This window comes from Choloepus didactylus, chromosome 13, assembly GCF_015220235.1.
Source record: "Choloepus didactylus isolate mChoDid1 chromosome 13, mChoDid1.pri, whole genome shotgun sequence".
Taxonomy (NCBI): Eukaryota; Metazoa; Chordata; class Mammalia; order Pilosa; family Megalonychidae; genus Choloepus; species Choloepus didactylus.
The window spans coordinates 94,283,036-94,854,073 of NC_051319.1; the positions used below are offsets into that span (position 1 = coordinate 94,283,036).

General features: G+C 47.8%; 10 protein-coding genes and 1 pseudogene across 27 annotated transcripts; 6 read left to right on the forward strand and 5 right to left on the reverse strand.

The window, feature by feature from the left end:
* The first annotated feature begins 5,299 nt into the window (after positions 1 to 5,299).
* Positions 5,300 to 106,501, forward strand: PPARGC1B (PPARG coactivator 1 beta). Its single transcript, XM_037801661.1, has 12 exons — positions 5,300 to 5,423; positions 79,144 to 79,317; positions 86,471 to 86,686; positions 90,569 to 90,685; positions 92,411 to 93,566; positions 94,484 to 94,520; positions 95,017 to 95,081; positions 96,247 to 97,048; positions 99,795 to 99,870; positions 101,967 to 102,088; positions 104,026 to 104,180; positions 105,125 to 106,501. Exons 1-12 carry the CDS (start codon positions 5,346 to 5,348, stop codon positions 105,223 to 105,225), a joined length of 3,099 nt encoding a protein of 1,032 aa, XP_037657589.1. The 5' UTR covers positions 5,300 to 5,345; the 3' UTR covers positions 105,226 to 106,501.
* An 8,340-nt stretch (positions 106,502 to 114,841) lies between these two features.
* PDE6A (phosphodiesterase 6A) lies at positions 114,842 to 211,181 on the reverse strand. 4 transcript variants are annotated; one of them, XM_037801835.1, is made up of 24 exons: positions 210,976 to 211,029; positions 210,146 to 210,222; positions 209,795 to 209,932; positions 182,500 to 182,652; positions 181,810 to 181,899; positions 181,040 to 181,180; positions 180,625 to 180,699; positions 173,339 to 173,403; positions 162,424 to 162,490; positions 158,204 to 158,251; positions 155,609 to 155,758; positions 155,002 to 155,145; positions 152,477 to 152,542; positions 152,138 to 152,284; positions 151,070 to 151,177; positions 147,499 to 147,608; positions 145,437 to 145,524; positions 145,151 to 145,251; positions 144,660 to 144,767; positions 126,070 to 126,133; positions 125,719 to 125,793; positions 124,094 to 124,177; positions 120,402 to 120,549; positions 114,842 to 118,012 (listed from the first exon to the last, which is right to left on the reverse strand). In XM_037801835.1, the coding sequence occupies exons 4-24, from the start codon at positions 182,578 to 182,580 to the stop codon at positions 117,933 to 117,935; spliced, it is 2,040 nt and encodes a 679-aa protein (XP_037657763.1). In that variant the 5' UTR covers positions 182,581 to 182,652; positions 209,795 to 209,932; positions 210,146 to 210,222; positions 210,976 to 211,029; the 3' UTR covers positions 114,842 to 117,932. The 4 variants fall into 4 exon arrangements, with proteins under 4 accessions (XP_037657763.1, XP_037657765.1, XP_037657764.1 ...); XM_037801836.1 differs by lacking the exon at positions 209,795 to 209,932 and having other exon boundaries at positions 117,933 to 118,012; positions 210,976 to 211,181; XM_037801834.1 differs by lacking the exon at positions 209,795 to 209,932 and having other exon boundaries at positions 117,933 to 118,012; positions 210,092 to 210,222; positions 210,976 to 211,040.
* On the forward strand, positions 165,226 to 166,645 carry LOC119508248 (annotated as a pseudogene).
* SLC26A2 (solute carrier family 26 member 2) lies at positions 211,099 to 263,943 on the forward strand. 6 transcript variants are annotated; one of them, XR_005211439.1, is made up of 6 exons: positions 211,099 to 211,408; positions 233,825 to 233,998; positions 235,662 to 236,388; positions 237,835 to 237,939; positions 250,437 to 253,005; positions 263,787 to 263,943. XR_005211439.1 is itself a non-coding variant. In XM_037801833.1 (5 exons), the coding sequence occupies exons 3-5, from the start codon at positions 235,687 to 235,689 to the stop codon at positions 250,542 to 250,544; spliced, it is 915 nt and encodes a 304-aa protein (XP_037657761.1). In that variant the 5' UTR covers positions 211,099 to 211,408; positions 233,825 to 233,998; positions 235,662 to 235,686; the 3' UTR covers positions 250,545 to 253,555. The 6 variants fall into 6 exon arrangements, 5 of the variants coding, with proteins under 5 accessions (XP_037657761.1, XP_037657756.1, XP_037657760.1 ...); XM_037801833.1 differs by lacking the exon at positions 263,787 to 263,943 and having other exon boundaries at positions 250,437 to 253,555; XM_037801828.1 differs by lacking the exons at positions 250,437 to 253,005; positions 263,787 to 263,943 and having other exon boundaries at positions 237,835 to 242,482.
* A 6-nt stretch (positions 263,944 to 263,949) lies between these two features.
* On the forward strand, positions 263,950 to 335,592 carry HMGXB3 (HMG-box containing 3). Of its 7 annotated transcripts, none has more exons than XM_037801823.1 (21): positions 263,950 to 264,750; positions 266,448 to 266,586; positions 267,785 to 267,959; positions 282,740 to 283,237; positions 284,370 to 284,468; positions 289,313 to 289,444; positions 309,617 to 309,763; positions 309,860 to 310,032; positions 313,522 to 313,697; positions 313,830 to 313,927; positions 315,828 to 315,926; positions 317,316 to 317,465; positions 318,728 to 319,080; positions 319,616 to 319,743; positions 324,146 to 324,277; positions 325,117 to 325,301; positions 329,208 to 329,427; positions 329,707 to 329,840; positions 330,653 to 330,769; positions 333,031 to 333,240; positions 334,183 to 335,592. In XM_037801823.1, the coding sequence occupies exons 1-21, from the start codon at positions 264,183 to 264,185 to the stop codon at positions 334,648 to 334,650; spliced, it is 4,401 nt and encodes a 1,466-aa protein (XP_037657751.1). In that variant the 5' UTR covers positions 263,950 to 264,182; the 3' UTR covers positions 334,651 to 335,592. The 7 variants fall into 7 exon arrangements, with proteins under 7 accessions (XP_037657751.1, XP_037657754.1, XP_037657748.1 ...); XM_037801826.1 differs by having other exon boundaries at positions 318,779 to 319,080; XM_037801820.1 differs by having other exon boundaries at positions 309,617 to 310,032.
* Positions 335,593 to 335,728: 136 nt separating this feature from the next.
* CSF1R (colony stimulating factor 1 receptor) lies at positions 335,729 to 365,485 on the reverse strand. Its single transcript, XM_037801827.1, has 21 exons — positions 365,324 to 365,485; positions 361,123 to 361,380; positions 360,401 to 360,685; positions 358,424 to 358,560; positions 357,597 to 357,756; positions 353,559 to 353,745; positions 351,026 to 351,141; positions 350,802 to 350,922; positions 350,484 to 350,671; positions 349,210 to 349,325; positions 343,975 to 344,101; positions 343,756 to 343,860; positions 343,155 to 343,265; positions 341,932 to 342,094; positions 339,771 to 339,862; positions 339,566 to 339,663; positions 338,435 to 338,557; positions 338,241 to 338,352; positions 337,594 to 337,693; positions 336,767 to 336,875; positions 335,729 to 336,683 (listed from the first exon to the last, which is right to left on the reverse strand). The coding sequence occupies exons 1-21, from the start codon at positions 365,364 to 365,366 to the stop codon at positions 336,555 to 336,557; spliced, it is 2,880 nt and encodes a 959-aa protein (XP_037657755.1). The 5' UTR covers positions 365,367 to 365,485; the 3' UTR covers positions 335,729 to 336,554.
* A 25,357-nt stretch (positions 365,486 to 390,842) lies between these two features.
* Positions 390,843 to 429,148, reverse strand: PDGFRB (platelet derived growth factor receptor beta). 2 transcript variants are annotated; one of them, XM_037801167.1, is made up of 23 exons: positions 428,603 to 429,148; positions 413,203 to 413,248; positions 411,768 to 412,088; positions 410,981 to 411,247; positions 410,176 to 410,303; positions 409,890 to 410,058; positions 409,099 to 409,291; positions 408,391 to 408,506; positions 407,007 to 407,130; positions 406,177 to 406,388; positions 403,301 to 403,395; positions 402,316 to 402,448; positions 401,685 to 401,789; positions 401,201 to 401,311; positions 399,998 to 400,157; positions 399,013 to 399,173; positions 398,346 to 398,464; positions 397,991 to 398,113; positions 396,973 to 397,084; positions 396,428 to 396,527; positions 395,681 to 395,786; positions 394,629 to 394,861; positions 390,843 to 393,464 (listed from the first exon to the last, which is right to left on the reverse strand). In XM_037801167.1, exons 2-23 carry the CDS (start codon positions 413,240 to 413,242, stop codon positions 393,281 to 393,283), a joined length of 3,312 nt encoding a protein of 1,103 aa, XP_037657095.1. In that variant the 5' UTR covers positions 413,243 to 413,248; positions 428,603 to 429,148; the 3' UTR covers positions 390,843 to 393,280. The 2 variants fall into 2 exon arrangements, with proteins under 2 accessions (XP_037657095.1, XP_037657096.1); XM_037801168.1 differs by lacking the exons at positions 411,768 to 412,088; positions 413,203 to 413,248; positions 428,603 to 429,148 and having other exon boundaries at positions 410,947 to 411,094.
* Positions 429,149 to 439,047: 9,899 nt separating this feature from the next.
* CDX1 (caudal type homeobox 1) lies at positions 439,048 to 456,084 on the forward strand. The gene is made up of 3 exons (XM_037801916.1): positions 439,048 to 439,492; positions 454,528 to 454,673; positions 455,266 to 456,084. The coding sequence occupies exons 1-3, from the start codon at positions 439,048 to 439,050 to the stop codon at positions 455,476 to 455,478; spliced, it is 804 nt and encodes a 267-aa protein (XP_037657844.1). The 3' UTR covers positions 455,479 to 456,084.
* A 5,690-nt stretch (positions 456,085 to 461,774) lies between these two features.
* SLC6A7 (solute carrier family 6 member 7) lies at positions 461,775 to 481,307 on the forward strand. The gene is made up of 14 exons (XM_037801436.1): positions 461,775 to 462,014; positions 467,603 to 467,786; positions 469,319 to 469,450; positions 469,631 to 469,865; positions 471,588 to 471,726; positions 473,205 to 473,339; positions 474,149 to 474,252; positions 474,359 to 474,483; positions 475,127 to 475,239; positions 475,350 to 475,481; positions 476,027 to 476,126; positions 476,312 to 476,412; positions 477,017 to 477,184; positions 480,258 to 481,307. Exons 1-14 carry the CDS (start codon positions 461,982 to 461,984, stop codon positions 480,465 to 480,467), a joined length of 1,911 nt encoding a protein of 636 aa, XP_037657364.1. The 5' UTR covers positions 461,775 to 461,981; the 3' UTR covers positions 480,468 to 481,307.
* A 9,082-nt stretch (positions 481,308 to 490,389) lies between these two features.
* CAMK2A (calcium/calmodulin dependent protein kinase II alpha) lies at positions 490,390 to 555,506 on the reverse strand. Of its 3 annotated transcripts, XM_037801108.1 has the most exons (19): positions 555,267 to 555,506; positions 539,074 to 539,168; positions 532,329 to 532,388; positions 524,824 to 524,878; positions 524,005 to 524,070; positions 523,820 to 523,892; positions 520,788 to 520,890; positions 519,417 to 519,500; positions 519,184 to 519,278; positions 517,392 to 517,514; positions 517,006 to 517,089; positions 515,529 to 515,571; positions 512,177 to 512,217; positions 507,500 to 507,532; positions 506,499 to 506,547; positions 500,287 to 500,362; positions 497,520 to 497,614; positions 493,778 to 494,006; positions 490,390 to 493,494 (listed from the first exon to the last, which is right to left on the reverse strand). In XM_037801108.1, the coding sequence occupies exons 1-19, from the start codon at positions 555,326 to 555,328 to the stop codon at positions 493,491 to 493,493; spliced, it is 1,470 nt and encodes a 489-aa protein (XP_037657036.1). In that variant the 5' UTR covers positions 555,329 to 555,506; the 3' UTR covers positions 490,390 to 493,490. The 3 variants fall into 3 exon arrangements, with proteins under 3 accessions (XP_037657036.1, XP_037657037.1, XP_037657038.1); XM_037801109.1 differs by lacking the exon at positions 507,500 to 507,532 and having other exon boundaries at positions 555,267 to 555,503; XM_037801110.1 differs by lacking the exons at positions 490,390 to 493,494; positions 507,500 to 507,532 and having other exon boundaries at positions 493,774 to 494,006.
* A 6,563-nt stretch (positions 555,507 to 562,069) lies between these two features.
* ARSI (arylsulfatase family member I) lies at positions 562,070 to 568,308 on the reverse strand. The gene is made up of 2 exons (XM_037801639.1): positions 567,681 to 568,308; positions 562,070 to 564,212 (listed from the first exon to the last, which is right to left on the reverse strand). Exons 1-2 carry the CDS (start codon positions 567,995 to 567,997, stop codon positions 562,805 to 562,807), a joined length of 1,725 nt encoding a protein of 574 aa, XP_037657567.1. The 5' UTR covers positions 567,998 to 568,308; the 3' UTR covers positions 562,070 to 562,804.
* Positions 568,309 to 571,038: the final 2,730 nt, after the last annotated feature.

Sequence of the window (571,038 nt, forward strand, 5' to 3'; positions counted from 1 at the left end):
TGCTTGGAGGATAGGCTCACATCTGACTCATCTCTGTACCCTTTTGGAGTGGATATCTGGTGTCTCTACCTTCCTAGCACCACTTATCTCTCACTCCAGTAAAGGCACTTGATTCCCTTTGGGGAGACACCCCTCCCTATGTTATGTCCAGGCTAGGAATTCTTTTTTTTTTTTTTAATATTTTTTGTTTGTCAGAGAAGTTGCATGTTTAGAGAAAAATCATGCATAAAATAAAGAGTCCCCACATAGCACCTTATTATTAACACCTTGCATTAGTGTGATACATTTGTTGCAATTCATGAAAGAACACTTTTATAATTGTACTATTACTATAGTCCATCATTTACAACAGGGTTCAATGTTTGTGTTGTACAGTACTATGTTTGTTTTTAAGTTTTTCTTCTAGTAACATATATACAAACTAAAATTTCCCCTTCTAACCATATCAAAATATATAATTTAGTGCTATTAAATGTGTTCACAGTGTTGCACTACCATCACCACCATCAATTACCAAAACTTTACAATCAACCCAAAAAGAAACTCTGTACAATGTAAGCATTAACTCCCCATTCCCTACACCCACCCTGGCCCCTGGTAATCTATGTTCTAGATTCTAACTCTATGTATTTGCTTATTCTAATTATTTTGTATAAGTGAAGTCATAAAACTATTTATCTTTTTGTGTCTGGCTTATTTAATCCAACATGATGCTTTCAAGATTCATTCATGTTGTCACATGTATCTGAACTTCATTCCTTTTTATGGCTGAATAATATTCCATTGTTTCTATATACCACATACTATATATCTGTTCATTGGTTGATGGACCCTTGGGTAGCTTCTATATAATTTTCATGTGCTTTCTTTGTGGTTACCATGGGGTTAAAATTTAACATTTGTGGTGTTTTGGAGGTCTATGTGCCCCAGAAAAATATATTCTTAAACCTAATCCATTCCTGTGGGTGTAAACCTATAGTAAATAGGACATTTAGATGAGATTACTTCAGTAAAGGTTTGGCCCACCTCAATTAAGATGAATCTTAATCATATTACTGGAGTCTCCTATAAGCAGAATGAAATTCAGACAGAGAAAGAGAAAGCCATGGGAAGTAAGAAGCTAAAATTCAATGGAGAGAAATGAGAGGACAGGAGAGACCTCCATGTGCATTGCCATGTGACAAAGGAGCCCAGGACCAAGGATCACCAGCAGCCAGCCCAGAGAACACCACAGTCTTCAGGGAGAAAGCATCTCTTTGATGACATCTTGACTTGGACATTTTCCTGGCTTCAAAACCATGAGTCATTAAATCCCCATTGTTTAAGCCTCCCTTTGCATGGTATTTGCTTGAAAAGCAAAGGAAACTTAAACAACCTCCTAAATATACAACAGTAACACTTGATTTGATACCAACTTATCTTCAGTAGTATACATCTACACTGTTCCTCTACCCCTCTGACCCCTCATACTTTTTTTTTACTTGTTATAAATTATATCTTTGTACACTGTATGTCCCAAACCATTGATTTATCATTGCTTTTTACACATTTGCATTTTAGCGCCTTTAAGAAGTAAGAAGTAGAGTTACATAACACACAATACAATACAATAATATTGGCATTCATAATTACCCACATGATTACCTTACCAGAGGACTTTCTTTCTGTCTGTCTAGTGTACTTCTCTTTCAGTCTGAAAAACTCCCTTTAGCATTGCTTGTGGGGCAGGTCTAGTGGTAATGAACTCTCTCAGCTTTGGTTTATTTGGAAATGTCTTAATCTCTCCCTCATTTTTCAAAAAAAGTCTTGCTGGATATAAAATTCTTGGTTGGCCATGGTTTTCTCTCAGCACTTTAAATATTTCATACCACTGCCTTCTTTCTTCCATGGTTTCTGATGAGAAGTTGGTATTTAATTTTATTGGGATTCCCTTCTATCTAACTTGTTGCTTTACTCTTGCAGCTTTCAGAATGCTCTCCTTGTCCATGGCATTGGGTAGTTTATTTCTGTGTGTTTGGGCATGGCTCTATTTGAATTTAACCTGTTTGGGGGCCATTGGGCTTCTTGAATGTGCATATTCATGTTTTTCATTAAATTTGGGAAGTTTTCTGCCATTATTTCTTTGAATTTTCCTTCTGTCCCCTTCTCTCTTTCTTTTCCTCATGGGATTATAATAATGTGCATATTGGTATGCTTGATAGTGTCCTATAGGTCTCTTAGGCTCTGTTCATTCTTTTTTATTCTTCTAAAATTTTTTTCTATTTTTATTTTTTAAAGCAGTTATATTAAGATATATTCACACACCATACAATCCATCCAAAGTGTACACTCAATGACTCACAGTATAATCACAGAGCTGTGCATTCATCACCACAATCAATTTAAGAACATTTTCCATCTACCCGTTTCTCTTTTCTTCTCCTTCTAGGATTCCCATAATGTGTATATTGGTATGCTTGATGGTGTCCCACAGGTCTCTTAAGCTCTGTTCATTCTTTCTTATCCTTTTTTCTTTCTGCTTTTCAGCCTGAATCATTTCATTGTCTTGAATTCAAGAGCACTGATTCTTCTGTCACCTCCAATCTGCTGTTGAAACCATCTCCATAGTTTTTCATTTCAGTTACTGTGTTCTTCAATTCCCTTATTTCTCTGGAGAGATTCCTGAATTGTTCATTCATTGTTTTCCTCATATTGTTTAGTTCTTTCTTTGTGTTTACTTTTATCTCCTTGAGCATATTTAGGACCATTATTTTTAAGTCTCTGGTAAGTCCAAAGTCTGGTCCTCTTCATTGATGGCTTCTGGATTTTTAACCTGTTCTTTGTCTTACAATCTTTTGTTGCATACTGTACATTTTAATATTTTAAAACATTAACTGGGATTTAGTTTCTGAGCTGTCTTTTCTTAAGTTTGTATCCAGCTAGTGAATTGACAGAGATTTTCTTGAATGCCAGGAATTAATCAAAACAAACAAATAAAGGTAGAATGAAACTTTCATGGTCTTTTCAAACTGTCTCTACTTTGGCTGGTAGTTTCCTTCAGAAATTATCCCTCCTATCAAGATCAGCCTGAGGCCAATGGGAAGTGCAGGGTCCTCTCTGTCTAATCTGAGCCCAAGTGATGCTGGAGCCAGCGAACCTGATTCTTTTCCTGGGCTTATGCTTGCTAGAGGCCTTAGGAATTCCCCATTTATAGTCTACAGGAGTTCAAGTGAATGCCCCTCTCCTCCCTTTGCAATTGACTACTCCCCCTCCTGGGTGCTCTCTTGAGTGACTTGATGTAGGTAGTCCTTTGCCCCAGGTCATTTTAACTTAATTGTTTCTCACACTGTCCCAGCTGTCTGCAAGTGGCATCTCTATCTGGGAGGGTGAGCCTGATACACATTCCCTAGCTCAGTCTCTCAGAGTTCCACATAATAGATTGTCACTGACATATATGCACCCCAGTATGCACACAGGGACCACTCTGCTCCCTCTGGAACAGGGACAGGGAACCACGTTAGGAGCATAAGCTGGCTCCACCCTGCTTTCTAGAGGGGGTGGGAAAAGGGCCAGCAAGGGCACTAGGCACTGCTTCCATGGTTCTTGAAGCTGTGTTGTTCTTAATTCAGCACTTGCCTGGTTAATGCAACCAATTAACTGTTTTTGGTAGTTTTGAGGTATGTTATTATTTTAAAGATTCCTCTGCTGCCTTTGCCTGAGGAAGGTTGGAACAATGGCTGCCCTCAGAGTCACATCCCAGAGATCTGAAGTAGCTGACCAAAGTTACAGCTATGGGATCAGACCACACACCCAAGGCATTTGGTGGACTAGGTCATTACGCCTCATCCTGGTACCAACAAGCTGTGCCAGGATCTGTAGCTCCAGTTCCCACTGCTGCCTGCCAGGAGGCTGGGATGGGGGATGCGGGCTGCTGCAACGAGGGTGAAACTCACCGATACATATAGCAATTTACTAGCATCCTCTTCTTGCTCCTTGTCAAATGGGGCACAGTGTTTCCCTAGACTCTGGGGTTTCAAAGTAGTTGATTCAGACAGTTCCTGCCCGCTCAATTGTTGTTTTGGTGGAGGAACTGATTCCTGGAGCTTCTTACTACGTCATCTTCCCACAATCCTCTTGCTGTTCAATAAACAGACACAAACCTTCCTGCCTTCCAGCTCTATCCAGGTAGTGCTCTCATCTCCTCCCTGTCAAACTGCCAGGCATGTTGAGAGCTCAAAGCTGTATTCAAGAGAACTGAGTTCTTGTGGCTCAGGCACTCACTTGGCATGTCCCCTTGACTCTGTATTGTTTCCTTACCCGTACAGTGTAGTGAATGGCGGTGGCAGTGGTGGGGAAGGGAATCCTCTTAATTTTTCAGTTAATAGGTTATTGTTAAGTGCCTACTATGCACCAGGCAATGGAACCATAGCAAGTGCAAAAGCAGACTCATGCCCTGCTTTCATGGGTCTTACAATCTAGTATGGAGAAAGAGCATGAATCAAATCATGGAAACAAATGTATAATTGCCAACTGTGACCAGTGTTTTAAAGGAAAGGTCTGAGTGCTAAGGGAGTCAGTGAACAAGCTGAGGAAGTGAGATGGTTCAGGGACAAACTGGGAGAAAGCCTGTGGACCTGAAGAGCACTGCAGGGGAAGGGCCATTTCAAGGTATTGTGGGCAGTGGAAAAAGAAGTATGGATTTTTTTTGAGGGGGTGGGGCGACATGAGGCGGGGAGATGGGGGGGTGGGCGGAGATACGATCAGGTTTAACAGCATATGGATCTACACATTCTTCAAGTTACAGATAAAAATGCCACCAAGGATCCTTCCCTGATTTCTCCCGCCTTGACTTACAGTTATCTCTCCCTCCCTCCCTGGCCTTACAGCCTGGATAGTGAAACTCAAGCCTTCAGGGCAATCAGCCCTGGGCTTTCTCCTCCGCCTCCCCGGGCCTCAGTTTCCCCAGTTGTGTAGAAGCAGGTCGTCTCCAAGGGCCCGCCCAGCGCTAACACAACGTGATTTGCTCTAGTAGGAGCGGGGGGCTGCCCGCATTGTTGCGCAGGCATCGGGCTGCTAGCTGGGACATCGCCACCGGGCTGCTGGAGCTTTCCTCTGGGCTGGGGGCTGCGGACGCAGGTCGCGGCGGCTGACGCTGTGCAAGAGAGTGGCGGCGCGACCCCCGGCTCCAGCGGGCGCCACGCGGCCCCGCCCCCGCAGCCCGCGGCCCTGCGGCAGCCGGGGGCCTGAGCTCCGCCCTCCGCCTCCCGCCGGCCTCGCTTTCTCCTCCCTCTTCCCTCGCTCGCTCGTGCCCTCCCCCCGGCCGGCTCGGCTGTGACTCCGCCGCACGCTGCAGCCGCGGCTGGAAGATGGCGGGGAACGACTGCGGCGCGCTGCTGGACGAAGAGCTCTCCTCCTTCTTCCTCAACTATCTAGCCGACACTCAGGTACGGCCGGCCGGGACCGGGGAGACCGAGAAGGGTGTACTGAGCTGCGGGGGACTGCCGCCGCAGCTGCGGAGGCCGGGAGGCAGCGGTGGGCGCTCTGGGGGGATCGGGGGTTCCAGGCTGCAGAGCCCCCTTCCACTCCCCCCGCGATGCTCTCCGTTCGTAGGACAGGGAGATAGGGGTACCCCGCGCGTGCCTGAGCTCTGGGGTCGCTACGGCCGCTGAGGAGGGTCTAGATTTGGTCGCTTGGAGTCTGCCCCCCGCGGGGAAAGCTGAGGGGGTACCGCTTTTCTTTGGGGGAGTGGAGCTGTGCCAAGATGTGGGGCACCCTCCGACCGGCGCTGGGCGCTGGAGGCGCGCCCTCAACGCCGGGCACTTGCTGCCGTACTTTCACGTGGACTTGTGGCCCCGGCGCCAGCGCCTCCGCCGCTCCCCGGAGCCCGCCTGTCCTCCAGCCTCCGGTCCCCCCAGTGCTGCTCCTGGTCCCCTACGGCTCCCTCGCGGCGCCCACTGCGCGGAGTTTTCTGCCAGTTGCCGGCTACGGGTATGGGGGTCTGCGGGGCACGTGGACATGCGGGCGAGTATAGCGCCTTCCTGGTTTCGCTACCCGGTGGAGCCCCCCAGGGGAAAAGTACGGCAGGATGGGGGCGGGAGGACTGTCTGGGGGCCCCTGGGTTCCCCTGCGGCGCGCCGCCCCGGTGCGCGCTCGGCGCTGCAGGGGGAAGGGAAGGCGAGGCGGCATCCCGGGGTCTGGCTGCGCCTGGGAGCCCCACTGGCGACACGCGCATGACAGGAGAGGGTGCTCTTGTGTGCCGGAGGGGTGGGGGCCGGGGAAGCTGGTGGCTTGGAGACAGAAGGGTGCTGGGACAAGTAGTCGCCGAAATGCCTGCACAAGGCGTGCGCGCCCCCTGCACCTTCCGCATTTCCCCCCACCCCTTCCCCATTTCCCCCCACCCCTTCCCCATTTCCCCCCACCCCATGCCTGTTGCAAGCGTCAAGTTTAGCCCCAGAGTTAGGGCTTTTTCTCCCGGTGCCCTGCTGCGGGTCGCTGGGAGCCTGGGGATGTGGCCAGGCGGCGGAGGAGACCCCGGATGCAGGCGCACTCCTAGCTGGGAGAGGGGCCGCCGGGCGGAACCGGGCGCGGCTCGCCGAGGCTGGTTTGGTACCTGGAGTGGAAGGGCCCGTACCGGCCCGTTTTGCATAACACGGGAAGGGAGGAGGAAGGCCGAGGGGTGGGGGTGGGGGGGGAGGTGGGAGGGGAGAGAGGGAAACTTTGCTTCTTGTTATAGTCTGCCTGTCTTTGGGCGGCAGCAGCTGTCATGGGACCGGGTGGGCGGGGAGAGGCTTGCAAGCTGACTCCTTGTGGTGAGACACGACTCGGAGGGGACGCAGCAGCCGAGATGTTTAGCTCCGCAGGACTCCGGGTGGCGACTTCGGGCAGGCGGCTGGGACGGCGCGACACGGCGAAGTGTCACCGAGAGGAAGCCCGCCACGCGCCAGGGAAGGCCAGCCCTCGCCCGCTGCGGACGCCGCTGCGTCGGGGAGCCCCGGGTCCGCGTGGTCGGTGGCGGGTGCGCTCGGGTGGGTTCTGGGCAAGGGCCGAAAGGGCTAGTAGAGTGTGACTGCGCTTCGCGAGGCCGGGGGGAGTGTGTGATAAGCGGGCCTTGCGCGCGGATGTGTGTGTGTGTGTGTGTGTGTGCACACGCAGCGCGCGCCGGGCGCGTACCTTTACCTCTGACGAAACTGCGGTGGAGCTCCCGCCGCCGTCACCGGGCGCCGTCACACGCCCCGCGCGGGTGCCTGCGCGGAAGGCCGGTCTCAGCCCCAGCCTCTCGGAGCTGACAGCCTGGGGCTAGACAGACTGGGTGCGGGCAGGGCAGAGTTGCTCCTGGGAAAGGACCGTCCCCAGCTCTCGCACTTGTCTGGGGGCATTTCCAAACCTCTTGGCTAAGAGGCGAATGAGGGAGGCCTGATATATCCGGGAGACTTGTTCAGGGACCCTTAGCAAGACTTGTCTACGCTGGACCTTACCCTGGGTTTTAACTCCATCTTCTGTGTTCTTTGCCTCAGCAATAATTATTTGCCCTTAGCTGCCCAGCGGCCTATACAGCAGGGACGTTTCACCTAAAGAAACTAGAAAATTAGGTAATCGGGTGTCAGCAGAAGCAATGCAGTGAAAGTTAATCTGGGAAGTTTGCTTTTTTTATTTAACCACGTGACAGCCGGAGGCTCTTCTGAAGATCTTTCCCGGCCCAACTTGGGAAATGTAATTGATAGGGCGTGCGTAGCAGCCGCCCCTACAAGGCTCGTAGATCCCAGCCGGAAGACCTGGGTGGGCCATCACGTGCCTCCTCATTTTACATTTGGGGAAAGAGGCTGCCAGGAGTGAGCGGCTTGTACAGGACCATGCAGCCAGCGGGTGACAGAGCCACCCAGGGCTCCTGACTCCAGGTCCTGTGTGTTACCTTGAAATAGCACTGGACTTGGAGTCAGAAGGCCTGAGTGGAGTCGCAGTCCCCACTCTCTGGCTGGGTGACCCCGGGGCAAGCCATTTTAACTCCCTGAGCTTCATTTCCTTCATCTGTCAAATGGGTCTGGTGGTACCGGCAGGAGAATCCAATGGCAGAGTGGTGGGGTGAGCATTGTTTGCATGTGAGATGTCTGGCTGTGTGCAAGCTCCTCTCCTCTTGCAGTCTCTCCCTGTCCATCTCCAGTCTTTCTTGCTAGCCCCTTTGAGTGGGGTGGGGGAAAGTGGTTTTGTCCAAAAGGCTTTTGTTGCCTTTTGTTGGCTAATCTGGGATTAGAAGGAGTCTTTCGTTTAGGAGACTTAACATTTATTCATTCAGGCCAAAGTACAGAAATTCACTGGAACGATTGTGAAAGTTTCTTGGAAAGGTTTGGAGCATGTGTCCCAAAGGACTTTGGGTTTGCTTCACCGTTGCTTAGGCTGTGGCATCTTGCCTGGAGTGCCCTCACCCACCCATCCTGCATGGCCTTCTCCTCCAGTAGGCCCTCCCAGCCCAGCTTGTCCTGCTTTCTCTTTCCCCTGGTTTTCTTAGTCTGTGTTATAACTAAGTACTGTGTGTGTGAGTCCTGTGTCCCAGTGAGATTCTAGCACTTGAGTTGTGCCTTTTATCTCTTTGTGCCCACATGGCACCTGTCACCATACTGAGCCTTGCTCCTTCACTCAGCTCTTGGCTAGGCACATGGATTGCAGATGAGGGTTCAGCTGGGCTGTACGTGGCAGAAGGTCCCAGATTGGCAGGGGAGACAGCTGGGCAGTGCGCAGTGTGGGGAGAGAGGAATGTAGAGGCCGCAGCTGTGGGCAAAGCCTTAGACTCTGAAGGCAATGCAGTAAGCCCACACTAAATATGGGTTATTTGAAGTCATTTGGAGTTTCAATCATAGATGCCCAAAATGTCAGAGTCAGCAGGAACTTTGTTTAAATCATCTGTCCAACTTCTTATTTAAAAGTGTTTAATTATAGAAATGTTAGAAAATACTGGTAAGCGTAAAGAAGAAAATTTAAAATATGTAGTATTATCCCAAGGTAACCACTGTTAATTTTCACATGTATTTCTAAGCTTTTTCTTTCCATTGATTCATATAGATTACATCTTCTTTCTTACAAAAATGGAATCCTGTGTATACTAATTTGTAACTTGGAATCACTGTTTTGTAATTTGCTTTTTTCTACTCCAAACAATATGCTGCAAACATCTTTCCATGTCAATAAATATTGTCTTTTAATATCTTAATGGTTACATAGTATTTCATAGAGGATTGAACTAAAATGTATTTATTCAGTCCCTATTGTTAGTCATTTAAGTTGTTTCGTTTTTTTTTCCTATTGTAAGCAATGCTGAAATGAATATCTTTGTGCATATATTTCCTGCATTTAAATTCCTAGAAGTGAAATTGCTCCATCAAAGGAACTGTACAAGCATCTGGTGAACACATTTCTGGATTGCCTTCTGGAAAGATTGTGCTAATTTACACACTCACCAGCATTGTGTGGGAATGCCTGATTCCTTATACACAGATAACTCTTGGTATTTTCACTGTTTTAAATTTTTACCAGTCTGTTCATCAATAAATCTTGTCACCCTACTGTTTTAATGTGTATTTCTTTGATTATTAGTGATGCTGAACTTTTCCTCCATGTGATTATGGGCCATATGTTGTTCTCTTCTGTGAAATGCCATGTTTGTGAACTTGGCCCATTTTGTGATTGGTGTTTCGTCCCCTCATTTTTCTAAAGCTGGATCTAAGTACCCGGAAGGGGCTTCTGCCACACGGAGAATTGGAAAAATGGCTTGAAGTCCCAGTGTTCAGTTGCTGAGTCTGTAATATCCTCCACAGTCCTCGCTGCCAGGGCCAACTTGTTTTCCAAGTCACAACCATCTGTAGAAGCAAGCTGAATTGCAGCCTTGGCTAGGTGCATTTGCCCACTCCTAACCTGTGTTGAGACCAGGGAGAGTAGCATTGTCCGAGCCTGAACGGGCAGACTTACTGGTTTTGTTCACTGGAGCCCTGGGCTTCACTTTCACTGGGGCTCCCTGGCTGGTGCTAATGGATGCCTGTGAAACTCAGGAAAGGCGATTGCCCAGCAACTGGGCCCCGAGGGGCTTGTATTCCCTTCACCTGGAGGCCGGCTCTCCCCAGCTGGTGCAGGCCAGCCAGAAGCTCCACCATTGCCAGGATGTGAGTCACCGTTTTCATTCTCTCTTTGAAATAATAGAAGGAACACTGATTTGAGTCAGAAGCAGCCTTGCAAATGGGGACTTGGAGCTGGGGAGTGAAGTCATGACAGGAGAATTCCAGAGTTAGCAGCTATCATCTTCATTACCACCATCATCATCAGTGGCATTTATTGAGCATCTTCTGGGTGGATGCACAAGGCTAAGCCTTTTGTTTGCTTTATTATGTTTCATTCTCACAAAAATTTTACAAGGTGTCGACGCTATTATTATCCCCACTTTAGGTTGAGGATTTTACACTTTCAGGGAAGTCGCTGCCTTGCTGAAGACCTCCTCTTTGCGTAAGTTGTAGAACTAGGATTAGTGGGTGAGATTCCAAGACTGCTTGCCTCCAAGCTCTGTCAAGACAGGGATCACTCTTTGTTTTTGTTCATCATTGTGTCTCCACCACCTTGAGTGAATGAAGGCACATTGTATAGCCAGAACAAGACAGAACTCATAAGTCCCTTCACTTCTCTAGTCCTCAGTTTCTCCATCTATAAAATGGGGATAACAGGCCCTAACTCTCAGGGTTGGGAACTAAACAATATAATATACATAAAATGAGCATTAACTTGCTGCTCATAAAACATGAAATTCTTCTCTGTTTGAAGTGCTTTAGAAGGGCAGGTGCAAATATAGAGTTAGTGTTGGTACACACCACCTTTTTATGTTAAAAAAGGTGGGGGGGGGAGACTAATTCTTGTCATGTGTGTTGGAAGGGATCACAAATTAAGTGATCCGGAAGGGAATGAGCAGCCTCAGTTCCTGTCTCTCTTACTCCAGGGTCCTCGCGTGCCTCCCGTCCATCCCATGGATACTCAGTTGGATTGGACAGTCGGTGGACCTGACCTTTCTGTTCCTCTCCCCTCTTCTAATCCAGATCCTTGTTTGTTCATAACTGGATTTCTGCAGTTACTACCAAATGGATCTTGTCACACTAGGCTCTGCTCCCTCCAATTTGACCTCGGCCCTGATGGTAGATAGTCTTCCTAAAGTGCATGTCTATTGTCACCCCCTTGCTCACACATTTCCCATGGCTCCCCAGTACTTTTAATGTCCAAACTCTAACCTGTTGTTCAAGGCCCTTCCAGTACCTGAAGTTGGAGAGTTAAGCCTCTGCCTTTATCCTGAGTTGTCTGCTTTACCCTTGGCATCCTGACCTTCCCCAGCATATGCTATGAGTTTTCTACCTGGAAATTTGGGCTCATGCTGTTTGTCTCCTCTGTCTCTGTTCCCACCGTTTCTATGACTCATCCTCCAAGACCCACCTCCCATGCCACCGTTTTGGTGATGCCTTCACTCTTGCCTCCAGGCACGGCTGCTCCTTCTCCCGTGTGGCAGGGCAGGGGCTGGCAGAACACTTCCCGTGGAACCAGCCTGCCTGGGTTTGAATCCTGGCTCTGCGATGTGCCTTTTTGAGCTTCCATTTCCTCATGTGTGAAGTGGTCATAATGATAAATAGTGCTTCCCTTATAAGATTGTGGTGAGGCAACAATGAAAATCAAATGATAAAATGAATTTAAATTTCCTAACACAAGGCCTGACATATAGTGAGCACCAAATAATAGGTATGTGTCTGCTAATATAGATCACATTAAGTCTTAAGACTTAGAAAATCACTCCAGAATGTTAAGCTCCGTGAGGGCAAAGGTTTTGTCTCTTTCATTCACCATTTTTTTCCGCAGTGAGGAGATGAGTGCCTGTAGCATAGTAGGCAGCAGTAAATCCTCACTGAGTGAATGACTCTGCGAATCGCTGAGTCTGAATCTTCAGGGCAGATACCGCTTTCCATTTTGTATCTTCAGGCCATGTGTTCCTGAGAAGAAATGGACTAACAAAGGCTGTGGAATGAACTGGGATGTCCTCTCCCCATTGCTACCCCCACGATTTTAATGTATTCATAGCCTCCGTGAAACCCAAGCCTCAGCTCATACCTGTCCTTGGTGGAAAGCCTTTTATGCAAATGTTCTGCCTCTACCACTGATGTGGTGTATGCCCCTTACTGCCCTGTGGAATGAATCTGTGTACTTTTATCCCTACAACTAGATTGAAAGCTCTGGGAGGGCAAGAAATAATGATTTTTATCCCTGACAAGCACTGTGGTTGCCCATGAAGTAGACAAATTTTATATGTTTAGGTGTCAGGTTGTTGGAGAAGAGCTTTGTGTTTTAAGCATTTTACTATGGGAAATGCCAAACACAAAAGGAGACTGCAAGTAGTAAGAATAGTATAGTGAATGTGAATCCCCAGGTCCTCGTCACTCAGTGTTGACCATCATCAGCTCATGCCATTCTTGCTTCACTCACCTGCTCGCCACATCATTTCACCGGTGAATATTTCAGTGTTTATCTGTGAGGAGACTTTTGAGACTACCTCATGGATTTCCCTGAGCAACTCTGCAAGGCTGTTTCTGTTCTCCTATTTTGTGGGTGATGAAACTGAGGCACAGAGCGGTTAGGAAAGTTGCTCAAGTTCTCGCGGCTGGTGAGTGGCTGACCTGGGATTCGAACTTTGGCCTGTGAGCAGCTCCCTCTCCTGCCAGGTTTGGGAGGGCCCTTGAAGAGCATCGAATCCAAACCCACCTATTCCAGAAGAGAGGACATTGAGGTGCAGAAAGAGATGCCACCTGGCTGGAGATCAGGAAAAGAGCAACCAGCTCTTTTCCAGCGTCAAGACTTAGAAAGTGAGGGTTCTTGGCCCTGGGGGTGGGGGGCAGGGTGGGTAGATGTCTGAGGGAGAGACACTGTTGCCCAGGGCCACTGGACTTTGCAATGGCTGTGAGACCTTGGGGTATCCCCCCACTGCTCCCGGGACAGGCTACATTTCCTTCTGGCTCTCACTATTCTAAACATCAAAAGCCCCACCTGTCATGACCCTTTGCAGTGGATTGTGGGTTCTCTCATTAGATGCTCGTGGCTACCCAGTGAGGGAGACAAGGTTGTGGGGCTCAGCAGCCAGGGTTCACAGAGCTCAGAGAAGAGGGGCCAGGCCCGAGGTCATGCATCTGGGCTGGGTACAGGGTTGACAGGTGGCAGCTGGACTCGGGTTCCCCACCTTGCTCTCTCTGTGGGATACAGAGACTGAGTTGCCACCCAGGCCTGTAGTATGAGGCCAGAGAGGTTTTCACAAATGGGAGGGCAAAGTCATTGATTAATTCTCCCCAAAGACCTGTAGTTACTGCTTCGTCTTTTAGGTAAGAAAACGAACATTTGCCTTAGTTGTTTGTTCGGTGGCTAAGAAGGCTCTGAGTCCTTAGCTTTGGGCTCTGCATGGGACAGGCCCTGTGCCTTGGCCTGGGGCTTCTTTGTTCCTCAGTTTTGTCATCTAGGAAATGGGATTGGTTGTAGCACGTACTCTAAAGGGTGCTAGTGAGTTTCTAGGTGAGACAGTGCCTGTGAAGTATTTAGTTATGTATCTTGCGCTTTAGAACTCTCCGTCAGTAGTAGTCACAGTTAATATCACAGACAGACAGACATAATGCAGACCCTGATACTTGTCTTCCCACTGAGCTCTAAAGAAGAGCCCTAAGGTTCCCTTTTCAGAGAATTTTGTTTTCCCTCCCTCCTCCCCTACACTTCTGGGAACTAAAGAGGAATCCCATCCAGCCTTACTTATATCACATACTTTGGGTTAGGAAACCAAACCCAGTTTCATGCCACTTGAAGACAGAAGGATAAGGAATATCAGATAGTGGTTAAGAGCTCTGGGCTTTGGAGTTTGCTGTCTAGGGTTTAAGTCAGGGCTTTACCATTTGCTAGCCTGTGATCTTGAGTTAGTATCTTAATCTCTCTGACCTCAGTTGCCTCATATGCATAATTAGCAATGATAACAGTATGTTATTCTTGGGATACCTGTGAGGATAAATAATGCTTGCAGCATTGCCTGACACATAGTAAGCACTCAATACATGAGAGCCACTATGATGATGGCAGTGACAATGATGTAAAATATGCAAATGTGAACTTGAGCTTTCAGGGAGTTGGGAGAGCCTTAGAGATCATCTTGTTCAATGCCCTCATCTCAAAGTAAGGAATCAGACTGTGGATCAGACTGGGCCTTCAGGTCACCCAGCAGGAGCAGGACATGACCCCCGACCCCTGCTTGGCGTGGCTGGCTCTGCATAGCAGGGACTCAACCATCTGGGACCCACTGTCTGGGAACTCAGCCGGGCGATTCCAGGTTGGCTGAGATTGATGCTCCCCGGCAGCTGTGCAGCCGTATTTTTTCCTTCTGAGTGCCTGGCAGAGCACAGTCATTTAGCAGAGGAAGAGCAAGGAGTCGTTAGAAACCAGGCCCTGAGCAGTTGCAGCAGCCGGCCCACGAGTGGCTCCCTGATGTTGCCATGGCAAACCGCCTTGGTAACGTGGCTGCTCATGCCTTCATCTCTGGTCTCGGGCTCCTTGCAGGGAAGTGTGGTACCCAGGACACTGGGAATGGCCCTAGTCCTGGCTCCTGGGCACCAAGGGCAACCTGGCTTCCATGCAGCTAATGATCACAGGCCTCGGTAGCTCCTACAAACATCTGCAGGCCTACCCTGCATAAGTCACAGTAGATTCCTGGGTATGGCATTCAAGGCCTCAGATACCCATGCATCCATGTATTCATCACCATGCCATGCTATACCCACTGCTGCAAGAGCAGAACAACATAATATTCTTAAGGTGGCCCCTGGTATGAGTTGCTTCCAGGCTGGCCTCATCTCCAGCCATATTCTTCAACAACAGCTATGATGATGATTAGAACAGCTAACATCTGCTAACCCTTTTAAGTACTTAACTTTGCCAGGCCCTGTGTTAAGTTCCTCACATGTGCAATCACATTTAATCTCAGGAACCCCATGAAGTAGTTCCCATTATAATCTCCACTTTATAGTTGAACAGAGGCTGGCCCCTGAGTGTGTGTCCTGAACTGTGGTGCCGGTGTTGCTCTGCGGTTCTTTCCCTGTAAGGTCCCTGCCTGGAGCCCAGGGTTCCTTCTCCACTTCCCCCTTCCCCTCCATCTCCAACTGCATCCTTCAAGGCCTGGCTCACCAGCTTCTGCCCTTGATTCCTCCCCCAGAACTGGTCCCTTCCTGCTCTGTGATCCCACAGCCTGCTGCAGATGCTTTGGGTGCCCTGCCCTCACTCTCTACTCTGTCACCCTGGTGAGTTTTTATCTGCCCTCCAGTCACTCCCCTAACCAAATGGATGAGAAACTGACTAAAGAGGAGAGCTTTGAATTCCTGGTGAGGAGTTTGGACTTTTTCCTGTAGGCAGTGAAGAGTCAGCAAAGGTTGTGATTAGTAGTAGTAGTACAGCAGTCATACAGAGCAGCCAACATTGTTGACCTTGTTGGTATGTGCCAAACACTAAGCCAAGACCTTAGGTGCATTATCTTGTTAATCTTCAACTACCCTATGAGGTTGGCACTGTGATCAGCGAGAAAACTGAGGCTTAGAGAAGTTCAGTAATTTGCCCCAAATAACGCAGCTAGGAAGTGGCAGGACCGGGATTTGGACCAGGGCCTGTATGGCTTCAAAGCACGTGGTCTTATCTGCTACATTGTGGCTAAGCTGGCTGATGATATATAGAAGACTGGCATAGGAATGACTGGCAGCAAGGAAGAGGCATGTGCGGTGTGGTCTGGCGGGTGGTAAAGGCCCACCCTTGGCCTCGGCTGTAGGAGTCAGGGGTGGTGAGTGGGACATGGGAGAGAACGTACAGAGAGAGCAAGGCCCCAGAGCGGTGTCTTCTAGGCTGAGATAGGGATGCAGAAGAGGGTTTGATTTGGGGTAGGATGTATATGGGGAGGATGTCCACTACATCTATGCCAGATTCTGTCCCCCTTCCAGGCCCTTCCCAGATCCTTGTTAACTGCAGAACTCTGGTCCTGGCTTGTAGTAACCTTTGTTTTTGTGTTTACTAAACTTTACTGTTCTTTACCCAATCAGATCTGGAGCTCCCTGAGGAAAGGGACCTCTTCAATCTGTTCACTTTCGAATCCCCGGTGCCTTAACAGTTCCTGGTACACTGAAGGTTCCCAATAAATATTTGTTGGAGGACTGGATGAATGAAAACATGCTGTTTGATTTTTCGGGAAAGTCACCTACCCTTTACCTGGCCCCAGAGGCCATTCTTCGTGACTGGAGCTGTGCTTGGATGTGTAGGTGAGGGGGTGTGGGCATATTGTACTAGTGCCCACAAGGAGACCGTGCCCTTGTCTCCAAGATTAGCCTCATACACAAAGGGATCAAAGGCAAACACTTTGTGGAGCCTCCAGATTCCCCTATCAGAACATACTCACCTCCAGTGGACAGGTCTTTGTGGAATATTAAATCCCTGTTAGGGGGACGGTTCTGGCCCAGATCAGAGCCTCACGGGGTCTCGGCGCCTGCACGGTGGTATCTGGTGGAAGGTCCCCACATCTTCCAGAGGAATTGAAACCAACATGAATTAAAACCTGCATCTCAACTGGACCTTATGCCCACTGCCTAACTGCTTACTCCAGAGGGAGCGGGAAGGTTTGCTTCCACTCACGGGGAAGAAGGAGGGATCCAGGGAAGGGAAGGAGCAAGGGAGGACTCTGGTACCAGTGTTTCCAGCCCAGGAGGACTAACTCCACATCACATCCATCTGTCCTTCCTTGGAATTCCCTCAGGACTTGGTCTGTTCCATGGAGGACTGCCGTTCGCGTCTTACTTAGAGCCGATTTGCTCTTAGTTTACACACAGTCCTTACAAAGTTTGCAGTCATGTCCAGGCCTCATGACACTAGAAGCAACAAATCGGTTCTGTCAATGTGTGTCTGTGTAGGTGTGGGGTGGAGCCAGGGGTCCTACCGGAGGCAGGCATCACGGGCAGCAGCACTGAGGCAGCTCGGGGCAATTTAGTGAAGGTCAAGGAGGTCCTACACACCCCTGTTGTTCCTGAACACATGACTGTATGAAAGCATAGTGCTGAGTGGTCATAAAAACAGTGCATCATCCCAGAGGAAAGGTGTAGGCTGCTCAGAATTCTGTTTGAGGAAGCATGGAAGTGAGAAGAATATTTTGATACTATTACCATCTAAATAGGAAGGCTATCAAAAGGAGAAAAAAGTTCTGGGGTTCAGAGTGCTCTATAAACTTTGCTTGTTGTGGGCCCACATCATTCCTCAGTGATGCCAGAGAACCAAGGAGTTAGTGTAGCCATGGAAGTCATTCTCTGAAAGTTAATGCAGCCCTGAATGTGATGTGAGGTCTTGTCTTCTGTATTTCCAAGGTTGCTTGGAGTAGTAGAGGGAGTACGTGGTTAGGCAAACCAAGAAACAGGGTAGCTTGGACTTTAGAGGCAAACTGTTTGGTTCAAATCTTAGTTTTATGACTTACTAGCCATGTAAGCAAAGGACTGACATGATTGTCCTGTGTGCTGATTAGCCAGCCTGCAAGTGGGAAGAAGAATAGGACCCACCTTTCAGGGTTCAAGCCAGTCTGTGCATCTCAACCATGAGTGCACGTGGGAACCAACTCTGTGGTGAAAAAAATAATAATTGCACCTTGGAGGCCCTCCCAGACCTATTGAATGAGAATCTTTGAGGTAGGCCTTTAAGCTTCTATACTTTTAAAAAGCTCCCTCTGATGTGCCCCTGCTTTGGTCCTAACAAATCAGGTATGTTTGTGGAGTGTCTGACATTGAGTAACACTTTCGGTTCCTTCTTCTCTGTCTTGCCTGCCTAGGCAGGGAGCACAGGTACTGCTTAGTAAATGTGTGAATGACCAGGGAGCAGAGAGAAAGCCCCTTTAGAATGCCTGTGTAGAGCAGGGCCGCTTCCTTCTCTAGAACTTTCATTAGATTCTCACCTCAACCTTGCGTTGCCGGCAAGAGGACAATAGTATTCCCATTTTACAGATGGGGAAATGAGGTCCAGAGGGTGATTTGAGGACCCTGCAGCTAATCAGATTTCAAATAGTTGTCTTCATCCCTGTGTCTGCCCCAAAACACCCATGTATAGGTTAACTCATAGAGGCAGGGGGTGGGGGCATCACACTATTTCAAGAGGTGGGTGGGTTTGAAGAGGGAGGAGAGGGCTTTAGGGAACACGAGCCACCTGGAGACCCTCAGACCAATGATTGTTTGATTTATCAGGACCGTGAACAGAGGTCACGGTCCCAGGCCATACAGTGGCTTAAGGGTAGCAGTGGGATTAGAACCCACGTCTGATGCTGCACTCGCTGCTGCTCCTACAGGATGGCCAGGCCGCGGCTCAAGTGATGATAGTAGTCGTCTTGAGCTGGTCCAGGGAGGCCTTTGCCTTGCTGTTCCCTCTGCTGGGAATGCTTTTCCCAGGCACTGCCCTGGCTTGCTGCTCCCTCATCTCCTTCAGGTCTGCTCAGACGTCACCTCCGCAGAGGCCCTCTCTGACGCCCTCCTGCTCTGCCCACTTTCTGTCTCACACCTGCTCTGTTTTTTCTTTAAGCCATGTATCACTCCTGGATATTTTCTTGCTTATTAACTTGTACCTTGCTTATGGTGTGTCACCCCTCTGGGGATGAAGGGTCCACAAGGACTGGGTGTTTCCTTTCTGGTTCCCACTCTATCCCTAGGACTAGCCTAGGGCACATGGTTGGCATTCACTGGATATTTCTTAAATGAATGAGTTGGCTGAACCTTTAATCTATGCTGGCCACTGTGCTGAGCTCATTTAATCCTATCACCCCAGGAGAAAATACTGCTAGCCCCATTCTGTGGATGAGAGACCTGAGGCTTGGGGTGGGAGGGGGGCAGGGCCCAGCAGGCAGGTGTGACAGGGCCCTGCCCCAACAATTCATGACCCAATTCCCCAGTGACCTCACACCCCTTTCTCCCTAGGGTGGGTAACAGCTCTTCCCTCTGCTGTGAGCAGGGGGGTGGCATCTGGTACCTGCTCAGCAGCGCCCTGGGCTTCCAGCCTTCGCCAGCACTTGCTCTTTGTCCTAGTAGCTGAGGGAGTGGCTGCCTGGCTTGTACTTTCTGGACCAGTCCCCAGCAGGAATGTGGTAATCTCCCTCTGAGCCTGCAGGGTAGGGGTGGTCCTTGGCCAGGCACTGTAGGAAGCAAACCCAGAGGACAATGGTGGTGGTGTCTTGGGTGGAGGCTTTGCCAGAGGTCCCTCTTAGAGCCAGAGTGGGCCCTGAATGTGGATCAAGTGTTGGGGACAGCAGGGTGGGCTTGAGGATGAGTAAGGAGACAAGAATGAGAAGGAGGAGGTGAGTGTAGAAGCTACCACAGCAGAAGAAAGGCCTTTGCTTAGAAGGTGGCCCAAGAGTAAATTTTCAGTTACCCTGTTGCAGTGCATCCTGCAGAGGTGCTCAGTCACCTGATTACAGGTGACGAGCACAGCCCAGAGCCTGCAATTTGAGGGTCAGTGGGAGGTGGACCCTTGCAGCCATTAAGTAAGCCCAGAGCTCTGGGCCAGGGTCCGAGTGCAGGGTCTGTCATGTAACAGCTCAGTGATGTAGGGCATAGTGCTTCCCCTGCCTCAATTTCCTCACCTGTGAAATGGGGTAGTAATATGTGTCTCAATGGATGGTTGAAACGTTAGAAGATTCAATGTCTGAAGAACATAGTGCAGTGTCTGGGTGTTGTTAGTGATGATAATGACAATCATTAGTGACTGCATGGTTTGGTGACAGGTTGGTGGAGTACAGAACAATGTTACAGAACCTTGGGTTACCATTTGATACCTTCTTCTTTTTCCATCCATGCAGCAGTCACTCCATCTGTGCAGAAAGCTGGGGTTGCAGATTTGAACAACCCTGCTCTGTGCCTTGGGAGGGCAGTCAGTGTAGAGGGAGTGCCCAGGCACCTTGTGTGGCAGAGAGAGTATTGAGGCTGAGCAGGAGCTGGCTAACAAGATGGGGAAGGGCTTCCTGGGCCGAGAGTCCAGCCCATCGTAAAGCCAGCAGATCCTGTGGCTGGTGCATGAGCAGCGAATGACTGCATGGGAGACCTGAGCTCCTTGCAGGTGAGTGGGGGATTTGAGCTGGCTGAAGGACTCACCATGAGGCTCAAGAACAGACAGGATGAACTAAGTGTCTGGAAGAATCACAAGTAGGATCACCAAGATTTCCAGCCCAAGACACTAGCAGTAGGAGGCTGCTCTGGGGAGTGGGGAGGTCTTGGGCAGGCTTAAGAAGGAGAGTGACTAAGTTTTCCCAGGACTTGGGGGCAGGATTGAATGAGCAGCATCACCCACTGCCTCCATTGTTCCTGTGGCCTGCGTAGCTCATGGCCAAGCCCTAGGAATGGAGTAAGAGGCATTAAGGATTTGTGTGGGGTTTGTCACAAGGTGTGGGGCACAGCTTCTCATCTTGTCTGCAGTCCCTTGTCCAATAAAGTGGGACTCAGTGGGGCCAGAGAACACCCTCTGTGGGACCAGGCCCCGGGTTGGCACCACTGTTGGGTTGTGGGCAGGGATGGCTCTGAAATTTCTCCCTTCTCAGGGTAATCACAGGCTGCCCTAGCCACCGTGGCTTCCTGGCCAGTCTTCCTCCAGGTGAGGAAGGAAACCGTGACTTGGTGCTGCCCTCCTACCAGAGGGCTTGGGGGATACAGTAAGCGCCCATTAAATAGCTGATGTGATGAAGTATTGCACCAAGGCAAGTTGCACCAAGGCAAGGGATTGAACTCTTGTCCCTTAACCTCATCCTGGCCAACTATGTTCTACTAACTGGAACACCCCTAAGAATTCTCCTTCCGACCCCCGCCCCGCCAGCACCCAACCTGACTTCAGTGAGGTGGTTTGCCAGGGATTAAGACTGAAGATCCAGAGGCAGACTCCAATGTGAGTCCAGGCCCCATCACTTAGCCTGGCTCAGGGCACGGCACTTATCACTTAACCTCTGTTTCTTCATCTGTAAAATGGGGCTAATTAATAAAAGCACCTACTTCAAAAAGTTGGTAGGAGGAATAAATGAGTTGCTGTGTATGTAAGCATTTAAGACAGAAATCAGTACAGGGTAAGCCCTTAATAAATTCAAATGCTATGATAATTATTCTCATAATAATAAGTACTCCTATTACCACTACTATTATCCTCTTTAATATATTGTGTTATTCACATAGCATTTTCACATCCAAAATTCACATCCCCATGACGATTTTCATTTCCATTTTATAGATTATGAACCTGAGGCCCAAGAATGTTGAAGTGTCTTGCCCAACAAGGTCACTGTTGCAGGAACTCGACAGGAATACAGGACTTCGGGGACCCCAATCTGTGTCCTTTCCTTCCCACCACACTGGCTTCTTTCAAGCGTCTCCCCTGAAGTCCCTCCTGAAACCCAAACAGACCCCTACGCCTGACGGAGAAGGGATGGCTTTTGAAAGGGGGCCTCAGCCATTGACATCTGTGCCTTATCTAGACCAAGCTCCCAGGGTAATCTTGAATTCTCCTTGAAACAGTGATCCCCAGTATTTGTGGAGTTGGGACATCCATAGTTGCAACTGGGGAACACCCCCAGAAAAACATAGCTTCCTTTAACATAGAATTGTTGTGAGAATTTTGCAAAAGTTGAGTCATGGCTTAACTTTTGCCATGTGACCTGGAGACTAGAGTGTGATGGGGAGAACGTTGCCTCTGGGAGTCGAGAGCGAGTCCTGGGTTCAGGTCCTGCCTGTCCATCTTGGCTGTGTGACTTTGGATAGGTTTCACCCCCTCTCTGGGCCTGAGCTTCCTCTCCTCTTCCACCTCTGCCATCCTGTGGCTTGCGATCTTCCTATAGTGGAGCTGTTTTAGGGTGTTACAAGTCACAAGTGGGCACTGTTTTGCTTTTGCAAATTCTGCTCGTGGCAGGACAAGGTTAGCTACTGGAGACAGGGGGGCTAGGAAACAGTCACGCCTCAGGTGGGGGCAGTGATTTTCCTACATCCTGTGGGCAGAATCATTCGGTTGCAGGTTCTTAATTCCAGGTTGTGTTCCCTTTCCTGGGTGACAAATGCTGACTTCTCTTTGAACTGCAGGTTGGAAGAGATTTGTCATGGGATCATGTGTCTTAAAAGAGTGGGTTTGGAAGGAGGAGAAGGCAGAGGAGGAACTCCAGGCAAGAGAATCCCCGATTCCCAACCTCCCCGTGAATCACAGAACATTTGGATAAGTCACTCATGGGGGTGGAAAGATGGGTGAAAATCAGGAACTTGGGGCCAGATTTCTTTTAAAGGAATAAGTTACTAAAAATCCCCTACTGATAGATATATCTAAAATGATTTCTTCCTTTGTTGCACGATTCCATATTATCCATCTAGAATCTTTTATTTTTTAATCTGTAAAACTGTCTTTCTGCTCTCCCTCTCTCCCTTTTAGTTAAAACAGTATTTCAATAGGAGAGGGATGGTATCAGCAAATTCTCTGATACCCCCAGGGGTTTGCAGAATTGGCTGTGGATGCTGTTTAAGGCTTAAGATGGTGAAACTTGGGCCCTGGTCCCTGGTGCCTTTCATGCAGAGCTGCTACTGGCTCAGCCACGAGGTCTGTAATTATTTAAAGAAAGCTCACATCAAGTGGAAAAAGAGCTAGCACACTTAGGGTACCATGTGGTCAATAGGCAATTTAACACCAGGGCCACCAACTCCCTCTGTCCCTCAGCAGCTGCTGGATTTTGCAGCCAGGTGGATTAGGTGACTGTGAGGCTGACGGGCAGGTCCGTGTGCTCGTCTGTGCAAGTGGCCAGGACCCCTTCAGCCTGGAAGATGGGACCTGCCTACATCCAGGGGAAGCTCTGCTCCAAGCCTTAAGGAGCAAGTACATGTTGAGTAAAAAGGAAGCTAAAAATTATGAAATTAAAACTTAACATTTGAATATTTTTATATGTTTTGTAAATTTTATAAATTTATATATAAAAAAGTTTTATAACCAATATTTGTTTAGTTGCTGTAATTCACCATTAATCCCAGAGTGTTTTAGAAAAATGATTGATTGTCTTAAGTCCTTTTTTTCATTTTATGTTTTCATTGTTCTGGTCAACAAATGTAATATTAAAATATTAATATATAAAAATTGTCAAGTTTTAGGGACCGAACTGTCAGAAAGTGAGCACCCCACCCACCCACCCATAATCTCTTTCCCCCAAGAAACAACCACTCAGTGGTTTGGTATGTTTAAATGCCTTCAACTGAATATGTGATTATTTGTTTTATTTTATTTTTATATAAATTATATTTTTTTCTTGTTACAAAAGTAACAGGTGTTAATTTATTGAAATTTGAGCAAATACAAGTAGACGAAAGAAAGTAAAAATCTCCCAAATCCCAGCACCTAGAAATAACCAGTCCAAAGCACAAATTTAAACAAAAAAAGTAACAATGCAGGTACTTCCTCCAGCTAAGCTTCCCCAGCTTGGACACACTTTTTCCTTTCCCAACCTTCAGCTATGGGCTGATTTTTGTTCAGGAACTGGAGAGGGAGAGAACCTAGACTGCAGTCGTGGCTTAACTTTTGCCCACCACGTGACCTCTTTTAGCTTCCATTCCTACTTTATAAAATGGGAACAATTCCTGCACTGCTGTATGGTGGATGTGAAAACTGATCGCAAGTCGTGGAGTCATATACAGATGTAAGGTGGTGCTATGACTTCTCCAGGCTGTGCCCACTAAAGCCACTGTCCTTAACGCCTGTCCTAACTCAGGCAGTACTGGTTTTAGACAATGGGCGACCACTACCAAATATTTCACATGGCTGACAGCCAGAATACCCCACATTTGAGTTGTATTCCACACACTGTGTACTGCATATGTCTTTATATACATTTGTTAGTGTGTTCAGAGCAAGATAGACACCCTTAGTGGTAGACAAGTTATTTAAACCCAGGTTTTCTGGTTTAGAATCTGTTAGTTGGGCTGTTGGAAGTGTTCACTGACACACCTTGTGATTCTGGCTGCAGTTGGAGCAGACCCAAGGGGAAGAGAACCATGGGGTCACGCCGAGCAGGTCCTGGGAAGATCCAGCTGCCTGACAAGCTAATTTTCATACTGGTTTCAACAGGCCGCATGGCCCAATAGGAAGGAGACTCTGGCCTTGCTTTTGTATTTATTCTGAAAATGTAATACATGGCACTGGTATAAAAAAACTAAAAGTTACGAATGTAAGCCATCCCTCCTTGTGTTCCCCAGCCCAGAGCAGCCCTGTTACCAGTTTCTAATGTGTCCTTCCAGAAATAAACTGCGCAGACACCAGCATATATATGGCTAACTTCTTGCCTCTGTGTTTTGCACCAGTTGTAGCAAGCTAAGAGCATTTTTTTGTGCAGCTTGCTTTTTACCACTTACTAATAGACCTTAAAGATCATTTAATACCAATATGTAAAAGATCTACTTTTTTTTTTTTTTTTGGCTTGAGTGTAGTTTATTCAACCAGTCCTCTTGGACATTTAGGTTATTTCTAATTTTGTGCTGCTGGTAGTCTGCATTGAATACTTTCGTATGAGTGTCAGTTTGCACACATGGGAGTATATGTGTAGGGTAAATACCTCAGGAGGTAATTGCTGAGTTAAAAGGTGTGTTTATTTTAAATTTTGATGAATGTTGCCAGGTTTCCCTTCATGAAATGATAATCCATTTACATGCCCACAGAAATGAATGAGAAACGCTCATTTTTTCACACCCTCATCAACATAGCATGTTATTAAACTTCTTGATCTTTGTCAGTCTGGTGTCTCTTTATAGTCTTAATTTGCAGTCTTTCTCATGGTTAAGTCACCTGTATTTCCTTTCCTATGAACTGCCTATAGGAGGGGTTGATTCTTTTTAATTTGTAGGGATGTGCTTTCCCCCACATTCCCTCATGTGATCCAAGAACCTTTTTGGGCTCTACCTTCCCTTCTGGCAGCTCATATTGGAGGAGAAAGCCCAGGGAACTGGGGGGCAGGGGCTCAGATCCCAGTTCTGCCTCCTTCCCTCTGCGTGAGCTTGACTAAGTCACTTAAACTCTGAGTCACTGTTTCCCACTCTGTAAAGTAAGGATGATAGGTCAATGGCAGGGTTGTTGGATGGAGGAGCTAGTCACTGTCAAAGTGTCTCATAAACCATAGACAGCTGCAAAAAATCACGTCTTAATATTTACTTGTTTTCAAATGCGCAGGAGGTTTAAGATTCGTCAGACTTTAGAGCTGGGTCATCTGGTGAACAGACGGGGCAAGTGAGGCCAGAGGAGAACGGACCTGCCCAGGGTCCCGTGTGAGAGGCCGGGCCTGATGGGGCACGTGGTCTTGATTTTGTCTTGTGTGCGTAGGTGCCTGGGGGAGTGTCCTGATCTTTGCAGATTACCCCAACTTCCCTGGTTGCCTTTCCCTTTTGTGGGAATGCTGTGTGGCCGAGCCCCAAGAGCCCACCCTTGGTGTTGACAAATGTCCTGGTTGAAATCCCAGTTCTGCCCCCTGCTAGCTTCTCCGTAGAGCCCAGAGGGCTTGTTGTGGGGATTGGCCGAGGCTGCGGGGCAGAGCCCTACCCATCTGGCACATGCGTGACAGGTGCTTGGAAGATGGAGTCATCCTTACAGTTCGGCTCTGGAGGAGGTGCGGTGGCACGGCAGCCGAGGAGCCAGGCTCTGGCATCTGACAGCGTGGACTCAGAGCCTTGCCCTGCCCTCCCTCCTGGTGCTGTGACCTTGGGCAGATGCCTTCACCTCTGAGGTGACAATAGCAGTCCCTCCTGTACAGGTGTATACAGAGTGGAGGCACTTAATAAATAAGTTAGTTTAAAAATACCAAAGTGCTAATTATGTGCCAATACTGGTCCAGATGTGGAAGATTTAGCAGAAGAGAAGCAGGGTCCCTGGCCTCGTGGAGCGTCCTTCTCATTTTCTGGTTGCTCTTGTGAATAGTGACAGCAGCATGGCAGCCTTGTGGCCTGGCCAGCAACAGGTCGTGACACAGGCTCTGCTGGGCCCCTGCCTAGAAGGTCTAGGACACATATCCTGAGGGGATTTGGGGACTTTCCTGCCCTTGTAGACGCTATAGCTCTCTGCCTGTGAGCTGCTCTTTTTGGGTAACCTCAGGGAACCTGACTCAGCTGCCTCCTTCCTCCCCTAGAAGGGGTGGGGGCTTTAACTGGTGGGCCTGTGATCCGGGGGCTTCAGCTCTTTCTCAGCCATGTGGTCTAGTGACTTGCTAGTCGTCACGGCCTCGGCAGGCTCAGGCTTCCTGGCTCCCAGGCCTGCCTCTCCCTGGGTCAGTAATCGTTCTGCCTAGAGAAGTTACCCTTTCATCCAACCCATGTTGGATGCCCAATTCCTTTGTGCCTACCGCTGTGCTTGGATATAGCGAGAACTAGACCCAGTTCTGCCCTCAGGGAGCTGATACTGGGAGGCAGAAAATAAGCAAGATGACTTCAGCTGGTGATTAGCCCTGTGAAAAGAGTAAAACAAAGGCATGTGATGGGGGTAGATGGGCTACACTAGAAAGAATGGGCTGGTCCAGAAGCATCTCACATGGTATTTGTCCCAGGGCTTGAGAAGTCACAAAGGAAGGAGTCTTTGGGGGAAAAACTGTCCCAGGCAGTTGAAACAGTGAGAGCAAAGGTTTCCAGCCACCAGGCTCATCCTTCTTCACAGCATGCACTACCTACTTGTGAAAGTGGGATCCAGGGGAAGCTGTGTAAAGATACCTTGTGTGCTTGAACTTTTTTTTCCCCAGAGTAGGTGATGTGCTAGTTATAATTCAGAGCAGCCCCTGCCTGGGGGGATTGCCCAGTCATCCCAGGTGAGGCCAGCAGATACACGCATTTGAGGCCATTGCTTGAGCTATGATATGTATTTGACGTGAATAAAAGCCACAAGGCCTACGTAAGTGGCTCGCCGTCTAATGGTGACAGTGTCCGCACTGCCGTGGACGCAAAGTCAATTTCCACTCTTGGATCTGCGATTTAACGCCTGGCTGCTCAGAGAGCTGCAGAGAGTGGAGGTCAGGAGGCTAATTGGGTTGCTTAATAAGAGGGAGGTTCTTCGAATTGGAATAGTCCTGGCCGGGGGCAGAGTCATGAGGCAGAGGAACCAGCAGGGCCAGCCCGAGGGACTAGGCTGGGAGGAGGAAGGGTGACAAGGCTGGAGGGAGCCTGAGCGGGAGTGACCCAGCCCGGGGTGGAGAACTTGAGTTCCCGTGGACCCCGTTTTCCTGGGAGGGAGTCCTTGATACTGCAACGTTCTAGAAAAAGACCAGGTGGGCAGCTTGGAGCCGCTTCTGGCCTGGATTAAACCCTCTGAGCAGCAGCCTGGGAGATGCAGATTTTTTTCCCTCCCCTCTCCCTCAGACATGACCCTCGCCCCCCCACTTCAGCCCCCTCCCGCCTCCTTACAATGCCTTTGGCCAGCCCCAGCTGGTGAGGGGCACAGTTGACAGTGTAGTGGCCATGTGAGGGCACAGCTCACCGTGGTAAGGCTAAAGGTCACATGACCAACTCACATCCTACTGTCCCATGGACTTGGGCTGGGTAACCCTGCCCTCGGGACAAGTCCTGAGCTCACCTTGTTCTAGATTACAATTCACTCATTTGTCCATTCATTCGCTCATGTGTTCATTCACTTACTCTTATCATGTATCCTTTCATTTGTTTGTTTATTCATCAGTGAACCATAGTCAGACTGTGTTGGGTGCTAGGGGCACAGCCTTCAAGAAGACAGACACACCCCTGCAATCTTAGGGCTTAAAGTCTCCTGGGAAAAGGAAGAAGCAGACCTGTGATTTGCACACGTACTCTAATTATGATTATATTTATCACTGAAGTAGCACATGACAGTCACTGTTGTGAGGTGCAGCTCAAAGGAGAAGTCCGGAGCCACAGGGAAACTCCTGAATGGTCATTTGCTGGGGCAGGGGCCATCTTTTGGGAGCAAGGGGTCCTTTCTGGGCAGTTAGAGCTGCCTCGCAGGATCTCACAGCCATGGGGATCCAGAGATGACCACATGCCAGTCCTGCCCTGGTTCCAGAACCTTCCATGCTGCTGGCATCTTGCATCCCTTTTGTGGGATCGTGCCCTGCTTTATTTCTTAATATAAAGCAAAAACTTTTTTTTAAAAACCTTATTACAATAGAATTACATCTTCATTGAAGAAAATGAAGGAAATGTAGATACACCTTCAGAAAGGAAATACACACCCTCCTCCCCCCACAGGATTTAACTCTCTGGAAGTGACCGCCATTTACATTTCTTTTCCATTTTTCCCCCCAGGTACACTTTTCCTTTTTAACAAAATCAGATCATATTGGCATTGTGGCTTTTTATTGGCTATGTCTTTAATTTTTTGGTTGTTTAATCAGAGAAGTTGTAGGTTTACAGAAAAATCATGCATAAAATACAGAGTTTCCTATATATCATCCTATTATTAACACCTTGCATAAATGTGGTACTTTTTTACAGTTCATGAAAGAAAATTTTTATAATTGTAGTATTAACTATAATCCATCATTTATCATAGGGTTCACTGTTTGTGTCGTACCAACCTATGTTTTTGTTTTTTTAAATTTTTATTGTACTAACATATATAGAATCTGAAATTTCCCTTTAGGTCTTAAATGTTTTAACTCAGCGTTTAGATGACAGCACTGTAATATCCTCATGGATGTACCTTGAGATTCTGTGTTTTTCTCTCTCCCTGAGAGCAAGTTATATTTTACCCAGGATCTCGGGCAAATAATTTGATCCCAGGATGGCTCTTTATTGATGAGTACAGTGGGGAAATTAGAGCACCTTCCTCTTGGGGTGCATGGGAGGGGTGAACAGCAGATAGGCCCCGTTCATGGGGTGCACTCCACGTTGGCAGCTGTGGTCATAGCTCTTAATAGGGGGTGCAGCGCTGTATCTGGGCCTTTGGGCCCTTCACCACTGACAACCCAGGGAGGCAGAAGGGGAGGGATGAGTTGTGACCATCCCCAATTTGCTGGCAGGAACTGGACCCTCTGTGGGCTTAAATCACCTGCTTTAAGTGGCTGTTGAACTGAGTTGAATTCGTATGTTGAATTGAGCAGCATACAAAAGAAAGTTGGGTGGAGCCCCAGGCTGTTTCAGTGTAAGGATGGGGCCCCTCCCCTCTCTTCACAAATCAGGGGAAGTGCATTTGGTTGTGAATGACCCCCACGTGTCACCAGGCATGCTTCCAGCGGCAGCTGTGTGGCAGCTGCATCGAGTGGGCAGCTCCTGGAGAGTTGGTATGGGGCCTGGGCTGCCAAGAGCCCCCAAAGTTTTGGGCCACCCACACCTGCCCTGGATTTTGAGCCTCTGAGAGGTTGAGCTACTTGCCCAAGTCAGGCAGCTTATTAGGGACAGAGCTGGGATCTGAACCCAAGGCTTTCCTATCCCATCTTCCATGTCCGATTCATTCACCCAGTGGGACTGAGCTCCTGTTAAAGGAGTGGTGGTGGGGCTGCTAGACACACACATGGAATGCAAGAGATGCTGCAAGGGCTAAGGTTGTGATGGGGACATCCACTGATTCATTCCTTCCCCATACCCTGTGCTGGGCACTGTGGACACAGCCATGAGCAAGTAGACTGACCCACAGTGAAGAACTGTTGAAGGGTCGAGAATGATGAGCCCTGTGAGGGAAAAGCACTGGGTTGGCAGCGTAGGGCTCCGGGCAGCACTTTCTGGGGAATTGCTGGTGGGTGGGAATTGAGGTTGAGTTATGCCAGCAGCACTGCCTCTAAAGCCAGGTAGCTAAGGGCATGCTTTTGCTGAGACCAACTTGGATTCTGAGTCTTAGGCAGTTGCTTGGCTTTTCTGAGCCTCAGTTTTCTCTCTGGTTAAAAGGGAAGCTGTTACCTACCTTACAGGGTTGGTATCAGAATTAAATGAGAATAAACAGACATAATATTTCTAGAGCAGCCTATAGCAGCCTTATCAACACCAGCTTTTTCTTTGCCATCTTCCTTCATGGCAGCAGTGACAGGGGTGCAAACTCTGGAACACACTTGGGGATTGACATTGCCTTGGACATTGTGGAGTGAAGTGTGTAAGTGGAGCTGAAATGCTATGCAAGTAAGACACACTTAGCCCTACTACCGATCCCATGTACCTGCCATAAAAATTTAAAAAGTGCTGTGGCCGGCTATGCATGGCTGCTCCTTGATAGGGAAAGGAGTGGAATTGTTTCTAGAATTTGCCTTGAGCTGTAGCAGGATCCCATTTGACCCATTGCCACAGTGCCTGACCATTCTCATGGAGCATTCAAGGAGATCCTGCCCAGCCTTGAAGCCAAGGTAAAAGAGCAGACTCCTATGCCCTGATCTGGGGGACACTGAGGAGCAGGAAAGTATATGGAACCAGGGGCATATTTTCTGCTGCTCTTAATTATAAAAACACAGAGTGTCTGGGTGAACTTGTTCAATGATTGATGTTGGCTTGGGGTTTGGTTCCTTCTCACGCTCCACAACACTGTTTGGGTTTTGTGGGCCCTGGAGACAGACTGCTTGAGGTGCTACGCTGCCTCTGCCACTTACTAACTTGCAGACAGCGGTCCTCATTGCCCTCAGTGTCCTCAGCTGTGACAAGGGGAGCACTTGTGGAAACCCATGGACGTGTGGGTGTCAGCACCAACCTCATCATGACATTGAGAGTAAAATGAGATAATATGAGTGTAAAGAACTCGGCACAGTGCCTGTTGCACTAGCACTCAAATTAGAGCTCTCATGACTAGGATTTCTGCCTCCGTTTGCTACTCCTTCCTCTGCTCCCCATCCTGTTCTCTGGCCAGACCCTTGTTCTGCCTTGGTTCTTGCTAGGACCATGTCAGGTGAAGGGCGCAAGGTGGGAGGGCTGCGACCAGCAGAGAGGCAGATGGGGTGACGGCTCAGGAGTTACACAGGTATCTCCCCACCTGCGGGCCTCTGCCCCGCCCCCCCCCTCCCCCGCCGGCTCAGGCCTGATCCACCCTCCCAGGTATCTCTTTAGAGGGCCTTCCCAACTTCCCAGACCATAGCCTTCTCTTTTGTCCTCAGGGAGAATTCCAGGAATGGAAGGGATTTTCGAGGTATCTCATCCACCCTCTTCCCAAGGCCGGGCTTGGCCTTGCACCTGCTGCTTGGACACATGGAAGGGCAGGGCTCCTGCCTCTGGTGGCTGCCTGCCTGGGACGGTGTTGGTGATTTGGGTGTTGAGCCAAATTTGTGGCTTCCCCCCTCTGGTCCTCTCTCTGGATGCTAGGTCCCCTCGAGCCCCCTTCAGAGAGGCAAGCTGCCCTCATCTGCTCCCTCCCTCTCCCCTTCTGTTCCTGCAGCCTCTCTCCTGGCTCTGGCCTTTGACCCTGGTCCTGCAGTTCCCTTTCTGGATTCCACGGACCCCTGAGGACCCTCAGGCAGCCATCGTAGAGTCAAAGCCTTGGAGTGACTCCTGATCCTTTTCTTTTTCCTCTATTGAAGTCACAGCTTGCTTTGGCTCTTCAGTTGAGTAAAAGACATTGAAAGCTTGGTGCAGTTTTCTTTCTTTCTTATCGTCAGGGAATGTTGGTCATGAGGCGTGGTTAGGGAAGGGGAGGCGGCGTTTTAAGGCACGTCCCCTCTCGAGGCCCCCTGGGTGCTGGGTCCTGTGTGGCCGAGCGGAATGTGTAGGTCCCGAGGACTCAGAGCGTGAGAGCCGGAAGGGCCCTCCAGACCATCTGCTCCTGGGGCTTTTGCCCTTTTTTGGTCATGGCCCCATCAGGGACTCTGGATAGTATGGACTATCTTTACAGAAGAATGTCAAAACAGTGTGCATGTGATTTCATAGGCTCTCTGAAAACCATGCATGGGCCCCAAATAAGAAACTTCTTTTTGAGTCCTTCTACCTTCTTTGTACAGGCAGAGATATTTAGCTACAAAGAAGCACCCCATGCCTCAATTATTGCCCAAATGGCAGAGGGAGACTTGGGGATGGGAATAAAGACTGGGGGCCAAAAGGGGGAATCAGGATCAGAGTAAGTAGTGGGTTGGGGGTGGCAAGGGGAGCTCTAGCTAGAGGCAGGGCTGGGCGATGTGTGGGTGGGAGTAAAGTTAGGGGGTGGGCAAGAAGCAGGACCCAGAGGGACCTAGACCCGGAGAGTCATGCCTGCAGCCCCACAGAGGCTGGCTCCAGACAGGGAGGCTGGGGTGGGGAGCATAGGAGTTCACTAAAGACAAACCCAAGAATTCATGGTAGAATTGAGATGGGCTCCAGCATGGGGATGGGCATGATCCTTGGCTGGTGCAGGTGCTAGACCCAGAGAGACCGGGTGTTGGGTTGGGAAGCCCTCATGGATGCTGCTGTTTCAGAATTTTACAGAGGAGGAAACAGACCCAGCAAGGGCAGGTGGCTGAGACAAGGTCAAATGCGTGTGAGTGAGTTCATTCAGAGTCTCAGAGCGTGGCATGGGTGGTAGCCTTGGTGGGTGTTGGTGGTGAATCATTATTTTATTTTAATAGTTAAGGGTTTATTTAAATGCATATTTGAGAAAATATAACTAGTATACTTAACTTGTTCCTCAGGTTAAGTCTAAAGGGGGAAAAATAGTAGCAGGTTCCAAAGACATGGTAAAAATCAGGAAGTTAGCAGCGAAACTTGGCACTGTAGGCCTGTCCTTGTTAGCAACAAATTTGGCCTTGACTGGTCCTAGTGTTCCCCTTAGGGTAGAAGGAAAGGCACAAACACCATGACCCCACTTCCCTCCTGGGTGGTGGGCTTCCTCCCAGGAATAGTACAGAGAAGGAGGGGCCCAGGGGGCTGAAGTTACTTAAGTCTTCTCCCCAGGCCCCGGAGCTCTGGCTTCCTCCACCTGATGGAGCAGATTGAGCTCTGACCTGAAATTCAAAGGTGTGGGACTGGGGTCAAGTCTAGATGGCTTCTGGACGTGTGACTGAGCAAATGGAAAGGGCATCTTTGCTGTCGTGCAGATCTGTGGGACACGGGGGCTCTCAGGGCTGCCTGGGACCTGTCAAGTGATGGGAGCTGGTAGGTCTTAGCTGTCGCAGGGGTGGCCATGGGGCTGCCAAGCATGAAACAAAGAGCTGCCCTGACCTAGGGGGTCTGCTGCAGGGCTTGGCTCTCAGGTCTCCCGGACCATCCCTTACCACCCGACGTAGCCACGTCACCATTTATTTCCTTCACTGCACGGACCCCCAGTTTCTTCAGTTTTTTTGCTTACCGCTTGTTGTCTCTCTCCTCGCACCAGAAGATCAACCTCACAGGGCACTGGGGAAGGGGGAAATGAGAAAATGCAGGTGGAACATGCTGAAGAAGGGGATTCTAGTTATTGATGGCCAAAATGCAAGAAAGGGAATGTCCCTCCAGGACCATCGTAGAAGGAAACCAAGTTACTTCTCCGGACAAGAGGTTGGGAATTATTAACTGGTCCCCCGGGATAATTCAGAATTTTTTAAGACAGGATGAGTTTGGACTGAAGGGAAGGAGCAGTCCTCTACTCATGAGACGGGGACCATCTGCTCTAGACTAGAGCAAGCAGGCATAGGGCGCCCCTCACCCTGGCTTGTGTCTCTTCCCCTTTGGGAAGCACTGGGGCAGTTAGTGTCTGGGACCAGGGCCAGAGGGGCTGGCTGCCAGTGGCACTTGGGAAGGGAGCCATGCGAAGCTGGGGACATACTCTCAGGGTGACATGGGAGAAGTGCTCCTTCTTACCTGAGACCCTCATTTCCTTGACAGATAACAGCCTGTGTGGTGTCGGGCTCCTTACTCCATCCCTCCAAGCCTCCATTTCCTTTTTTCCAAAAATGGGGATAATAATGCTAGCTTCTGTGGGATTGCTTTTAGAATTAATTAAGATAATATATTTAAAGCACTTGACAGTCCCTGGCACATAGTAATTGTTCAGTTTATTTAAGGCACTGTTTAAATAGATTTTAAAAAATTTTTATTTTATGAATGCATGTAGAACATTCAAGATTGCTAATCTATGGTGGCAGGAGCAGAGCTATTAGCTCTGAATCCTCCGGCAAAGCTTGGACTTGATGCTTGACCTTGCCATCAAGGCTTCTGCCACCTTGTGGCAGCTTACTCAAATTGCAGGGCCAGGTTTGTGTTTTTCTTTTTCATTAATTAATCAATTGTTAATTTATTATTTTGCTTGAATGAGGATGGTCTGAAAGAAGGGGACTAATCAAAAAAAAAATCTAAATTTATATGGTTACATGGTAGCTAGGAAGAACAGACCAAATTATCTTTACAGGGATATTAACCACAGCATTCCAGAGCTGACAAAGCCTTAAGGATCATCTAATCTATGCATTTAAAGGTATTATTTATAAAGCTCTTTCTCTAGGCCAGGCAATTTGACTGACACTTGGCAAACATCCCTTCTAGTGCAATCAAAATGTCAAGGTTCTTATTATTAGCCCTATATTCCAAAAAGGGAAATTAAAGCCCAGAGTAACTGAGTGACTTGCCTGGCGACACACAGCTCATATATGGCAGAGCTGGAACTTGAACCCAAGCAGTATGATTCCAGAAACGTTGATCTTCAACTCCTTACTGCCTCTAAACCATGGCTGTGCCAAAAATCTGCCCTGTTCCTGGATCCCAGAGGGTTTAGTGATCTACGCTCTTGGTTTCTGCTGCTAGCCAGTTTAAAGAAGCAGCACATTGCACTAGGAGCCTGGGATTGCATCCTGCAGCCCTGCCCCTGTGGTTTACAGAGCATAGTGGTAGCCATCATGATTTCATTTGCTCCCACTGAAGACAAATGTAGAGTGATGAAATCACCCACACCCCCTGTCACCCCAATTGGCTGCTGGCCTCTTTGGGGAAGGAGGATGTACTCTGAGTAGCTCTGAGACCAGCAGGTTTCTTGCCTGCACTTTGAGAATCCAGGTCTGGAAGTAGCCCAGGGTGGGCAGTGGCAGCCGTGTATGGAGGAAGCAGACCCAGAGTGTTCCTTTCCAAGTCCCTTTGTCTGGTGGTAGAGCCTGGTGTGGCTGTTGTGGAGATGAGGTCGAGGCCCCTGCATTGAGCTGCAGGGAGAGCCGTCCTAGCAACTCCCTGGCCCCTGGGAGGGATGTCCAGCCTGCGCCAGGGGGAAGCCTGCCCTGAACCAAAAAACAACAGACCTCTTTCTGTGAAGTCGACATCTCAGGCCATTTCCCACGCTGGCTTTGTGGGGAGGGGACAGTGTAGGTTGGGGTGTGAAGTCCATGGAGGTGGGCTCTGGGACCTGGGGGCCGTCTGGGTAGGGAGGTACCGGAACCCACAGATACATTCCTGGGCCTCCAACCTTTTTCCCTGAACCAGGGGATGTGGTCTGTGAGGCCTTCCGGAAAGATTCCTTGATTGTTTAGAGATGATGGTTTATCCAGGGCTCCCAGGGGAAGAGTCTTCTTCCTGCTTTCTCCTCTGAGTTCATGGACACGCCAGGAAGCTTTGGGGCCGTGTGGAGAGAGAGCATTAAGATGCACGCACAAGCACGGGGTCTCAGAATTGTTGAAAGGTAGAGTCAGATTTCAGAAATACAGAAGGAACCTAGTGCCTCATTCCCAATGTAGCAAGTTTGTAGAACCCTCTCAAATCGTGAATTCATGGATATCCTTTGGTCCAGCTTCTCTTCCCAAATAAGAAAGCCCCCTTAGCATCACTGGAAATTGCTGGCTCACCTCAGCTTGTGTACCTCCCGGGTTGGGGAGTGCATTCCCACTGGGGTACACCACTCCCTTTGACATCTGAGAGTTTAGGCGCTTCCATTATTGAGCTGAACTCTGCTCCCCTGAAACTTTCTACCATTTGTTTACATTCTTCTAGATAACATCTTAAACGTTTTCTGTAGAAATGAAAATCATGATAAAAGGTAATCAAATTTGCTAAATGATTAACTCCTAGAGACCTTGGGAGTTGGCGTCTTAGTGGGGGAGGAGCTTATGAGGGTGGGGGAGTGAGCCTTGCCTCTCCTTTGGCCTCTCCCGACAGCTGAGGGACCTCGGCCACTCCCTCCTTGTCTTCTCTGGGCTTTGGTTTCTTCACTTATCCACTGCATGAGGGTTGAAGGAATTGGAGAGCTAGAGGAGGGTGTATGGGGCAGGCCCACTCCTAATGTTTGCTCAGCCTTGGACAAGACTCAAGGTTGGGGGCCCCAGCCTGCATGTGGGGGACCTTGTGCACATGACTGAGGACACCCCCACACATCTCCAAGCTCCATCCACTGCTCCCCCTGCAGATGGCCACCATTTGGCCATTCTTTGGGCTGCACAGCCCTCTCCTGGATGAGGGGCTGTGGAGAAGGGGCCAGCACAGGGCCATTTAGACAGTGCATTTGGGGTCCATAAGGCGGGCTGCAGCTTCCAGGTTGGCAGGTCCCCTTGCCTCTGTGGACTCCCTGCTCAATGGGGAGGGTAACCCTGGTGGAGGGCCAGAGCGACACTCCCCAAAGTGCAAGGCCCAGGTCTGGGCCCTGATTTCTCAGGTCGCAAGGGCTGTGGGGTGCAGAGGGTGTCCCCATAGGGCACGGGGAGGTGCTCTAGGCAGGAGTGTGGGCAAAGTCATGGAGGCGCAAACTAGCTGGGTGTGGTCTTGAATCCATGTGGACAGATTTGGTGGCGTGGTAAAGGATCAAGACAAAGGCATAGTGTGCTGAGAATAATGCTATGATGTTGCACTTTGTGTTACATAGATTATAGCAGGAGAAGGACTTCTCTGGCCTCTGCCAACTTTGCATAGAAAGATGCAGCAAGCTGTATTCCTTTTTCCTTGTTCTTTCTGTTTGCCGTCTGGCAGCACTGAGTAGAAAGCACTGTGCTTCCTCTCCTTTCCATTCAGTGGTTTGCTGGTAAGTGCATAACAACTGTCTCTGGGGTGGGGGTAAGGGGGCCTGCTCTGTAGAATTCGCCAGTTTCCGTGGTGTAAATATTCCCACTGTGTCCACTTTCACTTTCACCGTCACTCTGTGATGTCACTGTATGATGTCTCCAAGCTGGCTCCAGCATGACCTCTGCTTCCTATTCCCACTCTTCATCTTCAAGCAGCCCTGTGAGTTAGGTAGTCAGTTTCCTAGGGCTGCCCAAAGAAATTACTACAAACTTGGTGGCTTCCAACAGCAGAAGCATTTTCTCTCGCAGTTTTGGAGGACCCAAGTCTGAAATGCAGATGTTGGCAGGGCCACACTCCCCCGAAGGCTCTAAGGGAGATCCCTTCCTTGCCTCTTCCAGCTTCTGGCAGCCCCAGATGCTCCTTGGCTTGTGGCCACATCACTCCAGTCCCGTGGCCTTCTTCCCTGTGTCTCCGTGTATCCTTTTTGGTCGCTTATAAGGACACTCCCCTAGTCCAATATGATCCTGATCCTACCTTATTACATCTGCAAAGACCCTATTTCCAAACAAGGCCACGTCCTGAGGTTCCAGGTGGACATGAATTTGGGGGGGGGGGGCACTACGGCTCACGACAGGTGCCATCACCCCAGATTACAGACAGGAAACAGACTCGGACAAGGGAAGTTTCCCAACCCAGGCCTATGGAGTGCCAGTCCTGAGCCCCCTCAAACCCAGGGCCAGTGCCAGCATCCTGCCTGCTTTCTTGTTGGAGGGACGCCGAGGAGAGTCTGCTCAGCTGGGACCCACCAGGGTTGGCAAGACGGAGATCATTGTCCCCATTCTGCAGACAGAGAGTGAGGTCACACCCAAGGTCTCCTTCCCCGTGAGTGCTGCTGCCGCTGCCAGACCCCAGGGCTTCTCTTCCCCAGCCAAGGCTGGGTGTCACCTCAAAGGCCTGGAGGGGCAAGGGTTCCTTTCTCTCCTCCAAGGGCTGGTGTTGGACTCTACTGTGGGGTCCTCAGGGGGATGGATTCAGTGTCAGAGCCCCGGGGGCTTTTTTTTTTTGCCTTGAACTTTTAATTTTGAAAAAATTTCAAACTTATAGGACAGTTGCAGAAATAATACAAAACCCATACAGAGAACTCCAACATACCCCACCCCCAATACCCAGATCTACCAATTTTAACATTTTGTCACATATGCTGTATCATTCTGTCTGTCCATCTGTCATCTACCCATCTATCTGTAAACCTACCAGTTTTCTCAGTATTTGAGAGTAGATTGCATACCTCATGCTGCTTGAATACAAAATACTTCCATGTGCATTTCCAAAGAACAAAGATATTCACTTATGTAACTGCCTTAAGTACAGTTATCAGGTTTAGGAATTTTAATATTGATATAAAGCTTCTGGTCTATAGTCTAGTTTTTTCACATGTCCAATAATATCCTTTTGGGCTTTTTTCCTCCATTATTAGATCCAGTCCAGGATCAGGTACTGCATTTGTCATTTTCTCTTTAGTTGCTCTTTTTTTTTTTTTTTCCTAAATTGTGGAAACATATATACATTATAAAATTTTTCCTCTCAAACACTCCAGGCATACAATTCAGTGGGATTAATCACATTTATAATGTTATGCTACCCTCACCAGCATTCATTACCAGAACTTTCCCAACACCCCAAAAAGAAACTCTATACCCCTAATACTTTAACTTCTCATTTTCCCTCCCTGGTAGCCTGTTCTCTATTTTCTGTTTCTATGCATTTGCATAATCTATATTTTACATGTAAGTGGAATCATACAACATCTCTTTGCTTCTGATTTATTTCACTCAACATGATGTCTTCAAGGTTCATCCATGTTGTCTCAAGAATCAGAACTTAATTCCTTTTTAAAGCTGAGTAGTATTCCATTGAATGTCTATACCATGTTTTGTTTATCCATTTATTGGTTGATGGACACTTGGGTTGCTTCCATCTTGTGGCAGTTGTGAATAATGCCACTATGAACATCAGTTGGCAAATAGCTATTCCAGTCCCTGCTTTCAGTTCTTTTGAGTATATACCTAGACATGAGATTGCTGAGTCTTATGATAATTCTATACTTAGCTTTCTGAGAAACTGCCAAACTATATTCCAAAGCAGCTGCACCATTTTACATTCCTATCAGCCATGAATGAGTGTTCCTATTTCTCCATATCCTCTCCAACACTTATAATTTTCTGCTTTTTTAATAGTAACCATTCTGGTAGGTGTGAAATGGTATCTTGTGGTTTTGTTTTGCATTTCCCCGAGGACTGAGGAGGTTGAGTATCTTTTCATGTGCATTTTGGCCATTTGTGTGTCTTCTTTGGAGAGATGTCTGTTTAAGTCTTCTGCCCATTTTTAAATTGGGCTGTTTGTCTTTTTGTTGTTGAGTTGTAGCCCTGGAGCTTTTTAAAGCTACAGCCCTTTTGGACTCCTGGAGCTTCCTGTAAGAATCTGAGCCAGGGTTACTGATGGGAGCATGGGTGTGGAGAATGTGTTGGTGGAAACAGGCTGAGAACATTTGGCAGGGGGTGGGGTAGGCTGGGAGGGTGGAGTGGAGAAGGCAGGTCCCAAAGGGACCCCAGAGTCTTGGAATAGGAAACCAGACTGTTGTACTGCCTGTGACCCGCTGTGGCCATGGTGTGTGGTCCGCATGGACTGGTACACAGAGAGTGGTCAGGAACCTGTGGGGTCAAGAACCTTACTGAGCAGTTCATAGCCTCTCACAGAACTAGGGTGGAGAGACCTCCGAGGGCCTGCTCTGATCTGCCCTGGGTTGGGGTTGTCCCATGACCTTTGGATAAGCAGGCACCAGGGCAACTCTAGATGTTCACTGTGATTCTGCTTGTTGGGTCAGAGTTTGTTTCAGTAGCACTGGTGGTGACAGCCTTTGCTTGGAACTTGTTGGTTTGGCGATGGTGATGTGCTGCTGTGAAGGGGTTTGCTGGGGGCTGTTGCTGTGATGTGTCGTTGGTGACTCTCGATGTGATGGTGTTTGTGTGGTGCTGGCTGTGTGGATGTGGTGTTTGTGCTTGTAATCCTGCATTGGAGCTTGGAATTGTGGATTGGCTATGGGTGGTTGCATGGTACTGTTGTGGTGTTTCTTGTGTTTTCTGCGACTTCTAAAACCAGGTGAGGGTGGTATTATGGTGGGTTTTGCTGCAACAGTGCCGGTGACATTGAGAAGATGTTGTAACTGTTTTAGATGACGGTCAACATGAACGTATTTGGTTTAAGGTCATGACACTGGCTGGGGTGGTGCTGACGGTATTTGGGGAGTGGGTCATTGTTGCAATGATGTTTTTTTTCACTGGATGTGGTACTTGGCATTCACGAGACATTGTCCTGCCAGCGAGTCAGCTCTGACCAAGCTTGGTGTTTGCTTAACAGTGCTGCTGGGCTGGGGTGTTCAGTTTGTACCTTCGGGGTGTCTGGGTAACTACATAGGTGGTGATGGTGGTTGTAGGGCAGAGATTGCTCTAGTGGTGGTTTGTGCAGCTGGATGAAACCTCCATGTCGTTTATTAATCAAAAGAATCTCCAGAGGAGACACAACCAAGCCTCCCACTGCCTGGCAGAGGCAGTCACGGTGGTGTTGGTGTCTCTTGGCTGCCATGTTTTCTGGGGCTGGTACATGAATGAACCTGGCACACTGGCCTTTCTCCGCCTTTGCCATCCACAGGAGGGAACACACAGCTGGCTCCTTCTTTGGCCGGTGGGCAGGGGTGGGGTGAGGCAGCCTCTACTCTCAGTGGTTGTGTCTCAGCCTAGTTCCTGCCCAGCTCATTCTCCACCAGCCTGGCCCTCTCCTGACTCCCTCCCCTCTAAGGGCAACCTCATTTCTGCCTTGTGAGTATCCACTCTGTTGTAATGACTACTGAACTCCTACTCACCCTTCAAAGCCTTGCCTCTTTGGATACACTCCATTATTGACTAAGCATTTATTGAAGACCCACCATTTGCCAGCACTGAGGATGCAGCAGTGAACAAGACAGACAGTGTCCCTGTCTTCATGGAAGGGATGGGTTGGGAGGAAGACAGAGAGTAATCAGCTATCCAAATTAATGTGTAATTACACATTGAGCAAGTGCTATGAAAGTAACAAATGTGGTGGTGGGACAGAGAACAGCCAGGGAGATGGACTGAGATGGGCGGTCAGGGTGATAGTTAGCAGGAAAGTGAAGGATGAGGTGGAAGTAGCTGTGGAGGAGAGAATGGGACAGGTCCTTTGGGCGAGGGAGCCGAGTTCTGAAGTACAGGGGCCCTGCCCTGCCTGGCTTGCTGGTGGCTCTCAGTAAAGACTGGCCAACTGCGAGCAGAGCTCAGCGTGCTCAGCCTCCTGCCAGGTCTCCTGTTGGTGTCTCCATGGGACATGGGAGTCAGGAAGGTGTGCGGCCGGCCTCCAGCCTGGGCTCTACCTGCTTGCCACTTTTGCATACAGTTAGGAAAGCAAAGAGGTGCTTGTCCTGGGTTCCTCTATTAGCTCTGACCCTCATTCCCTTAGGGTAGAGGCCAAGATGACATGGGCAACCGAGTCCCAGCGGGAAGCCCGGATGTTAGAACCTTGCAGCAGCCAAATAGAGAAGTTCAAAGCCTGGGCACAGGGGCCTGGGTTCAGTTAGTGTCACTGATGACTAACTGTGTGCTTGGGCAAGTCATTTAACCTCCAAGGGCCCTGATTTCCTCACCTGCAGAATGGAGCTATACATACCCCTGAGGGACTGTGAAATGTAGGTGAGATGAAACAACTAAAGCCTCAGCAGTGGGCCTGGCACTTTGTAAGGGCTCCATTAATATGTGCTGTTACTCTTTTCCTTCTGGGTTCTTGTCTCATGATCACTTGCTTGACCATGGTTGTCACATCCGGGCATTAAATGGCGGTTGGATGATCTTTAAGACTCCCAGCTTTGACATTCACCCCCTCATTCATTCACTGAGCCTGCAGTCGGTACCCCTTCTGTGCCAGAGCCTATTTGGGGTGCCAGGTACCCAGTGTCAGGGACCATGTGTGATTTGGCTGCCAGGCAGGGCCTGGGCCTCGTGCCCTCTCCCTCCTGCTCCTGCCCCTACACTGATCGCAGATACTCCTGTTTGTAGCTGGCCCTGATGATCTTCTCAGAAAATGCTGAGATTCTCCTAGACCTGTTTATTGGAGTCACGGAGACAAGGCTGCCAGTTTGGGAGCTAAGAGGGCATTGTGCCCAGTGTCTGGGCTTTATCCCTGGTTCTCAGAGCCCTTTGGGGATCTGGTTCACAAGGTAGATTCCCAGGCCCAGCCCAGGTACTGGCTCAGGTCTGGGACTGGGATTGGGGTCTGTGTGTTCACGGGCCCCATGGATGGGTGACTGATGTTGCTGGTCCACAGTCTGGTGTTCGGAGGCTATGAATCCTCCTTGAACAGATAGGAATCTGAGGCCCAGGCTATGGCGGAGACTTGGCCGGGACCCCAGAGTGGGTGAGTAGTGGAGCAGATACCTCAGTCCAAGACTCTGGACTTCAAGCCCAGGGCTCCTCTCACCACCCAGCATGGCCTGGTGGTTACCGTCTCATCCGGGAGCGGGGATGATGACCCAGCCGAGCCCCATGTCCCACGCTCAGAGCATAGGGAGAGCTGTAGCTGGTGCTGGCAGCTGCAGGGCGGGTGCGGCCAGGTGAAACTGGTTGCACAACTCTACCTGGAATCACCTCCCCTTTCCCCGTTTGGTGTGGAGTGTTCACCGGCCGCCGAGGGGTGTGTGAGGGGGTGTGTAGGGGCAGGGCAGGGCAGCCCTTTGCCCCAGAGGCCTCTAAGCTCCTGATGGGCCCATGTGGTTGAACTCGCACCCCTCTTCAGGGTTTACAGCTGAAGCCATAACTACAGCCCTGTGGGCCGCAGTGGCAGCTGAGAAGGCACTTCTCTGGGTCCAGAGGGACAGGGGTGCAGGCCCATAGGAAGAGATGGAGTCCCAAGTTCTAGTCCCTGTTATCGTCACTGACTATTTGTGTAACCTTGGACCGTTTCCCTGGCCCTGCAGGCCTTCCATTTTATGCTCTCCAAAGAGGCACAGATCTTTCTTGCCGTTCGCACTGCCCAGATTGCTTGGAGGATCCAGTAGGGTGAGGCACATGGAGGCTGCCTGGAAGCGAGGAAGGCCACGAGGTGGTACATGAGCCGAGACTCCCCTTTTAGTGGCATGGCAGACCAAACTAGTCAATCATCACACTCTTAGCTCTGAACCCGGGCAGACCTCAGAAACCTTTGCAAAACAGTGTTTTGGGCAGACCTCCTCATCAATCAGAGCTGGTACTTGAGACAAACATGCTTTCTAAGAGATCTAGAAAGAGATGCTGAGTATGCAGGGGGGCACACCTTGTGTGGAGGGCTTCTGCTACTGATTCCCAGTTCTCTCCCTTCCGTCCCTCCACCACCAGAGCTGTCCTGGGACGGGAGCCAGGAAGTGCTCAGTTCTGGAGCTCTGTGGCTGTGTGATCTGCTCTGTGTTTGGACCTCCCTCTCCCCACATACCTGCCTTCATAGGCTGCATTGAACGGAGTTGTGGCATTAGGTGCATTGGCCGCTCTATAAGGAAGGAACATCAAGTGAGATAGAGATCAGTTAGTATTGTCCTCCTATCTTCCCCTTCCTGGCCTCTTAAACCTTCTTCCAACACAACCCAGCTGCCCGCGACCAGCACTGCCCCTACTGGTTAGCACTGAGAGAGCACTGTCTGCTCAACCTCTTCTCCATGATCACCTCCTTTTTCCTCCAGCTTCCTCATACAGGTATGTTTCTTTTCGACTCCTTCTTCAAGCTTTTCTAACTCTAATGGGTAACCCAGAAAAGACAGCAGAGTGTAGGTGATGAGCACCAGACTGAGTGTCGGAAGAGCTGGGCTATGGCCTTCTTTCATTGCCATCTTACTTGGTGACCATGATTTCCCTATCTGCGCTACGTGCAGTTTGACCATATGCAGCGTTTCCCTGTAGGGGTACAGTTGACTTCTTAAGCGGGACAGGTCTTCAATGTGCGGGACTGCCCCACGCATTGAGCCTCCCGGGTCCCCAAGTCCAATCATTGGGCCAACCTGGAGCACCCCTGTGTTCCTGGTAGTCATCCCACCCCTGGTTGGCCGCCGTAGACCAGAGGCTCTTGAGATCACGAGTGTGAGGCAGATGTTGGATGGGGGGCAGTTGGGTGGGGCGTCGGTGCCAGCTGCTGCTAGGAGGCAGTGAAGATGTCCAGGGGCCCTGGGAACGACCCATCCAGAGGCCACCACTGTAGACTCACGGAGGGACTGTGGCCCCAGCAGTTAGCCCTGGATTCAAAGCCCTGCTCTGCCCTTGGCTAGCTCTGTGGCTTCAGACAAATTTGGACAGGACTGTGTTTGGTTTTCAGTTGAGCCTAGTAACCTTTTCTCTTTGGCAGCCACAGGGTGAGGGTGCTCTGGGCTCCCTGTACTCTGAATGCACATATAGGGACTCTCAGTGTCCTGCCTGCTTCCTGCCCCCATGTCCTAATGCCAGCCTCCGCCCTGCTCTCCCGGGGTGATAACAGTCATTTCTCAGTGTGACTCACAGAGGGAGATTCCTATTCCCATTTTAGAGTTTCAGGGCCTGCGAATCAGGAAGGTGAAGGGACTTGTCTTAAGTAGCAAGGCGAGGACTAGAACTCCAAATTAATTTCTGTTGCTGTTGTCAGTACTGCTGTGGCACTTTAATGGTTTGTTTCATCGACTCTTAATCGAGCACTTAGAACATGCCAGGGCTTTCGAGTCATCCCTTCAACTATCCCAAACATGCACGCACACAATCACACACACACAGAGCCCACTTTACAGGCGTGGCAACTTCTCCTCAGAGAAGTCCAGGAATGCATGCTAAGATTGTTCTGATTGGCACAGCCAGAAAATCCAGTCAGTTATCTCTACCTCCAGAGCCTGCCTCCATCTGCTAATACTTCCCTCCCACCTCCTTCCAGAAGCCCACCACCTCTGGGCCATTCCCAGCCCCTGCCTAGTCGTAAAGCCCGGACAGCATCCGGGAGCAGGAGGGGGCTTGTTGGCTCTGAGCCCAGGAGTGCGTTGGGAAATTCCGCTGCCCGCCCATCCTGGAAGGGAAGAATTAAGTGGCTGCCTCGTCTGTCCCTCTTGGATACAGATCACGGAGGACTCTTCACTCCTTTTACAGCCTGGGCCTCCTTGGGAAACGGCCGGGAGGCCTGCCCCCTCCCGCTGCATCCTAACTTCTTGCCTTCTTTGGTCCTCTCTCCTCGTGCAGGCCGCACCGCCCCATCCTCCTCCCAGAACCTCTAGCTTCCTGAGAGGGGAGTGCTTGGAAGTGGAGGCTTTTAAACTCCCTTCTTAAAATAGTGTGGGCTGCTCATGTGTGTGGAGAAGCTTCAGCTGAGCCTCAGTGGTTCCTTTGTGTTTGTAGAGGATGGCGTGACATGGCACACCTTGAACCAGGAGTGGGGAAGGCTTTAGATAGTCTGCCTCTTACCCCCAGCCTGCTACTTGGCAGGAGGGGAAGGGGTCTGAGAGGCTCCCTAACTGGCCTAGATCTCCAGTGGCCAGAGAGACCTGAGAGGCAGCGAGGAGAGGGTCAGAGCAGAAGGGCTCTGGGCTGTCCGGGTCGAGGGGGCTTTCCAGGCTGCCTCACCAAGCCTGCCTGCCATCTAGCACTTGTATCCACCTGCCTTCCCACCAAGCAGCCCGTGTTTGCACTCCCCAGTCCCAACGCCCTCCGCACAAGGCTGCCTGTTACCATCTTTGGGCAGCTCCGACTAACACAAGGGCTTCCTGAGGATAAATGAGCTGAAATCTCAGCTCCCACTCATGGTCCTGCCTCAGCTTCCTGCAACCTCAACAGAGTGAGGCTCATCTCTCCTGCAAGTCACAGCTCTTCAGATGCTCGGAGACGGTGCTCATGCCCCCTTCCTCCCAAGTTCCCCCACCAGCACCCCAGGCCAGACCTCTGGCACTCGTGGCCTCAGTTTCCTTGTTTGAAAAAAGGGAAGTGTGAGTGCACGATCTCAGACCCGTCCTCCCAGTTTCCAGGATCCCATGGAAAGAGATTATTCATATGGTTCTAGTACTGCTCGGGGAGATGACCTGTGCCTTATCTGTGTTTGACGGGGACTGTACTCACAGACCCGTTTTTTAGGTGTAGTTACCCTAGAAAGCTGCTTCTCCCAACAAGGTTTAGTTTTTCAGTTTACAGATAGGAAGGGCCCAAGTCAGCCTCTCCTCCTAGGGGTCTTCCCTGGATTTCCACGGGCCTCCGGATCAAGTCCAGACTCCTCCCTGAAGGCCCGTCAGGATCTGACCCCAGTCAGCCTACAGGAGACGGTCCTGTGTTTTGAATCCTGTCTCTGCCACGTACTGACTGCATGGTCTCGGACTGGTCATGAAGTGTCTCTTAATTCGAGTGTCCCCGTCTTTAAGGGGAGGCATCATGTCTGGCATCCAGTAAGTGCTTGTAGCTAGGAAATTACAGGCACTCCTGTATCTGGGGGCAGGGCTACCTCTTCTGCCCTCAAGGCCCAGTTCTGGGGCCTCTCCCCTAAAGTGGGCACTCTGCCCACTTCTTTCTGTGGGCCATGCAACATCTGTGCATTTAGGAGGTTTTTATTGAGCACCTACTGCATACCTGGCACTTGACAATACAGCAATGGAAAGACTGAGGCCGCTGCACCCGTGGAGCTCACTAGAGGCACAGAAATGAGGAAACAAATCAACAGACAAGCTCTGGGGTGCCAAGGGAAGGAATAATTGGGGTGAGGTGGGGGGGGCATGTCATTAGAGAAGTCTTGTTCAAAGAGTGACTTTTGAGATCTCCTGCAAGAGGGAGCATTGCCTGGAGGGTTTGGGAATCCCAAGAGGAGGTTGGTGTGGCAGGAGCATAAGGAGTGCAGGGGAGAAGTTCCAGACAGGGTCCCAGAAGTGGCACTGCTGCCCCTGCACTGCCATGACCTCATGTTTTGGCCCTGGGGGGGTTTTCATCTCTGGCCCCACACTGAGCAGGACTTATGGTGGGAGCTCAGTGATGTGTGCTAGAGGGATAGAAGGCACCCAGGGCAGCCTGCTCCCAGCCTCTCCACGTGCACTCGGATTGGATCAGATCTCTCCTGTTTCACGTTGGAATTTCCTAACACCCTCTGGCTGGCAGCAAGTGATTGACTGTTTTCCTATCCTCAGAAGCTAGAAGGAGATCTGGGTGAAAGGGCCTTCCATCCAGGGCATGAGTAGGAGGGACAGGAACGTGGTGAAAAAAGCCTATTCCCGTGGCGCTTGGGGGTCAGACAGGGGACCAGAACCACGTGAGGCTGGAGCCGCATGATCACGCATTCCTGGGTGACAGAGACCCCAAGTTCAGGCTCGTAGTCATGGATGAGCTGGGTGTGGAGAGCAGGGGGAAGCCAAGTGTGGCCTGAGGCTTGGTCCCAGGCCCGAAGGGTTCACATTCTCATCTTGTCCTGTCAACAGTGCTCAGTGTGTGACCCAGGTTGGCTTGCTTGACCTTGAATTGGGTACAGGATCCCAAGTCAGACATTACCTAGTGTTGGGCAGGCAGAGTCACAGACTGGGATGAGGATACTTGGGTTCTGGTCCCAGCTCTCCACTGCCTCTCCATTGAACCTGAGACAGGGCCCTCTGCCCAGGCCTCTGACTCCCCGTCTGTATAGTGAAGGGGTTTGAACTAGGGGGCCCTTCTTTCTCTGACAGCCTGTTATTCTAGTTTTGCAGATTCTTGGCAGAGAAGGAGTGGGGTGGGATGTGTGAGTGTAATATGAAGCATGCTGAATCTCAAAAAAGTATTGGTAGTTTTGAATAGTACGCTACATTGAGGTCTAAGACCTAGAACAAGAGAAGAAATGATTCTGCCACCAAAGTAGATGAGCAGAAATGCTCTCATAGAGAGCTGAACAGAAAGCAAGCTGACTCTAAACCAGATGTTCTTCCAGATGGGCAAGGGCTATAGAAGTATGCAACCCAGAGGAAACAAGGTTCAGGGGAGGGTGTGAGAGCTGCCTGCAAATATTTGACAAGGGCGAGTGGGGACACTGGTGAATGGAGGCTGTGAGGAGAGGTTCCAGTTCGGCCTGAACTGCCACCAGGTGGAATGAGCTGGCCTGCCTTGAGGGTGGGGAGTTGGCTCTCACGGCAGGTGTGAGAGGGTGGTGGGGTTCTTTGTCCTTGGAGGCGCGATGGACTGGATGAGTCCTGCCAGTTCCGAATGGCTGTCCTTCTGTGACCTGGGATCAGGCCCAGGTCTGCCACTTTCTGCAGCATGACCTTGGGAAAGTCACTTCACCACTGTGTGCCTCAGTTTCCTCATGTAAAAAGGAGAGAGAACACCTGCCTTCCTCTCAGGCTTCTCGTCTAGATTAGTTGAGGTGACTGTAGGCCATGGAATCCTTTGTGTGGTGCCACTACAGAAGTGAGCCAAGGATAATTGCTTTCCCTCTCTGCGTGCTTGCCACCATGCTGACATCTGGGGGGCGGGGGAAGGAGGAATCCCTATTCTCACAGTTCAAGCTGACTGATCTGTGTATCTGAGTTTCTGCCTTAAGGAATTTAGTCCTGGAGGGCAGCAGAGTGAAGGGTAAATAGTGAAGGAGGGGTAGCAAGACCCAGCCTGGGTGCAGACATCACTGGCCAAGGCAGACATCACTAATCAATTACCACACTCCTTCTGGCTGATCCTGGTTGTGACTTCATAGCCCTTACCCACACAATGACAGCGACTACTAACAGATAGGGCTTGGCCTATGAGATAGACCCTATTTGCTGGCCCTAAAGAAATGAAAATAATTACTAAAGCCAGTCACGGCAACTTGGACAGTAAATGCATTAAGGGGAGTGCGTGTGTTTTGAGGGATGGAGGTGGGGTATTGGGACAGCTGTGGGCTAATTTAAGTTAAACTGCAATGGCTTCTTGCTGGAGGTGTTAATGGGCTAAGCCCAAGAAGGGGGAGGGGAGATTAAGAGAGGAGGAGAGAAGGAAGAAGGGCACTTCAGGTCACTGGCATAGCATAAGCTAAAACGCAGGTGGGGGCAACTGGAGGTGGATGGAAGTGGGTGGAGGGAGACCTAATGAGCCACCTGGGGCTCAACTGAGCACTGGCCTGGGAGTCTACTCTCTGCTCTGCCACCTTGGGTAAGGCCCACTCCCTTTCTGTAAGGTCAGGGATGATGGTTGGTTGAATACCCTTGAAGCTATAAAGAAGCTCTAGGGAAAAAAATTTCTGCAAAGACGAGTACTCCCAATACACACTCATGCTTGTGCCCTCTCTCTCTCTCTCTCTCTCTCTCTCTCTCTCTCTCTCTCACACACACACACACACACACACACACACACACACACACACACACACACACACACACACACACACACACACACACACACACACACCCTCTTCCCTTTCCCCAAGCAGTGGGTTCCTAATGAATGCCTTGTTGGTGGCAGCATATTAAAGTGAGATCCAAGGGACTCAGAAGTCTGAGGGCTGGAAACAGTAGCCACACCTGTTATCAGGAGAAGAAGCAAGGCCGTGGGCTGAGGAGGGCCTGGGCTTGACAGATCCCTGGATTTCTAGAGGATGGAGTATTTTCCCTGAGGTCAGCAGAAGGTTTGGGTCCAGAGCAGCTGAGTTGGGTATCTGGGCCTGTGCACCATTTCAAGGCATCCTTTCATTCTTGGCCAAGAGGGAGGGGAGGCTGGGAATGGGCAGGGGGGCTGACAGGTTCTCATCTATTTATAGCTAGGATTTGGGATCATGTGGCCCTGGGTGCCGGGATGGCCCGATGCCTGGCCTTACTAGCCAGTCACAACGCGGCTGGCCCCAGGGTCCCGCACGTTAGCAGGTGCCCTAATGTGAACCCATAGGGTTGGCCTGGGCCGTGGCCAGATGCTCAACATTCCCTCCTGACTCCCAGCGCGCCTCTGGGGGACAGCCAAGTACCCGTGGGGACAGAGGTAGGGGGGCAGAAGGAAGGAAGGGAAGAAAGGGCTTGTGTGAAGGCAGCCAGTAGACTGTCCTGGCTGATGGCTCCGAGCTTGCAGGGTGGACAGAAGGTCCTGGTGCATAGGGACGAGGTCCCTGGAGTGAGCACTGGAACTCCTGGGTCCCACTATGGATGTCGTGCTGGAGTAAGAGAGTGACTCAGGCCTGCCTCACCCTCGGGATACATCTGGCCCTCTCCTGCCACACTTAACACCCCAGAAGCCAATTAGTTAATTTCTACTGAGATGTGCAGCTGCCAGTGGGATTAGAGAACTTGTCCTGACTGATCAGCCCATTTGCCTTTTGCCCTGTTGGAAACTCAGTTAAAGCTGTGCAGAGAGTAGAGTCTCAGGGTAAAGGATGTCAAGTGCCCTTAACGGTTGCCTGGGGCCTGAGAGACAGAAACCCGGCCTGGAGATGTGACCTTGGGGGACTCATTTAACCTCTTTGGGCCTGAGGGTCCCCATGTGACATGGAATAACAGCCTCACAAGGATGTTCTGAGGACCAGAGAGTAGTGTCTGCGTGAATCTTCTCTGTTGCATTATATAAACAGGAGCATGGTAATAGTCATATTCATAATTCGCCCCTCCCCCCCGCCAGCTCCCACTGCCCCCCAGCACACACATTTAGATGCCCAGCTAAGGCTGTCTAACTCTTCTGTGTGAGGCTGACGGCACTGCTTACCAGCTCTCAGGTACCTCAAACTCAGTGGGCCCCAAACAGAACATTGGCCCCCCAACCTTTTTCCTCCTCTCTTTTCCACCCAGGTTGCTGTAGCCCCATGCCAGGGAGGCTGCCTTGATTTCTCCTTCTTCCTTTCTCCCCACGGCCCAGCATTACCAGTGTCAGTCCTATCCCAGAATATAGCCCACAAATAGGTCCAATCCAGCTGCTTCTCTTGGTTTTACTTCTTTTCACCCAGAGGCCACTATCTCACTGTGGCCTATGGGGACAGCCACCCGGTTCGGCTTCCTTAGTAGGAACTTTTTGTCCCCATCTCGACATGGCAGCCAGAGTACACTCTGTCACGTCACTGTCCTGCAGAAACCCCTCAGTGGAGCCCCATGGTCTTAGGACAAAGGCCAAGCTCACACGGGCCTGCAGGCCACATCAGGCTGTGGCCCTGCATACTTCACCCTCATCCCCACCGAGTCCCCTGACCCTATATTCTGGCTTCCTGAGCTTCAAGCAGTTCTTTTGCCCCTTTTGTTCTAATCACCTGGATGCTGGTCTGGGGTTTACCTCATCTGGCTAAATTGTGGGAACCCTGTCTTTCTGTCACTGCCATATCCCCAGTTCCAGGTAAGTGCCTGGCACAGATTAGCACTGAAATATCAGCTTTGGGAAAGGAAAGTGTTTAAATACTTTCTTGGGGCAACCTTGACCCTTAAATCCAAGGGGTTCTCCATACCAGTGTTCAGGGTTAATAAAGTCCAAAGAGAATCTCACCCACATTGGGAACCCTGGGTCCCAGACAGGCCACATTCTGTGTGTCCAATCCATCTCTGGGTCTCAGTTTCCCTATCTGTGCAACAAGGGGTTGGGTCAAATACCCCTCATCTAAGAGCTCTTCTAAAAGGTAGGGCAGAAGAGAGGCTCAGAGGCTAAGAGCATGAACTTTGCAGCCAGGTTTGAATCTTGCTTTTGTCACTTGTTGGCAGGATGATATGGGGCCTCTCTGAACCTCAGTTTCTTCATCTGTGAATTGGAGATAATCATTTCTACCTCTCGGGGTCCTGTGAGAATCAAACAAGACAGCACAGTGCCTGACACTTAGTAAGCACTCAGTAAATGGTAGCCAGTCCCCTCGCCCCTCCCTTTTTTTTTTCAGTTTACAATTTGATGGTGAACTTGGCAGTTCAAATGTCTCGTAAATCTTTATCATTAAGAAAGATTAGTTTTCCCCCTCATCACGTGGTGCCAGGTATCTGTAGAGAACCTGCTGTGCACTAGGTGGACATCACCTTTCTTTTCCCCTCTACTCTTTGCCTCTCTTAAAATCCTTCTTCATGTACAAGGGCAAAGACTCTCCTGTGTGGTTCAGGTGTGTCTGTGGAGCTTGCCTTGGGCTGTGGATTAGTATTGTGACTGCCAGAGGCAGGTGCCCGCCCCCCCCCACCCTAGGTTGATACTAAATGAGACCAGAGGGTAGAATTGTTCATAGACCCTCTCCCTGCATCTCTGAGGTTAGCTGCCCAAAGGACTGGGCCACGCTTGACTCAGAAGGAAGGCAAGCCGAGAGCCCAAGCCTGGCACCCATCCTTTTTTTTTTTCCTTTTTAAAAATTTTATTTTGGTAACACATAACATAAAATTTGTGATTCTAACCACTTAGAAGTGTACAATTCACTGGTATGTCATTTACATTGTGGTGTTACCATCACCACCATCCATATCCAAAACTCTATCAAACAGAAACTCAGAACCCACTGAGCAATAACTCCCCATTCCCTGACACCCCCTCCTACCCACTCCCCAGCCCCCGGTAACTTTCTATCTCTGTGAATTTGCATATTCTAGGTATTTCATATGTAAAATAATACACTATTTGGCCTTTTGTGTTTGAATTATTTCATTCAACATGTCTTCAAGGTTCATCCATGTTGTAGCATGTAGCTGAGTGCCATTCCTTTTTACAGCTGGATAATATTCTGTTGTGTGTAGATTTCACATTTTGTTTAGCCATTCATCTGTTATGGATGCTTGGGTTGTTTCCACCTTTTGACTGTTTGAATAATGCTGCTATGAACATTGGCGCACGACTGCCCTGACGCCCATTCTTGATGGGCAGGTGCCAGGGGGGCAGGAGCCAAGAGCCAGAGGCCAGCATCTCTGAAATAGTCTTCCCAGACACCTTTGGCGCAGGAGTGGTCTGTGTCTTACCCCCGCTGTGTACATGCTGCAGACTTTGTTTCCAGAAACTGGGAGTTGAGAAGGTAAAACAAAATGGAGAAGAATTTAGAAGGTTGGAGTGGAGGCCATTAAACAAAAGTAAATGTTGGTAAAGTGAATAAATAAATAAATGAATGAATAGAGTTATTGTCCTGCCAATAGGAGCAGAATCCTCTCCTAGGTCTTAAAACCAGTACATTAACTCATTTGGCTCAGGCCTTATCAATTTTAATGGGTGTCCTGAGTCACTAGTAGAAAAAAAGACACCAGAAGAAAGCCACAGAGTTAAGTTCAGTGATTCTCAAACTTTTTTTCTGCCAACATACTTGTTAGAGGACAATGATACACAGGCGCTCCCCTGGGCATGCCCAGATTACCTTGCCCCTGCTGGATTTCTTTCTCACCCACACCAGAATGTGAGTATTTAATCATCAGGACTGTTTTGTTATAACAGAGAGCTGACTCAAAGGAACCCCCAAGAAAGGAATTGGTTGGGTTTCATAGCTAAACATTCAGGATTCAGGTTCAGTTGGATCCAGGAGCTCCATCTCTAACTCCCCTCTTCTCTGTGAGACTCCATTCTCACACAGACTTCCCCAGTCAATGGGAAACATGCCCACCACATCCCTCTTAGATTAGCTCAGCAACCACAACAAAAGGAGACATCCTCTCCAGTCGTCCCACCTAAAGTCCTGGGGCTAACGCACATTGTCTGGAGTGGGGCTGTCTGGTCACACTGACTGGGAAACGTGCGCCCCAATCACCCAGGACAGCAGGGGCCCACCCCTGGAGCAAGGGCGGATATGTGGGCTCAGCCTCACTCACCCTTGAGACCTGGAATGGAGAGGTATTGTTCTCCAGAGAGATGATGGAGGGATAAACACCCCATGTGCCCACTGGACTATGCCAATTTACTTTAAAAACCAAACGGTTCTCCAGCTCAGGATCTTTAAATGTGATTAGTAACAAATTACCCATAACACCTTGCACTGGTGTCCATAGCCACAGAGATGACACCTGCCAATGGCGAATGCTAGGAACATCTATCTGCCTCCTCAGCAGCTGGTGTGATTTGGTCGTCATGAAGACATGGCACGCTTCCTTCTGGGGATGTTCTAGGCAAGGCATCTGTGTTGAGCTGTTCCATGGATGGAGGGAATAATGGAAGCTTCTGGGACCACATTCCGCAGCCCCAAACTAGCAGAATCCAGAATGAGCTGGTCTGCAGCCTGTGCTTCCTATGGGCCTTGGAAATTTAAAAAAATGATAATAAAGGGGGCACAGTAGGGAGAGATTCTGATTCTAAGGTGAGGCGTCTGAGAGTGTACAAGTGCCTTTGTTTTGGGACCTGATGAAATAAGCAGAGAAGTGAATGCTGGTGGCTCCCCTATGTTTTGCTTTCCTGTCAATCACCAGGCACTTTCCCTTCTGTTGGAGTGGGTCTCAGTGATGCCAGCTGTGAAATGGGGCCTGGCAATTCACGGGGAGTGTGTGAAATACACAGATTACCGGGCCCCAACCCAGACTTACAGAACCAGACCAGCAATCTGGACATTGGACAGTAACGATTGCTTCACCACTTGGGCAGCCTGCTTAAAATGCAGATTTTTGGGTCTCCTCCAGAGATGGATTCAGGAACTCAGGGGTGGGGCTCAGGAATCTGCATTTTTACAAGCTGCACCCCTCACCCCAGGAGACTGGGTGGTCAGAGAACCAAACCTTAGAAACAGAGTCTCTTCTTAAGAATATTCTTTGATTCCACCAAATTTCTCCTTGGCTTTCCTTTCTGAGTCACCCCTCCCTCAGGTCTTGGGGCAACTCAAAAGCCCCTGTTAGATGCCTAGAGCTCCTGCTTAAGGGTTTCTGGAGATGATCCTCTGGCTCTTCCTGAGCACCCATCCTTGGGGCCTCTCTGGATTGGGTGCTGGTTGCTCTGACCTATGTATAAAGTGTCCTCTGGTCTCATTGCTTGGAGAGGTTACTCTTTTATAGCCAAATTAAATTTGGGCAGAATGGGTGGTCATTAGAGAATATTAAAACTGGGAGTTCTTCACTGTAGAACCCCACAATCTTCCACAAGGCCCAGTGGGTGAAGGAAACAAAAAGTAGGACTGCTGTGACTGCACTGGTGTCTGGCAGGACCTTCCCTGCCCCCCAGTACCTTCGTTTTACAGATTAAGTTAATGAAGGACCATATCCCAGTGCCTTGTTTAAATATAAAAGGACACGTCTATAAAAGTTCCACTCATTCCACAAACAGGAGATGAATGAGCACCTGCCACCCCCTGGGGACCCGAGGACACATGATCTCCCGGCCTTGGGTTCTGAGCCTGGCGGGGAAGCCACCGGGAAGTAATGGCAGAGCCATGTGGGGGCGTAAACAGGGCAGGGGGTGTCTGTCCCTCGGGCAAGATCCGAACGGGCAGGACCTTGACGAAAGTGCCTGGAGAGCAAAAGTCACCTGAGCAGGGCAGGTGAGGAGAGGGCTGGCGTGTACCCAGTGCCCGGATCGGCATGTACCCAGTGCCCAGGTGGGACCGGTCGTTCAGGGTGTTGGGAGTGCAGGGTGGGAGGGGCAGGACAGGAGCCTGTAAAAGGGAATTAGCAAACAGACCTTGAATTGATAGTCCTGGAGTCCTTCTGGAGCCCAGGGAGACTCCTCATCCTTCAGGACAGGTGGTTTAGGGGCAGGGGGAAGCAGTCGGTCAGCACGGATTCCCAGAAGTCTTCCTTCTCTGGGCCTCTGAGATGAGGGGTCAGAGAAAGGCCAAGACCTTCTCCCAGAATGAATTCATTCTAGTTTTGGGTTGGGGTGGGGCAGTGTTGGGGAAGAGAGGACTGAAGCAGGGCTGGGGCCAGGATTTTTCATTTCATGTAAGCAAAGTGATTTTATGCAGACATTGGCACCAGGAAGCTGGGCCTCTCATCCTCATCCTTTATAACCTTTCTGAGCCTCAGTTTTCCCATCTGCAAACTGGGATGATATTAATTTCTATTTAATGTCAATTTAATCTCTATTTAAGGATTGTTATGAGTCTTAAAGAATATGCTTATAAAGGATAAGAGCTAGAATAGAGTACAGTCTTGACAGGTAGTCATATTAATTAGTTACATCAGTCTGCCTTCTTGGGTGTTTTAGTCCCCCTTAGAGTTTACGCTGCCAGCCTCTGTATAAACTCTGCAAAGGGAAAATCACCACTTTCTCTAGAACATTCTTCCTTGTATGGAAAACACTTGACTTCTACCTACTGTGTCTTGCATCTGCCCTTGGGTCCCCACAAAACAAGGCTGTGCCTCTTCTGCAACAGTGACTGCAGCCTAGGGGCCAGACTTCCTCAGCAACTTCATCCTTTCGGGGTTGTGGGGTGTGGAGTCCAGGTCACGGGGGCAGGGGTGACCCCCATTTCTGAGAACCTGCCCCCCACCTCGCCGTAGGGTTGCTAGCCCGGTGGATTCCCCTCAAACATCCTGTGGGGGCAGCTGCTGTTGCCTGCTCTTTCCTCTTTCCTTCCTGAGAACTGGGCAAGGCTGAGAGGCAGCTATTCTTGTGCAGAAGAGTAGTTTCTGCCTGCCAGGAGGAGCCCCCTGACTCATAGGAGATGTTTTCCTGCCAGAAGGGAGAAGTGGTTTTATCAGCAAGACCCGGGGGAGAAACAGAAGGAAGTTGGTTCGTCAGACCATCCTCTGTCTCCCCCAAATCCCAGTGGGCTGTTAGTAATAACTGTGTAAGTAGACCCTCGCTTAAAAGAATGTTCTTTAACTGCTTCACTTGGTATTCGTGCAGCAAATGGCTGTGGGGAGGGCAGATCACGCCCTGGCTTCCTCCTGCCTCCAGATATGTCTCACTCAGCGGTGTCAGCCTCCGGGAACCTAGCACAGGACCTGCTGGTAGCCCAAATCAACATGCAAAGATCTTGCACAGTTGCTCCCCTTGAACACAGCAGCTCACAGCAGGTGACACGAGGGGCAGACACGAGGGGCAGACACTCTGGCCATCTGGACAGAGAGAACACCCCAGTGTCCTGGGGGCAGCACTCAGACAAAGGACCATCTTTTGGGGTATGTCGTATCAGACGATGAGTTCAGGGTCTGCAAACTACAGCCCCCCATGGGCAAAATCCCATCAATCTTCCTGCTTTTGTACATAAAATTTTATTGAAACACAGCCATGCCCCTTTGTTTATGCATTGTTGTCTTACAGTGACAGAGTTGAGAGATTGTGCCAGAGACCTTATTGGTTGAAAGCCTGAAATATTTACTGTTAGGCCCTTGGCAGAAAAAGTTTGTCAGCCCCTGATAATCGAGCCATCAGGGAAGGGTTAAACTTCATCCTGTGTTGGAGAATACCAGAAGGTGTGAAATCTCTTTAGGAAAGACTCCCAAACAGACTGACTAGATAATGTTGTCACCCCATGTTTTGACACTTTAGTAAATGGTAAAGGTTTCAGATCATCTGGTTTTCGTAGAATTATCAAATGTTAAGTAAGGCCAAAACGGACCTTTTAGACAATATCTACTCTGATTCTCGCATATCATGTGTGGGGAAACTGAGGCCCAGGGAGGCAAGTGGACTTGCTTGGGAGCATATGGTGGCAGACCTCTGGCACAAACCCAGGCCAGAGCACTTTGTTCCGATCTGCTGTTTTATTGTACACATATGCACACACACACACACACACACACAATTCTCTAAGCAGTAAAATGGTAAAGAGGTGTGGACATATGTTTGCCTATAAAGGACAATTGCTTATTTTGTCTTTTCTGTGCCTATTGCCTTTGCATTAGGAGAAGGGTGGGCAAGGACTCCTGCTCTGCCCTATAAAAGGAGGCTGTTGTCCCAGCCAGCCCATCCCATGGCAACAGGGCTAAAATGGTAACAGGGAGTTCTGTTTAAGGCAAGCTCTCGCACGACAGCTGCCTCCCAGCCCTGCTGCTGATAGAGCATTGTCTGCCGAGCACCTGCCCTTCCCGCTGTAACCAGATTGGAATGCCGGGCTCCAGTCTCTCCGTCAGCCATGTGGTCCTGGAGTGGGTCCTTCGTGGGTGTCGGGGCCCCGTCAGTGTGTGCTCCCTGTCCAGGTCCTGGGGAGCTCCCAGGAGGCAGCCTGATGCAGCCAGTGGCCAGAGGTTCGGCCAGATCCTTCTCAAGAATCTTTTCCACTCCAGGCCTCAGTTTCCCCCAGTGTAAAATAGAAGAGTGGGACTCAGTTCTGTCCAAGGTTCCCTTTCACTCTGCTGTTCTGTAATTCTGGCACCTGTGCCTCCCTTGGAGCGGCTCTGAAACAAAAAGGTTTCTGTTCCTATTGGAGCATAGAGGTTAAATGTCACAGAAGAGGGAGTCGGATTTCCGGGTTCCAATCCCAGCTCAGCTGCTTACTAGCTGGGTGTCCCGAAGGGAAGTGAGTGAACCTCTCTGGGCCTCAAGTGTCCTCATCTGTAAAACGGAGATATAAAGGGAATATTGCTCGTGAGGTACCTGCCCCTACTGTTGTGCTGAGAGCCCTGGGTGGAGGGTTGGACTAAATGGTCGTTGGGGTCCTTTCCTCGCTGGGGCTTGGTGGCTCTAACTCCCAGGCCTCCTGCCTCGCAAGCAGGTTGCCCCTCTGCCCAGTGTTCACTGGGGAATTTCCTAAGCTGAGGACACTCTGCAGCTCTGTAAACCTGATCTGGAGATGAGAGGCCCGGAGAAGGCGGTTGAGGAGCAGGGAGGTGTGGGAAGTTTCCAGGGTGCTGCAGACGGGTCTGAATGCAGGAGGGATCGGCGTCCTAGTTGTGGGTGCCCCGTCCTTGCCAGCTGACTCCCCTGGGCAGAGCAGTACTGGAGGGGAGCAGCCTCTGAGTGGGCCTGGGGTATTGTCATCTCAGCTCCTACCTCTTCAGCTTTTTCTTTGAAAATGCATGATTTGGGGGGAAAAGGATTGCAAGAAGGGATGATTTATTTTTGGTTGTTATTTTTTCAAGCAGTACGGTGTGATTAAAGAAGGCAGGTTTGGGATCAAGCAGCCCTCAAGCAGCTGGGGAACCTCACTGGGCCTCCTCAGTTTCCTCCTTTGTAAAATAGGAATAATAGTAATTGTGAGGATTCAGTGACAATGCATATCAAGAGCTCAGCCCATTTCCTACTTAGTAAACTCTGAAGAGTGTCTTCTATGTGCCAAGATATAATGGGAAGCAAGACAAACGAAATTCCCAGCATTCAGGAGCTTCCATTATAGTGGGGGTGAACAACTGAACATGTGAACTGAATGAACAAGATCATTTCAGACAGTGATGTGGGCCATAAAGAAAATAAAACACGGCCATGTGATAGAGGGTGATGGAGTGGGGACAGGTGGCCGGTTTAGAGTGAAGCAGTCAGGGAAGGACTCTCAGAAGAGGTGACATTTGATCTGTCAAGAGCCAGCCATGTAAAAAGTGGCTTGTTCAAAGGCCCTGGGGTAGTAACTAGCTGGTAAGCTCAAGATAAAGATGACCGAGAAGCCTGGGGCATGGTGAATGAGGCAGAAAGTGGAGGAGAGGATGCTGGCAAGGTAGGAAAGGACCTTATATAATCCACAGGTGTTTGGGTTTCATTCTAAGTGCAATAGAAAATCTTTGAGGACAAGATCTGATTTACTTTTTTTAAACATGACTTTGGCTGCTCTGGGAAAGACCAGCTTGGTGGGGAGGGGGCAAGTGTGGGAGAGGGAGACTAGTTAGGAGGCTGTATTAAGAGTCCGGGTAAGAGGTGATGATAACACAGGCTGTTACGACAGCAGAGATGGTGTGAAGAGGTTGGACCTGGGATATGTTTTGGAGAAAGAGTGGACAGGACTGACTGATGGATTGGATGTGAGGAAAGAGGGGAATCCTAAGTTTTGCTGTTGAGCAGCTGGGTGAAAGGTTTTGCCATTTACTGTCATGGGGGTTGACCAAGAGAGAATCTTGTTTGGGTGGAAATAGAATCCCATTTGTACATAAGGTTGAGATGCCACTAAACCACCCAAGTGGAGATGTCAGGGAGGCAGGATTTGAAAGGGCTCCTTTGCAGGAATAGCTGAGGACACGGCAAATGTGTGGAAGGACACAGCTTGTTTTGAACTGAGACAGCTTGTGTGCTTGCCTAACTGGGGCTTAACCCTCTTCCAACCCTGAGCTTCTGGATTAGTGTCAAGGGCCTCCCCAACAGCCTCACATGACCCACATGCCTCTCTCCCTCCCTGAGCCCTCATGGGCTCAGAGCTGTTCAAACCGCTCCCAGGCAGGACCCTTAATGCATACCGGTGTAACCTTGAACCCTGCCAGGAGCAGAGCCTGGCATAGCTTGAACGAGCCAGCCCTAAATGACATTTACAGAGTCTGCCAAGTCCTGTGTAAAATGCTTTCTAATTGGCTTCCTTAACCTTGGGTCCAAAGACCCAAGGGAACTATGGATCAAAGTTAGGGGGTCTGTGAACTGGGATGGAAAAAAAAATGACATCTTCATTTTCACTAACCTCTAACTGAAATTTAGCATTTCCTTTAATTATGAACATAGGTGGCAAAACATAGCAGTACCTGTGACTTTGTCACCAGTGGAATCACAAATATGCAGAAGTATTTAGGCTCATCGCTACTTTGACATTACGATAATTTTAGACTTGCCACTAGATCTCAGTCCACTGAAACACAAATTTGCTCTTTTTAATATTTTGATAAATGTATTTTGATATTATTGGTTTCCTTTGTAATGCTATGCATTTTACCTTATGCATTTTAAAACATGTTTTTTTTTATTTTATGCATTCAAAAACATCCTGAGAAGAGGTCTCATAGGCTTCACAGATGGCCAGAGGGACCCATGGCTCAAGAAAGGCTCAAAACCCCTGCTTTCAAGCATGATCTCATCATTCCCATTTTATGGATAAGATACTAAAGCTCAGAGAAGTTGACTCTCATCACAGCCAGGGTCACAAAGCTGGTTGAGTGACTGAGCCCAAATTAATGCCAGTCTTTCTGATTCCAAAGTCAATCTTCTTAACAACCCTGCCATTGCCTACAAAGTAGCCCCAACAGCTAAACCTACAACCAGTTTAAACAGAATCCATACCACCAAAAACATTCATATTTTACCTGAAAAACTGAATGCACTTTTTGCATTCTAGTTCCTATCATACTTTTGTTTTATATAATAGAAAAATATTTTCCTTGCCAGCTACATGACCTAACTTTCTGTTATGCCAAATCTTGGGGATAAAGTGGAGGTCTAAGAGGCATCACCATGCTTCTACGTCTTTGAACATTTCCTGGCCCACCGCAGCATGCCCCAGTGGGTATGTGATCAGAGAATAGAGAAGCATGGTCTCAGCTCAGCTGATTGGCGGTGGCACAATGAGCAAATGACAGAACTGAGGCCCAGGGCCTTTGGGTGGCTCATCCCTGGTCGCACAGCTCCAATGGGTTCTAGCTCAGGTTCTGGCCCTGCTGCAGCCCTGGGACTGGAGTGGGGTGTGTCGGTGGGGAGGGGATGGGGAATGGGCAGGAGCTCGGACGGCCTTGGGAGACCAGCAGATCCCAGTCCAAACCCAGCTATCACTAACTTAGCTGCATGATCTCAAGCACATCACTTACCATCCCAGGAATCAGTTTCCTCCCCTGTAAAATGTGTCTGCGTGCCTTTATTTGGCTGTTGGATGGTGTAAATAATATCTGTAAAATGCTTGGCACAAGACAAGGGCTCAGCAAAGAGAAGGGATTATTGTGGCCAAATATTACCAAGCTTTTGGAGGTCCTCAGGCAGGGGCTGGGTGCTGAGGAGGGCAGGGACCCCCTTGCTGCCGGTGAGGTGGGATGCAGTGATTGCTAAGTTCCCACCGTGGCAAGAGCCAAGTCTGACCTGGCGGCCCAGTCTCAGCCACAATATCTGTCCAGAGCTTCCTGGGTGAGCAGGCAGGGATGGGGAATGGGGGACAGACTCCCTGCCTCTCATCCCTGTCTCTCTACCCCTGCCTTAGGCCCCAGCGCAAGGAGCAGTGGCTGTATTTCGTGCGCCTCTATATTTAATAAGCAGGACCATGTCAAGGTTTAGTGACCTCAGGGTCCAAATGGACTGTCTGCTGGCATGAGTGGTACTTGAGTCATCTTCCAGGGATGAGCACTGGGCAGGCTTCCAGGAGCTGAATTTGCCTTCTGATTCTGTTTTCCTTTTCTCTTCCCCTCCCCCAAGCCCCATTTTTCAGTTTCCATCTTCTTTGGCTTCAAGAGGCCATGGGCCAAGATAGAAAGTAAAACAGTCCATCATTCACCGGGGCTCTTTGAGCCCCTACCTGAGCAGAGGCTGAGGCTCAGTGTGGGAGGGAGACCCCAGGAGTCCTGAGATACTGACCCAGTCCCTGGGGCTCCTGCTTCATTGGGGCCTCCCAAGTGTATATGCACCTTGGTGACACGGCTCAGTGGCCTAAGTGCCCAGAGAGATGCAGGCAAAGCCTGGTAGAGATGAGAGGAGAGACAAGCTGAGGCAATCAGGGCAGACTGCATGGGGGAGGTAGCAAATGAATTGGACCTTGAAGGATGGGTTGAAGCATGTATATGGTAAAAAAAATAAAATCCTTCAAAGAATAAAATGTTATAAAATAGTATATATTCTCTGACCCCCTTCTACCCCCTACCAAATCCTATTCCTATTGTCTTAATATTTTCTTATGTGTCTTTTCAGAAATATTCTGCAGAGGTACAAACGATCCATCCTTCCATCCATCCATCATTTAAAAAAAAAAAATAAAAACAGGATCATACAATGTTAGCTTCCCCTTTTCACTTAACACCCATCTTGGCAAGCTTCCCATGGTGGTGCATGTGGAGGGGTTTGGCTTTTGACTGGTGATGCAGGTGGCTGGAATGGTGTCTGCAAAAACCACAGCATATAAGGGGAACTTTGGCTGGAGAATGAGCAGAAGTGGTACTGCCTAGTGGCTAGGAGCCTGGCCTTTGGATTTAGAAGATCTGGGGTCAAATCCTAGTTTCAGCACCTCCTAGCTGTTTGACCTTGGGCAAGTTTCCTCACCTCTTTGAGTTTTAATTTCTTCATCTCTAAAATGGAGCTAATAATATCCCCCTTTGAGAGAGCTGGGGACTCTCAGTGGATGCATTTTCCACTCTTGGAGGCACCCGGTAAGCAAGAACAGCCACCCGTGTTTCTTCTGCTGCTGCTGTTGTGAGACAGGCTGGCCAGAGGGTAGTGAGCCCTAGCAGGGAGGCCAGGGGCCTGTCAGGTGTTTGAGGAGCAATGTTTGGAGAGAGGGGGTCCAGCCAATCGATCTGAAGCTCAAAATAGCTTGGAAGTGCAAGAACAACAATAAATAAATGGGTTCCAGATGCTTTTAAACCTTGGCATTTCCTGATCTCGGCTCAGCTGGTCCAGACAGCTCCATCAGCATTTGCTGCTGAGGCCGGCAGCGCACACCTCCCCTGGCCATGGCCCAAAGCTGCTTTCAAGAAAATCAGATCTAGAAACATTTGGATCCCTGGCACCAGGCCTGAGGGTCACCGGCATAGGCTGAGGATTGGGCAGCTTCAGGGTGTGTGGAAAGCTAAAGCCTATGGGATGACGTGAGAGGAAAGATGGACCATGTGGAATGAGGGGTAAAGTGGTTACCAAGAAATGGGGTCATTCATTCACTCCCCAAGTGTTTATTAAGCAGTTACTATGTGCCAGGCACTGGGGATATAGTGGCAAGCATTAATAAAATGCCAATGCAAATGAGTGTTTAATTATCAACTATGATAAGCACTAGGAGGCTCAGTACCTCCAGAAGGCTTTGAGGAGGAAGCACAATAGTGTCCTCATATGGACTGCAAGACTCAAGGAAAGCTTCCCCAAGGAAGAAAAGAGTGAAAGGTGAATAGGAGATAAATAGGCCAAATCCTATGAGTGGAAATGATATTCCAGGCAGAGGGAACAGCACATGCAAAAGTTCTGTGCACATGGGGGCCAGGGAAAGAAGGCCAGCAGGGCTGAGAGTTGGGCTGGGGAGTGGGCTAATATTGTAAAATGAGACTGGAGAGGTGGGTGGGAACCAGACCATATGGGGCTTTACAGGCCAAGGGAAGGGCCTTGGTCTTTATCTGGGAGTAATGGCAGAATGGAGGGTGGGGGGTGAGGGGCCAACAGGGTTAGATTTACATCTTGGGATGACTGTGCCTGCTCTGGATCCAGCAGACTGGAGGGGACCAAGTAGAGGCAGGAGATCTTGGCTGCCATTAAGATGTCAGTTGGTGGTAGCGTGGTCTGGGTCTGTTTCAGAGCTTTAAGGGTTGTCTCAGGGAGAGGGTGGTTAGGAAGCTGCAGTTAGGCCCAGAGGCCCATAAAGGCTGCAGCTGTTCCAGCAGTTGCTTCAGGACTCTGTAATATCACAATAATGGTCATTGTTTTTTGTTGTTGTTGTTTTTTAGAGTACATTTTTTGTGTGTGGTAACATATATATAATACAAAATTTCCCATCTTAACTCTTCTTAAGTTCAAAGTCCTACTCAGTAGATCCTTTTAAGAACCGTAAAGGGGTGGGCAGAACTACTATCCCCATTTTATTGAGTCCCAGAGAAGTTAAGTACTTGGCTAAGGTCACACAGCTCCTCTGGGTTGACAGTCCCCTTGATCAGTGTCCTCCAGGTGACACTTGGCCCGAGGCCCCGGCTTCTGCCTGCTTGCTCTGGTAACCTTTGGCATCGTGTGTGCCCTGGCCACAAGGAACCTGTTCAGAGCCGAGCTGGAAAGGCATTGTCACACACGGCCTGAGGTGACACATCTGTGTGGCCCTCGCTCCTCCATCCCTCCAGGCCTGCTGGCTACTGGCAGTGCATGATTCACCCTAGTTTAGGACAGGAGCTGAAATGGCCGTTTCTCTGGGTTTCGCATCTCGCCTGCCTCCTGGGGATTCAGATGGTCTCCACTGCTTGTGTTTGTTTTGCTTCTTGACTTCTCTCCTCTCCTCCATTCCCTCTGCTTGCACCCTGTCACCATCTGTTGCTGCCCCGCAGGGGTCTTTTCCTCACCTCCAGATGTGCAGGCGGGACTTGGAATGGAGCAGAGGTCTTCATCCTTCTGGCCTTTGGGGAAGGAAAGAAAACAGCAATTTGGATGGCTGTTATCTGCCAGCCCTGGGCTGGGCTGTTGGCATGACTGATCTTACGCCACCCTCACAGCAGACCTTTTCAGGGTTCACATCTCTACTCCACCAATGGGTAAACTGTGGCTTGGAGGATTTTAGTGTTGAATCCAGGCCATATGCTAGGATCCAACTCCCAATTTTAAAATTCTTGCTTCCCAAACTTTAATGAGTATATGAATCACCTGGGAATTTTGTTAAACTATAGGCTGTGATTCAGGAGGTCTGGGATTCAGGCTGAGGGTCTGCCTTTCTAACGACCTCCAGGTGAGGCCTGGAGGGACCAACCATTGCATAATGAGGAGCTAGCAGATCTCCCATCGTGCCAGCACAGACACATGCCACCATGACCATCCCTCAGTGCTCACCACCACCACCTCCACTGCTTCTCCTCTCATGAGGAATGGCTTTCCCTCCATGCCTCCATGACGTGATGTCGTATGTGGGCCCTGCATGTCCTAGGGCCTCCGTGGACTGACCATGGACTCCAGGATGGCCAGTGCTGGAATATGAGGAGTCTGAGGCTCAGAGAAATAGGCCCCACTCCAGGCATGTAGAGAACAGAAGTTGTGACTCCTGATCCAGTGCTCTCTGTTATTGTTTGACTCTTGAAAGTTCAACCAGGAGCCAGAGGTCTTGTGTAGTAATCCTGGTCTGCTCTTTAACTTGCTGTGTGACTTTTGGCAAGTCAGTTCCCCTCTCTGAACCTCAGCTTCCCCATCTAAAAAATATGAAGATCACAATGGAATAAAAATGTCTTGTTTATAGGATAAAGGATTTTTATGAGCTCCCAGACCCCAAACCCAATAGGGTAGGGGAAACTACTCCTTGAGGGTAGGGGGTTCAGATGGCGCGCCCTCATGTGTGTGTCACCTTACTGATGGGAACAGCAGGACTTTTCTCCCCCAAAGATCTCACTGCTACTGAGGGCTCTGCTTCCTGCCTGTCACCCATCGGGCTTGGTGGTCACTAGACATCATCTGGTGGGTTCCTTTTCACGGTCCAGGTGCCTGTACACTGCCTTGAGTGGACAGCACAGCGTCTATAGCAGTACCACCTCACCCCACCCCTCCCGGGATACATCCCTATTGTTTGAAAAGAAGGGATTGGAAAGGCGTGATTTGTTGGACACCAATTCACTTTACCTGCCCATGTTCAGGAAACCCACTTCAGCATAAGGCAGGTTGTGGCTGGAAGGTGGGCCAGTGCCTTGGGGATGAGGGCCCCGAGGCGGGGGGCTCTGATGGGGAGGCCTCCTGGCCTCCCTCCTCCGGCCCTCACTGACCACGTGACCAGGGACGGCCTGCTGCAGCCAGAGGGAGTGGATTTCCCACTGGCTTCATCTGGGCGCCTGTGGCTCTGGATTTCTCATCATCTGGCCCACTGGAAAATGAAAGGCAGGAGTTTCCAGAAGGGAATAAAGGATGTGGAAGGCCCCTGCTGCCCCTAGGAAAGGGGGCGAGTGGGGAAAACGGGCGGCACAGTGGCTCCCTTTGGGCATTGCAATGAAGCAAAAGTGCTAAAACCAACCTAGGACACAGGGGTTCTGCCCATCCCCTTCCATTAAACAAAAGTTTAGTGAGCACCTCCTCTGTGCCAGGCACTTCCAGGTCCTGGGATTCAACAGAGGACAAGCCCCTGCCCTTGTGCAGCTTTCATTCTGGAGGGACGCACTGGATGAATGGTGGTGCTGAGATCCACAGTCAGGGGGCGGGTGGGGTGTCTCCCAGAGACCGAGGGCTGGGGAGGTGGCCCCGGTGGAGAGCCCAAACCAGCAGGGCTTGGTTCCAGGAGAAAAAGGAGGACCAGTGTCGGCAGCGCAGGGAGGAGGCAGGACCCCAGCCACACCGGGCCAGGCCTCGAGGGCCAGGTGAGGAGAGTGGATTTTTGTCTAAGGGCGCAGTGAGACGCCAGGGAGGGGTTTTAAGCAAGAGAGTGAGGACTCACGCTGTCTCAGCTCTGCCTCCAGCTTGTGGAGACAGAGGACAAGCCCGTGGCCCACGCAGCGCCTTGGCTTTTAAAATGCTTGGCGGGTGTGGAGTATAGCAATGTGTTAATGGGGCTTCTGGAGCCCACAGAGACTTTTTTTCCCCCGAGTGTTGAGAACTTTTTTTATTTCAAAGTCTAATAGATCAAGTTGCACAGAGTAAGGGAAGGGAGTTTCCCACAGACCATCAACAGCTGTGGCCAACTGAGTAAGGCAGGAAAGATCAGGGGTTTAGGTCTGAGTTAAAATTCTAGCTCAGCAGTCAGGTCACCTCCCTGAGCCTTAGCTTCTTTATCTATATAATGGGATAATATCCACTCTGAGACCATGTACTTGGGGAGTGGCTTCTTAGTCTGGGGTTCGGGTCTGTGGTCATTTGGGTAGAGTAAAATTAACCTTGTAAAGCCCTTAAATTGCCCACAAACTAGTGTGTATGAATAATGGATGTGTGTGTGTGTGTGTGTATGATGTATGCAAAATATAATGCCTCAGTATTTCTCATATGTAAGAAAGAAATTGGGCTTTTTATTGTTTGTTTTTTGCCAAGCACCTAATGCTGAATTCACTTAGGTTAAATAGGAATATGGTGGATGGGTCGTCACTGTATGGGCTTTGGTTAATAAGAATGGAAAGCCTAATTAACTCTCACGTAATCCCTCCCGCTTCAAAGCCCAGGGCCAAGGCTGGGGCTGTGTGTGTGTGTGGGGGGGGGGGGCAGAGATAGTGAAGGGGGTTCCCCAGGGAGCCCAGCGTGGGAACCACAGGACCAGATGGGCTGCCAGGCCCCTCCCGGCTCCCACACTGTGCAGCAGCAGGGGCAGCTGTGGCTTGAGTGTTGCTGAGTCATCTCTCCCTCGGTCGAGTCGGGTGCTGGCTGAAAAGCCCAGGCTGGTGTGTTGGTGCCAGGTCCCCATTCTGAATGCTTGAGGAGCTGTCCACCAGGGCCCCAGCTTGCTGGAAAGGGGATTCCTCAGCTGCCCACCCGACGTTCCCCTCCCTGCTAAGGACCCCCAGGAGCCTGCCACTTTAGGGGTCCCGTCCTAGGTGGGAGTGCCACCCACAGACTCCCTGGCACGGCAGCAAGGCAGCAGCCAACCCCTGGCAGCCTTGGGCTTAAAGATGTGAGCTGGCACCTTGCTGGCCTGTGGAGCATGACCTTTCCTCAAATGCCACGAAGGGGCTGCGTGACCTTCACTGTCCTGCCAGGACCCTCTTTCTGCCCGCAGGGTTATTTATAACAGCGTAGCAGGCAAAAGGGCCTCTCAGCCGAGCCCTGGCCCAGCCCCCACGGTGTCTCCTGCCAGCCAGAGCAAGAGACAGAAGCAGAAGCTGAGAACATGGACCCTGCAAGACCGCAGAGAATGCTGCCAGCCACCTGACACACGAGGACGGCTGGAACATGCCAGTCCCTCCTCCCCCAACCTGGGCCTATTCAGATTTTGAGGAAACCCCACAAAATGAGACAGGGAAGGAAAGCAGTTGCAAGTTCACACTGGCTGCAGCTCGACTAGATTGTCAGTGGTGGTTGTCCTTTCACCTGTGTGGAGCGAGCACACTTCCCAGGGCTGGCTGTGCCTTCCTTTCCATTCAGGAAAGGGATCCGATGCGAGGGGGTGCCCTGATTGGAGGGAGAGCCACAAATCTCTCTTTTTTTTAAGCAAAAGCTGTTCACTTAGCGAAGGTCACTCCTTTCATTATAAATAGGACAAGTGTTTTGCAGCTTACCTCAAAACTGAATGCCACCCACCACTATCTCGGGCCACTCACTGCTTTTGAGAAAAATGTAATAACAGTTCCTCACATGTGGACAGTGCTTTACAGTTTCTGCAAACACTTTCCTGTTGAAAATATCCCACTGGGTAGGGCTGGGGCCATTCTACAGCAGTGGGGGGTGTGGGGTAGTATTGGCCCCATTGTAGGGATGTGGAAACTGAGGTTCCGTAAAGTGACGTGGTAAAATATGATTTCTCTTGATAACTGAGTGTTTTTTATTAAATTCAATTTTATTGAGATATATTCTGTACCATACAGTCATCCATGGTGTACAATCAGCTGTTCACAGTACCATCATATAGTTATGCCTTCATCACCCCAGTTTATTTTTGATCCCTTTCCTTACACCAGAAAGAATCAGAATAAGAAATAAAAGTAAAAAAAGAACACCCAAATCATCCCCCCCATCCTACCCTATTTTTTCATTCAGTCTTTGTCCCCGTTCTTCTACTTATCCATCCATACACTGGATAAAAGGGAGTGCAGTCCACAGGGTTTTCACAATCACACTGTCACCCTTTGTAAGCTACAGTGTTATACAATTGTCTTCAAGAGTCAAGGTTCCTGGATTGGAGTTTGATAATTTCAGGTATTTACTTCTAGCTGTTTCAATACATTAAAACCTAAAAAGTGGATAACTGAGTTTTTTGGCCCCCAAGGTGAGTGCCGCCCTTGCCTCACCCCAATCCCAGCCCTGATTCTACCTCCCAGTTTCCGTGTGCTCTCCTGGGACAGGTGACTCCATGTCCCCCTCCCCTGGTCCCCAGGCCTGGAGGTCCTCGAAGCTGAGGCCTTTCAGCCACTCCTGTGAGTGTTGAGAGAGCAGCTGAGGGTGGCATTTGATCCCTGCAGTCTATTTTTGTGCCTGCCCTTCAGCGACTGATAAAATGTTGCTCTTGTTGGAGCTGATGTGATGAAATGGTGAATGTTGATGTCAGGTGGTTTTTGTGATCATATATCTTCATTCCTGGCCTCGCAGAGGAGCCTGGGACCAGGAAAGAAAATGAGCTCTCGGTGGTTTTGTCCCCACAGAGTTTGATAAAACTAGAAATCATTATCTGGGAACCAAGGCTGCCAGTCAATTTGGCATTGTCTTGTGGGCCGTATGGGAAAAATTCACATGTTGAGTTCTTTTGGTTTTGTGCACCGCTCTTTACAATTTGCAAGGCACTTCCCCATTTATTATCTCATTTTATTTATTGAACCCATCTTTCTTAAGCAGCTACTATGTCCTGGCACTTGTGATGCATCAGGGAAAAAGACAGACCCAGCCCCCTGCTCATATGGCCCTCCTCCTTGGGGAAGGCACCAGTGAACAAGTAAAGCTAAAAATGGGGAAACTGCCGGAAAATGAAAAGTTCAGTTTGAGAGAAGTATTACAACAGGGTGATGAGTAAGAGAGATACGAGGTGACCACTCAGGAAAGGCCCATCTGAGGAGGGACATTTAATCTGAGATGAGGGTGATAAGGGGGAAGGAGTCCTGGGAAGGTGAGGGAGGAAGAAAGCGTTCCAGGCAGGGGGAGCTGCCAGCGCGAGGCCCTGAGGTGGAAACTCAAGCCCTACAACATTTCCAAGAGGGAAGCTGGCCTCCGGAGATGCGCAGATGCAAAGAGGTCAAGAGACTCCCTGTAATTAGCAGGTTGCCAGCCAGGTCCAGATCTGCCTCAGTGAGGAGCATAAACCTGGTGCATCACCTCCAGTTTACTAAGTGCTTTTACTGCCACTGTCATTTGAATTCAAGAGGCCCTTGAATTCAAGTGCGTGAAATTGACTGCAATCGCAAGCAAACACAGTGTATGCATTACACTGCCCCTGAAATATCTGGCACTCATATCACAGCATATACTTCGATCTTTCATTGTTTTTTTACAAAAATCTTCCTGGCCCTGGAACATCCTGTGTCTGTTGGGAGCAGCTGGGATCTCTGCTGCGGTAGGTGGGGGGCACGGGAGGTAGCTGAGGGTGCCTCCTGAGACCCAAGTGCAGAGAGGGAGTCTGGGCTCTGCACAGGCGCGTGCCAGCACATCCAAGGGCTGCTCCCCCCAGCCCCCCTACCCGCAGGTAATCTCATCTGAGCACAGCAACAAGATCTCGAATGAGGGGTTCTTGAAGGCACCAGGGAGTGTGAAAGAAGATCGGTGAGGAAGATAACACCTGCCCCAGGAGACTTTCTCTTCTTTCTTTCCCTTCCCTTTTAAAGGGAGAAGGACCTAACTCAGAGCTCAGACATAACTCAGCTGATGAGGGAGCGGCCTGTCAGTTTGAAAGGAACTTTGGACGTAGGAGATGAGGGTTCTCAGTGTGTGTCTTGGCATCTTGAGTCACTCCCTGTTGCCTCCCTCTGAGCCTCAATTTCTTTCTCTGTAAAATAAGCGATTGCAATCTAAAAGTGTTTCTACAATTACTTCCCGTGTCCAAACTCCTGGGTTTGTTTCACAGTAGTCTGTCAAAAGGCATTATTTCCAGTGCTATGGAGACTGGAACCCGTGTCAACAGTCACCTTCTTATCTGATGAGAATGGAACCTGTACCTGTGTTAGCTGGGAGAGGAATTCCTTGGAAAAAGGAAGCACAAAATCATAAAACAAATATATAACAACATTATCTTTTAAATGGAGTCACAGGACACATACATTCATTTTTTCAGTCTTTTGCTACAGGACTATTTGTTGGTGGCGTGGTGATTAAAAGTCCACACAATCTTTCCTGCTTGGCTCACATCCATGGTGCCAGGGCTACAGCATCCAGTTTGGGGATCTATTAAACTGGCTCAAGAACTTAGACTCTTGTAAAGCCACCTAGATTCTTGGAAATTTCTCCTCTTCTACCATTGTCCCACCCACGCGTAATTTAACAGCAATGTTTTTAGCAGCTCAACTTTATTGAATCCACAGCATTTGACTTAGTTTTCATTAAAATCTATTCTTTTGAACTCATGTTTTTTCTGTTTATGGACTATTTAATTTTATTTTGTGATTATAGTAACCCATAGGTTTGGAAAGAATCACAACCACCTCCTGGTAAACAGCTCAGCTGGTGGGAGCAGAAGAGAGTGGCCACCCAGAGAGGGGCAGACAGCTGGGAGCTGCAGGTGCCTTGGGCATTTGTAAGGAGCATTGTTGTAGGAGGAGATGGAAAGGGCTGATTGCCCTGGCAGGTTGGTTAGGGGGAGGCTGGTTAGGGGCGCTTCTGTCATACCAAAGGCCTGAGAGAGCCTGGTTAGGACTAGGTTTGGTTGCAAGTAATCGAAACCCCCTAAAATGGCAAGAAGTTCAGCAAGCTATGAGTTGAGTGCTCTCTCTCATCCTGAGAAGATGTCCCAGGGCTGGTTTGGCATGTCACAGGATCAGGGACCCTGACTTCCACCTTTCCATTGCCTTCCCTACCATGCAAAGCTTCCTGGACCTGGGGCCAGCCACGAAGGGCCAAGCATCTCTGAGGTTGTGCTCACTTGTTGGGCAGATCTGGGGCCAGGCGTTTCCTTATGGAAAGGGACCTGAATGCTAGGTTGAGGTGCTGAGCCCTTGAGCGACTTGGTGGGAAGCCCTTTCGTTGGCCTAGTTTATCATGGAGTTCATGGAGCTCTGTTCTTTTAGGCCATCCTCTGGTATTTTCACTGGGCTCAGAGCCCCTCTTTCAACTGATGATAAGAAGAATTTCTGTGGGGACCAAGATCAGCTACTGTTCTCCTAGAAGCCTCTTTAGGAATTTTGTCCTAATTTGGAAGACAGTGGGAATTTTTTTTTTTTTTCCAAACAGAAGAGGGATGAATTAGTCATGACTTTTTCATTGATAGATGTCAGAAACTCCAACTGGAATGAAATCTAGAAGGGGAATGTATTGGCTCATACAACTGCAGAGTTCAAGGAATAGCTGGCTTCAGGCACAGTTGGATCCAAGTATTTAAATTATTTTATGGGGACTCCATCTCTCTCCATTGTTTGGCTCTTTGTTGCCTTTACTGGCTTTATTCTCAGGCAGACTCTTTCCAGGTGGTGGCATAGATGGCCACCAGCCTCTCCAGAGTTACATGCAACCAGTTGGGCCACCTTGTCCAAACACTCCAGCAAACTTTTGATCACTCTGACCCACCCACAAACCAATGTAACCAGTTGTTGTGGCCGTTGGAGGAAGCACTTCAACTGGCTGACCTATGAATGCAGGGGAGGGGAGGCCACCCCAAAGGAAAATCAGTGGGCTGCCACCCAGGGGGAAAGGGATGTGTCGGGGGGAAAGGGATGTGTGGGAGGCAATGGCTTTGTGGGGACTTCATGTGCATTTCCCTCACTTCCTTCCTAGAAGGCAAGCAGAGGGAAGGATCCTAGGTCTAGACCGGACCAGTTCCAGCTGTTAGCACTGGCTGTTGAGAAGGCTCAGCAGGAAGTAGGCCATGACCTGTTAGAGGTTAGAAAACAGGGGAGGGTGACCCTAGTGTCATGTACCCGGCATCTTAGCAGAAGTCATTTCAGGTCTGGACATTCCTGACAGCAATTTAAAAGGGAAGACTTGCCTCCAACTATCAAATACAACTTCTTTCCAGAGGAGGAGGCTCCATACTGGGGTGGGGCAGTACTTACGGTGTTCAAGATGGCATTGACAGGAGGGAAGTCTGGCTTGGGTGGTGGGCCTGACCCCCCCGCTCTCCCTGGGCAGGCCTAGAGAGAGCCAGGGTGGTCTGGCTGGCGGGGCGAGGTCTAGTCACCAACCAAAACCCTGAACATTCATAACACTGGGATCAGATAGCTATTCAAGGTTGAAGGAAAACAGGATTGGGAGAGGCAGCAGGTTTCGGACTGACGGGGTAGGTCAGAAACAAGTTCGTGAAGCATTGACCCTCCTAGACCTGCGGTTTTCCAGTTGGTCAAATGGGGCTGCTGACCACGGACTCCCTCCTGCATCTTGGGAAGGTACCAAGGAGACCGTAGCTGTGACTGTCCCCTGGGAACCATAAAGCGTCATATCCTTAACCACTATGCCAGTTTGGATGTATTATGTCCCCCAAAACGCCATTATCTTTGATGCAGTCTTGTGGGGGCAGACGTATTAGTGTTGATTAGATTGGAATCCTTTGATTGAGTGTTTCCATGGAGATGTGACTCAATCAACTGTGAGTGAAATGTTTGATTGGATAATTTCCATGGAGGTGTTACCCTGCCCATTCAGGGTGGGTGTTAATTGGATCACTGGAGTCGTATAAAGGAGTTCACAGACAGAAGGACTCCAGAGCAACTGAGAGTGACATTTTGAAGAAGAGCTGCAGCTGAGACAGACATTTTGAAGACGGCTGTTGGAAGCTGACGCAGACATTTTGGAGAATGCCATTTTGAAATGCAACCTGGGAGCAAGCAGACGCCAGCCACGTGCCTTCCCAGCTAACAGAGGTTTTCCAGATGCCAATGGACTTTCTCCAGTAATGGTACCCTATTGTTGATGCCTTACCTTGGACACTTTATGACCTTCAGACTGTAACTGTGTAACCAAATAAACCCCCTTTACAAAAGCTAATCCATTTCTGGTATTTTGCATAACGGCAGCATTAGCAAACCAGAACAACCACCATTCATGGGGTATCTGACACTCCCAACTTATGTTACTTATCTACATAAGGACTCTGGGAGGTAGGGATTATTTATTGTCCCCATTTTGTCAGTAGAAACTGAGGCTCCAAAAGTTATATCCTTGTCCCAAAGGATTATGTTAGTGACAAAGCCAGGGCCCAGGACTCTGTCCATTATCTAGGCCTCATCCCTTTTAGGACAGTCCTTCTCTCTGCACCTTTGTTTCCTCTTCTATTAATTCATTCATTAGTTCATTTGTTTATTTAGTCATAAAATGCTGAGTTCTATGTAAATATTTCCCAAAAACCTACATGGACATGGCATCTCAGAAAGTATATGCAGAATGATATCAATCAGATGCTTGAGCAGGAGGGGTCCATAAAATCTGCCTAGCTTCATGTTCTCTTTTACACAGAGGGAAGTGAGAACTGGACAAGCCCAGGACCCAAGCTCCGTCACTGCAACACCGTATCCAGGCTTCCTTCCACTCAGCAGTTCTGAGAATCTGCTCTGAGCTGGGCACTAAGCTAGGAGATTTGCTGATTGTAGCCAGGAAAGTGGAGCCACTAATTTTTCCTGAAGATGCTTTCTTTCTTTAGCAGAAAATCGATTTCCAGCAAGATACACAGGCTTCCAGTGAAGCCACTTATGTGAGTCTCGATGAAACCCCATTGATCCACACCCATGGTCATTTATCTCCACGGCCTTGGGCAGCCACAGCCCTTTTAGATAAGGGTGTGGTGTTGCTGGAGGAATGGGCACAAAAGGCCTGGCACCCAGAGGGGGTGTGAGTAGACATAGTGAGGTGCCAGGGAGGCCCATCCACATGAGGCCGGTGCATGGCACAGCTCATATGGCCCCAGACCTGGCCTCGCTTGGCCCACAGACTTGCCGTGTGACTTGGTTCTTTCCCAGCCCTTGTCTGAAGCTCTATTTCCCCATTCCCGTAAATGGGAATAAACGGTCTCAGCTGTTCCTTCCCACTTTAAGGAGCAGGATGGTAGGCGATGGTTGAGAGCACAGGCTCTGTAGGGGGAGAGAGAGACTTGGGTTTGAAACCTAGCTTCACCTTTCTGGAACCCTAGACATCTGACTTGATCTCTCTGAGTTTCCTGATTAATACCATGGGAAAAATAACAGCTACCCAGCAGGGTTGTTTTAAGACTAATAAGAGGATGCATAGCAGGCACTCAGTATGGCCCCTGGCATACAGTAAGCACTCAATAAGTGGTGGCAATTAGGTCCTTTGCCAGACCTGTAGAAGGAGGATGAAACAGAAAAGTTGGCCTCAATTCAGACCTTTCAAAGAGAACTGGGTCATCAGAAGCACCCCTTCAGAAGCCTCTCTAAATATGGAGAAGGCCAGAGAACTCACTTTTAGTGCAGTGCGTAATGGTTTTTAGCTAGAGAGTGGTCTTAGGCCTAATTGACAAAGCTGCAAGGTTGAGCCTTATTTTATGTGCAGCATACACTTTGAGTACGTTGGGCGGCTATGGGTACTCAATAGGTGTAATAGTCGTGGCCATTTTATGGACATTTTGTAGAGAAGGTGGGATGGTTTTGTGGGAGAGACACTCACTGTCCGATGCTGGGCTACCCTCCTTGGGCCTTGGTTTCCACATCTGTCAAATGAAGGAGCTAGAATAATTAAGTCAGGGGTTCTTAGGCTGGGTCAATGGAGGCCTAGAAGTTGAGGATAAATTTCATGTGCATACATGGTGTTTTTGGAAGAGTGTCCATAGCTTTTGTTGGTTCTTGAAGGGGCCTCCGATCCCCCTAGTTGCCACAGTGACTGATCTGAATGACCTCTCAGGGCTGCAAGTTCCTGGCTGGTCTGGGACTCTGGGACTCTTGATTTAAAAATTGTTTCTAAGCCCCAAGAAGTGAGTCCTATGGAGTTGGCTGCTCTGAGCTGCTTGGATTGGGACAGTATGGGGAAGGTCAGGGGACATATGGAAAGAGCTCCCCCAGAGAGCTTATGACTGGTGCTTTGCTGGCCTGGGAGGCCCCAGCTGCCAGCACCCTCGTGTCTCTGCTTTGGGACCTCCCTCCTGCTCCATGGGCCCCAGGTGGTGTTAGAGTGGTGCCTCCCCAGTCTCGTGCCTGCCCCTCTGCTGGATGGCTAAACGGCCTAACTCATCTCCCTGCTTCTCACTCCTCCCACCCATCACACTTAGAGCCAAACCCAAATCCTGTCCAATTCCCACCTGATCCACCCCACCTGCCTCTGATGGCACCCCACCCCTACCCCTTTGCTCGGTGCATGGAAGGCTCCAGGCTCCAGGCTCCAGGCTCAGCACACTTGGGCTTTGCTTTTACTGGTCCCTCTGCCTGACACTCTTCCCCACCTCTTCCATCACTGACTCCTCCTGCAGGCCTCCTCCTCCAGGTCAGCTCTTCCAGGTCTGACATCCCCACCTAAGATTGATTCCCCTGCGTTCCCCTCCACTGGTGTACCTGGTTTATTTCCTTCATAGCAGGAACACAATCTGTAATAAAGCATTTATGTTTCCTTACTTGTTTTGTTTGTTTCCCTCACTGAGATGTCCACTCATGGCAGAAGGGGGACTGAGTCTTATGTGTTATATACTTAGGCACCTATCACAGTGCCTGGCTCATAGTAGCTTTTAATAAATGCTTGAGTGGCTAAAATTCAATGACTGACAATATCAAGTGTTGTCAAGGACATGGAGCAACTAGAATGCTCATCCAGCTGATGGAAGTGTGAAACAGTACCACCACTTTTGAGAACAGTTTCATAGTTTTTATAAATTATACATACACTTACCAGCAATGCCACACCTCAGTGTTTTACCCAAAAGAAATAGCAACATACAAAGTCATGTACACAAATATTGCAAACTTATTCGTAATGGCCCAAACCAGAAAGAAACCAGTTGTCTATCCAGAACAAGCAAAAACTGCCGCATCCCCACAGTCTGACCAGGCAGGAGGAGAGAGACACTCCCAAGAGGCAGCTGAGAGAATCCCTCTGAGTGTTCCCTGAAGTGGTGGCAGTTGAAGGTGTTGGATTAGTAGTAGGGGTATTGGACAGGTGGGGCCATGAGAGGTGGGTAACAGGCTTGTTTGGGGATGGGTTCCCTTGGGGACCCAGGGTTTACAGCAACACCTGTGTTGTCCTCGCCTTCAGACTCCCCAACTAGGTTCCAATGTATTTGTTCAGCTCTTCTCTCTAGGTAGTCATAGCTTATAATCAATGCATTTTATTTACTTGATATTTGTTTATGCCATGCCTCCACTCTCCACTGTCCCACCATGTAAGCTCCAAGAGGGCAGGGTTTTTGTTTGTTTCACCCCTGGCTGGAGCTCAGTGCCCAGCACAGTGCATCTGGCTTAGAGTGACGCTTGGTATTTGTGGTCGTTGAATGGGCAGGTAGGGGAGGTACTCGAGGTGGGGTGGGGGGCAGGGGGTCTTGTTCCTGAGGAAACCTGGCATGGTGCTGCTGGTGCAGCTGGCAGGACTCCTACAAAACGCCGATTAAGACATTTGACCCAAATTCGGATAAAAGTCTTTTTCCTGTGTCAAATGGAGCTAATAATATACAGGTATTCATAATTTATGAGGTCTAGTAAGTGGGAACAATTAAAGAAAAGGCCTGGGCAAAACCTATTTCTCTTTTAAGTGTCACATGGACTGCATTTTGTTCTCTAAGGCAATTCCCACCCCTCTCTGCCAGCCATGAAACAGTTTATTGTTATTATTATTGTTAGCTGTCATTAGTTAGCTGCCATTCGTTGAGCACTTACTGGGCCAGGCTATAACATTGCCTCATTTAAGCTGCACAGTAACTATCCAAAGCAAGTGATGTTGTCCCCATTTTACAGATGAGGCCCTTGAGCTTCAGAGGGGTGATGGGTTTTGCCCAGGGTCTCACAGCTGGTGATGGGGATGATAATTCAGGTCGTGAGACCCTAACTTAGGAGCCAGGTAAGAACCTGAGGGCCTCAGCTTTAGCAGGTCTGGGGTAGGGCCTGGGAATTTGCATTTCTGACAAGTTTCCAGGTGGTGCAGATGCTGCAGGTACTGGGACCATAGTTTGAGAAGCAATGATTCGGACGATGCTGTTGACAGAGTCCCCTGTGACTCCTTCTACCCCACCCCAACTTTGTCACCAGTCAGTGGGTGTATAAGCTGCCAGGCCTTTTCCTGTGCTTTTGCATGCATATTATTATAAATAGAGAAATGATTTTCTTTCATTCTCTTTACGCATGTGCAATAATGTTCTATATACTGAAATTCCACAGCTTGGTTTTTCATTTAACATGTCTTGGAGAGCACAGAGCTCTGCCTCATTCTTTTCAGCAGCCCAGTAGTATTTCATAAAATGCGTGGGTTATAGTTTTATTTACCCGTTGTCTTATTAATGGGTGATCTTCCACATTTTAGCCATTGCAAACAGCACTTCAATGAATATTTCTGTAAAATCTCTAGAACATGGATTAGTTTCTCTAGAACATAATATAATCCCTCAGTAATGTCAACCATTATTGCTGGTGTTTTTTGTTTTTTTTTTTTTTCTGTTTCATTATTAATATAGAGATTTTTGCCTTTGGGAAACTTGCTTTTAGGTGGAGGCAGTTATGTAAAGGAGTAACTATATATACAAAATAGTCCTGGTAAGAGAATATAGTTGCCATATGGGCAGGGCCTTGAGGGATGTGTAGGAGTGCAGATAAGGAGGGGAGAGAGCAGCAAGGGGGTTTGTATTGCCAGAGCCTGACATAGCTTTGTGACTTGGTAGGTTCAACAATTTGCAGCTTGACTAAAGAGAAGGAGAGAAGGGAGTGCATCTTTACATTCCTTGGTTGTGCTACAGAGTTGTGTCTTGACCAAGGGCAGCCGCAGATCTGTGCTGGCAGTGTTATGAGGCAGTGGACCCTTGCTCGAGTCTAGCCAAGCTCAGCTCTGACCTGCTTCCTTCTTTCCTGTCTCCCCAGGTTGGAGGGTCTGAGGAGGAGCAACTCTGTGCTGACTTTCCCGAGCTCGACCTCTCCCAGCTGGATACCAGTGACTTTGACTCGGCCACCTGCTTCGAGGAGCTGCAGTGGTGCCCGGAGAACGCTGAGAGTGAGCCTAGTCAGTACAGCCCCAACGCCTCTGAGCTCTTCCAGGTATGCCCTCCCAGGTCTCACCACCCCCTGCCCGCCATGCCTCTCTCTGCCCCTAATAGCCCAGCTCTACCCCATGCCACCTTCTTCTGTACTTGCCCATGAGAAGAAGCCCCTCACCCTCCAAAGTTCTTAGAACCATTTCCTGTGCTGGATCTGAATCTGTACCTGTCTGGGCAGCTTTTATCCCCTCACCAGGACTGTTTTATTGCCTCTCTCAAGTAATGCTGGGAAGAGCTGCTTTCCATGCCTGCTGGTCAGAACCGAGGCCCTCTGTGGCCAGGGTGGGTTCCAGATCCTGTATTCTCTCACTGAATTCTCATCACCACCTTGTGAGGCAGGTGTGATTATTTCCTGCACATTATAGAGGAGGAGACGGGCTTGGAGAAGTGAAGTTATGTGCCCGGGGCCACTCACCTAGTCAGTAGCTGAACTAGATTTAGACCCAGTGTGCCTGTCTCGTAAGCCAGGACTTTATAACCTGGGCAACACCCTAATGGGCATGACGCACGTTTATTGGGCAACCGCTCTGCGGTAGGAGTGTCCCAGACAGTTTGTGTATATTAACTCATTTGATTTACTAATGACTCTCTGTGGTAAGTACAGTTAGCTGCATTTCTCAGGTGGAGCCTAGAGGTCCTTTTGGAAGTGGCAGAGCCCAGGCCTCTATGGTATGCCTCCATGGCCCTGTGTGCTCCTGCGCCAGTTGGTGTTTCCTTTAAGAAAGCCTCTTATATGGAATATGATGAAATATTATTCTGGAATTTGTTTCCAGATAAAGCAAGTTCTGCATGCGTTTGTGTGTGTGTGCAGCATGGAGGGTAACAGATGAACTGACAGCCATGTTGAAGCTGGGGACAGCGTACCTGGGATTCATTATTCTTTCCTTGAAAGTTCCTCCCCCAAAAAGATTGGGGGAAAAAATGTATCTCCCTGTGCCTGTCTGGCAATATTATAGTAATAAAAATTACTGTATCCAAATGCCATGCTGTTTGCCATGAGCATTGCTCCAAGATTTTATTGTCCATTCCAGAAATGTTTATCGAGGCTCCTCCATGTGTCAGGCACTGGGTACAACAGTGGACCTTGCAGTCCAAAGGAGGAGACTTCCCCTAGTCCAGGAGACGCTTAAACACGCAGTGGTGTCCTGTGACAGGTACACCAAGCAGATAAACCTGGGGATAAGAAAAGGATCTAAAGGCTGAGTGCTCAGGAAAGACCTCTCTAAGGAGACATTCCAGCTAATAGCTGAAGGAAGAGAAGGAGGTAGCCACATGAAGATCAAAGAGCAGGACCAGAGCTTTCTAGGCAGGAAGAAGTAAATGCAAAACTATGAAGCAGGAAAGGCTTGATATGTTGTAGGAACAGAAAAGCTGAAGAAAAGTAGCTAAGAGGAAAGCGCTAGAGATAAAGTAAGAAGGTAGGCAGGGACCAGATCATGAAGGAACCTGTGGGCCATGGTAAAGAGTTTTTATCTTTTCCAAGACTATTCCAACCTATAAGTAAAATACTATTAATAACCCATTCTGTAAGTGAGGCTCAGAGAGGTTAAGTAAGTTGCCCAAAGTCACACAGCTAGGTAGGGACTAGGCTAAGTCTTTTAACCTAGTAACTGGATACCCTCCACCGCTACACTGAACCCCTCAGAGGATGCAGGCCTCAGGCCACAGTGGCAAGAGTACTGGACTAGGAGTCAGAAGGGCTGGGCTGTAGTTCTGGCTCCATTTCCTTATCTGAACAATGGGAATGATACTTATGCCATGCTGCTGCCTCCCTCATAGGAGGCCAGCTTCTGGAAAGTGCTTTCAGGTCCTGGAGAGCTAATGAGTGAGAAGGGTTGAAATGCTATGTGCTCCAGATACTGCCCTTTGCTCCTGCCAGAAGACCACACCCCCTCTCCCAGACATTACAGGCCCCCAGCCTACTCAGAGACCAGCCTAGACCCACCAGTGAGCCTTTGTAAAGGTCCTACTATGTGCATGAAATGGTTTCAGGCGTGAGTAAGGCTGGAGCAGTCCCCGAGTCCCAGGCTGGTGAGGAAGACAGAGTCCTCACCATTAGTCAGACCATGTGGCAGAACTCTGCAGAGCCAGCCCCTTTCCCCTGCACGGCCTGCAACCCCCCTGCTGTCCCCAGGTCCACCGTTACACTCTGTTGTCCCTTCTCTGGGTGTGATTATGTGATTAGTGCCTGTCTCACCCCTGGATGATTGTGGGGATCATGTGTGGATTGCTCATTCTTGTATCCCTGGGACTTTGCATAGGCCTGGGCCTTTTTTAGGGCTTAATAAATATTTATCATGTGAATAAATCCTTTGATGCCCAGCTCCCATGTTGGCTCCTCCCAAGGCAGTTGGTCTTGTGGACTTGCATCACATTTGTGTCAGCACTTACAGGGGTGAGTGTGTGTGTCCTTCAGACCATGGGCTCTTTGAGGACGAAAAACATTCAGTTCATCTTTGGGTCCCTAGCATGTTGTAAGGACTCAATTCATTCTTGTTGAATTATAATATTTTATTTCCTGACAATGGCCAGACATGAGCCATTCCAGAATCCTTAGGCTGGGGTTCAGGGATTGTAGGTTCTAATTCTCCCTCTGCCACTAGCTCTGGCAGCTCCATTTGACCAGTGGGAATCAGCCCTCTGCCTATGTCAGAGCTATGTTGTAACAATCAAAAAGCGCCATTGCTATGAAAACTGACTGGGAGAGTGGAGAACCAGCCACAGTTATAAGGGTTGACAATTCCCTGGGGACAGGGACATTGCCATCCGCTTCTTTGCACGCCTTAGAGAGCCTAGGGAAGGGGCACAGCAGGCACTTAGTAAATATTTTTTGGTGGTTCTGCCACAACTTGCTGTGTGGCCTTGCACAAGTAGCTCCTTTTGGTTGGGCCTCAGTTTCCCCATGTGAGGAATAAGGAAGGGACATGGACTAGACCAGTGGTTCCTAATCTGTCATGTGGGGAGGACACTGAGCACTTTTAGACTTTGATGGTTCTGTGAAACTCTGGACCTACTCCCAGAAAAAAATGTATAGATCCCTGATTTCCTGGACCCCAATTTAGCCCCCTAAGACTGTGGGGGATCTCTAACCGTTCTTTTGGCCCTGATCGTCTAAATCCTATGCCATGACATTCCTTCAAGTCACTCGAGGCCCTCAAAATGAAACATTTTCCCTCAGATTTCTTGAAGCCTCCTTTTTCTCCAGCTTGAGATCAGCTCAGGAAGGCTGGGGGTGGGGCTGAGTCTATTAATATCCCTTCCTCAGCTGATTAACTCTCCATTAATTTGCACTCGGTTTCCTAGTGGAGCAGGGAGGGTGGAGCTAATGGGCCCAGGGAAGAGGGGAGGGGCGGTATGGTGTCCTGTGACGTATTAGCTGAGGGTGCTGACGGCATGTCTTGGAGGAAGCCATGCCTGGGGTGGAAACTCCACCAGGCCCCTCCACAGCCGGAGCAGCCCAGGGAAGGGTGGGGAGAGGGGAGAAGCCTTCTGTTAGTTGTTTGTGTTTTTATCCAATCTGATGGGTCCTTCTTGAGGTCTTAGCCATTTAGTACTCATTTTGGCACCCTGCCTGGTACTGAGCTCTCAGTAAGTGTTCCATAAGTCCTGGGTTTTGACCCCACCACTGACTTTCTCTGTGACCCTGACAGCTCTCTTCACTCCCTGGGGCTTCATTTTCCTCAATCTGTAAAATGGGAGGGTTGAACTAAAAGAATGATACATAGGTTTCATCCTGAGTGGCTGCTGTGATTGATGCATAGTTGTTGCCTGGAGTGTGGATCAAGAAAGGTGCTAGAGGGGAAGGAGCGAGTGCCACAATTGACTGGTAATGTCTGCCTGGGTGAAGGAGCGGGAGTGGTAGCTAGCATGCCACAGGGTGACATCTCTGATCACTATATTATGCCTGAAGGTCCTTCCACCTCTGACATTTGTGATCATTTATGCTATCTCTGGACCATTTGCTATTCTCTCTGAAAAAGTAGGAATTCTCATTCCATCCACTGCCAATGACATCATTTCTGAATGATTTTCCTCTAGAATCTGTTCTCTGTGAAGCTTATCTCTATCTCTCACCATTGATCAGAGTTCATTGTTTTGTTCTTTCAACAAGTCTGTTTTAGTGCCTCCCACATCCCATGCCCTGAGCTAGGCCCAGACACACCTTGCAAAGCACTTTCATCACCATTTGAGAAATGGCTTTTGTAATAAGCTGGAGGTGGGGGGGGGGGGGGTGCTGCCAGAGATCATTGGAAGGAAATGACTTGCCCAAGGTCATCCATTGTCAGGAACCCCAAGAGTGGTCATTGAGCTCTGTATCCCAGGATCTTGACTTCGTCAGGCTGGACAAATGGTTCTGGGAATGCAGACTTGGGGGGTCTGGTCTGAGGGTTCTGGGAGGCTTGCTGATGGCTGGGAGCAGCCTAGCGAGCCCCATTGCATTCCAGATCCAGAGTCCCAGGGCCTCCATCCCTGGGGCCTGAGCTAGGCCCCAGCAAAAGCTTCTTTTGACCTTTCTTTTATTCTTAGCTCCGTTCCAAAAATCACAAACGTGTTTGTTCTCCCTTCCCCATATCTCCCCTCTGAGTTACTCAGCTGCTGCTCTGGCTGCAAGGCCTGGAACAGATTTACTGCAGCCAAAAAGCGATCACGAGATGCATATTTCAGATGAACTTCCTGAAGGAAGGATAAACAGCCTGACCTAGGATGGGAAAGAGCGCTGGGGAGGCGTCATGTGACTGAACGTGCCTTCTGCCACATCAGGCCCCGGGAGCAGCGCTCCCTAAACGAGGGGCTAGTGTGTCACCTAGAGGCGTGAACCCTCTGGGTGTTGGGGGCTGTGAGTTGGTGTCTGGGGGTGGGCTGGGGGTGTGATGCTCAGTTATGGATCTTGGGCCATCAGAGAAGGAAGAGCCTCGGCTCACCTGTGCACAGTGCCTTTTGTTTGCTGTGTGACCCTGGACAAGTTGCTGGACCTTCATGAGCCGCAGTTTCCTTCACTGCAAAAAATGGAGATTAGAATAGTATCTCCCTGGTAGTGGTTGCTGGGAGGGTTCCCCTAGGCAGGGGCACAGAGCATGCGTTCCTCTCCTCTCAGCCCCAGCCCTCTGTCCTGGGTTTGCCTTGGCCTGGAATCCTCTTTCCTCAGCCCCTTGCCTGGCAGGTGTCCTCTCTCATGTGTCAGGCCTAAGTTTACGTTTCAGCTGCTCAGAGAAGCCTTCCTTGACCACCCTAAATAGCCTGTAAATCTTCCCCACTTTCTTATTCTCAAACACTGCTTCCTTTTATCTTCTTCCCAGCCCTCCTCACTCTCTACAGCGATCTGTTGTGTTTTTATTATTATTATTATTTATACAAAAGCACTATACTCTGTTTAACACCATACAATATTTGGTTAATTGAAAATGTTAAATAGGTAACGAGTGTTTTAATAATTAAAAACATTAAATAGGTAATAAGCGTTTTAATAATTTTGAAGACCGTTGTCAGTTTTAAAATGTAGCTTTTATTGCTTTGGTCACCTCAGCCAGCTTATACTTAGAGCTCTTTGTCCTTCGTTACAAGCAGGTGCTATAAACAACCACTTTCTGGCTTATGTCCTTTAGGGGTGACGGATTTCTCCTTCCATCTCACTAATTCCTGAGCTTTATCTTCTAAAGATTTCTGATTATCTTCATATTTTCTTTCTAAACCTTTCAGCAGTAGCAGCTTGCTGTTTGCTTGAGCCAGAAGTGTTGGTGCCTCCTTTTGTGGTGTTTCAGCTTTTCTCCTGGCATCAGCTGACTCTTCAGTCAGAGCAGCAGACAGGGCCAGGCTGGGGTGTGGGGGGCAGAGCTGGGCTCTGGCTCACTGGGAAACAGCTATTGGTCTGTGCTTCTGACAGCCCATGGGACACCTTGAGGAGGACACTCCTACCCAGATACGCCCCCCACACGCCCTCTGGATGGCCTGGATGAAGGGACAGCTGCTTGGGTTCTAGTGATTCTGCTCACTTCTCTTTCCCCTGCAACCAGTTCCGTCTCCTCCCGCCCAGCAGCTCCCCTTCACCCCCTGGGGAACTGAAGGTTGTCCTGGCCACAACCTGAGACTTCCATGAGTGGGGGGAAGAGTGACCTGTGTCTCTTCCCCTAGCAGCTCAGACCAGTCCCAGCCCCCCAATCTATCCTTTCCCGGGAGGAGCTGGGAAATTCCCGCTAAGCACCTTGAATTTCTGCACCAGAGTGTAAGCTTCCTGGGGGCAGGGGCTGTGTCGGTCTTGTCATGCGGTATCCCCAGCAAGAAGGACAGGAAGGGAGGAAAGGAAGAAGAGAGGGAGCATCTGCCACCATCATCATGGTTGCCGTCGTCATCACCGTCATCATTGTAGCAGAAATCATTACTGTTGTAGTCGTAGTAGGTTGTGGTAGTAACAGTAGCAGTGGTGGTAGTCCGGGAGGAGTAATAAGTAATGCATTAGCTTATTCAGTCCTCACGATAACCTTATGAGGTAGGCACAGTTATTATGCCATTTGACAGATGGGGAAACCAAGTAACTTGCCCAAAGACCCACAGTTGGTAAGTGTTGGAGCTGGGATCCAGCCCCTGCTCCAGAGCTCAAGCACCTTAGCGCTGCAGTCACCATGTCCCTCTGAGTGAGTGGGGTGGGCGAGCCCTGGTACCCCAAAGGGAATGGTAGCTGCTTGATGTTTGCTTTGCTTCTCACTTTCCCAGCTGAATGTGGAAGCTTCCAGCCCCTACCCTGCCTGGGCCCCAGTGGGGAAGGCCTGCAACCTGCAAGGGCATGCTGCTCCTGGTGGAGGGGGCCCAGGGGGTTGGCCACAGAAGGCTGTGGTTGCAGTTGTTGTCCTTAGTCAGGTGGATGGCCCTGGGCTCAAGACCGATAGGCGGCAGGACCCAGACTGGGACTCCCAGGGCACAGCCCATTGTCACCAGCTGCCTGCTCATTACATACTATGCTTCTTGGAGGCAATAAGGCATTTATTGGGCATCTGCTATGTCAGGAATCCTGAGCAGACCTGGCTGGCAGGGGTGTTGGCAGGACGGCGATGGTGGTGCAGCCGCTTGTGCAAACCAGGCTTCCACCATGAACACGGTGGAGTCTAAGGTGCTGACTGGCCGTCTCTCCCTCTCTGCCCCACCCACGGTCCTCACTTCAGATCATCGACAGTGAGAATGAGGCCCTCCTGGCAGCGCTCACCAAGACCCTGGACGACATCCCTGAAGATGACATGGGTCTGGCCACCTTCCCGGCCCTGGATGGTGGAGATGCACCCTCCTGCACCTCAGCCTCACCTGCCCCCTTGTCTGCACCCCCCAGCCCTTCCCTGGAGAGTTCACCAGCTCCAGACCCCAAGGTGGATGAGCTTTCTCTGGTAAGAACCTATTTCCAGCTGCTGAAGTGGTGGCGGCGGGGGCCTGGGGTTTTGGGCCTGGTTGAAGGGATGGTGGGTACAGAGAAATCAGCTCCATTTCCAGCCAGGGTATCTGTGCATCACCAGCAATGTGACTCATGGCAGAGAGCCTTGGACTAGGAGTGGGAGGCCTCCCTGCACCTTAGCTTCCCCACCTGAACTTCACTTGGTTGCTGCCAGCCCTTTGGGATTCCATGGATTGACCTTAGTTGTGTATTAACCTCCTGAATCAAATGCAAGCATTTTTCCTAAAGATTATACATGCATGTGGTAAAAATTCAAGCAGGAAATGTGGACAATTAAAAGCAAAATCTCTTTGCCCCCCTACAATTGCTTTTTCTTTCTCCTGAGGTAACCATGGTTACTGATCTGTAATGTGACTTTCCTCTTCCACCTGTTTTTTTTTTCCCCTTACTACAAATGGGAGCCCACATTATACACTGTTCAGCACTTTGCTTTCCTCGGTTAACCATGTGTATTAGGGTTCTCCAACAGGTTATGTATATGTGTATGTATATGAAATTTATTATAAATAATTGCCACACGTATGGAATTAACAGCTGGCAAATCCCAGCTGCAGACTGGAAATTCCAATATAGATGATCTTGAAATCCTTAGTCTGAATTCCCAGGGGAAGCTGACTGGCTGGCTGGCTGGCTGGCTGGAAATTACAGCAAGAGCCCAATGTTGAATTTGAGGCAGAAGTTCTTTTTCTGACCCCTGAAACTTTTAGTTCTGGCTTTTAAGACTTCCAACCAGTTGGGGGGAAGTGATAACCCACATTGCTGAGAGCCGTCTCCTCTGTTGATTGTAGATGCAATTACTGATTGTAGATGCAACCAATTGACCATGCGTGATCAACTATTATAGATATAAATCTCATCTGCAATACCCTCAAGGTACCATGGTAGATATTTATGTTGTTCCAACATATATTTGTTGTTACAAACAGTGCTGCAATCACTGTCCTGCTTCAGGATTTTGCCACATGTAAGCAGATCAATACCTAGAAATCGAATCCCTGGGTCTATGGATATACGATTTTTCGGTTTATACAGATACTTCCAGACTGCCCTCCCAAGTGGTTGTGTACTGGTTTACACTCCCATCAGCAAGAGTTAGTCTCTGTGAGCATATGTGGAATATGGAAACATGCACATGGAATAACAGAATTACAGTTTTCCAGGGAGGAAGTCTCCCCAGAAAACTGGACTTTTATCAGATTCCCAAAGGAGCCTGTACTCCAAAGTTGTTGAGAGAAGTTGTCCTTGATGCAGGCTAAGGGTCCCCCATACCAAGATGTCATGGGATGGATGTGAAGTCTAGGCTTAGCTCAACCTGTCTTAGCCTCGTCACCTTGGTGCTGTAGTGCCTGGAGGCTGGTGACACTCAGCAGGACAATCAGAGCTTATTAGAGCTGGAAGAGTTCTTAGGTCCTGGAGAGTTTGAGCTGGAAAGGTCCTTGGTGACCATCGAGTCCAAATCTGGGAAAATTGAAGCCCAGAGCAGGGACTTTCCCCTGGCCACACAGTATGTCAGTGTGCCACCTAGAACCCAGGGATTCTGACTCCTGGTCCAGGGCCCTTTTCCTGGTTTCCTGCTGCCCTCAAGTTCCCCAAAGCAGTGTGAAACATTTGCTAAGCACCCACCAAGTGATGGACATGAGAATATGTTTCACCCCACACTGTGGCTCCTGCTGATTGGAGTCTGGCTTTCTTTGAGACTGGAATCATCCCAGCCCTCCCAATTAGTAGTTATGCATCCTTGAGGCAGGTGACTAAACCTCTCTATGCCTCAATTCCCTGGTCCTTAAGATGGGGTTAATAATAGTGTCTATCTCAAAGGCTGTTAGAAGGGTTTCAGCAGATAATGCATGTAAAGCACTTAAAACAGTGCCTGGCACATAGAAGTTGCTCAATAACTTTTAGCTAAGTGAAGGAACTGGCAGACCATTAGTAACAAGAATTTTTAGTGCTTTTTCTGTATGGGACCTCTGGAGAGACCCAAACCTTGGGTTGGCAAAGAGCGGCCTCTGCTGGTGAAAGGGTGTTTCCTCTCGTGCGTTGGGATCTGCCTTCATTCATTCCACACACTCACTGAGCCTCCGTCTCAACACACTATGCTAGCCAGAGTGTCACAGACTCGCCTTCTAGACTCCCAGCTAGCCAGCAGAGTTCTCAAAAGGTCCTGAGAAGTTATCCAGTGCCCAGGTTCTTAGCGGAGCCACGGATCCCAGGGGGTCCACAGGCAGACTTTTGGGGACACGTGGAGCTCTATGTATCTGTGCATTCTTTGAAGTTCGGCATTTTCTCATGTTCTTAAGAGGGACTCCTGAGTCAGAAAAGTTCAGTTCCATCCATTGAGTCTACCCGCCCCCAGTTACACTAGCAGAGAACCAAGGCCCAGAGAGGGAAAGGACTTGCCCAGGGTCCCACAGTGAGGTGGGGCCTTGGCAGCTGGGGCCAAAACCTGGTTCCCTTTCTCCAGTCCGAGGTTCTTTTCCTGTCCAGAGTCAGGGGCTCACACACATGTGTGTATCCGTGTGGGGTCTAAGTGGGGGTCTTCGGCTCCTCGGGAGAATGTGGAGTAGCCTGTTCTCTATTTCTGGGCTTTTGGCACTCCTTGCTGGAGTGATTCGAGGTGGTAGGTCCACAAGGAAGCACTTGGTGCTGTAGTATACCCACCATGTTTCTCGACTTGTTCTCAACCTTGGCTGGGGTAGGATCCCTGTGGAACTTCCAGATGTGCTCAACTTCCAGCTCTCTTGGCTTGGATACTCTGTGCACCTGCCCTCGGGGTGCAGAGGCAACCCAGCCCAGGACAGATGGCAGCAGCTCTCGGGCTGACGTGCCGTGTGTGTGTGTATGGCTTTTGACAGATCCTTCAGGTGGGCCTCAGTTTCCCTGCCCTTAGAATAAAACTTTGAGTTAGATGAATAATAACTTCTTTTTTTAAAAAGAAAAGGTCACTGTATTGTTCTTTTTCTATTAGAGATTGAACAGTAATAATTGTCTTAATATTTTTTATAGGAAAACTAGAAAAGTCAGACAAGCCTAAGTGTAGAAAGCTTCCATTGGTATAAAAATAACTGGATGGGTTAGAGGTGATATATATAAATATAAACATGAACACAAATATAAATATAAATGGTGAGTATGTATAATCAAAGCCTATTTCGTGATAGGTTCACAAGAAAGTGGTTAATAGTAGTTGCCTCTGAGAGGGAGAAAAGGTGCCTGGGGCCAGGGGAGACTTACTTTTAATCGACTGCCCTTTAGTATTTGCTGTCTTTTTTCACCATTTGCAGGAATTACTTTTCTAATTTAAGAATTTTTTTTTTTTAAAAAGGTAATACAAATAAGCAAAAGGAACCAAAGGAAAATCAGCTAGAATCCCATACCACAGAATCATTTTGGTACCTAAATTTCCAGGTTGTATGTGTGTGCATGTATCTGTGTATACTATAAGCATACGCAGAGCATCCCAATAAAATATATACATAATATTTTAACAGGTAGAATAGGCAGACATCACCCAAGATCTGTTTCTCAAAGTCACCGATACTCTCCTGGGTTATTCACTTTGAAAAGGATTTGCATTTTATTGGGATACTTGTATTTGGGATTGCTAGGCGATCTGCTTTCTGCACTTAATATTGAGAACATTGTTCCAGATCAGTAGATGCCCTCCCGGTGTTCTTCCCATGGTCCAGTGGTGACCCGGGACCAGGCTGTGGCCGTCCCAAGGGGCTAGCTCGCTGCTCAGGCCCCTCCCCGCGATGCAGCTCACCATGGCCTCTGGCCGCCATTCAGCCTTAGCGTCTCTCCTCTGCTTCCCCTTCAGCTTCAGAAGCTGCTCCTTGCCACATCCTCCCTGACGCCAAGCTCTGACACCCAGAAGGAAGGGACCGCCTGGCGCCAGGCAGGCCCCAGATCCAAAGGCCAGCAGACTTGTATCAAGGTAATTTTGCACCTGTCCAAAGACTTGCCCGGGCCCCCAGGTGGCTTTTGGGGGTCCCAGGTGGCTTCAGCGCTTGTCAGGGATATCGGGTTCTTCAGTCGCCTTCCAGCACCCTTGCTCCCCACACAGCCCTTGCTGCTGGTGTACTAGATGCTCCTTCTCCAGACCCAGTCCCATGTGGGGTTCTGGAAAGAGCCCTGGACTTTCTCATACCCTGTGTGAGATGCTGGGATAGAGCAGGGGCAAGGAAGATGCAGCCTGCTCTCACGGGGCTTGTAGTCTACTGGGGAGACTGAAATTTAAAAGTGAATTTTGAAAGAAGATCAACAGATTAGGGCAAGGGGCTGGAAAGCAAGTGGGGCGTCTAGGAGGTGGGGAGATGAGGTGGAGGCCCCCCCGGAGGTGATGGGGAGCTGAGAGCTGAGACTGGAGGATGGGGGCAGCCATGTTCCGGAGTGTGGGGGAGGGGAGCACAGCTGGCTCCTGGTTGTTGGAGGAACAGAAAGGAGGCCGGTGGCTGGGGCGGGGGACCAGTACAGAGTGCAGGTAGCCTGGATCGTGGTGGGCTGTGGAGGCCATGGGAAGGAGTTTGTTTTTGGTTTTGTTTTTTGTTTCTGGGAGGCCATTGGAAGGTTTAAAGTTCTGTGGGGAGCACCTAGAGTGGAAGCAAGGCCCTCCTCTGGCCTGGGCCTGGGTCTGCCAAGCCTTCTAATGAGAGATGTAATATGGGCTCCTGTTACTCAGTCCTACACTGCAACTTTTTCCTCTGGGGAGTGTTGCACAGGATTCCACACCCTTGGGCAAAATTAGGATGCGGGGACAATTGCAGCAGCCCCAGTCCCCATCAGACAGGGGCTGGGTGCAGGAGCCTCTCCCTTGGCCTGGCTTCCTCGGGAACGACCCCTCTTCCTGTGCTCCTGTCCCCACCCACCCTGGCTGACCTCCTGAAACACAGGCATGTTCTTGTGTTGCATCGTGGAGAGTGGGCAGCACTCTGGCAAGGGCAGCTCTTTGCTCTCTGGGAGGGTGGTAGCTCCCCAGAAAGGTGACACACACCTAGCAGCCACACCAGCCCCAGCAGAGAGACACAGTGCACCAGGAGGAAATCCCCTCTGTGGACAAGTGAGGAAGAAGAAAGAACAAAGCTGGTGCCAGGTGGCAGAGCCCCATCTTCTAGGCCAGTGGGCACTGGGAAGCCACTGAATGCTTTTGTTTTGTTTTTTAAAACAGCTTTTTAGGGTGCCAGTTACATATCATAAAAGTCATCTGTTTTGGAAGTGTTGTTTGATGATTTTTAGTAAATTGACAGAGCAGCTCAACCATGACCACAATCCAGTTTTAGAACATTTCCATTATCCCCAAAAGATCCCCAGTGCTCCCATTAACAGTGAACCCTGTTCCCACGCCCAGCCCCAGGCAACCACAAATCTATTTTTGGGCTCTGCTCCTGAAAGATGAGGAGCTGGGGCATGGGTAGTGGGCCTGGCAGGGACTGTAGGCGCCAGGGCCGGGGCAAGTAGACTTGTCGAGAGGCTGGTCAATCCTTTGCTCCTCTTTGACCCGGCAGCAGCGAGATACCAGACTCCATGCTGGAGGCTGGGGATGAAAGGAATGAAATCTGGCTATTCTGGTGATCCAGGGGTCTGGCCAGTGGCTGCCAAGGTGGGGCAGAGGAGAGGAACAGTGCGGTCCTCTCTCCTGACTCTGGCCTCTTCCGCTCTCTAGGTGGACAGCACCCAGGACAAGAAGGCGCCCACGATGCAGTTCCAGAGCCGGAGCTGTACAGAACTGCATAAGCACCTCGTCTCGGTGCCATCCTGCCCCCAGGCTAAAGCCCACTCCCCTGTTCGGGGCCTGCAGCCACCACCCCCCTTGAGTTCCCGGCTTTCTGCCGAGGAGGAGGAGCTGGGGGAGGACTGCCCAAGCCCCCGGCCAGCTCCGACCTCTTCCCGGACCTCTCCAGTGCCAGGCAGGGCAGGCCCCGATGCCCCAGTTTCCCAGGAGGACATGCAGGCAGTGGTGCAGCTCATCCGCTACATGCACACCTACTGCCTTCCCCAGAGGAAGCTGCCCCCAGAGCCAGCTCCCCAGCCCAGCAGCAGCCCCTCCAAGCAGACCAGACCCCTGCCCCACACCCGGCACTCCTCCAAAGCTTCCTGGGCTGAGTTCTCCATCCTGAGGGAACTTTTGGCTCAAGACGTCGTCTGCGATGTCAGCAAACCCTACCGCCTGGCCACGCCTGTCTATGCCTCCCTCACGCCCCGGCCGAGGCCCAGGCCCCCCAAGGACAGCCAGGCCTCACCTGCTCACCCATCCCCGGTGGAGGAGGTGAGGATCGCAGCTTCACCCAAAAGCACCGATCCCAGACCGAGCCTGCGTCCACTGCGGCTGGAAGTGAGAGGGGAAGTGAACCAGCCTGCCAGGCTGCAGCAGGAGGAGGAGGAAGACGAGGAGGAAGAAGACGGTGAGGAGGAAGAGGAAGATGAGGAAGAAGAGGAGGAGGAGGAAGAAAAGGAGGAGGAGGAGTGGGGCCGGAAAAGGCCGGCCCGAGGCCTGCCATGGACCAAGCTGGGGAGGCAACTGGAGAGCTCCGTGTGCCCCGTGCGGCGCTCCAGGAGGCTCAACCCCGAGCTGGGCCCCTGGCTGACGTTCACCGACGAGTCGCTGGTCCCCAGGCAGCCGCGGGGGGCTCTGCCCTCACTGTGCCTGGCTCCCAAGGCCTACGACACAGAGGGGCAGCCAAGCACCCCCACGGGGGAGGACCGTGGCCGAGACCAGCAGCTCTTCCGGGGACCCCAGATCCCAGCTCTGGAGAGTCCCTGTGAGAGTGGGTGTGGGGACACAGACGAGGACCCCAGCTGCCCGCGGCTCCCTTCTCAAGGTAGTCAGAGGTGGCGGCCTGCAAGAGAGGGGCAGGGCTGGGGCACTGCACACCCCACCGGGCTGGGAGCTGGGAGCCCTGTGCTCAAGGCCCATCGTGGGTTGTATTGTGTCAGGCAAGTCCCTTCCCTCTCTGCCCCCAAATTCCCTTTCTGTACAGTGGGACAGTGCAGTGGATCATCACAAAAATACCCATCTGGCTCCAAGCTTTTCCTCATGCACAGGAAGGTGCCATTTAATGAACAAGGACCCAAGCTCCCTGCCTTTGTGGGGCTTAAATTTTACTGGGGGAGACAGGCAATAAAGTAAGCAAAAATGGAAAGCAATTACAAATTGTAAGTGCCATAAAGAATACTTACCGGGTGATGTGACAGAAGGGGTGAGTCTATAAATTCAGCCCCACAACAAAGTTGTTCTTATCAACTATAATAGTGGCAGTAGTAATAATAATATTTATTGTACACTTAACTGCCAGGCACTGGTCTAAGATTTAACACAGATTATCTACATTTTAAGAGGAACAGAAGTGGTCAGCGATCATCCCAACTAGTTAATTCTGCACCTGTCTAGTTAGTGGCGGTCCTGGGATTCAAACCCATGGCTGCTGGACTTGGGAACTGGAGCGCTTCGCCACTGTGCTACCCTGTTTGGCCAGAAGGGGTCGCCCTTGCACCCACCTGCTCTCTGTGAACTCACGTAGACTCCACCAGCCGTCAGCATTGCAGAGACCTGGGGTAGAAGGTGGATTGAGTTGTTTCTGCCCTTGCCTAACAATGAGAGGGGCATTTGGGTCAAGTACCCAAAGGGCAGATGTGCTTTGAACCAAGGGAAGTTCGGGATTGCCTCTGGCTAGGAAACATCTGCTAGCAATGTCGTGTTGGTGAATCTGGTTTTTTTCTTTTTTTGTCTTCTTCTCAGATTCTCCCAGATGCCTCATGCTGGCCTTTTCACAGAGGTACAGTTTCAGGAATTAATTATTGATAGATTATTCCATGAAACTTTGTCTCATTGGGTATGTGGAGGAGGGGGTGGTTCGCCAGCTCCCGAGCCTGGCTCTGTCCCCAAACCCCTGTCCTGATTGCCACATGGAGCCCGTGGGAGCTGAGTCTCCCGGTAGGGAAAAGCCGACAGTGCTGCATGACCTTGGGCAAGTCGTTCCTCCATCTGGGCCTCAGTTGCAACATCTGTAAAATAAGGAGGCTGACAGTGCCTCTCCCCTCTCCACCTTCCAGCAGTCGTCTCCTGTTTGTGCTGCAGTGCTGTGCAGCTTGGAATTCTTCCAACAGCCAGGAGGGGAGGGTCCCCCCAGCAAATTATGCCCAGACCCCACCCACATCCATGGGCAGCAGAACCAGGGTCCATTGCAGTCTCCCCTGCCCCCCTTGAGTGCTCGGTGAGGTGGAGCCTGCTGCTGACCAACCTTTCCTTTCTGTCCTCCCCGCCCCTGCCAGTGACCCTCCTTTTGGCAAGAAGAGCTTTGAGCAGAACTTGACGGTGGAGCTCTGTGGCACGGCAGGTGAGCCAGGGGATTCAGCTAGTGGGGAGGACCCAGGGAGCTGGTGAGACCCCTGGCAGTGAATGCCCCACACCGAGCAGCCCTTCAGGCCACGAGGGGGTGAAGAGGTGCCCAGTTGAGCCTTCCCTGCCACCGCTCCTCAGGGTACACTGGTGTTGGAGACACGGTGAGGGCGTACGGAGGAGGGCCTGGGCCGGCGGTCAGCCGTTCAGCTGCCAGCAGCGGGCACATAAGGGGATGTCAGGATAAGAAAAGGCAGAGATGCAGCTCCTGCCCCAGAGGTGCCTGTGGCCTTGTGGGGGAGCAGAGGCACACAGCCATGACCAGTTCCGCTCACTCTCTGCTAGTTCGGAAGTCTGTGCACGAGTTCTGGGGGCACAAAGGAGGGCGAGGTGGGCAGTTGTGGGGCTGGGGGGAGACTGCGGGCTGCCCAGAGCAGGGGACATTGGGGCTGGGCTGGAAGGAGAATCATCACGAGCAAAGGCATGAAGGAGTGAAAGTGGAGGGTGCAGTGCTGGGGTCGCTGGGTGGTACGATTGGGGGTCTGGAAAGAGCAGTCACAGAAGGGCCAGAAGGCTGGGCAGAGCTGAGGAATGCCAGGCCAAAATATTTGATCTTTATCCTATCAGCATAAGAGGCCCCAGAGAGCAAAAACTGGACATTTTAGAAAGTCCCCTGTGGTACACTGGGGTATGGAGGCCAAGATCAGATGCAGGAGACTAAGGACACTGTGGTGGTAGAGCCCAGGTAGGAGATGACGAGCATCTGTGGTGCCAGCTCTGCGCCACTCCGCGAGACGCCAGAGGCAGTTAGGAGGTACGGTTTGGAGGGCTTCTTGAATTGCATGTGGAGCAAGAGGAGATATCTTGGATGACTGAGAAGCTTCTGGTACCATTATCAGCCTACAGAAGGGATGGCAAGTAGATTTCATCTCTCATGCCAACTCCAAAGAATTGAGGATGGCTGCCCATAGCACTGTGTCAAGGAGTCCCGGGCCGAGCCCAGGCTCAGCAGCAGTGCAGAGATCAGTTAGCCTTGCCTGCCATCACATTGGTTGGGGGAGCAGTCACACACATGCACTTCTTTGTCATCCCAAGCAAGGGTCTTTGTGTCCCTTGGAGATGTGCTCTTTCTCCACCTTACTTTTCTCCTCTTGCCTGGGCAGGACTCACCCCGCCAACCACGCCTCCATACAAGCCCACCGAGGAGGACCCCTTCAAGCCAGACACCAAGCACGGCCTCGGCAAGGACATAGCTCCTGGCCTCCGCTCCCCTGAGGGCCTCCAGCTTGGGGCGGCCACAGGGGCTGCCCATAGGCTGCCGAAGAAGCAGCCAGAGCGTAGCGAGCTCCTGTCCCACCTGCGGCATGCCACAGCCCAGCCGGCCTCCCAGGCTGGCCAGAAGCGCCCCTTCTCCTGTTCCTTTGGAGACCACGACTACTGCCAGGTGTTCAAGCCCGAGGGCGCCCTGCAGAGGAAGGTGCTGAGGTCCTGGGAGCCGTCTGGGGTCAATGTGGAGGACTGGCCCCAGCCAGGAGCCCCACAGGCTGAGCTGCAGGCCTCAGGCAGAGAGGAAGACAGAAGCTGCAGTGGCAGCGCCCCCACCAAAGGCAGTGTGCTGCTGAGAGACCATGAGATCCGCGCCAGCCTCACCAAGCACTTTGGGCTCCTGGAGAGCGCCCTGGAGGACGAAGACCTGGCCTCCTGCAAGAGCCCTGAGTATGACACCGTCTTTGAGGATGGCAGCAGCAGCAGCGGTGAGAGCAGCTTCCTCCTGGAGGAGGAGGAGGAGGAGGAGGGAGAGGATGATGAAGAAGAGGACTCAGGGGTCAGCCCCCCTCGCTCTGACCACTGCCCCTACCAGAGCCCCCCAAGCAAGGCCAATCGGCAGTTCTGTTCCCGCAGCCGCTCCAGCTCTGGCTCCTCGTCCTGCCACTCCCAGTCGCCGGCCGCCCGAAGGACCTTCAGGTACGGCTGGGGCAGCCTCAGGAGGGACGGTGGGCAGCTAGTGGAGGGAGAAGCCCTGGGAAAGTCATTCTCAAACTGGGGCCGCACCTCCTTGGGTGGCCCGTGTCCTTGGCCGAGGGTCCGAGGCCTCCTTAGGGCAATTGTGGGCAACTCCTGGAGACAAAGGAGGCCTGGTGCGTGGCAGCCAAGGAGTGTCCCGAAATCCTGGCCTCAGGAGAGAAATCAAACCCACTTCAGGCCATGCCTGGCCTCATGTCTAAATGAGCTTACCCATGGTCCATCTGCTTTTATATTTGTAAAATGGGTAGGTTTTTATGTGAACATATACATACCCATGCAGTTTAAAACCTATGTCACATTTACATGTAAAAGGTTAGTATAATTCTCATCCAGATTCTAAAAAATACCAGATTTCCAGATTTAAAGCAGCGATAATATTGATTCTCGTTGCTCTGTCCTGCTGATTGTGCTGGAATGTCCAGCATTCAGCCGTCCCCCTGGGTGTTCCTCAACTTTGGTGTAGAAACCATGTGTCATGAGCTTGCCTGCTCACACTTGCCCTGCTCGCTGAACCACACTGCACAGGGAGCTGGGCCAAAAGTCAGCTGGGGAGCTGGGCAGGAAGAGTGGAGCTTGGGCAGGTTTGGTGGGGGCTGGTGGCTTCCCTCTCTGACCACAGCAGGAGGCTTGAGGGGGGACCGTGCTTTCCCAGAACCCTGTGCCTGAGGTTGGCCTGGGTGACCCCTAGATGATGTTCTCGGGCCTAGAGCAGCCCGGCACAATCCCTCAGAGGAACGGTTAAAAACAGCTTGCTGGGCTCCACCCCCAGAGTTCCTGATTCTGTAGGTCTGGGGTGGGCGCAAGAACTTGCATTTCTAACAAGCTCCCAAGTGATAGTGGTAGATGGCCAGAGGACCATACTCCGAGAACCAGATTTTGGGTACTGTAAAGATACCCTTAGAAAAATGCAGCTTTATATTTATGTATCTACACCAATGGCTTTTCTTTCCCTTAAAATGTACGTATACATCTAATTGAGCATACAATTTCAGGGGGTTCGTGGACTCCCCAGAAACTTGTGTTAAGAAGCCCTGAACAATCTGTTGTTAAAATGAGTTTCCCTTGCATGTCTCTAGCAAGCCCGTCTACATAGCCAGGAACTAGGGGCCAGCGTCTTCTGCCAGCCCCCTCCCGGCCTCCCTTGCTGGCTGCTCTCCTTTCCCAGGTGCCTGCCTGTGGCCCTCGCTGGCCAGGGCTCAGCTTCAGCCCTGCTTTGCTGTGAGCAGAATCACTTGGTCTCCACCTGAGGCACTGTGCTCCGCGGTGGGTGCTCACTCGTGTTGGCATGAATTCTTCAAGGCTGGGGCACCACTGGCTACTTTCCTTTCCTGGGGTGCACAGGAGTGCTGGGCAGAGCCTGCAGGCACGGACTTTCCTGAAAAGAGGGGAACCTTTCTAGAACTCCCTATCAATTCTCCTCTTTTTCTTTTTACTTTTGGATATTCTGCTCCCTGGGGTCAATTCAGTTCCTACTCAGCAGCCAGTTTCTGGTAGATGCATTAGCCTAGGAATCAGCCTTTTCCAAACACACATTTCTTTATTTGTGCGTCAGCTGCCAGACATTGGTCAACAGGAAGCCTTTTGAACAATGCCTGCCAGTTACTGTACATCCTTCAGCCATCAGTGTCTCCCAATTCTGCTGTAAATGGGTGACAGTTCTATTATTGTAGAGCACTTTAAAGTCTGCAGGTCAAGTTCCCTTTTGTTACCCCATTTGAGCTTCGCAGATGCCCTTGGAGGGCTCATGTGCTTTTTGTACTCATTTCATAGATGAGGAAACTGAGGCTCAGAGACTAAATAGGAAAATATAGCAGGCATTTATCCAGCAGTTTCTGAGTTAAGCATTTACATGCATTTTCTGTTTTGATCCTCCCAAGTGGCCCGGGAGGCAGGTATAGTTGATTATCCCTCTTTTCTAGATGAAGGACTGAGGCTGAGAGGGTTTAAGTAACTGGCCCAAGGTCGCGCAGCAGGGAGTTGGGAGAGCCAGGATTCCAACAGGCTGTCTGGCATGGGAGCCTGTGTCCTTACCCTCTGTGCTGTATTTCCCCAGAGGAAGCAGACTGTGTGGCCGAGCCAGGACTCGGTCCAAGCTTTCCACCTCATACCCCCTCCACTCCAGCAGACCGGGTCACTTAGCCTGATGGCCGGATGGACACGCAGAGCTGTGGTGGGCAGGGAGGGAGTTGTTCCATGGCCAAGAGCAAGCCAGTAGAGAGCAGTGGTCTAGAATCAGAAGACCTGCTTCTAGCCCTGGCTTCCCCAACTTCTAGCTCTAGGCAAATCCCATATTGAACCTGAACCTCAGGTTTCTCAGTGGAAAATGGGGAAACATAAGTCCTCATAGGGTTTTTTCCAGTAGATCAGATGCGATAATGAATGTGAAGGGGCTTTTTTTACCCCTAAAGGCTTAGAAAGGCAAGGTTCACAGTCGGTCTCAGTCATCTAGTCCTGGAAGCTGGCAGAAGGAAGCCAGAGAGGCATCTGTCAAAATGTTCGGACACAGAGCCCTGGCTGTCGTTGCTGGAGGGGAGGCTGGGTTTCTGCAGGAGGGAGTTTTACCATTTCTGCCTTCCCGAGCGAGTCCCAAAGAAGCACCCCTTGCCTCCTGAGGCGCCTCTCCTCCCTGCCCTGCCGTGGTCTCCTCCTGAGAGTGAGTGCCTCTGCTTTGCTTGTTCACTAACAGATGTGAGAACAGAGGGTCGTGTTCAGAGGGAACACCAAGCATCCGGCACGCCAGGAAGCGGCGGGAAAAGGCCATTGTAAGTGACTGGGGCCCCGGAGCCCAGAGTGAGTGGGGACAAGCAGCGAGCAGTGGCATCAAGAAGCACGGGGCTTCATAGACCCAAAGCCGTTTGAGGCTGGCTGGCGAGCCCCTTGGCCTTCAGCCCCTGCCTGGGGAAGAAGGGGTGCAGCCTGCAGAGCACACATATATTTCTTTCATTTGAAAAAGCACAGGAGTCTCCAGAGGACAGCAAAGGGTGGCACCATGCAAAATCCAGCTCCGAGGCTGCTGGTGATTAGGGCTCAGCATGAGGGGCTTGACAGGTCCGAGAGGGCAGGCTGTGTAGGGGAGCAGAGCCAGCCCAACCGGGCCACCAACCAGCCCTGCCTCCAACTTCTCGGTGACCTGGAGCAGGTCCCCCACCTTCCCTGAGCCTCAGTTTACTCATCTGTACATAAGGGAACCCTTCCTAAGGGCTAAGGGACCAAGAGAGCCTGCACCTTCTTCTTCCCCAGTCCTTTCCCAGAACCAGCCTGCAGACCCTGGCCTTGTGGGCTGGCCTGGTGAACCCACTGCTGAGTACCCCACAGAGAAAAGACGGGAGGACCCTGAGCCGGGAGCTGGAGCAGCCCTTCGTGTCACTAGAGAGGAAGGAAGGGAAAGTAGGACAGACACACAAAAAGAACACGCCCACTTAATCCCCCCGTCCATGTGGTGCCTCTGGGGGCAGCCGTGAGGTGTGCATACTGCCAGAGGTGCACAGCTGTGTGCAGGCAGGTATTAGAAATCGTCTTCTTGGAACCTGCGTCTCAACCTTTAGCGGCAGTGTCATGCCCCGCACTGTTCTAGGCCTTGGGCAACACCAGGGAGCAGGACAGACGAGGTGTCCCCTCCCTTGTGGGGGCTAAAGGGGGAGAAAGGCACAGAGCCATAAACAAAGGGGCTAGCAGTGTAATTACAGATGTGGATAAGTGCTCTGGAATTAATAATGGCATGACTAAAATGAGGGAAAAAACAGTCCTGTAATGACTGTCGGGGAGGGCAGCTTCAAGGAGCTGCACCCCAAGGGCGGGAAAGGAGCCAACCGAGCACAGATTCCGGGGGAAGAGCGTTTGGGCTAGAGGCAGGCATGAGCTTTATGAATTTAAGGAACTGTAAGGAGGGAGGCCGGTTGGGGGTGGGGGTGGGTGAGGTACAGATTTTTGTATTAAGCCAGACCTAGACATGGTGTGATGTAGGTGCACGGGTCCCAGGACTGCTGACAGCAGAGCGCTTTCCTCTTGCCATCTGTGGGATGTGGGTGGGACGGCCAGAGAGTCACTGAGTGAACCCTGTTCCCATCAAAAGTCTGTCCAAACCAGAAGCCGTGGTGGTGCCCCCAGGGGCACAGTTTTCTACAAACAAGGCTGGAATTTCTCCAGCAGGTTAAGGTGACTCTTGCAACAGCAGTGGATTTAACTAGAGGAGAGGAGCAGAGATTCAGCCTGGGCTTCCCCCACTCGCTTCCTCGGCTGGGCTCTTCTAGGGGCCACCGGCATAGCACTGAGCTCCCCTGAGGTGACCTTTTGGGTTCCCGGTGTCTACTCTGTGGCCTCAGCCACCTTGCACTGCAAACCAAAGATACTGCAGGATGGGTGGCTCCAGGAGCCCTAATGCCCCTTGCTTTGCCTTTCCACCCACTCTGAGTCCTGCAGACAAGCTGATTTCCAATTGTTGCCCCATTGCCTCTTAGTTCCTCATGGTTCCACCCCCAAGCCTCCCCAACTACCAAAAAAAAAATTGTCTCAGATTTAACACAAATGCAGAAGCTACTGGACATGCGGTTATAATAATGGTGATAAGTCCTTGTTTTTCAGCCCAGTCGCCATTCATCTTCCTCCAAATCCTTCAGATAAGCAGTTGTCTTCCTTTGGGGGTCCGTCTCCCTCCTGACACTCAGCAGGCCCCCTCCTCCACGGCCCTCTGTTCCTGCAGTTGTCATCATCCTTTCTCTTGACTCCAGCCCCCAATGGTGCCGCCCGCCCAGCCAGGTGTCATGGACAGGGGACGAGGAGGCCGTGGGAGCTGGCCACCAAGGGGGCCCCAGAAGACCAGCAGTGACTGAGTCCCTCTGTGCCCCCCCTTCTCGAGCAGGGCGAAGGCCGCATGGTGTACATTCGAAATCTCTCCAGCAACATGAGCTCCCGTGAGCTGAAAAGGCGCTTTGAAGTGTTTGGCGAGATTGTAGAGTGCCAGGTGCTGACGAGAAGCAAGAGGTGGGTCCAGTTCCACCACCCCGGGGGTGGACGCTGGTGAGGAGCTCGGGTCGGGTCCAGGGCTGCACACACAGGAGGTGCCTGAGGACGTCTGGAAACAGATTTCACTGAAGCCACAGCCTAGAGCTGGAGTCAGCCCCAGGAGAGGCACCAGTAAGAGCAGCTAATATGCACCAATGGTTTTCTCAGGCCAGGCAGGTCTAGTCTCCTCTTATTTAAACTTTCCGACATACCTGCGACATATGGACTCTTATTCTTTCCGTTGTTTCCTTTTTGGGGGAATCTCAGAAAAGGTAATTGAGCAGTGGCTTAGTGGCAGAGTCAGAGCTGGAGCCCACGTGCTTAGGGTTCTGTGCTCTGGAGATGGTGCCACGACAGCACGAGCCTCTGGCGGGTGTGAGGCTACACGGGTGTCGGGACTGCACAGAGCCGCCAGCCCTTACTTTGCAGCTGCGAGTCCCGCGGCTTCTGTTCTGTTAGGCAGCCCTGGTATTTTTCTCATTCACCTGGGGAAACAGTGTTTCATCTGTAAGGACTGCAAGAAGAGAAGGTTGCATATAAATGCACAACTTAGATGTCAAAACTTCATCAGTTTTGAAGTATTTCTAAATCATTTCCCATTATACTTACAGTCTAAGTTAAGGTTTTTCCATTTTGATTTAAAATTTGTTTAAAAAAAAGCTTCAGCCAGCAGAGAGTTTCTTACGTAAGAGTCCTGACCCAACTAGAACTGTTTGGAGTTCTGTAGTGTTCAAGATATCAAATGATGATAACGTGCAAAAACAAAGCAAGTAAATTAAACTCTAAAGAGAGGGGTAATATATTAAGATTTTAAAAGCACATAACCCCCTCCTTCCCCCCCAAAAAAGTCTCGGGTTCACTACTAGTGTCAGATATTTAGAGGGGCAGCAGGGTTCAGCCTTTGCCATGGTTCAGAGAGGTGTCAGGAAGTGTGATTCAGTGGAACATTAGGCCCCTACTGTGTGTCCTGAAGAGCAGGAGAATACCACGTTGTCTCTTCCTTGAAAGAATTTACCGACGTAAACCAGTCAGGATTTCTTCTCTTCATCATGGAACCGAACAGTTCGGAGTGGAAATGACTTTGGAGCCAGTGTGCTCACCAGTTCCCCCTCTACCTTGGCAAAGTGGCTGCCTCTAGCTCTAAGCTTACTTACCCGCCACCGGCTTAGAGACCCCCAGGGAAGCATGAGCTTCCCTCACAGTGCCAGCAGAGACCCAGAGTGGATTTGGGGGAGTTTGGCTTGGGTGATGGGCTCTTCCTTGAACGTATCACTGTGGCCAGGGAGGGCTACAGTCGTGCGACTTGCCCTGGCTCCCGGAGCCGGGCTGACCACACCGAGCCATTGTCAGGGACAGGAGAGTGGCTGCTGAGCAGGCGTTTATCATGAAGGGAGGATGTGTACAAAATACTGGTGCTCTTAGAGAAGGTGACAGCCAACTTAGCAGCCAAGGAAGTGGTGTCTGAGGCCAGCTTAGATTTTGACCAGGGCCTGGTAGGATGGGGGAGTCAGTATGGCCAGTCCCAGAAAATAGGAATAATGAGGGAAACACGGGAGCGTTAAGAGCATCAGCGTTGATGTCAGGGAGGCCTGGGTTGGAATCCCTGCTCCATCACTTGCCTTTGGGCAAACTACTGAACCCTACAGAGCCTGTCTCCTTGACTGTGAGTGGACATAGGGACAGTGCCCACCTCACAGGGCTGTCTGAGGGTTGTGTGGGGCGATGTGCACAGTGACCAGTGCCTGGCAAGCCTTCACGAGACGGGCTGCTTGTTTGAGCCTTGTGTTGCCAGGGTCAGGGTGGCGACTGCCGTCATCTCTGTTTGGGGGGGTGGGGGTGGGCGTGAGAACTGTTGCTGTGTCAGTGTGGCTTTCTGCTCCTTGCCGGTGATGGACTCCCTTGGCCTGTCCCCCCAGGGGTGAGAAGTACGGCGTTATCACCTACCGGTGTTCCGAGCATGCTGCCCTCTCGCTGAGGAAGGGCGCTGCCCTGCGGAAGCGTGACGAGCCGTCCTTCCAGCTGAGCTTCGGTGGGCTCCGGCCCTTCTGCTGGCCCAGATACACTGACTATGGTAAGCACCCGAGGCCTGGCCGCCTTCTAGTGAGAGTCAGTGGTCTCCCTGAACAAGAGACAGACAGACCTGTAGCCCGTTCTGGGCATAGGGCCCGGCCCCCAGCCCTGAAGTGCTGACTGTAATAACTTGGCAGCCACTTCGCCTTGGAGGCTGCCATCTTGTTTTTCTCCTGGTTTGTAGTCCTTCTCTATTCCCAGGATTGGTGCCAAAGAGAGAGATTCAAGCCTCCCACATCCTCTTAGCAAGTCCAATCTTGTATCAGCCACTTGGCAGAACCACAGCTGCTGTCTCTTTGACCTCACAAGGCCAGCTGCCACCTTGCCCCCTTGATGGGGGCCTTCCATGGTGACCCCTCAGGGGCACCAGCCCTGTCCATTAATGGGCCACAGTGAAGCAATGCCATCACCAGGTCCTTGCCTTCTAGGGACAAGCTGGCGAAGAAGGGCGAAAAGGTAAAATCTAGGAAAAAATTGTTGGGGGTGGGGAAGACAGTCCACTGCAGCTTCTGTAGCTCAGGGATGGGTGTCAGGAGACCTGGGTGGGTTCCAGGCCAGGCAGGGTCCCACCGGCTGCATATCCCTTAGTGGGACTCAGTTTCCCCATCTGTACAGTGAGCACATTCAGTTTTATTGGTACCCATTATGAGACTTCCCCAACAGGTCATTAATGAGTAAAAAGCTGTTTGGAGAAGTATAATATCAGATGTTAGAGCTTGGAAGGAGTTTTGGGGGGCTCTTGTATGGGCCCCCCTCATTGTGCAAACAGAGCCCTGAGATGTTGATAATTACACCGGAGGTCACGCCACGGGGTGGCAGAGCTGATGTTCACAGTCCAGTGCTCATCCCTAACCTCCGAAGCCATGTCCACTCCACGGGGCTGATCCTTCCCAGTTGCTCAGTCACAGCCTCCCCCTCTTTCTGACTCCTCCACCCCCTCCCCAGATTCCAATTCAGAAGAGGCCCTTCCCACGTCAGTGAAAAACAAGTACGAAGCCATGGATTTTGACAGCTTACTGAAGGAGGCCCAGCAGAGCCTACACTGAAAACAGCCTTAACCTCCGAGGAATACCTCAATACCTCAGACAAGGCCCTCCCAATATGTTTACGTTTTCAAAGAAATTAAGTGTATGAGGAGAGAGAGCAAGCGCGAGAGAGAACACACGTGAGAGAGAGACTTGAAACTGCTGTCCCTTTAAAAAAAAAATCAATGTTTACATTGAACAAAGCTGCTTCTGTCTGTGAGTTTCCATGATGTTGACGTTCCACTGCCACGTTAGTGTCCTCGCTTCTGATGGGTTGTCCTGGGTGCCCCTCTACGTGCTGGGTCCGTCACCCATTTCTCCTTCCTCCCCAACTGACTGCCCCTCGTAGACTTGCAGCCGTGTTCACCATAACATTTTGTCTGTAGTGTGTGATGATGAAATTGTTACTTGTGAATAGAATCAGGATTGTAAACTCATTTTTAATTGAAGAAAAAAAAGTATATCCTTAAAATAATGTATTTATGGCTCAGATGTACTGTGCCTGGGATTATTGTATCGCTTCCTTGTTTTTTTTTAACTATGCACTGTCATGAGGTGTTTGCCACTCAGCTGCTCTGCTCCCCTTGCCAGGTTGCCCCAGAAGTGTGGGGGGACCGGTAGGGCAAACGTGGCCTGTTGCCAGTTAGGAGCGGTGGAAAGAGGTTTCTAGGCCTCTCCCACCAAACCATGCCAAGCCCTGCCCTGTCTCTATTGAGCAAGTTTGGATCAAATTGTCATCAGAGTGCCCATCTCGTGCCCAGCTCACACAGTGTGTTCTGGCCCATCAGGCTACCATCCTCACACACCTTGTAAGGAAGGCAGGGTGAGCTGCCTTCTTCCCTCATTACAGGTGAGGAAGGCAATGTATTGAGGGGTGATGTGACTTGCCCGAGGGTCCCACAGCCCATGAGGAGCAGAGCACTAACCCACATGGTCACATGCTCCTGCAGTAGCTGGGGTTAAAGGGGCGAGGTTTCGAGGAATGGTAGGAGTGAGTTCAGCTGCATTTGCAATGGGCTAGAAGCATAAGCGTTCATTTTAGGGGTTGAAGTCACCAGCGTACTCCCCAGCTGACATACACCAACGTTAGGAGAATTCAAACTGGCACTTGTCCAGAACGTGCCATCAGCTTGGATCCCGAGCAGTCCTGGGGTCGGCTTCCACCCGTGGGCACTCCTTCAGAGCCTCCGTGAGACACCTGGCTGTGGAGCAGACAGGCGGTCTGGGACAATCATCCATTTTTTGGTCGGTTGACAACCCATCCAACTCCCTTGAGCTAATCTCTTGTCTTCTCCTTGTCCTCATCTGTAAAATTGTTTGGGTTGGGGTGGGGAGAGGGGCGCAGGAGGAGCCAGGAGGGAAGTTGTGAGGGGAGGGGAGGGATAAGACGCTCTCCAAACTCCCTTCCAACTTAGAAAACATTTGAACTGGGCTTTACGTTAAACTTTGTGTTCTTGAGTGATGTCAAAGCAATGTCCAACTTGGATGTTCTGCAGGTGCCTTGGGGGCCATTTGTGAGGGAGCATGTGGCAGGCAGGGTAGGAGCTCATTGCTTCTGCTTTAGACGGAGCAGCTCCTCCTAGATCTCTTTCATACAGCAGGGTTCTTTGGGAAAATTTTGTATTTAGAGAAAAAGTCTTGCTGCTTTAAAAAAAATTTGAAAGTGATTCATTAAACGGAACAAGCTGATTTAATCAGTTGCTGATGCCAGGCCTAGTCCTTTGGGAGATTAGTAGTTGTTTTTCGTTTTGTTTTGTTTTAAAGATTATCAGATACCTCAGTGGGTAAGCCAATGATCTTGTCCCGGGCAGATGCTCCAAGCCCACAGAACAGGCTGGAAGAGACAAGCATCAGAGGAGAAAGGGAATTTGAGCTCCTCTATGTCAAATCACTTGACTTTTCTGGGTCTCAATTTCCTTTTCTGTGAAATGGACTAAGGGGGCAAATTAGGCAGATTGCTGCTTAGCTTCATTTGCTAAGGTGGTGTCTGGCTCACGACGGCACATACATGGCTCATGCTCCACTATTCCCCCAACCTTGGCCAGTGGCAGACATAACTAATTGATCTCAGCACCGATGTTCTTTGGGCCTGGACATGCTGTTAGAATCCCTCAACACGGTGTTCTGGGCAACCATGACAAGTCGATCAAAATTTAACCTACTTGACATTCTGATCCAATCTTTGAAAGTTTTCCATCACACCAAACTGTATTCTGGCTGGGTTTCAGCAGTCCACAATGTTGACCCATCCCTGACTGTCATGTCCTTATCTATAAAAAAAAGTTCCCCTAAAGCTATTCCTTGGCACGGGAGTTTCATACTACTGTCACAGCTCCCGCCCCCACTGTGTGGGAAGGGGGCTTGGATAGTGGACAGGAACATGTTTGGAGAAGGCAGGGCTCATGAGGATGGACCAAAAAAGGGACTCTCTATAGCACAGACCTGAACATTTTCAATTCCTTTTGTAGCTATTCACTGCCTAGCATGCAGTAGGCACACAACAAATGATTATGGAATGGGATGGAATAGGATTTAAATTCTCTGCTGCCTCTCCCCCGCCAAGTCCTGATTTGTACCAAAGAGTAAATTGATGTTTAGCACCATGGAAGATGATAGGAAAGAGTGCTAGATTCAGGGTCTAGAGAGCTAGGGTGAGTTCTGACTCCACCAAGAACATACTTTGTGACCTTTGATAAGTCCCTTCTCCTCTCTGGAGCCTCACTATGCTGAAAGGAGTTGGACTAGATGATCTCTAAGCCCTTTCTATTTGCTTCTTCCTTGATTGCACTAGGTCGGAGGTTCCGCCATGGGCTGGTGGTAGTTTAGGGTAAAGAAATGTAGGTCTTTGGTGATGCGCAGTTCACTCCCTCCCCTTCTAGATCACTTTGGATAATATAATGAAGTTGAACTTAGATATTGGCCTTTGAGCAGAGCAGAAGACCTGAGCATATAAGGTCAGGGCTGGGGCCACTGATAGGAGAGGATACCCACCAAGGGTATCAAGGATTTTCTGCTCTCCATCCCATGCTTAGAGGCTACACGTTCTAAAACTGACCACTTTGCAGACAGCCTCTTTGTGGAAGCTTCATTTGGTGCTGTGTATTATTTACTGAAGAGACTCCATGGTCTCCCCAGGAAAACTAGTCAACCTTGGTCTCTTTCCCACCAAATTAAGGAGTAACCCAGAGGGAGCAGCTGCCTTTGGCAACCATCTCATTGTAGCTCTGTCCTAGCGTTTGCTCTCGGTGATGTTTACATGTGATTGCCATAAAAGCTTACTGTAGACTGTGTCGATAGCTGCCCACGCAGGGCAGGTCGTACTGTCCATCTGTGCCGTGCTGGTGTTCTCCAAAAATGTCCAATCCAGCCACTAAGTGGAATTCTTCCATCTCCTTCCTCAGTCGATACAAGGCTGGATCAGAATCCTCCCTCTTGGGGGCTCTGGTTACCGAAGGAAAATGCATCAAAGAGGTAAAGCATCTGAGTGGATGGAGTGTAGCTAAGGCCCCCACCCTCCCTTACCCCATCACACCTTCTCCCCCCACCCCCACCCCCAACCAGAAAACCACTTTGAGTTAAAAAGCATCGGTCAGGGCACCGCACCTGCCTGGAGACCTCACAGCATTATATGCCAGCTGCCCAGGAGAGGCGTGGGAGGAGGAAGGGGGGAAGGTTCTGAGCTGCAAAGACTCAGTGCCTGGCAGGGGTGGAGATGTACTAAGTCTTTCATTGCCTATGCTTTTTGGTTTTTGAAGAGCAATTTCTCCTTGACTTCTGCATTTTGCATGCTGAGGTAGCTGTGCAGGTGGCGAGTAGAGGAGACAGGAAAGGGCACTGATCTGCATGGAAGATCGGTTTGTGGCCCATCTTAGGCCTTGGGTTCGGTTGAAATCAACTGCAGCTTGAGAAATGGGTGATCCCAACTATGAAGCAGAAGCAACCTTAGACGATTTGTTGATCTCACCCACTGCTGTCAAAATTGCAGTATTTTTCTTAGCCTTTGAGATTTAGCAGCTACCCTCAGTTTTGGGAATCTCATATCTCAGGGTCAGATTTGACCAAGGAAAGGAATTGGATAAAATAATAAAATAAAGTGAACCTAAAGGTTTCCTTGGCCAAAGGAGAGGGATCCTGCTTTTCTCCCCCAGTGGGGCAGAAGGGGAGAAATTAGTACTTACATGCAATATGTGGGTTCCCCAGTCTCCAAGGTATTTGCACACACAGATGGGCTCCAGGGCTGTTTGCCAAGTCTGGAGATGCAGTGTAAATGTAGGGAGCATGTGGGAACTGAGAAACCCACGTGCACAGAAATGCCCTCAGCCCAAAACAGACATGGGGTGGGGTTGGGGTGGGGAGGCCCTGGTTGCCGGCTGCAGGGCGCCCAGGAAGTAGGCAGAGGCTGCCTTGCATTGAACCAATAAAAGCACTTTGAGAAAACCACAGCACTTCAGCCTGGCTCCGTGTTTCTACACTGGCAAATATGGGTCTCCTTTGGCTGTGGGAGGTACTCTCCTGGGGACTGGGAGAACAGCAGGTCGGGAAGGGGGCTAGCATGAGGGAAGAGTGAGCAGAGCTGCTTCCTAGAGGTCATTAGCTAGAGAGACAATCCTGGGAGCAGCCTTGGCTAGCCTCTTTGCTGGAGACCCTAAAAACAGGGAACAGTGAATTTCAATCTTGCTACCTACTTTTGTAAGAAATAAAAACAGCCCGGCCAGTTGAAATGGGTTGGTACAGCAACTCCCAGACAAAGGACTTATTTCTTATTTGCTGTGTGATCTCGGGCCTCTTTTTCCCTATTTAGCAAATAAGAATGTTTGATGGGATGAGTGCTAAAGTCCTTTTTGCCTCTGATGCCCCATCCTGGAGCACTGGGAATCCGTCACTCATCCATTAAACCAGTTCCATCCTCTGGCCGTGTCTGGCTCATGTTCAGGGGGAGAGTTGTCTGAAAGGGAACCAACCAGTGGCAGATTCAAACCCCCAGGGGTCTGGCTGAGCTGCCTTGTATGAGAAGGCCATCTCCCCGGCCTGGATCCAAGCCATAGTTTTTATGGGGAGGGTGAGAAGTGAATCCCCAGCCTGGCCAGATGGCAATGTCAGATCTCACCTTAGCCTTGTCATTGTCCCCACCGAACAGCTTTTAATCTGAATGTCGTGACCACTTGGCTGTATCTCTCTTGTTCTCAGACAATACTAGCAATACAATTTTTTTTTTTTTTTATTCACATGATTGTAAAACATGGGGCAGCAGGAGGCATAGATCCCAGTGCATATGTTTAGGGCAGCTTTTGTTATTTGTTTCTTTAATGATATAGCAGCGCTGGCCGAGGGTTGTGGGGGCAGCTTTTCAGATAATCCGTTTCGTCCAAATTCCTTGCACATCCATATGCAGCACAGAAATCCAATTGCCTGAATTTGGGGCCTGAAAAATGTCTTTGTAGGTGGTCAGTCACTGGGCTGTGCACTAGCTCGTCAAAGAGGTGTTTACAGAGCTGGAACCCACTCTGTGCTGTATTTTTTTGCCAAAGGATCCTCAAAGGAAGCCTAAAAATGTCTCCTGTTTCACTTTTCCAGCCTTGCTTATTGGTTACTTGTAAAGGTGATTGATGAGTTTCCACCGCAGCACTTTGCCTTATCAACATCTAGTCGCCATCTAGTGGCCAAAGACTGTATCTACCAGCCTGCTGATAGAAGGCAAATAAATCCTTTCCGCCACCTTGCTGTCCACCTCTCTGTGGCAATGGATGATGCATAAGCAGAATTGTCTGGCTATCAGGGCCCGATGTGACACTACTGTCCGAGACTCCAGAAGCAGCTGCTTAGTAGGCTCTCATGCAGACTGAGAAATGCACTAGCTATCCTGTGGGCAGAGGAGACAGGAGTGGACCCCTGTGTCCAGGTGCCCGGGAGGGGTTCACTGTAACTGCAATACTGGCAGCCCAGCTGCTGACCCTGTTAAGTGAACCTCTGCTGGGTGGCCCGCACCGTACCCTCGGGACAAGCAAAGAGGTCAGGGGTGAGGATTCTGTGGGGTCCTGGCCATGGCCTTTGGTATGGTCCACCGAATAGCCAAACAGGTATTTTTGTTTGTTTCTTTTTGTTTTTGTATTTTGTATTTAAAAATCTTGTCAAATGTTTTTGTGTTAGGAATAAAAAGTCATAAACTTTTCCCAACTTTGTTTCTTGAGGGATGTTCTGTGATTCCAATGGAAACAGGTTGGAAATCTCAAGGGGAGCGTGGTCAGGGTTGTAAGTGCAGCAGGGAAGTGGACCACTTGGAGATCCAGATGGTTTCTGGAGAAGACGACCATCCCAGAGTCCAGTTCAGTGCAATCTGCTTGGGAAATTCACGCCCACCCACCGTTCACCTTTTTGTGCCGCGGTATTAGCATTGGATTTGTGCATCTGCTTCTTCCGGGGGCAGCTGCTAATGTTGAAACAAACCCAAGACCCCTCTCCCCAACTCCCCATTTCTAAAGAGACAGTGTCTGTAGCTAGCCTTAATAGACTGGGCAAAGTGGTCCCCGTGGTACCTTCCAGCATTTCCAAATCTTGGACTCATATCCTTTTCTCTTTGTGTGGCCATGCAGCCTAGAGAATTCTGAGCAATAGGGAGCCAGGGCTTTCTCCGGCTCTGTGACAGGGTCAAACCAGGGAATGGCTAAACTTGTGAGGTTTGGGAGTCCCCAGGGGTACTACCATAGGGGGCATTATTTATTAGGAAGCTCAACAAGGTAACTATAGCCTGGGTTGTATGACTGTAAGGCTGTGTTTGTGTGTGTGTGCGTGCGCGTGCGCTCACGTTTGCATGTGTTTGTGTGTGTGTGTGTAATTACATTGATGCATTTCTTGAGAAAGGTGCAAGAATTTCACCTACACAGAGGGACACATCTGCTTTGTTATTTATAATAGAAAGCTAAATTTTAATTTTTTAAAGGACACTGCTAATGATTGAGAATCGAGTTTTTAGTTTTGCTATTTTTTTTAATTGGTAGAGGATTTTTATATATTTTTTCCATTTTGTTGGGTTGTGTCCTTATTTATATAAATACTTTATCTGTAAGGGCCAAGAAGAATACCTTCTTTGCTCTTAATTATTGTGGTTGTCATAGTCCCTATTTTATTTCTGGTGTGATTTATCTGTCTACCTTCTAAATGAGAAAATGTTTTCCTGTATTTGTACATTGTCAGATTCTATAGTTTCATAGATAATTTAACCAAATTGCTCTGTGTATTATTATTCTGTGAGTATAAAGTTCTATTTTAACGTCTGTAAATACTTCAGAACTGGCTTCTTTTCTGACTCCCACTGGGGAGTTATTGTTTACATCACAAAAACTGTAGAATCTCTATGCTCATGTACTGTAAATAGTGAAGTGATCTGCTTATAAATAAACTTAAATACACTATGGAGATTAAAAAGGAAATACCGCCACAGCCCTGCCCAGGTGTGTCTTTATTGCTTCCGCACGCTCCCTGAGGGAAACCCTGACCACCAAATGAAGAAGAGATTACAGTTTCATTGTCACCTCCTTAGAAAAGCCCCTGGTCAGGGTTTGTCTTCTCCACTCCCCACGCCCAAAACCCTTAGTTCACTGTTCCCTCCTTTGCAACACTTTCCGGTTCACGGTAACCATAGGCTGATCTCACATAGCAGGTGTTCCCATAATGTCTGCCATGGCTTTTGTAGAGTTATACCACTTTTTAAACAAGGACTCCCTTGTTTTGCCATATCAACTTTTCCCCACAAAAGCAAGACAAATACAGGTGATCTCACTGCCCTACCCCCTACGTGACACCTGATTCCCAGGGGTATAAATCTCCCTGGCAATGCAGGATATGACTCCCGGGGATGAATCTGGACCCAGCATCGTGGATTGAGAACATCTTCTTGACCAAAAGGGGGATGCGAAATGAAGCAACATAAAGTTTCAGTGGCTGAGAGATTCCAAATGTAGTGGAGAGGTCACTCTGGTGGACATTCTTATGCACTATATAGATAACTCTTTTTAGGTTTTAATGTATTGGAATAGCTAGAAGTAAATACCTGAAACTATCAAACTGCAACCCAGGAGCCTTGACTCTTGAAGATGATTGTATAACAATGTAGCTTACAAGGGGCGACAGTGTGATTGTGAAAACCTTGTGGATCACACTCCCTTTATCCAGTGTATGGATGGGTGAGTATAAAAATGGGGACAAATACTAAATGAAAAATAGGGTGGGATGGGGGAAATAGAATGATTTGGGTGTTCTTTTTCACTTTTATTTTTTATTATTTTTATTTTTTCCAGTACAAGGAAAATGTTCAAAAAATAGATTGAGGTGATGAATGCACAACTATATAATGGTACTGTGAACAGTTAATTGTATACTTTGGATGATTGCATGGTATGTGAATATATCTCCATAAAATTGATTTTTTTTTTAAAAAAGCACACCAGATATGCTATGAGATATTTTGGCATTACAGTTTCAAGCAAAAACGCCAGTTTACAACTACAAAACAGTTTCTGCTCAGACACTATCCTTTGAAGCAGATTGGAATTGTGTACCATGTTTGGGTGAACCTGAGACGTTTTACTTATCCTGTGTACTCCCAGTGTGTGAGGGATGAAGAAGTGGCATCTCAGACTGTCACTTCTGTACATGCATGCATGTTATTTCCTCGTGTTTAACCTTTTAAAAAAAATTTGGCCTAAAGCTGTTTTTTGATGCTTTTAGCTTTATTTTTAAGTGTGATTTGAGTGCACAATACCCAGGAGCCCCCAAAGAGTTGAAACATTGGTGAAGAAAATCATACACAAACAAGAACATGTTGCGTTTCATGGTAGGTACAAACTATTTTCAACTTGTTGTTTTTAAAATTACATAAAATAATATGCTGTTTTGGAAATTACTTATATAAACTAGTTTTCATTGTTTAGCTGATTTATTTTCTTAGGGAAGAGAGAACACATCATGATTCTTCCCATTAAAATGAAGGGGGATGCCCTACAGGAGATCTGACTCCCAGAGGTGTAAATCTCCCTGGCAACGCGGGATATGACTCCCGGGGTGAATCTGGACCCAGCATCGTGGGATTGAGAACATCTTGACCAAAAGGGGGATGCAAATGAAACGAAATAAAGCTTTAGTGGCTGGGAGATTTCAAATGGAGTTGAGAGGTTACTCTGGTGGACATTCTTATGCACTATATAGATAACACTTTGTAGGTTTTCATGTATTGGAATAGCTAGAAGTAAATACCTGAAACTACCAAACTCCAACCCAGAAGCCTTGACTCTTGAAGACAATTGTATAACAATGTAGATTACAAGGGGGATAGTGTGATTGTGAAAGCCTTGTGGATCGCACTCCCTTTATCCAGTGTATGGATGGATGAGTAGAAAAATAGGGACAAAAACTAAATGAAAAATAGGGTGGGATGGGGGGGATGATTTGAGTGTTCTTTTTTATTTTTATTTTTTATTCTTATTCTGATTCTTTCTGGTATAAGGAAAATGTTCAAAAATAGATTGGGGTGATGAATGCACAGCTATAAGATGGTACTGTGAACAGTTGATTGTACACCATGGATGATCGTATGGTATGTGAATATATCACAATAAAACTGAATTTAAAAAAAAAAGCAAATGGGGATGGCTATCTCGGGTGTTCGCTTCCAAGATAATGAAGAAAAGAAGGAACCACAGTCATGCCAGAAAGGGCTGCAGCCACGTGCAGCCTATTTGCTGCATGAACCATGCCTCTGCGTGCCCAAGGATAAGGCCATTAAGAAGTTCATCATTCGAAACATAGTAGAGGCCGCAGCCAGCAGGGACATTTCCGAAGCAAGTGTCTTTGACTCCTTTGTGTTTCTAAGTTGTATGTGAAGCTACATGACTGCGTGAGTTGTGCTTTTCTTGGCAAGGCAGTCAGAAACTGATTCGCAAAGCCCAGAAGGACTGGACATCCCCATGCCAATTTAGACCTGCAGGTGCTGCCCCACCGCCTCTGCCAAAGCCCACGTAAAGAGCTGAGTCCATAAAGACCAAGGAAAAATCAATTTCTGGGGAAAAAAATGAAACGGAAATTAAACAAAAAAAAAAGAACGAGAATGTTTCCATACAACAGTTCTCGGCCCGAATTAGAGTGAATTGGGTGTCTGTGTGATTGATTGTGCAGATCTGTTGTCCCCTTGCTGGATGGTAAGCTCCAGGAGAGCAGGGCTGCTGCTTCGTTCACTGCGGGGTGCCCAGACTCCCATCAGTCAGGGTTTCCTGAATAGATGAGTAAGGGAATCCTACCCTGTGGCTCAATGACTGTACACAGCCAGGGAAAGAGCCAAGCCACAAAAATCACAAGAAATAGTCCCTTCTAAAGAAAGTGCATCAGCAGTGCCAGGACCCGAATGGCAGATTTAGTGCCTCAAAAAACCTGAGTTGGAGGCCCAGCTCCACCACTTTTGTGTTGTGCAGCTTAGACAAGCCACCACTTTGGTCCCTGGTTTCCTCAACTATAAAACGAACAGATTTGCTTAGATGAACTCAAAGGTCCTTTTGTGATCTAAAAAAGCTGATTCTCAGAAGCAGTGTGGTACAGAGAAAATGGCTACAAGCTGCAGTCTGCTTCGAGTCCTGACTTTACCACTTACTCGCTGGGCATCCTTGGGAAGGTTCCTTAACCTCTCTGAGCCTCATCCTCATCATTTGATAGAAGGGGCTGGTAACAATGTCTTCCCCTTGGGGTTGTAAGGATGAAATTAGATCATGCACAGTACTTAGCACGTGGTAAGCCCCTAATACATGTTAGCCTTGACCCCCATCATTCGCAGTCTCATTTGGTGCTAACCATAGCCCCGTGAGAGAGGCATGGCCAGGAGTGTGACCCTCTGACAAATGAGAAAGGCTGTGGAGCAGAGACAGCAGAGGGAACCTGCCCAGAGGACTCAGAAATGTAGGGACAGAGCCAGGGCCAGCAGCATCAGTGCCTGCTTGTTCCTGGGTAACATGGATTTCTTCTCCACCCTACCACTTAACCACCATATGTGACATGTTTAGGGACACGCCTCTGCTTAAAACACCAATGAGTGTCGATTTCAGGAGGGCAGAAAATCTAGCTGGGGAATCTCAAGATGAGGATTCCAGACCCAGCTCCCTGTTGACATCATGGCGTGTAAATATGGGCAGGTCTTGTACGTGTGGAGCCCTTAGTGCGGTGCAGTACAAGTCGCAGGGATGTGTGCCCTCTACCAGGTGTGCTCTAACCTTGAGAATCTTCCAGAGGGAAGCCTGGGAACTGTGCTGTGAACTTGGCCCAGCCCTGTCCCCTTCTTTGGCCTTCGGTTTCCTAATTTGTATAAAAAGTGAGGTTACAGTAGATCAGTGGCTTATAAACAGTTTAGAGAAGCCATGTGGTTGTCTCCTCAAAGTAACTGCTTTAATATATTGGCTTCTGCATAACATTGTGTTTGGGAGAAAAAGAAGTTATCTGTAGCGCCAACGTCCATTTATAGGAGAACGGGACAGGAACGTTATTACAACGTCATTATACTCCACCCAAAGGAAGCAGGCAGTTAAATATAGACTATGGAACATTCTACAGGACAGCTGACTGTTTCTGCAACAAGTCACCGGCAAAGAAAAAAAAAAAGAGAACTGCTGTAGAGTAAAAGAGATTTAAGAGACATGACAACTAAATCTATTATGCTAAACTTGTTAGGAGCAGTTTCAAGCAAACCAACTATTAAGGATATTTTTGCAGCAATGAGGAAAATCCAATCACAGGTTGGATTCCCCAGAAAGCAGCCTCAGACTTAGTCTGCAGGATGTTTATTGGGCGTGCCCTTGGGACTGGGGAGGGAGAGGGAAGGAGGAAGGAATGGGCAGAGGGACTAGTAGAGCTGCAACACAAGCCCAGGGACAGCGGTAGTTGAACCCACAGGAAGTTCAGGAGCTAAAATGGCCCTCAGAGTTGTCCTGTGTTGGACCAAGACAACTGGCCTAGATCCTTCATGGCATATGGGCCACCCTGGGAGAGAACATGACCTTGGGAAAAGGAGCTCCTTCAGCCAAGGCAATCCCTGAAGAGGCAGACACAGGTTTGTCACTGACAGGACTCACAGCTGCTGGGGTCAAAAGTCCTTCGTTGAAGGGGGAACTGGGCACCCATCCCACAGCACCCACCATGTGATGATAGTGAGGAATTACTACTCTTTTGTTGGATGTGATAATGGTGTAAGAAATGTCCGTGTTTCTTTAAAGATGTGTAATGAAGGGGTAAAATGACATAATGTCTGGAGTTTTCTTTAAAATACTCAGAGAAGAAAAATAAGGAAAAAATGTAAAAAAGAAGCAAATGTGGCAAAATCTTAATATCTGAATCTGGGTGATAGGTATGTGGAGATTCACTGTAAAATTCTCTACTTTTGAGAATGATTGAAATTTTTATAAGACCTTAAATGAAATTATATGAACAAAAATGATTCTAAGCAAGCAGATGGATATAATATTAATTAAATATTTAAGTGATGTCTGTGAAAGCTATAACATTGGTTTTAGCTTAATGAAAAGTTCTCAAGGCTAAAAAAATGTTTGAAAACCACTAGATAAGGTGTAAGCTAAATTTTCTTTCAGCTTTCAAATCCTGACTTGCATTTCTCAAGAAGGTGTGTGGCCTTCCACTGGCTTGGGTAATTTCTTCCCAGGAAGGGAGGGGCCGTGCTTGTGAATAGATTTCCATTTGTTCTACTGGATGCAGCAGGACTTGGATGCAGGGGCGCCCCCTCCAGAGCCAGGGTTCCCCCCTTGCTGATTTCCTGTGGCTGCTGTAATCAGACAGAAAAGAGAACACATCAGGTTAGAGGAGGCTACAGGGGGCTTCCCTTCTGACCTTCTGGTTTGGACTAAGAGTTGCAAACTCAAGGGCTTATGGAGGCCACACATGCAGAAGACAAGCCAGGTGTGCTGGTTTGGATCTGTCATGTACCCCATAAAAGACTGTCCTTCTAATCCACTCTTGTTGGGGCAGACCTACTGTGGGTGGTACCTTTTGATTAGATTATTTCCATGGAGATGTGACCCCACCCATTCAGGGTAGGTATTAATTAGTTCACTGCAGTCCTTAAGAGAACTTACACAGACCCAGATGCAGAGACAGAAATGTCCCAGGAGGAACAAGGGAGGACACACAGAAGCCCAGAGACATTTTGGAGAGAAGGGCTATCAGACATCACCATGTACCTTCCCATGTGACCAAGGAACCCTGGATACCATCAGACTTTCTTCAGAGTCAAAGTATCTTTCTCTGAATGCCTTCATTTGGACATTTTCATGGTTGTAGAACTGTAAATTTGTAACCTAATAAATTTCCATTGAAAAAGCCAATCCATTTCTGGTATTTTGCATGGTGGCAGCTTTAGCAAACCAGAACACCAGGTGTTAGGAGACTCAGGGAAACCAAGAATGTTTCAGCTCAAGCATGAAGAAAAATGGCAACCAATACTTGGCACCAGGGTCTGGGAGACAGCAGGAAGTGCTAGAGACTAACAAACTAGGGAGAACCCTCATCCCAGCCAAAGGGGGCAGTTGCTACTGAGCTCTAGCCAATTGCTGTCATGCAGAAATGTAGGACTGGTGTGGTCAGATCCAGAAAAGCTGGAAATCTGGATTTTTAAATGTAAAATATCCCAGTTTTTAAATTTGGACAACAAATTCACATTTTTAAAAAATGCAATCCAAACAAAAGAATCTGCTGACTGCAAGTTTGCACAGACATACTACTAGCCCAAAAGACAATTTGTGCAAATTATTTAAAAATGCTTCTTCCTCATGACACATTTTGGTTTCCTCCTTTGTGCCTGGGGAGAGGCCCAAAGTGCATTTTCTAGGGAATTGTAGTAGCTATACCAATCTGCATGACTGTAATGTGTAGGGTGACCCCTGAAATTGGGCAGAGCACAGCTTGCAGAACTGTAAGTGGTGGACCCATATTTGCAGCGGCCAGTTTTGAATCAGTCCACCCTGCCCAGAGCAGGGCAGAGCTGGAAACCTGACAGCGTCCATGTTGAGAACCATTGATAAAGAGGGACATATGTGCAGAATAGGACAGTCAGAGTGGGGCAGGAACTAGACACTGTGTCCTCTGAGGGAGCCAGAACTATACAACCAGTAAAAGAAATGACTGGGGAGGAGGACTGCTGTCAGTGGGAAAAATGGAAACAGATAAGTCCTATTTGGTTCCTGAGGGCAGAACTATAGCTACTTGGTTGAAGCTTTAAGGAAAACAGTTAAAAGAAAGAGCTTTCTAATAGCGATACTGAATGAGGAAGCCATGTAAGATGGTGAGCCCCCCATCACTGGTATTATGCAAACAAAGACTCATGATGGTGTACATGGGATGCAAACATCAGACAGAAGTTTGGAAATATGACTTCTACCATTTGTTCCAACCAATAATTCTAGGTTTTCTCCTTTGTGCCTGGGGAGAGGCCCATGTCCACAGCCTTAACTGAGGTCTGTCCTCTGGGGAGGAGGGGTGTTGGCCTGGGAGTCTCTGCTGGGAGGCCCAGAGCATTCCTCAGCCTCAACTTTGGGAACCAGGCTCTGTCACTAACTGTGTGATGTGGACGCCATAGCTTATACATAGAATGGGGATAATAATAGGTCATTGAAAGACCTGAATGGGAGCATGTGTGAGACTCTGAGGCCAGACCCAGACACACTGAGCTCTCCATCTTCCCGACTGTGATGATTTGAAGCTGTGTGTATCCCGGAAAAGATCATGTTCTTAAAGCTAATCCATTCCTATGGGTGTAAACCTATTGTGGGTGAGACCTCTTGATTAGGTTATTTCAGTTGAGGTGTATGCCAGGTGAGTCTTAATCCTCTTACTGGAGTCCTTTATAAGAGAATGAAACAGAAAGAATAGAAGCTGAGAAAGAGAAGGACACACACAGAAGCTCAGAAAGAAAGGCACAGATGGAGAAGCCAAAAGCTGAAAGCAATGAAACCTGGAGAGAAGGACCAATGGATGCTGTCATAAGCTTGCCATGTGACAGAGGAGCCCAGGGTCACTGGATTGCCCAATTTGGACATTTTCACAGCCTCAGAACTGTAAGCCTGTAAGCTAATAAATCCCCAGCGTTAAAAGCCAGCCTGTTTTATAGTATCTGCATTTCAGCTGCTTTAGTTGAACTAAAACATCCTCCCACACACCTTGCTTGGCCGCCTGATGCTTCTGTTTGTCCTCCTCCAGCGCCTTCATCTTGGCCTCGTACTCATCAGCAAGAGCCTTCCACTCCTTGCGGTTGTTGGTGATCCCATCCAGCATGGGGGTGATCTCCTCATGGAAACGGGAGAATTCCTGGAAGAAAACGAGCCTGTGGCACAGGGGCACCTGGGAGGGTCAGGCTCCAGGGTCAGCACTAATGGGGAGGCCCGGTGGGAACTGTCCGGTGTTGCAGTGAGCGGCCTTGGCGGATAGCAGGCTTCCCGTCACCAAGCGCTGTGCAAGCTGACACTGTGGGGACTCAGATCAACATGACCACGTCCCTCTTCCACTTAAAACCCTCCTATGTCCCCCACTTCAGGATGAAGTTGAAGCCCTTTAACATGGTTTTCAAACCCCTCCATGAGCCTGTCCTCTCCTGCCCTTCACAATCATGAACCCTCCAGTCATTCCAAATCTCTTTCAGTTCCTGGAGGTATCCTTCTTCACATAAGCTATTCCCTTTGCTGGAATACTCTACCCTCTCTCCTTTTCCTTTAAGCCTCCACTTAGACGTTACCTCTTCAGGGAAGCCTTTTCTGACCCTTGTGAGCAGCTCCCAAAGCCCCTCTCCTACCACCTCTCGCTTCATTGCAGTGAACCCCTTTGCTTGTCTCCCCCAGGAGTCGTGAGCCTGGAGAGGGCAAGGACATCGCCTGTCTAGTTCTCTGGGGTGACCCTGTCCTACCACAGCATCTAGTGCAAAAAGATACTCAACAAACGCCAGACACAAAAGGAGAGAGATTGTATGTTGCCATGAATGTGGACCCCGTGAAAAATGTAAAATAAATGTATTATAATGTAGAATATAGGGGACCTAGAGATAGACAGAAGCTAGTGAAGGGGGAATGATAATCTAATATGTACAGGTATGAGAATGAGGGTGAACTTAATGGTATGGTAATGGTCAGGTGTGACTATGGTTCATTAATGGGATTATAAGTATCAGTGATGCCTTGAAGGTGAACATGTTTGAAAGTGGTTGTTTAAAGGCATGTAACCCACAGAGTAGCACTACAAACATAAATAAATGTTAGCATGTTATAAGGTATGACACTGGTACAAAGAGTTAACAGAGTGGTATATGGAAAAACTACCCATTACAAATTATGGACTATATTTAATATTTAATTTAATCTTACCAGCACTACACTAATACTAGGGATGAATAATTAGCAACTGATAAGTGTTCTGGGATGTTTTATGCTATGATCATTGTTTAAAGTTGAGAGTGATGATGACTGAACAACTAAGTGAAGATAATGTGAGAAATTGACTGTTTAGCTTGGGATAGAATATATATTGTGTGAAATTAGGAACCCACTACTTAATAAATCAGGCCCTTGACTTGAGGCTTGCTCTTGTGAAACTTATGGCTGTAAATGGGAAGCTAGGCCTTCCTATAATTATGCCTAGGAGACACCTCCAGAGAACCTCTTTTGTTGCTCAGATGTGGCCTTTCTCTCTCTAAGCCCAACTCGGCAAATAAATTCATTAACACCCCCTCTCCCCCGTGGGACATGACTCCCAGGGGACTGAATCTCCCTTGTGATGTGGGACACGACTCCCAGGAGTGAGCAGTGAGGGACTGAAAATGCGTACTCGACAAAAAGGGGGGAAAAGAAAGGTAATAAAATATAGTTACAGTGGCTAAGAGATCTCAAATAGAGTTGAGAGGCTATCCTGGAGGTTTCTCTTATGCAAGCTCCAGCTAGACATCCCAAATGGCCACACTATGCCATGCCCTTACCAATAGTCCCCAAATACCTAGGTCCCTACTTGATATTCCATAAAAGATTCACTCACTAAGTTTTATCTCTCAGAAACTTAAATCCACCAGAGTGTTCCTATGCCAGACAAGTCCTAAAACCCAGAGGCAACAAGAACAACAACCAGATGCAGCCCCTTCCCCATGCTGTTGACACCTCCTTTCAATATGAACAAGTTAGGGTGCTCACTGCCTAGACACCCCTGAAGATGGAGAAAGAGATTAAGTGAGAGGAGGGGTTAGCAACAGATGTGATAGGATTTAACAAAGGATTACAAATACTGAAACTTCATATAAATATATGTATATTTAGAGGCTGGAGTATTAAAATAGCTAGAAGGAAATAACTGAAATGATGGAACTATAATCCATAACATTCTTTGAAATTTGCTCTATAGCAATTTATTGAATGGTGCTTTGAAAGTTTTCACCTTTCTGTATATACCCTATATTTCATAATAAGGAAAGAACTGAAACTGTGGAAATGGAACCCATAAGAATTTTTGAAATTACCTATATAACTGTTTGTTGAGCTGTACATCAAAAGTTAAAACCTTTCTGTATATATGTTGTATTTCACAATAATGGAAATAACTGAAATTGTGGAACTGTAACCCATAACATTCTTTGAAATTTGCTAACTACTTCTTAAATCGTACTTTCAAAGTTATCACTGTTATGTATATATGTTAAAGCTCACAATAAAAAATGCATATTTTTAAAAAAGGAGCAAATATTTGCTGAATGAAATTGGGATATTGTGAAGGTGATTCTTAAGATCCCTTCCAACTCCTAAGAATAAAAATAATGCCTTGTTTGAGCACAGCCCATCACAGTTGATTGAAACATTATCTCCTTTGATCCTCAAAGGCTCCTGTGAGGTAGGGCAGCAAAAATCATCATTCCTACATTTTTTGGGTGAGGAAATCAAGATCCAGATCCAAGGTGACTTGCCCAAGGTAAAAATGTTAAGCCAGGGCCCACTGTGGTGGTCCAGCTGGAACCAAATGCACTCAGAGCTGCCTGGGTTTGGGTCCCAGCTCTGCCACAAGCTGTGTGACATTGGGCAACTCACTAACAGAGCTTAGCTTCAGCCAAGAAATCAGGACAGTGATAATACCTCACAGGGCTGTTGTGATAACCTCATTTGACATTACTAATGATAATGGAAAGCAATCAGCTATTCTGCTCCACTGATAAAAGGACCCCAATTAGACAATGTTATATCAGGGACCCACTTGTCTCCCCTCTGGGAACATTTACATTTCTCCTTTTCTTGCAGTAGTGCTGCAGCTTGCGCATCAGAAAGAGCACTGGACTGGCAGTCAGGAACCCTGGCTCTAATCCTGCCTCATGGCTGACTCGGTGACACTGGTCCCATCACTTCTCATCTCATGTAACATGGCCAAAATAAAAATTAAAGATGGGAGGTGGGTGGTGCACAGATACCATGGATTTGCAGGTGGTGAGTTTCTCAAAAGGGGGACTTTAACTTTGAAAACAGTCAGATTATCTTTAAACAGCCAGATTATCTTTTAGCAATTGGATGCCTTTGGCCTGTCATGTTTCTACCAGCTAGGGAAGTTGGGAGGGCATGTGTTCACTATGCTTCCCGCCTCCCCTGTCTGAAGCCTTGCTTAGCCATTTGTTCCACAACTATATGTTGAGCAACTAGAATGTGCCAATCTCCAGGCCGGAGGTACAATCACACAAGACCCTTAAAGCTGTCATGGAGACCAAATACTGTCATTGATGAGAGTTCTTTGTAAAGTCTCACCCACTGGTCACTTGTCAGGGTATATTATTCCTAATGTCCTTGGGAATCTTGGGTTTATCAAAGACATGTTGTATCTGAGGAAGAAAAGGGCCTACCTTGTAGACAAAGGTGCATACGAAGTCAATGAAGCCAACCTGAAGCTTGGGGAGTTCGTCAGCCTTGTTTCTGTCCATCATGGGCTGTGATGGGGGAGAAAGAGTGAAATGCACTCCACCTTCTGACCTGATGCAGGAGGAGGGACCCCATGCTACCCATGAAGTATCATTGCTGAAAAAAAAAATGAACTGAAACTCATCAAATCTCCAGATCTGAACTGGCAGTTTACAGGGGATATGAGGAATAGAGGAACACATTAAATAACACCATGAGGGTGCAAACAGTCAAATCCAGAATGTGGGAAACGACACAACAGAAGACCCAGTTTCCTCAACAAATAAATGGCATATGGAAAAGGGGAGGGGGCTGCTACTTTTAAAGAGATTTAAGAGACATAATCAGAGGCAGCGTGGTCCTTGATTGGACCCTGATTTGAGCAAAGCAATGCAATGGGTTTTCTTAGTCAGGGAAAATGAATAGAGATTGGGTAATAGATTACATTAAAGAATTAATTTTGTGAGTGTGATAATAGTATTGTAGTTGTTTGCATGAATGTTTGTGTGTTTTGAGTTCTTATATCCTACAGATACAAGCTTACTAAGATATTTATGGGAGAAATGACATAATGCTTGGGATTTGCTCTAAAATAGTCCAGCCAAAAGGGAAAAAGTGTATTGTGGGGAACAGATGAAACAAGAACAGCAGTCTGTTGCTAATTATTTAATTTGGCTGATTGGTACATGGAGTTGATTACACCATTCTCTCTACCTTTTAAAAAGTTAAAAAAGAAAGAAAGAAATAACTATAAATGCATGGGCCCTTACTGTTCATGTTCACAGCACTCACCTGGCCCTCACAGGATTCCATTCCCCTCAGCTCCTGCCCAAGCTTCAAGCACCTGCCCAGCATCCCTAGCCCACATTCACATGTCTAGTCCATCCCCATATCTATGGTTCTGTCCCCATAATGTCTCTCCCCTTATTCCTCCTCTCCAAACCCACCTCCCTTTGCTGGAATACTCCTTCCCCATACTGTTGACACCCCCCTTAGCTCTACCCTCAGGGGCACTGCTAAACCTTCTAACTAGTCTCGCTGTATGCAGTAGTGAGCAGTCTGGCTGTCCCAGCCAAGTTAACTTTTGACCTGGAGAGGTTTGCAGCTTGACACAGTCTCCCCCTTGCTCTCTCTGTGCTATTAGAATAGGGCTTAAGGAGGTGGATTCCTAGACTGTTGGAACTGAAAGGGAAATCTAAATTTTAATGTCCACTTGTCAGTCTTTATTCGTCATGAGCTGAGAACACATATACGTTAGGGCAGGTTCTCAAACTTTAGAGGGCTTGTTTGAAGCACACATTGCTGGGCCCTGTCCCAGAGTTTCTGATTCCATAAGTCTAGGGTGGGGCCTGTGAATGTGCATCTCTAACATGTTCTCAAATAATGATGTGATGCTAGTCTGGGGACCAGGCTTTGAAAACCACTGCACTAGGCAAAGATCATCTCTATGGTAAGGTCACGATCTCTATGTCAGGGCAAAGTCACATCTCTCCATCAGGGCAAGGTCATAGCTCTTCATCAAGGCCACATCTCTAGGTCAGAAGGAGATCACACAAAGCCCTCTACTCACAATGGGATTCTGTTGCAGCACCGTGCGCTCCAGGTCACCTTGTTCCCAAAATTCTGCAGCAACCAGCAGAGCTACCTGCAACAGATACCCCCACTGGAGTTAAACCCCAGTCCCAATCCTCTCACCCCTGCTCCCACCCACATGGGTTTTCAGCTCAACAAAAAGATAATCCCATTCCTGCTATCCCATTCCACTTTGTTGTCGCCACTGGAGAAATCCCTGCATCTTTGCAGAGGAGGATGGAGCAAAGTTGGGCTGGCTCTGGAGCTTGGGCTGAGCAAGCACAAGCCCCACAACTTGATGTTGCCAGCACAGGGATTCCCTCCTCCAGAGTTGGAAGGAAATCCATACCTTGCTCTGCACGTCCCAGGGTTTGGTTATGGCTGAGAGATCACAGGCAGTCATCATCATAGCCCTGTGTACAGAGGAAGCCATCCGTCAGTCCTGAGCCAGTAAAGGCTGTAAGCACTGGTTAATTCCATCTCTCTCTCTCTCTCCTTTCTCTGCCCCTCTCATAGGTGACCTCACCTACAGTCACTTCCGTAGGTGTGAAGGTGAGAAGGCTCGCTTCCCCTTTGCATCTGGGGATCTGGCTTTGAAGGCAGAGGATTAAATCCTGCCCTTGTCAATTATCAGAGTTTTGATATTGGGCAAATAAATCAACTTCTCTAAGCCTCAGTTTCCTTGTCTGTAACAGTAATGGAACTTTCCTCAGAGTGGGAGACAGGATTAAATGAGGTAATGGATATAAAAATCTTAATTTAGTGCCTGGACCTAGTATGTGCACAACAAATACTGGCAATTATCATGCCAGGTGTTGGTTTTTATTATGTACCAGGCACTGTTCTAGGCATTTTATGAACATTAATCTCATTTAAATCTGATCACATCTTCAGAGTCCCTTCTCTCCTGTACAGCATAGAGCAACATTTCTCAACACTGTTCTCATCATCATCCCACCCTAAAGAGCCTGTTGAGATTTTTTTTCCCTAATTGTGCCCTCCCATGATATGTTAACACCACAGCTCTATTTGTTTACGTGCTGTGACCCTTTGGAGGACCCCAGGCTGTTTAATATCTAAGACTTTTTTTCACTCTCCCCTCCCCCAAGAACCACTTTTTGCCCCCTTGGGGGTGATATCAACCCCCTTGAGAATGTGTGGTTGTAAAGATTACCTCCGTCACTCTGGCAGGCCTTGCAACAGGAGTAAGTGGAAGGAATTGGGGAAGAAAGAAAGGATCCAAAGATATACTCTGAAAGGCACCTCACACCAGGAAAGTAAGACGGGCGGGTACAATACAAGACAGAAAGGGAGGAAATAGGGACGAAGAATTGTTGGAGCAAGATGGTGTGGGGAGTGGGGATTTGAGAAGGCATTTCAGAGGTGGGGAGCTTATCAGAATGAACACCTAGGATGGTAATTCAGCGCCAGCTGGTGCGGGTGTTAAATTCTGTATTCATTCAGCAGTGGAGAACTATTGAAAGTTTGGAATCTCAACATGACCTCAGAGACTGGGCTGCAGGAAAGCGAGTTGCAGCAGGTGTAGGATGCAGCAGGAAGGAGAGAGAGTGAGAGAGGATGGGAGATGCTGCCTCATTTGCAGCAATGCCCGGGGGCTGGGGGGGGGCGCCTGGAGGGGGGGCCAACCAGACTTGGTGGGCAGGGGCTAGGAGAGGGAGGAGTTAGAGAAGCCTAACTTGCCACTTGGATGATTTTACAATTAATCAGGGGTATCTGGCAACATAGTTTACGAGTTACTTGTGAAATATTAACACATTTAAATAAAATCTTTAAGTAAACTGTCAAGGATTCATACCATCCCTTAAGTAAATAAGCTTTTAGAAATGCATACATTTCTTTGCATTAACTTTAAAATATGTGACCCATGCTTAATACAAACTGTTGTAGACATTTTTAAGCTCACATCAAAAAGATTAAGCAAATAAATGCTTAATTGTGCATTCAAGAGTCGCCGGCCCCCTGTTCCCCGTCAGTGTCCCCATTTGAAGACCGCAGGCATGGCTTCAGGAGAGCACTGGATATTTATTTCCCTTGATTAGAGGGATCATGTGAAAGCCACTCCCAGCCAAACCTGGGGGAAACACACCTAAGCATTTTATAGACAAAGACTGAGTGTGTAATGAGTGGGAATAGTACCTGGATGGCAAAAAAAGCCAAACCAAACCTTTGGGCCCTAAGCATCAGGCATTAAATTCACTTCAGCACCTTTCCCTGTATGGGCTCCGGGCCAGAGGTGCCATTAGGGAGAGGCTTGCAGTTGCTCAAGGAAAACAGAGAGGGGGAAAAAAATATGCTAAGTGGGATGGCAGAAAGAAATACAGGTTGCAAAAAAAAAAAAAGAAATCCAAACTTGAGAGCAACTGGCTCAGCCCTTTGGGCATAAGAGAGGTGCAGTGGAACAAAGTCTACAGGGATGCAAAGGATCTCTCCAAGAGGGGCAGGAAGAAAGGATATAGTGAACAGAGGCCCAGTGGCGAGAACGCGGGATTGCCACAGGACAGATGGCTGTCCAGGAGGTGGACAGTAGGGAACATTCACTTCTCCAGCCTTGTACCTGTATGTGCGCCAGACGCTGTGAAGGGCTGTGTCCACCTGTTACCTACTCTCGAGAGCTCACAGAGAAACTGTCTGAACACTTCTCTTTGTTGTCACCTCCCTCTCTTGTCTGGGTCTTCCAATGGCTTCCTAACTGCTTCTGCTCTTGTCCCCTTCTCATGAAGCCTACCTAGGACAGAGAAACTGTCCTAGGTAGGCTTGGGAGTTCAGGGAAGGCTTCTTCGAGAAAGTGACCCTTGAGCTGATATCTGTAGGAAATATAGACCTTACCTTGGTGAAAAAGGGAGTGAGGGAAACACATTTCAGACAGAGAGACCCTCAAGTGCAAAGGCCCTGGTAGAAGGAAGCCTAGAACATTCAAAGAGCTGGGAGGTGGGCAGGAGCTCAGGGAGCAACTGGGAGAGCAGGTAAAAGGAGGCCTAAGAGACGGGCATGGCTAGACCACACAGAACCTGGGATCATGGAGAAGGGGTGGTCTCTGTGCTAAGAGAAATAGAAAAAGCCACTGAAGAGTCTGAACAGAGGGGTGGCATGGTCAGATTTGTATTTTACAAAGATCACCGGTTGCTTCATGAGAAGTGGACAAGAGCAGAAGCGGTGAGGAAGCCACTGGAAGACCCAGACAAGAGGGGGAGGTGACAACAAAAAGAAGTGTTCAGATAGACATAGCATTGATGAAGCAAACCCACTAGGACTTGGTGACAGATTAGACATGCGAAGTGTGGAAGAGGAAGGGATCAGGATGGAAGCAAGTAAAAGATGTGTGGTTATAATGCAGACAAGCCAGATTTAGTCATGAAGATCTTGTATGCTAAGAAATTTGAATCTTATCATCTTGGTAGGTGAGAATCATCAAGAGGAGGAGATAGAGTTCAGTGGGAGAACAGTGTAAAATTCTACACAGGGCTTTGGAATCCCGGCTCTTCTTATTTAAAGTGTTGGAGCCCCGGTCGGGTCATTTCTGAAAATGAGATAACCATATTAGGCTGGATCCTAAGAAATTCTGATTTTGTGGGTCAAAAACAGTCATAAGTCAATCATTTCATATGGTTCAATATAAAACATCAGTCCTAAGGGTTATTGTGAGCTGATTTTTAAAGTGCACACATTGTCCTCTTCGTCATCATCACCTTCATCACATTAAACATTCAGGCTCACCCGGGTGTGTAGAGCTTGGCCGACCCAAGCAAGTTGAGCTCTCACTCCCCTCACCCATCCTCAAGGCAAGTGGCTCTTCCTCAGCTCAGCTGTGAAGCTCAGGGGCACTCCTTCCTGACCCCGGTGGCCTCTGAAAACATTCCATCCTCCACTACCCAGGGGCCTCAGGACACTCAACCAGACTCCCCCTGGAATTACACCTGCCTGGAGCCTGAGAAGGCTGTAGGTGTGCAGGAGAGGGAGTGGGGTGATGAGTTCCAGGCCTTGACGCCCCCCAAGCCTGTGTGACACCAGGTAAGTCTCTTTGTCTCTCTGGACCTCACTTTCCTCGTTTGTAAAACACTAGACCAGCAGTTGGCAAATTTTTTCTGTAAAGGGTCAAACAGTAAATATTTTAGCTTTTGCATACCATATGGTTTCTATTACAACTACTCAGTTCTGCCATTATGATGCAAAAGCAGCCATGGATAATACATAAAGGCAGGCTGACTTATCTATTAGGCAGAGTTCTGAGAACCCATGATAATTTTAAAAAAAAGTATTATTATTATTTTTTATTAGAGAAGTTGTCAGTTTATAGAAAAATCACACATAAAATACAAGTTTCCCAAATACTACTCTAATAATACCTTGCCTTGGTGTAGTACATTTGTTACTATTGATGAAAGTACATTTTTATAATTGTTCTATTAACTATAGTCCATGGTTTAATTTAGGGTTCACTGTTTGTGTCATGCAGTCCCATGGATTTTATTTTTTTAATTTTATTGTAGAAGCATATATACAACCTAAAATTTCCCTCTTTTAATCACATTCAAATACATAATTCAGTGCTGTTAATTATGTTCACAATATTGTGCAACCATCACCACCATCCATTACCAAAACTTTTCCATCACCCAACAATACTTTTAGGGGCCCATGAAAATGTTTTAATTTTAATATATTTAAATCCAGAAGGAAAAAGAATTGAAAAGTGAGCATATATATAATGAATTCAGCCTGGATTATACTTGTCTTTATATCAAGACAGTCATAAAATATAAATTTAAATATTTTTTTGTGGCACAAGGAGCCACGAAGGCATAAGTGTCCAGGGCCCATGAAAGTCATACTGTGGCCTAAATAAAGCTTTATGTAAGGCCACTGGAATTTAAATTTCCTAGGATTTTCATGTGTCATAAAACGTTATTCTTCTTTTGATTTTTTTCAACCGTTTCAAAATGAAATGACCATTCTTAGCTCCTGAACTGTACAAATACAGGCATCAGTCGTCACCACCCCAGTACTAGAGGATCCTCCAGCTTGTGTTAATCAGACTGTCAAGAGTGAAATCCAGAATTAAGTGGTGACAGAAAGGCTTTGATGAGGAATGGGAAGTCACACCCTCACTCTAGAGTTAGTTTAACTTCTTGACCCTAACATAAACATACTGAAGCAGGGTGACCTTAGAAATAGCTATGTAGGAGTCTAGCGAAAGTCGACTGGCTTACAGAGTAAGGCATGGGCTTCCCACCAGAGGAAGCTCAGAGACATAAACAGTCCCAGAGAACCAAAGCACCACCTCCCGCGAGCAGTACTGCACAGCACTTCAAACACCTCAGCTCAGCCCCCACAACGATCCATTAGGCAGGTCTTCCCATTCTCCTCGTGAAGCCATGAGGAAACTGAGGCACAGAGCAGGGAAGTAATCTGCCCAATGTTACACCACCAGCAAGTGAGAGAGCCCAGACCTGAACCCAGGCTGTCTGGACAAAAGCCCAAGCCAGTTACAGCTACTCTCTATGCAGATGTGAAGCAGCCTGAAGTGTGCACCTATTTGCCTCAGGGATGGACCCCAAGACTGCTTTCAGCAGTGGTTCTCAGGGATGATCCCCACACCATCCCAGGAGACAGTTAGCAATGTCTACAGACAATTGTGATTTTCACAACTGGAGGAGGTGGTTACTACCAGCATTTAGTGGGTAGAGGCCAGGAATGCTGCTAATCATCTTACAATGCACAGGACAGCCCTCTACAACAAAGAATTATTTGGACTAAAATGTCAGTGGTGCCGAGATTGAGAAACCCTGCCTCACAGCAATAGTCTGCAAACCTTTTTCCTTGGACACCTGCCAAAATAATTTGAAAAATGCTTACCTTCCCACATACAGCTTAAAAAGTTGACATCTTAAATTTTTCATCATAAGTTTAAATATTTGCAAAGGATTTAATTTACATAACATTATAAATATTAAAATGTTAAAAGTGTTACACCATCCTATAAATACAAAGGAATCTAAATAGCATAGAGAATTTGGTACCAACCATCATCCTCTCATCCATTTAAAAACATACGAATGAACTCTTGTTTAGGAGTCTGGAATTTTATGTCCTTCCTCTTTCTCCTGAAACTTGTATTTCTACTCTACTTTCCCCACAGAGTTTTTTCCTAATGTAATATGTGTGTGGGTGTGGGTGTTTGCTTTAAATTCCTTCATAGATCACTCTTTCATACTTATCTGTAACCAAATATGTACATTAATTAAAATTATATAATTAAAATATTTTTTTATGTGACCATAAGCCACCAAGTGTTAAAGTTTTTCTTTTGGATAAACCTATTATTTTTATCAGTACTCAAGTACCTGTTTTTATAAATAATTATTAAATACTCTAAGAAAATTTTTGGAAAATTCACCTCTTAATGAGATAGGATGGGTTATTTTTTTCAGTTGGTTAGTGAATGAATATTTCTTATTGCTAGACTGAGATAGGATTCAGCATCTAATTTATGCCCATTTTTCATTTTTGTAATGTAAGCACTTAGAAACCTTGGGAATGGAAGGCGTTTTGTTATAGCAGTGTCACTCAATTCCTTGAATTCTTCCAAGTTAAATCTTAGAAATCACACTGTGACCATTATTCTGAATGAACTATCACTGACAATTGAATTAGATTTTTTTTCCTTCCATTTCATTGAAAACAAACATTAGAATCAATCACTTTTTCAATTTCTGGGAAGCATGCCATAAAGATTTGGCCAAGACTTCTCATATGGCTATTAATTATACCTATAGCACTTTCTATAGAGGCACTTTGGTTAACCCAATATACTCTGAATGGGTTGGGAAATTGAAATATTATTAATCTTAATATATCTTTCCAATGTTATATTCCTGGTAAATGTTTTTATCTTATAACAAATTTTAACTGTTCTCATGAAAACCTTGGAGCTGCAGATTTCACTAATTTATTTTATGGAAATGTTTGCCAAAGGACAGATAAAAAAGCCAGTCTTTGGCTGTCGATTAAAGCAGCTAAATTACACGTAATTTCTGACAGAAAGAGTCTGGCTTATTTTTCAATTAAAATAAGCATGTTAGAATGAATCCAATGACACCCACCGTATTTTTTATTTCTAATTCTAAGACAGGTAGACATAGATAAATGGATGGATAGGTAAGTAGGAGGGGGGAGGGAGAGAGAGAAGGAGAGAGATAGAAAATAGACAGGAGGATAGAAAGATGATAAGAGATGATCATTAGGTAGACAGGTAAGTAGATAGATACAGGTAGGAAGGAAGGGAGGAAGGGAGGGAGGGAGGAGGGTGGGAGGAGAAAGAGAGAAAGAGAGAAAAGTACCTTCAGTACTTATTACTGATTACAGAGGTAAGACTGTTAAATGAAAACTGCCTTCATTCCTGTTCTACAACCCAGGACGAAATCCTCCATTTCCAACGCCTTTCTATGCTTTAAACAAAAAATAAGACACAAAAGGCCTGCAGCCCTTCCTTGGGGTTGTTCTGTGTTGAGTAAACCATGCTTTGAAGAAACTGGTATTTCAAATCGTCCCTCTTTTTGATGACTCAGAGGTTTCTTCAAGAAGGGGCAGAGTTTGCCTTTATTTTGTGAAGTGGAAGAAGAGTGAGGGAACAGACAATGCCTCACCTATACCGGGCTTCCCCAGGAAGATGAGTATTAAGAAAGAGAATTAGGGATGTTGAAGATGTGACCATTGATTCCCTCAAGGCTGAACATGCTGATCTAACTCTTGGAAGGCTTAGGGTTCCCTGGGGGTTATGTGTGCCTCAGCCTGAAGATCCTCTTGCCTAATGACGTTGACTTTTACAAGCACTGAGGTTCTGCCCCATTTTTTTTTTTTTAATTAAATGTTACATCTTGGAAATCCTCCCACGTCCTTTCTTTATAAAGGCTGTATGACTTTCCATTGTATGAAGAAACCATAATTTATTGACCTGATCCCTTAGTGGTGGGAATTTAAGTTGGTTTCAATCTTCTTTTGCAACTGGAAATAATAATGCAATGAATAACGTTGTACATACTCCTTGGAGCACATGTGCGAGAACATCTAGAGGGTAAATCCTAGATGTGGGGTCGCTGGGTCAACAGGTATGAGCACTGACCACGTTAATAGGTATTGCCAAACTGCCCTCCATAAAGGCTGTTATGTTTACATTCTCACAACGAAGGGTGAGATTGCCTGTTTCCCCTCGGCATGTCCAACAAAGTTTGTTATAAAATGTTTTAATCTTTACCAATATGAGGGGTGAAAATTTATATCTCACTCTAGTTTTATTTTGCATTTCTCTTAACATGAGTAAGATCATTGTCTTTTCATATGTTTTTATCCCATTGGTAATCCCTTTTCTGGGAAATCTGTTCATTCCCTTTGCCCATTTTTCTATCAGATTGATCTTCTTGAATTGTATTAACGCTTTATTTGCTAAGGAAATAAGCTCTTTTTCTGTTAGAAGTGTTGCAATATTCTCTCCCCAGCTTATCACTTACATTTTGCCTTTGGCTATGTGTTATTGTGTAGAAATTCCTAGTTTTTATGTAGTCAAAGTTATCAATCTATTTTTATGACTTCTGAATTTTATGTCTTGCATAGAAAAGCTGACACTGAGTTTATTCTTTTGCTTCTCCCATGGTTTTTTCCCCTTCTTTCTCTTTCCCTTTTTACTTGTTTTCTCACTGTCTTTTAAAATTCTTGATTCATCTGGAATTTATTTTGGCATAAGGAGTGAGGTAGGGATCGAACTTTATGGCCATCCCATTGTCCCAACACCATTTATGAATAATCCACTGTTCTCTCCTGGTATAAAACCTGCTTTAGCACATGTACAGTCCTTCTGTCTGTCCCACTGACCTGACTGCCACCTCATGCCCAAGACTGAGCTGCCTTTAGCTGGTCCCCTATATCATTTGTGTATTTCAGAATTGGGGGACTATTCTTGCATACTTATTTCTCGAAGGAATTTTGGGATCAGCTTCCTAATTCCTCCAAAACTAAAGGAGGTATTTTTCTTGGAATCACCTTAAATGAATAAAGAATTAAGAACAGGAGGCGGGGCAAGATGGCAGACTGGTGAGCTGTATGTTTTAGTTACTCCTCCAGGAAAGTAGGTAGAAAGCCAGGAACTGCGTGGACTGGACACCACAGAGCAATCTGACTTTGGGCATACTTCATACAACACTCATGAAAACGTGGAACTGCTGAGATCAGCGAAATCTGTAAGTTTTTGCGGCCAGGGGACCCGCGCCCCTCCCTGCCAGGCTCAGTCCCGGGGGAGGAGGGGCTGTCAGCTCCGGGAAGGAGAAGGGAGAACTGCAGTGGCAGCCCTTATTGGAAACTCATTCTACTGATTCAAACTCCAACCATAGATAGACTGAGACCAGACACCAGAGAATCTGAGAGTAGCCAGCCCAGCAGAGAGGAGACAGGCATAGAAAAAAAAAACAACACGAAAAACTCCAAAATAAAAGCGGAGGATTTTTGGAGTTCTGGTGAACATAGAAAGGGGAAGGGCCCTGAGGCGCATATGCAAATCCTGAAGAAAAGCTGATCTCTCTGCCCTGTGGACCTTTCCTTAATGGCCCTGGTTGCTTTGTCTCTTAGCATTTCAATAACCCATTAGATCTCTGAGGAGGGCCTGTTTTTTTTTGTTTGTTTGTTTGTTTGTTTGTTTGTTTTTTAATCCTTTCTTCTTTTTCTAAAACAATTACTCTAAGAAGCCCAATACAGAAAGCTTCAAAGACTTGCTATTTGGGCAGGTCAAGTCAAGAGCAGAACTAGGAGAGCTCTGAGACAAAACGCAATAATCCAGTGGCTGAGAAAATTCACTACACACCACAACTTCCCAAGAAAAGGGGGGTGTCCGCTCACAGCCATCATCCTGGTGGACAGGAAACACTCCTGCCCATCGCCAGCCCCATAGCCCAGAGCTGCCCCAGACAACCCAGTGTGACGGAAGTGCTTCAAATAACAGGCACACACCACAAAACTGGGCGTGGACATTAGCCTTCCCTGCAACCTCAGCTGATTGTCCCAGAGTTGGGAAGGTAGAGCAGTGTAAATTAACAAAGCCCCATTCAGTCATCATTTCAGCAGACTGGGAGCCTCCCTACACAGCCCAGCAGCCCAGAACTGCCCTGGGGGGACGGCACTCACCTGTGACATAGCACAGTCATCCCTCAACAGAGGACCCGGGGTGCACGGCCTGGAAGAGGGGCCCACTTGCAAGTCTCAGGAGCCATACGCCAATACCAAGGACTTGTGGGTCAGTGGCAGAGACAAACTGTGGCAGGACTGAACTGAAGGATTAGACTATTGCAGCAGCTTTAAAACTCTAGGATCACCAGGGAGATTTGATTGTTAGAGCCACCCCCCCCCCTGACTGCCCAGAAACACGCCCCATATACAGGGCAGGCAATGCCAACTACACACGCAAGCTTGGTACACCAATTGGACCCCACAAGACTCACTCCCCCACTCACCAAAAAGGCTAAGCAGGGGAGAACTGGCTTGTGGAGAACAGGTGGCTCGTGGACGCCACCTGCTGGTTAGTTAGAGAAAGTGTACTCCACGAAGCTGTAGATCTGATAAATCAGAGATAAGGACTTCAATTGCTCTACAAATCCTAAAAGAACCCTATCAAGTTCAGCAAATGCCACGAGGCCAAAAACAACAGAAAATTATAAAGCATATGAAAAAACCAGACGATATGGATAACCCAAGCCCAAGCACCCAAATCAAAAGACCAGAAGAGACACAGCACCTAGAGCAACTACTCAAAGAACTAAAGATGAACAATGAGACCATAGTACGGGAGATAAAGGAAATCAAGAAGACCCTAGAAGAGCATAAAGAAGACATTGCAAGACTAAATAAAAAAATGGATGATCTTATGGAAATTAAAGAAACTGTTGACCAAATTAAAAAGATTCTGGACACTCATAGTACAAGACTAGAGGAAGTTGAACAACGAATCAGTGACCTGGAAGATGACAGAATGGAAAATGAAAGCATAAAAGAAAGAATGGGGAAAAAAATTGAAAAAATCGAAATGGACCTCAGGGATATGATAGATAATATGAAACGTCCAAATATAAGACTCATTGGTGTCCCAGAAGGGGAAGAAAAGGGTAAAGGTCAAGGAAGAGTATTCAAAGAAATTGTTGGGGAAAACTTCCCAAATCTTCTAAACAACATAAATACACAAATCATAAATGCTCAGCGAACTCCAAATAGAATAAATCCAAATAAACCCACTCCGAGACATATACTGATCACACTATCAAACACAGAAGAGAAGGAGCAAGTTCTGAAAGCAGCAAGAGAAAAGCAATTCACCACATACAAAGGAAACAGCATAAGACTAAGTAGTGACTACTCAGCAGCCACCATGGAGGCAAGAAGGCAGTGGCACGATATATTTAAAATTCTGAGTGAGAAAAATTGCCAGCCAAGAATACTTTATCCAGCAAAGCTCTCCTTCAAATTTGAGGGAGAGCTTAAATTTTTCACAGACAAACAAATGCTGAGAGAATTTGCTAACAAGAAACCTGCCCTACTGGAGATACTCAAGGGAGCCCTACAGACAGAGAAACAAAGAAAGGACAGAGAGACTTGGAGAAAGGTTCAGTACTAAAGAGATTCGGTATGGGTACAATAAAGGATATTAATAGACAGAGGGGAAAAATATGACAAACATAAACCAAAGGATAAGATGGCTGATTCAAGAAATGCCTTCATGGTTATAACGTTGAATGTAAATGGATTAAACTCCCCAATTAAAAGATATAGATTCGCAGAATGGATCAAAAAAAATGAACCATCAATATGTTGCATACAAGAGACTCATCTTAGACACAGGGACACAAGAAACTGAAAGTGAAAGGGTGGAAAAAAATATTTCATGCAAGCTACAGCCAAAAGAAAGCAGGTGTAGCAATATTAATCTCAGATAAAATAGACTTCAAATGCAGGGATGTTTTGAGAGACAAAGAAGGCCACTACGTACTAATAAAAGGGGTAATTCAGCAAGAAGAAATAACAATCGTAAATGTCTATGCACCCAATCAAGGTGCCACAAAATACATGAGAGAAACACTGGCAAAACTAAAGGAAGCAATTGATGTTTCCACAATAATTGTGGGAGACTTCAACACATCACTCTCTCCTATAGATAGATCAACCAGACAGAAGACCAGTAAGGAAATTGAAAACCTAAACAATCTGATAAATGAATTAGATTTAACAGACATATACAGGACATTACATCCCAAATCACCAGGATGCACATACTTTTCTAGTGCTCATCGAACTTTCTCCAGAATAGATCATATGCTGGGACATAAAACAAGCCTCAATAAATTTAAAAAGATTGAAATTATTCAAAGCACATTCTCTGACCACAATGGAATACAATTAGAAGTCAATAACCATCAGAGACTTAGAAAATTCACAAATACCTGGAGGTTAAACAACACACTCCTAAACAATCAGTGGGTTAAAGAAGAAATAGCAAGAGAAATTGCTAAATATATAGAGACGAATGAAAATGAGAACACAACATACCAAAACCTATGGGATGCAGCAAAAGCAGTGCTAAGGGGGAAATTTATAGCACTAAACGCATATATTAAAAAGGAAGAAAGAGCCAAAATCAAAGAACTAATGGATCAACTGAAGAAGCTAGAAAATGAACAGCAAACCAATCCTAAACCAAGTACAAGAAAAGAAATAACAAGGATTAAAGCAGAAATAAATGACATAGAGAACAAAAAAACAATAGAGAGGATAAATATCACCAAAAGTTGGTTCTTTGAGAAGATCAACAAGATTGACAAGCCCCTAGCTAGACTGACAAAATCAAAAAGACAGAAGACCCATATAAACAAAATAATGAATGAAAAAGGTGACATAACTGCAGATCCTGAAGAAATTAAAAAAATTATAAGAGGATACTATGAACAACTGTATGGCAACAAACTGGATAATGTAGAGGGAATGGACAATTTCCTGGAAACATATGAACAACCTAGACTGACCAGAGAAGAAATAGAAGACCTCAACCAACCCATCACAAGCAAAGAGATCCAATCAGTCATCAAAAATCTTCCCACAAATAAATGCCCAGGGCCAGATGGCTTCACAGGGGAATTCTACCAAACTTTCCAGAAAGAACTGACACCAATCTTACTCAAACTCTTTCAAAACATTGAAGAAAATGGAACACTACCTAACTCATTTTATGAAGCTAACATCAATCTAATCCCAAAACCAGGCAAAGATGCTACAAAAAAGGAAAACTACCGGCCAATCTCCCTAATGAATATAGATGCAAAAATCCTCAACAAAATACTTGCAAATCGAATCCAAAGACACATTAAAAAAATCATACACCATGACCAAGTAGGGTTTATTCCAGGCATGCAAGGATGGTTCAACATAAGAAAATCAATCAATGTATTACAACACATTAACAAGTCAAAAGGGAAAAATCAATTGATCATCTCAATAGATGCTGAAAAAGCATTTGACAAAATCCAACATCCCTTTTTGATAAAAACACTTCAAAAGGTAGGAATTGAAGGAAACTTCCTCAACATGATAAAGAGCATATATGAAAAACCCACAGCCAGCATAGTACTCAATGGAGAGAGACTGAAAGCCTTCCCTCTAAGATCAGGAACAAGACAAGGATGCCCGCTATCACCACTGTTATTCAACATTGTGCTGGAAGTGCTAGCCAGGGCAATCCGGCAAGACAAAGAAATAAAAGGCATCCAAATTGGAAAAGATGAAGTAAAATTGTCATTGTTTGCAGATGATATGATCTTATATCTAGAAAACCCTGAGAAATCGACGATACAGCTACTAGAGCTAATAAACAAATTTAGCAAAGTAGCGGGATACAAGGTTAATGCACATAAGTCAGTGATGTTTCTATATGCTAGAAATGAACAAACTGAAGAGACACTCAAGAAAAAGATACCATTTTCAATAGCAACTAAAAAAATCAAGTACCTAGGAATAAACTTAACCAAAGATGTAAAAGACCTATTCAAAGAAAACTACATAACTCTACTAAAAGAAATAGAAGGGGACCTTAAAAGATGGAAAAATATTCCATGTTCATGGATAGGAAGACTAAATGTCATTAAGATGTCAATTCTACCCAAACTCATCTACAGATTCAATGCAATCCCAATCAAAATTCCAACAACCTACTTTGCAGACTTGGAAAAGCTAGTTATCAAATTTATTTGGAAAGGGAAGATGCCTCGAATTGCTAAAGACACTCTAAAAAAGAAAAACGAAGTGGGAGGACTTACACTCCCTGACTTTGAAGCTTATTATAAAGCCACAGTTGCCAAAACAGCATGGTACTGGCACAAAGATAGACATACAGATCAATGGAATCGAATTGAGAATTCGGAGACCGACCCTCAGATCTATGGCTGACTGATCTTTGATAAGGCCCCCAAAGTCACTGAACTGAGTCATAATGGTCTTTTCAACAAATGGGGCTGGGAGAGTTGGATATCCATATCCAAAAGAATGAAAGAGGACCCCTACCTCACCCCCTACACAAAAATTAACTCAAAATGGACCAAAGATCTCAATATAAAAGAAAGTACCATAAAACTCCTAGAAGATAATGTAGGAAAACATCTTCAAGACCTTGTATTAGGCGGCCACTTCCTAGACTTTACACCCAAAGCACAAGCAACAAAAGAGAAAATAGATAAATGGGAACTCCTCAAGCTTAGAAGTTTCTGCACCTCAAAGGAATTTCTCAAAAAGGTAAAGAGGCAGCCAACTCAATGGGAAAAAATTTTTGGAAACCATGTATCTGACAAAAGACTGATATCTTGCATATATAAAGAAATCCTACAACTCAATGACAACAGTACAGTCGGCCCAATTATAAAATGGGCAAAAGATATGAAAAGACAGTTCTCTGAAGAGGAAATACAAATGGCCAAGAAACACATGAAAAAATGTTCAGCTTCACTAACTATTAGAGAGATGCAAGTTAAGACCACAATGAGATACCATCTAACACCGGTTAGAATGGCTGCCATTAAACAAACAGGAAACTACAAATGCTGGAGGGGATGTGGAGAAATTGGAACTCTTATTCACTGTTGGTGGGACTGTATAATGGTTCAGCCACTCTGGAAGTCAGTGTGGCAGTTCCTTAGAAAACTAGATATAGAGTTACCATTCGATCCAGCGATTGCACTTCTCGGTATATACCCGGAAGATCGGAAAGCAGTGACACGAACAGATATCTGCACGCCAATGTTCATAGCAGCATTATTCACAGTTGCCAAGGGATGGAAACACCCCAAATGTCCTTCAACAGATGAGTGGATAAATAAAATGTGGTATATACACACGATGGAATACTACGCAGCAGTAAGAAGGAACGATCTCGTGAAACATATGACAACATGGATGAACCTTGAGGACATAATGCTAAGCGAAATAAGCCAGGCACAAAAAGAGAAATATTATATGCTACCACTAATGTGAACTTTGAAAAATGTAAAACAAATGGCTTATAATGTAGAATGTAGGGGAACTAGCAATAGAGAGCAATTAAGGAAGGGGGAACAATAATCCAAGAAGAACAGATAAGCTATTTAACGTTCTGGGGATGCCCAGGAATGACTATGGTTTGTTAATTTCTGATGGATATAGTAGGAGCAAGTTCACAGAAATGTTGCTATATTAGGTAACTTTCTTGGGGTAAAGTAGGAACATGTTGGAAGTTAAGCAGTTATCTTAGGTTAGTTGTCTTTTTCTTACTCCCTTGTTATGGTCTCTTTGAAATGTTCTTTTATTGTATGTTTGTTTTCTTTTTAACTTTTTTTTCATACAGTTGATTTAAAAAAGAAGGGAAAGTTAAAAAAAAAAAAAAGAAAGAAAAACAAGGAAAAAAAAAAGATGTAGTGCCCCCTTGAGGAGCCTGTGGAGAATGCAGGGGTATTCGCCTATCCCACCTCCATGGTTGCTAACATGACCACAGACATAGGGGACTGGTGGTTTGATGGGTTGGGCCCTCTACCACAGGTTTTACCCTTGGGAAGACGGTTGCTGCAAAGGAGAGGCTAGGCCTCCCTATGGTTGTGCCTAAGAGCCTCCTCCCGAATGCCTCTTTGTTGCTCAGATGTGGCCCTGTCTCTCTAGCTAAGCCAACTTGAAAGGTGAAATCACTGCCCTCCCCCCTACGTGGGATCAGACACCCAGGGGAGTGAATCTCCCTGGCAACATGGAATATGACTCCCGGGGAGGAATGTAGACCTGGCATCGTGGGACGGAGAACATCTTCTTTACCAAAAGGGGGATGTGAAAGGAAATGAAATAAGCTTCAGTGGCAGAGAGAATCCAAAAGGAGCTGAGAGGTCACTCTGGTGGACACTCTTACGCACACTTTAGACAACCCTTTTTAGGTTCTAAAGAATTGGGGTAGCTGGTGGTGGATACCTGAAACTATCAAACTACAACCCAGAACCCATGAATCTCGAAGACAGTTGTATAAAAATGTAGCTTATGAGGGGTGACAAGGGGATTGGGAAAGCCATAAGGACCACACTCCACTTCGTCTAGTTTATGGATGGATGAGTAGAAAAATAGGGGAAGGAAACAAACAGACAAAGGTACCCAGTGTTCTTTTTTACTTCAATTGCTCTTTTTCACTCTAATTATTATTCTTGTTATTCTTGTGTGTGTGCTAATGAAGGTGTCAGGGATTGATTTGGGTGATGAATGTACAACTATGTAATGGTACTGTGAACAATCGAAAGTATGATTTGTTTTGTATGACTGCGTGGTATATGAATATATCTCAATAAAATGAAGATTAAAAAAAAAAAAAAAAAAAGACATAATGCTGAGCAAAATAAGCCAGGCACAAAAAGAGAGATATTGTATGTTACCACTAATGTGAATTCTGTGAAAAATGTACAATGTTTTATACTGTAGAATGTAGGGGACCTAGAGATACCAATTAGTGGAGGGGGAATGATAATCTAATAAGAACAGATAAACTATGGAGGGTAATCTCAAGGTTATGGGAATGCTCAGGAATGATTATGGTTTGTAAACTTTCTTGGATATAGTAAGATCATGTTGGAAGCAATAGAGTTATTTTAGGTTTTTTTTTTCTCTTATTCCATTGTTTTCTTAGGGGTTGTTAATTTTCTTGGGGTATAGTAGGAACATGTTGGAAGCAATGTAGTTATTTTAGATTATTTGTTTTTCTTACTCCTCTGTTTGGACATGGTTTATTAATTTTCTTGGGGTATGGTAGGAACATGTTGGAAGCAAAGTAGTTATTTTAGGTTATTTGTTTTCCTTAATCCATTGCTTTGTTTGAAATGTTGTGGGGTTTTTTTGGTTGTTGTTTGCCTGTTTGTTTTTAATTTTTTGATAAACAAAGTTAAAAAATTGAAAAAAAATCAGTAGAAAAATGGGAGTAAAAACTAAATGACAAATAGGGTGGGATGGGGGGATGGTTTGGGTATTTTCTTTTCACTTTTATTTTTTATTCTTATTCTGATTCTTTCTGATGTAAGGAAAATGTTCAGAAATAGATTGTGGTGATGAACGCATAACTATATGATCATACTGTGAACAGTTGATTGTATACAATGGATGACTGTATGGTTTATGAATATATTTCAATAAAACTGAATTTAAAAAAAAAACAAAAAAAGAATTAAGAACAGACAACTTCCTAATATTAAGTCCTCCTATCCAAGAGCAGGATATTCTTTCCACTATTCAAGTCTTCTGCTGCACCGATTTGAAACGTCCAGGGGGCAGCTCCTGATCTACTGGGAACAGCCTGAAGGTGCCCCCTTGTCTACTAGGAGGAGGTCACACTGCTTCCCAGGATCAGGGAACTTTTTTGGAGGCCTAGTTGGATAACCACGGGGCTGAGGAAGAACGACTTGCCACTTGCCCCCATTCCCTGACCCAGTCGCAGCAGCTCTCCCCTCCGCTGTTGCAGGGACTCGGAACATTTGTGACTTAATCAAGCCTCATCTTCACAGAAGCATCTGGAGGCAGAACAAACTGCCTGGTGCTCCCTTGGGAACTGGGTCAGGCTTTGTCACCTGAAGCTCCCAGACCATCACCATCAATGCCTGAGACACACCACAGGGGAGCCAGGGTGGGTCTCATAGTCAAAAAAAGGCCACAGATTTACACTTTTCACCCCACCATCAATTGAGGCAAGTCATGAAAGCATAATGAAAGAACTGAAGGAAGATACCAGGCAACTTAAATTTGAGTCCCATTCCCAGACTCTATGCCAGTATTGTGCTATAATATTTTTTTTAATATTAGAAAATTTTCATTGCTCCCAAAAGAAAAACCCCATATTGTGCTATAAATTTTGTGTTAATCATATAACTAATTTTTGAATAGCACAGCTATATTACAGGACATTGGTACATGTCCTACAACACTAAAAAACAAAACCCCCTAAACTAAAAATACTAAAAAATAAAACCAGCCTATATATTTTGAGTGACATATAGCTATCACTCAAACCACAACTGGTATGATGCTCTACATTTTATCAAAAAGTTTAGAGTTATATCACTTTGCCACCAAAATTCTGAATTTTATGACAGAATTCCTTCAATTATTGCACTTTTTGCATATAGAGAAATAAAGCAAAAATATATGACCTTGTATTTTTAGTGCTCAAGTGAACATTAAACATATATCATAATTTCTGCAATTCTGTTTTGGCCAAACTTCATTTTTCCATTTATCAGAGGCCCTAAAAATGGTGTCCCAGGACTCTCTTGAGGGTGGCAAGGCTTGCCAGTGCAGAATCTCACCTTATGACCCCAGGCTTAAGGGGATCAGGGTTTAGTCCCTGACTCAACTCACATAACGATTTCCTTCCGCGTCTGTTCCAGCATCATATACTGTGTCCATTCCTGCTCAGACTCATATGTCTTAGACTCATCCACGATCTTTTGGAACATTGTCCTCTTCCTAAAAAATATATCAGTTTGTGAAAAGGAGCAAGTCCTAGGTTATGGCAACCCCTGGGCTTTCTGCATCTGTTGTTTCAGACGGAGGCTTACTAAAACAACAGAATTAACAAAGCACGGTTCAAAGACCTGGGCCTGGGAGTGTATACCTCGGTTCTAACCCAACCTCTGCCACCGATTTATTGCCTGATCTTGATGAATCTCTTCCCCATGTGTATAATGAGGGTGATAATGTCAGACTCACAAGGCTGCAGTGACAATTGATGTGTACACAGCACATGTGATATGCCTGCTGCATAGCAGAAATTCAAGCAATTGGAACTATGGCTACTGTTATTATTATGATCATTGTTATTCTTATCATTTAAATGAGGAGACACCAACTTGAAATACAGGGCAAGGTCTGTGGCAATAATAGCAATGTCCATCATGTGGATCGCGTGCTCATGCTGCCTGCGATTGAGGTTTTGAAAGATATTCAGGCCCTAAAGAGAAAATCGGAGAAGAGATGTGAGAAGTGATGCTGGCAGTAAAGCCACCCAACTACCGATGCTCACCCCAAAAGACAGCACAGGCAGCCCTGGCCATGGAAAAGAGCACACCCAGGCTCCTTGTGGGCAGAGGGCTCCCGTCCAGTCCCCAAGGCCAGTGCAGAGGGCCCTCGTCCTACCTCATCCCTCAGCAGTGTTTTGCCAAACTCCAAGTGGTGTCTTTCCAAGATGGAGGACCCGTGGAGCTTGGCCAATGGGTTCTGGGATCTGAATGAGAAAGAGAAAGAGAATATCAGTGTGCAATGGGCAAGGGGGAGGTTAAAGACATCATCCAAAGGGAGGACTGTGAGAACATGGCAAAGTAGGAAGCAGCAGAAATCAGTCCCTCTACCAGAACAGCTACTGAAGTAACAGAAATTGTCTGAATCAATTATTTTGAAACTCCAGAGTCCAGAACACTTGCAGCATCCAGAGGAGGAGGAGGAGGAGGAAGATGCTGGTAAATTGCAGTGAATACAGGTGAATTTCACCCTTGGGCAGCAGTTACCATTCCCCATCCCCCAGCCTCATGGCAGGCAGTGGAGGGGTCCACAGCTTCTGCTCCTGGCACAGCCGGCTGGTGTCAGGGTGGGATGTAAAGACCTAGTTCTCCAAGATCCAGGGGTGTATGGTCCAATGAATATTTTTGATCAGCTACTTCAGATCATCCAGCTCCAAGGGTGGTCATTGTTCCAGCCCACTGGCAGAGGGTGGTCATGAAGATACAACAAGACCATAGTTCAAAAATTGTGCTTCAGCTGCCCTCCCCACTACATGGGACATGACTCGTGGGAATGAGCCTGGCCCTGGTATCATGGGATGGAGAAAGCCTTCTTTGACCAAAAGGGGAAAAAGAAATGAAACAAAGTCAAGTTTCAGGGGCTGAGAGATTTCAAATGGAGTCGAGAGGTCATTCTGGAGGTTATTCTTATGCATTATGTAGATATCCCTTTTTAGTTTTTAGTGTATTAGAAAAGCTAGAAGGAAACATCTGAAATTGTTGAACTGTAATCCAGCAGCCTTGATTCTTGAAGCAGATTGTACAACTATATAGCTTTTACAGTGTGACTGTGATTTGTGAAAACCATGCGACTGACACTCCCTTTATCCAGTGTATGGACAGATGCGTAAGAAAATAAAGACAAAAAATAAATAAATAATGGGGGTGGGTGGGTAAAGGGTATCGATGTTTTGGTGTTCTTTTTTATTTTTATTTTTATTCTTATCTTTAATTTAATTTTTTTTTTTTTGGAGCAGTGAAAATGTTCAAAAATTGATTGTGGCTATAAGTGTACAACATGATGATATTGTGAACCATTGTATTCTTTGGATGATTATCTGGTATGTGAGTATATCTCAATAAAATTGCATTAAAAAAAAGAATTGTGCTTCAGGGGCTGTGGAGAATGTAAGGTGTGTGAGGACAGGGACTCTGCCTGTTTTGCTCACCACTGTCCCTAGCAAAGGTCTAGCAAAGGGCCTGCCGTGCACTTATTAGGAGTATTATAAATACATGGGGAAAGAATGAAATAGTATCAGTATTAACCTCTTGGCTCAAATTAATTCAGCTGGTGTGACAGGGAAGGAGGAGACAAAAGGAGTTGTATTGGTTTCCTGTTGCTGCTGTAACAAATTACCACAAATGTAGTTACTTCAAACAACCTAAAGTTATTATCTTACAGCTCTAAAATGGGCTGCATTCCTCCTGGAGGGTCTAGGAGAACATCCATGTCTTTGCCTTTCCCTGAATCTAAAGGCCACCTACATTCCTTGGCTCGTGGCCCCTTCCTCCATCTTCAAAGTCAGCAGCAGAGCATATTCTCTCTTTTCTGATCTCCTGCCTCCCTCTTTTAAGTACCCTTGTGACTACATGGGGCCCACCCAGAGAATCCTGGCTAACCACTCTAACTCAAGATCCTTAGCTTAAAAACCTGCAAAGTCCTTTTTGAATATAAGGTAACTTCACTTCAGGCGCCAGGAGTAGGATGTGGGCATCTTTGGAGAGGCCTTTACTCCACCCATCACAGGTGTGGACCTGGATCCCCAGCTTGGGCACTATCCGGAAGTGCAGGAGGAAGTGGGGAGCTGTGGGCAGCAGGCTGTACTGCGGGACTTCCCCTTGGCCACGGAGGCCTGTCGGGGGCATTCAGAGCTGGGTGATGAATCCTGGGGTCGGGAGGGTGGTGGTAAGGACAGACTCACTTCATCTGGTAGAGGTTGTTGGTGCCTCTGTGATCAATGTCATGGCAGAAGGCAGCGGTGATCATGGCCAAGGCCTCCAGGTCCGTGAAGTATCGCTTCAATTTTCCAGTCTAGAAAGGCAATCAGGGGTGCAAGTCACTCATCCCTAAGGGGAGCCCAGAAGCAGGGCTGAGAGGGCTGGTGGGAGGGAGAGCCAGAGCCTGTACACAAGGGACTGAGCTTGGCTGTCCTCCTGGCTCCACAGGATGGGATGGTTTGCCCAGGACTGAAGGGTTTTCCAGACACCTTCAGTGCTAAAATTCAGATAGTCCTGGGCAAATGGGGAGAGTTGGTCACCCTATTCAACCTGGAGTTAGTCCTATCCCCTGTGGTCCTCAGTATCCCAGTCTGTACACTGCGAATGAGGGGTGTTAGGCAAGATGATTTCTGAGAAATTTGCAGTTGTCAGGTTTTAGGATTTGGGGAGTGTTTGAACTTGACCAGACTGTTAAAACAGACCTTCCAAACCTGGTCTACTGGTTTAATCAAGCCCAGAGGAATCTTTTCCTGAGACTCCTTCAGAATCTTAACTCCGTGCTGCTTATGCTTTGTGTGAAGGGGTGGGGAAGAGCTCTGGAGAGGTGATGCTGACTCCAGGACCCTGAGAAATAAACCATGTCTTCATGGCGTCACCTTTTACAGTGGCATGGCTAGAATTCCTGCCTCCAGACCCCAGTACCTCCTCTGGCCTGGCCATTGTAGGGAGAAGGCTTGAGGAGAAGCCTGGGCAAGCACAGGGATCTGCATCATAAGCAAGATGGGGAAACACCTTTAAGCGAAATATAAAGGGCTCCAAACCCTATGTCATCAAATATACCAAGTTATGCCCAGCCAAGCACGCACAGTGTAGCACTGTTGGTAATAGTGAGAGACTGTAAACAACCACCATGTCCAACAACAGGGGACTGGGCAAAGAAATGATGGTGTATTTAAAGAACAAAATACTATGCAACCACAAAAATATATCATGGAAGAATACGACTGGTATATTTTCAAATGAAAAAAAAAGCAAATTACAGAATAATAGCACATGCGCACAAATGTCTCTATGGCCCTAGAAGAAAATGTGAAAGGAGTTATGCTGTGGTTATTTCCAAATAAGGGGACTGCAGCTTTCTTTCACTTTCTATTTTATATCCTTTTCTGCTCTTTGAACTTCTTTATGCTAAGCACATACTATTTTTTGTATAATTTTTAAAAGCAATAAATAATTTTTTTAATCTATGTGATGTATTTGCATACTTTTACAAACAAGACAAATTAAAACAGAAACATGTTCAGAATGTAACCTGATAAATATTTAGTTCAGTCCTGAGCTTTTGATATTTAATACAATATAGATAAAGCAATGGTAAAAGAGAAAAAAAGATTTTAAGTTTATTTGATTTGCATGCTACAAAGAGTCAGCTAAACTTTGTTCATTTGGCTAGCGACAATATTCTTTTTGTACCTGTAACACTTAGATTCTGATATACAAAACGGTAATAACATATTGATAATTCAAACTTGAGGACTAAATATTTCATTCTTTTTACCCTGTGCAGAATAGATTCTACCTTTTTAAAATAGTATTTATAATATTAAAATTTATATTTGTCCATATGAGTTTGTGATCAAGTTATTAAAATGTCTTGTCACTGAAATCATTTGGGTTAGTAGAAATATGTCAGGATTGTTAAAAGCTGCCTATAAATACATAACACTATTGCTGATTTTTAAAGTGTGGAAAAAGGATTATATTAAAATTAGTTTGTCTCTCATGTTAGAAATGAGAAAATTTACAAGACAAAACCATAAGACCTTGATCACAACTGTTAACTACCAGCCTGAGACAGATTTTATTCTTTAATACTTGTCTGAAACCTTTTGTATTATAAAAAGTTAACAGCTAATCTGATGAAGATTTATAAAGCTGCAAATATTCCAATATAGCCTTTTCTCTGTCAAACATTTGAAATGGCCCAAACCAAACTATGTATTAAACAGAACATAAATGACCGTAAATAAATAAGTGAAGAAATAAAATCATATGGTACAACTACACGTAACTCTATAAAGATTTTCATGGTCAAACTAAGAAGCTGAAAACAGCTGACCTTCATTTAACTCTACATTAAATAAATTTTGAAACCTCTGTTTTTCACATTTGACCTTGTCAAGGACGAATGGCATTCCTTTTTAGTTTTCATTAGTCATCTAAAAGAATGAACTGGGTTGTCTTGAAGGACCCTACCCAATCAATTCATTAGACCAGTTTCTGTTCAAAGTATTGTCATGTCCAGTTATATCTTCAAAGAAATGTGTACATAAATGGAACACTTATGAAAAAATATGCTCATGGTCTTCATTAATCCAAGTTTAGACTCAGAAATCACTTAATTTGAATTTTGATTCTGATAAATTGAACTTTCCAAAGTATATATAATTACTTTCAAGAAAATAAAAATTCCTGCTAGTGAAGATTCTAGCTTAGGACAGAACTTTTTTCCTTTAAGGGGCCTATTCCTTTAAGATGATTTTTGTATTTCTAAAAAACCAAAATTGATGTAGTTTGCTACATAAAAAGGCTAACCAGAAATTGTTTCTTCCAGTAATAATGAGTAATAATACATGCTTTAAATTGCATTAAAATTATTTATTTTAAAAGCAAAGCTGGCTTAGCTACACTGAGGTTTTTGTTTCCTTTAAGAAGTGCCTGGGTTGGGTGAGCTAAAATTCTAAACTGGAGGACACTTCAGTCAGTTTTAATCTATATAACCTTGTTCATCTGGGATAGCATTGTTTTTTTTTTTAAACAAACCACTTAGCCTATGCTTCAAATTAGTAATCCCCTCCCCCGTCACACTCTTCCCTTTGCCTTCCAACTATTTAGATAAAATTTTAGATAAAATCCTGCAAAAATGAGATCTGCAAAGTAATTTCTAGCAAATATTAGAAATCTGTCTGGTGAGGTGTTTTCTTATTTTTGGCAACTTTGATTCAGCTGAGATCTATCCTCTTCTCTGTTCCTGGTGTCACCAAATGAGCGCTGATGCATTTCCCTACACATGGCCAGGCCGGCCTGTCCTTAGAACTGGGGCCGCAACATGCTTCTGCTCGGCACCATACTAGTTCCTGGGACAAGGAATGATCGGTGCAAAGTAGAAACTCACATTTGAACAACTACACATTCAGGTTGAGTTAGAAGAAGCAGCTGCTCATCTGACAATTTTAGTGCATTTTAAGGTTAACTTTTTCTCCTTCAATTTTCCCTACTTTCAACATAATAAATCAACAAGATCTTTAGTGTAGCCAGAAGTACCTCTCCTTTGCATTTTTGTATTCTTGCACTGTACTGTGTATCTTATGTTTCTGTTTTCTTTAGACAAATATAAAAGGACAAAAAGGAAATTGTTTTAAGGAAACAAAGTGTTTCGACATAGGTGACAGAAAAGCAGTGTTGCCACTGCAGTGCAGAGCCTGCAGGGCTCATCCAATGTGGCGGGAGCCCCCAGTCACCACAGCCCCACCAGCCCTGCCCACCCAGCCTTACCATCAGCAAGGAGAACATGGTCTGTCCCACGTTGAAGCCATGCCGCCAGTTGTGGTAGGTGATCCTGCGGTAGCCCTTGCTCAGTGAGTACATAAACCGCACCAGGGCCTGCAAACACATGCATGTCAGGGGCCCAGGGCCTCCCTCCTGAGGCCTGAGCTCCTTCAGCCCCACCAATGGATCAGAAGGTGGGAACTAGCAGTAGATGCAGTGATGCTGCAAAAGCACATTGCAAACTGCCAAATGCTGTGAAAACAGACACTGTTGTTATGAAACAAAGTAGAGGTGAGTCATTCCACTCATTCCATTGATTGGGCTTCATCAATGATTCCCAAATGGAGCCCCATAAAGTTAGTGTCTGGGAGAAGCTAACAGGTGATTTAATGGAGGACAATGAAAGGATTCTTTAATCCAGTGGTTCTCAAACTTGAGTGTACATCAGAACTACCCGAGGGCTTATTAAAACACAGCTTTTCTGATTCAGCTGTTCGTGTGTGTGTGTGTGTGTGTGTGTGTGTAAGACTGAGAGTGAGAGAGCGAGAGAGCAAGTGAGGCACCACGGGAGAGAATTTGCATTTCTGATAAATTCTTATATGATCCTGATGTGGTCTAGGGCAACACTTTGGGAACCACTGCTTTAATCCAACAAGCCTGGTAAACCCTGCACAACATATTGGACACCCCACCCCCAGCCAAGCCCCCATCTCCAAAATTCACAGCACACCTTTAGAAAGGAGTCCTGCAGACAAAGAACCCTGTTTAAATGGGTTTAGCTCACATTCCCCACCCTTCTTGGATGATGGGGCCCATTTTCCATCACATCTCTTCACACCCTTCAGAATTTAGTACCTCAGAATCTGCTATGGGAAACCAGAAGCCATCTGCTGTGGCTCCCAAATGCCAAGGTTCAGAGGAACTGTGTTTCTCTTTCCTAATAAGTGACTCATATGTGCAACATGACTAATGCTTTCAATCCTAAAAGCTGCGGGTAAACTCTTTTTAAGGTTGTTTACAGATTAAGCCAAAAAGAAGGAAAAGGGGCAACAAAGAGGTCTGTTTTGACCTCACCTCTTGCGGAATGTGAAATTTATCCACCACTTTCAGCTTGTAATACATCTGAATCCCACACTTCACCAGCTCCAGTTCTGTGAGGGGCAAGTCGCTGAAGTGGAATTTATTAATTTCATATTTCTCTTCATCCGGCAGCTCTGCTTGCTGAATAAAGAAAGAGTCAGCTGATTAGGGGATGGGAAGCCTTCCCAGGTCACTCCCCTGCTCGACCAGCCCTGCCTCATCCTGGTTCTGCTGGGAGCTCACAGCAGGGGGGAGGCCGACAGGCTTTGCAGAGGGTCCCGCACTTGGGCAGCACCCGGCGGTAGTTACATGTCAGTAACTGGCTCAGCTCACCAGGATCTCAGACAGCTCCTCTTCCTCACACTCCCACGGCTCCTTCCCATACACCTCTCTGGTTTTCTGACAGGACACAGAAGAGCAGAGAGAGAGAAAAAAATAGGTTACTGCATCTAAGGCCAAAATATATCTCCAGTTTTCCATTTTCAATTTTATCCTTCCTCCATGGTTCTTGCAATAGAACCGCTGACTCAAAGAGGTTCAACAGTCATTGACAAACACATTCAAAGTCATGGACTTTGGAGGCATGGACACCTGTATCCAAAGTTGAGCTCTGCCACTTAGTAGCAGTGTTATTTAACAACTCTGATCTTCAATTCCTCATCTGCAAAATGGGGTTAATGAAAGTACTTTAACTATTGGATTAAATTAGATTGTGCAATGTAGATTTTAATATACATATTACATATACATAGTGTGTGTGTATATATATATATAGCATATGTATATGTATGTGCTGGTTTGGATGTATTATATCCCCCAAAATGCCATATTCTTTGATGCAATCTTGTGGGAGCAGACGAATTAGTGTTGATTAGGTTGGAATCCTTTGAGTGCTTCCATGGAGATGTGACTCAATCAACTTTGACGAGACTTTTGATTGGATAATTTCCATGGAGGTGTTACCCCACCCATTCAGGGTGGGTCTTAATTAAGTCACTAGAGCCATATAAAAGAACTGACAAACAGAAGGGACTCAGTGCTGCAGCCAAGAGACACATTTTGAAGACAGCCAGTGAAAGCTGACATAGACATTTTGGAGAATGCCATTTTGAAATACAACCTGGCAACAAGCCAATGCTAGTCATGTGCCTTCTCAGCTAACAGAGATTTTCTGGATGCCATTGGCCATCCTCCAGTGAAGGCACCCTATTGTTGATGCCTTACCTTGAACACTTTATGGCCTTAAGACTGTAACTTTGTAAACAAATAAACTCCCTTTTTAAAAGCCAGTCTATTTCTGGTGGTTTGCAAAATGGCAGCATTAGCAAACTGGGACAATGTGTGTCTGTGTGTGTGTGTGTGTGTGTGTGTGTGTGTGTGTGTAAATAATGCACATAAACCACATAACAATCCCTAAAATAAAATTATGCTGTTGTTGATATTATTACTGAGTGGGCAATTACTGACTTGGCCATTGTCTTGGATCTTCCTTTCATTTGCTGTGTGATTTAAGGCAAGTTCTGTACCTCTCTGGGCCTATTTCCCCATGTGCCAAAGGAGGGCGGAACCTGGATCCAGTTACTTGTTTTTGACTTCTTGACTCAGAGCAAATCCATTACCTTTTCATTAGTTCACTGAAGCTGTGTCCTCAAGGAGTCCATACATTCATCTCTTGGCTGAAATTACATGCTGAGTCAAGCAAACCACAAGGCAATTCATCCAAATGGAACATTTTTTCCTCTGCATTGGCCAGTTTTTGGGTTTGAAACAATCATATTTGGTGTGATATCCTCCCAGCTTAAGAAATGGCCTCTGGAAACACTGGCCTGTGTTGTTTCATCTTGTAAGGCCTACAAGCCAAGGTCTTAGAAGCTCAGATGGGCATCATGCACAATGCTGCTTGGCCAGCTCAATTTATTTCTGGAATCGTGGTCTCTTTGAGATCCAAATGCCAGGAATGATGAATAGCTGATTCTCACATACCTTTGAAGGCATCTAGTCCTATTTCCTACCCCAGGTAGGACTCTCCTCTGTAGCATCCCTGATACATGATCACCCAGTCTCTGCTTGGATAACTCTCATGACAGAGTGCTCACCACCTCCTGAGGCAGCCCCTTTGTAAGACTGATGGAGAATTTGCTCATTATCCTGATAAAGGTGAAGTGAGACCTATTCATCAGATGGATGATTTGGGGACAAGTTACTTCCCCCTTCTGGGCCTCAATTTCTCAATCTCTATAATAGGCATAGAACTCCTTACTCTGCCCACCTAATGGGCTGTTGTAAGCATCAAACAAGATCATGAGTGTGACATTATCCTGTAAACTGAAAATGCTGGACCTATGCAAGGACTCCCACCAGCATCTAACTCCACCTGAGCTACTTCTTTGCTCACCAAACCCCACTGTGATCTGACTGGGTCTTTTAAGTGAGCTGATCTCACCATTGTCCCATTGGTTGCTGAGATGGAGCTTCCTCTCAGAGGAGAGACTGTGGTTGGATGACCCATTTCCAGCACCAAGTCAGCCCTGAGTGTAGTGAAAAACAGTTTCTAGAACTGTCAAGCAAGGTCTGACCCCAAGACTGAGGTGACCCTGCCAGGGACAGCTGTCCCCCAGGCCATGCAGAACAGCCATTATGTACCACTCTCTGGCATTCATCCATCCATCCATCCATCCATTCACTCAACTTTGATCAAGGGCCTGTAGTATCTCCATGCTAGGCAGGAGTGTTACAGTGGTAAACAGACCCCTCCCCAATCCCTACCCTCATGGAGCTTCAAGTCTCAGCCTTAGTCTGGCCACATTTCCAAGGCACATTCTCTACTCAAGTAGAAATAAGTAAAGAACATTACCCACCAGGATTTCCTGGATTTCTTCATTGTCACATTTCACATGATATTTTACCATGTCCTGGAAAATATCCTTCCTGTTTTCAAGCTTGTTCATTGATTCATAGGTGTCAGGATTTAGGACAGACCAGCCCAGAAATTGAGTCAAAGACTGAAAAGAAGGAAAGGACAAATCATAGACAAAAAAACAAGATTTGTAACTTAGGGGAAAATGCTTTAAGCCAAGCCTCAGTTTTCTCACCTATTATAAAATAGATTTGACACACCGTGTTCTGCCCACCTTGCAGAGTTGTGAGGCTAAGATGAAATAATGGATGTGAATGCACTTGAAAAACCACAAGGCGCTACCCACACATAAAGTGTCATTTTTATGAGAAACAACATCCTCATAAGGGAACATGGATTTCTCTGACATCATGTGGCAGTGCAAAAGTGCGCTTGAAGAAAGTGGCAGTTAAGGCTGATTCAAGATAGTGACAACAAGGGGATTCCCATCTCTCCATGTGATAGGGGAGCGACACACCAGGACCCCCCAGCACCCAGCTCAGGAAGGCCAGCTTGGCAGCAAGTTGACTCTGAATCAGAACAGCCAGAGACCACCTAGCAAACCATACCTCCATGAGGGTCTCATCCATTTCATCAAAGGGTTTGCCATCTTTACGATTGTAAAATGTGGCCACCCCAACGATTTCTTCCTTCTTGTTCACAATCGGCATAGAAAGGACATTTTTAATCATCCATCCAGACTCATCCAGAGGCTCTTTCTATAAAAGAAGAGCCAGATTAGATTTCCCCAGGTACCAAGCTGCAGAGGCAGCTGTGATAGGTTTCACACTACGTTGTGACCCTGGCGGAGACCTGTTTGGCTGGGGTGGGAGGCAGTGAGAGCACAGAGCTTATTGGGTTTTGTGTGGTTTTAGTACCTTGAGCAGATAGGCCCTGTGATGGGAGTTCTGTAAGTCAGAGAGCCATACTGTTTTTGTCCATAAGATGCCGGAGCCCGTATGTGTCAGGCTGTGTGCTATGTGCTGGGGATATAATGATGAGCAAAAACAGCCTGGGAAGACAGTATTTGCTTTTCAGATATAGGAGCTAACTGCAGGGGACTGGCTTAACCAGGCAATGTTGGTGATTTTTGTAATTTTGAATTAATCTTCCCCTTTTGCCTTTTGGCCTTTGGCCTATCATTTTATCTCCTTAGGCCTCAATTTTCTCATCTATAGATGGGGACAGTAATAAGATTATGTGGTTCACATAACAAATGAGAGAATAGAGCAAAAGCTCAGGGTCAATTTAATGCCTTTGGTGAGTCATTTCCCATCTGCCTGAAACTCCCTTTCTCCATTTATAAAATGGTGATAACCGGACTAGATAATTTTCTGGGCCCTTTTTCTACTGAGTCATCAAACATTTATCAAACATCTATAATACACAAGGAGCTGACCTAGAAGCTAGAGAAACCAAGGCAAATGTAGCACAGATCTTCTCCTCAGGTTGCTCATAATCTGGCAGAGAAACAAGCAATAATACTGCTATGTGGGAAGTTCCGTAAAAGAGTTTTCTTTATGGCACCGTGGGAGCCAGAGGAAAGAAGGCAGTCTAAGAAGGCTTCCTGGAAGAAGTGAGTCTTTCAGTTCAAAAGTTCCAAAATTCTTAAGTGGGTGAGATTATACTTGCTATGATTTAAATAATACTGGCAAGTGGGATGGTTCTCACTCAGCACCTGGAATCTCTAAAGTGATGAAGAATAAAGCCCAAAGAACATGGGGCTGTTAGTCAGGGAGCTTGAGTTCAAGGCCTTTCCTTTCCCCCAGTTCTCTAACTAACCTTTGGGGAAATCCCTTCCCTCTGGAGGCCAAGATAAGGAGACAGATTTTATCAAAAGTTAAATGGAAACCATCAAAGATTTTTAAACAAGGAAGTTATTGCTTTATTTAAGCTTTTTTTTTTTTTTTTAAAGTCACTTAGGCTACTTTGTGAAGTATGAGCTAGAGTGGACAAAAAGAATCTAAACACAAGATCAAATTTGATTTATTAATGTGGTTAATAAATAATAAACTGGATGACTTGTATAAGGACCAGGTTCTGTTTTGGTAATGATCAGGTCAGCAAAATCCAGCAACCCTTTGGGCTTGTCAAAATTACAACACAAGAATACAACTACAATGTTGGAAGTATATTCTTTTTAGGCTCTTTCATAATGTTCTTCAGAGAGCTTTCCAAAGAGTAATTTTTATTTCCTTCTTAATTATTTCCTGTTTTTATTACACCTACCATACCAAACTCAACAAACATTGAGCTGAAGACGTCAAAAAGGAGAACAGCCATTCTTGACCAAAGGAAACCAACATTTTACTGAAAGGAATTAGTCTAAACATAGCTATGGATAATAAAAGATGAAGTAAGAGAAATATAGTAAGAGAGAAAAGCTCCTTGGCCTCTATCTTTCTAGAATCTTCTGCCACTCTCCCTCTCAGTCTCTCACTCCGATTCTTGGTCCACTTTCGTTCCCTCCAACAAGCCATCTCTTTCCTGCAGTCTTCTCCTCTCTTTTTACTGATCAAGCATAATTTCCTCAGGAATGTTTTTCCTTGATTTCTCCCAGATTAAGTCAGGCACCCTGAGATCCTCTGCCCTATCCCCCTGTCCTTTTCCCAACCAGCACTGCACGTGCCTCTCTCCTCGTAAGATCACAGCCCCATGGAGACACACCATGCCTGTCTGGTCGACCATTGTAGCCTCATGATCTAGCATAGTGCCTGGAAGCCCTCCATAAATAGTTGTAAAAAAAGAAAAAAGAAAAAAAAAAAACCCAAATCAAAAAGAATACCAATTGTATTCCACGAAAATCCCAAGGAGAAATCATATTTGGCCATGCAGGGGAGTCAGAAAACAACTTCATGGAAATGGTAGCATTTGAGGTTGTCATTAAAGGGCAGAGGGGATTTGGGCAGAAGATGATGGGGGAGGAGAGAACAGTATAGGCGAAGGCTGAGGCCAGAAAGCAAACGGTGCAGAATATTAATACTGAACCAAACATTGAAATTACTGAAGTAACTCCCTTCCCACTTTGGTTAGCACATGAACTTTTTCCACTTATGTTTTCACTTGGTTAAAACTACTTCCCAATAGAGTAGGCAGATTCTAATGTGTTCTAATGCTCTTCTGGGGGGCAAAAATCATGTGACTGAGAGAAATAAATGCCTTACCTGGAATTCAAAAAAATCCTCTGCAGGCGCATTCATGATATTGCAAATCTGAAAGGTGTAAAGAAGAATAATGGAGCTGTGATTGGACCTGATAGACTACCCAATGAAGCAAAGAATAATATTTTCAGAAGTGTAATGTCCTTGCCCAAGGCATTCGCATTCTTTTCATCAGATAGTCATTCTAGAGATGATTTTGAATTATTAACTAAGGCTACTAGACAGTAAAACCACCTTATAAACATTACTTCTTACCATTTGAGTCACTCCTGAGTCATTTTCAAGCTTTGAAAAAGTTAAGGCTACAATTTATTATTATTAACAGCTAAATAGTGTCCCATTTTGTTGTTCTCCTTTTGTTGAGTATTTGGTTGTGGCCAAATTTTTTTATTAACATAAATAATGCTACTCTAAACATTTTTGAGTCAATTATGCTTGGGTTTTGTTTTGATTGTTTTGTTAAGAAGGGTTTTATTTCCTTGAGGCATAAATCCCAAAATGGGATAAGAAATGAAAGGTGTTATAGCTCTGGTTATATATTGCTAAATTCCTCTCCAGAAAACTTTATCAGTTGGCCCTACCATGCAAGAGACCAAACAACTCTTATCTGATCTCTCTACAGCCTTGAAAATGGGGACACTGTGTACAGTTGTGTAGTGTGTGTACTGCACAAAGGCATCTGGCTGAGGGGGTGCCGGGAGCTGAAATCCAGCCTGTGCTCTGTTTGTGGATCTGTGCCCTGGTCCTACTCTATTTGTCCCTCAAGAAGCGGTGCCTTTTTCTAGTTTTCACAAAGGCACTGTGTGGGCTCACAGTGCCTCTCCCTCTCAAAATAGAACCTGAGTGTCCTGTAGTTTTAGAGGTCGAGCTGTCCTTCCTCCTGTTTGAGGACTGCCTACCTACTGCACCACCCCTCTGGCCTCTCCTAGGACCAACTCCATCAGTAGCCATCACTCTCTTCTGACCTCTGAGCTCTCCTCAGACCTCTCTGAGCGCTTTTTCCCTCAGCCCATAAGTATGCTTGAGTCTCTCCCATCCTTAAAAATGCTTTGGTTTCTTCCTTGACTTTGCCACCAAATCTGTTCTCAGCAGGATCACCAATGACCGCCTGTGCTGGTTTGTACATATTATATCCCCAAGAAAAAGCCATGTTCTTTGACGCAATCTTGTGAGGGCAGATTAATCTTTTTGATTAGGGTGTGACCTCTTGATTGGATGTTTCCATGGAGATGTGTCCTGCCAAACTGTGGGTAATACCTTTGATTAGATTATTTCTATGGAGGTGTGGCCCCGCCCATTCAGCATGGGCCTTGATTTAATTAATGAAGTACTTTAAAAAGAGCCACACAGGCCCAGATGCTTGCTGCAACTTAAAGAGACACTATAAAGATGGCTGTTGAAAGCTGACGCTGACATTTTGGAGAACACCATTTTGAAACACAACCTGGGAGCAAGCAGACACCAATCACGCGCCTTCCCAGCTAACAGGTTTTCTGGATGCCAATGGTCTTTCTCCAGTGAAGGTACCCGATTGTCGATGCCTTACCTTGGACACTTCATGGCCTTAAGACTGTAACTTTGTAACCAAATAAATCCCCTTTATAAAAGCCAATCCATTTCTGTTGTTTTGCAAAACAGCAGTATTAGCAAACCGGAACACCCCCTAACTGCCAAACCCAATGGGGGTGGGGGTTTTTCAGTTCTTATCTCACAGGATCCATGGCTTCATTTGACCTTCTCTCAACTTTCTCCTTCCTTGGTTTCCATGACTCTGGATCTCCAGACACTTACGAACTCTCCTTTGGTTTCTCTTTTACACACTTCTTATTCTCCACCCCATCTTTAAATGCTGGCATCCTCCAATTTTCTGCCTTGGGTCCATGGCTCCTCTCACTCTCCCTGGGTGACTTTATCATGGTTTCAAACACCATCTTGATCTGGTATCTTCCAATTCTCCATCTCCATCTCACTCTATTCCTACAGCTTCAGACTGATCTCTTCTTCTAACCTGCAAGATATTTGCTCCTGAAAAATGTCTCAACCTCACCTTGACTAAAACTGACCTTATCATCTTATATCCAAACATGTTGGCAGCACCATCCCTCCAGTCTAGAAGCCTGAAATTAGCTTTGGCTCTTCTCTCTCTCTCATTCTATGCTTACAATCAATCACCAAGCCCTGTTAGTTTTACCCTCTCAATATTTCTTAAATCTGACCCCTGATCTTCCTCTCTACATCAGTATCTGTGGGAGTCTGGCTTGTCTGGCCAGTGCCTGGCTTGCCATAAGGACTCAGTGGCAGGCAGCAATAATGGTGGTGCTATTTTTTACTGCCCCTGGCTTCCTTGAGACTCCCAGCATCTCTTGATTGTAACAATGCACTGGTCTCTCACTAGTGTTCTGCCTCCAGTCTTACCCCTTCAGATTCATTTCCCATGGAACTGCCAGAGTTATCCCTCTAAAATGAAAATCTGACTATGCCAATCTCCTGCTTAAAAACCCATCACTTGTAGATTAAAGTCCCCACCGCTTGATCTGGCATCCATGGTCTACTGTGATCTGGCCTCTCTCTACCCCTCAAGCCTCATCTCTTGCCACCTTCCTGCCTCAAATCTAATACTCCAGCAGCACTGAACCACTCACACCATGTGCTTCAAACCTCCATGTCTTGCCCATGTGATTCCCTCTACTTGGAATCCCTTTCCTGCCCCCACCTGCCTAAGAACTATTTATTTAAAACTTCACCTCAGGTCCCCCAGGGTGGAGGAGTGGGCAGAAGGGAGGGAAAGAGAAAGTGGGGAGGGCAGGAGAGAAAGCACTGGTTCTGGACACCCTTTCACTGCCTTCTGAACTGCCTCCTTTTCTGGAGGGTCTAAAGCCTTCCCCAACTCCTTTGGTTTTCCACCTTCCTTTGAGCCACTTTTAGGGTCCAGATCTGTAAGAGGACCAGCCCTTCCCCCCACACACCAGATAGGTGTCCATGACCACCTGGAGGCTGGCAGTCAATGTCCATTCAGCCCACACCCCTTAAGCCCCAGGTCTTTGCCAGGCATCGGGTTAGGGATGACAATGCAAGAGTAAGTGAAAACAGAATGTCCCCAGCACCGGGGTCTAGCAGGAGAGCTGGGTGTTCATCAGATAATCCCATAAAGACCCCATGTAATCACAAACACAAACCTCTGTAGGAAAGGAATTCGGGGATGGGAGAAGATAAAATCCTTTGCCTATACTGAGGACTAGAGCAGCATGCATCAGAATCACTTGCAGGGCTTAAAAAAAAACAAACAAACATTCACCTCAGGCTCTAGCCAGCCTTTTCTGATTCTCCCAGGCTGGTTTAAATGCCCCCTTCTCTGTATTCCCAGAATATACCACGTACATGTCTATCATGGTCTTATCACATTATAGTAAAAGTATCTATTAAAAAGGACATCTCCTCAATTGATTATGAGCTTCTTAAGAGCAGGAACTTCTCTCTGGGATGGGATGTAGTCACTCCATCCTTGTCCCTGAGAGGATGGGACATGGTGGGAGATGAAGCATTTGGGCTTTGCTTTGTATGGTATGGCTGGAAGTACAGCGGAATGGGAGACTGGGAGCAGCAATTAAGTCTCTGGTATGAGAGATTGAGACTTAGTCTCTGACAGACTAGCCAGTCATGACTTTGTCCCTAGCATACATGCATAAGTATCTCTAGTTTTAGTGAGACTAGGTACCTTTCCACCTAAGGGTTAATTTTCTCTGTATTTCATATTTCCTCAATTGACAATTATCTGTTCATCTACTTGGACCAAATGTCAAATGAATTCTAGGCCTAAGCTTGAGACATGAATGAACCAGGATTTTGGAGAACCACACTTCTCATCAGTTTTTCGACTCTTATCTGAAATTCTTCACTCCTCTACCTGATTAAAAACTCTCCCCTTTCTGATAGTTGCACAACATTGAGAATGTAATTAATGCCATGGAATTGTACACTTAGAATGGGTAAAATGGTGAATTTTATGTTTCATATACAAGTTATCACCATAAAATTTTTTAAAAAGACAGTAACAAGCGTTGGCAAAGGTGTGAAGAAATTGGAAACTTCACACACTGTTGGCTGGAATGTAAAATGGTGCAGCTGCTTTGGTATACAGTTTGGCAATTCCCCCCAAAATTAAACATCTATTTACTATTTAAAAAATGCAAAAAATTCTCCTTCTTCAAATTTATATTACTTACCAGACCATTTTGGGCAACATAAGTAGGAAGACCGCTTGCTAGAGCCCAATGGTCAGGAGGAGGGTTCCTGTAAAGGCCAAAGACAAATGGTGATTTTTGCTGCAGGGACAGCTGGACTAAAAACTTGACTCTAGGTCTTTGCCCTCCTACTACTCTCCAGGGGTTTCCAACACCCTCTTATAATCACTATACCAGACTGAACTCAAAATCTTGACCAAATATCTAATGTCCTAATTTAGACATGGAGAAAAGGGTGACAAACACAAAACTTTACTGATTCCCCAATGAATTGGACTACCCAAGAAAAGAAGACAACTTTTATTCAGCAAATCATTATTGGGTCCTGAGCAAAAACAGATCTTGTCCTTTCCCTCATGGAGTTGGTAGCTTAATACCATTCATAAGAGTGGGAAACTCTACTATGGTGAGCTCCTAGCATGTACCAGGCACTAAACTCAGCTTTTTACATACTTATTTATCCCTCACAAAAACACTACTATTTTGGTTTTACAATTTTTTCCTTCTTTATTGTTAACAAAAATACATACATGGAAAATTGCAGAAAAAACTTAGAGAAGAATTTATGCCTCAACGTCAACATTGGCTCTGGCCAGAAAACCCAGTCAGCTATCTTCCCCAGGAGAGTTTGGACTAAGGACTTCAATATCACCCTTATCAGAGTTTCTAGTCTATAGCCCGCTCTGTGAAGTTTGGACTTGCCAGAACCCATGGTTGCAAGCTTTAAACAGCCTGCATAAACTGGCAGAAACATTTTTCTCAGTGCTCCAGAAACAGCTAAAGGACTGCAGTAGCGAGGAGAGTGCCAAATCAAGAAAAAGGCCTCTTAAAAGCAGTAGGATCTTGTGGGCCCCTGGCTGGCCCCATCCCCATCCGCTCACTGGCTCAGTGGAGCCTGCCCATGTTCCCAATACAGATTCTCAGTCCAGGTTCCAAAGCAGCAGAGTGGCCCTTGTGGACATGCTCATATCATGTATGTCTGGCCCAATCTTCCTGGTGAAGGGCTCACCTTCCAAGAACTTACCCTGAGTGTAGACAGCATCTCAGAGAGTTCTCCTACAGAATACTGGTGGGAGAACAGTCAAGTCATGCTGCTTGAGGAAAGGGATTGCTGGTTGTAGGAAAATACAGTGCAATGCCCAGGACCATGAAGAAGCGGTTTCTTAGGGAAACATTTGTAACCATGTAAATGGGGGAATTCCTTGGGCCACACACACATGCCCCAGACAAGACCCATGGGCAGAAAAGATCAGAGAGACCCTTAGCTTTGACCTCAAGCTATTCTCAAACAATCTGTTGTATGGATAAACCCTGAAGGAAAGCACTTTCATAGATCAATCTGCAAAGACTTGGAAAGGTGTTTTCTTTTTTCCTTCTTTTTTTTTGTTGGGTCCTGGCATTCAAGGAAAACTTGGTCACAACACTAGCTGAATACAAGCTTAAGAAACAGACACCACAGAGTCTAAATGTCAACAATAACACATTAAAAAAAATTAAAGTATCCAGGTTTAAACAAAATATTACAAAACAAAGAAAGAAACTGCCCAAGCAAAGAAGACTAAAGCATTGGAAACTACCAATGAGGAGGACCAGACCTGCAACAATTCAGACAAAGAATTTTTTTTAATGATCCTAAATATGCTCAAAGAGCGAAAGGAAAACATGAACAAAGAACTAAAGAAAATCAGAAAAAGAATAGATGAACACAAAGAGAATATCAATAGAGAGATGGAAATTATGGAAAGGAGCCAACAGAGTTGAAGTCTACAATAATAGAAATTAAAAATTCCCTAGAGGGGTTCCACAGCAGATTGGAGCTGGCAGAAGAAAGAATCAGTGAACTTAATGATAAGACAATGGAAATCATTTAGTCTAAGGAACAGGAAGAAGAAAGAATAAAGAAAAGTGAACGGAGCCTGAGGAACCTGTGGGACATGATCAAGTGTCCCAATATACTTCTTGTGGGAGTCCCAGAAAAAGAGGAGAAAGAGAAAGAGGCAGGGAGAATATTCAAAGAAATAATGGCTAATTTCCCAAATGTAATGAAAGACATGAATATACATATCCAAGATGCTCAATGAACTCCAAACAGGATAAAACCAAATAGACTCACACCATAGCATATTTTAGTCAGACTGTCAAATGCCAAAGATTCCGAAGGCTGCAAAAGAAAAGCAACATGTCATGTACAAGGGAGCCTCAATAAGATTAAGAGCCGAGGTTTGTGTGTATTTGTGTGGGGAGGGCGTTTGGAGGGAAGGTTATCAGGAGCTCCAAGGGGGCTGGCCTCTGGGTGGCAGGGATACCGGTGACAAAGATGGGGGTACTTTCTCTGTCCTCCTCTTGGAGACCTCAACCCCCTCTTCAGGCCCCCTAGACACTTCCCAAGGCCCAGCAGAAAAGTCATATCCATGCAAAGCATCCCTGCCCTTTCTGGGGACTGAAACTTAATCCCCAGGTCCATCCCATCTGAGCCTGAGTGGGGAATGCCCCAGCGGATGGGGCCAACTGGATTCCACGCCAGTGCAAGCTCCGGCCTCAGTTCAGGAGATCTGCCTGTCGGTCTGGGCTGGGGAAGAGGCAGCCATGCCTGGGCCATGGGTGAGGGCAGAAAACCGGTGGGAAGTTTGCGTTTTCATGAAGGACTCGGGTGCAGCTGCAGAGCTGCCTTTGAGCCCTGACTCCTTGGCTTCTTGGGCTGGAGGAGATCTTGTAATGGAGTAACCGGTTCTTCGTCTCACACTAACAAGATGCCTGATTTCCTCAGGATCGAGGGATTGAAGAATGTCCTGGGTTCCTTTGGGGAAGGTCCTCCTGAGGAATGTTATCAGGCACACAGATGCTCACAATAAGATTCAGGAGGAATCAGATATGTGGAAAATAAGAGAACTGGAGAAACAGATGGAAGACACTTACCAGGTGTTCTAGTTTGCTAATGCTGCAGAATGCAAAACACCAGAGATGGATTCGCTTTTATAAAAAGGGGGTTTATTTGGCTACACAGTTACAGTCTCAAGGCCATAAAGTGTCCAAGGTAACACATCAGTAATTGGGTACCTTCACTGGAGAATGGCCAATGGCGTCTGGAAAACCTCTGTTAGCTGGGAAGGCACGTGGCTGGCGTCTGCTCCAAAGTTCTGGTTTCAAAATGGCTTTCTCCCAGGATGTTCCTCTCTCCAAGCTTGCTCCTCTTCAAAATGTCACTCACAGCTGCACTCAGTTACTTCTCTCTGAGTCAGCTCATTTATATGGTTCCACTGATCAAGGCCCACCCTGAATGGGCGGGGCCATGCCTCCATGGGAGTATCCCTCCAGAGTCATCACCCACAGCTGGGTGGGGCACATTCCAAAGAGACACTCAAAGAAATCTAATCAAAACTGATAACGTCTGCCCACACAAGATTACATCAAAGATAATGGCCTTTGGGGGACACAATACATTCAAACTGGCACACCAGGGGACCAAAAGGAAAATGTTACCCAGCAGTTCAAGTCAGATGCGTAGTGATGGTTTTGATGAAGAAAGTCAAAGAGATTATTGGAGGCCAAAGCATGAAATTTCTGGGACACTGGAAGATGATTTTCTTAAGGCTAAATCCTGGAACAAGAAGCTATATGATTATGAAGCTAACCTGCCAGATAGATGAAGTCACAGTGGTTATAAAGAGTTATATACTGAAGAATTTGAAACAGACAGTAGCAATCACCAAGATATTGTCAATGGAAGAAAAACATCTCCTCAGGTAAAATCACCTACCCATGAATCCCACAAACACAAGAAGTCAAAGAAATCCCACAAAAAAAAGCAGAAAAAAAGGTCACATAAAAAGCAGAAGAAAAGCAAAAAGGAAGCCATATATATAACAGCAGATTCCTCAAGTGAATTGTCAGAAGAAACTGGAGCTCCTAGTACCAAGAAAAGGAAACAACCACAAAAGCGCAAAAAAAATCCAGGAAAAAGTCTCTAAAAAAATCTATTTCATTCTTAGAGTCAGAAAGTGGCACTTCTCAGTCAGATGATTCAGCATCCAGCAGTTCTGAGGAAAGTGAGGAAAGAGACACTAAGAAAACAAAAAGGAAAAAGAGAGAAAAAAAAGTTCATATCCCTGTAGTTAACAATGAAATACAGGAGAGGACAAACAAACACACAAATTGGAAAGTGACTACAGATGAAAAGTCTGCTGAGAGTTCAGAGGATGACTAAATGCAAAGAAAGGTCCATTCTTCAGCTTCCCACGTGACTCTGCATATTTACAACCCTTACATCTTGGGGTTTTGCCAGTGACTCCCGTTCGACACAGAGGCTATGCCATCTATAAACATAGACTTCCTCTGTTTTGGCCTGTTAAACTTGAGCCCTTTTTACTGTTAATAGGGAATCTGGTATTTTGTAATGGAGGTTCTTGAAGAGATTATTTTTTGCAGTTAATCACATTTAGTGTAGAGTATGTATACAGCAAATTAAAGGACTCAGAAAGCTAAATTCAAGAATGACCTGGGCACCGTACTGGAATGTTCACTTTGGGGAAAGCAAGGGCTGGGATCAAGGGGTAGATTGGAACCAGTGCTGTATAGAATGGTATGCTAAGGGAACATTATGCCAAGGGAACATTGTCTTGCTCTCTGTCTTCTTTTTGTATAGCAGGTGTCACAACTTTTGTTTCCAGCCTTGGTGCTTTGATCCTTCTATATTTTGACCCTACGGGTGTGGTCCAGTTTAAAGGAGAAATGGGCATTAAGAACAAACTTCCTTCTGGAGAACATCCATAGACAGCTTTTAATAGAAAATAGGGTCAAATTTCCCTGCTGGGCAGGGTCTATACCTCTAAACATGGTAATTGGATAGTAATTGAAGGGTTTTATAGCACCATTGCTGTATATTACCTAAATGGACCTGTGTTTGTAATTATTTCTCCAGTTGTCATTAATCCTCACCCAAATGAGGAAGAATTAGGAGTTAGTCATGCTGTCTTATGGTGCTCTGAACAGGATTAAGGGAACTGCCATTTGAATGTGTGTTCTACGTTTATTGCTAAATCTGTTAATGAACTTCAGATTTTCCCTGAAACTAAGATGAATCAGTTTCAAAATGAAACAGGCATCTCAGGGACATACATACATACTTCTTCCCAGTCTGCTTCTGGGTTAAAGCACCAAGCAGAAACCACATTATTTCCCTTTCTGGTACTGTGATCCCTAATATCACAGTTAACTGTAAAGAAACTAAAATGTCACTGACAGAAGGCAGGCAGAACGCAAGTGAATTTTTTTCATTATGGGAGAAAGCACCAAGTGATATACTGTTACTGTTTTTTCCTGGTTGTCACTTCATGGGTGGAGTAAAAAGCTGAAAACTCAGACTTTTGAGTTGGTCTTGGTTCTGCCACTAATTGGTTAAGAAGTCCAGAGCAGGTAAGTTAACCATCCCTGGCCTCATTTTCCCCATGTGTAACAGAGAAGTACTTCATGACAGCACAAGAGTATAAGATACTAGTAACAGAATACAATTCTAATGACATTCCAGAAGGTGGTAATATTTTGTAGTTTTCACTAACTACTAAATTTGTTCACTTTACAGAACAGATTTCTTAATAAAGTGCTTAGTCTTAAAAAATAAAAAATAAAAAAATAAGACTAAGAGCCGATTTCTCATCAGAAATCATGGAGGCAAGAAGGCAGTTTGATGACATATTTAAAGTGCTAAAAGCAAAAAATTGGCACCCAAGAATTCTATATCTGGCAAAACTGTCTTTCAAAAATTAGAGAGAGATTAAGATATTCCCAGATGAACAAAAGCTGCTAGAACGGCCCTACAAGAGATGCTAAAGAGAGTTCTGCGGTTTGACAGGAAAGGACACTAGACAATAGATCGAAGCTGCATGAAGATATAAAGCTCTCCAGTGAGGGTAATGACATGGGTAAGTATAAAGGCCAGTACTATTGGTTTTTTGCCTTGTAACTCAATTTTTTACTTTCTACAGAATCTAAAAGGCAAACAAACAAAATGTAATGAGAAATCAGCAGTTTCAGACTTATAATGTATAAACATTCAATCTGTTACAAGAACTACATAAAGGTGGAGGGACAGAAGGGTATAAGAACACAGTTTGTATATACTATTGAGGTTAAGTTGTTATCAAAGCAAGCAAGAATGTTAAACATTTAGGATGTTAAATTTAAGCCTGAAGGTAACTACACAGAAAATATCAGAAAATAGGCAAGCTGATAGAAACAGAAATTAGAGTACAGGTTGCCATGGGCAGGGGGAATGGGGAGTTAATATACAATGGATGTAGGGCTTCCTTTTGGAGAAATGGGAAAATTTTGGCATGGAAGGTGATGAGGACCACAATATGAATGTGATTAATACCAATGAATGGTATCCTTCAGAGTGGTTGAGATGGAAAAGTTTATATTATGTATATGTTCCTATAATTTAAAAAAAAAAGAAAAAGAAAATAAAGAGACAATGACAATTAAAAGCAGTACATAATCCTAGATGAGACCTAGTAAGGGAAGAAAAAAGACTCAAAAGAACATTATTGGGAATATGAAAAAATTGAAATATAGACTGTAAGCTTTACATTAATGTTAAATTGCTTGAACATATTAACTGCATTTAAGGTGGTTATATAAGTGAATATCCTTGTCTCAGGAAAAGTACATGGCATTATTAAGTGTTAAGGAGAATGACATATAAAATGTACACTCTTTCTCCTTCCAGATTCTGGAAACCTCCCTTTCAGCCTGGAAGTGATAACAGCTCCACTATTACTAGCATACTCTCTTTGGTTCCCTTCACTCCATCCACAATTTGTCCCTTTGTAAATAAACTCTCCTTAAATTATCCTAGTTTGAATGTGATCTCTGTTTTCTGTTGGAACCCTGATTAATAGAGATGAGTACATAGCTCATTACTTTTTCAGTCCTTATTCTTTTATAATACGTGCATTTAAGGTTATAAATTTCCCGTTATACATGACTTTCACTGTATCACATAAATTTTGATATGTAGTATTTTCATTATTTTTCAGATCTGAATATTTTCTTATTTCCACTGATTTGCTCTTTTATCCATGGGTTATTTGGAAGTGTATATATATATATATTTATTTATTTATTAAGAAGAGTATTTCCTAATTTCCAGGCATATGGGGATTTTCTACTTATCTTTTTATTACTGGTTGCTAACATATTTTCATTGTGACCAAAGGATATTCTCTCTAATTTCAATCTTTTGAAATTTGTTAAAATTTGCTTTATGGCCCAATATATGACCACTTTTTGTAAATGTTGCATGTATACTTTAAAAGATTGGGCGTTCTATAGTTTAAGGAGTGGGGTGCAGTGTTCTATATATGTCTGTTAGGTTAGGTTTTTTACTTATGTAATTCAAATATTCTTTATTCACTTTGTTCAAACCTGATTATTCTATCAGTTAGCCTGAGTTTGTCTATGTTTTCTTGTATTTCTGTCAGTTTTTGCTTTATATTTAGAATTGTAATGTTTTCCTGTAATATGAAGGTAGATTGATCTCTTTATCATTATGAAGTGACTATCTTTATCTCTAACAATGCTCTTTGACATAAAGCCTATTTTTACGTGATAGTAATATAATTACACCAGTTTTCTTTTGATTAGTGTTTGCATGGTATATCTTTTCCCTTTCAACCTCTTTGTATTCTTACCTTTTAGATGAGTGTCTTGTAAACAGCATATGCTGTATTTCCTCATAACTAGGAGGTAATCAATTTTTACATGAACTCCTATTTTATACTGCTGAGAAGGGGAAAATGCTGTCAATTAATACGTAATGTAATGCTTTTTATCACATGTAATTTTTACTTTATTCAGATTGTCAAAGCTGCTATAGCATTTAGATACAGATTTTTATCATATATCTCACCTTTTCCCTATCTTTTTTTGCCATTCAAAACAACTTTTTGTTTCAAAGCCACATCATTGTGTAATATTTTTAAATTACTTTATGTGGCATTTAAATTCAGTGTGGGTAGTAGCCAAAAATACACATACCTCAACCGGTCACAACGATATGAATGGTTATGACCAAGTTCACACATAGGTGGGCAATGAAGACTATATCATGACTGCTATCTGGCTGACAGCAATGGTACAATGACATTGATTCTGTTTCAGAAATGTCAAATTTAGAAACCGTGATCTTAAATCAATAACAAGTGACAGGTTTCTTTCTTATCCAGTCTGATAATCTTTTTCATTTAACTGGAACATTTAGTTGATTTATACTTAAAGTAATTACTGAGACACATGGATTTAAATATCATATTAATGTTTGCTTTCGATTTTTCCCATCTACTCTATGTTCTTTTTCTAATCTTTTATTTTTGTGCTCTTTGGTTTGATTAAGCACTTATTTACTATTCAAATTTTCCCTCTATTAGTTTGGATGGCATTTACTGTGGAAGCCATTAGGGATGTTTAACAATATTCTGGCTCTCTCTCTACCTGGGCACATTGTAGGATTGCATTCCCTACCCACTTGAAGTTAGGTATGGCTATGTGACTAGCTTTGGCCAATGAAATGTCAGCAGAACTGATGTGTATCACCTGCAAATGGATGTTTTAAGAGCCAGTATGTGTTTTGAATGTTCTCTCTTCCCTCAGGCAAGTTAGTCAACCTTGCAAGGTTCAAAACGGTGACTGCTATAGCAGCCTTGGCTCCTGCCTATGAGCAACACATTCTATTCCCCCACCCCACTCACAAACTAGCAATCACATGTAGTGGTATGATGTTTTTAACCACTAAGCTCCTGGGGCTTTGTTACCACAGCATTGCCTAGCCAATCCTGTCTGATTCAAAAACTGCTACCAGATGTGGAGAAATAGGAACCCTTGTACATTGTTGGTGGGAATGTAAAATGGTGCAGCTGCTGTGGAAAAGTATGCGGTTCCTCAGAAAGTTAATTACAGAATTACCATATGGCCCTGGCAATTCCACTTTAGGGATATCCCCAAAGAATTGAAAGCAGGGACTCGGACAGGTACTGGTACACCAACGTTCAAAGCAGCATTATTCACAATAACCAAAAAGTGGATGACCCAAGTGTCCATCAACCAATGAATGGATAAACAAAATGTTGTATATCCATACAATGGACAATTATTCAGCCGTAAAAAGGAATGACGTCCTGATATATGCCATAATGTGGATGAACCTTGAGGACATCATGTTGAGTTAAATAAACCAGACCCAAAAGGACATGTACCATATGATTTCACCTACATGAAATAACTTGAGTAGGCAAATTCATAGAAACAGGTAATAGATTGCAGGTTACCAGGGGGTAGGAGGAATGGGGAATTATTATTTAATGGGTGCAGAGTTTCTGTTTGGGGTGATGGAAAAGTTTTAGTAATGGATGGTGGTGAATGTAATTACTACCACATGAATGTAATTAATAACATGTAATTTTATACTTGAAAGTGGTTAAAATGGGAAATTTTATGTCATATATGTCACCACAATAAAATTTTTCAAAAGTATTCACAACATTGTGAATATAATTAATGTCACTGAACTGGCCACTTAAAATCACTAAATTGGCAAATTTTGTTATATATAAATTTTCCCACAATAAATTTTTTTAAAGTTAAAAAAATTAGTATCGGAATCAGGGTGCTGCCATAACAAAGACATTTAAATTATTTGCCATGGTTTAGGGGCTGAGTGGAAGGCAGCAAGATAAGTAGTAATAGAGGCTAGAAGGAGATGATGCTTGACAAGCAGTGGTGAACACTGGGATAAACTATGACCTGTGATAAGTTGGAAGACAGATAATGAGCTTAATAAACTTGTAGCTTTAGAAAATAAGTTAGAAAACAGAATGGTTGGAATGAATGCATTTGACAAGGTAAAGAAAGAAAGAGACGAAGTTGGAAAACAATCAGTCCTCATACAAGCAAAATTTAAAGGGAATAAATAGAACCCAGAAATTCAGGGAATTGAGGCAACTTCTCATTCCCAACCAGTAAAAGGTATATCTGAGAACTGCTTTATTTGAAACACAGAGGATTACAGCAATTCAGTCTGGTGATCAGGATCAAATCAGTGTGGCCTGTCACACCCACTCTTTAAGGATTAAGTCAGTATACAGTAAATCCTTTCAATTGAACAAAATAGCTCAGGGAAAAAGAGACTAAGGATGTCACTCTCCCACGGAGCCTGCCTGCAGCCTCAGGGAGCCTGGAATTAAGTTGAGAAAGAGAGGGTCCAGACAAGAACTGGGTATGGTTTTTGGCACCTGGAGTGGATTCAAATGGATAAGAAGCCAACTAAGTTTTTGCGAGTGTTCTAATTAGAAAATGCACAAGTCTATACTAAAAAGGTCTGTGACTGTTCAAATGTTAAAATGATCCTTGAGTCCCAACTACCCATAGGCAGGTTCATGGCTTTGCCCTCTGGGAGTTCATTCCTTTTCAAGAGCTTCCTGAATATCATCTGAATATGTCCTCCTTGGAGGAGGAGTTGCTCTTCTCACCAGCCTCCTGGCTTTGCCTTAGGTTCTTCATGGACCTCAAATTCCTGGTTGAGAAGCAATGATCTGACCCCTTAATCCCATTCTGAAGATGGGAAACAGAGGTCCAGACAGCACACTTATTGACACCAGGTCGGGGACTCAAACTCAGAGCACCTGACTCAGAATCCAGCATGCCACAGCTTTGGTCAAGTCTCTTTCCCTATTTGGGCCTCTTCCCCAACTTGTACTGATCATTCCAGGACTCCTGCTGCCTTCTTACTACTCTCTCTGCCTCCAACCACATGTGGCCCTCTTGCATTTAGTTAGTGTTGGTCTTGGAATGAGCATCTTACATGATAACATGCCTGCAATTCTACATGTCTCGAGGTGAAACTTACGGGATTACTTTGATGTCTTCTTTGCCATGCAGGATGTAGTCAATGACCTTGTAAAAGTTGATCTCCTAGGCAAAGGAGAAAGAAAAATACATATCTTAAGAGACAGAGACAGAACCTCAGCAGGAGGTCTTGTTCTTTATGGTCTGCAGGGTGGTTTTCAGGAAGTATGACGCCTGACTGTACCTCCCTGTAAGAGAATATCCAGGCTGCCTGCTGGTGCACACTGTCCTCATTGACTCTCAGATTTCAGTACTCTCACCCTTGGAATCAGCTCACAGTGGCCTGGCAGTGGACTGAGATCTGGGGCTAGAAAGACGGATGGGGAAGTTTTCCAAGAGTATCTGGAGGCTGAGTGCAAGAAGAAAGAGACAAAGACTGCTGGCAGAGTCTAGGAAGAGGGGAAAGAAGTAAGGAAGCTCCTGCCCCATTTAGAATCAGAGTCAACACAGCCACCGCCCATGTAAGGGTCCCCTCCATGGTCACAGCCCCCTTTCTCCTTCACCAGCACCACTCAGTGGTTCTCTTTGCTATGTCGTCTCCTCCAGGCCTGCCCTCCCAATCATACATCATGCCTTCAAATTAACTTTCCACTTCTTCTACCTCTCCCACTACCTTGCACCATTAAAACTCCCATTCTCTTAAAGTAGACCTGTTCAATTACATAACTCCCTAGCATGCAGTTGGGTATTGGCAAGTGGCCTCTTCCCACTAAGTCTCCAAGGAAAATTCCATTACCTCATTAGATTCTCTGAATGGCCAAGTGCAAAGGGCAGGTTAGCAAACTTCTTACAGATGGGGAAACTGAGACCCAGTGAGGGGAAAGGACTCATTATATATAGCAAGACGGTGAGTCAGGACCAGAATTTACATCCTTGACTCCTAACTCAGGGATCTCTCTGCTCTGTCACTTAAGGTTAATAGCTTAAAACAGTGTTTTATCTGTGCCACTACCACCTAGAGCAGGGCTACTCAAAGAGGAGTCTCTGGAGTGCTGCCAGTCTGCAAACTTTGTTACCATTCCATGATGAGATAAAAATAGAAATAGAAATTGGTTGTTGATTGCGTTAAGCTATGTCTATTGAATTCAATAATAATAATGATAAACGGGATTTGCCTTTTGTATGTCCTTTTAAATTTTCATTTTTCTATAATACATTTTTATCATATTTTGAAAAGTATCAGCCCAAAATGGATTGGAAATGAAATAGAAAAACAGCTATTCCTTACAGCTTAACTCTCAAATCTAGAGATTTAAATGCGGGTACCTGGACCCCTCCAAACCTCCTGCCTGAGAACCTTCAAAGAGGAATCCCCTTATCTAGTTGAGGGTGTCTGATTGTCACTGTGGCCTTCTCCAGATCCTTGAAGGAGAGGCTCCACTCTTCGAAGCCCAGGATTGGGAGCAGCACCAATGACTAGACACTTCCGGGAGGCACACTCCTGCTAAAGAGAAGGCAGATGCTAGAGCTGCTCCAATGGCATGGACTGCCCCAGGGCAGTGAGCTCCCTAGAGTAAGAAGCATTCAAGGGGAGGCTAGAGGGAGGAGGCTAGATGAAGTGGAGCTAAGACTAGAACTAGAGTGGAAAGACTTGAGTTCTCGTCTCAGTTTTACTGTATGTTTCCTGTCTGGGACGTGGTGTCCCCAGCTGTAAAATTAGATCAGTAGTTGTTCATTTGTTGCTGTTGTTTAAGCAGAGGGACCCTTTTCCCAAACAAAGCATGGAACCTAATCATATAGAGCAGATGATGTCCTAATGGAAGCAGAGATGGGTACATAGAGACCTTGCAGTTTCCGGTTCTCACTCCTTTTCCCATCTTCCTCCTTGTCAGAACCCAGAAAAAAGTCTAACATATAGAAGGAATGTCTGATCCAGGGGCCCCGCAGCTTGTCTCATAGAAACCAAGTGCACCATAAAACTAAGGGTTGACGGCTGTTTTAGAAATCCCAGTCACAGTGGCGCCTTGGCCCCCAGAGGGCGGATGGAGCAAGATAGGATTAACGGCCTGCTTCCTCCACGTAGATAATACAGCTGCACATCAAAGAGGAGTAATGTGTTAGAACCCTAGCAACCAATCAGTTCAGAATTGATAAGCACTCACCCACTCAAAGCACAAGACACCCTTCCCTTCCCACATGGTTCTTTTTCTTTAAAAAATGCCTCTCAAAAAGAAAGCTGGAGCCATTTTCTTTCTTTTCGCAGGCTCCCACCTGCTTTCTTCCTCTAATAAATCTTACACTTTATACTTAAACTTTGACTTGCTGCATTGTGTGGATTCTTGAACAACACTGACCTAACACTCCTCACATGTTTGCCTTGGTCAAGGCGGAGCTCTAGGGTTCTAAAATGTAAGAAAGGGTTAAGTTTAGCTTTCACATAAAGGCAACACAGAATAGGGAAAATGGAGACTCCACAGCAGAACTGGCTTAAACAGTCTCCGTGGTAAAGGGAAGGAGAGAGAGAGAGCCATGACATAAGCCTAGAATCAGTGCCAGCTCCTTAAATGGGAAAAATAACCAGGGATACTGGAATGTAAAGGGATGTGGGGTATAATCAAAGGCGGGAACTCTCGGCAAGAAAGTTAAACTAGTTAACTCTCTCTGATACAATTCAAAATCTCAAAGGTGGGCTAGTTAGCTCTCTCAGATAGGCTGTACCCTCTGTAGTACCCAGCCAATGGGGAAACAGGGGAGGGACCTGCGTATTAGGTGTAAATATTGCTGTGTTCTTTTGTTCTGCGCACCTGCCGCGTTTCTCGCTGTGCCTCCGTTCCTGCAAGATCGTGAATAAATTATTTTCTCCTCCATAATCGGGTGGGCGTTTTTAGGTATAGTGCTTGTTTCTAACATAAGGACAATGGGGAAGGAAAAAAAACTGGACCTGATGATTCCTAAAGTCCTTCCTAGCTATGATTCTTAGACTGTGTTTGGATAATTAGCAACACCTCTCAAAGATTAAAATGCACATACTCTTTGGCTCAGTAATTACACATGTGGTAATGGATCCTCCCAAATGTGGGTAAAATTGTGGTCTGACCAGCCCAGAGGTCTCAGTTAGATTCAGTTAAAAAGCCTGAAAACAATGTCCATCAGTAGGAGAGAGGTCAAACAAATCGAGTGCCTGCATAGAATGAATACTTTGCATGTTCCAGGAGTGAGGTAGCTGTGTAGGTGCTGATAGGGAAAAAGGCCAAGATATAGAGGTAGGTGAAAAATGCAAGAGGGAAAATAGAGTCCTCTCATTTGTTGAGAGTGGTGGTGGAATATGTATACATATGCTACGTACATACCCATCCACATATGCACATGCATGTACATATGCACATGCTTCTGGATATAAAAAGCCATTCCTGGAAAAATGGACTGCTAGCAGTTGGCTGCCTCAGGGGAGGTTGACCAGGAGGAAGGAAACCTTGATTTCTGTGGCCTACCCTTTTGAAAGTGTGAGCTTTTCACTATGCTCATGTATTACTTCTTCAATAAATATAACCAAATTTTGTTAAAAGCATTTTTAAACAGTGAAGCTGTACCCTGTAAGTGGTTCTAGAAGCAAAGGTGGCCGCATCATCTGCTGGGACCTTGGCAGAGCTAAGTTTCCTCCTGGGAGAAGGAGAAAGGGAAGCGGGAGAGGAGGAGGAGGAGGAGAGGAGGCAGAAGGAGAGGAGAGGGGAGGAGGAGGGGGCAGATCTCCAAGACCTTCTTCAGGCCTCTGCGTCAGGGCCTCCAGTCCCTGGGCCCACACTGCTCGCTGTCCTCCCTGGGCCCCAGCAGGCTGCCCTTTTGTTAGGTTCGGAGCCGTTCAAGAATCCATACAATGCAGCGAGTTAAAGTTTAAGTATAAAGTTCAAGATTTATTAAAGAAAGAAAGCAGGTGGGAGCCAGCAGAAAAAGAAGAAAAAGATAACGGCTCCTGCTCTCTATCTGAGAGCAGCATTCTTTAATGAAAAAAGGAACCCACATTGGGTAGGGTGTCTTCTGTGATGTTCTGTGCCTCGATTGGGTGAGTGCTTATCTAGTTTTGGGGTGATTGGTTGGTAGAATTCTGAGACAATATTCTTTTTAGGAAAGCAGCTGCATTATCTAACTGGGGAGAGCAGACCTTTTTGGTTGGTTGTTTTTACGGGTATATCTGACCTTGCCTTACCCGCCTTGGAGACGCTGCTACGACTGAGACAGCCTTGACTAGCTTTGAACAGCTTCATTCTTTAGTTCATGGGGCACCTGTTTTCTTGTGAGATAAGCTGTGGGGCCCCTGAGTTAGAAACTCCTTCTACATGTTAGTTTCTTCTTCTGGGATCTAACACCTATCCCTACAAGACTTCTTTAAAAAGGTTAGAAATGGGCATTTTATTTTTGAAGCCCACAGGAGAATCAGTTTGCTTTACAGAAAGGAACAAAAAGATCAGTGTGCTCTAGGAAAAGAGAGCTGTTTTCACACACTGTAGCTCAGTCAAGTTGCCTTCAAGGCCATATTCATGTAGAAGTTCACCAGCTTCTGGAAAGTCAAAACTGAGTCATTAATGAGCACCTTTGTTACATCCACCTGAGGAGCTGACGCCTTAAAACGAGGTTGAAAACCTTGAAATAAGCCATAGCCAAGTCTTAGGATATGGAAACACACCAATTTTAAAATGAGTGCTTTTTTCCCCAAGAAGCCTAACTGGCCTTAATAATTAAATTAGACTTTAATAATTAAAACACATGCAGCATTTATTTTCAAAAGGAGGTGAAATGAGGTGTAGCTGCTATTGGGGAGCTTTAGAACCAAGATTTGGGGGAGATTAATTCATCAGAAGCCAGAAAAAAGCTATATTTCAAATGTGAAGGTAGCAGATGAAGTGTGCAAGTGATATTAGAAGGCAAAGGGGAATGTTAAAAGGCATGCTTGTAATACTTTTCAGAGAGAAGAGCATCCTGGGTTTAAATTTGTGCAAATGACTTAACTTCCTGAATCTCAATTTCCTTAATTGTAAAACCTCTTTCATAAACTTGTTGAGAAGAGTAAATGGCATACTCCAAATATAGGGCCCAGCAGATGGTGAGACCCAGAAAGCTATTATTATGCATCTGAGTGCCTGCTGTGTGTGAGACTTGCCTCAGTTACTGCAGCCCTACTTGGTAAGTTTGATTATCCCCACCTCACGATGATGGAGGTGAGGTAGGTCTCCCAAGCCACATAGCTAGCTGTGGAGTGAGTATCTGACTGAATACAGGCATTCTCCTTCCAAGCCCACACTCTTTCCAAGAGATCCCGTCATGCTGTGTCTGGGCTCCAGCTTAGCCTGTGTGTGTTTTGCCTCGCCAACTGTCTCCTAGACCTGGCACTGATTTTGGAGGTGTGTTCAGTGACATCACTTGCAGATGGCAAAATCAAGGACTCAAGTGGTCGTTTGCCCTACAGATTAGCAACCAATCAAAACCAAAGTCCTTTGTCTTGCGGATCATGGCCTTTTCCATCATGACTTAATGCAACCCTAATTTTGCAAGGTACTGAGCCCTTGCTACCTGAAAAGGAGAAGGATTCTGAGAAAGAAAACTCTTAACCATTGAGTGTGCTAGTCAGTGGAACCAAAACTTTCTGAATTGATCAAATGATGAGCAGCTCTTCCTGGACTGGTGTTCAGCAAAAAAGGACCTGCTGAGTTCGGTATTGAAGATTGGGACAATCAACGGTGAAGAGCCAGGTGAAATAGAGCCTGACATTCCTCTAGCCTTCCTGGAGCTGGAGATGACCTCTTACCTAAGGGCTCAGTACACATAGCTGAATATCAAAGGAAAGGAAATTAAAGTTGGTGATGCTGGAAAGCTATGATGAGCTCTATTCCAGTTCCTCAACTTCTAACCTTCCAGTAGACACAAGTATAGTTTATATGTGAATTGCTGAAAAAGCTCAGTGGCAACATATCTTGACAGCTCTGCAGAAAAGTCTGCCTAGGCCAACACCAAAAAGCTGTCCACACAAAGGAAATGTGTCCCAACATAGTTTTCTGACAGCAGCCCATGATGGAATCCTTGAAGATTCAGTCTTCCCAAATGTGGGCAAAGAGTAATTTGAAACTGGATGGCAGCAAGTTATAAAGGTCACTTTGGTTATTTTGGAAAAAACATAGCAGACAATGTAAATCCCAAGGTGGGAATCATTTTTTCTGGTGTGAATATAAAGCTCACAGGCAAGGGTGTTAACTTTGAATTCCCAGAGTTTCGATTGAAGGCTAAATAAAGTCTATCATTCACATACACACACGTGCATGCACACACACACACTTTATTTGGGACAGGGTTAGGATTGGCTGGGTGGAAGCAGGCCTCTTAGCAGAAATTGGTATTTAGACAGGCTAAACAGTCTTGTGGAAAGAGTACTGAACTGAAACTCAATTCAGGGATGGCCCTGATGCTCCTTACCCTGTGAGGCCTCGGATGAGGTCTTTCAGATACTCTGTAGGTATTTTTGAGTGTTATGTCTGTTTATGCTGATTAATGTCCACATTCCACACATATCATTTCAGCATCTCTCAAGTGTATGCATCTCATTTTTTAAATGAGGGAATTGGATTGGAACAGAAGTCACAAACTCAAAGGCCTATAGGGGCCTGATGAAACATAAATGAGAAGAGGGTCCAAGTGGAAACAAATGGGGGCTATGACAAACTGGAGAGCTCCAACCATGTTCCAAGGAGACAGCTGCTATCAGCTCCAATCAAATTTACCCTATGGGTTTGTAGGTCCTGTTTTGACTAACCTTCTACCTTTTCAAAACAAACTGAAAATCCAGCTATTTATGGGATATTTCTTGATTTTTAAGTGTTAAAAACTTAATGTTTTAATTTGGTCAAATTAAAAACCAAAAGTAAAAACAAAACAAAATGTAAAAAACCTATGTGGCCAAACACCTATCTAGGGACTGGAACTGGTCTTCTAGCTACAAATTTGCACATGCTAGATTAGATAATCTTTAAGATTCTTTCCAGCTGTAGTGGTCTCCAGGTGAGTCCTTGAGCAGGTCACTTTTCTTTCTGGGGATTTTTCTTCATCTGTGGAATGAGGATTGATTCCTGCTTGATCTACTCCACTAGGTTACTGTGAAACTCCAGCAGGATATTTAAATCAGTTTGCAAATCACAGGGTTTGGCAAATGTGAGGAATTGTTACAGCTTCAAGGGAGACAACACAACCAGAGAACATAAATGCCACTGTGATAAAGGACTTCCTTTAGCAGGGTCCAAGTTACCTTTGCATTTGTTTTTCATTAAATATTTGATCATATTGAAAAGGCCAAAAGGAACCTACCCTTCCATCTGGAGTCCTGGGACCAGAATAGGGTGGAACCTCACCCATCAGGACTGGCCACACATCAAAAAATTCCTAGGCATGAGAAAAACAATAAATACATATTTTGAATATAGATGAAGAAAAAGAGACTAAGAAGGTGGGTGGAGACCAATGCAAAGAACCCATCTACCTGAGGGCTGGAGGTTGGGGAAGGCTCACTGAAACAAACTTGGAAGGGATGCATGACTCAGTAGAGTTAGAGAATGTCAATCATGGAAGGTGATGAACTGGGCCTGTCTAATTATTATTAACCAAAAACATGGAAGCTGAGCTGGAGCACTCTTAGTTCTTGGGATATAAGAGGCAAAGTACAGTCTCTATCACTAAGAAGTTTACCTTTAGGACATGCTAAGCATGTGTCAAGATTTCTCACCTTCTGTTTGGTCATGTCTAGGAGACCTACAGAGTATCTGTCACAGTTGAGGAAGGCACGGACTGTGTACAGGGCTTTGTGGAACTGTCTCTCGATATCCGTAAGCTCTTCAAAGACTTTGCTCCCAGACCACAGCAGAATCTGAAGAAATATAAAAGCACATTCAAAGTTTTTGAGGTACACAGCAGCAGTTCCCTTAGCTACAGAATAAAAACATTCTGTAGAGTTCTCTGGAGTTTATCTCATTTAACCCGCACAATAACCCAGGGAGGTAGACAGGTATTGGGGTAATTATCCCCATCTTATAGATGGAGAAACTGATGTTCAGAGAGGTAAAATGACTGACTGCTATCCCAGGTCTAACTCTTTCCACTACCTTTATCTTTTAGAAACAAAAATAGTAACAAACATTAATTGACCATAAGCACCCTACATACATTATCTCTCTCACTATTGATAACAATCTTTGGAAAGTGATACCATAATTATGAGCATTTTAAAATAGAGAGGCTGGAGTTTGGAGAGGTTAAGTGACTTGCCCAGGGTCTCAGAGCTGGTAGATAACTGAGTGGAAATTCAAACTTGAAAACTTGCGCATATAATCACCCTTGGATACAACTTAGCAAACACCCAGCACCTCATAACACTTGGGATGCTAGAAAGAGATTGTATGGTGGTTCCCAGGCATCTTCATTACTACCTGCCTTTCAACCCTGGTCACATTAGTAAAAAGACATGTCCAGTACTTTCCCTTGGGCCAAGCCCCTTACCTGGCCACGCCGTGTCTCACAGTTGTGTAGGTAACTCAGGTGGAAAACCTTCAGGATCAGATTTGCAAAATTGAGATACTTCAGGAGAATCTAAAAATTAAACAGTATGCGGGGAAGTGGGTGAGAAGGAGAAATCCCTTCTCTGGACACTTCTGTCACCAGCAGGTGTCTGAATATTTAAAAGCCTCACAGAGGCAATTTGGCAAATAGATTGTAGAATGCAGAATCATAAAATGTTGAATTATAAGAATCTAAATCTCACAGAATGTAGGATGTTGGCTCTGATAGTATATATTGATGAAAAATAGCTACTATTTATTGAGTGTGCAATAAGAGATAAGTGCTATTTATGCACACCATATTAACTGATTATCACACATACACTGTGAAGTGGATACTATTATCATTTCCATTTTATAATAAGAAAACTCACGTTGAGAAGTAAAATAACTTGACTAAATCAAACAGCTAGATATCTGCCGAGTCAGAACAATTATCCCTATATTCTTGACTCCAAAGTCCAATGTTTTAATTATTATCCTGTTCTGTCTCCCTTGGAGAGCATCAGAATAAACCTCTATCTTTTAGATGAGGAAACTGAGTCCAAGTCAAATAGCAAGTTTTGGGGAACTTCATGAACTGGAAGAATGTGCTAGCATGGCCATCTCTAGCTGTTTAAGGCAACCTTACCTCTTCATCACTCTTGGTGAAGTGGGGCGCGTCCACTTTATTCACAGCCATGATTATGGCCACCACATCCTTTCCATTCATTATGGGGGAAGCCAAGATGTTCTTGGTCTGGTACTCTGTGAGGGTGTCCACAAAGTCACAGAAATGCTCATCCTAAGAAGATAGAAAAAACCTTGGGTGAGTAGGTGGAGAGTGAAGACAATAAAAGCAACCCACAGCCATGGGGGCCCATTGTGACAAGACGATGAAGACATTTCCATCTATCTACTCCCCCTCAGCAGCCTACCTCCAAGATGCCTCATCAGGTGGCTCACACTCTTCAAATGTTCACTCATTCATTCATTCATCACTGAGCTAGGAGTAGGGCTACCTGAGATGACTCCCATCCCAGAAGCCCCCAAAGTCCAGTAGAAGAAGTTCTGAGATACAACCACCTAAGAGCTATGGTGGACAAATGTGCAAAGCCGTGTTAGGGGTCTGGGGCCAGAGTGGGGGTGAAGTGGGGCTGACTCTGCGTGGAGAGGGGGGTTTCACAGAAAGCTTTCTTGAGGTGGTGACAATTGAGCCCAAAATAGAAACTCGAGTGAGAGCTAACAAGGGAGGTAGGGAAAAAAACCTTAATGAGTATAGTTGATACTGAACAAAAGTGATGGGTTCTCTGCTGGATGCTCATCACAGCCAATCCATGACACCAGGGTTTCAGAGAGAGACAGACTTTAATGCTACACATGAAGCAGGAGAACAGATGGCCTATTGGCCCCCAAAATCTAACTTCCTTAGTCTAAGGAGTTCAGGGTTTTTATGGATTCGAACAAGGGAGCATGGAGTTGTTACCATTACAACAGTAAGTATACAGAGGGCTGAAACTAGGCTAGAATAATCACTACAATAGTAAGTATACATAAGACAGACACCAGGTTAAAATGACCATTATGATAGTGAGTATAAACAAGGGTGAGACTAGTTGTTTCAGCAATTTTATGTATTAACTTCTGCCTTTTCTACAATATAGAAAGAAAACATCTATATAATGATTCAGTAATCATAATCTCATTTGTTAATTCTTAATTTCTTGGTGACATAATGATCTCAGTGGCTACCGGGTTGTTGCACATGGTGCTTTATCTGTGTCATCTCACTTTAATCCTTCTCATAGCCCTAGGAGATTTGTCCCACTAGTAGTAGCACATTTTTCGGAAGGGGAAACTGACAGTCAAGAAAGTTTACATTACTCTTCCAAAGTGTGTCTCCAGAAACTTCCCTCAGTTCTGGAGGTTAGTCCTGGATTCGGTCATTGAAAATAAAGGATTTGTTATTTTCAGCTTCTATTAGCAATCCAGTTCTAGCACCGCATGTCCAGTTCAGAGGATACCCCCATTCCATAAATCATTGAATCCCTACTCTGTATCAGTCCCTGGGATACAGGGGTGACTAAGAACCAGGCCTGCTACCAAATAAATCAATAATAGTAGTACAGGACATAAGGGCTTGGTTCAAGGCTGTGGGAGTACAGAGGAACACATTCTCCACCCCCAAAACAGCCTGCGAGGCCAGTGTAAGCCACAGTGGGGTCCCTGTGGTCAGAATGAGGAGACAGAGCCGGAATTGCTGTCTTAAATCCAAAAGAATCACCCTTCTGTTTTCTGGTAGCAGTGTGAGGTTTCTCCACTGTCAGTGTTGCCTGGGACACAAGCCAACCCAAATATGTACAGTTCATACTGTTCTGAGAATGGAAATTTATTTCATAGAGCTGACTCCCAGAGCCTTTCTAGAATGGAGGCTTCAAGGTCTTCCTGCCACCCTTCCCCAGGATTTAGAAATCTAGAGTGTGATGCTCTGCATCTATGAATTTCTTCCAGTTGGAGTGGGATTGAATAAATAGGCAATAAACAGCACTAGTGTCAGTGAGGCTATTTCAAACCAGTTGAAGGTTAAAAGACTTAAGAGAAGCCTGTGGTGCTCTGCTTGAATTAGCATTTGAGGATTAAGCAAAATCTCTAAGGAGGCATTAACCAAGAAGGGACTTCTTTAAGGATACTGATGAAACCCTCATGACAGCTGAGGGTGGGGTCTGCACAGATTCATTGCATGATGTCAGCTCTGTTTTGCTATATTCACCTCTTTCAGCAAGAGCAAATTCTTGGGTCTCAACTGCATCTGAGGCAGATGTTTCTAAATCCACCAGGACACTCTTTTCCACTGAGTTCTCAGTCCTGGAATTCCCTTCATAAGCCTCCAGCTATCCCAATTGACCGGCAATGGCAAAATCATTGTCATCCCTATATTTTCAGCATATAAAGTATTCTAAATAATCACATCATAAAACCTGAGATAATCATAGGCAGAATGTGACTTAGAAGCCATTTAGCTCAAACCATTTATTTTATAGCCCAAGAATCAGAGGCTCAGGTAAGGAAATCCCAAAGTCATTCATTCATCCAGTTAGCATTAACAGTGCTTTCTATAGGCTAGGCACTGTTCTCGACCCTGGGACTTCAGCAGTGAAAAACAGAGCCAACTTGCTGCCCTAGTGAAGCTTCCACTTAAATGGGCAAGACAGACAAAAACCAAGTAAACAAATAATTAAGCATTCTCTCTCCAGGTTGTGATAACTTCTTTGAAGGCAATGAATTGGGTGATGCTATATAGAAAATGATGGAAGGGATGGTGAGAAAGGCTACTTGTGAGAGCCACAGTGGTCAGGGAGGCTTCTCTGAAGAGGTAATGCTGAGCTGAGAGCTGAAGGCCGAGAAGCAGCCAGGTGTGTGAAGAGCATCCCAAGTGGAGAGCACAGCAAATGCAAAGGCCAGGAGGTGGGAAAGAGCTTGGCTGATTTGAGGAACAGAAAGACCAGTGTTGCTGAAGCAAAGGGAGTGAGAGGAAGAGTGGAGGGCAAGGAGTTAGAGGGTTAGGCAGATGAGAGAGAGCACTGGAGACCATGGTAAGGACTTAGGATTTTAGTCCAGTGCAAAGCTACACAGCTTCTCATTCCCAGATTCCCCAGTTCTCCTTTTCAAATATTCACAGTGACAAACTCCACTGAGTCCCAGAATAAGATCTTCTAGTTATTGACTAATAATGATATGGTAGGCCCAGAGCCAGACAACCTACATATATTATCTCTTTCACTCACATTGGCCCTGACATGTGGAACTGTCACCTTCCTTGTTTGAGGTTTGCTGACCTCCGGGAGTGCTAGGGAAGGATCATCATTTCTTCATTCACTAAATAAACTGCAATGACTACCCACCCTGTCCCAGCCCTGGACCAGGTGCCAGGAAAGACAGACCTTGTGAGGTTTTCCTTCTAGGGGAAAGGGTAAACAATGAACACATAAGTAAATAAATATTGAATGGTGAATAGGATCATCAGGTTTAGCAAATAAAATACAGGATGCCGATTTAAATTTGAAATTCCAAATAAATAATGAGTGATTTTTAGCATGAGTGTTATAGGTCAAATTGTGTCCCTATAAGGATATGTTGAAGTCCTAACCCTCAGTACCTCAGAATGTAATCTTATTTGGAAATAGGGCCATTGCAGATGTAATTAGTTAAATTAAGATGAGGTCTACTGGAGTAGTGTAGGGTCTTAATCCAACATGACTTGTGTTCTTTTAAGAAGAGGACAAAAGACACAAAGACAGAGACACAGGAGAGAAGCACATATAAAGACGGAGGTAGAGACTGGAGTTGCGCAGCTGTGAGCCATGGTATGCTGAGGATTGCCAGCTACCACCACCAGAATCTAGGGAGAGGCAAGGAAGGTGTTTTAGTTTCCTGGCTGCTAAAACAAATACCATGCAATGTGTGGGCTTAACCAATGGAAATTTATTGGCTCAGTTTTGAGGCCAGGAGAAGTCCAAAATCAAGGCATCAGCAAGGCCATGCTATCTCCCAGAAGACTGTGGTGTTCTGGGGCTGGCTGCTGGTGATCCTTGGTATTTGGTTTTATAGTTACATGGTGAAGCACAAGGAGGCATCTTCTCCTTTCTCTTCTGGTTCTGTTGACTTCTAGCTTCTGGCTGCTCCCTGTGGCTTCTCTTTCTGCATTCAGTCTCCTTCGATTTTAAGGATTTCAGCCCTATTGGATCAAAGCCCACCCTCATTCAGTTTGGGCATACCTTAACTAATAACATCTTCAAAGGTCCTATTTACAAATGGGTTCACATCCACAGGACCAGAGGTTGGGACCTGAAAATGCCTTTCATGGGAAGTGCGATTCAATTATCTGCCCATGCTAATGGCAAGTCTTCCCTGAGGGCAAGGATGAGTAGGAATTTGCTTCCTTCCCACCTTTTTAACCTTAAAACCCTTAATCTGAACTAAGGTCAGAGGTAAGGTGAACACAAATTCACAAAATGTCCAGGCTGGACCTTGGCAATGATTGAACCCAGCCTCCTCATTAGGCCTCTATAGCAGTAAAGGAGACCCACATGGCCCTGCCGTTGTGGGGCAAGCACTCTTTCTAGTGAGACAGGTATCAAAGAAATTATTGCGTAATTACTTGATTGTGAGTCTTACAACAAACGTTTACTAAGCACCTGCTCTGGGCCTGACATTGTGCTGGGTCCTGAGACAAACTGAAGAATAAGGCAGACATGGTCCTTGGCTCTGGGGCTTATTGTGATAAACTGTTGAAAGAAGAGTCTATAACAGGGAAATCAGGAAGAGCCTCCTGAGGAAGTGCCATTTAAGCTGAGATCTGCAGGATGAGCAGAAACTGGCCTGGGCAGAGGAGTATAGAGAAAACTGCATTATAACTTTTACTTATTTATTTTTTAACTTTATCAAAAAAATTAAAAAACAAACAAACAACAAAAAACCCCACAACATTTCAAACAAAGCAAAGGATTAAGAAAAACAAATAACCTATAATAACTACTTTGCTTTCAACATGTTCCTACCATACCCCAAGAAAATTGACAAACCATAACCAAACAAAGGCATAAGAAAAACCAAATAACCTAAAATAACTATATTGAAGCTATTTTTTTAATGCAATAGCTTTTTTTTTTTTTTCATTATAGCTTTTAAAAATGAAAATACAGAGAAGGAAGTGATTTTCCCAAAGTGACCAAAGAGGTCCTTATCAGAGCTACCAGTAGGATCCCACACAACTCTGGATTCTTACGAGAACGGACCAAGTGCTCAACGTTAACTGCCAGTAATGGGACAGACTGCCATCATGCGCTTCCTGAGGTCACGTGGGGAGAAAACCACAACACCTCTGTGATATTCCTGCCCAAAAGGCAAACTAGAATCTAATTACGAAGAAACATCAGGCAAGCTCAAATGGAGGGACATGTCTGCAAAATATCTGGCCTGTACCCTTCAAAAATGTGTCATGAACAACAAAGACAGACTGAGGAATTGTTCCAGATTCAAGGAGACTAAAGAGACAAGGCTGTAATGGGCATAACTGAGACAACTGGCAAAAAATTAAATATGGACTGTTTATTAGATAACAGTATTATATCAATGTTACATTTCCTGAACTTGATCACTATACTGTGGGTATGTTAGGAATGCCCTGTTCTAAAGTACTTAGGGAAAAAGGTACATGATGTCTGCAACTTAAATGGTTCAGGAAAAAATGGAGAGATAAAGCAAACGTGGCAAAATATTAACAATTGGTGAATTTGAGTGAAAAACTATACCATTCTTTGAACTGTTTTTAAACCCTTCTAAGTTTGGAAAATTTATTCAAAAGAAGTTATAAATTAAGAAGAAAATAAAGAGAATCACCAATTTGTCATCAGTCCAGCCTTGGTGGCCAGGAGCTAGTCACCCCACTTACACCCGAGAACTACATGGAATAATGCCTCATTGCTCTTGTGAACCTCCTCTTGAGAAGAAGAAAGTACCTCTTCTGTGTTAGGGATGTTGGTAATTTTCTTAGAGTGCGCAACGTGGCCCACCACACCCATGTCCAGCGGGAAGACAATCTCCGAGTCGGGCACCACCAGGCAGTCCTCGAGGACAGCATCCTTGTGGACGTTGAAGAGCCGGGTGGCCAGTTCTGCGATGCCATTGCGGGTCCTGTACATGAACAGGCTCATGCGATCTGCCTGCAGGAGGAAGCACAGCTTTTTCATGACGTTGAAGATGCATTTCTCAGTCTGTAAATTCTCCTGAAAGTCCCGCAGGAGGTCGAAGATGATTTCACTCTCCTCCACACTGCTCAGTGAGTGGTAGTGGCTGAAGTCCACGGCTGCCTCCTTGGCACCGAGGAGGTCTGAGATGACCTTGGCCCGGTAGCGGAGGTTGTAGTACTGCTTGGCAAAGCCAATATTCGAGTCCAGGAACTTCTCCACCTCTTCTGCTGTCACCTCGCCCATGGCTGGGAATTCAACTGGCTGCTTCTGTTGGGGAGTGGGGAGTGGGCTGAGGCTGGCCTTCCGAGGGCAGTCTTGCCGTCCACCGCAAATGAAATCAGAATGCGTTTCACTCCAGTCTGGGCTTCTCAGGGTCTTGTCTGTAAATCTTGCTGAGGTGGCCACATAGGAGAGGGAGTAAGCTGGTGGGATTAAGTCATTATGACCAAGGATAATGAGGATCAGTGTGTCCAGATGCTGCTGGGCCTCAGAGGGGAGATGGTGAGAGCTCTCTTTTTCACCTTGGTCCACTGTCAGCTGAGAGGGGATTTTTGCAGCAAGGAGTGGGCTAAACTTCACTAAAGTAGAGGTTGCAAACTGGTGGCCCATGGACAAGCGACAATCTTTATATGTGTTTCCTTTGCCCTGTAAGGAATTTTTCTTAAATATTTGACATAGAAGACTGGCATTTAATGTTTAGGACATTTGTTTGGCTTCTGTTAGAGAATCAGAAGATCTAACAACTCTGCATCCCCATTGCTCTGGGGGAGAATGGTCTCCCCTAAGCCCCCAATATAGGTCTTCAGTTTGCGGGTTCACCACACAGCCTGCTTTGCTTGTGAACATTGTGGATCTGGCAAATATAGGCCCTGATTTCACAATCTCTGAATTCAAGTTTTATCCAGATTTAGATTTCAATGATTCTCCATTGTTAGAATTTTAAGAACCCTTATAAAAACAGACCTTTCAAAGTCTTTTATTATAAAGTAATACACGTTCACTGTAGAAAATACACAAAGACCATTAAAATCACCCATAAAGTTACTACTCAGAGATAACCTCTAGTTAACATTTTAGTTTCTATCCTTTCCATAGAGGCTTAACTCTTAAAATCTGTTTCCCTTCAACCCCATTGATCTTTTTCTTGGCCCTTTAATGAGTTTTTTCCTGGCTCCAACCTGTGCTTTTCTGGGTTCAGAAGATCAGAAATGTACACAATGGTCTGGATCAGCTCCAGTGAATATCGAAATACCACCATTCTCTGAAGCATTTTTTCAGCAAACTAGAGGAAGTAGAGAAGAAGTTCCTCTCAGCAGAATGTACTTGAGCTTCCGTGACTATGTCTGCTGGAGCCAGGGATCTCTGGATTGTAAACACTGTGGAATGCATGATTATAGACTGTTGCTAGCACTTTGAACTCTGTAAAAGAACCTTATTGGAAAGCAAAGTACTTACTTTATTGTAGAGTGTAAAAAATTCTTGGGGTACTGTATATCCGTTTCGCACTGTGCATACAGTTGGGCTACCTGGTGTGACGGCCCATGTGGCAGACCCAAACTTCTCAAAACATCCCCACCATAACCAGTGTGACCCTAATTCCTCTGCTTTTCTCAGCTCTCTGCAGGCTTTCTTCTTCTCAATCTCCAGGTCTCAGCTCACACTCATCATCCCAGCTATCTTATCCCAAGGAGCCCCTAACCACCCCTTCCCCAGTTCCTGACTGTCATAGCATCCTATTTATATACTTTATTGCATTTAATCTTGTGTTTTGTTTCCTTGTCTACTGTCTATCTTCCCCACCATACTGTAAGCTCCTTGAGGGTAGGGACCTCTCAGGGCTGATTCCCTAGTGCCTTGCAATGCTGCCTGGAACATCCTTGATTCTCAGTAAAGTTCTTTTAAAAAATTAGTACTCTTATGTGCTCTTGTTCAAAAATTAGAAATTACATGAATATGCAAAGGAGAAAATTAAAATCAAACATTATCCCAGATATTATCATTGCCAATATTTTTTGTGTATTTTAAAATCTTTTCCCGGAGAACATGTGTGTGTATGTGTGTATTTGTTTATGTATATACATACATATAGGTGTGTGTGTATATACATATATATACACACACACATACTGTGGAAATACACGAAGGATACCCAAAAGAGAAAAAACAAAGGCTATTTATTCAGAGCTCACTATAACAAGAGAGTCAGCCACCATCGCTTGCGTTTGGCAGAGACTCAAAGGCAGGCAGAGGCATGGGAAAGCTTTACAGAGGCTGTTGGCATGGGGAAGCTGGAAGTGGCTAACTAGAAGCAGAGCATCCTATGTGATTGCTTAGGGGAGCATATTTGGCTTTCTCTAATTGGTCCTAAGTTGGAATCAGGGGCAATAATTAGGGAAGCTTTCAGCTAATGATCAGCTGGCTATTTTGGATCGATTGTTACAGACCTTGTAATTTAGCTTCTTGGGCTGGTTGTTGTAGATAGTGGCCAGCTACCTGGACTGACTGCTACAAGTGTTAGGCCAGAGTTTCCTGGTCTGGTTACTAAGGATACTGGGTCAGAGTTTCTGCTCATTGTCCATTTGTATATTTTGTCTCTCAATACACATACACACACGCACACATCCACATTTAAAAGTGCTTTTCCTGCTTTATAAAATATCATGAACCTCTTTCAAAGCTGTCTCCCATTCCTTTTTTTTCTTTTTTCCTTTTTTTTCTTTTTTAGGTTGTAGTACTTTTATTTTCCTAAAAAATCAAGCAGCATGATATCACATTTAATTTTAACATTCTTTGAGCAACTTATATAATTCCAACAATTTATATCAGGTTTAAAATACAGACATCATTTTTTGAGCAAATAAACCAAAATCAAAGATGACTTAAACCTCAATGGTGTCAGAGGGAATGAAAAAAAAACAACATTAAGTTGTGTCCATTTCAACATTACATATGTTTAGTGTTTATTGTATTAGGGATTAAATCTCACATTATGATTAATGCACATTAATCATAAACCCAAACATCATGCACCATCACCATTATCTCCCATTCATTTTCCACGATTGCAGAGCCTTACACTTTATGGAGGTAACATAAAACCATGGCACTACTCCTTACAGCAGAGTTTCTCAGCTTCAGCACTATTTTTTTTTTTTTAATTCAGTTTTATTGAGATATAGTCACATACCATACAGTCATCCATGGTGCACAATCAACTGTTCACAGAACCATCATATAGTTATGCATTCATCACCCCAATCTATTTTTTTTATCTTCATTTTATTGAGATATATTCACATACCACACAGTCATACAAAACAAATCGTACTTTCGATTGTTCACAATACCATTACATAGTTGTACATTCATCACCTAAATCAATCCCTGACACCTTCATTAGCACACACACAAAAATAACAAGAATAATAATTAGAGTGAAAAAGAGCAATTGAAGTAAAAAAGAACACTGGGTACCTTTGTCTGTTTGTTTCCTTCCCCTATTTTTCTACTCATCCATCCATAAACTAGACAAAGTGGAGTGTGGTCCTTATGGCTTTCCCAATCCCATCGTCACCCCTCATAAGTTACATTTTTATACAACTGTCTTCGAGATTCATGGGTTCTGGGTTGTAGTTTGATAGTTTCAGGTATCCACCACCAGCTACCCCAATTCTTTAGAACCTAAAAAGGGTTGTCTAAAGTGTGCGTAAGAGTGCCCACCAGAGTGACCTCTCGGCTCCTTTTGGAATCTCTCTGCTACTGAAGCTTATTTCATTTCCTTTCACATCCCCCTTTTGGTCAAGAAGATGTTCTCCGTCCCACGATGCCGGGTCTACATTCCTCGCCGGGAGTCATATTCCACGTTGCCAGGGAGATTCACTCCCCTGGGTGTCTGATCCCACATAGGGGGGAGGGCAGTGATTTCACCTTTCAAGTTGGCTTAGCTAGAGAGACAGGGCCACATCTGAGCAACAAAGAGGCATTCGGGAGGAGGCTCTTAGGCACAACCATAGGGAGGCCTAGCCTCTCCTTTGCAGCAACCGTCCTCCCAAGGGTAAAACCTGTGGTAGAGGGCTCAACCCATCAAACCACCAGTCCCCTATGTCTGTGGTCATGTTAGCAACCATGGAGGTGGGGTAGGCGAATACCCCTGCATTCTCCACAGGCTCCTCAAGGGAGCACTACATCTTTTTTTTTCCTTGTTTTTCTTTTTTTTTTTTTTTAACTTTCCCTTCTTTTTTAAATCAACTGTATGAAAAAAAAGTTAAAAAGAAAACAAACATACAATAAAAGAACATTTCAAAGAGACCGTAACAAGGGAGTAAGAAAAAGACAACTAACCTAAGATAACTGCTTAACTTCCAACATGTTCCTACTTTACCCCAAGAAAGTTACCTAATATAGCAACATTTCTGTGAATTTGCTCCTACTATATCCATCAGAAATTAACAGACCATAGTCATTCCTGGGCATCCCCAGAACGTTAAATAGCTTATGTGTTCTTCTTGGATTATTGTTCCCCCTTCCTTAATTGCTCTCTACTGCTAGTTCCCCTACATTCTACATTATAAACCATTTGTTTTACATTTTTCAAAGTTCACATTAGTGGTAGCATATAATATTTCTCTTTTTGTGCCTGGCTTATTTCGCTCAGCATTATGTCTTCAAGGTTCATCCATCTTGTCATATGTTTCACCAGATCGTTCCTTCTTACTGCCGCGTAGTATTCCATCGTGTGTATATACCACATTTTATTTATCCACTCATCTGTTGAAGGACATTTGGGTTGTTTCCATCTTTTGGCAATTGTGAATAATGCTGCTATGAACATTGGCGTGCAGATATCTGTTTGTGTCACTGCTTTCCGATCTTCCGGGTATATACCGAGAAGTGCAATCGCTGGATCGAATGGTAACTCTATATCTAGTTTTCTAAGGAACTGCCAGACTGACTTCCAGAGTGGCTGAACCATTATACAGTCCCACCAACAGTGAATAAGAGTTCCAATTTCTCCACATCCCCTCCAGCATTTGTAGTTTCCTGTTTGTTTAATGGCAGCCATTCTAATCGGTGTTAGATGGTATCTCATTGTGGTCTTAATTTGCATCTCTCTAATAGCTAGTGAAGCTGAACATTTTTCATGTGTTTCTTGGCCATTTGTATTTCCTCTTCAGAGAACTGTCTTTTCATATCTTTTGCCCATTTTATAATTGGGCCGACTGTACTTTTGTCATTGAGTTGTAGGATTTCTTTATATATGCAAGATATCAGTCTTTTGTCAGATACATGGTTTCCAAAAATTTTTTCCCATTGAGTTGGCTGCCTCTTTACGTTTTTGAGAAATTCCTTTGAGGTGCAGAAACTTCTAAGCTTGAGGAGTTCCCATTTATCTATTTTCTCTTTTGTTGTTTGTGCTTTGGGTGTAAAGTCTAGGAAGTGGCCGCCTAACACAAGGTCTTGAAGATGTTTTCCTACATTATCTTCTAGGAGTTTTATGGTACTTTCTTTTATATTGAGATCTTTGGCCCATTTTGAGTTAATTTTTGTGTAGGGGGTGAGGTAGGGGTCCTCTTTCATTCTTTTGGATATGGATATCCAACTCTCCCAGCCCCATTTGTTGAAAAGAACATTATGACTCAGTTCAGTGACTTTGGGGGCCTTATCAAAGATCAGTCGGCCATAGATCTGAGGGTCTATCTCTGAATTCTCAATTCGATTCCATTGATCTATATGTCTATCTTTGTGCCAGTACCATGCTGTTTTGGCAACTGTGGCTTTATAATAAGCTTCAAAGTCAGGGAGTGTAAGTCCTCCCACTTCGTTTTTCTTTTTTAGAGTGTCTTTAGCAATTCGAGGCATCTTCCCTTTCCAAATAAATTTGATAACTAGCTTTTCCAAGTCTGCAAAGTAGGTTGTTGGAATTTTGATTGGGATTGCATTGAATCTGTAGATGAGTTTGGGTAGAATTGACATCTTAATGACATTTAGCCTTCCTATCCATCAACATGGAATATTTTTCCATCTTTTAAGGTCCCCTTCTATTTCTTTTAGTAGAGTTATGTAGTTTTCTTTGTATAGGTCTTTTACATCTTTGGTTAAGTTTATTCCTAGGTACTTGATTTTTTTAGTTGCTATTGAAAATGGTATCTTTTTCTTGAGTGTCTCTTCAGTTTGTTCATTTCTAGCGTATAGAAACATTATTGACTTATGTGCATTAATCTTTTTTTTCTTTTTCTAATCATCATTTTATTGAGATATATTCACATACCATGCAGTCATACAAAACAAATCGTACTTTCGATTGTTTACAGTACCATTACATAGTTGTACATTCATCACCCAAATCAATCCCTGACACCTTCATTAGCACACACACAAAAATAACAAGAATAATAATTAGAGTGAAAAAGAGCAATTGAAGTAAAAAAGAACACTGGGTACCTTTGTCTGTTTGTTTCCTTCCCCTACTTTTCTACACATCCATCCATAAACTAGAAAAAGTGGAGTGTGGTCCTTATGGCTTTCCCAATCCCATTGTCACCCCTCATAAGCTACATTTTTATACAACTGTCTTCGAGATTCATGGGTTCTGGGTTGTAGTTTGATAGTTACAGGTATCCACCACCAGCTACCCCAATTCTTTAGAACCTAAAAAGGGTTGTCTAAAGTGTGCGTAAGAGTGCCCACCAGAGTGATCTCTCGGCTCGTTTTGGAATCTCTCTGCCACTGAAGCTTATTTCATTTCCTTTCACATCCCCCTTTTGGTCAAGAAGATGTTCTCCGTCCCACGATGCCGGGTCTACATTCCTCCCCGGGAGTCATATTCCACGTTGCCAGGGAGATTCACTCCCCTGGGTGTCTGATCCCACGTAGGGAGGAGGGCAGTGATTTCACCTTTCAAGTTGGCTTAGCCAGAGAGAGAGGGCCACATCTGAGCAACAAAGAGGCATTCAGGAGGAGACTCTTAGGCACAAATATAGGGAGGCCTAGCCTCTCCTTTGCAGCAACCGTCCTCCCAAGGGTAAAACCTGTGGTAGAGGGCTCAACCCATCAAACCACCAGTCCCCCATGTCTGTGGTGATGTTAGCAACCATGGAGGTGGGGTAGACGAATACCCCTGCATTCTCCACAGGCTCCTCAAGGGGGCACTACATCTTTTTTTTTTTTTTCCTTGTTTTTCTTTCTTTTTTTTTTTTTTTTTAACTTTCCCTTCTTTCTTAAATCAACTGTATGAAAAAAAAAAAGTTAAAAAGAAAACAAACATACAATAAAAGAACATTTCAAAGAGACCATAACAAGGGGGTAAGAAAAAGACAACTAACCTAAGATAACTGCTTAACTTCCAACATGTTCCTACTTTACCCCAAGAAAGTTACATAATATAGCAACATTTCTGTGAACTTGTTCCTACTATATCCATCAGAAATTAACAGACCATAGTCATTTCTGGGCATCCCCAGAACGTTAAATAGCTTATCTGTTCTTCTTGGATTATTGTTTCCCCTTCCTTAATTGCTCTCTACTGCTAGTTCCCCTACATTCTACATTATAAACCATTTCTTTTACATTTTTCAAAGTTCACATTAGTGGTAGCATATAATATTTCTCTTTTTGTGCCTGGCTTATTTCGCTCAGCATTATGTCTTCAAGGTTCATCCATGTTGTCATATGTTTCACCAGATCGTTCCTTCTTACTGCCGCGTAGTATTCCATCGTGTGTATATACCACATTTTATTTATCCACTCATCTGTTGAAGGACATTTGGGTTGTTTCCATCTCTTGGCAATTGTGAATAATGCTGCTATGAACATTGGCGTGCAGATATCTGTTCGTGTCACTGCTTTCCGATCTTCTGGGTATATACCGAGAAGTGCAATCGCTGGATCGAATGGTAGCTCTATATCTAGTTTTCTAAGGAACTGCCAGACTGACTTCCAGAGTGGCTGAACCATTATACAGTCCCACCAACAATGAATAAGAGTTCCAATTTCTCCACATCCCCTCCAGCATTTGTAGTTTCCTGTTTGTTTAATGGCAGCCATTCTAACCGGTGTTAGATGGTATCTCATTGTGGTCTTAATTTGCATCTCTCTAATAGCTAGTGAAGCTGAACATTTTTTCATGTGTTTCTTGGCCATTTGTATTTCCTCTTCAGAGAACTGTCTTTTCATATCTTTTGCCCATTTTATAATTGGGCTGTCTGTACTATTGTCATTGAGTTGTAGGATTTCTTTGTATATGCAAGATATCAGTCTTTTGTCAGATACATGGTTTCCAAAATTTTTTTCCCATTGAGTTGGCTGCCTCTTTACCTTTTTGAGAAATTCCTTTGAGGTGCAGAAACTTCTAAGCTTGAGGAGTTCCCATTTATCTATTTTCTCTTTTGTTGCTTGTGCTTTGGGTGTAAAGTCTAGGAAGTGGCCGCCTAATACAAGGTCTTGAAGATGTTTTCCTACATTATCTTCTAGGAGTTTTATGGTACTTTCTTTTATATTGAGATCTTTGGTCCATTTTGAGTTAATTTTTGTGTAGGGGGTGAGGTAGGGGTCCTCTTTCATTCTTTTGGATATGGATATCCAACTCTCCCAGCCCCATTTGTTGAAAAGACCATTATGGCTCAGTTCAGTGACTTTGGGGGCCTTATCAAAGATCAGTCGGCCATAGATCTGAGGGTCTATCTCTGAATTCTCAATTCGATTCCATTGATCTATATGTCTATCTTTGTGCCAGTACCATGCTGTTTTGGCAACTGTGGCTTTATAATAAGCTTCAAAGTCAAGGAGTGTAAGTCCTCCCACTTCGTTTTACTTTTTTAGAGTGTCTTTAGCAATTCGAGGCATCTTCCCTTTCCAAATAAATTTGATAACTAGCTTTTCCAAGTCTGCAAAGTAGGTTGTTGGAATTTTGATTGGGATTGCATTGAATCTGTAGATGAGTTTGGGTAGAATTGACATCTTAATGACATTTAGCCTTCCTATCCATCAACATGGAATATTTTTCCATCTTTTAAGGTCCCCTTCTATTTCTTTTAGTAGAGTTATGTAGTTTTCTTTGTATAGGTCTTTTACATCTTTGGTTAAGTTTATTCCTAGGTACTTGATTTTTTTAGTTGCTATTGAAAATGGTATCTTTTTCTTGAGTGTCTCTTCAGTTTGTTGATTTCTAGCATATAGAAACATTACTGACTTATGTGCATTAATCTTGTATCCCGCTACTTTGCTAAATTTGTTTATTAGCTCTAGTAGCTGTATCGTCGATTTCTCAGGGTTTTCTAGATATAAGATCATATCATCTGCAAACAATGACAGTTTTACTTCTTCTTTTCCAATTTGGATGCCTTTTATTTCTTTGTCTTGCGGGATTGCCCTGGCTAGCACTTCCAGCACAATGTTGAATAACAGTGGTGACAGCGGGCATCCTTGTCTTGTTCCTGATCTTAGAGGGAAGACTTCAAGTCTCTCACCATTGAGTACTATGCTGGCTGTGGGTTTTTCATATATGCTCTTTATCATGTTGAGGAAGTCTCCTTCAATTCCTATCTGTTGAAGTGTTTTTATCAAAAACAGATGTTGGATTTTGTCAAATGCTTTTTCAGCATCTATTGAGATGATCAATTGATTTTTCCCTTTTGACTTGTTAATGTGTTGTAATACATTGATTGATTTTCTTATGTTGAACCATCCTTGCATGCCTGGAATGAACCCCACTTGGTCATGGTGTATGATTTTTTTAATGTGTCTTTGGATTCGATTTGCAAGTATTTTGTTGAGGATTTTTGCATCTATATTCATTAGGGAGATTGGCCGGTAGTTTTCCTTTTTTGTAGCATCTTTGCCTGGTTTTGGTATTAGATTGATGTTAGCTTCATAAAATGAGTTAGGTAGTGTTCCATTTTCTTCAATGTTTTGAAAGAGTTTGAGTAAGATTGGTGTCAGTTCTTTCTGGAAAGTTTGGTAGAATTCCCCTGTGAAGCCATCTGGCCATGGGCATTTATTTGTGGGAAGATTTTTGATGACTGATTGGATCTCTTTGCTTGTGATGGGTTGGTTGAGGTCTTCTATTTCCTCTCTGGTCAGTCTAGGTTGTTCATATGTTTCCAGGAAATTGTCCATTTCTTCTACATTATCCAGTTTTTTGCCATACAGTTGTTCATAATATCCTCTTATAATTTTTTAAATTTCTTCACGATCTGCAGTTATGTCACCTTTTTCATTCATTATTTTGTTTATATGTGTCTTCTCTCTTTTTGATTTTGTCAGTCTAGCTAGGGGCTTGTCAATCTTGTTGATCTTCTCAAAGAACCAACTTTTGGTGATATTTATCCTCTCTATTGTTTTTTTGTTCTCTATGTCATTTATTTCTGCTTTAATCCTTGTTATTTCTTTTCTTCTACTTGGTTTAGGATTGGTTTGCTGTTCATCTTCTAGCTTCTTCAGTTGATCCATTAGTTCTTTGATTTTGGCTCTTTCTTCCTTTTTAATATATGCATTTAGTGCTATAAATTCCCCCCTTAGCACTGCTTTTGCTGCATCCCATAGGTTTTGGTATGTTGTGTTCTCATTTTCATTTGTCTCTATATATTTAGCAATTTCTCTTGCTATTTCTTCATTAACCCACTGATTGTTTAGGAGTGTGTTGTTTAACCTCCAGGTATTTGTGAATTTTCTAAGTCTCTGATGGTTATTGACTTCTAATTGTATTCCATTGTGGTCAGAGAATGTGCTTTGAATAATTTTTGAGGCTTGTTTTATGTCCCAGCATATGATCTATTCTGGAGAAAGTTCCATGAGCACTAGAAAAGTATGTGTATCCTGGTGATTTGGGATGTAATGTCCTGTAGATGTCTGTTAAATCTAATTCATTTATCAGATTGTTTAGGTTTTCAATTTCCTTATTGGTCTTCTGTCTGGTTGATCTATCTGTAGGAGAGAGTGATGTGTTGAAGTCTCCCACAATTATTGTGGAAACATCAATTGCTTCCTTTAGTTTTGCCAGTGTTTCTCTCATGTATTTTGTGGCACCTTGATTGGGTGCATAGACATTTAGGATTGTTACTTCTTCTTGTAGAATTGCCCCTTTTATTAGTATGTAGTGGCCTTCTTTGTCTCTCAAAACATCCCTGCATTTAAAGTCTATTTTATCTGAGATTAATATTGCTACACCTGCTTTCTTTTGGCTGTAGCTTGCATGAAATATTTTTTTCCATCCTTTCACTTTCAGTTTCTTTGTGTCCCTGTGTCTAAGATGAGTCTCTTGTATGCAACATATTGATGGTTCATTTTTTTTGATCCATTCTGCGAATCTATATCTTTTAATTGGGGAGTTTAATCCATTGACATTCAACGTTATAACCATGAAGGCATTTCTTGAATCAGCCATCTTATCCTTTGGTTTATGTTTGTCATATTTTTCCCCTCTGTCTATTAATATCCTTTATTGTACCCATACTGAATCTCTTTAGTACTGAACCTTTCTCCAAGTCTCTGTGTCCTTTCTTTGTTTCTCTGTCTGTAGGGATCCCTTTAGTATCTCCAGTAGGGCAGGTCTCTTGTTAGCAAATTCTCTCAGCATTTGTCTGTCTGTGAAAAATTTAAGCTCTCCCTCAAATTTGAAGGAGAGCTTTGCTGGATAAAGTATTCTTGGCTGGAAATTTTTCTCACTCAGAATTTTAAATATATCGTGCCACTGCCTTCTCGCCTCCATGGTGGCTGCTGAGTAGTCACTACTTAGTCTTATGCTGTTTCCTTTGTATGTGGTGCATTGCTTTTGTCTTGCTGCTTTCAGAACTTGCTCCTTCTCTTCTGTGTTTGACAGTGTGATCAGAATATGTCTCGGAGTGGGTTTATTTGGATTTATTCTATTTGGAGTTCGCTGAGCATTTATGATTTGTGTATTTATGTTGTTTAGAAGATTTGGGAAGTTTTCCCCAACAATTTCTTTGAATACTCTTCCTAGACCTTTACCCTTTTCTTCCCCTTCTGGAACACCCATGAGTCTTATATTCGGACGTTTCATATTATCTATCATATCCCTGAGGTCCATTTTGATTTTTTCAATTTTTTTCCCCATTCTTTCTTTTATGCTTTCATTTTCCATTCTGTCATCTTCCAGATCACTGATTCGTTGTTCACCTTCCTCTAGTCTTGTACTATGAGTGTCCAGAATCTTTTTAATTTGGTCAACAGTGTCTTTAATTTCCATAAGATCATCTATTTTTTTATTTAGTCTTGCAATGTCTTCTTTATGCTCTTCTAGGGTCTTCTTGATATCCTTTGTCTCCCGTACTATGGTCTCATTGTTCATCTTTAGTTCTTTGAGTAGCTGCTCTAGGTGCTGTGTCTCTTCTGGTCTTTTGATTTGGTTGCTTGGGCTTGGGTTATCCATATCGTCTGGTTTTTTCATATGCTTTATAATTTTCTGTTGTTTTTGGCCTCTTGGCATTTGCTGAACTTGATAGGGTTCTTTTAGGATTTGTAGACCAATTGAAGTCTTTATCTCTAATTTATCAGATCTATAGCTTCGTGGCGTACACTTTCTCTAACTAACCAGCAGGTGGCGTCCACGAGCCACCTGTTCTCCACAAGCCAGTTCTCCCCTGCTTAACCTTTTTGGTGAGTGGGGGAGTGAGTCTTGTGGGGTCCAATTGGTGTACCAAGCTTGCGTGTGTAGTTGGTGTTGCCCGCCCTGTATATGGGGCATGTTTCTGGGCAGTCAGAGAGGGGGGGTGGCTCTAACAATCAAATCTCCCTGGTGATCCTAGAGTTTTAAAGCTGCTGCAATAGTCTAATCCTTCAGTTCGGTCCTGCCACAGTTTGTCTCTGCCACTGACCCACAAGTCCTTGGTATTGGCGTATGGCTCCTGAGACTTGCAAGTGGGCCCCTCTTCCAGGCCGTGCACCCCGGGTCCTCTGTTGAGGGATGACTGTGCTATGTCACAGGTGAGTGCCGTCCCCCCAGGGCAGTTCTGGGCTGCTGGGCTGTGTAGGGAGGCTCCCAGTCTGCTGAAATGATGACTGAATGGGGCTTTGTTAATTTACACTGCTCCACCTTCCCAACTCTGGGACAATCAGCTGAGGTTGCAGGGAAGGCTAATGTCCACGCCCAGTTTTGTGGTGTGTGCCTGTTATTTGAAGCACTTCCGTCACACTGGGTTGTCTGGGGCAGCTCTGGGCTATGGGGCTGGCAATGGGCAGGAGTGTTTCCTGTCCACCAGGATGATGGCTGTGAGCGGACACCCCCCTTTTCTTGGGAAGTTGTGGTGTGTAGTGAATTTTCTCAGCCACTGGATTATTGCCTTTTGTCTCAGAGCTCTCTTAGTTCTGCTCTTGTCTTGACCTGCCCAAATTGCAAGTGTTTGAAGCTTTCTGTATTGGGCTTCTTAGAGTAATTGTTTTAGAAAAAGAAAAAAGGATTAAAAAAAAGGGCCCTCCTCAGAGATCAAATGGGTTATTGAAATGCTAAGAGACAAAGCAATTAGGGCCATTAAGGAAAGGTCCACAGGGCAGAGAGATCAGCTTTTCTTTGGGATTTGCATATGAGCCTCAGGGCCTGAGCTCTGCCCTTCCCCTTTCTATGTTCACCAGAACTCCAAAAATCCTCCGCTTTTATTTTGGAGTTTTTCGTGTTGTTTTTTTCTATGCCTGTCTCCTCTCTGCTGGGCTGGCTGCTCTCAGATTCTCTGGTGTCTGGTCTCAGTCTATCTATGGTTGGAGTTTGGATCAGTAGAATGAGTTTCCGAGAAGTGCTGCCACTGCAGTTCTCCCTTCTCCTTCCCGGAGCTGACAGCCCCTCCTCCCACGGGACTGAGCCTGGCAGGGAGGGGTGCGGGTCCCCTGGCCACAAAAACTTACAGATTTTGCTGATCTCAGCAGTTCCACGTTTTCATGAGTGTTGTATGAAGTATGCCCAAAGTCAGACTGCTCTGTGCTGTCCAGTCCACGCAGTTTCTGGCTTTCTACCTACTTTCCTGGAGGAGTAACTAAAACATACAGCTCACCAGTCCGCCATCTTGCCCCGCTTCCCAGCTTCAGCACTATTGACATTCTGAGTCAGGTAATCCTTTGTTGGGAGGGGCTGTCCTGGGCATTGTACGATGTTTAACATCATCCCTGGTCTCTACCCATTAGAGGCCAGTAACACCTCCACTTCCAGTTGTGACAACCAAAAATGTCTCCAAACATTTCCAAATGTCTGCTGGTGGTCAAAATTGCCCTGGGTTGAGAACCATCCTCCCACAGTTAGATATTTAAGTTGTTTCTAATGGTCTAGTATTATAAACAATGTTGTAATGAATATCCTTATATTTCTTACAAAAGATACCTAGAAGTAAAATCCCAGGCCCAAATAGCTTGCAGCTATCTAAGAGCTTTGTTACATAATGCTAACTTTTGCTCTCCAAGGCTACACCAGAGTATTTGAGATTACCGTCCCCACCTCCATCACATACCCTTCAACATCATCCTGTTGCCTGTCAAATTCAGTGAATTTACTTAATCCTGACATTAGCAGCTCTCCAGAATTTGGCCCCAATACTTCTTCCAATGTCATTTTCTGCGGTTTCTCTACACATCTTCCAAGCTCCACCCTAATGTTTTCATTCTTTGTTTCTATTCTTGCTGTGACTCTGCCTGTCCGTTACCATGCAGTCCAAATGACACCACCTCTGTGGATTCTTCTTTAATGCCTCAGCTAGCATCTTTTTTTAACGGAACCCCCGAGCTGTTGTTTTCCTTCCATTCTAATGGGAGTTTATACATTCTAGGTTGTATTATTTCTCCACATCTATAGTCTCACCAAACTGAAGTTCCTTGAAGATAGCAATAAAATCTTACCCACTTTTTTTTTTAAATATCCCAAAGGGCTCAGTCCAGGTTCATTCCTATAGTATGCCCACCAGGTTTAGTTCTGGTTAGGAATATAAAAATCTTTTGCAGGAAAATCTTTTACCTCATTTTTGAATATGCCAGATGAGGAATGCAAGCCTACTGAAGAATTTGAGTTATGATTGTTGGACAGGTATAGATAAGCCAGTATTTGCAGCAGGTCACCTACTAATATACATATTAAATGGGCCTGATTTCAGACATCAGTAGAAGGATCCAGGGAAGAAACAGGAAATCTGGAAGCTTGTTTCCCTGGTGGGGAGAGGGGAGCTACCAGTAGGGTTAGGAGAGATTGTTTTGGATAATCCAGTCTAAAGAAGAGCATGTACTAATAGAAGTTACTACTAGAAATCTAGCATTGTATGCCATGCAATGCTGCTGGCTTTTACTGAGACCCTGAAAAAGTCCCCTCCTCTCTCAAGGCTTCAATTTCCCCATCAACAAAATGAGGGGGTTGAATACTTTTATCTCTAACGCTCAAGGATGGGCTCAGAGTCGGGGAAGACTGATAGGAAATATCTGCCAGCACCACAGACTTGAAGTAATAACTGGCCCTGTTTATTTAGAATTGTCTCTATTTCAAGATCCAAATTTCCCAGAGGAGGAAACTGAAGCTTTGAAAAGTTAGGTGACTCGATGTAAGGCACCAGAGATGATTTTGAGACTCTGAGTTTGGAAGTAAAGGGGGGCCAAAGGGGAAAGAAAATAAACTGGACCAGGCCAGGATCAAGGAGAGGTGTTCTGTAAGGCAGCCTTTGGGAAAGAATAGGACTCTGAAGTTGAAGGCCTGCTTGAATGTGAGCAGGCTGGTCAGCACGTTCGTGGCCTTGTTTGAGGTAAAAAGTTCTCCACAGGCTATCCACCATTCACTGCTCCTGTTAAAGAAATAGCGAAGGAACTGGTGATGTTCAATTCAGAGGAAGCTCAGTAAGACTGTTGCTGGAGGAGAAAAGGGTTGCCAGTTTGTTTAGGGAGGTCCCAGAAGGCAGAACAAATCATCAGATATAGGTTATTACTAGATATAATACAGAGATATAGGTTATTATAAGGAAATACGTGTAGCTGGGGAGTCAGACAGGCCTGGCACTGATTTTGGGCCTGTCATTTGCTAGCTGTTCAAATTATTCAATTGTTCCTGGACCTCACTTTGCTTATCTGTAAAACAGAATAATATTACAGGGCTATTGTGGAGATTAAATGAGATACTACATTGTATAGTGAAAAGTTATGCACCAGGTACCTATTAAGTTGAACCAAATGAAACTGCTAATATTTTGCCATTTTTTATCCTACACAAACAGAAATTACATACAGTTCAATTTAATAGTAGGTATTCAATCATTTTGAGCTCTCACAGTCAGCAGTTCAAAGGTGAACTGAATTACTTTTAGAGATAGTGAGATAACTGGCATTGGAGGTAGGTAAGCTGAGGATATGTTAAGAGGACTCAAACATCAGCACATATATAGAAAGATGAAGCAGGAACTGGCAAGCCATTAAGGAGACTGTTGTAATATTTCCAGAGGATTGAGGAACTGGCCTAGGATGGGGGTGAGAGAATGGAGAGGAATGAGTTGGTAAAGAAGCACGAAGTAGAATTTGGAAAGACATGCTGGCTGACTGCAAGGAGGCATGGGAAACAGTCACGCAAGCTTGGGTAGTTTGTGTGCCACTAGGCCCCTATAGGAAGCTTGGCACTGACTGTCCCACTCAGGGACATTTCAATGGTGTTAAATGTTGAGTAAGCCTTCATTTCTTGATGAAAGGCCTTTCCCCTCCCGACTTGCCAAATCCCACCCTCCTCTGTAAACCCAGTGAAGGGGAAGTCAGAGTTTCCCGCTCCCCATCAGCCTGCCCCTGGAATGACCTTAACAGCCTTGTGGTCTCCACCCTCATTTTATACTTACTTTGGCTCATTCCTTATATTTCATTTGTTCTTACTCTGGAGCTACATCTGATGCCAATTCCTAATATCTGGCTATCTATTGACTTAGTAACTTTATTCAGCTACTAGGGTTTCCTGTTGGGTCTCTGCCCCTGGTGCTTGGCTACTCTGAAGTTTTTTTGTTGTTGTTTTATCTCAAGGGTCTCTAACCTGGGATCCACAGATGCGTCATGTAAAAGTTTCTCTCTCTGTGCATTTTTCTAAAGCTCAGGTTCTGAAATGGATCCATAACTCAAGAAAGCTTAGGATCCTTTGGGTAATCCTGAAAGGTCAGGTAAAATCTGATTCTAAATACATGCTTTTTGACCATAGTAGTAGAAAGACAACAGGCAGAAAGGTACATCTGGGCTTTGGAACCAGAATGAGGAGAGTTCCAATCCTGTTTCTGTGATTTACAAACTTTGACACTGGGCAAGTAAGTTAACCTCTCTGGTCCCAATTTCCTCATTGCAAATTGTGGATACTAGTGACATTTATTTTATATGTAACAAACCTGGTTGATGGCCTACTGTCAATAAATGAGCATTAATAATGATAATGTAAGCTAAATATGAGGTAATGATATTCAGTAGAAAGCAGAAGTAATACAGATATATCTATTTTCCTATGTCTTTTGTAAACCAAATGTTTAATGGTTTTTCTCTTTATATAAGTAATACATCTTTGTGTTGTACAAAAGTAAGAAAAAACAGGTATACAAAAAAGAGAAAATAAAAGTCACCACCTGGAGAAACATTTTGGTATAACTCTTTCTTTTCCAATCATATAAATATAATTTTTTTAAAATGCAATTTTATTGAGATATTTTCGCACACCATACAAACCATCCAAAGTATACAATCAATGGCTCTCAGTATCATCACATAGTTGTGCATACACCCCCATGACCAATTTTAAAACATTTTCATTACTCCAGAAAAGAAATAAAAATTAAAAAGGAAACCCAAATCCTCATGTAATTTAAAAACAAAACCATGGTTGTGCAAAACATATTTTGTTTAAATATAGCAACATGAGTAAAACATCTTTTATACCATGGTTTTTAATGGCCTCACAGACTTCCACTGGGTGTCTACAACATAATATTTTTAACCTACTTCTACAGTCCCTCTAGGGATTGGGGGAGAGGGAGCTCAGAAAAAATACTCATAATCATTCAAAGAATGATTAATATTAAAAGAATATTAAAAATGAAAAACTAGAAACAACTTAAATGTCCATCAATGCTTAAATAAATGATGGTATGCCCAAACAATGGCATCCTATGGAGCTGCTGTGGCCAAAGTTGTCTGTGATGGTATCTCCCGTCCCACACATCCTTCTTACAATGCGACCTTGTCACTTCTCCTAAGGAGACTTGGGGTCCGTGTCCCCTACTCTTGAAATCAGGCATGATTTTATGATTGTTTCAACAAACAGAGCACAATGGAAGTGAGGCTATGTGCTCTGTGAGGCTAGATTATAAAAGGTTATGTAGCATCTACCTTGTCTGCTGAAACTCTGGCTCTTGAAACCTTCAACCATCATTTAAGCAGCCAGACTGCCCTGTGGGTGCTATGGTGTCAGGAAGCTCAAATCAGCCCACATAGAGAGACACTAGGCGAGGCTCCAAGGCTACATGAAGAGAAAGATGCTCCAGCTCTCACCACTCTCTGACCTCAGCTACATGAGAGACCTGAGCCAGAACCACCTACTCAAGCCCTCATCTAACTCCTGACTCACAGAAACCGTGAGTAACAAGAAAACAATTATTCTTGTTTTAAGTGGGTAAGTGAGTGAAGTGATTGTTACATAACAATAGATAGCCAGACCAGCAGCTCCTTAGGAACTGATAAGGAACAATCTTCAAGGTGTAATATTAATTTTTAAAATGTGCAGAATAGTGCATATCATATACCTCTTTTGTAAAAAACAATATATGTGTATAATTTCCACATATGCGTAGAACAGTGGTTTGCCAACCCTGGGTGTGCATTAGAATCTCCTGGAAGGCTTTAAAACTTTATCAATGCCTAGACGCTCCCTACATCAATTAAATCATAATATTTTGGGGTGAAACCTGAAAAGTAGTATCTTTTAAAAGTTCCCTAAGAAATTCTAATGTACAGCCAGAATTGAGAACTGCTGGTATAGAATAAACCTGGAAGGCAGCACAGGAAACTGATGCTGTGTTTGTCTCTAGGGAGGTACAGTGGGGTAAAAGTAGATAAGGTGGGAGGGAGTTTTACTTTTCACTATAAACTCCTTAGCCTTTTGAATTGTTTACTGTTTGTATGTGTTACCTTTTTCCAAGAACAAGTTAATTTTTAAAAAACGAAAAACCTCCTATAGCCATGAGAAAGAATTATAAATAGCAAACCAGGAATAACCTATTAAATAGTGAGAGTCAGTTCAGCATCCAGGGAGGCCTCAGGGGAAGTGACCTGTCCCACCTGGGAAGTGGGGCTTGTCAGGAAGTGCTGCAAAGGTGAATCCTGTAGTGGCCCCTGACCTGAAATGGATACCCCCAGTTACTGCATCGTTGATTGTTCTTTGGAAAAGCACTTTGGGACAGCATAATAGCTATAATATGTGGAAGATAATACTGGATTCATTGGCCCTTGACCTGCCAGTCACCCCTATGAACCCTGAGACCAATGGGAGGGAAAATGCCCGGATTTAGATGGGAGGGGTGAACCTGGGCCAGGTGCTGACCTGCTGTCATCTAGAAAAAGAAGATGATTAGCCAGCTGTCTATTAGCAGGGGCCTGGTTATCTCTTCCACCCTGGATTCCCATTGTAGAGAATTTATTGGAGCTTCAAGTCTAGCTTGATAGGGAATGTGTGTACGTGTGGGGTGGTGGGAATCACAACATTAAATGGCAGCCTGGTATGCTGAATTGGGAGGGAGACAGGCATCAATGGCTGACCTAAAGCTTCCTCCATAGCACCTTCCCCTTGCACTGGGACACTGCTGCATGCTCTTGGGTTCTGGTATCTGACAGCTCCCAGTTCAAAATCTACCTCTGCAACTTGTCAGCTGCATGACTTTAGTAGTAATTTAATATTCTGAGCCTCAGTTTCCTCATCTGTATTACATATAATAACATATAGAATAAGAGAAAATGATAGCTGTTATTAAATTCAACTAATGGCTATTACATGCAACTAATGTCTATCTTACTCAAGTAGCACAGTGAGAAGTAGTATAAAGTAGTGGTTAACTACGTGGGACATAACTCCCAGGAATTAGTCTGGCCCTGGCATTGAGGGATTGAGAATGCCTTTTTGACCAAAAGGGAGAAAAGAAAGGTAACAAAATAAGGTTTCAATAGCTAAGAGATTTCAAATAGAGTGGAGAGGCTATCTTGGAGGTTACCCTTATGCAAGCTCCAGCTAGATATTCCAAATGCCCACACTATGTCAAGCCCTAATCAACAGTAGTCCTGAAAATACTAAAGAATACCTAGGTCCCTATCAACAGTAGTCCTGAAAATACTAAAGAATACTTAGGTCCCTATCTGTAACTATAAAAGTTTCACTTACTAAGTTTACTTTTCAGAAACTTAAATATCCCAGAGTGTTCCTATGCGACATACATCTCCAAACCCAAGGCAACAGCCTCGCCAAGAACATCAACCAGGTGCATCCCCTTTTCCCATAATGTCGACACCCCTTTTCAATATGAACAAGTTAGGGTGGTCACTAACTAGATATCCCTGAAGATTGAGAAAGGGATCAAATGAGACAGAGGGGTAGCAATTGACAAGACAGGATTTATCAAAGGATTATGACCACGGAATCTTTATATAAATTTTTTTTCGTTTCTAGGGTACTAGAATAGCTAGAAGGAACTGTAACATATAACATCTTTCGAAACTTGCTCTATAGTTACTTGTTAAATCACATTTTGGTATGTATGTTATACTTCACAATAAGGAAATAACTGAAATTGTGGAATTGTAAGCCATAGCATTCTTTGAAATTTGCTAACTAGTTAAATTGTACTTTGAAAGTTATCACTTTTCTGTATATATGTCATATTTCCCAATAAAAAATGTAAAAAAAAAAAGTAATGGTTAAGATTAATGGGCTTTTCAGTCAGATATAACTGGGTTAAAATCATGCTCCAATCACACATTGTGGGACCTTGGGCAAGTCACCCAACATCTCTGAGTCTCATTTCTGCACTTATAAAAGGAGAATTGTAATCTGCACTTCCTGAAAGGTTTACTGGGAGGATTAAATAACATAATGAATGTGAAGAGTTTTGTGCAGGTACATGGTAAACATCAATTAAATTGGCAACTGCTGATATTCTGTTTGTTATATAGCCTCTAGGGGGCTGATAAAGTACTTTATACCCATTATCTTACTTAACCCTTTCTTACCTACGCTTTGAGAGGTGAGAAAATTCATGCCCACTGAGGTACGGTGAATTGTCCTCAGCACAAGCGGTAGCATCAGGAGCAGAATCTAGGTGTTGTGATTTCTGATACTGCTTTCTACCACCTTTGGAAGCTCTGAATCTGGTGGGTGACAGAAACTTGGGAGGTCAGCTGTAGATTAGAAAGGGAATTCCTTAAATGGCTGTGCAAAGGTCTACTGGAAAGGGTCCCCTTCCACCCCCATCTACTGGACTCAAGCAGACGATACACAAGGAAAGGAATGAACAAATGAATACATACCCAAAATCAGATAGTGGCCAGTTAGAGGCAGAATATTAAATCAAGACAACACACCTGATGTGGCTGGCTGGCTATTTTACATAGGGCTGCCAGGGACTGTCTAGCCGAGGAGAAGGTGTTTAGGCTGAGACCTGAAAGAGGAGAAGAAAACAGGTAGCTGGAACCAGTGCTCAGGCCTGGCATGAGAAGAAGCTTGGTTGGCAAAGGAGGCCAGGGTGGGTGGAGAGCAGTGAAGGAGGGAGATGGGTGCTAAGGAGGTAGACCAGTCCAGGGCCCAAGGCCTGCAGGGCTTCAAGAGCATGGGGAGGGGACTGATTTTACTTTTTTATCACTTGATCTTTTATCTCTAAGTGTCACTCAAGCCACTGAGAGTTATTTCTTTTTTATTAGCACAGTTGTAGGTTTACAGAAAAGCCATGCAGACAACAGAGTCCCCATATATCACTCTCCCCCACCCCACAAGCAGTTTTCTCTAATAGTAACATTTTGTATTGTGTGGTACTTTTGTTACAATTGATGAACCAAATTATTATAATTCTATTATTAACTATGGTCCATAGCTTACATTAGGGTTCACTATGTCCACAGAGAATTTTAAACAAGGATTTAAATTACGTTTTATATTTACATTTTTAAAAGAGCCTTCCGGCTCCTGTGACCTTTGGCGGAGAATGAGTTATACTGAGGAAAAGGACAGTATAATTTTCTAGCTGACCTTTTCCCATTCAGGGCCTCAATTTACACATCTATAAACGGGAGTGGCTGGGAACAGGATCATGTAGAAGATTATTTTTAGGGTCTCAAGAGTCAGTAATAAAGAACACGCCTCCCCGCAAACACAGTGCACGCCCCAGGTTAAGGCCAAAAAGACGTAGCCCGCTCACCTCGCAGACGGGGGCCGGGGAGGAGCCTCCCCAACCACCCGGGCCGCGTCGCCCCTTCTCCCCAGATCAGCCAATCGCGAGGAGGAAAGCGGTCGGGGGGTGGGAGGGGGTGTGGCGGTCCGACCGAGCCATTGGCTAGAGCGGCCGCGTCGCTAGCCGGCGGTGCCACGTGACTGCCTGAGCCGCGAGCTTTCGCCTGGGGTCCACCCGGGAACCACTATGCTGTGCCTGCTCGCTGCGTCTGGGGGTCTCGTCCGGCGGGAGCCCGCCTCCTCGGGGGCCGGGCGATGGGCGGGGAAGGGGCCGGGCCTGGTAAAGGAGGCCGGCCCGGCGCCGGGATTCCTCCGCCGGCCCCGCGGTTCTTCCGTCAGTCCTGCCACGGCGCAGGACGCGTCGCGGGGCGTTGTCGCGCCAGGTGGTCCAGACCTGAGAGGTGAGAAGAGGGAGGGACGGGACCGAGGGGAGGGGGTCGGGGTTGGCCTCCACGCAGTCAGCGGGCTCCGCTTAGGGCCGAAGAATCCTGGGAGGAAGCCCAGACCGACGGTCTCGGCGGGCTTCATGGCCAGTCCCTGCGAGGTGGGAGGGCGTTTGGGTTAGTCCCCGGAATCGCAGGGATCGGGGCAGGGCAAGGCTCATCGCCCTAACTCCCCCACACCTCCGTGATCGACCTCGTCCCTCCGGCTGAGAGCTGCCCATCGTCCACCTCACACGTTGTCCCGGGTGCCCCACGCCTTGCAGATTTGGTGCTCCAGTCGAATGGAGTACTGGCTGAGCCGTCTAGAACCCAGATATCTGAAAATCGCACTGAGGAGATCTGAGATAACCCCGCTTCCCTGCTGCCTTGAACAGATGGGGAAACAGGCCTGTAGAGGAGAAGGGACTTGGTTATCTTGCTTATTAAAATCACACACCTGGTATGGTGGTTTGGAGCTATGTACTCCATAAAAACACGTTCTTAAACTTAATCTGTTCCTGTAGGTGTAAACCTATTGTAAGTAGGATCTTTTGATGAGGTTATTTCAATTAAGGTGTGGCCCATGTTAATCAGAATAGGTCTTAATCCTGTTACTGGAGTCCTTTATAAAGCAGAATGAAATTCAGATAGAGGGAAAGCCACAGAGGGAGCAACCAGAGGCTAAGTGTCAAGGGAATCTGGAAGAGAAGGGAGAGACTGCTATGTGTGTTGCCATATAACAGAGGAGTGCAGAACCAAGGATCACTGGCAGCCAGCCCCAGAGCACCAGTCTTTGAGAAGAGAGTATAGCCTTGATGATGCCTTTATTTGATCTTCTGTTAGCCTCAAAACTGTAAGCTAGTTAATTTCCCATTGTTTAAGCCACCCCATTGCATGGTATTTGTTTGGGTAGCCAAGGAAACTAAACACCTGATTAAGTACAAAATCAGAACTATTTCTTCTAGACTCATAGACTATCCAATTTGGGATTCTTTCATTGGATAGATGGGGGGACACTGTGATGACATAGAGGCCTAGAGCCTTGCCTAATATTACACAGCAAGTCATCTGCAAGGCCAGGAACGGGTATCCAAGGACTTGTATGCAGTCTCTCAAACACAGAGAATCTGGCTGGGCCCTTTCCTTGTACAGATTGGGACCACAGTGAGTCAAAAGCAGTCAGACTTAAATACCCACTTTCTGGCACCCATCCTAGCACCTTTTATTTCTTCTTTGCCCCTGCAGCTCTTTATGCGAAATCTGGAACTGATGTGATATCCAAGATGAGTTACACAGAAGTTCTTGTTTTTGAAAACTGAGTGAATCAGAAATGGAGGGCCAAACCTGTTGGAAAGAAATGAGTCCATATTTTTCTTCAGGAATCTCACGGCAGGATATAGTAGGGGACAGAGACTAATAGGTATCATTTATTGAGCAAGTGTTGTGTACCAGACACTGTGCTAGAAACTTTACTTGTGTTAATCTTGAACAATCCTTCAAGTAAGGTAATGTTATTCCCATTTTACAACTGTGAAGTTGATGCTGAGTAAAATGAAATTTTTTGCCCAGTGCCATACAGCTGCTGAACAGTATGGCTGAGATCTGAATAGAGATCTCTCTGACTCTAGAACATACACTCAGTTGTCCTCCAAGTTGATTTTCCAAGATCCTCAGCTCACTGGTTTAGATTCACCCAGTGTGCAGAATCTGGATTTGCAGGGGTGGGCCTAAGAAGCTGCATTTTAATCACATAGTGTTTGAAAAATCATTGTACTGTAATGTGCTGCCTCCTATGGGAAGATCTGAAGATGACATGTTCAGGGCTTTGAAGAGCTCCAGATCCAGTTTACTACCAGTGATTTCTATGGGTGATTTTTGAGAATAGACATCACAGTTTTAGTGAGCGTAAATCTTCAGGTATATACTTACCAAACTATAATTTGACATTAATTTGGTTATGGTGTATGTGGTTGGAGGGGCGGATTGGTGAGGGAAATAAGAACAGAGAAGTTAACTCTTTTTTCCTCCCCACGAAACTGTTAAATAATCCATTTACTCGACAAAATTTTTGAGTGCTTATTAGGTGCCATACAGTTCAAGTCACTGGGATGAAACTGCAAATGAAACAGAGCAAGTTACTGAATAGGAAAGTCAATTAACATAAAAGTAAATGTATAGTATGGGATGGTGAGAAGTGCCATGGAGAAAAATTAAGCAAAGTAAGGGGATAGGAGTGCAAGACAGAGATGGACCCAGGAGGGAGACAAGGCGATGGCAGTGCTGTTTTGTATATTGTGTCAGGAAGGAACTGATTGATAAGGTGGCATTTGAGCAAAAAATTTAAAAGAAGCAAGGGAGCAAACAATGAAGATAGCTAGGGAAGAGCATTCCAGTTAGAAGAACCAGCAAAAGCATGGAGGAGGCAGGAGTTTGCTTGGCTGTTGAGTCTTATCTGGGATATAATTATACTAACCAAAATGTATCTACAATGGTAAATTTTATGTTGTTGCTCCTAATATTTAAAAAAATGAAAATGTTACCAAGGCATATATGAAAGATAAAAGTAATTTCATTGTTAATACTTTTCCCAAACCTGCTTCAAGCAGTTTGCTTTCACTTACTAAAATTGCTAATATACTCAGAAATAAGTTGAGTAGTTTATTACTTTGAACTAGCTTCTATGATATTCGTAGCAAAGAAACAAATTTGACAGCAAGATGATATTGTATGGAGAGCTAAGCTTGAAAACTGGAAGATGAGGTCTGTGAATGTGGTCCTACCAGTTGAGGAAATGAATATGCTGATTTTTCTTATACTGCAGAACAAGAATTTGTACTCTGTTCTCAGTTCTATTGAGAAGGCAAATGGGAGATGTATATGAAATCTTTTTGAAAGCAGTGAATTATTGTGCAAAGAACTATTCTGATTGTCGTTTTACATTAAATTATTTTACTCTTGGATATTTTATTATTTTATCTTACATTGGGCTTTGCACTAGAAACTGATATAAGCCTAGCATGGCTCTTTTTTTTTTTTTAATCACAGACATAAATGAGTGTTGTTAATCATTTGTGATGACTGAAAAATAAGGAAATATTTTTTGTTTTCATTATATTTACTTGAAACTTCAATTTTGTTTATTTTAATAAACATAGATTTAGCCATATATATCAAGTATGAGGAACTGTGTTAGGTGGTGGATTATGTAGAACTGAAGATGACTTGGTGCCTGTCCTTAAACATGTACTCTAGTTTGAAAGACGTGTTCTAGTTTGTTAATGCTGCCGGGATGCAAAACACCAGAAATGGATTGGCTTTTATAAAGGTGGTTTGTTTGGTTACAAAGTTACAGTCTTAAGGCCATAAAGTGTCCAAGGTAAGTCATCAACAATTGGGTACCTTCACTGAAGGATGGCCAATGGTGTCTGGAAAACCTCTGTTAGCTGGGAAGGCAGGTGGCTGGCATCTGCTCCAAGTTCTGGTTTCAAAATGGCTTTCTCCCAGGACGTTCCTCTCTAGGCTGCAGTTCCTCAAAAATGTCACTCTCAGTTGCTGTTGGGGTTTTTGTCCTCTCTTAGCTTCTCTAGAGCAAAAGTCTGCTTTGAAAGGCCATCTCCAGAATGTCTCTGTAAGCTGCAGTTCCTCTCTCAGCTTCCATGCATTCTTCAAAGTGTCCTTCTTGGCTGTAGCAAGCCCGCTCCTTCTGTCTGAGCTTACGTAGTGCTCTAGTAAACTAATCAACGTCCATGATGAATGGGCGGGGCCACACCTCCATGGAAATTATCCAGTCAGAGTTATCACCCACAGTTGGGTGGGGTGCATTTCCGTGGAAACAACCTAACCCAAACATTCCATCTTAATCCGCAGTAATATGTCTACCCCCACAAGATTGCATGAAAAAACATGGCTGTTTCTGGAGGATACAATACACACAAACCAGCACATGTTACAAATGTGCTCAATAGTTATGTATAATATGTCTGGGGAACCATAGCCTGAGAAGTTTGTCACACTTATTCTGTTGCATTTGAGGTGAGCGTTGTAGGGTTAGAAAAGGACTAAGATAGATAGAGAAGGATTGAGTAGCCATTGCAGACTGAAGGAAGAACATGAGCAAAGCCCCAGAGAAGCAAAGGAGGCTTAGTATTTTCATGGGCTAGTGACTGGAACGCTGGTGAATGGAAAAATGCGAAAGAAAGCAATTTTGAGCTTGTTTATAGAAGACTTGAAGACCATACTAAAATTTTTGGACGAAATTCAGTAGGAGGCGGAGAATCATTTTTTGAGGAGTGTAGCCAGATGGTTTGACTTCACGTTGTTAATGAATATTTCTTTTGAAGAAGAGGCAGCATAGCATAATGGTTAATAAATACAGGTTTAATTAAGCATATAAGACTGAAGTGTGTGTGCAACTTTCAAATAATTCAGAAAAAAGACTGTATATACAGAGCGCAAAAGTACACATGTAGCAAAACGTCAACAATCATTGAATTGATACATTGGTTAAGAGTTTACAGATGTTCAATGTATCATTCTTTTAACTTTTCTGAAATTTTGAAAAGTTTAAAAATAAGCAGTTGAGAGACAGAAAATGTATATTTGAATCAGGCAGGCCTGGGTTCAGGTTATGGCTCTTCTGCTTACAGTGGTGTGATCTTAGGAAATTTTGTAATTCTCTGAGTCTCAGTTTCCCCAGCTATAAAATGGGGATAATAATAACCCATCTTATAGGATTGTTTGTGAGGATTGCATGAGGTAATAGATGCAAAGTTAATAGCACAGTGCCTGATACTAGTGAATGCTCGATAAATAGTAGTCACTATTTGTATTTTCAGGGTTGAACTAAATATTGAGTTCTAAGAATATTTGAAATGATGACCGAATTCTTGAGGCCCCAAAAGCTGTCTTCTGGTTATCATTTAAATCAATCAGTTAAGTAAGATGAGTACATAAAAATCAGTGAGGTTTCTATACACCACAATGAACAAATCTGAAAAGGAATCAAGAAAACAATTCTATTTATGATAGCAATGCTAAAAGAATAAAATATCTAGAAATAAATTTAACTAAGAATGTAAAGGACTTGTACATGGTAAACTACAAATCATTACTGAAAGAAATTAAGACCTAAATAAATGGAAGGACATTCCATGTTTGTGGATTAGAAGACTTTATGTTGTTAAGATGTCAATACTCTACCCAAAGTGATTTATAGTCAATACAATCTCCATCAGAATTCCAACAGCCTTCTTTGCAGAAATGGAAAAACTAACCATCAAATTCATATGGAAGGGCAAGAGACCCTTCTTGGAAAAGAAGAGTACAATTGGAGAACTCACAACTTCTAGATTTCAAAACTTATTACAAAGCTACAGTAATCAGAACAGTGTAGTACAGGTACAAGGACAGACATATAGACCAATGGAATTGATTTGAGAGCCAAGAAATAAATAAATTCACGTCTATGGCCAGATGGTTTTTAAAAATTATTAGAATAGTTGTAGGTTTATAGAAAAATCATGCAGAAAACAGAGTTCCCATATACCCCCCCACACTCAGTTTTCCCTCTTATTAACATTTTACATTAGTGTGGTATCTTTGTTATGGTTGATGTAACAATATTACTAAAATTAGACTATAGTTTACATTAAGGTCCAGTCTATGCTGTACAGTTCTGTAGATTCTAATTTTTTTCCCTTAACTTATATACAACCTAAAATTTCCCATTTTATCCATTTTCAAATATGTAATTTAGTGGTTTAACCACATTCACAAGATTGTACCTCCATCACCATCACCCATTGTATAGCTAATTGATATTTGAAAAGGGCCTCAGGTCCACTCAAATGGTGCTGGCAAAATTGGATTTCCGTATGCAAAAGAGTGAAAATAGACATTTACCTCATGATAGATATAAAAGTTAACTTAAAATGGATCAAACACCTAAATATAAGAGTAAAACCATGAAATCCTTAGAAGAAAACATGTGAGAAAATCTTCAGAACTTGGATTTGGCAATGATTTCTTAGATAATACACTAAAAACACAAAACAACAGAAGAAAAAAAAATAGATAAGTGGGACTTCATCAATTAAAAACCTTGTGCATCAAGGACATTACCGAGAAAGTGAAAAGACAACCAACAGAATGTGAAAAAATATTTGGAAATCACATATCTGATAAGGATTTAATATCCAGAATATTTTTTAAGAACTTCTACAACAAACTCAACAACAAAAAGACCCAGTTTAAAAATCAGCAAAGGGCTTGTATAGGCATTTCTCCAAAGAAGATATGGAAATGGCTAACAAGTGCATAAAAATATGCTTAACATTATTAGTCATTAGAAAAATGGAAATCAAAACCACCATGAGATACTACCTCACAGCTACTAGAATGGCTATTGTTTAAAAAACAGAAAGTAACAAGTGCTGCTGAGGATATGGAGAAATAGGAACACTGGTACATTGTGGGTGGGAATGTAAAATGGTGCAGCTTCTGTGGAAAACAGTTTGGCAGTTCCTCAGAAAGTTAAACATACAACTGCCTTATGACCAGCAATCCCAATTGTAGTTTTACCTTAAAGAATTGAAAGCAGGGACTCAAGAAGATATTTGTACACCAGTGTTCATAGCAGCATTGTTCACAGTAGCCAAAAGGTGGAAGCAGCCAAATTTCTATCAACAGAGGAATGGGTAAACAAAATGTGATGTGTATACAGTGGAAGATTATTCAGCCATAAAAAGGAACGAAGTTCTGATACATGGTACGACATGGATGAACTCCTGAAGATATCATGTTGAGTGGAACCTGCCAGACATAAAAGGACAGATATTGTATGATTCCACTTATATGAATTATCTAGAATGAGCAAATTCATAGAGGCAGAAAGTAGATTAAGGTTACCAGGATGACAGGGTGAGAAATGGGGAGTTAATACATAACGGGTACAGGATTTCTCTTTGGGGTGTTGGGAAAGTTCGGGTAATGGATGTTGGTGATGTAGTACAACATTGTGAATGTGATTAATGCCACTGAATTAAAAGCTTGGGAGTGGTTGACGGGAAGTTTTACCTCGTATATATGTCACCACAATTTTAAAATGGAGAGAGAGAGAGAGACTGAAGAGACAATAATAGTTAAATGCAATACATGATCTTGGACTGGATCTAAAAATGGAGGAGAAAATACCCAAGGGGACATTACTGAGATAGTTGAAAAAGTTGGAATGTAGACTGTATGCTTTATATCAATATTGAATTTCTTGAACTTGATAACTGTACTTAATGTGGTTGTATAAGTAAATATCCTTGTTCTTAGAAAAAGTACATGGTATATTAAGGGTTCAAGGAGCATGATATATGCAACCTACTCTCAAATGGTTAGAAGATAGATAGAAAAATGATATAACGAAAAGTGGCAAAATGTTAAAAGCTATGTGGGGTAGGGGGTGTATTGTAGTTCTCTGTAATTTTGTGTTGTTTTTGCAACTGTCCTGTAAGTTTGAAATTATTTCAAAATAAAAATTTAAAAAAATGGATTAGTTAATTGGGCATCTTCAAACATCAATTGGCTTTTTTTTCTTCTTTTAATTTTTATTATGGTAACATATATATAACACAGAACTTCCCATATTAACTTTTTTTAAGTGTACAATTCAGTGGTATTAGTTACATTGACAATGTTGTGCTACCATCACTATCCATTACCAAAACATTTTCATCACCCCAAAGAGAAATGATGTATTCACTTTGGGCCACTTGTCAATAGTTTCCAAATTGCTTGTGTCTGTAATTCTCTCACCTACGCACCCTCCTTCCCTCCCTCCTTCCCTCCTTCCTCCTCCCTCCGCCCTCCTAACCCTTTCCCCCTCTTACCTACTCAGTAATAATGAGTATAGAGCATCAGTGTATTTCTCAATGCTCGCATTGACAGAGGAACTACTGGAAAGGTTGCAATGTAAACTTGGAAAGAAAAAAAAAAAGAGTACTGGTTTTGGTGCTCTCTTTTACTTTTATTTTCTTAATTTTACTTTTTTTTTGAGTAATGAAAATGTTCAAACATTGATTGCAGTGATGGATGCACAACTATATGATGATACTGTGAACAGCTGTTGAATACGGATGCTTGTATGGTATGTGAATATATTTCAGTAAAATTACATTTAAAAAATGTACTACGGAGGCATGACAAAGATAAATGAATTTAAAGATAACCCAAATTTCATTCCAGAAAACTCTTTTCTAAATTAAACTCCTTAAAAAATTAAAGAGCAGCTAATTGATTGTATTTCAATCTCCCTTTCCTTTTCCTAGTTCTCTTATAGGCTAATGATTTAGGTGGGCCCCAAATTGAGGACATTCAAGTGAAAAAAGTTTCATAATAATGCAGCACTTAAAGGGTTATTTGAAAAAGGAAGTATGATTTGTATATCATTTCAATTTGGAGAATGCCTATTTATCTTTTTTTTTTTAAAAAGCAATTTTATTAAGATATATTCACATATGAGATAATAACCCAAACTGTACAATCAGCAGTTCACAGTATCATCATATATTTGTGCATTCATCACCACAATCAATTTTTAAAAATTTTCATTACCTTTATTTTTAAAATATGTGGTTTTGGGTGTCATGATCCCTAAAGCCCTATCTAGTTCTAATGTCCTATAATCCAGGAAAACAGCCATTTAATGACTTGATCAGTAAGTGTGAACTTTCTCAGTGAGATATAGGACTCATGGTCAGGACAGAAAGCTGTGTATTACTTAAATGCAGGGCTCCTGACAACCAGGTTGATTTTTCTGCATGAGGTTTTAGATTGTGTTATATATTAGAAGCAAGTTATTTGAATACACACACAAACATGCATACATACACAATTTTCACAATAGGATTCCAAGCTCAGTTTTCCAATGGCCTAGATTTCTTAGGGAAATCCTAGTCCTTGATTAGTATTTTGTCATCAAATGTATCTGCCAAGGCTATCATATTTTAAAACTAAATATAGCTATTCTTAGAAAAGTAAAAAGAAGTAATACATTGGCTCAGATAGTCTCTCCAAAGGTTAATTGTGTGTGTTTGGGGCCTTATGAAATACATTTACCAAGGCTGTGTATCCAGAACATGAGAATATTTTGTAAAAATTTCCTTGGGAAATGAAATATAAGCTAATTGAAAAAAAAATCATTGTGTAATAGGGGAGATTCAAACTACTCTTTTCCCTCTGAACCAAAAATTAGTTTTTCTTTTTACAACTTTATTGCAGTATAATAGATATCATAAACTGTACATATTTAAAGTATACAATATATGTATTATTGTCACCATCAAGATAGTGCACATATCTACCACTTCCAAAAGTTTCTTCATGCCTTTTGAACGTTCTCCCTTGCAACTATCCCTATCCCCAAATAACCACTGGTTTGCTTTCTGTCATTGTAGATTAGTTCGCATTTTGTAAAATTTTATATAAATGAAATTATACAGTATGTTATTTTGTTTGTCTGGCTTCAGAAAAAATACCTTTTGACATTCATCCATGTTGTCGTATCGATAGTTTATTCCTTTCTACTGCTAAGTAGATCCAGTCACCTGTTGATGAATATTTGGGTTGTTTCAGTTATTGTGGTCTTCAACTGTAATATTTGTTTGATTCCTTGAAAAAATTTTTTATCTCTTTATTGAGCTTCTAATAGTGTTCATTCATTGTTTTCCTTATATCCTTTAGTTATAAGGATAACTCTGTGTTTTCCTTTATCTCCTTGAGCATAGTGAGGATCAATTTTAAAGTCTTGGCCATTATGTCCAAAGTCTGGCCCTGCTGGTTGACCGTTCCTGGATTTTATCGTGTTCCTTTGGATGGGCTATCATTTCCTGTTTCTTTGTTTATCTTGTAATCTTTTGTTGCACAAGGTATGTTTTAATATTTTAAAGTGTTAATCATAAGCTATCTGTTCTTAAGTTTGTATCCAGCTAGTTAAATGGCAGAGATTTCCTTGAGTGCCAGGAGCTAACAAAAACAAACCAACCAGGGAGGGGCAAGATGGCAGCATAGAGAGGAGTGGAATTTAGTTAGTCCCTGGAGCAACTAATAAACAACCAGGAACAACTAGTAAATAATCTGGAACAACTGCTGGGGGACAGCTGTGACTATCCACACATCATACACCAACCTGGATTGGGTGGAATGGCTAAGATTGCAGGATAAAATCTGTATGTAAAAACTGTGGAACTGTGCCAGAAGTCCCCTCCCCCAACAGCAGGCTCAGCTGCAGGACCTGGCTGTGGTAGAAAGCAGCACTCTCTGAGCAAGTGAATATAGCTCAGCCCAGCTCCAACTGGGGTTTTAATTAACAAATATGGACTGCTGAATACAAGCTACAAACATAGACAAAACCCCTAACAAGCAGACAGAGGCTTTTAGAGATGACTGACCTTAAAAAGCCAGAAAGACCAGAGGCTCTCTATGACCAACAGGTGAAACTGGGGGGCTGTGGACTGGGCTTTCTTTCCCTTTCTCTCTTTCTCAACCTGAGTGGTTCAGTGGAGAGAGCTCAGCCATTTTCAGTTCGCAGCACTCTGACCCACACAGCGGTGGAGATAACAGAAGCAGCAGTTCAAATGCTGAAGATAACTTCCTATGGGATGTATCTTCTCTAAGAGGAAGGAGGTGGGGCCCAGCTTTAGGGCCAGCCTTCCCTTCAGAACTCAGACGCCAAAGCCTGGAGGAAAACAGCCAAAACAGAAACTAAAGGGACCACACCTCCTTAAACCAGTCGGGAGCGACAGGCTGATAGGTGCCACCTGCTGTGCAGGTTAGGAAAAGCACAGTGTCTAGAGGCCTCACAAGAAAGTCTGTCATTCTTCTAAGATACACCCTGAATATAACCCCATTCTGAGACCTGAACCTGTTCTGGTCTGGGAAAATCTGATTGGGGTAACCAAGGAAACCAGATGCCTAGGTAACAGAAAACTACAAATTGTAATAGGAAAAACAAAGATATGACCCAGTCAAAGGAACAAACTTACACCTCAATCAAGATAGAGTTGAGATATTGTTTCACTTTAATGAAACAATCAATTAAAGATGTTCAAAGAAATATGCTAAATCAATTCAAAAACCAAATCAATGAGTTCAGGGAAGATGGCAAAAGAAATGAAGGATATAAGGAAAATACTGGGTGAACATAAGGTAGAAATCGGAAGTTTGAAAGAACAACTGGCAGAATCTATGGAAATGAAAGGCACAACACAAGATGAAAGACACAATGGAGACATACAACAGCAGACCTCAAGAGGCAGAAGAAAACACTCAAGAACTGGAGAACAAGACACCTGAAAGCCTACACACAAAATAACAGATAGGAAAAAGAATAGAAAAGTATGAGCAATGTCTCAGGGTGACAACATGAAGCGCATGAGTGTATGTGTCATGGATGTCCCAGAAGGAGAAGAGAAGGGAAAAGGAGCAGAAGCAATAATAGAGGAAATAATCAATGAAAATTTCCCGTCTCTTATGAAAGACATAAAATTACAGATCCTAGAAGTGCAGCATACCCCAAACAATAAATCTGAATAGACCTATTCTGTTTGATGGATAGACCTATCCATCAAAATGTGTTTATTAAAGTGCCTCATGTGTGCCTGTTTCTGTACTAGATGTTGTGAGAGTTCTCAAAAGTGTACAACATCTTGTTTTAGTTTCCTAAGCTGCTTAAAGCAGATACCATAACATGGGTTGGGTTTAAACAATGGGAATTTATTTGCTTATGGTTAAAGTCCAGAAAAATGCCCAAATCAAGGCATCATCAAGGTGTTGCTTTCTTCCCAAAGGCTGGCTGCTGGAGAACCTTGGCTCCTCTGCCACATGAAAAGGCATATGGTGGTGTCTGCTGGTCTCTCTCCTCTCTTCCAGGTTTTGTTGCTTTCAGCTTCTTCCTTCCATAGTGCATGCACACTCACTTTCTTTCCCCCTTCCTCTTTCTCTCTCTGCATTCATCACATTTATAAAGGACTCCAGAAAGAGGATTAAGACCCATCCTGAATGAGGTGGGCCACATCTTAACTGCAGTAGCCCAAGAGAGAGATGATGGTGGAAAATAGTGAAAAGTGATTGGATTCTGGATATTTTGGACAGGGGGGAGAGGATGAATATGTTACTTAAGATAGAGCAGACAGGACTTACCGATGCATTATATATGGGGGTGGCAGTAGGTGAAAGAAAGATTGACTGCAAAATTTGGAGTCTGGGTTCTGATGTATTGTGTCTAGCACAATGGTTAGCTTATAGTAGGAGCTTAATAAATGTTTATGATTTAATGAAGACCAGATCCCAATCTCTAGTTTACCTAGAAAAGTTAGCCTATCCAGTCTTTGGAAGACTTGGCACTTATGAACACTTGTGGAGTGAGCAGGGGTTGTAGATCCATGAAACAAAGATGGGTCTGAGTTTTCTTCTGATGGGGAGTTTTCCTCCACTGGGCCAATCCCTCACAGTGTTAACTTCTCAGTCTAGGGCAAGGGCCTGTACAGTGGCCTGGGCTCCAGCCATCCTAGTTGCTGGTGCCTGTGAATGAAGCACAGATGGATATAGAAGCCTTTGCTCATCTTGCCTTCACTGAGGCTTTATATAATACTGTGATCGTCCCTGGACTTGTCTAATAACAGTGAGTTGGAGGAATAGATGGAACTATAGTTCCATAATATTATATATATTATAGTTCCATAATAAATGGACTCTGTCTTGGTTGTACCTGTTTATGGTTTAATTTTGTTTTTTCCCAGTCTTAAATTACTTTTTATCCATAATTGGAAAAAAAACTAAAATACTGCCTGGTGGAAAAAGAATTGAATAACATGACATCAGAACAGAAAATGTAAAAAGATAAAATTATTTCTCAAATGAGTGATCTAGTAGATGACTTTCTCAAAACTTCAGGGCCTATGTGCTGTCTGCAGATTAAAGTCTAACTTTCATAGCCTGTTGTACAGGGCCCTCCAGAATCTCCCCCAGGTACCTTTGCAGTCTCCTCTCTCACTAACCCCCCATGTGCATTCTGTGCTTTAAACATGCCATTCTCATTTCTGATTTTTTCCCTCCAACCTCAAAACCACTACTCTTCATGTTTTCCTCTCCCTCATCCATTTTCTGGGTCCATTCTTTTCCTTTCATCCTTGCAACTCTGACCTAGACATCAGAGCTCAGATGAGTTATTTTCTTCCCTTGAAGTTTTTCTAAACTAGTTCAGTTCTTGTGGATTTTCTCCCTGCAGTGGGGTTGTAGTGTACATGTACAGTTAGAGCAGAGCATGATATGAAGCCATTACATTTCAGAGGCAGATTTTACCATTCTATTCCAAACTCTCTACCTCTGAAAAGGTATTTCAGGTTCACAAGTTGCAAAGATGTTTCATATGCACTATTAGTTAAAAGTATATGGGGAGAACCTAAGATGGCGGCTATGTGAGACAGAGCAAAAAATACACCTCTGTGAAAAATACTAGATAAAAGCCAGAAAGTGACCCAGAACACCACTTCCAGCGATGCACCAGCTGGACAAGGTCTGCTAAATCCACAGGGACTATGAACTTGGTGAAACCGGGAGTCTGTGTTCTGAAACGAGTGAGTAAGCCACTGAATAACCAGCAGCCACTCTGCGGTGTGAGGAAATCAAGGGCTGGTGTTTGGAGGCAGACTAGTTCTTTTTTAAAAATACCCCAAAGCAGCTGCAGATACGGCAGCGAGAACTGCACAGTGAAGCATGGCAGGAACGGGCTGTGCGAACGCCTCAATATCTGGCATGGAAGATAGCCTTTCGTGCACTCACTGCTAATTGTCTTGGAGCAAGGCAAGCATAGGTTAGCTAAAAGGGGAAAAAAACCCACGCCTCTTGCAGCCATCTTCCCGGTGGGTTGGGAACACTCTTGCCCGGTGCCGGGGCCACAGCCCAGAGCCGCGCCAAGAAACCCAGTGTGACGGGGGGTGTTTCCAGCGGCACGTGCACACGTTACGGTGTCAGGCGTGGACAATAGTCTTTCTCGCACCCACAGCTAACTGTCCTGGAGCTGGGAAGGCAGAGCTGTGCAAAAAGGGGAAAATTGTCACGTCCCATTCAGCCATTCTTACAGCAGGCTGGAAACGCACCTACACGGCCCAGCAGCCCAGGGCTTCCCATGAGGGATGGTGCGCACTTGTGACGTAACACAATCTTCCCTCAGCAGAGGCCCTAGAAGGGCACGGCTTAGAAGAGGGACCCACTTGGAAATCCCGGGGACCATACCACAATACCAAAGACTTGTGGGTCAGTGGCAGAGACAGTCTGTGGCGAGACTGAACTGAAGGTTTAGACTCTTGCAACAGCATTAATTCTCCAGGAACCCCTGGGAGGTTTGATTATTAAAGCTGCCCTCCCTCCCTAACCGCTCAGACATACGCCCCACATTCAGGGCAGACAGCACCAACAACACACCCAAACTTGGTGCACCAATTGGTCCCCACAAGAATCAGACCCACACACAACACAAAGACAAAGTTGGGGAGAACTGACTTGAGGGGAATAGGTGACTCATGGATGCCGCCTGCTGGTTAGTTAGAGAAAGTGTACGCCACCAAGCTGTAGATATGACAAATTAGAGATTTGTCCTTGAATAATCCTATGTATCCTAAAAGAACCCTATCAAGTAAAGCAAATGCTAAGAAGCCAAAAACAACACAAAATTTTAAAGCATATGATAAAACCAGATAATATGATAACCCAAACCCAAACACCCAAATCAAAAGATCAGAAGAGACACTGTACTTGGAGCAATTAATTAAAGAACTAAAGACAAACAATAAGAGCATGGCACAGGATATAAAGGACATGAAGAGCATGGCACAGGATATAAAGGACATGAAAAAGACCCTAGAAGAGCATAAAGAAGAAATTGCAAGAGTAAATAAAAAAAATAGATGATCTTATGGAAATAAAAGAAACTGTTGACCAAATTAAAAAGATTCTGGATACTCATAGTACAAGACTAGTGGAAGCTGAAAAATGAATCAGCGACCTCAAGGACCACAGAATGGAAAATGAAAGAACAAAAGAAAGAATGGGGAAAAAATAAAAAAAAAAAATTGAAATGGACCTCAGGGATATGATAGATAAAATAAAACGTTCAAATATAAGACTCATTGGTGTCCCAGAAGGGGAAAGGTCTAGAAAGTGTATTCACAGAAATTGTTGGGGAAAAATTCCCAAACCTTCTACCCAATATAAATACACAAAGCATAAATGCCCAGTGAACTCCAAATAGAATAAATCCAAATAAACCCACTCCAAGACATTCTGATCAGACTGTCAAATACTAAAGAGAAGGAGCAATTTCTGAAAGCAGCAAGAGAAAAGCAATTCCCCACATACAAAGGAAACAACATAAGACTAAGTAGTGACTACTCAGCAGCCACCATGGAGGTGAGAAGGCTGTGGCATGACATATTTAAAATTCTGAGAGAGAAAATTTCCAACCAAGAATACTTTATCCAGCAAAGCTCTCCTACAAATTTGAGGGGGAGCTTAAATTTTTCACAAACAAATGCTGAGAGAATTTGCTAATAAAAGACCTGCCCTACTTGAGATACTAAAGGGAGCCCTACCAACAGAGAAACAAAGGAAAGAGAGATATGGAGAAAAGTTCAGTACTAAAGAGAATCAATATTGGTTCATTAAAGGACATTAAGAGAGAGAGGGAAAAAATATATCTGACAAACATAAACCAAAGGATAGTATGGCTGATTCAAGAAATGCCTTCACAGTAATAACATTGAATGTAAATGGATTAAACTCCCCAATTAAAAGATATAGATTGGCAGAATGGGTAAAAAAATATGAACCATCAATATGTTGCATACAAGAGACTCTTCTTAGACACAGCGACACAAAGAAATTGAAAGTGAAAAGATGGAAAAAATATTTCATGCAAGCTACAGCTAAAAGAAAGCAGGAGTAGCAATATTAATCTCAGATAAAATAGACTTTAAATGCAAGGATGTTAGGAGAGACAAAGAAGGCCACTACATACTAATAAAAGGGACAGTTCAACAAGAAGAAATAACAATCATAAATGTTTATGCACCCAATCATGGTGCCACAAAATACATGAGACAAACACTGGCAAAACTAAAGGATGCAATGGATGTTTCCACAAGAATTGTGGGAGGCTTCAACACATCACTCTCTCCTATATATAGATCAACCAGACAGAAGACCAATAAGGAAATTGAAAACCTAAACAATCTGATAAATGAATTTGATTTAACAGACATATATAGAACATTATATCCCAAATCACCAGGATACACATTCTTCTCTAGTGATCAGGGAACTTTCTCCAGAATAGACCATATGCTGGGACATAAAACAAGCCTCAATAAATTTAAAAAATTGAAATTATTCAAAGCACATTCTCTGACCACAGTGGAATACAATTAGAAGTCAATAACCGGACACAGTTGAGACATAAGGAAAAGGAAATATAGAATGTAAGCTTCGTATCATTGTTGAATCTCTTGTACTTCTTAGCTGCACTTAATGGGATTGCCCAAAAGAATGTTCTTGTTCACGGGAAGTGTATACGTGAATTATAGTGTGTGTTCAAGGATGTGTGCAGCTAGCTCTCATACGTTCAGAAGACGGAGGAATAGATGATGGATGATAGATAGGGAGGGAGGGAAAGAAATAGCGATGTGACAGCATGTTAAAGTTGGTGGATTGAGCTATCGGGGGAGGGGGGTCAGGCTATGATGGAATTCTGTGTATGGGGTTAGTATTGTTTTTGCAACTGTTCCTATAACTTTGAATTTATTTCAAAATAAAAGGAAAAAGAAGTCAATAACCATCAGAGACTTAGAAAATTCACAAACACCCAGAGGTTAAACAACACACTCCTAAAATAAATGGTTTATAATGTAGAATGTAGGGGAACTAGCGATAGAGAGCAATTAATGAAGGGGGAACGATAACCCAGTAAGAACAGATAAGCTATCATGGGTAAATTTAACGTTCTGGGAATGCCCAGGAATGACTATGGTTTGTTAATTTCTGATGGGTATGGTAGGAACAAGTTCACAGAATGTTGCTGTATTAGGTTATTTTCTTGGGGTAGAGTAGGAACATGTTGGAAGTAAAGTAGTTATTTTAGGTTAGGTGTCTTTTTCTTACTCCCTTGTTTTGATTTGTTTGAAATATTTTTTTATTGTTTATCTTTTTGAAAAAAAAATTTTATATAGTTAATTTAAAAAATTAATACAGAGTTAATGGCAAGCAATGCAATATATGATACTGGAGTGGATCTAAGAATGGAGGAGAAAAGCTCAAAGGAGGCTTAAGGAAAAATTAGAATATAGAATTTAAACTTTATATCCATATTAATTTTCTTGAATTAATTGCAGTTAAGTTAATGACATAAGTTAATATCCTTGTTCGTAGGAAATGTACATGGAAGTATTATGAGTTCAAGGAGTATGGTATATGCAACCTGCTCTCAAATGTTCAGAAGATGATAAGTGGGTAGATAGATAATTGATAGAAAGATAATAGATATAGTTGAGAGAAAGGGGGTGGAGGGAGGGAGGGAGGAAGGAAGGAAGGAACTGCAAAGGTAGCAAAATGTAAAATTGGTAGATACAGATATCTGGGGGTGGGGAGGTGTTGGAGTTCTCTGTATGGGGTTTGTATTGTATTTGCAACCGTCCTATATGTTTGAAATTATTTCAAGATAAAAATTAAAAAATAAATAAAATAAACATACCATGGTATAAAACTAAAAAAAAAAAAAGGTATATGCTGGCACGCACGCGCAGGCACGGCGGCGGCACGTGCGTGCTCTGTCGCTCGGTGCCACAGCGGCAGAGCAGGCCATGGCAATGGGCAGCAGGAGGGTGTAGCGCCGTGCGGGGCAGGTGGGGGGTGACTGGGAGAGGTGGGGGGTGGGGACGCCCGAGCGGGCAATGGCGGTAACTGGCGCTGCTGACCGCACACCCTGAGCCTGGAGGTGGCAGCGGCGGAACAGCTGATTCTCAAAAAGTCTTCCATGAAAACCTTCACCTTTTAGAGATAAGTAATGCCATCTGTTTTCCTAAAAGACTGAAATGGGGGCCAACATTTTGAGGGTCCTATGGTTATGAATGTGCTTCAGTTTCATGATGCCTCCTGATATGGCAGACATCCTTGACATCTGGGCAGTGGATTCACAGATCACATCTGGTGGTTCCATATCTGTGGATTTCCTGCCCACGGGTTATGTATCCAGTTGGAGGTACCTCGAGAAGCTACCATGTCGCATAGTAAGCACATGTTATGGAAACAAGTTCACAAATACCCAGTGTTTAACCTTCTTATGGAAATTGACTCCTGTATGTTTGCATGTGTGACTCAAACTGCTGTATAAGTGCTACTAGGAGATGAAACAAGAAGACTCTGTGATGTCAGACCTTTTCTTCCGGTTCTCAAACTAGTGACAAGAAGTTGTGATCCAGGGGAAAAATTAGACTCAAAATTTATTAGAGTCCTTACAGGAAAAGTCTGCATTAATTTGATGCCTTGAATGATCCTGAAGTGAATGAATTCCAAAAAAAATGGGCAAATTCAATGAGGAAAAGATTCAGTGACTTGTGGGATTGTCTTGGATGGACTGGCTAAAGCAAACGTATCCACCAGAGCATGAACCATCCATCCTTGAAAACTTAGAAGATAACTTTATGGGGAAAAGCTCATTATGGCTGCTCACTTTGAAAATTGTCAGGTAGTAGTATATTATTTAAAGGAAATACTTTGTAATAAATTCCTGATTTTTATCTGAGTGTAGTTCCGGTCTTAGAGGAGGTTCTTTTGCTCACCTTGTAGACACTGTTACAAAGAACAATTTTGGATTTAAGAGGAAGTAAATTTAGGATCATTAAAAAAAGTTTAAAGTGACATTAATACACATCCTTTGTGTGTGTGTGTTTTCTTGATGCAATGGTATGGTTGTCTAGATCAGTACAGCAAACTTGATGCAGTGGTGTGGTAGTCTTTGCTGTTTTGAAAGGGGGGAAATTTTTAAAGTGATGAAAAAACAAAGAAGAATGTACAGCAGAGACCCCTATATTGTTAACAAAACCTAAAATATTTACTCTCTGGTCCTTTACAGAAAAAGTTTGGCCGTCCCGGTGTGGATACTTTTTTCTCATTTGATTTTCTTTTGTGTTTAAAATGAAAGGTTTGAGCAAAATGAACTCTTCATTCTTACATTTACATTCTGTGCATATGAGAATTAAGTACTGTTTTGGAATTGGGCATTATAATAGAATGCATATACAGTTAATCCATGTCTGAATGTTCACAGCAATTAGGTAAACTAAATTATGTTGCTGCCTTTGTGTGAGGTGTGCTCATTCATCATCTAGGATCTAGCCTTAGAGTAAGAATGCAAAGATGTTTTGATTTCTTCTTCTTTTTTAATGTCATGTTTAAAATTATTTTATTTTTTGACTAATAGATACACATGTGTGCTGGTGTGAATCTATTATGTACCCCACAAAGCCATGTTCTTTTTTTTTTTTTAATTTTTTTATTTTAAATTCAGTTTCATTGAGATATGTTCACATACCATGCAGTCATCAGCAGTGTACAATCAACTGTTCACAGTACCAATATATAGTTGTGCATTCATCATCACAATCAATTTTTAAACATTTTCCTTACTTCAAAAAGAATAAAAATAAGAATAAAAATAAAAGTAAAAAAGAACATCCAAAGCATTCTATCCCCTATCCCACCCTATTTTTCATTTTGTTTTCCCCATTTTTCTACTCATCTGTCCATACACTGGATAAAGGGAGTGTGAGCCACAAGGTTTTCAAAATCACACAATCACACCATGTAACTACATAGTTATGCAATCATCTTCAAGAATTAAGGCTACAGGGTTGCATTTCCACAGTTTCAGATATTTCCTTCTAGCTATTCCAGTACACTAAAAACTGAAAAAGGATATCTATGTAGCACATAAGAATGCCCTCCAGAGTGACCTCTTGACTCCATTTGAAATCTCTCAGCCACTGAAACTTTATTTTGTTTCATTTCGCTTCCCCCTTTTGGTCAAGAAGATTTTCTTAATCCCACAATGCTGGGTCCCAGGCTCATCCCTGGGAGTCATGTCCTGCATTGCCAGTGAGATTTATACCCCTGGGAGTCATGTCCCATGTAGAGGGGAGGGCAGTGAGTTCACCTGCCAAGTGAAGCCACTGTTCTTTTAATCCAGTCTTGTGGGTGCAGGCTTATTGTGGATGGGACCTTTTGATTAGGTTGTTTCCATGGAGATGTGACTCTGCCCATTCAAGGTGGGTCTTAATTAGTTAACTGGTGTCCTCTAAGAGAGGTTAAAAGGCAGAGACATTTTGAAAAGAGAGAATCTTAGAAAATGCCCAGAGACATTTTGGAGACAGCTGTTGAAACCAGAACCAGGAGAGAAGCTAAGAGATGAAATCCAGAGTTTGCCTGGGGGAAACTAAGAAACGACCCCCAGACGCTTAGAGAGAAACAGGCAAGATGCACAGGAGCTCAGAGAGAGAGGAGCTAAGGCAGAAGCCTAGAGATTTTGGGGAAGGCAACGGAAACCAGAAGCTAACTCCAGGAGAAGCCCAGCAGACTCTGGCTGTGTGCCTTCCCAGGTGACAGGAACCCCAGATGCTATCTGCCTTTCTTCAGTGAAGGTGTCCTCTTGTTGATGCCTTAGTTTGGACACTTTTATGGCCTTAGAACTGTAAATTTGTAACCTAATAAATCCCCTTTATAAAAGCCCGCCCCCCCAAAAAAATAGTGTATGCTGCAAATACTAACCAAAAATAGACATTGTTTCATTTAGAGAGTGCCCCTCCCTGCCCCATTATGCGACATCTTCTGAGGAATTCCATCATAATTATCAATGTCACAATGATTCAATTCCTAATCTGAAGCATATGGGAGAAATCTATTCTGCCTTTGTTTTTCAGTTAAGGAAACTGAGGCCCAGAGAGGTCAAGTCCTAAAAGCTTCTTATTTAATTTATTTTAGTGATCTCTACTATTTAAGAACCCATTAAACATAAAGACCTTACTTTATTTTCATTAAGAAGAATTTACATTGATGTTTTGATAACTTTGAACAGCCTATATTTTTTAATGCCTACTGGGGAGAGAACAGGATCACAGCCAATTCAAAACCATCACCAAGAAAAAACTACATAGAAAACAAGCATAGAAAACTGCTTGGTGATGGGACAACTGATTTTTTTCCCTACCTTTTCTGTATTTTTCAAAAGTTTTATAATGAAGATGTATTGTTTTTTTAAAAGAAGCTTTATTTTTAAAATGTACATTTGTTTTGCTGTGGGAATTTCAGTCTATTTTTCTTTTCATGAACAAGGTTAATTTATACTACCACTAATACTACAGATTTCCTTTCACTTCCCTATCTTCCTGTGACAAGTTTAGTAGCAAAGAAAAGATGGAGGCATAAAAGACTTATGTGACACATGGAACTGTCTCATTTAAAAATTATAATGTACTTTTAAAAAAATCTGCCATTAAATGAAATGTTTTAAGGGTAGAATGGTCAAGTTGCTTCACAACCTCAACCTTCAGCAGTCTTGTGCATGCTTCTGATGCTTCTGATGCTTCTGAATCCCACCCTGTGATTCAGCACTGGTAGCTTCTTAGCTGTCCCGTTTCTCTCAGCCTTGTGACATTTCTCATTCTTTGGCTCCCTGTTCCTTTAGAACAATCACCATGAGGTCTCTTACCAAACATTTCTCCCTATGGTCTTAGATGTATTTTTCCCTAATTTGAATTATTTTGGATCCAACTTTTGCCATGTTTAACAATTATCAGGGGAGGTCCTTTGGTAATTTGACACCTTCCTCTACTGATCATGGAAAAGGTGGATGGACAGTCTTATTTCTTTATTTCATTTATTCTACTTCTCTGACTCTTCATTCCTATTCCTGTTTCACTCATTCCCTACTTTTGGGATTCAAATTATGTGTATGTTAGATTATTTGATATGTCCTGCAGCTCTTGCATATTCTATTACACTGCTGTTGTTTTTTCAGTTTTGTTTTTCTCTTTGCGTTTCTGTTTAGGTAATTTCTCCTGACCTATCATAAAGTTCATTTTTTTTTTCCTTTGGCTATGTCAAGTCTACAGGTGAGCCTATCGAAGGCATTCTTCATCTTTGTTACTGTGTTTTCTCTTTTAGCATTTCTATTTGATTCTCCCGTGGAGTTTCCATCTCTGCTTTACTTTCTAGCATTAGTTTTTATCTTTTTCCTCCCATAAAGCAGCTATCTAGGAAAATATATGAATTTGGTATTTTTCATGCCTCTTTTATATATCTTAGGTTTGGAAAAGCATTTTGACCCAGAAATCACCAACATCTGCTCCAATATAGAGGGACATAAGAATTGCATTCAAGTCAGCTTGGCCTGAAAGCAGGAAGTGGAAAGGGTTACAGACCAGTCCCATTGAAGAAGAGCTGCTGTGTGTACCCACCAATGTGATTGATTTCCTCGGGGTCAGTGGTTATCTAAATTTATTCTTTTCTTCCTTATCTACTTCACCAGACCATTAAATAACTGACTTTTATTTTACTCTTGTTCAGCAAGATGACCAGTTATAGCCCCTTCATCCTAAACAGAATAAGTGTGGGTTACTTTTATATGTATTGCATTCTTGAATGGGTCATGGGTACTGGACTGTGGCATCTTGGCAATGCTAGGTTTATAGAACCTCACAAGGGCCCATTTTTCTGTCAGTCCATAATAGGAAGCTTCCTGGGTCCTCATCTAATGCATATAGTTTATCTGTGCCTGGCCACAGTCATGAATTTGTTTATTCATTTGTTTTTTGTTCATTCAAACCTTTGTAAGCCTGCTATCTCAGAGTTACTATATTATATCCAATGAGGATTAATTATAATAGTGAATAAGATGTTTTCTCCAGGAGCACACGGGAGTGTGGTGAGCACTATAATAGAGATCTAAAATGCTTTGGGACACAGAGAGTGTAATTATTCATTTGGGCTAGGGGAGATTGACTAGTGCTTTGTGGAAGAGGTAGCATTTTAACTAGGTTTTTAAAAATGATTAGAATCTTGACAGGCAGAGAGGAGGATGGCCATTCTAAGCTAAACAGCTACACAAAAGGCACTGATTCTTGAAGTATTTGGTAAACAATTTATATTGTACTCCTTTGAGAGCCTGGTTCTTTTTCCTCGTCTTTTATTCCCATTACAAGGCTTTTTTTTTTTTTTTTTTCTTTTTTTCCACCTCCTCTCTTTTTTTTACCTCCTTTATTTTCCTATAGTTTCTAGTCATCGGTATTACTGGACTAGTACTTGTAGTTAAGGAACCAGAGATGCAAGACAACTTCCAAGTGGAAGTTCAGGGCAACATTATCCTCCATTCAACCTGTGTTTCAGAGTGTGTATTTAGAACAGTAAAGCAAATCTTTCCTTATATAACTGTGGGCCCTGCTCAAAGGGCTGATGACTTCATATTAGAACACAGTGGAATAGACCAGAACCTTCCAGAGTACATATTATACACTTGCCCCATTTTCTTCACTTTAACACCTTCTCATCAATTTCTCTGTCTCCTTTCCTATCAAAGGAGTGCTTTTCAAAGACCCAAATTCATACTCTCCTGGTTTCTCTTTACTGCCACTAGGATTTACTCTATCATCCACCTTTTCTTCTATTTATTCTCAACAATTAGTGGGTTATTTTAAAAGGGACCTTCCTCCCCCAAAACAAAACAAAACAAAAAAAAGAACAACCGTCTTCCTTGCTTCAGGGATTGGCAGGTAGAGGTGAGTGAGTGAGACTGGAATCTATCTTGCAATAGACCAAGGAGGTGAAAAACCTGGGGAGAAGACAATTGATAGCATTGATAGTATATGAAAGGGAGGACACAGGCTACCCTGACACAATTTTTTGGGGGGGTGGGGGTGAGGACTGCAGGAAAGCAGGCCGAGACGGAGAAGAATTTCTGACTTTGCTGCTTATGTCTGGTTCTTGTCTTTTTTTTACCCTGACCGAGACAAATAAGTCTCAACTATGGAAAGTGGATATAAGATACCTACCTATCCCAAAACTGAACTCCTCTTAACTCTCATGAATGACAAGTAGGACTGTTAATTACTTAAATTAGTTAACACTGGTGTTTTCTCTGGGGTAGGAAGCAGAAGCATCAATCTCCAGAAATGTCCTTGGAAAGTAAAGAGCAACATGACCTTTCACCCAGGGACTCATCTGAAGAAAATGACCAGTACAGTCTTCAGTCTAGGATCCATCCAGAGCCTCAAGAAGAATCAACTACCCACTTCAAGCAATTCGGGGCCAGTGATCAACATAGACCTCATTCTAGGATCCATATTGAACCTCAAGAGCAATTGCATACTAATATCAAGCAGTTTGTCATCAAAAAATTACAGAAGAATTGCCAGTGCAGCCCAACCAAAGCCAAAAATACGATTTTTGGTTTCCTTCCTGTTTTGCACTGGCTCCCCAAATATGATCTGAAGAAAAACATTTTGGGAGATCTGATGTCTGGCTTGATTGTGGGCATTTTATTGGTGCCCCAGTCCATTGCTTATTCTCTGTTGGCTGGCCAGGAACCTGTTTATGGTCTGTACACATCCTTTTTTGCTAGCATCATTTATTTCCTATTAGGTACCTCCCGTCATATCTCTGTGGGCATTTTTGGAGTACTGTGCCTTATGATTGGTGAGGTAGTTGACCGAGAACTACACAAAGCTGGCTATGAGACTGTCCATATTGCTTCTGTAGGAATGGATTCAAATGGTAGCGTACTATTAAACCAGACATTAGATGGGATATGTGACAAAAGTTGCTATGCAATTAGAGTTGGCAGTACCGTAACCTTTATGGCTGGAATTTATCAGGTAAGAAACAATGGAGCAAATGGTTGTTTCTGGCAAGGTAATTGTTATACATGAAATCTCAGAGCTTTATAGGATTTTAGAAATCATAATAATTAAAGCTATCATTTATTGAATGTTCAAGGTATGTGAGGGGTGGAGTTAGAATTCAAACCCCGGTCTGTCTACTTCACAGGTAATGTAAGGCTGCCTCTTGCTTACCCAGTGGATTTCAGTCAGCCATATTTTAATTATTCGGTTGTAGAAATTTAGACCAGAAAGGAACCTCAGACCAGCTACTACAACTCTTTAGTTTCATACGTCAGGAAATGTTAGCTTTGTTTAAGATTATACATGGTTGGTTGTTGGTACAGTCAACGACAAGAAATCAGGCAGAAGGGTAACAGAATGGGGTTGGGAGAGGAATGCAGAATTTTCCCCTTCATTTAGAATTGCTGCTCTGGTGAGTGACTTACTGATCATAGTAGTTCTCTTGGGTTGTTAGGGAGGGGAAGAGTTGAGAACCACTATTTTATATTATTAGCTGGGAGAAAGGATAGAAAGGAAATTCTTCTTGGGTCTTCCATAGAATCCACTAATCTGGCATAATCATCATGCCCCTGTCTTTTGGCATCCAGGAGTCAGAGCTGGTGTTAAAACAGCCTCTTCTCTATTACAGGCATTTGGAACCAACAAGAGAAGAGGAACAGTAGTTTACTTTGTTTGGTGCTTGAATGAGGGAGAGGGAGAAGGGAAGGTGGTGTAAAGAAGAGTTGTGCTCCTCAAACTCCATTTTGCTTTTTATTTAATGTGCCTCAACAAGAATGAGGAAAAGAACAGTAGAGTTCTGAAGAATTATTGGGAAGAGAAAAATAGAAATAAAAGTGTTTCATCTTTGAAGATGCAAAATTATTATTAATATAGGAGGCACTATGGCATCGGTGGATGAGAACAGTTTTTCAGTATAAGGTTAGATCAGAGAGAGTTCTACAATAATTTTAAAGTGTAAATATAGTTTGATGTGAATTCAGTTCTTTGTTTTACCAATTAAAATTTCACATTTACAGTAATAATTTGTTAAAGAAAATACATGGTTTCTTAATTAGAAGAATTTTTCCAGTTTGAATGTTTAGATGTTTTCTCATAGGTCTGTGAGAATTTTTTTCTTTTTAAAAGAGGTCTGACTATTCTTTACTCAAGTTTAATTAAGAAATACTGTACTAGAAGATAAGAATCCTAGGTTCTTGTCTAATGTGGGCTAATGTGACCTTGGGCAAGTTGCTTAGCCTTCTGAGCCTCAGTTTCCTTTCTTTGTAAAATGAGAGGATTGACATATGATTGCCTTTTATCTAGCTCTGATACTCTGTGGTCATCTGATAATATGTCTTCGTGAAAATAAATGTCAGGGTTACATAAGATTTAGAAGCTCTTTTACATTTATCTTTAACACTTGTATATTCTTCCTTCCAGGTAGCGATGGGCTTCTTTCAAGTGGGCTTTGTTTCTGTCTACCTCTCAGATGCCTTGCTGAGTGGATTCGCCACCGGTGCTTCCTTCACTATTCTTACATCTCAGGTCAAGTATCTCCTTGGGCTCAGCATTCCTCGGAGTAAGGGTGTGGGCTCACTCATCACTACTTGGATACATATCTTCAGAAACATCCATAAGACCAATCTCTGTGATCTCATCACCAGCCTTTTGTGCCTTTTGGTTCTTGTGCCAAGCAAAGAACTCAACGAGCGCTTCAAGTCCAAGCTTAAGGCACCAGTTCCTACTGAACTCATTGTAGTCGTGGCAGCTACATTAGCCTCTCATTTCGGAAAACTAAATGAGAAGTACAACTCCAGTATTTCTGGGCATATTCCTACTGGGTTTATGCTACCCAAAGCACCAGACTGGAATCTAATTCCTAGTGTAGCTGTCGATGCAATAGCTATCTCAATCATTGGTTTTGCTATCACTGTATCACTTTCTGAGATGTTTGCCAAGAAACATGGCTACACAGTCAGAGCAAATCAGGAAATGTATGCCATTGGCTTTTGCAATATCATTCCTTCCTTCTTCCACTGCTTTACTACTAGTGCAGCGCTTGCAAAGACGTTGGTTAAAGAATCAACAGGCTGCCAAACTCAGCTTTCTAGTGTGGTGACAGCCCTAGTTCTTCTGTTGGTCCTCCTGGTAATAGCTCCTTTATTCTATTCTCTTCAGAAAAGTGTCCTTGGTGTGATCACTCTTGTAAATCTCCGGGGAGCCCTACGTAAATTTAGGGATCTGCCCAAGATGTGGAGGCTTAGCAGAGTGGATACAGTTATCTGGTTTGTTACTATGCTATCCTCTGCACTGATAAGTACTGAAATAGGTCTGCTTGTTGGGGTTTGTTTTTCTATGTTTTGTGTCATCCTCCGCACTCAGAAGCCAAAGGTTTCATTGCTTGGTATGGTGGAAGAGTCTGAAGTCTTTGAATCCACATCTGCTTATAAGAACCTTCAGATTAAGCCAGGCATCAAGATTTTCCGTTTTGTAGCCCCTCTCTACTATATTAACAAAGAATATTTTAAATCTGCTTTATACAAAAAAACTCTCAACCCCATCTTAGTAAAGGCAGCTCAGAAGAAGGCAGAAAAGAGAAAGATCAAAGAGGAAATAGTGACTTTCAGCGGAACCCAGGATAAAGTTTCAATGCATCTTTCCCGTGATCATGTGGAGCTTCATACAATAGTGATTGACTGCAGTGCAATACAATATTTAGATACAGCAGGGATCCATACACTGAAGGAAGTTCGCAGAGATTATGACGCCATTGGCATCCAGGTTCTGCTGGCTCAGTGCAATCCCTCTGTGAGGGATTCCCTGGCTAGGGGAGAGTATTGCAAAAATGAAGAAGAAAACCTGTTCTATAGTTTACACGAGGCAGTGGCTTTTGCAGTGGAATCTCAAACTCAGAAAGGGATATGTGTTCCCAATGATGTGAACCTTGCCAGTGATTGAGAAAGTGGGTGGAAGAAAGAATAACATCTAGCCAATAGGTTAAAATTTCTAGTGAGGAATATTTTTCACTTCCATGGAAAATGCTGCATACTTGAAATTTTAACCTATTGGCTTGATATTATTCTTCCTTTGAAGTTAATGGCTTTTGTATTTACATACATGTAGCAGAACTTATAGCTAGACAGAATCAAAGAAGAAAATGCTGTGATTTCAAGTTTTCTTGCAGATATCAGGTATTCTTGCAATGCAATAAATATCTATTGCATTGAATTGAATTGAACTGTAAAGTGACACCAAAACTTAACTACCATCCTGTTTTAGGGGATATGCGTTCTCCAGGGGGCAAAGGGGTCAACTTGAGATTTGCATTAAAAGTGCTGAAGTCTGTTTTGTATGGCCCTGTGGAGAGGGAGGGGAAGGAAGCAGGGGATATGGTATGCTTATTCTTGTACCAGCAGGTCAGGGGGATTCTGGAACACAAGGTTATTCCTCGACAGCTTTGTTCTTATTCTTCTCCATCCCCCAGATGGCAATAGGATCTCTGGCTTTTAGTAAGAAAGCACCATGCCTCTCCTCAAGGCAGAGAATCACTTTGTGACATCCTGACACCCAGCCTGGCATTACACAGAATACTTCCTGTAATATATTTGACTTTTTAAAGTCATGCCTTTTTGTTTAGGGTAACTAGGTAAGCAAAGAACTCTTCAAACCCAACAAAAATAATGGGAGTTCTTTCTCTTATCTCTGTCTCTGAGGATTTCTCTGCCGTTACACTGTATTTTAACTTTCAGTTGTCTAGTGTATTTCCCATGATATCTGTCCTAAACTGTGATGTCTCATTACTAGTGACAACCTTGCCCATAAAAGGCAGAATACTGACTCAGCATCTCAGCATCATTTTAAATGAGCTTGAGGCAAACTGTCGAGGATACATTGTGAAAAAGAATGATTGACAGTCTCCCTTAAGAACTGATTTACCTAGCAGTGGATATTTTTTTTCCCATGACATTTCAGAAAGGGTCCACTGGGGATTTACAGCCTTTCACAAACAGAAGCTACTGCTCATCTTTACTTTGCAAGAAAAATTCTTTGTAGCCAATGGAAGAGAATGCACAAAAGTGATCGAGTGCCTCCCAAAAGGACATCAATAATTAATTTGTAGATGTTTTAGTGAAAACAAAGCTGATGCTTACTGCCATGCTGCACCCTACTGATGTACAATAAATATTGATGACAATGACAACTTTTAACTCTTCGGATCACCTAAAACCTTATGCAAGAGGATTTAGAAGTATCACATTCATAAAGCCTACATTATATGTGTGTACTATTTATGATAGCTGACCACAGGTTGTGAATTGAAGAACCGTTTCCTTTGAAAAGCAAGAATATCTAATATTGAAAGCTTCAAGTTCTGTATCTGGAACTAGACAAGTGAGAAAAAAGCAGTTCTCCAAACTCAGGAATAGGGGACTAATTTATGTGAGATTGAACCATTTAGTCATGTCTTTTCAAACAAAAAAAATAAAAATTCCAAAAATCCAAAATCACTTATTTAACCTGCTCCTATTTCTAAGCAGTTTTAAATATTTATGAGGCAAATTTTATGTGTATTAAGTCTATATTAAATGTATACAGATAAATTGGCAATTTAGCTTTCTGGCTCCTTAAACTGCTAGCATTGCTTTTCTATTGGTAGAGTTCTGCTCATCTCTTTACTTGGAATAAATACCTTTCCATTTTCACATCAAAGTGGTTTCTTAGTAGAAAAACTGGATTTCTGTCTTTCAAGTGATTAACTTTGTAGTTAAATGTAATTGTGCCCTGAATTTTGATATCCTTTAGAACTTTTAGGTCCAGAATTTAAAAAACATAAATTGCTGGTACTTCTGTTTGTGTTTTTTGTGTTTCTAGCCAATATACTTTCTATTAAGCCTTGTGAATAGTAAAATCACAGTATCTTGGTCAGTTGTTTGTTTTTAATCCCTCTTACCTCTCTTCCAAGCCAGGATTGAATTGAGACTATTATAGATCTCAGATGTCCTGTGATAGGGTGTAATGAGTACATGTTTAAGGCAATTCTATAATTTAACAAACACCAACAGCAAAAAAAATTCAGTCAGTCCAGTAAAAAAAGAATTTGGAAAATCCCTTATTAGGATGAAGTAATATGATTTCCCCTTTACCTCATTTCTATCCATACAAGGATATAAACAATTCTGAGCTTTATGCGATTAGCAAATTCTTAAATTGTGTTCAGGTTTGTAACACTCCCATCCAAACAAACAAGATTTTGCTTTTAGTAGTTCATTAATAGCTATTTGTGAAAACATTTAAGATCTCACTAGAATTTACATTTCATACTCTCTTCTTGAGTGAAGATCTTTCTAGACTTATATGTTGATAAAATTTTTTGACTGCTGGTATTGAAGCAGTCAAACCTGGAACCAAAGTCTAATTCACCAACAAAAACTAAAGTTTGCATTTGCTTTCTTGCTCAAGGGTTTGGACTTTAGTTCTTTTAAGTGGTATTTTGTGCACTATATTGTTATTTTAAATATCTTGCTTACTCTAAATGAAGCATTTTCTTCTTGTTTATTGACAAATATACAAGATTCTGGATATCTTAAAACATTTGTCGTTTAATTGAAATATAGTCTATACACTCATGATGTGTAAAACTCCTCAACAAGGTGATTTATTTATTTTTAAATTTTTTACAACCAGAGGGATGGAGTGTACCAATGTACAAATAGACTAAGGTCAACATTTTAGAGAGGGATGAAGGAAATAGACCATTGAAATGACTGTATCTGACCCTTAGAGCTGGAGAAGAGGGACCCAGTTGAATAGGATCCAATCATTTGTTAACTCCACCACAGTAGGAAGACTGGGATTAGGAGCTGTTGGGAAGCAAGGTCAGAACTGGATTCTGTTTCTGGAAAGGGAGTGTCACAGATTCATCAAAACTGAGAGAGCTGAGGAGCACACGGTAGCCAGGGTTGTGGCAAAAGCCCAGGTTGATCTACTGAGCACTGTGTATTTCATCTAAACTGAATGACTATGGTACTTATTATTTGTGCCTCTGATGGTAATAAAACTGGCAGGTTTCTGGTTGATAATGGCTTTTAAAAAGGGAGGGGTGTGGGGGGGGGGTGGCGACCAAAGGAAAACAAGGTCAGATTTAGATAGTCTTGACTTAGCTTTTGAACAATGGTAGACACTGAAGCCAGAATGTATTGGTCAGTTTACCAGTATAGTTAATGGTGACTTTTAAAAATGTATAGTGGTGTTACATGAGTTCATTGCACTATTTTAATTCTAATGACTGTCTTTTAACAAGAATAGTAATTCTTAAGGGGTATTAGTAAATGTTTTAAAGGTCATTTAAAAACACTTTCACTATCAGGCTATAATAAATTTCCTGGGAACTTACATTGAATCTTGAAGTTATGACAGATTCAAGCTCTCTGATCCTTATTAATGTGCTTAATAAGTTGTTTCCCTATATATTAATTTTGAAATGTATTGCTATAGATGAGCCTTAAGTTCTTTCTGCTTCAATGTAGATATTACTTCAAATACTACCTGAGGAATTACCTAGGACACTAGAGCCCTGGGTCAGGTGCTGGGAGTATGTTATTATATCTAGTAGATGGGCTGTATGGTAACTGTACTAGATAACACACCAGGGCAATTAGAGAGGTGCATGTTATGGAGAGAGTTGAGCCCAGCCTTGACTGAGATCTGGGCAGGAGGCAAGCAAGGAGGCAGTGATGCTGCCAGTTTATTCAGATTTATTCCACAATGAAATGGTAAAAATCTGGACAGGATTTAGACTTTGCTTAATTTTTCTGTTCTTTAATGTTTTTTTGTTTGTTTTTTTGGTTCCCCTTGCTAATGTTTTGTCTGCTCTAGGGATGCCTTATTTGAAACTGAGCTTTAAAAACTGAAAATAGGATGAAAATGGATCCAGAAAGTTTTTGGGCTCTGAACTAATTTGGCTTTTCCTCCCTCCCTCCCTCTCTCCCTTCCTTTCCTTCCTTTCTCTTTCTTTCTCTTTCTTTTTGTATAAAGTTTTTAGAAAGTCATGAATGGAATCATTAATTTGCTAATTACAAGAATAAAAATGCTAAGGGAACAGGCCAAGAAAACACATCAGCTGGTTGGCTATTATAGCCTATATATTAAAGTAAAATACCATACAAGTACTATAAGTGAAAGGTGAATTTTTACTAATTTTAAGAATGGAGACTTTAGATGAGGGAGTAGGGAAAATTTATTTTTATAAAGTAATTTTTATCCTGAGAACAACTATTTTTCAAAAAATGTTTTGCAACTGAAATTTTAAAGTAAACGTGTTAAATGTAGTTGGAAAGATAAGCATCCTAAACAGTGGATTCTTTGATGTGGATTTTATTCTTATCTTAGTGGTTCAAAATCAGAAGGAGAACTTACTGACTTCTGAAACCTGAAATAATGAAGGACACTAAATAGCTTTACTGGAGATACCATGTTTGTAAGTCTGCACTGGAACCCTGTATAATATTGCTTGGGCTTGAGTAATGGTTGTGGCAAAAGCCAAATAATTGATGTCTTAGTAAAAAATACAAACGACAAAATTTCTGACTGAAGGTTTTTTAGTTGGCAAATAGACAAGCTGCCTAAGCCAGAAAGGTCTTTTTAACTGAAGCTTTAATAAACTTATTTGGGGGAGGCTGTATACCCCCACCCCACCCTGCATCCCTAAAATATTAAGATACTCAGAATCAAACCTTGTTTTTTCAGTCCAAATCAGTTGGAAATTGTGGTTTGAGCTGCCATGTTTCCATTTCTCAGATATGAATGTTTGTGAACATACCAGTCTATAGAACATGCTACCTTTTCTTGTCTCCTTTGTAACTTTGTATACAAATCAAGATATCAGGGTGACAGATGAATGAGTCTAAATTCTCAGTCTTGTCTATTCACCAAAAATGTATACTGCCTTTTTTTAAAAATTCAAGGCTGATGACTTTTGGGAACATGTTTTATACTATTATGTCTTTTTTTAATTAAAGCAAGTGCCTTGGTATTCCATATAAATCATGTTTAACTCTTATGGGATGAGGATGAGTTGTTAATAGATGGCAACTTATTGGGAAGGGTGGAGCGTTAATAGCAGGTCTTCTAAAAGGATGTGTTTGTGATGTTTATTATATAAGATTCTATAAATGTGTTGAGATCCACAGGTGTCATTTCTTTTGTCTTCTAATAAAATGTTAACTATATTCTTACAGTCTCCATTTTCTGTGTCTAGATTATTTGAGTGCAAGCAGGGTTCTAAGAATGCATTAGGTTACCAGTGTGTTTTAGAATATTATCTCTTTTACATTTGTAGAGTGATTCAGTCATCATTTTTTCCCAACTATAACAAAAAGATCTGCACTCATAGAAAGATATAAAGTATTTGTTTTATTTTTTTCTTTTTTGTTTGTGGCCCAGAATGAGTCATTTAGCCCTTTGGGGACTCAATTTTTTCATCAGTGAAGAGGGGAGGAAGATAAGATTGCTTGAGGATCCTTCCAGTTCTCAGATCACATGGCTCTTATTCTATACTATTTTGGAATCAGAAAACCCAAATCTGACTGGTGTTTTACTACTGTCCTTAACTCTGAACTTTAGCAAGTGACCTTTGAACCACATTTTCCCCAGCTGTAAATTGAAAGTAACACTTTTATGATGAATAAGTGAAAGAACTAGGAGTGGAATTCCTTACTATGGAGCATAAAACTTTGTAAGGAATTATCTGCATCACCAACCTCTTTCCATACCTGCCCTGTAGCCTCTCCTAGAATGTCTTCTTCCTTCTGCCTCTCTCAATTCTGTGAAAGAAGTAGGAATGTGGGTATAAAGTGAAGGACAGTTTTCAGTATTCTTTCTGCAGTATTTCTATAACCCTGGGCATTCTGTCCCCCACTTACCTTACAGAGTGACAGAGTTAGACTGAGTGGCTTTCTAAGGGCCCTTCCAGCCTTAGCATTCTGTACACACCCTGTCTGTGCGCACAGCACCTGGTTTCCAGAGCCCTGTGAAGTGCATTTACAGTTGTTCTCTAGCATCTCCTTCACCCATCTCAGAGGGCTCTGCTTCCTCCATCTGTCCTTTCAATGCTAGTATTCTTGGCATCTTCTCTCCTTAATTTAGCAATAGAGCTTGTTCTTAATTTTTAGATCAGTTTGGGACTCTGATGAAAGTACCTCTTCTTAGAAAAACTACATGTAGATGGATATACATACACAATTATAAAAGGGTTGGTTCATGGACCCCATATTGTGAACACCTTGTGTTACAGGCTGTTTCCAGGTGACTACATCTGCATCTTCGATTGCCTTACTATCTGCTTGCAAATAGCAGCCAAACAAGATCTCCAGCCTGACCTTTCTGGAATACCAACCAGCATGCATATTTATCTATGTATAAATCTCCAGCTGGAAGCTCAGAGGCACCTCACATGCAACACACCCCCAAACAAACTTTTCTTCCCTTCCTGTTATCTATCCTGATCATGGTGTGACCCAGCCACTTAAGCCAGGAATCTGGAATTTCTAGAATCTTCCTCAGGTCCCATGCTAAAGCTAGTGTGTCTCAAATCCAACATCTCTTTCCTGCCCTAAACATTCGCCATTTCTCTTTAGAGACAGTCTCTGCAATAGCCTAACTAGTTTATCTGCTTCTCTACAATCCAGCCTCCACACTATTAAAATTTTTTTTGACCATCACTATTTTGCTAGTGATTTACCAGTGTTTTCAGGATAAGTTCAAAATTAAAGGTCTAGCCTATAAAATCTTAAAAATTTTGCCCTTGTTTACATCTCCAGCCTCCTGTCATGCCATACAACCTTTGCTTGACATACCAACCTCTGATCTTAGATGTTTCCAAATGTGCAATTTAAAAAAATAACTCCATGCCTATATATATGCTGTTCCTTCTGCCAGGAGTTGCCTCCCAGCCCTAGCTGCCAAATTCTACTCCTTCTTACGGGTACTTATCAGATGTCCCTTGCTCTTGACAACATTTCCTACTGAATTCCTCTTCTCTCATTTAGAAGTCCCTTTGAGCTCCACCACTCTACTCATATCTATCCTCTGCATATTCTCTAAAACAGCATTTATCACTCTATATTATCAATTTCCCCCTAATCTATATCCTCTATTGTACTGAACTCCTTGTGAGCAGGGACATGTAATTCATCCTTATAGCCCCTATGACCAGTGGTGGATATATTATAAGGTCTAATAAATGCTTGTGGCAAACATGACTGTGTTCGGTAAGTAGTTATTTTTCTAACATTAGTTCATTTCCAGAGAATGTCCATCTACCCAGCATCAATTATGTGGCCTGTGGTTATCAACAGCTTGGAAAAAGTCTCTCCTGAAGGGACAGGCATGTAATGGGGTGGATTAGGTGGTCTCAGGCAGCATTATTTCTAAGTTGGTTACATGAACAAGTTCTACCTCCCATGTCTCTTCACTCTTTTCGTATCTTCCCTCTCAATCCCTGCCACATCAGATAAATCACAAGTGGCTGCTCCCTGTTTCTTCACTTGACTAAATTCTTATGTAGCTCCCCTCTACCCTCTGGTGGCCAGAATATGCTACTACATTCCACTTCCAAGTATGAAGTACTTTAAAGTATGGCCTCAGGTAGTGTGAACAACTCTGGTTCCATAGGTCTGTAACCTTGGAATTTACCAAGCTGTCATTTTGTAATATTTTGTAATATGATTTTATGAAAAGATTTAATAAATGAAACAGTGCTTGATATATAATAGACAACCAGTAAATCTTAGCTTCCTTCTTTTGAATGAAAGACCCCTTTATAGCAGGGCAAGTAAAATTCCTTTTCATCTATTGATCAGGCAGGGTGGCTCTGGAACACTGACTCTCAAGATGTATTAGTGAAGAAAAGACTGGAAAGGCAGGTCTCTGCCTCTAGGTGGTACTGGTTAAGTTCCAAATGGGGACGGATAGTAATGACAATAGCACTTATTCTGTGCCAGGTACACGTTTTTATCCTCATGACAGCACAACTGAGGAGATGCCTAGTTCTAGTATGTTGGCCTAAGGTCAGAATTGGTCATCTGAGACAGAACTAAGTCCCTAAGCAGGGGCTGAGTGGCCAGACAGGCAGGAAGAAACTGAAGAGAAACTGAGAGGAGAGCAGACCAAGAAGGGATAAAAACAATCTCTTCTAGTTTAAAAAAAAAAAAAAGCATCAAACAAAACCCCTGATGTCCAATAGAGTCAAAGGTTTAGTCAATATAAACTAGACAGCAAAGCTCTCTTTTGGGTATGACTTCGATCTCTCAAGATCTAAATAATATGCTATGTTAAATGAATCAAGAACATTAGGTTTCTCTTTTTTTAAAAGCAAGTTTAAGTAAATATTTACTCAACACCTACTATGTGCAAGGCACTTACACAAAGCCTTTCATACTAAAGTCCTGCTTGTATAAATAGAGGCTAAAAAGACAGAGCACAGTGACTTTTGGTGGAAGGAAACACATTGAACTGCATACTTCAGAATTCCTCATTATCAAAGAACAGAGATTATAATCTTGATTGGAATAATATTTGAGGTAATGATAATCATAGAAAAATTCTGCAAACCCTTTTAAATAGAAGACAACCCTACTTATCTGTAAGCCTCTTTCAAGTAAGGTAAATGCCTGATAGAGCTCTAAAAATAAGGCGGCTTTGGCAATTACATGTGTGTATCCATTTATTAACAAATGTTTATTGAAGTGCTTATGGTGTGTCCAGCACAGTGCTAGGTACCATTAAGATTACAAAGGCTGACTACCTTGCTCTCATGGAGCTTACAGTCCGGTTGAAGAGCCACCGAACACTGAGAAAACATTTAAGTGCGTAACTGAGTGACAGAGACAAGATGCTCAGAAGATGAGGGAAAGAAGGGTGGAGTGGATGCTGGGGTCTTTAAGGAAGGCTGGAAGGAAAAGGAGCCATTAGTTCTTGAAGGACGTGTATGGTCTAGCTGGAGAGTGGGGGAAGCATTCAGGCAAAGGCACACAAGCAGAAATGGATATGGAGTGAAAGAAGACAATGGCCTATTTGGGGAGCATTATGCACAGTAAACTGTACTGAGCAACCAAGCTGGAAATGCAAGTTGCTGTCAGACTGTAGAATATACATAATCCCTGCTGAATGGGCTAGTCTTTTATTTTTATAGCATTTGAGAACCACCAGACACACTTGGGTAGGGGAAATGGCATGATGCCAAGGATCTAACAATGTGTGCAGAAGGGATTTTTAAAAAAGGTGCAGGAGGAAATTAGATGATGATGATGATGATGATGATCAAGGTGCTGGCAATGAGGTATCACCACAGGACTTAATCAGAAGACAGTGTTCTCCTCTCGTGTTAAGAACTTAAAATATGTATTGTACTTTTTATTCAAATTGTCATACTAGTTTGTTAAAAGGAAAAATATCCAAAATAAGCTTTTAAAAATCTATTTAAATGTTTTTTTGTGACTTGTTTTGCTCAATGTGGATGCAACATTTTCTATGACTCATCTACTGTACATATCTGTTTCAGTTAAATAACTACAGAAAGAAAAATAACTGAATTGCTATGGGTTTCTGAAATAGCCACAAAATTAACCTGAAGGGGAAAAAAACCTGCACTACAACATTAACAGGTACTATGTGTACCTTCTAAAAATGAAACTGACATTCATGTGGCTTACTTGGAATAGATAGTAGGGTTATAAAGGATATTAAAGATACTTTCTCTATAGAGGAAAAACTTTAATATAAAAATCTGATTAGAAATTTAGGGTTTTAAATCCTAACAAAATCAAATCAACTGTTGTAGATTTCTCTGATAAACAAATATAAAGGGGAAAGGTTATGTTTATTAAGTCATTTTAGTGGAGGGCAAATCTTGATTACATGATACAGGTATGGAAAGGAACAGTGTGAATGTTAAAATCAGGTGACAATCCAAACACTCTCATGTATGTCACTGTCTCATGAACTTTCCTTTCACCTTGTCTGGAAAGTGAGAGGTACATTGGGCTATATATTCTCCCCCATGATCCTGATGTCTCCTCTATAATGCACTTTATTTCCCCATACCCCAGCTCCCTATTAATGGCAAGCTTGAAGAATTAACTACAGGGTGTTTTAACAGGCTAGATGGCTCCTGTTAACTCCTTGGGCACAGAATGATGTACTTCCACTGAATGCTTGACTAACTGTTGGGGCATTCAAGTAGCTAAGAAGGCTCTAGAGTTACCAAATCAGCAGAAAGGAGTCAACGGCTCTGGAGTTAAGAACAGCTTACTTTTTTTACAGTTACATAGTGATGGGGAATACTCAGATGCCCAGCTGAAGAGAGAAGTGCTAGAATCCAGCTAGACCAATGGTTCTCAATGGACCCCAGACCACATCAGCATCAGCATAACTTGGGAACTTGGTTAGAAAAGGAAATTCGGGGTCCCACCTGAGACCTACTAAATTAGAAACTCTGGAGGTGGGGCCCAGCAATCTGGGTTTCAAAAGCCCTCCAAGTGATTTAGATGTGAGAGAAAACCACTGAGCTAGACATACCAGGAAGAAGCTAGGTCCAGGCCCACAACGTGCTTGATTTTTCTGTGGCTAATCCTGTAGTTCCCAAATTTGACTGCACATTGTATTACCTGGGGAGTTTCAAGATGTACTAAGTAAGGCCTGTGTCCCATCTCCAGAGATTGTGATTTAATTGGTCTGGGATATGATCTAGAAAAGATCTTCATGTGATTCTAATGTGCAGACTAGTTTGGGTACCATTGGGTTAATATAAAGAGAACACAGGTCAAGGAAGTTTCCTGATTATTTCAGAGTACTGGAAAGTTATAATACCTTTAAAGTTTCAATTCAATATCCTCTCTAGAGAAATCTTTATTCTTATAAACTACATCTTCTAAAGTAATGGAGGCAGTTCAGTTCTCCATTTTTGTTTGGGGAAGATCTGTGGTTTTGGAATCTACAAGAGTTTGTGTCATTCTTCTCATTAAATATTCATCTATTCCATTTAGCTGTCCAAAAACTGCATCAGGAACACCTACACAAGTGGAAAGGAACTGCCTAAGTCTCTGGACACTTGTGATGGCCTCTGTGATGGTGATTTTTGGCTGCTCTGGTAAAGGTATCTTCCCCTCGTCTTCACTCCCAGCATCATCAGTATTCTCACCAGCCACCAAGCCCTGGATGATGTCTGTGTCCATCAGCTCCTGGGAGATGATGAGATCATCATCTGCAGTCACAAAGTCCTGGAAATTTACTTCATTTGGGACACAGGCAGCAATAGCCACTGAGTGCCACAATTTTTCAATGGCAGTGTCTGGCTCACTGACTGTTTCTTCTGCATCAGAATCTGTAAGTTCCATAGGGATGATGCCAGCCCTCTGCCAGCATCTCACCACTGTGGACTGCTTAACTGACCACCATGCTGCTGCAATCATGTCAATGGCCTGCCTGATGTCCATCTTTTCTTGATCCTCACTGCTTTTCAGCTTGAGGAGGATCTGCTTTAGAAAGAGGCTCCTGTACAGCACTTTCATGGTGTGAATTATGCCAAGATTCAGTGGCTGCAGGATGACAGTACAGTTTAAGGGCAGATACCCCACCTGAATCCTCTCCAAGCGTGGGAGCATGTTGTGAGCAGAGCAGTTGTCAATCAGCAGGAGGATCCGGCGTTCTGCCTGCTTCATTCTGGCATCCACTTGTATAAGCCACTCATTAAAAAGATCCCTTGTCATCCATGCCCACTGGTTGGCTCGATAATCACAAGGAAGGGAATGGACATTCTTGAGGCAGTGTGGGCTGGCTGACCTACCGACAATCAATGGTCTCATTTTTTCAGTCCCTGAGGCATTGCAACAAAAGAGTGCTGTCAACCGCTGCTTTGCTTTCTTGCCCCCTCTACAATGATCCCCTTTAACAGCAAGTGTGTGCTGGGGAAGCAACTGGAAAAATACTCCTGTCTCATCAGCATTAAAGATATCATCTGGTCTGTAGTCAGCAATCAATTTTATAATTTCCCCTGCATGCCACTCATTAACCTTATCTATTCCTAGACCATTCATTAACCTGTCACTATCTTCTCTACAGACTGCTTTCAAAGCAATTCCGTGGCGATCCCTAAATCTGTTCAGCCAGCCCACACTTGCTTGAAAACTGTCATAGCCAAGCATGTTGGCCAAGTTTAGTGCTTTTTTCCGAATGACAGAACCGGTCATGAGAATGTTTTTGGCATGGATTTCTTGAAACCAAGCAAAAACAGCCTTATCAATGTCGTCGTAGAGAGCATTTCTCATCCTTTTCCGCTGGGGTGCTACAGATGCTTCCCGCACCTTTTCTTCAAATTTGGCACGATCCTTTAAGAACGTAGACAAAGTAGAAGGAGTGATACCGAATTCTTTTGCCACGTCTCCTTTCCTCTTGCCTGAGTCCACAGCTTCTACCACTTTCATTTTCTCCTCCAGGGAGAACTGCCAGCGTTTCTTGTTCCCCTTGTTTGCCATATCTGCGGAATGAGAGCTGGGCCTCAATGAAGGGCTGTGTCTGTTCCTCTTAGCGGCTTGTTTGGCCATGTGTGGAAAACTGAGAAGACAAAATGGAGTACCTATCAGGATAACAGATTCCCCCTAAAAGATGGATTTATTTTTTTTTTAAATCATATTAAGAAATGATAAAGCCAAAGTCAAGAGAAGATAGGATTTGTGCTATAAACTTTTTGTAGAAACTACTTGTATAGACTCACAGAATGTCTGAAATATAAGGGACCTTATAGGTAATCTAGCTTAAGCTTTCCGAGCCGCCATAAAAATGGGAATAACAAGGTCTGCCATGTCTACTCTGAGAATAGATTAAAATAATAACTGATGAAAGAGCTTTGCAAATAGCAATGCACTATAAAAATCAAGGGGTTTTTATCCAGCTTGTTTCATGGATGCAGACGCTGAGGCCTGGGGAAGGGGCTTACCCAGGTTCATGCAGCTAGTGTTTCTTGACTCAGATTAGTACTATTCCTGTCAATCCATTGTTCTACTTGAAATTCCACCAAAATGAGATCTTCAAAGCTGTATCACCATCTGGCCTGGAAAGGTCTTCATTGAGGGAAGATGTTTCTGGCAGTCATACATTCGTTTAATGAATATTTGTAGATGCCAAGCAGTAAGGAAACAGTAAAGGACAGAGTCAAGATCCCTACTCTTATGAAATTTACAATGTGGTAGAGAACAGAAACAATAAGTAAACAGAGAAATAAGACAGTTATAGTCTGGCCTGTGCTATGAAGGAAATAAAGACCATGACAGAGAATAAACAGGGAAGATCTATTTACAAAGTGTGGGTGGCCTCACTGAGAAGATGGCATTTAAGTTGAGACTTCAATGAAGGGGGTGGGGTGGGGGGAGTCCAGCTAAGGACATAACACCAATAAAAGCTCAAAGGCAAGAAAGAGCTTGAGGTTTTTAGGGACCTGAAAGACTCGCATTGACTCCAGGTGTTTGACTAAGGCAGAAGAAGGCCATTCAAAGACACTATTACAAACTGACATTTTATTCTGAATGCAGAAGATATCCACCAAAGATTTTAGGCAAGGTAAAGTGATGGTCTGCTTTTCATTTTGAAAGGATCACTCTAGTTGTTTTGTGGAATATGGATCAAAGAGGCAAGGAGAACAATTAGGATATTAGGATGCTATTGCTGATACTTTAGGTGAGAGATGATGGCCCAAGCGATGGACAGGTTACAGTCCCTCTCTGGGCCTGTTTTTCCATTTTAAAATGAAGAGGTTAGACTTAACCTGGGAGGGCATATCTGAATCTGATACCCAGACCCTACTAAGACCTACTGAATGAGAATCTCTGAGGAAATATAAATCTTTAAAAAACTCCCAGTGATTCTGATATTCCCCATGGTTGCAAATCACAGGACAAGATAGTTGATCCCTAAGGTCCCTTCCAGATAGGGCAGGTTTCTATGACCACCTCCACATATCTATTCACAGCACACTTTATGTGCCAAGCACTCTGTTCAATACTGGTCACACAGAGATGAAAAGAACATGATGCCCACGCTTGAGGAGTTTACCATCTAGGCAGGGAAGACAAACACTAGTGTGTGGACTACTACAACAGAAGTTAGAGTACTAGGGGAACAAAGAAGTTAAAGTGATCAACTGGAGTAGGGTATAGGTAGACAGTACACTTCAAAGAGGAAACCATATTTATGCTGGGCCTTAAAGCATGAACAAATAGGTATTCATGCCATAAAAAGAAATACATATAAAGGCAATGAAAATAGAATGGCATGGTCAGGAAAATACAATTCTTTGGAGAAGAAATCAAAGGCCAGATCACAGAAAGGCCTATGAAGGGGTCTAGCTTGATCCTGGGGGCAATGCGAGACCTTTAGAGGTTTTGTTTTGTTGTTGTCTAGGTTTGACATGATTGGATTTGCACTTTAGAAAGAATCCTTGGCTACAGGGTGGTGAACCTAATAGTGAAGTCCATTCTCCTGAGAGGTGGCCCTAAATATGAAAATAAACACAGGCTAGTGCGGTTGCAGCTAGGGGCATGCAGTCACGGAACCCTCTGCGCTCAGCGTTGCTTGAGGGGTACCGGCGGCAGCTCTTTCCGGAGGCGATGGTGAGGAGGGGGACTTGGCCGAGTCCCCGGCGGAGGCGTGCAAGGTGTGGAGGGCGGCGAGAGAGGGACGCGAGACACTCTCCTTTCGAGGTAGTAGAACAAAAAGCTTTTATTCAGGGGTGAGCACAAGTTATATAGGGTGGCATAGAGGGCGGGGTCGGTGTTAGGGGTGTGGGGTCCTTACATGGCAATGTTGAGGGGATAAAGGCTAGGATTGGTTCTGAGCGGGCGCGGAGGTCGTTAGAAAAGGGCGGGAGTTGCTCTGGCAACGGGGAGTGTGCGGGCAAGATAAAGGGGGCGGTTTTCTCTGGCAAGCTTCCTCTAACGGTTGTATTTTGGGTGAGGGAGATGGGGCCTGTAGCCGGCTCCACTTTCTCAGGCCCGGGGGGCTGTGGAGGGTATTACTGCCCATGCCCACTACCCTCTCCAGGGGCTGGCCAGGTTCCCTGGGGGGGGGCTGTGGAGGGCGCTATTGCCCATGCCCATCGCCTCCCCCAGGGGCTGACCAGGTTCCCTGGCCCCGGCCCACCAAGTTGGAACTCAGCACCAGCAACCCGCACCTCCCCCTTTTTTTCTAATTAGAAGAAGAAGCTTACAGGAGAGATCCGCCAAGGGATGAGGGAAAGGGGAGGCCGGGGAGGGGAAAAGGATTGACGGCCGCTCAGAGAGGCTGGAGCTCGGCGTTGGTGTGGCGCCCGGGCGCTCGAGAGGGGCCTCGCTGCTTGCGGGATGGACGAGGGTGGTAACGCTGCAGAGGGCCAGCTTTTTTAGTAGAGGCAAGTCGTTGATACTGCACTTGTACAAATGATGAGAAGACAGCATTGGCCTGGCTTTTAACAAGTTGGACAAGTCTGCGGATAATACAGGGCCCTAGGGTGAGAGCTAGAATAATCATTAGTAGGGGGCCGATGAGAGGGAGGAGGTATGGGAGGAGGGGGGTAAAGATGTGGGACCAATAGTTGGTGGCTTCACGGTTTCTTCTGCGTTGTTCTAGTCTCTCTCGGACCTTCTTTAGGCTGTTTTTGGCGAGACCTGTGGAATTGGCATATACACAGCATTCTTCTCCTAGGGCGGCGCAAAGGCCTCCTTCTTTGAGGAGAAGAAGGTCGAGACCTCGGCGGTTTTGGAGCACGACCTCAGAGAGGGAGTTAACAGAATTTTTAAGATGGGAAATAGCGTTTTGTAGGTGATGAATGTCCTCGTCAACAGCCGCCCGGAGGTGAGTTAGGGCGGAGCCTTGACTGGCTAGCGCAGCGATTCCGGTGCCAGCGCCTGCAAGACCTAGGAGGGAGGCGACCGTGAGGGCGGTGATGGGCTCTCGCTTTTGCAGAGGGGCAGGAGCTGCAGTTCTTTCTAGGCGGAGGAAGAAGTCTTCCTCGCTGTGGTATAGGACCCTAGGGATAAGGACAATTAGGAGGCAAGTTTCATGAGTTGTATTGAGGGTTCGCACGTTAAGGCAGGGGGTAAGTCCTGTAGAGGAGCAGAGCCATTGGGAGGAGTTGTGGGGAATAAGAAATTTGGCAGAGCTGTTGGGGGATGAGTAGTTGGCACAAGCTGTGAGGTTGGGAGAGTTGTATGAGAGAGGGCGGATGCACTTTCCTGTGGAGGAAACCGAATGAAAGGTTAGGGGGACGGCAGAGGTATTCCAATTGCATTCCGAGGAGCTATTCTCTGTATTTTCCGAAAAGGAGAGGTTGGAGGCGACGGGCTCATACAGGGAGGAGGAGGTGGAGAGGCAAAGCCAACAGGAGGAGGTAAGATTGGGGTGGGAGGAATTCACTGAGGTGAAGGCCGCTTGGATAAGGCCGAGGAGGGGAGATGAGAGGGGGGCAGAAAAGGTTGGGGTGGTGGGGTTGGCGATGCGCTGTTTGTAGCTGAGGTGCGGCTGGAGGGCCGTGGATTAAGGGGGTTAAGGACTTTGTTGGGGCCAACGCCGCTTGGTATTTGCTGTACTGCCTCTTTTTTTATTAGAATAAGAGATCCTGGGTCGGATCCAGCTAAATAGATTCGGAAACCCCAAGTGCGACCCATGAGCCAAGAGGTATCAGTAGGGTTTAGTACGGTGAGCATAAGTTTTTTTGGACAGAGGTACCTATCGTACCAGCGGTTGCCTGGGTTTTGGCAAGTATATGGGACTTCTGTAAGATTTAGAAATTTGTCAGGGGTACTGGGTTTCCAGTTAGTGGCCAGTGTTTCACACCCCCAGTAAGCACAGTAGTACTCATAGGGGGAATTGCAGTACGGTTTTTCAGGATTAGAGGATGGGCACATGTAATAATTTTGTATATTAAGGCTGCCAGGATAACCAACAGGTTTTGGATTAGGAGGGGGAAACAGGTCAGTGGCATTAAAAACAAAAGAGGGGCGTCCTGCAGTGGTATTGCAAAGAATTATTTTGGAATCTTCCCATCGCGCAAGGGTCCATTTCCAAGGCCGGTAGGGGTTGGCCTGGGTGGAAGAGGCGAGGGCAAGCATGATTATTAGAAGGGAAGCAATGCTTGGGTGGGGGTTATGGAAGTGCAGGGGGCTTGCTTTTGCCCGTCTGTATAGGCGCATAATTTTCATGAATTTTTGTCTCTCCGGGGGTATTTCCGGACTGGGCTCCCGGTCTAGGTGCAAGGTTGTCATCTGGTACACCAGGTTGCGGAGACGACGGCGTTTTCGTCTCGTTAGACGCGTGGCTGCTGGTGGCGGGTCGGATTGTTCTTCCTGGGATCCAGATTGGCTGTGATGCATCATCTGGGAAAACACAAGCAAACCCACGCCCCTGGGTGAGGAGTGGGGAGGGACCCTTTCAGGCATTACTCTCTGAGTCCTTCCAGTAGACCATCGGGGCCTGGGTGGGCCTATACGAGGGCCCCCAATGTCTATGTAGGGGCGAAAGCCCTTCCTTATTGAATGTGAATAGGTTAAGGTGAATAAGGGCTGCTATGATAAGGTCTCCTGGAGTTGCCTGGGGGAGCATGGCCCTTTCTTTTTCAATTTGTGTTTTTAAGCGGCGGTGGACTGCTTCCACAATGGCTTGCCCCTGAGGATTATAAGGGATGCCGAAATGATGGGTGATGTTATATAACTGAAGAAACGCCGCAAAGGAGGCACTGCGATAGGCAGGCCCATTGTCTGTTTTTATGTCCCAGGGGACTCCCATGAAGAGAATTCCTTGTCTCAGGGCCTTGATACAGTGTTTGGCCGTTTCCCCGGCAAGGGGGACTGCATAACACATGGCCGAGAAGGTGTCAATCATTACATGTACATACTTGAGGCGCCCAAAGGACGGAACGTGAGTTACGTCCATTTGCCATCTAGAATTGGGTTTTAGGCCTCGTGGGTTGACTCCCTGAGGTTGCAGGGGGTCAAGCGGCGCGAAGGGCGCACAAGTTGCGCGATTGCGGACAAGATGTTTACAGGTGTCTAGGGGGAGGCCACATAGATGATGTAACGATGCAGCCGAAAAGTGAAACTTAGAATGCAATAACTTGGCCTGGTTAACAGCGTTCCCCGGAGGGGCCGCTGTGCGAGTTAGCATTGCTTGGGTATCTTGAGCTGAGACCGCTTGGTCTACTATACTGTTGCCATCAGCCAAGGGCCCCGGAAGGCCTGAGTGACTACGAATGTGGCTAATGAACCAAGAATCCTGTTGATGCTCCAAGATGCTCCTGAGGTCAGAAAGTGCTTTATCGATGGCCGAGTTCCCGGGGAAAAAGGTGGAAAACGCGAGGACTCGGCAGACCTGATAAGTGTAGAGGCTGTTGGTGAAAATGTTTACTGGGTGGTCCCAGTGGGTGTTCAGCGCGTATGACACCGCCAGAATTTCCCCCACTTGGACTGAATGAAGATTGACATAGCTGAATAGGCGGGGTTCTGGGTGGTCCGGGGGATAAGAGAGGAAGGCGAAACGGGTTTTGGAGGCGTCAGTAAAGACGGTAGTGGCACCCGGGATGGGTGCAGAGGAGGGGAAAGGGTGGAAGGGGCTGCGGAAGGGAAGCTTGGCGAGCCCCTGTAACAGTTGATGGCTAGGATAGTGGCAGCTGAATTCCCCATGAAATCCTTCTAAAAGGATTTGCATGTCCGGGTTATCACGTATAAGCAGGAGGGTTTGGCCTGCGTCCAGGGGCCAAACAATTTTTTCTGGCGGCGCTCCAAATACATGAACAGCCAGGGTGACTAGATCTGAAGCTAGGCTGATCCAGAGCCGCACTGCGGGGCAGATTTTCCTAAGCCGGCTTTTAGCGGGGTGCGCCCAAAGTAGAGGGCCATCTTGCCACAGGCAGCCCATGGGTGTTCCGGGCGTAGGAAGGATGAGTGCCATAAGATTGCCCTCTCTAGTGCTGAACCTGTTGAGACAGCAGGCGGCGAGCGCCTTGTTAATGGCGGCAATGGCTTCCTTTGCCTCCTGGGTGAGCTTAATGCGCCGGGAGACCGCTAGCGGCGGGGCTTCTGGGACACTCAGCAGCATAAAGAGTGGTTGGAGCTGCGCGGTGGTGATCGGCAACGCAGAGCGGAGCCAATTGATTTGACCGCAGAGCTGTTGGAGCTCAGTGATGGTGACCCGATCTGGTATGTCTAGCTGGGGAGCGGACGGGGCAATGGTTTTATCAATGCTGAACCCTAAGAAGGCCAATGGCGGCACAATCTGAACCTTTTCGGGCTGAACCATAAGGCCGAGGTCAGCTAAATTAGTGGTGAGGTCTTTGAGGATTAGAGGAAGCGCCTCGGCGTCCTCAGAGGCCACCAAGATGTCATCCATGTAATGGATGAGCATGGCCCGCTTTCGCAGGGGGGCCACTGCGTGATTAACATACATTTGGCAGATGGCCGGACTGTTACGCATCCCTTGAGGGAGGACTTTCCATTGGTACCTGCTAGCCGCGCCCGCGTGATTGGGGACGGGGACTGTAAAGGCAAAGCGAGGGCGGTCTCGCTCATGTAGCGGGATGGAAAAGAAACAGTCTTTGATGTCAATGGTGGCTACGTGATAGTGAGCCGGGATGGCCACCGGATGGGGGAAGCCAGGCTGTGGGGAACCCATGGGAAGAATATGCTTATTGATCTCCCGCAGATCATGGAGGAGCCTAAATTTCCCTGTGGCTTTTTTATGAATAACAAACACTGGCGAATTATAGGGACTAGTAGAAGGTTCTATGTGGCTTGCGTCCAATTGTTTTTGGACAAGGGCTTGGAGTGCAACTAATTTGTGCGTGGGAAGGGGCCACTGCTCCACCCATATAGGTTCCTCAGTATCCCACTGCAGAGGAACGGGCGCTGGAGGTGTTAAACGAGCAGTGGTGCACATTATTGGGGGGGCTGCGTGGTAAGCACTGCCCCAGAGGCGGCGAGGATATCACGGCCCCATAAAATTTGGTCTATGGTGTGTAGGAACAACGGGCGGAAGGTGCCTGAGTGGCCTTCTTCATCCTCCCACTTAATGGGTCCCATGGCCTGAAGAGAAGTGGAGGTACCGGTGGCTCCCACTACTGAGGGACCATCAAGAACCATGCACATGGTGGCATACTGAGCGGGCATGCAAGAGACTTCTGCCCCTGAATCGAGCGTGCCCGTGTACCATTGCCCCCCTATTTTTAATTTACGGGTAGGCTTTTCTGGAGTGATAGGGACTGTCCAGAGAAGCGTTTTATGGCCTTCCTTTTGAGGCTCTGGCGGGGAGACTTTAACGGTGCCGTTAGATGCCACATGCCACTGGTACGGGCAATCCCCCCTAGGGGAGGAAGAATGACAATGGTAGGGGCACTCGGGAAGTCCTTTGGGGCCACTGTTGTGGCCCCAGGTGGGATGATCAGTTCCATTAGAACCGGCTGGGACGCTGCCTCTTAGGGGCGGGGCTGAGGCTTGCCCCGCTTGGAATTTAAAGCTTGCTCAGCGCCTTGGTGCTGACCCTGACTGGGGCGGAGGGGTTTGGGGTTAGATTTGCAATCGCGTGCCCAGTGATAGCCACGCTGACAGCATGGGCAAGGAGTGGGAGGGGGGCGCCCATTGGGCGGCATGAAAGGCGGGCGGTTGACCTCCGCATTGGGGCACTCCCGGGCAAAATGGCCGCTCTGCCCGCACTTGAAGCAACCGGCGGTGGCGGCTAAGGCGGCAGTGACAGCGCCAGAGACAGCCTGGGCTAGGGACGCGGCAGCTGGGTCAAAGGCGCTGCAGGCAAGTACCCAATCGTGTATGCTCTTCTTCCGCAAGGGAAGGATAGCCTGCTTGCAAGGGGGATTGGCTCCCTCGAGAATGAGTTCTCGAGCGAGGGCCAGTTGGGCCTGGGGATCACTAACCTTTCGAGCGCAGGTTTCTTCGACCCTGGAGACAAAGGTGGCGAAAGGCTCACTCGGCTCCTGGAGGAGCTTGGTGAATTTATTAGGCCGACAGGCGGAGCAGTTGGCAAACGCTCGTAAGGCGATTCCCTGAAGGATAGGCCAAAAGGTGGCGGGTGCATTGGTATAGGCGGATGCGTGCCTAAACGCTCCCGTGCCCATGTAAGCGTCGGGGGGATGAGTGGCCCCAGTGGCTGCGTCTTGCTCGCTCTGCCTAGCTGCTTCTGCTTGGAAGTGGGCACGCCAATCAACGAACTGGCCGGGGCCAAGGATGGTACGGGCAAGCGAGGCCCAGTCTTGGGGGAGGCAAAGGTCCATGGCGACATCCTGCAGTATTTGGGAAGCGTATGGGCTACCCAATCCGTCCTCCTTGACAGCCCTGCGAAGTTGCTTGATAGTGTCTGAGTTAATGGGATACCAGTCGTACGGTTTTTGCTGTGTGGGGGTAACGTTAAGGGGAAAGCAGCGAAAAGCGCGAGGGAAAGGAGGACGCGCTTGCAGAGGGCCTGGCACGGGAGTGGGGGCAGGGGCAGCGTTGCCCCAAGGGTTGCCTTGAGGTGTAGAAGGCAACCAGGGGTTGTTTGCTGGCGGGGCGGGAGGGGCGGCAGCAGCTGCCGGCAGCGGCTCTAAGGGGGAGAGGAAGGCAGGTTGTGAGTGGGGGGTGGGTGTGGGTTGCAGCGGCGCAATCCAAGAGTCCGCCGAAGGGGGAAGCGGAAGCAGGAGGCCCCAAGTGTCGCAAGATGGCGGCGTGGTGGGCGTAGCTAAGGCGTAAGATGGCGGGCCAGCTCCGCCCTGTGGAAGGGCGGGGTAAAGCGCATGCGGTTTCCGGCCGGCTCAGAGCTGACGTCATCGCTGGAGCACTTCCTCCCTTCGGTGGAAGAAGAAGGAGGAAGTTTGCCATCTTGGCGAGACTCGGTATTGTTTCGTTTTTGGGGGGTGACTTCGAGCGCGTTGTTAATCTGCTCGACTAAGGATTCTGTGTCCGAATCGTGGTCCGCATTGGTCTCACTGTCCGAATCTGTCGATTGAGTCGACAGGGCCTCCTTGGATTTAATGGGGCCTCGATCAGGGGGGAGGGAGCCTTGAAGGCAGGAGCGGACGGTTATTAAGGTGGGGAGCAAGCCGGGAGGGAAGCGCTTGTTCTCATGTTCCATGGCGTTGGTGACCCGATCAATAAGGCGATCATAAGTGACGGGGTCCCAAAGATGGCAAGTGGTGAGCCATGGGTTAAAGGGCAGCAGGAGGTCCCAGTATACTTGCAGCTGCCGGACAGACACCTTGCAACGATGTGTGTCCAGAAGACCCGCCAGAGCGCGAACTTGAGGCGCTTGGCGTGCAGATAGACGATTACCCATAGCGGAGGGGAAAGGAGGGGGGGGTCGTCTACCAAGCAAGGAGAATGAGGTAAACCGTGGCCGCGAGGCCGAAGAAGACGACGAGAACAGAAAGCAGGACTCTCTGGTAACGGGAACAGTCTGGGGGGGTGGTCACGGCGAGGCACACTGCGCCGAACAGAGAAACGAAGACACAGAGGACTACACCAAAGTAATGAAGGGGTAGAGGGAGAGTGTTAGGAGGAATGGGGGTCATAGAAAGAGAAGACGAGAGGTAGTCGGGGGCAACAGTATTTGTAGCCGGGATAATTTGGCAAGGGAGAGGCGGCTCCGGGCGCAGAGCGGCGAGGGAGAGGCGGCCCTTACCTTGCAGGCGAGGGGAAGGGGAGATGGAGAGGCGTCCGGGCGAGCGGGCGATTTGCTGGACCGTTGTGTGGAGAGGGGACGAGTAGATGTGGCCTCACACGGGGCACCAGTTGCGGTTGCAGCTAGGGGCGTGCAGTCACGGAACCCTCTGCGCTCAGCGTTGCTTGAGGGGTACCGGCGGCAGCTCTTCCCAGAGGCGATGGTGAGGCGGGGGACTTGGCCGAGTCCCCGGCGGAGGCGTGCAAGGTGTGGAGGGCGGCGAGAGAGGGACGCGAGACACTCTCCTTTCGAGGTAGTAGAACAAAAAGCTTTTATTCAGGGGTGAGCACAAGTTATATAGGGTGGCATAGAGGGCGGGGTCGGTGTTAGGGGTGTGGGGTCCTTACATGGCAATGTTGAGGGGATAAAGGCTAGGATTGGTTCTGAGTGGGCGCGGAGGTCGTTAGAAAAGGGCGGGAGTTGCTCTGGCAACGGTGTATGCGCACTGGCGGTGGCGGGAGTTGCTCTGGCAACGGGGAGTGTGCGGGCAAGATAAAGGGGGCGGTTTTCTCTGGTAAGCTTCCTCTAACGGTTGTATTTTGGGTGAGGGAGATGGGGCCTGTAGCCGGCTCCACTTTCTCAGGCCCGGGGGGCTGTGGAGGGTATTACTGCCCATGCCCACTACCCTCTCCAGGGGCTGGCCAGGTTCCCTGGGGGGGGGCTGTGAAGGGCGCTACTGCCCATGCCCATCGCCTCCCCCAGGGGCTGACCAGGTTCCCTGGCCCCGGCCCGCCAAGTTGGAACTCAGCACCAGCAACCCGCAGGCTAGTCTAGCAGGCTACATACAATCTGGGTGTCAATTTGAGTGCAAGAGAAGTTATTGAAAGATTTTAAGCAAGGAGAAATAACTGCTATGTGGAGAATGGAAATGAAGGGTGTCAGAGGAAAAGCAGACCAGTTAGGAAGTTCCTGCAAGAGTCCAAATAAGAGATAATGGTGGCTTGGACTAGGGTAGTAAGAGTGGAGATGACAAGAAGTAGTAAGTCTGGGCTGATGCTGATGGACACAATCTGAGGTACAGGAGGAATCAAGGATAAGTCCCAGATTTCTGGCTTTAAAACCAAGCAACATGGTAGATGGTGATCCCTTTGACTGAGATGGGACCCATACTGAGGATCTACTGAGTGAATATAATTTGTTAAATACTTAGCATACTTAATATAGCTTACACTTGATGGGACTTGAATTCAAACCCAGGAAGACTCATCACAAAGCCAGTGTTCTGAGCACTACAGAGTGTTATATAGCTTGCTCTGAGAACTATAAGTATTGAGAAGACATATGGAAAGAGAACTAGGCAAGAGTCAAATCACACAAAGTCTCAGAGGTCAAGCTAAGAAGTTTCAATTTTATTCTAAGACACTGGAGGGTTTTAACAGGGGTGTGACATGGTAAAATTTACAGTGCAAAAGGATCAATTTGTCTGCTGTGCGGAGAAAAGATTGTAGAGGGACAAGACTGGAGACAGGAATAAGTTTAAGTCCAGGCAGGAGGTGATGGTGGCTAGAAAATTGCTGATAGTGGGAAATGGAGAGATGTAAGCAGACTGGAAATATATTTGCAGGTTAGGGTTGTGCAGAACGTGTATAAATGTGGAATATCGGCGGAAAAGGACAATGCAATACAACCTTTATCCGACTCCCGGTCATTTTGCTCGGCTTGAATCACTCCAGGAACTCGCTACCATTATTATCAGTGGGACGAGGGGAAAGACGGACCGAGGGCTGATCACCGGAGTGAAGACGGAGGTTTGATACTGCACTAAGAGGTATGAACCGTATCCTAAATAAGCGGAACACACTGAGGAGGGCTGGAGTCGCGTTGAGGGGAGGGTTGTGCTAGGGGTTCCCCAGGGCCTAACGTAGCTATTAGAGGTTGAGGCGGGGCCTCGTCCCCCACGTTTGGAGCAGCCCCGCCCCTGTTACCTGAAAGCCACGGCAGTGCCCAGGAACTGAGCGGCCGAGGCGTTCTACCGCCAGCGGTCACAGATACCTTCTCCGCCCGAGACGTCTAGCCGGAAGCAGTCCGTTCGCTTTAGCAGCCCCGCTTCATGACTCTAAGCAGTTCCTATGGGCCCGCCCCCTGGCGCGGGCTGGACTGTTGCGCTTGCGCGAGCAGTAGCACGCAGTCACGCGCCGCCGGTCGCTTCCGGCGCGCCGCAAGGGCCGCCGGGACGGGTCTCCCTGGCGATAGGAGGTGTGCTGCTGTCGCTGCTGCCGCCACTTCCACCACGGAACGGTGTCGCGGCGACGCCTGTGTCCTCGCTGTTTTCCTCGGGCTCCCCGGGGTTTGGGCCCCGGGGCCCTTGGCAGGCGTCGGTGAAGGGCCTCCGAAGCAAACCTACCCTCGCACACCCGTCCTCCAAGACCCCATATCGTGACTCCGAGGAAGAAAAGCAACAGGGGCTGTCGCGACTCCGTGCCGTGTGTCGCCGGGCGGGGTCGCGGGGCTGGGGCTCCTTCAGCCCCCGGGATGCGCGCGCGAGCTCTCGCCTCCACTTCCTTGTTGCCTCTGTCACGACTGCAGTCGCCTCTCGGAGACAGCCGGGAGCGCGAGTTTTCTGGCCAGCGCCCCCGTCGAAACCCCTGGCCGGGTGCCTCCAGGAATGTGAGCCGCGCGTCCTGCACGCTCCTCTGGGTAAGTCCCGCCTCCCTAGGGCTGCGTCGCGCGGCAGATCCGCTGGGCGACCTCGGGCTGGCCTCTCCGAGTCTCTGTTGCCTCTTCAGTGAGTAGGAGCAGTGAGCCACCGTGTTCTACCCCGCAGTCCGTACCTTTGAGACGGCTAAGACCCACAGAGGGAAAGGAACTAGCCTAGAGTCAAACCAAAGCCTACGGCTGAGTCGTCACAGGCTGTCTCATGAGGTTCCAGGGAAGATCTGATGGGATAGTGAAAGTGTTTTGCAGATTTCAAGTACTGTCTTTAACCCTGTTTTACAGTTGAGAAAACTGAGGCTGAGGATAAGTAGATTGCCCAAGGTCATGGGGCTCCGTTTTAGTGCTATTAAATAGTGTAATGTAAAATAGAAGCCAGCTCTTTTTGTCCTCCAGAGCCCTTGGTTTTAATCTTTATATTCTATTTGCGTTGCTATGCTGAAGCCCTGGTTTAGGAAAATAAGCTTGGACCCAGGCTTAAAACAGGGTACTAAAAAGCAAACAAAAGCATAGCCTAGTCCCTTCTTGCCCCCACCTCAATGATTTTGCTTCCTAACTTATTTTATACAGTGCTAAAACCTTTGCAGATGTTCTCCAAGCAGTTACTGCCCTTCATCATAAACTTAATGGCTGAGAAGTCATTTATTTAAGGGCAGAACAGAGTCTCTGCATTGAGGAATCAGTTTCGTTCCTCAGTCACACCAGCCGTATTTCAAGTGCTCGGTAGCCACATCTGGCTAGAGGCTACCATATTGGACAACATAGATACAGAACATTTTCATTGTGGCAGAAAGTTTTATGAACAGCATTGGTTTAGAGGATTGCCAGTGAGAATAGATAACAGCATTGCATAATGAATGGAGGCCTACAGAGTTAGATTTTCAAGTCAAAAAGCTATCTTTCTGTCCTTCCTTGGGCCTGGTGGCTTTGGACAGATTGTTAAACATCTAAGCCACAGATCAGTCATCTTTAATAATGAACTCTTTCATTTGTATAGCACTTGACTATTCTCAAGTAGAGTTACATCTTTTGTATCCCTTGGGCCTTATTACTATAAATCTCTAATAGGGGTGGGTGAAACTTCTCTTTTTTAATAAATAAGAGATAGAACTGAACCTAAAGCAGCTAAGAGACCTGTCCCAAATCATACAAGTTGACAGAATGTAAAAAAAAATCTCTTGCATATAAGCACTTACCACAAATTTGAACAGATGACCGAATGACTGTTGAAACAGTTTGTGTAAGGTGATGAGACAAGAGGGAGGGGCCAGAATTTCTGGCTCCTAGCCAAGTATTCTTTTTACCTATTACCATATGGAATCCTTGTAATGTGGGGTTTATAAATTTCTCAGTTGAAGGATTACTATGAGTATCCCATGAGTGAATATAAGTGAAAGGGTTGTCTTAAGACAGTGGTCCAAAATTTGCCTGGTCAAAGCATTACTTGGGTCACTTGTTAAGCACACAGATTTCCGTACCCTCTAGAGATTCTTACTCAGAAGGACTGAATTGGAGCTCTGAACTCTTGTATGGTTAAAATGCTTCTTGGAATCTGTTGAATTTGGAAAATGGCTAAGCCTTAAGGTCCCATCAAAGATAAGAATTGTTTGATTAGAAAGCTGCTGCCCCTTTTAGGTTAGATTTTTGATACTTTGTTTTGTGTTTGACTTTCCTTCCTCTAGCCATGGATGCATCATACGATGGTACTGAGGTAACTGTCGTGATGGAGGAAATTGAGGAAGCCTACTGTTATACCTCCCCTGGGCCACCCAAGAAGAAGAAAAAGTATAAAATACATGGAGAAAAGGCCAAGAAACCCAGGTTAGCCAAAACATTTTGGTTGCTGCTAGCATTTAAAAAGTCAGCCAAAACTGCTGAGAGGTAGTTTGGAATACTCATAAGCAGAAGCTGCTTGGAGAGTTGTGTTGACTTTAAGGCTACATCCAGATTCATTGAGAAAGAGTGCCACATCGATTGTTGAAATCTCAGGATGATAGGCTGTGATGAGGTAGGGAGTGGGCAGTAGCGAGATTTATGCCATGCCAGCCTCCCATTCCTGGCCAGACATTGGTCATGTTTCCAGGCTGTCACAGAAAATGTGCCTTCAGATGGTAGAAGCTATGTACAAAGGAGTACATTATTTATTGTTAGTATTAGTATTATTACTGTTATTTAAATATTTAAAACAGGACGTTGATAAAAATATTCAGTTATAAGTAGTCCAGTGACATCAACAGAGAATATGCAAATTGTAGCTCTGATCTCCCCCATGAACACTAAACTTCTTGCTGTGGCTGCCAGCATTGGGCCACTTTGATGGTTCTACTACTTTCCATTCTCAGCCTTGGCAAGATGCTGCTGACCAGTGAGATGACCATAGGCTGTGTAGAGGAGTAAAGGTTGTGGGTGATAACCAGTCTGGGTAATCAGTCCCCTAAGTAACCCTTCCCTGAGTGAGCAATGATGGGACACCTGTATCTTTTTTTGCTTATATATATATATTTTTTAGTTCAATTTTATTGAGATATATTCACATACCATACAGTCATCCTGATGTACAGTCAGCTGTTCACAGCACCATCATATAGTTGTGCATTCATCACCCCAGTATATTTTTGAACATTTTCCTTATACCAGCAAAAATCAGAATAAGAATAAAAAATAAAAATAAAAAAGAACACCCAAATCATCCCGCCCATCCCACCCTATTTTTTTATGTTGGTTTTTAAAAGCTAATCATCTTTACAGAAAAAGTGGTCTGTGGAAAAGTAAACCAGATGAGACTTTGCTCTGCTTCTAGCTTTCTGAAGAAAGAGCAGGCACTATTTTTACCATTTATTTTGCCCTCCTATACACCATTTGAGGGTGTTATTGTTTCTTTGACTTCAGTTCCTATTTAGATAAATACTTTGATGTGAGAGGCTGGGTTTTATATCTGCTTCTGTGCAACCCGAAATCTAACACTGTAGCAATTACTGGTTGAATGATGAAAAGCCTTAAAAGATCATTGCTTCCTCAGGTCTGCTTACCTCCTGTACTATTATGACATCTACCTGAAAGTACAGCAGGAGCTCCCCCACCTCCCTCAATCTGAAATCAATAAGAAGATTAGCGAGAGTTGGAGGCTTCTCAGTGTGGCCGAGAGGAGTTACTACTTGGAGAAAGCCAAACTAGAGAAAGAAGGTTTGGATCCTGTAAGTAATTTTTTCCCCACCATTTTCTCCACTGGTTCAATGGTGAAGGTCTTGGGGAGACCAACCTCCTATTCTCCTGTTTCCTTTTCTTTTCTTTAAAATTGGAGTTGAATCATTTTATCTTTCTTGAGTCTGATATTCTGTTTCATTCAGTGATGCCCCACACTCCCTTGTCTCCTGTGGTTGCAGCACAGGGGAGCTGACATTTTCTGAAAGATAACCTGCAGTGAGCCTTAGGCTCCTTTTCTGAATATTAGCTCCTTATCCTCGTGAGTAGTAGCATTTCTTTCCTTTAACATATTTGCTTATATAGGCATTTTCCCTATACCAAGAGTTTTCATGGCACAAATGTGAGATACTGTAATTGATTTATAGTGTGTGGACCACTGTCAGTTTTAACGTAATGAGGAGTTAGGCTTCTGTGTTTAGAGAAAGATAACAGCTGCTTTGTGTGATAACACATTCTTTTGTTACCACTGGTGATTGTGAACTATGATAGAAGCAAACATGAAAAGATGATTGGTGAAGACTGAGGCTTTTGAGCACTTGGATTAAAGAACAAGCAAGGAAGCATTAAGGTTTGTATCTGTCAGCCATTTTGTTATTTCTAGTTCACAATAACAAAACCCACTGATTAACTACTAAAACTGCTGTCTTCTTAAATTGCATTTCCTGCAGGAAAAACAGCCTGGTCATTGCAAGTTGAAATCTTTAACCTTAACTCCTTTTTTCAATTGAAACAATTGCCTCTAATTCCTTTTGATAACGCAGAGCAAAGGTTTCTCAGGGGTACAATAACTATGTTATAGTAGAACAGACTGCATTTGTTCTTATTGGAACCCGTCTGCCACCCAGGTTTAGATTATTTTGTCCTTATTGGCTTGGCATTCCACTTCCTGTAAAAGTTATGTTATTCCTATCTTAAAGACATAATGCTGAGTGAAATAAGGCAGACACGTAAAGAGAGATATTGTATGTTACCACTAATGTGAACTCTGAAAAATATTTTTATATTGTAGAATGTAGGGGACCTAGAGATAGACAGCAACTAGTGAAGGGGAAATGATAATCTAATAAGAACAGATCAGCTATTGAGGATAATCTCAGTGTTATGGGAATGCTCAGGAATTATGGTTTGTAAATTTTCTTGGGTATGGTAGGGACATGTTGGAAGGAATGTAGTTATTTTAGGTTGTTTGTCTTATTCCTGTGTTTTCTTTTGTTTGAATTTTTTTTTTTTGATAAAGTGAAAAAAAGCTATTGCATTTTTAAAAATTAGCTTCAATGTAGTTGTTTTAGGTTATTTGTTTTTTTTATTTCTTTGGTCATGGTTTGTTAATTTTCTTGGGGTATGGTAGGAACATGTTGGAAGCAAAGTAGTTTTTTTAGGTTATTTGTTTTTCTTATTCCTTTGTTCTGTTTTGTTTGAAATGTTGGTTTTTTTGTTTGTTTTTTAATTTTTCAATAAATAAAGTTAAAAAAAAGTTATATGTTCCCTACAGTCTTAGAGGTGCTACTCTGTACTTCCTCCTCTAGATGATTTGTTTATAAACAGTGAGTTTGGGAAACAGTCCCTGTTGGGAGAAAGGAAGAGTATACATACTACTTTTGGGTTCCCCATTGTAAAGTCAGCAGTATCTTTTTGTCCCTTGTTTCGGTTTGCTAAAGCTGTTGGGATACAATATACCAGAAATGTGTCGGCTTTTAACAATGAGGATTTGTAAGTTACAAGTTAGAATTCTAAGACCATGAAAATGTCCAAATTAAGACGTCAACAAGAGGATACCTTCTCTGAGGAAAGGCTGCTGGCATTCAGGGTTCCTCTGCCAAATAGCAAAGCACATGGCCAGTGTCTGCTGGTCCTTTGCTCATGGGTTCCTCTGTCAGATAGCAAGGCACATGGCCTGCCTCTGCTGGTCCTTCGCCCCAGGTTTCATTGCTTTCAGCTTCTGATTCCAGTGGCTTTCTCTGTGAGTGTCTGTTGGTTCTCTCTTAACATCTTGGGGCTGGGGGGTGGGGGTGGGTTTCTCTCTCTGTGAACTCTCTCTTCTGGACATTTCTTTGCTTGTGCATACACGCTCCCTCCCTCTCTCTGTGTTTCTGCCTTTTATCCTCTCATAAAGGACTCCAGTAAAGGATTAAGACCCACACGCCAATTGAAACAACCTAACCAAAAGGTCCCACCTACAATAGATCTGCACCTATTAAAAGAATATGGCCTTTTCTGGGGTACATAATAGCTCCAAACCAGCACACTATACAAGAAAATTTTACCTAATCCTGGACTGGCTTGGTTTTTTTGTTTCGTTTTTTAATTTCTTAATTCAAACAATATTTATTACATGGCTCCATGCTGCTCGACTTCTAAGGGCTGGAGATGCATTGGTGATCATTGGGCACTGTCCTGCAGATGCCTGTGGTCCCATGTGGTCCAGTGGGACTCATTCCCACCCATGTAAGCATCATCGATCATGTAAGCAGCAGTTCCCAAACTGGAGCATGTATCAGTATCACTTGCAGGGCTTAACACACAGGTGGCTAGGCCTCACCTAAAGGGTTTCTGATTCAGTAGGTCTGGGATGGGGCTCAGACAAGTCCTTTGGTGGTGCTGATCCTTCTGGTCTGGAGCTCACACTTTGAGAACCGTTGCTTTAATCTCAAGGATATTTATGCTTCACCAGGATTCAGGAGCACCCAGGCAGAGTTGTAACATGGTTTCATTGGCCTCATCTTTCCCTAGTCTCCCCTGCCTTTGCCCCTTTCTCTCCTTTCTTTACTCCCTATTTCACTTCATGTATCCAACATGCTCATGCTCCCTCGCCTTTCCTCTATCAAATGGTACTCTCAGAAAAGGATTTTATATCAAAGCTTATCATGACGTTAAGTCAAGGTCTTACCTTTCCTCCAGCTTGGTTTTTAAAACTAGATTCTAATGTAGGTCTTATCAAGACTTTTTGAAAATTAAAAAAAAAAAAATAGACAGTGATCCTTTTTTGTCCTATATTTATTTATATCCACCACCTTCTCTACTTCTACCACTGACAGCATGAATAGATCAGCTCTGATGCTAACCAGCTGAGTGATCTTGGAAGACTCAGGTAACATTTGAGCTTTGGTTTCCTCATCTGTAAAATGGGAATAATAATATCTACTTGTAGTGTTTGAAATAGATCATGTGAAGCACTTAGTTGAGTTCTTGGCACATACTTACTTGTTTAATAAAGATCAGCCTTTAGTAGATTAAATACTTAGTGACCATATAAGGAGGAAGGGTGACATTCATTGAGCACCTGCAATTTACCAAGACTGGGCAAAGCTTTATGTGCTATATTTGGCCTCTCCCAAAATGCCTGGTATGGAGGTGAGACCCTCCTGCCTGCATACCTTGGGAGCCTGTCAGAGAGGCCTTGTGGCAGGCTGTCCCCTTGGCAGTCGTTTAGATGTCCTGCTAAGTGGCAGGATACATGGTTCTAGAGTATTCTTCTTCCAGGCCCTAAGATGAATGCCATCCATGCCATCCTGTTTTATCTCTGCTTGGATTTATTGATTAAAGTCCAGACCGTCCTATGTATTTACCACCATTTAGTCTTGTTTAGTTTAGTCTTCACCTGTCTGCTTCAAAGGGTGACTTGAGAATGTCATTTCCCCATTCTCTTTCTAATATGGCTCCATAAAGGATTCTCTCTGTCTGCTTTCATGCTTCATCTGAGTGCTTTTAACTTTTCATCTCTGAGTGTTTCGCTTATGCCCTAAGTAGTCTCATTGATGACTTGCTTTTGATTTATTTAAAGATCCTTTTGTAATTAATTTCAGTGTTCCTTTTAGAAGATAACTTAAGAAGATACCTCTGGAATTATTTTTTGATACATTTAATTTAAATTCTCACTCAACTGTTTTCTTTGAACCTTTGAATTTTCCTTATTGGGTTAATTTCAGTTTAAATTTAAAAAACAAAACAAAAATGCCTTTTTGTTGCCATGTCTATGCTCTCCCTTTGTTTTGCCAATTAGCCATGCATGGTTGTGCTTCTAGTTACCATATCTTCTTGATCCTTGGAATCCTTGGAACATTGACCTTGGACCTTCAGGTCTAGAAAGACCTAGCCTGGAGTCCTGGCTCTATTGGCTAGTAATTTTGTATTTTGGGGACTCTTGTAACCTCCCTGAGACTCAGCTTCAATTTCCTCATTTATTATATAGGAATAAGAATAGTACCTAATTTAATAGTGCCATTTTTAAGGTAAAAATTGGGTTTGAAAGCATTTTCTAGACCTGAAGGTCCAAGGTCAATGTTAATATTCGTATTCTTTTTCTCCCCTAATGTATTCAGCCTCTTAACAGATACTCCTTTATATACATACTTTCTCAGGAAGCCTTCTTAGGTTTGTGATCTGTTCATCCTTTTCATTTTCATTTTTTTTTTTTTTTTACTTTTTTTAAAATTCAGTTTTATTGAGATTGCTCACATACCATACAATCATTCAATATGCACAATTTTCCATGATACCTTCATACAGCTGTGCTTCCATCATTCCAGAAAAGAAATAAAAACAAAAAAGGAAACTCAAATCCTCCCATACCCCTCACACATTCCCCCTCCATTACTGACTCATGGCATCGATATAGTACGTTTGTTACTGTTGATGATAGTACATAGTTTACAATAGGTATATTTTTCCCTATATACTCCTCTGTTATTAACTTTTAGTTATAGTGTTGTACGTTTGTTCTAGTTCACGAAAGAGATTTCTGATACTTGTACAGTTAATCACGGACATTGTCCACCACAAGATTCATTGTTTTATACATTCCCATATTTTAACCTCTAACTTTCCTTCTGGTGACATACATGACTCTAAACTTCCCCTTTCCACCACATTCACATACCATTCAGCACTGTTAGTTGTTCTCACAATATCATGTTACCATCACCTCTGTCCATTTCCAGATACTTAACTTCAACCTAGTTAAGCATTCTGTTCATAAAATGCAACCACTTCACATTCTTTAGCCTCGTTCTGTATCCTGGTAACTTATATTTTATGTCTATGGGTTTACATATTGTAATTAGTTCATATCAGTGAGACCATGCAAAATTTGTCCTTTTGTGTCTAATTTACTTGACTCAATATAGTGTCCTCAAGGTTTCTTCATCATCCCATTTTTGTTTTTTTTATGACGGTTTTGTTCACCCACCATGCATTCTGTCTTTAGTAAATAATCAGTGGTTCCCTGTATAATCACATATTTATGCACTCACCACCATCACCACTATCTATATAAGGGCATCTCCATTTCTTCCACAAAGGAGGAGGAAGAGTCAAAGACAGTAGAGAGACAAAAGAAAAAGAAAGAAAAGAAAATGACAGCTAAAAAGCACTGAAAGAAGAGATAGAATTAAACTAAAGTACAATAAAAGAGTCAGACAGCATCACCATTGCCAAGAGTTCCATACCCTCCCTTTTATCCCCCTCTTATAGGCCTTTAGCTTTGGCATATTGACTTTGTTACATTAAAGGAAGCATAATACAATGTTTCTGTTAACTGTAGTCTCTAGTTTGCATTGATTGTATTTTTCCTCCAGTACCATCCTATTTTTAACACCTTGCAAGGTTGACATTCATTTGTTCTCTCTCATGTAAAAACATATTTGTACATCTTATCCCAATTGTTGAGCACTATAGGTTTCACTGGGTTATACAGTCCCAGTCTTTATCTTTCCTCTTTCCTTCTGGTGTCCCACATGCTCCTAACCTTCCTCTTTCGACCACACTTACAGTCATCTTTGTTCAGTGAACTTACATTGTTGTGCTACCATCACCCAAAATTGTGTTCCAAACCTCTTTCTCCCGTCTTTTCCTATCTGTGTGTAGTGCTCCCTTTAGTATTTCCCGTAGTGCAGGTATCTTGTTCACAAACTCTGTCATTGTCTGTTTGTCAGAGAATATTTTAAGCTCTCCCTCATATCTGAAGGACAGTTTTGCCAGATATAGGATTCTTGGTTGGTGGTTTTTCTCTTTCAGTATCTTAAATATATCACACCACTTCCTTCTTGCCTCCATGGTTTCTGCTGAGAAATCTGCACATAGTCTTATCAAGTTTCTTTGTATGTTGTGGATTGCTTTTCTTTTGCTGCTTTCAGGATTCTCTCTTTGTCTTTGACGTTTGATAATCTGATTATTAAGTGTCTTGGCGTAGGTCTATTCAGATCTGTTCTCTTTGGGGTACACTGCATTTCTTGGATCTGTAATTTTATGTCTTTCATAAGAGATGGGAAATATTCATTGATTATTTCTTTTATTATTGCTTCTGCCCCTTTTCCCTTCTCTTCTCCTTATGGAACACCCATGACACATACATTCATGTGCTTCATGTGGTCATTCATTTCCCTGAGACATTGCTCATATTTTTCCATTCTTTTTCCTATCTGTTCTTTTGTGTGTAGGCTTTCAGGTGTCTTGTTCTCCAGTTCCTGAGTGTTTTCTTCTGCCTCTTGGACTCTGCTGTTGTATGTCTCCATTGTGTGTTTTTCATCGTGTGTTGTGCCTTTCATTTCCATAGTTTTGCCAGCGGTTTTTTCAAACTTTTGATTTCTACCTTACGGTCGCCCAGTGTTTTCTTTATATCCTTCATCTCTTTGCCATATCTTCTGTGAACTCGTTGATTTGATTTTTGATTTGATTTAGCAGATTTCTTTGAACATCTTTAATTGACTGTTTAATCAAAGTGAAACAATATCTCAACTGTATCTTGATTGAGGTGTAAGTTTGTTCCTTTGGCTGGTCCATATCTCCACCCTTCCCACTGTAGTTTGTAGTCCTCTGTTGTCTAGCATCTGGCTTCTCCAGTTACCCCAATCAGATTTTCCCAGATAAGAAAGGGTTCAGATCTCAGAATGGGGTTATATTCAGTTTCAAGTCTCCCTGAGGGTGTGTCTTAGAGTTTGACAGACTTTCCTGTGAGGTCTTTAGCCACTGTGCTTTTCCTAACCTGCCCAGCAGGTGGCACCTGTCAGCCTGTCACTCCAGACAGGTGTAGGTTGTTTCTGTTTTGACTATTTTCCCCCAGGCCCTGGGGTCTGAGTTCTGAGGGGAGAGCAGGCCCTTGAGTTGGGCCCCATCTCCTTCCTCTTAGGGAAGATACACCCCCTAGAGAGTTATCTTTTGCATTTGAATTGTTCTTTGTCTCTCTGACTCTGTGAACTCCACCCCTGTCTGGGTCAGAGGGCTGTGAACTGAAAATGGCTGAGGCTCCACTGAGCCACTCAGGTTGAGAGACAGACAAAGGGAAAGAAAGTCCCCTTCATAGCCAGTTGACAGCCTCCCAGTTTTGCCCATTGGTCAGATAGAGCATCTGGTCTTCTGGGCTCCCCCTGCTGGGGCACAGGTGTTTTCCAGATCTCTAAGGTCAGTCTCTAAAAGTCTGTATTTTTTTTTTCCTTTTCTTAATTAATTTTTTTCCTCTCTGACAGCCCCACTTCCTCTTCACTAGGAGCAACCTTAGAGTACTTTGCTCCTTGTCTGTGTTTGTAGCTTGTGTTCAGCAGTCCACATTTGTTAATTAAAACCCCAGTTGGAGCTGACCTGAGCTATATTCACTTGCTGCTTTCTCCCACAGCAAGGTTTTGCAGCTCAGCCTGCCTTGGGGGGAGGGTCTCCCATCGTGGTTCCGCAGTTTTTACTTAAAGATTTTATGCTGCAATCTCAGCCTTTCCACCCAATCCAGGTTGGTGTACGATGTGTGGGCAGTCACAGTTGTTCCTCAGCAGTTGTTCCATATTATTTACTAGTTGTTCCTGGTTATTAGTTGTTCCAAGGGGCTAACTAAATTCCACACCTCTCTAGGCCACCATCTTAGCTCCTCCCTCCTTATTTACTTTTTTTAATTTATTTTTTATTCATATTTATTGAGATATATTCACATACAATGCAGTCATACAAAACAAAGCATACATTCAGTTGTTTACCGTACCATTATATAGTTGTGCATTCATCACCAAAGTCAATTCTTGACATTTTCAACACCACACATACAAAAATAATAAGAATAAAAACTAAATTGAAAAAGAACACTGGGTGCCTTTTTCTTTCTTTTTTTTTCTTCCCCCATTTTTCTACTCATCTGTCTTTAAATGAGGCAAAGGGGAGTATGGTCCATATGGCTTTCCCAATCACATTGTCACCCCTAAGGCTACATTTTTGTACAATCATCTTCAAGATTCATGGGTTCTGGGTTGTAGTTTAATAGTTTCGGGTATTTACTGCTAGCTCTTCCAGTTCATTAGAACCTAAAAAGAATTGTCTATATTGTGCGTAAGAGTGCCCACCAGAGTGACCTCTCAGCTCCTTTTGGAGTCTCTCTACCACTGAAGCTTATTTCATTTCCTTTCACATCCCCCTTTTGGTCAAGAAGATGTTCTCCATTCCATGATGCTGGGTCTAGATTCCTCCCCGGGAGTCATATTCCATGTTGCCAGGGGGATTCACTCCCCTGGATGTCAGATCCCACTTAGGAGGGAAGGCAGTGATTTCACCTGCCAAGTTGGCTTAGCTAGAGAGAGAGGGCCACATCTGAACAACAAAGAGGTATTCAGGAGGAGGCTCTTAGGCACAATTATAGGGAGGCCTAGCCTCTCCTTTGCAGCAACAGTCTTCCCAAGGGCAAGTCCTGTGGTAGAGGGCTCAACTCATCAAACCACCAGTCCCCTATGTCTGTGAGCACATTAGCAGCCATCGAGGTGGGGGAGCCCAACACCCCTGCATTCTCCACCAGCTCCTCAAGGGGGCTCTGCATATTTTTTTCACTTAACTTTTTTTTAAATCAACTATATAAAAAAATATATAAAATAAAACATACAATAAAAAAAACATTTCAAACAAACCATAGCAAGGGAGTCCAACATGTTCCTATTCTACCCCAAGAAAATAACCTAATATAGCAACATTTCTGTGAACTTGTTCCTACCATACCCATCAGAAATTAACAAACCAGTCATTCCTGGGCATTCCCGGAACGTTAAATTTACCCATGATAGCTTATCTGTTCTTATTGGGTTATTGTTCCCCCTTCATTAATTGTTCTCTATCTCTAGTTCCCCTACATTCTACATTGTAAACCATTTATTTTAGGTGTGTGTTGTTTAGCCTCCAGGTGTTGGTGAATTTTTTAAGTCTCTGATGGTTATTGACTTCTAATTGTATTCCATTGTGGTCAGAGAATGTGCTTTGAATAATTTCAAATTTCTTAAAGTTATTGAGGCTTGTTTTATGTCCCAGCACATGGTCTATTCTGGAGAAAGTTCCGTGATCACTAGAGAAGAATGTGTATCCTGGTGATTTGGGATATAATGTTCTATATATGTCTGTTAAATCCAATTCATTTATCCAATTGTTTAGGTTTTCATTTTCCTTATTGGTCTTCTGTCTGGTTGATCTATATATAGGAAAGAGTGATGTGTTGAAGTCTCCCACAATTCTTGTGGAAACATCCATTGCTTCCTTTAGTTTTGCCTGTGTTTTTCTCGTGTATTTTGTGGCACCATGATTGGGTGCATAAACATTTATGATTGTTATTTCTTCTTGTTGAATTGTCCCTTTTGTTAGTATGTAGTGTCCTTCTTTGTCTCTCCTAACATCCTTGCATTTAAAGTCTATTTTATCTGAGATTAATATTGCTGCTCCTGTTTTCTTTTGGCTGTAGCTTGCATGAATTATTTTTTCCATCCTTTCACTTTCAATTTCTTTGTGTCCCTGTGTCTAAGATGAGTCTCTTGTATGCAACATATTGATGGTTCATATTTTTTGATCCATTCTGCCAGTCTGTATCTTTTAATTGGGGAGTTTAATCCATTTACATTCAATGTTATTACTGTGAAGGCATTTCTTGAATCGGCCATCCTATCCTTTGGTTTATGTTTGTCAGATATATTTTTTCCCTCTCTATCTTATTGTCCTTTAATGAACCAAAATTGAATTCCTTTAGTACCGAACCTTTCTCCGTATCTGTCTCTCCTTTCTTTCTTTCTCTGTTGGTAGGGCTCCCTTTAGTATCTGAAGTAGGGCAGGTCTTTTATTAGCAAAATCTCTCAGCATTTGTTTGTCTGTGAAAAATTTAAGCTCTTCCTCAAATTTGTAGGAGAGCTTTGCTGGATAAAGTATTCTTGGTTGGAAATTTTTCTCTCTTAGAATTTTAAATACGTCATGCCACTGCCTTCTTGTCTCCATGGTGGCTGCTGAGTAGTCATTACTTAGTCTTTTGTTGTTTCTTTTGTATGTGGTGAATTGCTTTTCTCTTGCTGTTTTCAAAAATTGCTCCTTCTCTTCAGTATTTGACAGTCTGATCTGAATATGTCTTGGAGTGGGTTTATTTGGATTTATTCTGTTTGGAGTTCACTGCAGTCTTTTTTTTTTTTAATTTTAACTTTTTTCAATTTTGAAGTAAATTCAAAATTATAGAAACAGTTGCAAAAACAATACTAACCCATACACAGAATTCCATCATACCCTGACCCCCTTCCCCCAAAAGCCCAATCCACCAACTTTAACATGTCACATTACTATTTCTTTCCGTCTCTCCCTCCCTCCCTATCAGTCATCCATCATCTATTGCTCTGTCTTCTGAACATATGAGAGCTAGCTGCACACATCCTTGATCATACACTATAATTCACGTATACACTTCCCATGAACAAGAACATCCTTTTATGCAATCCCATTAAGCGCAGCTAGGAAGTACAAGAGATTGAACAATGATACAAAGCTTAAATTCTATATTTCCTTTTCCTTATGTCTCAACTGTGTCCCTTTGAGCCTCCTGTCCTCCATCCTCCAGTCCCATCCAAGTTCATCTTTGACATTCAATTGTCATCTATTTAGGCAGTCTTTTTTTTTTTTTTTCAGTTGTGGAAACATATACAGCCTTAATCTTCCCATTCCACCCCCTCCCTAGCCTTCTGTTAGTGGGATTAATCACATTTAGAATGTTGTAATGCTCTTTCCCACAATCCATTATTAGAAATTTCCCTTCACCTCAAACAGCAACCCTACACTCATTTCTTAACTCCCCATTGCCCCTTCCCCCATTTCTCTTTACCCATACTCTCCTTTTCATCTCTATGGTTATATTCTGTGGTAATTTCTTTGTGTTTACTGTGGGGCTTAAAATAAACCTCTTAAATCCATAACAATCTTGTGTTTCTTTGATACCTATTGCTGACAGGGCGGCGCAGGAATGAGACACAGACACAAAGTTACGAATTAAGGGAGCAGGGGGCCCACTGCATCTCATGCTAAGTGGACCCTAATGCATTCTTGCTCCAGCTATTTATTTCAGAAGCTCAGGTGTGTATGCTAAAGGTCCTCAGGCTTGGGAGAGCCCACCAGATACCTATGTTTACATCAGGTGTATACAATAAATGTCGTCATCATAGTTACAAGACACACATCTTTACAGGGAGGGCCTGCATGGCATCTATGCAGGCCAGCGGCTCAGCGTTCTAAGCCACCACCCCAGATATGCCTCAGGCAACATGGAAGACTTAGTTTCCCACAGAAACCACCTTCACTTCAATAGGACTCATAAACTATGTTCCTATACGCTTCCATTCCCCCACCTTTATATAGTCTAAAATTACATATTTTACGTTGAGTTCTAATGACTCTTAAATCCATAACAATCTTGTTTTTCTTTCATACCAACTTAACTTCAATAGGACACATAAACTATGCTCCTATACTCCTCCATTCCCCCATCTTTATATAGTTCTTGTCAAAACTTGCATATTTTACATTGACTTCAAAACCACTGATTTGTCATTAGAGTCAAATTATTGACTTCTATTTGTATTCCATTGTGGTTGGAGAATGTGCTTTGAGTATATTCAAATTTTTTTTTTTTTTTTAATTTCTTGAGGCTTGTTTTATGTCCCAGCTTATGGTCCCTTCTGGAGAAAGATCCGTGATCACTAGAGAAAAATGAGTGTCCTGGTGATTTGGGATGTAAGGTACTATATATTTCTGTTAAAATTCTCTTTATCTCTTTTTCCTTTCTTTGTTTCTCTGTCGGTAGGGCTCTGTTTAGTAACTGAAGTAGGGCAGGTCTTTTATTGGCAAAGTCTCTCAGCATTTGTTTGTCTGTGAAAAATTTAAGCTCTCCCTCAAATTTGAAGGAGAGTTTTGCTGGATAAAGTATTCTTGGTTGGAAATTTTTCTCTCTCAGAATTTTAAATATGTCATGCCACTGCCTTCTTGCCTCCGTGGTGGCTGCTACCAGTCATAGCTTAGTCTTATGTTGTTTCCTTTGTATGTGGTGAATTGCTTTTCCCTTGCTGCTTTCAGAACTTGCTCCTTCTCTTCGGTGTTTGTGAGTCTGATCAGAATATGTCACGGGGTGAGTTTATTTGGATTTATTCTATTTGGAGTTCGCTGGGCATTTATGCTTTGTGTATTTATATTGTATTTAAGGTTGGGGAAGTTTTCCCCCAACAATTTCTTGAATAGTCTTTCTAGACCTTTACCCTTCTCTTCCCCTTCTGGGACACCCAGTGAGTCTTAAGTTTGGCGTTTTATTTTATCTATCGTATCCCTGAGATCCTTTTCGATTTTTTCGTTTTTTTTCTCCGTTCTTTCTTTTGTTCTTTCATTTTCTCTTCTGTGGACTTCTGGGATACTGAGACATTGTTCAGTTTCCTCTAATCTTGTATTGTGAATATCCAGAGTCTTTTTAATTTGGCCAACAGTTTCTTTTATTCCCATAAGATCTTCTTTTTTTAATTTACTCTTGCAATGTCTTTATGTTCTTCTAGGGTCTTCTTTATGTCGCTTATATCCTGGGCCATGGTCTTCTTGATGTTCTTTAAATCCTTTGCCATGTTTTCATTCCTCAATTGTAGTTCTTTGGTTAATTGTGCCACGTATTGTGTCTCTTCTGATATCTTGATTTGTGTGTTTGGAGTTGGATTCTCCATATCGTCTGGTTTTATCATATGCATTAAGATTTTCTGTTGTTTTTGGCCTCTTGGCATTTGCTTGGCTTGATAGGGTTCTTTCAAGTTGTAAAAAAAAAAATACCAATCTAATTTTTCAGAAACACAGTTTGGTGGCGTACACTTTCTCTAAACTAACCAGCAGATGGTGTCTGTGAGTCAACTATACCCCTCAAGTCAGTTCTCCACCCTGTCCCTACGGTCTGTGGGGAAGTGATTCTTCTGGGGTTTAGTTGGAGAACTCAGTTTGGATGTGTTGTTGGAGCTGTCCGCCCTGAATGTGGGGCGTATGTATGGGTGGCCAGGGAGGAAGGGCAGCTTTAATATTCAAATCCCCCAGGTTCTCGGAGATTCAAGGCTGCCGCAAGAGTCTAAGCCTTCATTTCATTTCAGCCCCAGACCCTCTCTCTTGCTGTCCCACAAACCACCAGACTTGGTGTAGTGTCCCTGGGTTCTCCGAGCGGGTCCGCCCGCCCAGACGTGATCCTCCAGGACCTCTGCTGAGGGAATGCCTGCTGCGTCACCAGTGCGCGCCGTCCCTCAAGGGAAGCCCTGGGCTGCCGGACCGTTCAGGGGCATGCTCTCTGATGCAAAGATGGCCGAACGGGGTGTCTCAACACTCCCTTCCTCGCACAGTTCCTCCTTCCCAGCTCCGGGACAACTGGCGGGGCTCTGAGCTGTGGGCACGGCCCCAGGCAGGAGTTTATCCAGCCCTCTGGGGAGCCAGCTGCTAGCTGCTGGGTTTCTTTCTATTTCCGGCTCTCCCCTCCGTTCCCCCGGCTCTGAGGGTATCTGCAGCAGGCTATCTTCCAGGCCAGACACCGAGAGGCTGGCCCAGCCCCCTCTTGCTGTGTTTTACTGCATGGTCCCCACTATCGCAACTGCAGCCGCTCCTGGGTTCCCCCCCCCTTTTTTTTTTTTTTTTTTTTTTTTTTGTTGAAAGAGCCAGTCAGTCTCCAAACACCAAGCCCTGGCTTTCCCAGACCGCCACTTGGCTGCGGGTCTTCCAGCCAGCTTACTCACTTGTTTCAGAGCACAGACTCCCAGTTTCACCAAGTACATGGTCCCTGTGGATTTACAGACCTTGTCCAGCTGGTGCATTGCTGGAACTGGTGTTCTCGGTCACTTTCTGGCTTTTATCTAGTATTTTTCATGGAGGTGTTTTTTTGCCCTGTCTCTCCTAGCTGCCATCTTAGGTTCTCCCCTTATTTACTTTTATAGTAAAGCCTTTTTTTTTTCCTCCTTTTAATTTTGAAAGAAACCAGTGACATGAATATCCTTGCCTGCTGCCCTTGAGTTCTAACTTGGCCTGTTGACTTGTATTTTATGCTTTTTGGCTTTTTATTGAGCATTATTCATTTTGGTGTTTAAATCTTCTGCTACATTGGAATCCTAAAGGATCAAAGCTGAAAAGGAACTCATAAATAGAGTCACCGCTCGTGTTGTAAAGAGAGGCAGCTGAGGGCTAAAGAGGGAAAAGGATTTGCTCAATACTGCCAGACCTGGGGTTCCAGCTCAGGACTTTACATACCAAGATCAGTGCCATTCCAGACTCTAATCCATGTTATCTGTTTCCCATGTAATGAGTAAGTAAGCTACGTTGCTTAAAGTGTGATTCAAATGAAGATAACATTGCTGTTGTTGTCAGAGGCTGATCCTATCTGAGTCTTAGGTCAAGAGTGGAGTCTTTCTCATCTTTTCCACAGGAGAAAAAAAAAATGAGCCAGTAAGTGCATATCCATTTGTTCCTAGCCATTTATCTCTTCTTGTCTCCCCCTTCCTGGCTTTTTCATTCTTAGAACTCTAAGCTCTCTGCACTGACTGCTGTGGTGCCGGACATCCCAGGTTTCCGCAAGATCCTCCCCCGCTCAGATTATATCATCATCCCCAAGAGCAGCCTGCAGGAGGACCGAAGCTGCCCTCAGCTAGAGCTGTGTGTGGCTCAGAACCAGATGTCCCCTAAAGGAGGACCTCTTGGGTCCAACCCTAGCCCAGAGACAGTGCCCAGCCATGCTGGCATGGCAGAACAATGCCTAGCTGTGGAGGCCCTGGCTGAGGAGGTGGGAAACCTTGCCCAGCCAGGTGCCGTTCATGAGATCGCCACCTCAGAGATCCTTAGCCAGGATGTGCTCCTGGAGGAGGCTTCCTTGGAGGTAGGGGAGAGCCACCAACCTTACCAGACAAGTCTCGTCATCGAAGAGACCTTAGTGAACGGCTCACCAGACCTCTCCACCGGAAGCCTGGCTCTGCCCCATCCCCAGATTGGGGAGAGCTTGTCAGTGGTAACAGTCATGAGGGTAAGTGGCTTTGCTACTGATATCTTTTGCTTTTATCTGAAGTTAATACAAAGGCAGCTAGCACCAAGCAGTCTGATTCTGGAGCAGTGGTAACTAAGAGGGCTGGTGTGACACTTCTATTGGGATTGCAGTCCTCCTGAGCCTTTTTTACTGTAGGCTTGCTCCCAAATTCTCTTCAGTTTCTCAGGCACTTTAACTAACTTGCTCTTTTCTTAGTTTAGCCAGAATTTTTTCCACATACGATGGTACATAAAGTACATTAGCGAGAGAGAGAGAGAGAAATAGAATTTGAGCTATCCGTAAGTCAAAGCCAGGATCTTTCAGGCCTATTTTGACAAACACAGTGGTACCTTGACCATTATATATGAGAATTTTTGAAAGGTCTTCCTGGGCACAGAGGGGCTAGGAGGAAGGATGTTCTTTTCAAGGTCAAATTGTTGGGCTGATAGCTGAGAAAGATGAAGGTGAGTCTCTCTCTAGTGGCCTAAGTTTCATGCCCAATTGAGAAGGAGGTAGCAGTTTCAGTGATCCAACAGCCTGGTCTCCTGGGAGTGAGGTTGCTGCTACATGCTCAAGTGTGTAACCTCAACTCTTTCCTGGGTGAGATGGCATCTGAGAGGTGAGAGTCCCTCTGCTTAGGCTGAGAGGACTAGCATGCTGCAGCCCCTATGGCCTGGAGGGATAAGAGCAAATACTCCTGCAAATGAATTGGTCCCAGATCCAAATCCTTGTTACTGTTTGTCTCCTCTTTGCTGTTCTTGATAATAAAGCATGCCATTAACCTGGTTAGGGCAGATGGATAGGGTACTAGGAGTATCTGATAGGGTCAGAAGAATTGAGTTCTTACTGCTTGTGTGATCTTGAGAGTCTTAAGTCTCTTAGAACCTCAGTTTTTGTTTTTTTTTTTCCTCCTCTTTAAAATGAGGATAGTACCTCCCAGTGGTAATGGATTTTTCTTTTTTTCTTAAACTTTTTATTTTGAGATCATTGTAGATTCATTTCTCTCTCTTGACAAGCACATTGGATAAGCAAATTGTGTGAGGTTAATGGACTTGATCCAGTCTTCCAGGGTTTTGAGTGACCTTGAGTGTTCTTCATTTCAATGAAACTGTCCTTCTCTGTATGCCCACAGGACTCCAGTGAGAGTAGCTCCTCTGCACCAGCCACACAGTTCATCATGTTGCCTCTGCCTGCGTACTCAGTTGTGGAGAACCCCACCTCCATCAAACTGGTCAGTGTTTGGGGAATTGATGGCATTTAAGGCTCTGTAAGAATTTTCTTGCAAGTAGTTTTCTAAATATCTTAGAAACTTAAGACACTCGCAAAGGTCTCAGGAATTATGTGATCTAAGTGTTCTGAACTAGGAGTCTGTGGATTGGGGCTCCACAGGACCCATGAACTCCCCTCAAATTGTATGCCAGCTTTTCTCCTTGAAAGCATTTTTTCTGGGATAGGTTCCAGGGCTTTTATCAAATTTTCAGACAGGAACATGATTTAGAAAAACTGAGGTGCCATTGATCTAATTCAGTCCTGTTATTGTACAGGTTAAGAAGAAAGTCCCAGAGAAAAGAAAGGGCTTGTTCAAGACCACTAAGCTGCAAAACAGTCAATGCCCTGGTCTCTTGATTATTGATGTTTTTTTCTGTAACACACTGTAGCATCTCTGGGCTCAGATTTATCACTAAGTAGTTCATATTTTCTGTGCTATAATAAGTGGTATTATTTTTTAATTTTCAGGTTCGGAAGCATTGCTATTATATAGTAATACAATTGATTCTTTTAATTTATTGATTTTGTATCTTGCAACTTTGCTAAATTGCTTATTAGTTCCAGTAGCCTTTTGTAGTTTCTCTTGGATTTTCTACAAAGATGATTGTGTTGTCTGCAAATAAAGATAATTTTACTTCTTCCTTTTTTAATCTGGATTCCTTTTTTTTTCTTGCCTTATTACACCATTTAGGTCCTCCAGTACATGTGAATAGAAATGGTAAGGGCAGACATCTTTTGTCTTGTCTCTCATTTTAGGTAGAAATCATTTAGCCTCTTACTGTTTTAAAGTATGATGTTAGCTGTAGGTTTTTCATAGATGCCGTTTATCAAGTTTAGGAATGTTTTTCCTAAGCTGCTGAAAGCAAATACCATGAAATGGGTTGACTTTAAACAATGAGAATTCATTAGTTTACAGTTTGAGGCTGTGAGAATGTTCAAATCAAGACACCATCAAGGCAATGCTTTCTTCCCGTAGACCAGCTGCCAGCAATCCTTGGCTCCTATGTCACATAGCAAGCAAGGCACATGGTGGCATACTGATCTTTCCCTTCTCTTTCCTGTGTTTATTGCTTTCAGTTTCTTGCTTCTGTAGCTTTCTCTCTCTTTCCCTCTCTGTATTCATTCTGTTTATAAAGGACTCCAGTAATAGGATTAAGTCCCATCCTGAATGAGGTAGGTCATACCTTAACTGAAGTGGCCTCATTGAAACAGCCTACACCCACAGGAATGTATTAGATTTAAGAGCATGTTTTTCTAGGGTGCATACAACTTCAAACCACCATAAGGAAGTTCCTTTCTATTCCTAGTTTGTTGGAAGTTTTTGTTCTGGAATGGATGTTGGATTTGCCAAATGCTTTTCTGTCTATAGAAGTAATTGCATAGCTTTTCTTTTTTAGTTTATTAATGTAGTGTTTTTCAAATGTTATACCAATCTGCATTCCTTTATAAACCCCACCTGGTCATGATTTAACCTTATATATTGTCGGATTTGGTGTGCTAAAATTTTGTTCAGAATTTTTGTTTCTATGTTCATGAGGGATATTAGTCTCTAATTTTCTTGTACTGTCTTTGTCTGGTTTTATTATCAGGAGGACACTTGCATTATAGAAAGAGATGGGAAGTATTTCCCTCTTTTCAGTTTTCTGTAAGAGTTTGGGTTAGGATTGGCATTACTTCTTTAAATTTGTGGTAGGATTATATATAAAGTCATCTCGGCCTGGCGTTTTCTTCATGAGAAGATATTAACTGCAAATTCAATTTTCTTTAATAGATATAGGGTATTCAGATTATTTCCAAGTGGCTTTGGTAGTTGTCTTTCAAGAAATTTGCCTATTTCATCTAGGAGTCGAATTATTGACAGTTGTTCGTTGATACTCCCTTGTTATCTTTGTAATATCTGTAGAATCTGTAGTGATTTCTCTTTTCCCATTCCTGAAATAGGTAATTTGGATCTTCTTTTGTTTTTCTTGATAAGCCTGGCTAGAGGTTTTTCAGTTTTTTTGATCTTTCCAAAGAACCAGCTTTCTATTTCATTCATTTTTCTGTTTTCTATTTCATTGATTTCCACTCCAATCTTTATTGTCTTTCTTCTGCTTCCTTTGGGTTTAATTTGCTCTTTTTCTGGTTTCTTAAGGTCAAAGCTGACATCATTGATTCTTGAGATATTCTTTCTTTTTAATATGGGCACTTAGTGCTATAAATTTCCCTACTAGCACTGCTTTAGTGGCATCCCACAAATTCTGATATGTATTCTTTGTCACTCAAGTCAAAATGCTTCCTAACTTTCTTTTTGATTTCTTCTTTGTCTCAAGTTATTTAAAAATATATTATTTATTTTCCAAATGTTAGGGCATTTTCCAGGTGTCTTTCTGTTACTGATTTCTAATTTAATTCCATTGTGGTCGGAACTTTGTCGTTTATAACACCTGAATCCCTTTAAGTTTATCGAGCTGTTTTATGCTCAAAATATGGTCTGTCTTCATAAATGTTCTCTGTGCACTTGAATGAGTATATATTCTCTGTTGGGTGGGGTGTTCTATAAATGTCAGTTAGGTCAAGTTAATTGATAGCGTTGTTCAACTCTTTCATATCCTTACTAGTTTTCTGTCTACTTGTTATATCAATTATTGAGTGGGAGGGTATTGAAATCTCCAACTATAATTCTGGATTTGTCTTTTTTTTTTTCTTGCAATTCTGTTAGTTTTTGTGTCATGTATTTTGAAGCTGTTATTAAATGTATAGACATTTAGGACCATTATGTCCTCTTGATGAATTGTCCTCTTCCTTATTATGAAATGACCTTTATCTCTGGTAATATTTGCTCTAAAATCTACTTTGGTATTAATATAGCTACTCCAGCTTTCTTTTGATTATTGGTATTAGCAGGGCATATCTTCTTCCATCCTTTTACTTTTGACCCATTTGTATCTTTGTATTTAAAGAGTTTTTGTTTTTTTGTTTTTTGTTTTTTTTTTGTAAGCAGGTATATGGTTTGGGTATGAAAGCAGGACCCATCTGACACTCTGCCTTGTAATTTGTACTATATCGACCATTTGTATTTAATGTGATTATCGATATGGTTAGGTTTATATCTAGCATCTTATTATTTGTCTTCCATTTGTTTTTGTTTTGCCTTCTTCTGAGTTGAATATTTTTTGTGATTCCATATTATCTCCTTTATTGGCTTATTAGCTATTTGTTTTGATTATTTTAGTGGTCTTCAGGGCTAATAGTTTATATCTTTGTTTAACATAGTCTTGCTTACCCTGTAAAACCCTTGCTATAGATGAACAATATATTCTTGGACAAGAAAATTGCAGTATTTTAACCAGGAACAGCTACTGCAACCTGATTCATGGAGAAACTGCTTTTTTTTCCTGCATCTTTGTTCTTCTAGAAATTACTGCTTTTTCATGCTCTAATAAATGGCAGCCAAGCTCTTGTAGAAAAGTGTCTTATGAATGATACTTAGGACTGAACATCAGCCTTGAATACTAGCATTGTTTTCTAAAGTCATTTCTATAAGCTACTATTTAGGATTATTTCCAAGTTCATAGTAATTTACTTATAGAACTTACCTAACTTAGATTCTGTATTGCACCACTGTCTTAGAAAAGATTTAGAGATGTTTTATATCCTCAAAATAATAGATATTCACAAGTCTATAGAGTACAATTTCCCAAGTGACGTGTTTCCCCATTCCTTACCTCATTTGCTCCTCTAGACACACCTATGAAATAGTCAGAACAGGTGATATATCCATTCTAGAGAGGAAGAAACCCAGGGTCTAGAGCAGAAGTACCCCTAGGTCATTCAGTATATCAGTGGCAAGGTTGGAAACACAAGCCTGGTCTCTTTCCTTGGTGCCAGACCACTTCACATTCATCCTTGACTTGTGGCAGCTTGGTGTTTCCCCATGGGAGGCTTTTATTTTTTTGGCCAGGCTAGGGAAGCTAGTATTAAGAGTTGATTACATTCATCAGTGACAGAACAAATCTGACAGGGAAACATTTTCTTTCCAGCATTAATCTAGAAATGGAGCATAGCAAATGAATAAGTAGTTTCTATTTGTAGCTGAAGTGTAATAACCTATTGTAATACACTCTGCCCAAAGGGAGATCAGAAGAAATGGTGAGAGCTAGTGGTCAAATGTATTGCTCATATGCAAATAATTAAATTCTGTTGAATGTCAAAGGATTTGGTTTTTACTCCTGGGTTTTCCTGTTACTCTTTCAGTGACCAGAGTCTGTTTTTTATATCTCTGAACCCTGTGCCTGGGTTCTCTGATTTCTAAACAACAAGAATGAGATGATGAAACAAATTCTTCAAAGTATTCAGGGCCACAGGGTGCTCCCGAGGCTTAGAAGAAATCTTGGACTAAGAATCAGAGAGCTCTGGGTTCTAGGTCTGGTTCTGCCCTTGAATTGCTATTTATTTGAGGCAAAATATTTAACCACTCTGAACCTCAGTAGTAAAAATACCTACTTCATAGCATTGCTAAGACATTAAATGAGACATGACAAAGTGTTTAGCACTATGTGATACCTCATCTCAATTAATAGCAATATTACTGTTGTTATTCTTTTGGTTCCTAAACATATAACCTTGGGCAGATCTCTTCCCCCATTTGAATTCAATCTCTTCATTTCTGAAAAATGAACTAGTTGTATCTTGGACCTTTTATAATACCTGAGTTGACTGTCCTACAAGGTGGTGTTCTCCTGGCATTGTTGTCGTTATAATGGTCATCAGAGTCTAAGAGAGTTTGGACTGTGGTATTGACTCTGACCCTTTCTTTTTTTACAGACCACTACATACACCCGCCGGGGCCACGGAACATGCACCAGCCCAGGTTGCTCCTTTACATATGTCACCAGGCACAAGCCGCCTAAGTGCCCTACCTGTGGTAACTTCCTAGGAGGGAAGTGGATCCCAAAGGTAAGTTCCATCTGCTATTGCTTCCGTGGAAAACCCCACAAAGTAATCTTCCTCTTGCTTTTAGAAACAGGTGACTTTAAAAAAGATGAGTATTCACTTTTGTTTTTTTACTATGCAAATAAATCATTTTCACTGTAGACAATTTGCATGAAAAAAGAAAAGAAAAATAGAGTGAAATGTCATTAATAATCCATCCAAAGAAAAGCTGTTATTAGTTAACATTTCAGTGTATTTTCTTCCAGTCTTATTTCTGTGAATATACAGTTCTGTTTCTTCCTTTTTTTCATTTAGTGTATCATGGCCGTTAAATATTCTTTAAAAAAATGTATCTTCAATGGCTTCAGAATTTTCCATGACTGTCTGCACCATGTTAATTTACTCATTTCCTATCAAGATTAAATTTTAACAATCCGCCTTCCACACTGCTTATTATTCAGATGTGTACCCCGTATCTTCTCAATCCTTAGCTAAAAGTCCTTCCCATTTCCTATAGCTCTTTTTAAAAGTGGCAGTTCTTAAAGTGATATTCAAGGCCTTCCGTAATCTGACTTTAACTTTCCAAAGTTACGTCACACTGGCTTTACCTCTTCCCCACTCCTATAGTCAAACTAGTTGGTTGTTCCTTTTATTTCTGATGTGGATACATAACCATGGTTCATGGCTTATTGTGAATCTTACTTCCATGAAACATCTCTGTGTTCCCTTGGGACAGAATGAATGTCTTTGCCTATACATATGCCTGTAACACCTGTGCCTCTATTTAAAGTTATCACCATCTAACAATAGTTTCTGTTTATGTCACATTGTGAACTCTTGAATTACCTTTGCAACCCCTACAGTCTTTGCCCAGAGGAGATGTTCAATAAATAAATGAGCATCATAGCCATGTTCCTGTTAAGTTCAGTTCAACACGTTTTTGTCACCTGTTGTATGCTCACACTGACTAGATAAAATATACATACTGTCCACATTTTTAATATAAGACTATAAATTACAGTGGGTCAAAATGAGTGGAATAGACAGTAAATTTTGAAGTAGTTGAGAAAGAAGAGGTGTGTTTATAAGGACTGGGATGGTCAGAAGATTTTGTAGAGAAGATGGGTCTTGACAGATCAATGGAATTTGGGTAGGTAGAAAAGGAAGGAGAGGGCACTGTTTTTGAGCAAATAGCTTAGACTAGGAATGAGTTTTATCATGGGTTTAACTCAGTGTGGTTCAAACTTACTTATATAGAGAAAACTTAAGAGAGCAGCATACCTATGAAATTTCCTCTGGGACAGTTTCCACTGAACATCTCTTTGAGAAATATTGAGACTTTTGCCCTCTGGATGAGTGTCAGAGTTGAGGGGTAGCAGCAATTCTAGGAGACAGAATAGAATAATAATTAGGAATACAATTCTGGAGTCAGTTTCTTCAGTTCATAACTCTGCTTCCCAAGTTTATAGCTATGTAACCTTGGGTAAGTCATTTTACATCTGTATTCCTTGGTTTTAGGTTTCCTGTAAATGAAAAGGTAATAATAGTGTCTGTACTTCATTAGGGTTGTTGGAGGGGTCAAATGTGATTATCCATGCAAAGCGGATGGCACAGTTCCTGATACGTATTAAATCTTCAGTAAATATTTGCTGTTGTCATCATTATTGGCAGCAATATAATTATTGTAGCTACTATTGCTATTAATGTTACTACTTCAAGGGTCAGACCTTGTGTGTCTTAGGGGAGTTTCAGTGAGTTTCTCATGCTCATCTTCTCTGATGTCCTTGCAAAGCCATTGAGTTTATTTTTACTGTATTCCCCAAAAGTGCACTTCCCAGCTGAAGTAGGGTGGTTGAATTGGATAGTAATTGGAACCCTTCAAGGTCCGGTCCTCACTGATGCACAGCAGGTTTGTCAAATGATCTTATTTCCTGTGCTTTTGCATGGAAGGGTCTAAGTGGATTATGGTGGGCTTATCTTTCCTTTGGGTTTGGTTTTTATATTTGTTTCCTATTTTTCATTTCAAGTCTTGTTTCTTTGATGAAAATGACCTTTGAGCCACAGTTTTCTTTCTGAGATCAAGCTCATGGTGTATAAACAATTTTTTTAGCTGCTTGCCCCTCTCCCCAACCCTGCTTCTTGACTTTGCAAAGTCAGATTTTTGTTTTTTGTCAGAGGTTTCTTCAAGAATTACCACGTAAAGAACAAATATGATTTCTAGATGTCATAGGAACAGAATGTGAGTATGAGAAGAGAAAAGGTTAACACTTTAGCATCAGTGCATTTAGAATTTTAGAGATAAAAGTGACCTTGGTTATCATCTAGTTCAACTCCTTAAGTTTGCAACTGAGGAAAAATAGATTCAAGAGAAGTGACTGAGTCACAGCTAATTATGCCAGTGCATTTTCCACTGAACTATACTTTTCATGCATTGCTATGCTGTTTATCTGAGAATCTTAAGATTTCTTGAGTTCTGTTCTTGAAGAAGCAAGTATAAATAGTTTCTAAAAGTTCCAAATGTGCCATGCCGGTCAGGAGGTGACTCACCTTTTCTTGTATTGTTTTAGAGTTCATACTGGCTAAAATTAGTTCAAGAAAAGTATGGCACAGTTCCCAAGGAGTTGGATGGAACAAAAAGTGGTGTGTAAGACTCTTTAGTGCAAGGCTTCACTTTTATGGGCTCTCTGATGACAGTACTTGAGGTCTCTCTGAGTGGGAAGAGCCTGGTTATAGTTGCCTTCTATATTAAAAGAAAGTGACATCTAAAAAGGTCAGACTGAGTTGAGGAAATACAAAATCACCAGGTAGAATCTTCTGCTCTAAGTGCTTAAATTATCCAATCTTCTGCAAACGATTTTATCTGAAATAGCTTACTTAGTGGGCAATGTTTTATGCAAAGATCTCATCTCAGTCATTTAGTTTAATTCATCTTCTGCTTTTTTGCTGACTCTTCCCCCTTCTGCAGTAAATAAGCTCTGTGCAGTTTGTTGGAATTTTCTCTATATTTACTCTTGTCCTCATAGAATATGAGGATGCTTTACTGATCTCTAAAGGTCATCTGTCATTGGTTAACCAGGGGTAGTATACCACCCAGGGACCTTTGGATATATGTAGGTTTTTTGTTTTGTTTTGTTTTGTTTTGTTTTTTTAATTCAATTTTATTAAGATATATTCACATATACTGTACAATCATCCACAGTATTCAGTCAGTTGTTCACAATACCATATATGCTTGTGCATTCATCACCACAATCAATTTTTGAACATTTTCATTACCACACAGAAAAAAAGAATAAGAATAAAAGTTAAAGTAAAAAAGAACACCCAAAACATCCCGTATGCCCCATCCCTGCCTATTATTCATTTACTTTTTGTCCACGTTTTTCTATTCGTCTGTTCATGCACTGTATAAAGGGAGTAGGAGCCACAAAGTTTTCACAATCACACAGTCACACAGTGTAAGCTATATAGGTGTACAGTCATCTTCAAGAATAAAGGCTACTGGGTTGCAGTTCAACAGTTTCAGGTATTTCCTTCTAGTTATTCCAGTACACTAAAAACTAAAAAGGGTTAATTATATAATGCATAAGAAAAACCTCCAGAATGACCTCTCGACTATTTGAGATCTCTGCCACTGAAACTTTATTTTGTTTCATTTCTTTTCCCCTTTTTGGTCCAAGAAGGGTTTCTCAATCCCATGATGCCAGGGCCAAGCTCATCCCCACAAGTCATGTCCCATGTTGCCAGGGAGACTTTCACCCCTGGGAGTCGTGTCCCTCATGGGGAGGAGGGCGGGGAGTTTACCTGCAGAGTTGGCTTAGAGAGAGAGGCCATATTGAGCAACAAAAGAGGTTCTCTGGGGGTGACTCTTAGGCACAAATAATAAGTAGGCTTAGCCTCTCTTATTTTTTTTTAAATTCAGTTTTATTAAGGTATATTCACATATCATATAGTCATACATGGTATACAATCAGCTGTTCACCGTACTATCATATAGTTGTGCATTCATCACCCCAATCTATTTTTTGAACAAAAATAGATTTTCTTTTTATACCAGAAAAAGTAAAAATAAGAATAAAAAAGTAGAAAAGAACACCCAAATCACCCCCTCACCCCCCTATTCAGTTTCTGTCCCCATTTTTCTATTCATCCATCCATACTCTGGATAAAGGGTATATGTTAAAGCTTTCACAATCACACTGTCACCCCTTGTAATTAGCCTGTCCTTTGCAGTAACAAACTTCATAAGGGCAAGCCCCAAGATCAAGGGCTCTGCCTTCTAAATTGGTAACTCCCAATGCTTGTGAGAATATCATTAATTCTCCACGTGGGGAAATTTAATACTCCCACATTTTCCCCCAGTCCCTCAAGGGGGCTTCGCAAATACATTTTTTTTTTATCTTCATTTTATTGAGGTATATTCACATACCACGCAGTCATACAAAACAAATTGTACTTTCGATTGTTTACAGTACCATTACATAGTTGTACATTCATCACCCAAATCAATCCCTGACACCTTCATTAGCACACACACAAAAATAACAAGAATAATAATTAGAGTGAAAAAGAGCAATTGAAGTAAAAAAGAACACTGGGTACCTTTGTCTGTTTGTTTCCTTCCCCTATTTTTCTACTCATCCATCCATAAACTAGACAAAGTGGAGTGTGGTCCTTATGGCTTTCCCAATCCCATTGTCACCCCTCATAAACTACATTTTTATACAACTGTCTTCGAGATTCATGGGTTCTGGGTTGTAGTTTGATAGTTTCAGGTATCCACCACCAGCTACCCCAATTCTTTAGAACCTAAAAAGGGTTGTCTAAATTGTGCATAAGAGTGCCCACCAGAGTGACCTCTCGGCTCGTTTTGGATTCTCTCTGCCACTGAAGCTTATTTCATTTCCTTTCACATCCCCCTTTTGGTCAAGAAGATGTTCTCCGTCCCACGATGCCGGGTCTACATTCCTCCCCGGGAGTCATATTCCACGTTGCCAGGGAGATTCACTCCCCTGGGTGTCTGATCCCACATAGGGGGGAGGGCAGTGATTTCCCCTTTCAAGTTGGCTTAGCTAGAGAGAGAGGGCCACATCTGAGCAACAAAGAGGCATTCGGGAGGAGGCTCTTAGGCACAACCATAGGGAGGCCTAGCCTCTCCTTTGCAGCAACCGTTTTCCCAAGGGTAAAACCTGTGGTAGAGGGCTCAACCCATCAAACCACCAGTCCCCTATGTCTGTGGTCATGTTAGCAACCATGGAGGTGAGGTAGGCCAATACCCCTGCATTCTCCACAGGCTCCTCAAGGGGGCACTACATCTTTTTTTTTCCTTGTTTTTCTTTTTCTTTTTTTTTTTTTTTTTAACCCTTCCCTTCTTTTTTTTTTTTTTTTTTTATTCCACATGTATTTTTTTTTATCATCATTTTATTGAGATATATTCACATACCACGCAGTCATACAAAACAAATTGTACTTTCGATTGTTTACAGTACCATTACATAGTTGTACATTCATCACCTAAATCAATCCCTGACACCTTCATTAGCACACACACAAAAATAACAAGAATAATAATTAGAGTGAAAAAGAGCAATTGAAGTAAAAAAGAACACTAGGTACCTTTGTCTGTTTGTTTGCTTCCCCTACTTTTCTACACATCCATCCATAAACTAGACAAAGTGGAGTTTGGTCCTTATGGCATTCCCAATCCCACTGTCACCCCTCATAAGCTACATTTTTATACAACTGTCTTCGAGATTCATGGGTTCTGGGTTGTAGTTTAATAGTTTCAGGTATCCACCACCAGCTACCCCAATTCTTTAGAACCTAAAAAAGGTTGTCTAAAGTGTGCGTAAGAGTGCCCACCAGAGTGATCTCTCGGCTCGTTTTGGAATCTCTCTGCCACTGAAGCTTATTTCATTTCCTTTCACATCCCCCTTTTGGTCAAGAAGATGTTCTCCATCCCACGATGCCGGGTCTACATTCCTCCCCGGGAGTCATATTCCACGTTGCCAGGGAGATTCACTTCCCTGGGTGTCTGATCCCACGTAGGGGGGAGGGCAGTGATTTCACCTTTCAAGTTGGCTTAGCCAGAGAGAGAGGGCCACATCTGAGCAACAAAGAGGCATTCAGGAGGAGACTCTAAGGCACAAATACAGGGAGGCCTAGCCTCTCCTTTGCAGCAACCGTCTTCCCAAGGGTAAAACTTATGGTAGAGGGCTCAACCCATCAAACCACCAGTCCCCTATGTCTGTGGTCATGTTAGCAACCATGGAGGTGGGGTAGGCGAATACCCCTGCATTCTCCACAGGCTCCTCAAGGGGGCACTACATCTTTTTTTTTTTTTTTTTTTTTTCCTTGTTTGTCTTTTTTCTTTTTTTTAACTTTCCCTTCTTTTTTCAAATCAACTGTATGAAAAAAAAAGTTAAAAAGAAAACAAACATACAATAAAAGAACATTTCAAAGAGACCATAGCAAGGGAGTAAGAAAAAGACAACTAACCTAAGATAACTGCTTAACTTCCAACATGTTCCTACTTTACCCCAAGAAAGTTACCTAATATAGCAACATTTCTGTGAACTTGCTCCTACTATATCCATCAGAAATTAACAGACCATAGTCATTCCTGGGCATCCCCAGAACGTTAAATAGCTTATCTGTTCTTGGATTATTGTTCCCCCTTCCTTAATTGCTCTCTATTGCTAGTTCCCCTACATTCTACATTATAAGCCATTTGTTTTACATTTTTCAAAGTTCACATTAGTGGTAGCATATAATATTTCTCTTTTTGTGCCTGGCTTATTTCGCTCAGCATTATGTCTTCAAGGTTCATCCATGTTGTCATATGTTTCACGAGATCGTTCCTTCTTACTGCTGCGTAGTATTCCATCGTGTGTATATACCACATTTTATTTATCCACTCATCTGTTGAAGGACATTTGGGTTGTTTCCATCTCTTGGTAATTGTGAATAATGCTGCTATGAACACTGGTGTGCAGATATCTGTTCGTGTCACTGCTTTCCGATCTTCCAGGTATATACCGAGAAGTGCAATCGCTGGATCGAATGGTAACTCTATATCTAGTTTTCTAAGGAACTGCCAGACTGACTTCCAGAGTGGCTGAACCATTATACAGTCCCACCAACAGTGAATAAGAGTTCCAATTTCTCCATATCCCCTACAGCATTTGTAGTTTCCTGTTTGTTTAATGGCAGCCATTCTAACCGGTGTTAGATGGTATCTCATTGTGGTCTTAATTTGCATCTCTTTAATAGCTAGTGAAGCTGAACATTTTTTCATGTGTTTCTTGGCCATTTGTATTTCCTCTTCAGAGAACTGTCTTTTCATATCTTTTGCCCATTTTATAATTGGGCCGACTGTACTATTGTCATTGAGTTGTAGGATTTCTTTATATATGCAAGATACCAGTCTTTTATCAGATACATGGTTTCCAAAAATTTTTGCCCATTGAGTTGGCTGCCTCTTTACCTTTTTGAGAAATTCCTTTGAGGTGCAGAAACTTCTAAGCTTGAGGAGTTCCCATTTATCTATTTTCTCTTTTGTTGCTTGTGCTTTGGGTGTAAAGTCTAGGAAGTGGCCGCCTAATACAAGGTCTTGAAGATGTTTTCCTACATTATCTTCTAGGAGTTTTATGGTACTTTCTTTTATATTGAGATCTTTGGTCCATTTTGAGTTAATTTTTGTGTAGGGGGTGAGGTAGGGGTCCTCTTTCATTCTTTTGGATATGGATATCCAACTCTCCCAGCCCCATTTGTTGAAAAGACCATTATGACTCAGTTCAGTGACTTTGGGGGCCTTATCAAAGATCAGTCGGCCATAGATCTGAGGGTCTATCTCTGAATTCTCAATTCGATTCCATTGATCTATATGTCTATCTTTGTGCCAGTACCATGCTGTTTTGGCAACTGTGGCTTTATAATAAGCTTCAAAGTCAGGGAGTGTAAGTCCTCCCACTTCGTTTTTCTTTTTTAGAGTGTCTTTAGCAATTCGAGGCATCTTCCCTTTCCAAATAAATTTGATAACTAGCTTTTCCAAGTCTGCAAAGTAGGTTGTTGGAATTTTGGTTGGGATTGCATTGAATCTGTAGATGAGTTTGGGTAGAATTGACATCTTAATGACATTTAGCCTTCCTATCCATGAACATGGAATATTTTTCCATCTTTTAAGGTCCCCTTCTATTTCTTTTAGTAGAGTTATGTAGTTTTCTTTGTATAGGTCTTTTACATCTTTGGTTAAGTTTATTCCTAGGTACTTGATTTTTTTAGTTGCTATTGAAAATGGTATCTTTTTCTTGAGTGTCTCTTCAGTTTGTTCATTTCTAGCATATAGAAACATTACTGACTTATGTGCATTAACCTTGTATCCCGCTACTTTGCTAAATTTGTTTATTAGCTCTAGTAGCTGTATCGTCGATTTCTCAGGGTTTTCTAGATATAAGATCATATCATCTGCAAACAATGACAGTTTTACTTCTTCTTTTCCAATTTGGATGCCTTTTATTTCTTTGTCTTGCCGGATTGCCCTGGCTAGCACTTCCAGCACAATGTTGAATAACAGTGGTGACAGCGGGCATCCTTGTCTTGTTCCTGATCTTAGAGGGAAGGCTTTCAGTCTCTCACCATTGAGTACTATGCCGGCTGTGGGTTTTTCATATATGCTCTTTATCATGTTGAGGAAGTTTCCTTCAATTCCTACCTTTGAAGTGTTTTTATCAAAAAGGGATGTTGGATTTTGTCAAATGCTTTTTCAGCATCTATTGAGATGATCAATTGATTTTTTCCCTTTTGACTTGTTAATGTGTTGTAATACATTGATTGATTTTCTTATGTTGAACCATCCTTGCATGCCTGGAATGAACCCCACTTGGTCATGGTGTATGATTTTTTTAATGTGTCTTTGGATTCGATTTGCAAGTATTTTGTTGAGGATTTTTGCATCTATATTCATTAGGGAGATTGGCCGGTAGTTTTCCTTTTTTGTAGCATCTTTGCCTGGTTTTGGGATTAGATTGATGTTAGCTTCATAAAATGAGTTAGGTAGTGTTCCATTTTCTTCAATGTTTTGAAAGAGTTTAAGTAAGATTGGTGTCAGTTCTTTCTGGGAAGTTTGGTAGAATTCCCCTGTGAAGCCATCTGGCCCTGGGCATTTATTTGTGGGAAGATTTTTGATGACTGATTGGATCTCTTTGCTTGTGATGGGTTGGTTGAGGTCTTCTATTTCTTCTCTGGTCAGTCTAGGTTGTTCATATGTTTCCAGGAAATTGTCCATTTCCTCTACATTATCCAGTTTGTTGCCATACAGTTGTTCATAGTATCCTCTTATAATTTTTTTAATTTCTTCAGGATCTGCAGTTATGTCACCTTTTTCATTCATTATTTTGTTCATATGGGTCTTCTCTCTTTGATTTTGTCAGTCTAGCTAGGGGCTTGTCAATCTTGTTGATCTCAAAGAACCAACTTTTGGTGATATTTATCCTCTCTATTGCTTTTTTGTTCTCTATGTCATTTATTTCTGCTTTAATCCTTGTTATTTCTTGTCTTGTACTTGGTTTAGGATTGATTTGCTGTTCATTTTCTAGCTTCTGCAGTTGATCCATTAGTTCTTTGATTTTGGCTCTTTCTTCCTTTTTAATATATGCGTTTAGTGCTATAAATTTCCCCCTTAGCACTGCTTTTGCTGCATCCCATAGGTTTTGGTATGTTGTGTTCTCATTTTCATTCGTCTCTATATATTTAGCAATTTCTCTTGCTATTTCTTCTTTAACCCACTGATTGTTTAGGAGTGTGTTGTTTAACCTCCAGGTATTTGTGAATTTTCTAAGTCTCTGATGGTTATTGACTTCTAATTGTATTCCATTGTGGTCAGAGAATGTGCTTTGAATAATTTCAATCTTTTTAAATTTATTGAGGCTTGTTTTATGTCCCAGCATATGATCTATTCTGGAGAAAGTTCCATGAGCACTAGAAAAGTATGTGTATCCTGGTGATTTGGGATGTAATGTCCTGTATATGTCTGTTAAATCTAATTCATTTATCAGATTGTTTAGGTTTTCAATTTCCTTATTGGTCTTCTGTCTGGTTGATCTATCTATAGGAGAGAGTGATGTGTTGAAGTCTCCCACAATTATTGTGGAAACATCAATTGCTTCCTTTAGTTTTGCCAGTGTTTCTCTCATGTATTTTGTGGCACCTTGATTGGGTGCATAGACATTTAGGATTGTTACTTCTTCTTGTAGAATTGCCCCTTTTATTAGTATGTAGTGGCCTTCTTTGTCTCTCAAAACATCCCTGCATTTAAAGTCTATTTTATCTGAGATTAATATTGCTACACCTGCTTTCTTTTGGCTGTAGCTTGCATAAGATATTTTTTTCCATCCTTTCACTTTCAGTTTCTTTGTGTCCCTGTGTCTAAGATGAGTCTCTTGTATGCAACATATTGATGGTTCATTTTTTTTGATCCATTCTGCGAATCTATATCTTTTAATTGGGGAGTTTAATCCATTTACATTCAACGTTATAACCATGAAGGCATTTCTTGAATCAGCCATCTTATCCTTTGGTTTATGTTTGTCATATTTTTCCCCTCTGTCTATTAATATCCTTTATTGTACCCATACCGAATCTCTTTAGTACTGAACCTTTCTCCAAGTCTCTCTGTCCTTTGTTTGTTTCTCTGTCTGTAGGGCTCCCTTTAGTATCTCCAGTAGGGCAGGTCTCTTGTTAGCAAATTCTCTCAGCATTTGTTTGTCTGTGAAAAATTTAAGCTCTCCCTCAAAGTTGAAGGAGAGCTTTGCTGGATAAAGTATTCTTGGCTGGAAATTTTTCTCACTCAGAATTTTAAATATATCGTGCCACTGCCTTCTCGCCTCCATGGTGGCTGCTGAGTAGTCACTACTTAGTCTTATGCTGTTTCCTTTGTATGTGGTGAATTGCTTTTCTCTTGCTGCTTTCAGAACTTGCTCCTTCTCTTCTGTGTTTGACAGTGTGATCAGTATATGTCTCGGAGTGGGTTTATTTGGATTTATTCTATTTGGGGTTCGCTGAGCATTTATGATTTGTGTATTTATGTTGTTTAGAAGATTTGGGAAGTTTTCCCCAACAATTTGTTTGAATGCTCTTCCTAGACCTTTACCCTTTTCTTCCCCTTCTGGGACACCAATGAGTCTTATATTTGGACGTTTCATATTATCTATCATATCCCTGAGGTCCATTTCGATTTTTTCAATTTTTTTCCCCATTCTTTCTTTTATGCTTTCATTTTCCATTCTGTCATCTTCGAGGTCACTGATTCGTTGTTCAACTTCCTCTAGTCTTGTACTATGAGTGTCCAGAATCTTTTTAATTTGATCAACAGTTTCTTTAATTTCCATAAGATCATCCATTTTTTTATTTAGTCTTGCAATGTCTTCTTTATGCTCTTCTAGGGTCTTCTTGATTTCCTTTGTCTCCCGTACTATGGTCTCATTGTTCATCTTTAGTTCTTTGAGTAGCTGCTCTAAGTGCTGTGTCTCTTCTGATCTTTTGATTTGGGTGCTTGGGCTTGGGTTATCCATATCGTCTGGTTTTTTCATATGCTTTATAATTTTCTGTTGTTTTTGGCCTCGTGGCATTTGCTGAACTTAATAGGGTTCTTTTAGGATGTGTAGCCCAATTGAAGTCCTTATCTCTGATTTATCAGATCTACAGCTTCGTGGAGTACACTTTCTCTAACTAACCAGCAGGTGGCGTCCACGAGCCACCTGTTCTCCACAAGCCAGTTCTCCCCTGCTTAGCCTTTTTGGTGAGTGGGGGAGTGAGTCTTGTGGGGTCCAATTGGTGTACCAAGCTTGCGTGTGTAGTTGGTGTTGCCTGCCCTGTATATGGGGCGTGTTTCTGGGCAGTCCGGGAGGGGGGGGTGGCTCTAACAATCAAATCTCCCTGGTGATCCTAGAGTTTTAAAGCTGCTGCAATAGTCTAATCCTTCAGTTCAGTCCTGCCACAGTTTGTCTCTGCCACTGACCCACAAGTCTTTGGTATTGGCGTATGGCTCCTGAGACTTGCAAGTGGGCCCCTCTTCCAGGCCGTGCACCCTGGGTCCTCTGTTGAGGGATGACTGTGCTATGTCACAGGTGAGTGCCGTCCCCCCAGGGCAGTTCTGGGCTGCTGGGCTGTGTAGGGAGGCTCCCAGTCTGCTGAAATGATGGCTGAATGGGGCTTTGTTAATTCACACTGCTCTACCTTCCCAACTCTGGGACAATCAGCTGAGGTTGCAGGGAAGGCTAATGTCCACGCCCAGTTTTGTGGTGTGTGCCTGTTATTTGAAGCACTTCCGTCACACTGGGTTGTCTGGGGCAGTTCTGGGCTATGGGGCTGGCGATGGGCAGGAGTGTTTCCTGTCCACCAGGATGATGGCTGTGAGCGGACACCCCCCTTTTCTTGGGAAGTTGTGGTGTTTAGTGAATTTTCTCAGCCACTGGATTATTGCGTTTTGTCTCAGAGCTCTCCTAGTTCTGCTCTTGACTTGACCTGCCCAAATTGCAATTCTTTGAAGCTTTCTGTATTGGGCTTCTTAGAGTAATTGTTTTAGAAAAAGAAAAAAGGATTTAAAAAAAAAAAGGGCCCTCCTCAGAGATCTAATGGGTTATTGAAATGCTAAGAGACAAAGCAACCAGGGCCATTAAGGAAAGGTCCACAGGGCAGAGAGATCAGCTTTTCTTTGGGATTTGCATATGCGCCTCAGGGCCCTTCCCCTTTCTATGTTCACCAGAACTCCAAAAATCCTCCGCTTTTATTTTGGAGTTTTTCATGTTGTTTTTTTTTCTCTATGCCTGTCTCCTCTCTGCTGGGCTGGCTGCTCTCAGATTCTCTGATGTCTGGTCTCAGTCTATCTGTGGTTGGAGTTTGGATCAGTAGAATGAGATTCCGATAAGGGCTGCCACTGCAGTTCTCCCTTCTCCTTCCCGGAGCTGACAGCCCCTCCTCCCACGGAACTGAGCCTGGCAGGGAGGGGCGCGGGTCCCTTGGCCGCAAAAACTTACAGATTTCGCTGATCTCAGCAGTTCCACGTTTTCATGAGTGTTGTATGAAGTATGCCCAAAGTCAGATTGCTCTGTGGTGTCCAGTCCACACAGTTCCTGGCTTTCTACCTAGTTTCCTGGAGGAGTAACTAAAACATACAGCTCACCAGTCTGCCATCTTGCCCCGCCTCCGGCAAATTTCTCCTTCTTGGTATCCTTGTGGTCTAACATCGGGAATTCCACTTGGATCATTTCTGGAGTCAACATAACATTTAGGTCTCGTTCACAGAGCTCACTGGAAGAGCCGGAGGGTCGCCTTGGACTGGGTCTGAAGGGAACTATCTGTTTCTTTTTTGGCTCACTGGAGAAAGCCCCAGTCATTTTCAGTTTCCAGGGCTGTGACTCTGGGAAGGGTCGCAAATACATTTTTATTCTCTACCCAATACTCTGGGATGTACTGGGGTGTCACACTAACCTGTACAAACCAACCAGATTTCACTCCCTATTCGACGTTCCATGTAATTCTGTTGGTTGAATAAATTGACCATACAAGTTAAATTATATAGTGTGTTACAAAAAATATAGATTTTGCACCTAATAAAGATCTCTTTGGCTCACACAAAAGTTAACATTTTAAAAGCACCATTAATATTGTCCTTTACCCTTTAGCCTGATTTACCTTAGTTCTAACCAAGTCCATTTTGTTCATGTCTCTAATTGAAGTCTGATCTCTTTTTTCACACTCCTTAACATTTGATGTATGGGGTAAGGCTGACATTCATAGCTGCCAGACTCTGGCTCTGAGTCTCAGATGTCACGCAGATAATCCAAGTTCCAGGGATCAACCAGATTATACATACACAAATAGCTCAGCATCTCAGAATTTAGAAATGGCCATGCAACTCAGGAATAGATGTAACTGCTGTAAGAACTTACTATCTAGAAACCTTTACAATAAGCCTTCCCCTGATAACCTACGCTCTGTGCTCTCAGATTCAATTCTCAGAGTTTGCACATTATAGTTAGTCTATATTAGTGAGGCATTATAATGTTTTTATTTTCATTTCTGATTTCACTCCACATACTGTCCTCAGTGTCCATTCACCTCACAACTTCATTCCTTGTAGCAGCTCAATATTCCATTGTATGTATACACCACATCTCGCTATTCCTTTCATCAGTCAGTGTACCCTTAGACCACCTCCATCCACTGCAAATCATGAACACTGACACCATAAACCCCACTGTGCAAATGTCCTTTTGTTTCCCTCTTTTCAGTTCTTCTAAGTATATACCCAGTAACTGAGTTACAGACCATATGGCAACCCCATGCTTAACTTCCTGTGGAGCCACCACACTGCCCTCCAAATGGGCTGCACCATTCTTCTTCCCTACCAATGGTGATTAGGTACATCCCTTTCTCCACATTTTCTCCAACACTTGTGTCCCTCTGTTTATTTTTAGATGGTTTTATTCACACACCATACATTCCATCCTAAGTAAACAATCATTGCTTCCCTGTATAATCACATAGTTATGCATTCACCACCACTATATAAGGACATTTCCATTTCTTCCACAATGAAAGAGGAAGAGGCAAAAAAGGTAAAAAGAGAAAAGAAAAAGAAAGATAAAATGACAACTAAAAAGCAACAATAACAATAAAATAAATTAAAATAAAATACAATAAAGTCAGACAAAAACACCAAAGCCAAGAATCCCATACTCCTCCCTTATATGCCTGTTTTATAGACATTTAGCTTTGGTATATTGCCATTGTTAATATTAATGGAAGTAAACATTACATTGTTACTGTTAACTATAGACTCTAGTTTGCATTAATTATATTTTTTTCCCCAATACCACCCCATTTTTAACACATTGCAAAGTTGACATTCATTTGTTCTCCTTCATGTAAAAATGTATTTGGACATTTAATCACAATCATTGACCACTCGAGGTTTCACTAAGTTACACAGTCCAAGTCCTTATCTTCTGTCTTTCCTTCTGGTGTCCTACATGCTCCTCACCTTCCTCTTTTAACCATACTCACAGTCATCTTTGTTCAGTGTACTTACATTATTGTGCTACCATCACCTAATATTGTGCTCCAGACTTCTGTCTCCTGTCTTTTCCTGTCTGTCTTGTAGTGCTCCCTTTAGTATTTCCTGTAGACCAGATACCTTGTTCACAAACTCTCTCAGTATCTGTTTGAGAATATTTTAAACTATCCCTCATTTTTGAAGGACAGTTTTGCCAGATACAGAATTCTTGGTTGGCGGTTTTATTCTTTCAGTATCTTAAATATATCATACCACTGTCTTTCACCTCCGTGGTTTCTACTTAGAAATCAGTGCATAGTCCTATCAATCTTTCCTTATATGTGATGGATTGCTTTTCCCTTACTGCTTTAGAATTCTCTCTTTATCTTTGACATTTGATAATCTGGTTATTAAGTGTCTTGGTATAGGTCTACTCAGGTCTATTCTGTTTGGGGTATGCTGCGCTTCTCAGATCTGTAATTTTATGTCTTTCATAAGAGATGGTAAATTTTCAGTGATTATTTCCTCCATTATTGTTTCTGCCCCTTTCCCCTTCTCTTCTCCTTCTAAGACACCCATGACATGTACTTCATGCGCTTCATGTTGTCATTCAGTTCCCTGAGACGCTGCTCATATTTTTCAATTTTTTCCCTATCTGTTCTTTCATGTGTAGGATTTCAGATGATATCCTGTCCTCCAGTTCATGAATCTTTTCTTCTGCCTCTTCAGATCTGCTGTTATATGTCTCTATTGTGTTTATCATCTCTTCTAATGTGCCTTTCCCATAAGTTCTGCCAGTTGTTTTTTTTCAAACTTTTGAGTTCTTTCCTATGTTTGCCCAGTGTTTTCTTTATAGACATCATCTGTTTTGCCTATCTTCCCTCAACTCGTTGATTTTATTTTTGAATTGATTTAGCATATTTATTTGAAAATCTTTAATTAGTTGTTTCAATTTCTGTATCTCTGTTGAAGTGTTAGTTTGTTCCTTTGGCTGGGCCATATCTTCATTTCTCCTAGTGTAATTTGTAATTTTTTGTTGTCTAGGCATCTGGTTTCCTTGAGTACCCCAATCAGATTTTCCCTGACCAGATGGGTCCAGGTATCAGGAGGAGGTGCTATTCAGTATCAGGTTTCCCTGAAGCTGAGACCCAGAAGATTGTCAGACTTTCTTGTGAGGCCTCTAGACTCTGTGCTTTTCCTATCCTTTCTAACAGGTGGCACTTAATCAGCCCACAGCTCCCCAGTGGTGTAAAGAGGTGTGGTCCCTTTAATTCTCAGCGGACCCTGTCCTGGCCAGAGGCTGAGGGGGCATCAGAAGCCAAGCTTAAGTTGTTTCAGGTTTTTTTTCCCCCCAGGCCCTGGAGTCTGAATTCCCTGAGGGAGGGCAGCCACTTGAGCTTGGCCCCGCCCCCCTTTTCTTAGGGAAGTTGTACCCTTCAGGACGTTATCTTCTATACTTGAATTTCTCGTTTGTCTCTCTGACTCTGTTTACTCTACCTTTGCATGGGTCAAGGCTGACAATTGAATATGCCCGAGGCTTTCTCTAGTGAGCTACTTAGAATGAGAGAAAAAGAAAAAGTAAGAAGATAGAAATCCCCTTTTCAGAGCCAGTCCCCAGCTCCCCAGTTTCACTGGTCACTTTGTGTGGGTACCTGGTTCTGTGCCCGTTTTCTTGGGACACAGCTGTTTTCCAGTATTCTGAGCTTAGTCATCTCCAGATGCCTCTGTTTTTCTTTCTTTATTTTTTTTTCCATCAGCCCTGCCTCCTCTCTGCTAGGAGGAACCTCAGGTTCCTTTTCTGCTTGTTCCAGGTCTATCTGTGCTTGTAGCTTGTGTTCAGTAGTCCAAATTTGTTAATTAGTGCCACAGTTGAAACTTGGTTGAGTTACTTTCCCTTGCTCCAGGTGACCTCCTTTTTTCCACCGGAAAGTGTTTCAGCTCAGCCTGCCTTGCCAGTGGGAGAGCGGCGCCGGCTCCACAGTTTGGGGAGCTCCACTTACAGTTCTTTGCTGCAGTCTCACCCGTTCCACCCATCCCATTCCAGCCTGGTATACAATGTGTGTCCAGTCACGGATGTTCCCCAACAGTTGTTCCAGACTGTTCACTAGTTATTCTTGGCTATTTACTAGTGTCTCTAGAGGACAAATAAATTCCATACCTTTCTACGCCACCATCTTGCCCCGCTTCCTATACCTCTAGGGGTTTTGGTAGTCAAGACTAGGAAATACTGTCATTTAGTCTTTCACAGTGAAGAATAGGGCCAACAAAATTCTGTAGTCCTCCTGTTAACAAATGCTGAGAGTCCAACCCGCTCTTATTTCATGATGGGAAAATGAGGATTCAGACGAAATTTGCCTAAGATCATGTAACTAATTAGGAGTGGAGCTGAGCCCAGATGGAACCCAGCTTTTATGTTTTATGTCTCTTACTTTTCACTGTTCATTATACATTGTTCATCTATCCCAGAGACGGTCAGTGTTTTAAAAAAAAGAAGGATATATATATATATATAATAATATATATATATATTATATTTGTATGTACTATATTTGTATGTACTATATTTGTATGTACTATTATTTTCACATAATAGTGAAATAGTGCTGACTGGATAAAGGCATTTTTTAAAAATACATTTTTATTGAGATATAGTCACATACCTGCAGTCATCCACAGTATTCATTTATTCACAGGACTGTCATATAGTTGTGCATTCATCATCACAATTTTTGAACATTTTCCTTACTCCAAAAAAATAAAAAATAAAAAGTAAAAAAGAACACCTAAAACATTCCATTCCCCCCATCCTACCCTATTTTTCCTTTAGTTTTTGTCTCCATTTTTCTACTCATCTGTCCATACACTGGGTAAAGGGAGCATGAGCCACAGGGTTTTCACAATCACACAGTCACACCATGTAAGCTACATAGTTATGTAATCATCTTCAAGAATCAAGGCTACTGGGTTGCAGTTCGACATTTCAGGTATTTCCTTCTAGCTATTCCAGTACACTGAACACTAAAAAGGGGTATCTATACAGCGCATAGGAATGCCCTCCAGAGTGACCTTATGACTCTGTTTGCAATCTCTGAGCTATTGAAACTTCATTTTGTTTCCTTTTGCTTCCCCCTTTTGGTCAAGATTTTCTCAATCCTATGATACTGGGTCCATGCTCATCCCCGGGAGTTATATCCCACGTTGCCAGGGAGATTTACAACCCTGGGAGTCATGTCCCATGTAGGGGGGAGGGCAGTGAGTTCACCTGCCAAGTGGGCTGAGGGAGAGAGAGAGGCCACATCTGAGCAACAAAGAGGTTCTCTGGGGGAGACTCTTAGGCACAATTATAAGTAGGCTTAGCCTCTCCTTTGCAGTAACAAGCTTCATAAGAGCAAACCCCAAGATTGAGAGCTCATCCTACTAGATTGTTAGTCCTCAGTGTTTGTGAGAATATCAGTAGTTACCCAGTGAGGAAGTGCAACATTTCTGCATTTTTCCCCAGTTCCTCAGGAGGGACCTGCAAGTATATTTTTATTCTCTGCCCAAATTACTTTGGGATGTATCAGGATTTCACAGTAACCTATACAAACCTACCAGATCTCACTTCCTATTCAAAGTTGTTCCATGTAATTATGGTGTTTGAATAAACTGAACATACAAGTTTAATTATTTAGTGTGCTGCGGAAAATGTAGATCTAAAGGGATTTTTAAAAGTAGGTCTGTCTTAGTCATTAGGGAAATGCAAATCAAAACGACAGTAAAGTACCACTTCATACCCACAGGATGGCTAGTATTAAAAACATGGATGATAACAAGTATTTGAGGATGTGGACAAATTGGAACCTTTCTGCCTTACTGCTGGGAATGTAAAATGGTTCTGCCATTATGGAAAACAATATGGTGGGTCCTCAAAATGTTGAACATAGACTTACCATTTGAATCAGCAATCCCATCTAGGTCCAAAAGAATTGAAAACAGATTTGGAGAGATACTTGGGCATCAGTGTTCACAGCAGCATTATTCACAATAGCCAGAAGGTAGGAACAATGCAAGTGTCCATCAACAGATGAATGGTGAATAAACAAAATAGTATATACATACAATGGAATATTACTCAGCCATTTAAAAAAATGAAGCTCTGATACATTCTGATACATACTACAATATGGATGAACCTTGAAAAGATTATGCTAAGTGAAATAAGCCAGACACAAAAGGACAACTATTGTATGATTCCACTTATATGAGGTACCTAGAATAGGCAAATACATAGAGAGCAAAAGTGGAATAGAGTTTACCAGGGGCTGGAGGGAGGAATGGGGAGTTATTGCTGAATGGATGCAGAGTTTCTGTTTGGAGTGATGAGAAAGTTCTGGAAATGGTGGTAATGGTCAGACATCATTGTGAATGTACTTAATACTACAAATTGTATGGTTAAAATGGTAAATTTCAAGTTATGTGTCTTCAACCACAAGGTAAAAATTTTTTTAAAGTATGTTTGTCCAAGATAGCAGCTGCTATTTTTAGTGAATTTGAATATTTTCTAGCTCATGAGTAATACGTATGAGTTAATTAATCCAGTTGGAAGTTTGTGGCACAGTGTTAGTCCATCTTAAGACTCACCTGAAAGATAGTGGCATACAAGATTGCATTTTGCCCAAGGGGAATGTAAGATTTGAGTCTAATCCTGTGAGATTATGATCACAGGGGGCTAACTGTATCTCATAAAAGGTTATTTACCTCCTTAGTGGTAAATAACCTAGGCCTTTTAGGCCCATAATGGCATATGTCAACCTCTTTCTTGATATGGAAAAGTAGGCTTTGAGCAATTCAAAGTCAAATTAAAAATTGCCAACATTTGTTTGGTGAAACAGAAAGAGGCATGTTAAGAAGAAATTTGTTAGGGGGAGAAAGAGTTTTATCCTAATTCTGGTGTTTAATACTATAAAGGGACCTGGAGTTAGAAGACCTCAATTCAGGGCAGTTTCAGTACCCTTGATCTTAAGTTAGCCTCTTTCTCTCTCTGGGCCTCAGCTTCCTTATCTGTTGCCCATTATTGTTATGAGGATTGGATGAGAGCATGTTTGTGAACTTGTTAACTGTAAAGTGCTGTATGCATACGAGATATTCTTATTTTTTTCTAGGAAAAGCCAGCTAAAGTCAAAGTGGAGTTGGCTTCTGGTGTCTCCTCCAAAGGCTCTGTGGTTAAAAGAAATCAACAGCCTGTTACCTCTGAGCAGCATTCCCTTAAGGAAAATGCCTCCACACTGACTCTGGAGAACTTGGAAGCTGTAAGCCAGCTCCTAAGTATAGCTCCTCCAAGAGAAACAGGTGAGGAGAATGAGTGGGAGGAAGTGATCATCTCAGATGCCCATGTTTTGGTCAAGGAAACTCCTGGAAATCGTAGTACAGTGGTCACTAAGACACCGGTCATCAAGAGTGATGTGCAACCTGAGGTCACCTTGGGGACAGCTGAGAATGACAGTCCTGGGCAGGACATCCCACCAGCAGAGGGAACCAGCACTCCTAATCCACTCCCTGCTTCTAAAAAACCTACAGGGTAAGCCAATGTGTTTATTTATTATAGAACTATTTTAGAATAGCAGCTTTGGAAGTGTCCCATATTTGTTTTTAGCCCCTATCCTTATAGTTAATGATTCCTGTTTTAGAGATAAAGAAACTAAGATCTAGAAACAGAATGATTTGCCTTTCTTCCCACAGTCTGCTATCAATGCACTGCTGTCAGATTCCTTATATATTTTTTCTTGCCAATCTCCCTAAAGTTGTTATCAAGTTTATGCTGGTACAGGCGGTGGGCAGTGTTATAAGCTATGAGTTATCAATCCTGGATACTGGATTTGGAAAGAGAAGCCTCATTAAAACACCCTGTAGGAAGAGTCTTGGCCTGGTAGTCAGAGAACTTGGTTCTAGTTGTGACTCTGTTTGACCTTGTGCATAGTCACTTCATGCCTTTGACTTCAGTTCTCTCCTCTGAAAAATTTTGAGTTGGAGATGAAAAATCCTATCCTCACAGGCTAACTGTACAGATTGAAAAAGATCATGTGTAAAGCACACAGCCCAGAGCCTTGCAAATAGGAGGAAGTCAGTAAGTATGGGCTATTCCCTTGCCCCTTTCCCTCCTTAGAGGACCAACTGGATTCTACATGTAGCCCCTTCCAGAGACAGTTATGTTCTTACAATTGTAGGGCCTTATTTTTTTTTTCTTCTTTATTAGAGAAATAGTGGGTTTACAGTACAATCAAGCATAAAATATGGGACTCTTATATACCACCTCACCACCAACACCTTGCATTGCTGAGGAACATTTGTTACAATTGATGGTAGCATATTTTTATAATTGTACTATTAAAGTCCATGATTTAACTTAAGATTCACTGTGTAGTATATATAGTTCCATGGGTTTTATTTTTTTTTTTAATTTTTACTGTCATGTATACATTCTCACATTTCTCCTTTTAATCATATTAGATATATATTTTGGTGCTGCTAATTGCATTCATAACATTGTGCTACCATCACTACTGTCCTTTACCAAAACATTTTGATTGTTCCAAATAGGAACCCTATACATTTTTAAAATTCAGTTTATTGAGATATATTCACATACTCTACAGTCATCCATGGTGTACAATCAGTTGTTCACAGTGCCATCATATAGTTGTGCATTCATCACCAAAATTAATTTTTGAACATTTTCATTACTCCAAAAAAAATAAAAATAAGAATAAAAATACAAGTAAAGAAGAACACCCAAAACATCCCACCCTCTCATCCTCCCTATTATTCATTTAATTTTCCTTCCCATTTTTCTACTTATCTGTCCATACACTGGATAGAGCCACAAGGTTTTCACAATCACACAGTCACACCGTGTAAGCTACATAGTTACATAATCAGCATCAAGAATCAAGGCTACTGGGTTGCAGTTCAACAGTTCAGGTATTTCCTTCCAGCTATTCCAATACACTAAAAACTAAAAAGGGATATCTATGTAGTGTGTAAGAATGCCCTCCAGAGTGATCTCTTGACTATTGGAAATCTCTCAGCCACCGAAACTTTATTTTGTTTCATTTTGCTTCCCTTTTTTGGTCAAAAAGATTTTTTCAGTTCCACGATGCTGCGTCCAGGCTCATCCCCAGGAGTCACGTCCCGCATTGCCAGGGGGGGTTACACCCCTGGGAGTTATATCCTACGTAGCGGGGAGGGCAGTGAGTTTACCTGCAGAGTGGACTTAGAGAGAGAGGCCACATCTCTGGGCAACAAAGAGGTCCTCTGGGGGAGACTCTTAGGTGCAGTTGTAAGTAGGCTTAGCCTCTCCTTTGCAGCAACAGGCTTCATAAGGGAAAGCCCCCAGATCGAGAGCTCAGCCTACTCAGTTTGTAGTCTTCAGTGTTTGTGAGAATATCAGTAATAACCCAAGTGGGGAAGTTCAGCATTTCCGCATTTCCCCCCAGCTCCTCAGGGGGGCCCTGCAAATACATGTTTATTCTCTGCCCAAATTACTTTGGGATATATTGGGATTTTACGCTAAGCTGTATAAAACTACCGGATCTCACTTCCTATTGAAAAGAACCCTATACATTTTAATCTTCAACTTCCCATTCGCTATCCCCACCTCGCCCCCTGGTAACCTATATTCTGGATTCTGACTGTGAGTTTGCTTATTCTAACTGTTTCAAATCAGTGAGATTATACAGTATGTGTACTGGTGTCTGACTTAGTTCACTCAACTTGATGTCTTCAAGGTTCATCCATGTTGTCACGTATATCAGAACTTCATTCTTTTTTACGGCTGAATAATAGCATTTCATTGTATGTATGTACCACATTTATTTATCCATTCATTGGTTGGTGAACACTTGGGTTGCTTCCATTTTTTGGCAATCATGAATAATGCTGCTATGAACACCAGTATGCAAATGCATGTTTGAGTCGCTGCTTTCAATTTAAACGCCCTTATTTTTATGTCAGTTGTCATCGGCTGGAATAATTCCCTCCCTTCCCAGGGAACATTTGGAGAATTTGGGGTTGTCACAGCTGGAAGAGAGGGGCAGTGCTACTGATGTCTAGTGGGTAGAGGCCAGGGATGCTTCTAAACATCCTATAAGGCACAGGGTAACCCCTACAACAAAGAATTATCCAGCCCCAGACATTAATAGTACCAAGGTTCAGAAACCCTGTTTTTTGTCTTGTTTTAAAATTTATTATTGAATAGATAAAGCATCCACATGATTGAAAACTCAAAAGGTACAAGAGATAAACACTGAAGAAGTCTCCCTTCGGTCCCATCCTTCAGATACCATTTCCATTTCCCAGAGACAGTCAATGTTCCCAACTTTGTGTAAGTTTCTAGAGATAATTCTAAGTATATATAAGCATATATTTATGTAGGTATGTGTGTATACATTTTTCCCCACTTTTTTTAATATAAATGGTAGCATAACTTACATACTTCTGCATCTTGCTTTTTTTATTTAACAGTGTACTTTGGTGATGGTTCTTTATCCCTAAAGAATAAAGCTGTGCACTTTAGACCTTTTAGTCTGGGGCAGGAAGTCACTTTTTTTGATTGAGGCCTTCTGTGGTGCAGGCTCTGCCCTTAGCATTGGAGCTACAAAGATGAAGAAAACATGGATCCCGCCCTCCAAGTTCTCTAAGCTGCCCTCATGTGGGAGACTCATTCTCTATATAATTGCTCCGATTAGAGGCAGATTAAATGCTGTAACTACAAAAACAAATGTTGGTGTTATGCACTTAAATGCACTGTTTTGTACTTTTATTTTATCTTCATAGTGATTAAAGGTTATTGCTATCCCATTTTATATTATGAGGAAATCGAGGTTAACAGGAGAGTGAAATTACTTGTCTTAGGCCACACAGCTACTTAGTGGTTGAATTTAAACCCAGTCTGTCTAACTCTGGACACTGTCCTTTCACAAAGTACTCTTTGGAGGTTGCACTTTGGTTTTCTTCCTCTTAATCCAGGGTGTCTAGGAGACTTTCCTTCTTGTTTTTTTTTTTCCTCCAGAGTTGACCTGCTCAGCCCTGGGCCCAGAGCCCCAGAGCTTAGAGGCAGAGCACGGGGCAAACCCTCATTACTGGCTGCAGCAAGACCCATGAGAGCAATCCTCCCAGCCCCAGCTAGTATGGGGCGAGGCAACAGCATGGGACTGCCCAGGGCCAGGCAGGCCTTTCCCCTGAGCGGTAAGGGCTAGGACAGACCTAGGAGGAGGGGCTGTCTGATGGGAAGGGGACGGGGTGTGTGTTGAGAATAGGGTGACTTGGGGAGACATCTGAATACACTTAAGTCACCAGTTTGTCTCTTGGTTCTCTCAGATAAGACGCCTCCTGTGAGGACTTGTGGCCTGAAGCCAAGCACACTGAAACAGCTGGGCCAGTCCATCCAGCAGCCATCTAGCACCGGAGAGGTGAAGGTAAAACCCATCCCTAGAGTGGAGGCTCTCCTGGGGGTCCTGGCTGCTCTGAGAAGACAGACAGGGCTACCATTTAGTGTAACAAAGCCATAGGCAAAAGGCAGACCCTAACTTTTACACTGGCAGACCTCTAGAAGGAGATTTAACAAGAATGATTTATCTGTTTTTTGAATACTTTATTTTTCTTATTGTAAAAATGAATGTATGTTTTTAAACTTTTTATTTAGAAATAATTAAAAACTTACAAAAAAAGTTGCAAGAATAAAAGTAGTACAAAGAACACCTATATACACTTTACCCAGTCACATCTTATTAACATATTAACTCATTTTGCTTTTGTTTTATTTTATTGTGTTAGTGTGCTCTCCCCACCCCCCATGTGTGGAGTACATGTAATTTGAGGGTAAATTATCTGACCCTTTTCTCCTTATGCTTTATTCTCTTACTAAAACATTGACATGATACTTTAATCTACCATTGGTATCCCAACTTTTTCAGTTTTACCCACCCAGTTATGTCCTTTTATAACATTTTCCCCTCAAAAGTAGAATTTTGTCTAGACTCAGATACTACATTTAGATGTCATGTCTGTTTAGCCTCCTTTAACAATATGCATGATTGTTATAGAAAATTTAGACAAAGCAGAAACAAAATAAGTCCTTCCATAACAACCTGGTGTGCACTTTCAGTCTTCTGGTCTTTTCCTACATTTGTGTATGTTTATTTTTTAATACAGTCTTTTTTTAACAAAAAAAGTGGGCTCTTACTCCACACACTGCTTTGTAGACTGTATTTTTCATTTAATTTGATGATTTATCTGTTTTTATATAATAGCTTAGAAAACATGTATATACATACGTGTATATACATTAAAAGTTTAATGAAGTTATACCTTTAGTTCATGCAGTCACTTTGATAGTTTACATTTCTGTTTGCAGAATGCTGGTTTCAATCCATTAAATTAATTACATGACCTTTCAACTGCGTTGTGACCTGTAGTTTAAAAAATGCTGCGATAGACCATGTTGATGCAGGAAAATCAGTCTGCCATCTCCCTTTCCATGCCCTCTTTTGTGAGTAACGTCCTTTGACAATTCTAAATTGGTTCTGACAAGAGCATCAACTGGCTTTTACTTTGAGGGCCACTTGGTTTGTCACCCAGATGTGGTGGCAGCTCTTATGATAGGGATGGAAGGTATCTTGTCAAATTCAGCAGCTTTGTAGATTTCTAGCCCCTAGATTCCCTTCATGTGTACTCTGTCACTGGTATAAACTCCTAGTCTTTTCTGTGAATAGCCCCTTTTGACTGGCTACATTGGATATTGTTAAAAGCCACAGTACTTTTGCTAGTCTTAAACCAGTAAGTTACATGAAGTCTTACATTCTGAAGATCAGCGTAAATTCAGTATTACAGAATAATTACTTTTACTTTAGAATATGTATTTTATCTTTTCTTTTTTCAATTATATAATCTCTATATTCGTTACAGAACATTTGACAGTTTCACTGATAGTAGTAAGAGGGGGGAAACAACCATATTCTTCCTGTCACTCCTGACATTTTAGTGAATAGTCTTTCAGACCTATTTCTTTGCCATCACCATTCAACCATGTATCCATGTATATTTCTATTATGTGCTTTCATCACTTAATGATAGTTTGTAAATCTATTTCACTGTTTCTAATGTACAGTGTTAGAAACTGCACAGAACAATGTTACAGCCTCTGGACTTGAAAGTGATAATCAACCTTTGGTTGGCTGTCTAGCAGCCCAGAGGGCTCATTTGAAGCATATCTGTCAAATTTCCCTGGAAACTATTTCTTTAAGCTGTTTTAGGACACAGGACTTCAGGAGTTTGCCTGGCATTCAAAAGCACTAAATAGTTTGTTCTGATCCACAGCTACCAAATGGCCCAGTCGATAGGATGTCTCAAGTGAAAGTTGTAGAAGTCAAGCCTGATATGTTTCCTCTGTATAAGTATAGCTGCACTGTCACACTGGTACGTTTGTGGCAGGTGGTGAGTTGACATGGAGGTGGTTTTGAGTTTCGTGGTTGAGGATGAGTAGGAGCAAGGGGCAGGGGGAGTTGGGGAGTTAAGGTTTAGATTACTGATGCTGAAGGGACCAACGCTGATACAAGTAATAACTAGTGGGTGAATCTGCTAAATTGTTGTGTTTTTTTTTGTTTGTTTGTTTGTTTTTTCTAGATGAGATCTATAAAGTTAGAATATTTTTACTGAGAGCAGTCAGAGACGAGAATCCAGTCCAGCTTTAGCGTTCAACAGTCTTTGAACGTTTTAGCTTAGAAACTGTGTTCCATAGATGACTTTGGGAACTGTTGCATTTTTTTCTCCTTAAAACAAATGAATGGGTGGCTCTGAGTTCATTTTTTTTGCAAAGTAAGCACCCTGAAACAGTGCTTAGACAGTAAAAAGACCTAGTTCAGAAGTGATTCTGGCTTTGCCACTAACATGCCGTATGACCTTGGACAAGGCTCTTTCCTTCTCTGGTCTATAAAATGCTGCTTTGGTTTAGATAGCCTTCTAGGGCTTCTCGCTCTTATTCTATAATTATGATCCTTAAGGTATCAGCCAGCCATATACCTTCTGGCAGGTTCTCTGGCTGATTTGAGTAAGATGCACAGATATTAAAAATCTCACCTGATAAAGGCAGACAGGTTCAGAAAGGGTCATTCATTCATTCAAAAACTTAATTGAACACCTACTGTGTTCCTGCCCTATGCTGGGGACTTAATAGTGAACACAACAGCACAGTATGCTGGGTTAATGCCTAGTTCTGACCTGAATCCTAAGGAGAATGCATCTCTTATCTTGGAGATCTGCTCAGATTTCCTTTTCCAATGATCTAATTAGTCATTGAGTGCTCTCAACCTAATTACCACTTCTCCATGCCTTCCACACCCTCATTCCCCACTCCCCTTGGCCACAGGAAGTCACTATCTTACCTCCTCTTATTGTGATCACCATCCATGGAATACCATCTGGTGGGAACTGCCCAGGATCCTCTCTTCAGTTAATTAGGACAGTAATTAGTAGCTTGTCATGGGAACCTAGATGTCAGAGATTTGAGATTAAATAGTCCAGAAGTCACAGTTTTTCTTTGAGCAGGGCTTGAAATCTTTAGTTTGCTGCAGTCTCTTGCATTCATTACAACAGGCCTGCATCACTCTGCTATCTGCCAAAATTATATGGCCAGCATTAAAATTGAAGGGGGATAACTCCAGAAAAGAGATCTTGCTTTAAGGCTCTTTGGGAGTTAGACTAAGTCTGGTTTAGCAATTGTCACTCTCTTTGGTTTACTGCCCAGGTGTATTTTAACTTTTATAGACTTGAACATTAGTCTTTTTTTTTTTTTTTTTTTTTTTTTAGGATTTGGGCCTGGCTACATCAAGAGGCCGGGGAAAGTGCAAGAATCCTTCGTGTAGCTATGTCTACACCAACCGGCACAAACCACGGATTTGTCCCAGCTGTGGTTTTAACCTTGCCAAAGACCGGACTGAGAAAGCTACTAAGGCTATCGTGAGTTCCTTTGCCAAGTTGCTTGGCTTTGTGTTGGGCTCTGTTAGCAAACCTCCTATAGTAGAAATAAAGGGGTATCTTAGAGCACCAGAACTGGAACCAGGTTGTATGTTTTGAACCTGGACAAGTGCCTTTTTCTCTCTTGGCCTCCTTGTGCTATGTCAAGGGATTGGCCAGGTACCCTGATATTTGAGGGCCTTCTAGCTCAGTAGACCAAGAGTTTATTCACCAAAGAGAATGGCAACACAGGGCTTAAAATAGGATTCAGAAGAAGAGAGGGATGGAAAGATTGCATCCTCTCAGCTATGAAGCCTGGTGGAGAAACTGGAAGTTGATTTATTCTTTTACTAAATAGTTAGAGAATGTTAATCCCAAGACTTTGTAGATTAGATCACTATTTCTCTCTCAGCTAATCAAAAACTTTATTTCTAGCAGTGGCAAACCCACTCACTGAAATTGAACCAAACTATTTGGATAGTAAAGCATGTTCCACTTGGCTTCTTGGGGTTTTTTTTTTTTTTTTTTTTTTTCTTCTTTTTAATTAGAATCAGGGAAAAATGGACATTTTCAGAGGGCCTTTGAATTTTGCCACACATGAGTTTTTTAAAGTGAACAGAAAATGACAGCACCTAAGGCATTGAATGGAATGGCTAGGTTGTGGGCAAGAAGAAACATGTCCCTGATCTGTGGTGGTGGTGGTGGGCGGGGAGATGGCCCATGGAACAGATCAGGATCCAGGACAGAGATTGTTCCTGGAAGCCTCTGAGTAGTGTATAAAGTTATCTTATACTGGAAGCTGCAAAGACAAATACTTTAAGCAATGAAGATACTTGTTTATATATCAGGACCACCATTCTTAGAGTATTCTTTACTTCCCGGGCACTGTGCTATATGCTTTACTTGGCAGTATCTCATTTAATCCATATAACAATTCTAGGATATTGGTGGTACAATTCCCATATCACAGGTGAAGAAATTGAAAAAGGTTAAGTAAATTGCCTTGGGTCACACATGTACAGGTGGTAAGTGGCATACCCAGAATTCAGACCCAGGTCTGTTATCCCCCAAAGCCCATACCTAACGCATGGGAGCTGACTCTTGAATCCATTATCAAGATGTGAAACTGAGGCCCAGAGAGAAAAAGCACCTACATTAGGTCACATAATGAGTTATTAGCTGAGCTGGATAGGAACTTAGGTTTCCTGCCTCTCAGTCATGGGCCCACCCTGTGCCACTCACAGTCTCTCAATATTTTGTCCTAGGCTGGCTCTTCTTGCCCTGGGGGTTTGGTGATCGATCCACTCTCTTCTCAGGAGACGAGTTCACCACTCCCAGATGTGCTGAGTGCCACAGAGCCTCTGAATGCAGCCCAGAGGGAGATCCAACGCCAGTCCACGCTGCAGCTGCTGCGCAAAGTCCTGCAGATTCCAGAGAACGAGTCAGAGCTGGCTGAGGTCTTCACCTTGATTCATGAACTCAACAGCTCTCGACTCATTCTGTCCAACGTGAGTGAGGAGACAGTCACCATCGAGCAAACCTCTTGGTCACATTATTATGAATCTCCATCCACGCACTGCCTTCTCTGTAGCAGCCCATTATTCAAAGGGGGACAAAAGTAAGCACCCCTTTCAGATTTATTCTGCCCCTAGCTGCTCCATCCCCACTTGGCCTATATTGCCCCTTTCTTCAGCCCCCTTGGAAGCTATAACCTTTGAAGGTGTTATTCTCTACCTTTCTTAGGTTTCCTTTAACTTTCTAATTACTGAAAGTAACAATATAATAATAACTAATGATTATCCAGTATGTCTGTAGAAAATGCCCGTAAGTTACGACCAATTTAGGATTTAGTTTACACTTGGGCCACCCAGCATAAGGTTTGGGCTTGGGAGTTCAGTGGGATTGGTTAAATTATGCATTAAGTTGAGAGTTACATTAACTTTAGGGGTGGTGATTCCACAGACCAGTTTTCAACCAAAGTGGAAACACCCACCTGGAAAACCTTAAAATCCAAGCCCCTCACCACCTTCATTTGCCTGTTGCATCAAAGTCAATGAAAATTTTGCCATTAATCACTGAACCCTGGAACTGCATTAACAGTTTGATTTCCCTTCTGTTTTGTGTTGTTGTTGTTGGTAATGTTTTTGATACAGCTCTCTGGCTGGGCCCCAGGAGTGCTGGCTGCTGACAGCCAGCCGGCTGCAGGTAGTGACTGCCCAGGTGAAGATGTGTCTGAACCCCCATTGTCTAGCCCTGCACAGCTTCATGGACATCTACACAGGTGAGTACCAGCCTTTTCTTTCCTCAAAGGGCCCCAAAGCAGGCTTGAGAGCAGCCTCCATAAGTCAGATCTCTGGTCCTTGGGATACTGATGTTTCTCAGATGGGGCTTCCAAGAAATGGGATTTTCCTCCTGGAATTAACCTCCCAGAAGGTGACATTTACCTCTCAAGTGTTAAGACACTATTACCGGGATCATTAAAACAAAATTTAATCTAAAAATAATGTTTTCATTGTGGAGAAACTGGAAAATGAGATAAGTGAAAAGAAGAAAATGGAAAGTAGAAATCCTGCTGCCAGAAGATAAACTCTTAACATTTTGCTCTCTAACCTTCCAGATGTGTTGACTCCATACATAAAGTTGGTACAGAATATAAGAAAGTGTGGAAGGATTTATGTATTTTTAGTTTTTTCTTTGGACAAAAGTGGTTTTGTGCTGGACATTGTTTTGGAACCTGCCCTTTAAATTTAGCAGTATATCATGATGGGCATTTTCTTATGCCAACAAGTAGAGAAAGGTACTACCATTTTTAAGGAGAGCATGGTACTCCAATCTACAGTTCTGTTTATAATTAAATCTTTGAATACACCCTCAATTATTTCCTTTGAAATTACTACATATTCACCCTTTTCTCCCCTATTCATTCATCAACATCAAACATTTATGGAACAATTAACATGTACCAGCCATTGTAAGAGTTCAGTCAAATCCTGAGTTTTAGATGGAGTCTTGAGTGCTGAAGATTGGAGTTATTTATTCTCTTTGTTCTCAGAATCTTATGGTGCCTTATTTTGAATTTATGCTTTTAATACATCTTATGTATTATCAGATGTAGTTTGTACTAATTTATGCTTTTGCCAGCAGTTAATGAGTGCCCATTTCTCTGCAGTCTCAGCCAATTCTCAGGATTATAATTTTGGGGTCCCTCATTTTAATTTATTTTTTACAGTAAAAATACTTTTTTTTAACAGTAAAATTTGCTTTTTTGTTTGTACAGTTCTGTGAGTTCTGCAAGCAGAGAGTCATGTAACTGCCACCACAATCTCTCTCCAGAACAGTTCCTTACCCCAAAACGTTTCTCTTAAACACTGTCCCTTTGTAGTCAAACTCAGCTCTTAACACTGCCAACTATTTGATCTGCTCTCCATCCCTATAGTTCTTTCTTTTCTAGAATGTCACGTAAATGTAATCATATAGTGTGTGGCCTTTTGACTTTGGCTTCTTTCAAAAAGCATAATGCCTTTGCTATTCATCCATATTGTTATGTGTATCAATAGTATGTTCCTTTTTATTCTTGAGTACTTTGCCATTGTGTGAAGGTACCAGTTTGTTTATCCATTCACTGATTGAAGGATGTTTGGGTTGTTTCCAAGTTTTTGGCAGTTATGAATAGAGCTGCTATAAACATTCATGTGCAGGTTTTTGTGTGAACATAAGTTTTCATTTCTTTTGGGTAAATACTTAGGAGTCAGGTTGCTGAGTCATATGGTAAGAGTGTGTTTAGTTTTATAAGAAACTGCCAAACTGTTTACCAAAGTGGCTGCACCATTTTGCATTCTTAACAGCAGTATGAGAGCTTCAGTTTGCTCCATATGCCAACACTTGGTATTGTATGGTTTTTTTTGTTTTGTTTTGTTCTTCAGTCATCTAATAGGTAATGGTGATATCTCGTGGTTTTAATATGTATTTCCACGATAACTGATGGCGTTGAGCATCTTTTCGGGAGTATATCTGCCATCTGTATATCTTCTTTGGCAAAGTATCTGTTCACATCTTTGGCCCATTTAATTGGATTGTTATCTTACTTTTGAGTTTTTAGAGATGTTCTGGATACAAGTTTTTTGTCAGATAAGTGATTTGCAAACATTTTCTCTTGGTGTATGGTTTTTCATTCTCTTAAAGAATCTTTCACAGAGCACAACTTAAATTATGATAAAGACCAGTTCATTGATTTTTTTTTTTTCTTTTAGGGATTCGTGCTTTTGTTGTTATATTTGAGATCTTTACACCTAACCCAAAGATCACAACCGTTTCTCATAATTTTTTTCTAAAAGTTTTATAGTTTACATGTAGGTCTGTGATCCATTTTGAATTAATTTTCATATGAAGTGGGAGGTTAAGGTTGAGATTCACTTTTTGGCATGTGGATGTCCGGTTCAGAACTATTTGTTGAAAAAGTCCTTTATCCATTGAATTGCCTTTGCTCCTTTGTTGAAAATCACTTGACCATATATATGTATAGGTCTGTTTCTGAACTTTCTGTTCTGTTCCATTAATCTACGTGACTATCCTTTTGTCTTGATTACAGTATCTTTATAGTAAGTCTTAAAATCAGGTAGTGTGAGTCCTCTAACCTTGTTCATTTTCAAAATTGTTTCGGCTGTTTTAGTTCCTTTGCATCTAGATTTTAGAATCAGCTTGTTGATATCTCTGAAAAATCCTGCTGGAATTTTAATTGGAATTGGGCTGAATCTGTAGATCAGTTTGCAGACATTTGACATATCTAACAATACTCAGTCTTCCAACCCATGATCATGGTCTGTTTCTTCATTTTATTAGTGTTTCTTTTTTTTTTTTTTATTTCTTTTCATTAGTATTTTGTAGTTTTTGGCATACAGTTACTACATGTGTTTTGTTAGACTTAGTCCTAAGTATTTGAATTTTTACAGTGCTAAATGACATGTTTTTAATTCCATCTTTTTGTTGATAGTATGTTGAAATACAGTTGGTTTATTATATTGACCATGTATTAAGGACCTTGCTAAACTCACTTTTTAGCTCTAGGAGCTTTTTTCAGTATTATAATTTTTAAAAGTTTGTCAATTTGATAGGTGAAAATTGGTATATTGCTTCTTAATTTGTTGTATTTCTTTGATTATTAGAGATTAAATATCTTTTTCATGACCCTTTGTTTTTGTCTTTTTTTATGAATTTCTTTGTGAATGTTTCTATTCTGAAAAAATATGGGATTTTTTACACAATTTTTCCCATTTATCACTTGCCTTTATTTTTTTAATTCAGTTTTATTGAGATATAGTCATCCATATAGTCATCCATGATGTACAGTCAGCTGTTCACAGTACCATCATATAGTTGTGCATTCATCACCCCAGTCTATTTTTGAACTTTTTCAGAATCAGGATAAGAATAAAAAATACAAATAAAAAAGAACACCCAAATCATCCCCGCATCCCACCCTATTTTTCCTTTAGTTTTTGTCCCCATTTTTCTACTCATCCATCCATACACTGGGTAATGGGAGTGCGATCCACAAGGTTTTCACAATCACACTGTCACCCCTTGTAATCTACATTGTTATACGGTCGTCTTCAAGAGTCAAGGCTACTGGATTGGAGTTTGATAGTTTCAGGTATTTACTTCTAGCTGTTCCAATACATTAATACCTAAAAAGTGTTTCTGTATAGTGCATAAGAATGTCCACCCGAGTGACCTCTCGACTACATTTGAAATCTCTCAGCCACTGAAGCTTTATTTCGTTTCATTTCGCATCCCTCTTTTGGTCAAGAAGATGTTCTCAATCCCACGATGCCAGGTCCAGATTCATCCCAGGAGTCATATCCTGCATTGCCAGGGAGATTTACACCTCTGGAAGTCAGGTCCCACATATGGGGGAGGGCAGTGAGATCACCTGCCAAGGTAGCTTAGTTAGAGAGAGAGATAGGGGGCCACATCTGAGCAACAAAGAGGCTCTCGGGATATCACTTGCCTTTTAAATTTGTTACATGTTCTTTTGGACACAAAGGTTTTCTTACTTTTTGTTTAATCAAAGCTTTGATCTACCTTGTGATTTCACCCTTTGATATCATGCTTAGAAAGGCCTTCCCCACCCCTCTATATCCTTCGTTAGTTAGTACACAGTTTCCAAAATTTGCTTATGTGCCGTGTAAAAATCACCCCTTTTTATTTGTCTTAAATTGACTGCATTTAAATTCCTCAGATTTTTATTCCAGGATTTGGTATAGGGATGATTTTATAGCCTTTGTTACATTCCCTACACATCCCCAGTCTAAAGGATGCTCCTGGCCTTTCCCCGTGTTGCAGTTACATAGGATAGAGGAAGAGTGACATGACACCTTTGGTTTTGAAGATTGAGCTGGGTGGTAGGGAAATGTTTAGTTTTTTGTATTTAAAAATATAAGACTCTACTATTTATTGTTTCATTACTTGCTTTTTTCATTTAATAATGTGTTGTGGGCAATGTCATGTCAGAGCATTCAGGTCTACCTTTTTCTTTTTAATAATGCATAGTTTCCTTTTCTATGAATGCACCGTGATTTATTTAACTGTTCTCCCATTGATGGGCGTTCAGTTTGTTTCCAGTTTTTTGCCATTTTGGATGGTATCACAATGAATTTCCTTGTTGCCTCTTTTTAATCTGTCAGGTCTTTTTAATGTGGGGAACCAGCTGCTAGTAAGCCTGGACTTGCTCTTTGCAATCCGCAACCAGATCAAGCTGGGAGAAGACCCCAGAGTGTCTGTGAACATTGTTCTGAAATCAGTGCAGGAGCAAACAGGTAAATGTTGGCTTCTAACTGTCCCAAGGTTAGGTTTCAGCTTCTTAGCAATTCCCAGTGATTGGCTGTGGTTGAAAGAGTCATTTTCAAGAAAGAGTCTGGTATTTTGAAAAAGAGACATTTTGATCTTTTGAGTTTTACAAATACAAAACTAACTCTAGAAAGCCTGAATCTTTGCATACATTCAGGAACCCTTACCGAGGGTTCAAAACTGACTTCAAGAAGCACATTGTTTGGTTGTAGGTAGATTTAGCCTTGCTGAATGTTATTCAGATGCCTTCTGAATATACAGCTCCTGGACATCTGCTACCAGTCCTAATACTCATGCTGAATTTCCTATCTAGAAATTATTTTTTCCCCTGGATCTCCTTACTTCACTTTGTATTTTTTCTATCCCATTCTATAGGCTCCAATCTCCCTGTACCTTGTCTGATGTGAGGACAGATGAAGTAGAACACAGGTTCTAGAGCCAGACTATTCTGTGTTTGAGTCTTAGCTCTGCTATCTGGTGACAGGGTGATCTTGAGCAAGTTTCTCCTGTTAAAAATGAGGCTAATAATAGTCCCTGGTTCATACAGATGTGAGGGTTAAATGAGTTAATAAAGCTTTCATTACAGTGTCTAGGTGCTTAGTACATGGCAACTATAACTATCATTGGACAAGCAACTGAGCACTTGAAGGGCAGGGGCCCTTCATTAGTTGAAGTTGTTAGGACGCTTGGTATTCTTAGGGGAGAAGCAGTCTTGCAGAATTGCTATTCTTGCTGGCGACTCTTTTGTTCCTAGTGGCCTCAGTATCTTTTCCCATGACATTCTGAGTTGCTTTCACTCTCCTTCCAGAAAAGACTCTGACCTCGGAGGAGCTGAGCCAGCTGCAGGAGCTGCTTTGCAGTGGCTATTGGGCTTTCGAGTGCCTCACGGTCCGAGACTACAATGACATGATCTGTGGCATCTGTGGCGTGGCTCCCAAAGTGGAAGTGGCACAGAGGAGTGAAGAAAATGTGCTTGCACTGAAGAGTGTGGAGGTAAGTACCTGTTGGACGTCTTCAGAAGAACTGTCCTTTGGCAGCCTACCTTCCTGCATGAAGCCTGCTGGGGCTCCAGTCCTCTCCCAGGTGAGGCAAGTGGCTTTTTCATGATACTGTCCAGGATTTTATCTAGGGAAGGCCAGATTGAAAGAGAAGCATTTGTTTATTCAGTTATTCATGCAACAAATTGATTGAGCATGAACTAGCTGCTCTTTTTAGATATAGGGAAGATAGCAGTAAAAAAAAAAAAAGACGTTTCTACCCTCATGAAGTTCACATTCTGGTTTAGACAAGAAACAAATATATGTCAGGCAAAGGTGAGTGCTATGAAGCACAATTTAGCAGAGGGGAAGGGAAAGAGAGCACTATAGTGAAAAAGGAAATTCTTGTTACATAGGGCAATCAAGGAAGTCCCCTCCAAGAAGGAGACTTTTGAGTAGTGATCCAAAGCCCATATAACTCTCAGGGGGAAGAATATTCCAGGAGCAGCAAAAACAGGGTCTGAGGTGGGAGCTTACTGGGTATGACTGAGGAACATCAAGGATGTGTCAGGGAAGGAGGGAGTGGTAGAATACTTGGGGTCGAAGAGGCTGTAGAAGGCCAGGCCCTATAGAGAAGGTCTCAGGGGCCATTTTAAAGACCTACACTGAGTGAAATGGGAGACATGGAAGAGTTTTGAAGAAAAGAGTAACCCGATCCAACTTAGGGTTTTAACTAAAAAGTTTTCAAACAAAGAAAAACCAAACTCATATGACTTTATAGATTAATTCTAACAAATATTCAAGAAAAAATAAAATTTCAATGATAGATGAAAAGTAGCAAAAGCAGGTATATTTCCCCAATTCATTTATAAGGGAAGTCTTACTTTGAAAACAACACCATAGATTGAATGTAACAGAAAATTGGGGCTGATTATACTTACGAATACAGATGCAAAACTTCTGAACAAAAATAGTGGTAAACCAAACCCAATAATGAATAAAGTAATGTATCATGGCCAAAATGAATTTATCTCAGGAAAGCTGGTTTGTTTCAACATTAGAAAATACATTAAAGTAATTCACTACTTAACAGATTATAGAAAACCCAGATGATTATCTCATCTTCTCATTAGATGTAAAAAAATTTTAAAAAACCTTTGAATATGATTCAGGGTCCATTTATGATAAAACTTAGCAAACTGTGAGTAGTAGAAATCTTCCTTAGCCTGATACAGGGTCAAGAAAATCCCATGGATTCATTAATCTTTTCCCATGGTCACACTGAGAGGTCTAATCTGAACTGCGTAGATGCTGATTGAGTGTCTCATGAGTACTCTGTAGTAGTTGTCTTGGGATGCAGGGTTTCATCTCAGTACCACAGTGAGCAAGAGGATTGGCATGAAGTGACTCTTTATGCGTCAGACCTGCATCTCACATGCTCACCACCAGGGGAGGTATGGGACCTCTGGAGAAGAGCTTTGGTGTACCTTGGTGCGGCCAGCTGAACAGTTAGGAATTTTGTGCATAGTACTTTTTTTCTTCCCATTTAGAAATAAAAAAACACATATATTGATCAAATACTAATTTGTGTTTGAAGCATGATGGTGTCTATAGCAAGACATGAAAACAAGCATAATACTTCCTGGAGCTTTTAAGTTTCCTTGTAGATAAAATGAACTGGTATAAAAATTTTTGCTTATGAATCTCACTGAGAATCTTTTTCTAGACTCATTCAAATCTGCTTGCCTAATGGTGACAGTAACACTAATGCAGCTAAGATTTATTGAGTATTTATTGCAGATGTCCAGTTCTTACTCCATGTTACGTACTTTGCTATATGACTTTGTTCTTACCACAACCCTGTGAGGCTTTTTGGATGAGGAAACTGAAGCCCAGAAGGGCTTGCCCATGGCACATCCAGCCAGAAAGGGGTGAAGCTGAGATATGGTCTTGCTCTGTCTGTCTGACTCCAGATGCTGAGCTCCTGAGCCTACCAGTACCTCCAGGGACTCTGAGCTTTGGTTTTTCTAATCATATCTGGCCACAGAGAAACTTTTTGGTTTCCAGAATAGACAGAAGCCCACCTACCTGTCAAGCTCACATCTAGTCCTGCCTGGCACTTGCCCTCCCTGATGAAGGTTTCTTTCTTGCAGAATGGAGTAGCATTCCCTTCACTCTCAGTATGCATGTCTTTCCCTTCTGTGGTACCAGGAACTTCTTTCTTAGAGGCCAGGACTTACGGAGAGAGCAGTGTGGTGGGTGTGGGGAAGGGAGGAAGTATTCTGAAGTCTCTTTAGTAGAAGGAAGTTATTTAATAAATTTAAATATGCAGCTGTCCATGGGAGACTATCTGGGTAGCTCCTCCCCTCAGGGACTGTTAGAGGGAGCCCCTCTGAACTGATGACAGTAGCCATGTCAATTCATGCACACAGCAACTCAGTTGGCATTTTCTGTTCCCTTTCTCTGTGGGACTGGGTGGGCTCACTTGTCCACAGTCTCCCAGCCAGGTACCTTGAGAAATTGTGGTGAGCGAGTTGTGCCATTTACTCATAGCACACCTGTGAGGTGGGGAACAAAGAGGAGTAAGATGGAGGAGAGGGGTATCTGGTAGAGGCTTTAGTGTGCATTCTAGTTTGCTAATGCTGCCAGAATGCAAAACACCAGAAATGGACTGGCTTTTATAAAGGGGATTTATTTGGTTACGCAGTTACAGTCTTAAGGCCATAAAATGTCCAAGGTAACATGTCAGCAATCGGGTACCTTCACTGGAGGATGGCCAATGGCGTCCAGAAAACCTCTGTTAGCTGGGAAGGCACGTGGCTGGCGTTTGTTCCAAAGTTCTGGTTTCAAAATGGCTTTCTCCCAGGACGTTCCTCTCTAGGCCGCAGTTCCTCTCTAGGCCGCAGTTCCTCAAAAATGTCACTCTTAGTTGTTCTTGGGGTGTCTGTCCTTTATTAGCGTCTCTGGAGCAGGAGTCCGCTTTCAATGGCTGTCTTCAAACTGTCTTTCATCAGCAGCGACTCTCTTAGCTTCTGTGCATTCTTCAAAGTGTCCCTCTTGGCTGTAGCAAGTTTGCTTCTTCTGTCTGAGCTTATGTAGTGCTCCAGTAAGCTCATCAAGGCCCATGCTGAAAGGGTGGGGCCACACCTCCACAGAAACTGTCTAATCAGAGTCACACCCATAGTAGGGTGGGTGACATCTCCATGGGAACACCCAAAGAATTACAGTCTAATCAACACTAATACATCTGCCCACACAAGATTACATCAAAGATAATGGCGTTTTGGGGGACATAATACATTCAAACTGGCACAGTGTGCATAAGAATTTCCTAGGGCAGTGGTTCTCAAACTTTTTAGCATGGAGAGCTTGCTGGGCCCCCCTCACAGTTTCTGGTTCAGTAGGTCTGGGATAAGGCCCAAGAATTTGTATTTATAACAAGCTCCCTGGTGATACTGATGCTGCTAGTCCAGGGACCACAATTTGAGAACCACTCGACTAGGTAGTCTTTTTAAAATGCAAATTCCCAGGTCACAACATATACCTCCCCTGCTAGTCTCACCTCAGACATCTCCCAGGCTTGTATAGTAGAAATTAATTAGAAAGTGCCCGGCACTGAATAAGTACTCAAATGGAGCTCTCCTTTCTGCACAAGGCAGGAAAAGGGGCATGAATAAAGATCTAGAAGAGGAGAGAGCTAGAGACTGTTCAACCCTAGGGTTCCTTTGATATGGGACAGAGAATTGTGGCCATAAGGCAGTTGGGTACTGTTGTCAGATTTTGGGGTGCTCCAGCAATGCCCAGGTGTGCGCTCCTTCCTTTTGCCAAACCTTGGGCTTCCCCGGGTGTATAAAGAAGTGGTAAATAGGTATTAATGTTCTGTGGCTCTTACAGTTTGACCTTTTTTATCCTGAACTTTTAGTTCACCTGGCCTGAATTCTTGGGCTCTAGTGAGGTAAACGTGGAGGACTTTTGGGCCACGATGGAGACAGAGGTGATTGAGCAGGTGGCGTTCCCTGCCAGCATCCCTATCACCAAGTTTGATGCCTCTGTTATTGCCCCCTTCTTCCCACCACTCATGAGAGGAGCTGTGGTCGTCAACACTGAGAAAGACAAAAACCTGGATGTGCAGCCAGTACCTGGTAAGGCTACCTGGTAGCTGACTGGGGTCAGGGAAGGGGCCGTTCAAGAGTCTGGGAAAGTAGCCACGGGCAATACAGCCCATACAGCACAGAGTTAATGTAGAGAGGGCCCTGCCCATCTACAGGACTCCTTCTGGAGAGATAATTACAATCTGTGACAAAATCCCCAGAGGGGAAGTGATCAGTGCAGGGCTTGCTTCTACTGCTTGAAGTTCTGGAGGCCTTGCCCCCTGTTTTCATCCTCATGCAGGAGCGCCTACCCATTATCATTTCTTGTAGGCAATGGCAGTACCTTGGTGAGGCTGCTCCAGGAGGGTACCTGCAAGCTCGAGCAGATTGGCTCCTATAGTGAGGAGCAGCTGCGGCACCTGCTGAGCCAATGTGGCATCCCCTTTGGAGCAGGAGACTCCAAGGTAAATGTTGGGGGTCTGGGGAGTAGCAGGGGAGAAGGGGGTTTTGGGAGAAGGCTGGTTAGTCTACTTTTCTGGGCATGGATATGAACCCCTGTGACTGGGCACCTGTGTTGGACAGAGGGTGCTGGCAGTCAGGGAGCCTGGGAGATAGTCAGGAACCAGATTGTGATAAGCATGCATGGTCTTTCCATCCAACTGGTTTCTCTTATTGAAGGTACTGAGGCCTATAATCTAGGATCAGGGATTCTGCCTCTCTCACTTACTGTGTGTGACTTTGGATAAGCTGCTTTACCTTTCTGAGCCTCATTCTCCTCATTTGTAAAATGGAAATTACCACAAACATTGCCTCCTGAGATTTTTGTGAGGAACGTACTTTATGCAGTGTCTGTTTATCAGCTATCCAAGCTCCTAGAAGACAGTGCTGTTACACACATAGAGCAAATAATTCCTACATTATTTATTTTCCTTCATGCCTATGTGTTGCTGAAAATTTTATGCTTCCTTCAAATTCAAATGTTAGCCCCTCTTTGAGATTTTCTTTGCCCTTTACTGCAAAAGTAGGAAGAAGCCAGACCTCAGAGTCTGGCAGCTCAATCACCATGCTGGCTTTGTGTGTGAGCTGAGCCTTTCGGGGCCTCAGGATCCCCATTTGTACTTAGAGGTGGTTGGGCTAGAGGGGCTGCAAGGCCTGCTCTGGTCCTGACAGTTTATCCTTCTGCTTTAGGTATTGAAGTAAGCAGTTGATGCTGAGGATCAGGCCTGATCCTTTTAGTGTTCACTCCTATGTTTTTTATCTTGTTCTTCTGCCCCAGGACCAGCTTTGCTTCTCCTTGTTGACCCTCTATGAATCTGTTCAGAATGGAGCTAGGGCTAGACAGCCCCCACCTCATTTCACGGGGGGCAAAATCTACAAAATGTGCCCCCATCAGGTAAGAGAATAACAATGGGGAACTTGGGGTAAATTTGTTCATGTCAGGTTTACCTGTTGCTCTGAGAAGAGATGGCTATGAGAGGTTTTTCCTGCTTTTCATTCACAGGGAAGGCAGACTGATTGTGATGTAAGACAGTAGGGAATGGGAGGTTGAGAGAGGTGGGGTTTGAGTGTAATTGCAAGGAATAGGCCAGGGTTTCTCTGCCTGAGCACCATGGACATTTTGGGTCAGATAATTCTTTGTTGTGAGGGGCTGTTCTGTGCAAAATAGACTATTCATCAGCAACCCTGGCCTCTGTTTTGTAGGTGCCAGTAGCTCTTTCTCCTTCCCCCACACATCCCCACTCTCTAGTTGTGACAACCAAAAATGTCCCCAGATTTTGCCAAGTGTAACCTCTGGGGATCAGAGTTACCCCTGGTTGAAAACCAGTAGAATAGATACACATGAGATTATCTCAAGAGGATTTTGTTCTGTTTTGTCTTGTTGTTTGTTTTTAATAATACCCAAGGACTGTTTGTAGATTTAGGAATGCCAGGAGCAAAGGCTGCTATAGGACCTTTCTCTTAGGATATCAGGGTCCACATTCTTTTTTTCTCCCCTATTGCTTGGGCTTATAACTCGATTCCTTGTGGCAAGCTCAGGCTCACAGCATCTTCTGCTACTGACTGGTCTGGCAGACCGTGCTGCTAACTGCTAACAAGGTTCTCAGGATTTCCCAGGTCAAACCTGTCTGCACAGAGAATCTGATTGATCTGGCTCATCCTTTGGGGCCAAGATCTAGGTCACTGGGCAGCCTGTGGAATAGTCACCCATGGGTCAGGTGCCACCCTGTGGGCTAGTGAGGAAGCCTGGGTCACTTATCAGTGAGTATTTACACCCTACCAAGTGCCAGGTGTTGTACCAGCTGTTGAGGGTACAGAAGTGAGCAACAGAGATGTCATATTTTGGTGGGGAAATAAAGTTACCACAGCCTGTGGCAATGGCTCTGAAGGAACTTGACAAGGCCTCAGATAATAAGTAGCAGAAAGGAACCTGCTCTCTACGGGGCACCCAGAGAAGGCTGAGATTGAAGGTTGGAGAGGGACCCTAGTGACAACACAGGAAAGGAATGTTCCAGGCAGAGGGAATTGTGGCCACTAAGGCCCTGCGTGGGAAAAGCACAATGAGCCAGGAGGAGGGAAGTTGGAGGTATCAGCAGAGGCCAGATCGTATAGAGCCTTATAGGCCGAGTAACAATTTGGGTTTTATTCTGAGTGATGAGGGAGCCATTGAACAGTTTTGAACAGGAAATGGGGGTGATGATGGTCCAATTGGGGTTTTAGGAAGATCACTCTGTATGCCTCTAGAAGGATGTGGCAGACTAGGCACCAGGATAACTCTGGGACAGATTGTATACTAGGTAACAGAACAGGTCCAGGAAGATATCAGGGGCAGAAAATCCACTGCACAAGTACTTTAACAAGAGCCTGTGCCTGAGGGAGATGCTACCTGTACCCTGGTAGCCTTCTCAGAGGATTGTGTCCATGGGAGGGGACACAGTGTCAGGAGAGATAGGGGACATTTCAGGAGAAGGAATTGAAGACTCACAGGAACGTATGAACTATAGATCACTGGGCTACAATAGGGGAGCAGTGTCCCTCGCAGTTGACGACCGGAACTAGTGGGTGTAAAGGTAGGGAAATAGAGGCAGAATTCCCCAGAGTACACGCAGCTGTCTAGCCATGGGATGGTGCTTGAGGGGCCCCTCAATGGAGATGTTCACTAGACTGCCTGAGGGGCTCCAATCTGGGCAGCAAGTCAGGTCTGGTGGGTTGCTCACTGAAAATACAGATGCTTAAACCCCACCCCAGAGTTCCTTATGTTTGGGTTGGGGCCCAGCAATCTACATTTTCTAACCAGCTCTTAGGAAATGGTGCTGTGTAGCCAGGATTGGAATCATTTGGCCTAGATGATGCTTTGGTAGGGTGATGTGGACAGGGTGGGTTTTAAAGCAGATGCCTCCTGAGGTGCCTTACCGTGTAAATTGAGGACGAGGTATTCCTAATTCCTCTCTCAGGAGGGTAAGTGTGAGCTAGTGACTTAATTTAGGGGCAGAAGTAGGAAGGGAATGGAATGTCACCAGCTCTGGCAGGATGGCTCTGCCTTCAGTCATGAAAACTGTTTGCTTCTCTTCCTGGGAAGTGCAGGTGAGAACTGTCCTCAAGCTGTCTGCAGATTGGCTTCTCAACACCATGCTGTGCCCTTCTCCCCCACCCCAGGTGGTTTGCGGCTCCAAGTACCTTGTGCGGGGTGAGAGCGCCCGCGACCACGTGGATCTGCTTGCCTCTTCCCGCCACTGGCCACCTGTCTATGTGGTAGATACGGCCACACCAGTGGCCCTGTGTGCTGATCTCTGTTACCCAGAGCTGACCAGCCAGATGTGGGGGAGGAACCAGGGCTGCTTCTCTAGCCCCACTGAGCCGCCTGTGGTGAGTTACGACCTGAGGAACTGGAAGACATCTCTCAGGCTGAACATGTCGCACCCGCCTAGTGCTTCAGGAAGGCCTTCAGGGAACCATCTCCAGAATGCTTTTTCTCCACCAATAGTTTGTCTTGATGCTCTGAAACCAGCATTTATTTCACAAGTATTTACTGGCCACCTCCTGTGTGTGGGGCCACAGTGTGTTGTTTAGTGTACCCACAGTATCCCAAATACTCGAGTCTTGGGGTTAAAGGGGGTTGCCTTCCAGATAAGCCTAGAAAATTGCTGCCTTTGAGAGTCATTTTGCACATTGACACATGAAAAGCCCAGACTGCCTGGGGTACCCTGTGAGATTCCCCATGTCTTAAGTGGCTTTGACCATGAATGACTGCATGGCATGCCTATTGTGCCTATTGTGATTTAGAGGCATGCTGGTTTAAAAAACACTCAACTTACCCAACTCTTTTTATTAAAAGGGGAAACTAAGGCCCAGAGGGGAGATGGACTTGTCCACAAAGGTCTGTGGCAGAGCCCTTGCGTTTGTGTCTTGATACATCGTAGCAGACAATTGTTCTTACTAGAGAGGCACTGGCCCTCCAAGGCCAGCCATCCCCTTTGCTAAGAAAGACATTCAGACTGTTCCAAGGGAAAGAACAGAAGTGAGATGGGTATCCCTGCTGGGATGTGTTGTGGCTCTGCCTTGTAGGATCATCTTTGTCATCACTCACTTTTCCTTATTCTGTGGGATACTCTGGCTCAACACCTGCTCTGGGAGGTAGCTACTGCTATCTCTGTCCTCACATGAGGAAACGGAGGCACAGAGAGGAGCAGGAGAGGGGACTTGCCCTGGGAGAAGCTAGGGTTCCACAGGGCCATGTGACCCCTTTGCTCCCACCCACCATGCCTTAATCATCCTTCATTTGAAAGTGGCTTCTTATTTCTCTTCTAGAGTGTGTCCTGCCCAGAGCTCTTGGACCAGCATTATACTGTGGACATGACAGAGGCTGAGCACTCTGTCCAGCACCCTGTCACCAAGACTGCCACACGGCGCATCGTCTATGCAGGCACACAGCCCAATCCTGGTGACCCCAGCACTGGGCACCACTCCCTGGCCCTGTGCCCTGAACTGGCACCCTATGCAAACATCCTGGCATCCATCGCAGACAGCAAACCCAACACTGTCCGTCAGCGGCCCATTGCCTTTGACAATGCCACCCACTATTACCTCTATAACCGTCTCATAGACTTCCTCACCAGTCGTGAGATTGTCAACCGGCAGATCCATGACATTGTGCAGAGCTGCCAGCCAGGCGAGGTGGTCATTCGTGACACCCTCTACCGCCTTGGGGTTGCTCAGATCAAGACAGAGACAGAGGAGGAGGGTGAGGAAGAGGACGTGGCTACAACGGCAGAATAATCCAGGCTGTTGTACTGGGATTCACCACCTCTCTGAAGCCATAGTAAGGGCTTTTCTCAAGGCAGATCTATCCAGGGGACTGGTGGGAGTGTTGACCTTTGGGGAGGGCCTCTGACTGCTGGGACTGACCAAAGAGCTTCCATTTCCTGAGCATGGTGGGGCCCAGGGTCCTTGGTCCTCATCCCCACCAGTCACCTCACCTTTTGGGGGTCAGGAGGGCCACCAGGAAACCCCTTTCTGGCCCTGAGAGAGCACTTTGGGGACATAGTTGAGAGGCAGAGGGAAAGGCTGGTATCCGGGGCTTGCTGTGGGTTGGGGCAGAGGGCAGGAATCCCAGAACGAGATGGGAAGTCTGCAAGGCATCTCTTCCCACCACTGAGGAGCCCCATTTCCAGCCCCTGCAGCCACTTGAGTTCCTTAGCCTGTTGCCTTTGAATTGGGGCCTTGGAGGCCTCATTAGCTCTAGGGGTCTCTGGGCACTTGGTTCTCCCCAGAGGAGGGATGCTTTCTTGCCAGAGCCTACTCTTACTGCCTTCAAATGTGGGGGAAGCTGAGGAGGGAAAAATAGCCAGCCACAGCTCCCTTCCAGGACTGTTCTCTCTGCCCCAAACTATGAGGAAGAGGACCTCCTTCCTTCTTTCCCTGGCCATTGCTGCTGCACCCTGTATCCTCTCCAGGCTGTGGGACCCTCACCACAGAGGGGATGTGGCCCATGGTCATGACATTACCTGGCAGTGGTAGGAAAAACTCCCTTCTGTGAAGGGGAAGCAGACTGGGCCCTAAGGAAACAGCAGGACTGGCTCAAGTGCCCAAGGTTTGCTTAGGGCATGGGAATTGGCTGTGTGTTATTTAATTTATTAAGAGGAGTGGAGTAGGTGGCTTTTTTCCCCTCCCTCTTCCCTGATGAGAATACAGTTTATTAAATTATCTGGTTTTGGTGAAGCAAGAGTCCTTCCGTGGTTATTTTGAGGGGCACAGTGTGGGTGGGCTCAGAGCTCCTGAGGTGGTCACTACACACGAAGGAGGGAAGGAGGTCTCAGGGAGTTTGCTGTGTGTTACAAAGAACCAGAGAGGCTGGCTGTGTTAATGCTGTTAGTTTAATATTGACAGAGACATCCCGCAGTGTGACTGTTAGTTACGATGAGTCAACTTGGGGGAGTGCGTGCTTCTTGCTTGGTGTGGCCAGCCACACGCCAGGGTCCCCAAGACTGCCCTCCAGCCCAGAATGACTAGGCAGAACACCTCTAACTTTTAGCTGCCACTTGGCTCATTACAGCAGTACCAGATCCCTGGCAGGGTGGGGGTGGCATTTGAAGAAGGCCACAGGGCAGAGACCAGGAGGTGCTGTTAGATTCTCACAAAGGGCTACCCTGTTCCAGGGGGCCTGAGCCCGGTGCAGCCTCAGTACCAGTCCCACACCTGCCGCTCCGCCTAGTCAGGGAGGGGGATCCCTCTACTCTGCCAGTCTGTCTAGCCCCAAGGGGCCTTGATTCCTCCGTACTAGGACAGCTCCTGAGGACTTGGACACAAAACCAGTCCATTTCCATTGAGACACAAGGGGGTTAAAGAAGGGGGTTCCTGGAAGTGGGAACAAGGTTAAGAGATTGAGCAAGGGGTTCTGCCAGTTGGCGTAGTGAACCTGAGGCCAACGGCATTGAGAACAGGGTGGGGTGGGGGACTCAGCCCCCAGCCCCTGACTGGCAGTGAAGGCCCAGCCGGACTCCAGAAGTAGGGTCCTCTCTGACCTCCATGGGTCCCTGACATTCCTGAGTTTCAGAACTGGGCCAGGCTGTTGAGTAAAATAACCAAGGGCAGAGTTTGTATGTTCTCCCCATGTTGCCCCATCCATGGAGGAGTTGAAGCTTGGAATAGGGGAGAGGCAGTGCTTCCCTGTCATCACCTCCTTAGCAGAACTGGTAGTTGTTGGGCTGCAGCAGGGGCTGGGAACTATCCCCTTGCTCACAGCAGGCCAGGTGTTCACTGGAGCTCTCCTCCTCTGGCTCACTGCTGCTGCTTGGCAGATTGGCGTAGTCCTGAGGGTGGGAGAGGCCAGGAGACAGTCAGTCCAATCCTGCCTTCTTTAGACAATGAGCTGCCCTGAGCCTGTCCCCCTCACCTGCTCTTTCCTGTCCACTTTGGTCTGCTCCTGAAGGAGGGAGCAGATCTGCTGGAAGGTGGGTCTGTGGGTAGGTTCCAGGTCCCAGCAGGCCTGCATGATACCGTATCTGGAGACAGAACAGAGGTGCCCCATGAGTGGCTCCCCAGGGATCATCATCCCCTTCTCTCCCTCTCTCCCCTGCCCCACAGAGTCGTACCAAGGCAAGACGTCTCCAAATCTAGTCAAAAGTCAGTGCAGACTTGTGCTAAGTCCTTGTCATGTGTTATCTTGTTTAATCCTCACAATAACCCATGGAGGAAGATACTTAAGTCCCTCCCATTTTGACATAAGGGAAGAAAGCTCAGATGCTAAATTTCTTGCCCAAGTTCCTTGGACGAAGAAGGAGATAGGTTTGAGGGGCTGGCTGCGGCAAGACACTAAAGTGTGTTGTGAGCTGCTGTGCTGTTGGGGGGTGAGGGTTAGCCAGCTGGAAGGAGTGGGGAAGGAGGTCTGTGGCTGGCTGGATGGATCCCACTTCGGCAGTGAGTGACAGAGGGTGAAGGAGGTGGCTTTGTAGAGAACATGGCCAGAGAAAAGATGCCAGCTGGCTGGTGGGAAGGCTATGGTGAGGCCAGGGGCAGGGAACAAATGAGTCCTTGTGGGCACGCCACACTGGATCTTCTCCGTTATCCCTGAACTCAATGAAAGAGGTTTGTTTTTAGAGTCTGCCATCAAGGAGATGAAGCCTGATCCTGGAACCTTTGGGGCAGTGGAAGACCGGGACCACACTCCCTTCCAACCAAATCCTGGTTGGCCTTCCTCCCTCCCAGGACTCCTTCACTTACATGTTTTTTGGTGCAAATGCAGGCTGACCCATTTGGTATCCGTCCTTCACCAGTTTATAGAACTTGTTGTTCACCAGGATTCCAGGGTAGGGGTTCAGCCCTGCAAAGGCCAAGATCGTGTAAGAGGCTGCATTCTGATGTTTACTTTCACCTGCCCCCATGCTCACACATCCCAGTGAAGTGAGGTGCAAGGGGTCCCACTGCCTTATCACACTATACAGAGAACTCCAGCACAGGCTTCAGAGTCAGACCAAAATGTCAGTTGTTTTATCAGTAAAGTGGAGCAATAAGGTACCTGTACCTCTTAATGTTGTTAGAGGGGTGCACGCAGGATGCATGCAAAGGAAGTGGGAGCTAGTAGGAAACGGCATACTAGGTAATAAGAACTGCGCAGACAGAGACACAAATGTGGGAATAGCCCAGAGGGAACAAGTGTCAGGGGTGGAAGGTCTACCCAGCCCATGCAGGAGCTGCAAAAACTTGGTTATGACAGCCCTTGCCCATTCCTTACTTGCACTAGTCCCTGGTCTGTCCAGGCAACCCCGACTAGCATTCTCCACGAGGTACAGGACATGGTGCCAGTAATCAAAGATGAGTTAGCCTCAGTTTGAGCCTGGACAGAGCCCCAGCTGAGCCCAGAGGCTTACCGAGTGAGAAGATCTCCCAGAGGAGGATGCCGTAGGACCAGACGTCACTCTGAATTGTGTAGACGCAGTCAAAGATGCTCTCTGGAGCCATCCACTTCACAGGCAGGCGGGCCTGGCATGGCAGTCCTCAGTCATCTTTTGGCTCTGGCCACTGCCCCCTCCCCAACCCCACTCAACCCCCTCCCAGCACTCACATTGCCCTTGACGATGTAGTTGGAGTCATTCATGATGTCCCTAGCCAGCCCAAAGTCCCCAATCTTGGCCACACACCCACTGGCCAACAGCACGTTTCGGGCCGCCACATCCCGGTGGATGCACTGAGGGGAAAGAGCAGTGTCAGTCTCAGCTCCTCCCCTTCCTGAGCCCAAGGTGTGGGAGGAGGAGAGAGGGTCCCAGAAGGCCTTGGGAGTCTCACGAGAGTGGGCAACGGTTTTGGCTCTTGATACTGGACTCCTGTCCCTACTTTCTCCCAGGGCCCAAGGTCTGAGACAACTTAATGTGGAAAACACCCACTCCCTAAGCTGCCAAGACTTTGTCCCTGAACAGCAGGAGCTGGCTTAGAGCTCGGACCCTAGAAGCAGGGACCCCCTTTTCAGGGCCTTACCCTGGGCGCCTGGCCCTCTCCTAAGTACTGGCATGCATTGTAACCCTGTTTCACACAGGGTTTCTGTTATTGTGCCCATTTTTATAGATGCATAAACCGAGGCTTAGAGAGGTTAAACGCATGCTCAGTCATGCAGGGAGTGGCAGAGCCAGCAGTCAAACCCTTGACTCCCACATCTGTGTTCTAAGGATGATGGCAAATGTTCCCATTCCCCAGACACTGATTCCTGGACTGAGTGTATTTTATATGTCATCTCCTATCACAACTCCGTGAGGGAGGCTCCTTTTCCATCCTCATTTTACAGTTGAAAAAACTGAGTCTCAGACATTCCCCAGTAAGTAGCAGAGCCAAGATGTTTACAGCTCACAAAACCATGTGCTTCAATGAGGGAAGACAATGGTTGTCACACTGCTGAGCAAAAACAAGTGAACAGAACCTGTCCTTGGAAATGGTAGCCTTCCCAGCCTCTGCACACAGGGGAAGCACAGCTGCTCGGGCTGGAGGTGCCACCCCTTCCGCAGGGACTCTCTCAGGGTGTACCTTTATCCCACTTGCTCCCGCAACCCTTTGTGGCCACTGCCCACTTGGCCTCTTGCACTCGTGCCCCTATTTCAGCTCCCCATTCCTCCCCCTCATCTTCACTCTTCCAGCCTCACAGGGGTCCAGCTTCCCTCCATCAGGAACCTGGTGGCCACACGCTGGGACCCGCCTCTCCACTCACATTCTTGGAAGCGAGGAAGGCCATGCCCTGGGCCACTTGACTGCAGAAGCGGAGCAGGTCTCCAAGCTCCAGTGCCTGCCCATCCTCCTTGTCCAGATCTGGGGTGGAAAGAGGCTTCAGGGCAGCCCCGCCACACCCTGCCCACCCCAGCCCTGCCCCCAAACCTGGCATCTCTCCCCTGGCCCTGGCACTGGCACCTCCTTACCTTGCTCAGAGAAAGAGTCATTTGAAGAAGAAGTAGAGACTGGCCTCATCTCCACATAGGTGTCCACACCCTGGCTGGAGAAGCCGCTGTCCCTACAGAGGAGAGGGTCCTCTCAGGCCTTCGCCCCCAGCCGCTCACAGGGAAGGGACCTTGGGTCAGTGTGAACATCCCTTCCTGACAAGGAACCCCTGCTGCCACATTCTGTTCAAGTAATCCTTGATCTCTGCTTGGCCATCGATTGTAATGGGGAGCTCAAAACCAGTTCTATCTTTGGGCAGCCCTGCCTGTTAGAAAGTCCTTCGTTGTTCCTTCAGCAAATCTGACTGGGATTTTCCTCCTGGTTCCTGCTCTACCCTCAAGGGCCACAGAGAAGTCGGCTCCCTCTTCCCCATAACAGCCCTGCAGGGATTGAACATACTCTAGGTCTCCTTATCCCTCGCTTCATGTGAAAACCACTGGGAAGCTTTTAACAGTCCCCAGGCCCAGCCACCAGACCAGTTACCTCAGAATCTCTAGGGGTGAAACCCAGCCATTCGCATGTTTAAATCTCTCCAGGTGATTCCAATGTGCAGCCTGGGTTGAGACCCACTGGTCTAAGTGATGTGACTTAAACTGTAACTAATGTGCATATGAATGACTACGGAGCACCTTAAAATGCAGATACTGATTCAGCAGGTCTGAGTGGGCCTGAGATTCTGCACTTCACCCCACTTTTTGAATAGCAGGTGGCTTTGAGAAACACAGCTCTAGAGTAAATAGCTACTACTTCTAACATTCCATCCAGATATGATTTCTAAACCCTTCACCCTCCTGTCTCCTCTCTTGTAAAGATTCACAACTTCGCAATATCCACATTCTACTGTTCCCAGAAAGAGAACCTACGTTTTATGTATGGTCTAACATGGCAAAACCATCCCCTTTCTTGTTCTAGAAACTATACTTCTATTAACGTAGATTAGGATCCCATTGGCAGGATTGTTTCACATGCCATTGAGCTTGAAATCACCCCACCCCTTGAATCCTTTCCCCACCTGCCAATTCTACAATGAAAGTTAATACTTTGCTTTGGTTCTCATTTTGATTTGATCTGGTCTGAGGCTCCCGCCTGCAGAGGCCCAACATGAGCCACCCACTCAGAAGGTGTCAGAATCAGAAGAGGAAGCAGCCCCTGCCAGGCCCCCATTTCCGAGGACACTGGATGGAGAGGAATGACCTCCTTCCCCTTTTGCCTCCCCAGGCTCGGCAGCTGACAGTGGCTATGATAGGAGCCCCTCATGCACCCTTCGTGTTCTGATCCCGTCCAGGCCCCAGGAACCTGGCTCTGAGTCCCCACAAGTCCCCCAAACTGAGACCTCTGGGAGAGCGGGTGGTTCAGTGGGTGAGCACCAGACCAGGACTCGAGAGAGCAGAATTCTAGCCCAGGCTCTGCCTCTGCCCCCGACGCTCAAGTGACACAAAACTCGCCACTTCCCCTCTCTGGTTCCCCATGTGCCTCTGTCCATCTGCCTCTGGGTGGCTTCCAGGAATCAGCATTACAGAACAACAGAGCTGGAAAGGCCCTGAGAGGCCATCTAGTTCAATCCCCTGATGGCTTGCCTGGGGAAACAGGCCCAGGTGGCTGGAACCTGGCCACAGTCACATAGCTTATCCTGCATTTCACCCCCTCTCACCCAACAAGCTCCAGACCCTGTCCCCACTTTTGTGGAGAAGGGCAGGGAGGGCACTGTTGTTGGCTACTTCCCAGTGGAATGTGGGCCCTGCAGCCCCCATAACACTTGGCATGCAAGAAATGGGTTGATCGTCCCCAAGATTGGCTGGTCTCTGGCCAGGGCCCCAGGCTCAGATCCTGGTTGATCTTTCACTCCTACATGAAGGCAATGGTTTGATTAAAGCCTGTCTCCACTAGACTATGAGCTGCCCATCTTTTCCCCTCCATATGCCCAGCACGTAGTAGGTACTCAAATAATTGTTGCATGTTGGGAATAAATAGTAAGAAAAATTGAGTTGGCCAAATAACCTGGGGTGGCTACTCCTGTGGTGCAGATGGGAATGTGAGGGCCTTATAGCCACCCAATGCTAAGCTGGCTTTGGGGACAGACCCAGTGCCCCACCTCTCCATCCTGCCCACCCACCCCTGCCCCACCCTTTGCCAGGACACTACCTGCGAACATATTTCTTCTCCAGGTGGATGTTCTTGTAGCCAGTGCCCCCATTGGTGTCTTGGTCGGGACCCAGGCTGGGCCCCAGCATGGCCTCAGCCTTGCGGCGCAGAAAGTTGAGCAGGTCGCCGTGGCAACAGTATTCAGTGATGACCAGGACAGGGCCTAGCGCAGCCAAGAGAATGGGGGAGGCCCATGTGCACCCTGAAACTCCACTTGCCAGTGTGAACGGGAACACGGGGCTGGGGCAGTGAGGCACCCTGGACTGGGACTCAGGGGACTGAGTTCTAATCCTGACTCTGAGCAGGTTTCTCTGCTCTCTGTGCCTCAGTCACCCCATCCATCTAAAGCAGGGGAAATCTGAACCATTTTAAAAAATTTTTAATCATATTTTTTAATTGTAGAATATAACATGTATTCATCGAAGTGATAACTTTCCAAGTGCAATTTAACAAGTAGTTAGAGAGCAAATTTCAAAGAATGTTACAGGTAACAGTTCCACAGTTGCAGTTATTCCTTATTGTGAAATATAACATATATGCAAAAAGGTGATAACTTTCAAGTTATAATTTAATAAGTAGCTATAGAGGAAATTTCAAAGGATGCTACGGGTTACAGTTCCACCGTTTCAGTTCTTTCCTTCTAGCTATTCTGGTACCCTAGCAACTAAGAAGAAGAAAAATTATATAGAGATTGAGTATTCATAATCCTTTATTGAATTCTATCTTGTCTGTTGCTACCCCTTCTTCTAGTTTAATCACTTTCCCTAAAGCAAGGGAACTTTGATCATTTTTCAGAGTAAATCCATGGGAGCTCAATATTAGGAAAATAAAAGAGGATGGGGGCCAGCTTGGAGTCCCAACCACCCTTGTCCTTGTCCCCAAGCCCTACTCTGGACTCTGGGGTAAGTATTTATCCAAGCACCTTTGGGTGGGGGCTTCACTCCAGATCCAAAGAGTCAGACTCCCTAGGGGCAGAGCCCAGGAACCTGCATGTTTATCTCCCTCACCAGGTGCTTCTAACACTCACTGATGTCTGAGAACCACTGATTAGGGCTCCACAGACTGTCCCTGTCACCCCCAGGAGGCTTCAGATTGGTCTGAGAGTCTGGCCTAGGAATTTAAGGGATGCTAAAACAGGGCATCTGACTGGCACTTGTAGGAGATGGGAAGGGGAAGATGGGGCGAGGTGGCCCTGGGGCCCCCATCCCTGCCAGGGCCCTCACCTCCGTGGGTGCAGGCTCCCAGAAGGTTGACGATATTCTCGTGCTGGCCCAGGTGACTCATGATCTTCAGTTCAGACATCAGGGCCTCCTTCTCATCAGCATGAGCTGTGGCTGGGGGATGGGGCCACAGATCCCACACAGGGGAGAGGGAGGGAAACATGCAGCGAACCACACAGATAGGGTACCAACATGCAGAAACCCAGGGGAGGAGGCAGGGCACACAGAAGCCAAAAGGTGGAGAAGGAGAAATGCAGACACACAGGTGGGAGTTAGGGAGCAGGGGAGAGAGGAGAGATGGCGGGTCACTGAGTTGGTCCCAGAAGGCATGCCGAGACCAGGCCATGGCTGGGTGGCCTGTGTGCACCCCAGGCTCCCCCGATTGGGCTCAGCCAGAGGCCCCTCTGCATCCAAATGTTGACTTAGGCCTCCTTAGAGCCAGGAGTCAGGGAGCCTGGAGCTCACAAGAGAAGCAGGAGTCCTCGTTCCCAAGCCCAGGCTCTGCCCCTAGCTCCAGAAAGGCTGAAAAGGTAGGCGGTGCCTCCTGTGACAACAGGACCAGCTCTCTAACATCCACCACCTCCCACCCCTTCCCCTCACTCACATTTCAGCATCTTCACAGCCACCTTCAGGACAGCATCTTCCTTGCCCAGACCAAAGGCCGTGGCCTCTACCACCTTCCCAAAGGCACCGGCTCCCAGGGTCTTACCTGCCACACACACACAGGCTCCTTAGCTCTCTCTACGGGCCCACGGGCTCCCTGCACACCTGATGGCTCTGCGACAGCATAAAAGGCGCAGATGATGCTGAGATCCCATCTCACCAAACTGCAGGTTGTTTCGGGGAAACTCCCACTTCTCATTGTAGGGCAGCTGTGTGGGGTCAATGAAGGTGTAGCTGTTGCCCTCGTAGCTCTCGATGATCTTCCAGCGCACCTGGTACTTGGGTTTCTGCAGGAGAGGGAGAAAGGCACATGGCAGCCAGGTCTGGCAGAAGGGTCTTGGATCTCATCCCTGACACCTGAGAGCAGGGCTGTGGCACTCAGGGAAAGCAGGTTGAGGCCCATGTGGTGAGAAGCCTTACGTCATCTCATGAGCATGACACAGAGAGCCCAGTCCCAGCTCTGACTCTGCTTTATTGTGTGACTGTCCCTTCTTCAAGTGTTCAAACTTCCCTACCCATGTACTGAAGGTGTTGGACAGGATAAACTGTGAGGGCCTCGAGAGCTCTGATAATGTGGCAATTCCTGAGCCAGAAGGGAAGGTGGAAATTGGGAACCAACCAACCATCCATCCACCCATCCATCCAAACATTTGTCCTTCCTTCCTTCCTCCCATCCATCTATCCATCCCCCCATCCAAATATTTTCCTGAGCACCTGTTTGTGTCAGGCACTGTTGATTCAGCTTGAGTAAGACAAAGTCCCTGTCCCCAAGGAATTTATACTCTAGTGGCTGAGAGAGGCATTAAACTCAAATATACATGTAGAACATTTTCAAATTGTGCTGTGAAGAAAATAAGGCAAGGTAATGGGTTAGAGAATGAAGGGGGCAGGGAAATACAATTTAAGATAAGTCAGGGAAAGCCTCTGGGCAGCCTCCTTTGAGTGGAACACCTGAGGGAGCCAGCCATGTGACGACAAGAAGGAAGTGTCCAGGCACAGTGAGCAGCAACAGTGAAGGCCATGAGGTGGGAAAGGTTCTGGCAAGTTTGAGGGACAAAAAGGTGACCAATGTGTTGAGGGGAGGGAGAGGAGGCTCCAGAGGCAGGAAAGTCTCGTGGCCACGGTGAATTCCCTTTCAGCTACCGGGAGAAGCTCTTGAGGGTTTAATGTGGAGCAGTGATACGAGCTGACTTTATATTTTTAAACTACAGCATGAAGGAGAGACTCGACCCTTTAAGCACTGAGTGTCTGGAGGGCCAGGACCTTTGACAGACAAGAATTCCTTTTCAGGCTTCACATGCCACGAGGCAGAGCCCAGATGTGGGGACACAGAGCAGCTGCTTCTCTCTTTCCGGCCGAGGGAGCAGCTGCGTGGGGATCACGCCAGGAGCTGCCTAGAAGTGCTGATGGAAGAACCAAATTTAGGGGGAAAGTGGAAGCTGGGCCAGGGAAGTGGAGGACACAGGGGCCTTGGCTCAGTGGACCAACTCTCTTTCCGGTCAGGCCTTGGGGAAGGGGACCAGCTTGCCTGAGCTTAGCAGCAGGGCTCCTTCCCTGGGCTCCCAGCCCTGGAAGATAGAGTACGTGAGTGGGTGTTAGCGGGGAGAGTGGCCTGTGGCTGCAGATCTTACCCAGGTTAGGAGAAAAGACTCGAGATAGCCATAGGGAAGAAGTTCCAGATGGTAGTTTGGAAGAAAACACTGAAGTTAGACATAAGGAAGAACTTCCAGGTTCTGGTTCGGGAAAGGAGACTGCAGGCAAACTTAACATCCATGTTAGGGCTTGGGAAGAGAGCCCGAAATGGGACTTAGGGAAGAACTTCTGGAGTCTCAGAGGATTCACGTCCTGCCTGGGGGTGCCTTTCCAACCATTAGAGACGGAGACGGAAAGCAAGGAGGGGATTCTTTGAGCTTTCCAGGCCAGTGCCGTCTCCAGGAGCCTCTGCGGCCAAGGCTGTTTGCGCTCCTGACCACTTCTCCTTCCTCTGTCCCTCTGCAGCTGGGCCTGAGTCAGCCCCCTCCCTGCCTCCTGCCAGGAAGGGGGCATTGGAGAAAGTTGGGCACGGTGCAGGATCAAAGGAGGAAGGGATGTTTGGGCTGGAATCTCATATCTCAGAATCCTAGACTCCTATACCTGGAGGAGGACTGTCTTAGGAATCCCCGCCCCTCTTCCCTCAAAGTGCCCACTCTGCTCTGCTTGCATCCCACCGGGGCCAGGAGGCTCAGCCTCCCATGGTGCTGGGGATCACTGGAAAGTGCTCCCCTAGGTGAGCCCAGGTGTGGCTCCCAGGGGCTTCTCCTCAAACCAGTGCCATTCTAGAGAGGTCAGGATAGGTGGCCTCAGGCCAGATTTCCCAATAATCGTAGTAGTGATCTTTAGCAGAGAGTGCTTACGAGCACTTCCTCTGCGCCGGCTCTGGGTTGACACTCAATGCACGTCATCAAGGCGCGTCATCTCATTTATGTCTCCCGAAAGGCCTCAGCCCCATTCCCACCCCCACCCACTCTGCGGACCCAGGTGGGCATGGAGACATCAAAGTCCTGGCAACCGTCCCCTTCCAGGCCTGTTGATTCCCCGTGGTGGGTGTGCCCTGCCTCAGGAGGGTAGAGACCTGGACAACCCCCACTGGTCCTTCCTGGACTTTCCAATGGTGCTCAGCTCTGGCCCCCAGAATCCTGGCCTCCCGCTCCCCTTCCTTCGTGCCCTCCTCCTCCCAGCCTCCCAGCCTGCTGACTCCTGCCCTTTCCTCTTCCCCTTGGCTCTCCCTTGTGGTCTCTCTGGGGGCGAGAAAGCCGATGACTCAGCCCTGAGGACGAAACAACCCTTCCCACCGTCAGGCAGTGAGGACTGGCCAGGCTGAGCCCCCAGCCAAGGGGCAAGTCAAGAGGACTGGTCGGAGCCCCGAGGCAGGGGAACGACCACCCTGTCTCCTCAAAGTCTTGTCCCATGGCATCCCCTCTTTCTCTTGGCCTTGGGGTAGGCTCAGGGGGTGGTTGAGTTTCCTGAGTGGGAGATAAGGAAGTGACTGTGAGTGCCTGTTCCAAAATGGTCCCATGGAGAGAGGGTAAGACATCCCTAAACCATGGCCGGGGGACTGCTCAGGCCAAGGCAGAAAGGGCTTGCAGAGGGACTGAGCCCTACCCTGGAACCTCTGCAGAGCCATCCAAGGCCCAGAAGGCAGCTCTGCGGGGCTGACTGGGAGGCAGTTTTCTGCTCCATATAAGGCAGAACTTTCCAACAGTCATAGCTGCTCAAAGAAGGAACAGGCGGCTATGAGTGAGGTTGGCCCCGTCCCTGGAGGTAGGCAAGCAGGCCCAGCAACCACTTTGGTGTTGTAGTCAAGGAGATGCCCAGCCCCAGACATCCCTCCAATCCCAAAATGCATGAGCTAACTTTGGTTCCCCAGTCGACTTCCCTCCTGGACAAGGGTGTGTGGTTTCCATTGCTAAGCACGGTCTGTGCCCAGCACCAGGCTAAGTCCTCAATGCATGAAATGCCAATGAATCCTCATGAGGACTTGATGGGATGGCTGTCATCATCAATCCCATTTTACAGATGGAGAAACAGAGGCTTAGAGACACCAACTTTCCCAGGGTCCCAGAGCCAGAGACTGGCAGAGGCAGGATTTGGACCAGATCTAATTTCAAACCCCTGGCTCTTAAACCAGACTATCAGTCGGTACTTGGAATATCAGAGGAGGATGGACTTTCACAGGTCACCCAATCCCATTGTACAGGTGGGGAAACTGAGGCCCAAAGAGGGCCAGGTCACATGGCGAAAGTGTCAGGGTTGGGCCCAGACCCTGGAAGGCTTGACGTGGGGCCCTGTCTTTTGGGGGCTGCACTGGGAGCTGCCTCCTCCTGCTGGGTGCAGACGTGAGCATGGAGAACCTGACTCCATGGACCCCTGGGATTCTGTGTCCCCATCACCACCATATCCCATCCACCCTGCTCTCTTCCCACCACAAAACCCCTAAGGTAGGTGTGGGGAAGAAAGGGCGGCAAAGGGGGCCAAGGTGGATTTTTCACCTCTACATCACTCCTTTGTTCAGACCCATTGATGGCCCTGGGCCTGCAGGAGGGGTTCCCACCCCTCAGACCCCCATCCTGGCTCCACCCCTTCTGCCTTATCTTCCAGGGACCAACATTTCCAGAACTCACCCCAGTCTTCCCTTTGCCTTGCCCCTTTCCACACACAACCATCTCCCCCAGAGATATCTTCTCCCCAAGACTCATCTCTCACTACCTCATCCCCCATCCTTCAAGGCCCATGCACCAACGCCAGGCCTCCCCCTCCACGCAGCCTCCCACCCCACCAGCCGGCCGAGATCCCCCGCTCCTGCCTCCCACAGACCTTGGGCCTGGCCTTTTGCAGCGGCTGATCCCACTGGACATTGTCTTTTGTGTAAGGAGGCAGCTTGGCCCCAAGGTTGAGAGCTGCCGGGATCCAGTCCCAACACCACCCCTGAGTCCCTGGGGCAGATTCTTTAACCTTGCCAAGTCTCGGTTTCTTTATTGGTAAAATGCAATTATTAGGGTCCCCGCCCCCAGGTTGTCATGAGGGTAAAACCAGATGATTCTGAGAGGCTGTTTCACATAACGGTTCAAAACACAGCTTTGGAGTCAGTCCCCTCAGGGTTAAAACCTGACCCTGCCATTTACTAGCTGTGGATTGTAGATCAGGGCAACTGTGTCAACCTCTCCAAATCCCAGTTTCCTACTCTGTAAAAAGGGGTTAGTGACACTATCTACATCATATGCTTGATGAGGGAATTAAGTGAGATGATGCGGGGAACCAGTTTCATTAAAATGCCCCCAACATCACTGTCACTTATGAGCATTCACAGTTGCAGAGAGCAGGTTAAACATGCAATGGGCAATCAGTGGCAATAGATGAATAACATGAAAAGGGAAGAGGATGACAATCACTGTTCTCTCTCCTCCCCTAGGCCTCACGCTACTCGAGGGTGAGACTCAGGCCTGGCCCGTGGGTGTCCTGTCCGTGTGCCCAGGCTCACACAGTCTACACCGGGTGTCGGAACCCCACTGGCTGGGACAGGACCCCATGTTTACACTCTCCTAGACTCCCATTCCTCTCCTCATAGCATCTCTTGCCCTCACTGTGATCCAGGCCCTCACCTTGTGTGGTTATTTAATAAGTAAACTCCACGAGGGCAGGGCTGTGGAGGCCCTCTGCCTTCTGGCTCACCCAGCACCATGCCAGCTTACAGTAGGTGCCTACTAGAGAGCCATTGGCTGAATGACTGGCTGACAGAAGGAGCAAACGTTTGGGGGCTGAAGGGAGGATCCGCACGGTGTGGCGGCCTGTCCCGGGGTCCGGCTCCCTGGGTGCCTGGTGGCCCCCCCCCCTGCCCTCAGAGGCCGCCCAGGCTCACCTGCCTGTACTTGTACAGGAGCAGCAGGAGCAGCAGGAGCAGCAAGGCCATGACGGACAGGCAGGCGACCAGCACGGGGGTGAAGAGGGCCTCCTCAGGGGGCTGCGTGCTGGCTCCTGGAAAGGGGTCAGAGCAGTGAGCTGGCTGACAGGGCCTCTGAGACACACCCCCAACCACTTTAGGCAAGTGCACTGCTGGAATACAGTAGGTGCTCAATAAATGTTTGTTGACAAATGGAGTTGTCTTCTCACCCCGGGGGCCTCAGCGAGACTCTCCTGTAGACCCTCCCTCAGCCCGTGCCAGTAGGGCTAGTCGCACCAGCTCTGCTCATCCCCACGCCAAATGCCGCCCCGTAACACGGTCTCCAGTCCCACCCCTGCCAGTGCAGGGAACTCCTTGATACAGCCTGGCCAAGTGCCCAGCCTTTGCTTGCATGCACACCCCCAGGGATGGGAGGCTCACTACTTACACTCTGGGCAGACCTCCTAGAGGTTGGACTGAAATCTGCCTCCCCAGGGTCTTCCTGCGACTTTCCCATGTGCCCTTTGGAAACATACAGCCTGCAAGTAGTCCAAAAGCCCAGCTTCTGGCCCTTGGGTCTCCCTCCCCTAGATCTCCTGATGTGGTTTAAAGGATATCACTTCCATCCCTTTACCTAGGTCAAGAGCTTGGGTCTGAGGTCAAATCCCACCTCCTGCAGTGCTCGAGCCTTAGCCATGTGGTGGTTTGAGGCTGTATGTACCCCAGAAAAGCATGTTCTTAAATTTAATCCATTCCTGTGGATATGAACCCATTGTAGGTAGGACCTTGGGATGAGGCTACTTCAGTTAAGGTGTTACCCACCTCATTCAGGATGGGACTTAATCCTATTACTATTATAAATGGAATGAATACAGAGAGAAAAAAAAAAGCCACGGAAGCAAGAAGCTGAAAGCAATGAAACCTGGAAGAGCAGGGAGAGACCAGCAGGTGCCACCGTGTGCCTTGCCGTGTGGCAGAGGAGCCAGGGTCTTTGGGGAAAAAAGCATTGCCTTGATGATGGCTTGATTTGGATGTTTTCTTGGCCTCAAACTATAAGCTAATAAATTCCCCTCATTTAAGCCAACCCACATCATGGTATCTGCTTTGAGCAGCCTAGGAATCTAATAAAATAGCCACCTTGCCCAGGAGCTGGGATTTGGGCTGGGAGGGGTGGAGCTCTGTATTGCCAGGATGGGGGCAGTGCCCGGGCCCCTCTGCTCCCGGCCTGGAAGGGACAACAGGCAATGGCTCACCTACGGAGATGGGCCAGAAGGCATGGGAGCCGTTGCCCACTCGGTTGTGGGCCCTGCATTCATAGGTCCTGTTGTGTTCCAGGGCTCCAGGAGCCAGCAGGCTCCGGACGGTCATCTTGTGGAAGGGCTCATGACTCAGAACCATGGGGTGCGGGTCCTCCAGGATCACCTCCTGGGCTCCATCGCACCTGGGAAGAGCGGAGGGCAGCTCAGCACAAAGGGCAGCACCCCCGGACCCCATGGACGGGGGTGGAGGTGGGGGTGGGGACCCAGCCCCTCCCCTCAGGCCAGGTGAGGAAGGGGTGCCGAGCCGGTTACCTATCAGTGTGGCCCCTGCACTGCAGCCACGTCACGTTGGGCTGGGGGTACCCGGAGACGTCACAGAGCAGGGCGTCGGAGCCGTTGATGAGGGTCCAGGTGACCCTGACCTCAGGGGGGTCTGAGGAGGAGAGAGGGGGCAGAGGAGGGGAGGATCAGCCCCAGAGGCCCCAAACACCCCCTCACTCAAGCCCCAGGCCCCCAGGCCCCGCCCTATCACTCACACTGAAGGGTGAGCTCGAAGGTCAGGCTGCTCCAGCCTCTGGCGTTCCTGGCCAGGAAGGAGTAGCGGCCGGCCTCAGAGGGCTTCAGGCGGGGCAGCGAGAGGGTGGAGGTGTGCCTGTGGGGTAGGAGCAGCGATTGGGGGGAGCCCCTGCCCCGCCCTGGCCCCTGCCAGGACATCAGAGCTCAGGCAGCAACTCCAAGGGGTTTGCTTTAATTTTGGTAAAGTGTCCAGGGCACAAAGGCCTTGGCTGACCCGGGTGCCCAGGCTGGGTGCCACTGAGACATGGGAAAACCAACAACCCTATTTCCTTAATTGGTTTTCTTATCTATAAAGTGGTTTCATTCTGAGGTTTAATAGAAGTGACATCTGTAAACTGGCAACACTGTGAGACATATCACGGGCCTCCACTGAATGCGCTTTTTCAGCCATGGCTGGGCAAGCACTCAGGAGAGCAGCAATTAGCAGGCCATTCCTAAAACTCCAGCCCTGCCTAGAGGAACTCTAGAGGGACAAGAGGCAGGATGCGCATCCCTGGGCTCTAGGCCCACGTGCTGGAGAGACCAGGGTTCAAGTCCCAGTGCTGTCGTTTCTTAGCTGTGTGACCTCAGGCAAGTTACTTAACCTCTCTGCTTTTCCACTTCCTTTTCTGTGAGGGCGGCACTGATAATAACTAATTCACAGAGTTGGTCTGAGGATTAAAGGGATGTGTATTTAGAGTGTTTGACCTAGAGCCTGACTCACACAAAGGCACTCAATTTAAGGTACCCTTTATTTCAGAAAAGGCCTAGAAAACCAGTGCTAACAACAAAAGTTACCTTTGGCTGACTGGAATTACAGGTAATTTTTATTTTATTCTTTTCTCAATCTCTATTTTCTAATTTGTCCTTAATGGATATGTATTATTTAGGTAAGCAGTAAGTTGAAAATAATAAGTTATAGCAAATTACCAGCTCTTGCTTGGAAAATATTTGTGGCCAACACTGAGACAAAAACCCGTGCAGTTCAAAGGGTAGTGTCAGTCAGCCAGACCTCTGAGGTACAGCACCCCTCTACAGGTTAAGGCTTGAGGTAACTCACAGTTACCCCTTACACTAAAAGCAGTTTTAACTCTTTTGATGACTCAAAGTCACCACTAGGAACACAACCGTCACATGCGCTAAACTTTCAGGGGCGCTCACGGTGGCTGTCTGGTGTCTGGGCTGGCCTGCGCTGCACTGAATGTCCCCGTCTACTGTAGGTTCTCTGGCTTCCTTTCTAGTGTCCCTGTTGCTTATGGACCCCAAAGCCTGTCCATGATCCAACCCCCCTCCCCACCCACCCACCCAGACTCAGAACTTCTGCTTTAGACTAGAGGAAGGTAGAAACCCTGTTCAGAAAGGACCAGAAGGGAACTGAGAGGAGGAAGATGAGGACAAGAGTACATCCTTGTTGCTTCTGACAATCAACAAACAATGGTCCAGGAATCAACGAGGACTGGATTCAGGCACCAGGAAGAGAACCCCTAGAGAGCTTGGAGTTGGAAGATGCCAGGGAATTATTCAGCCCACAGATGGCAAACAGGTCTCCTCTCATGAACCAACTATATGGAAATACTGTCTAGGGGACTGTGTTGAGAAGGACTCTGAGGCTGCATCTAGACTCTGCAGGAAACAGTTAAAAAGTAGATTAGGGATGTCTGTCATGAGTGTGGGAGGGGAAGTCATGGTGTTTACAACGCAATATTTGCTGTCCTTGACGGAGCCGTGTCCTCTCGTTCTAATAGAAAAGGGCAAAGAGATTGTTAGAACCTGGTACCAGTGTTTCTGTTAGGGAGGAAACTTTCTTGTTTAGAAAACTACTTGGTTAGGCCCCTTTGGGTGGAAGGTAAGATCCTGAGGACCTAGTCCAAAAGGAGAGAGGAAAAAGATTTCTACCTAATGTTGTACATGTGGAATAACCAGGCTTCTGGGAGTGGAGAGATGAGGAGAGACAGGAGAGAGGATATTGAGTCAGGCTGTACGTTGAGAGGAGTTTTGAGCCTGCAGAGAAGAGTAGCCAGTGAAAAATTCTCCAGAATGGCCTTTAAGAAATTTTTTGAGTATCTGTGATTGTGTGATGCTAATTCCCTCTACCCATCAAACATTTAGGAAAGTCTGCCACATACACAGATGCCATCATTATTAGGAACGTTTCTCTGAGTGCAAAACACAGGGCGTTGTTTTCTGTATCTGGACTGATCATGGAAGAGGAGAATGAACGAGATTGAGCTCCTGAGTGAGCAGGAGAATTCACACCCCCAAGAAATGGTGGAATCTCGAGAAGGGCACTAGATTTTCCCAGGATGTGGGACAGAGGGTAAGTCAATTTGATTCAAATCTCAACACACAGGATGACTGATATCAAGATTATACATAGTTGGAGAAAGTGAGAACCAGAAAGGGGAAAGGACTTATTCAAGGCTCCTTGAGATATGACCCAAGTGTCCTGAGTCCTGGAAGAAGTGCTCCAAATATGGCCATGGGGCTGTGTTGATGGGAGCTGATGGGTGGTACCTGTACGTGCCCTTGGTGGTGACAAAATTGAGCTTGGGCTGGGTTTCTGAGAAGGGGCCCAGGTAGGTCCAGTTAGCATCTTGCAGGGCTGGGTAGGCCTCCACCTTGACTTGGAGGTTGACCTTCTCACCCACAGTCACCTCCTGGAGGAGGTTCTGCTCAGAGGTCAAGTTCAGGTAGGCTCTCTCTGAAAGGCAGAATACACGGAGATGTGGCATTAGTGGGAAGACGTCCTGGTGTGTTTGCTCATTCAGTCATCCACCCAGTGGGCCACTCATTCAGCTGGGCCCTTCCTGAGCACCTACTGTGTGCCAGGCACACAGTCTCCACTCCCAACCAAGATTTTCCCTCTGACATCCCTGCTACCCACCTCAGAAGCCCAGGGCTCAAAACTCTTCTCCTCACCGAGTCTCTAGAAAATGCAGGCAGATTCCTAACCCCCTTTGAGCCTCTATCTCCTTGTTTGTATAATGAAGAGATTAAATATATTGTGATATTTAACTTTCTGAAGAAATTTTTCACAGTACAATGATCTTTTGCTTTTTTACATGTCCTCATCCATTCCCCCTTCTTCTGGCCATAGTTCAGTCGATGCGGCTTCCATATCCAGCTTCAGAGCAGGCACATGGCCTTGGCTAGACAATCAAAGTAATGTCCCCTCTGCACCCAGTGGCTGGCTCAGGGTAAGCACATGAGTCCATGAGTCCAGTGAGATTTAATCTCAGGAATTTTGTTGCAACTCTGGGGAAAGAAAAGCTCTCATTCCCGAGGGTTGCCGAGCCTGGTGCCACAAGGGCTCTTGTTGCCACTGGGGAAAAGCCTATCAGAGGGCTAGGCTAAAAAGAAAAATGTAGAGCTGAGAGTTGGGGAGCAACAGATGCCTGTCCACATCATCTGAACACCTAGATCCAACTGTGCCTGAAGCTGGTAATCCATAGAGTTTTTAGTTTTGTGTCCAATGAAGTCTCTGTTTTGATTAAGCCAATTTGAGTTGGTTTCTGTTACCTGCACCTGAAAGAGCCCTGACAACTTTCTTCTAATGAAATCTTGTATGAATTAAAATCAGTCTGCTGTGGTTGAATCATGGGCAAGGGAGATGTGGCAAGAACCACCATTCACTCAGCCTTTCCATGCCTCTCACGGAAGCCCCTGAGATGCCTCTTCAAAGCCCCAGGGCTTTGCAAAAGGCAAAGGGCTCCTCTCCTTCCTCAGTTCTATGAATCTAAAAGTCACCCTTCTATCCTGGCACATGCCTGCTCAAAAGCCCCCTAAGGCTCCCCACCACCTCCACTACTCAGTTTGCCATTCAAGGGTCTCTTCAGTTGTGTCTCACTATGCCTATCCAGTCATCTCCTCTCCTTCCTGCACACACACACACACACACACACACACACAAACACACACACACTCAAAGCTCCACCCTTCTGGGTCCTCTAACTTCTTCAGAACACCCCATAGTCATTCCAACCTTGGAGGTTTTGCTCAAGTCATTTCCCCTACCAGGAAGCTCATCATCTTCCTGTCTTCTGTTTAGATCCTCCTCATCTTTCAACACTCATCCCCACCCCAGGGAATCTCCACCCAACACTGAGGCCACAGGGAGCTCTCCCTCCTCTGGACTCCTGTTGTCTTCCAGACTAAACACTTATTAGGCACCATGCCTAAACTACTTCACACATTGGTTCCATTTTCCCTTCTTTCCTCTTCAACTAGGGTGTGAGCTTCTAGGCAAGGCTTTTGTCTTTTCTCCCTCTTAGTTACCCATCTGTCTAGACATCAATCCATCCAAACCACTTCCCACCAAATCCACGATTACCATTGTGCTCAAAACACCATCACGTCTGGCCTGGACTGATGCAGTAGCCCCCTGATCCTACCTGCCTCCCCACAAACAGTCTCCAGCAAAGTCCTGTTGAATTTTGCTACATCCTAAGTCATATCCTGTCACTTCTCTTCTCAAAATCATCTATCGGCTCCCCATCTCCCTTAAAAGGAAGAGCTGGAGTCCTTCTATTGGCACACAAGGCCCTCTGTGATCTGCTACCCTCACCCCTTACCTCTCTGATCTCGTCTTATTCTCTTGCTCATCCCACTCTGGCCACGCTGGCTGACCTGTTCCTTGAATGTGTCAAGCACAGTCCTGCCTCAGGACACCTGCCCATCCCTCTGCCTGGAACGCTCTTGCCCCGGATATCTACGTGGTTTGCTCCTTCACCCCCTTCAAGTCTTTGCTCAAATGTCAGCTTCCCAAGGATATCTTCCTTGATGACCACCCTATTTTAAACTGCAAACACTATACAACTTCTTTGTTTATATAATTTACTTTGCTCGTTGTTGTCTCCTCCCAACTAGAACACAACCTGCTTGAGGGCAGGAACTTCTTTTATGTGTTTCATTCGTGGCTAGGTCTTCAGCATCTAGAATGATTTTTGGCAAAGTGTGAATGCATGCAAATATTTATTGAGTGACTACTGTGTGCCTGCCCTAGAAAGCAGATAGGTTTAGAGCCCATAACTGGGACACAACTCTATGTGATTTTGCTTCTCTTTCCTTTTACAACCCCACCCCCAAAACTCCCAGTGCAGGATGGGGCCCACTGCAGAGCTCATGTTCTGCAAGCTGGTGTATGGAGGCAGCACGAGGACAGCGACTCTCCTGCTCATCCCCCCCCAGTCTCATGCGAGGAGTGGCCAGACCAAAATGACTCAGAGCCTGTCCCCACCCTTAAGCAGCTCCTGTTTTGTTTCCGGATTCTCTGTCTAGTGGCTGGCACTGCCTGCCACCCAAACACTCTAGCCAGGGACTTGGAAGTCATTCTTAGCTCCCCCCCTTCACCCCTTCGTCCCAGCAGTTAGCAAGTCTTGCAATATCAGTCTGCAACCCCAACCATGATCCAGCACCCTCCACCACCTCCAGCCTGGACCACTACATCGACTGCCTGACTCTTCTCCAGCCTCCCATCTCCCGTCCAAACCAGGCAGCATCACACTCACCCTTCTCAGATCACATCTCAGCACATGCTCTGTGCCAGGCCCTGTTCCAAGTACTATCTCTATCATCTCTATCTCTATCACCTATTGACCTAACTACCTACCTATCTGTCTATGTAAACATTTGTTTAATTCTTACCACAACCTATGAGGTGATTCCTATTAATACCCCCATTTTGCAGATGGGGAAACTGAGGCACAGAGTAGTTAAGCCATCTCCTAGCCATTGGCTAGCCGAGTTGCGGTGCCACCTGGGAGTTCCTGAGTGTGTGCTCTTTGCCATCACCCTGTGTCCTCCTCTTCAAAACCTTCAGTGATGCCCACTGCCCACAGGACAGGTCAAACACCCCACTTACATCACAGGCTCCTTCCCCTCTGGCCTCTGCCTCCACTGCTGCCTCCGCTGGGGCTGCTGCACATCACCCCACATCCCTGCTGCGCTCAGCTTCTTCCAGCATCTCAAATACCCTGTGCTTTCTTTAACTCTGGGCCTTGCATATGCTGTCCCCTCTGCAAGAAGCACTGTCCCCCTTCCTTTCCCTCCCTCTGCCTGGCTAATCCCCCTATGTCCTTCCCATCCCAGCTACCTTCATCCAGGCCTGAGTTGAGGACCCCCTTGGGGTTCTCACGACATCTGGTGATTCCCCCGAGGTCACACTGAGTGACCACTGCCTGTTCACGTGTTCATGTGATGTGAGTGTCAGCACCCAGGACAGTGCTGGGCATGACGGGATGAATGAATGAGTGAACAAACCAAGTCCAGTAGGGAGCTGCTGGACACCAATGCCAAAGCAGGGGGAAAAACAAAACAAAACAGCGGTAAACCAAAATGCAGCAGCGCATGGCGGAAACCCCTAGGAGAGAGAGGGGTTCTGGGAAGCTCCTGGAGGACGTGGCTGCCTAGCCAGACCCAGGACGAAGGGCTTCTAAGGGAAATGTTCTTAATGGGGCCTCCTTCTTCTCTTCCACCAACTCCCACCTTCCCAAACCCCTTACACAGCCCACACCCCAGGATCCCCCCCAACTCCTGCCCCGCCCCGATGCTCACCCACCACCAGGAGGACCACGGAGGTGGAGCTGACGCCCCGGACGTTGGAGGCCACACAGGAGTAGTTGCCTGCATCTTGGAAGTCCACGTGATCAAGGACAAGGGTCAGGACTTTTTGGTAATGGTCATCTTGGAAGTCAGTTGAATTAGGGACTGTGAGCTGCAGCCAGAGGGAATGGAGATGGAATACCAAGGTTGCTCGGGGATGAGCAAGAGCTGGGTTCAAACCCCTAGCCTCTGTGGATTACTATCTGCCTGGCCTTGTCCTAGGGACTGAACGCTGAGCCTGCATTTCTTCCCCTGACCCCCTGCTCCTAGGGGGTTGTGAGGAGTAAAGGAGATTGCGTGTGCAAATGGTGGAGGCGAGCCTGGCACACATGAGGCACGGTGGGAGGGGCGGCTTAGAAGGAGCCTAGTGGTATTTCCTCCCGGGAATACTCTCCACTCCTCCCTCTCTCCCAAAGTCTTTCTGGAATAGTCCTTACTGCCCTGGACTTCAAAGATGACCTAGGAACCTCTTGCTTAGTTGGAAGTGAGCTGACACCTGGCCCCTTGCCTACAGGCTGGGACAAGGGGCTCTAGCACCATTGCCCCCCTAACACACCCCTCTCCCCCACGATTCAGCACCAAGAGCCTGAGTCCTAGTTCTGGATCAGCCATGGACTGACAGTGAGATCTCGGGCAAGTCTGGCTCCCCTCTCTGGCTCTGGGCTGTGTGCTCGATCCAGACAGCCAGTTTGGGGTGAGGCTGGGGACTCCACCCAGAGGGGCTCAGTGTGCTGGGACGATGAGCAGACTTCACCCTGCTGTCCCCCCCAGACACTGACCTTGGTGTCTCCGTGGTAGAGGAAACAGTCAAAGAAGACGTCAACATTACTGGCTGAGCACACAATCTGGGCAGCCTCCCCGCGAATCCGCACCAGCTCCGCAGGCTGCAGCGTCAAGTCCGGGGGCCCTGGGATGACTGAGGCCAGGGGGGAGGACCCGTGAACTCCCAGGCCAGAGCTGTCATCCTGCTCCCTGCCACGGGCCAGGCTACTATCTCAGCCCCAAAACCCGGCAGGCAGGCTCGATGACACAGTTTCCCCCACATCCACTCCCACAAGAAGTCCCGTCTCCAACATAGGCCTTGAAAATGTCCACTTTTCGCCATCACTGCCACCCCTTTTCCAGTCCCCACCACCATTTTCTGCTCTGAACTCCTGTTAATAACAGCCTCACAGGCCTCCCTGCTTCCTATCTGACCTTCCTACAACTCAACAACTCACAGCAGCCAAAGCAAGCTCTTAAAAACAGAAATCAGACCAGGCTGCATTCCTGTTTAAATGTGGCTTCCCATGACTGTCAGGATAAAAGCCGGAGTCCTTCCCCCAGCCCTAGCCCCTGTCACTGGCCACCCTAACAACTGCCACCTTTTGTTCACTGACTGCAGCCATGCTGCCTTCTCTCCCGCTGCAGGGCCTTTGCACTCACCATCTGCTCCTAGAGTGCTTTGCTTCTGCGCTCTTCTCACCCTTCAGGTCTTCAGCTCCAAGAAGCTTTTGTGACTAGCTTAGCTGAATTAACCACCCCCATCCCATGCCACGTACACATACACACACACCCAGCTTTCTCCGGCGTGGTTTCTGATCACAATTTGTATTTATTTTCTTTATAGTCTGTCACCCCCAGTAGAACAAGAAGGCCAAGAAGGCAATATCCCCAGCAGATAGCATGGTCCCTGACACACAGTAGGCACTGAATTAACATCTGTGGCTGTGGTCATTGTGGAAAGATGGTCTGGCTCAGTTTCCCAAGGTCCAGAGATATCAAGGGACTCACCCAAGTCACCGAGGTGGTCATGGCAGAACTAGCACCCAGGACTCTTGGCTCCTAGCCAGCCCTGGGCTCTGCAGAACAAGGGTCCCTAGAAAAGGGCCACATGTCCTCCTCTGCCCCCACACTCGGGCCTCTTGACCTCCTGAGCAGTTTAGCTGCTCTGACTGCAGGGGCATTGGGCCAGCTGTGCACGTTGACCCCAGTCCTCCTCCCTGCTCATTGTAGGGACACAATACCTGTCTCAAGGCCCTGTCCTGAGCCTGGGGCCCTACTTGCTCTCACCAGTCCCTCCAGAGACCCCCAATCCCATCTACCAGCCCAGCACGGGGGTGGGCATGGGGCTCCACTCACCTACCCGCCTGCCCCGGCCCAGCCCCCCAGGGCAGGCCCTTGGACAATGGCCCCTGCTACCCACAGAGAGAGCTGTCCCCTGTGGCACCACTACCTCCCCTCTCTCTGCTCAGCCTCCCCCCCATCCTCATACCCAGAGCCCAGCACCAGGCAGCACCACGTGGGAAACCATCTGTGGGCGAAGGAGAGCTTCAGGCCCTCCCTCCGTTCCAGAACACTCAGAGCCTGTTCCCACCTCCTGCCGTTCCCTCTGCATGACCACCTACCTCCTTTGCATCATTCACATTTCAGCCCAAACAAAATATCACTCGTCAGAGAGGCTCCCTCTCCCCAGACCCCCGCACACTCCCTACTTGATTATCTTGCTTTATTTTTTTCATAGCACATCTCGCTATCTGAGATGGTCTTGTCCACTGATTAATTTACTTGCGTGTCATCTGTTGCCCCACTCCTGACACACCTAGCCCGTCTTGCCCAGGTAGGTGCCCCATAGGTGCTTGTGGAATGACTGGAAGGAAGACGTGGAAGAAGGGGCACGTCCCACCAGCTCCCAGCAGGCCCGGCGCCATGGCTGCAGGTCTCCGTCCCTGCCCCCTGGGCCTCCCCTGCCCGCCCCCCACCCCAGCCCCACTCACCTTTCTGCACTTCGAGCTGGATGCTGAGTGACAACTGCAGCCTCCTGCCCACCAGGGCTTTGCATTGGTAGTCGTGGCTGTCGAGGAACCTGGCCTTGTGGATGGTGAAGCCATACCAGGGTGAGAAGGAGTAGCTGGTGTGGCGTGAAACGGGCCGGTCACGCACCCGCACCAATGAGGCCCCTGCCTCCAGCGCCGGATCGGTGAGCAGGCAGGGCAGCAGTGCATCCTGACCCTCAAACACCACCACCTTCTGGGCCAGCAAGTTCCAGGGGCGAGCAGGGTCTGAGGGAGAGGGGGTACTGGGTACCAGCTGCCTTCCCTTCTCCAGGCCAAGCCATCCCTGGACATTGGTGAAGTGAGGCTTGATCATTGGCTCCAGGTCAGAGCAGCTCAGCTAAGGCTTCAGAGCATGGGCTCTGGCTCCAGTTCCAGCCCTGCTCCTCAATGCTGTGTGACCCTGAACAAATGACTTAACCCCTCTGAGCTTCTATAGAATGGGCATAATCCTAGAAACTGCCTTATAGGGTTACTGTAAGGATTATATTAAGTTAGAAGTGATGGCCACGGGTCCTTATCCACTGTAGGCACTCGATCCTAATAACACCAGCTCAAGCTTGCTAAGCTGCTCTTATTAGGATTAATATTGGGGCCCAGCCCTCATGCCAGCTCCTGGTGGGCCTGCTGGGCCAGGCCTCCTGGGAGCGGGGCAGAGTCCTCACCTTTCACGTAGAGGTGGATGGTGGCATTGTCCCCCAGTGTGTCTCCAGACTCAGTGCAGCGGTAGGTCCCCGTGTTTTGGAAGGTGGCGTTGGTCGTGGTCAGGATGCTCCTGGGGGCCTCAGAAACCAGGGTCCAGTGGGGTGAGATGGGGCCATCCCACTCCACACGGCGATTGCCCACACATCTCAGGGTCACCGTGGTGCCCGGCTCCACAACCAGCTCAGGGCCACTGGGTTCTATCACTGGGACCGCCCGACCTGGTGGGGCAGGGGATGGGGGGTGGGCAGAGAAGTGAGGCCTGAGGTGCCACTCCCAGCAGTCCCCTGCTTGTGGGCTGAGGATCTGGCCTGGGCTCCGCTGTGATTCTCAAGATGACCTGGAGGAGGGCCCTGGTCCTCGCTGGTCATTTCCCCGGTGCCCAACCCCAACATCGTCAGGGATGGACTGACATTACTGGCTGGGAGCTTTCTCGGCCCCCAAATAGGCCGCTGCTCCTCTGGGGTCCTCCCAGCCTACTGCCTCTGTCTTCCTTGCTGTGAATGCATCCTTCCTTTCTCCAGGAGAGGACTCCTTCAGCCCTGTCTACAAAGCAGGTCCTTCGGTATCCTCAATGCTGAGGCCCAGCTCAGAATCCTATCCCCAGGGCCTGGCTCAGAAAGGGGGCTCGAGCCAGCAAATGAATAAACAAATGGAGGGTTGTGGCCAAGGCCTCTGGCTTCATACATAGGAGGAGAAAAGGAACGGCAGCTCTAAACCCAGAAGAGTAGGGAAGGTTCCAGAATCTTCGCTGTGCCCACTCCCATCACTGGACATCTGATCTGTAGCAGAGTGTGGGTTCTGGAGTCTAACTGCCTGGATTTCAGCGTTCCCTGTATGCCTGAGCAAGTTGCCTAACCTCTCTGTGCCTCCATTTCTCCAGCCATAAAATGGGGACAATCATTGTACCCATTCTTTGGGATGTTAGGAGGTTTGCCCATCATTAAGTGAGGACTCAACAAAGGTTAGCTGTTATCTTTATTATCTAGCCCACTCCCGTAGCCCATCCTGCACCCAAGCACTGCTGTGGTTATGGGGAGCCAATCTCTTTTAAGGATAATTTTCTTTAAGGGAAAAAGAGAACTTGCAACCCATATCAGGGCCTCCGGGAAGAAGGCCCGTTGCCTCTGCAGTGTCAGCAGTTTTCCAGGGCCCAAAATAGGGCCAAAGGAGGGAAGTGAGAGCTGATTCAAGGGCTCAGAGGGGCTGCCAGGCGCCCTCCAGCCTGCGCGGGCGGAAACACATTGCTGGCGCCTGGGACCAGCCCCCGGTTTCCGCTCGGCCTGCAGCTCTTCACCCAGAGAAGTTCTCACTTCTGTTTCCCGGTGCTCCTGGCCACTGTCCCCTCGCCAGGTGACAGACCCCCAGGAAAGGAGGTGCCACCTGCTGGCATCGAAAGGCCCTGAGCTGCAGGCCTGGTTTTTCCCCTTCCCCCACCAGGGTGGCCCTGGCAAGTCCAGCTCCCTCTGCTCTTGTCCCTTCTACACTCCGTGGTGGGGACACTGTGACGCTCCAGTGCGGGCTTCTGAGCCCGAGGGCATCTGGTGAATTCGGGGCTTCTTCTACAAAAGCCCTTTAAATGGGTACTCCCCCACCCCACCCCAGACCCCAGAGTTGGAAGGATCTTCCCTGCCAATTTCCAGAGGGCTTAATTTCATATTTTGATTTTAAATCCATCATGTGCAGCCTTTCGGCCTGAGCTTCTGATCAACATAAGGGATAGAGTGAGCTAAGAAACATCATCAGTGCCAATACCTGGGGGTTGGCTGTAGCCCTCTGTGAGGTGTGACCACCAGAGAAAGAGACAGGTGTCATTTCTGGCAGGCTTTGGAAAATCTGAACAGAGCTGGTGCTGCCCTATTTTTTTTTGCCACAGCAATCCAGGCTCCTAGGCTGGCTTTTACTGCAGGAAAGGATTTGGACCCTGGGGCCACACCAACTTGATTTGAAACTTGGTCCTCCCATTACTAGCTGGGTAGGTTGCTTATCCTCTCTGACCCTCTATCCTGTGGGAATAATCCCAGTTTCCACCTCTGAGAGGCCCTTTGAAGGGCCCACTGCTCCTGCTTCTGGGCTGCTGCTTCAATCGCTACTTTTCTAAGGTCCTTCTGGTCCTGATCCTCTGAGACCTGAAGACTGCCACCCTTAAACGTCACCGTCTCTGGCCGTAGCACCCTGCGATCTCGGATTCTGTGGTTCGGTGCCCTGCTCCACATCTGTGCCCGCCTGCCTCCCTGCCCCTCCCCCGGCCTGCCCCTCTGACCCCTGCATTTGCCTCCTAGAAATGCAGAGAGAGACGTCTGTTCTGTTTTGTCCTGGCCTGTTGTCCTAGATATTCACACAAGACATGGCTGACACCCTCGACTTCTGCCAACTTCCCCCTACTGGCTGGCGGGAAGGAAAAGCCTGCTCAGCCCCTCTCCTCCCCGGGTTGGGGGGCAGGGGCTGAACGCTGGCCAAGTCCCCCTTCTGTACCTGCATTGTCTTCATCTCTTTCATCTCAGCTCCCTAAGTACCCCTGTCCCCAAAGCCCCCTCCCCATTCCCACTGACCTGACCAGACCCTCCATCATCAGCTCCCAGGATGTGCCCTGACCTCCACCCCCTCCCACCACACCCACACACTGCACCCCAAGGCCTGGGACTTGGCCCCCTCCTCAGCCTCAGGAGCTCCTCGTCTCTAGGGAACCCCGACCCTATGCACCAAGCCCTTCACAGCAGCACCCGCCCCCCCAACCCCACTCACCACTAGTCTATTGGACTGAAGACTCAGGCGTCCAGCCCCGGCCCCCCATTTCTTCTCTCCCCTGGGGCTAGGTGCTGGACAAACCCCTCAGTGCCCGCAGGCAGGTTCCAGAGCTAAGGGCAGGACAAGACAGTAGACTCCAACCACAGAACTTTCCGGAGTGACTGGGATGCTGGCTACACAGGGTATGCATTTGTCAACACTCAACCAACAGTACAGTTGAGAATCTGTGTTTTCATTATACCTTGATTAAAAAGAATAAACACTCAAGCCCAATGGGACCAGCTGAGGCAGAAAAAGATCTTTTAATGGACCATTTCCTCACCAGAGACCAGACATTCCAACTCCCCATGGTCCTGCAGCCCCAGGACTATTGGGAGGCCAGAGCCAAGGATGCTGGCTGTGACATTTCCAAAGGGTAGCCTGCGGACTTTAGCCCCCCACTAATTCATTAATCTCCATCATCCCCCAAGGTCCCTCAAAATAAGCATATGATTATATATCAACTATGTTTGTTGGGCCAACTGTAGCTCCAAGCCAAGCACACCAGCCCCTCACCCCCAATCAGGGCCTCTCGTGGAAATTCTGCAGTCACTACTGCTGTCTGGGTGGGATGGGGGTGGGAGGCTGGGCAGCCTGTGTCTGGGAGGGCTCTGGCCCAGGAGACCCTCGCTGCCCACCGACTTTGCCCAGAGGCCCTACTCAAGCCCTAAGCCTCTCTCTCCTCCAGTTTCCCTCTCCCAAGCCCTGGGACAGAAGGGCCAACCATTTGTCTCTCCCTCTGACCACTTACCCAAACCTCCCCATGAAGGACCCCTGCCCCACTCACTTGCCCCTTCAGGCCTCTCAGCAGTGAGTGCTGCTTAGAATCAGTGAATTGCAGGCTGTCAGGGCCGGATGGACCTTCAGGGCCCTCTAGGACCTCTCTACTCACTGTAGGTCTGGACCAGAAGCATCAGCCTCACCTGAGAGATCTCAGGGCCCACCTGAGACCTCCTGAGTCAGAATCTGCATCGTAACAAGATTCCCAGGTGATTTGTATGCACAATAAAGTTTGAAAAGCATCGCTCTAGTCTAGCCCATCAAACACACACCCCACCCCCACCCCACACCACCTGCTGCTGAATATTTGTGGACACAGAAGGACTCAAAGCATCAGCAATGTGTTCAGGACACATGGTTTGTTGACGCCTGAGCTGGGACAGTTCCCCAGCCATGGGCCAGGCTAGTTCCACCCACCCGCACCCTATTTTCTTTCCACCGCCTCCCCGAAGCAGACACCCACAGATCTGCAGTCCAGTGCTAGGCAGATGGAAGAACAGAGTAAGGACACCCAGTGAGGTTGGGGGCTCAAAAAGTCCTTGCATAGAAGCATTCCCTGTCACATTCCTTCCTCAAAGTCCCCAATTCTGCTCTTACCATGCCAAGCCACCAGCAGGACCAGCAGAGCCCCTGGGCCCATGGTTCAGGAGGGAAGCAGCCAGGCTGATGCAGGGCTGCAGGATGGGCAGGACGCTGGCTCCGTGGGGATCAGGACTGCCGGACACTGGGTTCCTCTCTGCTGCACTGGCTGTTGTCGTGTTCTCCTCTTCCTCCTCCTCCTCCTCCTTGGGCTGATCCCCTGCTTCCCTTTTTAGCTAGACAAGGCAACCACAGAGTTTGGAAATCTTGGGTCTTTAGAAGAAAACAGAGCCATGAACTCCAGGGGGTGGGGTTGGAGGGTGGGGCGGGGCCAGCCTGAGCCTAGGAGAGAGCTGGCTGTTTGGGGCCCTTCTGAAGCTGCCTCCAAGGAGCCCTGGGAGAAGAGGCATGGCCAAGTTCAGGTGGTTGCAGCCAGTAGCACAAATGGGGGTCTCCGCAAATGGCCAAGGGGAAGTTAGGTTGGTCTGGGAGAGCCTGATATTAGCAGAAAGAAGCTTCCATTTACAGGACACTCACCTGCCAAGCCTTTTACAGCCATCATCTCACTTATTTCTTATAAAAATTTGATATGGTAGGTACTGTTATTATTCCCATTTCACAGATGGGAAAACTAAGGCTCAGAGAGATTAGACAACTTGAACTTGCCCGTGGTCACACAACTCCCAAATGGAGGGGGGGTAGGATTTGAACCTAGGCAGTTGGGTTATACAACTGCCTCCTCATGGATTAAGTTATTTATTTATTAATTTTTATAAAAAGTCTCATCGTTCTGCCATCTTAAGAACAATAGCATTCCTCTGCTCCCCTCCTTCCCTGGAGGCAATTACTTCCACTTCTTTTGTTATTTCCCTTCTTATCTCTAAATAACATGGTTGTAAAGTTACTTCTTGAAACTAAAAACTAACTCAAAACTAAATAATGTAATATTGTCTTCAGAACCAGGGAAATGATCATTCTTTCCATGTACTCAGGCATATATATACACACATGTACACACACATTCTATTTCAGTAAAGCATTTTGAAACTTTACTATCTTGACTATCAAACAGAACTGATTAAAGAAGAAATAGAAAACCTTGAATAGACCTATAACAAGTAAAGAAATTGAATCAGTAACGAAAAACTTCCCAAAAAAGAAAAGCCCAGGATTAGATGGCTTTACCGACAAATTCTATCAAACATTTAAAGAATACTTGTCATGAATCCTTCTCAAAGTCTTCCAAAAAAATAGAAGAGGAGAGAACACCTCCTAACTCATTCTATGAGGCCAGCATTATCCATGCATCAAAACTAGACAAGGAAATCACAAGAAAAGGAAACTACAGACCAATATCCTTTATAAAATAAAAAAATTAACAAGCCAAATCCAACAACATATCATAAGGATTATATAAAATGACCAAGTGGAATTTATCCTCGGAATGCAAGGATGGTTCCACATATGAAAATCAATCAGTGTAATAAAACACACCGATAGAATAAAGAAATAAAACCACATTATCATCTGAATTGATACAGAAAAGGCCTTTGACAAAACCCATTGCTCTTTTTTGATTAAAAAAAAAAGTGCCAGCACCTCTCTCTCTAGCTAAGCCAACTTGAAGTGAAATCACTGCCCTCCCCGCTATGTGGGATCTGACACCCAGGGGAGTGAATCCACCTGGCAATGTGGAATATGACTCCTGGGGAGGAATGTAGACCCGGCATCGTGGGATGGAGAACATCTTCTTGACCAAAAGGGGGATGTGAAAGGAAATGAAATAAGCTTCAGTGGCAGAGAGATTCCAAAAGGAGCCGAGAGGTCACTCTGGTGGGCACTCTTATGCACAATTTAGACAACCCTTTTTAGGTTGTAATGAATTGGGGTAGCTGGCGGTAGATACCTGAAACTATCAAACTACAACCCAGAACCCATGAATCTTGAAGACGATTGTATAAAAATGTAGTTTATGAGGGGTGACAATGGGATTGGGAAAGCCATATGAACCATACTCCCCTTTGTCTAGTTTATGGATGGATGAGTAGAAAAACGGGGGAAGGAAACAAACAAACAAAGGCACCCAGTGTTCTTTTTTACTTGAATTACTCTTTTTCTCTTTAATTATTAAAGGTGTCAGGGATTGATTTTGGTGATGAATGCACAACTATGTAATGGTACTGTGAACAATCAAATGTACGATTTGTTTTGTATGACTGCGTGGTATGTGAACATATCTCAGTAAAATGAATATTTAAAAAAAAGAATAAAAAAAAGTCACCAGCAAACTAGGAATAATAGGGAATGTCACCATATGTGACAACCCCACAGTTAACATCGTACTCAATGGCAAAGAATGAAAAGTTTTCTCTCTTAAAGCAAGAACAAGATAAGGAAGGCTGCTCTCACCACTTCTATTCAGCAGTTCTTGCCAGAGCAATCAGGCAAGAAACTATAATAATAATAAAGGGTATCCACATAGGAAAGGAAGAGGTAAAACTCTCTCTACTTGCAGATAACATAATCTTATATATATAGAAAATCCTAAAGAATCCACAAAAACTATTAGAGCTAATAAATTCAGCAAATTTCCAGGCTACATAGCAATGAAAAATATCCATTGTATTTCTATACACCAGCAATAAACAATCCAAAAAGGAAATGAAAACAAAAAACAAAAAACAGTTCCATTACAACAGCATCAAAAGGATGCATTAAACAAAGTAAAAGACATACATGGAAAACTACAAAACACTGTGAAGGAAAGACCCAAATAAATGAAAATGCATACTGTGTTCATAGATCAGAAAACTTAACACTGTAAAGATGGTCTTCTTCCCCAAAATGATTTACAGATTTAATGCACTCCCTATCTAAATCCCAGTAGCCTTTTTTTTTTCAGAAATGGAAAAGTTGATATTAAAATTTATATGGAATTGCAAGGGACCTCAAATAGCCAAAAAATCCTGAAAAGGAAGAACGAAGTTGGAGGACTCACACTTCCTGATTTCACAACTTACTACAAGCCTACACGAATCAAAACATTGTGGTATTGGCATAAGGACAGAAATACAGATTAACAGAATTTAATTAAAAGTACAGAAATAAACCCATAAGTCTATGGTCAAGTTATTTTGAATAAAGGTCCCAAGACCATTCAATGGGGAAAGAATAGTGTCTTCAACAAATGGTGCTGGGACAACTGGATATCCACATGCAAAAGAATGAATTTGGAGACTTTCCTTACATCATGTGTAAAAATTAACTCAAAATGGATCAAAGACCTAAATATAAGAGCTGAAACTATAAAATTCTTAAAAGAAAACATAGGGATAAATCTTCATGTCCTTGGGTTTGGCAATGGTTTTTTCAATACAACACCAAAACCATAAGGAAAAATAGATACATTGGGTTTTATTAAAATTGAACATTTTTGCGCATCAAAGAACACTATCAAGAGAATGAAAAGATAACCCACAGAATGGGAAAACATTTATTTACAAATCATATATCTGATAAAGGTTTAGTATCCAGAATATGTAAAGAACTCCTACAACTCAACAACAAAAAGACAGATGAACCAATTAACATGGAGAAAGGACTTTATATACATTTCTCCGAAGAAGATTTACAGATGGCCAAAAGCACATGAAAAAATGTTCAACATCATTCATTACTAGGGAAATGCAAATCAAAACCACAATAAAATACTACTTCACACCCACTAGGTTGGCCTTAATAAAAAAAATAGAAAAACAACAAGTGCTGGTGAGGATGTGGAGAAATTGGAATCCTCATACATTGCTGGTGGGAAAGTAAATGGTGCAGCCACTGTGGAAAACAGTTTGGCACTTTCTTATGAAGTTAATAAACAAAACAAAACAACAACAACAACAACAACAAAAAACTTACCATATAATCCAGCAATCCTACTTCTAGGTATTTACCCAAGTGAAATGAAAATTTCTGTACACACAAAACCCTCTATACCGGTGTTTGTGGCAGCCAAACTGTAAACAATTCAAATGGTCCTCAGCTGTTGAATTAATAAACAAACTGTGGCACGGTCATGCAAGTAGAATGCTACTCAGCAATGGAAAGGAACAAACTTCTGATATGTACAACAACTGGAATGAATTTCAAATGCATTATGTAAGTGAAGAAGCCAGATTCCAAAGGCTACATGCTGTATGGTTCTATGTATGTGACAATCTGTGGTTTGTCTTTTCCTCCTCTGAGGCATCTAAAGGAGACTGTATTCATGTCCCTGACTCTTCACTCCTCCCAGTACCCAAGCCCTTGCCATGTGACTTGACGATCCCTCGCAGAAAAAAAAGGTGCCATCTATTTCTCCCCACCACTTCAGTCTGGGCTTGGCCGTGTAACTTGCTTTGGCCAAATAGAATGAGATGGAAGTGAGGACGTGCCAGCTTTGAGTCTTGTCCTCAAAAGCATTTCATGTTTCCCCTCGCCTTTTTGTGCTTCTAACATCACTATGAGAAAGCTGTGCCTGGCTGGCCCGTTGCCCTAGGAGGACGATGAGAACCCATGGAGCACAGCTGCACCCACTGAAGTGCCCAGGCCAAGCCTGGGCTAGAGCCGGGTCCTGGATTGTCCCTAGATGCATGAGGCAGCATGACTGAATCCAGCCAGATGAGCTGAACGCTTCGGACGAATAAGAAAGTAATGTTTATTGCTGTATGTCACTGCAGTTTTCTAGGTTTTTTTTTGTTATGCAACAAAAGTGAACCAGTGTAAGTTTCCTTTGATGAATTAAAATTCTAATTGTTATGACCTAATAGTTATTGCTCCTTTGCATCTTGTTTAAGAAATCTTTCCCTAGTCTGAGGCCATGAAAATATCCTCCCATGTTATGTTCTAAAAGTGCTGTTTCTATTTTAATATTTGGGTCTATAAACCATCTGACTTGATTTTGTGCATAATTTAAAGAAGGGGCTGGGTTTTACTTTTTTCCACATGGAATCTCTCTCAATTTTCTATGCTTTGGATTTTTTGTTTTTGTTTTTGTTAACAGCTTCATCAATATAAAAGACACGTACCGTATAATTCAGCCATTTGAAGTGTACAAGTCAACATCTTTTGGCAGAGTTGTGCATCCAGCACCACAATCAATTTTAGAACATTTTCATCATCCCAAAAAGAAACCCCTTACCCTTTAGCCATCACCAAGGATCTCCTCATCCATTTAGCCCTAGACAACTGCTAATCTCCTTTCTGTCTCTATAGATTTACCTCTTCTGGACATTTCATATAAATGGAATTACACAATGTAATTCCTGGTTTCTTTTATGCCTGGTTTCTTTTACTTTGCATAATATTTTCAAGATGCATTCCTGTTGTAGCATGTATCAGTACTTCATTCCTTTTTATTGTTGAATAATAGTTTATTTTATGGATATACTATATTTTATTTTTCCACTCATCAAGTGGTGGTCATTTGGGTGGTTTCCACTTTTAGCTAGTGAACAATACTGCTGTGGACATTTGTGTATAAGTTTTTATTTTGGCAAATGCTTTCATTTCTCTTAGGTATATACCTAGGAGGGGAATTGTTGCGACATATAGTAACTCTATGCTTAACCTATTGAAGAACTGCCAGACTGTTTCTAAAGTGACTGCACCATTTTACATTCCCATTAACAGAGTAGTGCATGAGGGTTTCAATTTCTCCACATCCTTACCAACATTCGTTATTTTCTGTCTTATTGATTATAGCTGTCCTAAAGGGTATGGAGTGGTAGCTCATTGTGGTCTTGATTTGCATTTCCCTAATGACTGCTTATTGGCATTTGTATATCTTCTTTAGAGAAATGTCTATTAAAATCCTTTGCCCATTTTTAAATTGGGTTATTTGTCTTTTTATTATTGAGTTTTAAGTGTTCTTTATATATATTCTATATACAAGTCTCCTTTCAAGTGTATCTTTTACAAAAATTTTCTCCCATTCTATGGGCTGTCTTTTTACTTTTTCATGACGTCTTTGAAAACATAAAATTTTTAATTTTGATGAAGTTTTTTTCTTTGGTTGCTTATACTTTTGGTGTCATATATAAGAAACATTTCCAAATCCAAGGTCATGAAGACTCATCCCTGTGTTTTCTTCTAAGAACTTTATAGTCTTTGATCCATTTTGAGTTAACTTTTTGTATAATGTATAGTAGGGGTGATAGTGATCAAAAGCAGTGGGTTCTCTGCCCATTGTGCTCAAATGGCCAACTCCTGAGACACCAGGGCTTCAAAGAGAGAGAGAATTTATTAAGTGCAAAGCAGGAGATCAGATGGCTTATTGGCCTAAAAATCTGTCTCCCTGAACTGTCATAACTCTGATAGTTTTATAGTATCAAAAGATGGTTAGGTTTTAGGATAATGAGCACAGTAGCTCGAGATGATGAAGTTAAAAATGGTCTAATTATTGAGCATGAGCAGATCGATTACATGCTTAGTCACAGAGTCACCCCCACTCTTGGTACCAAAAGCTGTTCCAGTTTGCTAATGCTGCCATTATGCAAAATACCAGAAATGGATTGGCTTCTATGAAGGGGGGTTATTTGGTTACAGATTTACAGTCCTAAGGCCATACAAGTGCCCAAAGTAAGTCATCAACAAGAGGATACCTTCACTGAAGAAAGGCCAATGGCATCTGGAACACCTCTCTCAGCTGGGAAGGTGCATGGCTGGCGTCTGCTGGTCCTTTGCTCCCAGGTTGTGTTTCAAAATGGCTGTCTCCAAAATGTCTTTGGGTGTCTGCCTTAGCTCCTCTTTCTCCACTCCTCTATGTCCTTGCTTCTTTCTCCCAAGTTGTTTCTCTCTAACCATGTAAGTGTCCTCTCTTAGCTTCTCTTGGACAAACTCTGGGCTTCATCTCTTAGCTTAGTATGTCCAAAAGTCCTTCTGTCCACAAGTCCAAGCACTTCCCTTTATCTCTGCTGGCTCCTAAGCATCTGGCATCTGTGTCAGCTCTTAGCTCTTTTAAGGACCCCAGAGATCTAATACAGACCCACCCTGAATGGGCAGGGTAACACCTCCATGGAAATAATCTAATCAAAAGGTCTCACCCACGTTGGGTGTGCCACATCTCCATGGAAACTCTCAAACAAAAGTTTCTACCCAACAAGATTGGATTAAATGATCATGGCTCTTCTGGGGTCCATAACAGTTTCAAACTGGCACATTCCACCCCCTGGACTCCGGAAAGACATGTTCCTTCCAAATGCAAAAATATATTAATTCCATCACAATATAGATAAATGCAAAGTCATATCAAAATCTGTTGCAGGCGTGGTTTGTCCTAAGGTAACATTCTCCTCTGGCTCTGGACCTGTGAAACTCAGAACAAGTTATCTGCTGCCAATACACATAGGCGGGACAGTCATAGGATAAACATTCCCATTGCCATAGGGAGAAATTGGAAGGAAAACAGGGTCCACTGGACCAAAACAATTCCTAAAACCTGCAGGGCAAACTTCATGAGATTTCAAAGTCTGAGAGTCATTTATAGAATGACGTTTTATCCTTGGGACTTGACAGAGCAGCAGTCCCACCCTTTCCAAAGGCTTACTTGGCAGCCCTTTTCTCTCCAAATGTTGGGGTGAGTGTTCCAACATATTCATGCACTGGGGAGACCACCTTCTTCTTGGCCCCACCCTCTTCAAACTTCAGGGCAGCAGCTGGACTCTCTTCCATCTCCTGTGCAAAGGCTCTCCTCTCTCTGAACAGTGTGGTGGTGGCCAGGCTCTTCCCAGTTTCTGGGGAATGTGCTCCACCCTTTCTGAGGCCTGGGGTGGCAGCGCTCTTCCTGAGCATCCAGGTGGAAGGCCCACCCTCTGCCTCTCGGGCAAACTCATCCTTTCCACATGTATGGATTGCTGTGCTCTCCTTGACCAAGATTTCTTGGCTTCAGACATTGGCTTCATATATCTGCCTCCTCTGAAGAAATTTTTCCTTCAATCTGTCCCTTTTCTGTCCCTTTTAGCCCAAATGGGCAGTGATTCTGTTTATACAGATCTTGCAAAAAGAAAAAAAAAAATGTTGTCTTGGCATGCAGCATACAGGGGTCAAAACCATCAGACAATAGGACTTCCCACAAATCCTTGCTAGTTCCATGTTTCATTAAATCCTCATGTGGGTTACTATCCTCTGGGGTCTCACTTTCTGGAAGCCCAGAATTTTCCAGACCATCAATTTCTTGTTTCATTGTACTTAAGAGTTCAGTTTTCAGCTTATCTCTTTCCCTGCACATTTTATGATAAGCTGCAAGGAGAAGCCAGGCTGCATTTTCCACATTCATTTTGGAGGTCTCTTCGGCTAGGTATCCCAGGTCGTCGCTTTCAAATTCTGCCTTCCATCTGACACCAGGACTCAATTTTGCTAAATTCTCTGCTGCTTTAAAAGAAGGATCACCTTTCTTCCAGTTGGCAAGGACACATTCATCATGTCTGTTTAAGGCTTCATCAGAAGTACCTTTAGAGTCCATATTTCTACCAACAGTCCCTTCAAAGCATTCGAGGCCTTTTCTATCAAGCTCCTCACAGTTCTTCCAGAATCTTCCCCTTATCCATTTAGAAAGCCATTCCAACACGTTTGGTATTTGCAAACTCAGCAGCATCCCACTCTCAGTACCAAGCTGTATTAGTTAGGGTTCTCTAGGGAAAAAGAACCAACAGGAGAGATCCATAAACATGAGATTTTATACAAGTGTCTCACACAACTGTGGGGTTGCATGAGTCCAAATTCCATAGGGCAGGCAGCAAGCTGGCAACTCTAATGAAGGTCTTCAATGAACTCCCAGGAGGAGGCTGGCTGGCTGAAGAAGAAGTGAAGGTTCTCTCTCTTCTCCCTTAAAAGTCTTCAACTGATTGGATTAAATCCAACTGATTGAATTCTGTCATTGCAGAAGACATGCCCTTCATGTAATCAGCCACAGATGCAATCAATTAACTGATGATTTAATAAATCAGCCTGCTGGTTTATTAACCAGCCACAAATGTCCTTGCTGTAATGGTTAGGGCAGGGCTTGTTTGATCTCAGACAACTGGGTACCCTCACCAGGCCAAGTTGACACATGAACCTAAACATCACATACAGGAAAATTTTTCCATAGCTCTCAAGGACATTTTCCTTTACTTACTGAAATTTGGCAATCAGATCTTATTCATTCACTCTTATCTCAAGGTTATTTATGATTTAATAATGATTTATCGTGGTTACCATTGCAAAGGTATTATTAGAAAAAAATAATTTTTAATTGGGGAATTCTCTCAGAACAACCATGGCCTATTCCTCAGCATTTCTTCTGTTCCCCCATTCCTGATCTTGAGGGCCTGTTGAAAGAATTCTAAACCAAGCCCAAACCTCCCTCATCTTTCATCCAACCCTTCCCCCGTAGCTGAGTTAGCTGGTTAGGCCCTGAAGGCAGGGGTAGGTGAGACAGAAAGAATGAGGCCTGGCCTGTTGAACTTATTTTGTTTTTTTTTTAAATGTATTTTTTAATGCATTTTTTAATTGTGAACTTTAACATATATACATAACAGTGATAACTTTCAAAGTACGATTTAACAAGTAGTTAGAGAGCAAACTTCAAAGAATGTCATGGGTCACAGTTCCACAACTTCAGCTATTTCCATTATTGTAAAATATAACATATATACAGAAAGGTGGTAACTTTTGATGTACAGCTCAACAAGCAGTTATATAGGTAATTTCAAAAATTGTTATGGGTTACAGTTCCATAGTTTCAGTTATTTCCTTATTATGCAATATAAGGGATATACAGAAAGGTGAAGACTTTCAAAGCATAATTCAATGAGTAGCTATAGAGCAAATAGGTTACATGAACTTGATTTTGAAAGTTTTAAATGAGGACAGTAGATTTAAGACCCCTAAGGTGGCCTTAGTGTTGGATGAGTGTTCCTATGCCCTTCTCCTAACTGTTTCCAATTATTAGATCTATTTCACTTAAAGCTCTGACCTGGACAATTGCTGCTTTTGGGAAATTCCAGGTGGTGGTTTCTTTCCAAAGTCCAGGTTTGTTTACAGTAATTAAAAAAACTAATGCCTTGAAATCGGGCCAAAGGGTAAAGGATGATACTGTGTTTTAAAATGTCAAATTCCATGTGAGAACAAGGGAAGAGATGTTTAGTTGGTGCAGGATCTATTTTCCTAAACAATTTAACTCATACAGTTTGTTCAAATAACATAATTATATGGAACTTTTAATAGGAAGTGAGACCTAAAGGGTTTGCGTAGGTTAGTGTGAAATAGCGACACATCCCAAAGTAATTTGGGCAGAGAATAAAAATATATATGCAGGTCCCCCTGAGGAGCTGGGGGAAAATGTGGAGGTGTTGGGCTTTCTCATCTGGATTGTTGCTGATGTTCTTACAAACATTGAGGACTGGTGGTTTGGTGCGCTGTGCCCTCTATCTCGGGACTTGCCCTTATGAAGCTCATTAATGCAAAGGAGAGGCTAAACCTGCTTGTAATTGTGCCTAAGAGTCTCCCCCTGAGTACCTCTTTGTTGCTCAGATGTGGCCCTCTCTCTCTCTAGCTAAGCAACCTCAGCAGGTGATCTCACTGCCCTCCCCTCTATGTGGGACCTGACTCCCGGGGGTGTAAATCTCCCTGGCAATGCAGGATATGATTCCCGGGGATAAGCCTGGACCCGACATCATGGGATTGAGAAAATCTTCTTGATCAAAAGGGGGAAGCAAAATGAAACAAAATAAAGTTTCAGTGGCTGAGAGATTCCAAATGTAGTCGAGAGGGTCACTCTGGTGGACATTCTAATGCACAATATAGATAACCATTTTTAGGTCTTAATGCATTGGACTAGCTAGAAGTAAATAACTGAAATTGTCAAACTGCAACCCGGCAGCCTTGACTCTTGAAGACAATTATATATAATGTATCTTACAAGGGGTGACAGTGTGATTGTGAAAGCCTTGAGGATCACACTCCCTTTATGCAGTGTATGGATGGATGAGTAGAAAAATGGGGACAAAAAACTAAATGAAAAATAGGGTGCGAGTTGGGGATGATTTGGGTGTTCTTTTTTACTTTTATTTTTTATTCTTATTATTGCTTTTTCTGGCATAAGAAAGTGTTCAAAAATAGATTGGGGTGATGAATGCACAACTATATGATGGTACTGTGAACAACTGATTGTACACTTTGGATAATTGTATGGTATGTGAGTATATCTCAATAAAATTGGGAAAAAAAGCCAAAATTTATGCCTTGAACCCTGGCACCTAGAGGGTTTTTTCCTTTTTCTTTAGGACTTCAGGAATACTAATATATATATGAAAACTTATTTATCTCTAAACAGTTCAAATACAGCTCTTTAAGAATTCTTTTCGTTAATTTGCTATTACCATCTGGAAGTATGAAAATATACATTGAACAAGTAGACAGATGCAAGGAGAAAGTTACTTACACCCAAAAAATAAACAGAAATGCAGAAATATACTTTGAGAGGGACAAATAAAGGATTAAATATACATTATCTCTTCCCATTTGTGCTCTCTTTTGCAGAAGACCTCTAACCATAATACAGTGTCCTTTTCTATAGAACTGTTTTCAGGCCATTTCTTTCCTGATTCTAAATCATGCTGAGGCTATACTGTATTACAGAAATAAACTATTTTTTCATAGGCTCATAACTAAAATCTTCCCAATTTTTCAAAATTTAGCACCATTAGGAATGTTATTAGAATTAGAATTAGAATTTCCCATTTTAAAGAATTTCCACAATCAGTACCAATTAGGAACACCTGAAGAATAAAAATGCAGTAACACACCAACTAACAAATTTAAACTGACATGTAACACTTACTATATATTTAAGTTACCCACCAATTAATGGCTAGACCAAACATACCAATTAACAGTAAAATAGGCATCATACACTTACTTAATTTTATTAAATACCAATTAATTGATGTATTACTTATTTTAGGCGTATACTCAGACAAACTCAGGTCAAAGCCTCAAACCCCAAACAGAATGGTAACCAGAAAACAGAAACTTATAGAGGTCAGAGCAAAGGGAGAGCATTCTGGAAGCAGGACCCATGGCCTCAAACCCAGGTCCAGGAGACTTGAACTGCTGCCCTAACTTCCTGACCCACTTTTACCTGGTTGACCCACTCACACAGTCTAATGTCTGGGCTTGGAACCAGAAACAGTTTCTCTCTTTGAAGCTTTTTAAGGTGCCAAGATTCTGGAGTGCCAGCAGAGCAGAGCAAAGTCCAGTTGCTGAGCCTCCAGACTAAGCGTCCAGTGGCCACAAAGGGGTTAAATACCATGGTTATCTGTCCTGCCAGGGCTCTAGAACTTCGGGCAGTCAGACTCCTTGCTTCTTAGGAACACTTGTTTCACCAGAGTCACCAAATTGACACTGAGCAAAAGCAGTGGGTTCTCTGCCCGATGCACTCAAATGACCAACTTCTGAGACACTGGGGCTTCAAGGAGAGCGAGTTTATTGGTAAGTGCAAAGCAGGAGATCAGAGGGCCTATGAGCCTAAAAATCTGTCTCCCTGAACTGCAGTAACTCTGATAGTTTTATACTATCAAAAGATGGGCAGGATGTAGGATAATGAGCACAATGGCTTAAGGTGACAGGATTAGAGATGTTCTAATTATTGAGCATGCACAAATTAATTACATGCTTAGTCACAGAACATATGTAAGAAAATGGACTTAATATGATGATGGGCATGATTTTTAGTACTATAATGCACTTGTAGGTTAAAGTTTAAGCTACACGCATCAGTGAGACAATTTTGGTTAGAACCAGACCCACCCAGCAAGATAGTTTTGGAATTGGGGTGCGTTAGTTCTGGGCTGACTCAAGTCCCTTCATTAATAAACATTAGGGGCTGTCTTTAGTGATCATAAGACTCTAAAGTTGAAAAACAGGATAAGGTGGTACAAGTGAGGGTCAGTCATAAGGTTTTACTTTACTTATCATAAGATAAAGGCTATATAGTCATACAATCATTATCAAAGATCAAGGCAACTGGATTATAGTCCAGCAACTATTCTAATACACTAGAAAGTAAAAGAAATATCTAGTCAATGATTCAGTAATCACAATCATTTGTTAAATCCTAAGTTCTCCGTTACAGGGGTCCAACTTCATTCTTTTGCAAGTGGACATCCAGTTGTCCCAGCACCATTTGTTAAAAAGACTATCCTTTCCCCATTGAATTTTCTTGGCAGACTTGTCAAAAATCAATCGAGCATAAATGTGAGGGTTAGGGAGTTTTTATAAACCCAAATTATCAGCTCTTCAAAAGTTTTTTTGAACTCACCTATAAAAATATCTGGGTCCATTGCCTTGTTTAGAATCATTAATTCATTTCTGATTATTGGTCTAGTTTTTAAAAATATCTTCTTGAGCCAATTTGAAAAGTCACATATTCCTAGAAAATTAACCTGTAGGCTATGTAGGCCAGAGATTCTTCAGAACTAAGTCTATTTTGGAGCAAAAGAGGTTAACTTGGAGGGGATAGGAAACCAGTTGGTCTGAACTGCTTTTCATTCAGGCGTTTTAAGTACCAGATCAGAGGGCTAGCCATGGAAACAGGCTGTTTCCCGGTCTCTGTGACACTATGGGTGGAGCAACGGGAGAGTGGGAGTTTGACCCCTAACCTGGCTTTTCTACACAAGGCCCCTCAAAGCCTCTCTGAAGGGCTCAGGCCATCCTGGAAAGGAATGAGGAAGACACACTGCCACTCCTACCTCCTATTTATTTCTCTTCCACCAATGACTTTTCATCTCTTCCCACCTTACCCGCAACTCAAATCTCAGTTCCTGTCTCCTCCTCCAGGAAATCATCCCTGAACATCCAGTCTGAAGTACCCTGTAATGATCATTAGGGCTATGCACAAATATTCCATTTCTCCTTCAGGGCACAGGATAGCACTGTGCTTTCTCATCCTTGAAGTTAGGCATGACTACCTGTTCTGGTTTGCTAATACTGCCATAATGCAAAATACCAGAAATGGATTGGCTTTTATAAAGGGGGTTTATTTGGCTATAAATTCACAGCTCTATGGCCATAAAAGTGTCCAAACTAAGGCATCAACCAGAGGATACCTTCACTGAAGAAAGGCTGATGGCATCCGGAACACCTCTGTCAGCTGGGAAGACACGTGGCTGGCGTCTGCTGGTCCTAGGTTGTGTTTCAGCTCCTGTTTCAGCTCCTGTGTGTCCATAGCCTAGCATCTCCAAACATCCTTCTGTCTTCAACTCCAAGCATCTCTAAGCATCTCTGCAAACTCCCAAGTGTCTCTCCAAAAATCATTCTCAGCTGCTCTGAGCTCCTTCTGTCTATGAGCTCTTATGGGACTCCGGTGACAAACATCAGTGGCCTTTTCCTGTCAGCCAGGAACCAAGGCTCTTGTCAATCATCCTCCAGGTCCAAAGAAAGTAAAAGCATGATACTCCACTTAGGACATACATGACAATAAGAGCCGACATTTGCTGAGGACTTACTGTGTGCCGATGCTACGTTAAGCGCTTTTCATCTCCTTCATTATCGTCTCCATTTACAGCCATGGACATTGAAGCTCCCAGACGTTAAGTAATTTGCCCAAGGAACTGAAGCTACTAAAACTTGCTGTTGCAACTGGAACCCAAGTCTCACAAACTCCAAATTCCTTGCCTTTGGTGATTGGCAAGAATTTGTGAACTGCCTGCCTCGATTTCTGACCCTGGGCCAATAAACCCTTGATGTGGCAAAACTGGGGTGGGGCTGAGCAGCATACAGTCCATCCTACTCCACTGAGTTAATTCTTGCTATCTGCCAGACCCCTGCAGACATCTGGGTTTGACCCAGCCACTGGTTCTCAAAGTGTGATCCATGGATCAGTATCACCTGAGAACTTAGAAATGCAAATTCTCAACCCCACCTCAGACTTGTTAAATCAGATACTCTGGGGAAGGGCTCAGCACTGGTGTTTGTTTGTTTTTTTTAACTCAGTTTTATTGAGATATATTCACATACCATATAATCATCCGTAGTGTATAATCAACTGTTCACAGTATTCATCATATACTTGTGCATTCATCACCCCAATCTATTTTTGAAATTAAAAATAAAAGTAAAAAAGAACACCCAAATCATCCCTCCCCATCCCACCCTATTTTTCATTTAGTTTTTGTCCCCATTTTTCTACTCATCCATCCATACACTGGATAAAGGAAGTGGGAGCCACAAGGTTTTCACAATCACACTGTCACCCCTTGTAAGCTACATTGTTATACAATCATCTTCAAGAGTCAAGTCTACTGGGTTGGAGTTTGATAGTTTCAGGTATTTCCTTCTAGCTATTTCAATATACTAAAACCTAAAAAGGGATATCTATGTAGTGCATAAGAATGCCCTCCAGAGTGACTTCTCGACTACATTTGGAATCTCTCAGCCACTGAAACTTTATTTTGTTTCATTTTGCTTCCCCCTTTTGGTCAAGAATATTTTCTCAATCCCATGATGCTGGGTCCATGCTCATCCCTGGGAGTCAATATCCTGCATTGTCAGGGAGATTTACACCCCTAGAAGTCAGGTCCCATATAGCGGAGGGGGGCAGTGATTTCACCTGCCAAGTTGGCTTAGCTAGAGAGAGAGGGCCACATCTGAGCAACAAAGAGGTCTGGGAGAGACTCTTAGGCACAATTATAAGTAGGCTTAGCCTCTCCTTTGCAGCAACAAGCTTCATAAGGGCAAGTCCCGAGATAGAGGGCTCAGCACACCAAACCACCAGTCCTCAACATCTGTGAGAATATCAGTAATAACCCAGGTGGGGACAGCCAACATTTCTGCATTTTCCCACAGCTCCTCAGGGGGGCCCTGGAAATATATTTTTATTGCCCAAATTACTTTGGGGTATGTCGCTATTTCACACTAACCTGTACAAACCTACCAGATCTCATTTCCTATTCAAAGTTCCATGTAATTATGTTGGTTAAATAAACTGACCACACAAGTTGAATAATTTAGTGTGCTGTAGAAGATATATATCCTGCACCAAATAAGCATCTCTTCCCTTGTCTCACAGAGAAGTTTTGAAGTTTTAAAACACAGTCAGTATTGTCCTTTACTCTTTGGCCTGATTTGCCCTGGTCCTAACCAGATCTGTTTCATTCATGTCTCTAATTGAACTCTGGACTCTTTTTCAGCTTTTAAAAATTTGCTGTAGCATTGGTGTTGTAACAAGCCCTCAGGTGATTCTGATGCTCTCTGAAGTCTGAGAACCAGTAGGCTACACTGCCTGCTGGCTGCATTTACATCTGCTCCAGACCAGTTCATGTACTGCAGGGAGTGCAATGTACAGTAAAGCCCAGCCCCATGCTGGAGCTTCTGAAACTGATGGATAATAATAACAGTGATACTCAGGCTGCTGACCCCCAAGGTCATACCATGCACACTCTACGAGGTGGCCATTTCATCATCCCCATGTTCCAGAGGAGGAAGCAGAGACCCCGGGGGTGTGAATTAACCAAGGACACAGCACCAGTGGCAGAAGGGCCACAATTCACACCCTCGCCTGCCTGCTTCCGAGACCCTGCTTTTCACCCCTGGGGACTGATAGATAAAGCTGCGAGTTGCCTGAGAAGGGCAATACCTACCAGGAGTGAAAGCAAAGGTTGTGGGTGCCAGAAAAGCTTCACCGACAAAGGTTCTTATGGATGACCTTATGAGAACTGGGGCCAGTGCCAGGCCTGGGGCAGGTCGGATTTTGCCAGGCAGAGACGGGGAAGAAGAGGAAGGGCGTCTGGAGAGAAACGAGCAGCAAGGACACCAGCAGGCCCAGTGCTCTGCTGCTGCCCCCATCCCAGTGTCCATTCTGAGGGGGAAGGGTGCTGGGAGTAAGAGCCCCCACCCTAGCCCCATGCTACAGCCCTGCTTGCTTTCCTCGCTGTTCCTTTACATGAGTGCTCACTCAGAGGGATAAGAATAGAGACCCCCAAATGGCACCCTCCTCCTCCAAATCGCAGACCCTTTCCCAGGGGTGAATATATCCTTCTCGATGTTTGCCTGTACACACACAATCACTTGTGATGTCCTCCAAACTTTATAGTATCACATACTATTTATTGTCTTGGGGCTTGGTTTCATCACTTGACAACATGGCTTAGAGATCTTCCCACATTAAGACATAAAGATCTACCTTGTTTTAAAAATTGCTGCATGGCATTCCATGGGATGAGCGTGGTACAATGCATTTCACATTCCTCTAACGTATGGATGCTTCTGTTTCTACTGAATATTCCCCATTGTAAAGAACACTGCGGTGACTATCCTTGTACATGAATCTGTGTGCACATGCGTGATCATTTGAGCAGGATTCCTAGAAGAAGGGTTGCTGGGTCAAAGAAGAGGTACATTAAACTGTGGAGATATTGTTAAATTGCTGCATGATTATTCCCTCCCACCAACAGTGTGTGGGGAACTCAGCTTCACTATTTTCTTGATGACATCGGATATGGCTGATCTTTAAAACACAGAAAAATGTTATTTCATTGAAGTTCTAATATGTATTCTCCTGGTAAGTAGTAAAAAGATCTTTTATTTTTTCAGGTGTGTCTTGGTGATTGGTATTCTACTTTTCTATTTGGTTTTCGCATTTTACAAATTTGTTGAGACTATTCCTATTCCACATTATGAGTACTAACACTGTTATTATATATGTTGAAAATATTTCCCATCAGTCTGCTTCTTCTCTTTTGACTTTCCTTTTCGTGTCTCTAGTCACACAGAAATTTTTACTGTCAAATCTGTTGGTTTCTTCATTTCTGGCTTCTGGGTTTTGTGTTTTGCTTAGGAGGACTGAGCCATTTATTGTTTACAAGGCACTTTCATTTCCATTTTCTCATATGGCCTGGGTCACAGGGACTCAGTGGAGTTCATATTATCTCCATTTTATTGATAAGAAACAGGAAGTTCAGGGAGGGTAAGCTCTTATCTCAGGTCACAGTTTTATGGGAAGACTCAGAGACTGATTCGGGTTTTTCAGGGTCTCAGACCCAGGTAGCCTGATAGCCGGAGCTAGACCACCACTCCCTGCCCTGAATAGGGCTGCCCCACACCGTCCCTGTGTCCCTCACAGCCTTCCTGACGGTCACCGGCACCACCTCGGTAGCTGCATCTGCCACTCTGTAGTCCCATCTGTGGCTCCCGGTGCAGCCTCCTGGCCTCCCATGGGGCTGTTCCTCGGCTCTCGACAAGCTTCCCACAGTGTAGGGGCAGCCCCTGTGGTCCCCAGAGGCCCTGCTTTTCAGTTGAGCACTTGGTTCCTTGGGGTCCTCATGGGACATGGCCTCCAAGCTCCCACACATCAGCTCTTCAACCGTGTGCAGGGTCATCAGCGTGACATTTACTTTCTAAAGTCCACGGCATTTGGAGGTGAGCCCCCTAAACACAGTAAGCCAGGCTGTGGGGAAACTGAGGATGGAGTCTGTGAAGGGCTCCAGAGGCAGTGGTGTGTGAGCTGGGACTTAGAGGAAGAATAGGAGTCTGCCAGGCAGAGAGGAAATTCCAGGAGATGGACTAGGGTGGGGGCACAGGGGCTGGAAAATCAAGGCTCAGTGCAGTTGACTGGAGCTTGGGGGACTGGAGCAGGGGTGGAAATAGAAAGGGGGCAAGTTCCATGCAAAGGCCTTACATCTAGGCCAGGGAGCTTGAGTTTTACCTTGTAAGACAGTTTCTCAGTGGCCTGGTAGCCTCTAGAGGGGTGTACCTCCAAATACAGCTCAGTGACCCCAGCCTCAGAATTACAGAGATGCCCATTAAAAATGCAGGTTCTAGGGCAACCCTAGGCCTGCTGAATCAGGGTGAAAGGTGGGAATCTGCACAGTAGCAGGTCCTGATACTCATGCACAGCAAAACCACTGCCCTCAAAGGCCCATGGAGAGTCAAGGAAGACTGAGAATTCCTAACATATCTATGAAGCTTTTGTCTGACCTCAGGCCAGGGTGCTCAGCTTTCAGCCAGGCTGGTGGTGACCCCTGGTGAAGGGTGTCTGGGTGGAGGGGGATGTGGCTGCCATCAGGAGTAGAGGCCACAGCAGCCCTGAGGGGTGACCCAGCCACCTTGGCCGAGCCTGTCTCTGTCCACAGGATCAGAGACCATTGCTCACTCGGTCATTTCTGTCCTCCCCACTAACTCCTGCACCTCCTCCAGACTCCCTCCCCAGGAAGGCGTCCCTGTCCCTGCCAGATGGGCATGTGTCCTTTCTGTGCATCCCAGGCCTCCTGGGCCACCCCATTTCAGAACTTTCCTCACTTGGCAGTTTTAGAGCTGTGCCAGGCACTCCCTATGGGTCAGGTAGTGTGCTCAGTGCTCTTGGGGTTTTCTCATTGAATCCTCTGCCTTAGAAGTTGTTATTCCCGTTTTACCAAAGAAGAAACCAAGGCTCAGATTGGGTATGTCATTTTCCCAAGGTCACAGAGCTGGTGAGGAGACTCTGCCTCCTGAGCCTGTGGCAGACCTAAACATTCTGCTCCACTACCTTCGGATGTTTGAAGAATGAATGTCAGTGAGTGAATGCTATGTCCAAAAGCCCCACACGCAGAAAGGCCTCTGACCTCCAGGGAATATGGTATTTGGGGGGCCATTTCCTGGGTGTTGTTTATGTAGCAGGCACCAGGCCAAGCTCTTTGCAAATTTATCTTATTTAATCCTCTCAACCTGTGAGACTGGTTTTACTAATTGTCCTCATTTAGCAATGGGGGGAATCGAGGCTCAGAGAGGTAAGGCCAGTTGCCCAAGGTCCCAGAGCCAGGGGATGATGGAGCTGGGATTGGAATTGGGCAACCCGGCTGCAGAGCCCGTGCTAACGACCACCCCACTGCACAGGGGGCCCTGGGGTCATCCCCAGCGACCAGCGGGCCGACGGCCAGTGGACATAGGGTGGCAATGCCCTGGGACTCAGTCGGGTGATGCCCCTCTGGGGCTGCCCCGGTGATGTTGCCAGGGGGGGTGGTGGGGTGGTGACAAGTGGGAATTCCAGATTGTTATCACTGTTCCTGCAGCAGAGGAACTTTGAGAAGGGCTTGCGTCTCAGGCAGGGATTAGGAAATCCTGAGGGCTGTGTCATGCTTCTGCACGTATGGTGGATCCCGTTCTTATCACCCTGTCTGCTCCCTGAGCCCTGCTTCAGGCCCCACAGCAGGGACAGCCCAGCCCATGCTGGGGACGCAGGCAGCTCCCCACCAGGGAGAGGAGGCGGCAAGCCGGGAGCTGGGGGCCAGCCTCATAGCAATTTGGCTGCTGATCCAGTTTTGACCCTGGGTCAGAAAAGTTTGACCACACCCCCTCTAGGATTGAGGATTAAGTGAGCCCTAGTATCTGGCCTAGGGTGCTAGGGGGAATTGTTCCCATCGACTATTCCAGCCCAGTAGTGACTATCAAGTCCAAAGCAGGTCTTTACCATCTGTCCACTGCTGAGCTCTGCCTGCTCTTCTCTCTCTGTCCACGCTCCTGGCCGCACCAAATGCTGTTCTCTCAGCCCTCAAACTCCCCACGCTCTTTCTCGCTGTTCAGCATGCTCTTGCCCCTCGCTGGCACGAACCTACCCCTCCTCTACTTGTCTGTACGTCCCCACCCTATGCTCTCTCGTCACCCCCTGATCTTCACAGCTCTTCTCACTGATGGCGAAGTACAGTTATGAGGGTGGTTATCGGTGTAATGTCATCCTGCACCCCTCCCCACACGTGCCCCCTCCACCGGCCCTGAGTACGAGCTCCCTGGCAGGGCCTTGTCTCTCCAGGAGTCCTCTCACCCTCCCCTCTTAGTCCAGGCCTGGCAGATTGTGGCACTCAGTCAGCATTAGGTGCCTGAATGAATGAGTAAATCAACGGATAAATGAAGAGAGAGTGGAAGGGGTTGTGTGGTCTCAGAAACCAAGTCATTCGGCGAACACGTCACGTATCAGGCCCTGTTCTGGGCCCTGAGGAAGGAAGGCTTGGAGCTGTTCCCTGGAGGGAGGAAAGACAAGTACTCAAGTGTTTCTACAATGCAAGTGATAATATGTGGTATCTATTGATACTGACATAATACATCTTCCAATTGGGGACACTTTGAGACAAAAATTAATATTAAAATATAATTTTATTAAAATAATAAAAGTACATTAATAATTGCATTAACGCAGGAGCATTGAGAGGGACTATTCTGAGTTACCCTGTCCATTGAGCATTTTCTTTGTGCCAGTCTCTGGACTAAGCTCTTTGCAAGGTCATCACATTTAATCCTCACAGCCTCTTTACAAGGTAGCTATAGTTATCCCACATTATGATGAGGAAAAGCAGGTTTGGAGATGCTAAGTGACCTGCCCATGGTCACACAGCTGGTAAGGGGCAGAGCTGGGATCTGGACCCAGGAAACCGGCTCCACAGCCCACATCTTTAGCCACTGCCTTCCGCAGCGGAGGGGCTCTCAGGAAAGTTGAGGTTAAAGAGGACCAGCCTGGGCTTTGGAGCTAGACAGACCAGGAACTGCATTCCCCTCTCCTGGCTGTGTGACCAGAGCCAGGTCCCTGACCTCTCTAGGCCTCAGTTTCTTTGTTATTGACTTAGATCCAATGACACAACAGTGCAGGGGAAAGGGCACTCAACATTTATCAAGCATTTACTCTGCACCAGGGCTGGGGATGCGGCGGTGAATGGGGAGTCTGTGGGCTGGTGGCAGAGCCAGGAGAGGAACCTGGCCATTAGGGGAGTTGCAGGACATCCTGGGAGCACAGAAGAGGAGGGCTGAGGAAGGCTCTACTTAACCTGAGACCCAAAGACCAGAAGGAGTTGGGTGGGGAGGGGAGGTACAGAGAGGAGTAAGGAATGTTCTGGGTATGAGAAAGTGCACAGGTACAGGTCTTGAGACAAGAGAGTGCACAGAGCATCTGGGGATCAAGGGTGTTGAACAACTGTGAGAGCCCACAAGGGGCCCAAGCCAGTACTGGATGCCTGGGAAGAGAAATCTCTTCCAGGAGGCGATGGCTTTGTGCTGGGCTGGAAGTTTGAGCAAGACTTAGACTTTGAGCCACAGAGGGCTGGGCATTCTAAGTGATGAGGACGGTATAAGCAAAGGTGCAGTGGTGGAAAGCCTGTGGTCTGCGCAGGGCTGGAGGTGCCTTGGAGGAAAGGCAGTGGGGAAGCTGGGAACTGGGTCAAGCAAGGCCTTGACCGCCACACTCAGGAGTCATCTGGACTTTGTCTGCTGGGCCGCGGGAAGCCATCAAAGGTGTCTGAGCCACTGTCCAAGCCAAGCTTCAGGAATGTCAATAATGACAAGGAGAAACTTCTGAGCATGGAAGTTTCCACTTTGTCTCTTCAGAGGGGGAACAAGGACACTGAGAATTCTGTGGTTTTCCAGAGGCTGTGCCACTTCCCCATGTTTCTGACTTTCCTGTTTCCTTGCAGTAATTTCCCATGAAACACAAAACCAGAAAGACACTGTAGAACAGTAAAGTGGGGGGAGCCAGGTGAGGGGCAGCCTGCTCCAGAGGCTGTCCGAGAAGAGGAGCCCTGAGGTGGGAGGACAGGCATGCAGGACAAGGCACACACACAAAATGGGTCAGGGGCCAAGCCACTGGGAGGGGCATCCCAGGGAGACAGTCTGGTTTCTGTGATACTCCCAAGCCCAGCCCAGATCCTGAGAAGAGCCACCCCCCTGCCGTAAGCCGGGGCCCACTTGCCAGGCCCCTGAGGCAGCCACGGCTAAAGACTGTGGGAGCCCTATCACACCCAGGGGGGTCCCAGAACCACACAAGGAGGAGCCCACCCAGCTGCCCCATCCGAGTCCAGGAGCTACACGTAAACACTCCCCGAGGAAGGCAGTATCAGGGACACCAGACCAATAGGCAAAAGCCTCCGTGTGTGACCTCCGGCTCTGAGCTTCTGCTTCCTCTCCAGTAAAACGGGACTGACCTTGGTTGGCTTACTGCGAGGACTGGATGGGAGCACCAGTAGGCTGGGAGCACTCTAAATTATGAGGGCCTGGGGCAGAGCAGGGCCAGGGGAGCCAGGGGAGGCCGGGTCTCCCAGGGCACGGGATGCCCCTTGGGATGGGGACTCAGACGCAGCCTCCAGCGGCACCGATTGGCACCGTGGGAAAGTTCCTGCCTGCCGAGCCTTCTCAGCCCTCCTGGTACACCAAGGAGAAAGTCTCAGTTCGGTGCTCTTGCTCGCTTTAACTCTCAACTATCACTTGTTTATCACTCTTTCTCTCTCTTTTAAACAAATAAGAGGCTCCAAGCCTCTTCAGCCAGCCAGAGCATGTAGCTAGAATTCAATAATGCCATTTTCATTGTTTTTATGTTTGATTTTCTTAACCTCCCCAAAGCACTGTGATTTTGCATGTTTTAAAGAGAACTTTCGGACCCCAATAACATTTTAACTCAGCAACTCCGTGTCTAGGAATTTATCCTCTTGAACAAATACCTCAAAATGTGAGTTTGTATGTATTTAACAAACAGTGGTCAAGACAGCCTAGTTTACAACTCTGAAAAATTGGAGACATCCCAAATGTCCACCAATAGGGGATTGGTTAAATAATTTATGGCACAGGCATGCTTTCAAATTATGCATAGCTCTCAAAATGAGTGAATAAGATCTGTATGTACCACTGACCTGTATGTCCAGGATGTATTAAGTGAAAAATTAAAAATGCAAAATAGTATCTATGATAGTTTTGTTTAAGGTTACAATTATGTTTTTATAGATAGGTACAGATACAAAACACAAATGTTAGTACACAATTAGGGGGAAAAAAGCACTGTAGAAGAAGGCAACTAAACTATTAACAGTGAGAGGCAGAATTACAGGACTTTCTATTTCTATATTGTATGTTTTGGTAATAGATTTTTTTTTTTTTAATACAGGCAGAAGTTATAGGAATACTTTTAGAAAGATTTTTTTAAGTGTCATAAATCTGAACAATAAACTAAAATCAAAGAAGCCTTTTAAAGGCAGTGCCCTCATTCAAATACGGGCATTGGTGGGGGGTTGGGAGACGGCACCAGCAGGAACAGCCCATTTTAGTCTTTCCCTCTTTTTCCAGGAACAAGGACCCTGGCTGTGAGTAGGGTGGTGGAAGAATTGTTCAGTCTGAGTGGCTCATCTGTCTGGGAGGAAAATTCCAGCTCACTCGTTCCCCTGGACCCGCCTGAACGGAGAGGTTGGGAGGCAGGAGCCCGGCAGGAGCTGACCCCGGTGACCCCAGGCCTCTGCAGCCCCTGCGCATGGCCTGCTGGGCCCTGGCCCTCCACCACACTCTTTCTTCTAATTTTTATCTTGGCCTCTGATTGACTTAGCGCCTTCTTCTTACCCAGCACTTCCCTGTTCTTTCTCTTGGAGACCCACAGCCCAGGGGTGACCTGGAGCCCCCCTTGCCTGCTCCTTGGCTCTGCAACCTTGGGTGGGCGCTTTCCAGGCCCGAACGCTGCCTTAGAGTCCGCCAGGCCCAGTCACTTGCAATCTCCCTGGACCCCTTCCTCATTGGCAAGGTAGGGATAATAGTATAGAAAATGCATGTGAAGAAACAGGACAGCCTGGCACATAGTAACTGTTCAGTAAATGGAAGCCAGCATTTTATCATCCGTTATCTCTCTGTGGCACCATTAGCTCCATTTATAGCTGGGGAAATTGAGGCCCACAAGGAGCAGGCTTGAGATGGAGGGAGCTGAGGTCTCCTGACCTCCAGACTGAGGCTTTTCCCATGAGCAGGGATGATCCCTGTCTGGTATGTGGGTTGTTTATTCCCTTTAGGGGCAGATCTGGCAGATCTGGGTATTAGCTTATTCAATTCCCGCCACAGCCAGGGGAGAAGGGGTCATGGGCTCAGGATGTTCTCTAAAGACAGGACCCACTGGAGGGGGAGCTTTTTGAGGCCAGGCCCTGTGGCGGGCAGGGGTTTCCCTTGGTGTGGCTCAGCTGCCCGAGTTGGCGGCTGGGCCGGTGAGTCAGCGCTGCCCCACGTCTCTGTTCCTCTCCCCTCTGGTAGCCATGGCCCCAGACTCCTGGATGCAGTCCAAGGAGGCCTGTGACTCCAAAACAAAGTGCCCCTCCCCCAGATCCAAAGTGAAATGCCCCTTCCCCAGCTCAGAGTGAGCAAGGGACTGGCCCAAGGTCACACAGCGAGGTGGTGGCAGAACTCAGGCTAGATCCTGGCTCCCCAAGTGTCCCTCCCGAACAGGCCAGGCGGGAGGGCCAGGAGGTCCCACCCCACCCCTGACAGCTCTATTACTCACCCTTGCTGCAACAGTCTGTTGTCAGTGCCCACAGGCCTGGCCTTGCAGGGGAACCTGTGACCAGTAGGGCTGGACAGCACCGTGATTTCTGGCTCCTGCCAGCCCCATAGCCGCTGAGCTGCTGCAGCCACGCGGGGGCTGTGGCCTGCCAGGTCTGTACCCCTCTGCCCAGCCTGGGCCCCCATTCCTTCTCCCCGCCGCGCTGCCAACCCCCTCGTTCCCCTTCTCTCTCCCCTGCCCTTGCTCCCCACTTCCCCTGCTCACTCTGTGAGCCCACTGCTACTCACCTGGGCCAGGAGCTGAGCAGAGTGGATGCCTGTCACCAGCCACGCTGTCCTCAACCTGGGCCTGAGGGTGGGAGGGTGTCCTGAGGGAAGGGCAGAGGCCTCGTTCCAGCTTTATAGCCAAAGCCAAAGCACAAGCACATGGTGAGGGGTGTGGGCAGCAGGAGGGCCTCAGGCTCTGCAGCAGCTCAAAAGCCCGCCCAGCCCCTTCTCCATTCCATCATCCAGGGCAAGCCCCACACAGCTAGGAGAGCCCTCTCGTTGTGCAGCCTGGGAATCCGAGGCCCAAGGAGGGGAAGAGGCTTGCCTTGGTTCCCCAGCCAGAGTGGGGGGAATGTGAAAATCCCCATATACAGAGGAGGGAAACGAGACTCAGAGCTGAAGGGACCTGTCTGCAGCGCCCATGGCCAGGGTGAGCGTGTCTGCCCCACCCCCACCCACTGCCTCCCTGGGGGCTGGCCCCATAGCCAGGCCCAGGGAAGCAGATCCAAGAGAGACCACCAAGTCTCTGAGTGAGAAGCACCATGTTTAATATTAAAATCTTTCCCTTTAAAAAAAAAAAAGCACACAGGTATGAAAACTTGGCAGCATACAAAATAGCACTTCTGTTGTATAAATGTGAGTTAACATGAGTCCTAAAAATACTTGTAAATCTAGGTGATTACATCTTTGGTACCGTAGTGAGAGCCCACTCCCTCCCCACCCCATCTCAGACCAGGCTTTGGGGGCCTCGGAGCAGAGAGGTGCAACCAGCCCAGGGGGGCTGGTACCCAGAGGGGCTGAGCTTCCCCCACCTCTCCCTTCCCAGCGGTCTTGGGCACAGCCCTCATCCCCTTGGCACCTCCACTGTCCTCCAGGCCAAGGGTGTGGCTGGCAGAGAAAGAGGGGGTCAGGTCTGGGCAGCGGCACAGCCATATCCTCATGGGGTACTGCCTCGGATAGCGGCAGCTGGCGGGTGAGCAGGGAGCCCCCAAAGTGCTCAAGACAACAGTTCCAGAAACACTGAACCCCCACGACTGATGAATGCCCACGGTGCCCCGCTTCTCGCACCCCTTCTCAGGCAGCCCATTGGAGGCTTCTAGTCCTTTACAGGGGCCTGGGGGCTCCTTCGCTGTCCATTATGTCTCTGCCACAGAACTGGGCAGCAGGGGCTGGAGCGGTGGGCTGCAGAAGGTGGTCTTGTTGCAGTTTCTGCCACCCCTGCCCAAGATAGCTCCAGAGGTCATCAAAGCTGCTGACAGGGGTCCCGTGCTCTTCCCACGTTCCTGGGGCAGCTGCTGGGGGCTTTCCAGGACACTGGCTGTCACTCCAAGTCAAAGCCTGGGCAGCTGGGTTCTCAGGACTTGCCGGGGGGCTGGGGAAGGGGGGGCAGTTCCTGAATCCCTGGAGTGTGATGCATGGTCTGGAATATCCCCAGGCACCAGCTGCACCCACCCCCTCAGGATGGAGATTGAGGGTGTTTGGACTGGCTTCGTCTGGGCAAGTACGGAACCCCCTGGAATATTCTAGAATGTTAGTGCTGACAAAGCACTAGGAGTCAGTGAATCCAATCTGCCCATTTTTCAAAGGGTGAGACTGAGGCCCACAGAGGGCAAGGGATTTTTCCAAGGTCTCAATGGGTCCGATGCAGAGTCAGGGTCACCTATTGGCCACACATGGACACTTCCTGCAAGCACATCAACACACTCATCACAGACGCTGGGCCAGCATGGAGTAAGACTGAGGACGAGGAGGAGAAAGGCCAGGACACTCTCTATGGCAAGCATGTACTCTGAGGCTCTGGGCTGGGGCTACAGGCCCAGTGTCCTGTACTCGGCTCGGCCCCCACCCCCAGCGGTATTAACAGCATTGATTAAGCACGGACGGCCCCAGACCAGCTCGGGCCTGGGGGAAGGGAGACTGGCATTGTGGGAGGCAGCTGCGGGGTGAGACAATACTGTCCAAGGCCAGGCTCTAGCTCAGCCAGGAGCCGGGGATGCCAGGGTCCCTCCCCCAGCTCTCGGGCAGGTAAAAGTGCAAGGAGAGAGTTGCAACTCCTTGACAGGTGGCTGGCTGAACAGAAAAAAGTTAATTTACCACCTCATTAACTCCAAGGAGCTTTTCAGGGATTCCAATCTCCCCACCTGCCAGCCAGGGAGAGAATCCCAGACTGTGGGTGGCTAAGCTCAACTTTTCCATCTTACAGAAGGGGAAACTGAGTCTCCTGGGGAGGAACCTTGCACACAGCCTGCCCAGAGGTTATGGCTCCTGCAGTTCTCTGGCTTCCGAAGCCCCGGGGTGGGGGTGTAATGTGCCAGGGGCAGAAGCCTTCCAGAAGGGGACAGCTCATGGAGGCAGCCTGGCTGATGGGCCAGGCCAGGAGGTACTGGGTGCCGGGAGGTCGAGGGGAGCTTCAGGCCGGGCAGGGTGGGGGCCAGCCCCCTACAGGAAGCTGTCCTCTGTCTCGGCCCGGGGCCCAGGGCAGCCTGAATCCTGTGGCTGTTCCAGCTCCAGCTTGGGCTCCTCCTGGGGCTGGGGCTCAGACTCGGGCTCTGGTTCCTCTTGGGGCTCCAGGGGGCTGTCACAGGAGATGGTAGATGAGGTGTTGACTTCATTCAGGGTGGAGCTAAAGGAAAAAGGCAGGTAAGTGAGAGGCTGGGAGGGAACCACAGTAAAATAATAACACTAATTAAGAGCCTTCTGTATGTCTGACCTTGCACCATGCCCCTTACACACTTTAGCTCATTTAATCCTTGTAAAAACCAGGCAAGGCAGGCACCACGAGGAAAGCACAACTCAGAGAGGTTACATGATAACAGAGTGGGTGAGTATAGGAGCTGGGACTTCAGAGCAGGCCCAGAAGTCTCCATCCACCAGCATTTCCAACCCCACACACATCATCCCATTTAATCCTCATAACAATCCCCCAATAGAAGTACTTGTTGCTTTGGAATGTTGGAATATTAGCTTCTGAAATGGTCGGTGCAGGGAGGGCCTGCAGGGGGTCTTCTGCATCCTGTGTACTCCTAGCACATATGGAGAAACTGAGGCTTGTGGAGAAAAAGGTGCCTGCCCAGGACTCACAGTGGCTAGTGGTGGAGCTGGGGCTTCTGCTGCTTCACTATGGGGTGATTCTTGTTTGGGGGGTGGGTCTGGCCTCATGGGGAACCCTTCTTCTCAACGAAGGGGTGATCCCATCTGAACATCAAGTCTAGGCACCAGCTGGGCCTTCCTCCAAAGCTCTCCCCACACAGTAATTTCAGTACATTCCATGGCAAAAGAAAAGCATGGATCTCCTTTCCAGTCTGAATTCTGGCCTAAGCTCTTATAGGCACCTGTTTCCTACAACCACACTGGGCTCCCTGGAGCCTTTGGGACATGGTGTTGAAGGACAGACCCCAGGCCTGGGGCCGGCTACGACCCAGAGTAACAACTGGGGTGTAGGTTTGCTAAGTAGGTTTTACTCCTTCCTCTTGGGGCTAGGACAGGGCCTACAGAGGGGAGAGAACAGATGGCCTGTGGGGGCTTTCCTAAAGGAAATAGCTACCTTGCAAGTAAGTCCCAGCCCATTCTTTCTGTTTACCAGTCTGCCCTTTCCACCTGAGGCCATCAAAAGCCAAATGAGTTGAATTCACTCTTCTATTCTCTGGAAGGAATGAGTTCTCACTCTCAGTAACTGGTTATTTCTGAGGCAAGCCACACACACACACACACACACACACACACACACACACACACACACACACACACTTTGTACACAACTGCCTTGGCCCTAGGCCAGAGTGGATACCTGGTAAGGCTGGGGGAACCGTCCAATGGGCCCTCATCAGCAACCTCAGGTTTGGGGTCAGGCAGGGGGATGATGTAGTCGTTGTCACCCTCATTGGGCTGCACGGCAGTGTAGAGGACAGAGCTGGTGTCCAGAGGGCACCGGAGCCCATGTAACCCAGGCAAGCGGGCTTGGGACCGAAGGACGGCTGGGTGGTCGCTCCTCAGAAACTCCTCGTCCACCTGCTGGTACTTCTGCTCCGCCGGGCAGGGAGAACCGGAGAAATAGTGATGGTCAGACCCAGAAATGCCCTTGAGGATCATCTCGCTGTTAGATTCTAACCCGATCTACCCTGTTGTATAAATAAAGCTCTGGAGAGCTGTCCCAGCCCACACAGCCCGAGCTGCCCTCTGATAGCCCTGGGAGGGGGCAGAGGTCGACCAGCTCCTGAACACCTAACATTTCCCCCCTTCAGAGTAGACAAGGGTGGGCTCTCATCCTGCCTCAGCCCCCTTCAATGGGGCCTTGGTTTCCCTTGCTATGAGATAGTGACAATTCTGTGCCATCTGCTGGTCCCTGAGCCCTGCCAGACCTGGGGTGGGAGTGGGGTAAGAAATGGAGCTGGGCTTGCCTGTGCTGTACTGAAGGCGAGCAGCATCTCCTGCTCTCTCAAACTCCTGCTATTGGACAGGGGAGGGTTTTAAGGTGCCACTAGCTCCATTTGCCTTGTGCAAGCCAGTAACAGAGGACCTTAGCTGCTGTCAGCCTGGGACTGTTTGAACTTTCTGAGGAGCCCCCAGCTGGGACATGGGTGCAAAAGGCATGAGGAAGATGCCCAAGGGACGGGGCTGAAGCCTGCCCTCCCCAGCTCTCACCGAGCATTTCATTTCAAAGAAGCTCCATCCTGCTCAAATAATTTAAAAGCACAGCCCCAGGCCATCTCTTCCTAGTACCAGCAGGGAAACCGAGGACTAAAAAGGGTAAAGGACAGCCTCCAAATACCCAGCACATCAGAGACAGGGCCTTGTCAGGGCCAGAACTCTGTTCCCTGCCCCCACTCTGCCTCAACTTACCTTTTTGTAACCCTCGCCCAGCAGTCTCTCGAGAAGCAGCACCAGCTGGGAGAAGGGGGGTCGAATCTCAAACTTCTCCTCCCAGCACTTCTGCATGATCTCGTAGCTGGGGAGAGGTGGCAGAGGAGTGAGGGGAGCTGGTCTCTGTCAGGGTGTAGGGGACCGGGCTGGGTGGGGACGCTGGAAGCTGTCCCTTCTCAGAACAGGATGAGCAGCAGGAAGGAGTTGGGAGGGGTGGTGGGAAAGTGCTGTTTGGTGGGTCCAGCATCTCTTCTCTCATTATTGCACCTGGATATTCCCTTGGGAGCCTCTTTGCTGCACCGCCTGCCCACATGGTTCCAGTGGGGTTGACCACACCTTGGTAGGCACATGACCCTGGTGTGGCCAACAGATTTCATGCCGTTGGCTCAGTGATTGGTTCTGTGTGGGCCATGGGGTTCCAGCTCAACACATAAAAATCACCCTAGGACTTTTGCTGGAATGACTGTGAAAGAGGCCAGAGTATAGTGCCAGCCTGAAATCTGGGCAGTGCCAGTCTGAAAATGCAGCCAGCAGAGAGGAAAGCAGAACCCAGGGGTAAAAAAGATTCCTGGTGACATGACAACATTTGAACACCTGGATCCAGCCATACCTAGATTTCTCCAGATCTCTGAACTATCTTTAGTTTAAATCAGTTTGGGTTGGATATCTGTAGTTGGCAACCCTACCGCCCCCCAAATCTTCCCAAATGCATGAGGCTGCACTCACATCTCATCCGAGGCGTGGACAGGCTGGGCCATGCGGTAACCCCGCTTGATGGCATTGTAGAACTGCTCATTCATGGGCAGCTCCGGGTAAGGGGTGCCACCTGTGGGGGAGCAGATTCAAGAGATGCACAGGCTCAAGGCAGTTGGAAAAGGAGCAGGGCAGGGAGAGGCACTCCAGCCCTGACATGGAGTGAGGGTGCAATTGTCCTGGGTATTGGTAAATGTGCTCCCTCACGGGCAATGGACAGACCAGTCCTTCTCAGGATCAGAGCACTAGACAACACCAGAGCCCAACAGGTTTTTTAATTTATTTCACTGCCCAAACCCTGCACTCAGGTGGGGAGGTAGAAGAGACCCAGAGAGGGCAAGGGACTTTCCAAGGTCACACAGCAGTGAGAAACTAACACAGTTGGGACCTGATCAGAGCCCTGACCCCTGTCCCAGCACCCATCCCACAGCCCCACCGGGCTGGAGGGCTGAGGTGAGCGTGGTCTGGGTGGGCAGCAGGCCATGCCGCTGAGGGATGGGGGAAGTAAGGGGGCATACCCAGAGTGAAGATCTCCCAGAGTAGGATCCCGAAGGACCACACGTCACTCAGGGTGGTATAGAGGCTGTTGAAGATGCTCTCCGGGGCCATCCACTTCAGAGGCAGGAAGGTCTGTGAAGAGGTTAGGACAGTGCTGAGTGCAAGGAGGGGCTGAGCAGCCTAGGCCCAGCCCCACTCTGCACCTGGGGCTGCAGAGGGGCCCTGGGAGCTCCTACCCACAATGTCCTCTCTCTCCCTAGTCCCTTTGAGGGCTCCCATCTCTGCTGGCATTCAGTTACCACACCCAATCCAGCACTGGCCAGAGGATCAGGAGTTTCTTTTCTCACTAGCTGGGGCATGGTAGCCTCTGTTCCTAGGAAAAAGCCCCAGGGTCTGAAGTTCCTCATGGAGGTCCCTTTTTGTGATCCCAGTGCAGACCCCTAGTTAGGTAGGTAGATGGGTGGGGGAGCCAAGGACATGCCAAGGTGACCCTCAGCTGTCATCCTGGCTGCCTTAGATCTCTGCAACCTCTGGGGTTTAGTCCGTATCTGGAAAATGGCGAGTTGACTGGGAAGCCAAGATGGCTGCATTTTAACTAAATTGATCCCAACTACTGCCAGCAGCCTGCTCATCTGTCTTAGCACATCATCTGGGCTTCTCCCTCTGCTGTACCCAGACATGGGGCTGCCCTCCACCACCCCCCGGAAAACATTTGACTGGCTCCCCTTTCCTGCCTACCCCTGTACCCTTTACAGCAGGTTCCTCATCCCCTGCCCTGCCCAAGAAATCTGAGCCTGCCCACCCGCCCCTGCCAAGCCTCGATGTCTTTACCTCCCCCTGCTGCATGCACAGCTAGGGGGCTTCCCCTCCTGTCCCTCCACGCACAGCCAGGCAGGCACAGCCCATCGCTGCTGGGTGAGTCCCGGCACGAGGAGCCCAGCCCTGTCCTCTGAGCCTCCACTGTGCTGACTGGACGGGAATCTGTGGCTGGGGCCGGATGCCGGCTCACACCCCCATGGTGCCAGGGAAGGTACTTACACTGCCTTTGGAGATGTAGTTCGAGTCCCGCATGATGTCACGGGCCAGGCCGAAATCGCAGATCTTGACCAGCTTGCCCTCACAGATCAGCACGTTCCTGGCCGCCAGGTCTCGATGGACACACTGGGTGGGGGGAGAGGGGAGCTGAGGCCTTGGGGGCAATTGTGGGGAAAGACCCTCCATGTAAGGGACTTTGGGAAAAATGCATCACTGCACAGGTACAAGGGGCCACACATGTGTGAGGGCACTCACTGTCCCCAGTTCCAGGGGGTCACAGTCATTATATGGGATGGATGTAACTGGGGGACCCACGTCTCCATCCCCTCCACCCAGCCCCATCACTGACTACACATACGTTCTTGGAGGCCAGGAACTCCATGCCATTGGCCACCTGGTAGCTAAAGCCCACAAGGTCCATGTAGCTCAGCACTGGAGACTCGTTGATCAAAGTCACCCGACACGTCCTCTCAGGAGCTAGGAGAGAGCCGAGGGTCACCATAGTCTTGTGTCTCTCCATGGCCCAAAGAACCCCTGCTGTTTGGCTCATGGAAAGCTGAGTGTCCAAGACAGGTAGTTACTGATCCTCTAAATCTCCCCAAAAAGGAAAATGATTCTTAATATCAAACTTAAACCTCTCCTACTTTATCAGAGTCCTCCATGGCCAGAAAACCTTTTGGCATTAGCCCTGGGGCCCCCTTTGCTCAGCCTGGCCTGCCAGCTTCTCGGGGACACTAGATCAGCCTGGGCCTGCTCTGAGCAGGAGGCCAGGTGGTCCCCCCTGCTCCCCGTGGGCTGGGTGCACACCTCTGGACCCAAGACCCATAAACAGATTTATATCTGGGCTCCACTACACAGCAGCTTTGGGCAGGTGCTAGCCTTGGTTTCCACATCTCTGAAATGGGCTCATGGCCACCTTCCTCCAGGGCTGTTGCAAGGCTGGGCATGTGAAAGGCTCTGAAAAGAATGCATCACTGCACAGGTGTGAGGGCCCGTGTGGGTGCAAGGACACCGTTTCCACCCACCAGGGGGGATGTAGTTATCGTAAGGAGCCATGTAGCTGGAGGACTCGATGTCTGCATACTTGACGTCCCCTTTCATGTCCAGCATGGGCACGTAGTCCACCGACTCATCCTTGCTCATGTCCATGTAGCCGCCGTCGCTCTCCCCAGTCAGGGACACATGGCTGGGGATGAGAGGAGCGTCACAGAAGAGGCCACAGGCTCTCTGCTCAGCCTGGATGACGTAGGTGCCTGTCTGTGGTCTCCACAGCACCATGCAGCTATGAGGCCCTGTAAGCGCTCAGCCACCACCCGGCATGGGCAGCAATGAACTGCCTTAATGTCTCTGCCCTGCAGCATCAGCTCCCAAAAGAGCTGCATGGCTATCCACACAGGGTCTCTACAGGTAGAAAAAGAGACTGCAAGGAAATAGGCCTGAAATGCTGGGGAGGATGGGGTGAGTTTTAATGTTTCTTTTGTCTCTGCAATAAACACATATTGCTTTTGTATCAGCAAAAGAATTAAGAAATGTTCCTTTTGGAAAAGAGGAACAGAGGAATTGAGCTGCCCTGAGGGGCTCAGGGTGGGGGCTGTTGGAGAGGCTGGTGTGGAGAAGCTGCAGTGAGGGGTGGCACGTGGAGCACTGGAACACGAGTCGGGAGACCCGGCTCTCCTCCCACCACTGCCTCGGACTCCCGCGTGCCTGGGCTCAGGAAGAGCTCAGGGGCCCGGGGCAAAGGGCAGGATGATATCCAGGACACAGGATGGTGTAAGGGTTCAAGGAGGTGGCTCCTGCAAAGAGTCTGGCACACTGGGGCGGTCACTAGGTGTCACCCCTATTAGTGACTAGCCTGGGGGTGTCCACGCCCCCAAGACTGGGGGTGGCTCATGAAACAGCCTGATTCTGGGGTAGCAGCTCCTTCCCTCCCTGGCCCCTGTGTCCTCTCCTGGACCACGAGGGGTGGGCAGGTGCTCTTCATGGCCCCCCACTGCTTCGGGTCCCCAGTACCTGGGCAGGGGTTGCCCAACGGGCAGGGCGTTGCTGTAGAGCTCGGTGCTGGGCGGGCGGCGCTTGTCCGAGCAGTGCTGCAGGAAGGTGTGCTTGTTGCGGTGCAGGTAGTCCACCAGGTCGCCATAGCGGCAGTACTCGGTGATGATGTAGATGGGTCCTGCGGAGGGACAGGCTCAGGGACATCCCTGGGGAGGCCTTGGGCTACCCCGCAGGGCCACGCGGTGCGTAACAGGCAATTTGGCATGATGGCTAAGAGGCTTTGGCGCCGGGCAAACTTAAGAGTTCACTTCCTGCTCCTGTGTCCATGAACAAAAGACTTCGTCCCTGAGCCTTACTTTCCTCATCTGCTAAGTGGGCTAAGGATACCTACCATATGGGGCTGTCCCGAGGGGTACAGAGAAAATGCCTTTGTCAGCTCACCCCAGGGCCTGGCACATAGTATTATTTCAAACTAAAGCTTATCTTGGTGTCTAATATATCAGCAGATAAAGGCAAAGATTTATCATTATCAGCTTACTGTTTAAAATTCAAACACAATACATTTACTTAAAGCCAATTAGTGAGAGCTCAAGGCTACGGATGAAAACAAAAATTTTGAAATGGGGGATCACCACAGACACAAATGGGCCTGGGCGGGCAACACACTTCTGTATTTTGTTTTGGTTGCACAATACTGAGGAAAATCCCACATCACCCAACAAGCAGCTGTAAATGGCAGTAACAGTTTTTGCAGCCTGACTTGAAATCAGGTTACTCTTTGAATACACACAGTTGGCAGGAGAAAGTTTCTTCCATGATCCGAATGAAAGCGGCTCCCAAGTTAGCAGGCTGGGGTGGGGGGCGGGCTTTCTCGTGCTAACACAAGGTATATAAATGCATCTCAGATTCAAGTGAGCTGTTATGTATTACAAGTTTTAAAATATATTGTGTAAAAAATATCGGGCTCTCTTGCTAAGCAAAATCTGAAAGCTACTGAGACTGATGACCTGAAGAGTCTTTTGGCTTTAAGGTGCTGTGATTTTATGAGTTTCTACATTCCACACCCACGAGGGGCTGTGAAATGAGGGCACTGGACAGGACGGGTGCAGACGCTCCAGCGGGAGTGTCCTGCTGTCCACGGGGCTGCGGAGGGGATGCGAGGAGGCAGGCTGTGGCCCGCCACACGTTTTCCCAGGGTCCCCCAGGGAGTGGGTGTGATACCTCCTTTGGTGCAGGCTCCCAGCAGGTTGACCACGTTCAGGTGGGGCCCGAGGTGACTCATGATCTTCAGCTCCGACATGAGGGCCTGCTTCTCGCTGCTGCGGGCTGTGGCTGTGCATGGGGGTGGGGATGGGGTCTCAGCTCAGCCAGTCACTGAGGCCCCGTGGGGGCTCTTTGGTCCCATCCTGTGCTGCAAGGCCCAGCTGGCCTAGGGCAGCGAGGACTCCCACACAGGGAGGGGAAAGAGGATGGGATACAGGTGGAGGGGAGACATGCAGGGAGAGGCCAGGGGGAGGAATCCTCTTTCCCAAACCAGAATCAGGACCTGTGGTAGCTACAGCATGAGGGCACTTCTAGCATCAAGAACATCAGAAGTCTGGCCTACTCTGGGAGTGCCCGAATGTGTGGGGAAGGAGTAGGGGTAGTGGCAGGGGCAGGGGTGGGGGTAGGGAGCTGAGGAGAGAGGTGATGCCCCAGGACTCACATTTCAGCATCTTCACGGCCACCTTCATCGTGGCCTGTGAATGGCTCAGGCCGTGCGCTGTGGCCTCCACAACCTGCCCAAAGGCCCCGGATCCAAGGGTGCGTCCTAAGGTAGAGGTGATCCCTCAACTCCCAGCCACCAGGAAGCTGCAACCACCGCCCTTCCCACCCACAGATGGGAAGAGCCACTCTCAAGTCAACCACACTGAAGGATGCCCCTGAAACCACAATGCTTCCCAGTCCTTTCTGGTGTCTCACCTAAGTCTGGCCTGCTTTCTGCCCCATCATTAGTTCCTGAAAGCCTTACTTTCTCCTCAGACAGGAGCACAGCTCCTCTGCAGCCCTTCACACTCCCCAGCTAGATCAAGCCCAGGTTTGGCACTCCGTCTGTCCTCAAATCTTCCTCTCTTGCCACGGAGGGATCCCACCTCACAGAATGACAGGATTGTGGGACCTTAATGAGGGATGGTCTTTGAGGGGATCTTCTTCCAGATGGGAAATCTGAGGCCCACAGAAGGCAAGACACCAGCCCTTAGGTCTCAAGGCTGGCCATGGAAGGGCTGGAAGCAGATGCCAGGAGAATTTCCCACCCCCCTCGAAACCCCAAGCGGCCACGTGGGGCCTGGACTGACCGAGCACGAGCTGGTCCCGCGGCAGCTCCCAGGTGGAGTCATAGGGCAGCTGCATGGGGTCCACGTAGATGTACTCATGCCCGTCGGAGCTCACCGACTCAATCACCTTCCAGCGGATCTCGTAACGCGGCTTCTGTGGGCCCCAGACCAGGGAGGGAGAGTCAGCAGCGGGCATATCTGAAGTCACACAGCAAGTGAGGACAGAGCCAAAGCCTTCGTGGGCTCAGAGGGGACGGTCACCAAGTGGCCCAAGCTGGGGGTGGCAGAGGAGCCTTCAGGACTTTGGGGGCTGAGGAGCAGCTGATGGTTAAGAACGCAGCTCCTCAGAGCCTCCTCACCAGCTCCTCTCAGAGGAGCAGGCAGCCCAGGGAAGTGCCATGAGGCAGGGGCACACTGCCAGGTGCGGGCGGCGCCTCCCCATGCTGGGCAGAGTCACAGCAGGAATCTCAGGAAGATGCAACCTAACAATGTTAAAATCATGGGAGGCTGGAATCACAAGATCGGAGTCTTAGAATGATAGAATCATGGATTCTGTAATCACAAGTCTGCAATCTTAAAATATTGGCATCATGAAATGGTAAAATCTCAGAACAGAACATTGAAATTACAGATTAATAGGATCAGAACGCATTTCAGTAGAATCACAGACGTGTCTGGGTGAAGTGGGAAGAATCCTAGGGCCCACAGAATCCACCCCAAAGGTCGCGCACCCTGTGGCTGGGATGGAGCAGGGATGACGTTTGAGCAGCACCCAGGGTGGGCACAGGAGGATGGGAAACCCTGGATGGCTGGACCAGGCCCATGTCAGCCCAGGCTCTGGGGTTGGGAGAAGCTGGGACATGGTGTGACACTGTACCAGTTCACACCTGAGCTCTGTGACAGGCTGCAGATATGGCTGGATCATGCAGCTTTCTGGGAAGGGCAGGGTGGAGTCCCCTGCAAATGGTGTGCCAGTTTGCACCATCAGGCGAGGGCAGGGGCTTACCTTCTGCCAAAGGATGATGAGGATGATGAGGGAGATGATCGTGAGGACCACCAGGGCCAGGATGGCTGAGATCACCACCACCTTGAAGGGCTTGGCTAGAGGCAGAGACAAGAGCAGGCCATCAGCAAACAGGGCAGCCTGGCAGCTGCCTCCCCCTAGCCCACCACTGGCACCAAAAATCCCTCTCTGCCCATCTGTCACCCCAAAATGGCCCAGGAGGTCAAAACCGTAGCCTCTCCCTTTGGGCCATCCCTTCAGTTCCTCCTGCAAATACTGTATTTCCCTCACTAATTGCCCCCCAGCTCAGATCACCCTTGGCCTCCATATCCCTTCTGCCCTGGCCAGGGTCAGATTGGCCTGTCATCCCTAGCTCTGGACTAGATGCAAACTCTTCCTCTGTGTTCCTATCCATTCTCTGGACCCCTCGTTATGCTGGGAGCTGTTGAGAAGGCTGTAGTCACCTCTCTGAATCCATGGTCCCGTTGGGGCCATCACAGCTAGGACAGAGCTCTGTTCCATGCCTGACCGACTGGTCAGTGGACTGAGTGACTGATCACAGAACTCCCTGAGGTCTGATGAATCCAGACTACAAAAAGGAGCACATTTCCTCCCCAGTTTCACCCCAAGTCCCCAGGTTGAGGTGGTGATAGAGTTTATAAAGTACATCCTCCAGGGAACAGGGGTAACCAAGCGGGGCTAACACTGGGTCCTCCAAGCTCTCAGTCTCCTCCACCCCAAGGCCTCAGCATCTTTGCTGCCCAGCTTCCCATCCCTTTCTGCTCTCTGAGGTGCTGGGCTATATCCTCCGCATCCACCCCAAGCCAGACCCCCATCTAGCTCCCCAGCCCTGCTCCACTGTCCACCCATGTGTTCCCTGGAGGACTGGTTCCCCACCTCCTCTGGGTCTCCTCTCCACACCCCCAAAGGGCCCCAGGCCCCAGCAGTACTTGTCTCCTGCTCTCCACCAAGCCACACACCCCCTTCCTGGGAAGGAAGCCCACATCTTCTAGGGAACCATCTCTGATTATAAAAGTGGGGCCCTTATGGTATGTGACTATATCTCTATAAAATTGCATAAAATTGCAGGGGAAAAATAAACAGAGGGATACAGGTGCTGGAGAAAACATGGAGAGAGGGATGTAAAAAAAAAAAAAAAAAGTGGGGCCCTTCACCCTGCCATCCTAGTTCTATGTGGGCTGGTGCACGGCTTCCCCACTGTGCGTCACACAGAAGTTTTACTTCTGCCTTTGGTCAGAGCTGGCCTGCGGGTCAGGATGTCCACACAGCCTGCCCAGATGCCCACTTACTCAGGGATGTGAGTGCGTGTGGGAGTATGAATGAGACAAGGGTATTAAAATAATCCCTTCCCATCCTACCCCACCACAGGGCAGGGGCAGGGCTGTGTACAGTATAACGTGCATACAGGTGCATATGTGTACATATAAGCCCATGGACCTGCCTGAGTGTACACATAAGTGTGTCCAAAATGATTCATGTGGCCTTGGGGCTCCGCTAGATCTGGCCCCATGACTTACCCCTCCCCTCCCCTTTGTCTCTTCCTCACCATCCCCAAACACACACACTCTGCTCCAACCAGAATAAATTCCTTCCATTTCTCTGTACCCACCTTGCTTCTAGGTCTTTGCACTGGCTATGCCCTCTGACTGGAACACTACTCCTTACCAGGCTTAACTCTCAGTTATCCTTCAGGTTTTGGCCTAAAGGTTCCTTTTTCCAGGACACCATCCTGAATCCCACAGCTAGATACAGGGACCTGTCTTTCCTCCAGGCGTCTCCCACAAGGTGCTGATCCCCAGAGTGGGATTGCCTAGTTCCTTGTCTACCTCTTTTCAGTGGACTGCAGGCACAAGGAAAGCAGGCAGGGCTGGGGCTTTTGGCCTCTGTACCCCCAGTGAGAAGTCATGTCCCTGTAACTATTTTGTTTGTTTGTTTGTTTGTTTGCTTTAAATTAACTTTATTTATCACATAAAAAAGCATTTTCAAACAAAACAAAGCAAAGCAATGGGAAAAACAAATATCCTGAAAGAACTAATCCTATAACTATTTATTGAGTGAAGATACAGATGAATAAAGTACATGCATGCCCAGGAATGGGCAGGTAGAGATGCAAAAGCACACAGGCACTGACAGGCACTATTCATATGCACAAGAATTATTCACAGACATGGACCTGCTACCAGGCTTGTGTTTCATAGCAAACCTATGTGTACAAGGATGTGCTTGCACACTTTTACAGACAAGTGTGCTGCAACCACATGCTTACAGACACACGCTATACCAATTTGCACAAATGCACAAGAATTGGACATGAACCTATATAGGCATACAGAGGCCCAGCATTTTTTGCACACACATATGCACCCACATCTATATGCAGACATGCACTCTGGATTTATACATGTCTGGGGACTGGGCATGCTCATGCACATGACTTATGACATACACATGACAGGTTTACACACATGGACAAGGATTGTGCATGCTTGAATACATGCTTATAGACACACAGTTTCTGTACATATCAAGGATCAGACATGCTCATGGACATGGCTTACAACATATATGCAGAGTTTACAAACACTACCCAAAAGGGGACAGGTCTTTTCACATACATGGTTTATAGACAACATATACCCGTGGATGGACATGTGTGCCAGTAGTGTGCGTGCTTGTGTACGTGCTGAGAGACATACTCTGTTGGTTTCACTTTCTCCTGCGTGCCCATGGCCATGCTGACTGACTCTCTCGTCTGCTGTGGGCACATGGGCACGGTCTGAAGTATGGAGGAGTCGGCACAGTAGGGGGGGTGAGGGGGATGATAAGTCGTCAGGGGCCGCAGCCGTTGGGGGACTCACAAGGCGGCACCACGATGATCTCCTGCGCGTCGTAGCCCAGTAGGTTGTGCAGCGTGCAGCGCACCGACAGCCGCTGTTCGACCCGGCGCAGGCGCAGCGTGCTCACCACCTCAAACTCCTGCTCATCCTCCAAGTAAGTCACGTTAGTCTCCTGCTGGCCTTCCTCCTTGGAACTGTTTGCCTGCGGCTTGGGCGGCAGCTTGCGCTGACACCTGCCGGCAAAGCCAGCCTGTCAGCTTCCAGCCCCTTCCCTTGGTGGACCGGGAAAGTGGTGCCAAAAGCTGGCAGCGCAGCGGATTGGTGGTGGGAGGAAGAGATAGGGAGTGTCAGGTCCCTGCTACCACCCACTGCTTGGTCCGGAGCTGGTTCCTCCCGCGGTCCCTCCACAGACCAGCTGGGGGCGCTCTCACTCCACAACTGAGGACCCTGGATTGCAAAATCAGCTTCCTTCGTTTGCTAGCCTTGGAAACTGGGACCCAGAGATATCAAGCATTCTGCTCAGGGCCACGCAATGTGTTAAGGGTAAAGGCAAAACCGAAACTCAACCCTCTTTCTGCCCACTACCCTAGAATCAGCCCTGGCTAGAAAACTGGAGGAGATCTACTGGGTGGGTGAGGTCTCTGGGGCAGAGGACAGCCCAGGGGTGAAGGTAAGGAAAAGGGAGAATTTAGGTCATGCAGAGCTTCTCCAGGGAGGGGATGGGCTGGCCTGAGATGTTTGGGCTAGCCTGGGATGATGCATCAGAGGAAAGGACTGGATCAATGACCTTCACTGGGTCCTTCCTGCTACCTGTAGGTACCCTGGGAGACTGAGGCCCGGGATCTGCTCACCTCCTGAGGTCACTGCAGACAGACCAGGTGAGCTGCGGCTCGGGCATGCCCCGGCCACGACAGCGGAGTCTCTGCCCCCCGGTGGCAGGGTGGCTCTCGCTCAGCTCCATCAGATGGGCAGGGACTGCATGGAGAGGGCACAGAGTCAGGTGGGGAGGGGGATGTGGGGAGATCAGACAGTCAGTGAGATAGGCCCTCATGGAGGACCTGGCCAGGGTCTCCCTTGCAGTCTGCAGGTGAGCATTAAATACCAGGAATAACAATGAGAAAACGGATGGATTCCCTTCTTCAGTCTCTTTCAACCTTTCTTGCTACATCAAAGGGAAAGCCTCAGTAGGATGTTAGTCTGTCTTTTAACACCTTTCTGAGCCTTGCTAATCTTCCCTTTTAACAAAGAGCGAGCAGGTCTCAAGCTCAGAGCCCTGGGTAGGCAAGGGCATGGAGCTAGAATTTAATAACACTGTTTGGTTTTCTCTGTGTTTATTTACTGGTTGTCTTATATTTATGACATGTGACACTGATTTTTCATCTACAATCGAGAGAGTGAATGTTTTCTTTCAAAATAAAGTTATTTTTAGAAAGTCATTGGACGAAACATTAAGTCATTATCATGTCACTCCTCCACTCGAAACCCAGCAAGCGTTCTTCATTTCACTCAGAGTAAAAGTCCAAGTCCCTAAAATGGCCCACAAGATCCTACAAGATCTGCCCCCCTCCCCCCCTCCCCTTCTCAGTCGGTCCTGCCTTTGCATTCCCTGGGATGTCCTACTGCCAAATAGCCACTTGGCTGCGCCCTTCCCTCCTTCACGGCTTCACTCACGAGTCACCTTCGCGACGAGGCCAGTCCTGACCACCCTATTTAAAAGTGCAGCCCTCACCACTGCCCTGCCCCAGCACCCTCAATCCTCCCTTCCCTGCTTTTTTTAAATTAATTCCACAGCACTTGCTACTTTCTCATCTTATATAACTTGCTGGTTTTTTTCCTCTACCCTTTAATGTTTGTCTTCCCTCACTAGAATGCCAGCTGCGCAAAGACAGGGTCTCAAGAACTTGATCAGGACTGGCATATTGTAGTTGCTCTCTAAACACCTATTGAAATAATAGATTAGTACAAGGAGTATGCGAGATGGCTAAAACCGTCGTACATGCGTGCCTGAGGTTTTAGAAACACCAAATCTAGTCCAATGGCCTCCTTGTACAGCTGAGGACACTGAGGCCCAGAGAGAAGACATGCCAAGTTCTCATGCAGTGGGTCAGTGTCAGAGCTTGGCTTGGAACCCAGCCTCCTGTGCCCCAGGCTCCCTCTCCTGCTCCTGCTATATGGGGCTGGACTGGGCAGAAAGGAAGGGGCAAAGGAAGGGAAGTGGGGTTGGGGACTGCTCACCGTTGACCTGCAGGTAGAAGGAGAGTTGGACCTCATCATCCTCGTGGAAGGCCAGCATGGTGTACTGGCCAGCCTCAGCCGCCTTCACTCGCACCAGTGTTAGTTCCGACACATACCTGGGGAGCAGAACAGGCCAGGAGACCTGGCTATCAGAGCTGGAAGAGCCCTTACAGCCCTCCCCACCCTCATTGTACAGACAGGTAAACTGAGGCCTAGGGAGGGGAAGGGACACACCAAAGTCACAGAGGTGTCAGTAGCAGAGCCAGGACTCACACCCAGTCTCCTGAATCCCCAGCCACTGGCAGCTCCACTGAGCCAAGCATGAGGTGGCACCATTTCCCTCCCCCTACACCTCTCACCCCATTCAGAAAGGGGAGGCCTGCCTGGCATCCTCTTCCCTCATCATCTGGCCTTTTCCTCCTTGGCTGCCCCCCTGCTGGCTGCAACCATCACAAGGATAACCAGACAGCATGGCAACCATCTGACCCAGGCCGATTTTACACCCCACTAGACAGCAAACTTTAGGAGGCACGGAACTGTGTCTGCTTTGGTTTCTGTGGCATCCCCAGCACCTGGCCCCACGCCTGGTATGTAATAGGCTCTCAGGAAAGGTGGGCTGAGGTTTGTCCAGTGGCTGAAGGCCACGGGCTGCCCAGCAGCCACAGAGAGCTGTCGTTTCAAGAACGGAGTGGGCAGGCAGCTGCTCACCGGGTCTCAGACACATTGTGCGTGGACAGGATGAATTCGCCGGTGCCGGGGTCGCCCAGGGTGCTGTTGTCCTTGAACCACATGACAGTGGGCGGCGGGTAAGCCTCGAACACCACCTGCAGGGTCCTGCTCCGGTGCAGCTCGGCGAACTCCACTTCGTCCAGCTCTTCAAGCAGTCGCACGTAGCCGCTCTCTGCAAGGTGGCGGCTGTCAGGGGCGGGGACCCGGAGCCAAGGCTCTGCCCCGCCCCCAGTGAGGCAGCACCTCGAGGGGCTGGGGGCTCCTGGAAGCAGGGCTTCAACTGTCCCAGAAACCAGTCCTAAAGCGGGGTTTTAGGCTTTAGGAACCAAAACGGCAGCGGAGTTACACCAGCTGGGGTTTAAGTCGGGGCTGTGCTATATGGGCGCAGGGGACCACTTTGGGCCTGACACTGGTGTTGACGCCGGGTTTGAGGTTGGAACTGGAGTTGTAGTTCTCACTGGACATGTTCTGTCTCGGGATTGTGACTGAGGTGAGCTGCAGCCTGGGACCACCACTGAGGTTGAACTTGGGGGTGGGGCTGCCTGGGCCCTGGTGATTGGAATTTGAAATTGGGGATGGGGCTGGGGTTCAGACTAGGCGCTGTACGTAGGCTGGGATTAGGGATGGAGTTTGGGTGGGCCCTGGGCTTTGGTTTGGGTTTAGGCCTTAAATTTGGCTTTGATTGGCCAGGGCTGGACTAGGGCATGGCTGACGTCACTCCAGGGAAGTGCAGGGACTACGTCCACCTCAGATTACAGGTTGGCACACACCGACCACGGTGATGTTGATGGCATCTACATCCTGATGGCTGTTTACTGTATCGGACACGGAGCAGATGTAGGTCCCTGAGTCTCCCAGCTCAGCGTTAGGGATGTGCAGGATTGAGTGGAGGTGTAAGGCCTTTCTAAAGTCCACCTGTGGCGTCACCGGTCGCCCACTCTGCAGAGACAGGTAGGGCAGGTACCCCCAAGTCAGGAAGGGTCTGCAAGAAGTCAGGCTGCAAGCCCAGCTGTCCATTCCGCCTGGCCCCTCCTCCAACCCCTGACCCAGCATTACCTCCTTGCGGGGGTACGTCCACCGGAAGTCGACCAACTCATTCCCCGTCACAGTGCACCTGACGGTGATGTTCTCACCCTGGCGGACCACGGTCTGCACTGCGTCCATGGAGGAGTTCATGGATGACACTGGAGGAGGGAGATTGGCTTAGGGCTGCCGAAGTTGCCACCAGCCACCAGCACTCCAGCTTTGGGGTGGGGTGGGGAGGGAAGGAATGGTGGGTGTGGAGGATTCATTCATTCGACAAATATTGACTGAGTCTCTGCTGTGCCAAGTACTATTCCAGGACTTGGGGTTACAGCGGTGATCACAATGGACAAACTCCCTGCCTTCATATAGCTGACAATCAAAGTACTCTCTGAAGATCTAAATACATACTATATGTCAGGTACCATCCTTCTTTTTGTTTTATTTAATCTTCACAATGATCCCATGGGGTAGGCAGCCATTATTATCTCTCATTTTACAGAAGAAGAAGCAATGTCAGAGAGAATATATGCTTTGTGCAAAGTCACTTAGATGGTAAGTGGTAGAGCTGGGATTCAGACCCAGCTGTGCCTTTGCCCACCACACTATACAGCCCAGCTCTGCCACAAACACATTGCATGACCTTGGGCAAATTCCATCCTCTCTCTGAGCCTCAGTTTCTCCATCCGTAACATGGGAAAAACAACCTGCCTTCCAAGGCTATTGTGAGGGTCCTATGAAAAAACAGAGTTGCACACTTTGTAAACTGTAAAAGGCTATACCTCTGTGAAGTGTCATACCTGCCTTTGCTGAGCATCAGGCCAGAAAGGGGGCTCACCCTGGAGGATGTAGACATAGTAGGTGCTGGAAGCCACCTCCCTGTCCCCGATGGTGGTTTTGCAGACATAAGCCTTGTCTTCAAAGATACCATGGAAGCCACGTTGATTATCATAGGGGAAGGATAGCGGGATGTCTGGTATCTTTTCATACAGTGTCACCTCCAGCTGTGGGTCCGTCACCCGGCATGGAATTGTGGTCTCAGTTATTTTCATGAGAAAGATGAACAGATCCTCAGGGTCGGCGGGGAGGAAGGCCACAGTGGGATCTGCCAGGAGTGAGGCCAAGACTAAGGGTCAGGGGAGCTGGGTTCCTGGCTATCCCCTGAAGCGCTGGGTGACCTTGATCCCTCCCTTCTCTGGACCCCAGCCTCCTCATTACAGAATAAGAATGCTCTCAGAGGTCCCTTCCAGCTCTAACCTTTGATGTTGACAATGGCAGGGTAAGAAAGAAGACAAGCTGCAAGCTGAAGGGTAGCTGGTACCTGGCGCTTAGATAATGGGGAGGATGGATGTGGGGGCCAAAAGGGAGCAGATTGGAACCAGGCAAGAAATTAGATCTCTTGGGAACAAGGAATGGGGTGGGCTGGAGTGAGGCAGACAGTTATCCAGACCAAGGGGCAGTAGTGAACACACTCCTGGACTGAGCCAGGCTGGATTCCATGATTTGTTCTTGTTTCTAAGATCACTGCATTTCACTGTGTCACGAAATCTCTCTCTGAGCTTCCCCCCAGATGCCTGTACTTGAGAAGAGGAGTGAGAAGTGGCACACAGGCTAGGTGTCCTTACCTGGCACAAAGATGTAGAGTCGTTTTTGCTCCCTGGGCTCCAGCCCATCAGAGCCGCTGTAGGTACAGAAGTATTCTCCTGTGTCTAGCCCAGTGACATTGGTCAACGTCAACACGCTGGAGAAGCCGTTCTTGGTCTTGCGCACTTTCTGCACAGGCTGCTGGGACATCCGTTCCCACACTACCGGAGCTGAACCCGAGCAGGTCAGAACGAAGGTGCTGGCGACATTGAGGACGAGCTCTGGCCCCGGGGGAGTGATGACCAGGCCTTGGAGGGCCTGTGGGCCCAGCACCAACAGCAAGGGCAGCCACAGCGATGGGGCTTTGGGAGAAGCAGGATCCGAGGTCAAGACACGAGGGTCAAGCTAGCCATGGGGTGGGGGGAGCATGCATGCACAGCCCCCAAGTCCTTGAAGAACACATCTCCTTTATCCACACAGAGACCGGAACCCTTGCCCAGTGCCAGGCCCCCAGAGACCCTCCTGGCCTCCTGATCTCAGTCCTTTCAGACCCCCAGCCTCTGAATCTTCCAGCAAAGCTGTGTTCAGGCTGTGAGCGTAAGGCATCAGGAAATCCTGGGGAAGCAATTCCCAGTCGTCCAGTTCCTGCATTACTTTCCAGGTCACTTTCTGAGCCTCTTCTTTGCAGCTGCCCCAGCTACCCAGATTCCGCCTAGGGCCCAGAGACTCAGGACCCCAGGTAACTCAGATGGGGTTGCATATTGGAGAAGGGGAGTCTGGGGTCCCCAGGGACTGGAAGGGAATCTGGCACACTGATATTCTTGGGGGAATGGTCTTATAAGCCATGCTTCCAGCCATGGTGATGAAAATAAGGAGGGAGTGCAGCTGGGTGGACAGGGAGTCAGGCAGTCTCATCGTGCCAGACAATTGACAGGCTGATCCCTGATTGCTGGGTCAGCCAGTCTATCTTTGGAGAGCCGACTGGATAATGGACAGGAGTGAGAGGAAGGGTGCAGAGGAGAAGAGGAGCACAGCCCAAGACTTGGGGGTTCCCAGCCTAGGGCGCTCCCAGCCTAGGGAAAGTCTGGGTGGGAGAGACCAGGGCAGAGCTCTGCAACCAGCCTGGGACCAGGCCAGTCTGGCCAGAGAGTGCTGATGGGAGATGGGAGGCTGGAGTGGCAGTTAGAGGGTGGGATGGGGATGGTTAGAGAGGGGCCATGGGGTCTGAAGGGCCAAGCAAAGGATTTGGGCTGATGGCTCTAGACAAGCATGAGTCAACTGAAGCTTCCTGAGCTGAGGGGCGGGCAGTCAAAAAAGGCCTGCACAGAGACCCGCTCAAAATACCGGAAATTGAGGCTCAGGAGCAAAACAATGCTCCTGGATTCCCATGCCCTGGTGCTAGCATGCACCACCCAGCTCCAGGGTCCTGCTTAGCGGCTCCCTGGGGCACCCTACCCCTACCCCCAGCCAACCTACCTCTGAGGACCAGAGATGGCATCGCACCCAGTGGCCACATGGTGTCCTGTAGAATTAAACAGGTGTCAGTGCCCAGGATGGGCAGAAGGAGAGTCAGGGTCCTTCTCTGCACCGGGGTCCTGGGCCACCCAGCCTCCATGTCCATGAGGCTGGAGTCAAAGTTCACCCCATCCCAAGGCTGAGAGACCCTCTTGACCACAGTCCCCTGCCTCGCCCCACTGGGCTCAGCCTCCTGCTGCCTGTACCCTGCTTTGGCTGTGTCTCCAACTCTCATGTGACTGTGGTTGAGTTCCTTGCCCCCTTTCTGCCTTAGTTTCCCGGTATGTACAGGGTGGGGGTGGGAGAACTGGGGCTGGATGGTGTCCAGGGCCCTGCCAGCTCTGACAGCCCATCCTCTAGTGACAGTACCAATACCAGGCTCTTATCTGCCAGGACAAATATTTGGGAAAGTGTGATGAAAGTTCTGGGGAAGAAGGAGGGGTAAACCAGAACCCAGAGAACTCCCACAGCTCCAAAAGCACAACAGGAAATGGAGACGGCTGTGGGAAGGGAAGCGGGGGAGTCAGGGCTGTGGAATGTGGGGGGTGGGGAGAGGCACCCCCCATGCCTGGCCCCCTTTACGCAGCTCAGAGCAGCACCGAGAGGCCCAGGGGTAGAGGGGCCAGGGGCTGGGCCAGGGGAGGCCCCACGGAACAGCGAGGCTGCAGAGGTCCTTGGAGACCATCAACTCCAAGCTCCCTACCCTCACCCCCAGCATCCAGATGGGGAAACTGAGGCTTTGAGAAGGAAAGAAGTTTGCCCAAAGTTACACAGCAGAGTCTGTCTGGAAGGGCAAACAAAGAAACCCAGAATGATAGAGGCAGAGAGAGACAAAGCCCAAGGAGATGTCTAGAATCACAGAGGGACGGAGGCAGAGAAAGACAGGAACAGGGACAGGCAGAGCTTGAATTGGGTCGGCCTTTGCTCCGTCCCTGCCCTTGGCAGCCACCGCAGGTCCCAAATAACCACCCATATCCAGGTATGCCAGGGTCTGCCTGCAGCATCGGTAGGAAGGAGCCCAGAAATGCACAGGGGTCACGAAGCGATAAATATGGTAAGTGACCATGTGGCAAGGCAGCAAGGAGCCTCCTGATGCCGTGGGGCTGTGGACATCCTCAGTGGCCGCCCAGTCTGACCCAGCTCTTAAGGCCACTCGAAGTTTTGCCCCCTTCCCTGCCCTACCCCTTTTTAGTTTCCAATCTAGGGCTGGAGGGCCAGGTTTGAGCTCCTACTACCTCCCGTGCCATCATTATCTTGGTGGCCTCGGACTCTATCTCTCAAAATTGGATGCTGACAAGGGCACCCCCCATCAGGGCCATATTTACTTGTTAGTGGTGGGACAGAAGCAAGACCCCAGGCCTGTGGACCCTCCTCAGTCCCACCCAGATCTGCCCCAAGAAGCTTTCTAAGTAAATCTGCTCTTCTCCTCCTCCTTTTCCCCCTTCCTCCAGACCTGCCTGCCTAAGGGTCCCTCTCACTTCTCCTCTCCCCCTTCTCTTAATTGCTCCAGACCCAAAGCCCAGCTTTTCCGACACCCCATCCACAGTATCCCCTACTCCCATCCCTCCTGCCCCAGCCCATCCAGCTGGACTCCAGGTCTCCTCGGGAAGGAGGGAGCAGCGCCAAGTCGGAGCCAGCAGCCCCCACAGAGGCCCATCTGCCCCTCGGTGGGTGCCCCTGCTCACTCCCCTCTTCCTGCCAGAGATCTCAGCCAAGGAAAATCATTAGCAGCCCAGGTTGGGGGAGGGGGCGAGTTCAGCCTCCCTGCCCCTCCCCTCCCAGGCTCCCTGGCTGGCCACACTGTTTATTATTCTAAAGGAGGAATTTGGCCAGCTGGCTGGGAGACAGGAGGTCACTGCAGTTGGGGCTGGGCCTGGCTCTGGAAGGCCTGGCGGTGTGGGCTGGGTCCTCGGGGCATGCAGCCCCCTGGCCCTGGCTCCAGTGTGGCGCTGGTCCCTGCTTCAGGCCCTCTCTTGCTGGGCCTGGGGCTGGGGGTGGCTTAGAGTCCCTGAGACTCTGAGCTGGGAGGGACGCTCCTTAAATAGGCAGCAGAGGCCCAGATAGGGACAGAATGATGCCGCAGTCACACAGTGAAAAGGCAGATTCAGGCTGGTGGGGAGAAGCTAGGCTGGGCAAAGGAGCAGAGGGAAAGAGCAGATGCCTCTAGGAAACAGGGTTTCTGCTCCCCTCATGGGGGCCCCTGGCTCACCGCAAGCCTGAGTGAGGCTCCAGCCGTCCCCGGGACTCTGTTTCCCAGTCCACAAGCAGACAGGTTTGGATGGGTCACCTCAAAGAGCTGTCCCTGTTCTAAAACTCTGTTTGTCTGGCTGGCCAGAGAGTAGGGTTTCATCACTGTTATTCCCACAGGGGTTGTTTGGGAGTGGGGGTGGGGCTGGTGAGAAGGAGGGGGTTACATTCCTAAGGCAGGAGTCACAGAAGAGTCCACAAGGTATCTTGTCCCGTGGACGGAAAGCCCCTCCCGGCCAGTCCCATCTTGCTGTTTGGACGTTGGCAAGTTGTTTCCCCTCTCTTGGCCTCAGTTTCCCCATCTAATACTAAGGAGTTAGGCAACAGTCTTTCAGGTGACTTCACGACGCTCCCGGAGGAAGAAGGGGCAGGGATGGGGTAGGCAACTGGCCGAGGACCAGGAAGGGCTGGGCGGGGCTTGGAGCACCCAGGCATGACCCACTGGGCCACCTCCGATGACTCCCTGACACCCCCAGTTCTCCGTCACCCTCAATGCCTATGGGCCCCTTTGTACTTCCCAGAGGCTCCTGTAGGTTCCAGTAAACCCCAAGGAGGCCCAAGCAGCTGACTTGGAGGGGTGGCGGGGAGCTTCCCCATGCCAGCTTCCCTTTTGCAAGGGGAGGGCTGAGCTCTGGGGAGGAGCCACCTGGGTCAAGGTGGGTATCACAGGCAGGGAGCAGCCCCCCTGCCCCACCGGCCACACACTCTTGCCAGGGGAAGCCACTGGAGCAGAGAGAGGTAAGGCACCCTCAGGGAACTGCCCCCCCACCCACTTTAATTTGCTCACGAGGAGAGTACTGTGGGTCAAGAAGCCCCCAAAATCTCCCTCCCATATTGGCCAGTTTAGTGGGACAGAGGGATCCCTTGGTGGAGCAGAGTGAGGACCCCAGGTCCAAGAGGGCAAAGTGAGAGCTCCAATTACAAGGGGCCAAGTGAGGACCCCTATTCAAGGGGGCAGAGTGAGGACCCCAAGACCAGGCAGCAGACATGCTTGAGGAGTCATTTTCAGAGCCCCAGCCTCCCCTCCTTCCAGCACATACACACTCGTCTCCACTCCTTTCCCACCGCCTTAATCTAAATAAATCCAGTCCATCTTGGCCACATCCGCCAGCAGCAGCTTCTCTCCCTTGGGGTCCTGAGGCTCCCACGACACAGACAGGCCTGGGGAGGGGAGCCTGTACACGGTAAGCACGTGCACACAGCACAGACTCCTGCCTACGCACTCACTCACACGTTCCTCTGAAACAACATGTATGTGCAACAGGCCATGAGTGTGCCCACCCCTCACGTAGCCACGAAGCATGTGCACACCCACACAAAACGTATATGCACACAGCTCCCACCTGTGCCCAGCACACATGCACACAGCTCAGACTGCTATCTGGGTGCTCCTCCATGTGCCTATCTGAGCTGCCCCTGTGTGCAACAAATCACATGTGTACTCAGTCCCAAACATAGCTGTGCACATGCAACGTACACACAGCATGTGCACACAGGACCCCAGACTCACCTGCACACACCTCCCTACATGTGCACACAAATCGTGAAGCCAACACATAAGTGCACTCACCACACGCCAGGGACTGTTCTGATCACTTGGCAAGTATTGACTCACTTGTCCTCCGTCAAGTCTGTGAGGCAGGTACCATGATCTTTCCCATTTTTAGGTGGGGAACTGAGGCAGAGAGTGCTTAAGTAACTTGTCTAGGAGCACAGAGCAGTAGGGGCAGAGCAGAGATTTGATCTGAAGAAGGGGCACTCTAGCATCTGTGTCTGTGCTGCCTGATCTACTGCCTCTCTGATCTACACGGCACTTAGTTTGGACTGGGGAGAGAGGGGTCAGTGAGGACAGATAGAAACAGATGGATCTGACATTTCTTTAGCTGAGAATCAACAGGACTTGGTGACTGGATGTTGGAGTGCTGAAGAGGGATGTATCATAGATGCCCCTCACCACTGTTTCTGGCTTGGGGTACTGGGGGGCAGGAGTGTGTGTGTGTGCATGCACGCTGGGGTGTACCATTTTCTGAGATGAGAATGAAGTTTAGGATGTGGAGAGTCCTGTGGGACACCTGAGTGGACAGTGGGACACTGAGTCTGGAGATGGGGAAGAGACTGGGCAAAAAGAGCATCGAGAAGAGGATGGAAGGAAGCCCTGCTGTGTGGAGGAGAGGGTGCTCGGGGCACGCAGTCTCAGGCCAGTGATGTGCTGAATAAACAACATGCCTGAGGGAGGGAGGATGGAGGCTGGCCACGGGGTCAAAGTCTTGGAATGTCAGAGCTCCACAGCTCTCAGGGACCATTTATCTTATCCAGTCCCCCTTCTGTGCTCCATTGTACAAATGGGAAACGGAGGCCTAGAAAAGAGAGGGTCAGGCCCCAGTGTTTTGGCCTAGGCAAGATGGGCTCAGGTGACCAATGGGGAGCTGTGAGCTGAAGCTTACCTGACTGGGCAGTCCCCTGCCTCCAGGCCTGGCTGCTGAGCAAAGAAGGGGCTCTGGCCCCAAGCCTTCAAACTACAGCTGCTGCCCCCTTCCTTGACACACACAGACCTTTGCATCAAACTCACTTTCCCTGCACTTGTGTCAACCAGGCAGGGATTGCAGACTGAGACTCAAGAGATGGCTTGCTAAGTTGCTGGCAGAGGTGGGACACATACCCCAGCCTCTTGACTCACAATCTAGTGCTCTTTCCTCCACACAAGGGGCCCTTCACAGCTCCTGGGACACACCTAGGGGACAGATCCCTGCCTGGGAGTAAGGGGACCTGAGTTCTAGACCTAGCTCTGCCAAGACTGGTAGAGCAATCCTGATCCCTCCCTGGGCCTCAGTTTCCCTATCTCTACAATGGGGTGGGCAGGGCTGTCCTGGGAGCACTTACGGGACTGACATGTCATGGCTTTCTGACCCTGCTCTGGAAGGCAACTGTGCCGAGTTGGAATGCTGGGATGGGGCTGGGCTGCTGGGGAGGGGCCCCAGCCAGGATGTCATGACTCAGCTCAGAGAAGGCAGCCAGCTCCAGGCCTGGGAGTGTGTGGGGGCAAGAGGCATCTGGATCCTGGGACGGAGTCCTCCCACCAGCAACTGGGAGAGTGCAAGAGCCACGGCAGCTCAGGCTGGGCCTGGCAGAGGGTCCGGGTGATATGGTCTTTACCCCAGGTGACTGCGGGGATGAGAGTTGGGGGTGATGCTACGATGCTGCAGCATGGATGGGGGTACCCCATCCTTGGAGCCAGGGAGGGGAGCAGGGTCTGTAGAGTAGGGGGACTGTTAGAGGTGTAAGGGAGAAATCTGGGGCAAAGTTTCTCCCCATGAGCCTGGGGATCACATTGAGGACCAGGGAGGGCAAGCAACCAGAGAGGGCAAGCAACCTGGCCCAAGGCACACAGCAATGAGCCTGATCGCTCAGGCCCAAGTCTCTATGCCATACTGCCTCTACACTCAGGGGTCCTACATGTTTTCCAGGTACCTACAGGGCCCCCATGAACAAAGTGGCAGAAATTGACTAAGGTGGGGCCTGGTGTGGGCTCTGGCTGCTCTGGGTGTCCAAGTGGATGAAGGAACAGTGTCAATTCCACGGAATGTCATTCTGATCCCCAACCCCTGCCCCCTCCGGCACAAGCTTCGTGGCCTCTGGCCTGCCCCTCTGCACTCACCTCCACTCTGCCCCCTCCAACCTGTCCCCACACCCAACCAGAGAAACCTTCCTAAACTCTGGCGTGTCCCTCCCCTGATCCCTCTGGTTTCTCCTCCGCCCTTAGTTTCTGGGCCTTTAAGAACCTTCGCCCCTGGCCCTGCCGAAAGCTCCATGGTGACTGAGCAAGGAAGGGTGATGCCCTCCCAGCTCCCCAGGGTCCAAGTCAGGCCCCCACACTCGTCACTCACTGGGCTCTTCTCCCCATGTGGCCTCCCCAGGGATGCAATGGAAAGAAATGACCTATTTTCTGGAAGTTCAAAATAAAAAGAAACATCTGTCTGGACCGGAGCCAGGCTGATAAAGAACGTCCTGATCCCCCCAGCTGAGCCCCCTCCCGCAGCACACACCCCTCACCCGCCGGTGTGCTCAGTGCAGGGGATGGGGGGAGCGAGGCAGGCCCACATACTTGGAACAGCTTGTGGGAAAGCGCTCAGTGTGTGCCTCATGGCCGCTGGGGGCTCAGGGGTGGGGTCTGGGTCCCCACGCAGGCTGGGAACCAGCCTGAGAAGGAGGTCAGCAGGGAGGGGGCCCTGGGGGCCCTGTCCGCTCGGCTGCCTCAGCCTCCTCACCAGCCTGCCCTGCTTAGCCCCCAGGGCCACCCTCCCTGCCTATGGCCCGGCTCTGCCCAGGCCCAGAGGGAACCTGCACCAGGGTCCTCTGGATCCCATCTGAGCCCCCAAGAAAAACAAATGGGGACTGAGAAGGCCTTGAAAACAAGAACACTCCTAACCACCCCCGATTTAGTACTTCTTACCCATCTCCTGGCTAAGCCCTTTAGTGAATGATCTCGCCCACTTCTCAGAACAGTCCAAAGGCCTTGTGCCATTCTCCCCATTTTACAGATGAGGAAACTGAGGCACAGAGAGGTTAAGCCATTTGCCCAAGGTCACAAAGCTTGTCAGTGGTGGAGCCAGCATTCAGTCCTGGGCAGACTGGCTCAACGCCCATGTGACGGCTTCTCTAAGTCAGGAGGGAATGAGGACAGCTCTTGAGGATAGCCTGGGGCCTGGCACACGAACCAGCTTGCCACCATTCACAAGTTAGTTACCAGGGTTTTCTTTCAGGGCTTTCCTATTTCCCGACTTTTCCTTTCATTTTTTCCTGCTCTCTTCTGGCTGGGTGAACCTGAGGCTGACTGCTTGAGGGGTGCACATGACATCTTTCAGAGTCTACTATCTTAGGGCTGGGAGGAGCCATCAACATACCCTATTCACACCTCCCTCAGCTTCTCTCCAAACCAAGGGCCCATCCAGCCTATAGCTGAGTACTTCCCACGACAAGGATCTCACCTGGTGACCCATTCCATTCTTAGACAGCTCATGATCCCCAGAGGTCAGACTATTAGAAAAATTTTCATTACACGAGCAGAATGTCTCATTGTTTCTTCTACCCCATCGGTCCTGCTTCTACCTCCCCACCCAGAACATCTTTCCTCCTATTCAGTGTTCTGATGCTTCCTAATGTGAAAACAAACAAAAGCCTCCCCTAAGAATCTGGACCGTTTGCTACCGGCCAGTTACTCTGCTAAGTGAGACGATCTGCAGATTTTATTTTATCACAACAATCCAGTGAGGGAGGCACAATCACTATTCTTATTTCACAGAGGAGGAGACTGAGTCTCAAAGGGGTTTGGCAACTTGCCCAAGGTCACACAGTCAATAAGTGATGGAGCTGGATACAAACTCTGGTCTGCTGACTCCAAAGCCTGCATATACTACTCTCAACCACTGTGTCTGTCTGCCCGAAACAGGTCCATTCACAGACACACACACTCCCACATGGGGTGTGTCCTGACGGGTTCCATACAGAATCCAGGCTCTCAGGGACAGAAGGGTCCTCAGAGGTGCAGAATGTGCAAGGGGCTGCCCCAGATCAGCCCATCATTTGAGAGCCAAGCTAGGGATAGAACTCAGAACATTTCTGCACCTTCACTGCAGAGGCTGAGGGTCGGTACCTAAGGTGGGAGAGAGGGGTCCTTGCTGAGAAAAGCCTGGGTCTGGCAGGGGCTCTGGGCTGCCTTGGGGCCTGGACTGAGGGCCTCTGGGATGGGGTCGGGCTAGGTACATGTCTGGGGTCCAGGCTTGTGCCACCAGGGCACCCCTTCCTCCGTCCACAGGGGCCAGGGCCTCTGCAGCTGCAGCCTCCACCATCCCGTGGCTGCCCTCCCTGCCCCACGCCCCTCAGAGCCTCATCTCTGGCCAGCACCATGGCAACGGAAAGCACCAGGCCCTGGCAGCCAAAGGAGCCCCTGAGAGGGGTCCCCGGCTGAGGCTGGGGAAGTGGGAGGTGTGCAACCGGCATAGACAAGCAAAACTTCTGTTTCCCAGGCTGCTGCCAGCTCAGGATCAGCCCTGGGTTGGGGTGGGGGCTGCAAATAGAATGGGGCTTCAGAACCAAGTGGGCAGGGGGCAGGCAGGCCGGAGGCCCATTTGTGCTGACCACCAACATGCGGCCTTCCCCCCCGCCAGCCCGGAGCCCCCAGATGAGGCAGGGGGAGCTAGCTAACGACAGAGCCCGCCGTTAATTGGTGCCAATTACGGAGCATTGAGATTCTCCTCAGAGCCCTCCCAGGACGCAGAGCAGGAGGGGAGAAAACTCCCACATTCCATTCACCCTCTCCCTCTCTCAGCATCTGCCTGCCACCCCTTTCTCCATTCATCCACCCTCTTATTCTCCCGCTCACTGTTACTGAGCCTCTCTGTGCCTCCATTTCCTCAACTGTAAATTGGGGCCCATGTGGAGTTGTCGAGGCTATCAAATGAGTTAATAATACAAGTAAACGCTTAGAACTGGACCCGGCGCTCTGCCCTTTGCAAAGGTCAGCGGCTGTGTTGTTATTATTATTCATTCATTTACAGAATAAGTCACTCCCTTACTCACTCACTCAGCCTTGAGCATGCCGCTGGAGTCCACACTGTGCTAGGCTGTGTGTCAGCAAAGGGATCCCTGGGATAAGTAAGAGAGTGTGAGGAAGTCTCTCCCCAAAAGGGTTCCTCAGGAAAGGGGCAGAGGCTGAAGTCATCAGCACTGTCAGCAGCAGCAGCCCTTCCTAGTCATTTGACCGAGGCTCTGGCAGGGTCCTGGGGGATTTGGTGGCCAAGTCTGATGACTCCCAATCCACTTTCTGTCAGCTCCTCATTTCCTGTAGCTTTGTCTTAGACCCTTAATCTGATTGTCCACAAGATCAGGAAACCTACCTAACAATTATTTGGGATCTCTCCAAATTCCTAATTGGGATTAGGTGCTCAATAGATGCTTACACAGCCTGGGAGAGCAAATGGCCGTGTATCATCAGCTCTTCTGGTCCTCAGGCATGGAGCCTTGGCTGTCCCTAATAACACAGGACTCGCTTGGCTTAGAAACTGGGGTGAACGAGCGGTCGCATCCCTTTCCCTCCAGGTTGGCAATGGAGAGGGGCTGGAGAGGGGCAGAACAGACCCCCGGGGCTCTGCTGCCCGCAGGCTGTGCCTGACATCACCCGGGACAGGGAAAGCACATGGGAGCCCAGCCAGGCCAGGAGCAGCGGTTCCAGCTTGCAGCCACTTAATCTGGGGTTCAAGTCCCACTTCTCCTACCTCGCAACCATGTGACCTCTCTGTGCTTTACATCTCTTTACCCCAACTTCCTGGGAAAATGGCAGGAGACCTCCTTTTTCACTGCTGTGGGGGTTGGAGATGATGATAAAAATCACATGACACATAATAGATGCTCAGTAAATACCAACCATTTTGATTATAAGATTATTTAAGTAGGGGGAAGAGGGCAGGGCTTCTTGAAGGAGGTCACCAGGGTTTAACTGGGTCCCTTGGTAGCAATGCTAGGGAAGGGTAATCCATAGGGGCTCTGAATGAACAAAATTAGATGGCTAGTCACATTAGAGAAATAGTAGAGAGATCCTTTGGGCTAGAAATTGGGGCTTTCAGCAAATCAGTAGAAAGGAAGGCAGAGGTCACTTTGGGAAAGGCTTGGGGTGCTTGGTGAGGGCTTGGGCTTTATCCTAGAGGCACTGGGAAGCCAACTTTTAGGGCATTGACAGCGATGGTGGGTGGCTAGCTGCTAGCTGGGCACGTGATGGTTTACCTTCCGGCACTATTGGGGTGGGGAGTTCCACACAGGAGAGAGACAACAGCAGGTTGGCATCTTGTGAGAGGGCATGGATTAAGATGGAGACAGCAGAGGCAGTGAGGTCAGTTTTAGGGACGAAGCCTTACCAAACCCAGTCTGAACTCCCTGGAACAACCAGGGAAAATGAAAACCTTGTTCAAAAATCATAAAGAATTTCAAGACGCCGAATGAAGAGCATTAAATCAAGCGTGACATCCTTTTAAGCCTGGGGCCCTCTGTGACTGTACAGGTCCTATGCTCGTGAAGTCATCCCTGCTCCCTAGACTGAAGGGGAGGCCGTCTGTCCATCTATCCACCTACCAATCCATTTGTCCGTCTCTCTTTCAGTGTATTTATCTATTCGCTATTTAACTATCCACTCAGCAGACAGGCCTGAGCTGGGAGCTGATGAAGATGCAAACACATGTAAAATGGGAGTAGACCACGTTCCACTGGGGCAAACCTGGGCCTTTACCCCCAAGGTTAGGAGGGGGCCAAGGCTTCTGCCATGTGTTTATAAAGCTGTGCTCTGCCCCTCTGGTGCTGACCCGGGAAATCACCTTCCTCCCCCTCCCAGCCCACTAAGGCCCGGCCTCAAGAGTGGAGAAGCAGGTAGGGTCAAAGTGCTTGGGGTTCTGCTTCCCAGGAAGGGAAAGTACCAGGGCTAAGGAGGATGTTGTGAAGCAGCCTTGGGCAGCCTGGCAGAGGGTGGATCTCAGGACCTAAGGGCAGACCTAGGAGGAACCTCCAGGTTGAGAGCTGTTCCCTCCGCCTTCCCCCACTTTCACACGGAGGAAACTGTGGCCAGAATGGAGAAGTAACCTGACCATTGGCTCCACGGATGAGAAAACCACCTGGGGGCTTTCCATCCCTCATGGGGATGGCATCTGCTCCACTTCAGCCCTTCCCTGTGCTCTGGCCTCACCCCAGCACCCAAAACTTTTCCAGAGAGACCCGGAAGCTGAGCCTTGGAGGGCAGAGGTGGAACTGGGCCTCTCCAGGCCTGTAAAGGGACAGGGAAAATGTAGCACTTCTGTTGGCGCAAGTGGGCCCAAGGTGGAGACCAGGTCTGGGTCCCACGCGACCATCTGCCTGGGGTTCACCCCTTCCCTTCTACGCCTCAGTTCCCATCCACACAATAAGGAAGTTGAACCAGGTGGTCCCCAAAGTCCTTTTCCTCTCTAACCTTTAAGAACTTTTGGATCTCTTGGCCCTGCTACCCCCACTTCCCAAGAGACAGCCCTGTCCATCACAGGGCGGAGAAGCTGGTATCTCCGGCAGATGAAAGGTTCTGGGCAACTGAGACATCAAATAGCCCTGATCTGGAATGAGGAGAAAAGAGGGTATTAATTGCAGCTAAAGCAGTAGACTTTGATTTTCAACTGCCTGCCCTAGGCTGGGGGCGGGGTGCCCCAGAATGCATCTGGGAGAGAGGAGTCTGGGGTTCAGGCAGCTGTTCTGCCTGGGGGCTCCGGCCCTGAAGGCTTGAGAGGGGCATGAGGTGGGCTTCTATGGGGAAGCCCCAGGTGTGTGAATTTCACACCCCTCCCACCAGAGCTGGGCCCTATGCCCAGCCCTCCCCTTGCCTCAGGACCCTCATTCCTCTCCCCAACATTCGTCAAAGCCTTGCTTCCTCTTAGACCAGCTTCCTCATAGATTCTTAGGCTCCTTCATCTTAAAAGCGGAGCATATGAGGTGTGGAAAACTTAGCCCTGGGAGGCTCCTAAAGGGTCACACCTGCGTGCTCCCTCACCCAACGGGCACGTCTCCCGACCTTCCTTCCTCTTATCCCAGGAAAATGGGCATGTGGACTCAGCTGAGCAGCCGAGTCCATTAATGGGCCCCTCCAATTGTTAGAAAGTTCTTCCTAGGTATTGTGCGTTAAAGTTTTCCATTAGTGGTCATCGATCCTGACCTCTGTCTGTAACAGATAGAATAAAGGTAGGGGAAAAAAAACACAACACTTTCATTGTGAAGTTAAATATGCATGATCCCTGAGTACACAACAGGGCTGTGTAGTTGCCAGTCTGTCCTGGCGTAGCTTGGAATCCTGGAAGTATTTTAGGGTTGAGAGGGGGCTTAGAGATTATCTGGGTCGACCTCCTCCTTTTACTCATGGGGGAAACTGAGGCCCAGAGAGGGCCTGGCTTGCACATAGTCACACAGGATGGGTTCCAGGATCTTGTGACCACCTCTAGCTCTCTGAGGGATCCTATGGCTGAGGCATATTCTCAGCCCCACCCAGCCTCTCATCACTGGCTCTGGAGTCAGAAACACCTGATTTTATACCCCAGCTCCACTACTTCCTGACTTAACCTCTCTGGGCATTTCCACATCTGTAAAATGGGAAGAGATGATAGCTACTCCTCAAGGTTGCTGTGATGCCTGAATTACTTCAACAAATATTGATTAAGCACTTACTGAATACCAGGCATGTTCCACATGCTGAGGATACAACAGTGACTACCAGTAAGTGGATGGAAAGCACAACAAAAGAGCACATAGAAAGTGCTCCAAAGGTGTTGGTCACGGTTACGATTGTCCTGCCCACACTGCTACAATGCCACAAAGCTCCTCCTGGGGAGGCATTCTACGCTCTTCCCCTCCCAGCCTTCCGAGGGGCTGTGGAAAAGGCTGGGGGAAGAGATCCCTCCTTTTCCAAGGGCCGTACACAAGAGGGGGTGGGTAGGTGCTGGGCATTTGGGGGTGTCCCGAGTAAAATGCCCAGAGTCCCCTCCTTCAGCCCAGAAGGCAGGTGGTCTCAGAAGCAGACTGTGGTCTGCACATGGAGGATGGAAGTGAGCCTTTATGACACATGTAGGGACAGGTGGAGACCAATTTCACAGGCTGGTCGTCCTGCATAGGAGACGGGAGTGCAGCAGCCCTCTCTTAGCATGGCACCGGGTACAGTGCCGAGAAGTGCAGGGACTGTGCCAGGTGCCTTCCTCTGCTGTTCCTTCATGGGGCCGCATACCAGCCCCGTGGCTTCCAGGCGAGGAGGCCACGGCCCAGAGAGGCAAAGCAACTGGCCAGGGGCACAGTGTCGGTCTCCCATGGAGGCAGAAGCAGGGGTCAGAGCACACCAGTCTCATCCATCCCCAAGCCTGGTGTTGTTTCTCCCTGGTGCCCACTGCTTCCCAGAAGGGGAAGCAGCCCAGAGCAGGGATGTGGGGCCTGAGGCTGAGCACCCAGTGGGTTTGAGTGGAGCCAGGGCAAGGGCCAAGCCTCCTCACTCTGAATCTATGGTGTTTTCCGCTGCCCCACATCTGTGGGTGATTACAAGTCCCAGCTCTTCTTCCCACAGAAATGGCTATCATCCCCAGAGGAGGGAGGGCTGCCTGATAACCAGGGTTTTGAGAGGAGGGGCCCAACCAGATGGTCTCCATCCACACTCGGGAGCCAGCCAGGGCCTGGGCAGGCCTTGGAGCAGAGGTCAGACCTGAGATGACAGAGAAGCTCTCCCTCTGGCCAGGGGCTCCTGAGAAGCATGGGGCTGAAGGCTCTGGGTTTGGGTAGACCATGGCTTAAATGCCCAACCTGCTAATTGTGTGATCCTGGGCAAGTCACTTGGCTTCTCTGAGCCTCAGTATCCTCATCTGCAAAACAGGGCTAATGTCAACACTGATGTCAAAAGCCTGCTGTGAGGGTTACCTGGCATGTAAGGTACCAGGCTCAGTGCCAGGCATGGGGTGAGTGCTCCGTGATGAAACCAACATGACCAACACGTCCACGGATGCTCCTAGCTCCTGCTCCGAGGCAGGGGAGGACCATGATCTCTCTGGAGGGAGGCCCCTGCATTCTCTGAGGATCCCAGGGGAGGGCAGCAACACCCCTCCCTGTTCGCAATGGGGAAATTACGTCTGGAGGAATCGCGTGATGTCCTGGAAGGGCACTTAAGAGAAGGCAGGAGGCCTGGGTTCTGGTCTCCCACTTGAGAACAGATCTGTGGCCTTTCATCAGCACATTTTCTCAGCCCCACTCCCTGCCCAGGGCTGGGCAGGAGAGACCTGGGGCTGGAACTCTCTCTGTGGTGTGAACTGAAAACAAACACCAAGAGAGGGCCAAGCAGCAAGGTTCCAGCACAAAGTGCAAGGCAGTGAGTTCAGAGAAGAGTGAGCCCCAAGGACCAGAAGAGCCCAGGAAGGCTGCCTGGAGGAGGACGGCATAGGGAGCAGCCTTGAAGGAAAAGTGGAGGTGATGAGTAAAGGCATTCCAGGCAGTGGGAGAAAAGGGAGAGCAAATGCCCAAAGGCAGGATGTGCAAATTCCTTCTGGGAATCCTGGGATCTTACTGGCAGGAACAAAGGCCAAAATTTGGAAGAATGAGGGGCCTACCACCTCTCCACACTCACTAGCCACTCACTAGCCGTGTGGCTATAGTTAGATGGCTGCTGTGAGCCTCAGTTTCCTCATGTACAAAGGGGAGGTTAAAAACGGCCCCCACCTCGGGTGGGCTGAGTGTTCCATGAGATCACTCTCGTAAAGCCCCCAGCACAGTGCCTGGCATTCCCTAAGTGTCAATCAGTGGCAGCTGCTGTTAGGAGCTGGGGTTTTCTACGGGCCCTGGGGAGCCACAGAAGGATTCTGAGCAGGGAGGTGGCATGATCAGATTTATGTTTTAGGACGGAGTGGGGAAGGAGCAGAGCTCAGGAGGGAGACGGGCGAGGAGGTCTGAGCAGCCAACCAACCCCTCTTCACTCAGGGACCCCCAGATCCCAGAGCCAAGCCCCAGCCCCCAGTCGGGGCTGTGAACGGTAGGCTGGGCCTGCTGAGGCCCCCTTGCTGCCCTGCCCTTGCACTTTCCCAGCCGCTGAGGGTTTGGAAGGACATCTTAGGAATCTGGAAAATTTGCAAATCCATTTAAATCTCCAGAGGTTGCCGGGCGGCGGACTGGAGGAGAGCCAATCCCATTCTTGGGGACCACGCTTGAGGCTGGGGACAAGGACTGTGGTCCCCACTAGGTCTGCTTTCCATGTACCCTGCTTGCCATCCCCCAATTCCCCTCTCTCCCACCCCCTACAGACCATGCTGTGCTTTGGAGGCCCTGTGGGGCATCCCATCCAGGAACCGCTGGAGGTTGTTTGGTGAGGAGGGGGCAGCAGGGTTGCGGAGGCAGAGGCCCACCCCAGAAGCAGCCTGAGCCCAGGAAAGGAGAGAACTGGCTCTTCCATTCCTGACTTCGCCCGCAGTCTCCCAGCCTCCTCCCATCTGGTTTTGTTAAAAATATTTTCCATTTTTTTACCTATCTGAGGAGGCACAGGCTGGGGCAAGGGTACAGGAAAGGAGCTATGGTTCCCCTCTCTCTTAGCACTTACCTGGCTGTCTATGCCTTCTGGTGTGACCACGGTCCCAGGCTCTGGGCTGCCACCCCTTCCAGGAAGTCCTCCTCACTGCCCTCTCCCTGTTATTAGGAAGACTGCTGGACTGCAGACAAGGTGATGGGTGGGCAGAAGGGCAGGCAGGGCTGTTGCAGGATCCGGGAGCCTCTGGACAATGAAGGGAGTTGGGAGGGCTGCAAGGGTACAGAGCGGCTCAGCTTCACCTCACTCCCAAAGCATCCTTCGGGAGTTGCCGAGCTGCCAGGAGGGGCCGCCCTGAGTCTGGCTGTCTGCAACGGCGCGGTACAGGCTGCTGCCTGGCCGCTGGTCTGAGGGGCCCGGGCTCCTGCTTCCTCGTCGTTGTCCTCCTTCTCTGTGACTCCGAGTCGCTCACGGAGCAATCCCACGTCCCAGACGGGGCGGGCAGGGACTGGCGGGCCACTGGCAGCCCCAGGAGCTCACACCACTGTGGGCTTCCCTGCCCCCCCACTTTGGGGGAAAGGCTGCAGGGCGGCCTCTGATTGGCCCAGCTGGGAGAAGGAGGGGTGGCAGGGCAGGGAGGGTGGACGCTGCGTCTGTTTTCAATTTCAGTTTTTTTCTCTCTCTCCTTCTTTTCCCCCAAGTTTCTTGTTTTCCTTCCTTTTTCCCCTCTGCTTGCTCCCTCCCATCTCACTCTCTCTCAGGATGTGAGGGGATGTTTAGAAATTCCGCAGCCCACGCCAGCCAGCCGCTGAGTCACTTTTATTAAAGAATGGTCCAGCCCCACTTGCCTGATGCCTGTCACGGTAGTGGCTCCTCTTGCCTTGGCACCTGGAGAGAGGGAGTCCCCTTGCTGTGCCTCAGTTTCCCCCTCTGTAAAGGGGGCTCTGATAATCCATATGGGTGATTCTGTCAATGTTCATTCATTATTGAGCACTAATGAGCCAGGCACTGTGTGGGGTGCTAGGGACGCGATCGCGAGAAAGACACAGGCTAATGGGGGAGACACACAGTGCTCAAGGAGGTACCCATGGGAGCACAAAGAGCTAAACGTGCTCCCAAATGAGGCCTGAGGGACTCAGGGAAGGCTTCTAAGAGGAGGTGCCTTGGATTAGCCACTTTCAGAAGGAGAAACGGAGGCCCAGAGGAGACTTGGGGCAGAAAGGGAAAGCACACGTCTTCAAATTTCCAGACACGTTCCTTTCTATCATCTCAGAGCCCAGGGGGACCAGGAAAGGATTATTTGCCCCATTTTACAGACGAGGAAACTGAGGCCTAGAGGAAGAAAATGAGTTGCCCAAGCTCATACAGCAACAGCGGGGCCGGAGCAGAACTGGGTCTCATGAGCCACATGATCGAAAGGACACAGGTCATCTGACCCAAGACCTGCATTCTGGGAGAGACCAGCCCTCCTGCTCTGCCTTCTTCCTAGGTTACCCCTCACCCCGTTTCTCTTTCATTCATTTAGTAGATATTACGGTGTGTTCTGTTTCCATCCTCCTGCTCTCCTTCCCCACCAGGGACTGCCAAGGCTCCCTGGGTCCCCTGGCTGAGGGCCTCTCAGCTCCCACAGTCTCCTTCCACCTTCGCCTCCTTGCCCTGAAGATGTCTCTAATCACTGCCTCCTAGCCCTTAGATGCTAAAGGACAGCCTTTTAAAAGCTTGGAACTGAGCCAATTCCTGTCCCCATGATTGTACACATGGGGAAACCAAGTCCTGGAGAGGGGACGAAAGGTATCCCAGGTCACACAGGTAGAGCCTGACATAGCCCAGGTCTCCTTCCACTCTGCCTTCTTCACCTCTGCCCACCCCCTTCTCCTTGCTCCCACCCCAGGCCCCTGTTCCTGGGGCAGGAGGGTTTGCTTTGAGGTGGGATTCCATGCCAATCATGGTAATCTGTCTCATGATCATTTGTCGGTCCTGCCCCAGTAGGGGTTGCCCAGCCTAGCATCTGGACTGGGCTAGATGGAGGGAGAAGTGTCCTCACACTGGCCCCAGGCCATGGGGTGGGGAGGCCACAAGAGCCTCTCGAGGCCCAGGACTTGGTGGCAGCCAGAATTTAGGGGAATGGACCCCAGAGACCACAGGGCTATACCCACACAGGGACTCCTTGTGCCCAAAGGCCCCATGAGGGATTTGCAACTCCTGTCCTAGAATTTGCCTAGCCATTCACCTCTGAATCGTTGGCCCCACGGCTGGGACCAGGACAGCTGGGGGTGGAGTGGGTTGGGGGGGGAATGAGAAGGCATTTCAACTCCCTAGTCCCCATAAAAGTTGGTCTGGGAGCCAGGAGACTCAGCCATGGACTTGTTAGGTGCCCTTGGATAGGTCCCTTGTCTTCCCTGAGCCTCAATTTCCTCATCTATACATAACAGGGGTGAACTCGCTATACCCGAAAGCTCTTGGGATGCTCTGCTGCAACTTCCCTTACAGCTGGACTCTGGCTGGGGAGACGAGGCTGACGGGTCCCTGGGCCGGGGATGTAGTGCGGGGGGTGGGGGGGCTGGTGGTGGCTCCCTAGGGAAGCTGGCGGCCGTCAGTTTCCGGCCAGCCCAGCCTTCCGCTGGCCCATCTGGAATCATTTAGCCCCTACTACCATTAACCCTTGGTGGGCACTAGGGCCTGGACGTCTGCTCTTAGCTGAGATGGGGTCGGTACTGAGCCACATGGAACACCATAGGGCATTCACTGAGGACTGGATAGTTGAGGCAGAAGAGTCATGATTGAAAGAGCAGGTTCTGGAGCCAGAGACAGAGCTGGTCTGAAATCCCAGCTTCTCCACTTCTGAGCTGAGTGACCTTGGGCAAGTCATTTAAATTCCTGAGCCTCACTTTCCTCATCTAGAAAATGGAGATAATCTGAGGACTAACTCATAAAACCCTTGAAAATTTGTCACGTACTTAAAGGGGTTTAGTACAGTGCCTGGAAATGTAACTACTGAAATAGTGAGTTTCCCTCATTTGAGCTGCATCCTATCACTGTGTGGTCTGAGCCCTCCCTTCTCTGGGTCTCAGTTTCCCCTGTGTACTCTGAGAGGGCAATGTGAATGCCACGTGGGGTGCAGCACTGAAACGCTGGGGTGATCAGCGTGGCCCGAGCCCACTGTGGTCAGGACGAGCCACAAGCATTCTCCTGGCTGCCCAGACACTGGGCCCAGCCCACCCCAGCTGATGGCCTTGGACAAGGCTGTCCTGGGAGGGCTGGACTGAGAGTGTGGGGAGCCCTGCCCAAGGTGGACTGGGAGAGGAGTGTGAGGGGACACAGGAGCCCTGGGCCTTGGGGTTCAGTATCTCCCCTCCCCACAGCAGCCTGGTACTGCTCAAAGGTTAAGTTCCTACCCAGCTCTGCCTTTTCCTAATGGTGTAACCCTGGGCCAATTATGTTATCTGAGCTCTCTGAGCCTCAGTTTCCTTACCTGTAAAGTTGAGATAAATTTGCGTACTTCACAGGGCTCCTGAGAGGCCTGAATAAGCAGTGCCCAGAAGGCGTTTGAGCAGAGGACTAGAGCAGACCTGGACTCTCCCCCAGAGGTGCCTGATTCTCAGGGATCACCAGGAGCAGCTGTCACAGAGGTCCACTGTCCTGGCTGGAGGGGAATGTGTTCAACCCACTCATTCACAGCCAGGATGACTGAAGCCCAGTGATGGAAGCAACTTGTGCAAGACCCTACAATGTGTCCGTGGCAAAACTGAGACTAGAACCGAGGCTTTTGTCTAGACACTGAGGCCTAAGCTCTTTCCTGAAGGAGAGCTCAACTGACCTCCCCCCCAAGACCCCCACCCACGCTTGTCAGAGCCGGAAGCCACAGCTCTCAGTGGGGCAGGGGTGGAGTGTGTCCGGAAAGAGAGCCTGAGTGGGAGAATTCCCATCAGGCTGGCTCAGAGCTCACTCCGGCAGGGCCAGCGGCCACCACATCTGGCTCTCCCACGCTCCCAGCTGCTGCCCTCCCGGCCCTACCCCCACCCAGACTCCCCAGGCTGGGGACAAGGAAGCAGCACATATGTCCCAGGCATCAGCTCCGTCACCTTGGATGCTGGGGCCACAAGCGCCCCAGGAGCATGTCCATTGTACAGACATGGGTACTGAGGCCCCAAGAGTGGAGGGAACCTGCTGTGGGTCAGCAGGGAGACAGAGGCCTGGAATGCAAGACTCCCGAGCCCAGGTCAGTGTCCTTTCACCTTTTCATGCCCCAGGCAGGTAGAGCCTTGTGTGTGCAGCCTGGAGCCCGAAAAAGAACAGTGGGAACTGCCCCCCACCTCATGCCCTGCACACTCAGTATAGTGGCTGCCTGGGTGGGCACAGGGGCCATGGAGGCTTCAGGCCACATTCCCACCTTAGATTCCCAGTATTGCCTTTAGTGGGCCAGACCATGGCCACAAGGCCTGCCAGGGTCCCAGAAAATAAGCCTCAATCTGTCCCCTTAGCTGGCTTCTGTCTCAGTGCCCCAGGACTACAAGGAACCGGGGGGAGCCCTCCTGGTACACACAGATGGCTCAAGGATCTTTAGAACAGCAGGGTCCTCAGAGGCCACACATCTCCCCCTCACTGGACACAGTAGGACCCAGAGAGGGCCAGAACCTGCCTGAGGACACACAGCAGATCTGGGATGGGACTGCTGACTCCCAACTGCCCATCTATGCAACAGAATTTAATTTTGCACCTACTATGTACCCTACCTCACAGAGCTCACAGGCAAACACCAAGGACACCACAAACAGATTAGTAATATCAAACTGTGATAAGTGTGATGAACGAGACATAAAGAATAAGGGGCTTGGTGGATGGGGGTCCCTGTTTAGGTAGAGAAAGGCCTCTGTGGGGAAGAAACATTTCAACCGAGACCTGTAGGTTGAGAGGTCACCCACAATGTGTGTGGGGGTGGGGTGGGGAGGCAGAGGGAACAGCATGCGCAAAAGCTTGGAGACTGGAAAGAGCTTGGTGTGTTTGAACAGAAAGAAAAGAATGATTGGGAAGGGACATGGCTGGAGAGCAGTCAGAGGCCAGGTGTCAGGGCCTTGTGGGCCCCAGAGAGGAGTCTGGCTTTTATCCCGAGGGTCGGGAGGGGCCGCTGCAGCATCTTAAGCAGGGGGCTTATGAGACCAGGTCACTGTGGTGCAGTGTGGAGGATGGGCTAAGAAGGAGTGGGCGGCAGGGCAGGGGGCCAGTGTGGTGGTGGTTATAGTCAACCGTGCTCTCACTGCCCTCCCCTACCCCATCCTCTGCCCCTGACTCTTTGCCCATCAAAGTGGCTGCAGGATTGCCATCCTGACAGGGCGCTGTGGCTTCTGGGTCCCAGCCTGGGCATTCCCACTGCCCCACAGGTTGACCATTCCTTCCCTGGCCTTGGAGTCCCTGCTGCACAGCACACCAGATGCAGTGCTCCTCCTGACGGGGACATTCTGTGCCCCTGGGCCTCTGGTTCTAGCGTCCCCTCTGCACCCTAAGCAAGCTGTGTCCTGGGGCACGCTCTCACCCATGCCGCTCTGTCCCCAGGGGGAGGAGAATGGGTGGCATCCTGACACTACTGAGATAAGGCAACAGCCGGCGCCAGTGCGTCGTCCAGTACCCTTGAGTGCCAGCAGGTGGAGCCCCCACCCCTGGAGGGGTGCGGGAGGGAAAAGGAAGGGAGCTGAAGTGATGGAGGAAGGGAGAGGTGTCTGGAAGGCCAAGAGGCATCACCCACTCCGAAGCCTCACGCCTGTACCCTAGAGGTGGGCAGGGCAGGAACTACCTGCCTCAGCAGCGGGGACTCAGAGAAGGGGAGTGACTTGCCCAAGGTTAAGGAGCAAGACGGTGGCACGGCTGGGCCTGGGCCCCAGTGCAAAGCCCTCGGATGGCAGGCCAGAGAGTGACTCAAGGGGCTGGAGGTGGGGGCACCACAGGCCTGATTCTGGGCCTGGTGCCCCCCACTTCTCCCAAGCAAACCATTTCCAACTGAAAGCTGAGCTCCGAATCTTTTCTCTTCCAGGGCCATAAACCTGACTTAAAAACCAAGTTATCACCAAGATCTTTATGAGGCCATTGCCTCTGCACCCCACCCCAGGAGGCCCTAGCCGAGTGTGTGAGAGCAACAGGGAGGAAGGGCTTCCAGGGGAAAGGGGGGCCCACCCGCAGAGCCAGAGGGAAGGAGGCGTCCAATAAACAACCACTCCCAGAGATAAGAGGCTGTCCAGAGAGGAAAAGGCTGCTGCCACAATGGATGGGGGCTTCTCCGCACACACACACATACACACACACACACACACACACACACACACACACACACACACACACACACGGTCAGAGCATCGTGACTGGACTGCTGTCGGAGGCAACCAGTCTTCAGTGGGCAGACGGGGAGACTGAGGCCAGAGAGGCAGAGGCCGAGGTGGGGGAGGACTACGACTTCAGATCCCAGACTGGGACTTTTATTCTAGGTTACAGCATCACTTCAGGGCTGGCTCAGGACTCTGATGGGGGCCCACTTAGGGGTGAGGGTGAAGGGGAAATGTGAGACTCTTTTGCATAAAGGAAAGGAAGGAAGAAGGAAGAGGAACCAGCTATTTGTTTAAGAGAAACCCCACCTAACAGGGGAGGTACACACAGACTCACTTTCCCGACAGGAGAACTCAGCTGTAGAGGAAAGAAAGACTTCCTGAAGGGCCACCGACTTGCTGTGTGGCTTCAGGCAGGTGACTCTCCCTCTCTGAGCTTCACCAGCCTCATCTGGAGAGGATAACAATAGATCCTATCTCACTGGGTTGTTGTGCAGATGAACTGAGATAATATATACAAAGAGCTTGAAAAGACGCCTGGCACTTAGTAAATGCTCAATAAATAGCAGTGCCATTGTTATTCCTCCAGTACCAAGTGAAGAGCCAACACTTGCAACATCAGAAAGATGCAGTAAGACAGCACTGAGGTGGGAATCAAAAGACCTGGGTTTTTTCCAGTGCTGCCCTGACCTGCTTTGGGAACTTTCTTTCCTTAGGCCTCAGTTTCCTTATCTGTAAAATGAGTAAGTTGGCTCTATAAGAGTCTTCCACAGTCAGGATGCTGTGAAATCTGTGACCCTCCTGCCCTTCTACGCTGGTTGGGCCAGGGGTGATAGTTGTGGGGCCAGCTGGGGTGATGTCCTTTGGGCACTCAACGCAGGGCAGCAAGCACAGCCAGTACTGTCAGGAGACTCAGTTTCTGTCCCCAGCCCTGCGCCTGTGAGACTTTGCCTAGGCACCTTGAACTCTCTGAGTTCCTTTTCCTCACCGGGCTCACCCAATCCTTTACAACACCCAGGATTCATGGAAGAGCAGGCCAAGGCAGGGGTGGGAATTATAGGCATGGTGGAGGGCCACCCCAGGATGTGTCTGCAGAGTTGGAGGTGCATCCAGCAACTACCCTGGGAAAACACAGTGTTGAGGGGCTGGCCAAGGGTTGGAGAATCTTGGGGCCACAGAGCAGCTGGGACGGCTCCCCTGGGCCTCAGGCCATTCTGGTTCTGCCCTCTCCCCAATCAGGGAAACAGTGCCTGCTTTGCCCAGAAAGCCCCCATCTCACAGCCACCACCCAAGTCCTGATCACCATCTCCATCACTCCTGCACCCTGCCCAGCTTTCTCACTGCTCTTGGGCTCCAGTCTTTCCTCTGGCTCATTCTCTCCTCTCCAGGCACAGCCATCTGTCCACTACCCTCCTCCCCACTGCTCCTAACCCCTCATCAGACCAGTGGCCCCACCACCCTCACCAGACTCATCTCCTGCTGTGCCCCCATCACTGAGCTCCAGACTGGTCTTTTGTTCTCCAAGTACTATTTGTCCCCTTAGGGCCTCTGTTCATGCTGTCCCTCTGCCCAGAATGTCCTTCCTCACCCCCTCTAGGCCTTGACTCACATGTCACTTCCTCCTGTATGTCTTCCCTGTCTCCTCCCTCTCCCTTGCCCTCACCAAGATGTAATTTTACCTTCATTTGTGTGAATAGTTGTTTCATACCTGCCTCCCCCACCCCCTCCCAGACTGTAAGCACCGTGAGGGTAGGCCCTCACCCAGCACCTAAAACAGGGTTAGCATAAAGGAGGATGTTAATAGATAGTTGTCAGATGAATGAATAAATGAATGAATGATTTCCTAAACTGATTCCCAGCCTCTAAGCCTATGATCTATGTCCAATTGAGCATACTCTTGGAATTAGGAGGGACTTAGAGGCATAAACTTTCCTCCTCCCCAGAAGAGTCCTTTCTGCAGCATTCCTGACCACAGACCTCCAACAGCCACTTGCATACCTCCTGTGATAGGGTGCTCATTCTCTCTTTTTCATGCCAGCCCATTTCATGATGGGTGTCCCTTTAAAGAGCACTTCATTATGGGTGGGTTGAAACCTGTGTCTGTACCTGCAGCTATCTTCCTCAGGTCCCAGTTCTGCCTGGTCCCCACACCCCAAACTCAGATGTTCAAATCCCACCCCAGGTCTTCTCTCCATCCACACTGAGCAGCACCAGTTACTTCAACTCAGAGAGTCCAGTCTAGTCCTCTGGGGCCTCTTTCCTTCCTCTGTGCATTCCCCAATTTTTCACTGACCCCTTGAAAGACTAGGTCCTGCGCAGAGCTCAGAGCTCCCAGTGACTCAGAGAGCAAAACTCCACCATGTCCACTTCCTAACCTAGGAAACGCCGAGGCAGCCGTGTGCTCATCCTGGTCACTGGTGATCCAAGCAGCCTCCTTTCCCCTCTCCCACCAAGAAGAAGCCCTCTTTTTGCTGTGTAAACTTGGCGCAGCCCCTTCCCTTCCCGGACCTCAGTGCTTCCACCTGTACAACGGAAAGGGTTCCTTGGAGCAAGAAGAGGAGCCCTGGGCTTATTGATTGCCTTGCTCTGTTACTGTCTTCATCAGTGTCCCAGCAGGACAAGATTCTGATCAGGACCAGCCTCATGGCATGGCATCTGTGCAGCTGTCACACAGGGGTCAGCGCTTAGAAGGGCCCCGTGCTCGGGGGAATGAGCACTCTGCTGTTGCCATCTTGAAATTCTTTATTTTTGAATGAGGGATGCATTTTCATTTTACATTGGGCTTGCCAATTTCTGTAGGTAGCCCAGATCCTGACACATTTGCCTAGCTGCCTCCAGCCTAGAGAAGCAGCTGACCTGCCTCTGCTCACAGGGTAACCTGGAGAGAGGGTGGCTGGTTCAGATTCTGCCCCCTGCACATTGAGGGGGGGGCAGTCCTTCAAGAAGAGCCCTGTCCTTCAAGAAGGCATCTCCAAATTCCCCTCCCAGTTCACTGATACGCCTCAACTGGCTATCCCCCCCTACTTGGGTAGCTATGAAATGTTTGCCAGTTCCCAGGTATAATACATGGAGCAGGGCTTTTGGATCCTGAGTCAAATGAATCAACTGTTAAAATGATGTTTTTGAATCAATTGGAGTACTTTGAATATGAACTATGTGTTAGATAATACCAAGGAATTAGTGTTAATTTTGTAAGATGTGATAATGGCATATTATGTAAGAAAATGTCCATGTGTTTTAGAGCTGCATGCTCAAGTATGTAGGGATATAATGACAATGCCTGAAATTTGTTTTAAAATACTTTAGCAAAAAAAGGGGGGAGTAGATGAAAGAAATGTGACAAAATTTTGATAATTGTTCAAGCTGGGTGATGGGTACAGCATTCGACTTTTGTGTGTGTCTGATGCTTCTCATTAAAAGGGGAGGGGGGAGTATTAGAGGTCATTATGAGAATTTGGGTAAATTTCTCCAGAATATTCCCAGGACATGCCCCAACCCCACCTGGAGAATTTTTTTCTCCAGAGCCACCTCAGGCAATCCCTGAGCCCCTCAATTGTATGCAGACTTGTATATGTGCATATGTGCATTTCCCCGGGGAAAAGCAACCATAGCTTTCATCAGAGTCTCGCTGGGGTCGTGACCCCCTCCCTCCAAAAGATGAAGGATCCGCTACCGCTACGGTACAGACGGGAACCCTGTTTGAAGTCAGCGTTGCCCTCCTGCACCTCAGGCTGGCTGCTGCGGAGAGTGCCACAGGCCGGGTTTGGTTGTATGAAGCTGCCGTCTCGGCCACCTGCAAAATGGGATCGAGAGACGATCCACGAGGCCACGGGAAAGACAGGCCGCCCGCCTCGCAGGAGATGCCCATACGTGGCGGTGCCTCGACTCTCGCCCCGGACTCGCCCTCCACGCCCCCCACCCCCTCCAGGCCCCGGCCCGTCCACCTCCCGCTTGGGGCGGCAATTTGTCTCCTTTTGAACCCCCCGCCCCCGACGGGTTTCCCCCTTTGATTCGCGGCCCGGAGGCTTCCCCCCGCTTTGAAATGCAAACCCGCCTCGGCTGGGGCCCGCCGCGGGCCAGGAGCTATAAAAGGCTTGGGTGGGGCGGGCGCGGCTGCAGGGCCGGCTAGTTCAGGTGAGCAGTTGCTCGTCGGGGCGCCGGCAGCGGCGGCTCCAGGGCCCAGCATGCGCGGGGGGCCCCGCGGCCACCATGTACGTGGGCTATGTGCTGGACAAGGATTCTCCCGTGTACCCCGGCCCCGCCAGGCCCGCGAGTCTCGGCCTGGGCCCGCAAGCCTACGGCCCCCCGCCGCCACCCCCCGCGCCCCCGCAGTACCCCGACTTCACCGGCTATTCTCATGTGGAGCCAGTCCCCGCTCCCCCTACAGCCTGGAGCGCACCCTTCCCTGCGCCCAAAGACGACTGGGCCGCCGCCTATGGCCCAGGCCCCGCGGCCCCCGCCGCCAGCCCAGCCCCGCTGGCATTCGGGCCCCCTCCGGACTTTAGCCCGGTGCCCGCGCCCCCTGGACCCGGCCCGGGCCTCCTGGCGCAGCCCGTCGGCGGCCCAGGCGCACCGTCCTCGCCCGAAGCGCAAAGGCGGACGCCGTATGAGTGGATGCGGCGCAGCGTGGCGGCCGGCGGCGGCAGTGGCAGCGGTAAGGACACTTCCCTCGGCCGGCGCCTCCGGACGGCTCCCCTGGCCACCGGCAGGTGCTAGGGCGCGGCCACGGCCGCCCCTTGTCTGACCTCTGCTCTGGCCCTGTTTCGCTTCCAGAGAGGGGGCCCTTCTTTCCACGCTGGCCCTGGAGGGCTGTTCTCTCGGCTCCCCTCTTCCCCCTTCCGAATCTCAGTCGGCCTGGGCTCTCTTTCTGTAAAAAAAAAGGGGGGAGCGGACTGAGACCCGGGGCAGTGGTTGCCTAGCAGAACCGGAAGTAGGATGCAGGTCCCCAGACTTTTATCTTTTGGCAACACAGGTTCTAGTCATCCTGGTCGTTTCTAGCACTGCTTATCCCAGCTCCAAGCAGAAGCTGCAAACCTGCCCCCAGAAGGGGTGATCCACTGCCCCTGCGTGAACCCGGGCAGGTCGGCAGGTTGCTTTCCTTTCCGAGTCTCAGTCTCCCCATCTGCACATTGAAGAGATTGATGGGTCATATCCTTTGGACTCAAAAAGAACCCTCTTTGGTTCGATTCGGGGGCCTTACCTTACCTCCCCAGGCCCTCCCTGAACTCTTGACCCTGGGGGAGGGGTAGGCAGGAGCAGTTGGGAAGGTGGCTACTGTTTGGCTCCTGAGCCTGAGAACCTCCTGCCCCCAGGCAGGCCTCTGATCCACCCTCTTCAAAGGCTGGAGAGGGGACAAGACAAAGGCCCAGCTTTAATGAGGGGCAGCCTGACCTCCTTTATGGGACCCCCTTTGTCATGTAACTGGCTGCGCCTTGCCTCAGTAGTGACTCCTGTTGGCCAGAAAGTGAGCGTGCCATCCCATTGTCCCAACTGTGTTTGGCCTGTCCTGACAAAGGCCACCTGGCCTTGGGGGCGGGAAGCTGGCCTGCCCACCCTTTGATGTCCGGCTCCTCCTCCCCTTCCCCCAGCTGGGAGTGAGCCTGGGACTTCCCCCACCTCCTCTCTCTCTCTCTCTCTCTCTCTCTCTCTCTCTCTCTCTCTCTCTCTCTCTCTCTCTCTCTTCAGCCCCCATCTCCTCCCCACACCCAGCCCACCCTGGGGCAGACGCTGGGGAGGAGTTGACCGGTAGCTACAGGTACTGGCTGTAACTGTCCCCCCACCCCGTCTTGGGAGTCACAGGGACACAAAAAAGGACTTCATCTCTGCCTGCAGGGAGATATAGGGGACCAGATCTCAGAGAACTGGGGTTTATGCCTCAGCTCTACCACTTGCTTACGAAATAATAACAGCTAATGTTTATGGACCAGGCTGTGACCTAAGAGCTTGCATGTATTAGTTCATTAAACTCTTATAAGAATCCACTTTCAAGAGGGGGAAACTATGGCATAGAGAGGTTAGAGGTTAAATAACTTGCCCAAGGCCATATATTCAGTAAGTGATGGGGCTGAGATTTGAACCCTAGCAGACTGAACACAGACCCTGGGCTCTAATCCTCTTATACAACAGCTTCTCTTAAATCTTTTCTGGGTCTCAATTTTGCCATCTGTGAAACGAGAAGGGGCAGAAGTTGTACAGTAGTCTGTACCCTTGTTTGGGTTACAAAAGGACCCTTTGAAAAATCTAATGAAAGGTACAAATCTTCCCCCTATAAAAAAAGTTACATAATTGGGTGAACAATTTTAGGGGTTTTGGAGACCCCCAGAAGCTTCCTCTATAAACCTTATACTACAGGCTAAGAACCCTGTAGTAGATTATAGGAGGTGTCCGGGGGCCCCAACCTCGGGATCCTACAGTTCTGTGTCTAGGACGCCCTAGAGAAGGAAGCCTGCTTTTCCTGCTCTTCTATTTGGTTGCTCCTTCCTCTGATCAGGCAGCTTTGGAAATGGATAGGGAGGTTCCCCATGGGTGGGGACTTGGAAAGAGGCCATCACTGTGCAAGGGGGAAGGGGTGGGCCAGTGGGGGTAGAGAACCACAACGAGCCCTGTGGGAGCTTCCAGGCTGTGTGATGTCAGGCAAATCACCTCACCTCTCTGGGCACCAGAACTACTGAACCCAGCTCAGCCTCTGGTCTCTGAAATCATTGGTAAACTGTTGTCCCTAGATAGACAGGGAGCCTCTGTCACAGAGGCAAAAGACTTTCTCCTTTTACTCCTAGAGAAAAGAGGGAAGGGCCAAGGGAGATTTGGGGGTTCCCAAGGCTACAGACAGGCTGCCCCAGCTGCTAGGTTCTGCCTAGGATACAGGAGCCTTGGACTTTTGGAAGCCTCTACCTATCTGCTGAGGCAATTGACTCTCACCAGTCTGTGCTCTTAGGGTGAGGTTAGGGCCCCTGTCTGGGAGGGAGGCAAAGCCCATTCCCTCTTTGATCTCAGTTTCTCCATCTGGGCATTGAAGGCACAAGGTCTCCAAGGGTGTTTCCTGATAATGCTGTTTAGGACAGCAGAGGTTAGGTCAGTGCCTGCACCAGAGCAGGTCTTATGGTATTTATTCAGCCTGCCTTCCTTCTTGGCCAGCCCCTTCTGCCCCCTTTTGAACCTCCAGCATTCTGGAAATATCTGAACTGGACAGTTAGAGACCAGACATACAGATGGGAAAACTGAAGCCTAGCGACTGTAAGGATTGTTCCAATTTCACACACGTGGAAGCTGAGTCAGTTTAAATGTTTCTTCTGGTTTTCCATTTCACTTAGGATAAAATCCACAGTCCTTCCTGAGGTCTACAAGACTGTACAGCTTCTGTGCCCTGCCTGCCTCCCTGACCTCCCCTTGCCCACCCTCCTCTTAGACACACAGCCCCAGTTACTCCAGCCTTATTTTAGTTCCTCAGACATGCCAAGTCTTTCTTCAGGTCCTGTGCATATACTGTTCCCTCTTCCTAGAAGGCTCTTTCCCCTGACTCTTTGCAAGCCTGGCTCTTTCTCACCCTTCAGGACATAGCTTAATGGTCACTTCCTCAGTGAGGCCCTCCACGATTTCCCTAACTGGGCTCCTTCCATATCCATCAATAACCTTTGCCCCTATTTCCTTCAGAGCAGTAAGCCCCATTTCAGTTTACTCACTTGTTTACTTACTTGTGTGTTCACCTATTGCCTATTCCCACCCATTCCCAGAGGCAAATGCCCATGTGGTCCAGAACCATGTCTATTTTATCTGTCACTACATCCCTAGCATAGCTCAGTGCATAGCATTTAATAGATGCTCAATAAATTTTATTGAATGAATCAACAGGGGAAGTGTGAGGAGAGTAAGACAACTCTAGGAGAAGAGGGGAGGCTTTGACACAGGTTTCTAAGGTCCAGGAAATCAAGAATATCCAGACATGTTCCTTGTCATGCCAGTGGAGAGTTCTCTGGACTCCCTTGGGGAATTGGAGTAGCAGAACCCCGACACCCCCCCCCAACTCCCCCCCACATCTCGTTAGTCACATGCTAAGGCCCAGGGCTAAAGCTCCGGCTCTACTCTAAGGAGAGGGCGAAGAAATTGGGGAAGATAAGGGACAGGCTGTTGGGCTTCAATCTATAAACAAAATATTAATTAGTTCCAAGTGATTAGTATCATTTGACTGTGCCCAGGATAGGAAATGACTACAAGGGATTCTATTCTTTTGTCTTTCCTCTTTGCATCTATAAATAGCGTTTTCACTAGGAAGGTTATAAATCATCCTTCTATCAAAAGTTCAGCCTCCAATTTCTTATGAATAAACATTGCTTCACCTGTTAATTGCCTGTTGGGGTGGCTAAGGTCCCACAGGGCAAGGGAATTGTTCACTCAAATGATGAGACTGTTGCATCAGGGTTTCGATCTTGGTCCAACCCCTTCAGCCTTCAGTTGGGGAAACTGAGGCCCAAGAAGAAGCTGAGCCCTCTTCTCTCTACCACAGTTCATGCCCACTGCCACAGTCACCAACCTGGCCTCTCACTTTCAACCTCTTTTTGCTACTCCAGCTGTCTTCTAAGCCACTGCCAGATTTGCCTTTTCAAGGCATTCCTCTGCTTAAGAGCATTCTATGTCTCCCTATTGCCGTAAAATAAAATTCAGTCCCACTTCTGTGACATTCAAAGCCCTCTTGACAACTGGCCCCAGCCCACTGTCTGCAGCCATTCTCCCACTAGTTTGCCTTGATGCAGAGATGCTATTATTGTGGACCGTTAAGAGCTGGGGCTCCTGATCTCAGGCCAGGAATTGCTTTCCTGCCCCCAAGCTCTGGTGCCCCAGGCAAGTTAACTTGGCTCATTTCCCTGAGCCTCAGTTTCTTCCACTGTAACATTAGGATCATCAGAATAGGATTGTACCTCGAAGCAATGGTCCCTGTAAAGCACAGCCCTGCTCCTGGCACACTTAGTATGACCATCTCTTCTGGCTCTAGGCAGGCACACCCCAGACACACCCCACACTCTCTGCCTCTCCAGTCTGGGTTCCTCACTTGCACTGCACTCCCTTCCCTCTCTTGCATCTACACCAATTCAAATGCTACTCCTCCATAGCCGCTTCCTCCAGGAAGCACTCCTGGATCCCTTCCTTTCCAAGCACTGTTTTAATGACATGGATCACTGGCTGTCTTCTTTCATCACCTGTTTATCCCCACCACCTACCATCTAGTATCACCTCAAGGACCAGCCTTAATCAGTCCCATCCTCCTCAGTGTGCCTTGCACATAGTGGAGGCTCAGGATAAAGCTAATAACCGTGGCATGGGCTGAGTCCTTACCAGGCACTGTGCCAAGAGTTCTGCATGTGTGATCTCACTTAAGCCTCATAACAACTCTGAGAAGTTTGAGGCTTTATTATTAGCCTCATTATACAGATAAGGTTAATGAGGCTCAGAAAGGGTAAGATGGCTTACCCAAACTCACACAGCTAGGATGTGGCAGCACAGGGTTCAAACACAGACTCTATAGCCCAAAAAGCATCTGTCAAATAAAGCAACAGGATCAGAAGCCTGAGACCCTCCGTCCCCCAACCCTGTGGTACATCCCAGAAGCTCAGGATGGGGGTTGGGGGGCAGGAGGCCAGTCAGAGGTGGGCTCTAAGAGGCTGGGAGAGGGGGAGGGGTGGCTGGGGTGGGAGACAGCAGGGCCCAGGCTGTTTAAAAGTGGTTCTTGAGGCAGAAGCCATGTTTGACACCTCATCTCTCAGATGTAGCTGGGAAGGGGAATGACCCAGTTAGAAAGAGGCAGAAGGCTTTTTTTGGTTGGGTGGTTTTTTTTCCTCCCCTGCTTTGGCAGATATTGCATCCTGGAGCTTAGGAAATGATTCTGAGGGTCCAAAATGGCTTTGTTAGCACTGAATTATCCGTGGGAAGTTACCTTAATTGGCTGCCCTCTCAAGTTTATGTCTGGTTGCTTTTGAAATTTCAAAGCAACATTTATGTCTGGAGTCAAGTCCATCTCCATATTAAACCCTCCCCAGCCATGCTTACCTCTCAAGCTTATGGGGGCACCCCACATGATCCCCCTGAATTAACAGACACGGGGAACAGCGATTGGTGAAAGCCCAGGGTGCTGCTCCTGGCTCAACACCCTCCACTGTTTCCCTTTGCTTTTGGAGTCAAATCCAAACTCCTCACCCCAGCACTCAGGGCTCTGCTAGCCTGTAACCTCATCTTGTGTATCTCCTACTCATTCATTCATTCATTCATTGAGGCAGGCAGACAGGCAGGCAGTGATGTTCTCTGAGTTGCTCTTTGTGCCAAATGCTCTTCTAGGTGCTGCAGATACAGCCTGGGCAAAGCAAAAGGATCCACCCTCAGTCAGGTCCTCCCTGCCTCTCTATGCTCCTTCCTGCCTCAGGGCCTTTGCACATGCTGTTCTCGTTTTCTGGAATATTCTTCCCCATTCTTGACATGGCAGCCTCCTTCTCAACCTTCAAGTCTTGGTTTAAATGCTACTCCTCCAGGAGACTGCCCTAAAGCTAAGTAAAGCGGGTTTCCCCTGCCTGCCAGCTTAGTCTGCCTCTCAGCTCCTAGCTTGCTTTCCTTCAAACTGCTAATCACAATTTGTAATTATTTCATTTGTTTGTTTTAATCTGACCTCCCTCCAGTGAAAGGGAGAATGAACTACCCTAACATATAAGTACTGAGCATCTACCATAGTAATAATGATATGAACTAACATCTACTGAGCACTCAGCATGTGCTCAGCATTTTATCAGATGCAGGTATTTCTGACCCCTGTGCAGTGCATTTCCCATTAATTAGTGGTTTGGATTAAGGCTGCGGGAGCAGTGGAGATGGGAAGAAGCATGCCCTTCGGAGTGAGCTGACCAGACTGATGGACTGACTGTGGGGAGCAAGGAAGAGAGGGCTCCAGGGTGCCACCTACACTTTCAGCCCGAGTGGCTGGATGGAGTGGACTGAGATGAGGAAGATGGGAAACAGCAGGTTTGTGTTGCGTATTCAACAAGGACTCATCAAGGACTCACTGGGTGCCAGGCGCAGTGGTAGGTGCTGGTTGAGTAAAGAGGCATGCCCCCCCATCACGGTGCACACCAGGAGCCAAGGTCACCGAGCAGGCTAGGGTGTAGAAAAGGGCCCCTCCCTGCACCTCCTCCCCCAATGTGAGATGTCAGGACTCAAGGCTGCAGAGGATTAGACAGGGGCCTCACTTCCCGATCGGAGAGGACAGCCAGGAGGCAGCAGTGGCCTGGACAATCTACCAGGAAGCAGTTCAGAGAAGTCCTGAGTTGTTCATCCTTGGAGAGGACCTTGAACGATTGCTGTCTACAAGTCTTGGAAGGGCTGTCCTGGACCAAGGGAGCAGGCTTATTTTTGGTGCCCCTGTGGAAAAACCTAGGAAGACTGTAAATGGGTGGTGGATGCAAGAATGACTGCTTTGAAGACAGGGCAAGCACAGTGTGGTAGGGTGTGCCCCGCAGGGGTGGGCACCGGCCCTTGCTAGGAGTTTGGTCTAGCAGCATTGAGGCTAGATCTTTCTGTGACGATGGAAATGCTCTATGTCTGTGCTGTCCAGTAGGGCAGCCACTAGCAGCATGTGTCTCTCACACGGCCACAGAACTGAATTTTAAGTTTTATTTAATTCATTGACTGACATTCAAATAGCTACATGTGCTGGTGGCTCTCAGAGGGGACACTGCAGGACATCCCTCTCAAGAGTTCTTAAGATGGCAATCCATTCCAGATGGGCTCCTTGTTCTCCACTGAGGAATCTCTTTTGGCTCCCTCCTTTCTGCAGTCATCTTCACCATCATCATCATCCTCCTTCTTATCATCATGGCTAGCTTTTATTGTTAGAGGGTCACAGCTCATCTCCATACCAACCATAAAAAGAAAGCATTCAGGCCTTCATTTTACAGGTGAATAACCTGGGATTCATAGAGGTTGAGTGACGTGCCAGGGTGATGCCATGGGCACATGGCCTGGCTGAGTTAGAACCATCAGGGCTATCTGATGACTCTAAAGTCCCCGTCCTCTTCACTGCCTCCCAAAGGCAGGTCAGATTGTTGACCTTGATGAAGAAGATAGGCAAGAGATGATACAAAGGTGGCCCAGGAGGCGGGAGAGAGGGAGGGGGACAGTGCAGCAATGACTGAGGATGATGGTGGGGAGAAGCTCAGGGCTCCTGTACATGGCTGGCCTGGCCACTTCCTTCCCCCCTGCCAGCCTCGGGTCAGCTCCAGGCCTTGAGTGTAGAGCGATGGTAGAGCAGCCTGGGACCGGGCTCAGGAAAGGACTGAATCAGCCAGGGTGGGGACCCAATGGTGAGCCCTGCAGAAAGCCTCACGGCCCAGGAAGGGGAGAGGGTATCCACCCATCACAGAACTGGGGAGGCCCCAACCCCTGGTAGTACAGATGGTGAAACAGGCCCAGATTGGAGATCACATGTCCAGCTGGCAGCCGGGCCAGATCTCCCCACTCCCAAGCCAGCGGGTTCTTTCCCCTGCGGATCCCCATCAGGCGACATTCCTCCCTCTCCCAAGGGATCTGTCTAACGTCCACTTCTGCAAATAGCTCAGTTCTCGTTTTCGTCTCTATAACTCTCTGCCCTTTACAAATTGCTTTCACATCCACTGTGATCACTGGGGTAGGGAAGCCCAGAGAAGTTCAGTCACTCTTCCTGTTCTCCAGCTGAGGATGACCAGAATGGACCACTCCCCAGGTCTCTGCCTCCAGGCAAGATCTGTGAACTCATTCCAGCCCTTTCCAAGTCTCAGCACTGAGTTTCAGGCTGCTAAGATCAAGCCCCTCACAAGAAGCACTGCCCCCTTGGGGCTGCCCCACTCGCCACCACTCTGCAGCCCTGTCACATATATTATGTGGATACCACCTCACGTATTTTATATCAAAATTATTTGCAGGCTCAGCATATTTGCAACTCTTTCCTCCTCAGCAAATATCCTGAAAAAAAAAAAAAAAAAAAAGCCCACCATCCTTTCAATTCAGTGCATCTCCCTTTCCTTCCCCACTCCAGTTTCTATGTGTTTCTGTCTCCTCACAGCAGGCCAGATCAGGGGTCATGCTCTCCATTCAACAGGTGGGGGTGCTGAGACCCAGAGCGGGCAAAGGGCTAGCCAAGGTCCCACCCCGGGGCCATGGGGGACAGGAAACCAAGGCTGGAGTGTTTTCCCCCAGGGGCTCTCCCTCAGCCTCTACCAGGTGCTGGGGAGGTATTGGCCAGGTGACACCTGGACTCCTGGGTAGAGGGAGGAGACGGTCGTCTCTGCACTCCTGAGCCTGTCCTGTCTGTCCCACCCCTTCCCTCTGCCTACTGGCTCTACAGCTACCCTCAGTAAGTGTCATAACAACCTCTCTGGACCTGTTTCCTCTTTGGAAAAGCAGGGACACTTTGCAGTAGGAGTCTTTGGCCACCCTATTCCATTCCCTTCCCTGGGTCCCCCCTCCTGCCAAAGACCCCATGGCTTACTCTTCTGTTTGTAATCCCTAGACTGGCACCAAGACGTGGAGGAGCTCCCTGTCACCTCCTGCCCCACCAATGTGGTGTCTGTGAGATTGGGCTGGAGGATGTGCAGGGAAGGCCCTCCCTGTGGATGCTGCCAAGGGGTGGTGGGCAGCGAGAGGGTCTGGTCCTTAAGGGAAGACTCAAGAGATACACAGAACATCAGAGTCTAGAGGGCCCTAGGAGCTGGCACCCCAACCCACTCCTGGTGCACAAGGGGAAACTGAGGCCCAGAGAGAAGAAGGGATTCATTCAAGGCTACACAGCCAGATGGCACAGAACTGGGACCAGGAACTACTTACCCCAGCTGGTAGTTCAGAATTTCCTGAGGGGTCTTGTAAAGGTGGCAGGGAGGCTAGGATGTGTACATCGCGGGTGGAGCCTGGGAATATGTATTTTTAACAAGCTTGCCCATGTGTGCCTGCGTGCATGTGTATGTTTTGTGGGGGAAGTGGGGGATTTTGAGACACAGCCGGTTAGGGCTGGACCACCCAGGGAGAAGTCAGGGAGGATTCGGAGTTGGATTTATGTTCCAGTTCTGAGGGCCACAGCTGGCAGTGTCATCTCCCAGGGCCACAAACCCAGCAGGAAGAGGGCAAGGAAGCACTGACCCCGGAGGCCATTTGATTTTCCCGGAGCCACCACCCCGTCCTGGGGCAGAGGCCACACTCTGAGCTTGCCCAGAGGGCTGGATGGGAGGCCCCACCGCAGGCCTCCATGGTTCCTGTCCCCCATCCTCCATCTGGGAAGGCCCTGTGTCTAGACTTGACGAGTGGGAAGTCGGTCTTGGAATACTTTCGGCAACAATAACAAACACAATCAGATAATCAACAAACGTTGGGAGCTTTCTGTTTCCAAGTTGGAAGGTCCCTTATAAATAAACAGTCACGTCCAACACACCCCCCAGTGCACAGATCCATTTCCTGGCATTCCTGCCAGCTGGTCACGCCACCACTATTGGAAACGAGTAAGATCTGCCTTCCCAGCACACCTACCACGTGCCAGGCACTGTACTCGGCCTTGTCCACCCATCTCGCCTGAGGCCCTGTACCCCTGTAAGGGAGATCTTACACTGACTAATGGGTTCCGCTGCTGTTTCTGAGACTGGACAGACCTTGATTTGAATCCCACCTGCCAGATGTGTGACCCTCTCTGAGCCTCAGTTTCCTCATCTGTAAAATGGGGATAATAGTTGCACAACCTCATGGGCTGTTGAGAGAGGCATGCAAAGTGCCTGGCACATGAACACATTGGCTGTTATTATGATAATAATTATCCCCATTTTACAGATAGAGAAAATGAGGCTCAGAGAGGTGAGGTGACTGACCTGGGCCACCCAGCCCACGAGAAGCTGCACTGCACAGTCCCAGAGGTATGCTTGCCCAGACTCCCACATGTCAGGATCATCTGGGGAGCTATTCAAATATCAAATCCCTGAGCCCCATTCCAGCACCACTGAATCTGAGTTTCAGGGGTCAGAAATCTGGACTTTTAAAAAAGCTCCTCTGGTAGTTCTGAGGCTACTGGTCAGGCCTTTGGAGTCACTAGCCTGTAGCTTCCCAGGGTGTCTCTTCTGTGCCTGTTTTGGGGGGATGCAGCCTGATTTATGCAGATGGGCCATTCCATGCACACCTGAGCCAGAGCAAAGAGAAAGCGCTTCATTTGGGTTAGTTATCCATGGCTCTTCCACTCTGGGCTCATCCCTGAAGAGCTGGAGGATCCCCCCTCCCTCACTGGCATCTGGCCCAGAGGGTTACTCATCAGGTGCCTGGGCGTGGCCAGCCCCTCATCAGACACCTGTTACAGGAGCCTGGACTTCCCCCGATCCCCTGCATCCCAGGGGCCTGTAAATCATTCATCCCAGGCCCCTCTCCTGGCCCCGCCACTCTCACGCACCTCCCTGCTCACTCCCTCCCTGGGTCCCAAGGTGACACAGGTGCTCCTGGGATAGGGCAAGGGGAGGGAGGCCTGGGGCAGGTGGGAGTTCTGGGCCAGAGGCAGGATTGGAGCCCAGGGTTCCAGAAGGTCATTAAAAATACCAAGTCACATCTACACATGATAAAAATTTAAACATCACCAAGTCTCCCTCTACCTCTGGCCTCCAGGTTCTGGTTCCTTTCCCCAAAGGTAGCCTCTATTATTGGTTTGTATATCCTCTCAGAGGAAACAATATGGGTGCACAAACGTGCGTGTATATGCACTCCCTCCTGTTTTTACACAAAAATGGTAACCTACTATTTGTACCATTTTATGTTTTGCTTTTTTTTGCTTGCCAATTTATCTTAGAAATTGCTCCCTGTTGGTAGCTATGGAGCCTTCTAATTTCTTTTTGATGACTGTGTAGTGCTTCTCTCTGTGGATGTGCCATTGCTTCCTTAGCCAGTTTCCTATGTGTAGACATTTACATTGTTTTTGGTCTTGTGCTATTAGAAACAGTTACAGCTCCAGGCATTTATCTGTGCAGTCAATTCCTGGGAGTGGAACTCATAGGTCAAAGGGTATATGCATTTTAAATGAGGCTCAATGTCGTTCCAAGAAGGATGTCCACTTATCTCTCCCTGCACAGCATATGGGATTCCTTGGTTCCCAGGCCACGCAGCACAATATCAACATTGATTCTTTGGCAGAGCCATTTTCTTAGCAATAAAACTGTGTGCTTCAAACAGCTCCACCAGAGCGAAGTTGGCCAATGAGCTCCTGAGCCCCCAGCCCCTCCCCAGGACCCAGAGAAGGGGTGTCGGCCCATGGGCCAAGTCTTCACTGGTTGCCAGGCCAGGACAGAGAGGAGTCATCGGGCAGTGGAAGCCCACCCTCCTGCGTCATCCCCTGGCTCCACTCTGGGGAGAGCCAGGCTGGAGGTGGAAGACCTGAGTGCTAGTTCATCCCACCAGCAGGCAGGAGACCTTCAGCCTCAAGTGACCCCCTCTATGAAGTGGCTGTCATGGGGCCACACCTGCCCCTCAGAAGGGGTGGGGGTGAAAACCGGATGCCTGAAAGAAAGGGGGTTTCGGCCTCCCTGGTTATGACCCTCAGCCTGAGGTTTGGGTGGGTAGGGAGACTCATCTACTGCCTCAGGCCTGGGTTCCCCCAGACATCCAGCCCCAGCTCCAGTTGGGGCTCTCAGGGGGCTGCTTCACTGTGGTCTGGGCCTTCCCTTCCCAGAAGCAGAAGTGGGGGGAGTGGGTCTGCTGTGTGAGCTGCATGGGCCCGACACACGATGGGGTGAGGAGCTGTGGACATGAGGCCAGAGCCTTGGGCACATCCTGCCTGGGGCTTCAGTGACCCAGACTGTACAGGCTCACGGGGCATCTCTCTCTCTTTTTTTTTTTTAATGTAATTTTATTGAAATATATTCACATACCATACAGTCATTTAAAGTGTACAATTGTTCACAGTTTCATCATATAGTTGTACATTCAACACCACAATTTTTGAACATTTTCATTACTCCAAAAAATAAAAATGAAAATAAGAATAAAAATAAAAGTAAAAGAGAACACTCAAAACATCCTATATCCTCCCTCATTTACTTTTTTTTAATTTTTAAATTGAAATATATTCATATACCATACAATCATCCATGATGTATAATCAACTGTTCACAGTACTATCATATAGTTGTGCATTCATCACCACAATCAATTTTTGAACATTTTCATTACTCCAAAAAATAAAAACGAGAATAAAAATAAAAGTCAAAAGAACATCCAAAACGTCCCATACCCCCTCCACCATATTATTCATTTACTTTTTGTCCCCATTTTTCTATTCATTTGTCCATACACTGGGAAAAGGGAGTGTGAGCCATAAGGTTTCACATTCACACGGTCACACAGTGTAAGCTATATAGTTATATGATCGATGGGGCATCTCTTATTTGAATCTCAGGCTACCACGTAACCATTCTGAACCACTGTCTCTTCATCTGTAAAATGGAAGGCGCCGCAACTCCCATGACCCCTATGTCTTCAGCTTAGTGAACCCCGTGGTGACATTAGGCAGAACTGTTTTTGAGCTGACATGAGGTTTTCTAGGTCAAGGAGGGGCCCGCTTGGAGCCAAGGCCTCAGCAGCCACTCCCTCAGCCCTTGGCTGGGGCCAGGCTTGGCCAGGGGCCGAGGCTGTCCCGTGCTGCACTAGGCAGCCGGACTGAGGGCAGTTGGTGTAGCAGCATCCAGTTTGGTTTCGCCACTCTGGCAGGAAACCCGGAGAAAAGCAGCCCAGGAACATCTGCTGTCTCCTGCTCTCCACAAAACCATTTGGCTCCGGGGAGCCCAGTGGCTGTCCTGCCAAGCTGCGTGGGCTTGGGGGAGGGGGTAGGGGCAGGAGTGGGGGGTGGTTGGTGCAGGGGCACTGAGGGACAGGCGGGCCCAGTCTGTGACCCAGGGAGGTGAGGGCCGGGCTGCTGTGGGAGCACCCTCACCGGGTGGAGGGGGTCAGCGGTTACTCCGAGATGTGCTCTGCCCTGGTCCTATGCACTGGTGGGTCTAGAAGTTGCTTGCATGTGCCTCCTATTCATAGCCACATGCTCAGCTTCTTACAAAGGAAACTGGTTTTCAGCCAGGCCCCCACACTAGCCCAGGCCAAGCATGACTCTTGATATTCTCTCCAGACAGACCTCTGATCCCAGCCCTGACATTAACCCTGGATGATCCTCAAACCCAATTCCTGGCCCCAGGCTGAGCCCCAGATGCAAGCCAAACCTCCGCCTCTCCCCGGGGTTATTGCAGGTCTGCCTGGGCTTCGCCCTGTCTCTGGTCAATCTGTTCTCCACCCAGCAGTCAGAGTAATATTAAAACCTAGCTCGGGCCTCATCCCTTCTCTGCTCAGAACCCTGCAATGACTCCCAACCCAGACAGAGTAAAAACCAGTTCTTTCATTGGCTGGCAAGGCCCAACCTGACCCCTCTGACCTGTCTCCTGCTCCTCTCCCCCTTGCTCACTGCAGCCCAGCTGCACCAGCCCCCTCGCTGGTTTGCAAACATGTCAGATGTCAAACATGCTCCCACCTCAGGGCCTTTGTACTTGCTGTTCCCTCTACCCGGAACTCCCTTCCCACATATCTGCATGGCTCTGTCCTTCGCCTCCTTTAGATCTTTGCTCAACTCAGTAAGGCCTTTCCTGATCACTCAAGCTGAAATTTCAACCCCTTCCCTAAATTTCCAGTCCTCCTTCTTTGCTTCATTTTTCTCTGAAAGACTTAACATCAGTTAAGATATTTGGTGGTGGTGTTGGCCTCCCTTCGCTAGAACTAAGCTAATGCTTCAGGGATTTTTATTTTGCTCACTGCCGTACCCCAGTACCTGGCAGGAGCTCAGTAAATATTGGTAGAAGGAACAGAGTCACTCCTCTCTGTGACTCTCAGGTTCCCTGGGACACAGGCAGGGGCTGGACAGCAGGGCGTGGGTGCAGACCAGTCCCCAGCATCTGGTCCAGGCCCAGCTCAGGGGGTGGTGGCCAGAGCTAGGGCCTCCTGAGGCTCCTGACGGGTCCTGAGGTCCACCAGCAAGCCCGTCCTTCCTTGTCAGGACACTCCCTCCTGCTCGCCTTCTCATGCACAGGAGAAAGAACAGCTGGCACTCGTTAGTCTGAATTGACCCTTGCCTGCCAGATGGCCCCTCCAGGTCACAGGGGTTCAAACCTGTAGTGTGAGGCACCCCAAATCAGAACCACCAGGGGAGCTTGCTAAAAATGCAGATCCCCAGCTCTTCTCTCAGGCCTTCTGATTAAAATGGTTAGAGATGTCTGGGAAGCTGTTTTTTTTGTTTGTTTATTTTTGTTTTTTTTTTTTTACAAGCTCCCCAAGAGAGCCATGTACAGCTGCCTTTGGGAACTGCTGGTTCAGAGCTGGTGGAGCTGGAGCTGGCCAGCAGAGCAGGGCTTTGGGTCCGGAGACCTGGCCTGAAGGTCCAGCTCCATCAGCAACCTACTGGGTAACCCCGAGCAAAGCTGCTTCCCCTTACCCTCTCTGAGCCTCAGCCTCTCCTTCCATAAAATGGGCATGAGAGTGGCATTTACTTCCCAGGTTGTCAACTCCGGGCTGGGGTGTAGTTCTCTTCCTACCCTGGGGTCTTCCCTCAGTGGTGCGTGGATTGTTTTTCCTACGAGGAGCCTTCCTCCTCGGGACTCACCTCCCCTCCTGGCCCCCTCTGCTTTTCAGGTAAGACCCGGACCAAGGACAAGTACCGCGTGGTCTACACTGACCATCAGCGCCTGGAGCTGGAGAAGGAGTTCCATTACAGCCGTTACATCACCATCCGGCGGAAATCAGAGCTGGCCGCCAATCTGGGGCTCACTGAACGGCAGGTGTGTGGGACCCCCCCCCCACCCCAGCCAAGGGAGCAACTGGGGATCTGGACTCCAGACTGCCAGGCATATTATGGAGTGTTAAGGGAGGAGAACAGAGAGGCTGAGCCTTCTGGCTATAGTCACACAGCACAGCAGAAACTGGGCTGCTGCCACCCTCCCTCTCTCCCATCAAACACAGTATCCCTGCCTCAAACAGGAGGAGAAGGGGGATCTGATTAGCTTTAGGCTACAGCAGGCTATAATTAGTTCTGTAGGAGGAATGTGTGCTGTTTAAATCTAGAGGAGGGGGCAGTCACAGGGAGAACAGGGAAGGCTTCCTGGAGGAGTGGACATTAGAGCATGGCCTTGGAAGATGGGCAGGATCTGGCCATAGAAATAGAGAGAAGCTTATACAGAAGGGTGTCTCAAGGGTGGGGGAGAGTGGTCTAGAAGGGGAAAGCATGTTCAGGGTCCATGAGGTCAGGGGAGCTGAAGCACGAGGGAGGCCTCGAAAGCCACATCAAGGAATATGAGTCTCAACAATCTCCCTCTCCTCCTCCTTCAGTGGTGCTCCATCTCCCCACTCCATCTCTGTTCTCCGACCCCACAGGTGAAGATCTGGTTCCAAAACCGGCGGGCAAAGGAGCGCAAAGTGAACAAGAAGAAGCAGCAGCAGCAGCAGCAGCCCCCACAGCCACCACCGCCAGCCCACGAGGTCACCCCCACCCCAGCAGGGCCACCCCTGGGGGGCCTGTGCCCCAGTTCTGCCAGCCTCCTGGGCACCTCCTCCCCTTTGCCTGTCAAGGAGGAGTATCTGCCGTAGCCCCGTGCCCAGCCCGCTGGGAGTCCGGGAGGCCCAGTCTGGTCCCAGCCCTGCCACTGACCTTCTGGATGACCTTGGACAAGCCACCCAGCCACTCACTGCATCCTCTTGGCCCATCTGTGCAGTGAGCCTGTTGGATAAGGAGCTCTTGGGGTGGGGGGCAGATAAGGGAACCCAGAGGGAGCTTTCTCAATCCCCAGAGGGCTGGGTGAGGGGCCAAAACAAGGCCCTGGCCCCATTTTCTGCTCCATAGGTTCAAGGGATGGGGTGGGAGGCCATTCCAGGGACCAGACACCCTGGAGAAAGGGGAAGGAGCTGAGAGAAAATGGAAGGCTTGCAGACCATCACCCGAGCTGGGAGGAGAGTGATCAGCTCGTTCCTGCCTCTTCCTGCAGCCCACTTCCACGCGCCCCATCCTAACGTGCCCTGCACCCACTCTAGGCCAGATGCTGAGCACAGAGCCCACAGGATTGGGCCTGAGGAAGAGGCTCTGTGCGCCACCCTCTCTGGGTCACAGAACCATTGTCAGTGGGTCCCCCAGATAGGGAGGGAGGGAGGGTCCTGGAGGGGCAGAAGGGGGCAGAACCAACCCTGCCAGGTTTCTGTCACCCACCAGGCTGGCCATTGGAGGACTTTCTCTGGACCAAGTAGAGCTCGCAGCTGGGCAAATGTTGTACATAGAGCAGAATTTCTCTGATGCAGCTTCAAAAATAAATTTTTTCTCTTTTAAAAAATGTATAACATCATTATTCATAGCATTAAAGAAAATGCTAAAGAAGAAGAAGTCACCCTCCCCTTTCCCTAAAACTGCTCATTCCCTACAAGTCTTTATAGACCTACGACAAGGTCATCCTTAAAATGCATTTGAAAGATCAAAGCTCAAAGCTTTGATTCTTGTTAGAGTAAGTCTATGAGACTATGTACAATTTTGAGTCCATTTTGTAAGTGGCATCATCAGACTCAATACATTTCAATCCTTTGAAATGTTCATAGACTTTCAGTTCAGGTTTCTCTTCCCACAGACGACATTCATTGGGCACCCCCATGTGCCAGGCATGGCTGGGCCCCGGGAACACACAGCCTGTGCCCTCCCCCCACCAGAAGCCCAGTCCAGTGGGAAAGACCATTCTGTACACGGATGACACTAATCCAACAGGATAAGGGCCAGTGGAGCCATGCTGTGGGCACCAAGGGAGGGAGTAGAGCCAGCTCCCAGCCCATCCTGGAGGGTCTGGAATACCTCCTGAAGGACGAGCTATTCGAATTGGGACTTTCAGCCAAGAAGGGAAGAAAGGTAAAAAAAAAAATGAAATAAATTTTTAAAGAGCAACATAAATTTAAAATATAATTTTTTTAAACTTTGGGAGAAGCTGCCGTCCTTAATTCCCTTCTAGAGGTGGGCAAGAGTCTGAGCCCTGGAGCCTCCTCTCCCTAGAGGGCTGCCTGCCGTGCCAGCTGCTTGCCCCCTCTGTTTACTGTTCTGGGAGGTGGCTGGGTCATAAAAAGTGTGCGCAGCCTGCCTGCCATTGCCCTTTGCTCTCAGGGCACATGACAACAGCGCATGAGGTGGAGCCAGTCCCGGCACAGGCCCCTGAAGAGCAGCAGGTGCTTCTCTCCTCCTCCTGGTGGCTGGAGACAGCCATGGTTTCACCTACACTACGGCATGGGACCCAGATGGTACCAGAGGAAGGGACCAGGGTTCCAAGAGTAGAAAGAGAGGGTTGGTGGAACAGTGACTGTGAATATAGTTTTCTGATCTTAAAACACATTTGCTGTGTGACCCTAGGGTAAATGCTTTCCCTTTCTGGGCCTCTGTTTTCCTGGCTGTCAAACTAGTGAATTTGCCTACCAAGAAGAAATAGCCGTGGTCAAGTAAATTTGGGAAGCCCTGCAGACTCAACTCCTGGGAGAGTTATAGTGGTTCATTAGCACATCAAAGGCTTTGACAAGTCCCACAGCAAAGAAATCCTTAGAATTTTCTTTAATCCAGCATTCTCCACACTTCCCTACCCAGGAGTCCCCTACTAGCATCCCATTGAATACACACTAAGAGATGTTCTGGGCTGGAGGGCCATGCCTTCAGCTGTGACCCAGGGTTTAGTAGAAGGTTTTGTTGCCAAGACAGTTGGGTTCCAACACGACTATTTCCAAGCTGTAAGATCTCAGGCAAATGACTGAGCTTCTCTGAACTTCAGTCTCCTCATTGTCAACTGAACAAAGCACTCTACCCCATCCCACAGTTCTGTTTAGCACAGGGCCTCATACAAAGTCCATGCATATGTTTTAACCACTGGCTCATGGGCCTGTTGCATCCTAGTGCAAGAGGCTGGCAGACCTGACTGGTGTCCTAACCACTCCCCACCACCCAGTGCTAAGGACGCTGGTGGCTGCAAAGATCTGAAGCAGGACAAGAGAAGACTTCTGCCTGGCTGAATGGGTGAGCTGTGTGTGGCTGCTGTCCACATGGGAGCTCAGGGTGTTTGATGGCACCTACAGATCAAGTTGGTGATCACCTGTCAATTGCTGTTTGAGCTCCGTGAAAATGGGAACTTCTACCTAAGAGAACTTCCAAGCAGTGCAATAAGCTGCTTGTGAGGTAGTAAGTTCCCTGTCACCCAAAGAGTTCTACCAGAGGCTGGGGTGTTGTAATGGCTTGGAGAGGGACTGACCCCTAAGGTCTCATCACATCCTGCAGCCACCAGCGTGCTAAGAGCTATTCCAGCCTTCCTATCTGGAATGGCCAATGCTGCTTTGCAGATGGTGATTTTATGCTTCCTGGTTCCCTTTCCCATAACCACAGAACCAGAGACAAAAGCAAAGATCATTTGAGTCCTGATACAACAAGTGTTCCCTGGGCACTGGCTGGGTGGCAGGCCCCACGCTGGTGCTGGAGACAGGATCCAGACAAAAATCAAATCTGGCTTGGCCCTGGAAGGTCCACAGCCTGGTCATGGCGGCCTCTAATGAACCAGAAATATGCACATCAGCATTATGTTCTGTATACAATGTCAGATTACATGGAAGCCTAAACCCCACTTTGAGAAACTTAGCCTCAAGGAGAAGCCAACCCCATCCTTACCAAGAGACTGGTATGGGCCAAGCAGCGCAGGCCTCAGATCAACTCTAGGGAGAGGCTCAGGGTTGGGAGTGGAGAGTTCCCATAGAGGGTGCGTGCGTGCGTGCATGCATGTGCGTGTGTGTGTGTGTGTGTGTGTGTGTGTGTGTGTGTGTGTGTGTATGTGGCAGGGGGTGTTGAACAGGCTGTGATGGGGGAGGGCAAGAGCACTGTGGAGCTCTGAGGAAGCCGACCTGGCTCCGGGTGAATGAGATGTCCAGGCAGCGGGATCAAGAACCGATGCAGAACCGGGGAGCACAACCTGTTGGGGGAGGCCTGGGACAGGGCACCCTTAGAGAGCAATCCCATCCCAGTGCGGCTGCTCCAGAACCACTTTCTCTGAATCACACCAGATGGACTAGCAGTCTGGAACCTCGTTTTTCACAGTCACCACTTGCGGGTGTAGCAAAACACATGCTCTACAGTAATAAAATCTGAACGTTAAAGCAAATTAAAAATGTTTATTTATATGCATTTAAAAATATCTCCCTATATAATAAAAGGAAGCACATTTTCATCTAATACTTTCCTTAAATCAGCGCACATCTCCATTTCACTTCTGGTCTGATGTGAGCCCAGGAAAAATACTGAGAGAGAAAGGGGGAAAAAAAAGAGAGAGACAGACAGACAGGAGAAGAGAAGGAGAGAGAAAGAAAAGGAGGAAAACGAGAGTATTTACCAGTTTGAATTGCTAAGTAGCTATTTTGCCAAATAGTACCCCATCTCCCTTTGGAATGAGTGAAGAGGATGATGGTGGCAGCAATTGTCAAATGTGCTTGGTAGCTGAACTCATGGCTAGCTGTATGATTATAAAATTGGGGCTTCAGTGGGTAGATTGACTTATGTGGACAATATGTTGTGATGAGTAGCTTCTAGAAAATCTTTGGTTTTCTTTATTTGTTTTATGAAACTACAACCTTTCCCCAAAGGGGCCATGGTGAAGGGAAGGGAGGATTGCAAAAGGTGTGATCTGGAAGTCATTGCCTGGGTGGGGCCACACTCCTAGATTCCAGAAACAGCCATGCTCCTCCTTTTCTGAGTGATTTTGTAAGTCTCACCCTGCTCTGGGCCTCAGTTTACCCATCTCTAAGGCATAAGCCTGGACCCATTTGCACCGCACAGCCCCAGGGATGGCCACTTGATGCTCACGGAAGGCTCAAGTCCTGGCCCTGTTCCCCACCCACTCCATTTTCCCCATTCCCCCAGACTGGACTCCCCTCAGGCTGGGTCTACAAGCTGGGGAGAGCAGGAGCTGCTGGGAAGGGGCCACCAAGAGGCCAGTCTTCCAGGGTTTCTGGGGCAACTGCCTCACTCTACCCCCAGTTCCTGGAGTTCTCTTTGCCTTTCAAAGGCTCTAATGAAGCCCAGGTGCCAGTCGGAGGGGGTGGTTCAGAAAGGCTGCTGCCTCTCCTATAAGGGATGGGGTGACAGGGCCCATGGTAGCCCCTGGGGAGGGTTGGAGGAGGGCCCTGCCTGAGTCTCCTTGGATTTAGGAGCCCCCTAGTTTCTGCCTTTCCCCAGAGATTCAGTGCTCTGTGTGGCCTTGGGCACGTGACTTCACCCTCTGTCCTAGTTTCCTTACATGTAAAATGAGGAGGTCCATGCCTGTTTTCTCAAGCTAGTGGGAAGAATTAAAAAATAGATATTGATTATCAGAGCCATCATAACACACACAGTAGGGCTAAAAGGAAAAAGAAAGCTCTTTTCCTTCCTATCCATGGTCACCCTAGCCCCCATACAGAGGGGGAGACCCCTTTCCTGGGTCTGCAGGGCCCCTGGCCTCCTCTCTGGGGCCCGGCTTTCAGGGTGGATCCACTGGATGGGACCTGGGAAAGAGAGGTGGGTCTGGGACCTGGGCAGGCCCTATATCCAAGCCTGTGCTTTGATTTAAATCCTTCCCACTTTCTTCCAAACCCCAAAGAAAGTGAGAAGCAGTAGCCCCTCATCCTCACTTCCCCCCAAAGGCCTCATCATATCCGTTGACAATAGAGTGACCATATGATTTAGTGTCTGAACTGGGACACCTCTGAGAGTGAAAGGGGCAGCATCTGAAATGAAGCAGCATCCACTGGCACACATTGGTTAGTCCCAGGAAACCAAGGCACATGGTTGCTCTAGCTAATACGTTCCCAGCCCAGCCATGGGTTCACCAACCGGCACAACACCCTGGTTGATCAGCCAAACAGCTAAGCAGGTGAGAAACTGTTACTTCCCCAAGGTCACACAGCTGAAGGACAGGAACCCAGGTGCTGATAATCTAAGTCACAAACCATCACAGCTATACACTGGTGCTTGCCCTGTCCCTGCCCCTCACCCAAACCTTGTCCCTATTTCTCTTTTATCCTCAGGAAAGGAGGAATGTCAGGGCCAGCATGGGAGGTCTGACTCTGTCACTGGTGTCACTAATCAGCTCTGTGACCCTGAGTAAGTGACTTAACCTCTCTGAGCTTAAGTTTCCACATTTATAAAATAGCAGTGCCTCTCCAGGTCACTGTGCTGAGTAAATGAGCCACCTAGCGCAGGATCTGACACACTTTAGGTGCTCAATAAATATTTGTGGACTGCATGATTGGCTAACTATCTGACTAATGGCTGTTGCTCTTTTGTCAGCAGGAGGAGGGTAGCCACACCGGGTCAGTAAATGTTGACTGAGCGCCTACTAATGTGCTAGGCCTAGTGGTAAATGGTTTCTATGCATAATTGCATAATCTCCTCGAATCCCTCACACCCCCGGGGAGGTAAGATTTTTATACCCATTTTACAGACAAAGAAGCGGCAGCGCAGGGAGCTTAAGTAATGTGAGCAAGGTCACCCAGCAAAGAGGAAGAGACGATGAGATGGCCAAGCCCAAAGCTGGGCTGTTTGTGACCATACTCGCGTTCTGACTCCTCCGTTGCCCAACTGGGGAAAGGGTGGTCCAGAGAACGCAGGTCACTTGCCCAAGGTCACGCAGCTGGCGGCGAACGAGACCTCCAGAGGTCCGAGGTTTTCAGCCGCGGACCTCCACCCACCCCACTCCCCAGCCCCCACCTCCGCCCGGGCCCCTCCAATCCGCAGCTCTGCGTGCGGAGGCGCGCGCATCCCTCCCGCCGTCCGTCCGTCCGTCAGCCGGTATATCTGGGTGTCTCGGCGGGCACAGCCGTGCACCCCTCCCCAGCCTCAGGCGCTGCGCAGATAGAGGCAGGGTGTTCGCAGCGCCCGGTCCGCACCCCACGCCCGCAGCCGACAGACGGCAGCGCCTGCGCCCGCGCCCGCCCCAGCGGATGCGCGGGAGCCTGCGGGAGCAAAGGCGCGGCGGCCCGCCGGCGGCACGATCTCCTGCTCCCTCCCCGGCTCTCTGCGCCCGGGGGAAGCCAAGCAAGGAAGCCCCAGCAACCGGTCCTCCAAAATGAAGAAGCTCAAGGGAGCTCATCTCCGCAAGGTAGGGCACGAGGGCGGGGGCGCACCTGAGGGAGGGGTGGAGAGGCGCGCCCCCATCGAGGCGCGTGGGGAGGGCAGGGAGGACACCCGAACCCGGCTCAGGGCTCTCAGGGAGGCCGAGCTGAGGGGGATTGCGGGAGGGATGGGGGGCACGGCGTGCACACCGTCCGCCCTTGCCCCCATCTGGGGGTCGGGATGGAGCGGGATGGGGGCCAGGATTCACTGGGCCAGACCCTGTGAACAGGTGTCTGCATTCCCAGGACTCGACAGGACAGGGGCTGGCAGGGGCCAGCGCCCCCTCTTTCCCGTCCCTCTCCTGTCCCTGGTCCCTGTCCCCCAGGGGCGCAGGGGGGTGGGGGTGGTGTTAGAATAGCAGAGCAGCGCCCTGAGCTGGACTAATTTTGGCAGAGGACCTTGGAGAGTGGGGTATTGACCTGGCTCCCATCCGTGCATTCAACACTGAAGCAGCCTCCGCTGGCTTGCTGGGGCACCCCCCCATTCCTACGGCGCTCCTTCCCTGTGGCCTCACCACCTGCTTCCTCCCCGCCCCCTTCATTCTCTTGGCAGCTTTGGCTTCTCCTGCTGGGACCCCAGGCTGCCCCTCAGCAGGGCTGAAGGGAGGCCAGTGCAGTGACTGGGGGCGGGGAGTGGGAGACCGAAGGGATATGGGAGGTGGTGGTGGGGTGGCTAGCGTGACAGAAGCAGCCAAAGCCATATTCCTGGAGCCTTGGGCCCAGACCTCAGCTTCTCTCCACCTGCTCCTTGTGGAAGGTGGACCTCAAGGACCAAGCTGTGTTCATCTGGGAGACGGGGTAGGATTGAGGGAAGTTTTCTAGCTCTGGGTTTAAAAGTCACAATCCTAGCCAAGGAGTCAGAACTCCTGGGTACTATTTCTGCAGCTGCCACTTAGCCTGTGACTTTGGGCAAGTCCATTCTCTAATCTGAACCTCTGCTGGCCCATCCCCAGAATGGGGGCACTGAGGCAGGCCCTGCTCCCCTTAGGGATGTTGTGAACTTGGAGGGGGTAGTAGGTGTGAGAGGACTGTCCCCAGAGGCTGGTGTTATAAACCCCCCTGCCCTCCCACTCAATCCAGCTCTCTGCCCTTGAGCAGCAAGGCATGGACCCACTGTGATCAGCAGACAGGAGAGACCTCACGGCCACTGTGGGCGAATCTTTCATGTCCTGCTTTCGATTTGTTTCTACTCTCCTCCTTCCCTGCTCTCCCTTTCCACCAGACAGCCCCTGCCTCTCACTGTCACAGGGCCAAACAAGATGTTAATAGCAAGGTTTGAGAAACACTCACTGGATGCCAGGCTAGGAGCTTGTCAAGACTTATCTCATTTAATCTTCCAACAATTCTGGGGGCAAGGCTTTCTTATCCCCACATTACAGACAGGGCAAGGGAGGCACACAGGGTGCAGGTTACTGCTTTCCTGAAGGTGAGATAAGCATCCTAGGACCTAGGACAGGGGTGGGGCCACCTCCCCTCAGAGTGCCCTCCTCCGGCTTCAAGGAGAGGGAGGAAGGAGTGAGAAAATGCCAGGTATCAGCAAGGGAGCAGCATTGTTCAGAGATGAGCACTGGATTGGGAGTCAGGGAATCTGAGTTCTAGGCTTGCTCTGCCCTTAACTCGCTATTTGACCTTGGGCTCATCCCTTCCCCTCCCAGAGTTTCCCCATCTGCAGTTGGACCCCAGATTCCTATTGTCTTTCTCGTCCTGAAAAGGGTACGAGAGCCTTGACTTGGGCAACTTTGCCTCCCCCACCCCTGCCACATCTACTGGTCCCTAAAAGAGGGAGTGCAAGTCTGGTGAACCCAGGTGTGTGTTCCTGTGTCACTCTGAGATGAGGGGTGAGGGGAGCAGGAGCCTCACACCCAGGGGGAAGTGTGAAGCTGCTCATTAAGCTTCCAGCACTGCCCCATTTATTTGGTTGCTTCCCTTTGTCTCCCGACCAGCTCCAGCCTCACTGTACTAGCCTCCTGGGATTCACTCTGCAGTGGAATTGGGGGACCCAGGTGGGTTCCTGGCTGACTCAGCTTTGGGGGACTCCATCCCTTGACCCTGGAGCAGAACTCCTCCCTGTGATAGCGGGAGGAAGGGGCTGAGCTGCCTGCCTGGCATCCTGCTCTTAGAACTCTTGTCACCATGGAAACAGAGAGCCGGGACAGCTCTGTGAGCATGGAAAGGGCAGCTTCTCTGGAGGGATCAGAGGAGCCTCATTACCAGGCCCTCCTGCCAGCTCAGGGAGACATGCATGCCTTGTCACCCAATGCCATGGGCCAGCATCAACTGGCTGCTACCCCACCCCTCCTGGAGCTAACCTGGCAGGAGGTGGTTCCAGGGGGCTGATGCTCCCCCAGCTGGAAAGAAGCCCTGGAGAGCGGGCTGGTTTCAGATAAGGGTAGGAGCTGCTGCTACCCTCACCCCAGCATGTACCAGATCACAACTGAGAACAGCCAGGGCATCAAGGGATTGGAAACGCCTGCTTGACTAAAATAGCCAAGGGGAAAGGAAAGGTAACACAATAAGGTTACCGTGGCTAACAGATCTCAGAGTCGAGGGACAATCCTGGAGATTTCTCTTATGCGGGCTCCAGCTAGACATCCCAAATGGCCACAGCATGCCATGCCCTTACCAACAGTAGTTCCGAAACACCTACGTCCCTCTTTGAGATTCTATAAATGATTCATTCACTAAGTTTTATCTCTCAGAAACTTAAGTCCACCAGAGTGTTCCTGTGCCAGAGAGGTCTTAAAACCCAGAGGCGACAGCCTCTTTAAGAACATCAACCAGATGCAGCCCCCTCCCCGTAATGTCAACACCCCCTTTCAATATGTACAAGTTAAGGTGGTTACTGCCTAGACACCCCTGAAGATCGAGAAAGTGATTAAACAAGAGGAAGGGATAACAATAGATAAAATAGAATTTAATAAAGGATTAAGAATACTGAAACTTTATATAAACATAATATATATATATATATATATATATATATATATATATATATATTTTTTTTTAGATGCTAGGGTATCAGAATAGCTAGAAGGAAATAACTGAAATGGTGGAACTGTAACCTGTAACGTTCTTTGAAATTTGCTCTATAGCTTTTCGTTGAACTGTGCTTTGAAAGTTATCATCTTTCTGTATATACCCTGTATTTCACAATAAGGAAAGAACTGAAACTGTGGAACTGTGACCCAAGATATTTTTTTAAATTGCCTATATAACTGCTTGTTGAGCTGTATTTTGAAAGTTAGCACCTTTCTGTATATATGTTATCTTTTACAATAATGGAAATACCTGAAATTATGGAACTGTAACACATAACATTCTTTGAAATTTGCTCTCCATCTACTTGTTAAATCGTACTTTGAAGGTTATCACTGTTACGTATATATATAAAAGTTCACAATTTTAAAAATGCATTAAAAAAGAAGAAATAAAAGAAGATGCAAATAAACAAAATACAGAATGAAAATGGGGAAAAAAAAGAACAGCCAGGGGCATATTTGTTTCAACCCTTGGAACTCAGTTACTTTACAAGCAGCTTTTTCATGCTCTTCATTGTCATCATCACCCACAATCATGCCAGGCTGTCCCTGTCACCCCTGCCAGCCTGAAGCAAGCTCACCGCCATGGTCATCACTGTTACCCAATTGTGTCACCTGAGCCCACTGCCCCAACCTTGCCATGTGCAGCCAGACATCCCCTGCCCCTAACGCCTGTAGCATCCCTCCTCTCCTTTCACCATCACCATCCTGGCAAGGCTCATGTGACATCCCCAGCAAAGCCTCCTCTGTCACCACCTGACGGGTGTGCAGACATGGACCTGGCCTTGTGCCAGGTAAAGCAACATTAGGGGAAAAACAAATTCAGTCAGGAGGTAGGTGCTGGAGTCTGATCTGGTCCTCAGCCCCTCAAGTGTCTTCAGCAAAGTATATTTCATGGCTCTTGCTTCACAGACCATCAGAGCCAGCAGGTTCTTTAGAGAGCGTGTAGACCTGTGTTCCCCCAAGTACATCCCAGCATGGTGGCTCCTTTTCTTAAGTAGAATTTGGGAATACCGCCTATTCCAGTCCCAATTTGTAGAGTTCCAGTGCATATTAGTCCAGAAAGGATCTGACCAGTCCTGCAGTAAAGAACCTGTTTGACTTTGTGTTAACAACCAGCTTTTTCCAAACGTCTTTGACCCCAGAACCCTTTTTCTTCTGAACGTCTGTGAACATCCCAAGGGATATGCTTTTGAAAACCCAAAAGGGGAAACCGAGGCTCAGAAGACACTTCGTGCATTGGCACAGATGTTGGACTAGGCTCTGGGTCTCCAGACTTCCAGTCGAGTGGTATCAGTGTTTTCCTACACGCATTCCTCAGCAGGAATCAGGAGGTCCTTTCTCTTTTCTGAAAACCAGGGACTTTATTTGATAATCGGCCTCCTTGGCAGTTTCATCCTTCTTTGCTATCAGGTGTGAATTTCAGGGGAGAGCAGCAAAGGTGTGGCTGCCTCTTTCTCTGGAACCATTCCTGGGGCCACATGCTGGGTACTACCCTGAATCTTAGTCATCCTGGTATCTTAGGACCTTCCTCCAGGCCCTAGGCCCAGGGACCTCATGGACAGGCCCACTCACATCCCTTGGGGCCAATCCCAAGTGGCTGGAGGTGGGCCTCCATCTCCCAGCTCCAGCCCACGGGGAGAGTGCCCAATGGACCTCCCCTTCCTCCTCAAATCACGGAAGAGCACCTTAGGGACAGCTGGCTTCTGTTCCGTTCCATGCATTTATCTCTTCTCCTGTGACAGGAAGATTATGACTTTCTGGGGCAGACTGGGCTTAAATAGCTTCTTCCTGTTCACGAGTTCAAATGTGCATATGCCTCGGAAGGCCCCCTTGAGCCACAGGACATGAGTCTGTTCTATACTAAGGGCTTCAACTTCTTCCCCATGTCCTCCTGTAACCTGTTTCCTGAACATCCTCCAGCCTGGCCACCTGCCCTTTGGACATGCTCCAAATTGTCTGAGTCTGTCTTCAAGTACACTGCCCAAAATGGAGTGGCAGAACTCCAGCACTGGTCACTGAGGACATAGGCTTTAGCATCAGGAAGATCTGAGCTCAAAACCTAGTTCTTCCACTAGCTAGCCTTGTAAAAACCATGGGCATGTCATGATACCAATTTGAGCCTCAGTTTTCCTCTCAATTAAAATGCAGCTAAGAAGAGGACTTAGCTCAGAGGATTGTTTTGGGAATGAAACCAGGTAATGTGAGCAACATTTTCAGTGAAGTGAGCACATACTTAGTGCTGATACATAGTAACTGGTATTAAGAATGTCACTGTCATCATCGAAATAGGGTCATCCCTCAATTTGGCCACTGCATTTGCCAAACTATGATCAAGGTGGCTTTCCTAGTGTCTGAATCACCTGTTGGTGCAGCAAGAGGAAGTACTGCACATGGCGAAGAGGGCAATTGATTATCTGAACTGACGTGGTGTCCTCACATGGAGCCCCATTCGATTCCATAGTCTTGTTTGGAGATCACAGTTCCAGCCTGGCCTCACCCTTCTCCCTCACCCCTCTGGTCTCTCTCACTGGCAGCCTGTCACTCCAGACCTGCTGATGACCCCCAGTGACCAGGGCGACGTGGACCTGGATGGGGACTTTGCTGCAGACAGGGGAAACTGGACAGGCAAGCTGGACTTCCTGCTGTCCTGCATCGGCTACTGTGTGGGCCTGGGGAACGTCTGGCGGTTCCCCTATCGAGCCTACACCAACGGAGGAGGTATGGGCCTGAGGTCCTGCTGGAGGGTGATGGGCCAAGGATCTGGGCAGAATGAGGGTTTAAGACACTTTGGCCACCATCTCCTGTGTGGCCTTGGTCAGAATTAGTTGCAAGTGGTTTGTAATAACCTGGGCTGGGAGGAGGGAGCACACCCTGCCTTGTCACCCAAGCCCCTCCTCCTCCCCTCTCATCCCAGGTTTTCTCTCTAAGGCTGGGAATTTTCTGGGCCTGGAATTATGGGCAGAGGGGGCTGTCTCTGCCTTGGGATGAGGGCTGTGTCTGCTCCCCAACCTCTACTCCCAGGCCTCACCTCCTCCAGAACCTTGTTCCATCAATTGTTCCCTCCCTTTTATATCTTTGCTCCTCTCCTGGTTCCTTCTGCTCAGACCAAAAACAGAAAGTCTTTCCCATCTTAAAAAAATTCTCCTTTCCCCCTGCTCTTCCATCAAGCTACTGTTCTACAAGAACTAGGGCTGAGCTTACCATATGCTAGGCCCTGGGTGTGGTGCTTTCTGCCCCTACTCATTTAACCCTGGTGCCCGCCCTCCTGGGTGGGTATCAACATAGCAATGGGGCAGCTGGGGCTTGGGTTCCTGGCCCAATGTCACATGTTCCAAAATTCCAGCCCAGGACTGTCTCCCCCAGAGCCAGTGTGCTCTCACCAGTATTCCCCATCTCCTCCCATCTCTACCAAACTCATTAAAGAACCACATAGTAATAAAGTGTCACAAATCCAAATAAGACTAGATGACACAAAGAAAAACAGGCATTTATATGACTAGAAATGTAGGACCAGAGCTGGTCTCTGAAATCTCAGGAACTCACTGTCCTCCTTTCCTGATTCTTTCTCATTTGCTCCTGAGAGCAGGCTTCCTCCCTGCCGTGGGGAGGGGGTGTGGACTCAGACAACTCTGGAATGACTTCATCCTCATCCAGGTTTAGCGTCTCTCTCTGAAGGACTTTATAGAGAATTGCAGGGAAGGTCTCTGACTGGCCTGGCTTGGGCTAAGCACCTACCGGGGATTGATGGTTGGTGGGACTGGCTCCCCTTCCCTAGCCCTATGGAGTGTGTGGTGGGCAGTTCTCTATGGAGACAGGTGTCAGTAGGAGAGGAAAAGGGGAAGGGATGTTGAGCAAGTGAAGCCACAGGTGGCAGCCACAGGTGGCATGGGGGGGGAGGGGTCAGGCATCGATTTCTATATAGAGGCATTGGCACTTTCTTCAGTAAGGAATTCACTCATTCACTCACTCATTTATTCATTCACTCACTTGGCAAGCATTTCTCTTGGTCTGAGCCCAACTCTGTTCTGAGCACCGGGGCTACAGAGGTGAGGAAATCCCTGCCCTGTCCCCTCGGCCCTCAGTGATCTCCCGGTGTGAGAGGAAATACACAGGAGCAGAGGCACAGCCCCAGGCTTGCTCAGATCTGCAGGAGGTCTCTGAGGGCCAGGGGAGGGGTGGGGCCAGAGCCAGGCTTGAGGGGAGGGCTGACCCACCGGAGCCCACCCTTCCCCAACCTTCCCTCCTCGCAGGAGCCTTCCTCGTGCCCTACTTCCTCATGCTGGCCATCTGTGGCATCCCCCTCTTCTTCCTTGAGCTCTCTATGGGACAGTTCTCCAGCCTGGGACCCCTGGCCGTCTGGAAAATCAGCCCCCTCTTCAAAGGTGAGGCCTTCAGGGGCCAGGCCTGGAGGAGGCAGGGAGGGCACTCCCACTGTCCCACCAGACAGAGAGGGAAGTGAAGCCCAGAAAGGAGATGGCTTCCCAGGGAGCCCCCAGCCCGGCCTGGCCTAGAGGAGGGCTTGGCCTGAGCCCCCTGGCAGCCTCCCTCCCCCCACCCCCCAGGTGCCGGTGCGGCCATGCTGCTCATTGTCGGCCTGGTGGCCATCTACTACAACATGATCATCGCCTACGTCCTCTTCTACCTCTTCGCCTCCCTCACCAGCCACCTGCCTTGGGAGCACTGTGGCAACTGGTGGAACACGGACCTCTGCCTTGAGCACAGAGGCTCAAAGGACGGCAACGGGGCCCTGCCCCTCAACCTCACCAGCACTGTCAGCCCCAGCGAGGAGTACTGGAGGTCAGACAGCCACCCCCCTCCCGGCACTGGTCTGAAAAGGAACCCCCTGCCCCCTCTGCCATGCCACTGAGGTGGGGGCAGAGGGCAGGGTGCATTGATATCCCCGGGGTGGTGGTGGGGGGCTCAGTGTGGGCCTCAAAGGCCAAGTTCAGGTGCTAGGGTTAGGTGGACTCTGGGTTCTAATCCCAGCTGCTCACCTGATCAGCTGGGTGACCTCGAACAATTCATATGGCTTCTGTTGCTTCATCTTTAAAATGGGGTGATAATAGTAGCTATTTCAGAGAGCCATTGTGTGAATTAAAGGAAAGAATCCACATAAATTGTACAGTCCAGCCTGGGGGGTAGTAAGTGCTCAATAAATGCCAGCTGATTATAATAATGATGATGTTGCTAACAGTAACAGTAAGCTTTTGGAGCCTTGGTTTCCTTTTCTGTAAAAGGATGTAATAATAGTACCTACTTCATAGGATGTATGAAGTAGTCAGTCAGTCAGTTGCTCACTCATTCTTTCATGAATAGTTATTGAGCACCTTCTATATGAATAAGTAAAGCATTTAGCATAGGGCCTGGACCATACATAGGTAAGACCATCTCAGACTGATCTAATCAGAGAAATAAACTATGATATAGTAAGGGATTATTGTGAAAATTAAACAAGGTAATGCAGGTAAAACACTGGTCACTGTGCCAGGCAGACTGCTAGCCCCCCCTGAGTGTCAGGGGTCAGAAGGACATCACTGATCATCAACCCATACCGTTACCCACTTTATAGCCAAGAAGACAGGGCCTGTGGGTTTGCTCAGCAGTTAGTGGCAGAGACAGGACTTCTGACTTCTGATAATGTTCTGGAACAATCCAGAGTAGCCTTGTCCTTGGGGAGGGACCACTGGCTGGCTAAGGGACACAGACCCCCAACCCTTCACCTGCAAAAGGCTGCTCTTAGGAATTTCCCCCCAAATGGACCCCATGTCTGGAAACGTTTTGATCTCCAGCCTGCATTTATTGCACCGTTCATTCATTGTCCACTTAAAATCCATCCAAAGCACCTGTAGCTGCAGAAGAGTATGTCTGGCTAGTGGGAAAAGATGGGCTTGGGTCTGCAGCTTAAAGCCAAAGAACATGAGGTGGTCACTGGCAATGGCCAGGGGTCTCCATGGAACCACCATGGCCCACTACTCAGCCAGGGTGCAAGCAGGAGGCAATGGACCTCCTAAAGCATTTAAGTGCAAAGAGTTTAGTGAAGGAACTTTACAGAGGTTAAGGAAGCAACAAGGAACAGTGAGGCACCAGGGACTAGCAATAGGAAGAGCCATTTCCACTCCTGAACCAAAGAGGCAAGGGGAAGGGAACAGTGTTACGGGAACCAGGAGAGAATTGAAGCTTTGTAAGGGGAGCTGCCAATAAGAGCTGTGTCTACAGAAGAATGCCTCTACTGCATTCATATCATACCTTGGATGATAGTCCCACGAATGTGCATGCTTGTATAAATACCCTGGCCTCTCACTCCTTCCACCCTCCAATCTCCAGCTAATGCCTTCCATTGGACAAACCCCAATGGAAGTCAAAGAGAGGAGCTTGGGTGATTCAGTTTGGAAAGGCCAGCCTCCTGGGTACAGAGCAGATTAGACAAGGACAGAGAAGAATCGGGGGGGTATCAAATGGAGAATAACTGGCATGGAGCATGGAGATTGACCAGAGGACACTCACCTTCATCTCCCACAGCCGATACGTCCTCCACATCCAAGGCAGCCAAGGCATCGGGAGTCCCGGGGAGATCCGCTGGAACCTCTGCCTCTGCCTGCTGCTTGCCTGGGTCATTGTGTTCCTCTGTATCCTCAAGGGCGTGAAGTCTTCCGGCAAGGTGAAGCCTGGGAGCCCCCGGAGTCCCGAGACCCGAGTGGGGTCAGGGCTTTCCAAAGAGGAGGGGCGTGAACTGAGTTTGAGAGGATGAAAAGACTTCAGCTGGGAAGAGAAGAGGGAAGAGGGCATGGAGATTTGGGAGGGGAAGAGGTGGGAGGAGGCAGAGGCACTGCCGCAGGACTGTAGAGAGATGTGGAGGTAAGGATGTATGGTGGGCCAGGCTGGTTTGCTAGACCAGAAACTTGCCAAGGGCGGGACCTGTTTGTTATTCAATGTTTGGCACTTTGAAGGAGCTCAGCAAATATTTGTTGAATGCTTGGAGGGTGGGTATATGAGTCCCGACTCTTTGGCAGGCAAATGACTGAAACCCAATTGTCACAGTCAATTGAAAAGTCCAGAGGGTGTGTGTGCTTCACGTCCGCCTGGAGCTAGATCTTCAAGGGATGGGATCAGAAATCTGGCTCTCGGTCTTTCAGCACTGCTTTCCACCGGTTTGCCTTCCTCCTCAGACTTCATTTCTCCATGTGGTTGCCACCAGTAGCTCTAGGCTTATATTTTCCCTGATTAGCAAAAAATTCTCTCTTCCCTTACAGTATGCAAAAGTCCCATAATTGACTCGCATTGGGTAAGCTGCGGCATGTACCCATCCCTGAACCAATCAGTGTACTGCAGGAGGGTGGAGTACTCTGATTGGCTGGGGCTGGGTCATGTGCCTACTTCTGACCCAATCACCGTACTTCAGGAGGGTGGAGTGCTCTGATTGGACCGAGGTCATGTGGCCACCTGGAGCTAGAGTTGGCGCCAATCCCAACTAGGGAAAATCTGATCCTTGAATCTGCAGAAGGTGCTCTAGTTGCTGGGGAGGCAAGGTCACAGACGTCCACTTTAGGTTATAAAGGGCGATAAAGCTATTTGGGGAGGACTTGGAAACCCGAATGGTTTACTCAATCATTTATATCTTAGAACATGTCATTCTGCGGAGTGACACAGGGAAAAGAGCAATTAAAAGAAAGATTAACAAGACAGTAGTAACCATTTTGCATGAGAGGAGAGGTGATTGTGGCCAGAGCCAAAGTAGTGAAGATACTGAGAACTTGATGGTATTCGTCATGGGAAGTGGCTGGAGATTGGGCAAGTGGAGAGGAGGCAGGCAGAGGGGAGTTTGGGAACATTGAATGACTCATGACTGTGTGGGGAGGGTTTGCAGGGGAGAAAGAGTGGATACAGAGACGCAGTATCATCTTCCAGGCAAGGGGCCGCAGGAGAGATGGAGAGTGGACGGATTTGGGAGGCCTTTGGGAGCAGGGGCAGGGCATTGCTGATGGGTCTGATGGGTGGAAGGACAGAGAGAGGAAAAGAGTAGAATCACGGATAATAGTTTCCTCACTTGGGCTCCCGGACAGGTAGGGAGGTGAGTTACCAAGATGGGGATGTGAGGAAGGTCACCCTGCCCTTGGCTCCCCATCCCTTGCCTCTCAGGTGGTGTATTTCACGGCCACATTCCCGTACCTCATCCTTCTCATGCTGTTGGTCCGCGGAGTCACCCTCCCAGGGGCCTGGAAGGGCATCCAGTTCTATCTCACCCCCCAGTTCCACCATCTGCTGTCTTCCAAGGTGAGGCCCTCGGGGCAGGGGTGGAAGGGTGGGGATCCTCCAAGTGGAGAGCGCCCAGGGCCTGTGTGTCTTTTTCATTTATTGTTCTTAACAACCCTGTGAAGTAGACATTGTTCTCCCCATTTTACAGGTGAAGAAACCTAGGCTCAAAAGAGTTAGTGATAAGTTTAAAGTCACACAGCTAGAGAGTGACAGAGCTGGGATTCCAGCTTAGATGTCAGGCTTCAAATCCCAAGGAGGGCTTAGTAATAATAATGAAACAACAATGGTAGTGACAGCTAACATTGATTGTTTATTGACCGATGACAGTGTGCCTGACCCTTCTCTGTCACTTCGCATATATCGTCATTTAATCATTACGTCTATCCTAAAAGGCCCTTATTACCCATGACGGACCTGAGATCCAGAGAAGTGATGGGCTATACAGTGAGGAAGTGGTCAAGGTGGCATCCAAATCTAGGGCCCTTGGACTCCAGGGAGGTGGATTGTCAGTTTGGGTCTACTGAAAAATTTACATAGGCAATACTTCCTTCAGAACTAGACTGAGCTTAATGATCATCCTTTTGACCCTAGATGGGGAAACTGAGGCCCAGGGAAAGGAAGGGATTTGCCCAAGTCCTGCAGTGCATGTGTGGGAGCAGGCGTTTGCCCAGCCCACGTGGCTCATGAGCCAGGCTCTTCCCCGCCATGCCTAGAGCTGTCCCACCACCTCCCACCCCACCCCCTTCCTTCTCTTTCCTTGGCCCTTTGGACACCACTGCATGTCAACCCTTCCTGCTGCCCTCCGTCCTCACCCTTTGCTGCCACAGGTGTGGATCGAGGCTGCCCTTCAGATTTTCTACTCCCTGGGTGTGGGCTTCGGGGGTCTCCTCACCTTTGCCTCCTACAACACATTTCACCAGAACATCTATAGGTCAGTGTTCTGCAGCCTCCCAGACCCAGGGTGGGGGACACAGTTGGGAGGGGAGTAGCTGTCAAGGGAGGGCCTCACCCTACCTGTGCATGGGCTCTCCTGACAGAGACACCTTCATCGTCACTCTGGGCAATGCCATCACCAGCATCCTGGCTGGCTTCGCCATCTTCTCCGTGCTCGGCTACATGTCTCAGGAGCTGGGGGTGCCTGTGAACCAAGTAGCCAAAGCAGGTGGGCAGACTGCCAGGCCCCGGTGGGGTGAGGGGGTGTGTCAGGCGTAGTTGAGGCTGGGCAAGTGAGCATACTTGTGGACCGGCAAGGGGGTGGATGTGTGTGCTCTGTGTGTTTGCATGCACACAAACAGACCTGTCTTAGCTGGTCTCTGAGTGTCCATGTGCAAAGGGATGGATGTGCAAATGAGTGTGTGTTAACCTGTGTCTGCAGGTGAGTTGAGTTTGTGCTTGAGATCATCTTATGCTTTGTCCCTTGTTTGTCTAAATGAGTCACGTCCTGTGCCGAAGTGTCCTTGTGGAAATGAATCGAGGGTGCAAATGATCTTGTGAGTCATTGTGTTTTGAGTGGTTGTGCCTGTGGATGTGTAGAAGCATAGATGTTAGCAGAATTGTTGGTCCAAATGAGGATTTATACGTGGGTCTTATGTTCATTCATATACTCTTATTAATCCTTTTATTTTAACAACCTGTGTTTATTGAGCACTTCCAATGTGCTGGCCTGTATCCTAGAGGTTAAGGAAGTGTAGGAAGTGTCAACAACTGTGCCCATGTGGGTGTGAGTGACTGTGCGTGTGTCTGAGCATGGCTGTGGGGCCAACCGTGCACCCCAGGCTGCTGACCCCGTGCGCCCTTGGCCCCAGGCCCGGGCCTGGCCTTTGTTGTCTACCCACAGGCTATGACCATGCTGCCCCTGTCCCCCTTCTGGTCCTTCCTCTTCTTCTTCATGCTGCTGACCCTCGGCTTGGACAGCCAGGTGAGCCCCATCCCTGCCAGTGGACACCTTGTGCTGGGGGTAGGGGTAGGGGCCAGAGCGTTGCCGGGTGGGCCTCTGTCTGACTCCCAACCCCTCACCACCACCCCCAGTTTGCCTTCCTGGAGACCATCGTGACAGCCGTGACGGACGAGTTCCCGTACTACTTGCGGCCTAAGAAGGCTGTGTTCTCAGGGCTTATCTGCGGGGCCATGTACCTGATGGGGCTGATCCTCACCACAGACGTGAGTGGCGCTGTGTGTGTGTGTGTGATGGTGGTGGTGGGGTGTCCGGTGGGGGCCAGCGCAGATGCCTGCAGCACTCCACCAGGAACAGGCCGAGCAGACGTGGAGCCACCGACATCTTCCTCTTCGGGTGAAACCCACCCCTCCCCAGGTCCCATCTCCCACAGGTCGGGGGCAGCCTGGTCTAGTGATGAAGAGGGCTGGCTTTAGAGTCTGAAAAGCCTGGTCTCAAAACCTCACTCCTGCACTTGCTAATTCAGTGATCTCAGGATAAGTGACATAACCTCTTTGAACCCGTGTTTCCCCTTTCGTTCCCATTGATTCCATTCCCATTGATTCCCTGGATTCTACCTCCAGGGTTGTTGTGAGGATCAAGGAAGATGACACATGTAAAGGGCTTTGCAGGTAGATGGCTATCCTACTGTCATCGTCTTGCTCTCCCAGCTGGCCTGGCTGCTTCCCACTCTCTTCCTGCCTGAAGAAGGGACTAGCCCTGAGAATGGGGCTGGGGTGAGGGGACCCCATAGCTGTGACCTGTGTTCCAGGGAGGCATGTACTGGCTGGTCCTTCTGGATGACTACAGCGCTAGCTTCGGGCTCATGGTGGTGGTGATCACCACATGCCTCGCAGTTACCCGGGTTTATGGTGAGAAGGGCCGGGGGAGGCGGTGGACGCTCCCTGCGGTGGGAGAGCGGGACTCTACCCTGGGCACCTCCTGTGGCTGGGTTCCTGGTCCTGGTGGGGGCAGTTGGGGCAGAGGAGGGAGGAGGGGCTGCTGGCGCTTGTGGGGCCTGCGGGTGGGGCCATTCCTCCTCCCCTCCCCCGTGCAGGCATCCAGAGGTTCTGCCGAGACGTCCACATGATGCTGGGCTTCAAGCCTGGCCTCTACTTCAGGGCCTGCTGGCTGCTCCTGTCTCCGGCCACGCTCCTGGTAACTGGAGTGGGACAGAGGGTTGCTGGCTGGGCTCCAGGGCTGAGGGCAGGGGCCCCTCTGGGCATTTGGTCTGGTAGGGCTGCCTTGGCCTGAAGTAGGGCTGAGAGGAGGGGTGGGATGGGCGCCAGGATCCTGGTCTTCTCTCCTCCCCCTCGAAGCCCCCAGCTTTTGAAGCTGGGCTGGGCTTAGCCCTGTGTTTGGTTGGCAGAATGGGTGGGGCCTTCTCAGGCCTCAAGGCCTCAGGGCTGGGCCTTAACCTCTGCTTTCTGAGGCTTTGGAGTTGGAGCAGCTCAGGGATAGACCATCTCAGACATTAGGGTGCTTCAGAGCTGTGCTGTCTCAGGCTTTGGCGTTGGGGCAGCTTGGAGCTGGGCTAGCTCAGGCCGTGCAAGGTCTCCAGGACTAGACCATCTCAGGTTCTGGTGCTGCTTGGGTCTGGGCCATCTCAGACTCTCGTTGGCTCTGGGCTGGGTTCTCTTCAGTCTTGGGATGGACCTGGGATGGGCTGTCTCAGGCCTTAAGGTAGCTCAGACCTGGGCTATCCCAAGCCCTGGGGCCTGGCTGAGGCCCACTGTGATGCTGGGAGCCCCCAACCCTGCAGGCTCTGCTGGTGTACAGCATCATCAAGTACCAGCCCTCGGAGTATGGCAGCTACCGCTTCCCAGCCTGGGCGGAGCTGCTGGGCATCTTGATGGGCCTGCTATCCTGCCTCATGATCCCAGCCGGCATGCTGGTGGCCGTGCTTCGAGAGGAGGGCTCGCTCTGGGAGGTGAGTCCACCCCACCCTTGTCTACCTCCAACCTTCCCAACTCGGACTGCGCCCACCCCCTGGAACAGAAAATATCTGCACCAACACCTTATCAGGGCTTTGCAAGTGTCTTTTAGCATGAAGACTGTTTTTGCTAGCCCGTAGTCAGCTCAGACCTGCTTGGGTTGAGGCAGGCACAGGGACCTGGAATCCTGCCCTCTGGGCCCTCACACCCCTTAGGGCCTTGGGGGGCAGGGCACAATTCAAAGACCCCTGATGTCGGCCAATCTCCACTTGTCTTGGGAGAGCTTGAGAGGAAGAGGGACTTGCCCAAAGCCCACAGGGATCGGGAATTGAAGCTCTTTGGCACAGCTGTCCCGGAAGAGGGGAATAGTGACCCTTCATGGGCCAGCTGACACACTGCGCGACCACCATGAGACCCGGCTCCTCTCTGAGCCTCCAGAAGGTGGGGAGCCGGGCACCCTCTGTACAAGGAGTCCTCTGCTTCGCGGCCGTAGATTTGGCGCCCCCTGGTGGCGAGAAACTGTCACTGTGCGCAGCACCTGAGTGAGCCTGCTGGGGCCTGGAGAGAGCCCGGACCCCCACCCCGCCCCAGCCCAACCACTAGCTGCACTGGAGCCAGCTGGTCCTGGTTCCTGAGAACTAATTGCTAAATATTCAGGAATGCTGTGAGCCAGTTCTTAAACCATAGATAGCTTGAAACTGACCACAGTGGGAGTATTTACACCAGGGCACCACTCCATTGCCCCTCAGCCCTCCCTCACCCCTCCGTCCTGTCTTCACCTGGAGAGAGGCTCAGAGTGCTTCCCTGGCTCTGACAGAAGTGGGCTGTGGCCACACATCCCAGACCACAGGGGACCCCAGAGAGCTCTGCCTCAGACTGCTGAGTGACGGGGGCAAAGCTGTTCCCTTTCCTGAGCCTCAGGAGCCCCACCTGTGCCACCGAAGGTGGGACTTATCTCCTTGCTTGGGAACCAGGGTGTCTGTAAAGGGGAGGGGGAGAGGGGAGTTGCTCAGGGTGGAAGTTTCCAGCTCCCCAGAGGTGAATGGACCTGAAGCCTTGCTAGTGAGCTACTAGGAACTCTGGGCTCCCGCAGCAGCCACAGCCACTTGGATGGGACGTGTTGATGGAGGGGGTGGTGGTGGTGAGCACTGCAGAGGAGCCATTGCCCAGTCAGGAGCACTGCCTTCAGTGCCCAGGGCTTCCAGCACTGACATACTAGGATCTGAATCTGGGTTCTGACATTTGCCTGCTGTGTGACCCTAGGCAAGTTACTACACCTCTCTGAACCTTGATTTCTCAGTCTTTAAAATGGGAGCAGTAATACCTACCCAAAGAGTTGCTGTGAGAAGAAAATGAGCTTATGATTAAAGTCAGCATTGTGGGAGTCAGAAAAATAAGAGTATTTTAAAAGCTCAGGATGAGGTCAGACTGTGTGACCTTGGCCAACTTGACCATCCTCTCTGAGCTTTATTTTCAGATAATATATGTGGGCGTGAAGGGTAATTATAGTAATAGTATCCCTCTTATAAGAATCCTGGCAAGTATAAATAAACCGGAACATGATGAGTGTTCAATTCCAGGCCAGTGGTTCTCACTGGGGGTGATTTTTTCCCCAGAGGCCCTTTGGCAATATCTGGAAACATATTTGGCTGTCATGGGGGTAGGCAATGGGCTACTACTGGCATCTAGTGGGTAAAGGCCAGAGAGGCTGCTAAACATCCTACAGTGCACAGGACAGCCCCCTACAGTAGCCCCCCACAAAATGTCAGTAGGGCTCACTCAGGTTGAGAAGTGTTGATCTAGGCATTAGTGTGCAGCTGGAAATAAATGCAAGTCCTTGCTCTCAAAGAGTTTGTATTTTGATGCAGGAGACAGGCAATTAACAGGCAGACACCTAAAGGTAGCGGTAAGGGCTATGTATTTTTTTAAAAAGAAGAGTACGGGAATAGAGAGTGACAGAGGATGCTCTTTCAGCCAGGGTGGTCAGGGAAGGCCTCTCTGAGGAGGTGACAGAGACCTGACTAAATCGGTAGGATAATCCATATGGATATCTTGCAGGAGAATATTCCAGGCAGAAGGGCCAACCAGTGCAAAGGCCCTGAAGCAGGACGGGCAGGCACGTAGGAAAACGGCAAAGAGGCCAGTGGTGGAGGGAGAGAGGCAGGAGCTAGGGTCAGGGAAGTAGGTGGGGCCATGTGAGCCCCACACATGCAGGGTGAGTGTTTTGTATTTCATTCCAAGTCGTGGGTTTCTGAGCAGTGGGGTAACATGCTCTTAATATATTTTGATAAATATCACCAGGCTTTGAGACACACGTGTCTCCCCTGCATCCTGCATCCAGCAGGGCTCCACTGACTGTTAGTTACCTCCCTTTCTTTAAGCGTCTGGGGGCTCTTCTCCCTGCAGGGCAGGCAGAGGGCTTTGGCAATGTGGCTTGAGGAAAAATCCTAGCATGTCCAGGCTTAGTCATCATCTTAGCTCCCTCCTCCTGTGGAATCTCAGGGACTCTGACATCAGAGGTAGATCCAGACAGAATGTCAGGGCTGGAAGAGACCTAGAAGGTCAGCCGCTATCCCCATCTCAGTTCTCCCAGTCCAGGGCTCTTTCCTCAAAGCCCCCAGCCCCTTAGGACTCAGCACTTAGGGACCCAGACTGGGCTCTGGGATGGGTCTCCTGACCCTCGAGGAGGGGCCTGCAGTGTAATCATAACAAAAGTCACTGTTTTATTGGCCTTTTCCCCTGTTCCTGGCACCAGGCTAAGTGCGTCGTCACCTTTGTCCTCACACCAAACCTAAGAGGGGGTCATTATTCCCAAGTTACAGTCAAGGAAGCAGACCCCACCAAGCATAATTGGTATGCCCAAGGGCCCCACTGCTTCAGGTGGCAGAGCTGGAGTCAGCCCCAGACATGGGCTCTAATTGCTGCCTTGAGGAAGTGACAGTGCCACCCTCTGGGGTAGTTGCAAGGACCCGACAAGGGAAAGTGGTGAGGTCTTTGCCAGCGGTCTGGCCACAGTGAGCCCTCCATGAATGCCCTCTGTTTTCACCGCTGTCATTGCCCTGCCCGCAGCGGCTGCAGCAGGCCAGCCGGCCGGCCATGGACTGGGGCCCGTCGCTGGAGGAGAATCGGACAGGCATGTATGTGGCCACACTGGCCGGGAGCCAGTCGCCCAAGCCACTGATGGTGCACATGCGCAAGTATGGGGGCATCACCAGCTTCGAGAACACGGCCATTGAGGTGGACCGGGAGATCGCCGAGGAGGAGGAGTCCATGATGTGAGGCCGGAGGAGGCCCTGCCCATGCCTGGCAGGCCTTTCCCGGAACCCGCGAGGGGCAGCTGCGCCCTCTGATGTTCTGAGGGGCTGGAGGCCGTGGGAGGTTATGATGATGTGGGACCCCCGTGCAAGCCCCTCCTTGTAGGCCTCAGCTGCTCTTGAAACTTGTCTACCCCCTCCACACACACACACACACACACACACACACACACACGCACACTCAGACCCATTCAAAGCCGAGAAACAGCCGGCCCAAACTTCACTTTACAAGTGGGCAAACTGAGGCCAGGGAGGGGGGACTTGACCCGGGCCACCTGACCAGCAGCTCTCTTTCCCAGACACCAACGGGCACACCTTCTTGTCTCTGTCCAGGGCAGACCCGTCCATTTTCTTTGGGAGCCTGTCCCCACACACGTTAACACAACCAGGGTCTTGAGCAGGGGCAGAGAATGTTCCAGGACAGCCAGGCTCCCAGGCTTGGGGAATGTGCAGCAGAGGTGGGGAGAAAGATCCTGTGGGTTCCGGAGTGCAGGGCCGGTTTCCTGAGGGAGGTGGGACCTGGCAGGGCCCTGGAGGATGGGGAAGGATTGGAGAAAGGCAGAGGGCAGGGTGGGGTGGGCCTCTGGGGGAGGGCTCCTGCACGAGGAGCTGACCGAGCAATGAAAAGTACAGCGATGGGAACGTGACCTCCTCCTCGGGGGCAGAAACCAGGGGTGGGAGGAGCAGCGAAAGTGATTGGAGAAGTTGGTGTTAGCAGGTTCCTGGAAGCCTTCAAGTCAGAAGAATGGATGGGGAGTGGGGAGCAGGGAATTTGCATGGTCTGTGTTTTTGATAGAATATCACTGTCATCTGGGTCTGTGGGCAGGGTGGGTTAGAGGGGGGCAGGGTGTAGGTGGGAGGCCTCTGGAGGCCGACCAGAGGTGCTGGAGGACAGTGTGGGGTGGGAGTGAGGAAGCAAGGGGGACTTGATGAGGCACTGTAGAGAGGGACCCCGCCCTCCCTCACTGGATCCCGAGCCTGCCGGTGGCCGGAGCCCTGGACGTGGGTAGGAGAGAGGGGAGCATGGCCTGAGCTGCGCAAGCCATGGAGCTGGGAGTGAGGGGGTCACAGCAGGACCCAGGACCCTCCTTCCCTTCTCCCTTGTTCTGGCGCCCTGGCTCCCTCCTCCAGCTCCAGGCGCTGGAATGTGTCCTCTGGCTGTGGGATGACAAGAGCATCCGAGACTCGGACATGGTCCACGCACCTGGCTGTCTGGTCCTGAGGCTCTGGTCCCCCAGCGGGGTATGAGGGTGGGGCCAGGGGTAGAGGGCTGCCGACACCCCAAAGCCTTGGCACGTTCCTTCCCAGGACATGGGAGGGTGTGCCCTCGGGTGCCTCCTTCCAGAGCGCTGAGGGTGAGGGAGTGAAAATGCACATGGCGTTCTCCAGTGGGGCGGGCACCCTCATCCTGCCTCCTGCCTCTCTGCCCTGTCTCTCCTGATGTCATCCGCATTCTCTTGTTTCATTATTAATAAAGACCAAATGACGTCATTCTTTCTCCGTCTCGGGAACCTCACTGCCCAGAGCCCTGAGGTGAGCGGCATGGAGCTTTCTAACTCCCACTGGGCAGACAGGGAAACTGAGGCTCAGCTACCTCCCTTCCTGGCTCTCCTGGCTTCTGATGCTTGCTCTGCCATTTCTCTATGTCAGTAGCAGGTGGAAGGGGCTGAGGAAGAAAGAGGAACTCTAGGCCCTTTGAGACCACCAGTCCCCCATTATCCAGGTGGGCAAAACAAGGCCCAGCGAGGGGAAGGGGCTCGCCCCAGGCTACCTGGCCAAGGTGGGCAGAGCCGGGGCCAAACCAGGGCATGCCAGCATTTCCCTTTTCCCTGCCGGGCCCACATCTTTCCCTTTCCAGCTCTTGGCCAGCTTTTCCTGCAGGTGAAGCCTGGAACTGAAGCCGGGGATGGGAGGAGCCAAGAATTTCCCAGGCCCTCCTGGAAAGGCCCTGTCATGTAAAAGAGCCCCGGAGCCTTTCAAATGCGAGGCCCAGGTGTTTGCAAAGGCTTTGATTGGGGGTGGATAGGAAGGGCCGCTGCATATTTTGGATATTAATAAATTTCCCCTAACAAAGGGCCAAGCTAATTCTCCTGCCCCTCTTTGTTTGTGGCTCTGGGTGGGGGAAGAGAGACGGATTCGCTAATTTGCAGAGGATGCTCACTGGGCCTCCACAATTCAGGGTGCTTCTTCCCACACCCCTGGGGGTCCGCTCCAGCCTCAGGCAGGGCCCCTGGCTCTGGGCCCACTCAGCCTGTCCTGTGGGGGGAAGAGGCTCTCTCGGGCTCTCCTGGCTTTCTCTAGGACAGGCTCTGGGCACCAGGTCAGAGTCTGGCGTCCTGGGACCCAGGAGTCTGAGGTTCTCCCCAGATTCTGAGTCTGAGATGGGAGGATTCTAGGTGTCTGTAGATCCGACCAGCCTCACCTCCCCCTGCCTTACCTTCCCACCTCACCTGCCTGCCCACCCTGCCTTGCTTCCTCCTGCTTCACCTCTCCGCTTCCTCGCCCTCCCCTACCCCTGAGCCTGTGGTTCCTGGACAGCCCTCCCTGGCCCATCTTCCAGTCTGTCCTGCTTTTCCCATTCCCACTGCTCCCAGACAGCCCTTCCTGCCCCGCCACCCTTCTCCTCCGCTGCCGTCTGCGCCATCTCCCAGCTGTTCCCATCCTGGGTCCTGGTTCAGAATAGACCCAAGCCAGGCCCCGACTGCAGTGGCAGCTGACTGTGGACCAGGGTGGTAGGCTCCTGGAAAGAAACATCAGCCCTGCCAGACTACGACCCCAGTATGGAATCCCACACTGTCCTAATAGAGTGGCAAACTAAAGTGCCCCCAGGGCCAGGCAGGGAACCTGGGGGAGCAAAGCTGTTGGTGTGAGCAGGAGAATAAGTGGCAGCTGACCCTTAGTGAGTGTTGGAGAGACAAGAGGGAGTGGTGGGGACTGCGGTGAACTAGAGAAGAAAACATGTGTATCCTAAGGAGGAGGCTTCCCCTCAGAAGTATGAGCCCTGGTTGCCGAATCTCCCAGCTTTTTAAGAGAGCCTGGAAGCCTGGGTTTTTTGTTTGTTTTTGTTTTTGTTTTCATTTTTTTCCTGTGAACTTTAACATATATATATAACATTGATAACTTCCAATGTACAATTTCACAAGTAGTTAGAAAATCTCAAAGACTGTCATGGGTCACAATTCCACAACTTCAGCCATTTCCATTATTGTAGAATATTATACAGAAAGGTATCATCTCTTGATGTACAGCTCAACAAGCAGTCATTCAGGTAACTTCAAAAATTGTTATAGGTTACGGGCCACAATTTCTGTTCTTTCTTTAATATGCAATACAAGTTATATTCAGAAAGGTGAAGACTTTCAAGGCACAATTCAATGAGCAGCTATAGAGCAAATCCCAAGGGATGCTAAGGGCTGCAGTTCTACCATGTCATTTACCTCCTTCCAGCCATTCCAACACCCCAGCATCCAAAAATATATATATGATTATATAAAGTTTCAGTATTCATAGACCTTTTTAAAATCTTATCTTGCTTATTGCTATTCCTTCCTCTCAATCTCTTTCTCCATCTTCAGGGGTGTCTAGGCAGTGAGCACCCTAACTTGTTCATATTAAAAGGGGGTGACGATGGTATGGGGAAGGGGGCTGCATCTGATAGTTGATCTTAAAGAGGCTGTTACCTCTGGGTTTTAGGACTTGTTTGGTATAGGAACACTCCATTGTATTTAAGTTTCTGAAAGATAAAACCTACTGAGTGCATCTTTTATAGAATCTCAGGTAAGAACCTAGGTATTTGGGGACTACTTTTGGCAAGGGCATGACATGCTGTGGCCATTTGGGATGTCTAGCTGAGCTTGCATAAGAGAAACCTCCAGGATAGCCTCTCAACTCTATTTGGGATCTCTCAGCCATTGTGACCTCAGCTTGTTACCTTTCTTTTCTCCCCCCGCTTTGGTCAAGTAGGCATTTTCAATCCCTAGCTGCCAGGACCAGGCTCATTCCTGGGAATCACATCCCACATCCCCAGGGAGATTCATTCTCGTGGGAGTCATGTCCCTTGTAGTGGGGGGAGGTTAATGGGTTTATTTGCCAGGTTGGGCTTAGGGAGAGAAATGGAAGCCTGGGTTTTTATGAGACACTTCCCAATGTGTGGGAAGATGGAGAACAGCATAGGTCAAACAGGGCCTCCTGTCCACATCTTCTGTGGAGCTCAGTGCTCTGCAGAGCAGAGATCCCACCGTGAGAACCTGCTGGAGAGCCAGGTCCCAGGGCTCCTGACCCCCACTCAGTCCTCAGCTCCATCTCAGCTGATCTCTGCATCCGTGGACCCCTGAACTTGCGAGTCTGGTGGGGAGCTCTAGAGGGTCAGCATATGCCCAGATCGGGGGGTAGGGGAGGGTGCCCTGGTGCCCTGAGATGGGACTGAGTCACCTGTAGTCCCTTCCATCCCATGGTACTGGGACTTGGAGAGCAGACTTTGGGGGGAGGGTTCCCCAGCACACTGTCAGGGTCAGCTGTATTCCTAAGGTCAAGTGACAGTGAACAGGAACCACCAGGGCCCCCCTGGCTGCCTTGGTGTGCCATCCTCAGCAGGCCCTGCCCCTGCCTTCCCCACACCACCCTGCCAAGGTCCTCTCTGTGTCATGCCCTGAGCAGGCCCAGGCTGTCCTCCTGACCTGAGACTTCCACTTTGATCCAGCCTCCCACCTACCCACCCACTGGATTCCTGTCCCTCTGTTAGGCCCCTCTCAGATACGCCCTCCTTTGTAAGCGTTCCTCCATTCCCCAGCCTGATGTGGAATCCTAAACTTTCCAGGTTAGAAGGGGCCTCCTGGGGTCTGACTCAGCCCTCCATCTGGGGTAGGAACCCCAACTCCCCAGCTCTGCCTGCCCAGGGCACTCATGTCCTCCAGAGACTGTACATTTTACTTCCGTCCAGTTATAACGTCCTCCTCAGACCCCAGAGTGCTTTGGGGCAGCCACAGGGCCCTGTGCAGTGGGCTCATCTGCTCAGTCACTCAGACCTGGGCTCGATGCCCAGCTCAGCCCCTCCCTGGCCATGTGGCCTTGGGAAAGACACACACCTCTGTGAGCTTTAGTTTCTTTACCTGTACAATGCAGATAATGACCATTCCTACATCATAGCAAAGTTACACATCCGGGTTTGAGCTAATGCTGCAGGGTCCCTTGCAGGGTGCCTGCTTCTTGGTGGGCACTTGAGGTACGTGTGTCGGTTGAAGGAATACATTTGGGACCATGGCCTCCCCTGACCAGGCCAGAGATGGGACCTGCTTCATCTGCCAGCCACCCCACCCTGAGCCTCATGGCGCCAGCCCACAGCTTTGCAGGAGCTGGATGGTGGCTCCAGGGACAATGAGCAAAGAGTTAAGCCGATCCCAGGCCCTTCCAGATTCCACGTGACCTTTGGTTGCTCAGCCTCTGGGTCTGCGGTGGAAGCGCTTCTCCAGACTCATTTTTTGCCGGTGGCTCATGGAAAGTTTGGCTCCTTGAGCTCCAGAACACTCCCTCGGGGGCCTGGGGCCTTGCTGATGCTGGTCCTGCTCTGGAAGGGCGTCCAGGGCTGCCTGCCCGCCCACAGATCCTTGGCCGGCATCTCCCTGCTCCGTTTCAGCCCGACTTCCTGCTGCCCTGGCCCCAGCCCCCCTGACGGCCTTCTCCCGCCAGGACAGAGCTGTTGCCGCCTGCCCTGGCCACACCAAGGCCTCCTCAGCACCTCCATCCAAGGTTATTTTTGTTTTGGGGGAAAAGTCCTTTTCCTATTAAAGCGCACAGCTTCTGTGACAGGCAGACCCTCGAGAATTGTAGGCAGTAGGAACCAAGATGAAACCGGAAATCCTTTGGTCAGAGCCACGTGGCCGTGGTTCATTGCCATGGTTTGAATCCTGGCTCTGCTGCCTACTGGCTGTGTGGCCCAGCTGGATCTGGTGTTTCACCTCTCCAAACCCCAGATGCCTCAAATGCAAAATAGGGATGATAGTTTTCCTTTTGCAGGGTATTAAATGAGATAATAAAGATTCCCAATGCATATTTTAAGAAGTGAGTCAAAGTACTTGACACGAAACATGGCATATAGACGCATGCCATGTGGGGTTGTTATGATTAATCAGCTGTCTCTTGTACTGGTGGAGAAACTGAGGCCCAGCTCCTACCTCCAATCAGCCTAGGGAGAAGGAGGCCGGGGGTTGGCCTGCCTGGAGCAAGGGACGGCCCAGGACTGAGGCTCAAGGCTTGTCCACGCCACCCAGTGTCCAGCCTCAGAGGCTGGGCTTCAAGTGTCCCCAACTGTAAAATGAGTGGGTTGAACAGGACCAGAGGTGGGCAAAGGGGAGCTCTCTGTCCCCCACCCTCCCGATTTAGCCTTCTTGGTGCCGTGCAGTGGAGAGCTACAGAAGAAACCAGAGGCGCCTTCCTCTGAGATGGATTTGGGGATTCAGGAAGAAGCTCTGCCTGGTGGGAAGGAAGTTTTCACTCCTGCTGCATGATGAGGTTAATGTTTAAGAGGACTGATGATGTCTCCAGTGAGCTGGGGCACCCTGCCAAACCAGCAGGACTTGGGGGGATACAGAGGGGTATGAGCAGAGCAATACAATTATAGGGGCCCCAAGCCTGGCTTTGACCTTGACTCTGTGGGCTCAGGGTTGGGGTCTCAGAGCGATTCAGGCCTGGGTGGTGGCAGGAGTTAGAGGTGGGGGAGGGCCGATGGTCAATATTGATTTAGCTGAGTCAGAGAAGGAGGTTGGGGAAGAGGGAGGCTAGGTGGGGCTGGGTGATAACTGTATCTTTGGACTTCCAGTCACTGTGGGAACTGGGGAAAGAGGAAGCTGCTTATTGCAGGAGCCCCCAGACCACAGCAGCCTGGTCCCATCCTAGCCCCAATGTGTCTAATTCTCTAAGGGTGGAGCTGGAAACATCTGTATTTTTAGCAAACTCCCTGAGTGATTCTATAGCAGCCTGCCCAGTTCACAGTATTTGGGGATCACATGTTCAATCCCATTGTAATAATGATGAAACTGAGGCCAAGAGAGGGGAAGCACCAGGAGAGAATGGTGATGACCTCCCTTTTCTTTGGGGGAAGGGACAGTCCTCTTCTAGGTGGCCCCTTCCACCCCCAGCTGTGGCCTGGGCTGGGCTGCCTCTGAGCCCTTGGTAGGCCCAGGTGGAAAAGAAGGGAGGGTGGGGCTCATCCCAGGGGGAAGGACAGGAAGAGGGGCCATTCCCACAGGCCTGGACCTGCCCCACCTTGCCCTGTACAAACACTCCCAACACCTGCTGGGAGATGTTTCCTAAAAGATTTACGGCAGCCAGGTCTGGGGAAGGCCCTTTCCCGCTGCTGGGGGAGCAACAGCAGACAGGGCCCACTGTTCCCTGGAAAGTCTCGCCTACTTCATTGCAGATCCGCAGCACACTCAGCCCTCGGAATTTTCTGGCAACCCCCTCCTCCTCAGCCTCTTCCTCTCCCCTCCCTACCTGACCCACCACTCTGGGTCCTCAGCTGTCCTTCTTGCCCCCCCCCATCTCCCCATCTCCACCTGCTCAGCGCCTCCAGGAGCCTCCCCAGCTGCAATTCTCACTCCTCCTTCTCCTTCTTCTGCTCCCCCAGGTCTGACCCCTCCCAGCTGGCCCTGCATTCTGGTTCTTGGCATGTCTCTCCCTCTCTGGGATGCATCAGGGATTCCGGGGGACAACAGACAGGGCGAGCTCATCCTTCTGCTTCTCCCGTGCCCAGCCCTTCCCAGGGAGACAGACGTCCGGATCTCACCTCCCCGGGGCGATCTTGGGCCCTTCACCCTTCTGCATCTCAGCCTTCACATTTGCGGAGCTGAGAGAGACAGTGCCTCCCGGAGGGGGCTGCTGTAAGGATTTGGAGACCGCAAATTTAAAGGGGGTGGCCGTGCCCGGCACCTGGTCAGTGCCCATGGTCTTAGCCGTGGCCGCGGTGGCGGTGGGTGCCGCACTCACGCCCACACGGCCCCGGCCCTTCCCTCCTTCCTCCCGGCAACACGTTTGCCCAGGGCCTAGTCCCTGTGAGCGAGCAGAGCGACGGCAGTGGCGTGCATCCTGAGTCTGCAGGAAAGGCTGTCCTGCCTTCAGGGTGTGCCCACTGGGCAGACACTTCAAACCAGCCCCTAGGGCGAGGTGGCTGGAGTGTGGTGGGAGCCCAGAGAGGGAGCTAACCCAGGCTGAGGATGGGGTGGGGTTTCCTGGAAGAGGAGATCCCAGACCCAGGTCCTGAGCAGGAGAATGAGGAGGACCAGCCCTCTGCAGTGGGTGGGTGGGCATGTAGGTGGGGGAGACAGCGGGTGTAGACCCCGAGGAGACGAGGGTGCAGGAGGTCAAAGGCACTGTTGGCTGGTGCTGCAGAGGCAGCAGAGCACCGTGCTCCGAGGCAAGGGGGCTGGGGCCAGGTCCAGACTCTGAGTCTTGCAAGAAGCCTTTGCCTCTGAGCCCCCAGTGCCTTCCTCTTTGAAATAGGGCTCTTGTAAGGAGTAGCAATGATAAGAGGTGTGAGAGCACTCTGTGAACTATAGAGGGCCATGCACCTGTGAGATGATAGTGTTTTAGGTGGCGTTGATACTTCCTGAGAGTTAGAGGACCCTTGTTGAGGTCCACTGGGCATGTCCGGAGCGTGGTGGCCTTGCTGGGCCCAAGGGCCTCCTGTAACCTGCTCCTGTGCTGCCACCTGCTGGCCACTGTCTGCAATGGCAGTCCAAGCCCTGTGGGGGAACCACTCCCCGAGTTGTGTGAAGGCAGAGCGGGGAAGGAGGCCTGCTAACAATTGCAGCAGCAGGGTGGGGTGCAGATGGAAGCCCCAGGCCCCACTGCAGCCTGCCCCTTGCTCTTCCCAGCCATTGCCTCTGCTGTCACTGAGAACGTCCTCATACATGTGCCAGGGGCACATACCCCATAGACACCCCCCACCCCACCCCTGCCACCCTTCATAAAAGCAGTGATGAGAGACTGTGGGAGTGGCTGGTAAGGTCCTGGGCAAGGAATTCTGGGGTCCTGGGCACCTGGAGCATGGTACAGGGAGGGATGGGGGCTCCAGTGGGCACATCTTGGCCCTGTGGAATCCGGGCCTCTAGGTGGGGCCTGGCCCATCATGGCCCAAGGAGGGCCAAAGCCCCTGCACATCACCCTGGCTCAGCCCAGTCAGGTGAGCAACCAGGCTCCGAGAACCACCCATGTTCTCTAATGCTGCCTGGGTCTCCTCTCTCCACCACCTCTCTCTCCAATCCAGGGCCCCTGCTGTGGGCATTTGGTTCACAAATACTTTTTGGGGGTAAAGAAACATTTCTTCTCTTTATCTCATTTCAAAACCACTCTCCAGGTGCTCTGAGGCCTGGGGGAGCTTATCTGTGAGGTTTAGTGGCTGAGGGAAGAGAACGGGGCAAGGTTAGGCTGGCTTCTTCTGGAGCAACCACTCATTGGATAAGGGAATCAGTGACCTGGAGAAGGGCCTTGCCATGAGGCCCCTGAGGGATACTTTTGCTGAGACTGTTTGTGGCAACCCGGATCCATCTCCCTTCTTGTTAGGGATATCCCACATGCCTTGGGGAAGCAGACCCCATCCCTGGCCCTAAGGGGTATGTGTGGTCCAGGCATCATCCCACAGTGACTGGCTCGGCCTTGGGCACGTGACCCGAGTGATCAAAGACCACAGCTTTCCATTTACAACTGGGAGATCCGGAACACGGGACAAACCTCCCAGTGCCCAAGCTTGACTCAGAGAGACACAGACGTTTGCAGCTATTTATTGCACTGAAAACACCAAGAATAAAACAGACACCCCTTCTACCCTCCCACCCCCCGGATAGCAGAAATTTTGAGCAGTGATCATTCATGTTCACAGCCACATATTTTAAAAAAAAAAAAAAAAGAACTGAAACAAAACCCCATACAAACAGTAACAAAGAACCAGCATGGGGAGACTGGCAAACACATCCCCCCAAAGGATCGCCCTTGGAAGGGAGACAGGAGGCCGCAGGGCAGTATTTGCCCAGCAGTGGGCACAAACCTGGGAGAATATGTTCCTGTAGATGCATTTGCATGCTTGAGCCTAGGTTTTTGCTTGGGTTTGGATTTTTTGCATCTGAAGGGTGTTTTGGAGGAGCACAGAGTCTGTCTGGGAGGCTGGGCTCTGGCCGGCATTTTCTGCCAGTCTCCCCTGCCTGCTGCCTCAGGATCACCCCCGGTGCCCTGTGGTCTAGGCAGGTGGCTGCCCATCCCCAGGGGTGGCCTTTGCAGTAGGGCCCTCTCAGCCTGGAGTGGGACCTGCCTCCAGTTCTCTGGCACTTGGAGAAAAAACAAGGAAGAGAGGGACACAGTGGACAGGAAGCATCTCAGCAAATGAAAGGCAGGAACTTGGGGTCCTCCAGCTCAGTTTTCTCTGGGAGAGAAACTAAGGCCCAGACAGGGGAAAGGACTTGCCCAAGGTCACACAGTAAGTCTGGGTCAGAGCTGGGAATTGAAGCCCACTAACGTCCAAACCACTGCTTTTTCCCCTGCAGTTCACTGCCGAGGAGCAGTTGACAGGCACCAGAGGAGAACGAGGGGCTGTGGGTAGGTCAGGTGGACCGGCCAAGCCCAGAGTTAAACAGGCGGCCAGCCAGCGACTAATCCTGTAAGTTCCCAGTGCTGTTTGGGCTTCATACCACTGTGCCCTTTGATCCCCCATCAGCCCTGCAGTGTAGGCTGGGTGGGAACTTTTCACCCTTTCAACTGATGGGAAAACTAAGGCTGAAGAAGGGGGGACCAGACCCTGCCATGGTAACTGCAGCATCCCCTGGTGAGGAGCGCACCTCACCTTTGGCAAGGGATGGCTGGGGGAGCTGGGAGCTCCCACGTGAGGCAGGTGGTTTTGCTGCTGGGATGCTGAGCTCACTGGACCTTAGCGGGAAGCACTCTGGGCCCAGGGCAGGCCAAGGGCCCACCCCTGGGCCTGGGCAGCAGGGTTTCTGCCAAGGACAGAGGTCCAGTTTGGAAACTAGGAGGCCTGGGCAGCCTGTCTCCTGGTCTTCAGTCCCCACCCAGCCCGCCTGACCTGCCCCCTTGCTTCCTCAGTCCGGGCAGCAGGAGTTGACAAAGAGCCCAGCAGACAACTCATGATCAGGGAAAACTCAGAAAGTCCTGTGTCAAATATCCCCATCTGTCCTGCTCCAACCAACACCCAGGACTCCCCGGAGGTTCGAGGGAGACCAGTGCTTCCTCCAAATCCCTGGGGATGTGGCTCTTTCTCCCCTAAAATCCTCCAGAGGGGATAGTATCTCATGCTGGCGAAACACGGCCACACAGAGGCCAAAAGCACAGAGAGGCAGCAACATGGAATTCCGAGTCGGACACTGAGAATACAACCTCTTTTTTTTTCCCCCAAAAACATGTAGATTGGTTTTGTTGAGTGTTTTTTCTTCTTTTCATTTTTTTTCAACATACTGCATATAAAGTCATGCAAAGAAAACAGTGCAGACAGTAGATTGCAGTGGATGTGCCAAGGCATTCCACTTCAGAGTCAGTCCCCGGGGGAAGAGGGAAAGAGAAAAGAAAGAGAGAAAGAGATGCACACCCAGGGCTGCAGAAGGAGGCTGGAGAGAGAGATTCCCGGTGCTTTGCTTTGGCTGTCAGATGCCAAGGGGAGAGGGCAATGAAGACACATGCTTCATGGTCCCTGGAAGTGGGAGGGGCCAGGGGAGGCAAACAGGTGTGGTGGTGAGATGAAGCCCTGGGAAACTTGGTAGTTAGGATCCCAGGAGGGAAGAAAGCACAGATATCTCCGTCCTGCGCACGCACTCTCTGCCCTGACTCGCTGTTAACCAGCACAGACTGGAAGCTTCCGCAGCCCCCATAGGCAGCCCCGTCAGCTGACCTTGGGACCAAGATGTCAGAGAGGCCCTTCCCCCTGGGGCTGAGTCCCCCTCAGCCCGGGATATCCACAGGGGACCAAGTCTACCTCAGAGATGACAGAAAACAAGAAAGGATTTCTAGAACAGAAAAAAAAAAACTACCCTTCACCCCTCTTACCATCCCCGCTTCCCAACCCAACCCAACCCTCCTTACAATAATTTGAGAGGTTTAGTTATTACATAAATATCCATTAACGCGAAATCCAGTTACGAAATACACGGAAGTTTGGCTATAAAAAGGCATGCGGTCCAAGGAGAAGTGACACCTAAACGTTGCTTTCTTTTGCCCTCGAAAACGATCAGATTCCCCTGCTTGGATAAAACGAAGCTGGAATTCTCCACAGATGAAGGAAGCATGGGATGAGCGGCTAAGTGCTGAAGGTCAGCAGAAGAAAGAAGGAAGGATCGGGGCGGGGGAGTGGGGTACCCTGAGAGGATACTAAGGGGGAGGGTTCAGGAAGAGAAAAAACTCCCTGGTAGGGCAGGAGGCGAGATGAGTTAGGGAAGGATTTTGAGGCTTGAAGCTCCTGTCGTCTGGAACTCTCACACCTGCTCCTGCAGGGAGGTCAGCTCAGGGGGTTTGGGGGGCTCATTTGCTCTCCCCCGGGGGCCCCCGCCAAAGGAGAGATGGGGGGGCTGGTGGATGCCACAGTCCTCAGTCTCTCCTCTCCAGCCTGGGTGAGGTCAGGGCTGGGGCATTCTAGCCTGCAGCACAAGGCAAGACCAGGGAACCACCGCTGGGGTGGGGGGTCCTTGGGGCCCTGAGTCAGGGCACCCAGGCCTGAGGAAGCCCCACCCCTGCAGGGGAAGTCTCAAGGACATGTGGATGAGGAGAGAGCAGGAGTGAGAGGAAGGGCTGGGGTGGGTGCAGCCATTTGCTTGGAGTTACGACGGCTTTTGTGAACAGGCAGGTTTTCTTGGCACAGGCATGGAGGCGACGGTGGTGGTGGTCGTGAGACGTGACGAGGGGAGTTCCAGCAAGATCCACGTGGGGGAACCAGCAGCTACATTCCACCGACGAAGAGAGGGTCTCCGTGGCTCAGCAACGCGGTGACCCCGGGCCTGGTCCTTCAACTGTGAGGCACAGTGAAGACGCTGGGGCAGTGTGGGTGCTCCTGGGGCACCACTCACTCCCCCTATCTCTTCAGCTGCCTCCCGGGGGTCCTCCCAGCTCCCCCACTGGGGCCCACAGGCCTGGGTCCTTCCCGTACTCCTCCTGCAGCCTTTCAGGGGCCGGAGGCAGTGGCGGGCTTCCCCGGCATGGCTCCTGCCCAGGCTGACACCCCCCGTTCCTTTAGACTGTCCCGTGGTGTGTGTGTGGGGGTGGGTGCAGGAAGAAGGGGACAGAGGTGCTTACTGCGGCAGGACGGAGGGCGCCCCAGATCTGTGGAAGTGGACGATCTGCCATTTGCCGTCTCGGCGGTGCCAGATGCGGGTCTCCTCCGACTGGGCTGTGCGGGGGATGCCACCCGCGTCCAGGTACTGCGTGATGCGGATGTAGGCGATGCAGGCCGACTCGTCGCCCATCAGGTGGATGTGGGGGTTCAGGATGGTGGTGTGCACCGGCTTGCTGTTCCGGGACCAGACTGGGGGGTGGGGGGCAGAGGAGATGCAACTGGGGGCCTCCTGCCTCCTTCCTGTCACTTTCCCCCCATGCCCAGCGACCCCCTCAGCAGAGGCCCCTCTGCCCACCTCATTTCCAGAGGAGGGGGTTCCGTGGCAGGGCTCAGCTATCTGCAAGTCAAGGCAGAGCTTCTAGATGACTGGGATGTGCCATCCCAGATTAGCTACAGTGGATTCCCTCAAACTCAGGGGAATGGAGTTTGAGACTCAGAGTATCACAGACACACAGAAGTATAGGAACAAGATGATTGTAGAGTCAGAAGACCTTATTCTGGTATCTCAAACGAAATCCCCACAGGGGCCAGGCAGGTCCATAAATGAGGGAGGGGAGTGGGGATAAGATGCTAAATGACAACCGACCCTTTGCCTCTGGGCCAGGGATTAGTAGGGAGTGGTGGGGACTGTGGTAAACAGAGCCCCATGTCCCATCCAAACAGGGTGTGTGGTACACACCTTTCCTAGTGGTTGCTGGGTGAGTAATTCGGGCCAGTGTTACCAGACCTTCTGATTTTCAAGAGAATCTGGAAATCTGAGTTTTTATGTGAGATCTCAGGCCACCTGAAATGAATCTTCAGTCCAGATATCGCCCATGGGCCCCCAGTTGCCACCTCTATTGTAGGCATTTAGAATTATGGAAACTTGGAGAATATTAGAATTGTTGAATCTTAGAATCTTGAAATAATAAGGACGATATTGGTGACCCTAGGTGAGGTCATGGAGCTTTCCAGAGCCAGGGGGAAACACAATGCTCTTGCAACCACGACAGAACCGACAAAAGCACCTGAAGCCAGCTCCCCCCATGTGAAATACGGGCCACCGTTTTGTTGTGGTGGTTGTTGCTCTAGGAACTCTGAATTTTTTCATCAAGATAGGAAACACACACAGAGAGACTCTGACCCAGGGAGCAGTGGGACGAGTCACCAGGACCTTGGGTTTAGGAGCAACCCCTGTGCCTTCCTTCAGTGTTGCCCAATTGCAGGTCCAAATCATGTGGAGAATTCTATAAAATACAGATCCCCAACCCCTCTCTACGAGTGGAAGTTCCTTTCCCCTTTGCCACCCATGAAGCTGAGGCACAGCCAGGTGTGTGAGCCACTGAGTTCCTGAAAAATGTAAAATTTCTTTTTTCAGGACTGCAGAAAGCATCAACTAACATCTGCCCCCTTATATAATCATTTTATACCCAGGCTTTGGATAACGGACTCAAAAATTGCTGAGTCTTAGACATTAGGAATAATAGACTCTTAGAATCCTGGGCTCTCAGACATAGAAAAGGTAGAGCTTTTGCATGATAGGTTTGGGAGTGACCTCAGAGGTCAGAAGTCACCCAGTGGCCCTACTACAAAATGCAGGGAGGCGTTTGAAAGCATTCCTCATAGCACCTAGGGCTGGAGGCATCCAAGATCATCTATTTCACTGCATCTACTTAGCAGATATGGAAACAAAGGTCCAGAGAAGCAATCTGACTTGTCCCAAATCATACATAAAATTTGTACCCAAGCTGGGCCAGTTCCTGAAGGAAAAGCAGTTGGACCTGAAAGAAGTTAGCTTCCAGGTGGGACTGAACCAGGGCAGTCTAGAACAGTCCAGAAGGACAGCCAGAGCCCAACATTGTTGAGGAGACAGGGCCTTGCTCTGGCAGTGAGGGCTGGGGGGCCTGCGGAGCATTTGTAAAGAAAGACCACTCAAATGTGACCACCTCTCGAACAGATGGGATAGGCTTCTGATATGATTCTCCTTGTGGACAGGGTGGCAGAAGGCCAGCTCCTCAGGCAGGAAGACCTAGACAGCTGGGAGACGGGACTTGAGCAGCAGAGAGCAGCTGCTCTGGGCCCTGCCCTCGTGGGTGCTGCCTTTGGCATGGGGCCCACTGCATGGAGGCAACTTCCCCGGGTTTACGTCCCTGTTGCCTTCCCTGAGCCTTTAGCTGCAGGTCTTAGCCTGCCTCTGCTCGGCTCCCTGAGGATTGGTGAGTTCACACTGGACCGCCGTGTAAATGGGGAACCAGCGCCCCTAGTGGGCAGAGTGGTAAAACGGTGGCTGCAGCGACCTGCCAGGGACTCAACCACCTCTCTTGCAGGACAATTTAATCCCCTTTGCCACCCTTGGAGAATCAGAATCCGATTTGGTTTATTAAAGGAAGATGCAGCTTCCTTCCTTGCAGCTTTGTTAGGGGTGCTCTTGAGCCTCTGTAAAAATTCCGTAAGAGATGCTGCAGGAGTGAGTCAGGTTCAGCTTCTTTGGACAAGTCCCTCCCCTCCTGGGCCTCTGCTCCCTTTCTGTATGATGAAGAGCTGGACCAGATCAACTCCCCCCACTTCCATCATTTACATACCACCTTTATTATTTCTACCTTATACAAGTGCCTCCTGTACTCACCTTATTAAAGCATTTCCTTAAATTCTCACTCGCTCTATTAATTTATATAAATTTATTTTAAAAGAAAACATTCTAGCATAGTCATTAATGATCAACCAGTATCACAGAATAAAATTTTAATAAGTCCAAGTCTGTAATTCCAGCTCCTTGTTCTTGCCTGCAAGGAACTGAGCCTGACTCTTGCTCTCTCTTTGATAAACAGAGATTAGGAAGCCTCAGAGAAAGTCAAAGACAGGCTAGTACCCAACTAAGCTTTCCCCCTTGTGTAGCCAGAAGTATTGAAGAAGGATTTAAAAGGGAACAACTTTCTGCCCGTGGTGCCTGTCTACACCTGAACTCATCCTGTGTAGCCTCAGTGGTGGGACATGTCCTTCACCTTGGGGGACCCTGCATAAACCACCTTGAAGGGCCTTTCTCCCAGTCCTGAGCTGCATGATTCTAACTGCGGGTGCTTTGGCTCGTCCCTCTCTGACCCCTGGCCAAGGTGAGGTACAGATAAAGGCAGAAAGTGCCCCAGGCCAGGCCCAGCTCTGCCCCCTGGTTGCAAAGCTGCCAAGGCCTCTCCTGCAGAAGAGAGGCCCAGCAAGGACAGACATGCAGGACAGAGACCTGGACAAACAGGCAGGGCACAGCAGTGTGAGCATGGGGTCCTCTCCTCTTCCCCAAACTTCCCACTCACAGGGCTCTTGCATAAAAACCCACCAGCCAGCTTGTGAGCAGCTAGGCAGCTGAGATGGCCCCAGATGTCAAGAATGGCTGTAATTGGGTGCATGAGCCTGATGGGAAGGCCCCCTTAGCTGTAAAATGGGAATAAAGCCCCACCCAGAACCAGGAGAGGACTCAGGAGCTCGTCACACTTATCCCAGGCCTCTGGGAGCCCCTTGCCCCATCCTCTGCCATGGTGGGCAGCTGGCTGTCTGATGGGCCTGGCTTAGCAGAGGAAACCAAGATGGTGCCAACCCCTGTCCACATGGGATCTTCCGCTTTGCTGGCTCCTGAGCTGCACCGAGGGCCCTGCCCATTACCTTGCTGTGCCAGCCAGCAGGACATGGATCAAGGAGAGACCACATGCACCCCAGAGAGAAGGGATTGCTTACGGTTTTCAAAATAGAATCGATGGAAGTCCAGGCCCTCAACCAGGTTCCCCAGAGCCTCGGGTTCGAAGGCTGTCATCCCTGGGTCGCACATTTTCCTGGGGGAAGGAAGCCAGAGGAGAGAAGTCTGAGGCCACTTCTCGGGGCCACCCTTTAATTCCAGCGGCCTGGATCGGAGGAGAGTTGGGCTGTCCTACAGTGAGCCTGTGAAGTCGGGCTGATGGTACCTACCTCTTGGTATCAGTGAAGTTGGGGGATGGGAAAGGGCTTGCAAACCATAAAGTGCAGGGCATCACTGAATGGATGGCACCATTTAGAACAAGAAAGCCTGGGTTCAGGTCCTGGCTTTGCCACTTCCTGTTATGAGACCTCAAGTAAGTGGCTTAGCATCTCTGAAAGCCAGTGCTTAGGATGGTTGTGCAAAGGTGTGCATGGCAAAAAGGTGCCAGGCTGAGCGTCCAGGTGGGGGTGAAATTCAGCCCACATTCCACTCTCCAAACTGCATCCCTTGGCCCAGGGCTGCTGGCTTGGGGGTTTGACCTGGTTTGTCTTCCCACACATAAAAGTGACTTCTGCTCACCAAGCCAGGAATATGCCCAGAAGGGGCGTCTTTTGCTAATTTGCACAAAGGTGCCCTGGGGTTAGCAGCAGCCCTGACTGCCATCCTCAGTTTCCTCTTCTGTAAGATGAGGAAAATACATTAAATGAAATAATATGGGGGAGTGATGAGCATGGGGTGTGGCAGGAGGCACTCAGTAAACGGAGGCTGTGAATGGTCAGCTCACTGGTCCCTTCCAAGTTTCGTCTTCTGGGAGACCCTGACAGCCAGGCGGGGAAAGGGCAAAAACAGGAAGGACCCCAGGACAAGCAATGATCCCAATCAATGATCAACTGGAGACCTGGAAGAGGATGTCAGGCCCAGGATAGCCTGAGTTGGACATCCTGGCAAGAGTAGGACAAAGCCTCTTGCAGGGAGGGTGTGCTCAGAGTGTGTCCTGACCATCTGTCTGACCCAGACAACTCACCTCTCCACACAGGACTTAAAATTCTCCAGATGGATGAAGCCAGGGGATGGGGGGGGTGGGGTGGGGTTCAGACCATAGGGGATTCTTGGGGCCTTTCCAGCTCCAGAATCCTCCAAGGCTGGGGTCTGAGGCAGCCTGGGAGGCCTGTTTCAAACCTAAACTCTGAGCACCTTGGACATTGAGCACCCCCACTGAAGAAGCCCCACTTCTGGAAATATCTGGGTGTCTCCGCCTCCTAGAGTGAACAGACTCAGAGACCATCTGCTCCAGCTCTGTTGTATATGTGTGGAAACTGAGGCCCAGAGAGACAAAGGGGTTTTTCCAGGGTTACACCGAGCCAGACCCAGAGGCACCACAACAGACCCCAGATGTCATGGTAAGAGGTCAGAACCCAGAGTAGACTGCAGATCTCAGAGGAAGAGATACCGCAGAGGTGGGAAGGGTCTTCAAGGGCCCCAGAAATGGCACTAGGAGGCTTGAGGTCCACAGGGGCCACCTCTCTCTTCCCCTCCCCGCCCAGATCCTGATATACCCTGACTTAACTCTCTAGATTTGGCTGCAAGACCCTTTTAACAGCCTGTTTCTGTGCTTTATACAACATCCAGGTACTCACATGCACACATGCCTGTGTGCACACTCCTCATGCACTAGTAAACATGCACACAGTGTGCAAGTCCATGCACATGCATATGTACATGCAGGCCTCAGTTTCACACATGCACATTCCATTGTCCTTGATCCTATAGAGATAACCAGTGAATTTCTGGGGTCCTTGCCACCCACTGCTGCTGGATACCCTCCCCATAATTAGAATGCGCCTGCCCTGCCATGCGAAGCCTTTGGGAAACATACTGCTGCTCTGGGCACAGTGGAAGCCAGAAACAGGCTACCCAAGGAGCAAACCCCAGCCAGGTTATTCCCACCTCACTTTAACCCAACAGGTAAGGGTCACTTTGCTGTAGCTTAAGTGGGGCCCAGCTGTTACATCTCCAGGCTCTGGCCTTGTCTGCACCCGAAGAGACATTAAGCCCAGAATACTCCATCCAGCTGAGACCTGCTTCCCAGCCAGACCAGGAAGGAGAGGGTGGCCACCAGGGGGAGCTCTGGGCCAGCCTCTGCACACAGCTGCCCCACCAACGGCTGGGCCAGGTGTGTGTGTACAGGATGTCTCCTAGTGCCTGTTTCACTGTATGTTAATTTCGTGCACTCTGCCTTATTGCCCAGAGGATTTACGGTTCGGTTTTCAGGTGCTTTGTTCACGCCTGCTCCCTGCAGGTACACACTCACTCCCAGACAGCCTGCCCCTCCGAGGGCAGACGTCCCGGAAGGTCCGCCTGACCTGGGCCCAGGAGGCAGGACTGAGGAGGGGCTGCCTGGCTCCCCTCCGTCCCAGCTCATCCCCTGAGGAGGCCCACGAGGCCATGGAGACCACCCTTTCTCTCCAGGGGAAAGCAAAGGAGTTCCGTTGGAGTTCCTCTTGGGGAATAAGACTTGAGAGGAGAGGGAAGAAGGAAGAGAAGGAAAAGAGGAAGAGGAGGTATGGTGAGGAGGCATTGTGAACAGAAAACTTTTAAAAAGCATAAAGTCCAAATGCAAAACAGAAATGTGGGCTCAGCCTGATTCACAGCACAAGGCAGAGTGAGTGAGTTAGGGTCAGAAGTAAGGGCCCCCAAAGTTAACCATCATCACCCTCTTGGACAAAGACCCAGGCAGAGAGACGTGCAGAATGAGCCCCGTCAACTCACGTGTAGGACTCAAAATCTCCATTGCTTATGGCTTCAATCAGCTGCTCTGTCACTTTTATAATTTCCTGTTTCCGCACTGTAAGGCAGGAGGGGACACAGAGAAATAACAATAGTGATAGAACAAAGCACAAAGTACTGTCTCCCGAGTCCTTATCACGTGCCAGACTTTGTGCTGGGACCTGAGGACATCACACAGATCTCATTTATCTTCGTGTAGTCGCTGGGAGTAAATAGCATCACCCCCATTTTGCAACAGGAGAAACTGAGGCCCAGAAAGATGAAAAAGGTACAAAAGTTCCCTCAACTAGAAAGGGCAGAGCCACTGTCTCACGTGGCAGACACTGCCTCCAAAAAGCACACATGATGGATATTCTGACTCTAGGCCTGATTTGAACCCAGGTCTTGACTCCAAAATAGGTATTTCCCACCTTGTTTGCCTCCTGAATCCACACAGGCTCAGCTGTGACACTTGTCACTGGCAGCCATGAGTCAGGGGCTCCCTGGGCTAAAGGCGTCTTGCGGCAGCTGAGGAGAGAGTTTGGGGCTTAATCATCCTTTGAGTCCAGCTGAGCTTTTCCATTTGGGTGCCAGTAGGACTCAGGCACTGAGCTGTCCAGAACATTCTAGGCATAATGAATCCCAGTTTGCTGAGACTCAGCCTTCCGCTGTCCACCACTGACACACCACAAGCAACGGGTCGTTCCTTTGGAGGTTTAAACACCTGGGGACCTGGACTCATGTCTTCTTACTAGGTGAGTGACATTCTGAGCCCCAGTTTTCCCACCTGTGAAATAGGGACACTACTGACTCTTGTCTGCTCAGTGGTGAACATGTAGTGGAAAAAACCCAGGTACCAGATAGATTGTCATCTAAATTCCAGTCCAGGTGTTTACAAGCCATGCAACCATGGGCCACGAGATTGTTTCCTGGTGTGTCCAATGGGGATGGTAGTGTCCTCCTCCCAGGGTTGCCATGAGGATAGGATGAGATGATGTACGTGAAGCATTTGGCCCAAAGCCTGGCACATAGTAGATGCCCAGTGAAAGTATTGAATTCCCAGCACCTTCCTCATGTACCCCTCACAAACTCCCTGGGAGGTGGGCAGGGCCAGGTTTCCCCACTTTACACATGAGGAGATTGAGCCTCAATGATGAAGGAATCTGAAACCAGGCCTCCTGGTCCCCAGTCAGTCTCACAGAAGCCTCACCTGGTTTGGCAGGGGCAGGGCCCCCTTCTCTCTGACCCAGCCTCGGGCCGAGCTTTAAACCTGGCCAGCCAAGAGGACTGCTGCAGCAGTCCCAGGTAAAGTCCCAGAGAACAGCCCAGGCCGGGCCTCTGCAGTCTGGGGGCCTGGGAAGGAGCCAAAGCCTGCTGAGGCCCTGTACCTGCCCCCAGACCGGGGTGCTCACTTCAGGCCCGAAGGACACAGAATCACAGAGCATCCAGGCTGGAAGACCTTAGAGATCAGACTCCAGCCCCCTTGTGAAACTGGGGGAGACACTGAGGCCCACCGCAGGCTTGTGACTTGCCTAAGGACACAGAACCTATGAGATGCTGAGTCTTGCTCCCCACCTACAGCCTTTTCCATAGGACCCTGCACCCTCACACACTGCCTGTCATAGCACTTACCCAGCTGTTGTGTAGACCCGTGTACTTTCTCATTCTCTAACTCAAATATCAGCCCATAGAGGCTAGAGCACAGTTGCCCTAGCCCACTATATCCCTGAAGCCTAGAACAGGCCTGGCCCCCTAGGCCCTCATTATTGAATGAATGAATGAATGAATGAACGTGCCAGGCATTGCCTTGGGTGCTGAACCCAGGTGCTCTTGATGCCTTGCAGGAAAACTTTGCAAGTTATCACTTCCAACTCAAAGACCACCAAATTGAAAGTGAGAGGTTAAATCATTGGCTCCGGGGGAGCTGAGACTCCAGCCAGCCCATCAGTCTCCCCGACACCATCTCAGGGCAGGACCCCCCCGTGCTGGGCATGTGGTGGGTACCCAGTAGATGCACCAATTATCACCCACAAAGTCAGTCACCTCAGTGAATGACTAATTTCTTTCTCTCATGCCTCCAATCAAAATCACCCGAGTCAGGAATGAGTCTGACTTTAGGCCATGAGCTCCGGCAGGTCACACCAGGCTTGTGGCACTTCTATCTCTGGGGCTTCATCTGGGGCTGGGGCAGAGGCAACACTCAATACATACGTGTTGAGCGAATGAATAAATAAGTGGATGGAGGGCTCCAAATCAGTGCCTGGGGCTGCTGTCTTTGCCCTGTTCCCCAGAATTACCCAAGTTGTCTGGTAACTGCTGTTCCTGGGAGATGCAACCCTGGCCAACTCTGCCTTCTTTTATGGGAACTGGAGACTGAGGATAGACCATAAAAATAGTCTAGAGGCCACTGCTCCTCCCCAGCCCTGCCAGAAGCCACCCTGTTCCAGCCATTCCCACCTAGAATAAGGGGTGCTGACCCAGAGGGAATCCACGTGCCACTGACTGGCCATGGGATCTGTGCCACCTCCTTTGCCTTTTCTCCATGGACTTTCAGAACCCTTCCAGCCTGGCGTTCCTTGAACCTGTGCTTGTTGTCCTATCTCCCATGAGCTTCCTCTTGCTGCCATCTCCAAGAGTCTAGCAAAGTGCTTAAGGGCATGGATGCTGGAGCCAGAAGGGCAAAGTACTTCCCCATGCCTCAGTTTCCCCATATGTATAATGGAGGCACTGCCAGTACTTACCTCACAGTGGTCTTTGGAGAATTAAGTGTGTTTTGAATAGATCAGTGGAAACAGCTAACGCATATATGGGTCCTTGCTAACTCATTCACGTAAATGGTGACGCATTTTGTTCAGCATTTAGAGCAGCGCTTGGCATGCCACGAATGAGAGCTGTGATCCTTGTCATTTGGAGATCTCCAAATGGGAAGTTCCTGCTTGTGCAGCCTCTAGCCAGGGCAGAGGTGCTTCCAAACAGCCCAATATGTGGTGGTTTGGTCTTGACCAGAAATTTGTGGCTTGTATTCTGCTGGGCAGCCCACTGCATTGTCGGACAGGTCTCAACTTTTGAGTCTCCTTTCTCCTTCCATTGAACTTTGTCTCCCTGAAAGCCCCCAGTTTCAGTTCTGGTCCTCCTTCTGCCTTCTGGGTGGAGCTGGTTCCCCTAGGCAGCCACCATGCCCTCCCCCCTACCAGTCTTCTCTTCTCAAGGCTGAGGGCCGCTACTGGTTGCTCCAGGATGTTGTTTCCAGGTCCTGACTCAGGCTGGCCATCTACCCCTCGAAGGCCCTTGACACATCTGAATGCCTCTCTGAGTATGAGTGTGGGCACACGATCCCAGCTGTGCCTGGATACTGCAGAATGTCAGGGCTAGGGTGGCACTCTATCTGCTCCTCAGCTCTGGACACCGTATCTCCATTGATGCAGCCTGAGACAGTGCCTGACTTGGCTATGCCTCCAGCCCCAGTCTAAGCCTGTTGGGCAGGAATCTCCCTATCTCTCCATTTTAGGACAGAAGATCTGGGGGCCTCGTGCTCCTCAGATCTGGAGGAAGCTGCTCTGGTTCCAGGCCCCTCCCATGCCCTCAGCAGCCCCTTCACTGTGTGAGGGTTTCATCCAGCAGCTGCTCAGAAGTGACCACTGGTGCTGTTATCTGCCAGGTGTGCTTCCCTATAGACGGGAAAGCTGAGGCCCCAGAGAGGTTAAGGCACTCCCTCAAAGTCACACAGCATGGCGAGGCTGCGATGGGATCAGCATTCCTGGCTAATATTTTCTAGAAAGTCTCTGTCCAGAATCTGAGGTAGCTCTCTGGGCTGGAGAGGAAATTAATTTTTCATGAGCAGACCAGGAGGAGGGACAGGAGTGAGGAGGAAGCCTGGCAGAGCCCTGTGCAGCCAGAGGGTGAGTCCAGTGCATGAGGCCTGAGGCGCTCTGAAATATTAATGTTCCTTTCTTCGCTGGAGGGAAAATGTTCCCTGAAGGATGACATTTCTAATTAACTTTAATGTTAGGTCAGAGTCCACCCCAGCAGCTGCTATTCTCATTTGGTAAGAAGATTTAACAAATTAACACCAGAAAATGGTTCTCTGGAAACATTCTCTGAGGCTTGGAGAGACTGGGGAAGGCACAAGGGCTCCTCTCTCCTGCCAAATCCAGGGAAAATCTCCCGACTGATCCAGCATCTCCTCCATCAGAGGTGGCCTCTGGGGCTTTTTTACCCATGGGGAAACTGAGGCAGGGAGCAGGGTCCCTGTTCTGTATTTATAGTCTGGACATGCCCTTCCTCCTCTCAGGGCCTCAGAGCCTCCTCTACGAAAGGGGCATAAGTGAACAAAAGTCAATCTTTGCAAATTTTCCCACCCTCTCGCTAAAAGAGAGGCTAATGTTTACATGTACTGGAGCCTCAGGGATACATTCCCAAACCATTACCCCTGGGGAAAATGTCTTTGATGGCTCATATTTTACGTCAGTAACACATACAAATTTTGCATTCTATTTCATAATATTTTCCTGCATGTTTAACATTTAAATATTTGTCTTAAAATAACCTTTGAGCAAGACGGATGCTCTGAGATGTCATGTGGCTTCCTGTCATTCTACCACAAACTCCAGTTTCAAAAATAAGAAGTCGAGACTCAATTAAACAATGTGCCAAACACTGTGCGAGCACCATATATACATCCTCTCATTCCATCTGTGCAGCAAACCTCTGAAGTTGGTACAATTATTACCACCTCTTTCCTGTTAAGGAAACAGGCTCAGAGATGTTGAGCAACTTGTCCAAGGTTACCCAGCAAAAGGACTCGGCAGAGAAGCCCAGGGCCTGATCATCTCCACATTGTCTGTCTGCTTAGAGACCAAGGTTCTGAGGTTACACTGAGTCTCTGCAGAACCCCAGTGCCCAACTTTGACCATCGGGGTCAAACCTCAAATATGGGGGAGCACCCCAAAACATGTCTTGGCCCACGGCAGACTCACGGAATTGGAATCTGCGGGGGCAGGAATACAGTTAGAAAATTGTACCAGGGGACTCAGAATGCTGACCTGACCCTAACAGGTCTGCAGGTTGTCCCTTGTGCTTTGCTCCAGTGCAAAATATTCATTCCATAACAGAATGCTCTGTTTCCAATCATTGTATTCTTTTTGCGGTAACATATCTAAACTCCTGAAAAATGTCTAAATGGACGCAGCTGAGTTCCCAGGGGTCCCGGGAGATGGCCCTTTTCTCCATCTCACATGAGCTCCTGCATGTCTGACACCACTCGAGCTGTGTTCGCCTGTCTCCTATCCCAGGGGAAGGAGGGGGGCCGGGTGCAGGCCGGGCCAGCAGGACGGTGCTAACTCATCTGGGGATCCGGTCCCCACTGAGCGGAAGTCAGCGCTCCCTCCTCCGTCCTCATGATCCGGGTGCACTCTCTGCACACCGAGGCCACCCACAGTGGCGGGTCAGGGCCAGGCTCTGGAGCCAGACCGCCTGCTGCCACTCCTGACTTCACTGCGCCCGAGCCACGGGACCTCTCCTGTCGGCTGGAGGACGGGGTTGAGAACAGCACCCCCCTCCCAGGGTTGTAGTAAAGATTACGTAAATTAATATATATAAAGCAGGTGGAACCTTGCCTGCTATATATAGCAAGTGACCCACAAACGACAGCCGTAATTACTATTATTGTTACTTCCTCTCTTACTGTCCCATCACAGTTACCTGGGCTTTTGCCCTCTCCCCCATCTGAGAGCTTTCGAGGCTACAGCCACCCCTACATTTTGGGTTAGCCTTAGCAAGTGTTTCCCACGCTCCAGTCAATTGAACTTTCTGAATAGTTGCCTTCCCATCATCTATTATTACGATGTCAAATTATGATATTTTAATATCAACTCACTTTAAAAAAAAAACAAACCTGAAATATACCTATTTTAAAAGGAAATGCATACCATTTATAAATTTATGATTTGGACCTGTTAAATCAAATGTTTTCTAATGCATATTAAAACAAACGCATAACCCCTAGAATAAGAAAAGCTCAGCCCTGTACCACCAATGGCCCAAGGACCCCATGTGGGGGAATAGTGTCCCTCAGTGGACCTGGGCTGTAGGCGCCAAAGCTGAGGCTCTTTGCAGAGGAGCAGGACCTGACATTGGCACTGGGGCCCTTTCAGGCTGAAGGGCACCGTGAGGGGGGTCTGTCCTGGGCCCAGCCCCCAAGCAAGGCCCCTCCCTACCTTTGGTGTCTTCATCCTCGATGGTGGTGTTGGTGCTCTCTGAAGATTCCTGCAGAAAAAGAACACGGGGGGGGGGGGTGGGTGAGGACCACCTGGCAAGGGGCTGAGGCATGGCCAGTGGAGGGCTGCCCCAGGGGCCTGGTGATGCGGCCAAATCCCATCAGCCTCACAGGCTCTGCGTCCGGATGCTGCACTAAAAACCCTGTCAGACTTTCCAGCCTAAGGTGGGGGAGGGCCCAGCTGAGCAGGAGGCTGGTGGGGTGGGGGATGAAAGGATGGATGCAAGAGGACCCTGGCCTTTATAGAAGGAGTGGGAGAGGGTCCCTGGGCCCTGTCTGCTAAAGGAAGTGAAGAGGGCGCTGGGAGGGGCAGGAAGACACCATGGCGGCCGTAAAATGGCAGGTGAGGAAGAGAGAGAGGAACGAACAGCGTGAGAGAAGGCAGGCTTTCCAGAGGGGAGAAAAACCACGCAAAGGAGTGAGACAGCAATGGAATCAGAAGAAGAGGGCCATGGGCCACCACGCCACCACTGCAGCCCCTAGACAGAGGCAGGCTCCGCTGCCTCTGTCGGGCCCTGGGTGGCCTTGCAGAAGCTCCAGAAGGGCTTCCATGACGCCTACTGTTTTAGCCAAACCAAGCCCCACCCTCACCAAACTGGCAAAAGTCAAGCCTGGAGAAGAGTTCTAGAGCAGAGAGGTGAGGAGAAGCAAGAAGCCAAGGGCTGGATGTGGGATTGGGTTCAAATCGACCTTCGTACCAGAGGAAGTTCTCAGTTCTACGGTTGGGCTGGTGGCCCAGGCCACAGAATTGGAGGTGTCAACAGAAACACGCAAACAACACACACACACAACACACATATTGTCACACAACACACACGTACCAAGCACGCCCTGAGCACCCTGTCCCCGCCCCAGGTTCCCAGTGCAGCCTGCAGGAGGGAGGCAGGAGCGAGGGTTCGAGGCCCAGCATTTACCGGCGTTTAGGAGACGGCAGACACTCACCATTAACTGAACGCTGGAACTGGACTTTCTTTTCTGGAAAAACAAGGAGAAGAGATGGGACAGGAAGAGACACAGCATGAAAACGGCAGGGAGTAGTGGAACGACAGAGGAGGTTTGGAAGGAGGATTGGCCTCAGGGCCATCCTCAGGGGTCCTTTGCTGACACAGCAAGGGAGCAAGGAGTCTGGGTCGCCAGGAACAGCTGGCCTGGGAGGCCACTGTCCCTCAGCCTGAAGTTCTGGGGCCTCATGGACTCCTGCCTGGGCCTCACCAATAGAACCACCAAGCTCCAGGCCAAGTCCGCCTTGGCCCTGCCAAACTCTGATGGGGGAAGTGAATCCTGGGTCTTGGACGCCAATTGCTTAAGGCCTCCAGAATCCAAAGCTCTCGAAGGTAGAATGGTCTCTCAGGTCTGGAGGTGAGGCCCTATGCCTCCTCCAAGGCTCCCCCAAATATTTCCTGGGTGAGTGTCAGAGTCACTTGGGAAACTTGTCAAAATAGAACTAGGTCCCCTCTGAGAAGTTTAAGTAGGTCTGGGGTGGGGCCTGGGCATCTCCATTTTAAACAACATCCCCAGGTGATTCTAAAGCAGAGCCTAGGGTGGGAATCACTACTCTTCTAAATGGCCTTGAAATCTGGCTTGTGTGAGCAACTTCCAGTGGCTGGCCTATTCAGCTCCTTGGTGCTGATAGAGAAACCGAGGCATGGCCAGAAGTAAAACTGAGCCTAGATCTTGGGTTCATTTGCCCTGCCATTTGACCTATTTTAGCTTTGGGGGCATTTGTAGCATCCCCTGTATCAACTATGGATCCAAGGGAAGGAGAAAAAGAGAGAGGGCAGATGTAATTATTGTTTCCTTCTCTCAGCTCTGAGTCAGGAGTCTTAAAGACTCACATTCAGACTGACATTTCTGAGGCCCAGAGAGGGGAAGTGACCTGCCCAAGGTTTCTCAGCAAGCCACCAGCAGAGCTGAGCCTGGAACCCAGGCCCTGAGGGCAGGGCTCTTTCCTCTCTGCCCAGGTCTCCAGGTCCCTGCAGCCTGACCCCTTTTCAAAGGCTGGTCCTCTCCTAGATGTGCTTACATCCCAACAGCCAGGAGGCCTCTCTTCTGGCTGCAGTGTTGGGAGAGCAGAAGAGGGACTTAAGATGCCTTCGAGGGTAGGCTTTTGCCAGGGTATGCACTGGGTATTACAGTGGGCCTCTGAGTGCTAGGAGCCTAATGTCCTATGCTCTCAATCTACAGCCTCCACAGATGTGGCAGGGGTGGCTCAATGGGCATTTCCAGCATAAACGCTCACTACATCTTCTCCAGTTGGATGGGACAGTGTGACTTCCGTAACTAGCAGCCTGCAGGCAGCCCCTCCTCTCCTCTCCTCTTCTCTCTCCTCTCCTTTTCTCTCTTCCTAGCATTGCCCCCTCCCTGGCTGGAGCTCAGCCAGGCTCCTTGTGTGTGGGAAAGGGGATAAGCCCACATAGCTCGGCTATAGCAGCAACCTGAGTAGCTGCACAGGGGCCAGGACGTTCCAGGTGGGAGACGAGGAGGGAACACATAGCAGAGACTGCATCAGATCTGGACGCACAGTGACAGGATGGGACATAGGGGAGGGTCACGATGGCACGGATGGGACACCAACAAGGGCAGTGAGTGGGGCTGAGGGGTAGAGAAGGTGGTTTCTCATAAAAAGAGGGGCCTAGGGGTGGCTGGCATGGGGGGCATTGCTTCCTGGAGATAGAAAGACTCAGTTTCTCTGAATCACAAATGATACTAACAATTTCACACTGACCAGCTCTTCAGAGTTTAATTTACAAGGGACTCGCACAAAAAGACACACATCTCTCAGAACCACATGTAAAAGAATGGTTCTGAAGTTAGCAAGGAGGGTAGAAATTGAGTACTGATCAAATTTTGCCTTGAAAAGTCCTTAAAAGCCCATAAAGTACATTATGTTTTAATATCTCTGGTAATTCCAACTGGCCAGCCTTCCCGCAGTGTTCGAACCTGTCATTAGTTCCTCGTTTAAGCCCCAGATGAAATTGGTGGTTTGTCTTTAGGGATCAAGTTGCAGGAAGAATATGTATCCCCACCACCACCACCACCGCCACCGCCACCGCCGCCACCGCCACTGCCTTGGCTGAATTTGGGCCAGTTAAAGGAGCACATGCTGTGACTTTCCCCAGGCGCACTCTGGGGTCATCCTCTCGCCAGCCCTCTGCAAGCAGCTTCCAAAGTCAATGGAACCCATTCCAGGTCTCCTCAGGAAGGGCCTGTGGGGCTCGGACTCAAACCTATGGCTCCTTGGCTTGAGGTCCCTCTTCCCTCATCGTGAAAAGACAACTGGACCTTGTTCTAGCTGCTCCTTGCTCTGCTCCAGGGAGTGACCTGTTGCAGACTGGGCCCCCCACATCCTGGGCCAGGGCCTGGGGTTACTCTTGTTTTCCAGTGGGACTTCCTCCTTCTTTGTTCCCTAGGAAGGGAAGGAGACTGAGCCCAAGAGACAACCAGGCCAGAACTAGCTTTGAGTTTCTCCCCATCCGCCCCGAGCGGTCACTCAGTCAGGGCCTGTCCTGGGCTGCAGGAAGCAGTGGCACTTTGTGCAGCTCTGCCCACTTGAGAGCCCTGCAGGAACCAGCCAAAGCCCCCCTTGCCCTCTGACTGCCTCCACCTCCTGGTCTTGCCCCAGAGGAGCTAAGCCAGAGCTTCCTTGCAAGACCCAGCCTGGGGGAGGCCCCGTCCTGACCTCGTGCCCAGTGCCCCTTCAGTCGGTCTTTGCCAGGGCCACATCCAAGAGCCCAGCAGACCAGGGGCAGCTTCCCCCCTTCCACTGACTCGGACCATAGCCCACCGGTGCCTGTGGCCTCTGCCCCCACATTCCTCAAATTGGGGCCATGGAGGCAGTTTTCCCAGGCGGCCCAGCACCCCCAGCTCAGCATGTGCACACCAGGAGTCAGAGAGAGTCCCAGCTGCCCAAAACCTGACCGCCCCCATGCTGTGCTCAGTACTGTGCAGCCATCCCTCTGTCACTCTTTCAAATTAGGGGTGCAAGAGGGGTGACTCAAGTGTAATCCAAAACAGCAGGCAAGCTAAAACTCAATTCTGGATTCCATTTCAAGATTTGGGATGGGCACACATTAATGTTATAAATTGAGTTGGTTTTACATCAGGGATTCCAAATATTTTCTTGAACAAACTTTGTCTTCAAGAGAAGTCTTACCCGAAAGGCCAATATCTCAAACAGATAAAAGATGTAATGAGCAAGTGTCACACACCGGCAGCGAGCTAATCCCTCGGCGGGTACATTATCTTAGATAATCCTCACAAATGGCCCTTTGAGGGAGGACCCCATTTCAGCCTCATTGCATGAATGAGGAACCCAAGGAAACCCGAGGTCTCACTGCTGGTAAGCCCACCCAGGCTCTCCTAAGCACCCTGCGATGGTTATTAAGGTGGAGCTGTTCTGGTTGAGGCGGCCGTGGGAAGCTCAGAGCCGTTTCCTCTCAGCACCCCGCTTCCTCATCCCACCACCACCCACTGCCCATATGCTAGCAGAGGTGCCTCCCCAGAACTCTGGTCTCCCATGAGTTCACTTTGAAAACCACTTACTTTGGCCAACAACCAAATAATTCTGTACTCCGCAAGACGAGAAAGGAGAATGACCAGGTAGGGCTCGGTTGCTTTCCGAAATCTTGAAAATCCTTGAGCCCACACCCCTCCTACCCTTGCCCCTTACACCTATGGGGAGACTCGGGCCAGAGAGGGCTACAGGCGGAGCAGAGGCCCGAAGCCTCCTCCAACCTCCAGCCCAGATCCCCTCGCACTCAGCCCCCCGACAGAGAGGAACCAGCAACCTGAGACTGTGAACACTTTGGTGCCACCGGCACACCTGGGTGGCTGTGTTGGGACAGCGTCCCACACCACCCAGAGTCCCGGGCGTGGCCCAGCCCTGGGTCCCTGGCCAGGCAGCGCCCTGAGCCCTGGAAAAGGCAGGGGCTCAAGAAAGGAGAACTCGCAAGGCGACCCAGTGGCTGGGGAAGGGTGGGGAGATGCAGAGAGCAGGGGACCAGGTCCCAGAGAGCAGAGGGAGAAGAGAGAAAGCCGGGAAGGAGGCATCAGCTGGGGGTGGAAGGGAAGTAGCTCGGGCATCTGGGGCTTGGCAGGGAGGTGGGGCACGGAGGAGGGGATTCTTGGCCCTGACACGGCAGGCCTTGGGGGCAGGGGTTCTTCTGGACCCCAAAGCCAAGGAGAATGCTGTCCATCCTCCACACTTTGTGGGTCAGACCCAGGTGTCCCGTACTCGGGAAGAAGGAGGCCATCCTTCATGACCCCCTCTGCCCCCTCCTTGCATCCTCTCCCTCGCCAGTTCTCCAGTCCCAGAGAACCACAAACATCTCCTTCTGATCTGCCCCTTTCCTTGGGCCCGCCCCACCCGAGGGCACCTGCCTGGCCTACCCACCCTCAGCACCCCACTCCCTGCCCTGCCCGCCCCACCCCAGCGGTCAAGGTGAGCAAGTGGGCGCCCAAATGCCAGGCCTCTGGGGCTGGGGCTGGGACTGGGGCCGGACCAGCTGCAGGTGTGGCCACATCTGCCCAGAACCCCATCAGCAAGGCGGAGGGCTGGCTCCAGCCCTGTAAGCCGGTGCCTGCTGGTGGGAATGCTGCCAGGCTGCCGGGGGAGCTTACCTTCACGCCATCGTTCTTCTTGTTTCCTCCACTCTTCCCTCCTGGGGAGGAGAGAAAGTAGAGGGTTAACAACACCAGGCAGGGCACCAGGGCCCACAAGGCAAGGAAGAGAAGCATCCACGGCGGCCAGCGGGCACCCGGGGCAGGAGCAGGGCCTGTCGGCGATCTGGGGGGGAGACTTCCTCCTCCTTTCCCTCCTCCTTCTGCTCTCCCTCCTCCTCCTCCCCTCCTCCTGCTCCTCAGCTGCCCAGGGAATCCAGAGGCCTAAGGGGTGGGCCTGGGCTCCCTGGGTTCTCAGCAAGCCCAAGCGTGCCCCTCTGGCCCCAGGGGCCAAGGGAGGTGTCCGCCGCGTCCTAGGCCTGCAGGGTGGCTGATTCAGCCTGGGGATTCCCTCTGGATCCTGGTCACCACCCAGGCTGGGGGTGGCCAGGGGGAGGCCGACTGCCGGCCTGGGGCTGGACGCTCCTGCCCCGCCCCGGCCTCTCTAATTTTAGCCCCATGCTGCCACGGAGGTCATGCGTAAGCCCTGCCCACTCGCTCCGGACAGCTGCAGGCCGCACTTTGCTGGTGATGAGAAGCAGATGCCCCCTCCGGGGCCCGCCCCTTCCTTTCTCTGCAGACCCTGGAGCCCCCCATCAGGGCTGCCTGTGTCTGTGGTGGTAGCAAAAAGCAGAACAATAGCTTTGACGGAGGCCTCCACCTCTGGCATTTTCCTTTGCCTCCCTCCTCAGCCCCTGGCCAGAGCCCTTGGAGAGGGCATCGGCAGGAGATGGCATGGAATGCCCATCCCTGCCCAGCCTGGCATCCAGCTGCTTCAGGCCTTAAGCAAAGGTCTTAAGTTGAACGAGTCAGAGTATATATAAAGTGCCTAGCACAGCACTTGACCGCTATACAGTAGACGCTCAGTAAATGGGAGCCATTAGAGTTCCTTCTCCTGGGGGCCTGGAGAGGGTGAGCTGGGCGAGGGGTTGCAGGACATCGACACCCTAGGGGCTCTAAGGGTTGGGGTTCATGGCTGGGCCAGCTTCCCAGGGATCCCTCACATTTCCACCGATGACCCTTCTTTCCAGGCTTCAGTCTAAAGTTTTCCTCTTGCAGAGCAAGGAGGGGGTTTCTGGTTTTGGTCCTTTGCATTCTCAAGGCTCTCTCCCTCCAGCCCTCTTTGAAGTCTGCCTACCCTGTGCACCCCCATCTAGCCTGTGAAAGCAACCAGTTCTGAGCCCCACAGAGCCAGGAGCCCCGAACGTCCAGACAAACCCTTTAACCACCTCCACCGCCACCTACCCACACCCCTTGGAGCCTTGGCATTAAAAACACAAAAAGTGAGCTGACCTCAGAACAGCACCCCCACACACACCACAGCTGACAAAGTCCTGTCCCCAGCAAAAGTCTACAGGGAGCTTCATTAGGATGAACCAGGCTCCGCAGCCCCATTTTGCAGAACTGAGGTCCAGAGAGGGGACAGGTCCCAGCCCAGGGTCAGGTAGTGAGGCAGCCTCCGGGTCTCCTGCTGCCCATCCCAGGGCTCTTCCTGTGTTTCAAGGTTCACTCCAGCTCCTTGGTTTTCCTAACTTGGTCCTTCCTGGGACACACAGGCAGAGAGACTTCCCAGGACCCTGTCCCCCAAGTCGGGGTGTGACTGAAGGTGTTGGGGGCTCAGCCAGAGCCGAGGCTGGAGGAGAAAATCTGGTTCAGACCAAGGCTCAGTCAATAAATAAGCTGCTTCCTTCTCTGGGACTCAGTTTGCTCATTTGTAAAATGGGAAATTTGGAGGGATGGGAAGGGGGGTGGACTAGAAAGGGGATCTCAAACTTAAATACTTGCAGTGGCCAGGCGGGTAATGTAAATGAGAGAAGAGGGCCAGCCAAGGGCAAGAATTTTATCTCCTCAAACAAACAAAAAAAGTTATTTTCCCTTTTACTTAAAACACACAGCCCTCTCAAATTTTTGTTTTTCCCACTTTTGTTAGACATGCGTACAGGAACTATGCAAAGATCAAGGGGAGCTGATATCACCTCAGCATTCCAGGGGCAGAGGGAGGGTGTGGCCTGTGGGGAGGGACCCTCAGCTCCAGCCTCCCACTGCCTGGCAAGGTTGTCCTTCCAGAAATCTCACATATTCTGATTTTCAAAAGAAGCCAAAATCTGGGTTCTTCTATGAAATCTCCTGAATTTTAAATGCTGGAAACCAATTCTAAAAACCTGTGGCCCACAAACACATCCATACAGAGATTGACTCTGACCCACTGGCCGCCATTTTGTGAGTTCCGGTCTCGAGTTCCTCAGGGGCCCTTCTGTTGTTAAAAAAAGATTCTGACTGGGTAGCTCATCTTTCAGTTTAAGGAACTACAGGATCCTTGTCTGGGCAGAGAGTGGGAAGGAAGTCCAGTGTGGTGGGAAAGCCGAAGTCTGAAGTTCCAGTACCTTCCCCCTTTGGGTCGTGTTCTTCCCAGCTGGTTAAATGGGCAGGTGGCCCTCTCGGCTGATACAGGTCTGTAGGTGCCTCAGAGCCAACCCCTTGCTGTGGGGGTGGTCACATGTCCACAGCAGCCTTCTCCGGCTGGCCCGAGCCCCAGCCAGAGGATCCCTTAGGTGAGCTTTGCTATATCGGCTCAGCTGCCCTGTCAGCCCTTCTGGGCTCCCCAGACAGAAGCTTCTGGCGGGCACTGGCCTCCACCACTGTCCAAAGTGCCAAGAGGAGTTTCTTCCTAAGCCCTGATGCTAATCTCTTCCCCTTCTCTCTTTGGGGCCCTGCCTTAACCAGCCTGGCTTTGGCCAAGGGCCTGGGAGTCACCTACCCCACACTCCCTGGTGACCCAGCCTGGTCCAGAGCCCTTGCTCTGGGTTGGTCAAACCCGTGCTGAGGGCAGGCTCTGTCGCTCTCTAGCAGTGGGACCTGGGGCAAGTCACAGCTCATTTCCTGAGCTTCGGTTTCCTTATCTGGACACAGGACTGGCACTAGCCCCTCCCACCTGGGAGAATACACAGCTTAGCACAGTGCTCCAATAATGGTGAGGAACTTTGTTACTTGCTGGGCCTGGCTCAGTCCAGCTGGGTCCTGTTCCCCTGCATTCAGGAAGCCATCCCCTCTGGCTGGCCCAGCCTGAGAGCCCCAGCACTGCTGTGAAGTAGGGGAGCTAGACTAAGCCTCTAACCTTTCCTGTTGGGTCCCCAGCTTTGACCTCGGGGCACAAGTATGGGGCAGCTGAGGTAAGTCCTAAGCCATGGGGTCCTCTGCAGCCCCCATTCTCCCCGGGTCCCCTGGCCCAAGGTCACCCAAATATCTGACAGGGCAATGCCCCCCAGCAGACCAGTGCAGGGCATGTTGGTGACTTTGAGATCCCACCACCTACCAGAGAAGTTCCTGGTGGCCAGCATGGTGGTGAGGATGGCTCCCTGGAACAGATAAGAGGAGGGAGAGTGGAGGTGAAGAGGTCGAGGGAGCGGTGGCAGGAGGTGAGGGGTCAGAGGAGAGGCAGAGAGAAGGGAGGGACAGTGGAGAACTGGAGGCAGGTACTTCATTCAGAGACAAACCTTGTACACCTGCCGCTTCCATTTGTCCTCACCCCCACCCGACACCCAGAGACCATCCCCTGCCTCCCCAAAGAAGTCAGAGGCCCAGCTGGACCTTGGCTGGTACATCTCCTGGGACAGGGCCATCCTAGGAGCAGATATTAATAGGTCCTGCTGGCCAGTCAAGGCTGATGGATGGACTCCAAGGACACCTTCTGGTGGGGGCTCCTAAAGGCCAAGGAAGTTTCCTGCCCGAGCAAGGATGGCAGACCCTATGCCCTCGGCCCCCCTACCCCTCATCCTCTGCTCGGTGAGCTCAGCACCTCATCCCTGGGCTCAGAGCCCTGGAGGGTTCTTAATGTGGAAAAGCACTCTTCTGTCAAGTGAGGCACTGGGCGGAGGGCCCTTCTTTTCGGTCAGGCCTTCCAAGGTTCTGACCCTGTTGAATCTGACCCGATCTGTGCCCTCTCTGAGTCCAACAGACTGTGATTTTGAGAATCCCCGATTCTGACATTTTGAGACCCTCCGTGATGTCAAGGCCATCACATCAGGGTGTAGGGGTGGCAATCGGGTCTCCTGGCATCATGCTGACCCCCCCACCTCCATGCCCACATTGCTGCCTGGGAGCCAGGGCCTCGGCATCTGTCAATCATCATGCCCCAGCGTCCTGATGGTGTCTCTGCCCCAGCCAGCCAGGCCCTCGGTTTCTTCTCCTACCAGCTCGTGGGGTCCCCGGCAAGGCCTAGGCCACTGTGGCTGCCTCAGACCCTAGCCCCTGCCCGAGCTTGCAGCTGGGACAGCTCATTCCCACCCAAGCTCTCCTGCCCCAACACCTCTCACCCCCCGAAAACTCTCTCTCCAGCCACAACCCTCCCCGATTTTGCAGCCCCCTCAGGGGTCTCGCTCATGCTTCCCGACTTCTGCTCCCTGTGTCTGGAATGCTCTTCCTACTCTGACCCTGCTTTGGGGCTAATACCTGCTTGTCCTCCGGGTCTCATCTCAAGCACCACTTGCTCCAGGAAAGTTTCCCTGGATCCTGCCCTGGGGAGCCCTGGCTCCTCACCCAGCCCCAGGGTTTGCCCAGTCATAGCACTCACCACTACCCTTTCCCCTCCATTACACTGAGACCACAGTTGGGAGGGGATGGGGTCTAACTCCCAGCTAGCTACCCAAGCCCAGCCAGCAGCCAGCAGCCAGCATGTGTTCAATTGATGCTTGTTGCACGAATGAACTAGCAAGTGAGTCTCTTGGTCTCCATGGAGAGCCAGGCTGAGTGACTCCCATCTCCAGGGGATACTGAGGATGAGGACCTGTTACCTTCAGTTTTCTCCTGGCGTTGAACTTCTTCAGGCAGTCCACGGTCTCCTGTCTGTGCATGCAGGAGGCCACGGTGGACCGGTGCTGGGGGAAAGCGGGAGAGAGGTCTGTGAGCAGGAGGCAGACTGGAAGACAGACCGACCTGGGGGCCCCTCAACAGGGCATATTAAGAGAGGTATGGTTGGCATCTTGAGGGAACAAGACTTTGTTATAGTGTAGCAGGATGCTTAGCATCCCTGACACCAGACCTGAAATGGCTCCCCATTTCCCAGTTCCCCCTGAGAACCCCAGGATAGTCAGAGTCTCCTGGATTAAGCCCCACCTTGGCCCCACAGACCCTGAGATCCGGAGGGGTTTCTGGAGGCACCCTGCTGAGGAAGGCTCACCGAGATCCAGGGGTGCTTGAGGGCCTCAGCAGCCGTGATGCGTTTGGATGGGTTGATAGTCAGCATCTTATTGATCAGGTCCTTGGCTTCTGGCGTGACAGTGTCCCATTCTGGTGATGGGAACTGGAAGGGGCAGAGGGGCCAGGTTTGCCCAGCCTGCCCCAGGCCACCCCTGCGATCCCCTAGCCCCTGTCTGGCAGGGGAGCAGGCAGGGGTCCCACTGCCTGCTCACTTGGGCGTCAGCAATCAAGAGGAATCAGGGCTCCTCAATGTGGGAACCCTTCTGGACAGAGCTCCCTGACCCCAGGACCAATTGGAACATGAGCAGAGAGGAAGGAAAACCCCCTCTGTGATGCTGAGGTTGTGCCTTATCTGAAGAGGAACAGGCCATGGTTAAAGCCCAGGCTGCAGACCCAGAAGGCCTGGGTTCAAGTCCTGGCCCTGCCTCTTCCTGACTGTGTGACCTTGGGTAAGTCAAGTGGCCCCTTGAGCTGCCCCTAGAGATATTGTGAGGGTTAAATATAGCATAAAATACAGGGTGCACCAGGATAGAGAATGAGGCTAAAGAATGGGGAGCGGTTGCTTAATATGTGTAGAATATTTAGCTAGGGTGAACTTAAACATTTATAAGTGGACAAAGGTAATGGTAGCACATTATTGTGAGAATAATTAATAGTGCTGAATGGTGTGTGTATGTGGCGGAAAGTGGAAGTTTAGAGTCATGTATGTCACCACAAGGAAAGTTGGAGATGAAAACATGGAAACATATAGCCCAGTGAATCTCGTGGTGGACAGTATCCGTGATTAACTGTACAAATATAAAAAAGCTCTTTCATGAACTAGAGCAGATGTGTGACACTATCAGAAGGAGTTAATAAATAGGGGTTTATGGGAAAAAATTGTAGCTATTGCAAACTATGAACTATAGATAACAGTAATATTTTAATACTCTTTCAATAGTAACAAATATACCCCAATATTATGGGTCAGTAATGAGGGGGATAAGGAGTATGGGAGGATTTGGGTTTTATCTTTAGATTTTATTTCTCTTCTAGAGTAATGAAAATGTTCTAAAATTGATCTTGGGGTTTGATGCACAACTATGTGATGATACTGTGAGCCAGTGATTGTATACTTTGGATGGTTTGTATGGTATGTGAATATATCTCATAAAATGGGGGAGGGAAAGCAACTTGCAAAAAAAGAAAGAACACAAAAACACATGATGCCTAACTTGGTAGGTGTCAACTACACCAAACAACAGTATAGCTTGGTAGTTAAAAGCCTGGGTGCTAGAGCCAGACTGCCTGGGTTCAAATCCCAGCTCTACCATTTCTTAGCTGTGTGTCCTGGGCAGTTACCTAATCGCTCTGTGCCTCAGTTTCCCTCTCTGTAAAATGGGGGAGAATAACAGTACCTGTGTCATCAATCGGCATGAAACTAAGTAGAATAAGATATGTAAACCATTTACAAGGGCGCTGAATAAATATTAGCTATTATTATTACTTTTATATAGAGAGAAACAAAAACATGGCTCCATGGCCTTCTCCCTGACTCCTCAGTCTGCTTTGGTGCTGCTTTTGCCTCTTGGGGCCCCTTGGGATAGAACCCATCACTTTGAGCTCCCGATCAGTAGGTGTGCCATGTTCGTCTTCTTCCCTAGAAGGCAGGGGGGCCTAAGCAGGGTGGGAGCTGGGAGGGAGGTGTCCCAGTCTCGATCTCGGGAGCATTGGCTTTCACTGGGAGGGGACCTGGGTGCGAGGGTCGTGGGGGAGAGAGGTGTGACACTCACATCATAGGCGCCAGCCTTGATCTGCTGGTACAGGCGGTGCTGGTCCTCATCCCAGAAAGGGGGGTATCCAACCAGCAGGATGTACAGGATGACCCCTGGGGAGAGGACCAGGAGAACCTTCAACCCCCCGCGGGGAGGAGAGACGAAGGGGGCGGGCGGGGGAGCGTGATGGAGAACCAGAGTGGGGGTGGCCGGGGCGATGAAGGGGCCTTCTGCTCCCAGCATGGACTCACCACAGGCCCACAGGTCCACAGGCTTTCCATACGGGTCCTTCCGCAGCACTTCTGGGGAGAGGTATCCGGGCGTCCCTGCGAACCCTGCTCCCCAGACACACAGACAGGCAGACACACAGACAGAGTTTGGCATGTAAGTAACCTGGTGCAAGAACCTGCTGGAAGAGGGGATGAGGGTTGCCCTGGAGATGGGGGAACAACCCTCCAATTTGGAGGTTGCCTCATACAACCCCAGCAGACCAAGGTCAGGAAGCCCTGGCCTGGGGAGCCAGCAAAGCCTCTAGACCAGGGTCAAGAAATACAGAGCACACATCACCACTCCCCCTCCAGCGTCGGTGGCAGAAACCATCAATCAATCACAGAGCTGCTGCCCGCTGAGTCCTGACTGCTCTTAAGTCCCCACACATCCCTCCCAGCAGTCACAACCAATCAACTGATGTGAAATCAATTTGCCATGCTAGCCCCAAGCTGGGAACTGAGTCCTTGGCCACTCCCCCTTCCCTTCTAAGAGCTCATCATGGGGTGTCTCGAGTCCTGTTCCTGACCCTGGCTATGCCCCCGAGGCCCAGAAAGATCTTTTTACTTCCTGGCCATGGTTCCCTCATCTGTCAAATGGAGAATTAGGGATTCCTATCTTAGATACCTCTCAGCATTGATGGGAGGATTCATTGAAATAATGGACACTCAGAGTATTTTAGCACATAACTCTAAGACTAGCTACTATTTAGTGGGCTAAGCATCAGGCTGAGCACTTTACATGCCTGACCTCATTTAATCCTCACAACAGCTCTTGAGGAACATATTATCTTCATTGACAGAGAGGAAACAAAGGCTCAGAGAGGTGAAATTATTCACCCCAAATCACATACTTTGTATGTAGCAGAGTTGGTATTTAAACCCAGAGCTCTGGCTCTTAACCTGTGATCCATTCTGCCCACTATAAAAGTACCCCTAGATAGCAAAATTATTCTAAAATCTCAAAAAGCACCAGATCATCTGAGCTAAAGTCCTGGCTTTATCTCTTTTAAGCTTCCTTGGCCTTTTCCCGGTTTCTTAGCCTCTGGTTCCTCAACTGCAAAATCAGGATAATAATTTCCAGCACCCAGACAATTAGGGGAATCTCAAGCCAATAACAAAGATGTGTGCCCATGTGATGGAGCCCTGCTACTGTTTTAATGATAACAATATCCCTGATCCCGGCCCCCAGGGAGACAGACCAGGCTAAGCCCACTGACCTGGAAAGGCCCTGACTGTGGAGTGGCCCCTCAGCCGTCTCCAGCCCACCCCCGCTCTGGCAGAGGCGTCCTAGAGGCAATGGGTCAAAACAAAGACTGGACCCCAACATCCTTTCCAACCCCCACCTCCACTCACCAAACCACGCCTGCTGCTCCCCCTCCACCTCTATGGCCAGGCCAAAGTCGGCCAGCTTCACCGCAGCGCCTTTGAGCTTGGAGGCCAGCAACAGATTCTCCGGCTTCCCAGGACCAGATTGAAGAGGGAGAAAGTGGAAGAAAGGGCCAAGAGAACAGTCAGCAGATTGAGAACGTCACCTCTCGGGGGCCTGCACTTACAGGAAGAGCAGCTGGATGATGCAGGGGCTCCCTGCCACCACCTGCAGCCACAGGGCCCTGAGCATCGGCCCCCAGGGAGAGGCCACCGGACAGCAAGGCCTCCATCTTCTGCAAAAGGAAGACCCTTCCTTCACCAGCCAGATCCTCAGGGTCTGGAGCTAGGGCTGAGGTGAGGGAGAGGGGAACAGCCACCACCACCACCACAGTAGGGAAGAAAAAGCAACATTCACTGTGGCCCTACTATGTGTCAGCCACTGAGCTAAGTGTTCTGCATACATCATCTCATTTATTTGTCTCAGCAGCCCTTCGGGTAGGTATTAGTATCTCCATTTTTCCACCATGGCCCTCTTACATCCCCTGAAACAGTCCCACTCTTTCCCACCTCTGGGCCTTTGCACATCCTGTCCCCACTGCCTGGCTCGCTATCCTTCCAAGCTTCACAGGGCTGCCCCTTCTCTTCATCCAGCTCTCACCCTCATGTCACCTCAAAGAGGCTCTCCACAACTATGCCATCAAAATGAGGAGGCCCCAGGTGTCGCCTGTCTTAACTGTTTTTACCTTCATAAAATTTATTGCAATTTGTAATGATGTTCCCATCTGTCATGTGCTTGTTCATTATCTGTCCCCCCTAGTAGAATTGAGTTCCTTATCTGCCCCATCCAGCACTGTGCCACTGTGCACCAACATCTAGGACAGTGGGTGGCACCTAAGTATTTGTCATCTATTTAAGGGTGAGGAAGCTGAGGCTCAGAGAAGTTAAGCAACTTGGCCAAAATCACACAGCTGTTAAGTGATAAAGCCAAAATCAAGGTGAAGTCTGATTGCAGAGCTACTCTCTGAGCCCCTCTAGGCTGAAAGATGGTGGGACTTGTACATGGACCCAGCAGCTGACCTGGGAAGGGCCCACTCCTGGCTTCTCAGTGTGGAGGCCGTCACCCCCTGGGGTCCCTCCACCTCCTGCTAGGTGTTGAGGACTGAAAGGGGGTAGCTTGGAGTGTGGGGTCTACAGTTGGATAGTCCCTGCTTTGAATTCCAGTGCTGCCACTTCTACACTGTGGGCCTTGGGTGAATTACTTCATTTTTCTAAGATTTAATTTCCTCCTCAGAAAAAACAAGGATATGCCTCCCTTATGGGGTGGGGTCAAGATTACCTGAGACAAACCATGTACAGCGTTTAGCAGTGGCCTCCAGTAAGTGCCTGATAAACATTAGTATTTATATCTTCTGTTGGGGCAGGGGCTCAGAGTCTCTGGAGACAGCAGTTTGCAATCCTCTCTGACCCCCTTTCTCCCTTTCTGAGGGGTCCTACAACTGACCTTTCACTGCCCAAAGCTAGACAGGACCCAAACAAATATAGCTCCCGTCTGCCCGGCTCACTAAGGCCTCTTCTGTCCTCTGGGGACCGCGCTGCCAACATGACCTGGGTCTTGGTAGCTGTCCTGCCCTGATTTGATGAATGTGTCACTAATTAATCTATCCAGAATGGCCTAAATTTGGGCTGCCTCTCCTTCCTCCTTCCATGCAGGGCCGTAGCTATAACGGGAACAGGCCCTCGGGGAGAGCGGCCCTGCAGTCAGGCCAGAGACCCTCTCGGAGCACACACTTACCTACGGGTCTGCACTGAGCCACACGGAGCTCACTTGGGGCTCCAGTGACAAGCTGCGGACTGCCTGTGCCAGCCAGAGGTGGGCAGGGGTTCTCTTCAGAGTGTGGTGCCCCAAAGAGAGGCCTGGACCGACTGGAACATGCCCAGAGAGGGCACGCGGGATGAGGAGGGCCTGGAAATCATGTCCCAGCTGGGAAAGGGGGGTGCAGCCTGCAGAGACGTGGGAACTACAACAAAGCTGCACCCAAGTCCCTCCAGAGCTATTTCAAACCGGAGGCTTGATCTCTGTGGCCCCAGAGGGCAAAACTGGGGTTCACAGGCGAAAATCCCACCGCAGGAAAAATCGAAGGATACTTCTCCTAGGATACAGGGGCTACCCCAAGGGAAATATGTGCCTTGACACTGAAGATCAAAAAGTAGAGGCTCCAAGGACACCTGGAAGGGTTACCCTAGAAGGGGCTTATGCAGAAGCAGGAGCTGGGTTGAGTGGTTTTTTGGCACCAGCCCACGGAGGGCACAGGATCTAGGGTCATGAACTGCATGCCCTTGGACAAATCCTCTGGGCTCCTTAGACCTTACTTTCCTGCTCTGCCAAATGGGTGGAACTTATAGGCTGCCAGCTGCTGATGCCACGAGGTCCAGCAGAGAGAGCCCAGGAAGTCTCTGCCAATGGGCCAGGCTATGCGACTGGTGCCAATCCCAGAGTCCACACCTGCTGAGCCCGGTCAGTCTCCTCCTTCAGGTGGGAAGAGGGGGACTCTGAGAGCCCCAAGTCCTGCTTTTGTCACCCTCTGGCCTGCCAGAGACCGCAGGAACAAGAGTAAAACGTGTCTATGTACCAGACGCTGTGCTATCTCATTTGACATCTTCGCCAGCCCCTTGCAGAGGTTGCTATGGCAACCCCCATCGCAAAGAAGCCGAGGCTCAGAGAGGTTAAGATACTAGAGGCCATGCAGCTAGAAAGTGGCCTGGCTGGGATTTGAACCCAGCTGTCCCCCCTACAGGCAGTCTCAGATGTCCACTGCAGGCCCCTGGCCTGGCACCCAGCACGTGGGGCTGGGAGTTAGAGACTCAGATTCCAAACCCAGACGCTCAATGTCCCTGTGCCTGGTTTCCTCATCTGAACAGTGGGGAAAACATTCCCCACCCAGCCTAAGTCAGGGAAGTTAAAGGGGCTCTGCTAATGCCCCTGGCTCTGCAGGGCCAGGGTGGGAGCCCAGGCTCACCTTCAGGTCCCGGTGCACCACGCCCATCTGGTGGCAGTGCAGCACGGCCTCCAGGATCTGCTGGATACAGTGGCTGGGGAGATAGGGGGAAGGGACTCCATGTGAGGACAGCCTCCTCGGAGTCCGTGCAGGCCAGGGTGCCCCTGCCCCTGGGTGCCACTTGCCAGGCCACACCTGGCACTCACCTGGCATCGGCCTCACTGTAATACTCCCGGGCCACAATGTCTTCAAACAGCTCCCCGCCAGTGACCCTGGGGAGACAGGCAAGGAGTCACCCCTCCCACAGAGGCCACACAGGTGCTGCCTCGTCTGGAGGCGTCTCCAGGAGACTATGGACTGGCCCCAGGGACCTCAGAACCTCAGCCCCAAAAGGAGGGGGTGGGTAGGGCCAAAGGACCCTACGGTGGGTGGTGGGCACTGGGGGCATCCCCTGCTTCAACCTGCTTCCTAGTTCCAGCACGCCTTCCCTTTTCCCCCCTCCATCCCCTGTCTTTCCCCCCACCTCTCCAGGTTGGAGTTCCAACTGTGTGGGACACTGGAACTCATCCCTCTGGATCATTAGGCTTGTGGGAGGTTCAGGGCTGTTTTTCACAGATGATACCAGTATCACTGCATTTCGCTGCCAATCCAGGAACCACCACAGCCTAGCATTTCATTATCACTTTTCTTTAAATCGACTAGCCTTAAAAACTTAAACTTATTCCAAAAGGAAACTTTATCTCATCACTGTAAAAGGAAAACTAGATCACTGGCCGTAAATAGAAGAGAAACAAAAATAAACATGCAACTGCAAAGTTAAAAGTGCGTGTTGGTGCATCATGAAAACCAACACGCACAGCCTGGGTGGCAGGCCCACCACATTTTGGGACCCTCCAGACCAGAAGAGGGAATTCAGTCCAGCCTGGGGATGTTTGGGACCCCCCAGCCCAAGGGACCCAGAGAGGTCATTCCAGCTCAGACTGCCCCCGATACCCCTGGCACATCCCAGGTGGGGCCAGACTCACAGGTCAAAGATCAGGTAATGATGTCCCTCCTCAGAGATGCTGTCATGGAGTCGGACTGTGGGAGGGACAGGCAGCCAGTTACAGGCAGGGCAGACCACTCGCCACCCCCACCTTCCCTCCACATCCCTGTATTGCCAGCATTCCAATTCCTCAGACAGCCGTGGGGTACGAACGAGGTCCCCAGGCTCTGTGGCAAATGCAGGTGAACAAGGGGACACTGCACCACGGAGTGTTCACAGGTACTTTGGCATCACACAAAGAGGCGTGGGTGTAAAGGCAAAGGACCCCTCTGTTTTGGTCAAACCTTGGTCCCCTCCACTTTCCAAGGCCTCAGTTTCCTTGCTGGGTAGGTTGATGTCATGGAAAGAGCCTGTGGCTCCATCATGAAAGTAAAAAGACAACCTATAGCAGGGGAGAAAATATTTGGAAACCACATAGCTGATAAGGGTTTAATGTCCAGAATATAGAAAGAAATCCTTCAACTTTACAACAGAAAGACAAACAACCCAATTGAAAAATGGGCAAAGGACTTGAATAGACATTTCTCCAAAGAAGATACACAAATGGCCAAAAGGCACATGAAAAGACACTCAACATCATTAGCCGTATGGAAATGCAAATCAAAGGCACAATGAGACATTCACTCATATCCACCAGAATGGCTATGATTAAAAAAATGGAAAATTGCAAGTGTTGGAGTGGAAGCAGAGAAATAGGAACATCCGTTCATTGTTTGTGGTAATGGGAAACGGTGCAGCCACTCCAGAAGACAGTTTGGCAATTCCTCAGGAAGCTAAGTACAAAATTACTATATGACCCAGCAATTCCACTTCTAAGTATTTACCCCAAAGAATTCAAAACAGAGATTCAAACAGATATTTGCACACCAATCATAACATTTTTCACAATTACCAAAAGAGGGAAGCAATCCAAATGTCCATCAACTGATGAACGGAGAAACAAAATGTGGTATATACAGAAGATGGAATATTATTCAGCTATGAAAAGGAACGAAATACTGATGCATGCTACAACATGGATGACCCTTGAAGACATTGTGTTTATTGAAATAAGCCAGGCACAAAAGGACAAATACTATATGATCTCACTGATAGGAAATAATTAGAATAAGCAAACTCATAGAGTCAGAAACTAGAATACAGGTTACCAGAGGCTGGGATGAGGGTAGGGAATGGGAAGTTATTGCTTAACTGGTACAGAATTTCTGCTTGGGGTGATAGAAGAGTTTTGGTCATAGATGGTGGCAATGGTATCACAACATTGTGAATGTAATTAAGAGCACCAAATTACATATTTGAATATGGTTAAAAGGAGAAATTTTAGGTTGTATATACATTACTAGAATAAAAACTAAAAAGAAAAAACAAACATAGGACTGTACAACACAGTGAACCCTAATGTAACTATGGAGTATAACTAATAAGACAATTATAATAATAGTCTTTCATCAGTTGTAACAAAGGTACCACCACACCAAGGCAAGGTGTTAATAATGGGTATATGGGAACTCGGTATTTTTCACATCATTTTTCTGAAAAAACTGCAACTTCTCTAATTTTAAAAGAGCCCATGACTCAGATCTCTGCCACTTACTGGCTGTGTGACTTTGAGCAAGCTGCTGTGCCTCTCTGAGTCTCCATTTCCTTGCCTGGACCGTGAGAATGTAGCGCTGGGACCAGCAGGGTTAATGTGAAAGTCCCGTGAAGTAATGCATGGCGCCTGGCACACAGTAGGTTCTCACTCCGTGGTGGCCCTGAGCTTTCACCCCCACTCTGCTCCCAGCTTTGAGGAGATAATAGAACCTCGTGGAGGTGGGAGTGACAGCGGTCCCTGAGCCCAGGCGTGCTGAGAAACTGTCATCTCTTCATACCTCATTTACCAGGAACAGAGGCCAGGCTCCCAGGAGCCCAGAGCTCCCCAAACCTCCCCCTATGCTTCCAAAAAGGAAGGGCCTGAGGCCTGGGGCTGACTCTGGGGGCTCTGCACGCTGCCAGCCGAGGTCGGGGTTCACATCCTTCTCAACGCCATAAACTGGAAGTGTTCATGGGTGCGGGGCGGGGGGATGGCTTGGCAAGTTATGATACATCCACACGATGGAAAATTGCACAGCTGTTAATATACTGCGGCAGTTACGTATCCACTGGTTCAGAATCATCTCCAAATTATATTGTTTGGCGAAAAAGCAAAGTGCAAAATAGTGGACAAGATACTTTTAGAAAAGATGCATTTAAGTGTATATGTAGCCTAAGTGTCTCGGATGATACAGAGAAGCTGGCATAGGGGGCACTTCTGGGAAGGGGAATTAGAGGAGTAGGTTCACAAGAGGAGCAGACTTATCTTTCACTATAAACCCTAGTCCCATCTGAATTTTTGCCACATGCATGTATTTCTGATTTTTATTGAGTACCCTGAATTGTTCATGGGCTCCACATCTGCACATGAGGTTTGGAGAGAGGATCGAGGAGCAGGTAGCAGGTACCCCACAGTGGGTGCCCACAGGGGAGGGAGATGGGATGGAGGATGAATAGGACACAAACTTAAATAAATTTTTAAAAAAAATTCTTACATGATGATACATATTTATAAATAATGACTGAAATTTTTAAATATATTTTAAAACAATCAAAGCAGTTTGCCTCACATCACATAGAATCACACTTTAATTTTTTACTAACATTTTATTATAAAAATTTCTGAACATAACACCCATATACCCTCCACCTAGATTCTGATTAATATTTCCTATACTTGCTTTACCACATTTATATCCATTTCTCTGTCTACCCATTAATCTATTTTAATCTTTTAAAGTATATTAAAGTAAATTGCCTGCTTAATTTTTGAAATGTTTATGTTTATATGTAGTAGATGCTATTGCTCTAGGGTTTATTTAATACAGTCAAATCTGAATTTCAGATAAACAATTTTTTAGTAGAACTATGTTCCAAATATTGCATGCATGGGACATACTTACTAGAAAACATTTTTTGTTCATCTGAAATTACAATTTAACTGGACATTCTATCTATTTTTTTGTGCTGAATCAAGACACCCTACATTGGTATCCTGCCCAGATCCTTTTTGTCAGGTTAGTGCATCCATCTCCCGGCTGCTGGGAGGACCGGCTGCTAACAACTCACAGTCGCCCCCTTGTCTGGAGAATTGCCCTTGGCTGATGGAGCCCCCTGCCTACAATGTCGCCTGCAGCCTCAACCAATGGCTGACTAACAGTGTGTGTGTGTGTTGGAGGGTGGGGGGTACGAAGGGCGGTCCCTCTTGCCTTGGGAGGGGACAACACTGCTATGTGATTTCTGCTCTGGAGGCCTCCCTGCTCCCCTACTTGGAATTAGGTCAAAGTTAGACTTCCCTGAAACCACATCCCTTCCTTGGTTCTTTCTCTTCTCTATCCTATTTCACCCATCCCGTATAGGTGATCCCTGGGAGTACATCTTCAGTAAATCACGAGCACCTGGATCCCTGTCTCAGGCTCTGCATCTGGGAACCTAACCTGAAATAGTGTGCATTGGTGCACTTGAGAAAAATCTGGAAGCATAGAGCATAAAATGTTTGCCCTAGATGGTGGAGTTATCGGAGCTACTTTTTAAATGATCAGTCTTCTCGTTTATCTATAATAAAGTTGCATTATTTGTGTATCACAATAAAGTTTTGGAAAAGAACCTTTCCTCTCCCCACTTCCTCCAAGCAGACTCTGGTGGGAGAGTGGGGGGGGGGGGGGGGCGGCGGTGCTTTGTGCCTAGCCTGTCCCAGGCGGTTGCGTGAGTCTTTAGCTTCCCTTTCCTGAGTGTGAGAACCTCCAGGAAGCCAGCTGTGGCCAGAATCATTTTGGGAAGGGCTTTTAGAAATGGTCAGTGGCCCCTTGGGAGGAACCCCCAGAAGACTGAGGTCCCAAACCCACCTTCTCATCAGGAGTGCCAACCCCTTTAGGGGCTCAGAAAAATGGAAATAATTGGGGGTTGGGGTGGGGGTTCCCTCAAGGCTGTCTCTAGCTCAGATTGGTGCCTTTGGCTGGTTATAAAAGGCTGCCCCACTGAGAAGCTGCAGCCCAGCTGGGTGAGGAGGACTCAGGCTGGTTTTCAGCCCCCACTTAGGCAGTGCACAACCTGTGTAGTTGTACAGGAGGTATGTTTCTGTTCCCAAGAGAAGTGTGTATGTATAGGTGGTGACTAAGGGCTTGTCCCCTTGGCTCAGGGAGGGACAACTCTGCAATGAATAAGATCTTGGGGCCAAGGAAGCAGGGCTCATTCCAATGCTGTTTTTACACACAAAGCTTCCCCTCCCATCAACAGAGTCCACTTTAAGGAATAACTCAGCCCGGAGCCCAAGAGAAAAGGCCCATTTGAAGGGTAACAGGCCATTGGCTGGGGCAGTAATGGCCCCATCTCCCGGTGGAGTGATTGGCATGTCCATGTCCATTGAGTTATGCTGTCATTTTTTGGCTTTTTAAACTATTGCGATAGAACAAACAAACCTGCAACGTAGTTTTCATTTCTGTAGCTGGATTCATGAATTTCTGACATTCCTGTCACATTTCCAGTTATAATTTTTCTCTTGGAAAATTGAATGGGAGTACTTGTTCCCCTAATCACAGGAGCCCCTGACAGCACACTCCTGAGGCCCACCTGGGAGGCTGAGTAGAATGACTGGGTTCACTGCTCAGCTCCACCTCTTACAAGCTGTGTGACTTTGGGCAAATGAGTCAACCTCTCTACACCTCCATTCCTAGCAATAGTATTCCACTGGACTGCTCCAGGAAATTAATGAGATGATGCTCCTAAAGCGCTTAGTCTAATACCTGGTGCTAGGAAGAATTCACTAAATGAAGTCATCATCCTCTTCATCATCAGTCAAGCACACTTCCCTTCCCCACCCCAAATCATCTACTGGTCTCTCAGGTTGTCCTTAACACAGTCCAAGTCCCCTGCTCCCTGGGGTGGCCTTCTGGGGTCTGCCTCATCTGCAGGTGGTAATTGTCCAGAGAGCAGAGTACTGTCCACCCCCAAGCAGGATCAGGGAGATAAAGATGCTTTCCCACTCATGGCACAGTTCATGGCACCGTTGGACTGACCTGGACTGAGCCAGGGACCTCCCTGACTTGGAATTCTTGGGAGCCACAACCAGTAATCCAGGATGGACTCACTAAGCAGGTGGGATAGGCCTTGGCCTGGGTTTCTCCAGGCACAGACTTGCCTCACAGGTTCTGCACCCCAGCTGCCAATCTTTGTACCTCCTTAGGCAGAATACAACCTACTTTGAAGGGAGATGATTGGCAGATCAGGAAGGGGCACCCTCTGGGATCCTTCCAGCCCTCATAATAGCTCAAGGTTCTTCTGAGAGTTTTCCCGGTCTGGGACACTCAGCTCTGCTCCCCAGCTGCCTGTGCATTGGCCACCCCCACCCCAATACTCAATCCTTCCACACGTCCTCTGCACGTAGAAGAAGCCTTGGCACATGGTGGGTCCTTTGATGCACTTGACATCTGGTGAATGAATGAATGGAGTAAATGACTCGATGATGATGAAGATGATGAGCTACCACTTCTGAGCATTTACCACGTGCCGGGCTTTGCTTACAATATCTCATTTAACCCTCCCAACATTCCTAGAACGTGGGTTCCATAATTATCCCCTCTTCACGGAGGAGGATTCTGAGGTGCAGAGGTTCACAGCCTTCTCAAGCTCAAACACAAGCGGCAGCGCTGGGATTTGAACCCAGGTATGGCTGACTCCACAACCCATTCCCTTAAGCACCATGGTACATATAGTGCCTCCAGTGATGACCAAACACTTTGATAACTTCAGGGAATGATAATCTCATGGTGGAGCTTCAGGCTAGAGGATAAATCTTCAGGTAAGGCTGTTCTGTGGGAAGGTGTAGATTGAGGAAGGGGGGGGTAGCTTAATGATAATAAAACACTGACCTTGGGACTACCATTGGGTTGTGTTTTATTTAATCATCATGATCCTATGAGGTAGTTATCATTCCCATTTTCCAGATTAGAAAACTGAGCTTCAGAATGGTTAACATGCCCAAAGTCACACAGCAATTAAACTGCAAACCCAGGATTTGAGCTGAGATCTGTCAGCCCCAGAACTGACAGCTTACTTCTCCCATTACAGCCGGGAATGAGAGGGAGAAGGGGAGGGGGCACTGACCCAAGACAGCTGCAATTACTCAGCAACACACACTCCCCGCCTCCTTCCTCCACAGCCGACAGCCTTAATAAGAACCGTGGGATTTTATTGTCAGAGATCACTCACAACCCCTCTGTCAGACAGTTGGGAAGTTGGAGGCCCGGAGAGGGAAGGCACAGCCCAGGCCACCAGTGAGGAAGTTAGCAGGTCAGGGGCCAGGATCCAACACAGTCCTCCCAGCAAGCCCCCCCTGCTGCCGCTTCTCTGATTCTGGCCCTGGAGCCTTTGGCTGCTGTTTGTGCAGCTCTGCTCCCCTTCCCAGGCGCGGGGGGAAGGGGAGGTGCCTTCTGGGTATAAATAGCAGATGGAGACGCTTCTCTCCAGCAGGAGAGTTAACCCTTGGGGCCCTGGGCACAAAGAGATGTTTCTCTCCTGAGGGAGGAGGTGTGGTAGCCATTGGACTTGGAATATTCCTTAGAGAACACCTTGACATTGGTCCTCAAAGTGTGGTCCATGAACCAGCAGCCTCAGCCTCACCTGAGAGCACGTCAGAAATGTAGTATCTCAAACCCCATCCCAGACCCACTGATTCAGACTCAGAGCTCAAATGATTAAAGAAGGAGAAGCAGTGGTCCAGACGTCCTCTCCTTGTGAAGATGGGGAAAAGTGGCTCAGAGAGGGCAGTGTTCCTGCTCAAGGTCACCCAGCCATGCCCTGGCAGAACCAGATCTAAAATCTGCACTCCTCCCCTCATGATTCAGTATCCTGACAGGCAGGGATGCGGGCCCCCAACCACAGATCGTAGCTCAAATCTTGGGTTTGCAGCATGGAGCAGGGGTAGGGAGGGGAGGTGGGGCAGTGACGGACGTGTGGTTTTGGGGCCTGCCTCTCCACGCAACTTCACTCGACCCCTGGGTCCGGTGAGGCGGGCAGAGCCACTGGGCCAGGCTGACTCAGCATGGGGGTGAGTCTGGGGGTTGGGCCACGCAGCCAAGACCAACCTTTTCCCTCCTGGCCTATTTTCGTCTCTCTCTCCGAGCTTCGGGAGGTTTCCTGAAACAGCTTTTCTGAAGGAGGCTGCCGGCAGCGTGGGCTGGGAGGAAGGGCCCCTTTTCACCTTCCCCCCAACCAAGCTGGTGTCTGCAGAGTGTGGAAACCGTTAAAGACCCACCCCCGCCCCCCCCCACTTTCCCATCCCCACCACTGCCATCCTCGGAGAAGAGAGCTGCTGCTCACCCATGAAACACCCACGTACCAGGACAGCCGGGAGCAGATCCGACACCCACACCCCACCCTGCCCCTGCACCCCTCATTCGGCCCCCCAAGCCTCACCGATGTTGGGGTGCTTCAGCAGGCGGCAGATGCGGGCTTCACGCTCCAGCTTCTGATGGTCTGAAACACAGAGGCCCAGGTGAGGTCCAGGTGAGAGGAGGAGCCTCTGCCCGCCCCACCTCTCCCTCCTTGCAGCCTCTTATAATCTCCACCTCCCAGGGAGGCCACTGTGGGCTGGAAAAGCTTGCCTTTCAGCCAGGGTCTCTGGGTTCTCCAGGGAGGCAGTGCCACACAGGGGAAAGAAGGAGAGGCCTGGGTTGCAGTGTCTCAGGCAAGTCTCTTCCCCTCTCTGGGCCTCAGTTTCCAGGGCTCTTCCTGTATAAGGTCCAAGCTCCCTCACATAGCCTGTAGTGCCCTCCGAGGTCTGGCTCCTGCTGCCTCCTCCTCCAGCCCCATCCCTCAGGATCTACACACTGGCCGGACTCATGGGCTGAAAATCATTTCTCCAAGCATACCCTGCTCAGCCTCTCACTTTGGGGCCTTTGCACACGTGGTTCTCTCTGTCTAGAACACTCCCAGTCAACCTCCTGCTTGTTGTTCACTGGCCATCATTCCCTCCTACCCATCCTTAAATGTCACCACCTCCTGGAAGCCTGCCCTGACTGCCAGGCAGGTAGGGGGCCCCTCCTCTGTGTTCTCACAGCCCCCTGACAGCATATTCCACTCTGTGTCATGAAATCTATATCCTTGAGGGCAGGGTTTGGTCTCTGTTGAACCCTAGGCTTCTTCTAGCTGAACGCCTGGCACATAGCAGGTGCTCAAAAAAAAAAAAAATAATAGTACAAAAGAACAAACAATTGAATGATTGAATGATAACATATTTTTAAAGGAAGAGGTATTCTCTCCAGAAGAAGAGCTCTGTTATTCACAGAAGCCACTTCCCGTTCAGAAGACTCAGGGACAAGGGACGCAGAGAGCTTTCTCCATGGCAGCTTTCCAGGACTTCTGTCCGAATCTCTTGGGCCTCCCTGCCCACCCCAGGGAGAGGCCCTAGTCAGGATTTGTCCTTTGTGCCTTGGACTCTCAGACTGCTGGGAAGAGCTGTATCCATGTCACCATTTAGTCCTCTCAGCACACCTGGGCTGCAGTATCACTCTCCCCATATTATAGATGAGAAAACTGTAGGCTGAGTAAGCCAAGGCCTCAGTGGTTGCGGAGTTGGGACTGAAAATACATTTCCCAATTCCTTTTCAGGTGCTCTTCTCATAATTCAGTAGTTAATGCCATAATTTTTAAAACAAAACAATAAAAAAGGAATCACTAACAAATTTGAATATTTACTATATGCCAGGCACTCTGCAGAGCTCTTTACTTGCGTTGCTAGCCCTCATAACAACCCTTCAAGGGAGGTTCTACTATTATTCTGGCTTTACAGATGAGGAAACAGAGGTTCAGAGTGGTTAAGTGGTCTAAGTCACATCCACGGTAAGTGGCAGAGCCATGTGTTGTACCCAGGCAGTCAGGCTTCAGAACTGGGCTATAAAACCCTTCACTCTACTTCTCAACACCCCAACTCAGAACCAACACTCCATGTGCCCCTGCTACCTGAATGGGGAAATTGAGGCCCATAGAAGGGACATGATACACTTGGACTCACCCAGACACTCAGTGGCCAAGCCAGGACTAGAGCCCCAGTCTCCTAATGGACCCTCCAGAGCAGGCAGGGAGGGTGATGAGGATGGAGAAAGAACTCTACCCCAGGCCTAGCCCTTGTCTCTGAGCAATCAGCTCCCCTTTCCCCTGCCCCCTCCATTACAGCAATCATTGGCCATCCTCCAAGGGCTGCAGAAGCCAAGATCAATACTGAAATGTGGCTTTTCCATCAGTAAAGCAATTAAGTCCAGTTCTGTTTCCATAGGCTCAACTTCCTAACTGAAGACAGCTGGCAGGCTGGGGAAGGGGAGGGGAGGCAGGTTGTGAGGAGGGATCCCCTTAATCCCCCCTCCCCCCAGCCTCTTTCTGTAACCTCAAGGGCAGGGGGTGCCAGATCCTGGACAGAGGAGGGGGAGCCCCTTCCAGAGCTGGCTGAGGACCCTCATCGGGCTGCAGGAGGCTGGAACATCCCCCATTTCACACCCTGTCCCCCATCCCACCCCACCCCCAGCAGAACTGGAACTCAGGCAGGTCAGGGTTAGGCCTATCAGAAGGAGCTGGGGACCCTCTGGCCCAGGCTACACATTCAGGCAGGCCCCAATCCAGAATTTTGATGCTTTCTCTGCGTGAGGTTATCCTCCCAGGAGTAGAGTTACACGGACAGGCTTGAAAGAAGAAAACGTTGGTCACACAGCTTTAAACTTGGGGCTGGTTACCAGCCCTCACTGCTGGAAATGCTAGGAATTGCTTTTACAAATCTTGTAATCATTTTGTGAATAGTACAATGATACTGCACTATAACTTCCAGCATTAAAAGTGTTAATTCATTGAAAGTAAACATACACTGATTATACAACGATTTTTGGTATGCTATTTGAAATGTCTTCATTTTCTAATATACAGAGGACCTTAAGCAATGATAAGGACTGTGTTTCTCTTGACCTCCGAGGCCTTGCTCTGTTATGTACATGGGGAAACTGAGGCCCAGAGAGAAGTGGTCCCTTTATCAAAATCACTTATTAGGTGGCCAATTCCTGACTAGAACCCAGAGCTCTGAGGACCCTCTCCTCAGTTTTCCCCCACAACCCCCCAGTCAATTGCCCATGGCAGCCAGGGAGCTCTCTTTAAAATATAAATTAGATCCTGCCACTCCCTGGCTTCAAACTCTCCGACAGTTTTCCAACGTACTTACAATACCATCCAAACTCCTCACTGCAGCCAACCAGGCCCTATACCCTGGATCTTGCCTCACCTCGGGACTCCCTCCTCTCGGCCATGTAGCTCCAGCCACCCTGGCTGCCCTTCTGGCCTCGTGCACACCAAGCTCCTTCCTGCCTCAGGGCCTTTGCACCTGCATTGCCCTCTGCCTGGAACGCCCTTCCCCGGGTCCCCCACGGCTGCCTCCTTCTTATCAGGCAGGTCCCAGCACGACGTCACCTCCTCAGAGAGCCCTTTCCTGGGCTGCCTTCTCTAACAGTGTCCCCCCAGCCCCTTCCTTTCCCATCGCCCTGTCTCACTGTCTTTATAGCAGTCATCACTAGCTGAAATCACCCAGCTCATTTGTGTGTTAATGCTCTTTTCTGTCTCACGCTCTAGAAAACAGGCTCCATGCGAGCAAGATCTTGTTTGCTGGTGTCTGCCATGTTCCCAGGGCCTTGCCTAGAGCTGCTAAATAGCTTTCCAGGGTCTTATAGCTGATAAGTGGCAAAGCTGGGATTTTAATCCATGTTTGTAATTACTATACTATATTGCCTGCCACTCTAAAAATCAATTCAATGATAAATCAATCCATCCAGCTCGGTAGAGGCCTGCAGTGGAGGGTCAGCTGAGGAAGCCAGGAGTCTCCAGCCTTCCGCCTGGTACCTGGAAGGGCTGTCCTCAGTGCCCACTAGGATGCCCTCTGAACCGTCTCACCACTCCCTAGTGGCAGCCTCTAGGGTGCGGGGGCAGAGAAGCGGGCCCTGCCCAGAGCTCAGCAGGCAGGAGTGGGTGGAAACTCGGGTGGTGGTTGGGGAAGAGGGGGAGCAGGGCAGAGGAAATACAATCCCACAGGCCAGCAGGGCTTTGCCTGCAGAGAGGGGTGGGCAGTGGATCCTGGCCGGAGGCACAGGGGCCAGGGGAGAAAAAGAGGCCTTGAGTCTGGGGACAGATAATAGCCCCCTACTCCACGGGGCATCAACAGGGGTCCTGGTACTGGAAGTTGCAGAAATAAGAGGCGCCCTGGCCTGGAGCTCGTGAAGTCCAGGCATGGCCCGAATGAGGCCATGCCCTGCCTCCTACCTGGCTCTGCGGCTGGCGCTCAGGGTGGACGGTGGGCCTGCGGAGGTCGCGGTACCCAGGCCAGGCGCCTCTGGCTGCACCAGTCTCACCCTTGCACCCAGTATGCCCTAGAATGTTACATCTTTCTGTGTGTGCCATGGTGAGGAAAAGGCTGGGAGGCCCCCAGCGACCCTGGCAGAGCAAACGCTCAGTGTATGTTAGCTATCGTTACCGATGGTAGGATTTTCAAACTGCAGGAGCTTGAACCCCACCTAATGAATCTAACCTTTGGGATTAGAACTCAGGCAGTTGTATTTTCTTTTTCTCCCAAAGGGATTTGGGGAACTTCATTTCCTTATGGTTTCTTTGGCTTGTCTATACCGTGAACCTTTTTAAGAAGCGAGTTTAAAAATACATACCAAAAAATATGCCCTGAGTTTGGGAATCACTCATTAGAAGAGGCCGTGCAGGAAAGAAAGGGGAAGCCACAGCTCCCCGGGAGGGTAGACAGATGCCCCCCGGGTGGGCACAGCCCCTGCTGGGAGCTGCGGAAAGTCACCCAGGAGAGGCAGTGGGAGAAGCTTGGAGTGTGTTGCCAAATATTCAGCATCAAAACCACCCTGGAGGCATGTCGAGTGGCAAACAAAGAAATCTAAAAGAAGCTCTGCTCCTCCTCTCCTGCTGGGGTGAAAGCGTCTGGCAGTTGGCAGACTTCTTCAGGAAGGTTCCCCTGATAACCCCCACCCTCCACGCCCACTTAGGCCTGGGCCACTTTCCTCCCAGGAGGTTGAAGACTCAACAAATTGCCAAAGAGAGGGGGTTGGCAGTTAGGGCCCAGCAGAGCCCAGAGTCTACACTGCCCCAGGAATGCTTAGTCATGGTCCAGGAGAGGACAATGGCCCCACGCTCTCCCCAGGGCCCATCGGCCTCTTTCTATGAAGTGCTGAAGGAGCAGGGCACGGTATGTGTGTTACTGTGTGTGTGTGTGTTATCCTGAGTGTGTGGGGAACTGGCTCAAGACCCCCAACTCACAGAGAGGGCCTCGGTTCCTGACCCTCCCTCGTCTTGGAGCAACCTCAACCTATCACCCCAAGTTGTGGCTCTAGCTCTCTCCCCAGTGTGTCTCAAGGATGGGTACGTCCCATGATCACTAGAGATATAAAGCACAGAGAGGGTGTCAGCCTGCTGCTGGTCACATGGTGACGGCAGGGCCAGTCTGGACATCTGGGTGTGGGGCAGCGTCCCTGCTGGCCTCCCTGCCACCTTTGACTCCCTGCCCCTCGCCCGGGCTCTGGACTTTCCAAAGGCCCCCCCTTCCACACCAGCCTTTCACTCAGTCCCCACAAAAGCCGATTATGCCCCATGCATGAGCCCTGGGCCTTCAGAGAGCCACCCCTCCCATCCATGCCCCTCACCCCGCTCTGTTGAGGACACGGGTCTGCCTGCAGGGCAGTTCGGAAACTAGGAGAAGGCGCTGGGCTCCCAGCAAGACCGAGCAGAGAGATGAAAGGCTGCCACATGTAACCCAGCACGGGGCCTGCCATGAGGCCTTTGGGGAACAGTGTGAACACCCCGTACCAGCCGTGGCGCAGCCTCTGCAAACCCTGCACCTGCTGGGCGCTGGCCCAGGCACAGCTGCGGTCTGTGCCAGGCAGCGCTCGGCACAGGGTGTCAAACTCCTGGGCAAGACACCAGCTCCTCGCACATCTCCCGTACTGTACAAGCCACAGGCTGCTAGCCCCACATCTGTACCGACCCCACCCCATAGGAATTCCTCCATCACCAGGTGGTCCCCAAAGACCACTTACATACACCCTTCCGTTGGGGCTGGGCATCTTTAAAGATGATCCTCTCCAACAGGCTACCACCACCATCACCACCCTAACCACAAGTAACTGGCAAGAAGCACTTCTCCTGGGGAGGCTTCCCAAACTTTAATATACATACGAATCATCTGGGGATCTTGTTAAAATGGAGATTCGGATGCATTAAGTCTGAAGTGGGGCTCGAGAATTTGCATTTCTGACAATCTCCCAATTGATGCTGACGCTGCTGGTCCAGGAACACACTTCCCAGCCCGAGGGCAGTGATCCCAGCCCAGGCCAATTACTCACAACCCCTGGGGGCTGCGACCTCGGCATCAGCAGTTTCTTAAGCTCCCCCTTGATTCCAGTGTGCAAGAAAGTTTGGGAAGCACTGCTTCAAGGAGACTAGAGAGCGGGCTGATGTGGCTGACGCGGAGCACACCTGGAGTTCATCGATCACGTACTGAACACTAGTAACGTGTCCGGCCCTGCCCAGCGTGCTGAGTGACACATCACCGCCCTCTTGGAACTTATGGTCAAGAGAGGAGATGAACGTTAAACAAGGAACAAAACCAGTAAATGGGATAAGACTAGGTTTGCGGAATGTCATAAAGGAAAATAACAGAAATGAAAGAGAATGAAGGGGGTTGACCACTTCTGATGGGGGGTTCAGGGCAGGTGTCTCAAAGGATGTGACATTTGAGACTGGAAGATTGAGAAAGAGCCACCAGGTAAGGAGCCTGGAAAGGGCATTCTGGCAGAGGCAACAGCAAGTGCAAGGTCTGGAGGTGAGAGATGAAGGGGAGCAGCAGGAGAGCAGGGACAGGAGGTCCTGCATGGCACAGACACAGGGGTTGGGGGGTGGAGAGCTGGGCCTGTCTGGGAGAAGCTGTGGCCTCCAGCCTAGATCCCATGAGAAGGGAAAAGGGAGGGATCTGTTCTCATAACACCCACAGGTAAAAGAGCCCCCACCCCTGCCCCGAGCATCCCCCAGGGGACCCGGGTGCTGGCTCTCAGCCAGGGGGCAGAGGGAGGGGCGAGGGGAAGGAGAGCGGACACGGTGGGCAGGGCTGGGAGTGGCCACCTACCTCTAGCCGAGAGCTTCTTGGTGTTGATGATCTTGGCAGCATACTCCTGGCCAGCCAGCACCTTCACACACCTGCGCACCACAGAGAAGGCGCCCCTAGGAGGTCCGAGAAGGTGAAGATGATGAGAGACATCGGAGTTCACGCAGCTGCATCATCAGAGCAGCCATCGGAGCTGCTTGTGCCCGTGGGAGTCAGAGCGGGGCCAGGGAGACCCAAGAGAACACTGGTCACGGATTATTGGAAGCCTGGCCTCACACGAGGTGAGTCTTCCAGAGTCATTAAAAGGCTCACCAAGTTGTAAAACATTGGAATCCTGTGGTGTTGAATCCACAGAATCAGGTTACTGAAAATTTTTAGATTTTTATCCTTTGATTAAGTAGCACATTGATGTGGTTCAAAATTCAAGATACAAAAGCGTACCACAGCCTCCAGGTTTCCCTCCTCAGAGTCAGCCACTGTTACCAGTTCCTTGAAGAGCTTTCCACAGATACCCCACCGACAAATGGTAGGGAGCCTTGCATGCTGTTCTGCACCCTCTTTTCTTCAGTAAACAATATATTTTGGAAATCCTCTTTCCATGTCCTAACATAAAGATATCCTCATTATATAGTATTCGATTGCTGCCCCATAATTTACGTAGCCTATCTCCTATTGATGGGTAATTAGGTTAGTTCCAATCTATAGCTATTACAAACAGCACTACAATGGCTGACCTGACCCTTACACATAACATTTCCCATGTTTGCAAGTGTTTGTGGTATTAATGTCTAGAACTTGGGTTATTTGGTCAAAGGGTAGGTGTTCAGTAATTTTGATAGATGAGAGATTGTCCATCTTAGAGATTGTACCACCTTAATTTCCTACTAGTGTTTGAAGGGACCTGTTTCCTCCACCCTTGTCAAAACAGTGTATTATCAAACTTTTTATCTTTGCCAGTGAGATGAAGATAATGGCAAGTTGGTGTAGATTTAACTTTTAATACTCATTGTGATGGTTAATTGCATGTGTCACCTTGGCTAGTTTATGATGTCCTATTATTTGATCAAGGAAACACGGGCCTGATTGTTATTGTGAAGGTATTTGTAGGCAGATTAGCATCTATAGTTAGTTGTTTGCATCTATAGCGGATTGCATCTACAACCAACAAAGGAGATTGCCCTCAGCAATGAGGGGAGTCTCCCCATCCAATTAGTTGGAGGCCTTAAAAGCCAGAACTGAGGACTTCAGAAGTCAGAAAGATTTTCTGCCTCTACTTCAGTCAGCCAATTCCTCCTGGGGATTTCAATTTCACCTTCATTGGAGTTTCCAACTTGTGGCCTGCCCTATGGAATTTGAATTTGCCAATCCCTATGGTCTCATGATCCAATCCTATAATAAATCTCTTAATGTTTATGTCTAGTCAGTTCTGTTTCTCTGAAGAACCCTAATTAATATATTCATATTAGGAGTGAGGCTGAGCATCTTTTCATGTGATTAATAGTCTCCTGGATTTTATCGTCAGAGTGTTAGAGGTTGTAGAGCAAGGCCTGTGAGTTTCAGTGCTCACAGGGAGAAACTGTTGCCATGTGGATATGGTCCCATTAATCAGATCACTCAGTTTTTCAAGAGAAGCCAGAAGTCTGGATTTTTGTGTGAAATTTCTCAATTTTTAAATACTGGCACAATTCCAAAAAAAATTTGAACATGTTATTAGGCCAAACAAAACTGGTCTGCAGCCCAGATCTGGCATCTAGGTGCCATTTTTTTTTTTTATTCATTTTATTGAGATATAGTCACATACCATGCAGTCATACAAAACAAAGTGTACATTCGATTGTTCACAGTATCATTACAATAGTTGTGCATTCATCACCTAAACCAATCCCTGACCCCTTCATTAATTAGCACACACACAAAAATAACAAGAGTAATAATTAAAGTGAAAAAGAGCAATTAAAGTAAAAAAGAACACTGGGTGCCTTTGTTTCTTTGTTTGTTTCCTTCCCCTATTTTGCTACTCATCCATCCATAAACTAGAGAAAGGGGAGTGTGGTCCTTATGGCTTTCCCAATCTCATTGTCACCCCCCATAAGCTACATTTTTATACAATTGTCTTCGAGATTCATGGGTTCTGGGTTGTAGTTTGATAGTTTCAGGTATCCACCACCAGCTACCTCAATTCATTAGAACCTAAAAAGGGTTGTCTAAAGTGTGCGTAAGAGTGCCCACCAGAGTGATCTCTCGGCTCCTTTTGGAATCTCTCTGCCACTGAAGCTTATTTCATTTCCTTTCACTTCCCCCTTTTGGTCAAGAAGATGTTCTCCATCCCACGATGCCGGGTCTAGATTCCTCCCTGGGAGTCATATTCCACATTGCCAGGGAGATTCACTTCCCTGGGTGTCTGATCCCACGTAGGGGGGAGGGCAGTGACTTCACCTGCCAAGTTGGCTTAGCTAAAGAGAGAGGGATCTAGGTGCCATTTTGTACCCTCCAGCACAGAGATCATCTGGTGCAACCCCCTCATATCACAGGGGAGGCCCTGAGGGGTCTGACTGGCAGTAGCCATAACTGCTATGACCACAGTCTAACTGCAAGAAGTAAGTCTCCTGGGTGGGCCTCCCAAACTCTCATGCACATATGAATCACCTAGGGGTCTTGTTAAAATGCAGATTCTGATGCATTTTCAGTGTGGCGTGGGGCTCCAGCATTTGTTCTCAAGTGTAGCTAGGTGCAGATTGCGCAAGGTGACCCAACCAGCTATGGGCGTAGGTGCATCTGGAACGCGGGTATTTTCACTCCCAGGTTTTTTACTTCTCCTACACCAAGGAGCCACTGTGTCACCAACCTCCCATTTCCTAGCATGCTAGGTCATGCCCAGGCTCTTGACGTGGCTGCATCCCACCATATGCTCCAAACTTTATTCCCCCACCCTAAGCTTACAGGCAGGTCCATGCCACAAAGTTGATGCAGATGGGAGCAGGAGGGAAGATGCTGGCACCGAGGAAACCTGTGGGTCAGCATGGATGCCTGCTCTGCACACACTCTGGGCATGAAATCTCTGGCTTCATGTCAGGGCAGCATGAAGCGAGCAACCAGGAAACTGTGGAGAAGGATGAGGAAGGAAGAGCCAGGAAGAGCCAGGAAGAGCCAGGAAGAGCCAGGAAGAGCCGGGGCTGGGATCAGGAAATAGGACCTCGTAGGAAAGGTGGAGAAAGCCAGAATTCCCGAGGACAGAAGGGCAAATGATGGCCTCAAACAGAAATGGATCCTCCCGTGGGTGTGCAGCCCCCACCTGTTCTTCACCTGGAGGGAAACAGCTGGGTCAGAGTCGCCTCTCCTGGGCAGCCTCCCTGCCCTGGGGACCCTCTTCTGTGCTCCCAGAGCACCCCGTAACACCCCATCTAGCCAGATTTGTGGCTGCTTACCCACCTGTTTATCTCTCTTTCCAACCTGACCATGAATTCTAGAGGGCCAGGATTTAACGTTCTTTTCCATGCTCCTGGCACCTGCACAATATATTGTACCAATAGGGCCTAACAGACTTTCAGAAACAGGAGGTGGATTTAACCTACAGTGAGAGGAGCTGAAAGAGACAGGAGAAAGGATTTTTTGGCAGGCAGGGATGTTAGGAATAGGAACAGGTGTTGAGGAAGCTAGGGACAGCTGGCCTGTCAAAGATGCCCATCCTACCCAGGCCAGGGGATGGCCTGGATGACCTTTAGATCCTTTCCCAGCTGGAGGCCATGCTTCTAAAAAGCCCAGGGGAGAAAACTTTTAAAGGGACCACTTCCAGGAAAAGTTCTGAGGACCTCAGTGAGGGGACGGAAGGGAAGGAAGAGGCTGTAAGCTCCTGAGCACAGGGACAGAATCTTGCTCACCAGTATCTAGCCTCCATGCTTAGCACAGATCTGAAGTTCATAGGTGTTGGATGCATGGGCGGATGGATGGATGGAGGTGGGTAGGTGGATGGATGGATGGATGGATGATGGATGGATGGATGGTGGGTGTATGAATCGATGGATGAGTGGATGGATGGCTGCATAGATGGACGGATGGGTGGGTGGATGCATGCAAGCATGCGTAGATATAATTTCTCCACTAGAAAAACAAAATCCTGTTCTAGGTAAAGACCATAGGTCAATGGTTATCAAACTAACTGCTTCACAATCCTCTGGGGGTCTTCTAAAATAAAGATTCCAAGGCCCCACCCAGACCTACCAAATCAAAACCTTTGGGTAGAGAGCCAGAGAATCTGTGTTATCATTTTAACATCTCTCTAGGCAATTCTTCCCCAGTCAAATCAGCACTATCCCACCTGCCTGCTGGGAAGTCCTGCTAGACTTCCCGACTCCCCCTGGAAATCAGCACTGATGGGAGCTGTCATGTGGGGCTCTGTGCTGGGGAGGCTTGCCAAGCCCCAGAAACTTGGGCTCCATTCCCAAGGAGCTGAGAACCTAAGAGGCCTATACATAAAACAAAAGAAGTCACATTTGCTGAACTTCCTCCTCAGAACACAGAGCCAAGTTTTGGTGTAATTTAGAGGTTCCTAACTAGGGGTCCATGGCAGGAGACGTAGGGCTGCAGGGCCCGAAACCCCTGAATGATAACCTGTGCATCTGAATATAGGCATATGTACTCTTTTCTGGGGTGATGTTGCATAATTTTTATCAGTCTCAGAGAGGGAAGTTTATCAAAACCTGCCCTCACACCCCAGAGGGCTTTCTCACTCCAAATGCCTGTACACCACTCAGCCCCTTCTTGACCCTCATATCAGCCCTGAGCAGTTGGAATTATGATCCCCATTTCACAGATCAGGAAACAGAGGCAGGTGTATAACTAGTGAGGCTGGGAAGAGAATCCAGGTTACCTGTGCCTTTTTCTCTGACTCTACCAAAGGCAAGGGAGTGTGGTCCTCAAGAGCAGAGGCTCTGGTGTCACTGAGACCTGTGGTCTATTCCTGGCTCAGCCCCTAACTAGCTGTGTGATGCTGAGCAAGGCACTCCACCTCTCTGAGCTTGTTTCCTCCTATGTTAAAATAAGGGTAATAATAGCATCTACCTCCCAGGTTCGTTGGGGAGATAAGTGAGGTGACATGTGCAAACCACTGGGCACAGTACTAGGCATATAGCTGAAGCATCACGGGACATGGTGGGGCTGGCTCAGATGGGTCCAGGAGCCCCTCCTTCCACCTTTGCAGCCCCAGGTTAGGCCACAGCCCCTCTCTGGGCCTCGTGGCTCCATCCACAAGTGGGAAGGCTCATCCCTGCCTGCCACAGTGGTGGAGATCAGGAGATGAGGGGCAGAGGAGAGCCGCGTGGCAATGACAAGGGATCCTGCAGCTCTGGCTTCCTCTCTTGTTTTATCTTTTGTTCTAAGAAGGCATAATTCTGTGTTCTCGTCCTGCAGGAGTGAGTGGTCACCACCCAGCAGCCTTGGCAAACAGAAGAGCCAGCCCACTCCTCCCATGACCCTGAGCAGAGCAGGTGGCCAGCAGGAGGGTGGGCGGGCAGGAGTTTGGGAACAGAACAGGGCGGGAGAGGTGAGGGGGCCAAGATGGAGAATGCAAGGGCGGGAGGAAGTGGCCCGGGCTCCCTGAGGGGACAGGGTAAGGCCAGGGTGGGAGAGCCCTGTGAGAGTCCTGGGACAGCCTGTGAAAGTGTCCCTGGGTCCGAGAGAGGGGAGGGGATGTCAGGAGGCAGGGGGGGTTATGTCTGCCACAAATGTGAGTCCAGCAGGCAGCCGGTGCCCTTGAATGTGTGATGCTGTGTAATAGAACGTGTGTGCATCACGGGTATGAAGTTTGTATCCACGTGAGCCTGAGGGCCACAGACTGTGGACGTGTAGAAGAGACAGATGCTGCAGGGGCCAAATCTGGGTTCTCAGCCCTGGTGGGAGGCCCTGGGCAGGGACCTGCCCCAATGTGGGCCTCAGTTTCTTCATCTGCAATGCAGAATGTGGGGGCTGAAGTTATTATAGGATAGAGGCCTGTCCAGCTTTAGTGCTCTGTATCAGCACTGTCCAATAGAAGTTTCTGTGGCAATGGAAATACTCTCTGTGTTGTCCGATATGGGATCCACTTGCCACATATGGATACAGAGCACTTGAAATGGGGTTAGTGCGACTGAAGGACTGAATTTTTAATTTAATTTAATTTTAATTTAATTAGCTCTGTGTGGCTAGTGACTTCCATATCGGACAGTGCAGTTCTCTGTGAGCAGGCACTTACCCTCGGTAAGCTTGTTTCCTCACCTATAAAATGTGGATAATAATTGCACCCACCCTGTGCAGTTGTTTCTAGGATTCCGGAAGATCATAAGGTATGCAATGGGTTCAGCACAGTCCCTGGAGTACAGTAAATGTTCAAGAAATGGCACCTTTTGTAGGCATCATTATCTACAAAGCAATGAGTACAACTGACCTCATCAGATGCAAAATGGACCTTGTTTACCAAGCTCGGGAAAGAAGTAGGCCAGGGGAGGTGTGGGGGGCCAGGTAAGTAGGGATGAGTGTGGGCACTGCATGTGAGCGAGCAGGCAGCACTCTGCCCAGCCATCCTACAGCAGGAGAGGGCCCTGTAGCCGGGCTGAGGATGTGGGAACGTGCTAATGGGCCGTGAAAAGCAAGATTCACACTGGGAAATTGCTTCCTGGCTGCCGGGCGGTCTCGGTGTCCTGGGAGTGGCTGGCTGCCGGCCCACAGGGGCTCCGCTACTCCCTCTGGCCTGGCACCCCTGGAAACGTTGGTGCTGCAGTCTCAGTTGGCTTGCTTATCCTTCTGGGCCTCAGTCTGCCCATTTGAAAGGTGGGGATGAGGAGCCCAGCCCTACTTCCTTCTGGGGCCATTTGTGAGGGTCCCTGCTATGTTGGGATAGGATGAGCTCCCCGCTACTGGGACTGGTTATTGCCTCCTGCCTTCTTTCCTTTAAAGGAAGCTTCTCCACCCTCACCCTGAGCCGCTGGGAGCCCAGGCACACCTGTGCAGGAACTCTCTTTGCAGGGGCTTCTGAAGACATCATGCCCATTGGACGCTCCTTCCACTCTGGGCCCCCTGGGGTCAGGTTCTCTCAGATCTCCACAACTTTTAAGATCTTTCCTTCATTGGCTGCTTCCTCAAACACACCCAGGTTTCCCTTGTTCTGGAAAAATAACCCCCCACCCCTCTACCCCCCCACAAAAAACCCACAACTAAGAACCTTTCTCTCAACCCAGCAGACTGGGTCACTTCCTTCCTCCCTCCTTCTCTGCTGCCAAATTTCCAGAACAAGTGCCCAACATCCGCCGCTTCTCTTCCCACCTCCCACACGCCATGAACCCACCACAATCTGGCTCCCGCCCCCGGGGTGCCATGGAAAGGCTTGTGCCAGGCCCACCCATCCACCCCCAGCCCCACGGGGCCCGAGCCGCCTTGCGTGCCCCACACGAAGTGCTGCCCGACCACCCAGCCTGAGGTCGCTGCACTCCGCCTGGCAACCCCTGGCTGGCAGAGCCTTCCCTCCCTCATCTTCCTCCCTGAGCTCCTTTCAGTCCTGTTCTCTCTGCACCCAGTCTCCTGCCCCTTCCTCCTCCATCCTCTCCATCCTCTCTACCAGGGGCCATTAACTGGGATCTTCAGGGAGGCTCTGAGCATTCAGAACCCCTGAAAATGTTATTAAAAATATTCTGTGTCTGCATTTTTCTGGGCCAAGGATACGTATCTTTCATCAGCTTCACAAAGGAGACTGTGGCTCCAAAATGGTGAAAAGCCATGGACCATCACCCAGCAACATTGCAATCTGCATCTCTAAGCCCTTCCTCTCTTAGGATCTCTAGTCCCATAGTTCTAGCTATTCACTGACTATTTGCCTGTGTGCTACAGGCACCTCATAATCAAAGCCCAGTCTCCTCCCCAAATCTCCCCCTCTTGGTTAAGATACCAAAGGATTCTATGATTATCAACTCTGAGATGAGCTGGGGTGATTTCAGAAAGCTTCCGGGTCATATGCACGACCTGCTACTTGTGAGAGGATTTGTAAAGCTCTTGGTGGTCAGTATCTCATTCCCCCAGGCTGGCTGATCGGAGCACTCACACAGATCAAGGCCCGGAGGCGTGGAGGGCGGCGCAGACAGGTTTAGAATGTCAGGAGGAAGGAAAGAGCAGGGGTTGGACACACTAGAGCTCCACCTGGGAGGCTCGAGTTTGAGACTCTGGTTTACCAAGGAATATCTTCCGGTTCAGGCCCACCTACTCCCCATTCCAGAGATGAAGAAACTGAGGCCAAGGGAAGGAGATGGACTCAAGACCTGAAACCCGGGACTCCTGACTCATAGTGCAGTGCTCTTTCCAATACCTCACCCTCTCAGATCAGAGGGGGCCCTAACTTGGGGTCCACAGATGGGCTTCTGGGTAGGGGATCAGTGGGAAATAATATACAACCTTCTGCATGTCAAGTGGTTGTGTATTTTTCTGAGGAGAGGGCTAGACAGAGCCTTCATGAGATTCTCTGAAGGACCCTGGATTCCCAAAACAGAATCTTAAACCGGAAGATACTATTTAAAAAGCTGGGATCGGACTCATTCAGAAACAAAAGGAAAATCCTGAACAGAATGTTTCTATGTCACCCACCTCTATGTACTTTAGGAAGTCCCTTTGCCTTTTGGGGCCTGAGCTTCCCCATTTGTGAAATCAACTGTTCGACTAGATTAGTCATTTGTAAGCTCTTTCCCTCTTTGTATTTATGTTCTTTTAAAAGCAGTATTATGAACAAAAAAACACCAGCTATGCAGGTCTCCAAATGACAAACAGATTAAATGAGATAGGGGTTGGGGACTCGGGAGCCTCCTGTGCTTGGCTTTCCCCTTCGTGACCCTGGCTCTCCACAGCAGCTCTGCCCAGATGCTACAAACCATGAGATTTTTCAGCCAGAAAATCCTAGGACCTATCATTGAAACCACACCTCTCCCCTCCTCCCACCCCTGGCTGCAGCCGCCCACTCCTAGATGCCAGAAGATGCTGCAGGGACGCGATGTCTTCAAGTTGCCCTCCCCACCCCCCCACAACCAGGCCTGCCCTGTGCCAACCCAGCAGAAGTCTCGTGGGGGACACAGACGGCCTGGGAACCAGAAGATTCTGTTTGCTGTAGGGAACATTGAACCAACAGAAGTTCCAACATATTCCTTGTTGGGGCTGCACATGGGTTTTCTTGAATGGGTGACAAAAAGGAAAAAAAAAGGAAAACAGTCACAGCCCTTAGAGGTAGGGCCAGAGTGCAGCAAAGCAGGGAAGATGCTGAAGGGCTCCTTTCTCCCCAGCCTCTGTCCTCAGTGCCGGCCACAAAGGCTTGCAGAGGTCCCTGTGTCAGGGAGAGAGGCTCCCAGGGGGAAGACAGACCAGCGTTAGCATGGAAAGAGGCCGGAGCGCCCAGTTCACGTTGTGTCCCTGATCTGTGTGAGCGTGGTCTCTGGGCCTTGGTTCCCCATCTGTAAAACACAGATATTCTGAATGGGGCCGAGGACATCCTGGCCCTGAAACCTTCTGCCCGCTTCATTCTGGCAGCAAAAGCATCTCACTGGGTGAGGGCAGGGGGTGGGGCAGCAGGCATGCCAGGAAGGCAAATGGGTGAGACCAGGGGTGTGGATTTGCACAGCTCTGCTACCACTGAGCTCACTCTCTCCAGAGGCCGTGTCCATCCATAGGGCAGGGGAGCAGTTCTGACCTTCAGAAAGTTCTTCCTTATGTCAAGCTGAAATCCACCTCCCCATTATTCTACACGTCTGGCCCCAGCTCTGCCCCCCAGGGCCACAAGGATGGTCTGCTCTCTGCTCTCTAGCCCCAGAATCTCCCTGCAGAGATGATGGGAGAGGCCACAGCCACCAAGGGGGGCTCTTCTCCCTGCTAAAGTCCCCCAGTTCCTCAGCCCTCCCTCACTTGATATGGCTTGCAGACCATCATTGCTCAGGCCACCCTCTCTCCTCTAGAAAAGATACAGGTTTTCAATATTCCTTCTGGGTGCCAAGAATCTGGGAGTCAGGTTGGGCTGAATAGGGCAGAAAAGAGTGTCCCTGAGACTGACATGCACCATCTGAATACACACCTCAAAGCCTTTGCCTGGGCTGTTCCCACTCTGAGGAACACTCTTCCACCCTCTTCCCACTGGTTAATTCTTATTCAGCCTCCAGCTCCCAGATGTCACCACCCCAGGGAGCCTTCCCTGATATCTCCCTCACTCCCAGTTGAGGTCTCTTTGCAGCCCCTAGCTCCACGTTTGTGTTCATAGCCCTCATCCAGTTGCTTTTAAATAATTTCTGAAATGACTTAATTAATATCTGCTTTGCACCAGACTGTGAGCCCCATGAGAACAAAGACTAAACAAGTCTTGCATGTGGCACCTGCTGGGCTGGCCCAGGGCTGGGAACAGAGCAAGTGCTCAAGAAATACTTAGTGAATGGATGAAAGAATCACAGATGTGCTTTTCCCGTGTGACCCCGAGACACCAAGGCCCCCAGCCTTTTCCAGCACAGAAAGCCCCTCTGGCCTTGTAGGCAGGCCCACTTGACACCTCGGTGGGCAGCCATGCCCCATGGGCTGGGCCTCAGCAGGTTAGGGCACACCCCAGGGGCTGGGCCACACTTGCTTGGGGGGCAGGAGGAAGGTTCCATGTGAAAGCTCAGAAGAGAATGTACTATGGGCAGAGCACATGCAGGAGAACGTGGACTGTGGCAAAGGGCCTGCAAAAGGAGAGAGAAGGGGAGAGAGACCAGAGAGATACTGAGAGGAAAAGAGACAGAGAAAGGCACAGACACACACACACACACACAGAGCCCAGAAGGCCAGTCCATCAGACTGCTGTCCCTGCCCTGGGAGGGTCAACTTGTGCTCTATGCTCCATCGCAGCCGGTGTGTATGTGTCCACATGCATGCATGTGCTCCAGAAGCTGGTGTGAAGGTGCCCGGTGTGCATGCACATACATGTGTGCGTGTTTATGTGTGCATGTGCACTAGCAGCTGGATGCACCCATTGCATCCACGGGCTCTGTCCCCATCCCACAGAGAGGGCCGTGGAGGTGCCGGCCCCAGGCTGCAGGGGGCGCCGGCAGTGGTGTCACTGCGTGCTTGTGGAGGGAGGCACGGAGGGAGGGAGGGCAGCTCGGCTGAGTGTCAGCATCTCAGTCTGCGTGGGGGCGGTTGTGCGGGGGCGGAGGGCTGCGGCATGCACCAGAACATGTGCGCGACTGCCGCTCGCAGGGCTTGGTGTGGGAGGGAGGAAAGGCTGTCCCCTATCCTGCCCCTGCCACCCCCTCCCTGGGGACCTGCCTCCCAATTTCCCATTCATTGGCCTCTGGCCCCTGCACACCATCTGGCCCCCTAGCCCTGGCTTTGCCACTGACTCTCCCTGCAACCCGGGGGAAATCGCCTCTTTCTGAGTGTTGGCTCCACTACCTAAGCAGTGAGCAGGCAGTCTCTATGGTCCTTCCACTACATTGATGTTCTGGGGTCTGTAATTTCCCATGCATGGCCCCCACAGAGGGAAGCTGGAGACGGTGCAATGGGAATGAGGATATTTCAGGCATCTGCAGAGGTATCAAGGCGCCCATTTTACAGATATTAAAGTTGAGGTATGCAAAGGACAAGTGACCCACCCAGGGTGGCCTGGTAAGTTAGAGGCAGAACGATGACTGGAAAATAAACTACAGCTTAGCATCCCCCACCCCACCCCCACCATCCCACCACCCCCAGCCCCACAAAACCACTCCCCACTCTTCCCTTGCTAGTTGGCAAGAGGGAGGATACATCCCAGATAGGGCACGGAAAGCATTCCCTTCCAGCAACACCTTCCCCCTCACACCGCATGCCTGGAGACCTGGAGGCCTGCATGCAAGTCTAAGTCCTGCCACCTGTCCCCGGGACCGCACCCTCCCCCTCCCCAGCCTTGATCTCCTCACCTGTGAGATGGATGAATAAGCCGTATGGTGATGAGCTAATGGATGGGAAAGTGCCTCGTGGGCCCCAGAGTGCTATGGGGATGTGCGAGGTTATTAGAAGTGGAATAAAAGCACACCACCCCATCTCTGGATGGTGCATTTATGCACAGGTGTTCTCTCTCCAGGGTGACACTGCCCTTGCTGGGGAGGGGAGGGGTTGCTAAGCCCATTTTACAGCTCTGAGAGCTTGAGTCCCAAGAGGGAACCTCAACACCTGGGACCCTGGACCCCCAGCTCAGGGAGCTGCATCTGGGCCCCTCCAACCCCAGCCTGGTGCATGTATGAAACTGCAGAGGTGAGCAGGGCTTGGGGTTCAGGCAGAGGTCACCTTGATGAGGAGCCAGCCCTCTCGCCTCCCTCTGACAGCCTTCAGCCAACCCCAGACCCTACACGCTCCCACCCTCAACCCAAGACCGCCTGCAAGTCCATTTCAGATCCCTGTTTCTGGAGAGAAACGAGTGGGCAGCTTTCTCTCCAGTCTCTCTTCCTCTCCCTCCCCCTCTCAAGTAAAATCTCCTTCTGAGGTGCTTTCTGCATAGCGCCAGCAATTACACAGGCTGCAGGGTAATTCTCTGCCTCTTTAACCTCTCCTGGGGGTGGCATCTAAAGCCCAGAGAATGTCAAAGTCCAGTTCCTTGCCCCTGACCCCTTCCCTGGGCCCTCTGCACTTCCCCTGCCCGCCACGAGCAGCCCGCTCGTCTTTCTCTAAGATCCTGGTCTGCCTCCGAGAAGGTGGGCTCTGGCCTGGAGCCCTGGCCTGGATGCCTAGGCCCACCCTGACCCCCGGGAGCTGGTGTCACCGGAGCGTGCCACTGAGCAAGGCTCCATGCTCCATGCTCCTAGGGCTGGGGTTTCCTTTCTCTCCTTCCATGGTTGGAAGGAGGATTTGGGTCAAGAGAGGAGGGACTGAGCTGGTCTCTGGGTTCAAAGAGACAGCCCCTCCCCAACCCTCTAGGGACACTCCTGGAGTGCCTAAACTCATGTCTTGGTGGGACCAGTAGTTCTTTTACCTCTAGTCCGGCAGCCTCAAGAGGCCCTGGAAGTCCCCTGCCCAGGACCCGGACTCCAAGCCGGCTGCCCACCATGAGAGGAGGGGAAGAGTGTTTCTTATGTCCAGAGTCCTAACCTGGGCTCATCAAAGGCCTGAAGTCACAGGGCCAGGCCCCTCTGGGCAGGATGCCAGAGGCACTTCCCTCTGCTCCAGCTGGGCAGCCCAGAGCCCTGCGGAAGGAGGTCCAAAGACCCCCGTGGCCCCTTTTTGGGCCAATCCGGCTGCCTCTGCCAGCCTCCCTGGCAGCGATCTGAAGTAAATTCCTAGCAAGGGGACCCTGCTTCTGGGTACCTACAATGTCTGGTGGGTGGGGACTGGGGATCACCAATGGAAGGGTGGGGCCCTGCAAGCATCTTCATCACAGCCCCCCACAGAAGAGAAGTCAAGGGAGGCAAGGTTTGGTGTGCCCCTTCCCCAGGTGGGGAACACCTGGCCAGCTCCACGCCCACCTCAGCCCTGCCCAGCCTCTGAGGACAACAGTCATCCCAGCAGGGTTCCCTTGTTTAAGGCCCATTGTGTGCCAGGCTGGATGCCACAGCTTCTCAAGCACAGTCTCACTTAATCTTCATGACCTTTTATTATCTTCACGTTATGGGTCGGGGGAAAAAGTGGGCCCAAGGGGTCTATAGCCTGCCTGGTGTCCCAGAGCTTAGGGGTGGTGAAGACAAACTCAAAGCCTGGCTCTGGAGCCTGGGCCCTGACTGCCACCCGGGACACTGCCGGGTAGAAGCGCCGGTCCAGGACTGGAGACCACGGCCTCATCATGGTGACTGCCTGACTCTGCGCCTCCCCCTTCCTCCACACATGCATCCTTAACCCTGGGCCCAGACACAGTCGCCCCAACGTCCTGCAAGCTCCGACACTGCCACGTTTTGTAGGTGTGTGCATTTTTCTGGGGAATGTGGACTTAGTCTTTCATCAGATTCCTGGAGGAATATGTGACCTAAAAAGGGTGAAGAGCACTGATCATTCTGGAAAGAAGAGGTCTGAAATGGATTGGACAAAGCCTGGCCATGCCTGCCACCCTCGGCTTTCCTGCCGTGGCCCCACCAGGGCTCCCTTTCCTCTGAAACTCTACCCCGGTCTGGGTGCCTCGAGCACCCGGGGAGGCAGTGGGGTGGAGAAGGCTCTGCTAAGTCGCCCCCACAGAACCCAGGCTCCAATGATATCCACCTCCCGTTGGGGCAAAACATGACTTGTATTTTCACTTTGGGTGCCTGAGTCATATCCCAACTCCATTTCACTGTACTCTGTGACGCAGTCCTGCCATAACCAAGCCTTAGCTGCACCCTGAAAGGCAGCTCCCAGTTATCAGGGAATTCCTGGGTTCCATGTGGGCATTGAAACCAGCTGGAGATGGGGTCCACAGTTTAGCAGTTAGCCTCAGCCCTCCAGAGCAGCCTGAAATATTTGGTTCCTGCCCCCAAAACAGAAACACACTCAGAAAGCCAGGCAGTATGAAGACATGAGTGAACACACATGTGCATATGGGTATGTGTCCATATGAGGGAGCTGGCATGTGGGTATCAGTATATCATGTGTGTGTGTGTGTGTGTGTGTATGTGTGTGTGCGGGCAGCCTACTTGTTCGCAGCCACAGGCCCACCTCCCACACATATGCAGATACCCAGCATGAGCTCACAGATGCCTACGACACCCACATTCCTGCATGAGCCCGTATGCCCAGGCCTCACAAACATACATGTTCATACAAACATGTACACACACACACACCTGCCCATGTGCATGCACCCCAGCCCTCACACACACACATGCATATGGCCAGACCTAATAGAACACAATTGAGCCCATCTCACATGTGCATAGACATGTGCATCCTTACACAGACATGTATTTGCACACCCCCATTTACATTCATTTACCTACTGATGGGCACACAGCTCTGACCTGCCATACATGTGCACACATGGTGACACAAGTTCACACTTTCACTCCCATGCAAACCAGCCAATGGCACCCCCGTGACACTCGCATACATATACCTTTTCAAGGCACACTTGCATTCCTAGACTTCACTTGTGAAGCACAAACCAGCCCCTCCTCCTGGTGTATATGCATGAATACTTGCATGTCCTGTCAGTACACACAATGCACCCCCACAGTCAGTCCTTAAACAACACACATCAACCCCCACCCACAGTGCACACTCATGCGCACACATCTAGACCTTATATCAGCACACACCCACTTACAGGACCCCTCTCCTTGCACTCCTGCTGCTACACAGGAACCAAGCAGAGTATTGGCTCTCCTTAGCCCATGGGGCCAACTCTACCTCCAAACTGCACCCCAACCCTTGATTCATCCCAGGTTCTGCCATAAACCTAACTGGGGCATCCAGAAACCCTTCCCCGATGCTCCACATCCTACCGGGCTACCCCAAGGGGTTCCCCTTTCCCCTCATCCTCCCACCCTTATCTCTACCACCCATCATCAGAGGCAGAAAATGAACTCTGGGGGGCTGGGCAACTTTCCAAGGGACCAGAGCTGGTGTGCCCTTTGTACCACTAGTCTCCGCAACAGCGCTGGCCGCCCCCCCAAACTGGCTTGATTGCCCCTTCCTTTTTCCCAACACCAAGGAAGCATCACCAGGCGCTCAGACATTAACCCTTGCTATACTCATGCCTTCACTCCTGGCACAAGCTGGAGGGGGAATGTGGGCAGGAGCCGTGCTTGCGGGGAGAAGTTGGCCACTCTGCACAGTTAGCGTAGGGTCTAAAGTCAGGAAGCACTAGCTGGGAGGTGGGAAACTCTCTGTCACCAGAGATAGCCAAGTTGAAGCCAGATGGCACCCTCAAGTGAAAGAGGAGAGGGGATTCCAGCTTTGGAACCATTTGACTGGCAAGAGCCCTTCTCAGCCCTGAGTTTCTAAGAATCTGTGTGTGCCCAGGTCATGTGTACCTGGGTGTGTACCTGGGTGTGTGCATGCACATCAACCTTTCCAACCTACATGCACACAACCACCTGGCTGGCCTTGGTACATCTGTGCACCCCCAAACATGCCCACACCTGACTCTAGACACTCCGTGCACAAGCAAGTGCCTCCAAATGCATGTCGCCTGCCCACGACTGTGTGCACAGGAATGCACGTGTGCACCCCTTGCACCACAGGCAAACGCACTGCCTGTGATGACACTGACCCCCCCCCACCACACACCCTCCAGGACTCCCCGAGGTGCAACTCACTTTCCCAGTTCCTCAAAGAGCTGGTACTCTTCTGTGAAGCGGGTGCAGGTGATGGTGGCCATCCTGGCGCTGGGCAGGCAGGCAAGGCTTGGGGCTGGGGGACCAGGACTGGGACGCTGCTGCTCGGCTCCTGGAACCAGGAGCCACTCGCCTGCCCGTGCTGCCGAGTGCCAACCAAGAGCCGGCTTGACTGACGAGCCCGGGGCTTCTGAGCAGGGCACTGTGGCTGCTTGCAGCCTCGCGAGCCTTCGTCAGCATCCAGGTCCCCATGGCAACCACCTCCGAAACGCCCTGTTCCGGTTGCCCCGGTAACTGCCTCCCCAACACCTGCCTGCTTTCCACTGAGAAACCTGCTCCTGGACGCCCTGGCCCTACTGCACACAATCCTGCAGGCCTGTTGGGTCTGGGGGTGGGTGGACCCAGCACCCCAGGGAAATTGGCCAGGGGAGGGGGAGGGAGGGGGGAGGAGAACAAACTTAGTCCACAAGTGATCTCCTCTTTTCCCATCTCCCCCACCCCCAATGGTGGAGGGATGGGATGAAGTGGGGCAAAAAAGCAGTTGCCATGGTAACGGCCAGTGGGTGCCACATTCCGGGATGGTCCCCGGCAAAGACAGGATGCAGTTACCCTGGCAACTTCATCTTCTCTGGAGAGACAGGTATTGCCCCGTTACCCTGGCAACAGCCGGGTTCTAAGATTTACTGGGAAATGATGGCTAATTCACTGGGATGTCTCTCTCTCTGTGGATCACTATAGCCTCTGCAGCCATCTCTCTGTTCCCCTCTGCTTTGCTCATTTGTTTGTTGCCCTCTGTTTCTGGCATTCTTATTTTGCTCTTCCTCTGCTCTTCTGCCACCTCGTCCCTCATGCTGGCACACAAGCTTGGGGGAGAAGTGCAGGGGAGACACAAGGATTCTAGAGGCAGCTGTCCTGGATGCCTGCTACCCCCACCCCTCACAGCTGGGACAGTCGGTCCTCTCTGAGATCTCTTCCTAACCTCTCCCCCATCCCATGCCCCAGACAACTGTGGAGATCTGGCCTCCTGGGGCTTGTGTCCCAGTTTCTGTGTGTGCTTCAAGTCAAAGTAAAGGAGGTGGGAGGTTGTGGTGGGGAGGGGAGCATGGCCTGGCTTACCAGGGCTAGGCCAGCAGCCATGGACCTGCCCTGGAATCCTCATTCCCAAATTTTGTGGGTACATTCCCTGCCAACTTCAACTCTTCAGGGAAGCAACCATACTTATGGTCCCAAGATCACAGCCCAAGACCTGGGGATTTAAGAAGGAAGGAGAATGGAGTTTAAAACCAAGGATCTCAATTCACGTTCCAGCTCTAGCATTTATTAGCTGTGTGACCTTAGGAAAGTCACTGACCCTCTCTGAGCCACCAGCTCCTTCTCTACAAAACAGGGGAACAAAGCTGTCCCTGAAGAGAAAGGCTGGGAAAATGGAGTGGGCTAAGGGCTACAAAGGCCCTTGGGAAGTATGGAAACATGAGGGTTCTTTTTAGTTTCTGAAAGAATGAGAGAAACATCTTAAGGGGGCCTGACCCCTCCCATCAGACCAGCTTGGACTTAGAATCTCAGATTCTTCAAGCCCAACTCCCTTCACTCAGGGAAAGGATGTCTTAGCTCATCTCGCAGCTCGCCAGGCTGAAGCATCATGCCAGCATTTGTCCTCAGTGAGCGCAGGGTGGGGGAAAGGACCCAGGAATCAAACCCCCTGGTGTCCAGTCCACCTCTTTTGAACCTTCAAACCCCTTCTGGTCATCTCACTTGCTGGATATCTGCCTGTTGGTATTTCCCAACAGTAGCAAGTCCTTGACTTTCTACCTTAGGCCCAGGGGTCCCTGGAGACAACTGGGTATCCCCCAATTCTGCCCTTCTTCTTGAGAGTCAGGAGAATGATGAGATGGGCTTTCCAATACAGTCACCTCTTCCCAAGAGAGAAAAGGGAGAGAGGCAGTAGGGAAAGAGGGGAGGCGAGCAAGGGAGAGAGAGGAGTGGGGAGGGAGGGGTAATGGTTTAGCCACTAATTGCACCATTACCACCTTCAGAAAAAGGAAAAAACACTCAGTTTTGTTTCTGCGCACAATATGTTTTCCGCTGCTGCCGCCAACGTCGCAATTCAGAGGCAGAGGCAGAGGCCTGCCCTTGGGGGCCGCACAGCCGGGGGCAGCAGGCAGGGCACAGGACACCGGGCACAGAACGCTGCGGCCCAGCTTGAGGCATGTGAGGGGGCAGGGCCCCGCCACCCTCTATCCTGTCCCAGGGGTGAATGCCTTCCAAACAGAAAAGTGCTTTTAGCAACCACCAAGGCGGCCCCATCATTGCCCAGGGGAGAGGCAGTGTTTTTTTGGTGGTTAAGGTATGGATTTCAGGCCAAGGCAGGTGTCTCAGCTGCATGACTTACAGGCTGTGTGATTTTGGATAAGTATCCTAACCCTTCTGTGCCTCAGTTTCTTCATCTGAAAAATAGGGTGAATAATACTCCCTTCCCCCAGGGCTGTTCTTTGGTTTAAATGAGATGAGCACAGTGGCTGGCACTGTAAATGCTCAAAAAAATGAGAAGCTATTACAATCAAGGGACTTAAAAGTCCCTCCCTCTTCACACCCCTCTCTTTGCATCATGGAAGCACACACCACCACCATCAAATCCTGGAACTTCAGAGCCCTGGGGTTTAGCTGATGGTTTGGATGTCATCTTGCCTGGGCTTGGTTTGCAGCGATTCCTACAGTACAAAGAACTGAGACTGGGAAGGGATGAGGGCGCGAGGACCTCCAGCTTATCAGGTGCCAACAGAATGATAACATTGCTTAATAAATAAAAGGCAAATGTGTTGTGAGGCTGTATTAATGGAAGCATAGTGTTCAAAACAAGGGAGGTGATAGTCCCACTTGGCTTGATGCTGGCCTGACCACCCCCACTGCTGCCCAAGCCCCCCACAGCGGGGACACTGATAAAATGGAGTGTGTTCAGAAAAGAGCAGAGCTCACGGAGGGGATCTCGGCAGTGATTCAGGAGGGAATATAAAGGCATGGAGAAGATGTAGATGGGCCAACTCTCTTCCATGGTGGTGGCCTATGTGGCAGAAGGGGGCAGGGCTACGCCAGCCCCACCCCATGCCCCGCCACCTCTGTCTGTCTTTTCCTCCTTATGCCTCTCTTCCTTTCCAACTCTCCTTTTCTTTTCTCTGCTTTTTCTTTCTCATCTTTTTGTCTCCTTTTGCTTCCCTCCCTCCACTGCATTCCTCCCAGTTCTCCATATCTTTCCCCTTCCCTTTCACTTTCATTCTTGTTTCTATCTCCCCTCCTTTCTGTCTCTCCATCTCTGTGACTCACTCCCCATGGTGGCTGGGATCCTGTGCAGGCATTGCTGGGGGATCCTGACAGTGACAGATGGTGGAGAGGAGTGTGCGGGAAGGGAAAGGGGAAAAGAGGAAGAGGCCTCCTCGATAGCTCTCCCTCATATACATGCACCTTGCACGCACCCCTCAAATCCTTTGCAGGCCCAACTCAGGGGTGTGGGGCCTGCTGGGACTGTAATTTGCCCACCATACCTCCAATGCACCCACCCACCCTGGGGGTAACCGCCTCTCTGGCAAGGAGCCCAGCTGCTAATGGCCTGCCTCCCCGTGCCCATGGGGCTGGCAGCTATGGTCAGCAGCGGCGGGCAGTGAGGAGTCAGCCGTGTCTCGGTGGTGCTGAGAGAATGAGCAGATGACGGCATCGGGGGATTGCTCCTGCCAGACTCCCTACTCCCCAGGGCCATGGTAGGCACGCGGCCAACACGTGCGCCCCATGTGGAACATGCATATGGTACTCAACCACAGGCCTGTGGCCGGGGGCGGGAGGCCTGGAGACCACTGAGCACGGCTCTGACACGCAAGGACAGAGATCGGCATGTGGATCTGTAGTCCATGCTGATGGGACAAAAGGGGACCAGGACTGAGTCCCTGGGCCATGGTGGGGGTGGGCTGGTGATCGGAGCCCCAGGGCTGGTGGGACAGCAGGCTTGGCACCCACCTTAAGAACTTGCATATTTGCTCTCATGCACAGGCCTCCAGCGTCTGGGCAGACACCCAGAAAATGTGCAATCCAAAGGGTCCCTGCAAAGCCTGTCCAACTAAGGGCAGCAGGCATGAGGGCAGAATTAGTGGAAAGTGGGCCAAGAGAAGTGATCATGCAGAGGGTCTGGGTGGAGAGTGACTTGATTAATTAATTATGGTAAGGAACGCCGGGTCTGCACTCACAGGGAGGGAGGGGAGTTAGGGGTTGGGAGCAGTAAGGTCCACGGAGGAGTCCCACATAGGAGCCACACCCCGGCAGGGGATGGGGAAGCAGGAGCCACGGGACAGACAATGGCTGCTGGAGGCCAAGGGCTGCACGGCATGACCTGCAGGGAAAGGACCCAAGTTCAAGCCTGTCATTGACTGTGAAGCTAAGGGCATGTCTTTACCCCTTGGAGCCTCCACTTCCTCCTAAGAAAGACGGAGACAAAATGTTTGTTCACTGACTCCAAGGACATGAAAAATAGTTATTATCCTTGCAAAGGCAGACCCTGTGCTGAGAACCTTACACATTACACTACCCAGATCTCACAAAAACATCCCTTGAGATAGGTACAATTATTGCCCATTTTGCAGAAATGTGATGTGACTTACCCAGCCAAGGCCATCCAGCAGGGCTCAGCACCTCTGCCCTGTGGTATGTGGCCTCCAGGAGGGCTGGGAGGGCCCCGAGGGCACCCACACCCCTTACAAACAGGGTGACCGAACCCAAACTGGGGAAGCTGCTGTCCCACAGTGGCGTTAGTCAGAGGCAGGGTCAGGATGGCTCTCTGGAACCTGCCTCCCGAAACAGTGCAGCCGCCCTTCCCCGCTCTGCCCCAGCTCTCCCTTGCACTGTCAGGCCGGCTCACCCCTGTCCCAAGATAGCCAGCAGGCACCAAGCAAGGGGAGGGAACAGTGCCAAGGCCTAGGATGGGGCTCAGAGCCCAGGACTCCATGGGCAGGGTCCAGCTTGGCTGCCCCCTGCTCTAGCCCCTCTGGCTGGAAGATGTACTGCCACATGGGACTGGACCAGGGGCATCGCCAGGCAGCTAGGGCTCCACTCCATGGATCTGTGACCTGGGAGGCCAGGGCTGCCCTCCCTCCCACCCCTACCCACACAGGGACAAGTGGTACAAGTTCTGTCTGACACAAAATGCAGACCAGGGTGCCCTGGCCGGGGGATCTCAAGGAGCCCCAGGACACAGAAGGGGTAGATGGGAGCCATGCTGGCTGCTAGGAGGAGCAGAAGCCACAGTGGACTGAGCTTCTCATCACAACGTCCCAAGTCCTGGTCTCTCCTCATCCGAGAGCCTCCATGACTCTCAGGCCTTCCTGGTAGGCAGAAGGGACTGCTGGGCTCTGACTGAAGCTTGAGTGGGGTTCCTGGCTATTTGCTGGGTTCTGGGTTAGGGAGGACTCTGTTCTGGGCAGGGTCTGGGCTGGGTTTGAGACTGGACTGCAACCTGGGCTGTGCCTCCTCAAGACGCCAGGAACCATTGCCGGCCCTCATCCCAAGATGGACTCTTGCTTTGGAGCAAGGTTGGCTACAGGCAGAAAGCCGTGGTATCTAGAAGAGAGCAGAATGGGCCTTCTGTGGTCCTATACTTGTGGCCCCAAAGGGCAGAGGTCCCAGAAAGAGCAGCTGGAGGCTGGACCAGGCCCCTTGGGCAGAGCAGACTCTGAGCAGGCACAGAAGGGACCTCCACTCAACTGAGCCCTGGCCCCATGCCACTCTGGAAGACCCAGCCCTCATGGCTCGGACACACACCTAGCAGAGCTGGAGTACTACAGATAATGGGCAGACTGTGGACAACCTGCCCCTAGGGTTCACTGGGTCTGGTACATCATCCCAATGGGCAACGTCTTCAGAACCTCCCTCCTGAGCTGGTGGAAATGCTTGGAGGACAGGGGAAAGCCAGTGACTTCCAAAGGCCTCAGTCAATCCTGGTCCCATCACAGTCTGGGAATCAATATTCTGGAGGCAGAGAAAAGTTCCAGTTGGGGGAGGTGATAAGAGGTAAAGATCAGGGCCAAGGGGAAAGGAGGGTCCCTGCGGCCCCCAGTTAGACCGTCACTCCTGGGCTCAGCCACCCCTGCAGTGCCGTGCAGCTCAGTCAGCAATTCACGTACCCCTCCCCCCACATCACTGCACCCACCCCACCCCACCCCACCCCACCCATCCCGCTCATCCACAAGCTGACGAGTCCTAACAGGCCTCCTTTGCCAGCGACAAAAATAACTATTTTCAAAATTCACAGCAGGGCTTTCGCCTACACACTCTGCACCGACTGGAACCTGAAGGGAGACATGCAGAACGCATTGTGCGGAGCGGAGGCACGCACTGCCACGAGCAGGCTTCCAGCCCCCACGGCCCTCCTTCCCAAACTCAGCCATGCCCCCTCACACGCACATGCATGCATGCACGTGCATGTGCACACACGCACTTGTGTGCACACACACGTACGCAGACAGCACTTCCACAAGGGTGTCCTGAATGGCCTAGTGGGAAAGGCTATTAGATCATCCACTGTCCAACGGGGATGCTGAGGCCCAGAGGGGGTCAGGGAGTTGCCTGAGGTCACAGAGTGGGTCTGTGGCAGGCCTAGACCACACCTGTATGTCCTGCTTCCTGGCCACGCTGCCCACCTCCATTCCCATTCACAGTCAGGTAGTGAGTTCACAGCTGACCCCAGGACACACATGCACACACCCATGTGCTCACAGACAGATGGCACCCCTTGCTTCCACGTTCCACACTTTAATCACAGGCTAAATCAGGTCCACAGGCTCCTCCACAACTAGTACCTCGGCCAGCCCTGTGAAGTCAGTAGAGCCCTTGCAGGTAGGGAAATTGAAGCCCTAGGTCAAAAGAGAGCCCAAGTGTCCTGGTGGTTGGTTCTGGGGCTCTTTGCATGGCTCTTTCCACCATCCTTGGTCCTGCAGTGGGTAATGGCCAAGCCAATTCCTCTGGGTTCTGGGGGGCAGGAAGGAAAGCTTTCTACTACACTCCCACTGCCAATCTGTCCCCAGACTGGCCCTGGCCACCTGGAAATCCAGGATGGTCAACCCTGACCCCTGCACCTGCATCCTCGGCACTCAGGGGATCCCATCAGAGAGCAGCCAGGTGGCCCATTCCTTGGCTGGGGTCTGTTCCCATCACCCCATCCCCAGGCCTGGAGTTACCCACACCCAAGCAGCACCACAGAGATATGGGGTTCAAGGGCAAGGTCTTAAATGAGCTGGGAGATGACGAGAACAGCTGCAACAAGTTCACCACCACAGAGTCCCAGTTATTATAGTTCATTTTGCAGAAGAGGAAACTGAGGCCCAGGGAGCTCAGCTCCTGCAGGTCACCCAACGTCTCCAAGCCTAGTTCCCCATTCTATTCAACCTAGGGGCTCTCAGCCTTCCAATTCCCTAAGGAGGAGGAGAGCCAGGCTTGAATGAAGAAGTACAGCTAGGGGGACTGAGAAACACACCCTCTTCCCCACATCAGATCCGGTGGGACATCAGCCTGGTGTTGAGTTTGCGGAAAAAGGATCGCAGTTTGCAAATCTTGCATTTTTTCTTGAGGCGACCCCAGGAGAAGCTCCGAGCCCTGCCTTCCTCCTCCTCCTCCTCCTCTTCCTCCTCCTCACTGGCCCAGGGCCCCCAGGCACCCCCATTAAAGTCAGGATGGGCCCGGGGATTCTCAGCTGGGTAGCGCACGGGGATGGCTGTGCGGTTATAGTCTGCCAGGCGGGCCAGCAGGGCACGGACCACATCGGGCCGCTGCCCAGCCAGGTCCTCCCGCTCGTAGGGGTCAGCACTGATGTTGAAGAGCCACACAGCCTGGCGGGCGCTGGCCATCCGCTCCAGGTTCCACCAGCTGCCGGGGAAGGCCGCCAGCATCTGTGGGGGGATCCAGTCACCATAGCCGGGGTCTCCCGTCAGCAGCTTCCACTCGCCCACGCGGATGGCGGCCTGCACGGCCGTATTCCAGATGCCAAAGCCCCCCTCCAGGGAGCCGTGCCGGGCGTGGTTGTAGAGTGGGTCGATGTTGTGCAGGATCTCTGTGCGTGGTGAGGCTCGGCCCTCGCTGATGGCTGGCCACACATCATAGCCATCGAGCCCATCGGCTGCCGAGGCAGTGCCACCTGCCAGACTCACCAGGGTTGGGTACCAGTCCGTGATGTGCACCAGTGCCCGGCTTGTCCGTCGCTTTCGCTTGAGCAGGGGGCTGTGGACGAAGCCCAGGCCCCGCACACCCCCCTCCCAGTAAGTGCCCTTGCGTCCCCGGAGAGGCCAGTTGCTGCCCCCTGAGAAAGTCTGGCCACCATTATCACTGGAGAAGATGATGACACTGTTGTCGTAGAAACCGTAGCGCTTGAGGGCCCAGGTGATGTTGCGCACAGCCTCGTCCATGCAGGTGACCATGGCCGCATACTTCCGCCGGGCCACATTACCCATCATGCGGTAGCGGTACAGGTACTCGCGTGGGGACTGCAGGGGCGTGTGGACTGCCTGGAAGGCCACGTAGAGGAAGAGGGGCCTCCGGGGGTCGTGGCTGGCCAGGATGTGGCTGGCACGCTGGGCGTAGAGCATCGTGGAGTATTGACCGCTGAGTCCCCAGGCCACGCTCTCGTCCTCGTGCAGGTCGAAGCCACATACGCCTGGGCCGTCACAGTTGTCATAGGTGTAGTAGTCCACGTTGCCCGTGAGCGAGCCCAGGAAGGTGTCGAAGCCCCGGCGGGTCGGCAAGCACTCCTTCCGGTAGAAGCCCAGGTGCCACTTGCCCACCATGTGGGTGGAGTAACCTGCTTCCTGCAGCTTCTGGGGCAGCGTCACTTGGTCCAGGGGCAGGCAGTTGGGCTGCCGTGGGCGGATGATGGAGTGCTGGAGTCCCGTGTGGATCTGATACCTGGTGGGGCAGAGGGAGGGCAGAGAAGGCACATGTAAGCTATGGACCAGTGCTCCGGCCACCTCTCCAGCCCCCAATACCCACCCTGAGATGGGCTCTGTTCTGTCCCAGTGCTGCCAGCAAAAACAGTAACAGTAATTGCCATGTATTATCTAATGTGCTAAGCACTTTGCAGATACTATCTCACTGAGTCCTCAAAATCAATTAAAGTAGATAGTATTATCATTTTGCAGATGAGGAGATTGAACCTCAGAATGGTCAAGCCACTTGCCCAGGGTCACACAGCCAGGAAGCTGGGGAGCTAAAAGCTGAACCCAGATTAACAATAACAACAGCTAACACCAAGCACTTGCTGCGTGCTAGGCATAATACTAAGTCCCTTATATGAATTATCTCACTAAATCTTCACCATAGCCTAGGAGGTGTATACCATTATTCCCATTTCCCAGATAAGGAAACTGAGGCTTGCTAAGTTAAATCACTTGCTCAGTGACTTACATAGTTCATAGTCAGAGTTGGGATTTGTATCCCAATATGGCTCCAGACCTCAGTGTTCCTAAACGTTACCCCACTAACTTGCTATGGGGACTAGAGCAAGTCCTTCTTTCCCAGGCAAACTCCTATTCACTCTTCAAAGCCCATTTCAAATATTACTCCTACTGTAAATTCTCCCACAACTCTCCCAAGGAATGAGTTTCTTTTTCTTCTAGGTTCCCCCAGCATTTAGTATACTCCATCACTGTGCTACTTTGCCATGGAATTACACTCAGTTGTATGCACTCTTGGGCCCAGTGATATGTAATTGGACTGTCCCTAACACAACCATGTTTTCCCACACGTAACTGCTGTTTAAAGGGCACTTGATTATTTATGGAATGAATGAATGAATGAGTGAATAAATGAAAGAAGAATGACACTCAGAGAATTGTGGAGCCAGAAGGAACCCAGGTCTTCGTACTAATTTTGTCCCCTCATTATATAAAGAAACTGAGGTCAGAGGAGGGGATGCACCTTGCCCAAATTCACTCAGTGGTCAGGGGCAGGGCCTGGCTTTGAACGTAAGTCCAAGCAGAGTTCAAGCAAAGACTTTCCACAGCAAACTCAGTCCCTTCTCTTCCCCTCAGTTGGCTCATCTGTGGAATGGATCAGTTGGAAAGGGAAATCTCCAAGGCCTTTCCAGTTCCCAAATTTTATGAGAAGAGCTCCCATATGCCTGCCTGTGGGTTCAAGCACCTCAGTGGCTCACCCGGGCCAAGAGCCTGGGGCAGGAACAAATGGGGAGGAGAATCCTGCGTTCCTGATTTTTTTCATTCATACTGCATTCACCTTCCTGTGGTCAAAGCTCCTGGGGGATCTGCTCAGGATGTCTTGCCTTTCCTCAAGTTGTAAGTCTCAGAGTAAATAAGAAGCCTGGAACTTCACAAGTGTGTTAGAATTCCACACCTTTCTTCTCACCCCCAGGCACCCAGCTTAAACCTGAATGCCTGACACCTTTCACTGGAGCACTGGGATGGGTTTCTCTGTTGTGGTTTCCTTATCTTAAAGCTATGATTGTTGTTAGCTATTTTTAGCTGCTACTGCCGTTTTTTTTTTTAACACTATATGCCACACATACATTATCTTATTTAATTCTCATAAAAATCCGGGAAGACTATTATTATCTCATGATAATGAAACTGAAGCTCTCCAAAATGCAGCTGCTCCTCGCCTAAGGTCAGAGTTGGCTCAAGCAGAGGAGCTGAGACTTGAATCCAGGGCTACCCAATTCATACTCAAAATCTGTGAGTGACATAGACTCTCCGGGCCTCGGTCGAGCTAATAAACAACTGGACTTGACACAAGAAGCAGCCGAGGGTCCTGAGTTCCAGTTGGGCCTCTCTTGGCAGGGCCGGGGTACCGGGGAACACTGATTTGTAAAGTCAGACGGGTCAGCTAAGAGTCACAACGGTCAGTCTGAGAGTGAATAATGTGAGAAACTTTGGTTCTCTCCAGCTTCACCAAACACCACTGCATGTGTTAACAATCCTTATTGAGAACAGTCAGCATCAGTCAGATGGAGTCGGCTGCAGGGGGTGGAGGGCAAAACGCTGGCTGCCCCATCACACTTAGCTAACTCCACAGATCAGGGGGCTGGAGCGCTGCCCCGCTGGCTGCTGCTCATTCCACTGCTTAAACCCAAAGTCACCTCTCAGGAGAGAAATGCTAACTTGTGCACAACTCTCGGGAATGCAGATACTCCTCCTCCCTCTTCTAGAGGTTAGTCAGCGTCTGGTCTTCACCACCACCACCTGCCCTCCCTTCCTGCCACCCCGTCCCTCTCTCTTGCTCTTTCTCCTGTTCTCTCTCTGTTCCTGGATCAAAAGGCTGAGTGCCAGATTGAAGGAAGGAAAAGCACCATTTGCCCAGCTCCGGGACTGCTGCCAAGCACCTGGCCTCTTGGCCCCCTCTCCCAGGGACTCCAAAGCAGGCACAGGCACCAAGCTGCATCCTCCCTGACTCCATGCCTCAGTTTCTCCCATCCAGGAAGCGAGGAGAAGAAGGCTCTGGTTTCTGAGATCACACTAGTGGCAACTGAGTGGAACTTGGCAGAAAGCAAGCCTTGGACCCCACCCAAGGAGGATTAGTTTCAGTCCGGCCAAAGGATTTTCTCCTAAGTGGCCAGAGTTTGCCTTCCACACCCCCACCTCCTGTTTCCCTGCTCTTTTAATCCTATTATATTGCTGCCTTGCCTGTGGACAATTCCTTACAAAGAAAGCAGCACGTCTCTTTAGGGCTCCCAGCCAGCTTGGAAGGGTTGCACAGATGAAAAAACAGAGGCTCAGAGCAGTGAGGTAACCAGCCCAAGGCTACCCGGACCATGACATCCTGTGTATGTGTGTTTCTCCTCCATCCATCAATTCTTCCGTTTCCTTCCAATGAATCCTCAGTTTGGAGACCCTACTTCCTCCAATGACATAGAGGTTATCATTCATAGACAACCAAGAAGACTGCACGTAACTCATTCCATCCTTACCACTCCCCTTCAAGATAAAAACTGTTCTTTGCCCCATTTTATAGACAAGCAAACTGAGGATTAGAGAAATTAAGTGGCTTGTTCAAGGCCTTGGGGTCTGTAAACAGGAGTATCATTCAAAACCAAGTGTAGGACCTCAGAGGCTGCCATTTTCCTCTAACAAAGAGATGGCCAAATGTCACATCCACATTGTGTGGAGTGTGTGTGTGTGTGTCCTAGAACATCAGAGCTAGAAGTCCTCAAAAATGAGCCAAGCTGTTCAGTGTACAGGTAGGAAGGAAAACTGAGGCCCAGAGGGGGCAAAGGACTTACTAATGATCACTCAGCCAGTCAAACTGCCCTCAGCCCTGGTTTCCCAGATCCCAGCAACCAGGTTGTAGGTGCAGGGGAAATCTATGGACTGGGTTTTACTGGGGACTTGGACGCCCAGGTGCAGGAGTCTAGGCCATGCCTACCTGCCGGTGAGGAGTTGGCTCCGGGAAGGTGTGCAGATGGGCTGGATATAGTAATTCTCCAACTTGACCCCCTCAGCAGCCAGCCGGTCCAGAGTAGGGGTATCGATATCTGAGCCATGGTAGCCCACATCGTGGTAGCCCTGATCGTCGGTGAGGATGAAGATGATGTGGGGTGGCTTGGGTGGAGCTGCTGAGGGCTGCTCCCCGGCTTCCCCCGGCCCATCGGCCACCAGGCCTGGCTTGGCCCAGTCCCAAGACAAGTAACCGAAGCTGAGCAGGCTGACCAGCGAGACGCCGGTGAGAGCATGCATCGCCATGCTGGCCCGCGCGTCACAGCGCACCGGGTTCCCCGGGCCTCACCGCCTGGCGCGCCCAGGGCGCACCGCCCGCCCGCAGGCTGGCCGACGGGCCTGGACCGGGCAAGAGCACTCAGCGCCCCCGGGAACGACCCTGAATTAGCGGCCGGACAGCTGACCTGCGCGGGCGCTGCGGGGCGCTCTGGGGAAGTCAGGCCCGCGCCAAGCTGCCTCTTGCCGCCTGAGCGCCCGCCCTGAGCGGTCCTCGCTCCCGCTTCCCTAGCTCAGCCTGGCCAGCCTGAGACGCGGCTTGGCAGCTTCCAAAAAGTGCTCTCCACCATCCTCGGACTCTCATCTGCCTTCTAACCCCCGATTTCTTCCGCCTCCTAATTTCTCTTGCCTCTGCTTTCCTTTTCTCCTCCCCCCAGCCTCCGCTCCCCCTCCGCACCCCACCCCCCGACCTTCCAGCCCCCAGTCCGGCCTCTTGCTCCGCCCGAAGTCCTCAGAGCAGTCAGGCTCCCAGCAGGAAGGTGGACAAGATCCCAGCGGGGAAGGGTAGGGAGGCACGGATTGGGCGGGCCTGGGGGGACACGGCGGGAGAGAATGCGAAAAAGTTGTAACATCTGCCGGGGCCGAGCCCCAGGTGGAGGGCGGGGCGCCGAGTGGCGGCTCCTCCTCTGGGCGGGAAGCCGGGGCCCGCTGGCTCCAGCCAGCCCCCACCTCGCCCTGGCCGGGACTGGGGGAAGGAGGGAGGGGAGCTGCTGCAGCTCGATGAACAGCTCCGAGATGGCCCTGTCAGAGATTCCTGGGTCTTGGAGTCATAGCGTCTCCGAGTGCCAGCCCGGGAAGAGACCCATGTAATTTTCTAGTCCAACCGGCTCCTTCTACAAACGGAGAAACTGAGGCCCTGAGATGGGCAGGAACTTGTGCAAGTCACACGGCAAGTTGGTGGCTGTTTGATACATCTTGTATCCACAGGGTCCAGCACACAGGAGGGAGTCAGTCACTATCTGTTGCATGAATGAATGGATGAAGGGGTCTGGGAGGTCACCTAGGCCAACTCTCACCCAAGGAAACTCCAGGCCAGAGAAGGCAATCTTGGGGGCCTCCCAGGGCCAGGTAACTATCACAAATGAGTAAAGCAGGGGGCAACTGTATTGCCTTAGGGAGATGCAGAGCCTCGTTTCCAACTGACTGTTGCCATGCAAGAACATGGACCAGTGTTTCCAGATCTGATTTTTCAAGAACCCCCCAAATCCGGGTTACTATGAGAAATAGTCCAATTGTTAAGTATTAGTAATTAATTTAAACTAAAGCTTAAATACTGTGCAGGCCAATTCAAGCCCACTTGAGAAATATATTAGGCTATTGGATGCTAGTTTGCAATCTCCACTCTGCATCATTGTCCTCCAAAATTTTACTAGGCTACATTTTTTAATGGGAAAAAATGTGTTAGGCAAAATCAGTTACAACTTAGGACTTCAAATGTTTAACATGCACACTGCTGATCTCCAGGAGGGGGCTGGGTAATGCTGTCTTTCTGAATTTTATATGGCCAGGGACCCCCTTTTCCACAGAACTTCTGAAAGAGCCAGTGTTTGGGGAACTCCATCACACTGCCCAGGTGTGTCTTCTCTCCTACCATCTTTCTCCTGCCAGTGGTCTGTACTGATCCCTTCCCTCTGGCTTAAAACCACAGTGTGTGGGGAAAGGAACCAGACCTCCAAAATAGCAGCTCACATGAAACTGCATTTTGAAATGAGGGCTGCGTGGGGCTGGCCGCTTCTGTTTGCTCAAAGCCCCATATTTAGGGTGACCAGATTTATCAGAAGGGAAAACTGAACCTGTTGTTCTGGCAGGAGAAATGTTGAGGAAGGACAGGAAAAATACAGGCTCCTAAGGGGAATGCTGCTAAAATGGTGTTTCCAGAGGCTTCAACTGGAGCTGTTCTGGGGGTCAAAGTGGGACAAGTCACCAGGGTCAGAGGGTCAGATGGACCTGGGCTTTGCATTCTTCTGGTTATCCCAGACCTTGCTCAGGAGGCAGTGGGCGGGGCTGCCTTCCCCCAGCTCCCCGCCTGCAAGGGTGGGAGTGAAGAAGCCAGGTCACAGGAAAAATGGTGAGAAAAATGGCGTGGGGATTGAGCCTGGAAAGAGAAAAGCCCATGGAGGCGGGACCTGAGGCTACAGATCTCCATGGGGCTGTCATAGGAACAAGACAAGCAATATTTCTGAGTGGTCAAGACTGTGGGCTATGGTGCCAGACTGCTTGAGTTCAAATCCTGCCACTTATTTGTGGTCTGGACTTAGCAAGTTATTTCACTTCTCTTGGCCTCAGTTTCTTCATCTGTAAAATGGAATACTAATGTAACTGAGCTACAATGCTGTGCCCAGCATAGAGTAAGCACTCAGTGAATGGGAACTGTTATTATGGCTGTTCTCTGTGGTTCTGAGAGGAAGAACTAGAATCTGTGGGTGAAAGTTGCTGGAAAACAGATTTTGGGACAATTTAAGGGATTACTTTTGTAGGAAATCTGGCAGCTTGCTTAATGAAAGGATGGCAGTGATGGGTGAATCACCATATGGAGAAGAGTAGGTGGACCTCTCAGATCCAGTGTTTGTCCCCCAGTATTCACATTTCTTTTAAGGGCCATTTTAATCACCAAAACCATGCCCACAGTGGTCTCAGAGTACCATTCCCCATCTGACATTCTCTGGATACAAACACTGACCCTCAGTTCTTCCTTTAATGCCATTGCCCAGCCGGGCCAGGCTGGAATATTTAAACCGGGCTCCAGGATGAAGAAGAGGAAATAAACACAAAAAGTAATGTGAATTCAGGTCCTATAGCTTTCATGATGTGGCTCACTCAGTTTCCCTTGTGTTTTCTACAAGATGATTACTTGCCTTCTTTCCTGCGACCATGTCCATTGGCCCTACCCCCATCCAGATAGACTCGCAAGAACTCCTAGATGTCTCAAGTTCAGGCCCAAGAAGTAAGGCTTCGAGAAGCAGAAGGCCCCCTCTAGTCAGGCCAAACTAGTTTTTGCAATTTCTATCTCA

What these genes read in the sequence shown, in the direction of transcription:
- PPARGC1B (XM_037801661.1), top strand. Translation starts at nt 5,346, where the DNA reads ATGGCGGGGAACGACTGCGGCGCGCTGCTGGACGAAGAGCTCTCCTCC. An exon ending in AGGTGGATGAGCTTTCTCTG is followed by an intron (nt 86,687 to 90,568) that starts GTAAGAACCTAT and finishes CTTCCCCTTCAG; the next exon opens with CTTCAGAAGCTGCTCCTTGC. An exon ending in GGAGCTCTGTGGCACGGCAG is followed by an intron (nt 95,082 to 96,246) that starts GTGAGCCAGGGG and finishes TTGCCTGGGCAG; the next exon opens with GACTCACCCCGCCAACCACG.
- PDE6A (XM_037801837.1), bottom strand. Translation starts at nt 188,839, where the DNA reads ATGGGCGAGGTGACAGCAGAAGAGGTGGAGAAGTTCCTGGACTCGAAT. An exon ending in TCACCAAGAGTGATGAAGAG is followed by an intron (nt 181,900 to 182,499) that starts GTAAGGTTGCCT and finishes TTTAATTTTTAG; the next exon opens with ATTCTCCTGAAGTATCTCAA. An exon ending in ATGTTGCCCAAAATGGTCTG is followed by an intron (nt 158,252 to 162,423) that starts GTAAGTAATATA and finishes TACACCTTTCAG; the next exon opens with ATTTGCAATATCATGAATGC.
- SLC26A2 (XM_037801828.1), top strand. Translation starts at nt 235,687, where the DNA reads ATGTCCTTGGAAAGTAAAGAGCAACATGACCTTTCACCCAGGGACTCA. An exon ending in TTATGGCTGGAATTTATCAG is followed by an intron (nt 236,389 to 237,834) that starts GTAAGAAACAAT and finishes TCTTCCTTCCAG; the next exon opens with GTAGCGATGGGCTTCTTTCA.
- HMGXB3 (XM_037801820.1), top strand. Translation starts at nt 264,183, where the DNA reads ATGGGCCCGCCCCCTGGCGCGGGCTGGACTGTTGCGCTTGCGCGAGCA. An exon ending in GAAAAGGCCAAGAAACCCAG is followed by an intron (nt 266,587 to 267,784) that starts GTTAGCCAAAAC and finishes TTGCTTCCTCAG; the next exon opens with GTCTGCTTACCTCCTGTACT. An exon ending in GGATGTGCAGCCAGTACCTG is followed by an intron (nt 329,428 to 329,706) that starts GTAAGGCTACCT and finishes CATTTCTTGTAG; the next exon opens with GCAATGGCAGTACCTTGGTG.
- CSF1R (XM_037801827.1), bottom strand. Translation starts at nt 365,366, where the DNA reads ATGGGCCCAGGGGCTCTGCTGGTCCTGCTGGTGGCTTGGCATG. An exon ending in TCCTGTACAAGTACAGGCAG is followed by an intron (nt 344,102 to 349,209) that starts GTGAGCCTGGGC and finishes CCTCTCCTGCAG; the next exon opens with AAACCCAAGTACCAGGTGCG. An exon ending in AAGTGGACAGGAAAGAGCAG is followed by an intron (nt 336,684 to 336,766) that starts GTGAGGGGGACA and finishes TCCCACCCTCAG; the next exon opens with GACTACGCCAATCTGCCAAG.
- PDGFRB (XM_037801167.1), bottom strand. Translation starts at nt 413,242, where the DNA reads ATGTGGCCACTGGGTGCGATGCCATCTCTGGTCCTCAGAG. An exon ending in TCATCATCCTTTGGCAGAAG is followed by an intron (nt 402,449 to 403,300) that starts GTAAGCCCCTGC and finishes TGGGGCCCACAG; the next exon opens with AAGCCGCGTTACGAGATCCG. An exon ending in TGGGCGAGGGTTACAAAAAG is followed by an intron (nt 394,862 to 395,680) that starts GTAAGTTGAGGC and finishes CCGGCGGAGCAG; the next exon opens with AAGTACCAGCAGGTGGACGA.
- CDX1 (XM_037801916.1), top strand. Translation starts at nt 439,048, where the DNA reads ATGTACGTGGGCTATGTGCTGGACAAGGATTCTCCCGTGTACCCCGGC. An exon ending in CGGCGGCGGCAGTGGCAGCG is followed by an intron (nt 439,493 to 454,527) that starts GTAAGGACACTT and finishes TCTGCTTTTCAG; the next exon opens with GTAAGACCCGGACCAAGGAC. An exon ending in TGGGGCTCACTGAACGGCAG is followed by an intron (nt 454,674 to 455,265) that starts GTGTGTGGGACC and finishes CCGACCCCACAG; the next exon opens with GTGAAGATCTGGTTCCAAAA.
- SLC6A7 (XM_037801436.1), top strand. Translation starts at nt 461,982, where the DNA reads ATGAAGAAGCTCAAGGGAGCTCATCTCCGCAAG. An exon ending in TTTCACCAGAACATCTATAG is followed by an intron (nt 474,253 to 474,358) that starts GTCAGTGTTCTG and finishes CTCTCCTGACAG; the next exon opens with AGACACCTTCATCGTCACTC. An exon ending in CGCAGTTACCCGGGTTTATG is followed by an intron (nt 476,127 to 476,311) that starts GTGAGAAGGGCC and finishes TCCCCCGTGCAG; the next exon opens with GCATCCAGAGGTTCTGCCGA.
- CAMK2A (XM_037801108.1), bottom strand. Translation starts at nt 555,328, where the DNA reads ATGGCCACCATCACCTGCACCCGCTTCACAGAAGAGTACCAGCTCTTT. An exon ending in CAAGAAGCTCTCGGCTAGAG is followed by an intron (nt 532,389 to 539,073) that starts GTAGGTGGCCAC and finishes TCTGTGTTTCAG; the next exon opens with ACCATCAGAAGCTGGAGCGT. An exon ending in CATTACCTGATCTTTGACCT is followed by an intron (nt 524,071 to 524,823) that starts GTGAGTCTGGCC and finishes CTGTCTCCCCAG; the next exon opens with GGTCACTGGCGGGGAGCTGT.
- ARSI (XM_037801639.1), bottom strand. Translation starts at nt 567,997, where the DNA reads ATGGCGATGCATGCTCTCACCGGCGTCTCGCTGGTCAGCCTGCTCAGC. An exon ending in AGCCAACTCCTCACCGGCAG is followed by an intron (nt 564,213 to 567,680) that starts GTAGGCATGGCC and finishes CTGCCCCACCAG; the next exon opens with GTATCAGATCCACACGGGAC.